A 576,716-nucleotide genomic window follows, 5' to 3' on the forward strand; every position below is an offset into this window, starting at 1 on the left:
AGAATGAACTTTTCCTGGCCGGGTCCTCTCAGGAGTTGTGGTAAGGAATGGCCCATCTGACCTAAGTTCAGATCTCAAGTGAAAGCAGCGGTGCAGAGAGACCACATTTATTTTCTTAATCTTAGTTCTAAACAATTTTCACACTCCTCCCAGTCTTCCTGGAAAAGGCTCAGATTCAGTTTGGTTTAAGCACTGGGCAGAGGTTCAGTAAAACTGCATCTGAAACAGCAGTCTTTCTGAGAAGAGAGAATCATGTTCAGAAGAAAAATAAAGTAGAATAAACAGTTGAAGAAATCTAAAGCCTCTTCCTACTCCCATCTCTATGAAATATTAGCAAGTGATTAGATTATATTCCTCCTACTCATATTCTTTAATATAAGAAAGGGACACACATAGTTTAACTCCCAGCGGAAGTTCAGATTAGTCTGGAAAATACTGTTTTCTACTGGACTGTATTTACATTTAACCTGTTAGATAAATGCTCAGCTAAAGCCTCCTCTCACTTACACAAAGAATCTTACCAGTTATAGCACAGTTTGGTTGTTACATGAGGGCAGAATTTGTCCCAGTCTCTTCTATATGACCTGTGTTTTTGGTATGCTCCTCACAAAGATTTATCTTACCACCTTTGTGCCAAAATATTCTCAGGCTTAAGTAATTTTCACCCCCTCCTTCTCCAACCTTGAGACTTTAATCATGGCAGTTTGGCTTTAGTACAGGTGCTGAAAACTAGATTAGATGAGGGAGGGAAAAAGAACTTGATAGCGTGGTGTGGATTGGCATGAAGGCTGCATTGGCACTCGCGTGAGATAGTCAGGTTACTCGAGAGTAGTAAAGACTCAAGAAAATTATTCAGGTCATCCCAATACCTCCTCACTTTAGCAGTTCTTGTAACAGGTCCAAAATATACTGTAAATGCTCATTTAGAACAATGAAACTGTTTTTGCTCAATATGATAAATCAATACCAAACATATGGCAATATTATTTAAGGAGATAATAATGCTTTTTCTAGAGTTGTTTGTTTCTTGATTGTTTTAGTTTTAAATCAATGTCATGCAACAATAGTTCACTAAATTTCTTTTGCTGAAGAACAAAAAAAAAAATAGTTTAGATACCTGTGTAGGGTCTCTGCCTCTCTCTCTCTCCCCCTCTCCCTGTATATATGTTTATTAAAAATATATCTTTTCAAATGGCCTTCCAAGGTATTCCCTAAAGAAAACAGTAATTCAGTAAGTGGAAGATATTCTGAAAACAAGTTAAATCAAAGTCTTGCTTTAAACACAAACATTAAACCAGCAAGACAACCCTCTGCAGGGATGAACTGCAAATTTGAGGGGCACAGCACTGAAGGCAGACTCACCAAAGGAATTCCTTCTGAAACCTGGTGTTTCAGAATAACAGCAGTGCTGGTTCTTACAAGAGCAAGCCAGCAATATGCAAGCTCACTCAATATGTAAGCTGTGACATCATACATTAGCTAAAATTAAAGAAAACTTTAGTCAAAGCAAGGTGATGGATTCTCAGTTGACAACAGGATCAGCAGTAAGAATGTAAATTCAAATGTGAGATCACATCTCCCATCAATGAGATCAGTCATGATGTGTCTTCTGCTATTACATTTAGTGACCAACACCAGTACAATTTGCACCAAAGATATACGTGACTGCATATCCACGTGTGGGGATCTCTTCCATACTAACATTTCTTTATAGATGATCCCCAGAATCAAGAAGCTCAGTGCAGTTTTATATGTCCTGTACATTTTAACATGGCCTAAAAAACGGGAAGAAGGGAATAAGGCACAGTCATGCGTAGCTCTAACAGGAGCTTTTCAACAACTGTTCAAAATAATTTATAGTATTCAAATTTCACCTTCTTTTCTGGAAGGCTCTGCCTTATTAAAGTTATAACATAGGTAAAGAAATAACTTGCATATGGCACATGCTTTGCAGCTGTCCAAAATCATTGATCAGAGATAATGAAAAGGTCAGGCAGACATAGCACTTGTCTGGATCTGAACAGCATGATGTGAGAGGGGCCTGCAATGAGGCGCACCTCAAGCTGATGTAGAAACCTCTTCTTAACTAGAAGTGGTAAGACTGGCACTTCAAACAGCAATTCTGTCTTCCCATGAGCTTTAGCTTTTTTGAAATGCGACTGTGGGCCCATCACATTTCCCAGGCAGTCTGAAAGTGGATGCTTCTTTGTACTTGCCATCTTTTCTGATACCGCTTTCATTAGAATCCTCTTTTACACAAAAATCAGTGTAGAATTTAAGACTGACAAAGATATGCTTATTAGAACTCCTCACAATTATTTTTAAATGAGTTGAAAATAGAGAGATATACTGATGGATTTTTGGAGAGGAGAGGAGAGGAGAGGAGAGGAGAGGAGAGGAGAGGAGAGGAGAGGAGAGGAGAGGAGAGGAGAGGAGAGGAGAGGAGAGGAGAGGAGAGGAGAGGAGAGGAGAGGAGAGGAGAGGAGAGGAGAGGAGAGGAGAGGAGAGGAGAGGAGAGGAGAGGAGAGGAGAGGAGAGGAGAGGAGAGGAGAGGAGAGGAGAGGAGAGGAGAGGAGAGGAGAGGAGAGGAGAGGAGAGGAGAGAGGCCCAGTCTTGCAAGTTAAAGAAGATTCAGTAAATCTTTCAGTTTGAACTAAAAATTCTCCAGTTTCATCAAAAGACAAACATATCTTCAAAATTTTTTTCTATTCTAAGCATAAATCTATCATCTCCTTTTAGAAGGTATTTGGCTTGCTCTGTGCTTTCGATATGCTGGTATGAACTAACAGTTTTATTTTTGTTATCTGCTAAATCTATTAACTTAAAATATCCTTCTGTAACACTCTTCTAATGCATCTAAAATGAATATATTGTAAGGGAACTGTAGCCAAAAACTATATAACCTCTCTTATACATTAAATTTTAATGTGGCTATGGAAACAAGCCCTCAAAATATGAAAATCCATTCTGACCTTTTGTATATAAAATATGCATATGATTCACACTTGATAAATGAGTTTTTAAACTGGATGGGGTTTTTAGGAGGAAATGACTAATTATACTGCAGGCCCCACTCTTTTCATCTTTCCATCTGGCACAATTTTTTTAAAAACTATACTTTTCTTATGAATTAACAGTTTGTAACAGTTTTATAAACTTAAGTGAGTCTTTCACAATGATTCTTACAGGTATTGATTTCTCAGTCTAATTATTAGATAAATTGGATCGGTGGGCCAACGTTAACGGGGTGAGCTTCAACAAGGCCAAGTGCCAGGTCCTGCCCTTGGGCCACAACAACCCCATGCATCGCTACAGGCTTGGGGAGGTGTGGCTGGAGAGCTGTCTGGAAGAGAAGGATCTGGAGGTTCTAATTGACAAGCAGCTGAACATGAGCCAGCAGTGTGCCCAGGTGGCCAAGAAAGCCAACGACATCCTGGCTTGTATTAGAAATAGTGTGACCAGCAGAAGTAGGGAGATGATCGTCCCCCTGTACTCTGCACTGGTGAGGCCACACCTTGAGTACTGTGTCCAGTTTTGGGCACCTCAATACAAGAGAGATATCGAGGTGCTGGAGCGAGTGCAGAGGAGGGCAACGAATATGGTGAAGGGCCTGGAGAACAGATCCTATGAAGAGTGATTGAAGGAGCTGGGACTGTTCAGTTCGAGGAAGAGAAGGCAAAGGGGAGACCTCATCACTCTCTACAGCTACCTGAAAGGACATTGTAGAGAGGTTAGTGCTGGTCTCTTCTCACAGATAATTAGTGACAGAACAAGAGGGAATGGCTTTAAACTGCAACAAGGGAGGTTTAGACTGGACATTAGGAAAAAGTTTTTCACAGAAAGAGTGGTCAGACAGTGGAATAGGCTGCCCAGGGAGGTGGTGGATTCACCATCCCTGGATGTGTTTAAGGGTCGTTTGGATGAGATGTTGGGGGATATGGTGTAGGGGAGAACTTTGTAGAGTAGGGCTGATGGTTGGACTTGATGATCCCAAGGGTCTTTTCCAACCTGAATGATTCTGTGATTCTGTGATTATCTTGTCAAATTGTTTTTTAGGAAAGGAAGCATACTATTGTTAATCTTTCATTCACATCAAAAAGCTTTTAAATTTACACCAAACAAGGTTGTGATTTGAAAATATTTTATTTTTAAATATGGCTAATAACCACTTTTCCTGTTTCTACTATTAAAATAAAAAACAGAAACTGAGATATATATCAAGCTCTGTAATGTAATGTAATGAACAGGGGCATCGTGCAACATTTATATCCACAATAGGTATTCTTAATTCAAAATTTAATGTGAAAGATTTTTCTTATGCAACTCCAACCACAGATGATCTCAGCTGAATTTTAACAAGTTGTAATGGTGAGAATTCTCCAGTATCACCAAAGGGAGCTGCAGCCACAGCTGAGGCTGGCGGGCACCTCTGGAGTTCATCCAGACCAGCCCTGCTCAGAGGAGAGTCAGCCAGAGCCAGTTGCTCAGGACTGTGGCCAGTCAGGTTTTGGATATCTTCAAGGACGGAGATTCCACAACCTGTCTCAGCAACCTGCTTGTGTTTGACCACACTCACAGCACAAAAGCTTTTTCTAATGTTTAAATGGAATTTTCTATATTTCAGTTTTTGCCCATTGCCTCTTGTCCTATCTCTGGGCACTGAGAATAGTCTGATCTCTCTTCTTTACTCCCCCCATCAGTTATTTATGCACACAGATAAGGTTTCCCTGAGCCTTCTCGTGTTTGGGCTAAACACCCCTGCTTTCTCAGTCTCTCCTGGTACAGCAGATACTTCAATGACTGAAGCCATTAGCATCCTTTACAGAAGGTAGTGTGGGTATAATGTGTCCTTGTTGTACAGGTATCAGAATTGGATTTCAATATACAAAAACTCTATGTGTCTTCTGTGTATTGTTGTTTACTTCATTAATAACCTTAATCAAGTAGTGCAGTGCGAGAACCACATTTCACCTTTCCCTGTTTGACATGCTAACCTATTTCTCTAGCCTGCATATAAAATGGTGCAGAAATTCTTTTGAATTTTGAATCATCTACTGTGTATACCAAGATATTATCCTGTACAGAAATATCAATTTTTTTTTCCCCAAAATTTGTCGTGATTACCACAAATGACAGTTCATAATTCTGTTGGAACTGCCAGACAGAAAAGAGTGAACATTTTTGTCTTTCATGTTTCCTTTTGAACTTGATTCCCAGAACTACTGTGTTCCAGTCCATTGTAATAGTAATATAAAGGCTAATGAGTTTATTTTTATAGATAGTTTTCATTTAATAGGAAAGTAAAATTCTTAGAAACAAATTACAGCTAAGATCTTCAGTCACCAGTGAGCACAAGTCTTAATTAGACAGTAACAAGTACCTCCAACAGAAGAATATTCAGAAACTGGCTCCAGAAGTGTTGTCTGCTCGTATCAGATCTCATTCCAACTGGAGATGAATAAACACTTCCACTGTAGGAAAAATGTGAAAAGCTAAAACGAATAAAAAGCTCTGAGCAAGAATGAGAAGGCACTGAAAAGTAAAGCAGCATAAAACCCAGTATCAGTGCACATCGACCCTTTATGTCATCGAGTTAAGAAGTGATAAGCATCTTCTCAAAGGAGCTGGCACATTCACTTAAAATATAACAGCCATTTCCAGAAAATGGTTAGAAATGTGGAGTTAAGAACAGAGGTAAATCAAAGTCACAGAACACGTATATATACTTAGTGTGCATACATACATGTCTGAAATGGGGAGGACAATATCATTTTCAGGTCCATCAACTGCGATCAAATTACCTAATTTTGCATTTCTAGCTCACCATTTTGTTAATTATCAGGATGTTACAGCTGGTTAATTTGAAGATGTTGAAAAAAAAAGGAATATGTACCATAAATTACATTTTCTTTCCATATTTTCTCTTTGTCTTTTTTGCTAAGGTTTGATATAGAAAACCTGATAAAATAAGGGCAATGGATTTTAGCAAAATAGTGAGGAGGATTTTAAGTCAACAAGAAGAGCAAAATTATTTAGTATAAAATTATGTTTACTTAAAATATATTATTACCTCCCCACTCTCAACCTTCAAAATTCTTTCTATAAAAATAGATGTACCATTTAAATAAGTTCAGTGTACAGCACTAGAGAGATATCATTACAGTTGTTCCTGCTGAGTTATTTTTGATCTTCAGTATTATACTGTTTGAATTTAAGACTATTTTACATCTATTCTCCAAGATTTGTCCTGAAAAAGAGTACTTTCCTCTCTACTTTTTAATTATTGAAGGTCTATTTTTCCAAACTTATTGTAAAATCTTGATTTCTGTTCATAAGAATAACAGTAATACTGCTATTTTCAGTATTTTAAATACACCTCCATATTAGAGATATGACCAAAATATAATGAAATACCTTAGTATGCATCATAAACCTATCTCTAATAACAGCCATAGTTGGAAAATTTGGTATTGAAAAATAAATTATTTTTTTCTATATTTAATCAACATATATAATTATGCCTTTACTGCCTCAATAATAGACATACTATATCACCCATTCTTAAAAAGAAGTGGACATAATTCAGTAGACAGATTACTGCTAAAAATATTTCTCTTTTCTTTCAATTTTCTTTTTGTTTCAGAAAAGACTAAATAAAGACAAGTACAATAACTTTTGCACTTTCAAAATGTCTGGATTGTTTTTCTCACACATCAACAGATCTACCTGAAGATTAAAATACTGAATTAACTCATTTTCTCTGTAGTTATTTACACATCCATCTGCACATATGCAGTCATATGCCATAAATATATCAGCCAATACTAAAGAAATCTGAGAAAAAGAAGAAAATATGGTACATGATCTTTTTGTTCTTTTGCCATAAACAGGATTTCAGAGAGAAAGAAGTTGTGCCAAATGCTAAAGCTTCTCAGCGTCAATGGTTTATGGAAGTTTATGATATAAAACACATTCTTCAGGATTTCAGCTCAATTTTTTTTTCCCTGATGTAATATTAATACTTTCATAAATATGTCTGATAAGATGCTGAACAACATTATTTCCAACTTAAACCTACTTCTTTCTCCCACAGTATAATAATGATGTCATTTAGCCCACTTGAGTCAAAGTAAACCATGCTATTAATATAGCAGACTGCTAAATGTAAATCTAAAGAATCCTTTGAATTATTTCTTTAAAGGTTTTCTATCCTGTAGTGGTTCCATGACAGTACATTTTAAGGGCAATACAGAGGAAGGTCATCAGTCTGAAAAAAATGAACACTTAATTCAGATCCCAAATATGCCTTCCTCTCTAGATCCCAGGTATATTCTCCTTTCTGTTGTATGCAATTGTTATAACTGTTCAACAGACTTCCACTTACCAAGGAACAATTGCCATTCCTAGGGAGCAATTTATTGAACAAAATCTTCTGTCCTCCTAGTCCACTTGGAAAAGCATGTAGTGGAAAGCAAAATGAAGGGTCACCTCCAGCATCAGAGGTGTGTGTCATTTGTGGGGGACAGGTTGGGAGCAACTTATATGAAGGATACAACATTGTAATGATGTTTATTTTTGCACAGCTATTTTAACAGGAGTCTTCAAGTTTGTTCTTTAAACATTGTGTAATCAAATAAATTGTGGATTAGTAAACTGACTGTAATGATTTAGCCCCTGCCGGGGTCTGAGACCACACGGCCGCTGCCCCTCTCCCACAAAGGGAGTGAAATACAAAGCCCCAGTCTGAGATAAGGACAGGTTTAATACAGCAGTGCAATAGCAACACAACAAACAACAACAATAACAATAAGAATAACAGTAATAACAATGAACAGAGCAAAATATCTACCAATACAGCAGTGAGAGAAAAACCCAGCTGCGCCAACCCCACGCGATCACTGATTCTTCCCGCGCTCTGGCGCCTGGACATGACATCAGCATGGCATATGAATAACCCGGCTAGAGCTTCCTACCACTGCTGGGGAAACTTAACCCTATCCTGGTTAAACCAGGACACTGACGAAGAAGAATAAATATTTAACTGTTTGAAAATTGGGGCTGGTTGTGGGGTTTCTGTAGTAAGAAAAGAAGACAAATAATCAAAATGCTATGTTTTGCTAATATGTGCTAATATATGTTGCCCTAAGGAAGTTAATATAATTAGAGACTATTTTGCAGAATAAGAGCCAGCAAGAATAAGAGCATCATTGTGTTGGATGCAAGATGTTGCATATCTCTAGCACTTTAGAAAACAAATATAAATTCTGTACTTAATGTAATTTGCAAGTGAAGTCTTCTCAGTGTCAATATTGCTAGAGTAAAAGAAATATAAATTCAAAATTTTTTCCATAACTTTGGGTGAGTTCATTTTTATAGTGCTTAATCTGGAAATATAGAAAGTCTCAACAAAGTTCACTTCTCCAACTGTTCATAGATTGCCTGATCAGCTGACCAGAAATAGGAGTATTATCCAGACTACCTGAGACTTAAGGTGAAAATGTACATAAATTTAAAGTTTTAGCAAGACTGTGAAAATCTGTTATGGTACAAAGTTTCCCTACTGACATAGTGTCAAGTAAACACTTCTTATTTATAAGGAAGACATGGCAGGAATACTTTCTCATTTTTATTTTCAAGGTATATTTAATTAAAATAAATAATAAGAGAAATCAGACTTAAATAGAAAACCTTCTTCCAGTGAGTGAAAGATAATTCCTAAGGGATAAGGTTACAGATTCAAGGAACACGTTGATGAAACCTTCACATTTTAAGGCCATGACAGTATTGGCAGCCCTTCACTGTGTAAAACATTCACATGGCACCGCCAGTATAGGTTTGCTTGTAATAGCAGTGCTATCACATTAGCACCACACTGTTCTGATTTTGTGTGTAGATTTACACAGAAACCTTGACACTGGACTACTCTGATTAATGTACTGTGCTTTCTAGCGGTTTGGCTTTATTTTGACAGGATCTAGTGCTAATAGTGCAAGTTTCCTTGCATCTGTGCATATTTTTTTCATTGCAAAACCTATGTGATTCTAAGAACCTACTCTAAGCATAACATTATACTGAAATTGTTTATGAACTGAACAAATACAAATGTGAGGTTTGGAAGAATTTTTAAGAATGTGACCCTGCAAAGACTGGCATGCCTTATTTTAATCCCTGCTCACATTTGAATCCCAGTCATATAGATTAAGAATACCAAGTCAAGGGAGGTGACGACACTGATGAAACTGAGTGTTTAGGTTTATGTTTATATGGGTATGTGCTTGTGTTGTGTACTATATACACACATATATAAGCATATTTTATAAATATAAAAACATATATATAAAAATATCTGTAACTAGAATAAATGTAAATGTTGGAGCATTTACATGTCAAGCGGGAGAGTTGAATTCACTCAGACTGGCTAGGATGAAGATAAGGTAGTCTTTGAATCTCACATCCCTTATGAGTCCTACCTTTCAATTCCTGGTGTAAGGAATATTTCACATTTGACAATAAATAGCAAATGTAGCGCATGTAGAGATAAGCCCTGTAGCCTGGCTATTAGGGTACTTTTCTGCTGTTTGAATCCAATTTCCTGAGGCTAAGGAAAACTACAACTCTTTTGTCCCATTTGCTAGGGAAGTATTGAAACAATAATTAAGAAGGAAGACATCTGAATCCCTCCTGGGTGCAGAAATATTTTCTTCAGCACAGGCCTCTTCCTGCCATACAGGCTGGCTTTAAGGAGCTTAGACTCTGTGCAAAATGCACCATGAGGTGAGCGCAGTCCCTATGGAGAGGGGTGATCTCCCAGTTTAGACTTCCTTGGAGACCTTCAGATGTAGGTACTTCTCCCAGATGGACTACCTAAATAGCATTTGTGGGAAGAGATGTTTAGTCTTAAAACTAGACCAAAGGCAGTTTGAGTGTCTGACAAAAATACCCTTATGAGGGTCCCAACTTCACAGAACCACATGATCATGTGAGCTGTTTTTGACGTCTTTTTACTATTCCTGTTTATCCCCAGTTATTATATGGCAAGATTTCATACTTAAATACAAGATTGCAATTTTCACACTGGAGAACAGGGATCTAGAAAATAAATGCTTTGAGTTTAGTATTTCTATCTCTATCAGATTCAACTCAATGTTTGTAGGGACCCTTGGCACAGCCCTGCTATTGTGCTCTCCTGGGAAAAGCCTCTGCTTCATGCTCCATATCTACATGTTAGGATCCACATTAGCCCATGACACTTGAATGTCTGTTTCTGCATAAATCTACTTGAATACATTCCTGCTTCTGATTTTATCATGCCGAAACCTGGTGTTCTAACTTGAAGACAAAATGACTTAATATTTTTTTTAAATTAATGACAATATATTTTCCCTATTACTTTAACTCCTCACTCCCAAAAATTTCACTTGCTTTTGCATTTTTGTCACTCTTTTATAAATGATGACAGATCTCACATCTCCTTCATCCTAATTATTTCAATATATTCCATCCATGTGGCTCTCATTCAATTGTGTCATTTATTTCACAAATGAATAGTGCATATGGTACCATTTTGCTGCATCTAAAGTGCAGTCATTCTGTTCAGTATGCAACTGAATACTGCATACACAGCTATTTCCATTTAGATCATTTACTCCAGAATTATGTAGTTGTCCAGGTATTACAACAGACTGTGTTTAGTGGCCAATGATAAACTCTTGGGTTTTTTGCAACATCAAGTTTTCATCAGCGCTACTGATTTTTGCACTAGACTTCAGATTTTATTCCCCGATGTCACAAAAACCAAGTGGTTAATTGCCTTTCTCTTCTGGAGATAGTATATGCTGCTATTACTAGCAGAAGATAATTTTTATTCATACTGTGCCACATAAAAATTGGAATTCTAACCCTTCAGATTCAAACTGATTATAAGATTTGTCACAAATATTTAAATTTACTGGGGAAATATTTAAGTCATCTAACTCTAGTTACTCATCCTAGTATCTAAGCTACCTTGACAGTAAATGGAACTCATTCCTGTGCTCTAACTCGCCTGCCTAAGAGGCCTATGGTTTTCTGTCAACCATATATAAAACCTAGAGTTTTATCTGAGGTGGTTCAAAGAAAATATAATGAGGACTTTCTGCTGAAACAGCCCATGTTGTTGCTGTTGACATATTACACTTGTGTTTGTACCTCAGCTTCTTGGCGCTTCTTAAATGTGCTAGATTTGCAACAGTCTGGTAAAACAGACATCTCTTCTAATATCTGACCTAGCAGAGAATATTGGAATACTAAAAGTTCATGGCCAGCAGAACACTTCATTATCACATTATAATAGCTACATAAACAGAAAAAGTAAAAGCTGGCTAGATTTGTAACTGCTGTATATCAAAACTGCTCCGCTGATTTCAATAAAGTGACACCCAGTTATCTGAGTCAGCAAACTTAAGAACAGTCATTCTCTAAAGAATATTTACATCTCAAGTGCACTTTCTTTGGGGACTGTTCTCATCTAATCAGAACAGACTCACTACTCAATAAAATGAAAGTCCTTTTTTTCCATGAACAAGGTGCAACACGATGAAGAATCACATGCCCAAAATAACATTTACCTCAAAATAACAAATATTACAGTGCTTTCATTCCTGAATATCAAAGAAAAGACAGTTCTTGTGTCCTGTTCACTATACTACAACTTCATCAGGAGCTGTGGAAATACAACAGATGATCTTTCTGTACAGTTTGAAACATAGATTTTAAGACCTGGCTTGATCTCATCTGACTTTAATCATTGTATGGACGTTCTGGCCTGGTACACCAGTGGACACCATCAACTAGTACACTATAGAAGATGAAATGCCTCTACAGGCTTTTGGAGAAACATGCTTGGAAACAACCCTTTCACCCTTTTTACAGATGTAGTACTGGTTCCTAAAGTATTTCTTGGAAAGACATTGGTGGAAACATTTCTAAGTAAGGTAGACGGCTTTCTGCTGTGTCAGTATCATCCCTGGTTCTAGCTAGATGTGGAGGGTCACTGGATACTGCTGACTCTGCGGGAATGTGTCAGCCTTGTCATCCAAGCCAAGATGCCCTCAGCTCTTGTTTTCCCAGGGAAGTAGCTTCTTAGGCCACTTGTCTATGTCATCTTCCCAGAAGGTATGCAGCCTAGGACTGGAGGTGTCATGACACTGAAGAGGCACAATTCCAGAGGGCAGCAGCCTGTTCACTTGTAGGAGGGGAAAAAAGACTAAACACCTAGAAAGTAAAAGTAATAAAAGAAAAATTAATTTTATGTCCCCCAGAAGGTATTATATCAGAATTCTCTTTTCCTTCCAGTTTCCTCTTTCCATAGTTTGAATAAAAGCAAACATGCAAGCAAGCAAGAAAAAACCCTGGCAAAACTCTATTATACAGCCAGCTTCACTTATGCCTCCACTTGCTCCCAATGACTGTATACGCATGAGTTACGTTAGTGTATGGCACACTACTTTTACAGGATTTCTCCTTGAATGTGACTGTATTCTGAGGGGGATTTTTCTGAAGGGTGTGGATGCTTTATAAGGGTTGGAAATCTCCCTTGGGGAAGTTTTCATGTCAGCTAAACAGTCTGTAGAACTGTACAAGTGTTCTGCATTAGAGTTTTTACATAGTCTTATGCATACACAACCATAATTACTACATTTACTTCTTGCTCTTTTTTTTTGTTTGTTTTCAGGCTCTAAAATATTTTTGCTAGCAGAATTTTGCAAATACTTCCAAGTTTGAATCTGAGATTATTGCTCTTCCCAAAAGAGACACTGCCAGTGCCAACACAGTTCACGGCTGACTGGATGTTATTAAAATTGAAATTTATCTTTTTTTTATGATGGTACTGACAGCTCAATATTAAGAAATGAAAAATAATCTTTTAACTTCGTTATTTTTTATCTACCTGTTTGAACTTTGACAAGTTCAGTTGGTTTGATTGCTGCTGGATGTATCTTTTTCTACTTAAATCTTTGTTGAAAAGAAAGGAGAATTTATTTCATGTTCTGTGTAAAGTACTGCCTGGTTATTATCCCGGCAATTGTGATTGCAAGTTTACAGTATTCTCTGAATTCTGAAAAGTGATTACATGAAGAGAGTATTTGCATGTCACATTATGCATTAGACCAATTCTCAATTCTTGCTTCTCTCATTTCCATCTTCCAGTACATCAGGTCTTTGATTTGAACCTGCATGCTACAATTGCTCTTTTAACTTTCCGTAACAGAGATCTCCACATTGCAACAGGCTTCATTTAAACCAGGATACTAACATGACTTCTGTTAACTAACTACAAACACCTCTGACAGTTTCTTGGTTCATTGCCAGTCATATTGCTGCAGGAGATTCCTTCTCGCTGGTGTTCTGCACTCTACCACCTGTTAGTGACAGCTCCTCGCACGCCTGGGTCCATTGTCCCTTATGCCATGCTCTGGAGGTGACAGGGCTGAGCATGATGATGTAGTGCCAACTGTACAGTGTTTTGTTTGCTGTGATAATACCGTTCCATAAAACAGTGTCTTTTGGTATTAAGACTCCTCAATTTAACATCTGCAAAGAAACAAGGCAGCTCCCTCACTAGAAACAAAATGGAGCTGAGAAAAGCATATTTGGCTAAGTTACAGTGCTGCTACTAACCTTAGCACTGAATATATTGCTTCAGACCTCCTGTCTTCAGTTCATTAGTCAAAACTCTTCTGACACAAGCATGGTTTTGGTATGTTTCTATCTCACAGCCCTTGTTTCTGTCAGTTTTGATGTTGTTGCTATGTATAAAATCAAACTGAGTCTTGTTTTACAACCCCAGTGTTGTCCGTGGAATCTGAGCAGTGCAAGAGCTCCATTAGCAATGTTATTCTTCTCTATGGTCACTGTCACACTTAATTTAGCTCCAGTTTTATTTTTTGCCATAAAACAGCATTCATGGCTACAGTAATTCTGTTACCACAATAATCTGAGCGCCAGTAAAGGACATTAATGATTTAATAAAGAAGTACGTGGCTTAGTTTACAGTCCCCAGAGGACGCTTTGCCTGAGGTGGGACAACTGCAAGCTGTATTGATAAGTGTCCAGCCCTAGGGCTAACCACAAGTCAGTGCGCTGTCTGAGAGTGGTCTGCTTCGGTTGGGCATCAACTCACAGACTGTCAGGGGCTGGGAGTCCTGAAGCAAATTCAGGACAGAAAAGACTGTTTGTTCAGAGGGCTCTGGAAAGGAATTGAAGACTTGACTTTGCTGGTAAGGAGAGCTCTGTCAAGAAGAGGTGCTTTAGGGTAAAGTAGTTCCCCAGTCCCCAGTAAAGTACACTTTCCAAATGCCATAAAACACATGGATTGAAAACACATGCTTGTGGACATCTGTCTGTCCCTCTAGCGATAAATGAAAGTCCAGCATTTTGTTATGCCTCTATGAGAAGATTACCAACTTACTGGCAACCAAAGGGTATGCATCTTGTCCCCTTAGCTGTCTGTGGTTGCCTTCTAGCTCTTGGATGCTCTGTCACTTTTAATGCCCTGTTGCTTGCTGTAGAAGGGGAAGAGTGAAAATGGCTTGGCAATTGATCAAGGCTCTGGCTGAAATTAATGATGGCTCAGAGACTGATATGGTAGAAAAATCCTTTTTATAGCTTGTCTTCACCAAGGAGAATAAAGAGAACTTAGTACAATGATATGACAGAAAGGCATTGTTAAAACTGTCAGGTTATGAATGACTTCTACGAACTGTTACTATATTTCTGGACCTAGGAATAAGACCCACATTAGTATATGGTCAGCTGGGCTTCCTATGGGATCATTAATGACTCAGGCATAGATAAAAGACAAATGAAAACTGAAGCTCCTACTTTCCTATTTTCATATATATCTAAAATGCGTGTAATCTAAAACCAACTTTAAAATAATGCATTAGAGGATACAGTATCAATGAAGAAAACTCATAGTCATGACCTTATTGTGCTGTTCACTGTACAAGCAGAGGACAAGAAATCAATTCCTGCTTCAAAAGTGCAAGGCAGGCAGGCATTACAGCGTGCCTCAAGCCTACTTGTTCTTACAGCTTCCATAAGAGGGAATTTTGGGAGAAGGGGTGAAAATACTACATATGTCTAGTAAGTTAAAAAGTAACATTTTACATGTTCTTCCTGATCCTTTCCATGTTAGGCCTATGAGCTTTATAAGCTGAGCAATAAAATTTAGAACTCCTCTACTTCACTCTACCACAATCTCTTGGCTTTCATTCCAACATTTTACCCTCCCTCTGAAATATTGTAAACGTGATCATTTAGCAGTCACTTTCTCCAAGAATCCAACCTTCTAGTCTCCTCCACAGATTTTGGACTGGACTGGGAGAACTGCAAATAAACCACATGTTAAGAGCCTGACACGTGGGACATAATGGCAGAGTGCTGGCCTCTCCAGATGTGAGGACATATTGTTGTCAGCTGTGTGTTGAACTGACAAAAAGAAACCCTGCAGAAAAGCTGAAGAGGTTGCAGTGATGAATGCAAAAACCTGAATTTGCAAATTGAGAGTTGACTCCAACCCCTGCTCTAGATATCCTTTGAAGCTTTGGCTAACTCACTGCTCAGTCCCTCTCTGTTCCTCAATTTTCCACCTGTAAAGTCATCCACTCACATTGTTCTTTTGGTCTTTAGGGTCTTCAAGGGAAAAAGTTAACTTATGTTGTTGTCATTTAAGACAGGAGATGTTTTAGGCAACAGATTGATACTATGTCCTCCCTTCCATTCCTTAAGCACCATTAAAAAAAGCAACAACAACATCAAAAGCCAAAACATATATTTTTCAGAATCTAGAAATCATAGAATTAATGTTTCTGTATGTATATACATCATAATATTGGGTTTAAGCATGTAATTTTCCTTCATAGGTCTTCACCATTATTAAATACAATGGAAGTCAGTGTCTGAAAATGAAGTTCTATTAAGGAGATGTATGTGGCCTCATCAGTTGTAAATAGTGGGAAAATACATAAAGAGTTGGAGAAAAGAAGCATTTCCTTTTATGGCCAGAGATCTGAAGCACAAAGAAAGGGTCCAAAGGCCATCAAAGTTGGATTTCTGCAGCATATAGATGAATAGACAGAGACATACTTCCACAAGATGATTCACCTCTTCCAGCTTAAACATGAAGATTAATTGTTTGGCAGATGTGTTTGTGCCTTAGTAGTGGCTACAGAAGAAACCTAGAGGACTAGGTTTTGATTAGACACCTAACTTTGAGATGGCACAAGTTGTTTAAGTTAAACCTTATTCTAAATGACAAAGTGACCTTAGATAGCAGAATGTGAACATCCATTTTACAGAAACTTTTGTAGAGAAGACCATTCTTCAAATCCTGTGCTCCCTATACAAGGAATTCTCTTTAATTTAATCTGTGGAGCTCTCAGCACCTTGTAGATATTATGCTGATGAATGAGTAATAACAAAACAATGCTTCTTTTACCTGTGAGTTATTATTAGCATAAAATAGTAATATTTCATGGTAAGCAAATTATTATTTCTGCTGTACAATCAACCAGTGAAGAAACTTGACAATAACTGCTGAGAGATGCATGTTTCAGAACTTCATTCAAAAACAAGCTATAACTGGGAAGGTTTTTGGTTTGTAAAGATTTTTTTCCTGTAGTTGTTCTGTGAATATGAATAAAGTTACTCAGTGGAGGAATTCTTAACAGATGGTTACCATTTCAGCCTCAAATAGCAGAAAGCCCTAGAACCAAGCAATTACAGAGTTCTTTGATGCAGAACCAGCTGAACAGATTTTAATAATTTCTTCCAAATTGGAGACACCTGGCCACCCAGAAAGTGCTGCAAGCTGGGTGATGGAGGTGTGCAATAGAAATATATTCCTGATGTCACCAACAAATTTTTGGTGACAAAATAATGAAGACCAATAGGAAATATTTTTTAAATTACCTTTTTTTTTCTAGTATTAGTGCAATGAAACATTACAAATGGACTAGTAAAATAATTTTTAAAATACTCTGAGGTTAGATTGTATTATTTTGATTTTCCATTACTGCAAATCTTTTACCTCCCTTCAAAGAATGCTGTACAGGATATGGATACTCAACAAGACCAACTTTTATTGCTCACCTTTATAAAGCTCATGGGCCTAACCCAGAAAGGATCAGGAAGCACATGTAAAATGTTACTTTGTCTTGCTTACTCCGATTTTATTTTCTTGATGTAACTCCTGCCTTTGGAAGATTTAAAAATATTCCCCTAGATGCAATATGTGCTTAAGAGAAACCATTAGGCCAAACCCACTAGTATGACACTTCTGTGGCAGCTCTCCTGCGTGGAGAGGAAGGAGAAGGGGCAGCCTAAGTTATTGCTAAGATTTAGCTTCATCTGAGTCACTGCCAAATTATTCCATTCTTTTCTCATTCATTCAACTCTGTCTCTGCTACCATAAGGTCATGTCTACCTCATGCTCAGCAAAGCCCTGTTACAATTCAGTCTGTGTCTCTAGTACAAGTGAGCTGAAGCAAGCTAATTGCATGGCTCTGGCATGTGATATTAGTACTACGTGTAGTACAAGTACTCTGCAGGGCATCTGGTAAATCAGTCTGCTCTGCTGGCCAAAAACTCTGGTCTAATGACTCAATAGTGCTTGATAAAGTTGAGAAATTATAAAGGAATTTTATAATGTGGTTGCTGGACTTCATAATCCAGAAGTCCCCCTCCAACCCTGTGGTCCAGTTTTCCTTCAAACTTCTCTGTTTCTTGGTATAATACATTATGAGATAATTATGCCTGTGCTTGTAGAATATCAGGAGTTTGAAGTGTGAGTGTAGGAGCACAGGAGTGTACAAAATGCTAAACATTCTAAGTGAATCTGGTGAATTAATTTGTCTGAGCTCATAAATTTAAATGTGACCACTAAATTTATCTTTGGTAAATTTACCAATTCTCTATGTGCTAAAGAAACCACTGTTTTACAAATAATGTAGCCTCATCCACCCACATACCACAATATCATTGCTGAAGACTTCATGTTTTCCAAAAAGGAACAAGATACACAAACAAAATAACCTTGATTCTTTCAGGTGACAGTATTTTGAACTGTACTGAAATTGAGAGAGTAAAAGTGAGGAGGAAGAAATGTCATAATTTTCTTTATGAAGGGACATCTCTTAATCCAAACTGGACATTTAAATGGCTAAAGCTTACATCCTAAGGCTTTCTCTGTATAGAGACTATGGTCACGAAAATGTATATTTTTAGCTTGGCTACTTTTATGTGCTTAGAATCAGATTTCAGTTGCGTGAAAATCAAGATCAGAAAATCTCCCTGTGCACGAGATACATAAACTCAGTACAGACATCACACATCCTTCTGGTTTTCCTTGTCCAAATTGTATTTGACTGATTTATGTTATTTTATCATATACAATAGTTTTTTACAATATATATCTGGCAAAGTTATCCATAAAATTGAATACAATAAACATTATAATGCAATAATTCAGTTTTGGTTTGGGATTTGGGAATTAGTTCCATTTAAGTGGACTGCTTTTCACAATACAAACCATTCAATTGCATGCTTTTCCTATTCATTGGAACAACCTCAGTAACGCAGTAGATTTGTGCTCAGTGCATTGTAACTTAATTTGATCTTTTTGTTTCCTACAAAAAGAAATCAGTAGAATCAAATGGATTTGTGACCATTTGGACTGTCAGAACAAAACGAAGCTGGAGGACAAGCAATCACCTCATTTCATTCCAATGCCTTTAGGATACTGTCGCATAACAAGCAAAATGTATGAAAGCATTTAAGCACAGTTACACTGCAATCTATTTTCAGACCATTTTTCACCTTCACTGTAAACAGACAAACGAAACATCAGGAAAACTGACTGGAGAAGCAGTTTGTAGTCCTATTAAATCCTTAAAACTCTTCCTCAGTCTTTGCTACTTTATTGCTTAATGCTTTTCTTTCACCTCTGCAATTTCTGTAAAGTGTTAGAGTGTTTGGTTTTTGTTCCCAGGGTTGGACATTTTAAGATTTCAGGATGGCAAGACCCAGATGATGTCAGCAATTTTGGGATGTGATTAAGTGCCATGATGCTGCAAAAGCAGGGAGTTAGAGGTGAACGTCTGCACTTCCTGATGCAGAAGATAGTGCTGTTGAAAGAAAAGCATTTGGAAAAGCCCATTAAGAGGGAAGGGATTATGAAGTAATTGGTGATTTGTTCTGTGAATGTGCTGTGGTTAATGGTGCATATAAGTGGAAAGAATGTACAGCCTTTAGCTTTCTGGTTGGAGCACAGCTTCACTCAAAAAAGGGGTGAAGGAGGGAAGGGTTGGAAAAGAAGATTCTTTGTGCCTTTGCAGCACCTCAGATTGGTAAAGATAATTGGGAAATCATTGTCCTAGACAGGTGTCAGTCATGGAGGGGGTGGAGGAAGACTTATGCCTTAATTAGGAAATACAGTTGCAGTTGCCATTGTGCAGTTGCTATGAAAATAAGAGCAACTACTGCTTGTGGAATCTGATGATGTTCTGACTTTAAACTAGAGCAAAGACATAAGTAAAAAACATGTAAGGTTAAAGATACTTGCATTTTTTTGTTATGCTACTTTGTAAGAGACGCTGTGACTGGCAAATATAATGAATTCTGATTTAATTTGAAAGAACTAAACTAATTACTAGTGAACCTCTGTTAGATCACATTATAATATTGACAAATCAATGGTATGTTTAATTCTAGGACAGCATTTATATAAGATCAGAGTATGAGCTATTAGACTGCACAATTATTGGCTTGTTTAATTTCACGCATCTGTTATACTGATTCTTATGATTGCCATCTCTACACTTTGCAAAATTACTCAAAATAATTTGATATGGATTCATGCCTTGTAGTTGTTGAAATTTGACTGAAGTGACTCAGTTAGTAGATAATTACCTAGGACTCTCTTGAAGACAGGGAGTATACCCTCCACCTTTTCACATTTTGAGGTTTGCATTTTCAAGGTGGCCGTAGCCATGCTCTGTTTCCCAATTCTGCACAGCGGTGCTGTGATCGATGTGTGGTTGTTATGGAAAAATTGTGGTACGACTCCAGGATTTCTCCACATTACACAACTCTCTAGACTGGAACCTTAGTAATGATCATTAGTACCAATATAGTGGGATATAATCTTTGACTGTGCTTGATACAAGTGAAATTAAAACTATGGTAACTGGTGTCCTCTAGGAACTTACTAGTGCATATTCATCCATACAGCAGGCATAAAATGAAACACCACTGGACAAGAAATGTGTTTTGTTTTTTTACTGTGGTGTTTTTGTCATTATAGCTGTGGTAGTTCACAAATTATTTTCTCAGTCTCTATTTATCTTCTGCTTCTCACATAAAACCATCCTGAAATGGCTGGTTTAGTCTTTCGCTTTCCTAGTCAGCTTTTCTGAGTCACACTACTGTTTCCATTGTTGCCATTATTTATCAGAAAGGAAGTGAATCTTCAAAGTCTCTTCAAAGATCATACAGATGTCATCCTGACTACAAGAATGACTGATTATAGACTGAGGTGAAAGTCAAGTCCCGTCTTACTTTTAGGGGCTCTTCATTCTTACACTTATATGTGTAGGTCTCCTGCCTTCTGTGTGGCTATGATACATGACTGAGAAATATTTTCCTACCATGTGGTTTTGGTTCAAAGGACATCTTTGTTTTCTATGTCCTTTGTTGGAACTGGTCCTCTTTTTAAATTATTTTTCATGATTCCTAGTTGCCAAGCACTGCTTGATCTCTCTTCTGTCACCATGTCTTTGCTCAGAGTCAAAGAAAGGAGAGCTTTATGTGCGAAGACCAGACAGCCTATTAACTCCACCTCCACCAATTCTGCCTCCTTTGCTAGAGCTAAAACCAGATGTCTCAGAAGGAATTTCAGAACGGAGAAAATGTATAGTGATGTACTCAGTCAGTGATTTAGTCAACCCAAAATGCTCTTCAAGCTTCCAATATTTTGTGGCTCAAGAACTTCCTGAGCCTGCAGCTGTATGTCTCAGTACAATGATCATCAAAAGAAGAGGGGAAAATACAATACTATTTATTTAGCCTAGTAACATTGCAATAAAACTGCACTAGCAAAGTGAAATGTATGCATTTCACGCATGCTTTTAACAAGGGCTTAAGTAGATGAATCTAGTCATGACAGTAAAGGTGGTGGCAGGCTACTTGCTATGTGCCCTGATCTTCTGCTGTAAATTATTGACACCATAGCATGGGCAGCAGAACAGAAGATATTCAACACAACTCTGGTACTCTAATAGCACCTTTTCTGAAGCTTTTTGTAGTTTGATGTAACTGTGAGCTGTGATGGCTGAGGACAGGGCAGACTGAGTTTTCAGTCATACCGACTATCTCCATGAAGATTTTCAACACAGGATGAGTTAGGACAGCTGAGGGTGATGATTTCTTAACAGTGCTGCCTAATCTAAGGAAGCCCTACCTTCCAAACTAGGAGACTCAGATTCAAAGATACTTTTGATGTAAGTTCCTGTGTCCAACTCAAGCTAAGCTCGATGAAAAAACATCTGGATTCTTGCTCCTATGAGCTGAGTCCTCCTGGAGACCTCTAGTCACCTTATGAAATTTTCAGCAGCACAAACAGTGGTGATAAACTTCAGTAAAATCATATCTGTTACTTATTGGCATTTAAAACAGCTAGGAAGCATTATTTGGCAGTAAATCTACCGTGTTTCAACAGTAAACATGCTTTAGTAAATAACACATGCTTGTAAAACGTCTGTGTATTACACAAATTTAAAGGCTAAAGGAGTAGTTAAAAATAAGCATGGACTTAATAAAAACCATTTTATGTCCAAATTCCTAATTAAACCGCTGTCGCCAATTTAACATAACTTCAAACTCTTCCTGCCATGCCTTCTTTTACAACTGTATCACATTCCACCATAAAAGGAAAATCTCTGTTGATAGTGTTTGATATTCTTTAGCCTACTGGAGCCAAGCATAACTAAATCATATTTTCATTATATTTCACATTCTGCTTACTAATATTTGTACTATGTGACTAAGTTTCACTAGAAAAACAGTCAGTTTACCCAGCAACAGAAGGAGAATGGAAAGGAGAGTAAATTAAAAAGCTTGTTTCAATAATGTAATTTATATAGACTAAAACAATGTAAATCTTAGACTGCCATGCTCTTCCTGGTTTCTCAGAAGAGCACCTACGGGTGTCCACTGCTGCACAAAATGATAATATTTATATAGGTTTCTTCAACTTTGGCCTTAGTTATAAATTTTTCAATAGATTTTCATTTAAAATAGATTTATAGCTTCCATGTCTTGTTTCCATGACCTTCCCGATTCGGTCACACTTTTGTCTCCTCTTTGTATAAATGCCTTGGGTCATTTGCTTATTTTAATGTGCACAGAATAATTCTATTGCAGCCTATTCAGATAGAGCTGAACATTTTAAGAAAAGTGATCTATAAATCCTGTGTGGAACCAACAGGGAGGTACCAGTTGTACAAAAAAGTTCTGCCTACTTCTGTTACCAGGTGGTACTTTGAAACCCCAATATTGTTTAGGCATTTATTCCTTGGAGTTTTTAAAGAGAGGTGAGAATATTTAGGATTCTAATGGGTGTTTAAGAGTCGGGTTGACATAGAGCTTAGGGATATGGTATAGTTGGGAACTGTCAATGTTAGGCTAATGGTTGGACTGGATGATCTTCAAGGTCTTTTCCAACCTAGACGATTCTGTGATTCTGTGATTTCAGTTAGACAGGCTAAATATAAGACATGCTTGGCAGTTATTCAGTTGGATTATAACCTGGACAAGCATCTGTTGGGACAGGCAAAAGATATTATGGTTCTTGTTCTGATACTGTCACTGATTTGCTATCTTGCTCTGAAAAGCTCATGTCATCTCTTTATTGGTTTCTATTTTTTCTGCCATGGCTTTTTTTTTTTTTATTTTTGGCTTTTTTTTTTTTAACCTCATCAGGGTTGGGACTGTCACATTCTAGCAGATTATAAAGTACCTAGCATAACCCTTTCCCAGTCCTCATAAAGTATCAGCACTGCTCCTGTAGTACCATATGTAAACATCTGGGAATTCTCAAAATTAAACTTCAGGGATCCAAAAGTATTTAAAATTGTTTTTCAAGTCAGTCACTCTGAACTAATTTTTTCCTGGAAATTTTCAAAAGATATTTGCTATATTAGAGCACAGTATCCAGTTATCATGACATCCACAAACTGTCAATCATTAAAAAAAAAAAGTCCCTTCTTCATGATAGAATCCTCAACAGAAGGGTCTCCGAGGTTTCGGCTGGGTAAGGGAAAGAGTCAACAAAGAACACACATATACACAGTGCTAAATTCTAGACCTGGGATAATTCATCATACTAAGCAGGTTATGCTTGCTTACAGAATTGCCTAGGTCAACATTTTAGGAAAAGACAGTACCTCAGATGCAAAACAACCATGGCATTCTGATATCTAAACAGATGATTCAATTGTTAATTGAAGTAAAAAACATATCCCAAATCCTTTGTCAAGAAGATCATGCTGTTCCAAACATTATACTGAATGGGCGACAGATCTACAGAAGACAGGAAAGATTCTGAGATTTTCCTGGATTTAATGGCACTTTCAGAGAACTTCAAAAAAAACCCCCTTTTTCTGGTGTAAAACTTAGTTTACCAGCTGAGGACAACTTTAAAGCCAGGTAGTAAGAGAGTGTGTGTGCCAGCACATTTAAGGACATCTACCACATGTGACACTTGGACTGAAAAAATCACCTAGTTTTATAAATAATTTGTGCCCCTCAGCAATAATGATTAGACTGAATTCAGATTTATTTTGCCCCCTGAGCTGCCCTGAAAAACTCCCTTAAATTTTCCAGAAGACAAGTGAGGTGGCTCTGACACCAAAGCTGTCACTTTCATCAAAATGAGTCATTATAAATGGAGCAAGCAACAAAGACTTTACTGATCCTACCAGTAATTTCATTAACCAATCAGTCCCCTGGAAGCAAGATGCTCAGCTAAATTCAGTGGAACAGAATGGCTTATGCCCAAGAGAATGCAATAACCTATAGAGCCATTTTCATGTTCTTACCTAACTTAATGTCATTGTTTTATGCTAAAAGAGCAATTTCAGATAGATTCATGAGACATGATGGACAGTGTAGCCTCCCATTTTACAAGATGGTTTCAAAAACCTACAAGGCACCACATTCAAACCTGGGTATCCTGCCTGTCAGTACAAAGTCTCAGCTCATTGGGACTCCTGGGCACCAGGGCCCTTGGTAGATATTTGGATGTTTGGTTAGCTATGTTGGAAGTAACTTTGGCACATGAGAAATGCAAGTGCTTCCCAGCACATCAGCAGCAGAGGCACATGGTTTTGCATGATTTAAACCTTGGGTATAAATGCCTCACCTTAGTGCCAGCCCTCATGTGCTCTTCTACAGGAAACACTTTAGCAACAGAGGCTGGGACCAGTGTGACATCTGTCCAGAATTCCCTGTGCTAATAGTATTTTGTTACATTTTAGAGAACTCACAGCAAGGTTCCTTCTACATAACTGCTCAGGATGGGTGGACACCAGACTGCAATAATCACTACTATAAATTCTTTAGTAAATTAGATCCTATATGAGGGCTATTACATTTTAATTATTATGATTATTTTACAGGTATTTCAAACATAAATTGTGTCATTGCAATTGTGTTACTTATTGTTTAATTGAAATAAAAATACCTTACATATATTTCTATCTTGGAAGAAAATCCTCTGCCATGTCCCCCTAAAATTTGCACATTTATATAGAATTTACTACTCACAGTAGAACTGGAGCTTAAAGGATTGGCCAGCTGGCTATGACTGAATTCTTGACTCTGTAAGAGTAAAAACTGTCAGTGACTCAAAGCAAGCACACTGATATTATAGACTAGATTAAAAACTTTTCTTTTACCTTTCATTTACCACTGTACAAGAAAAAAAATACATATTATAAAGCATTATGACATTTAGATAATAAGAAAATTTATTTTCTCAAGCACACACTCTCCTTATTCATGGTAAAATACAATTATTTGTTTACCAATAGGCCATATTTAGTATTAACACAATTCATTATCTATTGCAGGGAAGAATAATATGTAAAAAAACCTGTACTAGCTAACATAGCTCTGATTAGATGCCTACATGGTCTACTGTCCAAACTGGTGATACTATTCTTTTAATATATACTTATTTCAAGTTCTAAAATTACAAGAGTCACAACCTGTTTTGGTGACCACAGTTCACTAGATGAGAACAAGAAAAGTTAGGTACAACAGATTCAGTAACTTAAGGGTCTGTAAGCAAAAATTATTTTATGGCATTTCATACTGAAACATACCGTGTGAGTGGTTTTTATGCACGCTTGGAAGAGATCATGGTCTGGGTTAGTAAGTATCACAGCAAGTCTGACTGATACGGTTGTTCATGTGTGCATGGCATTTGAGGAAGAGGGTTTACATTGTAAATAAATGTTTGAGTTTGAATACTGTTTCTTAGTATTTATTTATTAGTATTACAAATCCGAATCGACCCCTAATTTATGGGTTTTCTTTGTAGTGCTTAGTGGCAGAACTCTGTTCTTACAGGATAGAATGGAAAACATAAAAATGTTAAACCAAAAGGGTTAAAGCATTTATGCAGTGCTCTACTGACAGCTATGACTCTAAACATTTACCTCCAGTTACACTGTTTATTAAATTAAGCATTGTTCTTACATCCTTGAGGTTTTGAAGTTATTGTCATATACTACTGCAAAGCTGTAAAAATAAACCCTTTCCCAGCTTTTTCCCTTCAAAATGAATTTGAGAAACTCAGATGTGTTATTAAACATTCATTCTTCTCATGTTGTTTTTTATTACTTTTTTTATTTCCATGTTCTTGAATTAAATTTTTTTAATTGTATAAATAGATAGACATATAGGTAAGTTTAGACTTTGAGTGCTTGTAGCTACAGTAGAAACATTCTATTATATTGGTTTTGGTTTTGGGCATGTGTTGTTTCTGAGTCACTGCTGTACATATGTGAAGATTTAGACAGATAACCTTAGTTGTAAGGTACCAACCACCAACAACATTTTTCAGTGTGTGTTCAGAATTCACATGCGCAGCAACAAAGACTAAAGTTTTTTCATGTATTTAAATAAACATGATTATAAAAGAAAGGTTTGTTGCATCAGGGAACTAATGTTACCACCAATCATATTTCAAAAAATAGTGCTGAACTTTTACAGTCCTTATCTTTTATTAGAGGAACCTAATTCTTAGAAAGACTTCCTAAATGGAGATCTGGCTAGTGTTTTGGGCTGTTACATACAAAAGTTAACTGTTGAGTGACCTTGTCTAGTGATCAAGCCTGAGATTTGGCTCCCTGTTAATCTAAATAAGTTAATGCAGTTTCATATACATAGATCACAAGGGTGTTTTTCCCATGTTGGGTATCTTACAAGAAAAAAGGACTGGCAAGACTTACAGTGCTGATTAAGTGTTCTCTATGTTAAATATAGTAAAGCAAATTTATGTTCATGGGTATGTGCTTTTATGATTTAAAAGCAGGTGAATTTTCAACCCTAAAGAGAAAGAAAAATACCTTTTGCACTAGTTATAACATAACAATAGTTCTGGAAATTTGTGAAGTACTGGACCAGCTACGCTTTATTCCTCTGTAAGAGATACCACCTCAAAAACAAAGAAACAATCATAATTCTGTGTACACTACCCTTTCTCCCCATTTGCAATGTTTACACCAATCTGGACTTAAATGACAGATTTTGTTTTGAGCTGCAATCTCTCTGGGTTTCCTCCAAAAGACCAGAATACCACAAGCAGCTGCTGACAGAACTTCACCGTATCTTCTCACTGTCAGTGCTGCACAGCCCCACCTCCACCCTGAAATATGATCTGGAACTTGTCAGAATTTAATTGATCATATTTACATTTACATGTATTTGCTAACATAAACAGAATATTGCTGCCTATGTGAACAAATAGCTGTTCATTGGTCTCCCAAGTATATCTGTCCTTAAGAAAAGTGGTTTAAATTTTTTTTTCATGTAAAGGATTTTTTGCTCTCATATCCAGATGAGTATAATTGAAAAATAAAATGAAACAATGACGATGTAACTTATAATGAGCTTACAAGGAGAGAAAACAGATAAATGAAAGCTAATAATATGTTGTTTGAAAAATTACACGCATACGTGTCAGGAGGTTCTAAAAGTTGAATTATCAAATCTTGTTTTTACAATTGATGCATTTTAATTAACAGATAGATTTGATTGTGTTTTAAGTTATCTCAACATGGTTTTGGTTTTCTTAGTTGTGTTATTACTGCTACTAATTTGGGCAGAGGCTGAACCTGTGATGCACTATACAGGAATGAAGGCATAGTACTCTGCCAAGAAGAGCCTTTCTTAATTAAAAAATGTCTACATCAGTTTTCTGAAACTGTGACAAAACAATGAAACTGCTAGACAAAAAAATGGCACTTTTAAAGAAAACTAGGAGTAGAAAAAGATGGAAATAATGTGGAAACATCTCTTCAAGGCAAATACTGTAAATACCAAATTGTTGACCCTTGACCTAAGGTTCAACAACATGTAGAATGATTTAATGTATTAAGGGCCTGACCCTATTGGAATCAATAGAAAGAATTTCAAAGAATTTCAAAGAATTTTGAGAGCTTTGGATATGATCCAAAAAGTAAATTGATGCTCCTGGGGGACAATTTTTGCATACCTCTTTTGGATTGTCATTTACACTGCTATTGAAAATGTCATTTACCTTAGTACTAATGTAAAGAACTAGAAACCAGCAATTATATTTCATTCTAACAATTATTAAAGAAATACTGTGCTTTTCATAAGTCTCTAGATGTTTCTTCCCTGTAAATATTTAATAACATCCAATCTTGCAACACTTATCAGATTAAATGGCTTTTGTCAAATACATCTAGGAAGTAACTATAACTTTTTCTGTAGAGGTATTTGCCTTTAAAATTACTTTTAAATTGTTTGTTAGTTTAGGCTTAAAGTCTATGAATAGAATAGAATAGAATCTGAGCTTCTGGTCTTTCATCTGTACTGATGGGGATCATACTGAAGACTTTTATTACAGAACTTGTAGTCTTGTTTGGTAAAGATTGTTATCAATTGTAAAGTTTCACTTGGGTCAGTAAGGGAAGATCTTTGCTGACTGAAGGTTTCAGATTTGTTTTATTCAAAGGAAGAACGTCCTTGAAAACATTTTTATGTTATTATTATGCTCACTGTAAATCACCAGCCTGCAGTCTTAAAGTTTAAAAGCTGACAAGTTGGGACTTTGAAGCTGTCACCAAACTGTTTCCCCACTGGCCTCTTACTCATAATGTTCAGAGTGCTAGTTTCTGTACAAGAGTGTTCAAGCTTTCCGTACTGATGAAAATAACATTACTCCATGAAAACTGAGGTACTGCCCGGCTCTGCTTCCCTAGCATTAAGCCCATGGACTCATCAGACTTGGTGCTTTCCAGCAGATATAAACTTCTAGTAGACCATAGGAAGGTGATGCAAATCAGAACAGGCATCTTTCTGCTCTCTACTCAACCAAGTCAGTAATCAGAGGAACTAATATTTACTGTTGGGTCCTGATTTCTCTGTTCCCTCTCTGCTGGGTTTCCAGCTGTGGGGGAGAAGGGAATCACACTACTTTAACCCTGTGGAATGTACTTGGGTGACCTAGTGGGAAGGATTTAAGGCATGTCTCCAGAAGCTCTGGGTCCCAATCAGTATGTGAAATTTTTCTGGACTTCCAGAAAAATCGGGTAATTGTGGTGATGGTGTCCCTATTTCTTCCTTCTCATACCAGAACATATTCAATAACTTTTGTTTCACAGCTGCACTATAAAGTATGAGAGATTTATAGTCATAGCCATAACCAAGTGCATGTTTTCTTCCTGAAACATGCCCCTTCATGGACAGCAAAGTTGGGAATCTTGCCTTGTGACTGACACCATGACAATTGTTTCATTATTAAGCTAGACAGAAAACCTAGCTATCAAACCCAGCTCTTTAACATCAGCATTGTTTTTAGGTTTTGTGAAGATTTGAAGACAGATATTATGTAAAGAAATCCTTTATTTTCTGAACAACTAGGAGAGATCAAAATCACTGATTAGTATTCAAAGAAGTCATTTGGAATAGAAATGCATAAATAAGTAATTATTGTTTCCTTGGAAAACAACAAATTAGAGTTGCATTTTCAGTTCACTTACAATCAAGTCAAGCAACTAATATTTATATATAGCTTTAATTTGTGTGCTGTATTTAACGAGGCTTTTTCACGCATTACAAAACCAAAATAGTTGCAGAATCTTAAATCTTTAACTTTCTTGTTTTCTTTTCTAGTTCAGTTTTTCTAATGATAAGAGATGGCTTTTTATGCTAAATGAAACGTTTGCATATAGACCTTATGTTTTGTATGTTTTGGAACAGAGCTGAATATTAAAGTGGTTACTGAAATATCTTGAAAACGCGATTTATTTTTTAAAAAATATATTTTAGTGCACAAAGACTAAAATGCCAGATATATTCAGATTTTTTTATAAAATATTAATTAATTAAATAAATAAATTAATTAAATAATAAGAAGAATTTTAATTATAAAAGGAAAAATTTTTTTAAAGTCAAGAGTCTAAATCAGTTTAAAGCATTATTGACATATTTGCATAGCTCTACAAATATCTGCATACTCAAGAGCCTATCTTCTTGACAGTTAATAGTTAAAACTTATCAGCAGGAACACTAAAAATGTCACTGGTGGCTTATCCAAATTATCCTGAATTTTGTCCTCCCTGCTATCTGTATATTTATCAATATACCTGAGCACGTGTGTCACACAGTGTGGATGGCTAAATAAGATTGATATTCAGATGTGGTATTACCTGAATTTATGTTCTGATGTCTGTTTTGTTGTTCAAATATATTAAATATCAGAAGAAACGTTACAGACAAATGGGTGAGAGATTTGAAAACAGATGTTCCTATGCAACTCTTTAATCAATAGACATTAGCATAACCTTGAAAGAAAAACTTGACTGAAATCAGTCTCAGCTGGTGGGTAAAAAATGAGGATTTCAGGAAGCCATGGAAATATTTAACATGGAGGACAGTCCCACAAATTATTTTAAAATGAAGTGCATGAAGTGCTGTGAACAGAGAAAGATTTTTTCCTGGCTGGTTCAGCACTGATGTCAGTCATGAGACTGATGTGCAACTGCTCTCCCTATGATTAACCAGCCCTGAACATACACTTGACACATCTGAGATTTGTATCTGCTCAGGGGGGATGGGGGTAATGTGAGCCTTATGTTCTCACTCTGACTGTGGCTGGTTATTGGCAAGCAACGATCCTTACACGATCTCAAGCTGACAAGCTCCAATACTATTAATCTGATTCATCTGTGTTTGCCTTTCATATACACTCAAATGCATCCTGAGGAAGAAGGACATGTTTTTTTACAAAGCAGAATATACTAGCCTGAGGGATGATCTATTTTGATAGTGGTCCCTCTATTTGCCATACCAAAGAGGAAAATGATTTACTGTATCAGGCCAAAAATATTTTGCATTTCCAGCCTTTCCCAGTAAAATATTATGTTTAATGCTCTCACTACTTTTGAAGGCATGGTCAATAAAGCTGCTGCTTGACAGGTTCTTGACTCTTAAAACTGTTTTTCTTTGGCCAGGATCCGTAAAATAAGATAATAAATGTGTTAACAATAAAGTCTTGATGTATAATTCTTGAAATAAATATAAATATTTCAAAGGGGTTTAAGTGAATCAATTAACACTAATTTTTAATAGTGATTTAGGCCCTTAGACATCAAATTCCATTGGTTTCTCATAGAAATTTAGGTACAGGAACCAATTTCTTCTGGTTCATAAATCACTCAATTCCTGCTAGGCATAGAGCAGCATAGAATCTGAGGTACCTGAAGGAGATGATCCCAAAAGATGAGAGAGATGAAAAGGTCCCTAAGGAAATAATCTTCAAAAACAGTTTGGTAGAAAATTGTTGGAGTAATCAGGAGGACAGATACTGCCTTGTGCTGTGACCATGAAAAATCATGGGCGTATCCAGTTTTCCAGTTGTGTGGTTTAATCATCAGATTACAGGCTGTTCTGGATTAGGATGCTGTCAGTCTTTCCTCACAGAGTTGTTCTTAGTGTAATTAACTAAATGTTTACCGGGCCAGAGATACTGTGATTGACTTGTGACTCTTGTCTTGTCATGCAGTGTTCCTGAATGAATTTGGAATTCACTGTCGCAGGGCCTGATCCTTTACAGATATTTTTAATTGTGGTGTATTATTATTAGTTGAACAGTCCTGTTTAACTCAATAACTAAATTTAAACAAATGTGTCAACTTCTGCAAGGCTGGGAGCTGAAAGAATGAGAACAATGTTCGTTGAAATAGATACTTCTCCTCTGTTACAAACCTCAGAGTTCATAATCTAGCCAGAGGTAGTTAATTATGTTTTTCTCGGGCTTCCTTGGAAAAGTTACTTAGAGTTCTGCTTAGCAAAATTCAGTGTAATACAATAAGATGTTTCTACTCTAGATTCAAGTTCTCGGTGTCTAAGCAAGCTTGACCATGTGCCTGACCATCTCCTTATGTAATAACAAAATCTACATCCAGAAAGTCCTGTATCTCCTTCTTCACCTTCAGGCTTTGTGGAGATCAGAGACAAATTTTGCTCATAAGCAGGATCCTGATTTGGCAGTATGGTCTCTTGGTCCTAATGGCAGCACAGCCTGTCCCTAGCAGTGCCACCCAGCTCCCAGACAGTGGATGGACTGTGACTATGCAGCTGCTGGACCATCTTTCACAACACTGTTTTCTTTCTTTTAAACTGAGATCAGTGAGACATAGCAAACAGGCAGACACCGTATCATATATGGGAGATATTCTTGGATTATTTTTTTCTTTTTAAAAAAATAATTCAAAAAATCATAAAAAACCCCACTCTAGTTACTTTGCTTATTGCTTCACTCAGACATACTGAATATAATTGAGTTGCCTTACCTTTTCTAAATGTGATGATTGTATTCAGCTCAGCTTTAAAACCTACTTCTTTCCAGAAAAAAAAGTTCCAGGCTTATGATTTGGGGCTGCTTAGCTTTCCCCATCTTTGTCAGCTCCTCCTGATCTGCCAGAGGTGGAGCTGATCCCACAGGAGATGCCCTTTGCTCTTTCACAGATGTGCCTTTTGTCCACCCAGATCCTGTCCCTTAGACTACAGGCCATCTAACAGGAGGAAGTTATAGAAAACATTATTTTACTGGATAAATTATGCTAAAATGGATTTTAACACTGAATTCATAGAGATAAAATTCATTAGAATGTTGGATTTAGTCCTTAATTTCATGCAGAATATAAAAAAAGACAATGTAAAAGGATGCAATCTAACAGTCAAACCAAGATCCTGTATCAGACAGCACAAGAATATCATCCGCTTTGAAAAAAAATATTGAAGATGATTCTTTTTTTTCTACCTGAATTCCACATCATCAATACTACTGATTAATTATTTTACATTTCTCTCACTGCAGGAATAACATTCTGTAGTACATGACAGATGTGTAGATGTGAAGGAGAAGTGTAATGTCCAGTGTTAGCAGTGAGAATATACAGTGTCACCATGAAAGTACCCCCAAAGTGTCATAGAAGTTGTGACCATATCAAAAACCACTCATCAGTAAGTACACTGAGTTCTCTAGATTATTTGGCAACAGTGCCACAAAAATAAGTTTCCCATTACCAAAGGTGGTGGATTTTGATTCATTTTGAGGAATGAGTACTCACTGCGGTGGCAAATTGAATGAGTCTGTGTCTTAACAAAGTTAAATATACGACATATTTTCTGCTCCCTGACTTCTCATAGAGCAGCTGAAGTTGACTTTCAGCTAGTTGGCACCTTTTTTTCTCATTATTTACTCCTATTGGCAGAATAACAACAAAACCAAAATCATTGCTGAAGCAGTCCAAGAGCTAAAGCCATGTGATCTCAGCTCAACCTAGAACATGGGAAATCAAGCATTGCTCAAAGCCAATGTCCTGGAGAGTGACAGGATATGGCTGTGGCATGAAAAACAGATAATTAATTCATTGAACTGCATCATAATTTACTTTTACTTTCCTTTCACTAGGAACACTGCCAGTCACCTCAGAGCACAGTGTATGTTGCACGCATCGAAAGGAGACTTGTTCATCCTCCCTTTCCAGAAATCATCGCCCACATAATTTATTTGTCTCCCCAACCCCTTCTACTGACTTAGCTTCAGTAGGAGGTTCAGAAGCCTGGTTCTGTTTTACTGCCTCGGTCTGATGCAGTTTCAGATAACCCTGATGACCATACTGCAGCTCCTGTTAAGTTAAAGTTTCACCCTTTCTATTTGAAGAGCTGTTGCCAGGCTGCCTGCACCTAGACCAGAGTCAAGGAGCCCCTCACTGCAGTATCCACAGATAGCTGGTTGCCATTTCATGCCTCAGGTATTCCATCCCTTTCATTCTTGTAGAAGATTTCCAAGCTGCATGAAGCAACTTCAGCAGATGTTAGAATTATAGACAGAAGAAAACGCAGTTGTCCCCATCTTCAACACAGACTGAGTCAGAAGAGACCCATGCAGTTCACCAGTCATGTAAAGAGAAAGACAGCAAAACAATCAGCATGTTATTCCTGTGAAAAGTGGAAAGGCTGTGGTAGAAAATATTAAGCAATCGATTTTGTTTCCTTAGTAATTTGTTAGTCTTCAGGACATTAACAGAGATAAACCCATATCTCTGTATGAAGCTATTAACCCTGATCTCAGTCCCTTGATTGAATGATCTCAATCATTTAGTGAAACACTAAATATGTAAGAATGTATTCATAGAAGACTAAAGAAAAGTAAAACATAGAGATAATAGTTATATGGTAAAAATGAGGTGTAATTGTCTCAACTATGATAATCTCATATTTGAAAATAAAGGTCACTTCTGAAATTATGTATTACTGTAGATTTTAGAAAGAAATTAAATAGAAAAATCAACTTAGTTTTTGTTTTGAGACAGTAGTTCCATGTAATCAAGGGAATTATAAACTTCACCCACTATACTGTAAAAACTTTTAGCATATTTTTTAAACTGAAATTTTGAAATTCAAAAAATTACTGTTTTCTCAGGATGACTGCAATATCGTGTTTTTTTACACACAGATTATTAATCTTTCAGTGTTCACAGGCCGTTTCTAAGGGACTCACTAAAGATAGTGAAAACATGCATAAGTCTTTTAGACTTAAATAAGGATGTACTGGAATCTAGTTTTTTTAAGTGTCTGCACATTGGTATACCTGTTGTAACATATGTACCCCTGCTGTAAGTATAAGCAAAGTCAGGCGTGGGATGTAAGATGCCAGAATTCAAATGGTATGATTGAACTGCAAATTTGAGAGAATAATTCCAGTTTGATCTGCAGCAACTGTGGTGATGATGGGTTTGTGATCTTACAAGTATGTCCATTTCCTTGTGTTCAAATACAGCTCCCTTTTCCCAAACTCATCCCAGCTGGTTTTAGACATTTAACTAAGGCAGCTAAAAGAAGAAATAGTCACCAGTGCCTAAGCTATCTATCTAGAGATATCAGTTTTCTCCACTGATTGGGTAAAAAGTCCCTATCCTATCACTCTGTGACTGGGCATGAGTCTTCTAGATAGCCAAAAGTAGTATGACATCAATCCTACTGCTTGCTTATTAATTGCAGACAGTTGAAGGAAGAGGAAATATGTTTCTCTTTTCTATGTTAGTCACCGTAACTCACAAGAGATGGGGTCTGTTTCCTGATTGTTCCTGAAGTTATTGCGTTGCATCATGCTATCATTCTGACTTTTCAAGCTTTACAAGATTAATTTATTTTATGAGTACTACTTAATGCAGCAAACATGGTGAGTATTGATCAGTGAACTGTTTTCTCAGAAGTCCTGTGTGCATGTTTCCAGGTATATTTTATCATGATCCTTCCACTTGAGATCAATGACAATTAAGGTCTTTCTTGATTGATCCTTTTTCCTTTGCAGAAGAAAAGACTTTTACATTTTGCAAAGAGAAAGCAATATCCGTTGTTTACAGTAAAATGTTTTCATGTGAAGTGAAAGTATATGAATTTAGATGCAATTTTTTACATTTCTTTGAAATTTTTGTCTTTTTATTGACATATGTTCCTTGGGTTTATTCCCATGTGTTTCAGCTTTGTTTTAATTTTTTTTTTTTTTTACTAGCATGCAGAGATCTGGTGATCATATAGACTCAGCTATCTTTGATATGTTTCACTGGTAGCTTCAATAAAAAATTTATGACAGTAATGTTTCTATTACTGTTGAAATTAATTTCACAGAGATATGTTGTGTTTATATGGAAAACTGCAATTATAGTCTAGTCCTGTAATCTTCATGATTTGTAAACCTGACAGTGATATTGTAGAAGCATAGAATGACTCAAATGAGAGGAATCCTCTGGAAGACATCTCAGCCAACCTGCTGCTCCAAATAAGGCTCACAGTGAGCTCAGATCCAACTTCAAAGTCAGATCAGTTGTGGCTCATGTTGAAAGACATTGCTCTTCTCATTCGTCCATTTTCCCCCACTTTTCTGCATCCTGCAGTGACATGGTTTTAACTGTTGAGATTGCAAACCTTGCTAAATGTTTGATTTGTGACTCTTCCATCTTAGGTATCTTCAGAGGTTGATTCCTTCCATCTGAAAAAGTGAGTCTAAACTATGTGGTATTACTTTTCTCCACATTCTAGAAGATTATATTGGCAAACTAACTTCAAGCAAATTTTAGCTCAGAGACAATCCAAAGTTAGGTAAAATGTCTGTTGCCTTCGGGTTTTATGCTCACAGGTAGATGAGAAGAACAAGCAACCCTGGGAACTGGGTTAGTAGTGGGAAGGAGATGCAGTTCCTTCTGACTGTGTATGGCTGTGCTTAGATTAAAAAGAGCTCACTGAGATAAAGCATGAATTCTCACCAGTGCAAATGGAAGCAAAATCATCCTCTTGGTAATTGTTTTTCATGCTGGAATGTGTTATTTATTTTATATCCATCCACTCTTCTGTGAAAAAGTGGCTTGGTGACAGCCAAAAAGGCGTGGGACAGATTAGATCCAGACTTGTGACACAAAACATTTATTTTCAACTGGAGATTCAAAATGTTTTATTCAGCAGACATTAAAATAACTCAAAATGTTGTTCTGTGTCTTTGATGTATGAAGCCTGAAGAAATGTGGCTGCCAACTTTATCTTATTACTGAATCTTTATGGTCTGATACATTCTCAGATGCAGAGTTCAAAAGATGTTTGCAGTAGAATATATAGGTAACCTAGGAATTGTCAACTTTAAGCAGATCAGTAACCCATTATCCTCTCTCTAAGTAAGTAAAGTATTAGTTGCTTAAGAGAAAGGTTCCAGAGGTCATCAGTAAGGAAGGAGTTGCATACTGTATGTAACTCATCCTGCAGCCTTGTTGCATATAATTCTCTATGTCAGTTAGCTACTGAAGAGTTATATGGTATATGAAAAAGTTATTTTTAAATTTTGCTAAGTTCTTACCTTGCACAAATCTCTATGATAAAGATTTTTATATTTAAGTGACTCATTACAGAGAAAAAAGTTTCATTTTCTCAATGTAGAAGACTTTGCCTAGTAGTTTTATCATATGTTCTATTTTTAACCTTCTTAAATTAACAAGGAGCAGCTGCAGCTTAGGGATACTGAGCCTAATAGAGCACTTCGATGACATAGAAGCAAGTCTTCATGAATTAAATAGGTTACTTGGTTACTTCTTTACTTTCCTATTGAAGTCCATTTAATCCCTGTGATCAGACTAAAAGGAGAGAAGTCTGGACTTGGAGACTCAAAACAATCTATTTCTTCTTTCTTTCTACTATATTCCCTCTGTTCCTCTTCTATACATTTTATACAGGTTTTCTCAGGATTCAAATGGTAAGATTTGATGTGGTAAAATGTGCTGTAAAGATGCCCATATTCAAAGTTAATTTGCTATGTTTTTTCATTCATTCTTTTTTCCTCACTCATTTTTTTCAAAACCTTAACATAATCTGAAACATTTTAAAAGTGTTTGACATGCTCAGAGGGTCAAACCAATGTCATTGAAGTTTTTCATTACTTTAGGCATTTTTCTCCCTTACCATGCTTTTTATTACCTGTGTGTTTCCCCATCCCCAACCCCTTTGCTATCAATCTTTAATATTTCTCTTTTTTCATCATTTCCATGTCCTGTTCTCCCCTTTCACCTGAGATCACTTGTCCTTGGTTTTCAATGTTGTAATAAGCAACAAAGTCCATGTATTTTATATTAAGAAAAAAAAAATAATTGATTCTGGAATTAATAAATAACAAATTGGCCTTTGTGTTTCTGGTTGACCAGAAAATCTCTTGTTTTTTATTAAAACATACTGTCATGTAGAACTCTGCCTTGTCTGAACTCAGTAACCTATTTTCCCATACCTTCCATGCTCAGTTTTAGGAGTGAAAGCCTTGAAAAAAGTTTTATAGCTCTCCTGCACAAGAAGTATTTTTAGGCTTCTTGGCTACACAGGGAATCTGAAAGTCTGAGAAAAGAGTCCATCTTTTCCTATCATAGAAACATTCTCTGCCCCGAAAATGTTAGTTCTCAATGTGGATAACATATTCTATTTTGATCCAGTGCTAGACAGCTGAGGTCAGGCAGAGCCATCTCTAAAGAGAAGGTAAGACATAATTGCATTACAAGCTGGTAGAAGTCAGACTTGTTTAACGGCAAATATATTGTTTTTGTTCTCCCCCCCAAATCATTAGAGGAATAGCTTTGTATAATTATAGAGAATAAGCTCGCAAACATTGTAGACTTTGATTTTCTTAGAACTTTTAAATAAGACACTTCTTATTTTATAATACAGTTTACTTCCTTGGTCTCCTCCAGAGATCTTCAGAGGAAGTGACATTACATGCTTTGTAAAAGATTAGAAATGGGGTTTCTGTTGAATGATCAAGCTCCTAGACAATATTATAGCATAAATAAACAATGCCACACAATTTGTTTATGACATGCTTTGCCATAATATAAGACTTTTTAAAGAGAAGGCAATTTTTTTCTTTTGTTATCCAAAGCTATTTCAAGCATGGTAGGCCAATTGTGAGATTTTTCTGAGTTTTTTTTAAATTAATTGCTTTCCATCCTTTTGACTGCTGTTAAAAAAAAAAAAAAAAAAAAAAAAAAAAAGACACATATGTATTTAATTAAAAGAACTTGTTAATATAAATTTGGACTAACAATCCCATGCATCTGTTTTCCGCCCTATTAAAAAAAAAAAAAAAAAACAAACCAAAAAACCACCAAACCCTCAGAATGACTTTCACATAGAAGAGAGACACATGGTTAATAAGGGTACATCTAGATCATTCAAAATGACTTGAAGAATGTCTTCTCATCATCTCTCCAAGACTAGATGTGTTGTCCATCCTGCATAATTTGATGATCTCCAAAAACCATTCAGTATACTCAGATAGTGGCAAAAAAAGCAGGGATCGGGTCCTATGACACTCCACAAGCAGATTTGGCTGGAAATTATGGTGCCAGAAGAGGTAATTGATAAGCGTAGCCATTAGTTTACATCTTGCAGTCATCAACTATATAAATTAGTTAGTTTGAGAAACAACACTATGCAGAGCTGGTGGTGGTGATAAACTCTGCTTATCAGACACCTTTGTTCACATAGCTCATATTCTTCCTTTTACTCTGTCTTAATTGGGACTGTCACTGACATTTCAAACATTCAAGGAGGCAGTAGAGCTGTAACCAAAAAAACAAAACAAAACAAAATATTCACCTGAGGTCCCATAGAAAGCATCCCTTTTTTCTCCTGAATGTCAATGCTTTTTCCCAATCATGAAGATTATGATATAGGCTGTTGAATCAGTGACAGGTTTAGCAGAACTAGAAATGAGACACTGATATTAGAAAATGAGAATTACCTTTGGATTAAGGGAATAATTTTGTTTAATTCTGACCTTGGAAATTCACTAGATAATAGCTTTTGAAACTGTTGCATTTGTGAAGAAAGGAAACTTACTTTGAATAAGTTAACTAATTATTTTTTTTCTTTTGGTGTTTTTTCAGCTCAGAATTTCTTTAACAAACATGCTCTGTTTTTAGAGCAGAGAAGTAGAAACTACACCAGTTACGCATTATGTGACTCTGTGCCTATAAATATATGGCAGTCTCAGATTTGATGCCAAAGCTCTATGGATTCCAATCAACAACTGTTATTTAATTCAATTGCCTAATCTAAATTATTGCTACTAAACCATCTGAAGGTTCATGTAACCATCCTACATTTATGCAAATAGTAGCTTTATTCCAGGAATAAATGAAAATCAGTCAAATGTCTACTAAAATCCCTGGAAATCAAAACATTCCCACTACAGTTCTCTCTTCATCAGCATCAGTGGAAATGCTGCACTGACATCACTTGGGTGGTGCCAAGCATGCATACAACAAGGAGGAGTTTAGAAATTCTCCCCAAGCAACAGTAACTGAGTATCTTCAAGTCAGGCTAAAACTTCACAGCAATGGCAAAAGGCCCTTCTCTGACTTCAAGGTCCCTTGTATTTCCTCTCTTTTCCACATAGCCTCAAGATGCTATTTCATTACATTTGGTTTGAGAGACTTTCTAACAACTGTCCTCTAGAATATTTTTCTCATGGGCAAGCTAATATCTCCTTCCTCCCCAAATTCTCAGGAAAAGCTGAACTGCATTGGCCCAAATCTCCTTTAAAGATTTCAGTTTGAGTCAGCTACCCTGGCGGCTCAAAATGTTAGTGACTTAAAGAAGGAGATTATGATAAGAAGTCTTGGGCAAATTTAATGACTGATAACATTGAAAATTCAGCCTAAAATTGCATATAATCTAACTTGTCTCACTCAATTGTACTTTGAATAAGATGGGGATTGTTTCCAATTTTTTCCTTTCTTTCTTTCTTTTTGGTTTTGGTTTGGTTTTGTTTTTAATAAATTACTTATATCTAACTCTTATCTATTTAAAGAACTTCCGCTTTTAAAGTATGGGAAGCTGAATCTGATTTTGGCCAAAACCTATGAACATTTTATATGTAACTTTAGTTGTTGAGCATCTGGGATTGATCACACTGAACCTGTGTTAAAAAGAACACATTCGATGAATCCCAGATGTTTTAATATGGCACTGCCTCCCAAACTAACTGGATCAGGATGGGAAACAAATGAAAGGTAAATGCTTTAAAATTAAAGACCTAAGTAGGGTTAAATGTAGGCAACTTGAAGGTGATGAAGATGGTGGTATTGCGTCCGAGAAGGTGTGGGGTCTCTACATTTTCTCCAGTTGTTTTCTTTCGAGGGCTGAAATTTCACATGCACGTTGACCTAGAGAAAAATGCTTAACCTTGCCAGTAAACATGGTGTATGGATCCAGTCCCTCTTACTGGTACCTACACTTCATCCCTGTTTCACTCTACAGATGGGCATGTTACAGTTTTCTAGCAACCTTTAACAGAAAACTAATACACATTGTTACTCCAAGGATAAGAAAAGCATAGCCGAAGTGGTACTCAGATAATGGGTTGGTAAATTTTTACCAATCCCTATGTAGCATAATAAGAGATAGAAAAGCTAATTGATAAAAAGGCACATGGTAAATTTGTTAACTTTTTCCTACAGCTGACACATGCAAGCATAGACACATCTTTGACTGTATCACTTTTCTCTTTTGGGCTATTTTCTCATCCATGATTTTGGCTAAGGCAGGCGTTTCAGTGCTTCATAAAATAATCTGGCATTTAATCTTCCCTAGTCTCCTACTTCCAACCCATTTAAAGTGTGAGAGAAATGTTTAGAAAATGAGAAGTTTGGTGTTACTGTAGCTTAGAGAGTTGTCCATAATTTTGGCTAGTACAATGAACATGATGAGAGGGAGTGTCTTTTGTGTTACTGTAGTGGCAGATCAGCAAAAGTATAATTGTTTCCTTTCCCAAATTGCTTTGTAGGCATAAATAACCAGTAGTCATGCTTTGAGGCCTGTGATTAGGATAAGAAGAATTAAAAAAAAAAAAAAAAAAAGAAGAAGAAGAAAAGGTAATAGTATTGACTAAATGTTGCAATTTAGGCCAAACGGGAAAGGAGTTTGAGATCTATTGAAATAAAAAAAAAAAAAATCCCATTCCTTGTGCTTAAAAAGTAACAATTTTAACTGGAATAGGAAGTAGAATTTATGCTCGTGTGTGGGTTGCTAAGTAGAGGTAAAACAGTTTTTCTGTTCCCTTTCACTAGGGGTACCATTAGTTAAGATGCAGCGTGGAAATTTGTTAAATTCAGTGATGTATCTTTTCTCAAAGTAACCTATAGCTAATTTTGTTAGTTCCATTCTTACAGGGGAATTGCCGTCTATTTTTCCAGGGGATCCTTGGCATTAACATCTTGATTGTCCATATCACTTTTATTTTCTTTATTTTCTGTTACACTTGGTTGAACTTTTTTGTTAGTTTTATTTATAGCCAGAAATAATGTGTATACAGTCCTCTAAGTGTGTACATGTGTGCACACATTTGCTACCCTGCAGAGCAGTACTGAAGAGAGATTTTTAACATCATGAGTCAGTTTCACTGGAAAAGTATGTGCTGCATTATGGAGAAATAAAGTGTTTCATTTTCTTCGATTTGGAATATACTGAAAGCCAGTACCTACAGAAATAAAAGCAAGTGCATTTTCAGAGCACAGCGTTTTATTCCGAGACAAAGTAATTAATTTTGGAATTTGTGATTTAAAAAAAAAAAAAAACCAAACACCTTTAAGATGGCTAAAGTATTGAGTTGTATTTTTTCCACCTAAAATAGAGTATATATAGTCAAGACAACTCCTAAGGTGAATATTATGACTTGATGATAGATAAAATGATTAAATGATTTAAATTGGATTAAAAAGCACTAAAAGGACACATTTCAAACTACATTAAAGTCTTGCTCAACATTCCAAGAAATGTAAAACTAATATATTAAAACCATATAAATCAATAGTGACAACACAAATACAACATGAAAACAGACTTTATGTAATATAATATTACAAATACCTCTACTTTAGAAGAAACATTAATGATTTAACCAGAACTGATAAAAGGGAAATAAGTCATAGATAAGACTCTTACTCTGAACTACTCTTGCCCTTTTTTTTAAGGTGTCTTGCAATAGTGAATGATGTTTTACCATTTAGCCTGGGATGTCATGAGTGCAATAAAGTACAGTCTGGGACCTTCTTTCTTAGAAAAAGTCCCATTTCTTAGAAAAAGCCCTGTTCAATCTCTTACAAACCTGGCTGAGGTGGATCAGACTAAAGGTTCTTCTAGCCCAAGATCCTGTCTCTGACACTGCCAGTAGCAGTTGTTTCAGGAAAAGGAATAAAAATTGAGTGAATATAAAGTGATAGTCCCCATGGTATAGCCTCCCAGCTGCTGGCAATCTGTGATTTAGGGAAATCCAGAGACAAAGGTTACAACCTTTCATCCACATTTAAAAACACTTGATGAATTTCCTCATGATTCTGCCTAATAGCTTTTTGAACCATTTATACTTCTGGCATCCTGTACACCTCATGGCAATGAGCTCCATAGATGAAGTAGATAGATGTGAACAATCGTGTCTTCCATTTGTTCTTAAATCTGACTCCCGATTACACTTCTTCTTTATTCTCCTAATATGATGGCTAGTAAGTATTCATCCCCTTCTCATTATTTGTGCTTTTATATTATCTCTAGTCATAGATCTCAGTCATCTTTTTTGCTGAGTTTTTGAGGTTTTGACTAAACTTCCTTCCAAAAATGCTATTCTAGATCCCTGTCTCTTAAAATTGGGTTAATCCCACTTACCTTTCAGAACTGACATGAATTGTCTAAGTTAGGATCTTGATCACTCATCATTCCTGAAGTGACTGGTGCACACGTGTAATAGGCAGAGCATACAACGTTATCTGCCAAAATTAAAAGACAGCTCCAAATACAGGCATAACATTTATCTTTGAAAGAGTCTGCTAGTGTTAGAAGCTAATTGCAGGCTCAAAACCACTGGACAAGTTCATCTAAGGGCAAATTTTGGGCCTAAACTTGCATTACATGAAGGAGGTGCTATTGGGAGCAATTAAAAAATCAGCATCTGCCAACAAATACACAGTCATTTTCTGTTGGAAGTATAGGGAGTGATATATTAGGTACCATTTTGTAATGACAACCACTGTACCAATGTGAAAGTTTTAAAACACTCAAGAGGTCTTTCACAAACTAAATCCAATGCCCTTTGTGTCATCAGAACAAATATATGGCACACAGAGGAAAAATCAGGACACATCATAAACTGTGTGATTAGAGTAATTAGACTACAATCACTGGGCAAGGTTGCATAAACATGAAGAAAACAAGATTGAATAATATACAATATCAGTTTTAAGGAATTATACTTACAGAGTGTTTATAATTAAAATTATAATGCAGTTAAAAATTGCAAGTTTTCACCTTAGAGAAGTTGCAGTTGAAGTTCAGATCATATAAAGAATTATAATGTGTTTTAAAAGGAACCTTAGCAGGCATTTTAGAGCTGTGTGCTACCACTGAAGAGACCCATAGCTTTATTACTGAGTATTAGTAACATTCAATCAGAAAGTCCAGTTATGTCATGAAAAGAACTGCTTTTCTGATTTGGTTAGCTTGACCAAGGCCTTACTTTTATCAAGTCATAGATGCAAACGTAGACTACTGTGATTGTGAAGAATGGCCTACTACACAGTCTTGGCCATATGACTTCATGAAGGTGTATTGCAGCTGAAACTTGCTGATAAACAAGTATGATTTTAAAACATCCAGAGACAGCAATTTTTTGAATGTTTTGAGAATTTCCCATTATTGCTTAACATTTCTTTTATCGTATTACATTCATATTACTATCATATTACTTCTATATATCACATTACCTTATCATATTGCTCTTACACATAAATATTCAAATTTTCATATTACTCATTCATAACTATTGACATTTTATTTAAAGTGAATGTGTCTACTATTGACTTCTATTCATTTGATTTTTTAATACCTTTTTCTGTTACACTACAGCCATCTGTGAAACAGAGCTCTTCTTACAAAATACTTTAAAAGAGTGTTCAATCACCCCGTAATTTTCTCCTTGATAAACAGTCTATTTTTCAATCTCTCCCTATAAAGTATAATTTTTCAAACACTTAATTACTCTCTGAATTGTTTTTGGAACCTCATGCAATATTTCAATATCTTTCTTAAATTATGCATACGAAATCTGAATATCTATGAGGAGTGCAGAAGCATGAAATAATAAGCTGTACATCACGTACCTACCCCTTCTTAATATTTAGCTTTGTATATAAAAGATAAAGATTGCATTAACAGCTTCAGTCAGAGAAAAACATCAAGACTACAATGAACTGACTGTACTTATCCACCACGATCAATTCAGCCTTTGCTCCTCCAAAAAATCATCAATATTGTAATCATGACTTACTTCTTTGGTTCCTGTGACTGTGCATTTCTCCTTTAGCCATGAAATAGAGTGGCATACTACAGGTTGCAATCGCAAGATCATCTACAAGGCAATCACATCACTCCAGTCAGTTACTTTGTCTCTCACCTAAGCCTGAAATCGTATATAACTAAAATCAGTGATGACATTGTTTCTTGCAATCAATTATGATAATTTCTAAAAGCCTAGGACCAAGAAACATTCCAACAAAATTCATTTTATGCATTTCTATGCCAGAAATAAATAGCAATTTATGTTCACATTTAGTCAGGGTTTAATCCATTTAAAGTATATAATTTGTAACACTAGTTTCCTAAATGAAACCACAATGGTGTAATAATTCAAGTATTTAATAGAACATTCAATGTACTACGTCATTAATATTCTGTCTATTGACCACAGTGATTATACAATGTCAGTATGACTAGATCTACAAGCCCATGCTGACTATTGTTAATTTTACCAACCCCCCTTAATTATTTATTAATTGGTTACCATACCAATTTATATACATCATTTATCAAAGTTATGATGACAGGTCTATGAATTATTCAGATTTTTTCATATCCTAATTTTGGCTTGACATTAGCTTAGTTTGGATTTTTCTCAGTGTTCCCTGGTTTACTGAAAATAAATAAGAAGAAATGAGATAGCTCCCAAGCTATAACTTTTCAATCTCTTGGACACAGTTTATTTGGACCAGTAATTTAAAAATACCTAAAATTTAGTAATTACCTTATGATATCCTGCTAAGATTCTAGCGGAAAATAAAGCCCATGTCTACCATTATATAACACAATCCCATTCTTTTATCCTGAAGATAAATAATAATTGAATGAACACTTTCAATTTTTCTGCATTATTATTCAATCCAATATTAGTATTTTAAATTTCCATGTTTCTAACAGACTCTATGAAAATTCCTTTGAGTCCTATTTTACTTTGCTGGGATAATACTTTTTTCTTTCATTTTTCCATTTCAATAGTATCCTTTATGTTTCAATCCAGGTATATGTTTCACAAAAGAACATTGTCTCCAGTTCCTGATTCTTCATTTATAACCATCACTATAAAATTCAACTTAGATAATTCAATTTCCTCTTACACCAGGTTGTTACGCATATGAGTTGAATTTTTTGATCAGCCTAGATATTTTTTTCCACATTGTGGTTTCTGAGCAATTCAGTAAAGTTTTCTTCTGCATTTTCAGATATGAACCATATTTTTCTCTTTAAATTTTCTTGTGGATGATTTGACTCATAATCAGCTTCAGCTCTGAGAAATTAAAGTCCCTTATGGCATTACATATTTATTTATATGAGGTCATTTGCCTTAATTCATTCACAATCTTTATAGTCTAATTATCCAACAAATTTTCACTTTGTGATTAATTCTTTCCTATTTGACAATATGGGAAGTAATAGAATTTCCCATATTTACTGTAAGTCATTAATTTAATAAAAGTCATCTGTCATTTCCAAAAATTGTGAAGTTTAAATATAGTCAACAAGACAATACAAGCAGCTGTTCAGATTTAATTCCACCATGAAAATGGACATTTTACCTTCAGTCTGCAGTTCTGTCTTCAGGTGTAATTTGCTGATTAACACTAGCTGCCACCTAAGTGACTATATTCTGTGGTATCTATTGAAACACTCATCCTGAGCAGAAATGAAAGTAGACAATGTATCTTTCCTTTTCCCCTAACAGATTAGAGCTCATGATTTTTAATATTTTAGTCATGCAAAGCTTCTGAAGAGATCTGATTAACACTATAAGACCAATTTCACCCTTCCCTTTTGCTCTTAAGTGTAACACTTTTTCACCTTATGCATCAATTTGTTCCCTCTGGAAAGGGCAATGCTGTTTCTGCTGAGCTGTGAATGGATTCAGACCACGTAATTTCCATTGAAGCTCAAAGCAAGAGCGACTTCAGGCATACAAGTCTCAGGATTCGGGTCATCCATTCTCATGCACCTAGAATTATTCAGTAACAGCTTTTGGAGCCATAACATGGAGTTTCTTACACAGGATTATGAAGTGCTTTGCACTGGGGAGCATGTCTAAGCCCTGGTGAAAGATACCTGATTTAAATCTAAATTCCTGCAGTAAAACAGTCTAATAGGTATGCTTAAACTCCTAGCTCGCTTGGACAGAATTGAGTCCAATGCAAAGGAGCACAAAGAGAGGTGTTTACCTAGGAGCAATGACATACTCATGCGAGCACATGCTCAGGAGATTGGAAAACAGGATTTTAGGTTCACCTCAGATGTAGATAGTTTGAATTCACTTTGTCAAATATCAAGGTGACAACTGCCAGGTTAGAAATTTTCCAACTTCAATTTTAAGGCTGGCACGGTGCCACTTAACACCAGAAATACAATAATTGAGAAGCCAAAGAAAGACTTAAACAAGAGGATCTTGACTCTGTGTTGATCAAGGATCAATGCTAATTTTGTTCCCTTGAACAGTGGAGTAAGATCAGCACAAGAGAGCATGTGGGATCGTCCCTGGTGCTTCAGCTTACCCAAGAAGGAGCAGGGAAAAATGTGACAAATGTGGGGTTATGCTGTTACAGATGATGAACATCACATCTCTCTATGGTTGGTTGCTAATTCCACAGATGCACAACGAATTATGCCATTTCTGTGTTATCCAGTGTTTTATTTTGAAGCCTTTTTCCGATCACTTATCCCAAAGGGAAATTGTGAAGAAGCCACATGAACATGGGCCTGCTGAGTGGCACAGATGCTGTATCATGCTGTTGTCCACTCGGCTGCAACTTACAGCGCTGGGCTAGAGAGGATTTAGACAGTGGAGTCTGAGACAAAGAGGCCAAATTGTTGTCCCTTGAACAAGTTCATGTAAAGATACCAGAAGCGGGCAAAGGTACATGGGTGGGGCTGAACAGCAACACCCCAAACTTCCCACCATGTAAGGCAATGTGACTCTGCTAAAGCGTGACCCCACACAGAAACATGACACTGTAAGACAAGCCTAAACCTCAGAGGCATTCCTCCAGCCAGGGACTCCCACCAAGTCTCCCTATCTGTATTTGTCACAAACATGCTCTATGACCACAAACAGGACAACAATACACATCTCACCCCGCTCCCTGCTCCCTGTAAGACATGGAGGAATGACATAACGGGGTGTTAAAACCCCCAACGCAGCTGGGAAAGCATTCTTTCAGAGCAGGGGAGACAACATTACATGTACTCCAAGGATTTAGTCCAAAGCCTTGGAATAATTCAAGCACGTATTATATTTTTCTGGACCCTGAGTGACTCCTAAACACAAGCACTTTAAGAGATGACAGCACAAACACCTCTGGGGCAAACAAACACTCATGTAAAGGCATACTTACAGTTTCCCTTTCCCCACATATATTTTTGGATGAAATCTGAGATAAGAATTTCTAAAGCAGAACAATGTCAAAGAAAATCTCTGTTCAAATGAGCATTGAAAGATTTTTTCTTTGGTATTCAAAAGTGGAGTTTGTGACACTTAAAATAAGACTGCAGCTGACCTTGGAAATTAAACCATTGGTGAAAACCTCTGCTTCTAAAGGAATGGACTACATGCAATGATAGAAGAAAGAAACTTAAATAAATAAGATGAATACTGAAAATGTTAGCTTGACCATGGTATAGTGGGTCTATGTAGGTATTAACAAAGAGAGAAGACTATTTGTTAATAAAACAATAAGACTAAAATTCATCTGATAAAAAGGCTTCGAGAATGAGAAACCCACATCACAGAGGCTATGTAAGATTCATTGCTGTGTTTCATAAACAGTGCAAATGAAAGATAAGGAGTGAGACTGATTAGGGCTATATGGCACTTTTATTTATAACATTTAAAACAATGTATACTGTGTTAAATTTTTTGTGCCCATTAAAATGTGGGCTCACAATTTACCATGTAAAGCTATTCTCACTGAATTCAGCCTACTGAGAAATGCAAACACTGGCACACACATGGTAATTAAGTACAGATGTGATTATTTGACAAATAATCATAACAAATAATTGTCACTTCCTTGTTTAGAAACCACTAATTTAAAACATGTGTGTGCTGACCTAACCTCACTAGTGCACCCTTTTTGAATGTGGGGAGAGAGGTTCAAGCTGTTATCTTTTCTACAAGAAAACTAACCTTTTGTTCTCTGGTTCTAACTTTCTGCTTCAGATTTACTTTGCTCAGAAGCATGGTTCACACTGGCTTCTGTTTTGCAACACTTGTCATAAAAAGCCACTTTAGGAGAGTGGAGTGGGAGGACAGAAGCACAAGACGCAACGTGTTGTGATACCATTTCTTCCAGATATACCAGTGACAGTCATTTACATTATTAGAGTGCTACACTCTTCCAGACATGAAGAATACACAGATATCTTTTCAGTCAGAAGAACCTTAGCTTAGATTAATGCAACTAAACTGATAAATATTTCATGAGTGAGAACATGCGTGCCTCAGCTCAGGCTTTGCACTAAATACCAGCAACAAACTGAACTGGGCATACAAGAAGATTGCCTATAGGACAGACTGTCCGTGTTGTTGAAGAATGATTGCCTTGAGATTATAATATAGTTGTAGAAAGCAAGCAACCATTAGAAACTTGTAGGTACACGGGACTTCATGCAATACACACAAGAAGAAATGAAACATTTCAGAGAGAGAGAGTGAGCCCCCAAATGACTTTCTCGCTTTGCACATAAAACACCCACAAGTTTTCAGTTTGTTCATAAACAAGACATGAAGTCAGTATTGGCATTTAATAACAACTCCTACGGTTGTAAGACACACATGAAACTTAGTTGTTTACAGATTAGAAATAAAGAATTTTATTTACCCATTTACATCTGTAAAATCAAAGGCGATTTCGCCTCAATTAATGATGTTATATCAAAGATAAACAAGCAATGGCAGCAGTAATGATTAAAATGGTATATTCCTAAGGTTGCACATGTCATGCAGCAGTGTTTACTTTGAAGTATGTTGTTTATCTGTACTGAAAAATGTTAAACCCAGTCTTCAAACAATTTAATTTAGGTTCTCAATCAAGTGCTGGTGTGGAGTCTTTAGGAAAAAGAGCAAGACTCTTAGTGAGTGTTTATGTAAAAAAACCACTGTTTACATTTCAGCTTCCCCTCAGAATCTGTAGTGTAATGTTTATAGAAAGCAGCCAGCAAAGTTGTATAATTTGATTATAATGAACAATACCATTTTAATTAATTACTAAAACTTTCCCTCATATCACCATTGTGAAAAATGGAGATAAAGGAGTTCTTGTATAATCACAGGTTGTGGACTTCTTTCTTTTTTTGTAGATACTTCCTATAACACAATAGAAATCCCAGTTTTGATAAGTCATTAAGTTTGGAATCAACATATATTGCATTTATATTAGCTAAGATCATGTTTAACCATTCAGTTGAAGCAAGGCTAATTTCCAGGCCTTCTCAGCCTTATGCTTGCTAAAAAGGATGCCATGAGGACATAATATAGTGCCTTAGAAGAATTCTGCTTTCTGGGCAAAAGAAAGGTATCCAGGAAGGGCACAGCATTCACTGTGGTTGCAGTAATGAGAGAGGCGTACTTCAAGGTCACACAGCGTTCCTCTCCTGCAATAAGGAAATGTGATGTTTTTCTCTGCCACTTCTTGCCCTCCACAGGCAGCTGATATACCTGAGGACACTGGCAAGGTCTACTCTTCCCGGTGATATCAGTGCTGTTCTCCATGCAGAACCCCTGTCTATGGCAGTGATGCAGGATGGGTGCACCCCACATCCCTGGTCCCCTGAATACTCTGGTTAGGAACATATCAGAGTACACCACAGATTCCTCCCTGTCCACATCCCCAGGTTGTCTTTGAAAGGAAACTGATGTACATAGGAAGATGATAATCACACAGATCTCATCTTGGAGCTGAGTGAGAAAGAAAGGGATCCTGATAACAAGACAATCAGAACTGGGGAGTGAGATGTGAACCACATTCTTCTGCTCTGCAAGGACATGACATGTTCTCCGGGTGCAGTCGAGTTTCTTCATGCCCCTGATTCTGCCTAGAGCAATGGAGCGTGCAAATAACATGAATTAATACCTCAGAATACTATTCTCAACTATGATTCAGAAAAATATATATTCAACTGGTCTCTCAAGGCAGCTTTGAAGTGCAAAACCCACCCAAGATGAGGGAAATATACTCTTGTAAGGAAAGGTCTCGGTCCTACTTCTGAATATATGTGATGATCAGAATCTTCCATGGCTACACTCTCAGTGTCATAGTTGAGTACTCCAGACAGTGTTCACAGCTAATCTCCCATCCCTGGAAATAGTAGACAGCAATCCGAGACACATGACCATGTGTGGGACCACAGCACCACAGAAACATTCACCTTGAGAGGGACTGGGGATCATACTCCAGTTTCTTCTTCTCTCCTAAAACATGTTACTGCATTGGCACTATCTTCCTCCCACCCCCCTTCACACCACTTCTCACCCTGCCCCCAGAATTTTTTTCTCCCTCGTTCTGTCTTTTTCTCCCATGACTTTGTACTCACTTCGTGGAGCAGCCCCAGCAGCCACTGCAGGAGAAGCAGTGGGAACCTAGCTGGACATGCCAGGTTGCAACCTCAGCTGTGGAACTGAGCCAGACCTGCAAAGCCAGCAGCTGCGGTTGTTCCAGCAGCTCTGACCATCCACCATGAATAAACAGCTGCTTTGCCTCCCAAAATGAGGCCCGATTACCTCACCTGTTACTGCCTAACCTCTCTTCCCTTCTCTCCTTTATTCTTTTTATCAGAGGAGACTAAAAACAACCCTCTGCTTCAGAGAGATTAATACAAACCACCAGGAGAAACAGCTTATTCTTCTCTACTAATAAGGATGCTTTCCAGACCAAGAGCCCCCACCAACATCTCTGACAAAAAAGACTCAGGAGACTGCCAAATAGATTTGCTTTGCACAATTGGGCTGCTTCCTAACCTTTCAGCTTCAAAACCCCATATGTTTTGTACTTTGTTTGGGTTTGATTTGTTGGATTTTTTTCCTCCTGTACAGTCTAATCAACTGGTTTTTAGTGTTTGGGATGAATATTCCAGTCTATTTACCATGGGAATTAGCAATCCAAGGTCTCTGTACTCAAATATCTGAGCTACTTGTGACAGTTTTACAATGACATGATCAGGTTAACACCTTTGTGACCCTGGGTCCATCTACCCTATCAAAATTAATACCACAGAGTTTGTTTCCATAACAATTTTACATGTTTTTAAATATGCCGTTTATATGCATCCATCTAAAGGAGATATCTTGACCCCACTTTATCCTACAGAGAGAGTTTCATTTTCTGAATAAAGTAGATGATGTTTCCTCACAGAAATTTCCTATGGAAAATTATGTATACATTTAAAGCTGAACCTGTGATTTTCTGGATTAGTCCCTATATAACCACAAAGAATTAGGCTTGATATCAGGATAACCAGTTCAATATAATTTGATTAAATTAGGAAGAAAAAAGACAGAAAACAATCCCATACTGAAATTAAGTCAGGAGAAGGAAAGCACTGTTGATATGACATGTGTGTCTTCTCCAGCTCCCCTTAGTGTCTGATCTCAGCATACTGAGACATCTGTTATTTCTGTGTATAGATGGGGGTCACAGAAAGAAATTATCTTCTTCTGTGTCCTGACACAACCAGAGAGAAGATTTCCAGTACTGAGGTCAACTTCTCTTCCGGTGAAACACAAGTACCAGTGGAAGCAGGGAGTAGCTGACTGATATATTGAGAAATAAAAAAATTAAAAAAAAAATTAAAAGGAAGGATAAATTTACTTTTTTTGGTCCACCTTCTTGGGAGAAAGAAATGAGAAACAAGAGAATTGGATTCGTTTTATTTATGGATGTATCCTTGACTATGCCACTGGGAAGAGCTATTCTATGGGTGAGTGGTAAAAGGGCACCAGGAAATCACACCAGATTCAGTGAAAAGCAGAAATTCAGGAAATTTTCATAGCTTTTCTGACTACATTGCAGCCAAGTAAGCTGACTTGCTAAGGTACCTTAACCTATGTGAAACTTCTCTCAGTGTCCTTGATTAAGTGTAGAATCAATCTTTATCAAAAGCAACTCTCACACACCTGCTCTGGCTTTGAGAGAATGGTTTCATGGGTTAGCTATTCAGAAAAAATATTGGTTAGTACTTGACTCATAATTTTCACTGACTAATGGTACTGCTCACCCAGACATGATTCTCACTTGCTCTCCTCAATCTCTCTAGTTGATCTTTGGAGGGAAGATGAAATATGAGATGTTCCTTGCACCCTCAGTCTCACTTAAACAGTCAGCAGTTCAAGTTGTCTCTTTCCTGCCTCCTACAACCCAGCTGCAGGTTTGTCTCAGAAAACAAAGCAAAATACAATACATCACCACTGCAAAGAAAAAAAAAAAAAAGTAAAGCCACAAAAAACCTACCAAAACATGATCAATCATACTGAAGGCTCAATGTATGTGGTTACCTTGTTATAAAAGTCTTAGCACCTTACATTTCAACAGCTCCTTCACAACAAGTCCCCTGTGTGCAACTTGTGTCTTGAAAGCTCAGATGCAATTTTTTACATTCCTTTAGACTGGGGCTCACTCTACAAGTGAAAGAGCTCATTTACACGTTCTCTTACAGGTCAGAAGCAATAGGCCTGCAGAAATTTATTCACTTTAGCTCAACCATGGAATGAGAAGTTTACTGCAGAACTGTATAACAAAACACTGGCATACAGGTCAGCTATATTGTCTAATATACACTTTCTTCAGTGAAATTTTTTGAAAATTCCTTTAGAAACTACTAGAAATAATTTTTGTAAACATGTCTGTTATACATTAAGAAGTTATAGTGGTGCCTTTCACACACAAAAAAAAAAACATTGTAGTTTTTCCATGAAAAATTGATTTATAGAAATATTTCAGTATATCACATTTAAAATAGTTCTTGAGTGAGTATTTTAGTTATTCCAGGATTTAATTATTTTTCTCTGTTGGTTATAAATTGGTCAGAATGTAATCTCCGTTTCTGTACTTCATTAGTTGCATCAAAATACTTGCTGTGTGACTTTGGGAACGTCATTCTGATTAGCAACAGATGAGTAACAATTGAGTAATGGTCAACTAAGATTCCTCACTAACAGTGTCCAAAATCCTACTGAAATAAAGATATCTTCATGTTTATTTATTTTCTTTATCTCTAAGGATATTTTCCACCACTATAGAGAGAAATTACATTGTTTCAACATTCTCAAAGGTTGAGTAAGAGATATTTGCAGGAAACTGCTGAAAGATGGGTGCAAAGAAATTGAAAATTGTATTTAGCGTATAGGTAATTATGATTTATCATCAAATCATTTCATTTTAGGCAGAAATAAAGAGCAAAACAAACCAAAAGATTATCTAACAGTTCTGCAGAAACAATTATCTATGTTATGGTGAACAACAAGCTGAACATCACAAGATAATATCACATTGTCCCTTCTAGAAAATTGTATAACAGCTAGAAAGACTTCAGAGGAAAGTGACAAAGAAGATCAGAATCTTGAAAAAGCCTTCACTAAGGAAGGGCTGAAAGAAATAGAATTACACACCTTAAGGAAGAGAAGGATGGAGGAAAGAGTGAAACATAGTAGTCTTCCAGTATACAGAACATTGTTACAAGAGAAAAAATTATTTCAGTGAAGGTTCTATTATTAGCTATGTCCATAACAGACAGGAGAAGAAGATGAAGCAAAGATGATCAAGAAAGTTATTCAAAAGATTTTCTAATGTTTATGATAATGAAATATCAGACTAGCTTGCCTGGAGGGAGACTTGGGAGAGTCCATTAGTGGAGACTTTAAGAGCTAGTTATAGAAGTATCTCAGCAGAGCCACAGGTAGAGCTGAAGGCTCCACAGAGGGATCTGGACAGGCTGGATTGATGGGCCAGTTGTATGAGGCTCAACAAGACTAAGTGCCAGCTCCTGCAGTTGGATCACAACAACCCCATGCAACACTACAGGCTTGAGGAGGAGTGGCTGAAAAGATGCCCGATGTTAAAGGACCTGGGGATGTTGGTCAACAGCCAGCTGCATATGAGCCTACAATGTGCCCAGGTGACCAAAAAGCCCAATAGCATCCTGGCTTGTGTCAGAAATAGCATGGCCAGCAGGACTAGGGAAGTGATGGTCACCCTGTACTCGTCACTGGTGAGGCCGCACCTCAATTACTGTGTTCAGTTTTGGGCCTCTCGCCACAAGAAAGACATTATGGTGCTGGAGTGTGTCCAAAGAAGGGCAACAAGGCTGGTGAAGGGTCTCCTTAGGAGGAGTGGCTGGGGGGACTGGTATTATTTAGCCTGGAGAAAAAGAGAGACCTTATCGCTCTCTACAATTACCTGAAAGGAGGCTGTAGCGAGGTGGGGGTCGGTCTCTTCTTCCAAGTAACAAGGGATAGGATAAGAGGAACTGACCTCAAGTTGTGCAGGGGCGATTTAAATTGGATATTAGGAAAAATTTCTTCACCAAAAGGGTTGTCAAGCATTGGAATGGGCTGCCCATGGAAGTGGTTGAGTCACCATCCCTGGAAGTATTTAAAGGACATGTAGATGTGGTGCTTAGGGACATGGTTTTATGGTGGACTTGGTAGTGTTAGGTTAATGGTTGGACTTGATGATCTTAAAGGTCTTTTCCATCTTAAATGATTTTATGATTCTATGAATCTACCATGGTGGAATAAATGTGGTCCAAATTCTATGGTCCTATATTCCTCACCTGCAAGATGAATGTTGCTGAATTTCCCTTATTTACTGTGCTGTGATCTATGATAGAAAAGCAGTAGGGTAGAATACAAGTGTTATGAAATGTATATGGAATTACAATTTCCCAGCTCAAGGTCACTCATTACTGTTTGCTTCAACTCTTCATTACCTGTGTTGAGGGAAAGGTTACTCTTTAATATTTCAGGTCTTCCATGAATAGTTTTAAAAACAGAAGAATAATGATAAAAATGACAAATAACAGAGCAAATAATACATCGTGAACAGTGAATATTCTTTCTCTTTGACAAATGTGCTTGTTTGGATGTGAATATGGATACTGATACAAGTAGAAACCATTTATCAGTCTTGTGTGAATGGGTGAAACAAACAACTGTTTAGGATTCCACCCATTATTACAAACCATAATCAGGGTTCAGCCAGCTTCTCCGAAGGATATTCAGGCAAGACCAAGCCCACCACTGATGCAGCAGTTAATCACATTAGCTAAGCACAGGTAAAGGTCACTAAAATTTATCATCTCATTAGGATGATTACAAGCTGAGCTATATTTTCTCCCACGAACCTGCTGGTTTTGTCAAAGATGTTGTGCACTCGTAAACCTGTCAATTCATGGAAGTGCAGCATTCTTTTCATCATATATTACAGCGCTAAGGTCAGTTCTGGTTCATTAAGCCAGGGAAAAAATCTATCATTTCCATGTCTAAGAGTCACAGTGAAGTGTGTCATTTTTGGATTCCCTTTTCTGATGTCTTCAGCCTTCTGTAAGACTCTTATTCCCATTTCTCTTATCAGCTCATGTTTCTCTTGGTCTGAGATGCTCTTCACTCTGTCATTACCTCTACTGTCCTCCCACAGAATAGTAATTCCTGAGCAGCTTTTCTTCTCTGTCTCTCTTTAACTTGAGCTTTTAGTAATTTATAAATGTGATAGCTGCTTTCAACAGAACTGAACTACTGGACATAGCACAACATGTGTTGGGGGACATCTACAGGCCGATTCCTGCCACAGAAAGTTAATGGAGATGTACTACTAGACAAATCAAGGACATATCTTCCTTTTTCTTTTAATCAGTCAATCTTGAAAAAACATATCCTCACTCCAAAAATAAAAACAATAAATCCTCAATTCCTCATGACATATATGCAATTACCAGAAACTGCTTATTACCATCAAAATAGCTGGAAGGCAATTATTTGATCTCAGAGCACTAAACATTTTTCTAAATAATGATATGATGTGACAGTATAGCTCTTATATCTGAAGATTTTTGACCATTTGGATGTCATTTAGTGAAGAAAAAAAAAAAAACCTCTAAAGCAATATGTTTTATATGCAGTGTTCTGATATCATAGCTGTGAAGTAAACAAAATGTAAGTTTTTTACAGGGTAGTTGTTATAGCTTCTTTTTTTTTCCCTTTTACTGGCTTCAAAAGCCAAATTAATGGAAGAAAGGAAGGTCTGCTTAAAAGAGCAAGAATATAGGTAAATCTAGCTGAAAACTCAATTTCCTATACATAAATTGAATATATTTCTTCTTAGCCTACAAGGATGTCATTAAGAGAGTGGGAATCAGATCTTCAAAGAAATGCAGGCATTCAGCTCCTAGTGAACCCAAAGATGCTGATAAAGAGTAGGCATAATTAGCCTATAAGAAGATGCGTATTGAAATGTATACAATGTATCATATTTAATGTTTGCATGAAAAGATTTCATGAGCTGCAGAGTTCTAGACAAGCTTGGAAGATTTCCAACTGGAAAAGTCCTGTGGCTTCCATATATCCGCAATGGCAGTAATCGCATATCCCCCAGTATAGTCTAGCTCATCTATAGCATAACTTTGCTGGAAGGAGTGTACAGCTGTCATTACGGTGTTTAGCTTAAATATTCTCCAGTTCCCAAAGTGTTTGGTCACATTTCACTTCAGCCATCACTGCTGAGAGCTCCCTCAGTTGGGAGAGTGGACAAGACAGTTCCCTAATTCAAGATTCTCAGCCCTACCTTCCTAGTAGTTGAGAATCTAATGAGCCTCAGTCTTAAATAGAACAGGAGAAAATGAAGCAACATCCAGTTCCACAGAAACTATATTTGATCTGTGGCTCCTGGTATAGTCTGCTTAACTCTGTGCTTAACAGCCAAGAATATTTTTATAGAGGTAAAGGTTGTCCATAATTAAATTTTCATTAAAAGCCTAACTTGTTGGGTTTTCTGACAGCTCGTACCCAGATTTCAGCAGCAGCTCAGCTGCATGAGTGCCAAACAACTAGCACAGACAAGGTTTGTGTGCTTTCAACAGATGTTCATGACTGCTCCTAGTGCTTATGCAGCTGAACTATTGGGAGAATCTCATTACACATTTTCCAGCATAGATAATATTTTCTAGACCATTGATTTTTTTTTTTTTTTCCACACGTCCCAATGCATTCAAGTGGCTCCATGCTGGTGAAACAGTTTTCCCCCATGAGGCTGAAGGATGTGGGTTTTAGGCTGGGAGCCCTTTGTGGGATACAGACATCTCCTTCCTGTGACATATTTGTTTAAATCACTGATTAATGTCAAGGTCATTTCCCTTTATCCTACCTCTACAAAGACTGAACTCTGCTGAAAGGTGACCAAAGGGACACAGAGTTGATAACTAGTGGAGGGAGGGAGAAGCTCTTAATAGACTCTGATAGTCTATGTTAAGATTTGTGCAACAAAAAGTTTGTGAAACACATAACAGTTTCTCTGGACTCTGTTAAAATATAACACAGTATTCCCATTTGAATCTATCCTAGATGTGAAAGAACAATACAAAGAAGTACAAATTAATTTTCAGTTTGTACTTAAAGACTCTAGTCAACAAGGTTAAGGTGCTGTATTTTGCAATTTTGCCAGAAACATTACAGAACACTTTTTTAAAAAGATGAAGTGTTACTATTAGTTGATGTGAAGCTCATCATAGAGGTTTCCAACCATAACTTCGTTGTTTATTCACTTTCTTCTTGTAATTATTCACTTTCCTCTCTGGAATACTTAAGAGTTTCAATTTGTTTTCCTAACTGTTCTTGTTGAACTACAATGAATGTATGTGAAAGACAAAAAGATCAAAAGCATTTTCCTTGTGTCTGGAATGAAAGGTGAGTTCAGTGGTGCATTGGTGATAGTTACTACAAAAGTATAATTCACAGTCTTGGACCAAACTTCAGAAAGTTCTTTTGAAATTTAACTCATACATGTAGATGTATTCTTCCCTAACAGCAACCTGTGCTAGACAGATTATAATATCATCATTAAAGTGTAGATCCGTTTTTAATATAGCAGGACGTTCTATGTTAAAAATATTTAGCTGTTCTATATGCTCACATTACAACCACATATATAATAAAGTTATTCCTCACTCTCAAGGTTTCCAGTCAGCACACAATTCTTTTGAAGTTACTGAAAAATAGCTAACTTACAGATGTAAAGATCTCAGTTGCTAAATGAGGGCATATTCATTATTTATTTGGCTCAGAATCTAGAAAGTAACAGCTCTCTGCAAGTCATATAAAAATGTAAGAGGAGCAAAACAGGAAGAGTGCCAATATGAGAACTGTGATGCCATTTCTGAGCAGCTGGATTCCCTGGCAATTGGTGACAGTGTCAGAAGGACCAGTCACAAGCTGGGAGATGCTCTACCTTTACATTCAAAAATCTTAATAATTTTAAAGGCAGATTTCTTTCTCCAAATCTTCTGATAGGAGATTTAGGAAAGAATTTCTCTTTTATATGCCTGTAAATACTTTACTACCTCGAGGACATCATAAAACATGATGCAATCTGCTGTGGTTCAGAAATTCAGAACAGGGAAACATTGTATGTTATATTTCAATGTTAGCATTTCAGCTGCCATTAATTACAGTGTTTCCTAATAGCACACACACTGCAGTTCTCAGAGGATCACTTGTCTTCTGAACATCACGATGTTAAACTAGATGGGAGAACAGGTTGCCAAAATGCTCTGTCAAATGACAATATGCAACTATGGAAAGGACAAGTGAAAAAAAGTCCTCATCAGGCAGAAGGACACCACTGTAGGGTCAGTCAAGTGCTAGCCAAAGTCAGCTCTGCTTCTGTTAGTTTTGCACCTCACAGGAAAAGTATCTAACAGGCCATTGAGCAACATCATCTCTTGGCAAATCTCTTTCCCCTCCTGCAATGGAGATGGAAGCCCAGCACTGCACTATGGAAGTAAAGACATGACAATAGTCATGGGCTTGGTTACCTTGTATTTCTTCACAAAATACCCACTAAAATAGTCACTATCAAAAGCTAAGATTATAAATCTACATCTTCAGTCTTAAAGTCATACTATGGTACCAGCATGGTATAGTATGCCTTTCTAAATTGACTCCCTGAGGATCTCTTTACAGGGGTGAAAGCTACTGGCTTTCAGTTCTTTTCCAAGAGAAACATTTCCATCTGTCAGTCCAAGACATGGTCTTAGGAGTGCCTCTGTCCCTCATCTGCCTCCTTCAGCAGATACAGAAGAGGTTGAACCTCTATTAGATACTTACCTTTCTGAGAAGAGGTAAGGTTTTCGGGCACAGCAGACCTCCTTTTCAAACGGTCTTTTTTGGTCAGCTCCTTTATTTCAGTATGGGATATGTGGCTAAAATGGTACAGAATCTGTTGTAGTTCCATCCCGTGCAGTCTGATAATACAGTCTGCCTCCTCTACCCAAAAGCCCAGGTTACACTCCCACATCAACACTGGCCACCAGCACTCTGATGATCTAGCAGCTCTATACATTATCTCAAACACTGCACAGACTGCTTTCTTGACCATCCTTGTCAGTGGGTGGTATGAATGGGTGTCTAGCCACTAGACTTTCTATTATCCTATCACCTCCTACATCCTTACATCAGATGGAAACCTCACTCCACATACCCCTCCCACAAAAGGTCTTTCTCAACCTCCTACTGTGTCCTCTTCTCAGGACTAGCAAAGGCAACCCCTGTGTCCGAAAAACTGTGCTCTTTTACTTCACCTGTATTGTCCCTGTTCCAGCATCCCTGAGGGAAATGTTGATCATAGGACTAGGGGAGTACCCATAGCAGGCACTATGAGCAGAATAGGTTAAAGATCACAGCAGCGAGTTATAAGCATTCAAGTGACCAGCACTCAGTAACACCATCTGCACTAACTTCCTGTATGCATCTCTTTGTAGCACAGGTCATCTGAGCCTTGCGGTAAACTGAACACATGAAGAAGCCACAGCCCACAATATGTACAAAACTTCTGGAGAAAAGTCTACTCCTAAAGTAAAACACCTCAAGCAGATAGGGATGTTGCTTTGTCAGGATGACAAGATGACTTCATACAGAGAGATCATGCATAAAGGAAGTTTGCAAGGAGGTACAGACAGGGGCTGCACCTACAGGGTGGGGGCTACATCTATTGGAGTAAGTTCAGCTGCAACACGGAGTGTACCCAGGCACAGGGACTCAGTTACTTTTCCATTAAATTATTAAAATGGTCCCTGGACGTGTTTTGGCCTCCCAAACAATCTGCTTTTCTCTCTACTGTGCAGGCTTTTGGATTTTAAATGGGCCACATCACTCCCAACAGGCAGTTGTCCTGCAAGTGGCCACCTTGTTTTGAGGGGTGGCAGAGTATAATAATGAGAACAAGGGCTGCTCCACACCAGGCAGTTTCAGTGCCAGAGAATGGACATGGACACATTTAGCGGAGTGGCTGAGAAACCCATGGACTAAAGCTACAGAGCTAGCTGAGAGAAGCAAGCCAGGAAAGCTGCCCCAGGCAGAAAGCCCAGCTGAACACCAGGAGACAGGGATGCATCCTGCTGCATCCGGTACTCTCAGCTGCTCTTGCTGTCTGTCCTCTAAGGCTGAACAGATTCAATCAATTACAGGCCTCCCTCCTTTTGCTGCAGGCTCAGCAAGACTATACCAAATGATCTCCTGAAAATAGTATTTCCTGTGCACTGAAGATTTGCCCCAGAACACTATAACTCTATGCAGCGCTGCTACATTCACTTTTAAGGGGTTCATGCATCACCAGTGCACCACAGCGTGGGAACTCTACTTCATATATCATTAATCCTGCCTTGGGATAGGAAAATGGACGAGGTGACCTTTTGAGATTTTTCCTAGCCATTTCTTCTATGATAAATATGGATTAAGGATACAAACTTTCCATTTTCTTTTTTTCTTTTTTTTAAGTCATTCCCAATTTCTATACTTCACCAAAAAGAAAGAAAACACTTAATAAGATAATCCAAGCCATGCTCATTTAATGCCTGAGAAAATATATGGGTCTGCCAAGCTCTGTCGGACTCTGAGACCAATCAAGGAAGCCAATTTTAAATTCTATGGACCTCCCATGAGAATGCTCTGTTAATATTTATATCTCTGCTCTGATTTGGGCGATTGCCCAACCTCCTCAGCTGAACTCATCCACTAACCCAGTGTCAGAAGAAAAGAGACAGTTGTTTCTCCCTTGTGAAAGCTGCAGCACAGGGCATCCAGTCCACTTCCAAGTCTCAAGCAGTAGCCACCAAGTCTAAAAGATGCATATGTCTAACTGCTCTTTTGGGTCAGGAGACTTGGGGTTTTGTTGTGCTGATGTTTGTTAAGTGAGACTTCTAGTGATGCTCAGAGTAGCATAACAATTTAATTATGCTTTCATATCTACATTCTGAGAGATACTCACTGAATGTAAAACATGGATAATTTCCCCTGAGGATTCAGGGATTCCTCCTGGATAGCACGATCAAGGTGCACTTTCTCAGCCAGGATATGGAATATCCCTGACAGTTGCTTCTAATACTACTTTTCCAGCTGTCCATTAAGACATTGTTATTACCACCGTATGGGAGACAAATCACAATAAAAGAATATGTTGGTAGAAGACTTCTTTCTAGGTTCTTCATTAAGTTTCAACCATATTCTATAAATATACTGTGGATCAAAAAAATTATAAAAACTTTTGAACCTGCAGAAAAAAACAAACTAAACTCAAATTATTTACAACTATCAGTGACACAAAAGAGCTTATCAACATGGCTTTTATCAACAGTTATATGTAAAATCAAAGCATCATCATGATTAGGGTCAGTGAGCAACATTTCCAGACACCTGAAAGTCAAAAAACTACAATTCTTTTACATGGATATCGATCACAGCCAACTCAAAGAAGAGAAGGAACATGTTCTTTATTTTAGAGTATTATTTTAGGCCTTCTATATCTATCTTTTTAAGAAAACCCTTTTGGAAAGCAGAACTGAGTAAGTTTGCTCTCACTCAGCTTTAAGCAATAGACTCCTGATATTCTCAATTCCCTCAGTTTTTCCTGACAACTTCATTTTTAACGTAGCAAGTTGCTTAAAAGCAAGTACTTTTTTTTTTTTTTCTTCCCACTCTAGTGAGACCTAAGGACTACTACCCTCTCTTGGTTTTTCAGGTGGGTAGCGATGATAGTGTTAATGGCTCAGGAGCAGGTGGTCCCCAGGTGCTGTAAGAGAAGCCAGCAGCACAGAAGACCACCCTGGCTGAACAGGGAGCTTTGGCTGGAACTCAGGGAGAAAAGGAAAGTTTACAGCCTTTGGAAGAAGGGGCTAGCCACTCAGTGATTACAAAAAGGCTGTGAGGCTATGCAGGGCGGAAATCAGGAGGTCTAAAGCCCAGCTGGAAATTAATCTGGCTTCAACAATCAAGGATAACAAGAAATGTTTCTATAAGTATGTGAGCACCAAAAGAAAGACCAGAGAGAGCCTCCATCCCCTGCTAGATGCAGGAGGAAACATGGTAACAAGTGATGAGGAGAAGGCTGAGGTGCTTAATGCCTTCTTTGCCTCAGTCTTTAATAACAAGACTAGTTGTATTGAGGGAATCCAGCCTCCTCAGCCAGAGGACAGAGACTGGGAGAATGACCCCCCCACAATCCAGGAGACAGTCAGTGACCTACTGCATCACATAGACACACACAAGTCTATGGGACCAGACGGGATACACCCGAGGGTGCTGAAGGAGCTGGCTGGGGTGCTCGCCAAGATGCTTTCCATCATTTACCAGCAGTCCTGGCTGACCAAGGAGGTCTCGACAGATTGGAAACTGGCCAATGTGACACCCATCTATAAGAAGGGTCGGAAGGATGATCCGGGAAATTACAGGCCTGTCAGCTTGACCTCGGTGCCCAGGAAGCTGATGGAGCAGCTCATCCTGAGTACCATCACACAACACATGCTGGACAACCAGATGATCAGGCCCAGTCAACATGGGTTTATGAAAGGCAGGTCCTGCTTGACAAACCTGATCTCCTTCTACAACAGGGCAACCTACTCATTGGATGAGGGAAAGGCTGTGGATGTTGTCTATTTAGACTTTAATAAAGCCTTTGACACTGTTTCCCACAGCATTCTTCTGGCAAAACTGGCTGCTCGTGGCTTGGATGGGCGCACGCTTTGGTGAGTAAAAAACTGGCTGGATGGCCGGGCCCAAAGAGTTGTGGTGAATGGAGTCAAATCTGGTTGATGGCTGGTCACGAGTGGTGTCCCCCAGGACACAAAACCCCCAGGGCTCAGTTTTGGGGCCACTCCTGTTTAATATCTTTATTGATCTAGATGAGAGGATCGAGTGCACCCTCAGTAAGTTTGCAGATGACACCAAGTTGGGTGGGAGTGTTGATCTGCTCGAGGGTAGGGAGGTTCTGCAGAGAGACCTGGACAGGCTGGAGCCATGGGCTAAGGCCAGCTGGAGGAGTTTCAATAAGGCCAAATGCCAGGTTCTGCACTTTGGCCACAACAACCCCCAGCAGCGCTACAGGCTTGGGGAGGAGTGGCTGGAGAGCTGCCAGTCAGAGAGGGACCTGGGGGTGTTGATTGACAGCCGGCTGAACATGAGCCAGCAGTGTGCCCAGGTGGCCAAGAAGGCCAATGGCATCCTGGCTTGTATCAGAAATAATGTGGCCAGCAGGGACAGGGAAGTGATCTTACCCCTGTACTCGGCACTGGTGAGGCCGCACCTCGGTTCCTGTGTTCAGTTTTGGGCCCCTCACTACAAAAAGGACATTGAATTACTCGAGCGTGTCCAAAGAAGGGTAACAAAGCTGGTGAAGGGTCTGGAGCACATGTCGTACGAGGAGCGGCTGAGGGAACTGGGGTTGTTTAGTCTGGAGAAGAGGAGGCTGAGGGGAGACCTCATCACCCTCTACAACTACCTGAAAGGGGGTTGCAGAGAGCTGGGGATGAGTCTCTTTAATGAAGTAATAAGCGATAGGAGAAGAGGGAATGGCCTCAAGGTTTGCCAGGGAAGGTTTAGACTGGCTATTAGGAAGTATTTCTTCACAGAATGGGTTGTTAGGTGTTGGAATGGGCTGCCCAGGGAGGTGGTGAAGTCCCCATCCCTGGAGGAGTTTGAGTCACATTGACATAGTGCTTAGGGATATGGTGTAGTTGGGAACTGTCAATGTTAGGTTAATGGTTGGACTGGATGATCTTCAAGGTCTTTTCCAACCTAGATGATTCTGTTTTTTAAGTCATATTGTAACACAAGCAAAAGAACAGTCAGAAATCCACCATGAAAAATGAAAGAATAAATCAAAGACTCTGCAGCAAATGAAAGGAAGTCACATCTCTTTGTTCACCTACCAAAAAACCTATAATTGCAGGAAAATGGTTTTCACATCCTAACTACAGATTTTTTTAAATATAAGAAACTTTCCTGCTCTAAAATATTTATAGAACGAATGCAGTAAATTCCAGGATAGAGTTCTTAGACATCCAACTTAGTAAATAACTTCTGTACAAGTTGACTGAGTTTTTCCCAGCATGAACACCGCAATCTTAAACCACCGTATAACTAAAACTATAGATATGCATTGCAAACACTGTCCGAACCTAGCATTGATTTCTAGTCAAAAAATACAATATTTCATAATTCACTAATAAATGATTGATAGACTTCTCATCTTTACTTAAGAGGGAAGTCCACTTGTTTCTGGTAATTTGTTCTTCTTCAGCCCTAGGTCACAAGAATTTCATCCACATCTACAGCCATTCTTGACAGCCTCGCTCTGTTAAGATTTATAGAATTTTGTTAAAAAACTCACAACAAAAACTTTTTCACAAATTTGAAGTGGAACAGGGAAAAATAAATGTGTTTTTCTCCTTACATCTAAGAACAACAAACCCTATTGCTCTGAAAACCATTCTGCAGTTGCAAATTTTTTTAATAGAAGAGTGGAAACATTATTTTCATTTAAAAGGCTAGTCTGGACTTCAGTTGTACAGAATATGATCCCACAGGTACTGCACTTAACCCTTGGATTGTTTCCCCTCAAGGAATAAGTTGTTCCTAGAAAAGAGGTCTTGCTCATTTATGGCCACATAGACATTACACAGGACATCCTTAAGTAGCTCAACTTAAGTCAAAAGGCCGATTCATTCATGCCAAAGCTGTATGGAGGCAATGGCAGGGAAGCATTGTCTCTAAGCACAGAATGTTTTCTAGTGTGTCAGGTCAGAAGTCCTAAAGAAAGCTTCATAATTTGTATCAGATTTCCTCAAGTCTATTTCTGAGATAGATATCTCAGTGTTTTAAGAGACTTCAGGAAAATAATATTTCCGAATCTTTTGTGAAAGAACAAAATTTAGTTCAAAAATTGCCTAAAGGGAAGAGTAACAGAAGCTTCTCAAGAGTCACCTTCAGAAAAGATTAAATTAAGTTTTATATTTCTAACATTAATTGTTGTTATATTGTAGCTTAATATTGCACTGGATAATCCTGTTCTACTGCAAATTGATCTGACAAGTGGACCAGCTCACTGGTTTTATTTACTTCTAATAGAAAAGAAGATTGGCGAGTGTCTGTCACTATTTCATTATATGGCCCATTCCTCTAGGCACAGCTCTTTAAGAAAGAAGTGACCACTTTCCCATATGTCATATTCTTTGAACCCAAGCCAACTGCTTTTAAACTTTCCCAGACATGCACCCAACCTAGGAAACATCACTTTAGGAAGATAGCATAACAGGGAAGAGATGAGTTCTTTATTTCTTAACAGGATTTTCATAGCCACAGTGACTTTACTTTCAAAGCACATGAAAGCTATTGTTATCTGAAAGCAATAGTCCCAAGATGCAAGCTGCCTTGGGTCTGATGTCACCCTTTCATGCCAGATCTGGAAAATTGCCTTGTCTGAGCCATTTGTGTAATTATGCTTTTACACAAACCTCTCTTTCTTTCTGCTTCCTACCATACTGGGGAGGCCTAGCTCTCCCTAGCCATACCTGCCTGTGTGAGTCTGTCCAAAAATGAGTGGTATTTTCTATTGGGATGAAGCACAAAGTCCAGGGTCCACCTAATGTCTCAGTATCAAACAGTAGAAGAAAGGTCTGCATCAGTCACCATCCAGCTCAGAAAATCTTATACTATGAAACTACACAGAAAAGCTCACACCATAAAGCTGATGGCACTAAAACCAATTTATCCATCCATTTCTGGGTACTGCTGTTTTATCATCCCGACATAGACAGAACTAGTGAGCAACTAACTTGTGAAGAAAAGCATGTGGGTTTGACGTTTTCATGCATGGATATTTGCCAGAAGATGAGTCTGGCAGGAGGTCTGGGAGTCAGATATCCCCTTCTGCTGGTTCCTGCTGCTCACAGAGTGAAGAGCTGTCTCTGCTAGACCACCTGATTTCCTTCTGCATCATATTCTGTTACACACTCTTACCAAAAAAATTTTTGCATTTCTGGAGAGTTTCAGGTGGGACTACCTTACTTCTCAGACTGTGGCCACACGAGACATTGCATTGGGTACAGATTTAATCATTCCAGTCCCTTAACGCTCATTCCTGCTACTCCACTTTCATGATGTCAGCACGGTATACCATTTGTTTGACCATTTTATGATCCAGATCGATAATGAAATGGTTTTATAGCAGGCATAACTGGAGCAGCAGGAATTTCATGCAGGTGCAGAACTAACAGCTGGGGGTGAATTGAGGATGAAAATAGCATAAATCAGGTCTTTTCTTTAATGAGTTAGCTTGTGCAAATAGCTTGTGAGTGCATTTGGCAAGACAGAGGAAAAACTGACCAGAAAACTTCAAAAAGGAGACATCCTGGTATAGAAGTTAGGCTTGCAGTTTGTCCAACAGCAATTTTAGCAGCACGGATGAGGGGAGAGGGAGCTGTGGCATGGAATGCTGCTCGTCACTTAGAATGGGAACAAGGAGGCAGGAGGAAACAGTTTCTTAAACCAGTGTCTCTGTCAGGGCCACCACAGGACCTCATTCTTTGCAGTGTTTCTTTGCTTTATCCCCACTCCAGCATCAGGTGTTCAGGAGTGATGCAGGGCCTGAGTTCACAGCACCAGGTAGCACAAACCTCAGCACCACGAAGCCTATTTGCAGCTGCCCCTGGGGAGCAAAGCCCCACCAGCACACTGTCCACAGAGCACCCACTGCCTTCCCCACAACAGCCCTTCGAGGAGATGGCAGGCTGCTTTCCCACTCAGGGCTGCCCCCTGCCAAACATCCCTGCAGGCCCTTCAGTGACTGACAATTCAGAACTCAATCCCCAACAGAGTTTATAATTTCATACAGACATATCACCTTCTGTTGCAGATTAGCTATCTTCTCACTTTACAGATGTCTGTCTCGCCCCTGTCAGATCAGTTCCTGTGTCTATACAGCTCTCCTACACATGGTGAGAAGTACTTTGTTGTGACAGAGCTTTCTGTCCATGCAAAGCTGGGGGCTGACTATGCTCCCACCAGTGTTTGCACAGGCAGCCTGCTAGGAGGGAAGACAGCCTGGCTGACACTGCAAGTACACCAAAATTGCCAGAATAGCTTGATCCCAAGAAAAGGTGTAATTCCTGTGTAATAGCAGTATTCAAAAACTGTTGAAAGATATTTGAAAAATCACAGAAGGCAGGGGCATCTCATAGCATAGAAAAGAGTGTGTTGAAGGTTGGAGGAAAGGAGCAGAGAGGGTGATTTTGTTCATATCTATGTTCCTCTGCATTACCAAGACCTCTAGACTAACCTTGATTTGTATTGCCACTACTCCCTGTTTCTGTTACAATCCACATTACTTCATACAGTATATGATATGAGTAGATAACAGCCCAAGAAAAGCAATGTTTCTAGCTGCAAGTGCTGGATCTGGATTACCAGCAGAAAGATGAGCTTCCTTTCCCTCACAGGTGGTCAGAGTGTTCACTGGGAGAGCCGTAAGTGACACTGGTGGTCATAGACTTGTTAGGAAATGTAAGCCTACTGAAATCCATCTTAATCCCCAAAACTGAGATAGCACTACAAAGTACTCTGCCTAAGAGGGAGCTGGCCTCTCTACTTCTTTAATCCACATAAGGCAGTGGTTTATAAGCTTTTTGGCATTAGTGCCAATGTTCATTATTTCAAAATGTCAAGAATACTATTTAAAGTCTTTCTTCCCTTACCACCCCATGTCTTCTGGCTTTTCTTTTTCTTGCATTCTCGAGAAATTAAATGGGAACCTAAAACCACTTCCAGTTCACCTCCCCCTGTGATAGATTTCAGCTTCCCCATAACAATGCATCAGAGTGCCATGATCTGTTTGTTAGGCTCTTTATTATAGGACTAGGCTACATTAATTCAATAGTGGTACTGGGAGGAGATGCAAGCAGGAGCAGGGAAAAAGATGACAACCAGGTAGCAGGTTCTTAGCAAAAAAATCAAAGTAATACTTTTAATGTCACTACTTTAGTATGTTTTCTGAGTATTATTAAACTAGTTCAAATGCTTCAGCTAAGAGATGAAAATAAAAGTATTTATTTAGCTATAAAGATGCGGAGTAAACAACAGAAATGACTGTGATAAACTGGCAGCCAGCCCACAGAAGTGAAAAGCTCCAGTCAGATAGGTACTCATGTACTCATTTATAATTCTAGTATTAAAAAAACCCACTTTGTCATTTTCTACGGTGGTAAGAGTAAACTGCACTTTATTTAAAGTGAGTCCTCATTCTCCCAAATCAATAAAAGCTCCTACAGGAAAACATTAACAAGAGTAATCTGGTTGATCTTCTGGATGAACAGAGTTCAAAGACAAAAATACCATAGCCTCAACCCTAGTGTAAGAGAAGGAAAACCATGGGCTTACAACCTGAAAGGCAAAGGCACAAGGCCTATCCTGAGGGATGCATTCCCTCTGAGAAGCCAGATAGACGTGCATATGGCACCAAATCCTAGCTTCAAAGCTCTTCACTTCCTTTCTCATATGGTTTTGAAGAAAGAAGTAAGGAAGAATTCCTTTTCAAATCCTGCTTTTAGTATATCTTTCCTTCAAAATAAACTTATCAATCTATGTAAAGAATCTCCATGGTCTCAGGCCCTAAGAAACATGTTTCCTTTTCCAGAAGCTCCCACATCTGTCATCCTCCAAGCAGCCCAGAGAAATGTGGTCAACTCCAGCCCTCTGGCAATCCCCGAAAAGTCTACTGATGAGCCAAAACTCCTGCCCTGTTTCTTTTTCTTACTTTTAATAACCCATATGTCTTAAATGGTGTCCCTCTTGAAAGATCAGCATCTTCTGTCCCAAACTGTTTCCTTATGCAACTCATATTTATGTTTATTATTTTTCAGCAAGGAGCAGGACTGAGCTCCTTGTATTATCCTACTCTTTCTTGTCATGGGGAAAAAATTAAAAACACCCGCATAAATAAAAATTACCATCTCATCTCAATTTTCTGCCAGCAATCAAAACTTCTGGAGTGCCCATGTGGACTATACCTTCAAAACACCTTTCATTGTTTTGTAGTCCTTATGTAGACCTTATAATTAAGAATGATTTTTAACATTTCCATACTCTCACTGAAGAGATTAATTATCCTAGAGTTGCCTTTTTACCAAACAGGGTGCAACCAGAAATGGAGATAAGGAGTAAAGATGAAGATCATAAATAAGTAAGATTATAGGAAAACCTGGACAAAATGCACCACATTGTAAAGGTTTCTAAACAGTCAAGTCTACTGACAGTATCAGTACACACTGAGCTCTAAACTTAAAGCAGGATTAAATTTTGTTCTCCTTATTCTGGGTACATCCCACTCTACTGTAGGTTCAACTGATTTCTGAAATAAAACAGTAGATGTTACCCAACCTGCAGCAACATACCTGTACAGCCCAACCAGTGAAAAAAGGCAGTGTCAAAGTGTAATGAAACAGTCTGTAACTCAGAAGAATAACACAGCAACTCATAACAGTAGTGAAATATAATGTTGCTTTGCACTGAGCATTTTGCAAGCATTTCATAATGAATTAGAAGAACAAAAAATATTCCCATTTCAGCTATGTCAAATTGAAGTTAGATCAGTTAAACAAATGGTTCAAAATTTCTGCATATCAAATGCAAGAATTTGGATGTCTGGGAAAATGACAGGAGCTGTCCAGAGCAGGGCAGATACATTCATTACCAGCAAACTGTAAAAACTTTAAAGTAAACAAAAATGATGAAGGTTACCAAAACAAAGAATTTAAAATCAGGTTTTTTACGATCAAGGCAGTTAATGTCTGCAGGCAGGAAAGATGTTTGTTGTAAACACCTAGCTGGGGCCACAGTTTACAATACAGTTAACAGAGTTGTAAGAAATGGATAACTCTCCACTGCATCTGTGGTAGTGGATTTAATCACATTGATACAGTACAGGGAGGGATGTCATCCAGAGCGACCCTGACAGGCTTGAGGAGTAGGCCCATGCAAACCTCATGAAGTTTAACAAAGCTAAGTCCCAGGTCCTGCACCTGACTTGGGGCAATCCTCAGTATTAATACAGACTGAAGGATGAATAGATTGAGAGCAGCCCTGTGGAAAGGAGCTTTGGGATACTGGCAGATGAAAAATTTGATATGAGCTAGTAATGTGCACTGGCAGCCCAGAAAGCCAATCATATCCTGGGCTGCATCAAAAGGAGTGTGGCCAGGAGGTCAAAGGAGGTGATTCTCCCTCTCTTCTCTGCTTTTGTGAGAATCCACCTGGAGTACTGTGTTCAGCTGTGGGGTCTCCAGTACAGGAAAGACATGGACCTGTTGGAGCAGGTCCAGAGGAGGGCCACAAAAATGATCGGAGGGCTGAAACACCTCTCCTGTGAAGAAAGGCTGAGAGAGTTGGGGTTGTTCAGCCCGGAGAAGAGAAGGTTCCAGAGACACCTTTAATACTTAAAGGGGGCTTGTAAGAAAGATGGAGAAAGACTTTTTACAAGGGCCTGTAGTGACAGAACAAGGAGCAATGGTTTTAAACTGAAAAAATGTAGGTTTTGATTGAATATAAAGAAGAAATTCTTTATGATGAGGGTGGTGAGACACTGGAACAGGTTGCCCAGAGAAGCTGTGGATGCCCCATCACTGGAAGTGTTAAACATCAGGTTGGATGGGACTTTGAGCAACCTAATCTAGTGAAAGACGTCCCTGCCCATGGCAGGGGCATTGGACTAGATGATCTTTAAAGGTTCCTTCCAACACATTCTGTGATTCTATGGTTCTCTGACCTGCGTCCTCTAGCACCCCAGAGCAGTTTGCACAGCAGCCTCAAGTTTGTGAGGAAATATTCCTTAACTTTACCTGCCAAGTATGACCTCTACTCCTCTCACTAAATGAGATAAATGCTCCACTCCAAGGTTGCTATCTTCACCATACAGATTTGAGTTGTGTACAGAGGTCTGTACATGGTGGCAGTGCTGTTAGGCTCATGAGCCTCGAGTGAGTACATTTGCTGCCAAGATAGAAACAGTAAGTTACAACAAAAAAACACAAAGAATTATTTTTGCGGCCAGCAATGTACAGGCAGTAATAACACTGTGTGTGATAATTAATGAAAGACCTCTCTCCAGCTATCTAGAGGGGTACTATAGATTCAGTCTTGAAAGAGCTGATGGATGGCAATTTGAATACGTAAGGAAGAATGTATTTGTTTAATCACTGAATGCAATAAATTAGGATTGCACGTTATTTTAATTCCATGGGAAACATGGTCCATTGCATTTACATTTTCAAAACTATGCTTACAAAGAGCCAGCTCTGTAGCCTAAGAACAGAACTTTTTGCTGCCAAACAAGGACACGCATCCAAATTCCGGGCTTATTAGGAGTTAGATAATACGATCCAGGGTAGGAATGAATAATCTTGATTTACCCACAGAAATGTTATGAGCTCACAAAGGTAGCATTAATTGTTTTGAAGAAAGTGTGGTAAGCCTTTCCAGAGATCCCCATGCAACATCAGTCTAAACTGTATGTATAAAACTAGAATTAAAACAAATAGAAGCACAAAGAGGTTTCATCTTTCCATTTTATTTCACCATCAACTTAGTGATTTGACATCACTGCCTCTACCCAAAATGCTCAGTACATGCTTATGCTTCCCTGGTGTAAAGAATCACACAGCAATTTGATCCACTGTAATAGAGTGTATAAGGGAGTAAATGGAGAGAGTACTTGGAAGTACTGAGTATCTACCAACTGAGCTGGTCAAGCATATCTTATATGCTTGGGTCCTTTGAAAATAAAGCCAGCATGATTTAGTGGCCTTAATACATGCTGAAAAGCCCATACATCTCATCTTGAAAGCAGAATTCTAAACTCACTACAAGAAAACTTTCTCTTTTGATTGTTAATATAAGGCTTAATCTTAAGAAACTTCTTGCCAAATTGCCTGAGGAATATCTTGATATACTGCAAGATACAGCATAGTTTCACTGTATTTAATTACTTGTGCAAAACACAGAATCCCGAGGAGACAATTAAACTGCGTAAAGTATGAAGGATTCATCTTCCCAACAGGTAGATACAAGGTAACTCCTAAGTCACTGTTTGGTATGGATACACAGATTTATCTCAGGGAAGTGAATTCCATAAACTGTCATTCCTCTATGGTCAGGAACATGAGTGATTTTTAATAGTGATAAAACTGTCCTGCTGAGCTACCTGTTCCCTTTCCCAACTACCATTTTTTTAAAAAAAAAAAAAAAAAAAAAAAAGGTGTTTTTTAATGCACATTCATGGCTTAGTTTGGGGCGGCGGGGGGGGGGGGGATGGAAATTACAAGGGAAGATTGGAAATTACAAGGTTATCATCACTTTGAAAGATTTGGCCAAAAAAATTACAACCTCAGATATTGTCACTGTACTAGCAATCTGACAGACACTACTACATCCTTCTACTTTCATTCATTATTTTATTTGCTACCTTAACTATTATATAGTAACTTTTATTCAGTCGTGTTTTGATAAGATTTCCTGTTTATATGTATTTCTCTTTATAGTGGTTTCTGCAGTACAGCAAACTTTTTTTTATCCTATATTCTTTTCTCCAAATAGCACATAATATGAAAACAAAGCAGTTGAAAACTTGTCACAGGTTAAGCAACCTGAAGTTCAGGATAATTTATAACCACAGGTTGCTCCTGCTGTCTGAGCTTCTCTGATCCCAAAAGAAGACACTAATATTTAGGTGAGTTGAAGTAAATTTCCTTTATTCTGTTCGAGACATGCAAGTGAAGTTATGTTGACTGGTTAATAGCCTTCCATAAACTAAAATAGACTGACTACATCTGTTTCTAGAACTGAATTTAAATAGCTGAAACTTGATTACACATACTTTGCATTTAAAAGCGTGGATGTTTCTGGTATGTGGTTAGGATTGCAATTAGAGTGTTCCTTGATTCATGCGTATAAGCATTAGCATACTAGCAAATGGTGTAATGCGCAGATGTCATTCAGATTTGTGTTTGCCTGTGTGCTGAGAACTTCTCTATGGTTTTAAGAACAGGTCAGACTGAGCACAAATTTCCTAATGATACACTAGATACTACTTTTAGTTCTAGCCTGAAATATTTCTTTCACACCCACACTCAGGGTAATACAGTCTTTATGTTCAAATTAAGAAACTGAGACATGAGCTTCAGCCATATAACACTGAAGGAATGGGGACATGGAATCACAGTCTAGCATGGATTTTTAATATATTTATCAAATGATGGTAAAGAAGAGCAAGTCTATTATGTATCTGGACTTCAGTGAATGTGATAGACTATTTCATGAGAAGTTAATAGATAAACAATAAAATACAGAAACAATGAAAGAGTTATGAAAAGCTGAAAACATTTGTGGGTAGTGTTAAAAGATGAAGTATCAGGCTGGGAGAAGAAAAGGAGCTACAGTGCAGCCCTGCAAGGCTTAGTTTGGGGAGGAGCTTCATTAAAGATTTTGTCATAAAAAGTAGCATGCTTGTAAGACTTGTCGATGACACATAGTTGGAAAGCAACACCAGAAGGGGAACAAAATAGCATAGAAGAAGAACTGGTAATCACTGGCATTAGATGGACATAAGGAACAGTGCTGGGAACAGGATGAAATTCCAGGTGCATGCCCATGTACAAAAAGACTAGTAATTGGAACTAGTAATTGGAACAGACTCACAATGTGAAATGAGAGGCGGTTAGGCAATCACAAAATGGCTAAGTGTTTGAAATATTATAATCTAAATGTGAAGCTACAATGTAGATAGGCAATTGTCTCCAACAGAGGGTGTGTCAATACCATTTCATAAGGTACTGATGAGATGTGAAGGGAGATCTTGGGGCAGCTGTGTCTGACAGGAAGTTTCAATGCCTGCAAGCCCTGAATAGAAAGAATTAATAGATTTTAGCTAAGCTTGTGTAGAGCCTTTGTAAGGAACAGAGTCTGAGTCCTTTCTCCAGTGAACTGTTGTCTATCCAGAAAAAACAGTTTCCTTGTAACAAGTAATTGTAGTAGATCATGTTTTACAGGGGAGAGGTAGATGATGTCCACTGTTCTCATCAATACATGTAGGGCTTACTGAAGATAGTTATCTGTTTGTAGTGAAACAGTGCTGGGTCTCAAGAGGATTACAAGAAAAGGCAGAAGTAAGAAGTTAGAGTCTCTCTTCCACTTATCAGTTACTAGAAAGGAAGGGCAGAAAAGCCAAACTGTCACTGATGGTATTAAGATCAGAACTGTGTCAGTGGCTCCTCTCTGGTCTTTCTCAGTGGTCTTTGAAGAAACACTCAAATGGCTCATTGTGAGGTGAGATGACTCAGTAAGTTCTATTGTGTCCCTAATTATCCAGGGTAAGGCCTCCAGAAAAATCAACTTTAACAAGAAATAAGCAAGTTTGGTGTTGAGAAACCTTAAGTTCCTAACTCAGCTGGATTTCCTTCCCAGTACCATTTCAACAGCAGACAGTTTGAATTGTTTCCACAAACCCAAGAATAAGGGACTATACTGTTTATTTATTTGCATTAACATAAAGTGTTGACTTGACACAGCCAGTTGGATGAGGACTAAGACCACCATAAGTATTGCGCTTAAACTCCAAATTAAAAAAACATGATGAGATTTTACAAGAGGTAGCTGATTTAGAAGCCCACATTTTCAGGTTTGGATTTAACCAGTGAATGAAGAAGGCTTCTCTCTCAATCTCTTTAGCAGTAAGACCACAGAGATAACACTTGTCAACACAGTTTTTCAAAATTCAGCGTCCACCAGCTCATGAACTAACATCTGCTGTTCAATAATTGCTAAAGCTCTGTAGACTTTCCATACAGGTGTCACCATGAAGAACTGACCTGCTGTCTCAGGATTTCCCTATGTATCTCACCTACAGGAATAAAGTTTTCATGGTTTATCTGTCACTTTTTTGATGCTCACAGACCTCAAGTATACCCTTTCTCTGCTAATTCTACTGCTAATAGGATGTAGCAGCAATCAGATAAATTCTTCTCCAGGAGGCCTGCACCGTCTGGTTCTCAATTGGAACATTATAGCAGGGAACAGAACTAACACTGACAAAGACATTTGGAGAAAAGTAAGCTTGACAGAATAAACTAAAGCTTCTAGTAACCTTTGGGTGCTTGACAAGCAGAAGTAGGTGAGGACCTGTGCTGTCTGACAGTCTCCTGGCTAGCAACTGCAGGGTTGTCACCTCAGGATTCTGGGCTTCCTTGATGTCATAATAAAATCAATGGGCTTACTCCCAAATACCAAAAGGGGTTTTCTCACAGATACAAAGTCCACTTTTCCAGCATGAAGACATGCTTTGTGCACTGGCTAAGGTGTTATTTTGCTTTGCAAGGAAATGCCTTCCATCTGGGAAAAAATACAGATGTTGACATACACTCTCCCCTATTTTTATCTAGATTTGTGGGTTAAGAATCCAGCTTCTTTGGTAGTCTTACTGTCCTCTGTCTCTCCACTTACCAAGATCAGAGACTCCATTACCATACCCGCATACTCTCATGGGGAACTGTTTTCTTCTGCCTGGGTGTTATATGCACTCAGTTTTATTACTATACTTCCTGTTGCTGCCTCAGTGGCTGGAGAAGACTCCAGCTTCATTCCTGTGTAATGTAGTAGGGGAAGATCCTTGACTAAACAAAAGGGCAATACTTCCTCTTGCTCATCAGTGGTAATGCTGATGATCATCTCTTATCTGAGATCTGTATGGATGTAATAAATTCTCAACAGCACATCTGGGATAGCCTCTTTAGGTGTTACTGTACACCTCACTCTACATTTGTTCACGGACGGAGGCAGGAAATGCAGCCACTGCTGGTGCACAGAGGATCAATTACTTTGTGAATGACACAGTGATGAACAGTGCCAGGCTGCCTGTAGCAGGACTCCAGAAACAGATCATTCCACTTTCCTGGTCCAGGGCAACCAGAGGGAGAGCAGGTGAATATTTTGCATATAGCATTCTCGATCTGGGTCTACTCATAATCTGCTACTATAGCTCCCATATTCAGTCTTGCTTTTAGGAATTAGGAGGGAATGGGAAAACAGAAACTGGAAAAGCATCTCTGTGCTTCCAGTATTGGCAAGGACACTTCTTTGTCTGGTTGTGCTGAGCATCCATATCCAGCAAGAAAAACAAAGCAATGGATCCAGATCCTACAAAGAACCTACTACCATCTGATTCATCAGCACCATGTAACACACCTTGGACTTGTTTGTGGTTACCGTATTTTTTATATGAAACTACACAAAGATATTTTCAGTGTATAGGGCTTGAGTTCCTGGCTGTAAGTTATTTGCATTTCACATTTGGTTTAGTACACTAAATAAGTGAGTGTATTTCAGGCAGGGCAACGGAAAATTAGGTCTTTACATAACTCCTGCTAAGTGGCCAGTTAGCTCTGCTAGCTGGTGCAGACAAGGTATGGGTCACGGCTCCCACTGCCTCAAAGAGTTTGCAGTACTGCCGAAGCGAGAAAAATCTATGGACAAAGTGATTCATTTGTATTAGTTAAAAAAAAAAGAAAAAAGAAAAGTATGGAACTAGTCACTACAAAAGAAATTATATTTACTTAAGAAGTTTCCAAAGGTATAATAATTTTTTAATGTCTTCTAATTTTAGCCTTCTTTAGTGCAGTCTCAATTCCCCACACAAGATGGCAGCTCTTCTTTCCTTCTGCTCAGCTATTCCTCAGCACAACTGAAAGCATTTTGCTTTCACCCTGACACTGCAGGTGCTACCGCAACAGAAGAATAACCAAACGAGGGACTAACCCTGTGACTGTAGTCATTATTCACTCCCAAAACAGGATCTCACACAGTACAGCATGGCTTGTGAGGAGCAGCACTGGTTCCCTGAATATTCCATTTGTCTAACTCCAGCAAGTAACGGTAACTGGTTTGTACTGCATGTCACAGTTTTTGAGGTTTGAAACTGCCACGTAAAAGGAAAAAAGAAACATTCTAGTTTCAATTCAGGTTACAGGATACTCACATGCGAATAAGGACATGTAATCCTATGCTCAAACTTTTGGACGATGTCTCCTACTGCCCTGGCTCTACTGTCGTTTAGAGAATTGTAAAGTTATTTGCATTTCACATCTGGTTTAGCACACTAAATAAGTGAGTGTATTTCAGGCAGGGTAACGGAGAATTAGGTCTTTGCATATCTCAGGCTTGCTAGAAAACAAATAATGAATTTTATCAAGCTTAATGTCTGTTGGACCCCAGTATTGTCTGAGTGCCTCTGTAAAGGCAGAAACTCTGAAGTGGGTCTAACAATTAATGGTTTGTAATTACATACCATAAATGATGACAAACTGTCAGCACTACTAACTGTTTTATTTTGAAACACATAATGAACCAATTTAGGTTGTACAGCTCCTGCCTTGTTGATGCTCTTGCCTCCTTGGGTAGGTTGTGGGATGCCTCACCCTGTGCTGAGCCCAGCCTCCCGGCTGGTGCCAAGGGTGTGGATCTCTGCTCCATTGTCACCAGCATGGCCAGTCCCTCTTTAAGAAGAGCATAGAAAAATTGCTGAAGCACCTAAGACTCATATTTACAGTCCTCCCAGGTGCTGAGGAGAGGTACCCTGTACGCTTATGCCATACGCATGAAGTAGGTAGGCTTAACCCAACAAATACTTCTTCCAAAGATACTAATCTCCTCCAAAGGTTCAACAACCAATAACGCAGAGACCAAAAGGCCGCAGCAAGAGGAAGACAAGCAGGCTAGGCCGCTCTCCGCACCCAGACTCCCCGGCCCCCCGAGGCTCGTGCCAGCAGGTGTCAGCAAGGGCTTGGGAATGGGGTGGACACTCGGCCCCGGGACTCCAGGAGAGGCAGAACCTGCTCACAAATGGAAAAAACGACTTTTTGAGTGGGCAGTTAGCTTAAATGAAGTAATGAGCCCTTGCCTCTGCCTGACTTCAGAAAGCAGTGGAGCAAAGGCGGCCGGAGCTGAAGGCAGGCACTGCCACGCTGCAGGGCCTCTCTCACCCACCCTGGCACGCAAGCTTGTCCAGGCCACCCTGGCTTTACGCTGGGGAACTTACTGGGAAGCTGTAGGGTTGTGACAGACCAGCTGAGTGGTGTGGGTCTGGGATGGCCTGTGAGCATGCAGTCAGGTCCAGTCACACTGGAAGTGATGAGGGTGCTGGCGGGGGACATGCAGCGGCTGCTGTGGCGAGGGGAGAGGGGTGCACGTCCTGCTCTGCTGAACAAGGAAACTGCTGTAACTCTCCTCTTTACCTCCCCAGTCAATTCATGCCTGTGTACCCCATGGCAAATATGAGCCAATTAATTGAAAGTGACTTCTCAATTAAGGGGAAAATTAATTTATTTTTCATCTCTTAAAGGGTGCCTGATAGCTGAAAAGCACACAAAGATAGTTACCATAGAGAAGCTAACATGTGGTATCTTGTCCTTTGATAGCTTGTTTGTTTATCAAAGTCTTTATTTAAATCTCTGTCTTCCAAAAGAAAACCCTGACAAGTCTAGCTAGAAAGACTTAACAGTTATTGCCCTTCTAGATTAACTGTCAATCATCAGCCCTCTGCATGGGTCCTGCGCCGCAGCTCTCACTTCTGTAAACACCAAAAGTAAAGAACACTTCAGAACAAAATCAACACTGAGACTACTTCAAAATTAATTCTCACAACAGGAGCAGAAAGAGCCTTTTATAACAAACAAATTTCTCATTTGGAGTATTTGACTACCGATTACTAGAAATGGCCAAATAGATATTGTCTGTAAGAGAAGAAACAGAAAGGACACTGTTTCAGCCATTTTCAAGAAAAGACATAGAGTCCAGCCATCCTAAACATGATGGTTTACATAGGCAAACTTTCAAGGGTAGAAACAACTAACAACAAGTAACAAAAGGGATCCCTTTTGTTCCAAACTAGACAAAAATCCCATGGGGGCCCATGAAGCAGTGATGCTACCCACCTGCAACTACAGTGTATTAGCAGGGCATCAGAAAGGTAAAAATCCATCTCATTATTTCCCAAAATGTTTATTCCAGATTAAATGAGTCAGGCCTTTTAATCCTTAATGAGTTAATGCTTTCCCTTTGTTTTTTCTTTCTTCTATACTGAAGGCAGCAGTATAACGGCTTTAAACAAAAACAAAACTATATACATGTATATTTTTTACTCTGATTCTCAGTTTTCAGAAACATTTTTCATTACCAAACAGTAAAAATCCAATACCTATACAATTTAGTAACTCCACTAGTAAGATGAAGTTCTGAGTGCATAATGATTTTCATTGACAGTTTCCTGATGAAAAAAAAAAAAAAAAGCTTCATGAAGTTAACATAAATGCCATAAAGTACAAGAAGGCTCTTGGAGAAAGCAGTGCCTACTGTTTTCATTTAAAGGTCTGTCTCAGGGTGTGTTAGGATCCTTTCCCTGAGATAGCTATATGAAGTGCAAGGTAATATTGGTTTGTTTGGGGTTTTTTTAGTGCTAGATTTGAAGGCTCTACAGATAGCAACATTACAAACTGGAAACAACCTGCTACTTCTGGACAAGGTTGTGCAGTCAGTATGACAAAGTGCAGGCGCTCAGCCACAAACTGAAAATACCCACTGACCTCACGGGGAGTTGCACATTTCAGAAGAGAGTCTTGGGAACAACCCTGAGACATCACATGGGCTGCAGCTGACCTCAGTGGCAGCTTAACATGCCCACCCCTCCATTTCCCTCCTGCATCTACAGCATCTGAGTCTTCCTGATCTCTAAGATGATGTGGCCTGACACCACACTAAGCATAGAGAAGCTGTGTGCTCACATGGGCATCAGAGGATGGAGGAGAGGACTCAGGGCTGTCCACACAACACATCTCCCAGTGCACACCTGTAGTTCAGCACCAGTGGAGCCCAATGCCTGCCCACACTTCCACACTCCCTTCCAATGAGCAGCAGAAGGGAAGAAAACACCTAAAAGGATAGCTGCAGCTCCACCTCACAAAGGTGCTAGCACAAATATGGGCCCAAACTCCAGGATAAAAAATTGTTCCTCCCCTCCCTCCAAGCCTCTACTGTCAGAGTGTTTCTTCCCTAGAAAATTTCACCTTGCTGCAACAGAGTGGCAGCTCTACGCACAGAGGAGACATATGTAAGAATTAGTTTAACTCATCTAAAACATTTTGTGCGCTCTCAGCTTAGAAACAGCTGGGTCAGGCTGGCTGGGACTTTCCAAATAAGGCACCCAAAGGAAACGTCATCCTGAACAGCAGGAGTTACAATACAGGGAGTTGCCACTGGAAGTGTTGATTAATCTTAGAAAAAAGTGCTACCAACACTACCTTAAAAAAATATGTGATCATCTTTGATCCAAGTTTATAGAAATACTTCAGAAATAATTGCTCCTTCATTTGCTTGACAAGCTAGGTTCAAAATTCTGTTTCCCTGGCAACAGCTGAGGACATTAAACTGTGCAATGTGTCTAGGAAAGAAAATAAACGGGAATGGAAAATTACTCCTGAAAGTTAGTTAAAGGGATTTGCAGAGAGAAGGAAAAACAAGAATTGGCAAGCAGTCACACATCAATAACCTCAGAGATCAAATATTTCATCCTTCTAAGTTATGAGGAAATAAAAAGCTAGAGCTGGTAGTTGCTGTTGTTGCTTTTATCATCCAGGTGATTTGTTTGCTGCAGTTAGTGATAAGTGCCAAAACCCATTTTGGCTGCTTCTAAGAGACAAAAGAGGCTGAACGCTGCATGTTTTCCTCCTTAAACACTGCTGAGCGAAGCAACATGGCACAAGCTAGGTTAGGTAGCCATTTTCAGAAGTGCCCACTGGTGCCTTTTGTTAAAAGAAGTCACCTACATCTATGTGCAGGGATGAAATAGCCTGGGCAGCTATTCATTGGACATGGAAGCTAATGATCAGAGAATACCGTGAGGGTCTTCAGTGTGCCGCACCCTGTGCCTCAGCGTGGCCTCCTGCACACCCACCTTGCACTGCACAGAGACCCATGTGCAATGGAGGGAGCCTTGCTGCTCTGTCCAGCCAGCACAAGCTCCAGTGTCCGACCAACAGCTCTCTTTGTGATTGCAGAGCACCTCACTGGCAATATCCCAACAGAGCTACTGCCAAGCACCCCACAGCCAAATGAAAAGCTTGGCAGCACAATTTGCACAGAGTGGCACTGTTTGCAGTGCGGCATTTTTCAGCTTTTCATTCCTATTAAATATAGCCCCAAATTTATTAATCTTAGCCTTTACCTGAGTTCTCATCAGATGACTGACATAGTTTGCTAGCTGAAATATTTCTGGGAAGTCACAGAACACTTAACTGGTTAAGAGCTTTCAGAAATTATTCTGTACTTTCCAAAAGTGAAAAAGTCTCAGAATAAAATGAACAGAACCCTGTTCTACCTCCTGTTCAAATGATAGGAGCAAGTTCTTTCTCCACAGAATCACATTTTTTATCTTGAATAAACCACTAGACCTTCCCGTCCCATCTGAACCATACCAAGAGGAGAATATTACTGCAGAGCAGTGGTACAACACCTACATGTCCTCCATATACCACTAATAATTACCTGTAAAGACAACACTGGGAGAATGTGACTTGTTTAAGAATCAGACACCAGCTGTGACATCAGAGATGATTCATGTCCATCCACGTCAGTGCTCAGCTCCGTTAGCTGAATAAAAGAAAAAAACAAAAACTGAAATTGCAATGAAGTACCAGGTATTTATTGAGATATTGTGTTTCCAGTCTGTTTGTCTCTAGACTGATTTAGGACCTCCCCTCCATCTTTTGTAAATTAAACTTCTTTTCTAACCTCATTTCACATTAAGAGTGATCTTAGAGTGATCTGGCATATTTACTGCCCCTTTCCTCAAGGAATGCAAAAGTAATGCAAACTAGATTATGCCATCCCCCTCAGCCATGGGAATCTCTCCCTGTCCGTACTCAACCAGTAGCCTGGTTGAGGGCTGACAACATCAGTTGTCAGATTTCTGGTGAAATATCTCCTCTGCAACTGCTAGCCACTGCTACTTGATAAAATGCAGGAAAAACAGAATGAAAACTGCCACAGCAAGGAACAAGTGGTTCTATGTATTTTCACGTTAATAGTCCAGTGTTATTGATGATGTTAGAGGGGGGGCAGCTAAATACCTCCTATGCAATAGTCTACAGCTGTGACACTTTATTGTCAAGCTCTTTTTGATTATGTTTGGCAGGAGCCAGTAGGAAGAAATGAGTGCTGCACAAGGTGCAAGATCCTCATTGATCATAGCTTGAAGCTTCTTTCAAGAAAAGTTCCTGTTTCTGCACATGCTGTCCCTCCATGAAAATTAGAGGAAGGAGATGAAATCTGATCCCTAAAAAGAAAGATCAGAGCCCTAGTTGGGGGGGGGGGGAAATGAAGCTAATAGAAAAAAGTCTTTAAAAGAAATAAAAAGAACAGTTCTAAGGATCAGTCTGTGGCTGAGAAGCCATTCAGGTGATACCAGCTAGGATCTGACCTTGCTGCTGATGTGAAACTCCCCCGGTCTTCAGTTCTGTAGCCTTAATATGATTTCAGGATGTTAGGACTAGAAAGGCTGCAGCTGGCGCTCTCAATGCTGAGTTATGTGCCACTGACAGAGAAGAAACAGCAGCTTGTTCCAGACACCAGCTTTGGTTGCTGATAATGGGAAAGCAGCAAGAACTACAATTAAGGTAACACAGCTGTGTCCACCTCTGCCCAGGGTCCAATTTCACAATCACTACGTGGTCTGAAGTTTTCCTCTGCCTCCAGCAAAACAACCATTGATGTCTTTTATAGGAAGGAGATGGAGCAGCTTTTTGTTTTTAACAGCTCTGTGTGATTGCTTGTTGGCCAAGTTCTGCCCTTAGTTGCAAATCAATATTGACTGAGACTGTTCCCCCAAACTGGTCATGGTTCCTTGACCTGTGCCTTTTAAACCTTAAAGACTGCTCTGAGTTGCCTAGAGAAGCAGTTTAGGTAAGCAGACACTGTACATGGAACAACAATACATGAACAGTCATTTGCAGAGGAAGGTGACAAGGCCTATCCTTTGCTTTTGTGGAAATTTATTTCACAGACAGGAAGCCCTCTGCCTCCCACATATTATTATTGCAATAGAAAGTTTCCTTGTATCAGGGAAATTATTTTTTTCAGTTATTATCTTCATCCTAGAGCTTTATGCAATCATTTAAAACAACATTTTACTCTTTCCAAGAACAAGGTCTCCAATCCAACATCTTTTCTACGGAAAGCCACTGTGGAGTAACAGGAAAGGTCTGAGGTGCTTGTAAAAACATTTGGCATTGGTAAGCTGTGCAGCAGTGCTTTCTGCTGGTTAAGGCTTCCTAAATATGCTTTGCTGTATGTCCATTAATGTCATCTGGCTCCTAAGGAAGAATATAAGCCTAACTGAGGACAATTTTGTATCCATCAAGTTGGAACACAAGAAGTAAAAAACTTGTTTTATTAAGGCTGAGAAAGGAGACTCACATTTTTTAAGGAGTCTTCATGTGTTGCTTTGCCCAGTAAATGGTGATAAACAGCTATGGGAGCAGAGAGGGAATGATAACATGACAGCTGATATCAGTCATGGCTTTCACAGACTTCAGCAGCTGACATCCAGCATAGCCTACATCTATTCCCCTCACAGCTTCGTACAAATTTTGATAGACTTGTGGAGAAAAAAAGAGATTTACAGAATATGGCAGTAGGAAAAAGACAAGGTCTAGTGGCAGACATTCCTTTCTTAACCTTTTGGGGACCCCCAAGAAGAATCTATCAGATTTTAGTACACTTCTCAAGGCCTTACTGTTTTTCTGTGGTCTGCAGAGAGGTCTAAGAACAGAGGATCAGTTCCTGCCCAGCATCTATTACCAACAGGGGACCATCCATCACTGACTCTAAAATTATTTCCATTCCTTGTCATGACCTGAATCCATGTTGTGGCTGATCTAAAGTGTTACCTTCAATTAGAGAAACTTGTAACGATCTTAGCATTTACTTTGTGATTGCTGGGGAATGGGAGGTTTGATACCCCATAGAAGTGCTAGGTGGCATTTCTTCAGTGCTGGCCCCACTATATGATCTGTTAGCAATAGGAATAGGAAAGTTCTCTCTGAATGATGTGGTGCTTATTTTAATCAAATGTGGCAGCAGTTCTCCATGATTCTCATATTAGTTGAAAGATCATGGAAGTCACAAGGTTTGGGTCAAGATGCCATTAAGATAGTCTTTCATCACATCCCATCACACACAAGCTGATTCTGCTTACAAACGTTATATCAAATGAAAATGCCAATGAACAACAAAGAAGGAGCCAGTCAGGTACAATAAGACAGTTTAACATAAAGTATGACCATAACACTTTGTAAAATCTAAATTAACTATTACAGCACTAATACACACTGCATTATTAAGTTTAAATCACCCTAAGGCTTATTCAGGTCTGGTGAAAAACCACCCTGTGCAGCCAATGACACAGGAAACAGATCAAAGAAATCTTAGTCAACAGAATTACTGAGCAGCCTAGTTTCAGTGTAACAGATATTTTTGTTCACAGAGCTCCATTACCCCAAGTCAAGATGAAAAAGGCCAGAGATGTGTGTGGAAATGAAGTTCCACTAGATGTCATTATAGAAATGTATTAATAGGTTATTTCCAGAATTTCTGGGAGACTACAGAGCTGCTGAGGTCTCAGAGGGCCTGACAACTGCTTACTGAAGGTACTGCAATTCTCATCAGTTTTATCTTGGAAAGACAAAGTCTGGTCAGTGTGGCACTGACAGTTGAGAGGAGGGCAATGAGTCTGACAAGGACTGCAGTAACTTAGTTCAGCAGCTGGCAGTGCTCACAAAGTACACATGTGCAAGACATTGGAAGATAGAGGGAGAAAATAAATTATTTCCCTTTTTAGGATGTAGCAAAAAATAAAGTCTTCTGCTTTCCTTCCAAAATGAAAAATCAATGAAGGAAGCAGAACTATTTAAATAATTTTTTTTTTTTTTAAAAAGGGGTGGGTTTTTTGTTACACTGCAGAAGTAAGGTTTACAATGTGAAGTTACATTTAATATTACATACAGTAAATTCTGAAATAAAGCACTGAAAAATGAAATGCAATATTTTTAATTTGCAGGCTCTGAAAGGGAAATGTTTTGAATCTTTACCAACTGTTTTCAGTTTTTCCTTACAAAATCTTTGGGCTTCAAGGGGGCAGGTAAAGGATAGGGTCTTTCTAACATGGAGCAAAAGATGCAGTTTTGAAAATTCCTGATGTTCTGTCAGAATTTTGTTGAAACTGAACTATTTTCAATAAACATTTGATTTTTACATAACTTTATATTCCAATAGAGAAAGTGCTCCACAGAAAATTTCCTAGTAAACTTCAATAAATGTCTTGTAGCATGCAAAAAGCTGCTTTTGTTGAAGCACAGTATTAGGAGTACTACTTTACAAAAGTAAAAAAGCATATGCTTCTGCAGTTCTGATACTCCCCTGCCCCAGGCATCTGTCTCAACCCAAGAATTTTGTCCTCATTCCACAGAAACCTCTCCTCATACAGTGCACAGGGCAGAAAGTGTTTTGTAACAAACCACTCTATTTTTGTTATCTGGGGTTTGTTATCACACACCATCCTCATCATCAATGAAAAAATATTCAAGACAGCTATCTATGCTGGCACTAGTCAGCTCTTACAAAACATTCAGCGGCAGGAGGCACATCATTCCTGTTGTTCAGATAAGAGCTACTGTTTGTAAGAGCTTTTTCTAATGTGCAATATAAAATATGGTGGTTTACATAGTTCATATAGAGCTCATTGACAGCTAGGTGAAAAGTTAGTAAGAGTTATCAAACACTGTTTGCTACTATTTTAATAATCCTTTTGGATGAACTTTACAGTCCATCCACATTTAAAAAGAAGAAGGGCCATTTGTCACTCTTTCTCCTTAACAAACACATTTACAAAAAACACAAAGTAAGATGGTCTAAGTGGTTTCATGTGCAGAGGAACATATGTCTTCTGATGGTGTCATGCAGCAAGATAACAGCTCACTGAAGATGGTTTCAGGTTTCTGAACAGATTGGTGCCAGGATGGTGTTGCTGCTGTCATGGTTTAACCCCAGCCAGTAGCTAAGCACCCCCTCTGTCCCAGGCGTCTGTCTCAACCCAAGAACTTTGTGAACGTGCCAGTTAGGATCAGAGCTGAGTCTTTCATGTTATAGTAAACCCAGACCAGACCCTGGCAATATGACCTCATTAACCTCATGACTCTTGATCTCTCAATTATGTCCAATTCTCCACTCACAGAAGAATTTGGGACGTCTGACTCCAACAGTAATTTATTTATTTCCATAAATGATCTATTTACATTGGCTTGGAGGTCAGCATCTTTTTTTAAAGACAGTCACACTGAATAGGGATTATCTATTCTTTTGAGATGCTGTAATGGTCTAATAATACAAATATAGGACAGATAGTGTTGCACAAAGAAATTTAACCTGCGAATTCATTTGGCATCTGGAATTTCAGCAAGAAAACTGAAAATTATGAGAAGTGTTGAAAGTGACACTTGAGACTTACTGCAGTTGTGTAATTATATGAACTAGTCCTAACTAGACTATGGAAATTCCCTTGTTCAGAAGGCAGGTGAAATTCAGAGAAGAGCTAAGAAGAGCTAAGCTGTAATGGGAACATATCAAGCAGGAGAATGAATAGGCAGTACCAGTGTGGAAAAAGTGGGAGGTCGTAGCTCCATGCTTGCTTACACAGAAGTTACCCACACCACCCATTAATGGGAGAACATTTTTGACTGGTTTTGTCCAGTGAACGGGCTCTGGATCAATGTAGATATAATTCTGTCATTATTTCTTCTACAACCCCTGGTCATGGTTAAAGTAAAAACAGGTGCAAGGGCCCTTGCTTCTTGTTCTGTCCTAGAGTCACAGATGATGCAAACCTTCCAAAGCAAAATCAGAGGTGAATTTGGCAGAGAAGTGTGCTGGCTATTGCTACAAAGCTTCATATGCTGCTTACAAATTCTGTTCAAATTAAGCCACTGCATTTTCATTACAGAAGTACCTGAGCAACCTTGGATCAACAGCTTCATTTTGACGAAAGATTAAAGTTTTCCCAGAGTCGTGTATTTAAATGTACTATGGCAAATGCTGAGGATTGCTCATGACAGTAAAGACAGACAAATTAAATTTTAATTAGAATGGAGTGGACAGGAGCTAACTTTTGTAACCTCCAAAGATATCTCCAAATGTAACTCATGATACATTGATGCCCCTCTGATTTTCAGTGTCACTAAGGTAGTTTTAAAACTGTTGCCCTTGTTATTCTCAAACATGTTAAAATTAGCAGTTTCCAAATGAACTGGAAGAACACTTCCCTAAAATTGATATAGTAAGGTGTACCATGTCCTCCACAGGGAAAATCTGTCCAGTACTCAAGAAAACTTTGATCATATATTCAAATTTATTTGAATGATTATGTAATGTTTATTTACCCTTCTGCTAGCACGTGATATGTGCATTTATCACTGTCATAATTTAGCTCTGTACCTCTAGCCTGGGCTGCCACAAACGTTTTAGGGTAGTGAATTCCATTCTGTGCCCTTCATCCTGTGGTTTGTCCATGCTTGTCCATATCCTCTGGTCCTAATAACATGGACATGTCTGTAGTTCTATTAAAATACAAGTTTTTTCATCTTCTGATGGGCCACCACACTTGATTATATCAGATAATGATCACTCACCTTGCCAGTATGCTCACTGGTGTTGTTGGGACTCCCCGAATAACAAGCCTTAATCAATAGCAATAGACATCAGAATCTGACCCGTCCAGATTTCCACTGCTGTCTGTACTAAAACATTATATATGCATAAAGTAAGAAATCCAGTGTTGTTTGTATGTAGAAGAAATATAATATTTTTTAAATAAGAGAGATACAGCACTTTGATCTGTGTCTAATACTGAGATTTCCTGAAAGTACTGTTTCACAGCTGGACTTTAGTCTCTGGTCTATTTTTAATAAATGTCAAGGAACCATCGCAAACTAGAGGCAGTAGCACAAACGTGGAAGGTGCAATCGCTCAGTACAATTATTTGCTGAAAATTAGATAAAATTAGATAAAATTATGCTCAGTCATAGAAATCAAATCTTCCTTTAGAAGTTCTTCTGTATTGCTAACCTACTTTATTTACTATTAAATATTATTCCTAGTAACCAGCTCAGAATCTAAAATTCTCACTAATAATCAACAGAAGAAGGTCTTCCTCCCTTTTACTTCCTCAGCTGGCCGTTTGTGGTGGACTCCTGCTCTGGGAACTCTTCCCATGACGCTCTTGAAAGATTTTCAGTGCTCAGCACCGTGACCTCTGCTCCCGGTGCAGAGCACAGGCACTCGCCAGCAGCAGCGCTCAGCCTTGGCCTCTGCGTGGGTCTGGTCCCACCTGCACAACAGCAGCAGCAGGACTCATGGGCAGCACCAGCAGGGAGGAGCTGCACGAGGAGTCAAAAGACTGTACACTTCTTCAGAGTGCAACATGGTGGGGAACTGATAACAGAGGTGGAGGGGTAGGAGCTGCACTAAGCGTTCATCACAGCACAAGGCCTCCCTCATGTATCTCCGTGGTGAATCTCATGAGACAGTGCCTTTGAAGGCTCATAACCAGCACCTCCCAAACAATGACAATGAGAAATGTTCTTCCTACATCCAACTATTTTTATTGTACTTTTAATGTACACACAGCAGATATATTGCCTGCCAAGGATTTTTCCTAAACTGTTTGCCAAATGTGTGGAATATTGTAGCCCTGGGGCTCAGCTAAACCTTGCTCTTTTTATTATTCAACTTGCAAAACAGGAGAGCCCTTAAAAGAGAGCTTGAGAGTAGGTATCCAGGCTCAGTACATTGCCTGGTGCCAGCCTTTGCTTGTGGATTCAACTCAATTAAAAGCTTCTCATGTGATTCCCAATGGGTTTCAAAGTGTATGACGAGAAGTCTTTTATCTTTATTACCTTTCTTCTACCATTCAAAATCTCCCAATCACTTTCTCTTTCTTTCCTGAGTAAATCTGTAACTTTATAAATCACTATGTGAAGAGAAATACCAAGAGAGAAATAAAGACCAGTATTGATATAGTGCAGCAATCCCAGAAAAAAAAAAAAAAACAAAAACAAAAACACCATTGGCAATCATCTGGCTAAGAAAACAGCAAAAATAGATTATTTAGGTCTGACTTGAGTTTCTGATATTGCTATTATATTGGAAAACATGTTAAGTCCTCAGGGACAGATCCATTGGCCTCTGCCACAGAACCTTAACAGGCTCCACAGAATAAAAGAGGCAAATGCAGTAGCCCCGAAATTACTGTACCGAGTCAAGTGATGTGAGCACAATAGCACACTTCAAACATAAACATGTGCTTCTCCTTTCTGTTTAAGAAAAGAGCTAGAAAAGCTGAGGGACCATTATATGGCTGTTAAATAATGCTGATTTTGTTACTGTTCAGTCAAATCCCACTCTTAACCATCTCCTGAGATACACAATACTGGATTAAGTCAGCATTGACTAGGGATGTAGGAAATGAGCTAGAAAGGTCCAGTCCAGTGACAGCTAGAAACAGTTTACCTGCCTCAGAAGCAAAACATCTTAAACCAACCAGTTATGCATTTTCAAAAATCAAAAGCCGCTCTTGAAAATTCACCACCTCCTCAAATTTTCTGTCTTAAAATGGCTGATGCCACTTGTGAGGGAAGTTGAGCTGGTTCAGTCAAGAAAAGGGAGTGGGGAGTTGATTTTTCTCTCCAAACCTCTGTTAATATACTGAACTATATTTTAAATCACTAAATCATTCACATAAGCATACCTGTCCATGTGCTAGAGCAGAGCATTAGGAAGCCACACGATTAGCACACCAAGCTGATGTGAAAATTGAGTTGATATACCTGTAACCCCCTTCCAGAACAGTTCATTCAAGTTTGAGTGCTGCTATCAGCAATTAAGTATTCTTGTATCCAAAAGGAAAGCATAGCTTACTCCCATACTGAAAGTCAGATGATGTGTGGTTTTAAATAATGCCTGTGGGGTATAACCTCAAGATCCCACTCCTCTGCTCACATCTTCTCGCAAAGAATTTTACATCTTAATCTTGGCCCATTACTGACTTCTACATAATGTAAGAAATAAGACAGATGTCTGAAGAGTAGTTTAAAAATGAGGTAGCTGTGTAACTTAATCTAACAAGTTTTTGAAGTTTTTGATCAAAAGTAACCCCAAAAGAGCCTAGGGAATATCAGCTCTAACTTCACTGGCCCAGCCATGAGCCATAGAAATACCCATGCAACAGTGTAAATACTGCCTAGTCTCCTGGCAATTCCCATCGCTCACTTCTTGACACCTAATGTCAACCAGGCTCATGCAAGTAACTTCACAGAGCAGCACTCCTCTCGTAGACTGGCCACGGGACTTTCACTCAGTTAAAGACAAGCAAAGTTAGGGGTCTACCTCTACTAACAATAACACAGCTGCATGCTGTTAAAGCAGTTGGTGGTTAAGTGAGAACTAATAAATAACAGTATGTCCTGCCTGTTGCAGTGGAATGCGATAGCAGGGGGAGCGGGCAGAGCCAACAGCACTCGGGAGACTTCGTTTGCATTACCCAAAGGTCAAGAATCACAGCCACAGTTCACAGCTTCAGTATACCGGTATCACTTTTAAACTGAGATCCCCTGTCCTATGAGAAACAACGTGATGAACTAGTCAAGAGCATTTCTGCTCTCTACCATGCATACCTCCAAATCTGGGCTATAACGTCACTTGTTTCAAACAATCCTTTGTGTCAAGACTTTTTAAGATATGGAATAACAATAGAGCTGAGTATGATTTTGAGTGAGGTATGTCAATATACCATATTATACCAAGCAATATGCCAATTGCTTTAGCTAATTGATAGATTTAAAAAAAAAAAATGCAGTATTTGCCTAATTCAAGGTATTTCCCTCAGTGATTATTAAAAAAACTTCACAATTAAATACTGAAAATATACTGAGATAAGCCTGTTTTCTCAGTTCTGAGCCTGATCCTGAATTACATTTTAGAGCAAATCATGAAACATTGGATTTATTTTATATACAGACTCTCTTTTTCTGTATTTTTCTCTATGTGTAGGTTTTTCTGTGTTCAAATATGTTTCTAAAACTTCCAGCCTGTTTTTTGCTTCCTCCTCAGATTATGATTTCAGAAACTAAGATTATTTTTTTTAAATTGCAAGATTTACAATATAATGACAATAATTAGCAACTCTGTTTCAAGTTAATTGTAAATTTTCAACAATCCTTCAAAAACTTGTGGTAGGTTGACTATATGCATCAAAGACACAATTGTGTATGTTTTATACTCTGTATTGTCAGATTTTAAACAAAACTGGTAGACTGTAAAGAGAACACAGGAGAACAAAGTGATACACACCCTGTAATACCTGGAAGTAAATGCACTTTAAACAGATTGATGGTAAACCGAACTTATGGGGTTATTCATCCAGTTCTGCTCTGTACTTCTCTAACCAGAAGACACCATCTCTGAAACGAAAAATTTTTTGAAAATTGTGAAAATTCTTTTTTCCTCTCACATTTGCCACCGTGAAATTTGCAAAACACCAATAGACAGAAACATGCAGTTAATTTTAACAGAAAAATATGAAAACCATAATGTGTGGGAACACTGCCTTATTAATACCTGGAAAATGGTGATTTGATTATACCTCTTATCTCTGATTTTGTAACATCTTTTGTCTATATAGAACTGTGCTGATTTTTTTTTCACTTGTTATTTCTTTCTTGTAGATGTTTAAAATACATTTATCATGTATCACTTTACATATAGGTGTCTGATTTCTGGTTCTCCTATTCTGGTATGGCTCCCATCCATCTCGTATTGCAAAGTTATGTGAAGACTTTAAATTCCTTGTATCCAGTGCTCTGCTCAGGGATAGGTTTCAATAGCAGCCAATAATGTCATATTCTTAAAGCCTTAAAACTATTTCTTGGTAAACTGTAAACTAAGATATGTCAGCAAGTTGGAACTGAAAAATTTCATTGCTCATAATATTAAATAATTTTCTTATCAGAAAAAGATAACCATTTACTGACAAAGAGATATGATCAATATAAACTTGAATAACAACATATTTGTAGGTATCTTTTAAAGACTATGTTGTTTTTGCAATCTTCAGAAATTCCCTCATAATGCAAATAAAACTGAATGCCTAATACAAATGATCTCCTGCAAATATTTACTTACACTTTTAAATGAAATTGCTTCATTACTGCTTGTTACTTGTTTCTGTTCACTCCCTACAGATATTCAGATAAAAAATGTATTTATGCTTGGAGGTACAAATGGGACTAAGCATCTGATCTTACCTCTGCTTTCTTTTCCTGTATAAATTTGATTAAATTGCACGGATTCCTTGCAGGCATCCAACTCCTAAGAAAAGCAGTGCGCACTATATGCAAAAGTAGGAAGGGAGTGACAAAGTGCTTTGAGGATCTACATACTAATCCTAGTTTTCTTCTTCTGTAAAGTGAAGACAACTTTAGAGGAAGACGATGTTCAAGACAGCAAAGGGTTTTGTCACTTCAGTAGCAGGGCTTGTATAGAAGTTTGAAGATATATAGATGCTTCTCTACATCCGAGTTGGGTTTCTCTCAGATCTAAAAGCCAGGTCTACCAGACTGTAGTGAAAAATCATGCTGAATTCTCATCTTCAGCCAGTTCAGATTCTACAGGGCTGTTTTCTATTATTTGGCTGACTTGCATTCAAGTCCATCTCACCTAAAGTGAGAGGAGCTCTGGGGCTATGCTCTACAATTCATTAGCTATAGCTGCTGCTACTGGATAGCGGGTCTTCCCTCTCCCCCCACTACCCCTCTACAACTAAGAGTCTTTCAACCCTGGTTCTGACCAGGGTTTTCTTGGCAGTTTGTTGAGTCTATTTTCTTCACAAAGCAGATCTGTCATGATAGCTCATGGATAAACCCCAATCTCTCATGTAGATGAATCCTGAAATGACACATAATGAAATGCAGATTCAAGATTCCCTGTTAATTACACAGGATAGTTTTCTCAGTACAACAGAATTTCAGCAAAAAATGACTATAGCTTTATATAGGATGCAAGCACAAGAAACTGAACTAATGAATGTGTAGACTGCTTTCTGTTAATGGCTAGAAAGGACCCAGTCCAAAGGCTCAGGAGAGGTCCATTTCTCAGAACTCAGACACCTGGACTGTACATGAAACTGCACGCTGAATAAGACACAGGTGGTCATTACTGTTGTTAAAAGTGATACGTTTGACATGAACTCTAAAAATAAGGAAATCCAGAACACTAACACTTTGCCCAGTTTTTCTGTGATCCCTGGCAACGTATGATGGTCTGACATAATGTACTTTAACAGTGTCATGATGAAAAGAAAATTCAGTCTTGAGGTTCCTGTTGATAATGGCAACTGGTTATACTTTACCATGAAACACAGCTTGTTCTCATTATTCACCACTAACTCTGAGGAGGAAGACAGCATCTTTCATACACTTACAATTGGTTGAAAATTAAATTTCTTGTTTTAAGGCATCAGAAACATTGAATAACTTATATCAGTGTCTGAAAAGGTAAAGTAATGGATGAAGGATACAGTCCTATCTTTAAAATTAAGCATCCTTAAAAAAAAAAGGTTTTTAAAAAATTAATGACAAACTGGTCTTCCAGAGACAGCTAATATTCCACAGCATGAGAGAGAAAATAAAAGGATTTTTCAATAGTATATAACTATACAGAGAATAGTCTATCCAGGAAAAAAAAAAAAAACCAAACAAACAACCACACAACAAAAATATCCCAACTTCTAACATTAACATTTGCTACCTCTCAGCTGGTCCTTCATAACTTTGGATTCAGGAAATCAGAGGTATTAAGTGAAATGCAGCAATCCAAAAGCAGCAACAAGGTCCTAGGAACATGTGCGGACTTGTGTCAAGGTGTCAGAGATTAAAACCCAGAACTGTAGGCAGCCAGGTGCAAGAAAGAGGAAGTTTACAACTTTCAACGTAAGTGTCAAGCCTGCTCATCTATTTACTTCCTCCAATTGCTATTCCTCCTATACACTCTCTGCAAAAAATGGTCCCTCAACTCTGCCTTTGAGCATAGTTTTTGAACTTCTGAAAGCCCATGACACAGTCACCTTCACCGAGCCTGGCTGTACACTGAAGTATACCTTGTGAGGTATAGAAGACACATAGAAAACGTGGTCCAGGCTCAGCCATCCTAAAACATACCTGTGCCCTAAGGGCTAGGTATTGGCTTTTAGAAGTGTCAGTAGGGAGTTTAGGCATGGAAAGTTAGGTGTAGCCTTGGCCTGTTATTGCACTAAGAATAAAAATTAAAAGCCATGAAGTAATAAATTTTACTTTTACTGCAGTAAAACATTTGTGAAGTAAACAACCCTCAAAGTATGAATCTGACTGGATGACTTGGACATTATACTTTTCATATGATTAACTTCTTGCTGGCAACATCACCATATAAAATAAGGCACCATTCAACACTTTCAAGGCAACATCATTGTATGCCCTAAAATTAAGCATCATAAATTTAGTTATCCTCAGAATAATTACACTTTGGGCAAGTCTGTGATGTTATAACTTCAGCTTAAAATAGTGACCAATTTAAAGTAAACATTTGCTTAACATATTGTTGTGCAACATGGATTTAATAGCAGTTTAGATATGTAATCTTGGTGTTTTTCATTAGTCTGTAACTTTTCATTGTCATTTATCTAAACTATGTAAGCATTAAGGCTGTGGGACTATGACCAGTACACCAAGGTCAAGTTCATTAGAAAAAAAAAGTTTCTTCATTAACAAGTTCTTTGAAATGTGCTGTAATTTCCAAACATTCCTCAGGAATGTAATCCTTTTTTAGTGCCATGAATTTCAATACTGTATGAGAGTAAAATTGTCCAGGAACCTCAACAATAATTACAGTAATAAACCTAGCAGAGGCCTTTGTAACAAGGACAGCTACAACCAATTTTGGTTTGACAAATTACATTAAACCAATCTTAATTATTTTTTACAGCAAAGTAGCAGGCTTTGGAAGAACACAGAATCACAAAATGGTTGAGCTTGGAAGGGACCTCTGGAGGTTGTCTGGTCCAACCCCCAAAGATGGGCAAGAGCAGCAGATGCTACACATCTTGATATTGGTCAGGTTTTTTATTTTTATCTCATATGCAAAATTCATTGGAATAGTACAAAATTAACTGGAAAACCGCATGAAAAAAATAGCAGTATCTATCAAACTGAATGTACTTATTAACTGTGTCTATTTTATACTTGCCTACTATTTTCATTTGTGATTCCAAAAGTGGAACAGACAGAACATTTAGGAAATATGAATCGAACTGCAAGAACACTGGAATGGGGATTAAAAATCAAATTGGTCATGATAAATTGAAAAAGTTATCTGAACAAATTAGAACACAATTTAATAACAACAAAGATGGTCACATACGAAGGAACAGTCAGCTCTATGAATACAGATATCCATTTAGCAGGAAAGTCTTTGGAACTTTTGTGGATTACAAGCCGAATATGAATCAGGAGCACAACATAAAAAACACCTGTTCCTTTCCCGCACTATGGGCAATCTTAAACCCGAATACCATCTCCATTTTGGGTATCACACTTGAAGAAAGATGTGGACCTAGTGTAGGAAATCCAGAAGCTGGCAAAAGCATGATCAAGGATCAAGAAAAGTTGGGAAGAAGTGGGGTCTTTAGCAGATTGAGGAGGAATACAGCAGTCTTCACAAAGAAAGGCTGCTTCAGAAAGGGTGGGATTTGTCTGTTCTTGACAGTGATGGAGGCTTAAAGTGCTGTGACAGAAGGGGATGTTAGACCTCAGAAAAGGTTTCATTTAAGCCAGTTAACCACTGGAATAGATTGCCTAGGCAGAGTGGGGAGTATCTACTGCTGGTAGTCTTTAAGAACAGGTAAAGCAGGAACCTGAATGCTTGCAGGTGGAGATGATCCTACCTTACAACAGGGGTCCCTATTGGCCTTACACTCCATAATTGTCCTTCCACAGGCACTTAAGTTTCACTGCACTCCTTCCCTGGCCTCACCCCTTACCTCTGTATTTAGCTTTCAGCTCATTCCTAAAGCCTTGGCCACACTTATACTCAAGAAATCACATGGAATGTTATAATGAGCTGGTGTCACACTCCTATTCTGCATGTTCATTACTCATCTTTCACTTGCATCTTCTTTGTATAAACCACCGTGGGTGCATGCATACCTGTGCATGTGTACTTTTTAAACACAAGAAGCTCCCATTCTTGATTAGCCTTAAAATGCCACCAAAAGAAATGTCTGGTAACACATGCTTCTTAATCAAGTTGCATCAGTACACCTCACAATGCCATTTCACACTTATGATGCAGTTGGTAATAGCTGATACTGTACAGCATACAGAGGTGACACATTCCTTTCTAAAATAATAGCAACACTAACTTACATGATGTCATCAGTTTTGAAGAGGAAATGACCCCACAGATTAATGAGGAATTGTGCCTAGGAGTCAAAGGTATGATATAGTCTTATATTATTAAACAAGAGCTAGATATGATCTAACCTACTTCAAACAGTCCAGCCATTAATAGAGAGAAGAGGAAAAGGCAGAGTACCAAGAGTCCATATTTATCTCTGGTGTAACACCAACAAAGCCAGCAGAATTCCTTGAAGTTCAGTGTGCTTCAGAGTGCCATATGGCAAGTGCCACAGGTCATCCTGTAAACTGCAATGTATGATGGATGGAAAAAGCAATGCCATTTTCCGTTCCTATTTAGGAAACATTATACCAAGAAATAAGATACCACAGGACCGTGTTCAGAAAATCTGTTTATTATTATGTAATGATGTATCAATTCACTAAAAAATTTTACAAATTCAAACATGAACATAGTCCAGGAAGTCCTCTGGAATGAAGGAATCATGAAGTTTCATAGGAAATTTGATTTTTTCTATACTGTACATAGTAAATATTATACAAGTAAATAGTAAACAAGTAAACATTAAGTTTTATATACAACTTGCTTGAAAAGCAGTTAGGAATTAAATAGGCTGTATTTTATTTTTTCAAAATCCTAAACTAGGAGATGATTCATCCATCTGATAAAGTCAGACTTACTATATTAATCACCAGACTAGGGGTAGTGATTCCCTCATCCTTAGCTCTGACACCAAACACGATAGTGTTCCCAGACCCCCCTGAAGGTACATTCTAAATAGACAGACATTAATAGATAATGACTGGGAACAGAACACATAAATACCTTTTAAAAAATTAACAAACCTGGATTTCCTTGGACATATGAGCAATAAGAAGAAATTACCTAGCATCTTTTTAGAAAATGTATCTTAAAATTTCTCATTTATAGCCTGCTTCTGGCTTTACACTCCATAACAAGAGCCATTATTTACTTGTGATGACAAGGGGTCTCTACTCTGGCCAAAGTTGTCAGCATCTGACAGCACTTCACATTTAGCAGTTTCAGACTGTTCAATATCTCTAACCCAAGTTTTGTACTTCCAGAAGAACAAGACCCTTGCCAACAAATTAAGAATTGAGCAGTCCCAGGGAAGGGGAACTAAAGTAGCTGTTAATTTCCTACTATTTCCAGCTCTGTGTCACCCTGTTTACATCATGCATCATTCATCTGCTGTGATGAAACGCAACCCCGTGTTTTAAAAAAAGACCTCCGTAACAGTGAGGATACTATATCTTTGTGAGAAGTGTTTCACATATTTTCCATGGGCACAAACTGCTCCTGCTTCTATTTAAATCTATGTAGCTCTCTTTGGGGGACATTCACTTCGGTAGGTTCATTCAGAAGGTGCTTAGCGTAAGAAGAGGAAAAGCCAGCATGGCAGCAGACAGCAACATGGGTCCTGAAGAAAAGCCGAGCACTACTCCTGTGAAAAGGGCTGTCCACAAGATCCGAATGGCCAGCCTAGTCTTCAGCTTGGCACGAGGCTGGCAGCAGTGGGTATCTGATCATCACGTAAAGCAAGCCCAAGAGCCCTCTGGATGGATGCCCTCTGCAGAAGACTCATCAACTCAGCCTGTACAAGAAAGACCCTTTGAAAAATGGCCAATTCCATTTGCCAAGAGGGACCAAGGAAAAGACAATGAAGAATCCTCAGCAAAGGAATCAGTGACAATAGGAGATGCTGAAAAAAATGCAAGGGAATCAGATGAAGCCCTCAAAAAGTTCAGCATTAAAAGCAAAGAGGTGACCAAAACAGTTGTAAGCAAAGCCTACGAACGAGGAAGTGATGTTAGCCTCCTCAGTGGAAGATATGAGAATAACAATAGTAGCTCAGAGATGACCGAGCTCAAAGAAGAATCAAGTGCTATTGACAAAATTCTTAGTGGCAAATTATCTCCAACCATAACGAGAAAGTGTTCAAATGTGGTATCAGAGCTGACCAAGGGATGGAAACAGATGGAACAAGAGAACAAATTGGGCGCTAAGGAAGAACTGCTGCTTAAGTGTCATGATGACAGCCTGGATGCAGAGGACAGTGGCTATGGGGAAGCAGAGGACAAACTTGAGCAAGAATACAGTGACCGAGAGGTGACGGCTGTGAGGATTAAACGACCTGTGCCATCTTTGTAAGTAAAACACCTTTATTACAGTATCACAAATGGTCAGCAGACCTGGAGACAGGTACAGGTTTCCATGAGGAAGAAGGGGGAAGGAAAATTGGTAGGAAATGGTTAAAGAGAAGCTATTACTCTTGAAGAAAGAAAAAAAAAAATCCAGAAAACCTTACACATATCTCTGTGCTTAAGTAGTTAGTCAACAATATGTGTCTATAGCCTTAGGTTTTATGTGCTATATACATAATAGACACGGGAAGTTATATTTGGGAAATGTTAATTATATTTAATTTTCTGGATTTACTGGTTCATTGAAATCACTACTTACTTCTTAATACTTTAGTCTGCATTTCAGATTAAAATCACCTCATCAAGAGGCCACATCTATTCATTTATTTCATCAAATGTTAAGTCTAAAGCAATGTACCTGACAAATATTTCCAAATACTTATTCATTATTTTGCTCAGTATAAATTGTACATATTCTTGGGAGTAATTTGCAGACAATGTCCAAACCAGACATTGCAGGAATTACCTTTAAGTGCATATTAACAAAAGATGAGTTCCCCGCTTCTCTTTAGAAGCTTTGCATGGATTTGGAATTCATCAAGTCAAAGAATGGAAACTTTCACAGGAGCTTGGACCCTAAATATACATTAGAAAGCATCCAGCCTGTGTCAACATCTGCAGGATAGATTTGAATCATGTTGTATGCTATAAATTATTTGACAAAAAAGAGCATTTGAATCATCAATAGATTCCTCAAATTCAAGATCTCTTTACAGGTACACTATCATAAGGGGCAGGGTGTGGGGGGAAGTACATTCATTGAATATGTTGTGGAAGTAGAAGTTTCTGACATACAAACTTCCTTATGCCTGTAAATGGTGTCACAAAAAAGGAAGCAGAATCTGTTAACTTACCTGAGTAATTATTACAGGTTCTACTTAAAATTTTAATTAAGTAGCAATCAAATTCACAGCATCAGACAGTTCTGAGTAATACTTCTTTCAGTAAGAGGTTCATGCTTGAAGATTATTGTACAACAGGCACATATTAAATTTGAAGCCCAGGTAGTAAACAAGTTCAGCCATAGCCATGCAGTCCTTACAAAGTCTCCCAGAAGAGGAGAGAAACAGCAAAGGCTGGTAGAAATTCTCTAGCTTCCTTTCCCAGAGATCTCCAGCAGAACCATCTTTCCAGATGATGGCTACAAACAGTTGTGCTGTGGTCAGACTTGCCAAACTAATTCATCACTCTTTTGTCGGTAAAAGATTAAAAGATCCCTATGTCCAATGCTGCAAGATGGGAAACGGCAGGCAGCTGTTACAGATACAACATGCTGTTTGCTCCAGTCCTCTCTTCTATAAACTTTGTAATGTCCCAGAACAGCAACAGCAGAAAGGAACGTGTGGTTGAGCCTGAACTGTTTCAGTGTACAACCCCACATCTAAGTGTAAAATTGTGATGAAGGAGAGCGCAGCCTCTGAGGCCAGGGTGCACTGAACCATGGCCAAGGCACAGCAGACACACTGCCTGCTGGCTTTGCTGGGCAGGGAGGACAGCTGGAGGTGAAATTTATACCGAGGCAGGGTTTGGCAGAGCTTGTCTGCCTGAGCCTGCAGGGAGGGAAGAGGCTGGCACTGGGACACGGGCTTCTACCAGGAACCATCACGTAGTGGGGCTACAGTGGGTCTCCACTGCTTCTACTCCGCATACATCACCCACATGCATACAACGTGAGCACAAGCTGAGCAGAAGGCAATTTGAGATGAGAAGGCACCTGATTAGCCTGTGTATAAAGGATGAGCAAGGTAGCAGGAATTGGGGGATCAGAACCAGTATGTTCATACTGTATCCTAATCACAATTTCAGAAATGAAAAACTGGGACCAGCATTGATGAAAATGCCAAAACAACCTTTGTGATCCCTCTGCAGACAGTCATGCAGGCTGTACCATTCCCACTGATCAGGTTTTACACCTCACTGCTAATGAGTGTTTACCATGACCAGCATTAAGCTATGACTAACATAGTCATGGATTTCAGCTGTACGGTACTTTTTAGTACAACTATCTGAACACATATAGATTTTGACTATTCAAGCTGGGGATTAGAATGACGATTTGCAGTACAACTAACCAGTCATCTCCCACAAGGAGCAAATGGTTACTAGCCAAAGTGAAAAAAGGCTCTCCAGCAACCTAGAGCTTGAGAGTTTGTGGTCCCTGCTTTTGGGAGAGACCGTGCACACCATACTTTGCCAGACGTTAGGACCTCAAAACAAAGATTTCACACATACAGTGGGAAAAGAGGATACATTTGCAGCAGATGTCATCTGTAAATAACCTCAGTTAAACAAACTGCTCACTTTAAAAATGCTATAGTAGAAACGAAGTAGATATCTTTCTGTTAAACTTTACATATATTTTCTCCATGTGTCTAATTTTAGTGCTTCTACCTAGGGAAAAAATGATTAGCCATATTTACTGAGGTGCCAAAGATTGAAATAACATACTCTATGTGACTTACAGCTCTCTCTTCCACTGAAATCTGACACAAAAGTAATCTTGGGCACTTACAGTGCTGTTATCAGGACTGGATTTTTTAACCACTCTTTTTTTAAAATTTATTTTATAGCCTCAGAATACATTATTTCAGCCTGTTACTTTTATGAACCTTTCAATATGGCTTAATCTTCTTCAAAAAGGCCATAAGTACATGGTTGTTAAAGCAAATCTCCCATTTTCCTCTCTATATTCCTGGAAGAAAGCATCGGCACCAGTATTTTTTTTCCCTTGCATCAGCACCTTCATCATTTCCAGCTCCAATATTTAATGGAATAAGGTTGCTTCCTTAGCAGAAAGCACATTAACTCCTACAGGCATAGGAAACACTATTTTGTTCCCACTGAGACGTCAAAGGGATAAAACAGTGATTATGAAACTCAAAACATTAAAAAGGGATCCATACCTTTCCCCTACAGAAAGAATCAGAGAGAATGTGGAATATGGACATTATCCTCCTAGAAGTTCAGAATGCATTTAGGGTGATCATTTTGGTCAACAGGTTAACTTAGTTGATTGTTACAGGTAAAGCATTTCTTACAGTGGATTAATGTTCACAACCTTCATTTTGGATCCACAATCCATCATCTAGGTGTGGTACAAACGTGAAAAAAAATCCTTCTATGTGTATACAGTTTATTGTGTTAACTTTTCATTAAGCTAAACAATGAGGAAAATTGCACTTCAGCCACCAGAAATGGTTAAATTAGAAGATGCATTAAAAAATGAGATAGTAAAGTTTTTCCAAACCCACATGGGGCATGCTAAAAGCAAAAGGATAGATAAGATGGTGTTTTTCTCAACCATTGAGAATACAATTAGGATAAGGAAGGTTATAATAGTATTCCACTAGAAAAGATAATTAAAGGTTTCAGTAGGAAAAGGAGAGAGTACTTACTAGACTGTTAAATAAAAAGAGGTAAGAAAGCCTTTACAGGGTTATGCCATCTCACTCACTGTCTTCTTTCCCCTCAACCCGGGGAACTGAAGCTCCAGGACTTTCTCAGGGGTCATGTCCCTCAGAGAAAAGAGGGAGAAGCTGGCTGTGGCTGAGGGATAAGCACTCTGTGATGGTATCTGCTCATTAGCTCTACTGAGACTGTTGGTATCACTTCTTCTAGGCAATTTTGATTCACTTGGGTGTTTCCCCCCCATTCAATGATACCTTCCCATGTGAAGAGCTGGCAAAGCAATCAATCTGAGCTTCAGCTGGAGTTAGGACTGCTCTGGCACAGGGTTTCTATAGCATTGGAAAGATCCATTGGTTTCAGGAGGCAAATTGCTATGCGTAACCAAACCCTGTGCCTACAATTCCACTGGACAATGAAGCCACAATTCAGGTCAAGGGGCAAAGGATCACAGCTTTCCCTTTATCTGTACGACAACAAATCATATACAGGAGGATTTGGTTTACTGTTGGGAAACAAAATGGTCTAGCTTTACCCCACTGACATATTTTAATGCTTTCCTGCCGACACCTGTTAATCACTTACATGCACAAAACCACAGGTACATATACACTGCCTACTCTCAGGATGCTCTGCAGGCACACCACAGAAGAACATGCTCAATTCTTCTATTGCTTTTCACGTATTGATGAGGAAGAGTATTTTGGAGCTTTTTAAATACAGTTTCTCAATACAGCTAAGCCAAGCTAATGGCAACTCCACAGCTAAAAGACTGGTCCCGTGCTCCTACTCCTTCTTCTATCCCTGGCACTAAGCGTCTGCACTTCTTGCTCTAGCACTAGAGTGCTGCCCAGGACTGCCATCCTTCTGGTGCACAGACCTGAACTGGTGACATCTCTGTCACTCCTATTCTCTCTTTCAACAGGCTTAGGAGAAAACAAGGGAACCCCCAAACAGCAGTGAAACAAATTTTTCTGCAGTTTTGCAGTCCTCTGTACTGTTTTACTAACTGCATTTTGGTTCTCTGGTGTTACTGTTAATATTCAGCTGACTGGGGAGGTTTCAGAGCAGCCTTCTGGGGAGTAAAAATATTAGAAGACAAATTACTTTGGCACAGCCACAGCACAACATACTCCCTAGCTGAGCTCTGTATAGACACAATGACAGGATGTGGACAGCACAAAGACTAGCTCAGACTATCTATAGCTCCTCCACAACACGTGAGATTGGCCACTAGAGGAAAGAGCATGAACAATTTGTCTGCCTGGAGTCATCCAGCAATATGATGTTGCTATGCACACACACACGCACACACAATAAAAATCAGTAAGACCTCTGAAGGTCTTTCATCATCTTTTGACCTTGACACAAATCTCAGCAGCCCTAAGTTTCTTTCAGGCTTGTAACCTCCCAGTGGGAATATGAATTTTGGACTTCAATACCTGTTCAGAACCATGCTTAAAATATGTAAGCATAGGCAGAGCTGCTGCACTCTATTAGCTTTTTGTTGTTGTTTTAAACATCAACATCCACTACATGGGACAGATTTTTCTAGACACTACCCTCTGTTTTTCACTCAAGAATAGCTGAGGACCCAGACCATACACTTGCAGTTATCGTCACCTATAACAGGGCAGACAGATTTCAGGCTCTGCTGGGCAGGCAGAAATGTGGAGCTGCATGACTGACCAAAGGTATAGAAAGCGCAGGTAATCAGCAACATACTGTTTCACTCCCATGCGGAATTAAGTAATTTTGGGCAAAAGTTTGTCAAAATGGGCTCACATCTAGGCTGGAGGGTGGTAGCATTTATGAGATCAAGCTGTGACCAGCAAATTTGCTTTTGAGTGCAGACTGGAACACGGACAAAAAGCCCCCAAAGCACTAATTTAGAAGTAGTGAACTCATGCCACCTGGTGGTTAGCATCTCGTCTGGAAAAACACAGTAACCATGTTAATAGAAGAGATTAGTAGCAGAACCATGCAATTAAATGATGAAATGCAAAGCTCAAACACCCTTTTTCTTTCTTTCAGTGCAAACAGGTTTAGCGAAGAAGCACGCATCAAAGCCCACAGGAAATACAGCCCTGTTAACAGCCTGAAGGACAGATGGCAAGAATGGGCCGACCAGCACATCATCACGCAGAAGTTGAATCCCTTCAGTGAGGAATTTGACCATGAGCTGGCCATGTCCACGCGCCTGCACAAAGGAGATGAAGGCTATGGCCATCCAAAGGAAGGAACCAAAACTGCTGAAAGGGCCAAGAGAGCTGAGGCCCATATCCACCGGGAGATTAGGGACATGTGCTTCATCATTGAATCAATGGCTAAGCCACGGCCCGATGGCAAGATCCAAGTCACTTTTGGGGAACTCTTTGAGAGATATGTTCGTATTTCAGATAAGGTTGTTGGGATTCTCATGAGAGCCAGGAAACACGGGCTGGTGGACTTTGAGGGAGAAATGTTATGGCAAGGAAGGGATGATAATGTCGTAATTACTTTATTAAAATAAGCATGCCACAACCAGAACAACCTGTTTTGGAAAACCTTTCTCCACTTCTTCCTTGCTATTAGCATTTGCACATTTTGAAAATAAGATTCCACCCGTTCACCCACACAGAAAAAACACTGAGCATTTTTCTAAATATATATTTTATAACTGCTGCATGATAATACAAGCATCTTAATGGATTTTCCTCTGTACAAGGAGAGCTTGCAAGACATTTCAATTACTACATGAAAAATAAAGAGAAAAATCTATATTGAATATAAGCAGCTGATTATAAAAACCCATAGCAATATAAATAGCTACAAATGAACTCCAATTTTTACTTGTTCTTACATTCAAGATCTTCCCAACTAAACTGGAATATAAACCATGACAGATCAGAAGTTGATTGACAATATAAACTCAGACCAAATTTTTGATCTGTGAAAGTGATCTTGTGCACATATTTCCTAATTAATTTATTTAAATGCATGTAAAAATAACTTTATTTGGACACAGAATCAAGGATACCACATTTGTTTCCTTTACAAGCAGGATATGCAACTACTACTGCAGTATTATCTTGTGGCAACTATTGACACAGCCTTCTCTTACATACCACATACAAAGGCAAAATCTTTCTTTTTATAAATGAGGTTTTATATTTATTGTATTTATATAACTAAGTTATTAGATAGTTTCATATTTAGGGCTATGGATGTTGGGAGTGAAAACACCCGAAACAGTGTAACGCACAAAAGAGTTCTGAATAGATAGCCACATCAAAAATATCTCCTATGCAAATTTTTGCAATGTATCATCTGATTATCTATGTAAATACGGTTCTCACAAATACAGGAAAAATAACATATAAAAACCAGTCAGATACTTGTACTGTTGTATATAGCAAAAAAGTGACTACAATCAGCATCTTCCATTGAAACGTACCTCTGTGAGAAAAAATACAGAAACAGCGTTTATAACTAAAATCAACTAACTTTAAGGAAAATGGTGTTTCATATTACACAGAAACACCGTCCTAATTTTACCGCATTTGCTATTTGAACCATTCTGATGTCACTGAAATAATGTGTTTCAGTCCAGGTGATGCTGAAGAGGATTAAATAGTAATGAACTAATACTTCTAGGTCTTAAAACTGTTTGTATTATGCACAAATCTGAGACATCTGTAAGGTCTATAATGCTTAGTAGATTATATAGATCACTTTCTCTAAACTACTACTGTAAAAATAGCTATTCTGGTAAAAATGTGCTTCATGTGAAAAGCATTTGTTTCAGAGAAAGATACCTGGGCAAGTAATTTGCATAATGAGAAATAAGTAGTGTTTTTTTCCTGTAAGGTTCTTTCAAACTGAAAAGCAACTATCTTCTTACAGAAGAAAAGGTGTATAAACGTCTTGTTTCTGTGATAAAACAAGTATTGCTATCTTCTTATGAGAGTACAGGTACTCCAGTTTGAAGCTCCAGTGAACAACTAAATATTTTATAAGTTAGTGATATAAGAACTGATTACTATTGTCTATTGTAAATCTATGTAAATCATTCATATTTTAAGCACAGTTATATTTTGTTAATTTAAATTATAAGATGGATTCAGTGGAACGTATTTAGCAATGTTTTCTTGAGATGTCTCAGACTACTCATGCTGACCTGCAAAACTGACCTCTAAGTGTAATACTTACATATCGTAATATTTAACTGATGTTCTTATCTTATTATGTTTTTATATAATGACCTTTACAGATGTCTATAATGTTTGAAGAAATTTAGTTGTCAAAGGAATACATGAAATATAAGTAAAACCCTTAATTAATTATTTCTTGAGTTATTCTTCCCACAGGCTAAAGAAGAAATACGTGTGCATATTCTGTGAAGTAAAACATCAGTAAGCTGTTTTAAAATATAAGTACACTATCCTTTTTCCAGGCAGTTAAAATACTTCCCTGTGCAGGCTTCTCTGTCCAAAGCACCAGAACAAGATTTGAGAGTACATGGAAATGAAACGGTCCTTACACAAAATACCTGTACAAAGAACACACACTAAAGGTACATAAGTGTTAAGTAAATTACATACTCCTGCTCATGAGAACTCTCATCCTACCACAGTACAACACAGCAGACACGCAGTTCACCACAGATGTTTTTTTTCAGCGTTATGCTTATGTGTGTCTTAAAGGCCAAGAGCACCTCACCATTGTGTGAGGAATCATATACATCTACTTTCATTCACTGACCCAAGACAGTAGGAGTGATATATTTTTGTACTGAAACACTCAAACTGTAGTATACCAATAAGGGCTGCATTTCAATACTATGCATGTTTATAGCATGTAATAAGAGCTTGTGCTTTCATATGAAGTCTATGACATCTACTACTTCACCTTCAGGGAAACATCTGGAATACAACCAGGCATGCACTGCTGAAGTATGAATCAAAAAAACCTTCCTGACTTAAGTCTTGAGCCAACAAAGTAGCCTGTAGAAACTTTAAGAGTAAATTAAGTTTTTCCACTTCTTCCTACCTGTTTGATAGGAACATGGAAGTGTGAAGTGCCTCTTCTACTCTATCTTCTACTTCTAATGAAGAAATTGTTACACAAAAGGAAGGCAGCAATTGTTGCCAACAATTTTGATTCACACGACAGCCATCTCTGCCCTGTTGCACGCCTACTGAACAAAAAAGGCTGGGCTGACTGGATCACAAACAGATTTAACTCTAGCATTTATTGCTCTTGCCCCATATGATGCAGGGAGGCAGACACATGACTTGCACTGAATAAACTGTTGGTATTCTCAGAGGCACTCATCTTCTTCCAGGTTCATTAGGGCAAGTTAAGCATTTACTTTGGAGGCAACAATTGATCCTGACCCAGTCTTAACATCTGAAATTTAGGCATATCTACACATAAGTAAATGCTGAGATTCATAAAAGTTTCATCTGCTTAGACATTTATGAGCAACAGATTACTGACATTTGACTTTTCTGAAGGCTCCTGCATGCCCACCAGAAGTCATTGTGGACAAGACTATGCTTTAACTGTTTCATATAATGCATATACTAATATGAGGGGCAAGAGAGACAAGGACAAACTAAGCTGCAGGGCAAACTTCTCAGCTGAACTGTAATTCAGTGACAGAGGAGATGGGGAACTCACTCATTTTATCCTTTATGGAATGTAGCAAATAGAACTGAACTTCTGTAACTTTTATTCAAACACATTCAGCAACAGAACAGACCAATGGCACTCTGCTTCTTGAACCTCAGTGTTTCATTTAGCTGATAGAACACAGAAAAGAATCATTTAGGTTGGAAAAGACTAAGAGCATTGAGTCCAACTGTTAACCTAACACTGCCGAGTCCACCACTACACCATGTCCCTAGGTACCACATCTACATACCTTTCAAATACCTCCAGGGATGATGACTCAACCACTTCTCTAGGCAGCCCCTTCCAATGCTTGACAACCCTTTCAGTGAAGAAATTTTTCCTAATATCTAATTTAAGCCTCCCCTGGTGCAACTTGAGGCTATTTTCTCTTGTCCTATCACTTAGCGTTACTTGGGAGAAGAGACCCACACCCACCTTACTACAACCTTCCTTTCAGGTAGTTGTAGAGGGCGATGAGGTCTCCCCTCAGCCTCCTCTTCTCCAGACTAAACAACCCCAGTTCCCTCAGCCGCTCCTCATACGACATGTGCTCCAGACCCTTCACCAGCTTCGTTGCCCTTCTCTGGACACGCTCGAGTAATTCAATGTCCTTTTTGTAGTGAGGGGCCCAAAACTGAACACAGGAATCGAGGTGCGGCCTCACCGGTGCCAAGTACAGGGGCAAGATCACTTCCCTGTCCCTGCTGGCCACACTATTTCTGATACAAGCCAGGATGCCATTGGCCTTCTTGGCCACCTGGGCACACTGCTGGCTCATGTTCAGCCGGCTGTCAATCAACACCCCCAGGTCCCTCTCTGACTGGCAGCTCTCCAGCCACTCCTCCCCAAGCCTGTAGCGCTGCTGGGGGTTGTTGTGGCCAAAGGGCAGCACCCGGCATTTGGCTTATTGAAGCTCACACAGTTGGCCTTAGCCCATCGCTCCAGCCTGTCCAGATCTCTCTGTAGAGCCTTCCTACACTCAAGCAGATCAACACTCCTGCAACTTGTTGGTGTCTGCAAACTTACTGAGGGTACATTTCATCCCCTTGTCTAGATCATTGATAAAAATAAACAGAACTGGCCCCAATACTGGGCCCTGGGGAACACCACTTGTGACCATCTGCCAACTGGATTTAACTCCATTCATCACCACTATTTGGGCTTGGCCATCCAGCCCATTTTTTACCCAGCACAGTGCATCCATTCAAGCCCTAAACAGCCCGTTGCTCCAGGAGAAGGTTACAGGAAACAGTGTCAAAGGCTTTATTAAAGTCTAGATAGACAACATCCACAGCCTTTCCCTCATCCATTAAGAGGGTCACCTTGTCACAGAAGAAAAACAAGATAGTCAAGCAGGACCTGCTTTCCATAAACCAACGCTGACTGGGCCTGACCACCATGTTGTCCTGCATATGCTGCATGATGGCACTCAAGATGATCTGTTCCATAACCTTACCCAGCACCAAGGTCTGACTGACAGGCTTGTAGTTCCCCGGATCCTCCTTCTGGCCCTTCTTGTAGGTGGGCATCACATTTGCTAACCTCCAGTCAACTGGGACCTCCCCAGTTAGCCGGCACTGCTGAAAAGTGATGGAAAGCAGCTTGGTGAGCACTTCCGCCAGCTCCCTCAGTACCCTTGGGTGGATCCCATCCAACCCCATAGACTTGTGTGTGTCTCAGCAGTGTAGCAGGTCTCTAACCATTTCCCCTTGGGTTATGGGGGTTTCATCCTGTTCCCCATCTCCGTCTTGCAGTCCAGGGTCTAAGTACCCAGAGAACAACTGGTCTCACCCTTGAAGACTGAAGCAAAGACGGCACTAAGTACCTCAGCCTTTTCCTCACCCTTTGTCACCATTTTCCACTGCAACCAAGAAAGGATGGAGATTCTCCTTAGTCCTCCTTTTGTTGCTAATGTATTTATAGAAACAATGATGTCTCCTTGGATATTGGAACACTTAAATATACGTGCATTTATACTTACCATATAGGAGAAAAACAAGATTATAGGTTTAGCAAAAGATAACATTAGATCAATTGACATTTGAGGGTGAAAAAAAAAAAAAAAAGACTACAGCCTTCAAGCTCACAAGCCCTCTTCAAATCTCCCCTTGCCTTTAATTCCTTAGATCAGCTGTGTAACAATGCAATCACTATTATACATCAGAAATCTATAGCTCATTGCAGATTTAAGCCTCCTGTTCATAATCATCCCAATGCAATGTTAAAAAATTTATGCAACAAAAAAGCACCTTTTTCAATTTTTCCAAAGTGTTTTATTTCTAATTGGATAAGAAAACCACATATGTGATAAGACTAATGATTTGTCTCAAACTGTTCTTCATCATTTCACTTGGAGTACCATGAAAAGCCTTCTAAACTGGGAAAAATATTTAGTTTTTATGTAAGAGAAATATTAAATATTGATGTAATTTATGATATATGGAAGTATTTCATGTAGGTTTATAACTTTTTTTACATAAAGATGTGTGACAAGTTTATCCATGCAAAATAGATGGAGAAAATAAATCTGAATTCATTAAAAAACAACTGAAGTACACCATAAATTATCCAGTCTAACTCTCCTACTATACTGTAACTGTTACAGTCCTGTGAAACTACTGTGACCTCTGCCAAATTTAGATATTCTACTTAATTTCTAAGTAGTAAGATGATAAAGGTCAAAACCTGCTTGATTGAAGCAGTCTTCATAGACTTTAAGACCTTTTTTCCTATTTCTGACTTGCTTCAAAAATAAACCCCTTTTGAGATTGAGTGAGCAACACTTAGTTATTCTCATGTTAGCTTACAGTTGCATATTATTTTCTTAAATACTGTATTCACCCTCCAAATGTTTTATTTGCAAGAGCTTTTCTTCTGATAAGTAACATATCTCCCTCATTTTCCTGTCTGAGGCTTGTGTTGCTCTTGCAAGGGTTGTGTAGTTTGCTTGCCTTCATTGGTATTGAAACACTTATCTCTTCTGTAGGAAGAGTGAGGTGCATTTTCCATATTCTGAACGTAGCTTTATTGCTTAAGTGACAGCATGGAATTTGTATCAGAAGAAATAAATTTGACTTTCACACTTTTGTAATTTTTTAAGTCTTACTACAGTTGCTTCAGTGGCTGAAGTGAGTGGATGGTTCACTGGACATATTATCCCACCCACTAGAAATCAGGTCCCTCCTCCATGGCAGTACTTCCTTCTTTAAAATGTTTCTGTACAGCCAGGATTCAGCATTACAGCTCATTTTTAAAACAAGGGAAGGCTACTAAAATAAAACTAGCTGTAGCGGAAAGTGTAGTATTTGTGGCGAGTTGTTCAGTTGTTACTGAACACAGAACAAATACTGGCAAGCCCTGTTGCCACAGCTCCTTCAGCTGCTATGTACACGCTGCACTACACCAACATCTCAAGTAAAGTCACTCCTGTCACCACAGGGCACACTGAAAGTAGTTTAGTGTTCAATAGCATGTGTACTGCTAGCAGCATAACTACTACAACAGAAACTCAACAAGGATTACAAAGTTCATGAGGTAAGCAGAACAGCAGAAAGCAGAGCTTAAACCGACCTGACATTGGCGATCCTGCAGTGGGACAGCCAGCAGGACCATTTTGGGTTGCACATACCACACTAAGAATAAGCATACACCATTCACTCACCTGGACTCTCTCCCTCTGCTCCAGTACCACAGTGTAGCTCTATTTCATACTGCAGTAGCATGTACTCATAAGGGGAGAAAGAGTAAAGGTTGAGCTCCTTATTGCTCCCTTGAGCTCCCTATTGCTGCGACAATAGTAAAACACCCCGATGATGTGTTCATTTACAGAGGAAGAACATGAAAGTGAGATTTAAGATTCAAGTCCTGAGTGAGGAATACTGGGGAGTATTCAAATCACTTTTTTTTTTTTTAATTTGAAATTGAGTGAGTAGTATTTTTACTCCTCTTCAAAGACTGGATTTTATGCAGACATGCTAACTCCCATACAAAAAAAAATCTAATGTAGTATAGGTAGGTAAGCAGGAGGATGCAAGCACAAGCCATACGTGAGAAATCATGTCCTTTTGCAGATTATACAAAAGCCATAATTAACAGAAGACAGGATTTAGAGCTGAAAGATGATGTGGTAAGAATCCCAGGTATCTGAGCAAAACATGGAGTTAGTCAATGAATACATCCAAGTACTGTATGATGAGACAGTTTTCTGGCACCAAACTCTTTCAAAGTGTAGCTCATAAAGCCTCCAGCATATGCCAAACCTCAACTCTACAATCACAGAAGCAAATCTTGCCAGAAAAGATGGAAAGAAATCATACTGCAGGAAACTTGTATTGAATTGAAGGCAGGAGGTACATCAAGACAGTGCCTTTGATCTCACCTATACAGCCTTTTATGTGTCATACAGAAGTTAACTACACCTTTAGTTAACAAAATTCATGGTCTTTCATTGATAAACATACACTAGTGGATCCTTTACACTGTCAGTCACATCAGCTAGTGCTACCACCATCATTTATACTTTGTCTTTCTGTTCCTTAACTAATTTAGTATTTATACACGATTGCTACCGTATTGCTTACTATACTGTTCTTGATTTCCACTTTCTGCCCCGCCCCCCCCCCCCCCCCCCTCCTTGCCTTTCCAAGACTGGTCCAATACTCAGAGACATTCAGCTACTGAGTATTTTCTGTGCTTTTATGCAATTCTTCAAAGTATAATTCTTTATAAATTTCTTCACAGTAGCATTTAAAATTTAATATAGGCTTTATTTGCAATATGATCTTAGGATAGAGACTAAACATTGGAATTAATGGGTTTTGTCAGCAAGGATAATCTGAGACACCTTCCCCCCCCCGCCCCGGCCTTGAAAATGGCTGAAGACAGCTTATTTCACTCTCACCGCTTCCCATTGGGCTTTCAGAAAACCAAAAATCCCCAAAAGGATGAGCAAATGCATCCTATATATACACAGTAAAGTTATTAAATGAACAGTAATAACCTGCATTTGTGCTTCTAAGTAAACTCCAACTTCTAAATAAACTCCAACTCAAGTTTATTTTTACATATATTTAGATTTATTTGCTATACATCACTGTGACCTTATAGTACTTAAAATCCATTACAGGATTTTGTTGTTGTAATAATCAGTCTTAACTCCACAAAGACAATAATACTGCTGTGGAAGACCAAAGGGGAGAAAAGCCATTTCAATTTATTTACAGTTCCTTATCTTGTAAACATTTAGTCTACACATTGTACTAAGTTCTAATAAGGATAAAGAGCTATACACAGAGACAGGAAACAAAGCCCTGTATTTCTATTCACATTGAGCATTAGCATATTATAGATGAAACATCTGCCCTTTCTCATTACCATAGCAGTAAGCTGTCTTCAAATAAGTTTTTAGAACTTTCCAAAGATGTAAATGTTTTGAAATAATATACAACTACATCTACTTAAGCCAACCCATTTGGCTTTTATTCCATTTCTAGAATAATTTAAAGTGCTATAAGCAACCCGTCAATCAACACTTTTCTATAATAACAAAACTACTTTAAACATTAATTTACAAGATAATATACAATGTTCATCTGAAATAGCTGAAATTTCAGCACAAAGTCAGTCACTGTCACACTTAACAGCAATTTTTTTGTTTTTGGTTTTTTTTTGTTTTGTTTTTGCAGAACATAGAATAAAAGCTTTGAAACAAACGGTTTTGTTGAGCTGTTATTGCCACAATGGCTTATCAATTTTCCTACAAAAGTGGACAAGAGCTACTGGAACTGTATTCTAGCCTGTCATTTTTTTTTGAGGTCACATGACAGTAAGTTTGCATATTCCACGAGTCTACTGAATTACAATATTGTCTACCTATAGTACATTATCTCATTTTAATCAGAGCTGGTGCTAACTGTAAATTTACAACATAGACCCACTCAAAAACATCAATAACTATTTTTTTCTTTGGACAGGAATAAGCTATATTCTTGGAGTTGATGTGCTACACGGCTACAACAGTATAACAGTATATATCTGACACTTTATGTTGAAGAAAGATGCATCTGTTTCTGTACTTTTAATGCCCTACTATAGCTACAAATTGTTCACCAAGTTTTGCTTGCTTTAGCCTCTTGATTTTGTGGAACTATCACATTCTTACATTCCCCTGCTATTTTGTAAGTCCTTGCCACATAGCTCAATATAGTCAGTATTTGTCCCAAACCTGCAGATCATTAACAGCATGTGCAAAACACTCTTTAATACAATCAGCATGCAGCTAGAACACATATTAACTGACTTTTTTCTAAGCATGAACAATAAACAAGACAAGTGGCACTGTTTACTTTGAGTATCTTCTAACTTCACCATATGTGTACTGGTATGTGTTAAGAAGGAATGCTAGGCTTCTCATCTCTTTGTGGCACCATATGAATTAATCCATCATTGGTCCAGACCAATCTCTGCAGTACAGCTGCCAAATACCCACACGCAGCTTTCTTCTTGTATAGGTTCAGAGAGGGCAACTTCATTCATAGACATAATTTGAATACAAAAATAATAACCTATATTCAATGAAGCAGCCCCCTAGCAGGATTGCAGAAAGGTGTGTGTGGGAAACCTGGGAGGCAACTGTAATAAGAAAATTTTGTAGGCTGCAAGGCTCAAAGTAACTAATGATAGTTTTTAGTCCACATGGTCTATATTTTGTAAAAGTGTCTACAGCTTACAAAAAGTAGGACAGTATATTACAGATGTGAGAGCATGAAAAAAAAAAAAAGGTCTGCTATTTAAAAATAACTAGATGGCCATGCCAAAAACTTACAAAAAATCAGAAAGGTAAAACAGTGTATTATATTGCTCCTCAGGATTTTTGAGCTGCACTGATTCATGTCAGGTTTGGGACAATACCCTGTAGAAATAGTTAAATACTCATTCAAAAGCCCATATTTCTATGTCTTGAATAATGAAGTCTTCTCGCTTAGAAAGTGTATGATTCCCAAATGTTTTACATGAATGACTTCTTCCATGGTAGAGATCACCATCGAGCCAAAGAGCAAACTCCCCTCTGTAAGACAGACAATGTATTAAAGCAAAAGACGGAGGGAGTAAGCATTAAACTTATGAATGTATTTTTCATTCAGAATGCAGGAACAAGGAGGAATTATAGAATTCTTTTGCAACAGAAGTACCTCATAGCTGTTGATAAACTTGAAGCTGCAAAGATTTTTTTTTTATTATTTATTATTAATTTGGGAATATCCCTCTTTCAGGTATTCTGAAATAAAAAGCTAACTAGAATTCGTCAGTTTTCAGCCCCTTCCATTTGTGTCAAGAAAAAGGCAAAACAGTGCTCTTATACGTGAGGAGAATGCTGATAATGAATAAGTGAAACATCCCAGAAGCTTATGCACTTCCATGAGGGAAAAAAAGGGGGGAGACAAAGTATAATTTCCAAAGACACTAGCATGTCTGGGGAGTACAGTTTCAATTCAAGCCTTGTCTAGTTACATATAGTTTTCACATTTACATACCTTCAGAATCATAGTATCTTGTGTCCATTCTGAGTATACCAAGACACACATGCAAATAGAGCATGCAAGGCATCATAAACTTGCAGGGCTGAAACTTGATACCATGCTATGCTAAAGACAAACCTGCTGTTTAAGTTTCCTCAACATACGACCCTAAACATCTGACATACTAAATCTTTCTTGGCTGGTAACTGTTGAATCCTGAGCTATCAAACTGAGGTCAATTTCAAGTTTTCTTTTCAAAGGAGTGCAGACATACATATTTTTAAAAGACTCTAAAGACAGAAAGAAACAATAACTTACCCTCCTCCACCAAAAGCAAGGGAGTCCATGTCCCCTTTAATGAAGAACATGTTGTCTCCTGTCCATTTGAAAACCTAATTAAAAAAAACCAACAGACTAGCAAGTTAAAATATCTGAACTTCTCATTTGGGCAGAAGGGAAACCAAACATCAATAAAGACAGACTATGGGTGGTTAGAGGCCAATTTATGAAGTTACCAAGTTTACACAGAAAATTCAGGGAATAGATACATGCAGACAAAAATTCTCTTACGTTTTATGCTATTTAAAATAAAACAGTTCCAAAAGAGGTGGTCTTTGAGCACTAGAAGTTCTACACAATGAAAAATATCAAGAAAATATGCTTAGGTTAGATGTTATGCCCTTTAAAAGGATCTAGTTTTTGTATTTTCAGACAGACACCTGGTAGAATTTAAAGTAGTAGAAAAATCTTCAGTACAATGAAAGAGTCAGGTTGAATATGTTTTTCACTATGCAAACTCTACCATTTTACTGTGTGCTTATGGATTCTGTAGAAAAACTAGTACAGTGACATTTTCTGGGCCAACTCCTAGAATTTTTCAGATTATTTACTGTTAGATTTATTCAATAAGTATTTCAATATAATGCATGGGGGAAGGGGGGGCAGCAAAAGCATACAAAGTTGTTATTACTTACCTCAAAATCTGGAGAAAAAGTGAACATAAACGTCTCCCCAGTGCCATAAAAGCCATCACTCACTTTAAATGGTTCAGATGCTAGTGCACCAAAAACCTATAAGCAAAAATATGCAGGAGAAAATACTTGAGAAAAACTACACAGCATCTGAGAATCTCTAATGATAATAATTGATACACAAAAAAAGGTTGTAAATGTTACCAGATTGGGAATTCTTTACAGGATAAGCCTTACAAGGTATCACATTTCCAAGTGCATTGATTGAGATATGGTATGGTGCTTTGTGGTACAATTTAGAAAAAAAAAGTTAAGAGGACTCTTTCTCAATAAAAAGTGAACCCAGGGTAAAAAAAAATAAAAATCAAAGGGATAAAAACTAAACTCGGGAAATTCTCAGAAACAATGTACATATATTTAAAATTTCAGATCAAAAGGTTCTGCTCCTTCATATGTAATACCTCTTCCATTTCAACTAGGCTATTTTCAGTAAGTTCCTAGCTGCAACTGAGTTATTTTTCATGTAATTTATTCATTCCAATCCAAGTAACAGGTAAGCACTGGTTATCCTGTCTTACATCTGAGAGATTTTAACTAAGCTTTTGCTGGGTAATAAGAGTATTTATAATACCCAAGAGTAAGAACATTACAACAGCTGTTAAGAAGGTCTAAGGACTGATTAATGGATTTTCTCAGGAACTAGAAAAACCAGAAAAAAAGCCCTGCATAATTATGCAAAATTAACTATACCCCATGAAGTACAACCCTCCCAAAAATCAGTATTTCTGTTGCTAGTAGGAAGCTGGCTTCAACATCTGCAAGAGCAGAGTAGATGTAAGTACCAAAGTATTCCACTAGCACTCTCTCATTTGTCTGTATGAGAAAGAAAAAAACAACCAACAAACAAAATGAAGTTTCTGTGGTTTTGTTCACATTAAACAGTGAGTTTGAGAAGCATGAGACTGATGAGCATGAGACATTAAAGCTAGTGTCCTGACTTGGATTATGTTCAGAATATAAAGTTGAAACTATTTTCTTCAGCCCATTGTTAAGAAACTCCTTGGCCATAGGTAGGTTTTCCAAGCGTTCCTTTCCATGTTTAGCTCTATAGTAGCTGTTAACATACATAAAACTAGGTAAACGTGACCTTCAGATCAGGAACTCAGAGATTATATACAGCTAAGGACTGCCCCAGCTCAATTATGAGTTCCAGTTCAGAACCACTGATAGAAAATTCCTAATTTCTCAGCAATGTTATAAGGTCCAAGAAGTGTCTTGTTCAGAAACTTCTAATTGAAATAGAAGATAGCAAGACTGCATGAAGAGTCATGGAAAGAAATGATGTGCTTATTATGAAACAAAACATCCTTCTGCCTTCAACCTTCCCCTACCTGGTTATGAGAAAAAAAATTGCTAGTCTTCTAAAGAGTATCAGGGATAATTTTCTTCAAACATCCTGACAATGCACAGACTGTCTTTTAAAACATAAACAGATAAATCATGCCAATAGCAGATGTTTTGAAATATTTTTGCCAAATACAAGCACTAATCTCTTGCAATAAACTTTTAATAATTTTGAAAAAAGTATGCACAATAGCAAATAAATTAAATTGATACAGGTAGTACTGCACATTTTAGAAGTCACTGTGGAGACCCCACTGTTACAGAGCAGAAGAGAGGTAGGACTTACAGAAGCTTCTTTATATTATTATTATCTATATTATGTATTTTTTAAGAACAAAATATCACTACACTGACAAGATACTTTACTCATGTATAAAACTGTTCCTTTACTTAAGTGAAGAGAATTACCTTTGAGCATACCCGTGACCAACATTTACACTCTAAAATCTGATTCTCTGGAGGAATTTTTAAACTTACCTGACAAAGCGAAGAAATAAAGTATCAGAGTCAGCTAAAGATGTTCACTTTCAAAGACCTGTATCAGTTTCAGATGCATTATTAAATAGCAAATTCAGTCTAAAAGCTTGAAGTTCCATGAACTGAGGTGCAAGTTTCTGTACCTCTGTTTTAGTGCAAGCTCACAGGAAAACTAGCCCAAGCCTTTTTTTGCACAGACATTTATTTCATTGAACATACAGGATCAAACACTTGCAAGACATTTCTGTTATCCCACAGTCTAAACAGCAATAACTGGCTTAAGAGAGAAAGAAACTACCATTTATGTCTTGCTTTCTGGGGAAATCAGACCAAAAATCAAGGAATTCTTTAAAGAAGAAATGTTTGTTTTCCTGTTACAGTCCAGAAGGCTTTTTTGGTTTGCCTTTTTTCCCCTCAGCGTTTGTTTTTTTTTAAAGTAGGCTTGAAATGAGTCCCCAATGTTAAGACCTACAGCTTTTTATACTTTTCTTTTTTTTAGGCCATTCCTAGTTAGATGGCCTTATAGGTCAGAGAAAGTTCAAGTGAGAGTTGACCAAATATAACATCCAGTGCAGGATTTGTAGTAAATCATGCACAGAACATTAAATGATCAAATAATCAAATAGCAGCAACAGTAGTCTTAAAAAAAAAAAAAAAGATCAGATAAGTCCATCTCAACTCTGGCATGATAGGTGAGGAATGCTCATATATATATACGGTGGAGGGGAAAGAGGAAAATGAAATTAGGAACTAAGTAGATCTGAACATTGTTATTCAACATTTGTGGAAAATCAGCTGGCTTAAACATAATCACACTCATTTACTCCAGTCCTACTAAGACTTGCAGTGTTCTCTTCCCCCATAATTTGTGAAGAACTCAAAATTTACATTACAGACAAGGCAGTTAGAACTGCTGTTTCATTTCAGGTTTAAATTAAGAGAAACAGTAGTTGTACTATTAGAAAGAATACTACTGCTAAAGTCCTTCTTCTAAAAATAGGCTTGGCTCAGTTGAAATATGTTTCAAGTGAGAGGACTTCATAGAGTGATTCAGACTAGACAATGACATTTTAGATTGATAGTAGTCAGTCATTCTAAGCTGGTACTTTGAGTATTGCTGTAAAGTCTCAGTGTGGAAAGGCTAGGAGAGGGATTCTTCTATGCATGCTCTACTTAAGTTTTGGCTAAAGGCTTTTAATATTCTTTGTAAAATCAAGTCTTCCATAAGAACTTTAAGAATTATTGGTTCATTATCCTGCAAAGACAACTGACCAAATACCAAAGCCTTAGATACTAGGTATTTGATTACCCTAACCTTCAAGTTTCTATCGAGTTGTTTAGCATATAACATTCTTTTAGGGTTTTATTTGGTAATTTCAGTGTCACAAAACCAATCATCTCCAACCCTGACTTCATACATATTTTCTGCAACAATAGAATTTGAACTTCAAAACAGTATTTCATTTTTACCTGATCTTTACTACTGGTTACACTAGCTTTAACTGTTAAGGTTAAAAATTAAAAAGATGAAAGAGTCACAAAGAACATATAATTGCTGCAGTCTACTGCCAGAGTTTGCAGAAATCAGTACTCTTTTTTTTGTTTGTTTTGTTTTCTTCCTTTTTTTGTTACTTTTGCACATGTATTCTCTAAAAAGCAGAATACGCGAGATTTTTTCCTTTTTATGATTTCAAGTGTTTGGGGCAGTAGGCTAGACTTCAGAAACTTGGGTGTTAACTTTTCTCTGTCAAACATTTTGCAAACTTCAACTGCTTAATGTATGCAGGTAATTGAACTCAGAGCATCTTTCAGGGTAAAAATCCATACTGAATTCAAATTAAGAAAGTTTGATTCATGAACAGAACAAAATAGGCTGCTGAAATACAGAAAATTCTGTGTTTAAATAACTGCATGAATATTTTCCATAGAATAGTTTGGGTTGCAATGGACCTTCAAAGGTCATCTGGTCCAAGCCCCTGCAATGAGCAGGGACACTTTCCACCAGATCAGGTTGCTCAGAGCCCCATTCAATCTGGCCTTGAATGTTTCCAAGGATGGGGCATCTACCACTTCTCTGGGCAACCTGTTCCGCTGTTTCACCACTCTCACTGTAAAACCTAGCCTAAATCTACCCTCTTTTAGTTTAAAACCATTACCCCTTGTCCTATCACAACAGGCTCTACACTAAAAAGTTTGTCCCACAGGCGTGTCAACCAGTCTCCATCTGAATATTGAGCCATTGACCACTACCCTCTGGATGCAACCATCCAACCAATTCCTCATCCTCATGACTCAGTCTTAAGTAGCTCCAGGAACTGGGATTCCACAACCTCTGTATGTACATATTCTACACTTCCATCAATAAAGCTGGGTCTTGAAAGATCAAGTTGTTGCTATAAGCAGCATTAAAAGAATCAGGCTTTACAGCAAAAGAGCTGTTATTTTAGTCCTTTGAGGTTGATGATTATAGGGTTTCTGCAGGAGATGAGATTGCTGCAGCTAGTTGTTAGGGTTAGTACCTAAAATGCCCAATTCTAGCCTCCATGTTTCATACTTTTGCAGTGTACATAATACAAACTGAAGAATGACTCATAAAACTAGATAGTCCTTGGGGTGGTTAACTGTATGAATTCCACTTCTAGACCACCACTTGTTTAGTGACTCATGTTCAGAAATTAGGTGCAAATTTTTTTAAATGGCTGTCAGAGTAGACACCTGATCTTGGTGTCTTCACTAAGAGGACCACATACCAGTAGATAGACAGACAGTCTGTAACAATTGTAACGTAGATATCTATAGATTTCTTAGGCACTTTTATTAGCGGATCTCCTAGAACTGACACCAGCAGGCAATTTAGATAGCTTCAGATTCAACTTTCAACGTTCAGCTTTTACACAAATAAAGCCTTACTTTGTGAAAGCTGGGTGTTCTGGTTGGTGGTGGTTTTAAGTAAACCTTTAAGTAAAATTGTTAATTGATTTTAAAAAGAAATCAAGATTGGAGAAGATTTTGGAAAGAAAAAGTAGGGTGAGGCTTAGCAGCCTTTAAAGAACCATATTATGAAAAGTTACAAGGTATGCTTGCTTCTTACTCAACTTATTGTCAACATCAGATAAAGGCTGTCTTCATAAACATGGAGAACAAAGAACAGGGTCTCAGAGGAAATAGCCCAGGAAATTAATTCTGGTTTGAAGGGAACATACCTCACCTGAGTATAAGACAAACCCAGTATCTTTCATAAACATAGAAGTTATAAAGTGGGCAGAACAAGGAATGCCAAAAAGGACTGAGGAGGTATGCTCAGCAAATGGCAAGAAACTATCTGGTCATAATTCTGTCATTCTTCAAAAAGACTGAATCTCATCTGGGATCTTCTCCAAACTAGATAGCTCAGAAAACAGGCAGTGATCTTGGAGCATAAAATATGAAAACACCTGGTCTCTCTTAAAACACATTCTGGAAGGGCATAAATAGTATTTATCTTAGCATATTGCTAGTAAACTATTTCTGGATATACTCTCCTATAAAAAAAATACTCAGGTTCTTTTTCAGTCATGGAAAGCAGGTTTATACGACTATCTGCCAGGAAGCTACAAGGTATTAAAGATAAATTAACCTCTTTAAAAAAATCAATAGCTTCTTTTAAAAATAGATGATCCTGATTAATTACCACCAAAGGTCACAGTAGGCTATCACTGTCTTTATTTTTCATGATGTAGATCCCTGCATCAAGAGGAGAAAGTCTCTACACTGAATTTCCATAGATTTTGAAAGCAAAGATAGTGTAAAATTAATTTTCTGCTGTCAAATGCAAAAAAATTTCTCATTAATAGCTTGAGAGACAGAACTACTGAAAACACCACTCACTACACTGGTGAAGGATTGAGCATGTAAAACTTGTCTGAACCTTTCCTTCTACAGCATATGTTGCTTGCTGAATACACATGGATTTCACTTACTCTTGTGTGGAACCTAGGTAAGACATGGCATACACTGTGAAAGATAAGTTCAGTGGCTACTTGACTCAAAAGTCCAAGGAACACTTTCACATGTTCCTGGGCATCAGCCTGTAAGTCGAGATTTGTCATTGTTTGTTTCACCAAAAAAAAAAAAATTATGACATGTCTATGAACTCCTTGTTTTGGCTGGGCAACCATGACACTTTTTGAACATGCAAGTTGAGATAGTCATATATGGAAGGTCACCTGAGTACTTTCAGCAACAGAACATTACTACATGCTGGTGGCAAGACAGCGCTACCAGAAAAGCGATGTTTTCTTTCTGGGCCAGATAATAGGTATTAGGTACTAGGAAGGTACTATTCAGGTACTAGGAAATAGGTATCTTACAAATTAATCTCGAGAAGCTAGTAAGGGAATCAGAGAAGGGAAGTTACTTAAGTACATCTGAAGAGACTGACAGGTCTGTTGAGACATCTCAAGTCTACTGAATAGTTTTAGTCTTCAAGATTAGAAAGTAAATGAAGGAAAGTTCCCTTTTAAAGAACTTCTGGGGAAAAGTGCTCTACTAGCAGAGATTTAGAAGGGATTTTACTTTTTAAGGGATCCCTAAGGCAGGAAACAGAAGGAAAAAGTTGTGACTTGAATTAGAAAACATACCCTTCATATACAATTTTCAGACCCCCTGAATGATATGAGGAGATATGAGCCCATGCTTCCTGAAAATAAAAACAGTGGTTACCAAAGTGAGACAGATAAGTGAAGTAAATGCTACAGATTTTGCAGTGGCTCTCAATTCTTCATGACTGCAGTAACTTGCTTTCATGAGTTTCAGAAAGAATCAAAAGTCTCGTGCTGCCTGTAATGTTCACCTGTTATTAGGATACTCAAGAGATGATGTTTGCTATTCAAATGGTGAGATGTGATCCACTTCCTGGAATTCATACCCCAGTCAAAGGAGAATAGAGCACAACTACAGAGACTCAAAGAACAAAAATTTACTATGCAGCAAAGATCCCGCAGCCCTCGAATGAGAGATGTTGGGCTTCAGGCACAGAATGTACTAAGACGCATTAGCCACAGCTGGCAATGACATTCCAACTCAACGAGATCTTCCAGAATCAGAAGGTTTTGGAGACCATATTTCTCATGCTTTAAGTGCATTTAAAAAAAAGAATATTAAAAGTAAATTCAGTAACTGGGTATTATGAAACTCATGCACTGTGACAGTGAACTTGCATCATTAAGGTATTTCCTAGAAATGTAGTATGTCAAAGGACTGCTTGACAGCGAAACACGTTTTTAAAAGCCTCTATGTAACTACCAAGGGGAAAACCACCTTGATACACATAATTTTCTCTCCCATGATGGACTGAAGTTTCAGCTATTCTTTTATACTCCTCAAACATTTTTGTTGATGGGTCCCCTACCTCCATGCAAACGTTTTCCTACCTGTCCATCACTGTCCTTGATAACCAACAGCACAGGTGTGTCTAATCCCAGCATAGTTCGATACAAAGTCTTCAAGCTCATGCCATGCTTTGCAGTACTGTAGACAAGAGTCCATGGATATCCAATGGTTCGTGGTGGAAGAGACTTTGTGAGCTGTTAACAAGGTAACAATAACCCTCTTTATTAAATAGCTTTGAAAATGTAAATGAAAGCTGATTATGTTCTTCTGAACTACAAGTGGCCTTAAAAGCTAGTTTAAAACTTCAGACCAACCCTAAAGTTTCACCTGCATGTTTTCTATCCCTGGTCTCTCAAGCAGGTTTATTTTCCTAGCTCTACCAGTGACCTGAAGAATAATGATTTACCAACTGAAGAACATGTGTTTGGTAAGGTCTCCAAAAGGTTTATCTGAAGACAGTAAAACCACATAGTTGTTTGTGCATAACAACACTGTCTCAGAACTGGGGAACTACATCACTTAGGTCAACAGGGGTAAAGGATGCTTGCTCTCCTGTTCCTGTGCCTTTGAATGTAATCAGCCTTGATCTAAACCTTCAATAAACACATTTAATGAAACAACTTTGGACTGAACAGCAAGAATTGCAGTGAAAGCAGTGAAAGCCAAGCTATTTTCAAGGAAAAATGAAATAAGCACGAATACAGACTAGTGTTGTCATGGTGTATTGAAAGTTATGACAAGAAAAAAGCAACAGTTTATCTACGAATAGTGTTGTGCTTATGCATTTAATATCATACAACGTCTTCCTACCGATATGTTTTACACTATGGTCATAGCGTTTGTGATACATTAATATACAATACTAAAAAGTGACATACCTTTTCAATTTGTTCTGGCTGTAGTAATTCACTGGGATCGCTAAGATTTGGCCGGAATGCTTCAGGCTCCAGGTCTGTTTTGATATTTGTTGCCTGTTTTGAATTGATATCTTCTCTTGTTGTTATCTACAAAAAGAACAACAAGAAAATAAGTATTTGCAATTCTATTAGCAAGGAAGATAAACTTTGCAGGTTTAAAATCATGCAGTTACTGATTTAGTTACGAAACTCTTTCAGAAGTTAAGAAATCCATTAGATTTGATCTGACCAAGATTTCACTGCTTCCAGTAGCAAGCCAGTATTTAAACTAACAATAAATTACAGATACCTAATCAGAAGAAAGCTATGGTTTTATGCTAAAAAAAAAAAAAGAAAAAGTCCTCATACACAGCTGAAGGACTTCAAATGCTTTTCAGAGGTCAGCTTACACAGTGCTTGCATTTTAATATTAACATAGCATTTATATTAAATGTGATTAAAAAACCCAGACAGAAAAGAAATTGAAACTTCAACGTGGACATTTCTGAGCAGTTTCTGAATCAATACTCTTTTAGAGTACTTGTGACAGTTTTCAGATATGCAGTAGACATGTGGAAAGACTGCTGTCAAGTATTTTGAGTAAAGCATCTGAACGGAGCCCTAAGAATATTGCTGCTCCATAAGCTGATCTGCTGCAGTACTTACGGGAACCACAAAAGAAAGAACTGAGAGGGTGGGGAGGGAAAAGCTGCTGCGTAGTGAGCTTTGTCGTCTGGCAAAGATGCACTATGCATGAAGATCCTGTAAAATAACTGCCCCATACATCTACCCTATTGAGTTGTAAATCACCATTCAGTGGAGGTGGCAGAAGGCCACAAAACTCCTCATCAAATATTACACTTCACAACAGCTGCTCACCCCAGTCCACATTCATTGGCACTTTAGCTTGAAAGTGACACTGCTGAGAACTAGACTAGCTGAGACACAAACAGGTTTCCTTCTATAAATCTTGCTGCAGGGATAGTTAAAACTTGCTGTGGGGATAGTGAAATCTGACAAGAAGAGCAGGAAAAAGTGAAGGAAGTTTGTAACTTAAGCCACTGCAGCAAGACTAAAGATGTTGAGAGATTTGCTAAAAAAAAAAAAATCTTAACAAGTATGAGTGCATCTGAATAATTTAACAGCCTGAATCAAGTTTGAGTGAAAGTCAGATTGTCCAAATTATTTAAAGCCTGAATCCTTAGAATTTCAAGAAAATACCTGACAACTCCAGAATAACAAGTGTTTGCTACATACCTTATACTATAAACATACAGGACAACTCTGGTACTTCACATACCACCATGATAAACATTGCCAAGCTTTTGCAGAGAGAGCTTTCTTAGTTAATGAAAGAAAAGCTAAATCAAAGAAAACTCTGAAATACAGATAAAACTATTTAAACAGATACAGCCATCTGAGCCAAAAAAAAAAAGATAACCCTTTCCTCTCCCTTAAGAACTATGAAAAAAGGTACTATCACAAACACCTGCTACTTAAAAATAGGTTTATAAAGTCAAAGTTATCAAAGTACAATATTAATTCATAACTCAAGAAAAGGTGTGCTTAAAGAAAGTATCAAACAAGCAAAAAGCTCAAAGCTTCCATTTTTCGATGGAAGGTAACAATTTCCAATGCAAACTATGCACTAATTGCCATATCACAACAAAAAAAAAGCATTTATCCACACAGTTTCATGTACAAAAAGATGACCTACAGCCTGCATTACAGAGTGTTATTTATGAAACATATTATTTGGTAATCCAACTCTTTTCCACCTTAAATGCCTTTCATCCATCATATACTACTGCTTCAACTCCATAGAAGTTCAGCATTCTACAAGTGTACAGCAGAAAGCTTATTCCCTTTGCTGTTCTTTAATTCTGATTAAAGTGCACCATGCAAAACATGGATTGAAGCAGTGGGAGGGGGTTGTGGACTGCTTTTTTTTTTTGTTGGCTGGATTTTTTGCCTTTTTAAATTTATTGTTGTTACAGGAAAGCAACTTTCTTCTAGGAAAAACACTGCTTTGTAGAAGTGGACAGAGGCATGTGTCTGGTCAAAGCTATCTGTTTGACAGAACGCAGTGTAGTTTTGAAACTTGCAAATTTATTTCCCGCTAAACTCTGACAGAGCAGACTGACCTGTAGTCAGATTCCAGGAGCCTGCATGGCAGTTACTAACCTCAGAGTCTACACCACACACACTTAAATCATCTCAGAGCAGAGAGTATATAGGTTCCAGCCCATCACATCAGATTTTTCAAGTCAGCCTAAACATTGAGTTTGGGCATTCCAGTCGAAAGGTATTTCAAAAAAGCTCTTCCACTTCTAGGATATTAGTGCAAGGATTCTCCACCACCACCTGCCTAAACCAGAATTGTTTTGTTCTTAAGTGGGAATGAAATATTTTTTTGGCAAAACTTCTGATTTTGCCATAGAAGTAGAACTGCAACTTTTGGGTTCATCCTCATTATTAATTTATATAACTGTACTACTTACAAAACATTTCAAAAGCAATTAATTACTGATTATTAAATAAACAGAAATGAAAGAGTTAAGAAAATATTTTCTTATGTGCAATTACATAATAAGTGAAAAAACGCAAGATCAAAGTAAAAAAAAAAACAGAACTGAAACTTCTTACAGTTTCAGCAGCCAATTACTACAGGAAAACAAAATACTCAATGCTTCTAAGGAGATCTGAGCTATGCTTTCCATCAGTAAGTTATGTATGATGTACACAGCAGCTTACAATTTAATAAGTGTCAAGGAACTAAGAAACACCTAAAGAGAATGCAAATATCAGTTTAAGTCCCTATCAGTAAACCTTCAAAAATCTGAAGTACTGTTTTCAAGACAGACAGTTCCATTACCATCTCCATGTGATGACCTTTGCTGTGTCAAACTGCCTCAGTTACCTGCTTGCATAACAGGAAAAATACTTACCTATTCCACAGAAGGTGTGAAGCTTCATACTTGCCAAGTACTGTGAGATTCTTGATGAAAGATTCCTATATAAAATTAAACACCCATGCAACAAGGTTTTGTATTCTTCACCTGGTTTGCATTCTTTTTAGGAAAGCTTCTATCTAACACAACACACCAGTCTAAAGTGGAAGTTAAAACACATCACTCCAAGTCAAGCAGTACTGAGAACAAGTTTTCAAATTTTGACAGAAAATTCCTGTTTGAAAAAGTTGGAAGTAATAATTCCATCATAAAATCACCGATTCCATCATAGCATTGCATAGTTAAATACATCCAAAACAAAGGAATTTTCTGCTGGCTCCTTGTAGTGCTGTAGACATGACAAACCCACTGAGTGTGGGACTTGCCCTGATCAAAAGACACTACAAAGAAAGATGTTTTAGTATCTGGAGACGGGGTTTAAACTACTGAAGAGGGCACCTGGAGACGTCTGCAGAGTGTGCGCAGTTCTTCGCTATTTAGAGCATCGATCCTGCGGTGATACTCAGCCACTGACACTACCTGAATATGGAGACAGGAAGACAATAATTCCACTGACAGTTGAAGAAAGTAAAAAGGCACAAAAGAAAAAAGTGGAGGAGAGTAATGAAGGGAAAATGTGCAATGATAACAAACAAGAAGTGCTAAAAGATGTTTGTTTCTGCAAGGACAGTGCGTATGTTGGTGATTTTAGACATATGAGTAGACACAGCAGAATTACAAATTAAACACTAATGGCGCTAGCAGTCAGATACATCTCACTGCTCTAGGATGAATATAGAACTGATATAGGAGTGCATAAAGTTACCAGCATCAGGATGCTAAATTAGAAGTCAATCTGAGTTGCATGCTTTAAATCCAAACTCTTCAGCCCAAAGTCCTCAAACACTTTTTACACCCAGATTAGTGAATCCTGTGAACCTGGTTTGCTTTCCTGGATAAAGACTAGATGCAAACCTCAGGCTTCTCAGTAGGTTCTGACTTTATCTGGCAGCAAAGATACAGTTAAAGACGAGGTAGCAGGACTAAAGTTTAGTAACTCCCCAATACCATCTCACAATATCTTTATCCTGGACTTTCTATTCACCTCCAAAGCTTCAGGAGCTGCTCATCTGTCAACACATTCACTCCAAATGGCACCTCCATTTTAGCAGGTGTACAGCCAGAAAGCCTTTATTGAGAAAGCTCTAGAACATGCTGCCCTGGTGCAACAAGCTGGCTAAAGGACTACAACAGTCATTTTGATGTAACTACAGCAAATAATGTGATTTTGAGAATGACTCAAAATCATCATTTGTATGAAAGCATCTTAAAACAGCTGGTGGAGAGATTAAATGGATGTCCCATGTAATAAGAGTGTATTAAAAACTTCCAGAGCCTACCACAGTGCAAAGGAAGATAACCACAAGTCCAGCAGCTCCCCATCTACCTGTCCCTACTACAAGGAGTTTGGCCAGATACTCGCCACTGTCCTGAGTACAGAGCCCACAGTCATGCATGACTGGCTCTTGAGCAGCGATGGTTCACTCTACCCCATGCAACTGCAAGGCAAGGAAAAAGGAATACTTGTGACATCCAGTTTTATTACTGAATAATCAGTAATTACTAGCACTCAATTTATTTTTCACGATTTTCTACCGTTCTCTTAAATATCAAGAAAATTGTTGTAAATTGTATTGGTTTGTATATTCTCAGAGTCAAGCAGGTATAGGCAAAGCTTTAACAGTATTCCACTCAAGTATGTAAGTGACACTGTAGTTTTATTTTTATTTGTTATGGTAGTTCATTGCAAATGACATTGTTTACACCAGCACCTTATGAATGTAATCCTGAAAAGCAATAATGTGAGGACCCTTTAGCCTTGCACTCCTGTAAGCTCAGCTCCTATAAGATGAGAGGCAGTAGTTAACTTACAATAGGCCATAAATGTGTGGTTACTTTATCATCCTCGACACCATTATATAGTTGCTGTTTCACATACTGGAATGTAGACAATGTTATAGGCAACGCCATCTTGCCTTCGACCTCTCAAACGCATACCCTATCACCATCCTGCACCTAGGAACTGCTGATCAACCCTTCTGCTCAGTGATCAAGATCTGACACACCTTTTCACATACCATTGGGGGTGACTGCATCCTCAGAACAGCATGCACAAGGTACTTTGATAAATTTCTTACCTGAGAGAAACATGAATACTTATCCAGGTATGTACACAATAATAGCGCCTTGGCATCCTGAATCTGTTGCACACCGTCACAGTACACCTTTACATCTGTTTTGTGAACAAAAGCCTGCATAGTGGCAGACCATTGGTATGCAATGACAAACAGCATAAATAGCACGTCACAGAATGTCAAACTATCAACAGGAAAACTAAGGGCAAGGAATCCACCCTCTCAAACCCAGTGTTTATTTTATGTATATAGTCCATACTAAATTCCGTGAGTAAACCACAAGACAAACTGTCTCAAGGTTATTCACTGCCCTGGTTTTGGCCAGGATGGAGTTAACTTTCCTCGGGCTGAGAGGGAGCACAGCTAGAGGGCTGGTCCCGATCGATCACTGGAGTGTTCCATACCATGTGACTCCACGCTCAGTGTATACAGGCAGACACGGGCTCTCTGGCTCGCGCTCTTTTCGGCGTGGCGGGACCTTCCTAGTGCGGTGGGATCGCTGCTGGGGGGGGCGGGCTGCGTACCTGCCGCCGCACTCAGTAAGCCACTGCTGCATTTTACCCATTTTGGGTTCACATTTGTCAGTTGTTCCTTGTTACTACTAGTAAATTCTTTTTCTTATATTCAACCTATGAATTTTCTTCTTTTTGTCCCTCCCCTATTTCGCCGGGGAGGGGGGAGATGAACAGCTGGCCACGTCGTGATTGGCTGCCAGCTGGGTTCAAACCGCAACATTCACTCATCACAAGTAGGCTTTTAAATGAGTACATTAAGATACCTCAACAGTTCAGCTACTGTACCTGACCTTCTAGAAAATGCTTACAGTTTAGGTCAATATGATTTTTGCTCTGCAGTGGACAAGGTTATGTACTTCAGGATTCTGTAGCTCAGTTAATCATGAAGTCATGTATGTCTAAGCCTACTAGCAACTACCTAACTACCTTCTACAACTTCATTCAGGAATTGATCAAGATGTATCTTGAAAACAGCTAGCATTTTGTCCCTGCAAGGCTTGAGAGGGCTGTTTTGAAAGATTAGTACTATCATTAGTTAGAAGGTTATTCAGTTTTATAACCTGGTTTAAATACATAGTCTGCTTATGCTGTTTCCTCTTCCATCAAGAGTTCTTTATTTTCCTTCCTTGTAGTGACATTCATTCTCTATTCTATTTCACCAAGCTAAATAAACCAGAGATTTTCTTCCCTTCACCCCCCTGCCCCTACATCAGCTGTCTTCTGATCATTCCAGGAGCTACTTGCTAACTCATTCCACTTTGAACTTTCATTCTTAAACATAGAACTTCATTAGTTTTTCCCACAGTATTAAAATTCCTTCAAAGCAAGGTCTTTCATTCATGAAAGACAAATGCAGATTTGTATGCATCATACTGGACTGTGGTTTTCAGTACTGAATGTTTCTTTGTAATAAAATTCTTTCATTTTTGAGCAGGTAACGGTGGATGCCATTTATCTGTATTTCACCAAAGCTTTTGATTCCATCTTATGCCTTGCAATCAAATCACTTATGTGTCAAACGAGTGAAGAACAAGCCTGAAAAACTGGCTGGATCATGGGGCTCAAAGAGTTGATATTATTTATAGTTAAGGACTGGAACAGGTTTCCCTGGGAGGCTGCAGAATCTCCATCCTTAGAGGCTTTTAAAGTTTCACTGAACAAGGTCCTGAGCCAACCTGGACAAGTTCTCACATTAAGTCCTTAAGGTATAGGACAAGGCTTTCCAAATTCCAATACAGTCCATGTCCTTACACAGAAACTGCCAAAATTGTAGCGACTCAAGTATTCTGCCCAGAATAAAAGTGCAGGAGTTTGCTATGTGCTTTATTTACTGTGCTATCTTCACTATGCCATAGCACATCCAGCTTACTTGATACCCAAAGCTACTTTTTGAGAATCACGAAGTGTTCCTGAAGGACCCCTCTGTTCTCTCTCTAGTTATTTTCTGCTTCAAAAAGAATGCAGGAGGAAAGAAGAACATCTAAACCTCTTATGGTTAATCTGGGCAATGGTTGGAATAAATCAGGACATGTATAGCCAGGAGATTAGTGTGCTTCAGGGCAAAAGTTATTCTGGTTAAGGACTTGGAACAGTCTCCCACAGGACAATTCCAAGGGCTAATCAAGTTTGAAATAGTGTGGGATATACCCTTAGAGATCTAATACTACCTGCTGTATTCATAATGAGAAAACATGGGATAAGTCACATGACTCTTGTAGTGTGAATGCCTTTCAGCTTGACTCTCCACACCATGTATATGTGAGTTAACCACTTAGAACACACAACAGTTTTAATATTTAATGCAGTAAGTCAAACTGAGAGTTTGCATGATTCAACCAATCAAGAGGCTTAGGATTTTCCTTTTGGAGAAACTCATCCTTCTAAACCTTGTTTTTCTGAAAGTATGTCAGAGTACCTAACTCTTGCAAGCTATGCTGGTATACACAGGGAGCAAAACAGAAATCAAAACTCCTAACACGGAACATGAAAACGCAGTTACAATTGTTTGAATATCCACAAAGGACAGTTTGCCACACAGACGGTGACACATCAGCCCTTTCAGCTACTGGTCATATCAATCTGCTATACCCAGCTGTAAACATGAAAACTGTTTACACCAGAGGCATTTCTCTGTCAGTTTAACAAAGCCAAAGACACTCACCTAATGCATGTTTGCTAACAGGGTGGTGTAACTGCTGCCCTCAAACCAAGTACAGCTAAACTTTCAGTGTTAACAAGTAGCTGAAACTGTCTCCCTGGAGAAAGGGAGGGTCTTAGAGCTTAGTCCTTAGAACACTGTTCACTTAGAACAGTGCTTTTAAAGACAAGAATGGAGAAAGCATAATAGTATCAATGGTTCTCTTCAACATAGGTTATCTATACTCTCATGATTAACTGAATAGGAAATAAATATTAAAGAGAATGAAAGCTGAACAACTTTACTTTGAATCTTAATACATCTGTGTAAGATCAGGTGAACTGCAAGCTTCATGAACATAACTTATTGAGTCAAAAAAGAGATTCACCTTTAAAGTTCCAGAATATTTAATGGAAAAAATAAATGCCAATGTAATTTTATCAGGCCATTTACAAAGTTACTCCAAAATATCAGTCCATCTCCAATTTATCAGTAAATGGGGAGGGGGAAGAAAGGATCAAACCTTTTCTAAAGGCTATAAGTATCTTCTAATGAAAATAAGAGGTGCATTTGTGAACTGAATGCCATTATGAATATTTTAAAAGAAAACATTAACTTTGTTTTTCAGACAAATTTAGTTTCCTCCCAAAATGTTAGACACTGCTTGAGAGAAAGCAATATTGAAGCAGTCTTCTCCATCACAAATACAATTATTTGGAACACACTGATTACATTACAACAATGCATTAATACATGAGGTTTAGCACATCAGAAAAGCAGTTATAGAGGTATCATTCTGAAAAAAAGTCAGACTAATTTGATTTGATTAATTTTTAATGAGTGTGGCTGCAAAGCTAACCATTTTCTGCCTGGTGTGGTTTTCAGCCAGTTCAGCTCCCTGTTACTCTACTGGTGACAATGAAGGGATGTTACAAGAGCTAGACATTTTAAGCATAGGAGAGGGAGCAGAGAATCACAGCAGTCTCCTGAATTTGCTGGCACCATGGTACTTTCTCTATTTCAATACCTTTAAAACTGGCCATCTCAGAACTGTTCTGCACACCAAAGTGTTTTCCTGAGCAGGGACAGAAGAGCCTAGTGCTTACATGACAGCAACATTCTCCCTGTGACCAGTATTGTCTCCATAGCTTTGCAGAATGGACTGTTAAGTATCTGTCTCAAAGTGCTCTCAATCCACAGCAACTCTACCAAGCTGTAATTAAGATATACTGAAGATAAATTAAAATATCTGCAATAATCAGAATTAATAAATGAACTCGAGAAGGCAATCAAAGCCTGCAGCACATGGAAAGTGTTACACCAAGTCTGGAAGCCTTTATAATAAGCAATTTTTTCAAGATATGAGAAATCACTAATTTGAGAGATATGATAACAGCAAGAGAACTAAATTTAACATGGCAACCATTAAACAAAGTTTAGGGTGTTTGTGCAAAGAACTAAGAATTAGATTTATGCAAATTACTTTCTTAAAGAAGCAGGTCAGGGAACTTGACTCATTTTGTCCAAAGAAAAGAAAGATCTGTAGCGGCATTACAAATAAAACCCAGTTCTCTTGCAAAACAATTTAAGGAAGTTTTAGCACTAACAAGCAGAGAAACCAGAGGTTCAGCGGCTGAAACCACAGCACCTGGTGCCTGATCTCAAGCTGCCACTCCAGCAGAAGGCAGGCTGAGTAAGGTTACATCTCAGTTCTGACAGTGCCATGCAGAGATGCTCTCAGGTACGTCAAGAAGGTGCTGTATATGCATAGAAGTAAGCAACTGAATCACAGCCCAGTATGGAAATGTTTATCTCTTATTTTAATAAGAAAAAGGATCAACTAAGGATCAACTTCAGATTGCACAGAGCATTAAAAACATACAGAGAAAATATAAGCCTCTACTGTACTTTAATTGTATTTGTAGTGAGGCTTAATATTTCACAATCATTAAAAAATGTAAACAACGTAAGACCTAATAATTAAATGAAAGATCTAGTCAAGGTATGATGCATAAACCCCTTAATTATTTAGGGGAGTTGGTACGGCAAGTATCTGTCATCAAGGAAAGGTTCTAGGCTTAGTGATCAGTGTAAGAAAGTACTGGACTGCACTCTGCTTTTTTAATTTTAAAGAGACTCAGATCATCAGCTCACTCTATCACTCTAAAACAAAACTTAGTATGGAAAGCTGACTTTAAAAAGATCTTTGTAGCAGTATTATTGGATTGATGCAACCTTGCAGTTCTGACATCCACAGGGATGAAGTACTGAATTCTCATCTTTCACATGAAAGCCTCTATTATTGTATCTCCATAATAACCAAAAAACTACAACCATTAGCTTACCAACCACAGTTAACCAATAAATCAAGAACCTCAGAAGTTGTGCAAGTCTCAAATCATTCAAGCTATTAAAATCAACACTACTTTAATCCCCTTTGCATAATATCTTAAGAACATAAAAGCCAAAGAGAAGTTTTCACTGGTTTTGTCCCCTTTGGCTACACTGCCTAGGGAAGCTCTGCAAAGCATTCGGCAAGCATTCCCAAAGAAGGCAATCCACCTTTTGTTCTCCTGCATTGTCTGATGTCTTTTGTCTAGAGTGCTTTGACAGAAAGAATGGTTGCCTGCATTTTTGACATTCTCAAAACTTACTGGCATCTCTTGTGTTGCAGCACAATAAAGAGACACAGCAAATATCAAACAGATTTACTAAACAAAGTGGGAAGCCAACATTACTGGCTTTTTGAAGGGAGAGCATAATGTACTGGTTAGTCACCAAAATTTTGATCTCTTATCCTGGGTACTGAACCCCAATAATGCTCAGCCCAAATTTACTTTATCACCATGAAAATAACAAAGGCCTTTCAGGTAAATAATCCAGGGCAATTTAGTTGCTTCAAGCAAGCATTCTTGTTTTAAAGCACTCCACTTGGTCCAGCAATTATGTTATTTCATGTCAGATGGGTTTTCATCCAGATTTCAGAACCACTAACAAAACATTTAGTTAAAAACCTGTACTTTGTATGTGCTGCCAGTCTCTTTAATATGCTTCCCGCTTTTGTCTTGCATAACACAGAAGTAATGGTACCAATACTGCTTCCCTCTTTTCTGTAAGGAGGCTACAATTGGACATTAGCTTTATAATCATTCATTGAAGGGAAAAAACCAACTTCAAGAATAGAGCATGCCTTGTCGACATAGCAACATTTTAAAAATACTCCCATCTGTAGATATTTCTATGCTCTTTTTTCTGATTTGACTTGTTTTACACATTAAAATAACCCGTTCTCTACCTCTCTCACAGCAGAATCCCATGCAGTCTTTTTCAGTTCAACCTCCCCTTAAGAGCTGATAACTACTGCTTTTATTAGCATAGCTGGACTCTGGCTAAAATGAAGTGTTGGTCCCAAGGGAAACAATTGTAACAAGGGATACTACTACTTTTTTAATTAGCTGGGCAAGATATATAGGTATATCCACATATATAGATATATATTAAAGAACACATTCTTGGTAAACTTCAGATACCTTTTACACTGCTAGTGTATGCTCAAATAACATTTGAGTTAATTTAGGAATTACATCTCCATTCTACAATCCACTGCCACAGAGGAAAATTAAGAGTCTATTATTTAAAATAATATTCGGTTAGTTAGGAACCCACATTTGTTGCCATGTGACAATTTCATATTCTGCAAGTAACCTGGCTACAAATAAAGATGAAAATAAAAACCAACTAAACAGCACCTCTGAAAGAAGTATGCACCAAAACCCAGAGATCTGTAGCTCTTAAAAAGACAGTAAAAAGCCTGTTGCAGGCAGAGTCTGCATGAAAAATATCTTCCAGAGCTACCAGCTGGTAAAAGCACAAGTATATTGTCAAGACCACTTCCTCCCTATCCCCAAGATGTTACCGGTTTGCAAGTCTCACCGAGAACCATTTCCCTTTACATACTACTACAAATTTAAGTCTTTTTGGGGAAAACAACCACAGCTATTTTCATGAATCTAATAAACTGTAGAAACAGTGGTATTTGTTCTCCCCTTCATTATAAATGTGAGAGTGGGACTACAGCATACTCATTTCTATCAGTTCAGAAGTATTATCACACCTTCAAATGGTTGAATGACTTCTGAGAAGGTATAATCAAATGGTAACTCAAGAGATTTACACTTTTCTAATTAAATGCCAGTGCAAACTACTGTTCATGGTATTTAGCTATAAATCACATTTTTATTGAAAAAAATGCGTTACTCCAAAGGAAAAAAGAAAACAGAAACACCACCCTAAAACTGCTGAGCCCCTTAATACTCAAAGTAGTTTCTCTTATCTAATTCCAATGGAATACCAGCAATTAGGTTATGCACCTAAAAGTAATGAAAATTTGAGACTTAGTATTCTGTTTACACATTCAAAATTTAAACTTCCAGAAACTGTCTCTGCACCACAAATTTACAAGAATGCAATAACAGAAATTAACATACTACACTGAAAATTACCAGAGCATATTTATGATTAATTGGCTGGTGCTTTCTTCCCTTCTTCCCATACCAGAGACGAGACATTTCCCTTCTAAAAATAAAATGAAACTAACAAAGAAATTTAAAAAGAAAAAATCATTCAAGGCTGTTTGAAAGCATTCTCTGTACCTGCTGTCAGTTCCAGGCACAGGCAGAGCCCCACGACGGTGACAGGATAGTTTGCTAGATGCACACATTTGACTGACATGGCAGGGAACAAATGAACGAGTGTACAGTGGGGGGATGTATCGCAAATGATGACGGTACAGAAGAAGGAAGGTTTCCTGTATTCAAGTGTGGTTGCAGAACACTAGTTTGTTAAAAAGGCTAAAATATTTAAAGATACAGAACGACTTCATTTTTCTTACACAATACTGAAGAACATGAAAAAAATCCCCAAGAACGCTTGCAATATTCTGTTACACTATAACTGTTCATAAACAAATTCTAATGGTAACAAATTTGCACTCAGTATTAAAACAATAGTTTGTCTTATTGTTAAGAACTGCATATAAACCCTGTCAGTTATTTATTTGTTAGAGTCCAGAACCAGTTAAAGCGGTCAGTGAAGTTTTTTAGGAAATAATCTTTTGAAAAAAGGTTTTAAAGCATTCAGGAACTGTTAGCCTCGCAGCATTTCCAGTTTTGCAAGCTACAAGAAGAAAATGACTCCTTCTGTCTGTAAGCTAAACTTGCTGTATAGGTTAAATGCTAGTCCCAGCAATAAAGTATTTTTGGAAACATGACTTAATTTTTTTTCTTAAGGAAGGATGTTTATTTAAACAGGCATGTGCAACAGTAACACACACAGCAACCCTTTGAGAATTTCCTTGTAGTAGCACTTGAAGGCTTCCTCCCGCCTCCTCCAAATACACTCACTGCTCTGAGTTCTGGGTGAAAGTATTACATAGTCCAGGGCACAGCAGGCAGCATCACAACAACGTTAAAATATTGCTCACTCGTGCTGTTGCACCATGACCTAAAAGCCAAGATGCCCAAGCAGAGAAAACCAGTACCAGAACTTGTACTTAACTATACTGCAGACTGCACTGGAACGTTTCACACTGGATTAGTATTTAACTCAACGTAATTCAGATGGATTAAATGTGGTTTGGTTTTTTTTTTTTTCAGTAACGCCTTTCTCAGGAGCTAGTAGCTCTAAAAATCAATTTGTTCCAATTTATGAGAATTAAGGTGGTGAGTGAGAACATTTTTATCACTGGGACATTGAAAGCTTGGATTTAGAAAACTCAAATATACAATAATACACCATTTGACTGTGCATCTAGTGTAAGATTCAAACAATAAACCATATGCCCATTTATTATTTTTTTAATATAAGAAGCAAGCTAATACTGAGGTAAAACAAGAACAAAAAAGTTAGCCACCCTAAAATGCTTTCAAATGAGACAATCACAATCAGTATTAAAATTAAAATACAAGCTACAGCCTCCTCAACTACTGCTCTTAAGTCTGCTAAATCTTAAAGGCATGGAGAGTATGCAGAAAAACTATTTCAAACTATCTCTGGACATGCGACTTCTAAGCCAAAAAGCAAAAGCGCGACTAGTTCCCCCACAGCCTATTTTAGCAGTCTTCCCCTCCCGCCCCTGAAAAAACATTTCTCCCTAACACTAGCCAACACACTGTTTCTCCAAAACTAGGGGAGGAAGAAAAGAATCTGAGCCATCACACAATTTCTTATTCTAGAACATTTGATCTTAAACAATTCAATCAGCTCACTTGGAAGTTTTAGCTTCTCTCTAAGTAAAACTCGCTCCTTCCAGAGCTTCTCAAAAGGATTTTAAAAAACTTGCTCAAAAGAAGTGATAGCAATAAACTACTTTTCACTTAATTACAGTTGCAAAGTTTAATAGGAACAAAAGCACTAGTAACTCTCTTTAACAGACCTCCTACCAGTCTGTTTTGATGTTCAGTCTTCCAGCAGCAGCAACTCCCACCAGCTGGTAACTGCCCTGCAGCTGGGAGCATCTGCTGGAGGGAGAGGGCGGGTTGAAAGCAGGTCAGGAGAGCCTGAGCATCATCATGAAGCAGTGCAGTCATAAACGAACTTTCTCTTGTGACCTCCACTCCAGCCCTTTAACAGTCTTTTTTCCAAATTGGTAGAAGATAAATTTCTATTAGCCAGAAAAAGAAGCCCCCACAAGAAGCTTGACCCCAGGAGCATCTCTTAATAAACTGCCCTTTTATCATTTTGTGCATTTATGGGTTATACTAGTGATCTGTTAATTTGAATCAGAACCTCGTATCTTACTGCTAATTAATATATGCCTTGCCATAAAAGTTCTTAATTAGAAAGGTTCTAGAAAGGAGTACCAGATCAAACCTGACATACATGCAGAACAGCAGCAAACACTTTAGAGCATCCACCTATTTGCTACCCAGCCAGAGCAAAACAAAATTTATCTAATTACACTGAATGATAATCTTGTTATTGTCATTGTTAGTTTGCAACCAAGCTAAATATCTCTACACAATCGATGTTCAAGGCAGAAGCACGCAGTCCTTTCAGTAACTGTTATTCATTATATTTTTTCTAATAATCTGTCTTAAAAAATATTAAAGTAGCAATAGAGTACCCACAAATAAACGTACAGTGTATGAAATGTCTTATTTCCACTCCAATTATCTAGTTTACACCTTTTGCCATACCAGCTTTAAAGTTATCAGCTGACAAGATCTCATAACCTATAAACAGGATAGTAAGTATGATAACACTCTAAACTTGAGTATGAAGACTGGATGATGAGTGTGAAAGAACATCTTTACAGTTTGATTAGATGGCATTATTCTGTTTCACCTAGTAGGTAACACAATGTTCTGATACAGCAACAGAAAAGTTGCAATGTTGAATTTTACAACCCCTATATTTAACTTGTGTGCTTTTTGAGCAATATTAGATTAGTAAAAAGTAATTTAATTTGCCTGCTCCTTCCCTCTTAAGGGAGGGAGGTTAGCCCAGAGAGATGCCAAAGGAGCATAAGTACTCAGTTTATTTGGAACTTGCTGTTGATTCCACACGAAGCAGCCATGCAGGTAACCAGGTTTCATGATGAAGTCACAAATGTGGTGCACTGAAGATAAGCATCCGCAAGCATCTCCTGACAAGACTATATATGAGGCATATGTATAAAGTAAGATTATTCTCAGAATTTAATACTCCAATTTCAGAAGCAGCCCCAAAAATTCAGAGAAACATAAATCACAGGAAGAAGACTGTGTAACCCAAATGCCTCAGTGCAATCCATAAGCCATTTACATTTTTGACTGACAAGAAGAAAGCTTGTTTTTATGCTGTTGTATTGGTTTGCCTGGGAACAAACAAATCAATAAGCAATGACATTAGTTTCACTTGCAGTAGCCTATCTACTTGTTAGAATGTGCTTTTAAAGAGATGAGATTGCTATATGATTTCATCTAACATGCATGGTTCAGAGATTATAATAAAAACTCCCATCACTAAAGAGCCCCAAAAGAAAAAAAATGAAAGCTGTGTTGAGTAGTGTTTAAAATAGTGTAGTTTCAATACACATTAGAATAATATGACAGAAAACAACTCTAGAATTATAAACTGTTATAGTCTTATAATATTTTTTAATTTAGAATAGCATTTTACAGCTCTGATAAGAGATGTACATACTGCATGTTTACTCCTTGTATTATAGTTTTAGGATATAAGTTGCCAAAAACTTCAAAATTAGGAAGACACGTAATTTAGATGCTCAGGCCACCTAAATTGTCATCTTTGGAATGAATCCCGCTATTTGAAAGAAAGGCAGTTTCATGTTTTGATAATATAAGGCATAAAAAAGTCACCTGAATTAAGGTCTCGTTTATCTTTAGTAAGAGGCAGACAAGTTCTATTTGGTACAAAAAACCTTTCAGATGACTGAGAAGAGTGCCAAGTTCAGGAGTAATGAAGTTAGAATGCAGTTAAAAATAAAAGAATAAAAATCAGGTACTGGCTCCTATGCAAAACTACCACTTTGTCTTTTAGAACAACTGTATCTTTGTAAAAGTTGTTGCAGGTGAAGCTAACATGGGATTATAGCTGAGGTCTGATCCCTTCCCCTTTCACTGCTACAAGAAACACACTAAGCAGTACAAAAGCCACTTCCCGTGGTATCTAGTAGGACTGGCACAGCTTTTTACTTGGCTGAGAATGTTTCCATAAGAAAGAAAGTATAATTTGAGAAGTCATCCTTTGTTTCCTTTCAACAGCTTAGGGGAAGGGGGAAAAAAAAAGCAGCATTTTTCCATCCACAGAATTTTCCTCAGGATTTTTAAAGGTACACTGAAAGCCATTAAGACTCTCAAAAGCACAAGGTTTTTAGTGGAATGATTCTGCTTCAACGTGAAGCAGTGGGTCAGCCCCAGTTCTCTCTATTAGACACATGAAATAACTATCAATTACAATTCCACACTCGTGATTTCAACTATAGGGCAGCTCCAAGTAACAAGAACATCTGCACCTTCACTTAGAAGTTATAAACAAGTTCCACACAGATCAAGTAAAGAACATAGAGCAAAGCAAGAAATATCCCATGCATTAAGAAGAGAATGTACAATATTTGCTCCAGTTAATTGCAAAAGCAAGAATGGAAGTTACAAAGGGCACTGCATTATAGTAATGGGCACCAGACTCTCCCTCTTCAATCACAAAAATTTATTTAATAGAAACATTTCTACGTATTGCACATGACTGCTGAAATTCAAGACACACTCATCCATCAGTACAAAAGTAAAGTCTACTAAACGTGCTTGTTAATGCACAGCAACACATGCATAGTGACACATCCAATTTCTTAACAGACAACGCATGAGGTAAAAAACAAATCTCTAGGCTGTATATCCAACATACTATCATAAAGAGACCACATTTCCAGATACATATTGGAAAAATATCCTTATTTTGAGAGCTGTTAACATGATGCATCTTTACACATTGCATGCAGTGTTTCATTCAAGAAGCCTACAACTTCCAGACTTCTCTCTGCTGATCCAGTACTATCCAGCTTGTCATACAGCATTACAGTCACACCACATTTTAAAATGTAAGACACAACGAGCAGCTCTTTCACTAGCATCCAAGCACTGAAGCGCAGAGTAGGGAATGGAAGAAAGTTTATAGAAAAAAAAGATTAAGAATACAAAAACTTAAGACAGCAGTACATGCTGAAACAGAAATGCCCATTTTAATAGAGAAATGTCGTAGGTTACAGTCCAGATCCAATACAGAACTCTAGCACCCACATCCAATACTCCAATCTTGAAAAACCTTCTTCAGAAGTTACCTGACCAGGAGACATAATCACTGTTTACGACCTTCATGTTTCTACAAATGCACAGAAATAGAATTTCTAGACACTCCAGTTGTCTAACTCAAATACCATCTCGGGAAGGCAGAACTTAATTTGCAACTAATGGCTTGATCTAGTAAACGTTTTGAATCCATGTCTAAAGGTCCTACTGAAATTCAGTTTGACAAGCAAGTTACTACAGAGTACTGCTTTCCAGAAGTATTATATCTGTATTTTCTATAGAAATTTAATATTGAAAAACAGAGGTAATGATTATGAAATGCAACTCCGGAACACGACTCAGTAAATCTGGGAAAAATCAATTGTAAATATCTATCAACTCGTGCTTCTAAGACAGCTTTAAATAAAACTGATTTTCTGTATTTTGCAAACAATTGACAAGCTAATGGAAACAATAAAACAGATGAGCTTCCAACTACTTTAAGACCAGCTTGCGGCTCTTAAGACAAGAAATTTCCTGTTTTCAAATATCTTGTGGAGGAGTATTTAGATGTATGTGGACCTGAAGTATGACTCATTCCTGGATAACAGCAATAAGATCAAATGACAGGGGGAAGTGGGGGGGGGGGGGGGGGGGAAGGAAGAATCAACACTTTAAATAATTAAGAATTATTCTAGTACAGAGCACTTCTTTTCTTTCCTTAACAGATTTCAGGATTAAACAGGAATTGATTTCCTTAACCGATTTCTTCACAAGTGCCCAAGATGAAATTTCTTTAATGCTTCTGAAACATTTAGCTGTGGCTACACTCAGTAGTATTTTTTTTTTTAATGAATACTCTGTCTGATGATCAGAGATCTGATCCATCAGCATAGATCTTGTATTTCCAATATTGCATGATGATAAAGACGCTTAACAGCTGTAGTACCTTACATAGATATTGTTTTGATTGTTCTAGATTCAAACCCAGAATCTAAAGCTAGATTAGCAGTCTATGTCAGTAAGGCATTATCACATTCAGAAATAAAAAGTGCATTTATACACATAAAGACAATATAATGGTGCACCCCAGTTTTCCAGCTCCATATCAAAAAAGTTAACTGCTTAAAGAATATAACAGACCACGTCCCTTTACTGTTCAAGGAACGTCATTAACTTTGAGAACTAGCTTCACAGACCAACAGATAAAGCCTTGAATACGCAAATTAAGGTATTCTGATCTCTGTAATTTCTTTTCCTTCACCCCTGCTCCAAGAGAACAACTAGTCCTTTAGTTAGATACAAGTAGAAGGTGCAAAAATTTTATGCTAAAAACTCACATTGGAAACACAAACTGTGATTTTTCTTCTTTAGGTACTAATGTTTCTTACGCAAGTAGTCATTTCCATTGTTTCCCCTATAATGCCCTCCTCCCTGTGCTGAATTCTTAGAGCACAGCAATTTCCTTTGTATGTAGCATTACTAAAACTGTGAAAACCTTGCTTGGAAAATCAGTTTCAGTTGTCCTTCCTCCTCAAATATGATAAACTGATTCTCTAAAGATTTTAATGGATTATTTACATGTGCATGCCAACTTCTGTAGAAAAATATTTGATCTTATCAGCACACTTTATGTGCACACAAGTTCAGTGGAAAGTTACTTCATTTAACTCTATACTAGATTCCTGAAACAGTTAATGACATTTTACATGAGTACTTGTTTTCCATGTCTTTTTCCTCCTATGGTCAACTTCAAAATGCTACCTGCCACTTCCATACAGCAATAGCACTGAAAACAAGCCCATCAAAGTTTACAATCCATTTTAGGAAAACAATAGTAGAATAACTGGATAATGGGAATTTCTGGGATTGATGAATCACAGAGATATCACTTCCCACCCCCACCTTTTTTTTTTTTTTCTTCAAAAAGTATAGATTTTTTCCTGAATTAAAAAAAGTTAGAGTCTGCAAGTAAGGTTATAGAAAATAATGCATACTGGGCAGCACTTCTTATAATCCTCCTTCAAGTTGTTCTATGATCACCTGTGGCTAATAATTTGTGCTCCGATCTGTTGGGGTTTTTTTTGTTTGGTTTTGTGGTTTTAAAATATACAATGTATATGCAATGAAATAACATTTATCCTTTACAGGGAATGTCAACAACATTTTATTTTTTTTTTTTTTTACAAAAGCAAGCTTTTATGCAGCTAGAAGTAACTATTCGCAGTTATTTTATAGAAATAGGAAATAGTTGTGTTACTTGAAAACTTGTTTCTCAAAAAGGATTGGGAGACTGTAGGACAATTCAAGAATTTTTTTCCTTTTCACTCATCTTAAAACTTCAAGCATAAGACTGATCCTGTTAGCAATGCTTGAGGACCCATCCCTGCTTTCAAATACTGCGGCACCATGTCTTTACTAACACCAGCTGACAACTCCTTAATGCTTTCAAATCTGTGGTATTAATTGGCACCAAAATGATGCTAATGCATCAGCAGCTATCTAACAGCAAGCTCCTTAACACTACGTCATTAATTTCTATACATATTACTATACACTCAACTTGAAACAAAATTAGACCATAAAGTACCATTGGAAGTTGTTTCCAAGGCACTGCACAACCGAAACAGTCAGCTTGCTGTCAAATCTTGCCAAGTTTAGATGCAAGTACAGAATATGCTTTGAAGAAAGCATTTGTTTATCAATACATAGGTTTCTAAACAGTATTTGTGCTAACCAATAAAGTCATTTACTCACACACTGAGTGAAAAAAAATAATACCATGACAAATATACCTCTATATCGCCAAGACTCAGTACAGATTGTAAAAAAAGATCAAAAAACCCCACACATAACCTAACACACCCTCTTCATTGGTATATGCCCACTCACTTAAGTACAAGAAGGTAGAAGAGATATTGGAGGAAAATGGATGGGGCTAACACCATGAAGAACCTAGCAGCATAGTTTCATTTCTTACACAATATATAAAATAGTTTTCTATTAATTTCTATTGGACACCAGAGACAAGTGTTTAGCATGGAATGATCTTAAGTGAAAAAGTATCCTTTTTAGAGAACTCTGACAATGGGACCGGCAGAGGCCTCTCAGGAAGGCAGAGACTGAGGAACAACATCAGCAACAGGAGCTACAAGGTACCTCACATAGAGTTTACTTTAAACTCTAAGTAACTGACAACTGAATTAGTCATCTTTACTGACGGTAATGTTAGATGATTATTTCTAGTCAGTTATCAATTAAGTGTAGCATATAATACAAAAAAAAAGTCAGCTAAAGGATTCCCTGGGTATTTTTTTTTGTGGACACATCATACAGCGCAGTATTTGATCAAACTAGTGTTTAGTATGTCAGCAGGAGCCTTTATCTCTTTACCACTAGATCAGTTGAGGTTACATCTGCTGGATTACTTCAGGGAAAAGGCTGATAGGAAATAGACTACTCTGTATACAGATAGAAGAAGAAAGTATTAAGCAGATGAAAACATTGGTGTAAGTTCAGAGTAAGAGTTCAGTCCTATTCACTGATCCTTCCTTTTCCACTAAAAAACGCACAGTACTTCCTTACAGTCTCTTGATAAAAAGCTGCAGCTGAATGTGTTACTATCAGGACTATCAAAGCAGCAAAGGCTGTCTCATAGCACCACACCTGGTTTAGCATTAATCCTCTTCCCCGTTTCTCCAGTTTTAAGATATTGTACAATGATAGCAGAGAGAACACTTTTTGGAAAAGAAAGCTACTCCATAGCTGCTTCTTCCGCTAGATCAACAGTACTTTGGGATGCATTTTTACATCACGATTTTGCCTTCCAATTCCTTTCCACCCTGAGTTTTCCCATCACTGTGTTCTGAAGAAGGCAGCCTATTTTTCATCCCAATACCCACAAAAAAGTTTCAATGATACTCTTCACCTGCTATTTTAGATTACACCTGGATCATGAGCTGACAGAAAAAGCTTGTTGGTTAAAGGAAGGAAGTATATTGATTGAAAATAATGACTGAAATTCAGTATGAATAATGGGTATGACAACAGTTACAATTTCCTGTATGCACTGATACTTTCTAGCACATATGTTAAAAGCCACTAAAATGCAGTTGTATGTAATGACAGGTTGAACCATCTGGTACTGTCAAACATTTCTGATTAAAAAGTTAGTTTTTAACAGCTTTCAGATTTGTGCTGGAAGTCAGTCATAAGAAGTCACATTACTCAAGTGAAAATGCACAGAAGACCATATTAGCATATTTCTTGTAGTTGCATAACCATCTTTTTAAAAAAGTTATCTGTCTCACTAATCACACTAACACATACATTCAGAAAATTACTATTTGATAATCTTAAAAGAACCAAACTTGACTTGTCACACAACACATACGGAAATTAACAGTATCTTTGAAATATGTGTCTTCTACAATTGTTTCCAGAGGAGACCAAACCAAAGGCTTAAGACATGACCTCATTCTGTAGTAAATAACTTAAGATTTTAATACATGTAGGAAAAGGACTGCCTCTATCATCTTCAGGAATAACTTTTTAAAAGTTGCAACTTTTAATATCGAAACACTTGCACTGTTTTCTGTGGAAATTATTCTGTAACTGTATTAAGGTGCAAAGTTACTGAAGAGCTCATTAGAAGAGATATACTGTGCCTTAAACCATAATACTGATCATTTGCCACTGATCCTAGTGTTCCCAAAGGCCAAGTTTTAAAACATCAAATACCTATAAGGCTTTGAGCAAGAGTCAACACCAAAATACACTGCTGGTAAAAATGCCTGAGCAGTATATATGCTGAAAATACGAAGATTCAAGACACATGCTTTTATGATACCCATTTCAATGTCTTAAAGCAAAAATGCTCCATGCAAAATCATTGAGCTGCAGAGAGAGTGTTCTGTAACCACCACCTAATACTTCAGCTGAGAAGTCTGAAGTCAAGAGTTCTACTAGGACTGTAAATTTTGGAGCTAAGAAGAAAAGATCCATAGTCAGACTATTACAGATTTTAAAATTTCTTTTACACTCTACAGAAAACACAAGTATAAGCTTCCTTAATTTCAACATGCTCCACTGCAGGGCAGTACGGGGGTAGGGGGAAGGAAAAAATCAGTCTTACAGTCAGAGATTGCAGTTGCTGTCCTGAGACTCAAATTAAACAGTGCTGATGGGATACTTCTACAATATATATGACAAGAATCATCAAACTTTTGACTGACACTTGAATGCACAAGACAAGTGCTTTAACTGTATGTACACTACAAAACAAAGCCATGTAGACATGTAAAGATGTGTCCATAGAAACACAGTGGACACAGATTCACATGGGAGAAATGTATTTTTTATAAAAAAAGATAGGTCCAGTTACAGTATATTACTAAAATCAATGCAACAGCATCTTAATGTATGAAGACATTATAACTGAGAAGTTAATTACTGAATTACTGGAAAAACATGGCAGTAATAGATTGATTTCCCTTTTTTGTTGTCTCATCCCTGTTTTGAGACTTACCTATAAGTATTCAACATTCAGGAATAATAAATATCAGAAAACTGTCAGTTTACTTGACTGAAAACTAAGTCTGCTTCATCAAAGTTGCGACTTCTTTGCTGTACTCACATTTCTTTCAAGTCTTAAGTTACAATTTGTTCCATACAAAAATGACTTGTAATTGTGAAATGCTGCCCTAAACTGATGTTAGAGCAAAGCATTAGGATGGCACAAATTGAACAGCCATGAACACAGTAAGCAGACTAAAGCACACTGTTTCATTTTTCACTATTGTATTTAACACTATTTTAACTACATTCCTATGGAAGTACTAAAAAAAAAAATAAGTCTTTGACACTGTTCTTCCTTACCTCCCACTCTTTAGCAGCATCTTCAGTAGTAGATTCTTCACTAGTTTCAGGCTCCTCCTTCCTTTTTACCACTATAAATCCAGGTTCCCGAACAGATTCCCCAGTATCTTCTGCATATATCTCTGGACTCCACTGGATAAAGAAGACATACAAGTGATCTGTCCTAGAGAAGTCAAGTAATGATACAGAAAAGGAAAATAAGTTAAGTTTGTGATCTTTTGGGACATGTCTAATAATTATTAAGTATTTAAGGTTAAATTGAAAATACTTACTACTTCATGTTTTACTAAATATTAAGAGACACATTTGAAAAAAGCTATTTAGGTTTTTTTTTTTCTTCTTAATTATATGAAGGAGACACTGCAGGAAAAAGAGGAAACAAGTTGGCAACTGACTAGCTGTGTTTTCATATAAAAGTAAGGCCCTTCAACCACTTTTGTCCCACTGGAAACCTCTGTTTATAATTGAAATAACTTCCAAAATAAAACGCAAAGATAAATTTTATTTTATTTACAAAAAGTTACATAAAAACATAAACAAAATTGCAATTTAAAAATGTCTGCACATCTGTTTTCCTCATCCATGAAGAAGAGCTGAACACTCCAAAGGCATGTAACCAAAATTACACAGACTTTGAGAATTACTACAGGTATGAGGAAATAAGTGGAGACCAGTGACGAGTGGTGTTCCTTAGGGGTCAGTATTGGGACCAGCACTGTTCAACATATTTGTTGGTGACATGGACAGTGGGATTGAGTGCACCCTCAGCAAGTTTGCCAATGACACCAAGCTGTGTGGTGCAGTTGACCAGTTGCAGATACTGGAGGGAAGGGATGTGCCATCCAGAGGGACCTGGACAGGCTTGAGAGGTGGGCCTGTGCAAACCTCATGAAGTTCAGCAAGGCCAAGTGCAAGGTCCTGCACATGGGTCGAAGCAATCCCAAGCTCAAATACAGGCTGTGCAGAGAATGGATTGAAAGCAGCCCTGAGGAGGAGGACTTGGAGGTGTTGGTTGACAAGAAGCTCAACAGAATCCAGCTATGTGCATTTGCAACCCAGAAAGCCAACTGTATCCTGGGCTTCATCAACAGAAGTGTGGTCAACAGGTTGGGTGAGGTCATTCTACTCCTCTATGACACTCTCATGAGACCCCACCTGGAGTACTGCAATCAGCTCTGGGACCCCAGCATAGGAAGGACATGGACCTGTTGGAGCAAGTCCAGAGGAGGCCACAAAGATGATCAGAGGGCTGGAGCACCTCCCCTATGAGGACAGGCTGAGAGAGTTGGGGTTGTTCAGCCTAGAGAAGAGAAGGCTCTGGGGAGACCTTACAGCAGCCTTCCAGTACCTAAAGGGGGCTTACAAGCAAGCTGGAGAGGGACTTTTTAGACGTGCGTGTAGCGATAGGACAAAGGGTAATGGTTTTAAACCGAAAGAGAGTAGATTTAGATGAGATATAAGGAAGAAATTCTTTCCTGTGATGGTGGTGAGACACTGGCACAGGCTGCTGAGAGAAGCTGTAGCTGCTCCCTCCCTGGAAGTGTTCAAGGTCAGGTTGGACGGGCCTTTGAGCAACCTGATCTAGTGGAAGATGTCCCTGCCCATGGCAGGAGGAGTGGAACTAGATGATCTTTAAGATCCCTTCCAACCCAAAACACTCTGATTCTATGAAATAAGGCTGAAAGTGTGCATATATATATATATATATATATATAAACTAGATAAACTACAGACTATTCTAACTGCAGTAAGTACCAAGATTCGAAGTTACCTCCTCTGTTAAGGTATCTGCCACAAATGGCATGGTGCTCCAGTTTGGAAGAACAAAATGCCCAAATTCCCAGAAAAAAAGTTATTTAGAATCTTAATAGATGTCAGTCTATACGGTTTTAGAATTTCCTGTAGGTCCACAGATGAAGCATTTAGAAAAAGGACACGCAATTAATCCACTAGTATCGCTTCATCATGGAAAAGACAGCTTTATGGCTCTGGTTACCAAGAGTGTGAATATTCCTTATGTCTCTTCAGAGATACTACAGTGAATCTGCATGCTGGATTAGCATGAAGAACAATATTTGGATTCCACCCCCCCTTACTAAATCCTTGCAAAACTGAGTACTGGAAGAACAGCAAGAGATACAGAGCAAAGTCTCTCAAAACTGCAGATATAATTTTCATGTGCTTCTGCGTCTACAATGATACAGCACACAGGTATGTAATAATAGTCTCTGAACAGGGTCAGTTATTCAAATTCACCCTTGTTAAAATTAAGGTTCCTGGGTAAGGAATGAAAGGAAAAAAAAAAGACAAATCTTGCTCTGACAGTAAGAGAGAAGAAAACATTTCAGATGCATAAGGCTAGATAAGTTCTATGACAAAGAATAAGAAGCTGCAGGCTCCTCATGCACTGAACAAGGTATCAATTTTGAAGCATTACACATAGAAAAATGAAAAAAGATAATCCTGATTTTAACTTAAAACTTGAAATTGTGTATAATTATAGCAGTTAAAGTAAATAAAACAATGTTTAAGGAACTCCAAGACACTCCCTAGACTGGCTCATTTGAGATTAAGAACACTGAAATAATGCAGGTTTGTCAGATACCTGCTTTTTTCTTTCTTACCATTAGGTGACAAAGATAACTGGGTTAACATTAAATATTTTGACCTATGCAGAGTACCACTCAGCAAGGTTAACACTGAATTAAGAAAACAAAAACTCCACTACCACATGTGGTATTTTGTGCACAAAAACACAGGACACACATTGGATAGATAAAGAACAGATTACTAATTTCCCATGCAGTTAGAGAGAGAAACCCTTCACAGGCAGACTAATTTCCAAGATCAGATACAGACTGTAAATTAAGAACTATTTCTTCTGAAATAGGTAGTAATCTCTGCTTTATGCTGAAGATAAATACTTGCTCTACTACATTAGAAAGTGAGCCAAAGAGACAGTAATCATTTTAATCAGCTGACCTAGACATCATTGCCATATGTGAAACATTTATGTTTTCAAATGAAATATGGTATGAATAGAACAAGAAAATTTGAGTTGAATGTAACCACAAGAGATCGCCTGGCCCAGACAGGATTAGCTATACCGGAATGACAGGCATTTGTCTCAAGAAATTGCATAATCTCCACCACCTAGGGGTCACAGGGATTACGTTTAAAAGCAGGTTAGTGATTGCTAGCACAGACTCCATCCTCCTGGTTGAAAGACTCAAATATTTTGATGTAGTTTCAGCCCATTACACATCTCCATTCACAGTGGACACAAAAAAAGAGACTACTGCCTTTCTTGTGGTAGCCAGCATTTAAGTATGAAATGATTTTATGTTTGTAATCCACCTTTTCTCCTTTAGATTAAAGAACCCCACTTACTTCTAATTTTCTTTATATGTTACACTTTCTAGGCATTAATTAGTCTTGCTGTTTTCCTCTGGACTCTCTCCAATTGATCCATATCTGTCCTCAACTGCAGTAACCCAGCTGGACATTCTATGCCATTCAGCTCAAAAGAAAAGATGGAAAAGTGACTTGATCATTGTGTGTAGGTATTTATACAAGATGATAGCTGGCAGGTTTTTTGTTGTTGTTTCTTTCTTTTTACCCCCCCCTCTTCTGACAAGGATATAATAATCACCAATACCCCCCAAAATCACATTCAACTTGAAAATAAGTCACAGTTTCCTAGCAGTAAAGATTATTTAAGAATTCAAGACCATACCAGTGAGTGAGCATGGACATCTCATGTCTTTGAATCCCTGAAACAAATTTATATATTTTTCCATTAGATACATTTTCCACAAAAGTTGGAAAAAGTTTTGTGTTCCATATATAAAGATAAAAGAACCCCAGCTAGCTCTTCTGAACTTAGAGCTTCAAGAAGTAGAGAGAATTTTTAGAAAGTTTCCAAATAATGGGAAGCACAGATAATGACAATAAAAACTTTGTTGCAGAACTCACTTCCTTCACCAGACACCACTTACTTGAATCCTTCTTTCATTATTCACTTGCTACAAACACAACCCAAAATAATACCATGAGAAACTACTGGCTGAACCTGCAAGTAACTCAACTAATTCAGTAAAACTTCAGTATGGTAATGAGGTATTCCAGTTACCTCAGTTGTTGACTCTTTTTTGTGTTGCTTTGCAGACACTGTCACTGAAAAGTTTTGCATGGTGTAGAAAAAAAATAAAAGGTCAAAGACCTATTAGGGTTTGATTTTTATAGTCTACCTCCTTCTTACCTTTCTTGGGGAACAGCAAACCAGTACTCATGTTTTTTATCCCTCTGTGCATACTGTTGCATTGATGCACTTGCTTGCGAAACAAATGTTTTTCTCATGGGTTTTCCAACCCTGAGACGCAGAAACTTGTGAGATCGATGTCGTCTTTTCTCTTTTGTAAAAGAAAAACCTATTAGTAAAGAAAAAGTAAGCTATCCACAATGTACAAAAGAGCTTAACAAAATTGTTAGCCAATACAGGTATACAGGATGTGTATATATACATACATAATAGGAGATGAGCTAACACAGGTAGTAATAATTACCTGTCCTTTTTGTTACATAAATTGCATCAGAAGAATTAACTTCAGAGTAGAACACATTTGATTAATTCTAACATTCATTTCTGCTTCCAACCTCAGATCACATGACAGTCTTTCATCCATGCTTGAAAGTATTTCAGAAGGTATTCTCAATGCATATCCCTCAACACTGCATCAGGCATCCCTCCCACTGTTAAAAAGATACTCCATATACATGCAAAAGATACAGTGTTAAATAAGTACTTAGGCCTTACTCACATATGTCAAAGCTGTTCATTAGTTACTTTTAATTTAAAAATGAAGAGTTCTGGCATTACTAATAGAGGATTAAGATGAATTTTAATTTGTTAACTATATCAAACACTTCAAAGGTATGAACACCACTTCAGGATGAAGTATACTGGATGCTGTTGGTATGGAATTTTTCCCTCCAGCAGTATATTTAATTGAACTAATAGAATTATATGATTACCCTCAAGGTCTGGATTGTCAAATCAGCACAAGGTAAAGGAAGAAACCTTTCAAAAATTATTTATTTGCTAGATTAATTGCTCAAATCCTAGAAAGTCACAACAGGCTCTTTAAAGCAAGGAAGGATAATACAAATTTAAGAGCTCTTATGATCAGCTATGACAACAAAAAATTTAGCCTACCTCTGGTGTTACATGTACATACAGAGTTCCAATTTTCTAGGATACTCATCTTTTCTTTACAGCTGAAGTTCTCCTTCAGTCTCTACGCAGACTACAGATACACTAAGCACAGAAAACATCACCTTCTTGATCTATAAACATCTCTACTGTATTTTTTTCTCAATCAGATTTTCACCATAAAGTCTGGATAGCATTGTTCCACAAAATGTTTTTTTCAGTAAACATTTAAATGTGTGCCTCCTAATTTTCAGTTACAATATTTTAGAATTATACCTGCAGTATACAGTATAGTACAAATAGTCATAATATGCATGATTTAGACATAGTTTATAAGTCTGTAAACTCAAATGTAAATTGTCAGATTAAAAACCCAAAACAAACAAAAAACCCTCTTTGATAGGACTGGCACACAAAATTTGTTGCAGTATTAAACAAGTATTCTTAAAATGATCTGATATTTGGAATTTCGGTCCTTCAGATACAGCAGTCTAGAACTTCTGACAGACAGAAAAGTGGGATTTGTACCATACCTTAAAAAAGAAAATGAGTGAGATTTAGTTCTGGCTAGCAGAGAGAATGAAAACAAACAACTTAGCCCTGCCCTCAGATCTTTTTGAGATGCTCTTTTTCTTGGTGTGTTCTCCAATATATTTTGGTATATTTGATACAGAATTAATCAGAAAAAATATTTTAACAACGGCTACTGTATGTCATGCCTTTTCTTCCTTTCAATCTTCCTTTCAATATCCAGCTAACAAGCAGCAAACAGACAAGTTATCTTTAATGGTATTTCAGCTTGTTTATACATACACAAAACTATAGGCCAGTGTAACTTCTCCAAAGTATCAACAACATTTAGCTTTTATTTCAGTCCAGTGGTTAAATGTGAGTGTCTGTAAAAATAGAAGAGAATATAAGAGTCTCCTGGATAAAAAAAAAAATCCAAGGGAGGCCTTTTTAACTATTCTAGACTACTCACAGTTATCAACTTACATTGCATCACCTGTTCAACATTCAAGACAAAATGATCATTAATCCAAACTTGGAAACATTTGACCTCTGAAGATCAACAAAAGGTAGTTCCCAAAACCTAGATACTACAAACTCCCACAACAGAGAAGATAAAGACCTATCTACGTAACTTAATGATATAAAACTCATAGTATGACTGCTTCAGAGTTTTTGTCCAATAGACAGGATAAGTATTTACAGTGCCTCAATTTAATGACCTAGTGTTTTTTAGTGATCTACTGTTAATAGACCTGTCATATTTAGTCTTTGGTGACCTTCAAGAGTTAAGCAATAGATCTATGCTTTTACCTTGGCTCTATTTAAACTTGCCTGTAGACAAAGCCAGTAGAAGCTTCACCACATCTATTTAGATTGAGAAATATTAATTCATAATTTAGATTTGCATTCTGCTAATATAACATGCAAAAATAAGAAACATACAATAATTCCAACTGAAGTTGGACTGAAGTCATTGGCACAGTTCTCAAAAAAATTATTATTTTAAGATGATTTTTCTTTCTAATTTAACTCCACAACATTCAGTGAGGCTGTAGGACCATGTGCAGAAGGTTTCTAGCTAGCACCCCTCTGTCTGACCGTATGCAGACACTTATTTTGAATATGTAAGTACATATTGTGTGACTGTACAGATCATTCTGCATGAAAAACATGCAGTGTTACTCAATGATACAATCTTTTAGGAAACGAAAAATAAAGCAGCTAATACAACTGACTTACAAATAATATTTAATTGTAAAAAAAACCAGAAAGCAGCAACTGTGGCAAAGAACAGTTCTGCTTACATTTTTGAAGTCACAACCAACAACTACTGCTAGCTGACATTTTTGCCAGAGGATTTCCTCTAAGATTTTGGCATAAAAGCCAAACTTATCACAGAACAATGCAACTATTAATCTGCTTCGAATTTCAAAATTCAGTTACTTTCTCAACAGAAGGAGAAAAAACCAACCCCAAACTATATCAGATTCTGAAGTATAAGATGAATTTCTGTCAACTGAATAATATACCTCTATTCAACACAGCCTCAACTTTTCAGTTATTAACATAAACAATCACCTTCAAATGCACTTCACATATAATCTATTAGTTTGTGACAGACATTATAGATGTTTTCTTTCTAGCCCCCAAAATATCGTACAATTAAAACAATTAGTTTATCTCCATTATTAATATGGCAAGGTATCAGAAAGTGACCTATGAATTTTTTAGAAAGCAAAATCAAACACATGCAGAAACATCTTTAAGTAAAGATACGATTTTTTATGAATTGAGTAACGTCAATAGACTTTCAAGATAACTTCCAACTAACAATCCTACAGCCTGATCTTTGCAGAGGAGTAAAGGTACTCAAGAAATAAGCCTAGCTGTTCCCCATATTCATAGCAGTAGTTTCTTACCACCTAGCTACTATTTATCCTGAGATATGTTTTTTTGTGTGCTCAACCTTGTTCTAGACAGCACAAAAGTATGACAAGATGCCAGTGAAACAAAGTTCTGAAACTATCAGTGTTAAGCCTCCAGTGTTTATTGTTCACATCATAAACCTTAACCACAAGGTAGACATGCTTTATAAGTAAGATAAAATTAATTCCCTGAAATTCATCCATACACACATACACTGGGACCAAAATTTAAGTGACAGCTGACTGCTAAGGCAAATTTTTAATTTTGAGCTCTACAGTGACTGTCATGGATCTAATTTTACAGGCTCATTTAAATCTCCCATACAAAGATACTGTGTTTTAATACAATCACAGATATAATTTCAGTGAAGAAAAATTACAGTAACAAAAGCATCCATGTTTTCAGTTTCCTGAGAGTATTTTATATAAAATATAACTCAAGTATATCTTCAAGCCAATGAGAAGTATAAGCAACATATAGGGACATGTGTTCTACAGAATGAAAAACCACGAAAATTCTGATGAGTTGAGGGAGATACATTGTAAGTCTCAAGGCTAACACACAAATACTGACTTACCTTCTAATTGCCCATCTCCTGAAGTTACAGTTTTCTGACTAATTTCTTTTTGTGAATCCTGTTGCATGTTTTCTCTTTGTTGTTTGGTTTGTTGCATAGTGTGGGTCTTCCAGAGTTTGCGGAGCTCCTCAACTTCTGTCTCTGAGTCTTGCGTTCGCTCTCTCACTATTTTTCCTTTGCTAGTTGTCTCCTTTTCAGATTCAGTGGTATCTTCACAACATGGACATTCCTCTCCTGCCTTACTCTCTCCTGGTTCTTTTCCTAGTGAGGAATCTTGACCGTCACCCACTTCTTTCTCTTTAACATGCTCTTCACTACCATGTGATCCTTGCAAAGACTGCTGGAGGCCATATGCAACATTTTCAGTAGGTTCTTGTCCCTTCTTTAGAGACATCTCAGCACTTTCTGAACCTAAGCTGTGGGTACCAAACTGTTTAACATTTACAACCATTTCGGCACTGGGTTTTAAGTCACTGGCAGCTTCATTTGAGTCTGAAATGATTGTTAAACATTCAGCACTAGTCTGGTTTATCGTTTGGACAGATTCTGATGATGCTCCAGAAGATTTGTCTTGTCGAAGCTCATCTGAAGAAACAAGTTCCTCACGTATTGGAGAGAGTTCTGATTCTGTGAAGACATCTTCTGAAAGAGACTCCTCTGTGCTCCTAGGGGCAGTACTAGCACTGTCGTTGCCTGTATCCCGAGTCCTGGAATCCATTTCATCTGTATTGCTCTTTGCTACTTTCTTGGAATGGCAAAGTTCCCTTACAGACAGCTGTTCTACATCTCTGTTGAACAAATAAGAATGTTATAGCAGGTGACTTTTCCATCAAGCTCTTTTCTTTACTAAGTTTTGTTTAATGTTGAAAAAAATTTAAGGGTGCTATTAAAAAAAACCCCAAAACCAAACCCCAAAAACTAAAGCCAACTTAATCCAGAGCATCAGCTATAAGAAACAAGCATAAAATATGTTCTTGTAACAGTAAGCTTATGGTGGACCTTTTGCCAGTACGACATAGATAGGATTTCCCAACTTCAGGACATTACTTTTGCAAGTAGAAGCTCTCCTATAAAACCAACAGGATCGTTTGAGATGCTTATAGCGTAAAAATAAAATAAAAAACGGGGGAAAACCAACAAAAAGCTATTCACAACCATAATATCTAAAGATGGAAACCCTCCAAAATCCTTTAAGATTTGTCTACCAAAGACACCAGTACAATTGTATAGTCTTATCCCATCCTATTATGAAGCTGACACCTAGCTCAGTGGTAAGAAATGAATGGCAGAAATCATTTGGTCTAACATTAACTATCTAAGCTCATCAGTGCAGAACAGCAGGAACTATCAAGGTAGATCTTAGCATTCTGCCCATAGGAAATACCTAACAGCGATTAGTGTCTTCACCTGTCAGGTACTTTACTTTGAGGATACCACCATTAGGCAAAATGAATCCTAAACTACTTCGTACAACTGAACAAATTTAAGAGCAGACATCAGATGTTCATAACTAATGTAAGAAAAAAGAAATCATAAAAGAACTTACTTTCCCCAAAGGAAATAATCTTATTCAAACCTGCTTTTCGAAATAAGCTAACCAGAATTTCTACGAGTTTCAGAAGAGGAGGACTACAAGGGAACTGTAAACATGTTATAACTATAAAGTAACTTAATGATGCAAAACTCATACTATGACTGAACTGTAGCTACATGACAAGCTTTTCAAGTGTTGTCAAAAAAACTGAGCAGTACAGTCTTCATAACAAATTTCTCATGTTTAAATATACTTTTGACTAGAGTTCTCAATGCCAACTCCCTTGCTACCACAAGCACGTTATATCTTCCATTACCTATATTAAATGCTTTTAAGAAGCTCATACCTTAATTCTCCCATCTTGAAGGAGGATAAATCCAGTGCACATTTCTACAAAACTTTTTATTCAGTTAGGTCATATTACTGACATTACTGAGACATTGCAAAAATTCAGGATCTGCACCCTCTTATCCAAGTGTTAACATGAAGCTGATACTAAGCTTGTGTTGATGTCTAATTCTGCTTACAAAGCATGTGGAATAGAGTTCAGGATTTATCACCTACTAGCCTGGGATATTACCTTAATTTTTCAGGATTATGCTATTAATAGGTGTTTTTTGAGAAGTACAACCTAAGATTCATGAAATCCATAAAAAATCTGTATATTTTCAGATATAATTTTTTCCTGTTTCAGCATAGATTGTGGATTATATATAGAAACCATACAACATGAAACTGCAGTTTTAAGCAGGAAAGAATCCATCAGTTTTGTTCAGTTTCCAATATATCAATAATCTTCAGTATTCAGATTGTTTTTCCAAGTTTAAACAGGTTTGACAGTTGGCAAAATTGGGACAGGAAAAGGGTTTGTTATAACAGTGGAACCATTTAGAAAAAAACAGTGGGAAAACGTGATTTAAGTCTCAAATACCTTGAGACACACAGGTCTTGTCAGATCTAGCTGTAGCTGTTGGAATTCTGGTTACCAACTTAAGAAATTCAAATTTTATTTTCCCCAAAATTTACAAACATTCCTCAAATTTTGGTAAGATTAAGGCACAAAAGTGCTGGGACTGAAGAAAACGCTAGAAGTTAGTATGCCATGTAATAGTTTATAAAGTTGACAAGAAAGATGAATCAAATTGGACATACAGAGCTCTGAACACACAGTGTGACCTTTTATTATTAGACATGTTTTCATTCAATATGAATTTATATTATAAACAAAACAAACCAGAAAATGCTACAAGAGCACAAAAGTCAACAGGGCATGGAAGGTAAATTTGTAAGTCATTAAGAAACTAAACATGCTAGGAAAAAGACTTGTTTTGCAACTGCAGTGTTATGATTCAAACAGGTAGATTAAAAAGGATTATCTAATTTTCATGATCGCATTACTTGCAGTATACATCAATTGAACTAGGAACTACAAGCAACTTTTTAAAACTCAATCTGGAAAATAAACTTCCAGAAAGCAATCACGCTGAAGGCATCATCATTCTACATCAAAAGCCCTAGAAGTACTACTATAGTAATACAAACATTAGTTGCTCTTTCAAGAAACACATGACTTCATGCAGCAAACAAAACCATGACAAGATACCAGTTTACTACTAGGTCTCTGCTGTATCTGAGCTTAAAAACGGTACAAGCCAAGTTACTTCTTCTGAGCATCCAGATATTTAAGATTATCAAGAAAGATGTGCTTAGCATATTACCTGCAAGAACTGTAAAAGGGCATTTTTTGGAGTTACTGAGTATCTTTACACCTTGCTTAAAATGGTTGCATTTTTTAAGAGTTGCACATTAGGCAAACAGCTTTATTCTCTCATACATACAGACAACTCTACCTTGGTTAAAGGAATCCACTTCCTTGCAGTTAGATAGTCAAGGTAGCCTGCAAATGTTTGTGCTTTATGGGCTGTGATAGGTAAAGGTGACATGATTCTTTTAAATTTTTTTTAAATCCCTTTTGGGTTTAATGTTAGAATTTATCCTATTTCTGAGGACAGTATAAAAATTAGGCAACAGAATGAAACAAAGATCTTTCATAATGCTGTTTAAAGTCACCTTTAAATGACCATCATGCCAAACAGCAGTGATTAAAGCTCACTGACCAAAATTCACTCTGTTCACCCAAACAAGGCAAATAGCAGTTCCGCCCCTAGCCAAGGGGGGAACAAAATATACTCTTAATTCCATAAAAATACACATGAATCTCAAAAAATTAGTCTTATGACAGTTTATCACAGCAACAAGAGTTTGAGAAGCAAGTGGAAGATAGCAAACAATAAAGATTGTTTAAAGCTGTTTAAGTTGGAATTCTCTATTCTGTACAACAGTTTTTAGATTACTGAAGAATCAAACACATCTGTTACTGTTTTCACAGTGGGGAAGTGGCAAAGGAAGTGGTGTGGTACCCCCTGCTATACACTGATTTTTAAAAGAGGCTATTGGAGAAAATTAGAATCCATATATATAGAAGAGGATCTATTCTATGTAGTATGTGAGAACTTCAGGTAAAGCAAGTTCTCAAGGGTCTTTTCCAAGTCAATCTTTGATGTTCTTAAAAAGGAAAACAGAAAAAAATGGATTTGATAGTTTTGTATGGTCAGCAATATGGCTACAGTTCATATTTACTCAATGCTTTATAAATACTATTCTATCTTACATGGTTAATGAATCCTTAATTTTGCTGTCCACAATTTCCTTATACAGAGCAGCTGACATCACTTCTTCCATTGGACACATGATGCCATACTCTTCACAGCCGTTCTCTTGGACCAGAGGATCCATTTTATGAGGATCAAACATTATATTATTTGGCGTCACTAGCAGCACACCATTGACGGTACCCTAAAATGAGAGGGAAAAGAAGTGGTAAATTTTCTCCTTCGTATTTAAGCTTACTCTCCATTTTTTGTAAGAAAAAGTGTTTTCTAATTTGTTTTTAAAAGATCTTTATATTTAAGCAACTTTATACAGTTTCTTGTGTTTTGCAGTCATCTAGAAACAACCATTTTTCTGGGGAAGCAAATTAATGCCACCTACTTCGAGAAGAAAACAGTTTTGTTCCTCACAACTACTTAAGAGTTAAAAAAAAAAAAAAAAAGAGAAACCCTTGCACCCTAAAGGATATGCTAGGCAGCTTCTCTGAGGTAAAGATACATCCTTCCCAGATAACCACAGGGCTTATTGCTAGCTTTGCAAGAAGTTTCAAGCGTTGTCTAAAACCTGACTTGATGCTTCTCATTTTCTACTTTTTAATTGGAGAACAAAAAAAAGAAAGGTCTTCAAAAAACTGTCATTTATCTTCATTTTCTTTACACAAAACCAGCAGTATCCATTACAAGTTATTCTAATTTATGGACCTGTTGACTGATTGGACAAATACATTTAAAGAATGAAACTGGATGAAAAATATTAACAATTTTTAAAGATGCTGCTGCATCAAGATGCAGCTTTGGATGGATTTAATCACACTAATACTGCTGCAGTACATGAATACAATTAGATTTTAAACTCCTAGTATGAAAAAGTTTAAAGAACGATGATATACTATGAGCTGTAGGGTTCTTACACAATACAGGTACCAATTCACAATATGTTGAAATTTTTTTTTTTAAGCATTAGAAACACATGCAAATACCACCAGTTGCCTGCTAAAGAAATTCATTAAACTGTTAGAATGGTAGAGTTTGAGCTAAAACTATGAACTGGAGGAAATCTAGCTTTAAGCTGTATAATAGTGATTCTTCACAGTTACAGATCTTGAATCCTAAGGACTTTACAAATTTAGAAAGACATTTAGACATTTTGTGCAAGTTTCACAGAAGAGTTGCTTCATGTGCTGCTGAAGCTTATCAGGAATTGAATAAATATCCAGTTCACTGATAAAATGTTCACAGTAATTACAAACATTGTGTACTGGGGGAGATTGACTGTTTTCAGTTTTGTTTTAAGACATACCAGCACAGCATGAAATATAACTACAGTCCTTCCCAACTCCATTAATTTGTTCCCAGAACTGTGATGGTTGATGACCTTCACAGTAGAAAAACAAAGATGCCATACAGTGAGCAGAAAATTACAAGTCACAAAAAACAAACCAAAAATAGTATTAAAGTCTACAGCAATGACCAATGGTATCACTATTACGGAAAAAGGAAAACCGTCTCAAAAGCAGCTCAAACATCCATACTTAAGTCCTTTTAATTGTTCAGTGCCTAGTCAGGTTTTATACATGCCTTTTAGCGTACAAAGGCTTTTAAGTCAGCAGAACGTATTTATGTAATTCCAAGGTGGTTAAGACACTGAAACAAAATTGTCACTAGCATTTCCTTCCCAGCACTGTATTTTGGAAACAGACTTTAAAGGTGCAAAAAGGAGAACTCCAAGAGGATGACTGTCAACAGAAATCTACATTTGGACTGCAAAAGTCAACAAGTCTACTCAGAACAATTGCCTCTCTTTAAACCAACATGACACCAGTAAATTCAGTACTGTGGTGGTTTAGCCCCTGCTGGGGTCTGAGACCACGCGGCCGCTGCCCCTCCTCCACAAAGGGAATGAAATACAAAGCCCCAAGACTGAAATAAGGAAAGGTTTAATACAACAGTGCAATAGCAACACAACAAAGAACAACAATAACAATAACAGTAATAGTGATAGCAATGAACAGAGCAAAATAGCTACCAAATACAGCAGTGACAAGCACGATGTACAAAACCACGAGTGCACCACACTCCCGCGCCAGGAAAATGTGACCTGCCAGGATGTGATGTCCGCATGGTATCTGAATAACCCGGCTAGAGCTCCCCCCCACTGCTGGGGAAACTTAACCCTATCCTGGTTAAACCAGGACAAGTACATAATGCAAAAAAGAAGCATCATTTCTAAATCTGAGCTTTTTCGTTAATGACCACACATGAAAGTGGAATTCTATTAACGTTCTCCAGATCTGACCCAGAGAAGTCAAGGCCATAGACTTGACGGTAGTTGGACTAGATGATCATTGTAGGTCCCTTCCAACTGAAATATTCTATACTATTCTTTCACTGCCCACATGTTGCATGTGGATCTTCAGAACAGTCAAGGCCAGAGAGACATAAAAAACCCCAAAAACCCACAACAGTAAGGCTGTATCACTGCTCTAGCTGAAGGATTTAAATGTTCAACACCAACCTCTAAAATTATGAGTTACTCAGTAGAAGCAATCAGTAATCAAGTTTATTGGAGAATTCTTTTCCAGGCTAAGATTTTGTCTTCTTTTGCTCACTATTTCATGAACCTTCCTTGATAAATTAAGTACACAGGAAATGCTGAAGTTTTTGAGGCAATAAAAGGAGATGACATTTTTCTGTCAAGGGGTGAACTGTCACAACTGACATATCACCTATGTCAAGAAGGTCCCTGGTTTTATTTAACAAACAAAACCCAATGCTTAACTGTCTCTCAAAAGCAAGTTAAAAGACTGCTTCTGCTGGCAGTCCAAGTCAAAAATTGATTAAAGAGTATTTTATCTCAAAATAAGTTAAAAGTTTCATAAGTCAATTTTACATCATTTATCTGAACCCTAGAGAGTCACAACGTTAGAATAACATGCATGAAGAACCAGTTACACATTTCAGTTATCTTGTTTCAGCCTCATTTTTAGCAGTTCAGTAAATACCAACTTACTCCTCCCAAGCCCCACAGGCCAGGCTTGTCAATATCGTAAAGAAATGTCATAATATACAGGACAAAAGTCTGTTTCCAGGGCAAACTTGAAGGTGTTAAAGAAACTGTATAGTACCTTGTGGTGTTTAGACTCAGACACAGAGGAACAGTAGATATAATCTTTCTGCAGGCAAGCATTCAGCCAAGTGTGCAAGACCACTGACTACATAAGGAAGACTAGTTTAAGAGACCTTCTATTGTAAATGGAAGCTTCCTAGAACAATCTGATGGCAGAAAAATCCTAAACCTGTAGATCAGGCAATTGTCCTTGACACGTATGGAAGATTCTAAAGCCTATGCTGCAGCCCCAACTTAAGACAGAGCTAGAAACCTAAAAGCTGCTTATCTTTGTCTTAGAAGAAACCCTCAACATGAAGAGGTAAATACTCAGTATAAAAATTAATCTGAAAGTGTAATTCTATTTAAAATTTATTACACTGATAAACTTTTGGAACTATCAGGCTTCTACGTGTACTTGACTAAGCTGATTAAACACTTAACTTGCAATAATTATAAGCAATTGAAGGATTATACAGGTATCTCAAAAACACTGGATTTATAGCACCTCAACAAAAGATGACCTATTTTATTGTTATCTGTTTGAAAGATAGGAGGCAGACCAGTGCAATATTTCTGGATCGTGAGTTATTTGATACACAGTACTAAATGAACAGTTCTGCATAAGCAGAGATATTCTTTAGAGGAGAGTACCTGAAACTTCATTTCCTTGTTGGTTTGCCATTATGGATCAGACTTCTGTGTTAGCATTCCTACAATACATATACTTCAGGACTATTGTCTCAGAGTAAGCTGGTGATGAGCTTTTGAGCATTTTAGGACCACACACTTATTCAAGGTTCTGAACCGACTTTTCTGATTACTCATACACATTTATGCACTATGGCAGCAGATGTCACAGTTGTTCTACAAAACAGGGTAACAACACTGATGCCAGAAGAAAAAAAACTAGGGATAACCTGACCTCCCCCGCTATCTTACAAGCACTGAATATGATTGATAGCCTTAAGTCTGCTCACCATATAATTTTCTTGGTTCCTTGCTTTTGGAGCATGGAGAAAGTTCCAAAGCTCCTCTTTGGCCTGCCTGAACTGCTGAAAATATTTTCAGTGTGAATATGTTCTTCAGAGTAAAGAACAGCATGGGAGCTTACTTACAAAGTAAAGCCCTTCTTATGCCCTCACCTACCCATTTCAAAACAAGATGAGCCCAGCTTCTCCTTTGAGGTCATACTCTGTTATCCTGTGTCCTCAGCACAGATGCCTTTGATGGTAATCAAATATTTGTTGAACATTTTAGAAACAGGTATTTGACTTTATATAAATTCAATTTTCAAAATATTTTCAAAAAATTATTTGACCAATGATGTAGCTAGAGGGAGACAGATCAGCAAATCCGAGTACGAGCATAAGCAAAAAGATGGGGCAATAGCATGCACACTACAAACTCCTACATGACTCCAGTATACCTGCCAGCATTTGCTCTAATCTCCAATTTTCTAGTCTTGGGGGAAAACAAATTTAAAAAAAGTCTATAAGCAGCTCAATTGTTGATAGAAGACTGTGAGAAACAGTTTTTTAGGACATCTTCCACCAAATAATCAGTGACTAGTTTCTCTTAGACCATCTTTCTAACTCTTGGACCATCCCTCTAACTAGCTGTTGAGGAAAAAAAGCATCAAAAACACTGTCAATGAAACTGAAGTAAAAATTAGACTCTGCATATAGCTACTAAGTAGTTCAGAATTATACTGTTACAGGAAGTTCTGGTTCTTAACCAAAATGCCCCAAAATTTCACTTACAGAAGAACATACAGTTCCCTGTATGTAAAACAGATTCTAAAGACATGAAGTAAATTTCTATGTAGGTGAAGTTCAGATTTAACAGCCTCAAGGAGAAATGCTGAGCCACTTTATATCTGAAAACCATGTGGACATATTAGGTTATTAAAAAGAGATCCCTTTTGTCTTAAGGCTGGTCCAGAAAATATTAATCCAAATAAGCAAAAACACACATACTGAAAGTAGATTAAACTGCATGTGCATGCAGATTACTCAATTGTGAATCAGTATTAGCTACTTTCCATTGAAGTTCCTTAAGCCTCAGGAAGTGGGAGCTCTAAATCCTATACAATATCTGAGATAGAAATTCAAACAATCATTATAAAGGGAAGATTAGAGCCAAACTTTATGACACTGGTAAGCCCAAACATTAAGATTAGGCAGTTCAGTAAAACACACTTTTAAGGTTTGAAAGGACATCTGACAACCAGTTTTCAAACAGAAGTTACCTCTAAATAATTCCATTACATTCTTGAATACACAAGGTAGAACAAAAAACACCAACCTGTGATTCCTGATTTATGAAGCTTTTATCATACAGATAACAGTTTAATTTTATTCTTTGTTTCTTGTAGAATTTTTGAACCTTGCCAGTGTCCTCCTTTTCACTTCATGAACGATGTGTTTTGTGCCTTTATTTCCAGGTTGGTGGCTTTGGTTTTTTTAAGCCTCCGTAATTTTCCTTTACCTACTACTTTTCAAAACAAGGCAAGTAAGCTAGCAAGCATAAAAACAAAGAATTTCAAAGCTCCTCTATCAGTTTGTTTCAATCAAGCAGACTGTTTTAAGATACCTTTTTCTGCCTCCAATGAACAGTGCAAAGAATGAAAAACCAGAGCAGCACACTTTTCTGCAAAAGCAGCAAATGGTGTGGCTGCAAGAAAGAGCATGCCTACATATGCAACAACAGTGAGTTAAGGTGTGACTCTGCAGTACATTGATTTATTGTCTGACCAGGATGTGGCATATTCACACCACCCTGTTTCTAACTGTGCCAAACACTGTCTCTAAGAGTAGCAATAACCAGGTAACAGAGAGCAAATATTACAACAGAGCAATGCTTCCAGGTTCCAGCCACTGCATCTCAGAATTCCTGTGTGCTTGTCCAGGAAGTCACACATGTGACTAAAACCAACTCCAAACACATACAGAATAAGCAGTCTTGAAAACTGAGAAATTAGGCAGTCTTATCTTAACACAAACCCTCTTGTGTATGTGAAACTAAGCACATTGAAAAAAAGAGGTTTTCACTAGATTTTAGTCTGTGAGCATCACAGTGATGACTGAGACTTCACACCTGAAGCCCTATAAAATAGCTAGCAATGAGCTTCAAAATCACTTCCAGAGTGGGGAACAGAAGATGAATCTTTTAAGCTTTCTCCAGAAAACATCTGAAAATTTATCAAGATTCATCAAGAAATGTATCAAGGACACGATAAAACATGCCAGAGGACATCCCTACCACATGTGACACAAAAGCTAAATCACATGCCAAACTTATGAAATCTGGCACTCAAATCTGAGCAAGTTAACATTCATCTCTCTCCCCACCCACCTCTCCAACTATGGGCTGATACTGCAGTGGATTATACAACTCTTTAGAAATAGAATTCTCCTTAAAGCTCTTAGAAAATGGGATGTAAAGCAATAAGTCAAAGGCAGATGCTGTAAACACTCCCTATAACATTCTGATGAGGAAATATGGCACATAAATAATATGCTGTAAATTTTAACCCTAGAATATGTTTTTCCAGTACAGCCAATTTCTAACAAAGGCTCACAGTTCTCAATTCCTCCACATCAGAGGACTTAAAACCGAGAAGTAATGATTTGTCTAGGATCATCCTAAAAAGGTCAGCTAGGGACAGAATTCAAGGTGTGAAACAAATTAAGTAGAACAAAGTAACAAACAAAGCTTTTCCAGTACTTGTCTTAACCAACTTCTAAGACATCACTTTTGCCAATATACACATACTGTCAAAAAGCTTCGAGACATACACAGACCTGCAATCCTTTCCACCAGCAAAAAAATTAAAAAAAAAAATTTAAAATGCAGTTTTAGGAGATTCTCATTAATCTGTTTATCATTAGTGTAATTTATCTGCAAACCTATTGCTGAGCAACATGGAATCATCAGTATATACATACCCAAACTTCAGGTGAAGGAGGAAGTACAGTTTCTTTGCATTCATTCAGCTTGAGTGAAGGCATGATTTTTCATGACTAAATTATCTAATAGTCATTTTTCTGTGGGATGGGAGAGCAATACATTTTGTTTTTTTCCTAAAGTGTTCTGAGGTAAAGTCTTCTGACATGGTCTCAGTCCCTAAAAATTTGCACAAGATTTGTGCACTTAAGAGCTAAATGGGAGGTAATGAAGTGCCACTAAGTTGGAGGTGTTTGTGTTAATGACAGAGAATTGTAACTACTGCTTCAAAGAAAAAAAAAAGGTTTCTACCACACTATACCCAATACAAAAGTGTCTGTTTACAGAATCAGAGGTTAATTCTGCTCACACTGTTCTGCATTAGGGAAATGGAAGTGAAGCTACCCAACTACATACCTCCTTATAGTTAACAGGCCTGTTCTTCCCCACTGTAAGTAAAGAGAACCACTTATGAGAGATACTGACACAAGGAACAGACAGACCTCATGCCCTCAACACAAGAGAAACACTTAACAGTATGGGGAAAGTCTGTCACAGGTTAAATGAATATTAACTGAATTAACATGACATCTAAGAAACAAGTGGTCTGGGAATCCAAAGGAAACTGAATTAAAAAAACAAATATACCTGCACACATACATAGGCATGTAAGTTGATCCATCTACCTACCAGTAACTAAATTTTATTGTATGTTAATGGTTTAAATGTACTTCATTTCTACATCCCATACAGTAAAACCTGAATGTTTGAGTACCTTGCCATTAGTGATGTACTTGCAATTAATTTTTAGAAATTTCTCTGTAAATGCTTCCTCCTCTTCAGAGGTGGATGATACCACTCTTGTAGGACGAACACATGCATGTGCTGGTGAAGCAGCCGACTCTTTCCGTTGGACTCCATCTGGATCCTAAAAGGGAATATAAAAAAAGAACTTAGCAACCTGTCTTTTTCAATACCAACTTTAAGAGATCTTCTGTTGTGTAATTTTTGTTCTTTTTCTTTAACATAAAAGCAAATGTAAAAATAGGGTTCCAAACCCACTGCAGTTTAAAGGACTGCTTTGATCTGACAGTCTATATAACTAGTCAACCACAGCTTAACCAGCCCACAATACGAAATGCTAGTGGGCAAAGATATTCAGAATCAACCTGGAAATAAACAAAAAAATGATGATCAGAACTCACAGAAGGAAACCATCTAATATACTGTCACATGCAAAATTTGAGCAGAAAAGATTATTTTCCAACCTTCAACAGACAAAGGTCCTATTAAATGTCTTCTGTTAGCCTTCCATTATATTATACACTAACTGTGTGTTGGAAGGACCCTCTGAAGGTCAGCTAGTTCAACCCTGTGTTCAAAGCAGGCCTAAGCCTACATTAGATCAGGTTGCTCATGGCCTTTTCAGTTGAGTTTAAGTCTTCAAGGCTGGAGATGCCACAGCCTCTCCAAGAAACCTGCTCCAGTGTTAAACCACCCTCATCATGAAAAACATTTTCCTGTTGTTTAACCAGAACCTCTTGTACAGCAACCTGCAGCTGTTGCTGCCCACCTATGAACCTCTGAAGACCCTGACTACTCTTCTCCCTCTAACCTGTTTATTTAGGTAGTACAACACAGAAGTCATGTTGTTCATTAGTATTTTCTTCTCCAGCCTAAACAAACCCAGGTCCCCCAGCCAATCCTTCCACATCTCTCATGTTTTCATCCCCTGAACAACTCAATGGTCCTCCACAGGGCTCTCTCCAGCATGTCAATCCTTGTCTCTTACTGGAGGTGCCAGAAGTGGACACAACACTGCAAATGGAGGTTCATGAGCCTCCCAGACAGCAGAATAATCACTTTCCTTAACCTGTTGGTACTCTTCTTTTAACTGCCACCTGGCAGGTGATAAGCCTTCACCATCACAAGTGGATGTTGTTCAACATGTCCACCAGGACACTAGCTTCAACCTCTCCTTGGCCCTTAGTATTTTTCTGCAAAACTGCTACGTAGCTAGCCAACCCTCACACAGTACTGCCCCACACATGGGGCTCTTTCTGCCCCAGCAGGTCTTATCTGCTGTTGAACTTCATGAGGTTTCTGCTACTTTGTCTCTCCAAACTCTCGATGTCCCTCTGATGAGCAGCCTTTGTCTTTCCCTCCAATGTACTGCCCACTTTCCCTAATTTTTGCTGCCCCCCCCCCCCCCAGCTTGATGACAGTGCATTCTGGTCTCTGTCCCACCATTCACATCACTGATGGGCAGACTCTAAACAATATTAGCCCCAGTAGGGACCCTCAAGGATGACTAACTGTCCACCACCACAAACAAACAAACGACCACACACAAATGCTGAATTGCTTTGAGCCCAAAGATCCTGACAATTTTTCCAGCCTATCTTGTAGTCCACCCATTCAATTCACATTTCCCCAGTATTGTAACAAGGCTGCTTTGGGACAACATCAAGGCCCTGGATCTAGTGAAGGTAAGTAATATGCACTACTCTTCCCTCCTCTGCTGAGCCAGGCATTCATCACTCTGGCCAGGTATAATACGCCTTTGGTAAATACGCTCTGGCTGTTCCCAACCAGCTTTTTCTTTCACATACCTGGATATAACTTCCAGATTTCTTTCATGATCCTCCTGGGCAGATAACAGGAAGAGTTATCTATCTTGTCTAACACTACATCCAACAAACTACTGAACATGGAACCCTACCAGGGACAGGACAGATAGTGAAAATTTTTTTTTTCAAATAAAAGCCACAGCTATAGTAGACAAGACTGCGTGAAAGCCTACTTATAGTCACAGCAACCCTGTTTTGGAGCTTAACCAACATTTAAAGACTTCCATTTCGAACAGAATTGCTATTTTTAGTTACTACTAAAAAAGTTAACTTCTACGTTCCCTTTGTTTTTCTGCTTTTCTGTTCAGTTCTGTTCACTAGTACAGATTGCAGCTAAATGCCTTTAATCATATCCAGGAACATTATGCACAATTGTTTTCAGCTCATCATCTCTCTGGCCTTCAGCCTTTGCCTTCATCTTTCAATTTTACTTACAAAGCAAACAAAACTTCTAGAACACTTAACTGAATTTTGCTTAATAAGCTAATGAAGATATAATTAAAAAGTTAACTTCCTGGAGATGAGTTCTCCTTCTATATATGCTTTTCTCCTAAAACATATGTGGTCAACCTTTGTGACGCATGTAACTTAGCAAATGGCTACAAGAGTTCCATAAGCCAGCTGTTTCTCATTCATATTGCCATGTGACATGGAAGCAGGACTAATAATGGTGGCAGACTTTCAAATTTAATAACAACACCCTTGTCACTACATATTATTTTGAAGTGGATTTTAAGTTTTATAGGTAGTAAAGCTTATTGGATCTTCTCAAATATGTGCATCACTGCTGAATAAAGAAACCCTTCACAAAACCCAGCAGCATAAGAAAGGCTTAAAAAAACTAAACTGAGTTCTTACATATACACTGACACTAGCAAACTTACTGAAATACACACTGAAGTCTTAGCTTAAGTGTAGCAACTTAAACTTAACAGGGTTATGTGGGTCTTACATTAGCCACGTGCTGGTTTGTATTTAGCCACATGGTTGTGTGAAGCTACTCCAATGTTTGATAAAACAGAAACAAAAGAACACAGCATATCATAGTTTATATTTTGCCTTAACAGAGGTTCAGATGTTGCTTAGTCATCTTATTCAATTTCTAGCAAGAACTCATTGATTTCAGTGACCACAGCACAGAGAGCAGACCCCTTTACATTATACGTGCAGAGTAACATATCCTCTTTATCTTGAAATGTGCTTAAATTTAAACTGCAAATCTGGAGTCAAAAAATCAAGGAAGAGTCAAAGACAACAGACATACATCAATACAGAGCATTAGAGAACGTATGCTAGTATTTCTCTCATTCATAAGAATAGCAATCAGCAAAGAGAGAAAAGAGTAACATGGAAAAGAGGTGCTATGATGAAGAACAAAACCCTCCAGCCTTAACTGCTCAAATAGAAGTTGAGTGCTTTTTGTGTTGCTGGAGAGACTGTTTGCAAACAAAACCAAACACACACACACAGTACTGTACTGACAAGTACAAATGATTTCTGTTCTTTGCTTTCTTTTGACAAACTATCTAGGAACATCCCTTCCTTCCTTACATGTACTTCAAATGTACCTCAGAAATTGAAACTTTCATAAAGTACTCTATGTTGTCACATTGCTCATTTGTTTGACGTTCCCCGAAGCATTTAAGAACTGCTTGTAGCAATCCAAGACATATAATGAGATGCGCAAAATAGTTCTGCAACAATAAAGTGTCGGTTAAATGAAGTTTAACAAATTGTTGCTAACATTGAACTGCACTCACTAAACAAAACGTTTTGCATAAGAGGATTTTAACTGTTTTTTAAACTACTGAAGTATTTTAATCTACTTTCTTCTACACTTTCAAGATTTTCTCTCTGCTATGTGTATACAGTCAATAAAAGTGTTTCCAATAAATTACAGGTTTGGTTACACTAGTCAGCTTCCTTATCTACTATATGCAACCAAACATACACAAAATAATCCACAAAAGCAAGAATAAGGTGGTTTTCTGATATGGGATCTAGTGCATTGTAGGAAGAGCTCTGATTATCCCTTGAGTAACTTCTTACAACATATATGGGTAGGCCTATTCTAGCATTTACAGTCATTCTGAGACCAATACAAAACAACATTTTCTTGCAGACTAGTCTATTACTGCGCTACACCATCTTCAGTTTGCCATAAAACAAAGGATATTATTTAGCACAGATGACAGCAGACATCTCACAAGAACAGGCATGCTAGGTCAGAATAAAAGTATAGCAGCAAAACCAAATAGTAATTTTCAGAAGAAGGGCATAACAGTCTTTGTAATGGAGCTTGGGAACCTATTCAGCAACAAAGCAATACCTTTACATTTAAACTTCTCTGGACCAAGTCATGCAAGCAAATAAATAAATGCATGCCTAAAGTCTCAAACCTTCCTAAACTTTGAGCACACAGAATCCCAGAGTAGACATTTGACAGCTTGACAGAGCACTATTAAGAAGCACTATCAAGGAAAGTTGTTGTCCGAGAGAAAAGACAACAATAACTGGGAAAAGAATAGTAGTGACATATTAAGAAACATCTGAATAAGGTCATAATTGCGTAAATTGCAGAGAAGCTCAGGTTCCAATACTGCATCTTGCTGGTTGGAGCTCTCTGCATGGAATTCTGTTCACAGCAAACCAGTGCTCCTGGGAAGACATGCTTTTACAAAGCCAGCTCCTAGCCAAAAACTGACATTTGAGCTGATTACACAGCAGCTTTGATGGTCAATTTCAGTATTTGAAAGTCTACAAAGGTAGAACTATGAGCAGAAGTCAGCTATAATCAACTCTGTATTAACCCTTCACTGAAACAGACTTTATTTCTTTGTTTGCTAAATAAAAACTAGAGAACCTCCTCCCCACACCTCTACAGAGAGCAGGGGGAGCCCCTAGCTTTTAGATACTTGAGTATTCTTGCCAATGTATTATTGCTACAAAAGCTATCAATAAGATTAGAGACAAATGTTTAACTAGTTCTGAAAGGTAACAAATACAGAAATACAACAGGAACTAGTAATTAAGATTTCAGTGTGCCAGGATAGTATTTTGCTATAAATAACTTGCCTTCAAATCACTTTTCACACAGAAACCTGTCATTTACAAAGACTAAAAGCTTGTATTTACTTTTAAAAAGGTACTGTTTTACTTTTCAAGTCCAAGAGTTGTAAAGTACTTTCTTGCCAAAAGGACAGGATTGTTTAAGAAGAGAGCATAGCATCTGTAACATCTTGCAAGGGAAAATGAATTTCAAGGACAACAGGTATACCTACATTTACTGTAGCCTTGTCAAGCTCTGCTTCGGAAGATGTAGGTGATAAGGGACTTATAGGACTTAGAGAGGGGGAGCTCTCCACACTAGAAATGTAGTCTGGGTCAGGAACATACAAAATCTATAAAGAAGATATAATGTAGTTAGAAGTTATGCTTTCAGGTTTACTTTGATTTCCCATGACTTCAGGTATATTTGCTATGCTTTCTCAAAGTAAGCTATACAAAATCACTCCTGCTCCCCCTAATTTTAACAGAAATGGGGAGTTGGAATAAATAACACCACACAAGGTACTTCTTCACTTTAGCTTTTAAAGTTTTTACATGCTATCTTGAGGTAAGATTGATTTTTAGTCATAGTAATTGAGGAAAAAGTTCAGATGAAAAGCATTAGAAGTATTCAGCATGCCAGGAACACCCAATACAGTGTCCAAGGAAGACCTGCCCAATTATTTATCTTGCTATTACTCTACTATTTGAGCAACCAAGAAACAGGCAGGGGAACAAGTTCCTAGACATAGCTCTTGGCACAAAAATTGAGGGTAGGGAAGGGAAGAAAAGGTCTTGGGGCATACATGTTTAAGTGTAAAAAAAAAAACCCACCCAAAAATCAACTGAAGTTACTCAGTCCTTAAATACATTATTTTGGCCATGGTAGGTATTCAAGCTACCTAGCCACAATCAAATAAACACAGGATTTTTTCAAACAGAGGGCTAATACCAAATGGCCAATGGTTAATACCATAGCTGACCTATCACTTGTTTCCAGGCCTAACTGTCAAAGAGAAGTGAAAAGTGAAGGCAAAAAAAACCCAGAAACAAAAAGATGTAAGCAATAGTGACCTATAAGAAGTGAATGGTAGTTCATATACTGCTGCTAAAGCCAGCGAGTTTTCACAGTGGAATAGAAACATTATTCAATTTATTAAAATAGAATTGCAGGCAGTAATATAGTCAGGAATGTTGTTTGTAAGCTGCACCCTGAACTTGTGTTCCGAGCTAGAGTTGGTAAACAGCCTGCTATATTTGCAAAGTAACAATTTATCTTATACCCAAGTGTTATTATACCATTAAGTATATTTAGTTTTAGAAGTCCTCTGATCTTATTTAAGAGAGACAGGTAGCTTCATTACATGTTCCCTTTTCAGGCAGTTAAATTAACAGGCACAAGGAATTAACAAACTAGAGAAAAATGAAACACTCTTTTACAAAGCCTATAGGAAAACCAGTAAGAGAAGTACTTTAACACTTTCTCTGGTAGAGAAGAGAAACATGGGGAAAAAGGTCTTTGCTGGATTAGTAATATATATAGTGCAATAGTACCTGTCCAGGAACGACTGCTCTGGAGAAAAGCTTATTTAATTGAACCAGTTCATTGGGTGTTGTATCAAATTTCAAGGCAATACTGTTTAAAGTATCTCTTGATTCCACCTGTATCAATTGGGAAAAAAAGAAAAACAAACCTGTAAGCAGTTAGTTCAAATAGTGGCTTACAAATTTTATCACTTGTAGATTTACTGAGATTTTGATGAACTTTTAAGTCTTCATATCTTATGATTGCCCACGCCACCCCCACCCCCCAACAGAAAAAACATACCTACCCCCTAAATATTACTCTACTGCAACCCCATACAAGGACATGTGCCTCCCCCCAGTTTTCAGGTGGCCAGAAGCGTCAGTCACACACTCTCGAGCTGTAGGCTCAGCTATTGCACCAGAACTTCCGATTCACTGCCAGGTACCACTGGACCAATACACAATTGACTGGTTTCATAGAACCCTTCAATCTCCCTTTTCATCACCTCTTCTCTGTTCTTCATTTATGGAAAAGCTGAAGCAATCTCTACAAACACAAACACACTCTCTTCCCATTGAAATAAACTTCTGTTAACCTGACTTTCAAGTAAAATCCATCACCAAGATAAAAAGCAAACTCAGAATCACAGAAAAACTGCTGAAACAAAACAGGTCAACCAATATGACAGCAGATGGAGCATAAGCATTTTGAGTAGGTGATTCCTGAGTAAGGAAAGGATTTTTTTCATCTCTTTTCACCCCCATCTCCCAAAATGTATTCAATATGAACCAGCAGAAGAAAGCAAAAGAAAAAAGTTTTATTCAGAGAGTATTTCAGAATAAAGAATTGACAGCAAGCATTTAAGAATGGTGCAGACGATATGACAAAGGAGCATACAACCAAAACAAGTTTATTACATAATGGCACAGGGTTTCATAAACCCTGAACCAGGAAAAATAAATCTCAGCAGTTAAGAGAAGATGTAGCTTTGTGTATATTGCTTGTGTTGCTAAACATGGAGCACAGCTAGAAAAAAAAATCCACTGACTCCTGTTTTAAGTATCTTCTCATTTGTCCCTCAATACATCTGCAGAAGTTATATACCTTCTGCTCTATAGAAATAGTAAGTATTACACTAATTATTCACAGGTTTCATTTTTCTTCTATTTTTAGGCTTTTCACTTAACTAACTTTTTTGACAATTACAGAAAAGAATGCTTTCTCTTTTAAATTCCCTTCTCTTTACTTAATTTTCAAGGGAAAAGTAGGGAATGCAGGAAAAAGTGAAAGACAAAACCACATTTTTCTTCATAGTGTATGTTCCTCATGCAACTGTTTTGAGAAAGCCAGTGGTTATCATTAGCTGACTTTGCATACCCACTAGGTATCTTCTGGTCTTCACTCACCTCCTTAACAAAAATGTGGAAGCACAATGTCTTGCATGCCTTGTCAACTGTTGCTAGACTTAAACATAGATACCCTTTACTTCTGCTTGAACAATTGAACTGGGGCAGAAAAAAAAAAATGAGTGTAGGGAAGGGAAGGAAAGGCCTCAGACCATACATGTTTGAATAGCTTTTGGTACTGCTTGCTTTGAGAGCAAACCTTGATCTTACACAGTTGGAAAGAAAAAAAGCAGTGTTCGGAACCAAAAGACTAAAACACTATTTCCATAACTGCACCGCAGTGTAGTTAAGTAAAAAAACATATATTGGGCTAGCCTGCTTCCAGCCATACTATATTGTGGACTGTCCCAGTTGAATTAGTATATTCTATACAACTAATAAAGACTATGTTTTGCTGTCAGTATAATGTAACAAGGCACATTCATCATTCACAGAAGCAGCAAACATTTTGCTAGAGTAGAAGAAAATATATCTATAGGTTATAGTGATAGTTAATACTGGGTGATTAAGTAGTATTTTAATATATTTTGTTTGCATGACAAAAATAGCTGGCAAGCAGAGTTTCTATTGGCTGCAAAGCAGAAGTAGTATATAAAAAGTTAAACAATTGCTCCTCAAAATGCATTCCCACTTAAACATTCCAGAACTTAATGAACAGAACATTAATCCCAAAAGAATTTAGGAAAATATATGCTTTCTCTTTATTAACTTTTTTTAAAGCTATGTCATGTTAGGGAACACATGTTCACAGTACAGGAATAACAAAGTATAACTGACAGATATAAAGCAGCAAACTATATCCTTTAAATAGAGAAGTGGGTTGTCCTGCAAGAAAAAATGCTACAAATATAAATGTAATTTGAAGGCTGTTATAGTTCAACAGATAAAAACAGAGGGCAGTTTGGGATATTAACATAATTAACGTTCACAAGTAAGAGCTAAAGAATTTCCTTTCATACAGAAGTAACATTATGTAAAGGTGCATTTATCAGTCTAGATTCACTAAAGAAAAAAAAAAGATAGGTATTGCCAAAGAAATGGCAATTAGCTTTTTTAGATAAATTTTAATTCTATTACGACAATTCCTTATACAGGAAGCCATTAAGCTAAACAAAGCAGCAAACATCTCTATTAGTATCTCAGGTATGAAAGACTGTATTGTAGTACCTCTTAGCAATTCAGTACTGTACGATCACATAGAAATGCAAGAAATATGAATATTCTCATACACCACTTTTAATTGGTACTAAAGCAGAAATCAAAACAGGACCCTAACCTGACCAGAAACGTACTACTTGTTCCACAAATGGTAACAAAACTGACAACCAAATCAAGGAACAGTAGTGTTTCTATCAGAAGCCCTACGTAATACAGAAGGTTTGCTGAAACAAACTCTAAAGTGAGATTCAAAAGTTTGCTCTCACATAAGTGTTGGAGGACAACAGTTAGCTGCTCGGTAGATATTCCTTAGGTGTCACTTAATGACTGAAATATTTGAGATTTTAGACTAAGTTATGATAGGAGATAAAATTAACTAACTAAGAGTATTCAATTAAAACCCACAAAACTTAAGCCCTTTAAGAGTGCATTTACTCTTTCCAGCTTTCAGAAATAAAAACATCTGGTAAGATTTCTCGGCAACTAAAGGGTTTATCTCACAAACCATGAACACATGAATGGCAAATGTAAGCTTCCTTTTCTTATTTGGCTGTAAAGTTTGCACAGGTGAATCCCTACATGGGATTTCAGAGACCAGTACTAATACCTTCTTAAAACAAAGAAACTCTTCCTGTAATAAAGACTGTGTGAAGTATCTCCCTATATTCAAAGGCCTATTCTCCAATTCTCAGGCTTTCCACTACTTAAAAAAATGGAATCTAAACAGCCAAAAGATGAAAGAATAAACTATGCTTTTCCACAAAGTTAAGAAATAAAAAATTCAAAATGCACCACCACATACCACAGCTGCCGCCAAGTTTTTCCAATCATTTTTTTCCCCAATCAATTCAATACTGGAAGAGAGAGCAAAAAGTAACTCCTCCTCTCCCAGAAAACAAACTTTCTATGTATTATGCATGTAGCTATTTAAATGCTATTCTGAATTTTAAGAATTTTATATAAATGTTTGGATATTAAAGTAATATGCTGAATTTTCATGGGAAAATTTCCCCTCTTGAGAAGACAGTGGGATGATGAACAGTGATTGCATTGTTTCGTGATTTTAACAGAATGGCAAGATTTGTTCCAATACAAGCAAGCCTCTGAAAAACAATCACCAGAGATGAAAACACTATGTTATTCCCTGAAACAATACAAAATGGACTTGAGCAAGCCAGCTGGTGCCTTGAAGTGGTTCAATACATATCATGCATTGCCTTTGCTTCCTTCAGGATACTGTCTTGAGTCTAAAGATTGAAAGAAACTGATTAATGAAAATGTAAAAAGAAAACAAGAATTACTTACTCAGGACCATGTTAAACTTAACACACACAAACTCGGCTTTGTACAATAACTTCTGTTGAAAGAAAGCTTCCAAAATATAAGTTTTCCTATACCCATTACCAAGAGCTTCTAGTCATCAACTCTATTATGCAAAGACACAGAAGACCTTATTATGTAGCTACTTCTACCTTATATAGTCACTTACATATGTATACAACTAAGTCTAAAGTTGTTAATTAAAAATCATTTTACAGATATGACCAGATACAGAAAGAGCCACTTAAGAGCCACACCTTCCATCTTCTTTTTCCAATAAAATCCCAAATCAAACACTCTCTTCAAATCATTGTGTCCCCATTTGAGCAGAGGTACATCCCATTACCCCTTTTCCATTTACTACAGAGCACTACTTATATACCCATGGTTGCCAGGTGTGCTTGTGCGCACTAGTAGGCAGATAGCTTCAGAGTCACTGACTACAGTTCAAATTGCCTTCACTTCTGTCAGATTAGCAGGTGGCAAAGTTATTGAAAAACCTTATCTAAAACCAAATTATCTACTGATATTTTAATGAACTTCACTGTCATTGCATCTCAACAACTGGAGTTCACTCATTCTTCCATTAAAAATTACACATTGAATACATATGAATCAGAGTGCACAAAGAATTATTTAATTATTTTTGAAATTATTTCAAGACTAAAGCCAGAAAACAACAATAATTTAAAAGGAACTAACAAAATTAAAGAGATGGGAAGACTAGAAGGAGGGGTGAGGACAAGGGGGAGAAGAGGACACAACAACTTTGGCATTGTACCCAAGCCTTTAGAAATATCAGATTATGACTACATTAACTAATTCTTAATAGGCCTAAATTCTGTAATATGTGATATCAGGAAAATGGAACTTATAAATAACACCAAAGCAACTTCAAAAATAAATTTTAAAATTAGGTAAAAGATACAACAGATAAAGTAATATGTCATCATTGTGATCCATATTTTCTAGATTCCCCAAAACTGCAAGAAAGGCTATGACAGTGGAAAAGTGACAGTCAGACAAGAACACAATCCTTGGCTTTGAAATGGCAGCACCAAGAAAAAAAGTAAAAACTCCTAAGCGTGTAGTAGTCTAAACAGCATGTAAAGGCTTACAATGACAATAAAACTAGCTGCACCAGAAGAACAAACCTTTAGCGCTCTCTATCCAAGTTACCCTAGGATTGAAAGCAAAATCCACCATTACTCTAGAGCGATATTAGCAGATACTCACCATTTATCTACTCTCAAAAGAAACATGTTCAGGAAGTCATTACAACAAGAAATTCCAAGTATTTATGTGGGTTCAAAGTCTAGCAAACTTTCACCTGTTTGATGGTCACCACAAATACACCTGCCACCCACACCCCTTGAGCTAAGAAAGAATAAAAACTCCTTGTTTTACCTTAAATAGCTGACTTCAGAAGCCCCTATAGTTTTGTTCTAAGTATATACATCTAACTAGTTTCTAACTAAAACAAAAGATGACTCCAGACCCAGTTTCTGGATGTTGGACTTACCACTAAATAACCAGGAAAAAAAAAAAAAAAATCATCACATGCAGGAAGACTGGTAGTTCAACACTACCAGTCTTAAGACTCTGGTCTACTATAGGCTTCTGTGACCTTCATTAATTGATATCAGGCTCTTTTCATGATCTGGACAACATACTCTGTGTATTAGGTGCTTATCTGCTATTTCAGTAGAAGAGCATTGTCTTCCATCCCCAGAAAGTTAAAGGGGATGGAATGGGGCAGGGGAAGGAAAGTCTCACATAGAGGCCTCCAACACTGGTAAGCCACATCACTGTTCTCCAGTGCTCACTTGTAATTTAACAAAAAGTGCTTTTCTTGTGTAGTCTATTGCACTTGAGAAAAGACTATCTGTAAATAGCCACAATTATTTCCTGTTTCTCCTCAAAAGGAAGAGGGGTTAGAAGGCTTTTGCTGAAGTCATGCCACTGCTAGCATGTTATTATCATTGGCAATCAGTGGCCAGCACTGTCTGCTTATGCTCCTTTGTTTATCTGTAGCTGGTTCTTCTAACACTGTAGGCAGACACTGGTTGTGTTTGTACAACATGTAACACAGAAGACTTCTAACGCAATGTTAATATAATGAAGTCAAACTAGCAACGTAAAAATGCCATTTTCACAACACAAAAAGGATTAAAAAAATGTTCTAGCTAGTGATAATAATTCACCTAAACTATTTGCTCTGTTGGTCCTTAGAGCTTGTTCAACATGCATCAGCTGTGGGCAGAAGGAGAAAACAGTTGGCTCGGAGCACCAGCTGCAAATTCTGAAATAATAGATAATATCAACTTGCATCAAATCTATTGACTGACATTCAGAAAAGGAGAAACTATATTAACTTTAAAATATCTGTTCACTCCCTAAGTAATAACAGCAAAAATAAACCAGAGTTTTCTGTATCCTTTAGAGGCAGCTTAGGACTTGCTTCCTTCCCTTCATACCGCATCTGTTGACATCTTTCGCTGGTGCTACATACAGAACAGCAGTTCCAAGTTTTTATGCTTTGGGGATTTTACATTAAAATCTTTAACATTAACTGCTTTTTGGCTTTAGTTTTCAAGAAAAATATATTTTATTGTTTATTTGTCTTCAAAGTAATGACCTTTTTTAAAAAAATTCTGGTGGGAAGTGTATTTCACCTTAAAAACCTATAGTTTGCATCAGTGAGATTCCAAACTTCTGTACTACAAATAAGCCCTTCCCTCCTAAAATCATGTAGCCACTGGAAAAACACATTAAGTTATTATTTAAAAAAAAAAAACAAACCACAAAGAAAAAACCCACTAACTTTACTACAAGACTCAGTGGGGCAGGAAGGCTGGTTTCTGCCTTAGTCATTCTACTACTTCTCAAAGCAGCAACACATGCAGACATATAAACGTGTGTGCTGTTGCTTTGAGAGGTAATAGAATGAAAGCAGAAATGAGATATAATTTCATCTCTCCACATGAAATAAAGTCATAAATAACACAGTAGCAAATTATCACAATAGTTACCAGACCTCTCTTATACATATAGTGAACCTTGGTTCCTAAAGGTTAGATCTGTGCATTTTATTAAAACATATACACATGACACAGAACCAAAAGCTCTGAAAACTTGATGTTACTCAAGCACTTCACAAGTGAAATGTACAGCAAGACCAGACAGAATATAGCATTTGTGAAGCATTTGTGAAGCTGTTCCGTACATGCAACAGGCTCCTTTAGAGACTGGACTAAGTTTAAAGACAAAAAGTCTTTGATTCTTGTGAATCGTCTTTTGACTCACAAGGAAGTGACGCATACTTCAGTATGTATTAAGAAAGTTATTTTTGCAAATAAAGCTCCACCTACTGGAACACAAAAACCTGCAGAAGTACATGACAACTTGACACATACTAATTTTAAAAAGGAAAGCTTGGTGCTTTAGCTTTGCCTGAAATCTTATATACCAAGGTAAATGCATGCACATGGTGCCAAGAGACAAGGGATTTACTGACTGCAGAGGAACCCCAGTTTTACAGATTTACACCTGAGCATTTTTTCCAATTGTTTCAGACAAAGTAGAGGTAATGTAATAGAAATAACAGACATATTTACTTTATCATTCTTCAGCTGATAGAACTTAAGCAGCAGAAATTTCTTTTTCGATTTTCAACTTCAAGGAAGTCTTTAGTATAGGCTACAATTATATTCAAATTCCCAATATAAGCCACACTAATGAAGTGCTTCTCACTCCAATCCACACATCCTCTGTCTCTCTCCAGATGACTACCACAGCCTTCTCAGTAGTTAAGCCATATCACAGCTTGACTTAATGTAACATTAAGAGTTAAGTCTCCCCCATATCTCTTATTCTTGGAATAAGAGAACACCAAGAGGTCAAGTAAAGACTTTTTATAAAGAAGTTCTCATCTTTAATCATGTCTACCTTCAAAAGCACTCGAAGATAACTGTGACAGACTTCCCCTATTTTAATGTTAACCCTATAAACATTATTTATAGGCTTAATTATATTTCCAGTATGTAACACAAGACAGATACTTCTCACTTCAGTTTCCCTTAGTAACCACAAATGTGAAAAGCTGACTGCAGCACAGTTTGAGGGTCATTTCAAGAACAGAACAGGCAGAGAAAGGCTCCATTTTCAGACAGTGCTGCGGAAACAGATCCATACAGTAAAAGGTATAGAGATCTATGAAAATTATTAGGAGAATGCCAGAAGGTCAGTATCAAGATATAGCTTCCTCCCCCCCACCTCCACTTCATTCTGACAGTTCTCCTGATTTCAACAGTTTATTAATAATGCTGAAAGCAGGGAACTTGCACAGGATTTTATAATTAATCCTATTTACCATTTCTTAGTTACCTGAAAGTGAACCAGTCAGATTGATTAGTTTGGGGATTTTTTAAGGAAAAAAAAGTAAACAAAAAAAAATCATTAAAAAAGCAAGTACTACTAGCTAATTCCTGATTTAATTCCTGTCAAAATAAGCTATCAGATACACAGAATTCTTAGATTAAAGGTAATGCACATTATTGTTTTGCTTATATTTTATGAAACTTTAAGTCTGCACTTGCTATGCAATGACATTCTAACAATAAAACAGTAACTTACAGAATATTCAATAGTCCCTTTAGGCTTTTGAAAAGACATTCGTCGCCCATCTTTCTTGTCTGGGGTCTTCTTCTGGCCAGTGTCTGAAAAAAATTGAGGCAACGTGCGTGTTAAATTCATTTTCCTCTCTCAGTACTGTCACAGGCTGCTGACTACAGCCCTGTGGGCAGACATCTAATTCACCAGTTACAGCTTGCTCCCGGTGACTCTAACAAACAACCGGCTGCTAGAACAGGGACTTCATTCCTCTGCAATGCTTTAAGAATTTGACCAATATAAACCACTGATAACTGGGAATCAGCTAACTGCATAAGTAATTGCTGCTATCCAGGAAGCTATTAATGAAGGGAGACTAAGGAGGAGATGGACCCCATCGGGCAAGCAACATTTCTGGTACTACTGTATTTAATTGGTTTTATATTGTACCCAGTCTGCTTTCATCTAGAGGGGAGATGATCTAGAGCTCCTGTGTGTTCAGTTTAATCAGTTGGGGGTTTTTGTCACTGTTTGATAAGTATGTAGTATTTAAAGCTTTTTTATAAAACAAAGAGCATTAGTGTTTAACTGCACAATTACCCTGTCTGTAGCAAACACACACAACCTGTACATAAATAATAAAGATTCTAAATAACACAAGAACTGTTCTTTTTATTGGGGCATTTTATTTTGAAGACCTCCATCTCATAGACCAAATTGACAACAATTTGTACCTGAAATATATTTTATTTTTATACTAACTGGCTCGACAGTTATGATAAGCACAATGAAACAGTGTACTTACACAATTCAACAGAAAGCATTTAATTCTACATCTCTAGAGAAGTGGTTTAACATATCCATTTATACACACACATACACTTTGAGATTAATTTCTTAAGAAGTTAGGTCTCTGTCACAAGTCCTCCACCTTCAACAGTTAAATATCTGCTATTAAGGAACCCAAAATACTTACATGAACGAGATATGTTAAGTTTCCATGCTACAATGGGATTAGTTATACCTCCATTTTGATACATTCAAATTTCTGTTACCATAACTGAATATATTTAGTCAAATATTTCAAACCAAACTGAATAGAAGATACAAATGTTACAAAATACATTCTTTTAAAATATTTCAGCATGGCTAGATTGAGAATAGAAAACATACTGTATGTCTATTTAAGCCTCACCTGAGGTACTAAGGAAACTTGCTATAAATTGACAGCAACTTCTGTGCATTTTTTTTAAGTTATCCTGACTGCAACACTGGAAGAGAGACTAGACAAATACTTGCATGAAATTCATATACCCCCTCCCAAACTTTTACAAGGACAGTAGAAACTATCAAGATATGAGAAGGAAAAAAAAACCCCAACACTGCAATGCAAATTTCACAGGAAGTTCTGCAGTGCCAAAAAAACCCCAAAAGAAACAAAATACAAAAAAACAAAACCAAAAACCTCAGCAAATATCTTACATTTGCTATATAAGGCAAGCTGCAGAAGACAATAAAAATGATTTCTAGCAGATTCAACATGAGTACTCTCCTGGGGTATTCTTTACATAATAAGGAAATAAACACTGGACTAATTCTACTTCTTTTACATATTGAAAAAAATCTGAGGGAGAATGTTCCCACACCTACAAGATAAAAATTGATCTGTAGATGGTATTAATTATGTAAGTTTTTACAGCTATGAATGACAGTCAAGACTTTAAACCTACTTTTAAAAACTGTACATAAATCTGAAAATCTAGACACTGTAATTCTGCATCCTGCTATCTTCCCTTATTTACTAATTGCAGCTTTTTAAAAGAAACCTTTATTTCTGATTATAGTAATAATTGTTAAAGTCACTACACAAGTGTCTCTAGGGGAAATTAAGCCAACTCAGTAATGAATAAAATACACTTGAAGTTTGTGTGCAGACTTAACAGTCAGCAACATTCCCTCTTCCAGGTCAAATATTTTGTCACCAAAGTTCCTACCTGACCTTGCAACACAACAGGTACCTCCTCAGCAAGCTACTGAAAAACTGAAACAGCTGCTTGCCTGTAGCTGTTCCAAATTTTTCAGCCCATATCAAAGCTTTGCCAGTAGCCTAATCATTTTCCTTTCAACAGCAGTCTGGTTCAAATAAGCCTAAGCAAAAGTCAAAGGATGCAGCTGAAGACAGACTGATCCCATCCAGGATCCCATACATGCCTTAATCTATACATGAAGCATCCCTACTGTACAACAAGCATCTTCTTCCCCTGCTCCCCTCCCCATTAGATAGACAGAAAGAAGCTCCATACTACAAAGGTATATACACACTTCATTTGTATATAGCCCAGTGTTGTTTGGTTTTTTTCATAACCCAAAGTTTCCTTTTTATTTTTACTGGTTCACGTGTGTCTAAAGGTTTGCAATTAAGAGGTCAAGGTAACTTGTTATCTTCTCCCTCTCCAGTAACTGAACAGTAGAATAAAGTCTTGCACAAATAACCACTTCTGTTCCTTATGCCAGAAATAAACAAAGAAAGTTATTTGTTCTTCAGGACAGAAGGGGCTGCTGCTTTACTCTTCAGAGCACTCTGATAACTTCAGGAAAGTAAGAGCAACCAGGAGAAAGGGGTGAGGAAGGAAGGTCCCTGTTGAAGGCACCTTGGAGAGAAGCAGATGCCAGCAGAAGGCCTATCACAAATTCCCCAGGAGCTTATACTCTGCAGTTTTTCACTTTTTTTTTTTAATGTCATCCCCTCCCATACCTAAGACAGTAATTCCTACCCTTCCCATCAGTGCCCACTTTCATTCCTTCCCTCTGTGATAGCACTATATGGATACAGGATTCAAGTGCTTCATAACCTGCTGTGACCTAAGTCTCCCAAGGCAAGAAGAGATGGAGGCAGGCAGCGCTGAGCCACGCATGCGCTGACCACCCAGCTGGCCAAGCACTGGGCACAGCTGTCACACACCACACCTCCGCCCACAGCCCCAGTGCTTGAGTTCTCTCTTCACACAGAACCCGGCCATTTCACCCAATGTCTCAGAAACAAAACTAGGAGGTATTTCAATTGTGAAAATACGTCAGAGTAGCAGAGACATGAATTCAACCTCCCTGATGGCATACTACAAAGCCTCCAACTATCTCTCGCTGAATGAGCAAGGTATTTATTTTTGAGAGGAAAGTTAAGTGCATCTTTTAGCCATCCTTGTGCCTCTGGTATTCTAGGCAGCATGCGAAGTGGAAACAACTGTCAGAATAGGATGCAGTAGTCTGAGAAGACCTCAGCACCAATGAGCACTGGTCTTGCCCTTTCATTTTACTTATTTCCCCGGTAACTGCTGCACATGAGCTCATCTTGTTAGGTTACACACAATCATTACCTCATCTGCCAGCAGTAAACCAGTGAGACTACAGAAGGCTGATGTTCACAGACCACAGGTGTAAGAAAAGCCTGACACCACTGACTACGCTGTACACAACCTCAACAGTCAACATGAACTTGTTTAACAAGGGGATCTGTGGTGCTAGGTTATCAGATCTCTAGCCATGCTGTTTTAGACAGAAACAAGACCAGACCTATTGTAACATCAGGAGTTGATGTTTTAATTCTGAACTACCATTTCACAGGAGTGGGCCTCCACAACAGCTTGAAACACTGAAGTGAAAAAAGTACACGTCAGATCCACAAGTGACAAGAAAATATTTCAACTGTCTAGTATTTAAGACTAGAACTAGAAAGATGCAGAAGGCAGTGTTCAACATTACACCAGACCAATATTCAGTCTGAATGCAGGCATACAGAAATTTAAGATTAAATGACTGAAGCATAAGAATGGTTACATATGATCATCAACATAACCAGAAAGAAGGAATTACCGTTCCAACATATTTATACAAGATAAGAAAAGGGTTTTTAGGAACATTATGTTTTCAATGTTTTAGGAACATACAGTTTTCAATGAGGCAGCTTTGACCTTAAAATATGTAATAGGCAGTGGCATTATTCAACTGAAATTTGAAGACAACTGAAGTTAAATTCCAACACTTACGGGGGATTCTACTAACTGCCTCTGTGCCACTGAATTTTGGTTGACTGAAAAATATTCCTGTGGCACTGCTAGTTCCAACTGACATGACAAGAGTGACATTTCCTATTTCTTAGTATGCCACCTGAGCTGAATTGTAGACCTTTAATCTTCTGCTTGTTGATGCTTCTAGCATATCCTTTGGACTTCTAGCCATAGGAGCTGGTAAAGAGAATGCAAGATTTGTACTGTGAAGTAACAATGCAAAGAACTGTTCAGGAGTATCTTCAAGCTCTGCAGAGAGTAAAATGCATTAAATTTTCCTTTACCCTACTATTTTTCTGCATGATAAGCTTAAATTTCAAATAACTTGCAATCTTTCTCAGCTGCTGATCTTCCATTCATTTCAATGTTAACAGAAATTACAAAAATAACTTTTTCCAGAGGAATAGATTGATAAACAAAAAAGTATCCTCTGAGATAAAGCGAGTAAACTGGACAAGTCCACAATTAATGCAAATTGTTTACAGTTAAGCTTATTATGGTGAAGATGATGAGAAAAAGGTGATTTATCTCCCCTCCTCCCCCAAACGAGAACTGCAAGTTATGCATTAGATTTACATGTGTTTAAGAAAAAGGCAGAGGCGGCAACCTTGTTAAATGCTTGTCTAGGACACAATTTTTCACAAGATCTTAAAAAAGTCATGCAGCACATATGGAGTAAAAACTGAATCACAAGAAAGTAGGAAAGAAAAGTAGTCTTTGAAATATTCTTAAATACATTGTTATTTAGCAGCACAGGAAACAACTTTCTAATTGATAAAACAGAGGAAGCATAGATATTGCATCTTTATTAGATTAGTTCTGCTCCATAACAATTAGATCTTTATAATCTATTCATAAAGAAACAAAAAAGATTAAAGCAGGAAATCTTTTACATTCCATAAGGCTTGGTGACTTGGGGTCCCTAACCGCAGGGGCTACATGTCAGTAGAACAACTGCCTCATTCCCCCTTCCCCCCCTCCTGCAGTTAGACATGCTTATGCTAATTATTGCAGTATTATTTTCAGTTATCTTCCAATGTCTTGGGAACCAGAAGCAAAGAGGCCCTAATAGTAGCCTACAAGATGCTAGTAGCCCTCAGTTTTCTAGTCAAAATGGTAGGTTTTCAGACCAAGGCAGAGTCATAAATGCCCCCTCTAGTCTCCTCTTATTAAGAAACTGCTACTTACTCTGTGATTCAGTCTTTTTAAGTCATGCTCTCAAAACTCTTGATCCTTATCACTGCTTTCCACATCATTCTTTTGTCCATTTTTCTCAAGCAAAACCCCAAACTAAATGCATCCAAGACCTTGTTAAGGCTGCATCAGCACTTCAAACACATCAAAATAGCTTTTTCCTGCAACATAGATTCAGCACTGACTCAAGTTCATTTTGTGATCCCCCTAACATATGACCCTCTTTTCTGCAATCCAGTCAGCTGCATAGCACATAGGCAGAAATAATTAAATACATGATTTCATGATGAAAAACAATTCAATAGAAACAAATTTAAGGCAGGCTACTTCTCCAAATTGCTAGGAGACATAAAGCCAGCTCCATGCATGACATCCCTGGCATGTGCATCACATGGTCTTCTTCTAAAATAAGATTTCGCATTCAGGGTAAACAGAAATGCTTCACCAAATTTTTAGATTATGCCACAGTATGTGTTAACAACAGTAAGCTTCCTTCCCTGTTCCGTCTGTAATATGTATGTATATAGTTTAATACATTAGAGACTACCTAACTGCAATCTCCACCTACTGTACAACCTCTCTGCAGACCAAACATGCAAAAATCACGGCTGCTCTACTGAAACAGCAAAGGAAGTCAGCTTTTCCGATTAATAATGACTATCTAATTCTTTCAGATACTTAAGCCCATTTAGTTGTACATCTTCAAGCCTACACAATACCACATAAGCAGTTTGACCATCAAGCAGCAATATCGAGTTATCCTTAGACATCTTTAAGAATTTACACTTTGCCTTATCACACTTAAGCCAATGGTACCTAGTTTTTCTAAGAGCTCAAAGTCAGTCAGCTTGTCCTAATGATGAAGCATGCTTGTGCACTACAACTGCTCTGCTAACATGCAACAGATCTACTGTGTATGTGAAGGTATACCCAATGCTTCAGTAAACACCTTTCTGTAAAAGTTTATTGCATTAGGTTTGCAGATTACACCAACCTGGGGGAACCAGTCAACATACTTGAGGACAGGGTTGCCATTCAGAGGGACCTGGAGAAGCTTGAGGAACAAGCTGACAGGAACTTTATGAAATTCAACAGGACAACAGTTCTGTACATGGGAAGGAAGAGCCCCTTGTGTTGCACAGGCTGGCACTGGCCATGGAGCGGCTCTGCTGAAAAAAACCCTGGGGGGTCTTGGTAGGCAGCAAGCTGAACACGTGCCCTGGCAACAAGAAGGGCCAACAGCATCCTCAGCTGTATTAATAGGAGCACAGCCAGCAGACAGAGCACCAGAGAGAGGCAACTATTCTTAACTTGGCACTCAGATCGCTTTCGAAACACTGGCTCTAGTGTCCCTGTCCTGCTTCCCCCAGTCCTTTTCAATGCAAGAAAGACATGGATAAACAAAAACTATTTCAGCGAAGGGCCACCAAGGTAGTCAGGGGCTGTAAGAAGAGGCTAACAACAGTCTCCAGCCTGAGAAGAGATGGTTTTGAAGGACTGTAACAGCAGCCTTCTTGTACCTTCTAGATAACTTCTCCACAGGTGTCAAGATGACAGAGCCAGGCTCTTCCATGATGTACAGTGAGTGGGAGAGCAAAAGACAACAGACATAAAGGACAAACAGGAGAGCTTCTGACTGGATAAAAGGTAAAAATCTAACTATCCAGAGCAGTTGTGCAGTTTCCATCCTTGGACATTTTCAATGCCCAGCTGGATAAAGCACTGTGAAACTTATCTTGAAGTCAGTCTTCCCTGCTTCAAGCAGGACTAAACAGTCTTGCTTGCAATTCGAGTTATCTGTAACTATGATTCCTCCCACATTTTTTCTCTCAGGCAATGCAGATGCATGAGGCCACCACCAAACCAAGCTAGAAGGAAATCCACACATAGCATAGCAAGGTGTGTTGCTTACCGAGGAACAGAAAGGTATTATTCACACACGTAGTAAGTCAAAAGGCAGCCATGAGCATGCAGGTTCTCCATAAAACATCAGCTTCAAAGCTGTTTTAATGTTAGGAAATAACCAGAAAAATTAAGATAAAAATGCAACATTACACATTAAAACAAAAATGCAATACAGTCAAAGGATACTAGATTACTAGAATAAACTGTACTTAAGATTATAAAACCAATCTAGCAGATGACTGAAATGGACAAACTGAACTTTGGTAAAATATCCGATACATCAGAATCCTACTGAACAGTAAAAAACAGACTAAGAATTGTAAACTATGTCAAAAATTCACTAAACATGAGAGTGAAACAGAAAGTATCAGAATGGAAGGGTATATTAATGAATTCCCAATGGACCAGTTTTAAAAAACAGTTCAATCGCCTATCAGCAAACAAAATCACAAGCACAATCAACTGCAAAGGCTGGGCAAAAGAACACACAATGAATTCTGTAGCCCCAAAGCTTGAAGAAAAAAAAAGCAGGGCAAGATGCAGTAGTACAAAGCATAACATGAAGTGAAAGACCATTTAACATCGCATACACTAAGGGAATAGTCAAGAATTTCTATATACTAGTAGCTCATAAGTCGGAAGAAGAGATTGTGCATACATTAACGTATCACAAGATGACTGAGTCACCAGCCTGATACATTCCAAGATCACATTTGCTTCTTATGCCTGTACCAACTGAAGTATTTTCAGACATGAAAGCGAAGCATTAGCGTCTCTGTAAAGGGTGCTGGTACATTTCACATGTGCTTCATCCGGAACAGTGTGTACGACAGAACTTGCAGAATTGTGTCTCCCCAGTTTGAAGCCTCTCTCATACTTTATCATACACCGGTTCAAGATAATTTCTTAGAAGTGAAGTACTGAATAAGGATGAAGTGAGGAAATAGTCTACCTTACTCTTACGTCTACTTTATTCTGAGACAGATTTTTAGAAAGGAAGATACTCACTTTTACACAGGATTTGACAAATGTACTATAACTTGGTCCTGCACATTTATCTTTCTAACGCACTGACACTACCTTCACTGTAGTACAGAGGGCTGTACATGGCTTACTGGATATACTGTGTATGGTTATCTTACCAATCAAGACTTTTAAAACTGATGAGAAAAAAAAAATGTAAATAAACCCGCAGGCCACATGAAACAATCAAGTTGAGCCTGAGAGAGAAAAACAACAAAAAAATCTTTTAATAGAAGGCAGCTAGAACAATTTGCTTGACAGACTAGTTAAGAGAATTCTCTGAACAAGGAGTTCTGAATGACTGCTTTTCTTTTCTTTAACTTCTGTACTTTATGAGACATACTGCAGGAAGTCAAGACTGCTTGTGCAGGGTATGTTCTCCCCTCCATGAAGTGACCACAGACAGAAGTGAGGTGAAAATGTCTATGAGGAGAGAAAGCATGAGACTCCAGGTATGCAAGCATATCCTCACAGAATCAAAGTGCTACCTGGAAGAAACCTCTCGAGTACATCTACTCCAGCCTCCAGTTTGAAGCAGGAATACTGTCAACATCAAATCAGGTCAGCTTAAAACTGTAACCTGTCCCTGTTTCTTGTGAAGTTTCTGTTGTTCAATTTGAACCTCTCAGGCTAAAACTTGTGGCTGCTGCCCCTTCTTTTACCATCTCTTACTACCAAGAAGAGTGTCCCCCTTTAGGTAGATGTAGGTCACAATTAGATTGCCTCTAAGCCACCTTGGTCTCCTCTTTGCAAGACTAAAGCCCAGCTCCCTCAATCCCTCCTCATAGGTCATATGTCCTATGCCCCTAAACATACTGGCTGGACCCTCCACAGTTTCTCAGCAACCTTCTTCAACAACGGTGCACCAAACCAAAGAGCACATTCAAAGTATGGCCTTACCAGTGCCACAGAAAAAAAGCCAAACCATGTCCCTCACTGCCAGCTGTGCTCCCCTTTACACAGCAAAGCAAACAGCATACTAAACTATGAGACATGCTGTTGGCTCATTTAAGTAAGAGGTTTGTATAGACGAGACTCAAATTAAACTGAACATTCAAGTCAATTCTGCAGTAGAGATAATCCTTAATCACACATTCCCTAAAGCCTTGAGTTGCATCTCAAAGCAAATAACAATGCATGCAACTTCAACAAGATAACACCTACAATATATTCCAATAAACAAGAAAGCTACATTCTGTTCTAGCTAATGTTTCTAGGTAAATCCAGGTCTTGAATATATACATACTAGCTCTTTCTAGAAATTATCGATAGATTATCTTTAGAAGTTACATTTCAAAGCCCACAAGGCCTTTTTTTTAAAAAAAAGGAATTTTACACTCTGAAATTATTGGTAGCGCCTTCACAAAAGCCAGATGCTTTCTCTAGAATTTCTGGTTCTCCTTGCGTTTTTATCCACCACCACAACCATTAAAAGACAAAATACCTTTCTGAAGTTATTTCACTGACTTGGCTGCAGATACAAACAATGTGAACTGGTTAAACAGGTTTACAGCCTCCTATGGCACTACTCATTCTCCCAGTGTCTCCTGTCTCTCTACTAAGAAATACTATGAACTGTTCTGCATTACCTAAAGAAGTACAGGCCCAGAACAGTGATTTAAGGTAGAGCATTTGAACAGACTTGCCTCCCTGAACTTGGAAACCTTACAGAGCAGCTGTTCAAGTGTTTAGAAAGACAAGCAAGAAAACAGTAAATGTAAACTTACTAATATTTCATGAATAAAATTGAGACACTTTACTGTAGAAGTAAAATTTAAAATAATTATGAATAAAAAAGGTTGAGTTTCTGTTTCAGAAATGTGGAAACAGGGTTTTAGGTATTTATGAAGAACTATTCTTTTAAGAAGTAATGCATAGTCATAACTTGAACCATGCAAAGGAAATGAACACTGAAAAGATCCTTCTGAAAGTACTAAGTGGGAAAAAAAAAAGCTAGAGTAATAGGTAGGCCTGGCTCCACAACACTGCATACAGAGACTGAACACTTGGAGTAGTTAGAATTTGCCATTAAGGTTTAAGTTAATGTCAGGGGACCCATCTCTAAGTAAAAGAGGTTGGATTTCAACTGAAGTATTGTTACAGCTTCCACAGCACACATTACCAGGCCACAAGTAGTTTGTGAAAGCCAGCAAAATGCTTGCCAGAAGAATTCTATGGTCACAAGAATTTGTTCCTGCCTGTAACTGACAGAAACCCCATAAAGGAGAAGACAGCATGGGAGGACCAAGATCTAATTGCCTCGCACAGCACGATTTGCCTAGGTGAGGAAAGAACTAAAGTATGGCTCTGTCAAAAACGCACATCAAATTCTATACATTCAGAAACCCACCCTGCTTTCCAGAACTGCAGTCACTTTTCATTAACACAAATTTTAAGTATTACTTTATGAAATTATCTGAGCACATACATTTCCTGCTCAAAGCTAGGGAAAAACCAAAACATTATAACGCCGTCTAAATCAATTCTTTGTCCCAGAGCAAGAGGGGGAAAATAGTCAGAGAGCTTTTCACTCCAAGAAATCACATGTATCACAGGAGATGCTTTAGACTAACAGCTGAACGTATGGCCTTGCTGATTAAAAGACCAGAAGATGCTGAAGAGTTTTACTGCCGTTTTGCTTCAGCAAAAGAGCGTAAATAATCTTTGTCACCAAGCCTTTAACTGTGTGTAGAGGCATTATTCAAGGTACTTAATTTCACTGCTTAAAACCAAGTTACTGTCTCTCTCTCCCTGTACGTCTTGGGGGGGGGGGGGGGGGGGGACGGGACACACGACACAACAGACACAGAATAAAGAAAGAGTGGCACTGTAAATATAGCTGCTTACCTAGTATCCTTCCTGTGTAAGAAGTGTGATGATCCAAGGCACACAAGGAGCCATCTTCTGCATGACAGACCACAGGGGCATTCCTATTGCTTTGCCTACTATAGTAAGTAACAGATCTTGTTTCTCTTGATAAAAAACAACTATTTAACTCTTCTAAAATAACTTAAAGTAACAAAGAAACTTAATGGTCTTTAGTATTAACTTTCAGTAGACACCTGACTTCAATCTTACCTACAGACTATGACAAGCACTCAATCATCCACTTAGCACAGAGCTTCTTGAAACAGGAAGAAAAAAAAGTTTACTATTCATTGTATACTGCTCTTCAGATTTTTATAAAGCATTTTCACAAACTTAACTTCATATGTATTTTTCCTTCCAAGCAGTACTTAGACGATGCTACTTTTACTACTTATGTCATAGTTTGTTTTTAATCTCCAATCAATAGCACTACCTCCTTGGAATCCTTACTGCCCAGTCCTCTTCTGCATGCACAGTCCACGTACACTGTCCACCCCTCCAGTTCTCATGGTACTTCTTGACAATTTGAGTGCTCACTTCAGATGAGTAAGTTACGATATCCATACTTACAGCCCAAAAACACTATCGAGAAAGGGGGTGACAAAAGCAGCACTCTTACTCCCAGGCCCAGGACAAAGAGTCACTTACTGTCTCCTGACTGACCTGTCTGACCACAGAAGGCAGACATACTCCTTCTGCCCTTACTACCACCAAAACTACTTCCTAAGTACTGCTGTCTGCATTTCAGGAGCACATGAAAGGCAGAAACCACCTTGTACACAAAGGAGATCTCAAACCAAGGAGCTTCTGCTCCAGTCGCTTTCCCTCACCCTCGTCAATAGAAGTACTGCGAAAGCCTGTGTGAGTGTGTATGTGTGTAATAAAAATAACTGTAGTAGTACTGCCACTGAAATCAGGAAGACGTGCAGCAGGAGCAAAGTTGGGTTTGTTGTTACCAGACCCGTCCCCTGGTGCAACCCCTTCGGGGCGCAGCCTCCGCTGAGGGCCGGCGCCCCGGCTGGGCGGCGGGCCAGGCCGTGCCCCTGTGCCGGCGCTCCCATGCCCCCCCTCCGCCGTCCCCACTGTCGCCTCCTCCCTCAGCTAACGCTCAGAGCCGCCCCGGCACGACCCCAGGAGCAGGGCAGAGCAGCCCTGCAAGTCTCCCTGCCACGGCTCGGCAAGGCTGCGAGCCAGGGGCACGGCGGGGCCGGCGGGCCGCTCCCCGCTGGGCCAGGGACCCTCTCCCGTCCTGCTCCCGCACGCCCTCGCTTCCCCCGGAGCTCGCTCCCCTCCGGGAGGCTCCGAGGAGGCGAGAAACTCACCCCGGCGCCCAGAGAGGCCCCTGACCGGGCGCTGCCCCGCCGCCCCCCGCACCCCCCGGCCCCTTGCCCGCTGGTACCTGGCGCCGGCTCGGCGGGGCCCGGCGCCCCGCGGCTCCGGCCGTCCTGGAAGCGGACCTGGCGGAGGCCGCCGGGCACGGCCCCCCAGAGGCGGCTGGCGGTGCCGCGCAGGAGGCGGCCGCCCTTGCCGGTGAAGGCGGTGAGGTAGTCCATGGCGACGGGACGGAGCGGGGGGCTCCTAGGCGCCGGGGGGGCCCATGGCCGGGCCGGACACGCAGCTCGGCGCGGCCGCCGGCCCCGCTCCACAACTTGTGCAAACTTTGGGGCTCGGCCCCGCCTCCATTTAAAGGGGCCGCGGCGCCGCCGCCGGCGCTGGGCGCGGAGGGGCGCGACCCGGGGCCCGCGCGGGTAGTGAGCCGTGAGCGCCGCAGCCGCGGCGCCGTGGGGGTCTGCAGCCGCCGTGCCCCCGCCACGGCGTGCCCGGGGCCGGAGCAGGACCCCGGGGCCGCAGCAGGACCCCGGGGCCGCGGCCGCCCTCCGGCGGAGGGGCAGCGTCCCCTCGGCGGGTCGCTCCGCCGCCGCTGCCTCGCCGCCCAGCATCCTTGAGAGGCGCCTTGGTTGTCTACAGGAGCGCGGAGAGGGGAGGCGGGCCTCCCAAACGACCCTCTCTTTGCTGCATGGAGATGGCCCCTCTGCTGCCGGAGGAGGCTTGGAGGAGTGTAGGTCCGAGGGCGGCTTCATGACGGCCATGACGAGGAACGGTGGGCACCTGGGTCTCCTTACTGCCTGCCTGGCCCGGACACTTGGGACGTGGCTTCCTCGTAGTCTCAGGCAAGCTCACGGCCACCTGTACATCTTTATGAACTTACCCGCAGTCTGCGGCTTTAGTTATGTTTTGCAAAAGCTCACTGCTTTACCATGATGTGCTGTGAAGCTATTAACTTTTAGCTTTCATGTCTCACCTTCCCTTTACTAAGAAGCATGAAAATCAAGAATCAAGGCAATCTCTTACTTTTAAATCTTCTCACAGCCGTGGATATTATGATGTTTTACCACTGTAACTGCAAAACAAGACCAGCTGTGACACCATGTGGTTTTGCTGTTCTGCTTTCGCTCCCTCACGCTCTCAGACTTTGCTGCCATCTGGGACACCACCGTCCTTGCTGGGCTAGCCAGCCATGTCCCACTGTCCTCCTTTGAGTGTCTGCCAAAGTTGATACCTGACTCAGCCTTTGAACTCGCCACGTCACTTCAGTCTTCCAGCAGAACTTACTAGGTATACAGATCTTTGATTTGTGGTGTTCATTTGTACCTTCGCATTCTTTGTCCTCACAATTGCTGGAACGTTCAAGGTTTGAAGAAATAAAACCAGTTAGAACATGATCCAACATTTTAACAGAGAAAGAAATATCTAAGGCATTGAATCTCACAATTAAGATCTAACTTACAATGTGCATTCTGCACATATTGAGGCTGGAAGAACAGCCATATCATTATATTACTACCTGTGCCATAGGCCTTAAGAACGCAGAACTGTAAGATAATGTGCTTATATTCTAATCAGAATGTGATACAATTATATGCTGCATCTAGCTGCAAATGAAAGCATTGTTTGACAAAAAATGCCCTTGTTGCGCCAAATCTATTGTGTACATGCAGAACAGAGGAACAAAGTGCTGAGCTATCTCAACTCCTATTCACTTGTAGCAGCTGCTCAATTAAATCAGAGTTTAACGTCAGCATTTTGGAGTGCTGATTTCTGAGGGTTACTTGATGTAAACAGTACACTCAAATCAACCTTTCTACTACTTAAATCAGTTCCTTCTCAGGAGATAATGATCTTCAAGACTTCTTTCAAATAAAACCTTTTCACTGAAACAGAACAAGAAATTTCCAGCAGAATTAGCTTTCCCTCCCTTCCCCCAAAACCTGCCAGTTGAAATGGATGTGTAATCTGTCTGTTCCAGGACTAATGAATAAATCAGGAACTGCAGAGTCACTGCATGGTCTAAGTACCACTTAGTATATAAACTATTCTGCCTACTAGATCTGTCTTGCCCTAAACACTGTAAGTAGTTTTCATTTCATTACAGTGTTTCTGCTGTGAAGAAGCTATGGTTGGTCTTTTGCCCTGTTGATTCTATTTTAGGCAAAATTTACCTACGTCTTTGCATCAGGCATGAGCTTACAACTGTGGTGCTCAGCACTTCTGAAACTTGAGCTGGCTTGTCCACCAGTATTCTAGCCACATACACACCTGTTATTGTAATGATTGCATGTATTTCCTCTGTGGTTTGAAATATTCTTTTTTTTTTTAATCTTACAAGGCCATATTATGCAGAGTTTATCATCATATTGCAGTGATAGAGGCTACAGATTTAGATTCACCAAACATTTTGATAAAGTATTCAAGGTAAATGTTTTGATAACTATGAATCTGTTACATTTTAGTTGCTTTCATCTGCTTTGTTCACAGTCTAACTGAAGTATAAAATGACCACCTATTACTGCAATGCAATTTTCATAGTATTGAAAATCGTTGCCCATACTCAGAAGCATCCATTTAGCAATGTTTTTACTTAGGAAGAACAAATTCTTCAATTGAACTGTCTTAACTATAAAAACAAGATTTAGATATCTGTGCTCATAAAAGTTAACAGTACTCTTTAAGACGTGACACTCATTGACTACTGATAAAATTTCAAGGCATAAAGGTAATACGATTATTATTATTACATTATTATTACATTGTGAAGAATATAGTGAGCTCTACTGCTTCAGTAGGCATCTTCAACACAAACATCCAGTAGTACTATTATGAGCTCTAAGATGCTGTTTCTACTTAGTTGTGCCACAGCTATGACAGCAAGATTTTTGACAAAGATCTCTGGTCTGAAAACTGACCAGTTTATAAAGTCTAATATGCTGGGATTTAAGATTATAGCCCACATTTCCATCTGAAAAGCTTTGCAGCATTCTGCAACTTTTTAGTTGGTAGAAGCAACGTAAACACTACATATATAAGCAATCTGTGTCCCTTTTGCCATAAAACTAAACCAAATATTTATAATAATTTTTTACACTTATATTGATCTTGAACACCTTTACAGAAACTTGATCGTACTGCCTTTAGGTCCTCAATTTCTAGAAACAACCAGGATTTTGTTGAGGGGGGCTAATAGGTTTGTATTTGATCTCTGAATGTGCAACGCAACAAGGATCTCTCCTGGGTTTATTTTCTGGCCTGTGGTATCAGTGCAGAAAGCGTATCTTTGTAACTCAGTCACTTAAAACTAGCCCTCCAAAAGAAGGAGCTGGTCCTACCTGCTCTTAATTGCTTGTGCCTGTTCCTGTTACCAGTGGGAGCACGCACAAGCATTCATCTGGCAGGTGAATGAACTGTGCAGTAAAGTTTATCCATTTAAAAGTATCTTTTAGTGTAGTCAAAACTAACTAAACATATTTATTTTTTTGTGGGGTTAATATTATCCCCAGTTAGATCTCCAGATCTGGTTGAGTCATGTGTAAACACCTGTGGAAGCACAAATTGCAAAGCAACAGAAGAGTAGAAGTGTCTGGAAAAGAGGAAAGGGAGGGAGGAAGTTGCAGGCCAGCCTCTTTGTCTTCAGTGCCTGTATGTTAGCTCAAAGGGATGGTGAAACTGTGGCACAAGTGGAGATGCCTTCATATCGGTGTTACACACAAAAACACCTTCAGTAGCTACAGAAATGTCTGACAGAGTACGTCTGCATTTATGATGCAACACTTAATAACACATTATGCTAATCTGTTGCTGTAAATAAAGGCACAACCTGGTCTTGTAGCTAGATCCCAAAGTCACAAACCAGAGCAGGCAGAACTGCTTGACTGCATCCTAAAAGAACTGGTGGTGTAGGGAAGAGAGAACAGGGATCAGTTTTGGTCAAATAGAAAAGAACACTGTGAGGAAAGAATATTTCCAAGGTCTGAACATGGAATTATATATAAAAGTATCACAAAGGAGAAAAAAAGATAAAAATACAGCAAGTGTTAGTGACCTGTCATTTCTTTGGGGACAGATTTGTCACTTGTGAAAATAAGTGCAAATTGCAGCAGCTAATTCAGGCAAAACACCAGCAGATGCTATGCAAGCTTCCTTAGGTCTTGGCCAGTTCACATGTCTGGTGTACAGGATATGGGCCTCTTGCAATTCATCTTGCCAAATTTCCAGTGCTACCAAGCTGCAGGCAAAAGTACACTAGGCACTAACACAAAATCCCTATTTTATTTTGTGAGAAATGAGGTTTCCACATGATTTCCGCAGTGAACATCTTGATATCAGTCAGTCAGTATTTATTTGTATATAAGCAACCTATATGCAAGTATGTCATTTTGACAGTTTGAACTAAATGCCTCATTTAAGCTTCCTTACTCACTCTGGAGGCACTGACTCTCATGTGATGCTATGAGGATGCTGTATGCCTTTGTGAAGGCATCTAAATCGCCCTGTCTGGTCAAGACCCTACCATTTACGTGGTTGCAAAACATACAATGAGGGGCTAAAATAGGGATTTGAATTAGAACATGCATAAAAGCCTAACTTCTCTGTTAATTGTAATGTAAAATAATTCAGGAATTGTTTTTTTTTCCTAGTGAAAAAGCTAAACTCTTAAGGCACAGAAAAACAGACTGCAGTCTGTTTCCAATGCTGTTTTGGTAAAAATTAAATACAATGCAGAATGCACATACAGTCCCTGAAGCGGGTACTAGAACTGAGGCATGAAGAACTCCCACATTCTCATTCACATTTCCCTATGAACCCACTAATTTGAATGATGAAGTATGGAAGTACATAGTTCTAGAAGTAAAAACGGTTACAAAAATCTATTTTTGTGATTAAGAAGGTCCAAGTAGTTCCAAAGGGCAATTCAATGTCACTATAAATTTGGGAGAAGTTAAAAAGTGATAACCAGTAAGTGACACTAAGTAAATGGGTATGTTTAAAACAGATTCTTTACAGAGAACTGTGGGTTAGGTGTGTCTGTCCATACAGGTTTCACAATACCACATCCTCTTTTCAGATTAGACACTTGGCAAGAAAGAAGCTGTCATCTGCATGCTAGCCTCAGAAATGGTAAACTGGAATTTCAGACTTCGGCAGGTAGGGATATAATTCTGTTTTTACTAACCAGCTCCCTAGAATGAAATGGGGACCAGCCTGCACCTTGAACATTGATGCTGTTCACTGTTCAGCAGAAAATGTCACATTGAAGGAGCAAGACAGAATAAACATGGGCAACAAGGGAATGTGGAAAGGGTTCTGGACTGTATCTGATTATTCCTGAGATAATTCTGTTTGTATCTGATTATTCTTGAGATAACACTGAAAAAGACAGGAGGCCATTACAGCATCTCTTTTAGGGGAGTTGCTTTCTCGGTAGAAAACTGAAACAAATTCCTACTTTATTAGTATTTCAAATCTGGCTCAATAAATCTTTCATCTCCTTTTGCAGAAGCTGTATAAAATGAAGGTACCACAACTAGACATTAGGCTTCTCCACGCTGAGAACATTTGGACCTTGGGCACCTCAGCCTCCCCCTATAATGCATTTGAACATCAAAACATGCAGTCCTAAGCACTGCTCATTAGGTTTAATTTAAGTACCATAACATCCACTGTGTTTAGTTTTTGTCTTACCAAATCTGAAAAGTTTCAAGAGGACAAGTCATTCCTGTCAGATGCCGCTGCAACATCTGATCTGTTTGTGCTTTGTCTGTTCTGATATAGGTTGTAGTTACATAAATGTTACATTTCTGTTTGTTAGGTTGGTATCTAACCTAATCCAAGTCAGACTATTTATATTTAGGACAGCCCAATAAGTCCTTTTCACCTTTGAGGAGAAAGCAATTTTTGCTTTTCTAGCCAGATTTCAAAAATCTTCATACTGTAATTTAAATTAGATAGTAAAGATAGAAACACCATACAAATAAAAAGTACAATAAAATCTAGGACGTTACTGAAACAGAAGAGAAATGTTAATTGATTCACAAATGTCCTGTACTGGCATACATAGCATAGTTTTACAAAAATGCATACTAAGCATATGAAACTCAACAGTAGTGAATGTAAAGTGAGTGTATTTTACTCCATAAAGTACACTTAACCTCATCCTGCAAAATAATTTGACCAGATTGCAAAAGCATGCCACAGTTTTTTGACACTTTTGGAAGGACCAAATTTCAGCTGCATACAGTCTGAATTTTCAGAGATGCAGGTAAAAACAATCTTTGTTGCCTGTAGTTACCCATCTTCTCTGAAAAATTCTATCACATAGTCACTGTCCAACTCCCATTTATGCTAGAAGTTTGTTTCAAAAAGGAGTGACAGAATTAGCATTACAAAAATGTATATTCTAAAACTAAATCTGTATTTTTCTTATTTTCCCAAAATACAATATTTATGCTTAGATGTCAGAATGATCCATTCTACAATAGCGTATCCTGTCAACATTTGTTAGAATATCCAAGATATCAACACGGAAGTTTTCAAATATGGCCTTGAGAACAAATGCATATCATACCAGGACTTCTCCATGTTTACAGCAGAACTTTAGTTCAGCTGCAACTACACAGCTCTATATATAGGCAACCTTATCAAATAAACATGAAATGACCTCCAGGTCTTCAGTTCATACTTATTTGGTCAATAGTGGCTTATTATAAACAGAACATTCTGTTCTGTTCAGGGAATTTTATGAAAATTAATTTGGACCCTGAGGGGTATGTATGCATGTGCATGCATATACAGACACCCGTGCAGTTTCAGGATGCTCACTAGGTATAACACTAGCTGAACAAAGTTAATTTTCAGTAGACACAGATGTCCCTGTGTCTTCATGTCATCATCTCATTGACATTTTGTTCTTTCATCATGTGTTTTGAAACTGAATGTGGAAAACAGTATAATTGATGACTGTAGTATTTACTAGCTAATCCCATCCTCCACAGAGCCATAAATTATGCAAATAATAAATAATTGCTTACAAAAGGTGATCAGAAAATTGATTATTCATCAGGTATTTGAATCTTAGGCAAACAATCTTGACTTAATATTTTATTTTTCCTTTTTGCAGTATAACTGTAACTGTTCCTTCCCTAACACTCATTAATGCTTATCATGTTGTTAATGTCCTGAATCCTTACGGAAGTAAGGAGGTTGCTGATACTTGCTTAGAAACAACAGAACCAGATTCCAATACACAACAGACCTTTTCACATTGCCAGATTGGTTCATAATAGAATAGAATGTCCCTCTGGTAGCATAGAGTTGTTAAAGTTCAGTTCTGTTGTACACCATTTCTGAAGACTACGCAGTCATAACACAACTGAGATTTCAAATCAAAGCATTGATTCAGATCATTAACACAAAAATGTCTGCTTTGTGATCAGTATCTTGCCACCTCATGACCAGCTGTATTCCTCATATTTATAGCAAGATCCACATTCTTTAGAAAGCCATAGTCCTGTCCTGGGGGGAAAAGCTCACATTAATAATCACTGAAGTGACTCTATGTAATGAACAGGTTCCATCTGTTTGAAGACATAATCGACTGCTTGTCACATGCTCCCATTATATTCAGTTGGCACCAGATCAGTTTCCAACTCAGAAAACATCATGGCTTTTAGTTATAGGTTATGAGTTTTAGTTGCAACCTTTAGACATTTAGATATCTAAGATACAGGGATCCTTTTCATGGATCTGAACAAAATGATTCTTCTCAGACACCCGGAAAAAGCAGACTTAAGGACAGCTGATGAGCAGCCACATAATGCCAGTTCTAAGTAAGAATGCAATCTGAAGTAGTTATATTTTTTAGATAAATGGGTCAAAAATATAATGAGAATTTATCAGGAGCCAGAATAAGGCTAATGGTGACAGTTGATCCTTCTGGTTGCAATTTTATTCTTGTAATAAGAATTACTGATTTTCTATTTCATTTGGTCCTGCTTAGGCAGTACGTTACAGGATTAACGATTAGTAAAAAAAGAGTGAATTCTGTTCTGTTCTTTGCTACCTGTTTTTATGGTTATTTTCCTTAAGTAAAGTAAGTGTATGAAAGCCTTTTGTACATACCTTTTCCCAAGACATCTAAATCTGTGCAGGACATTCCTGAAATTTTCTTTTGAATGAAAACCAGGAAGGAGTATGTTGATCTTATTAAGAGGAAGTTCTGCTTTTCCTTTCTTGTTAAATCTTGCTTCTTAAGGAACATCTGGTCTCTCTCTCCTTCCCTCCCCCACTGGCACCACATCACAAGCATATGCCTGATTCATTTGCTCCCATAATATCATGTAGAAAACCTGTGGATGGTTACTCACTCTGTCCTTTTGGGGATAATTACTACAATTTATCCTCAAAAATCAAATACATTGCTTCTAGCTAGCTAAATCACTTGAAGGCTGTCCATTATTGTATTATCTCTGAATTAAGAAACTGTATCATATACACATTAGTTTTCTCCCTAAGATTTATTGGCTTAACTCTCGCCTCTCTCTCTCATTTTAGTATCTTGTCTTTGATTACTGTCACAGTTTTTCTCAGAAATGATTTGCAGTATGTTGTCTCTCTTGCATTCAGCTGTGTTTAGCTGCAGTGCTGTATGCACCATTGAGAACCTATCCACATACACAGCTTTACAGATCTTATTTGCCTCTGATTAATTTCTTTCTATTTGTTTAGATGGGCTCTTCTGTAGGCTTCATTTAGAATGCCTAATGGCATATCTCACTGTCTTCCTGGATTTCATCTGAGGATGAAATATTGTATACATAATCCCAAAGAAACGCAACTGTTTTGATAGGTAATTAATGGTTATCTGTCAAGGTTTTTAGCTCCAGTGCCTCCAGATCAAGACTCGAAATTGGTGATTTGGCTGACAGTGGTCAAGTGTGAAGCACTAGTGACATGCTTCTCATCAAGGAAACAGGTTACTGTGTTTTGCAGAAGTCAAAACCTCATTTCTCCCAACTATAGGTCCTAATGTTAATGAATTATACTAGCTTCAGGTTGGAAATATATAGAATGTACTGGTTTAGCCATAGACCTTAGTAAGGTCAACAAACCTCAGTGAATGGAAAGTGACGCTGAGAATAGAAGGGATAAAAAACTATTGTCTGGCCTTGATCTGTTTTCTAATTAAATGTGAAAGGAAAAATTCAGATACTTGAATAATGATAGAACTTGCCTCTCAGGTTCCTGCTAATCTGATGTTGGGTGTCTGCTGGATATGGCTCATAGCTCAAGGTTACTGAAGAAAGGTGTGCTTTATGTAGCACAGTACCCTCACTGTAGTGGAGTGCAACTGTCATATTTTTGTGCCGGAAGTCTGAATGATTAGTCCAGCCAATCAGCTGGGCTGGGTGCATGATGCCCTGCAGAAATAAGGTAGTGGTGTTGAGTGCCAAGATGTTGATGCTGTTTGAGGAAACCAGGACCATATAAGTAAGTGTCACTCTGCATAAAATGCAAGTGTTTAATTTTTATTAGTAACCCACCATAATACTGGTTGATTATAAAGACTCAGTTCCTCTTAAATATAGAGTATTAAATATGCTGTTGTGGTGTTTCTCATCTGTCTCTTCAAGCACCAAAATTGCAGCTGTTAATTTTGAAGTTCAGTAGTGCTGACAGATTCTTAATTGCTGTAATTAAATATCATCTTTATTAGGAGCCTGAAAGCAATTCTGAAAAAAAAACCTTTAATATTATAGACTTCTTTTAGGTCCCTGTAAGTTTCCCTTTTTTGCACAGAAAGCTTTGACGGACACTGTGGTAGTGAAGAACCTCTAGTGTTGCTCAAGACTTCATGAAGAAATGAAATTGTAATAATAGAATTAGAAGATAACTGGATAAGTAAAATAGCAAAGTATCAACAAAATTTTTAAGTCTTGGCTTGTAAATCTATAGGTTTTCTTTGAAGGAGTCAATAAGCATGTGGATAAGAAAAATCAGTTGATATCAGTGTACTTGTATTTTCAGAAAGCCTTTTACAAAGTCCCTCACCAAGGAAATTAAGCTATTGTAGGATGAAAGGGCTCATCATTTAGATCCTTTAAAGTACAGTAAGCAAGAGGTCAGATTTCACAACAGAAGAAGAACAATTATCAGTGCATCCCAACAGAGATCCATGGTTTTCAACTTACTGGATTATTAGGCTAAGAGGAGAGAACAAGGTGATGGAGTTTGCTGATGATACAAAATTATGTTGGAATGTCAAATCTACTGAAAAAGGTTAAAAAAAAAATTCATAATATAGATCATTAACAAAGTGGTTGGTGAAACTCACTGTCGATAAATGCAGAGTAAAGACAAGTTTTCCTCCAAGTGCATAACTATGTTTATACATACACATAATGATGAGTTTTAAATGAGCTATTATCATCCAGTAAAGAGATACATGAAAATGTCAGTCAACAGACATCTGAAAGGCAAAATAAATATGAGTTATTAGAAAAATATAGTTACACTGCTCTTTAAATTCTTCTCATGAATATAGATTACACTGCTGGTCACCCTGTCTCAAAAAAAGATGCAATGTACCCAGAAAATGTACTGAGAAGAGCAACAGACGTGTCAAGCTGCTTCTCTCTAGGAAAGCAGAGAAAAAAATACGATGTACGTAAGTAGAAAATAAATCAGAGAAAAACTATTCACTGTTTTTCATGATAAGAGAACTAGGGGCACCTAATGAAATTACTAAGATTTAAAGAAAAGGAAACATTTTGTTACACAACATAACTGAACCACAGAAGTCATTACCACAGGATGTTGCATATGCCAAAACTATTAATGGTTCAGAAAGTAATTAGAAAAATTCATAGAAAGTCCATCAAGAGCCATTAAGCACAAGAATGCAGCTACAAATTCTGGTTTCTGGAAGTCCCTGTGCCACAGACTGCCTAAAGCTCAGAGGAAATACCAGCAAGGCGTCTTTCCATACTTGTCCTCTTCTGTATTCTTTCCCTAATTACCACCTGCTGCTGGCCACTGTGGGAAACAGGACACTTAAGCTGGACGTGAGCAAAATATTACCTTTACCTTGTCCTGCCCAGCCATTCTGATGTTAGGACTTGCCATGACACTGCCCCAGCTCCTTGCTCGGGAACCAGAAGTCCTCCACAAGTTCTTTCCTTGGGTTATTTGTAGTGTGAAGGGGGTGATGTCTACAGACTGAGGAAGCTCAGAACAGGTCTGGGGGCTCAGAGAGATACAAGACACCTCAGTTGCTACGGATCTTGAAGCACAAAGGAAGAAAAGCTATTACTTTGCCTTCATTTTTCTCCCTGTTTTAATCTCCTGAAGTGAACAGAAGTTGGTATGGCTTCTCCATCTCAGTTGCCTTATCCAGAAAATTGGAAATCTCACCAACTGCCAGCATTGATAACTTCATTTAAAGAGGAGTCATAAACATGAAGTGTATGGAGTAGCAAAGTCAGGAACCTGTATGGAAAAGAGTCCGAATGGACTGTCAGGAACTTTTCAAATGTCTAAGCATTAAGGACACTGAAGATGTGCTCTACAAAGAAAAACAAATGTAGAAAAAAGAAAGAACTGAAGGACAACCACTGGATTTTGCCAAACATTCTGGGTATATTATAGTGGCTGTAGACTGGCCTGAGAAGCAAACTGTGACTCTGAAAGGGCAGAGAATGTATCCTACAGCAGCTTTAGACTTAGCACAACAAATATCTCTCCGTGCTGGCACAGCTGCACCGCCAGGCTTGCTGGCAGGCAGGGAGAGGAGCCTGCCCACATCCTGACTCTGCAGATGCTGCTTCACACTCTGTAATACAAATAGTTGGCACAGGAGTTTCACAGCACTGTTCTTCCACGTGCAGACATAAGATAAGTGATTCTTTGGTTTTCAAAACTTAAAGTGAATCTTCAGAATTCAGGGCTTTTAGGAAGAGAGATCGTATTTTACATTTTTTGTAATACAAACTAATATTTTACTGTCATGCAACATTATTGTCAGGGATGAAGAACTGTTACAATTGAGAGATTAAGTGGCCTACAGAAGAGAGCGTTACTGAGAAAAAGCCTGTAACGCAGTATAAATATTTCATCTTTTAAAAAAATGAACCTGGAAACAGTCTATCATCAAGTATAATGGTCTACTTCTGTATGATTTACCAAACAGATTATGATATTTCACCAAAAGACAGCAGCAGCAATACCCAGGATTTACTTGCCAAAGTCTTAGAACTGTGTCAGTCAGCCCTCTAATAAGCTACAAAATTTCTACTTGTAAAATGTACAAGATTGAGCTAAAATAATTTTAGAACATAGTCAGAGGGAAGATACTCTTACTGTTGGTGCACAGCACAAAGGACTAGGAGCTGTTACTTAGCTTTCTTTGGCCAAGAACAGAGACATGACCACAATTTTTTCCCAAAAGTTTGTGTTCCATTCCCAAATGGAGAGAAATCTGATGAGTGTGCCAAACAGCTATGATCGCTTGTGACTTAAGCTTCCAACACTCAGTTGTTTTGATTGCTCAGCACTTCAAGAAATTGCCTAGGAACTATGGTTTACTTTCTATTGGTTTGGTTCAACAAGCAGCTGTATCAACGGGTAGAATGCTACATTTTACCTTACCTCCCTTACTGCTACTACATTTTCTCTCGACACACTTGTTGCTGATGGGACAGTATGGGGTAACATGGAGAGTGCTGGTTTTTTTAGAGCATCCTTCTGATAGCTCAGCAGTGTAGTCCAACTGGAGTGACAGCACAGAACTAGCCCTTGCTCTAAGAGACCACAGGAATCAGATGGTGAATTATCAGAATAATAATGATAAAGTATTTTAATAAGTACCATCATTATTTTCAATATTTCTAGAAAAAGTGAAAGGAGGCAGAGAATTTGGATTTGTTTGGCATTAAGATTGTGCTCAGCTGTTTAAAATACACAGATATAAAACAAACCAGTGGCCCAAACAATTCATAATCTAAACAGGTTCCTGCAAACTGAAGTCATCCTGTCTTCCTGATAACGAAATCCTTTCTGATGAAATAATTTTGCTTCAAAGGTGAATACAGACATCACAGGTGCTATTTAATAGATGCGTAACATCCACTCACCTACAGATATTTTAAATTCTTAGTATCCTCCATGCTTCCCATGTTCTCTGGATTAAGAGACCCAAAAGTATATACAAGAGATTGTATATACTTTGTATATACTTTGTATATAGTTCCTTATTTGACTGTTTATCTTTGTATTTTTTAAGAGAATTTTATTTTCTGTTTTTATGAAATCCAACTGTCAGAAGCCTTAATAAATATATCTATAATTTTATTTAAAGTAAGTGCACCACTTGTTTTCATATAATGCACATTTTCAATTTATATGTAATAAGCCGTTCTTAGATTAAGGTATGGTCCTCTGAAAAATTCTTTTAGCCTCAGTATCATAAAGTTTCCAGACTTTTTAATATGTAATTCATATTCAGCATTCTCTACATAAGGACATCAAACTAACACCACTTCTGGCATTAAATATTTTCTTTCAAGCTATTATTCTTTTAGTATCAGATATATTTTGTTTTATAAGTCACAGAAAAACAGTATTCTTTCAAATGAGATGCATAGTAAGTTTTACACTGAATACTATTGGCCTTTCCTTAATTTCTGTGAAGACTAGTGTTTTGCCTTTACATTTTTAAGCCAGCAGTTAGAAAACAAGATAGCAAAAAGTCTCATTTTATAAAGTGTGCTTTGTATGCTTTTAATGCATGCAGTGTTTACCTATGTGATCAAAAATGTTGAGGTCAATTAGAACTTGTAGACAGCACATTAAAATTCACTATTTCTCAACAGACTTAACATTTGATATTACTCTTAATAGGCGTGATGACATCAGGGAGTACAAGCTATAGCATTCACTTTCCAAGGTTATTCAGACTGGATGACAGAAGGACTTGCTGGTACCATAAACATTCCCCACCCATCCTACATGGACTGCACGTAAGCCTGCAAAACAAGCTTGCAAGTGCTGCAGGGCCCTGGATGAGTGGTTTGGCAGATGCATAGAAAAAATTTTTACTGAATGAAATAGCAGAGGGGAGTAGGCCTCTAGCGGTGATATAAATAGGGATTTCAGGAGCAATGTAATGATCTGCATTCACCATAACTAAGTGCTTCCATGACACACTATGACAAAAATGATCTGGATGTGGAAGCTGTCTTTCCATTTTGCAAACTCGTCTGACTCAGGACAATTCTCAGTCAACAAACCAGCATCACTGGGTGGTTAGCCTAGATGATATTCTGTGCTGGGAGACACAATTTATTACATGTTTGATATCCACAGCAGTTTTTGGACTGTTTACATGCTTTTCCATTTCTTCGTATAGCAAGATATTTCTTCAAGTATCAGCATTATTAACCTAAAGAAAAAGAATTAGGAACAGAAATTGTGTGCAGCTTGCACAATAACACAAGTCTTTTGAAAGAGGTAATTAGACCTTAGAGGGCAGATTGCCATGGCATATTGCAAATAGGAAAATCTTTCTCAATTTTGTGGTCTGCCATGACTCTTGCATTTTACAAAGGCATTTTGCATCATTTGAGGGTAAAAATTCTTATAAATATTAAAAAGCAGAGCAGCTATGGTTTGTTTTATTGCAAAGCAATATTGTCCCCTCCTCCCCCAAAATTCATTTTTCCCTTAAAGAAAACGTTCATATAAGCAGATGTTATTTTCACTAATACATTATTTGTCACTCCCCTTTAAATGAACTGCTCTTCTAACATTTTTTTAGGACTAGTGTCTTGCAAAAGTTCTGAGGCAATGAACGTGTAACTATGCTGGCCAGTCAGCCCTGCTGTGAGTCAAAAGGCACTCCATAAAAAAATATTTTATTGACATCTACATATATAATGCAGAGAATTGGATTTCTCTAATATCAGGATCTTCAGACTGATCTCCAGTGTTTGAAAGTGCTTTGTTTGTAAGGTTTTGGCCTTTTGTTTTCCAGAACTCATGCTTCAAGAGGAAAATCCCTATATTAGTCTATGATTAAGTGCAAATAGATCCATAGAGATGATCTCAAAATCATTTTCAGATGATGCTCTTCCTCCTTTCTTTCATACTGATAGACAGCCACACCCAAACTTACCTGAGATACTGCACTTCACAATTACTCTGTTACAAGTAGTAATAATGTTTTTAGGAGGAAAAAAGAAGAAGTGGATTTCAGTGAACGGTTATCAGTAAATGCAATACATTCTCCTTCCATTAGTTAGCAGTTGAATGATCCTGTGAGCCACTTCATTATTTACAGCAAAGTAGGATGCACTGATTCTGTTTTACTTTAGTAATTTATATTCCTCAGAAGTTTTTTATTTTCCTCTTTCATGGTTTCACTTATATAAAACATATGAAATATTTTAACTAATGCCATTGTACTTCTCTAAATTAAGTTTCCAGCTGTTCAGTGGGCTGGTTCTGTAATGAAAATATGGTGCACTCAGTGAAAAGAGGGCATTACACAAGTTGAGACTGAGCTCTTGCAGTACTGGGAAGCGAACATTTAATTTCTCTAATAACTGATCAAACTATTATAAGCAAGGAGTCAGCAGAAAACTGTAAGTTGCAAAGTTTTTTCACGTATGACAATAAACAAATTGCAGACTGCCTACTTGGAAATCTTATTCTTTACATAACCAGTGAACAAAATATTGAAGTGTACAAACAATCCCAAAATAACACATTTTCCCTTTTAAAATACGCTGTCAATTAAAACAGCTTTACTAGAAAACAGTAATAAACTCCCTGACTCACTCAGTCTTCTCAAGGAGACATTATGTTACCTGCCATGAACACAGTACAGCAGTTTTTCAGAGTTACAATGCTAAATGCTTCATTTTTTTCCCTCCCTTATCTTTGGTATCTGTGATGAGAACATAACCAGTGTCTGAGCTAATAGTTTTATACAGCTGATGATACAGATACACGTACAGTGCCTGAAGCTGCAAAAAAGCTGAAGCTACCGAAGTGTCTATTAGCTTAGTATCAAATAGCATCTTTAAAGGCTGCTTTTCTTAAGCACTTTGCCTCACTTGATCCCTTTTAATATGAAGGACTGTGTACTTGGTTGTTCAGTGGGGATACTGAGGGGGAAGCTAAGAACCATTTCGCCCACAAGAAATGGAGTTCTGTGACCTTATTTTTTTTACTGTTAAAAAGGTTTCACAAAGAGCAATCTTCCATTACAACCTGTGGCTGTTGTTCTGCAGGACAAAATTTACAAGTGAATGAAGCAGTTATTTACCACATCTGATAGGATTTTCCAAAGAAAGGACACAGTATCATGATTCACATACTCTGAATGAATTCCTTATATGTATAGGAACAAATCTTGCATTGCTGACCTCTAAGAAGGTACAATCTCTGGTGTTAACTTTACAAATCATATTCTTGAAACTTCTCCAAAGGGCAGTCTCGTTCTGGTACATTCCTCCAGTGCAGAAGTACTTGTTCAGAAATGGCACTGGTGTAATGGCTGAACTCCAAGGCACATGAATCTAGTGAATGGGCATGGTCAAAAATGAAGAAGATGCTCTGGGCCAATTTATTCTGGCTTCTCGGGTCACGCTCTTAACTCAACTTTGGTTTTGGGTCAAGAGTGGAGAGCACAGAGTAAGATGTTTGGAAAGCACTGAGTGGGGATCCGTGAGATTTTACAGCAGAACGCCTGTGGTGCTGCTGCAAGTCCTGCACTTTGCTTCTCTTATTCCACTACAAAATTTTACTTCCAAACCTTTATAAACTGGCTAGTACCCTGGGTAGAAGAGGGTTAATCAAGAGAAAAGTGAAACGGGAACATTCTCTTCTTGTTAATTGTTTTCAGAGCAAACCCAGCATGCAGTAGAAGAATTAAAGTAAAGCATTTGACCAAGATTTGTTCATGCCAGACACACCTTTTCTTGCCTCCTTACTGAATACAGAGATGTCTGTCTCCCTGAGGGCAGTCTGCAGTTTTGAGATGTAACGTTTTGACAGTGGAAAAGTACAAGTCTAAATACAGTACATTTTGTCTAACTTTGTTTAAAAGAATGTTCCAATATATATCTGTTTAAAACTGTACCTCGCTATTGGTTTCTATGCAAACCCCTCAAATAGGGATTTTGAAAGCCAATAATACCAGTATGCGGCCATAGAAAGGACTGATTGTTTTGGCAAGTGTTCAGGCCACATGATGGACCTTAGGTTCACATCTATCTTTATCATAGTCTGGAGTGCAGGAGGTCTTACTTCTTTGTTTTTTCCTTTTTGATTATTCACTGGTTCCTCTTCTCTGGCACATAAGAAATTATGTCCTTGAAAGGCACAAAAAGTACAGTTAGCTACTTTATTTCCAGAGCATTTCTTTCCGTGATGGATTCTAACCCACAGCTCACAAATTTCTATTTATATGGAAGGAGGAAAACCTAGCAGTGAGCTGGCAAAAAGAAGGAGACTATAACAAGTCTTTCAGGCATGGAAATTCAGTATCTGAAAATCCATACAGCATTGAAATCACAATTATCAGAGATGGAGAGTTTTAAAGAAAAAGAGTAGGACTAGTAAAAAGACCACTTTATCTAGCAATCTATGCTTCCAGCATTGGAGTTCCCTTATTGTACAGGAAATTTCACAGTACCACACATTTCATACATAATCCTGTGAGGGTGCAGTGGAGCCATGGACACAGTTACTGAAAGAGGAGAGAGGAAGCATGTTCGTTCAGTTTTTATTGCTCTCTTGAAAGGTTTTTCTTAGTGCAAATGAAAGATTCGCAGACGGCATTTCACTCTCTCCCCCACTTCTATTTTTGATGGAATCCCCTAAGCAGGAGAAGGTAACCTCTGGGAAACAGTATGCAGGGAGTAATAAGCATGTCAGGATCTCCTCACAAATAACATCAGCTACTGTGGGAAGCCTAAGAAGTGTGATTCTTCATACTTTACTGAAGCTCTAAGTGCAACCTTTGACTCCTGCTCTGTGACCACAGACATGTAATCTGCCTCATCTGAGTACCTAGAAAATATTTTTCCCCTCTCTGTTTTCTGATTTACTTTTAAAGCTACATATTCCTTGCAGTAGGTTTTTGCTCACATTGTATAAACAGCTCTTCAGGCACTGCTGTGATACAGTACGTGCCTACTGGAATGAGAATGAGAGAATGGTAAGAAAACAAAAATGATAAAGAGACAAGGAAAAACAGAGAAGAAAAAATCTCACCAGTGATGAAACATAATATGGTGCAACTTTGCAGCATCTTAAGTTAGGAGATGAGATTTTAGATTTTAAAAATACTTTGGAGCAGAAATTATGTCTTCTGCACACTCTCTGAGGACAGCGATTCTTTCTACTACCTTTCTTTGCAGCAGCCAAACTGTGCTGGAGACACAACTCCAACCTCAATGCAGGAAACATAATGTGGTGGTGGAGACACCCTCCTCCCACCTTCCACCAGCACTTGTTAATAGCAGGTGAAGACCCAGCAGGACACAGAAACTGAGCTGGTTTTTGCAGCTCTTCTTCCCCCCGCCTCTTCCAACCCAAAAAATGCTTAGAAAGCCCCCTGATCTGGCCCTTGGCACCAGACTATCATTTTCCTGCAGAGGAAGCATGAGCATTTCAGTGTTCCCCATTCCTCTTTGGGAAATCCTGAGCTGGCACTGTGACAAGATGACCTCTGTGGAGGGGCTCCCAGCCTCCATCCACGTGGCTTATGAGAAACTGGTGCTACACATGGCAACAACAGTGGCACAATCTGAAAAGAAATACCCAAATGCTCATACATAACTTAGTAGAGAAACATAACTTAGCAAAGCTGCAAGTCACCCCATGGCTCAGGCTCTTCCTGGTGTCAGCTGTGAAGAATCAGTTATATTTAGCCAAGGATCATCCTCAATTTTTTATACTATCTTTTGTCATCAAACTTAAACTGACTGCAGTGTCTTCTCCCAGGCAACTCTTCAACCTACAGGCAGTACAGCTCTCCCCTCCTGGCCCCTTAGAGGGCTGGATGGGATTGGAAAAGATTGCCTAGATAAAAAAACACTTAGAGAAATTTCTCCAGTAACCATAAACATGTATGATCATTTCTGGTAAAGAACAACTGGACATTCTAGATATTTTTCCTCTGAGTCATTTCCACATCTGGGAATCTTTCCTTGCAGCCACCTTGAAGACAGACCAGATCTTGCTCTGAACTCGAAATGAGGAACCCCTCAGGAAGAATTGTCCAGAATTTTGTATTTCCAAGCAGCTCACACATGCAGCTCTCCCTTTCTAACTGACCTTCCAGAGGATTTTTTTTTTTTTTTAATAAACAAAATGTTTATTTCTTTACTGGATGGAAAGTTGTTCTCTTTAAAAATACTGAACACATATTATAGCCTTCAGAAGATATGTTCTTTTATCCCTTCAGAAATGGATTGGCAAAGAGAAGATCCCCCAGTACACAAGCCCTAAGGAAAACAGCGGCCAGTAGCCATGCTGAGATGTGTTTTCAGAAGACTTCTGTCACATCAAGTCCCAGCCGGTGCACAGCTGATGTCCCCATCCAGCTGTGAAGGGTGGGGGTCGCAGAAGCTAGAAGCTTCTTTTAGTTAGTGGCATGAAATCTGAAGTAATTTCTAAGAAATCCCAGGGACCCTAAGGCACCGCATGGAGACTGCCAGTCCATGGCTTTTAGAAAAAAATAAAAATAAAAATCTCTGAAACCTCCTGAATTTCAGTGGGAAGGAAAAGTCCTCTGACCCTTCCAACTGCAATAAAGGAAGTTCCAGCCTTATTATAGGGGAATGTCTGTGCTTACATGCTTGAGAAAAATCACACAGCCCCCCTAACTTCCACATGATTCCTTTTTTTTTTTTGTCAAACTCTCCTAAAAGGTACCAACTAATGAAGCTATGCTGATAAAGTGAATGATTTACAGTCCCTCATAATATTCCTGCTGCTAAATTGGAGAGATATGGGTTTGGTAGATGGACTGTTAGATGGATAATGAATTAGCTGGATGCCTGTGTCCAAAGATTCAATGGCTCAATGTCCAAGTGGAAACCAGTAACAAGTAGTGTTTCTCAAGAGTCCGTACTGGCACCAACACTATTTGATATCTTCATTAACAGCATAGACAATGGGAACAAGTGGAATGAGCCTCAGAAGATGTTACTTCCCTTAAATGTCTGCACTGCACCTTTATGCCTACAGAGGAGGCATATTTGCCAGTAGTTGAAGAATGACATTCAGGAGTCCGTGGAAACTGTCCACAGCTTCTCTTCATTTGGAGCTTTTCAAATCTTGGCTAAATTGCTTTACCAGGATAAAAAGCAGATCATAAATTGAGTTCACAGGAAGGATATTAAAAAAATGCAGTTGCTTTCTCTATGACAAAATTATTTTTTCCTTAAAATAGTAATTAATTAACCAAATATTTCATAGCAATAGAGGATAAAGGATATGCAGTACTACATAAGGAAAGCACATTTAAAAATAGGAGCTGTGGTTCCTCTCTATCAACTAGGAACTTAAATAAAAGCAACAAACTACCTTTTTGATAACTTTCCAACCCCTGAATTTAAGTTAGCACTGAAGGAAAAGACTGCATTCATTTTAATTGACTTCTCATTTTTATTAGAGATGATTTAAAAGTAATTGAATCCTTCTCCTATAATGCATGAAACAGTGCAACAGAACTTACACTCAAGCAGTATGAGCAGCCTGACTGTGATGCTGGTGTAACTCTGGTTCCAACGGTGACTTCCGAGTACTCTTGGATGAAAGCTGTAAGTTTTGACTACAGACTGTGGGCACAATATTGATGCTAGAAGGGATGCCCATCAGGACAAAGTCAGTTGAAGCAAAGCACATTTTAATCTCACAAGGTGGCCAGACCTTGGAGCCATATTGAAAATACAAACCAAAAGCTGCAAGCAATGGAGGAACTGCATGAGAATCCCTCATCACTAAGGTGAGCGCCATAATCCTCAGCCCCAGATTCCCCCCATCAGACTTTTGCCAATATGCAGATTTTTCACATGACCTTGGTCTGTTTATTGCAAATCGCAGCAAAACTACATTTCAGCTTCACAGATGGTAGGTTTGATCTTCTGGCTGAAAGTATTAAAAGTTGTCTTGGAAATTTTAGATCTGGGCTCGCTTTCAAGGGAATCTCAAGTGTATGTTCCAGCAAACACATCAATTTCATTAACTAGCCAAGCCTCTAATATTAAAACTCAACCCCAGTCTCCTTTCTGTAGCAGAATGTGGCACTGTTGACATTCTGATTAAATCCAAACATCCTAGGGATCTAAAATGCAAACCACAAGAATAGAGACTTGTAGGAATAAATCTATGTAGAGGTGAGGAATTCAAAACCACAATACAGCTTTTCTAATTACACATTGCAATAAAACTACATTTTCTGGAAAGATTATCTGCTTGCAGCTATTTGTGATATTACCAATAGCAATGTAATCCTTAATTCTTATTTATATACCTGACATCCTCATTGTTGGTGATTCAGTAGATTGCAGAAGTGTTTTGGTTTTTTTTTATAAAGCTATCTCAATAAACCCTACAATATATTTTAATCCTTTGAAGGTAAATTGAATAATTCTCCTGGGAAAATTTACTATCTTGATGTGGAGAGGAATGAGAAACAGAAAATTCTAGTTGAAACTTTATGTTAGAATGCTGGACCTGCCTGAACTTTTATAATTGGGTTATTTTTCTTGCTCTTGCTGTCTTACTAAGGAAAAGAGTTTCAAGTTAATACTTCCATACAATTAGATTTCACATTTGAAAATGCTGGTGTTGTGAAGAGTTCTTTCTAATAGAGAGAGAGAGTACCAAGCTCACACTTAGACCTGCTGCCAGAGGCCAAAGAGATCAAAAATGCCCCCAGGTGAAGAGGGTGGGACTAGATAACCTTTAAAGGTCCCTTCCAACCCAAACTGTTCTATGGTTCTATGATTCTAAAATCCTCTGTCACAGACTATCCTAGATTGGAAATGTCCAATAAATATAATGTGTACAGATACGATAATCAATTTTGAAGGGAACTTGCACATACTGGAATTGAACAAAATAATGAAACGTATATGGTACATCAAAAGTTGTTTAGGGAACAAAATAAAAAATTTCTCCTGGGAAAGGAGGAAAATGATTTAGAAGAGAAATGTTCCCTACATTGCTTCTTGTAATTAAAAAACTTAATCATTCAGTAAAGCCTCCCTTTGCCCCAAGATCTTTGCCATTTCAGGTATCATTTATAAGTGAATATAATAATTTATGGTGATGTTATATCCTCATGCAGATTCATATTTTAATCTTTTTTTTCCTATAGCAGATTGTTTCTAATTATACTAATAAAATATTTTGAGCACTAAACTCTTTTGCTAATCTTTTGTAATACCTAGTACTCTGGAAATAATTATTTCCATTTTTTCTTTCCTTTTTTTTGCATTCAAAACTACGGATAGAGATAAAATCTCCATATAAAACTCTGAAATGACAGAGATATTCCTGAAACACTTGAGTGCAGTCCCAAAGCAAACTATGGTTATCATAATTACTTTTATAGAAATTAAGTGTGTATTAGGCACTTTACAAAAATAGGGTTAAATTCTAAACCACATCTACAGTCTGCTGAATCACTACTATTCTAAGGATAGTTCATCAAGAGCCCCAGTCTACAGTAATCAAACAGCTATTCTGAAGTATGCCTGCTGGGAATGCCCCTAAAATGCCAGCAACCAGCTGGGAACAGCTAAAGCACAGCAGCTACTGCTCTGATCCTTTCTGTTCCTCCAGTCTTCTTCAGGGAAAAAAAAAAAACAAAAACAACAAAACCAAACAACAAACCACCACCACCAAACCTACCTCAATAACATTAATTTATAAATATCTGCTCCTAGCATTTTGTCTAGCTTTGTAAACTGTCTCTTGTTATTTTGATTGGCTCTCCCAGCTTTCCCATTCTGACCTCTTTTATGTCTACATCTTCACCCACATCAGCTCAGTGAGAGTGAGCCAAAGGCACTTCCAGGGCCACATTCCCTGGGCATCCACATAATGGGGTGGGGCTTGGGGTGCTCTCAACAGAGCTCGAAGAAAGTCCTAACAGGCCTAAAGGACAAACTAAGACCTCAGGATTGCTGAGCCTTTGCAGCACTCTCCATTGGGGATACTCACTGGCAACTTGGTATAAAAATTTGCATCTGAGAGTCCCTTGGGTCACTCCCATGTAGTGACCCACAAAGTACCATCACCTACCCTGTGCTCCCTCAGGGCTCACAAACTTTCATGCGTAGGAGGGTTCTTGGAAAAAAAAAAAAAGAAATGGCCCAAACAAATAAAAGAGTTACTTCAGCTTGCGTTATATTGTCTCGAAAGCCAGCCCTAGCAGAGCCTGGTTTTTAGCTGGGACAGATGTTCTGCGCTGGCCACACATGCTTGGCAAGTCTGGGACTGGGAGCCCTCAGGCAGGCCAGCCAGAGGACTCCTCTTATTGCTCCTCTGCCCCTCCCTTCAATCTTCATTTGGAGACTGATGGAAAAATACAGAGTATGGTTTTCTTTGGATGGCTCCTGTGCTGCTCACAGCCAAATGTTGCTGCCAGAAACACATAGTTTCTTTGGGGGAAAGGTGGGACTTCTGTAGAGGACAAGAGGCTGATCTTGATATCGGTGATGAATCACATACAAAACAGAAAATCATATATAAAGTGGGCTTGAAAACAAGAAAATGTTTTCTTTACTGCCAGACTTGCTAGGCGGGCTCAAGGCACGAACAAGACGTCTCAAACATGGTCTTGAGAATACATGACCTGAACAAGAGACTGGTCGGTAAAATGTTAGATTTATAGGAACTTTTGTTTTTTGACATATGTGCTTCCAAAGTTCATACTAAATTATGGCACATTAACATATAGATGTGGTTCATCTCAGACAAAGCATTATCTAAAAAGGCAGGGTGTATACAGCAAAATCAATAAAAAGAACCAAAAAAGAGGGAACACTCTTGCTTTGTAACTGCTCTGTGTTCCAGCAAGCATTGCATGCTTTGGGGTTTGAAAGTATTAATTTAGAATGATATCAGAACTAATAAATTTAGCACATTTAAATGAAGTTCTTTTGTAGGTATATACTCTTTGATAGTCTGAACTTAATTCCTGTTATCTGGTTTTCATGTCTGGTCCAGATTGGAAATAAGAGCAACAAATTTAACAAGAAACTAGTCTATTGCAAACATTTATTTCCTGGTTGCACGTGCAAAGGAGCCTGTTATCCCTAAATATACATGCCTATGGAACTGAAACCACAAAAGTCAACCTTTGCTTTATGTAAGGAAAATAATTTTGCAGAGGACTCAATATCCTCCAGCGGAGTTCACATTGAAGAAAATCTTCTACAGTCAGTGGAGTTTTAATATCCCAGCACATCAGTCTGCAGTGAACTGCAAGCACATGGGCCATGGGGCTGTAGCAAGCTAAAGCTAATGCAGTATCATGATCTGCACTGTTGCAACACCATGAATGAGGAAAGATGGTAAATTATACGCACAAAAAGAATGCAACCCAATGTAACATTCATTCCCTCTCCTCACAGCTGAGTAATTTCCACAAGCATCATGCAGTAACTGTGGCTGCTGTAGCCAAAAGGCAAGTATGCATCCTGCCCACACCTTCCTGCACTAGATATGTCAGTGAATCAACTGCAATTGCATTAATCAGCAGCAATTCCCTCTCCACAGTTTTAACAAACTTCTGGGAATTACTAATCAGAAAATAGATTTTCATTTTCATAGCAAGGTAAAAATTCCATCTTTTATTTAAGCATACAACTTAAATAAATTCACCAGAACGTTTTTTACATAAGGATATGAACATACATACGCAGATCTGCAACCAGAATAACTGACTTGACTTTGCATTATCCCTGTTGAAGTTAGACATTTAACTGACTGTACATTTCGAAGAAAAATAAAAAAGCATTTTTCTGAGATAGGGAATTTAAATTACTAAATTCTTGTCTTTTTAAGGATTAGAACTTTCATACCAATTTTTAAATCAGATGAAGGAATATATGTTCTGGAATTCATAAGCGAGTTCACTTAACAGCAAAAGTAATGTTCCTTCCTTTAAGAACTAAGGCAAAAATATATTTTCTTGTATATATGCAGGGAGTTATTTATAAAGAATTTATTCTGTATCTTGGAAATGCAACAAATGCTGAGCCAGATGAAAAATAAAAAGAAAACAGAGAATGGAGTTAGCAGTATTGACCTGACGTTGTCTTGTTTTCTCTACCAATCAAAAACCCTGCAATAATAAATCAATCACAATGTTACTTCATCTTTATCAACAGACCATTAAAATTGTTGTCAGTGGACGTGCTGACTCTTTGGCAGGGCACACTGCAAACTGCTTTTGTGGGCACACATTGAATGATTTCCCATTTTTTTAAGGATAAAGTATGTTCAGGAACATTTTGTAAAATACCAAAATTGACTGTAATACATAAAAATAGCCATAATGGGTAGTTCAACTTTTTAATGAAAGATGCATAATAACACGATCTTCCTTCAGCCAAAAAGGTCCTTGATTTTAAAGACAGACACTTCCTTGCAATTTTACTGAAGAGAAATGTGCAGCTCTCCTGCCCACTTACGACTGAGTGATAAATTACATTCAGATCTCTGAAGTTTTCCACACAGTTTTTTTTTAAGCTAAAATAAATCAAATTCTGCTTCTTTTTTTTTTAAAAAAATCTTTCCATCCTGCAGTATAATACTACCACAAAAAATTGTGTTGTCCTGCTTCTTTCTTCCTTTGAAGAGGAATAAAAAGATTATTCCTCTGAGTCCAGCATAACGTAGTCAACCTCTTACCTACGGTAGGTGTAGTTTCAGTGTGGCAGTTTTCTTGTAATCATGGGTGGGGTGCCAGCGGCAGTACGGCAGGCGGCAGGCAGAGTGTGAACAGCTAAAGCTGAAGCACCAAGTGCCTCCTGCCAAGTGACTCTCTAGCTGGCCCATCCTTCCCCAGACACCGGGTAGGGACCAGCCACCAGCTTGGGGCATCCGGATGCACACTGGAAGGGATGGGTACAAGGCGGTAGAGATGAAGCAGCCCAGAGGAGCATGACACCCTGGGAGAGGAGAAGGCTCTGAGGGGAGGAACAAGGCACAACATGGGTGCTCTAGTCCTGACCTGTGCCTTGCTCGCTAAAAAACAGATGTGTGAATACTACTTACAGAGTCACCCACTTGTTGTACATTGACCCAAATTGTACTAAATTATGCTCAGATTCTTACAGAGTTGATCTGAACTAATTTTTGCTGTAAGGATGTCTTTGGCTTGATTTTGCACTGACTTCATTTCTGGAGGGAAGCAGACAACACCAGAACACACCCATTCCTAACTAGGATTTACCAACTCACACAGGACCAGAAGGAATGGGTAGAGTTTGGAAAGATGTAGTCATACAGAAATTTGGAAGAATGATATATGATAATGAAACCCTATTGACTCCTTAAATGCTCAGCAGTTTTTTGATCAGAACCACCCTCACCTGAAGTCATCACAACCGCATATAATGACCCATATCCTTTTTCTGGTAAGTTATCTTGCCTTCATCTTCATCAAGTTATCTTGTCTGTTTATTTCCCAGAGTGAAAAAGGTGGTAACTTCTTCCAATGATTCATTCTTTGTGCATTTTACAAATTACTATTTTTCAGGGGTTTTTGCATGGCTTTTTGAAGATAGAGTTAAAAATATAAATACCAGTATATATATATACACACACACATATAAACATATGTCTCTCCAGTACATTCTAAATGACTAATCTGAAGGGACATGATTCCCCTAAAATAACAATGTCTCCAATGAAGTACAGTGAAGCAGTACACTAAGGATCACCATACAACTCAGGAAGTAGCATCAGAAATAATTTGGCAGGACGTAGGAGAAACAAGCATGCTATGAGGGGGCAGATACTTCAAACCCTGGAATTGTGAAGGGCAAGTCCTATTCTTACTCAACATTCATGTTCCTTCGGGGTTTGAACCATAGCACATGTCAATACTACTGTTGTTGCTACAACAATTTAGGATAAGTGAGAAATCGAAACAGTCTAATCTAAATTAGCCAAACTTCAATTATTAACAAATACAAACGAATAAAAAAAAAACCCTAATTGTAAAAAGAGCTGGTATCATCTACACAGGCAGAAATCTGCCCCCATTGGTGTCTCATAACAGGGAACAGCTTCAGCGGGTGGCAACCAGCACCCCATAAACAGAACCCCTGATGGTGTCACCTTGCTCTGAGTGCCTTCTTATGCCCTGGGAGAGCCACAATACTGACACCTGTCAGCTTGTACTTCAGGTTGTACATAAGAGGAAGCAAAAGTCTCAAAGGGGGAATGCTTACAGAAGGAAACAGATGTTGAGCAGTGTCGTGGTTTGAGCCCAGAGGGCAACTGAGCACCATGCAGCCTTTACTCACTCCTTTCCTCCACGGTGCTGGGAAGGAGAAAAAATAATCAAAAGGCTCAGGAATGGAGATAAGGACAGAGGAGTCTCTTGCCCATTTAAACGTTCACAAGCAAAAGACAGACTTGTTAGGGGAAGAAAAAACCCAAGAACATTAATTCAAACACTAAAAAAACCAACACTTGACAGGCAGAATGGGACAGTGAGAAGCATTACCGTATCTTAAAACACCTCCTCCCATTCCTCCCTTCTTCCTGGGCCCAGCTTATTGTTCATGGTATTTCCACCTCCTCTCCCCAGCAGCACAGGGGCAGGGGATGGGGTGCAGTCAGTTCGCCACTCCTTCCTCCAAGGTGGGGGGGATGGACTCTTCTACTTTCTTCCCCCCTGCTCCACATGGCATCCCTCTCACGGGAGACAGTTCTCCACAAACTCTCTTCACCGTGAGTTGTCCCCACAGGATGCATTCTTCTCGAGATGCTCTGGTGTGGGTCATCCCCGTGTGTTGCAGTCCTCCCAGTGCTGAACTACAACAGGGAGGTTGCTTCTTCCCTCAGGGTCCCGGGGGTTCTCCACAGGCCGCAGGCAAATCTCTGCTCCTCCGGTGACCTCCAGGGGTGGCCTGCCCTCTCACCATGGGATACAGGGAGGGTCCCTGCTCCAGCACACCTTCCTCCCCCTCCTTCCTCCTCCTTCCTTCCACTGACCTCAGTGTTTGCAGAGGTGTCCTTCTCGTAACTCCTCCTCAAAGTCTCCAACCCCTCTCAGGTTTCCCTTCTTAAATACATTATTGCAGAGGCGCAGCCACCACTGCTAATTGGCTCAGCCTTGGTCAGAGGCGGGTACAACTTGGAGCTGGGGCACCTTTGCGAAGCTTCTCACAGGGGGCCACTGCTGTAGCCCCCTCCCCACTACCAAAAACCCCACCACACACAAACCCAGCACAAGCAGGGAAGTTGCCTGCATGCAGAGCCACAGCAAGGCTGTGAGGATCCACACTGATGCCTCCTGGGTCATGCAGTGAGGAAGGAGCTGCCCCACCATCATGTCCCCAAAGGCAGACAGCAGTGATTGAGGCGATGGGCACTTCAATACGCATGTGAGGTCAGAAATGGGTCATGAGCTGTATGGCTGGAGCTGCTGAAGAAATGGGATCTACCCAGCAAAGAGCAGCAGTGACACAGAGAAGGTTTTGAAGAGATATTGAGGTAGTATTTTACAATATGTCTACATTATTTGAGAAACTGAGAAGCTACATATGCTGCCTGCTAGGACTCTGCCTGATTGCCAACTATATCTACAGATGATTTGCTGTGAAAGTATCTACCATCTGTAGTCTGAGGAGGTAGACAAGATCAGCACTACACACTAACTTGGACTTGCCCAATTTTCCTTTAATTCAACTCCACTGAAATTTTACAAAATATCACTAATGCATCCACCTATGGCACTGAAGGCAAATCCCAAACTCATTCACCCATGTTTTTTAGAAACAGTAACCGAAATCAGTATACCATGAAAGCAGTGGGTTTTACAGTTGAGAGGCCCAGGATATTCTTTCCTATTTTCCTAAGGACTTCTTTGCAGAAGGAAGTTTCCCTGTAAAATGTATTCTGTCTGCACTCAGCTGATGGACACCTAACTTCTTCCTACAACTCATGCTTCACTTCCCTAAAGTTAAATCTGTGATAAAGACAATCCTTATGACACTCTTACTCTGAGTAATATTTTATAAGCAGTGATCAACTTAAGCCACATTCAAGAACCACGTATAATCCTCCAGGATACCTCCCACAGAGAAAGCTGCCTGGCAGACAGACCCAGGTAGAGAGGAAAGCTGTAGCAGACTGACTCGCTTGTTTGTCCGGAGAAGGGACAAGAACAAGACATGAGACTGCTACAAGTAGAGGGTAGGCACAAAGGAAGATTTAGGGGGGGATCTCCTCTCCCACCTTTGGGTTGGCAGCCACAGCATATTCAAGATCAAGCCCATCTGGGGGTACAGGCAAAGAAAGGCCAAAGGGCAATGGTGAGAAGAGGCAAGGACAGGACCTTGCTTAGGGGAGATGCTCCAGGGACCACCTCAAAAAAAAAAAAAGACAGTGGTATGGGAGCATGAAGAAAGGTAAAAAGTCGAAGAGGGTCTCTTTTGAGGAAGATCCTGGTTTACATGTGTATTTGGTGTCCATACTTTAAAAAAACATGTATTACAAAAACATTTTACTCATTTCACTGAACTTGGACTAGAAATTCTGAGAATTTATCAGGCAGGCTTGCAGTCAGAATCCCAGAATTTCTTGTATCAATCTTAAATTATAAAGTTTGTACAGTTGGAGCCACCACATTTTTTCTTTGTGACTATTTTGTGAAGGTTGTCTAGCTTTGTAACTTGATTGTTTGTATTAGGATTGTTGCATTTTGCAATATAAAGCAGACACTCTGTCCACCTCCTGCCTCTAAACCAGAAATACAAGCAGAGGAGCAAGGCAGAAATGGCTTTTGTAGCCTCCCTCAGTGCACCAGTACATTGCAGAGTTATCTAATTCACTCTCTGTTTTGTAAAATGTTGAAATTATTTGTGTTAATTTGCTGAGTTAAAGACAAGTTGAGCAGGAAAAGGGAAGATTGAGTTTGCACAGTGAGGAATTATGCAGTATTAATAAAAACTCCAATTTAGCATAAACCGATTTTATCTACCCTGGAAATCAATGTCTAAACCCGTCTTGCATTATGCAGGAAGTAGAGTTTTATTTTGTTGCTGCAGCCAATGAAAATACTGAAAGCTTCATTAAATCAGCTCTCTAATAGTACTAACCCATCAGGAAAACATAGTTTCATAATTAAAAACAAATAATAATTTCCCCTGTTTTCTACCTTTTTATATGAATGGCATGATTGATGGAAAATAATCCACAGCAATGTTTTTTAGCTGAGGAGCCGCTCCCAGGGAGCCACTGGCAGGGGCCACTCCCAGAGAGCCACTGGGAGACAGCAGGGGCAGCCTGACACCAGTGGTTCGTCTCCCCTCGCCGCTGGCCTCCACGCATTTCAGTTGCCTGCCAGGTGTTGGCCGTGTAATGGGGGCACAGGGTTGGCTCTTTCCAAGTACAAAGTGAAAGGCACGCTCCTTTCATCCAAACAGCGACTGCAGGGGGGAAATCCCTGAGTTCTTCCTGCCCTGACAGTGCATCAGGCCTTCCAGCACAAAATATGGAGGAAAACTTGATGTGCATTCATGTAAATGGGTTGTCACGGGTACACTCTTTCTACCTGTTGTATTAAAATTTCAGGGTGATCAGCATCTGAGTATAATGAACATCTTGAAAGCTCAGTTGCTTAATTGAACTAAATCTCTCCAACACAACTGGACTTATTCCTGGATGCAAGTCAAGAATAATCAAAAAATAAGATCTTCAACAAGTAAACACTCCAAACCCAAATAATGGTTCAGCTCATGAAATTGAGGCTAGAGACCTTTTTTCCATATTAAATGTGTTACTTGTCTCTGAACACCTAAGCGTAAGTCACACCAGCTGTAAGCAAACCCAGCCACACTAATTGGACTCCCAAACAAGACCCAGTCTGGCTCCCTTTTTTCTGGAAATTGTATGTTTGTTTCTCCTTGCAGAAATACTTATTCCAGCATTAGTGCAAATACAATGAGATCTCTAAGCACTGATATGACCACATAAATAGCTTTCTGCACCTTAGCAAAAAGTTTCAGGCCATCAGAGTCTCAGTTATTGGAGCAGGGACATTCAGACATCCAAAGACCACAGCAGCGTGGGGAACTGCCTGAGGCTGCAGGCACCCAGGACTCAGCATCGGGAGCCTCCTGGATGTCTGACACTGACCCTTCATCCTAGTCTGATATGGCACACTCATGCGCATAGATGTCTAAAGAAACACTTTGAATCCAAACACACCCTTTTGGCCAATCTGTTTGCCAGATGGACTCATGACAGAAACAGATTCAGTAAGAAGGGCTCTCTGTCCCAAATTAACTGTCATCAAATATGGGTGCGGAAGATTTTAATTAGTAGTTTAATAAGAAATACTTCATTAAAGAGAGAGAGGAAAAGACAAAGAACAAAGCAGGCTTATCTCCTGAATCATGAAGGGAACAAATCCACAAATTCTGAGAAATTTATTCTAATTAGTCTTTAGTAAACAGCTGATGCCTCATTAAAAAAGAAAAAAAAAGAAAACAAAACCCAACTAACAGCCCCCCAAAATATACATTCTGCTTAGTAATAAATCTGTTGTATCTGCCATAGAGTTTCCTGAAGGCAGAAAACTGTTCTCTTCTGATGTTACCAAGGTTATTTATATAGACCTTTATCATCATTTCTTTGAAGTTCATGTGAAAAAGATGCTAAAAGGTCCTAAAAGGATATAATCTATATTTTACCATTAGTGACTACAGAGGGTTACTGACTCATTCTTGATCTCACCCTAATCAATGGCATTACTCATGCACTTTGATAGGTACAAGATGAAACTCTAAAGTTGAAATCCTAATTTCCTGAAATTAACAGAATTTTTCTATCCATTTTACTGGGTTCAGGATTTCAATCTGAAGCTTTGAAGAGAACCGAAGTTATTCACTCCTTTGCAGAGGTCTAACACACTGTATGTGTGCCTTAAACCCTTCTTACATCTGGTCTGAGGGCTTTGCATCTCTCACCTGAATAATGGCAAACTTGTCCCCAGAAAGTAATAAAGCCACATATATTTCTGGCACATTATAAAATGCAAAAATCTACACAGAGAGATGCAAGTCTGCCTTTTTTTTCAAACAAAACTACATACCCTGTATGTGAACCTAGATAGTAGCCTACACTCATATTTAGCCCTGTGTTGAATGCCAAAATCTGTTTCCTACTTACATTCCAGTATCATTTACTGACATTGCTGTATCAGCTTCATGTATTACACATGTGCTACCCTGGTTCTCTTGTTTAACAACTAGCCCTGGGAGCAAACTTTTTCTTCTGTTCAGAAAAAAAAAAAAAAAAAAAAAAACAAACAGGAAATTCCTTTTATAAACCTAGCTGTCTAGACAGAATGCATTATAAATAGACCAAAACATTCTCTGCCATATATATTTCTGACTCTCATTTGGTTGAGTAAGTAAGAGAGAAACCCAAAGACTTAGTGTTTTTATATTATATATTCAAATTATATCTCGTACACTTTAGAGTCAGTCTAAATCAACATACAAGAAACGTCAATGAATTCACTGTCCAACAGTTAAAGGCTGCATGTATCTCATTTGCACAACTTCAACCTCCTGGAATGAGCGGGCCCATCCCCCTTTCGGAAGTTTTTCCTGTTTGCTAGGTTAGCATTTTCCCCCAAAACAAAAGGCACCGAAGTGCCACATATGTCTAGAGAGTCTTCGCGGCTGGGGGGAGGTGTGGAGGGAAGAAGGGAAGTATTTGATTTTCAAATGGACTTATTTAGCATTGGGCATGCGTATTTTCCTGGTTTTTTTTTTCTTCTAATAAATTTCAGGTGGTTTTGGATTTGAGTACAACTGTTAGACAAAATGACAAAAGACAGTGTTCAAGTAAAAATCCAACTTAAAAATCCAGGTTATTAATTTACCGAAGGAAGAGTCAGTAGCATTTTTGCTATAGAAAAAAACCCAGAACTTCAGGATACGGTACTATGGCTTTGTACTATTCTGTTTCATATATTAATTTTTATTTATTCACATTATATAGTTTAAGCTTCTCTATGTTGTGTCATTTTCCAGCTGCAATCATCACCTAAAATCACAAGATGAATTACCAGATTCAGAAACATAAAGAGAAACCCAAAATAACAGTCTGTCGTTGCTGGATAGCTGCTTTGTGTGATAGTGCTCTCCCCCAAGCTCTGCCTGCTCCCAGCCTCAGCGGTAGGTCTCTTTTCATTACTAGCACTCAAAAACTCTTCTGTTTCGCCCCTTCACCAATGGCAGTAGCGCTGACACTCAAGTCACTGATGCACCTAAGTGCTGAGAGTACTTTAGTCAGAGCAGCACGGACGAAGTACCTATAGCCTCTTGGCCATGCTCTTCTGCAGGCACCAGATTTCACGTTGTCCCAGCTGCATGGCCAGCAGGACTTCAAGCTACTCTGGATATGTCTCCCATGAGCAGTTACCATTAAAGACAGGAGGTGTCAGGATCTTCAGTCCACAGGGTGTAGCATCCTGTATCCCTACTGTGATTATTCAGCAGACTCAAGAGTATATTAACTCTTCACCAGTGATATGCAGGGTGACCCAAACAGCTTTTTCGCAACAAAGTTTTCTCTAACCACAGCAGTAGGATGGGAACATAACAAAACAGTGAGGCGTTAAAAATAGCCAGTTCACAGCGAAATTTCTTTTTAATTCAAGACAAAATAAAACAGTAGTTTTTTTTCCAGTGGTGGACCAGGGCCAGTATCTTTGTGAACAAGTCTCAGGTATACAGTTTAAGAGCTAAGCCTTCACTGATGTGTGAATATCTTAGGAGCATTGCATGGATCCACGAAAGTCCATGGGCTATAAACTGAAAGCCACAAAATAATTTAAGTGAAAACCACAGAATAATTAAGGTCAGGAGTAGTCTCTGGAGGTCACCCCAAAATAACCACTGCTCTCCCTTCATCCAGTGAGCCAGTCATCTTGTCAGAGGATGCACTGTTTGCTCAGACACTCTTTGCCCTTGGTAAATCCATGCTGGGTTGCTCCATCCCAGCGACTGAGGTGAGTCTGTCCAGCCTATATCCTCCTTCCTGAAGACGGCTGTGACATTTCTTTATTTCCAGTCCTCAGGAACCTTCTCGATCTGCATGACCTTTCAAAGACAACAGAGAGAGGCCTTACAATTGGCCAACTCCCTCAGCACCTTCAGATGCATCCTATCTGGTCCCACTGATTCATGTAAATGCTGGTACAATCTGCGTATTTAGTAAAGGAACTGTCTTTAAGACGTTGACATTACAGATTGGACATTTAAGACATGACCTTGTGTATTTACAAAAACCCACTTCTGTTCTTATTTGGTTAAGCACACCCAAAAATGTAAGGAATATATAGAAACCTGCTTTAACAGTAGGTTATATAGATTCAGTTTATCCTAGGCATCCTAGTCCCTGGAGTATGAGGTGTACTCAGTTTCCTATTCATCTCTTCCAACATTTTTCTTTGCTCCTCTGGTCTTTACTTCTGTTTTTATCTATCCCAAAGCTTGCGTATTTTTTTTTCCATATCCCTTACCACACCCCAACCACTCCTGCTAATGTTACAAGCCATACCCTTAAGCTCAGGGAGGCTAACGTGAGCTTTCACTACACTGCAGAAATGAAGGTATCTTTGTAATTAACCTTTTGTAATCATATAGAAAACAAGCTAAGAACAGAAAACATACATAACTCCTCCATCCTTCAAAAAAGTAATAAGCAACTTTCCTTATTAAGGAATGTAAACAAACTTTTTGTGGTAATAGATGTCACAATACTAGTGTTGCATTCACCTAGTCCTGGCAAAAGGGACATCCAGACGATGATATAATAATTCTTAATCCATGCACTTTAACTATATAAATGGGAAGTCCTTTTCTGCAAAGAAGCAATTGTGAAGAAGCAATGCAGAATCTCTCAATTAGTTCCATGCCCATAGACACCTGTTCCTCCACAGTGTGGCACCATGGCCTGACTTCAAAGCTGGTACCAAGAAAGGACAGAGCCTGAATGAGTGACACCTGCATTGTTGGGGAAGCCCCAGATGACAGTCCTGATGTAAGCCAGCACAAATGCTAATGAAAGAGTTCAGCTGTCTCCCCAGTCCAGGGGTGAATACAGATGCAGGTTCACACAGCTGAAAAGATACTGAACCTGTTGGTCTGGATAGACTATGTGGACATGAAGATATCTTACCGTGAGATGGTGTTAATGGCTGCCATCAATCAAGGCTTTGATCTCTAGACAATATTAGATCTTGTCTCTAAGCAATGACAGTTCTTAAACTTAATGGGTATGCTAACAGCCTTCATTCAGGATACATGAAAGCAGCAGCTGAATACTTCAATGGACTGAGATAACGAGACAATAGAAGCTACTGCCCAAGGCAATTGTGCACATAGTAAAACCTAAGTAAGGCGATACTTTTAATATCCCCAACTATCTTATTTGAAAAAAAATGTTTAATTCGTTCTCCATTTATGCAGGGAGAATAGAAATCAGCATATCCATTAGCTTCCACTGTATCTGAAATTGCCTAAAAAAAATTCACAGAAGAGTCAGCACAGCTTATTAACTCAAGGGCAATGCTACTTCTGTTGCTTCCAGGATCTGTGGACAACCTGACCACTCCGTGTTACCCAGGGCAAGCATTCTGCAAAACCAAGGCAGCTCACAGTCACACTAGACAACTGACTAACGTGGACATACAAATGGCTCTGTATAGTCAGCTAAATCCAGTGGGATTTTCTTAGCTCTGCTAGGCCTAGCAGAATCACTATTTTGCACCAATTTTCTCAGCATGCGTGGCTTCGTCAGCCTTCTCTCAGATGGGTCTGAGCCAGTTGAGAGCATCTCTGTTCAAGGTAATGAAGTCTTCCAGGAACGGGAGCACTCAAGAGTAAAGTGAAGAGATGCCTAACGGCTCTGTGAGAGCCAGACTGTCCTTGGAATGGATAGCAGTCAGATCCTGCTGCATCCTAAGCAGCTGCATTCAGTGCTACTCTCATGCCTTTGCTCCATTCTTCCCATGCAGGCCTTACCTTATCCACACGCCACAGGTCCCTCTCTTCCCCCTCCCATTAGCCTGTGAGATAAAAACAGGCTGCTGGAGGCAAGCTCTCAAGAGAGACAGAACAGGCTGCTTGGTTTCTTTGTGGGGTCAAGTTAGTTTTTTTCTCCTCGTTCTTTCAGGGCCTGCTGGTTTTGACAATATTATTTCATAAAGAAAATCTTAGACTTACTCAAGTGTGGAGTAGTAAAATACTACTCACCAGTCCTCTGAAAGCTCAAAATCATCCCAGTCTATGAGTGCAAGAGAAGATATATCAATAAACAACAACAAAACCCCCACACAACAACCCAACAAAAAAACCCTGTTGAGAGAAATCAAATTAACTCGTATTTCTTCCTGATTTTCTCTCTTTTCCTTTATCAAAAATTAAAAAAAAATACTTCTAGTTCTACATAGTGAAACTGAGATTCTCAAGCCATATAAATATCACCAGTAATCAATGTTACATTATAAAATACTGCTATTGTATACAGATTTTAAAAGAAAAAAGGCAATGACAAGTAACTTACTATGTTTCTAGAAGCCTAAACCATAGATTTATTTAAAATACACTGTAACATGATTGTTTCCTCAGAATTATTATACAGCTAACATCTCATATAAAATTGAATGATGAACATGGTAAACCAGACTTACTTGGCAAAAGAAAAGCTCTGTCACAACACTGTATTTTAGGCACAACACTGTATTTATAAACTCTCCCCAAAACATACTGGAAGTGCCAAATCTATGCTTGACACACAATTCATACAGCCCTGCTAAGAAATGAGTGAAGCCAAGGACTGCTAGGGATGTAGGCGTGCAAATACCATCTGAAGACATCTTTGTGGGAAAGTGCCATTTTGATTGTGTAACTGGAGGCCCAGAATTCACATCAAGGAACAATTATATTCTCTAGTACAGTGGCAATGATCTGTTTAATTCAATCTAGTTGACAGATGTCGCTAGCAATTTTTATTAGCAAACTGGCCCCACTGTATTTGCAGACATGACATTAATACTATTGGGGGGCTGTGCAGGATTTCTGCCTGACCTACATCTGAGAAAGTCATCCACATAATATGTCAAGAAGGAAGCTTGTCACCATACAAGTTGTTTCCACAGTTCACTACTGCAGTTGCCTGTCCTACATGAACTCCATAGGCTAATAGGAATAATTTCATTTGGAGCACAAAACTAAAAGAAAGTAGAACTAAAGTATCCAGCAAGGAATCGCTCGCAAACAAACCCTGGGATGTTTGTGTGTTAGTTTTAAAGGTTAAAAGTCTTTAAACAGGCTGAGTGACAGGGTTCTGCACACTTTTGCAGCCTGTCAGACTCTTTGTGGTTGCTGCAAAGACATATATAACAAACATGACACAGACTTCTTTTTGTTTTAAATCATCTTTCCATTATTCAGCACTTTTTGCGTGTTTAGAGATCACAGATCCCTCATCACCTCACTTCTGCTCATTTTGTATCATCACATAAATTTCCAGTGTGTGTCTGCAGACCTTGTAGCCATTTAAATATATAACTGAACCCTGAAGGCCCAACTGTGCGTGCCAAGGGCAGAATAAAGCTACATCAAAATATTGTGGGTGCTGAGAAGATACTTTATCTAAGGAACACTCAAATGCCTCAGTCTTTGGGAGTGACTGCTGCAGGGGTTATGAGGCACAGGACACAGCTGGCTCCCTCTGCTCCCCAAGCACCAAGAGCATGCTCTGTATGAGCCTGAACGGGTCTTGCGCCACATTTGGATGAATGGGACAAAAAAGAAAGGAAGGTCCTCATCAACCTTCTCCCTCATAGAAACAGTCTGAGGCTGGAAACAGCTTGTCCCTGAATCCCTGCTCACATTCATAAACGATGCCTCACTTCTGAATTAATGTACCATATAGTCATAAGTTCATAGATGCTTTCTCTTTAACCATACAGTAACTGAATATTTAGGAAAAAAAACCCAAAAAGGCATATTGTGTTGATTTTTTTGCCTGTTTTCAAGGTGCTTATATGCTCAAACTTTGGGCCAGCATCAGTTATGCCTGATAGCGCTCCAAGGTATAAGCACAGGTTAGGCAATCTTCAAATTGAGCTGTAGGTTTTGTTTCCATAAGTAAATAAAATCCTTCCCTGTGCCACACACAGCTGGGCTTGCAGTTGTTCTCTATGACTTGCAACTGAATGTAATGGCAGTGATGGGTACATTAGACTGGAGCACTGAAGGCTGGAGACCCTGCTTTATTAGCAGGACAGATGGACTGCACTGCCACAACCTGAGTATATTCTCAGTACCTTCTTACCAATTAGGTTAAACACAGCTCTGGAGAGATCACTTCATGGGTGAGAGCCTAATGGTTACTTTATGATTCTCTACCTTTCAGTCTCTGTGCCATGGCTGCTACAACAGCTCATTAGTATTAATTGGTATAGTCTTTTATGACACTTGACCAGCAGAAACCATTCCCATATCACCAGTTCATTCCAGAGGCACAGATCCCAACCAGAGCCACCAGCCTGAATTAGTTCTGGGCTAGTGACCAGCATGGAAAAGCTTGATATCCTCATGTTGATTCAATGAACTCTTACTAGCATAATTGCAGCATATTAGCTCAAATAAGTGTAATATTACTTTCCTAGCAGTTTAAGTACCTTTTTTTTTTTTTAGTAACATTCAGTGTTCAGTTGGAAAGCTACTTATATTCTCTAAAGAATCACAGAAAAATATTTGACCTCTCAAGAATAAATAAGTACTTACGTAAACTCAAAATACCATAACACTGAGTTATCAGTACACCAAAAAAATGATGTAGGTCCTGCAGTTATATATTTCAGAAGAAAAAAGTTTCGCTAGAAGACATGCATGGTTATAATATACGAGATTGAAGGTGAGTTGCTGTTTGTCTTTTCACAATGGAGAACAGATGTGGAACATTTTCCTTATATAGTACCTTGGCTGCACCAATAAGATCATCTCATGTAAAACATAACACTGTTGTATAAAACAGAAAACACTAACAACAGTTTTTTAAAATACCATTCTGAGAAGTATAAAAACATTAGATAAATAATAAACAAACTCTAAGAAGTCATGAACATCTACAACTTAAAGACATCAAAAATGTCAGTTCAAGCTCTTGCCTCACGGCTCATGGGCCATCTAAAGATCTCAGCTCGCTACAAACAAAAAGGAGAAAAAAGGAAAATGAGGTTCAGAGACTCCTGATATATCCACAAGCAACTCCCTCCACACCTCATAAGTCCATATTTTAAGCAGGTAGACTGGCAAAATCTGTTCTGTTTATGTAATTGACATTTTAAAATATCAATAAATCAAAATGAGCAAAATTATATCCTAAAAATTTGCAACCATCTGTTACAAGCCATTCCTCTTAGTTCTGAATACTGTATAATACCTTAAAGTTATTGCCTCCTGACTCTCATATGCCCATAATAGAAGAAATTGGCTTTTGACAATTGGATATGCCAATTAGGCCAGCTTCAATTAACTACTTTTAATTCTCCAGTACTTTTGTTCTTCTAGCACTGCTCCCTGGAGCACGCTTCCAAATCTCCACTAAACTGCTGCTTAAGTCTCTTACTGTACTGTCTACAACAATATTGAGAGCGGTAAGAGAAGCTGTGATTGTTGCCTGACTATCATGTAACACAGCACTGTGCCCAGATCTCCCAGCTCGTGGTAATCTGATTTGGTAAATGCATATGCAATGGCAGAGCTTTGTGCAGAGAAGCAAATGGTGATGTGGAAGCAGAAGAGACATAGTACTGTGCAGGTGCAATCTGCACCTTAACAGGGATCTCCTTGGCTCAGTTTATCACCTTATATGCAAACCTAGATATGTACAGGCAAGGCAGGTGTCTTCAGACCAGCCTCCTGGGCTGGTTCTTGCTCCCACAGGGCCTGGTTCAAAACAGCATGGACACGCTCACCCTTTCCTCTGCGCTGCTTATCCCTGTGCCTTCCTCAGCAGCCTCTCAGACTGGAAATCCTCTGAAGCAGGGACTACGTCTCTTGTCCTGTTTGTAATGCACCAAGCACCAGAGGTTCACTAATGGGGCTCCCAGATGTCACAGTAATTAAGAGTTTGATCATTTAGTATTACTCATAGACTACTAAGTGATATAACTACTGGGAAGACACTCTGTTTATTCAAGATACTGTCACTGCTTAATAAAGCAATCTTATAATTAGTTCGAATCAGTGAAAATTTTTAACTCAAGGAAATGCGCTTTAAAAAAGTCAGGGTGTCCTCACTATCAAATTTCACTAAGTGTCCAACATTTGAGAAACTGCATCATGAGGGAAGTAGTTAATTCATTATGTGCTCATCAGTAAAATATTTAGAGATAACGATGTTCTTAATCAAAATCTTTTAAGGTTTGAGACAGAACATACAGAAGTATTTTTAACTTTTGGAATGAGCCACTCTTCCACATTTGCATCCCTTTTCTAGGTAACAGGAATAGTTTATGTTCGTATTTATCACTGCTATGAAAATCACAGCATTTATTTAGCTGATAGACACAGAGCTCATGTCTCACAAGTTGTACTTTCATACTGGCAATCTAGAGCAGGAGCCGTAACAGAAGACCTACACTTACATCTTGAAAAAGTATTTTTGCTGCCTCATTAATGTTACAGCAGAAGTTAAAAACTTTTTGATCTGATTACACATAGGCACAGGACAGATGTCTACAGATGGTTTTGGGTGGATGACTGTGAAACCGCAACAACTGTGCAGCCACGTGCAAAAAAGACCTGGAGCAAAGAGGTTTATTTCCTTTGCTGCCACTGATTACTTTGCGCAGCAACCAGAACCTAATTTCCACTCCAGTTTGTGCCTTGAAAAGTTTTACTTCAGTGATCAGACCCTGATTCACAAAGGTATTAGAAATTCACACATGGTGCTCCCACTGCACATTTTTATTTGAAAAGAGGTAAGTGGTCTCCAAGAGGGCCACATTTTAGCTCTGCAAACTGCTCCTTCCTAGGCTAGCTTCAATATTGCAAAGTAGTTTAGCTGAAATCTTTCCTGAGTGTTGTTCATGGTTGGGGTTTTTTAAAGGAAAAATTAAACACAACACACAAAGTAAATAATTATTAAAAAGCACCTGTTTATTAAAAATCATCATCATTTGGAGGGTCCAAAAGCAGATGTGGACACCATTTGAGCACCACAGTGGTAAACAGCTAGAGAAAGCAGAATTAAACATTTCTGATTAAATTAGTGAATTATTCAAGTTGTAAGAGGAATTCTAGTTCTTGGATTGAAGCTGTGAACTCAGTGGGGCTAATTTACTATTCCACTGTCAGTGCAAATCTGTTGGGGCAAGAAGTGGGGGAAGAAACAAGCAGGTTGCATCCCCTTCTCTCTCGCACACCTCTCTGCTCTAGCAGTGCACTATGCACACACACGTCCTGCCTGGAAGGTCAGAGCTGTCAGGCAGTTCCTGATACCAACATAATTCCATACTCCTATTTGAATCACAGTAGTCCCTAACACAAGCAGCCTCCTGAACAGCACTGTGCAGAAACAATGGGCCAGATTCTGCTTAACGTTCTGATGAAGCAAACCCAGAGTAAACTTTATGAACACTGACAGCTTGTGCAGATTTGAACCTTTACCTAGGGATCATGACTGAACGTAGTAGCATAGATTATATTTGCATTGTACATAAAAAATTATACCTTTTTGTATCTGCCCCCGAGTTTTGTGAAGCTTACTTGTTTTAAAATTATCTGTGTTCAGAAATTCTACATGGAAGGCATTTAACCTAATTTGATGATCAGATTTGTAGGCATTGATATTTTGAAGTGGTTAACTGGGTAACAGCTAATTTCCCTGTGGGATGTGCAATGCACTAACTACCCTCTCCTCCTCTCCAATGCTGGCAGCATATAAGTATCTGCTGCATTCAAAAAACTCTTAAATCACTAGCCATTAAGAAACACTAATAACTTGATTGGTGTCATACATAATTTATTATGATGAGACTACCGTAGCCTGTATCAGAGCATGTCTGCAACCTCTGAAACTGTTGGGGTTTCTTCTCAACTTCAGTGACTTCTGCTAGTATTTCAAGCTGGTACAAACTACCAGGCTGCCAGTACTGCCATTTACCAGGAAATTTTACTTCTCTGATTAGGACAGCCTGCCCTTACATATCTGTACAGTTGTTCACAGACGGTAATCAGAAATAGGAGCTGGAATCAGGAACAAGTAATGTTATAAAAGAGCAGAGAAGATAATCTGCCTTGCAAAGAAACTAATTTACCTGCTGGTACTATCAGTATTATGAAAATTAAGGGGATCGGCATTCATACAACAGAGGAAAGCTACCCATTCATTTTAGCTCATGGTCACAGTGATTGAATTTGCATTTCATAGAAGTAGTTCAGTTCACTTGAACAGGAATGTGTGTATATTTCAAGACAAAATTTACAAGTACTGTGGAGCTGGAAGACAGACACCTGGTTTCTAAAGAAATGAAATCTTATTGATTTCAACAGCCTTTTTGGTAGGGTTCTGCTAAGAAAGTTGGTGACAAATTACTTGATCCTGCTTGCATCAATGAAACAAAATCTCCTGAAACAAAATTTTAAGCCATACCGAGATGAACAGAAGTGATCTGTATTCAATAGTTTGAGCTGAACCTGTTCGTGCAGTGTTGATGGCAATGGAATTAAAACTGTTTGTTGGATTACAGCCAAAACAGACCAAAACCATTCTCATGAAGATGGATTTGAGTAAGTCACTTAAATACAACAAGATAAAAGTACATTTAAACCCTCTACCCACCAAGAAATATTACAGCAGTTTACAAAGTATGCTTCTACGAAGTTGTGTTTACTAAGAGAAGGAAGAAGTTTTAGAATGTCCTTCTTTTGCATAAAATCCCACTTTTTCAAGTGAAGAAGGTTCTACTCCAAAATCACAGAGAATTACAAAATGGCAGGTAAGGACTCTCACAAACTTTAAGACATGTAGCACAAATTATAGAGTTTATAGAAGCTTACGGAAGGAAAGCGTAATTCTCCATCAGTTGTTTGCTGTGAACTTAAAGCTGATGAAAAAAAAAAGAAAGAGGGCAAACTTCTTCTTCCCTCCCTGAACAAGAAATGTAACTTCCAAGAGTGGGAAGACTTGTTCTCTGTTTCTTTACATCCTTACACCCTAGGAAACAACAAGCTCTGGCAGAGGAAATACAAGTATTAAACTGAAAACACATTGGTTCCCCCACCATCCATTAATTCAGCCACTTGTAGCATTTCCCTGAGTGTAATATGCATTGGGGGCAGGTTGCTTCAAGCAATGAAATCTAATTACACTTTAACTGAAGACCCTGGTTTTATTAACAAACATGAATATAGCTAAAGAGGAAATTATGTAAAAACTTTAATCTTTCTGTATTACCTTTATCAGTGCTTCCTGAATATACTGTGTTGTAAGGGATTCTTGTCTATTTAATTTTCTTTTGCTATGATTGTAGACTGCATGACAACAGTTTTCCCATTATGCTAATACGTCTAGAGAGTTAGCAAACAACTTACATCAGTTGGCTAAGAAACTCCTCAGAGTTGCAAGTATCTTCTTTGATTAATATGAATTTCCCCACTAGGATGGGATCACATTCCTAGCAACTTTTCTACATAAATCAATCCAGCAGGATCATCACAGATGTCGCATATAAATTAAATTTGCTTTCAAATAACATTACTTGATGCTAAATAACCTAGATTCAAACTGCAATCAATAACAATTTATACATTTATCCCATATGCCTTGGGGTTTCACATAAATAACATTAGACTGATATTTGTTAGAATATTGTCCTGATTCTTCTCTCATCTGTGTTATATCAGAAGTAAACAAGCTCAGAGAGACGGATCCTTCTGCCATAACCTGAACATGCCTACCTGAAACCCACAAAAATTGCAAAGAATCCCAAAAGCAACCCACTATTCCCCACCAAAAAACCCACCAATAAAACCCCCATACATAGACACTGCCTTTATGATGGATCTTACAGCAAACACAGGTTAGTTATGTCTGAAGATCTACATACACTAGCCTAGGGAGGAAAATTATGCTTTACAACAGAGTCAATCTGCAAATAATTGTTGACCCGAATTACCCTAGCAGCAAACCCTACATTTCATGCTATCACCTGGTGGCACTGTTATACAGCCTTCTAAACCTCTGTTTCCAGGGCCTGGCTCCTGGGAAGGCACATTGTGCTGTTGTTACCCTGGGGTTTCACAGGGCCTCCCCAGGAAGGTGTGGGATGGAAGAAGCCAACTGACCTGGACACTGGTTTTTGCTTTGGAGTTAAAAACACAGCTGCCCTCCCCAAACAGGCATGTTGCTAGCTTGACGTTTGGGAAGAACACATATCTAAATTGCATCTCAAGGCTGGTGTTGGTATAAATAATAGCAATTTGCACATACATTTCATATTTCTGAAACTTCTGCCTTAAGCAACAAAGTAGCAAGCTAACAAGACATGGGAGGTTTCAATGGGATAAATACCAGAAGAAAGTTGTAGTATTACTGCAGATGGTTTTTAAAGGAACTCGTTTCATTGAGCAGATGAACATGAAGATCATGGAATATAACTCCCCAGCAAATAAGAATCATTGTAAATATTAATAATCTGTTCTGTTTGTAGAAATACTTTTTCACTGTTTCCTTTAGCAAAGATAAACAACCTAGACAATGTGTTAAAAAAACCAAAACAAAACTCAAAAACCACCATAATGTGCATCTCCTGTCTTCCAGAGCACACATATAGTATACTAATTTACAGGTAGTTTATGAACATTCAAAACTTACCAGTTGTGCTGTTAAGCAACAGATACCTCTTCAGTGTATGAGGTTAGATACCAATATACATAGTTTTGCATTCATACATATTATGTGCATTGGTTAGAAAACCATGATCTCTAGCAACTAAAAATCAAATTATATTTAGGTTTTTTTCTCTCTGTTTTTACATCCTATTCACACATAAGTCATCCTGACAGTAGAAAAGGGGCAAGTATCACAAGTGTGTGGGTACCTAAAAAATGCTAAATGTTTCTGCCTTTTCCTCCTCACAAGAATATAACTGAAGGAAAGCACTTCTTACCAGTATATTTGAAATGAGATTTCTGTATTTTTACTAATAAAGTAAATTAGCTAGAAAGTCTCTCTCTGTTCTTTAAAATTAAAAATGTCTTATTATCAAATGTGATTGACAGGAATGTCATCAGCAGAACAAGTATCAGAAGTACAATGGCCGATATTATTAACAGAACACTGGATTATAGCATGAGACAGGGCTTTTCTGCTACACTGCATTATTATTCAACCTCTTCTCAAGTGAACTTTTTGATAGCTTCTCTCCTCACTCCCTGAGCTCCTTTCTCATTTGCCTGCACTCCTACCCTTTTGCTGCTTTCTTCCTGTATTGGTGCTTCACTGACCCTGCATTCCTCATACCTGCAGTGCTGCCCATTCCTTGTCTCCAACACCTTTACCTCTGCAACTGGATATCTCTTCCTGTACCCAAGCAGAGCTTATTAACTCGTGGTTTATTCAGATGAATTATAGATCCCTCAGACATGATTTAACCATGTGAAATCATCTCTCAGCTTTTCTTTGCTAAGTAATATAGATACAAGTTATAATAAAGAACTTTTGTTCTCTCCCAATGTAAGACAACTTCACTATAAAAATAAAATTAAACATCCTTTTTTCAAGTTGTCCCTACCTGTCATTTAGCACACACACCCCGCCCCCAGAAAAGTATAAAAATTAAAGCATTACAAAAGAACTTTCTCACAGCATGTTGTTCTTGCCAGTGCAGAGAAAAATGTTTATTGCCCTGAAGAAGAAATTGGCAAACTATCGAAAAGAAAATGAAGTTATTCTTTTTCTGTCTCTGGTAAACAAAATAAGAAAATCAATGTGATGGTATTTATGGCAGTAAAATAGTGAAGGGGATGGGGCTTCTAAAAGACCACCAAATGCAGGAACGCTGTTTAATGAATACTGAGACACTGAGCCGAACCCAATCCACTTTTATTAATGGAGCTTATTGGAAAAAGTGTTTTCTGGAAGGTTAGTTACAATCAAGTGTAATAAGGACATGTATTCCTAAGAATATGCTATTCCACCGGATGTACTGTCATTTAAAAAGCCAGTCCTTCAGACAACCTTGTCATAGAAAAACATGTTCTTCCTCTCTTGCAAGAGACTGCTGTAGGGTTTGAGGTGAGCCCTTTACTTCTCGAATTACCTATCTTAACTCTCACACTTTTTACTTGCGATGAGTTACAATCCCATCTGTAACCCTTAAAGAGAAATGTTGTATGCAAAAAAGGCCAAACTACTTGGCTTACTTGGCTTGGTTTGTTTTCCAGCAGACAATGAAACCTTTGCTAATAAGAAATAAGGTTTATCTTTTACAACTGTTATATTATTCTCCTCTGTCTGACAGGTTTGGAATGTATATATTTAATATTGATTAAAAAAAAAACATGACAAATCAGTACAGGTTTAGGTCAGCATCAGATAATGCGAGAAAGTTGTTCTACCTTAACTAAAAACTATCAAATCCAACTCAGTTGTGGATTATGTAATTGCAACCCCACAGGGATCTTTTTCTACCAGAGCTGAGTTTGGACTACATCACTAGATGCCTTCTTGTTAGCTCAGAGTCGGCAGTAGTGTCATTCAGTATTTTCTCAGGGTTCACACTGGTGATGGTTTCTCTTTGAGATGCCAGCAGTTTTCAATACCCAGATGATCTTAACGTTAGCAGCTACGTTGGGAAGTCTTGACTTGTGAACAGTGTCTCATGTTTTATTAAAACAAGAGTTTCTTGTTGTTAGAACATTTGTCATTTAATTTGTAGAATGAATTTAAGCCAATTTCTCAAAACACTGCTCAATTTTCTTAGTACATTTAAGTTGTATGTTTTCAAAAATGACTATACGGAGGACCTATTTTCTCTCAGACTTATTCAGAGCAAGAATATAAAAAATTTAGCAAACTACCAAAAAATGAATCTCGGCACTTTACATATATTTACATACAAATGAAAAGGGACAACATAATTTAAACCATAGATGGATCACAAAAGCACCTAATTACATAGCCAAGTGGTCACACATGTTCTTAAACAAATGTATGGCTAAAGTACCCAAGAAACTCCAAGTCAACAACTCTTACAACAAATCATGCTTGCCACATTTCCTTGGAAGAGTAAAGAGACTGTCATTCCTTCTTCTGCAAATCAAAAGAATAAAATAATCTCTCAAGAATATTAATTAACAAGATTCATTGGAAACAGTGGGCTGCTGCCACTATTTAGTTTTCATGAACGTATCTGGCCAATTAGTATCTGAATTTATAAGAAGGCTTCTTTCATAAATGTTGAATATTTTATGCTTCTAAAGTCTCTGCATACTCCTGTGTGCATATTAATGCTTTCTAATTGTGGAACACTCAATAGTACAATAAGTCCATGATAAAATCTAACTGTTCTTCCTGCCCCAAGAAAAAAATCAGGGTTTAGCAACAACACTCAGTTCCCATAGGTTTTTTCAGAGGAGAGCATAATAACAAGCCAGTTTGTTAAAATCCAGAAGAACTTAATAGCAAGCTGTCCTGGAGCTGAACCTAACCCAGCAGCTCTGTCTCCTGAAAATTACATCCCATTCTTATTTATCTAGCAATATAAAGACAAAGCTAGAATACAGGAGAGAGTAAAAATTAACTGAAAATTTTTTTTAAAATTGGCAGCAGAAGAGGAAGCTTTTCAAACAGCTTGTTTGGAGCCCAGTATTTGCTAGCAGATATTTGGTAGCTACTCATGTTCAGGACCCAGAAATATTAAATGGTAGGTAGGGTCTGTCCCAGTACAGTAAGAATGGCTTGAATTTGATCACTGCCAGACTTACATTGAAGCAATCTGCTTGTAGGGGAGGAGACAGTCCCACTGCATCAGCACAGGCCACCATGCCTCGACACAACCACAGTATTTGAAACACTGATCATAGCAACAGGTACTGGTGGTGTCTCTCTCACCAAGGACTGGGGAGGGTTGGAGGTTGTCAGGTGTTACCCATTCACAGCATTAGCTGGATTTGGCGACTCTGTTGCTATATTCCAAACCAACCTCTGCTTTAGTGTAGTTATTCTAAAATAAGTAACATCAGACTTTGATCTTAGATTTCGTGCTCACATATACATTGCGCGGAAGGAAACTTGCTGGCTTCACCATCTCAATGTTAGCTCCAGAGGGAAGGGAAGTCACTGAGATTACCTGCAGTATCTGTGCTTTGGTCCTTTCCAAAACGTCTTTTTCCACCTCTGTCCCCCATCTCTACAGGCTTTTTTATGGATTTAAAGAAAGCTTAAGGGAACAAATAAAAAATATACCAAGACGTTTGACACTATCAATAAACTTGGGTCTCTGATTAAAATCATAGCTTTCATACTTCCATGGAGAAATGATCCCTAAACCAAAAATATCAGACTCCCCTTGCAATAACATGTCTTCCATGATATTTTAAGAACTTTTACACGGGGTTGTTTTGGGTTTTTTTTTTTGGTAAGAGTGGGGAATCAGAAGAACAGGTAATGAATTCAACTACTTTCAACTTTTGTTTTAATTTAAAAAAAATCACAATTTTTTATAATCAGTTTTAGAGAGGGTTTTTAGCTGTACAGAATTATCAAGCTGTCTGGAAACCCCACATTTGATTTAAGAATTCATAAAATCTGAATAATCACAACAGGTGCTTTGGTGTGATAATATTCCCTCTTCTCATAGAGAAGTTTACCAGATAAAATAATTGGAAATCAATGTAGCTTAGCAGTCCGTGATGAAGACTGAAAAATTTGGGCTCTTATCAGTGGCTGAGAAGAGTGTTCTCTGCCGATACAAGTAGTAAGCTAGGAAGAGCCCTCTGCCTGTGCAGGAAAACTCACTTCCTCAGTTTTCACACTTGAATCAGGCTGGGAAGGACCTCAGGAGGTCTGAAGTCTAAACACATGCTCAAAGCAGGGTCACCTATGAAATCAGTCCAGGTTGTTCAGCGCTTTACCTTGTTGGGTCTTGAAAACCTCTCAAGATAGAGACCGCACAACCTCTCTGTACATCCTGATGCACTGCTTGACTCTCCCCATGGGAGAAAGTTTTTCCTCATATCAAGTCTAAATCTCTTATGTATCAGTTTAGGCCAGTTAGGACAATCGGCTCGCCATCATCCTGCCATGCACCACTGCAATGATCAGACTACTAGATATCTTCTTCGTAGCCTCCTTTCAGATAGTGACAGGCTGCTGTAAGGTCCCCCTGAATCTGTCCCTTCTCCAGCTCCCTCAGGCTTTCCTCATAGGGCCCCTGATCATCTTGGTGACTATTGCCTTCTGAGTTCTTCCAGCCATCAAGTAGTCCAACCACTTAGGCCATAATGCCTCAACATGGACACAGGGATGCTCTGGAAGATGATGACCATGACAAAACACAGTATTTGCTAAAGTAATAGTTGATGGTATCTACCAGTCTCCCATCATTCACAGATCTCTTCATTTCATCTCAGAGGGCAATAAAGTTTGAAAAGCATGACTTACCCATGGTAAAGCCATACTGGTTATCTATTCCAAATCACCTTCTCCTTCACTTGTCCAGAAATAGCTTTAAAGAGGATCTGCCCCATGATTTTCCTAGAGACTAAAAGTGAGGCTGAACAGCCTATAGTTCCCTGGATAATCCTTCTTGCCCTTTTTGAAAAGGGGTGCAGCATTTGCCTTTCTTCAGGCACCAGGGACTTCCCATGATCTCTGTGACCTTTCAAAGATGCTAGAGAGCAGCCTCTCAATGACCTCAGCCAGCTCCTTCAGCATGCTTCGTATGTATGCCATTGGGTCCCATGGACTTCTATGGATCGAGACTTTTCTCAGGAGATCCCTGACTTAGCCCTTTCCCACTACCAGTAATTATTGTCCTCCCTGAACCCTGCCTCCAGGCTCAAAAGCGTCAGCCTTATCTGCATCTGCTGTCACTAAATCACCTCTCTATATCAGCACTGAATCCACATTTTCCTTGTTTGTTCTTTTACTGTTAGAAGGAAGACTCTGCTATTTCACAATACTCAAAAGACTAGTGCTCAAGGCACATTTGAGGTTAGAAATCATATCCTTTTTCCAGTCATTTTTCCCTTATACAGAAGACCTCCAATGAGAGAGAGACTGAAGGTGATGCACCCTCTATCAGCCTAGAGTTTACAGGTCAAATCAGTTTCTCTTTTTTTCTCCCTTAGAGATTAAAATTTTAGTATCCCAAGGGTACACACTATTAGCTGATCTTGCAAGTTGAGTAGCTTGCCTATAGAACTATAAAAGATTTCAGCTTTGTCCTGATGTAAAAGCAAGGAAATTATAAAATCCTGAAATACTTTTTGCCCAAAATGACTCAGCAGATGATACGATAGCAATCTATACGATTAAAAACAAAACCAGATGCTAAGAAAAGGGACATGCTGAGATGAAAGGACATTAATGAGCATCACTCTTCTGGTGGATGCTGTCTCTATAGCTCAGAACTCATTTGTATTCAAAGGATACACAGAGTATTTGTAAAGGACAAAAGAAGGATACAACATTAAAAACTGGCTTTTAATGGCTCCAAGTTTTAAATTCTAAAAAAAGAGAAAAACAAAGACAGGAACAAATGCTTGCTTGCTCATCCAGAGTAGCTATGTGATCTGAATCACTAATAAAAATCTTCAGGAAAGGTGAATGAGTAAGAGTTTTGCATAGTTACTGTTGCTATGAAAGCCACTTTCCTTATTATCCACACGTTCCTCAAATTATTTCCCTTTCCTTATCACTCACAAACAGGTAATGAGGTGCTAAGAAAATGGCTGCCTCCTCTAAAAGTTTCTGAGATTGTATTTGAAAAGAAGCAGTCAGAATGATATTCCTCAAAAAGAGTGAGTGTTCAATAAGGAAATTTTAAGTGCATTGAATGGGATAGAGTCAGACTCTGCAAATGTGTGTGAACAGCATCTGGATCCTCTGAGAGTTGGCAGCTTCACCTCCCATCTGTCCTTCTCTAAAAGGGAGAGGACACAGCCCAGATTTACAGCATCTACTGCACCAAACTCCACCTCTTATCTAACAACTTCTAATATACCTACCTATGTTTTGTGCTTTGCTAGTATTAGCAACAAACAAGAAAGGTTATTGTGCAAACAGGAGAAAAAGTGGGTATTCAGGAGCTACTACAGAAAGGAACCACATTCAATTCTGTGGAAGAGTAGAAGCAAATGTATTCAACTGCCAGACAAGAACCATTCAAAGACGTGTTTGGAAAGAAGGTGGAGTGTTTTTTGCAGGAAAACCTCTCTACAGTAAATATGCCAAGTATTACCAGATCATGTCCCCTAAAAAGAGTAAGATATTTATAGAGCACCCCAAATAAAACCTGTCAGAGCAGGAAGGGATTTGAGCGCTAAAAAAGAAATAGCCACAATGTCTGCCCTTCACATAAGTTTTATGCTTATTTTGGAGAAGGCAAGAGGCAATTTCCTAACTTTGTTTTTAATCAGTGACTACAATAGCAAGTAGTCCCATGAGACAAACCCCATGAGATTCTTAGCTTGATTCTAAATAAGCATATATTTTTAGGTGCAATGATGTTCTCCTTTTCCAGTTTTGCGTCCAATAGAAGATTCACTGTGATGTCTGACCAATGGTCTATGGCTCTCTCACACTGGCTCTCAAAAATGGCTGAGCTGGTCCATGACTGACAAAGCTCCATCAGAATAAGAGATCTCTGACACATGAAATCACTCCTTGAACTGACGTTAGTCCTGCACAACAATTTTATATCAGCAGATAGTGTGACACCATATAAATTTAGTAATAAATGTGGATTAATCCACACTTAATCTGATAGCTCTGACATACTTTAAAGCAAGTAATAATTTTATGGAAGCAGCCTGGAATGTAGGTAAACAGAAAGAAAGTGAATCTATTGCACATGTAAACAATATGATATTTATTTATGCTTCCAAATCATTGTAAAAGTCATGAATTAACTGGACTCACTCAAAAGCATATAGCATAAGGGTTAGGTACAGTTACATCCACTAAATAGTAGCTGATCAGTTTTCATTTAGTTCTCCCTTTCATAACAGGAGGAACAGACTATGACTTATTAATCACATGACAAAAAGATTTTGTTTTAGGTTTCCCCATAAAATCTTCTCTATGATACTCTCTATCACTCTATGAACACTCTATTATACTGTTTTGTGCATTAATAATAATTCTTGTGCCCAGTCATTACTTACATTTATATACCATTAAATTCTTTGGAAGATCCATCTTCTTTTCACACTAATATATTTGGAAGTACTAAATTAGTAGTAGTGACTAAACTAATCCCAACTAAATTTAAAGTGACTATGCACTGAAACTTTCTCTCTTACAAACAGGATTAGGAGTCCATAAGAAAAGTCTGTCTTTTCCTATTTATCACTTTGGCATTAGCTACTAGACTCTTGTTTTGGAAAAGTAGTCAATTACTATGTATTTATTCAGAGTTGCTTATCCCAAAAGCTTCATTTCTCTTCGGTGCTGATTTTATATCAGTTAATTCCACTACTCTGAATAGGTAACATATCGATATTCAAGGAATACACAAATGTAGAGTACTAATATGGCCAGGTCAAGCTAGCAGAAAATATTTTCTGTATTAAGATTTCTGCTGACCTCATTTGCAAGAGAGAGAGCAGAAGAAAAGGGTTAGGTTTTTTTTTACAAGTGAAATATGAAATAAATTTTTTAAAAATGAACCACTGGAGCAAAGGCAACTTTGGCGATTAGTATTTCCCAAGTGTCCTCCTGCTGTATGTTATGTACACATATACATACTCATGCATTCTGCCTAAACTACTAAGTGTGTGTAGCTGTGGCAGCAATACCTTCCACTGAGGATAGAGACTATACCAACAAAAGATGCCTCCTGAGACAGTTGATAGTTGTCTTCTAAATTAAATAAGCTCTGCTAGCAGAAGCCTGTACACCAATGTTTGTATTAAGGCTTCTACTGGAAGATACTATAAAAATTGCTGCATTTCTCCTTTTCCCACCAACACTGTACTCTAACAACATTTTCCAGTATGAACTACTATCCTGCTTCATGATTTCTAGAACAAGGAAAATATTTTTATGCAACCATCTTATTTTTAAATAATATATTTACTCTATACCAGTGCTGCAGTTTTATTTTAATGGCAAACAGAACGAAAGAAGGCCTTTTACATCTACAAAACCAGGGTTACTACGTGGACAGGTACCTCTAAGAGGATATACTCAGTAAACACTATACACTAGGCTTTCATGGCTTAATGAGAACCAGAGTATACACCTCAAGTGCATGTCTTTACAGGGTAACAACATTAGCTACTTCAGCCACCTTAATAAATTGCTAAACATATATCCTGAGGCATCATACCATTAACTGTGGTCCTACAACCCTTCAGTTGGGTCTTACAAGCAACACAGCTGTGATGCGGCACCTCGGCTAACTGCAAGCCCAGTTGTAGGCTGGATGTGGCATTACGCTGATACAGCCTTACTGCTTTGAATTCAGGTTATGCATACAATTCTCCATTGTATAATATTCCAGCCCACTTTTTAGAGTGCTGAAGACCCAGATACCTTCTTTTTCTCTTTCGAGGGAGTTGCTCAACAATAAGCTCCTCAGAAATAAGTGGCCTGAATTTTTAAGTGCCTGAAGCATCTAAAAAGTCTAATTTTAGGTTTTTATTTTTAAGTGTCTTGGGTGCTGTTTCTAGAGTTCTCCAAAAAACTTCATCCAGCCCACCATGCAGACTGTTTTTCCTACACTCGCCTTATTAATCTAGGAGCTCCCACTCAATTTCTTCACACCAGTTCAGCACTGGAGGTGCAGGAGCCTTCCTGCCTGCTGAGCCTGCCATATGGAAGATTTATTTCTCCCCCTCACTGACTCTCCATTTTCTGTTTCACTTCATCCGAGCACACAACTTGTTCCCCATTGCCTATTCCTCTCAGTTCTTGTCTCTCTTACCTACTTTTTCCCAATTTTTTAGAAGTGCAAGTAAATTCGTTAAGTTTGGGAAGCATCTGAGATGCAGTCTGTGGGGAAAACGAAATGTAAAAGAAGTATCTTGTGGATAGCTCTCTAAAGTATGAGCGATGCTGATGAAATTTTAAAATCTCTTGGAATTACCAGGATATTCCTTCCTCATTACACATTCAACTTCGAAAGGTCCAAGGTAAATCTGTGTACACGTAAGGTGGCACAAAAAATTAAATAATATTCTGATGCTACAGACTATTTAGGAACACAGTCTGTTACACAATTGCCTGTATCTGCTCACAGTAGCTGCAAGCATACACAAGCTGCTAGAATTTCTTCTGCAAAGCAAGTGTGTGCAAGGTTAATACTCACGTGTCTTTGAGTCTGCAAAGCAGAGTTAGATTTATATAAAGATCTCTGAAGTGCTTTCTGCATAGCCAAATAAAAAAAACCCTGTATTTTTAAAATAATTTTGATTTTACTCTTTCCATGACTTGATAAAGTAAAGCTGGTTACACATTTCTTTATACATAATTTCAAGCTGCATGGCTATTCAATAAAATGGGCAGACATTAACAAAACTGCTAGGCCTTAAAGTTAAGTTTTACTAGGCAATGTGATGCTGACATTTACATTTTAAAATATATAAACTGTTTATATGCACATATCTAAATATAGGTGCCATACTTCTTTTATATATCCACATTTGAACCAGTTCTTGTATCTATAAAATACTTTGAAGATCATAATCACTGAATATAAGTTGTTAAGGAAAATGAGAGTAGCAGAAAACACAACTGGCATTTGCTCAAGCTCCATTAGTCACTACTATAAACACTGTCTTTTGCCAATTTGGTCTGAGGTTAATGTAACAGAACACTAATTTTAAGACAAAAGCAGCAAAGCCATCTGAAAGCATTAGTTTTTTAACACATTATCTTAATCTATTTATCACAGTAATGATTAGTTCATGTTGCTCAATCCTGGACACAGATTGCTTTTAGTAGAGAACAACAGGCAAACAAGGGCAAAACAAGATAAAAGCCTGTGTAATTGTATTAGGTCAGCAACAGGTCTAACGTGCTTTTTTAAGCTATTAACAGCCAACTGTACACCAAAGATCACTAGAATCTGATATTTTTCTGTTTTAGAGTTCCAGCCCATTGCAGGTGTGTCAGTACATTCATTCTCAGAAAGTAACAAACTATTTGATTAATCTTTGACTATTAGAAATAATTTTTGAGACAAGTCATAGAAAATAACTTTTAAATCAAGGGGTTGATATAGGCCATAACTTACAAGTATGATGAAGTTGATGGGAGCTCTAAAAAAGATAACTACTATGTCTCTCACGTTATCAAAGCCATAGACTCAACATCAGAACAACTCAGCCAGCACACTAAACATGTTCATCTGGTATCAGTACTGTGCTGTCCAAGATTAAACCTTTCATTTTCACAATATTCAGAAATGTGTGCCATTAAACATTTGTGAAGATACAGAGAAACTCTTGTTTCTTCAATCTGCCTGTCAGTAAAATTCAAACATTATGTAGTATGCAGTAATACTGTCTCTAGCAACTTATTCCTTGTGGTTTAGGCAAGTCACATAGACAAAGCTGTATGTATAAGAACATAAAGCCAATACATTTCCCACAGTGGGTCAGTCCAGCCAGGTCACCTTGCTCCATACTCTGTACAAGGATAACAGAAGATTATATTTAAGAAAAACATGTAAGCTTGGCCCCTTTCGGTGGTCTGTTCCCCTCATACTTCCCCAGGGTCTACAACTGTTGTTCACAAATGTTAGCATCTGTTTATGGGCAAGTTGCCCACGAATGCTGTTGTCTATGGACATGCTGTCCATGTTCCAGCATGATATGAAGAAAGGCTTTGGAGCATTCACCCCTGGAGACTGTCAAGACTCGGCAAGACAAAGCTTCGGCTGTTCAGATCTAGTGTTGGCTGAAGTCCCACTTCACATAAGACACCAGACTATATAACCTTCAGAGATCTTTTCCAGTCTATAAGTCTGTCAGATCAAGTGCTGCACAATATTAAAACAAATTAATCAAATGTATGAACAACGTTCTGTTACTCCAGCACTGAGGTTAGATCCTAAGCAGCTAATGCTCAGACCTTGTGATCACTAGAAGCCCTCTACATTACTAACATTGATAGAGTTCACATTACAAGGATTTTGTAACGGTTCCCAAAAGAAAATGCAGGTGAGTCAAATTTAACAAGTAGATAAATGCAAACTTGAGTCTGTGCTTCCATACACAGACTGTATTTTGGGTGATCACAGAAGAACATTCAACTGTGGTCAATTTACCAATAATATTTTTTAATCCTGAATTAGATTAAGAATGCATTTTGATGATGTGGTAGATTTCTCCTTTCATTATTACTCATGCAAAACTCCCCCATTCCATCCCGTGCTTTAGGTATGTAGCAATCTTGGCATATCTTTGATATTCCTTTAAGATTATTTGAAGGAAGGAGCAGAAAAGAAGCCACAGGGCAATATTTCTTAGAGAATACATTTTAGAGTAAAAAAGCCACTCAAGTGCACTGATTTAACTATGCTTTGTCAGAAAACATGTTCTATACTTAAGTATAAAGTATTTATTTTAGGGTGCTATTCTCACAGAGGATATGATAGAAACTTCGTTAAAGGATTATGAAATTTGAGATTTTTAAACTAAAATTTTAGACCTATTGTCCAAGATGCTAATGAACCCATCAATGCCTTCACTTTGCCTCATTTTTATTTATTTTGAGGTAGACAGGATTGAATAATAATTGAAACTTCTATGAGTTTTCAGAAGACAGTTGTGCAACCCAATTTGAATGCAAGGCACCAAAAAATGCAAACACATACAAACATTCATCACTTAAAATACAGTCTTCATTATTAAAATGTGTAGATTGTTAATGCAGTTTCCTTGTTTAAAAACAACATAACTTACGATGACAGTCAACTTCAAGGGTTCAGACGTAATACAATGAAAGATGTTTAAGGCAACACATTTACCTTCTAGACAAGTTAAAGGCACAAATAGTTACCTCGGAACAGAAGAAATTATCACATTATACTGTAATAATTCAACAGAGAACAAACCCACAATTAAAATATATAACTTCTTTTTCTTAAATCTACTGACATTTTGTCTCTTCATAGCACAGCATTAGCATCCATCCCTCTTGTTTGTACCACTCCCATTAGCACATATGCCTCTCACAAGCACTAATGAACCTGACACAAACACTGCAAGGCCACTCTCCACTCAGTTTTTATCAGGTGAGAAGCAAAATGTTGCCGAAGGAACCAGTCAGGCCCAGTCCCAAAATGATTTATAGGGAAGAAAGTTATGAAGCATCTTCTAGGGTGCCTAAGATGGTTTTACAAGAAACATGTAGATGCTTAAATCCCAGAATATTCAGAAAACCAAAATATTCAGAGAAGGGTACACAGAAACCCCCATAATTAATCCTTCACACTCAGCAGGCCTCCTCTCTCTCCAAAATGGAAATCCTTTCTAACCAGGACTCTAATGCAATCCATTGTCAAAGGCAGTTATGTTCTTCCTACATCCCTCCTCCCAAAACTGCTTCTATGATTTCTTCAAAACTTGTTCTTGAGAAAAAAAACAGGCAGAAGAAAGAATTCTTGTAAACGGTGCAAGATAAATAAGGCAGGTTAATTCTTCACGCTAGTTTGACATCAGCATTAAGATATGAGATCTTAATACTTGTTGTGGGCATTTGTAATCTTAGTAGCCAACTGCAATTGACCAAAAGAAATAAACCACAAATAAACAGGAAGACCTTGCCTTTTTAACAAGTATATCTGATTTTTTCTGTGAAAGAAAACTCACCAATGGTGTAATATCTCTTCAGCTCACTCCTCCGTGGATTGCGCCTTTGGGTGTTTGCGGTGTTGTTCTGTTCCTCCTCAGAAGTAGCTGTCTTAGTGGCAAGCAAAGATTTACTGGGCTGAGGTGTCTGAGCTTCAGCTGCCACTGGGTTGCATCCTGGTGCACCAATATCCACCGACTGGGACTTTTTCTTTAATCTAAAGGCAATTTAAGGCAGTAAGGTATTACTAATCATCATTCTATACCCCATTATGTATAGAATAAGAGCACTATATTCATTGTACAACAATTCGTGCGTGTCGCAGCAGAACACAGAACAGCAGTGATTAGGCCTTGTATTAATTTCCCCTTTCAGCTCCTGCTAAATCAGTTACAGCACTTTCATCTTACATGTAGCTACAAATGTTAAACTCCTCTCAGATCAGCCTGCTGAGCTGCTTGAAGGATCAGTCCCTAATCTATTTCAGAGAAGATGAGCTGCCAATAATTAACCTATCATTAAGTTGCCTGTCTTAAGTTTCCACAGACAAGGAGAGTACAAAGAAATTAAATCATTTGCACAAAATTGCTGAAAGCCCCAAGAGAAAAGAACTGAGTTACTATCTTCTGAATTCAGACGTTGCTCTACAACTGCATTTCTCATTCTGCAATTGTTTCAACGTGTTGTTTCTCATGGAAACTCAAGAATCCCACTAACCCCAGGTACCATTTTGTGCACAGCAACAGCAGAGGAACAGAGGAAAATAAATTCTCTGTCCTGCAGCAGAAATCAGTGTTACTCAACTCGTTACTGGCATCCAGGTAGAGTACAACTTATTAACCACTATCTTCTGAGCCCGACCATCTAACCAGGATTTTACCCATGTAGTTGTCCACACATCCAGACATCATAATTTGGGTACAAGTATATTGTGAGAGACAGTGTCAAAAGCTTTGCTAAAATCAAGGCAAATGATATTATCGCTCTCCATTCCTCTCCAAATCTAGTAATTTTATCAGAGCTCTGCGGGAGACTTAGAAAAACTCTCAAATCCTACTTCAGAGTGGTGGTGAGTACACTCCCATCACTGAATCACGTAGTTCTGGCATCTCCTCTATTTCTAGCAACATAAAATAGAGGCTATTATGCTACTAGAGTTACTGAATAGAGACAAATGCTCTGTTATGATAAAGCTCACTACATACGCACTGGATTTTGTCAACACTTCTTAAATAAAGTCTCTATAAATGTATATAGTTGACTACATGATTTGATCCTGAAAATAATGAGGTTTATGACAATGCAGTGAGATATTGATTTGAGATGAATGGTTCATAATCATTCTGAAATTTTGAAGCAAGTGAAGTAAAATGATAAAGTTCTGTAATCAAAGGATATTTTTATCAGGGTAACAATTAAATGCTAAGCAGCCTCCCTCTTAACTCTGTGCTTCCTTATTTTTAAAACATTTTCTCCATTAAAAGAAATTAAGCAGCATATGTGCCTGCACTGAGAATGGAATCTATTAAGAGATTAACTGGTTAAATATTGTAATAATAATTACTGCTATTAGTAGACTAGAAAATCTTCAGGTCATGATCAAGCTCTAGAAGATATATTAAAGTACAAAAGTGTATGTAGAATTTTATGAAAGACACTATGAAGGCAAAATTACTATATTCATATGAAGTATTGCTATTCCAGGGAAAGGACTAGCAATTAAAAAGTTAACAGTTAGAAATTAACTTCTCTATGTGTTTCAATGAGAAAGACTACTTCCACTATAACCTCTTCCCTAGGCTGGCCCAGGATGTCTTGTATTTGAAGCAATGCTCCTCAGCTCCAGTGCCTCTGCACAAACAGTTCAGGGACCTGTATCCCTCCTACATATTAAGAAAGGCTGTACTGGGTCAAAGCAGATGTTCATCTAGACAAATGCTTTGTCTCAAAGAACTCCATCAATGGAAAGAATACCTCCCCCAGGATATCCTTCCAGCCTCCAGCAAACTCTGACTTACAGGTTTTCTGAGTCAGATGATGCACCTTTTTTTAGCTCTTTTTCTTGGTTTGTCCTTAATTACTCCTGAACTCATCTAAACTTCTGACATAGGCAACATCCTGTCTTGACAGGTTGTGGTTTAACTATGCACTGTGTTCATTTTAGCATTCAGTAGCCACAGTAGCTTATTTTAATGACTTGTAAGAATGGCATTATGAGAAACAGTGAACAACTACTACTCCATATATACCAGCTGCTTACATCAGCTCCTGCTGTTCAAAGAGCCCTACAGATATGGGAAGAACAACTAGTCTCTGTCATAAAACTATCTTTACTTTGAAGATCTTGGTTGATGGACCCATATATGGCATCAGTGGGGACACCACCCTGAACAGCTTGGGATGAACTAACTGACTGCTTCTATGAGCACCGATGCATATAAAAATCAAGATAAGACTGGGCAGGGCATCCTCTCTAAGTAAACATTGTATGAGAAGAAAAGAAAGCTGTTGTATGAAATGCTGCTTCAAAAAGCGAGACCTTGTTTTGAGCAGTTCTAGCTTTAAGCCTACACTGGTCAAATGTGTTTACCTAAAATGAAGGCTGGAATATTTCACTGACTCATTAACAGTGAAATGGTGTTCTATTACAATGCTAAATTCTGCTATGTTGTTGAATATGCCATATTTCAGGTGACATAAAAAGTCTCTATAATTCCTTACCACTTGAAATCTTTGAAGATTTAAAGGATTACCTTTGGGAAGAAAATCACTAGTTTTCTACCTCAGAGCAAAGCTTCCACTGTGATTACAGTATGTTGCTTCTGTGTTGTGCAGAATAGTTGTGGGCAAAGAATCTACAAAGTGGTTAGTACCTCCATAATATCAAACCAAGGCAAGTGAGGCCTAAAGATCGGTAAGTGTACATATTAGGCATTTCTATGCTCTGCCCCAGAGGAAGACAGACAGCAGATGAGTTGAAACAAATTATACAAGCTGAAAAATACCATTATGATTTATATTCTCAACTATGTTATGAACACATTCTTCACTACCAAGGCTGTCCAGTTAATAAAGCTGTGAATTACGGTGTGGAGGTAGCTAATAAAATACCTTGCTGCACTGTGGGGAATTCCAGATTGTTGTTACAAATATACCATGTCTATTCTTCTAGAATCACATAGCAATAAGGGGATAATAGCTGTCATCTGAGCAGTATTGTATGGCCTTTTTCAGGTGACTTATGATTAATAAAAGACTCAGTTGAAATGCCTATAGCAAATGAATGTCCAAAAAGTTATCTACTCTTGCAATCCAGAATAATTTAAATGTCAGACTTCCAGAGTCATAGCTACTCGAGTACTGAAATGAAAGAACAGGAGCATGAAAGACCAGCAAGTGCACATAAAATTGTAGAATTGTTCCTGAGAGACCATGGTGACAGTGCTTTTGCTGCCATGAAAGACAGAAAGATACAGGGTTTGAATTAATCCAGACTCTGAGATAACAGGGTCAGCTGAGTAGAACACAGGTTCAAGTCAGGACACAACTTTAGAGGAATGACTTGACAAAAACATGCAACTTGCTCAAATGCATCTTCCTTCAGCCTACCTGAACTGTATATTGATGCAGTCATGGCTGGCAAGTAGTTTGAAAAAACACTGCAGCCTTTGAACTGCATCTTCACTACACCATCATGCCTTGCAAAGAAAGCCTGAGTTCTGTGTACGTTTTGAAGCCAAGGGAATTAATTCATTGTAAGCCTGACCCTTTTCCAACACCCTGCTTTATTATTAGCTTTGCGTTGCATTTGTTTTTGTTTTTTTATATTAAAGCTGCACAGTTGGGCTGAAACAAGATTTATTCTTTGACAGAAAGGAATGTGAATGTGAAATGCCTCAGGACCTGATTCCTCATTCTTGCTTTTTTTCAGGCTATCTGCTTGTAGAAAAACAAATAAAAGATATAAGAAATACCATGGCAAATCATTTTTATCTTTTACTCTATGTATTCTGTAGCAGCCTTCAACTAACTTTTCAGCAGTGGGCAACACAGGTCTTTCAATATTGCCTGGCGTGACCCAAACTGACACTGCTGCAGACAGCCAGCAGACAGCATGCCAGCGAGGATTTCAAAGTCAGCACTGCACTAGTCAGGCTTGGAAATGCATATCTAATAGCAAGGACGAAGTCCTAACTTGACTGAGATCTGAAGTAGAAAGGGAAAAAATTTCTTTTTCTGCAGCTATCCTTAAATTATAGAAGTTCCACGGGAGGTAAAACTATGTAACAAAAAAAAGGAAAATCTGCAGCCTTTCAGAGGTGTGAAACCCCGAGTTGGTCGCTACTGTTGTCTTCTGGCCACTAGCAGCTTCTGTGAAGTATGCTTGTGCTCTTACTTGGGTACAGACAGGCACCTTCACAGCAAAAGCAGTAATTTCAGGGGAGAGGCTAACATGGAATGACTATGAAGGCTCAATTGTTGACAATTAATTGAGACAACCCATCCCGGGTCAAAGTTCAAGTAGGGCCAGAGGAGGTGTTACTCAGCTGCTGCTGACTGGATCTGAAAATGCTGTGTTTGCTTGGAATATGGCTGAGCAGCACCTTGGTTTTAGATAACCCTGTTCAAACACACATTTCACACCTATTTGTGTAATCCAATTGCACTATTGCTAATAACCCATTAAAACCCCATTTGCTCCATTTATATCTCGCTGTATTTTCCTAGAACAGATGTCGCTTACCCTGGCAACTCCAGCCATATCTATGCAGTCTAACCTACCAGAAAGAGGCACAAAGCCCAAATCTGCCTCTCAGCATCCTGCCAGTTACCAATTGCAGTGGATTTGCTCGTTTAACTAATCCAGGAGGAACGTGCATCTCCAAGCTGTGTCATATGACATACCTGTAGGAAGATACGCTGACTAGCTTTTGAACTTGCGCTTTATTTCTCTTTCCATCCTCTGCATATAACTGCAAAGTTTTCTACTTCATCTTAGAAACAGCCTAACAGATGGCTCCAGTTTTTACCTCCTCCTGACTAGCTAGTGTCCTGCACTCCCCAGCAGTACCTCCCGGGTCACTTTGAAGAGATTCTTACCATTTCCCTCAAAAAGAAAATGTGGTCAGGTGGTTGGGTGTTTGTGCATTGACTACCAAGTGCTCTGGGCAGTCCATACATATGGGAAGTCCTGAAATCCTGGGGCTAGTGAATTCCCTGGCAAGTCTATAGATTTTAAAAGCATTAGGATTTTGTGCCTGGCATTCACTATCACAAACCTATTCTGTTCCTAATACAATTCATGAACTTTTTCATGTTATAATTGCAAACTGAATTTTTGAAAAGCAGCATGGAAAAAACCAGCATTATTCTCTAAACAGATCTTGACAGCACCAAAACCAAGCATGGCTAGCAGTCCAGTCTGAAAGAAAAGGGAAAAAAAAGTATTTAAACCATTTATGGTGAAAACAAACAAGCATACAAAGCATCCCAGGGTCTGGGAATCTGTACAATTCAGTCTTCGTGAATTTCTAAGTAAAAAGCCCTTACTGCAACAAAGATTTGGAGGAAAGCCTAGCTCATTCTTATCTACTGAATACAAAAAATCTCCCTGCATCCCTTGTGACTATTGCAGAGATTTTACTACACAGTTAATAGGAAGCAAAATCATTAATTTGAAGAGTGATGCCTATTCTTCAGAGATGCATTTAGTATTTTTGAATGCCCAGAAGAGCAGGTTATGAATTTGATTTCTTTGTAGCAAGAAATCTTATTTGAACTGATGTCGACAGCCAGGATTTATCTGATTCTGGAAAAAAGTAAACTGCTTTCAACACAGCACTGCAAAGGTCTGACAAACACAGAATGTCTATCCCCCCGGCATCTACACAGACTAGCCCCAAAACCAGTTACTTTATTCCCCTGTGGACAGACACTGGTGTGTCTGTCCCCCGTGTCCCATTCCCATCCCCCCCCCCCCCCCCCCCCAGCCTCCACACAAATCTGCATGTGACCAGCCCTTTTTGGATGCTGTGGCAATTCAGAGGAATCAGGTAAAAGGCTTGTGGTCTGTAACCAGGCTCCATTTACTGCCTGAGGCTCCTCCTGCATGCGCAATGCCCTGCCGTGGAGGACTGCTGGAAAACCTTTGGTTTAATGCTCTTGAATACCACATGCTGCTCTGGCCATCCCTTCCCAAAAAGAATATAGCAGGATTAGACCGATAAAGAAAAAAAAAACCACTCATGATGACAATGAGTCGGTTCTTCATGGGGCAAAATGAAACAGACTGCAGGAAGGAGCCATCGGTGGGGGACCAGCACAAGGACCTCTACAGCCACCAGGCATGGGAAGGGGAGCAGCAAATGAGTTTACACTGTGGGAGATTTAAGAAACACCAAATGAAGGCAAGCAGCAAATTTGAAATAAACACAAAGAAGTACTTCTTTGAATGGTATATAATTGCATGATGGAAATAATTGGGCAGGCTAGGGGTATCTCTCATTACAAAAAAGAATGACATGAGTAACGCTGTGAAGCATGCAGGTATTTCAATAAACAAACTGAGTCAAGGATTGCTGGAAGGTGGAGGAGTTTCACATGGAAAGAGCCACTCAATGCATGCTTCGTCTCATATTATCCAGTATCCACTACTATGTAAGTATTACACAAAACCAAATGCAACATACTTGCAATTCAAATCTGAATTGGTCATTAAGAACTGCAGAGGGAAACAAAACTAACCACCACAAAGCAGCCAGAAAATAGAACACCATTAAAATCGATGTCTATCAGTAAACAAACAAAAAAACCCCACAGAAAAGCCCTTCAGACTGCTACTTTACGTGTTGATCATGCAACAGATTTTTCTGATAATGCAGGATGCTTATGAGATCATCTGATGGCAGAAAACAAGAACAAGACAACCTTCACACTTTATGAAAGCATTAGGAATGAATTCACACCTACACAACCCAAAAAGAAATTCAAAGCGGCAGGTATGTATCAGCAACGCAACATTCAGCCCAGCTTCAGGAAAGAAAACAGCGTAGGCGCAAGAGCTATGTGCAAAAAAGCCAGTTTCTTCTTTACCCCCAGCGTATGTATTTGACCATGTAGAGCAAGCATACAAAACACTCTTGTTCCTTTACACACACTACCAAAAATTACCATGAAATTAAGGACACAACAGTTGTTAATCATCAGAGTACCAGAAAGCAAACCAAAACCACCCTCTCTCCACTTCCCAGTCATCCTTACAGAGGTGGTCCCAGCACACACAGGAAAACTGACACTATCCCTCATTCTGTAAGAAAAGACAATGCCAAACCAGAAGTTTCCACCAGGCTTCAGGCAGAGAGATGAAGAGAATCTAAATGATTGAAAAATTGGTTTTGTGATGTATGGAACAGGTCACCCACACCCTTTTAACAAGATTTATAGACAACGCTGGCACCTCGTGTTTCAAGGGCACATCACAGAATAAAGACTTACAAAAATGAACACAAACCTTGTGATTATTCCTGGGAGCATGACAGCACTGCTACAGGTAAACCCTTGGAGGACCATTTACAGAAGACATATAGATTGATTGCTGCCAGGTGACATCCATGAACTGCAAGCGGGAGAATCCAGAATCCACTTGTGGTTCAAGTGTGACAAGGCATTCTCACTGCCTGGGAGAGAAGCGTCAGTGAGTCCGCGAGCAGAGGAGTCAAAGCACTCTACACACCACAGATGGGCCTGGAGATGTACATTCGCAGGAAGATGAGGCATGGTGGAAGTGGGGAGGGAGGTGATGATGATGATGGAGAGGAAGATGGCATTGGTCACGTTAAACACATAATGTAACTCAGATAGTCACAGCATATACAATTCATTTTTTTTTTCCTGCCTAAGCTTTTGTTAAGGATTAAGAGCTCAAGATCATATGGCTTCGCCATGGCTGTGTAATATTTTACAGCTGCTTTACATGGTGGAAGTAATACGCTCTGCAGCTAGGGTGTGTGTTTTGTCAGGGATGAGAATTTCTTCATCTTCTCTTTCAGGATTTTGAGAGGGTGGGTTGCAATGCTGTACTATTTGCTGACAGTTATCTTGATTCTGGACATGTTTTAGAAAAGATGTGTAAAGCAAATTACTATTTTGAATCTTGCTATTTTGTTAATAGCTGCTATACTGTTATTTAAATAACTCCCACTAGTTCCATTTTCACAAAAGCTCTTCCAATGCTTTATGCAAATATACTTTAGTACAATTTGCATGGGTCTTGAAATTTCAGCTCTGTCATATTCAGCACAGAAAAATTTTGCATAATGGTTTTAAAGTGACAATAATTTCTATTTCATTCTTATTTGTCTCATTAATGCTGTAGCATTATATCTAATGCAACTTTATTTGTAAGGATCGTTTCAAACTGTCTAAACTATTCTAAGGTTGTATCATTAAGGAAAGCCTTTACTTCACCTGATTAGAAGCAGCTATGTCCGAAATCTCTTTATTATAGGCTATGCAACCAGCACCCAGATCCTATTCCCCTGAAAATTACTGTCAGATTTTCACACATCCTGTATTATGCAGGACCACATCCTATGTTACCATATTCTCTCTCCCAAACTAAATTCAGAGTTTTCAAAGGCAGCTGTAGCCAGTGGTCTGGGAGCTGTGTGGCATACCCTGAGACAGACGGAATACCTCACCTACAGTGAAGCCATATAAGCTCATAGCATTTTTCCATATAATTAACTTTGTCATCATATCAATTATTTTCTGTGCTAGCTGCAAGTAATTTATACATCAACAAAGCTGTTTTATCCATAGCTTTTAATTTAGGCAATTGCATTTACATTTCTGATTCCAACCCTAGGCTTGACTGTTTTCTGAGTTGTTTACAAGTCAGCTGCAATATCCCTGGGCACTTAATGTTCCTGAGATTGCTACAGTATATGCAGTCATAACACGCATACATTTATGCAGTCAAATTTGGAAGCAAAAGGGCCTTTTAACTTCTCAAAGAGACGGCAGAGGATGTTGGAAGTTACAACGCTCTTACAGGACCACAGATTTGTGTGTTTTAATTGTACCATCTCAACAAATAAACATCAGCACAGCAAGCAACTGCAGCTCAGGTTGGAAGAACACGGTGTCCTAATATGCGTGTCCTAAGGTATGAAAGTGCGAATCTGAACATTCTTCTGCCTTGCCCAGTAGCTCATGCAACTTGAAATGTACACAGTGAAACAATTTAAAGACTTCTTTCAAAATATAAAACCAATTTATACATTATTATTATCTTCATTCCAGAAGACATACATGGGATAAGACATTCTGATCTCATCACTGAAAATTCAGTGAGTTGTAAAGGTATTTTGTGACAGGGGAAAGGATAATAAACAAACAGTGAGTGCGATCCAGCCAGGAGCATCTCAGCCCAGGCAGATACAATGGCTGCAGTGCCTCCAGGCAAGTGGGGACCTTCCGGTCTGGCCTTCCTCCTGAAGCTGGGCAGCCTGCCAGTCACACCATGACATGCCACTGCCATGTTACACAGCGCTGCTTGGCAGTTGCAAATGTCAGTCCTGGTACCAGAGGTGCAGCAACCAAGAGAGCCTCCATCTTTAGTCTGAGCATTAGGACATGCTGCAGAGAGTGCAAAGACCACGCTCTGTGACCTGCCACCAGACCATGGGGCTGAGGAGGGGGGTCAGTCCAAGGCAGTAGAAGACATAAATCCCATAGACAATCATCCAAACTCTCCTCGTGCTCCTTCCCAAATGGAGTTTCCCCACCTCTTCCTAGAGACACAAGACTCATCCTCACATTGAGGTTCAAAGTGCCCTTTGAGCAAAGCTATGCACTTCCCACTAGGCGTGGGGACTATGGCGCTGCACTGTGAAAGCCATTTATTGCTGTTTCACTTTTCTAAGAAGCGGGCACAGCACATTACACACATGTTAGAACTGAAAAAATAACTAATACCTAGAAGTCTTTGAAAGTACCTACCTATCTTTATTGAATACAGGTCAATGACAAGCCTGGACAAAGGCTAGCAACTTAAACTTAAACTCAAACAGTAACTATCTTAGCCAACTAAGTTATCCGATTTGTACAAATACCGTGTCTTCATACTTTTGCAATATAGGTTAGTCTTGAAATAATGATTACATAGATTTGCAACGTGTGCATAATATATTCTGCTGTAAGTCCTCACAGGACAAAAAGCAACTGTTATAAAATGAAGCAATTAGCACCAACTCACAAAGGGCAGACTCTCGTTACAGTGAAGAGAGACAGAAGCTGTTCCTTAAGGAGACTAAAACGGCTAGCATTTCTCCTTGCTAGGAACATAAATTGGTTCTCAGAGTGCTCTGCAGGATATTACTACATCAGACAAATCTCTGTGGAAGCACCTAACTTAGAACCATAGAATTGTAGAATTGTTTAGGTTGGAAAAGACCTTTAAGATCATCAAACCAATTAAGAGTCGAACCATTAACCTAACGCTGCCAAGTCCACCACTAAACCATGTCCCCAGGTGCCACACATACACATCTTTTAAATACCTCCAGGGATGGTGACTCAACCACTTCCCTGAGCAGCCTGTCCCAATGCTTGACAACCCCTTCAGTGAAGAAATTTTTCCCAATATCCGGTCTAAACCTCCCCTGACGCAACTTGAGGCCATTTCCTCTTGTCCTATCACTTGTTACTTGGGAAAAGAGACCAACCCCCACCTCGCTACAGCCTCCTTTCAGGTAGTTGTAAAGAGTGATAAGGTCTCCCCTGAGACTACTTTCCTCCAGACTAAAGAACCTCAGTTCCCTTACCCGCTCCTCGTAAGACTTATTCTGTAGACCCTTCACCAGCTTAACTGCCCTTCCTTGGACACACTCCAGCACCTCGATGTCCTCCTTGTAGTGAGGGGCCCAAAACTGAACACAGTATTCGAGGTGCAGCCTCACCAGTGCCGAGTACAGGGACCAAGTCAAAGGAAAGTTAGAAACTACGCTGTCCTGGTTTAACCAGGATAGGGTTAAGTTTCCCCAGCAGTGGGGGGGAGCTCTAGCCGGGTTATTCAGATACCATGCAGACGTCACATCCTGGCAAGTCACATTTTTCCTGGCGCGGAGCGCGGTGCACTCGTGGTTTTGTACATTGTGCTTCAAACTGCTGTATTTGGTAGCTATTTTGCTCTGTTCATTGCTATCACTATTACTGTTATTGTTATTGTTGTTGTTTGTTGTGTTGCTATTGCACTGTTGTATTAAACCTTTCCTTATTTCAGTCTTGGGGCTTTGTATTTCACTCCCTTTGTGGGGGAGGGGCAGCGGCCGCGTGGTCTCAGACCCCGGCAGGGACTAAACCACCACAACTTTGGCGCTCCAACGTGAGGCTGGAGAAGACTGAAATAAGGACAAAAGGAGAAGTGTGTTAGAGCAATCTGTTAGGTGTAATTTTTCTGTTTTACTTGTATTGTTTGATAGGAAATGTTTGCAATGCTGGGCAATTTGCTTGCGTGGTGGGGCTGGATTAATCCTCATGTCCACTCTGTGCTCCTAGTACTGGTGTTTGTTCTCGGTGGAAAATGTATCAAGGGACTTGTTTTGCTCTACTGGTTACTGTCTGCTTATAATGGGCTCGTTTCGCTGCTTGTGGGGGTGCACCGCTACCTGTTTGCTGCCTGGTCTTTTGTTTGGGGTCTCACCTCCTCTATGGGTGAGCCAGGGGAAGAGATTCTCTCGGTTTTTGAGAGTTTCAGCTATCCCTGGAGCATCCAGGCCACTGTGTTCGCGGCACAATGCTTTCTAAATGTCTGCCAGATCTTGTTTTGGGCCATGCGGTACTTCTCCAACAATAGCACCACCCGGAAACCTGCCCCGGGGGCAGATAGTTATAAATGGCTAGGTATGTGGGAGAAGATGGGCAAGTACCTGAGTGAGTGGTCACCCCCAACGTTCTGGGATTTTACTCCCGAACAAGTGCAGAGTCCTGATAAACTGGTGGAGTGTTTGAAAAAGGTGTGCGGCCAATCTGACAAACCCCGGGAGATGCAGCTCGCTGCGATGTGCTGGGGGCTTGCCCATGCTTACCGTGTCATGTTTAACACTGTTCACTGCCCTCAAGGGGGCGAAAGAGCTGCAGGGTCTGAAAGTGAGCCTGCTGGTGCAGCAGCTGGGCCAGGGGGACAGGCAGTGCCAGTACCGGTCGCCTCCACCAGCACAGCAGCTGAGCCGGAGGGACAAGCAGTACCAGTATCAGTTGCCCCGATACGGAAAACCAAATATACCAAAAAATCCCCTCGCAGTGCACAGGGTGATAATGAACCAGGCCCATCACGAGAGCAGGAGGAAGAGCCGGAGGTAATCATCCGGTCTCTATCCCTCAGTGAGTTGCGAGATATGCGGAAGGATTACAGCCGCATTGCAGGCGAGCAAATTTGCACCTGGTTGCTCCGGTGCTGGGATACTGGAGCTGCTGGTTTGGAATTGGAGGGGAGAGAGGCCAAGCAGGTGGGACATTTGGCCAAGCAGGTTGGTATTGACAAGGCAATAGGGAAACAGGCTCAAACCCTCAGCCTTTGGAAGCGACTCCTGCTCGCTGTGAGGGAGAGGTACCCCTACAAGGATGATTCTCTATGTCGGTTAGGCAAGTGGACCGACATGGAGAAAGGCATCCAAAACCTCAGGGAAATGGCTGTGTTTGATATGATCTATGGTGATCTGAATGATGAGCAGTCACCATTGGATCCAGATCTGGTCCCTTGCACACAGCTGATGTGGCGGAAGTTCCTGCAAAGTGGACCAGAGGCACATTCCAAAGCATTAGCAGCAGCATCCTGGTGGCGAGACAATCAGACAGTGGATGAAGTGACTATGCATCTCCGGCACTATGAGGGAAGTCTCCCTTCCTCCCAACATGCCTGGGTTTCAGCCGTAGAGGAACTGTCTCAGAGGCTCCAAAAAATGGAACAGGACATGTCCTATGTTTCACCTGCACGGGCCGATGTCTCAGCCATTAGAAGCAGGCGTTTCCCCACCCAAGAGAAGGGCGGTAGAAGGTACACACCACGGGGCACCCTGTGGTTCTTCCTCCGCGACAATGGGGAGAACATGAGAAGGTGGCATGGGCAGCCCACTTCCGCCCTAGCTGCACGAGTACAGCAACTGAAAGGGAAGACCACCATGAAAGGGGAGTCTTCCAAGAGAGATGCAGCTCCAGTGTCTAGTCAGAAATCCCCCAAACAGAATAGAATGGCCAGCAGTATGCTTGACCCTCTTGAGGGGACCAGTAAGTCATTCCTGCAGGAGTCACTCTTAGATCAAGTGAGTGATGGTGAGCAGGATTAGAGGGGCCCTGCCTCCAGCCAGGTGGAGGAAAGGGATAATCGGATTTACTGGAAGGTGTGGATCCGATGGCCTGGCACATCAGAACCACAAGAATACAAGGCCTTGGTAGACACTGGCGCACAGTGCACTCTGATGCCATCAAGCCACAGTGGGGTTGAATCCATCTGCATCTCTGGAGTGACAGGGGGATCCCAACAGCTAACCCTATTAGAGGCTGAAGTGAGCTTAACTGGGAAGGACTGGCATAAGCACCCCATTGTGACTGGCCCAGATGCCCCGTGCATCCTAGGTATAGACTATCTCAGGAGAGGGTACTTTAAAGACCCAAAAGGGTACTGGTGGGCCTTTGGTATAGCTGCCCTGGAGGAGGTTGAGCAATTGTCCACTTTACCCGGCCTCTCAGAGGACCCCTCGGTGGTGGGGTCGCTTCAGGTCGAAGAGCAGCGAGTGCCAATTGCTACCAAGACGGTGCACCGGCGGCAGTACCGTACTAACCGAGATTCCCTGGTCCCCATCCATCAGCTGATCCGTCGACTAGAAAGCCAGGAGGTGATCAGCAAGACTCACTCACCTTTCAACAGCCCTATATGGCCAGTGAGAAAACCTAATGGCGAATGGAGACTGACTGTGGACTACCGTGGCCTGAATGAAGTTACGCCAGCGATGAGTGCTGCAGTGCCGGACATGCTAGAGCTCCAGTATGAGCTGGAGTCGAAGGCAGCCAAGTGGTACGCCACGATTGACATCGCTAACGCGTTTTTCTCCATTCCAATAGCACCAGAGTGCAGGCCACAGTTTGCGTTCACTTGGAGGGGTATCCAGTACACCCGGAATCGATTGCCCCAGGGGTGGAAACACAGCTCCACCATTTGCCATAGACTGGTCCATACTGCACTGGAGAAAGGTGGGGCTCCAGAACACCTGCAGTTCATTGATGATATCATTGTATGGGGGGACACAGCTGAGGAAGTCTTTGAGAAAGGAAAGAAGATAATTGAAATCCTTCTGAAGGCTGGTTTTGCCATCAAGCGACAGAAGGTTAAGGGGCCTGGAAGGGAGATTCAGTTCCTAGGAATAAAATGGCAAGATGGGCGTCGCCACATCCCAATGGAGGTGATAAACAAGATAACAGCCATGGCCCCACCAACCACCAAAAAAGAGACTCAGTCTTTCCTGGGCGCTGTGGGGTTCTGGAGGATGCACATCCCAAACTACAGCCTGATTGTGAGCCCTCTCTACCACGTAACCCGCAAGAAGAACGATTTTAAATAGGGCCCAGAGCAACAACAAGCCTTTGAACAAATTAAGCAGGAGATTACCCAGGCAGTGGCTCTCGGGCCAGTCCGGACAGGGCAGGAGATTAAGAACGTGCTCTACACCGCAGCCGGGGAGAATGGCCCTTCCTGGAGCCTTTGGCAGAGAGCAGATGGGGAATCCCGAGGCCGACCTCTAGGCTTTTGGAGCTGGGGATACAAAGGCTCTGAAGCTAACTATACCCTGACTGAGAAGGAGATACTGGCAGCGTATGAAGGAATTCGAGCTGCCTCAGAAGTGGTCGGCACTGAGACACAGCTCCTCCTGGCACCTCGACTGCCGGTGCTGGGATGGATGTTCAAAGGAAAGGCTCCCTCCACACATCATGCAACAGATGCCACGTGGAGTAAATGGGTTGCGTTGATAACACAACGGGCTCGAATAGGGAACCGCGACCCCCCAGGATTAGTGGAAATGATCATGAACTGGCCAGAGAGCAAAGATGCTGGGATGTCACCAGAACAAGAGGTGAAACGTGCTGAGGAGGCCCCACCATATAACGAGCTGCCAGAGGAAGAAAAACAATATGCCCTGTTCACTGATGGGTCTTGTCGCATTGTGGGAAAACATTGACGATGGAAGGCTGCAGTGTGGAATCCCACACGAGAAACCACTGAAGCTGTTGAGGGACAAGGTGAATCGAGCCAGTTTGCAGAGGTGAAAGCCATCCAATTGGCTTTGGAGATTGCTGAGCGAGAAAAGTGGCCGAGGCTCTATATCTACACTGACTCGTGGGTGATGGCAAGTGCCCTGTGGATGTGGTTGCAGCAATGGAAACAGAACAACTGGCAACGCAAGGGCAAACCCATCTGGGCCGCTGAAGTATGGCAGGACATTGCAGCCCGGGTGGAGAACCTTGTTGTGAAGGTGCGCCATGTGGACGCCCATATACCCAAGAGTCGAGCCACTGATGAACATCAGCATAACCAGCAGGCAGACCAAGCTGCTAAGATTGAGGTGGCTCAGGTGGACTTGGACTGGCAGCGTAAAGGTGAACTGTTCATAGCCCGGTGGGCCCATGAGACCTCGGGCCACCAAGGCAGAGATGCAACATATAGGTGGGCTCGAGATCGAGGGGTGGACCTCACCATTGACACCATCGCAGAGATCATCCACGGATGTGAAATATGTGCTGCAATCAAACAAGCCAAACGGGTGAAGCCCCAGCAGAATGAAGATCGATGGATGAAATATAAATATGGAGAGGCCTGGCAGATCGACTACATCACACTGCCACAGACCCGCCGAGGCAAGCGCCACGTGCTCACAATGGTGGAAGCAACCACTGGATGGCTCGAAACTTATCCAGTGTCCCACGCCACCGCCCGAAATACCATCCTGGGCCTTGAAGAGCGAGTCCTGTGGCGACACGGCACCCCAGAAAGGATTGAGTCGGACAACGGGACTCACTTCCGAAATAACCTCATAGATGCCTGGGCAGAAGAACACGGCATCGAGTGGGTCTACCACATCCCCTACCACGCACCAGCCTCCGGGAAGATCGAGCGCTACAATGGACTGTTAAAAACTACCTTGAGAGCAATGGGGGGTGGAACCTTCAAACACTGGGACACACATCTGACAAAGGCCACTTGGTTAGTGAACACAAGAGGATCTGCCAATCGAGCTGGCCCGGCTCAGTCAAAACTTCCACGTGTTGTGGACGGGGATAGAGTCCCTGTGGTGCGCATGAGGGACCTGCTGGGAAAAATGGTCTGGGTTAGTCCTGCGCTGGGCAAAGGCAAACCCATCCACGGGATTGTTTTTGCTCAAGGACCTGGGTGCACCTGGTGGGTGATGCAGAAGGACGGAGAGGTCCGATGCGTACCACAAGGGGACTTGATTGTGGGTGAAAACACACCGTGAGTTATACTGTGCTTTTGTTAATTTTTCTTTGTCAATGCTAATTGCTAAGTGGCAGCTGGATGTGACGCACATGGTATAGAATAAGGGGTGGATTATGTCCTGGTTTAACCAGGATAGGGTTAAGTTTCCCCAGCAGTGGGGGGGAGCTCTAGCCGGGTTATTCAGATACCATGCAGACGTCACATCCTGGCAAGTCACATTTTTCCTGGCGCGGAGCGCGGTGCACTCGTGGTTTTGTACATCGTGCTTCAAACTGCTGTATTTGGTAGCTATTTTGCTCTGTTCACTGCTATCACTATTATTGTTATTGTTATTGTTGTTGTTGGTTGTGTTGCTATTGCACTGTTGTATTAAACCTTTCCTTATTTCAGTCTTGGGGCTTTGTATTTCACTCCCTTTGTGGGGGAGGGGCAGCGGCTGCGTGGTCTCAGACCCCGGCAGGGGCTAAACCACCACATACGCAAAATGAGAAATCTTTCATCATTATAGCCAAAGGAGAATTGTGGTTTTGCCTTTCAACTCGTGCCTAACTCAAATATTTTGACTAGTAAGTATAATTCTAGCATTTTAACGAAATGTGCAGAAAATGTCTAGATTGTATAAAATGAGCTTTATATTGGTTAACTTTTTTGATTACTATTTGATATATAGACCACACCCTCCACTGAAAACATGTTCATCCAAGCTACTTTCTCCTGAGGGAGTTTCACTGCGCGCTAGCCATACAGGTTTGAAAAAGTGCTTGTCGTCTTCTTTTTCTATTTCTGATTCATAAATTCGGTTAACCAAGGTTATACCAGATGAGAAAGCAGCATCTTCAAAGATCCACAAATATTTTGTACTTAAACAAGACAAAATTATCCTCCTACCCTTCTGGCAGGAGACCCTCCTGCTCTAAGTATTCAGTTCTGACTAACCCAGAGCAGCTTTCTCTTTTCACCCGGAGTCGGTAACATGGCAAAGCAGTTACCAGCATTTCCTCCTGAGCTCCAAGAACAGCCCAGAGGGCTCACTGGGGATGCCAGCCCATACTCTATTCACTTGGACGCTGCAGCCACACAGCACATAGAGATCCAGAGCCTTGTTAAGGTCCCATCAGACGCAATTAGAAAATGGGAAGTCTGTTAATTGCACTTATTGAAAAAATGGTATCTCAGGCATATATGCTTTCATGTCTTGTCATCCCTAAAAGCAAAGCCACTTGATAAGCTGATTAATAACAGGTTGTACTAAGAGAATCTATATATAAAGAAGAAACATGCATCTGAACAGATAGGTTGTGAAATAGTGCCTACTTATTCAACAAATGGAAAACCCACACAACTATTTTGTTTCTCAGTTCTGTGGTAGTAGGAGGAACATTTTTAACAACTTTATACTTTGTGCCCACAAGAGTGTAAAGGTTGTAAAGACATTTCTTTACGTCTTCACTCTCCAAGCACAGCCCACAACTGCTGACGATACACTTGGTCGCAGAAGGGACCACGCACCAGGGGAAGCTCTTTTAGACAGAGCAGCAGGAGCCACAGGAGGTACAAGAGCTGCAGGAGCCACAGGAGTGAGAACCAGGGCATGAGCATCCCCAAGAGAGAATGAAGTGGTTCAGGCAAGCACAGAGATTATGTTCAACCTGAACCCAAGCAAACGTATTCTGGGAACAATGAACTGTAGTAAAAAAAAGGAAAAAGAAAACCCTTCAAGAACGTGAAAGATTTTTATATTATGAGAATGTTTGAGATTTCAACAGTAGTTTCAACATCCCCTAACTGTGGGGACAGAAAATAAATGTGACGTGATCACAGTGAAAATTCCCACTCTCAGTAAGTTCTAGGTCTGCAGAGCTGTAAGTAGGAGGCACCGCTGGTATCTATCCCACACTAAGCATGTATTTTTTATTTGGATATTGGCTTGCAATGGACAATGCCTACGAACTTCATCAGGGCTGTGAAAGCTCTCTTCATTCCCATCCATACAGTTTTCTCCTCGTCTTAACTTTTGTTTTAAACTAAGAATTACGATAGCCAATTTCTCTTTTCAAGTTTCCTTACAAATGAAATTCCCTCTTGCCTCTTAAGATGACTTAGTCCTGGGTCCTTTCAGGTCCTCCTCTGTAATCCTGTTTTCTGCTCCCATTATCAAGCCCTTTGTTTTGATGACCCAATGACCAAAGCATATCGCTGGCTGCTGGAAGCCACTGGAGATTTAGATAGCAGATTTCCACCATTTTAAAATACCTGTCTTTAATAAAAGTGTCACCATTCATTTTGATTTCTCCCATTTACGGAATGTAATGGCACTTCTAGACTACACAAAATATTGCCACCACCAGATCTCCTGCTGGACAAGGCAGCAAGTGCCTGAACACTGTATCTGTGCACAGTGCCAGGGCTGCGGGCTGCTGGGGGTGGCACAGGTGTCCCTGTGGCCTGAGCTTCAAGCAGATGGGGTGGGCATTCCACTTACAACTGTGACAGACAAAATAAATACAGAGTCCAGTACTTACATAGTTCGGATTTATATAAAGATGTAGTACTCTAAAAAAGTATATGCTTAAAAAGGTTCACACATTTTTTGATATTTGAATAACAAAAAATAGTTTTTGGTCTTTCTTAACATAAAAATATATATCCTGTTTCTACAGCACATAGCAAATGTTAACGTTAGGAAAGGAAATTGCGTAAAGAAGGAAGGGACTTTCTTATTTTATATCCATAGCAATGGTATCAATAAATATTGAAAAAAAATTTAAAGTACAGCAAAGTTCATTTTGTTAGGTACAGACTGAAGGCTTCATTTTTAATTTGTGTGTTTAATAAACCCACCTTGACATCAAGTACTGCAGTTATCAAGTTTGTCAGTATTTTCTCAGAAGCTGAACTTTCTTCTGACAAGTGTTGCCAGTCAATTAAATTAAAATAGAGCACAGCACGATGAAGTGTGTTACTGCTCAGTCTTTAATAAGCCAGCTGTGTATTTCTGAGTCTCTACCAGCTTCCCAACAGGGGCCCTGATTCAGCGGTGTCCTTAGGTCCCTGCTTGACGCTGAGACCACCAGCAAGGTAGCTCAACTGTCTCCATCCTGGGAAGGAGGTGAACATTAATGCACAGCATGGCTTATCAGCAGATATCATCCAACTTTTTTTTTTTACAATATGAATGTCAATAGCAAACAGAAAGATCAGATTTGCAGGAGTTGAGGTACCTGGACTCTTTTCAGCATCCTAGTATGACAGAACCATATTTCTTGAACCAGCCGTGGAGGCAGGTCACAGCTTGCTAAGGACCAGTTGTCTCAGTAGGCACATGTGCATGCTGAGATTCAAGAGGAGACAGCTAGCATCCTTCTGTAGAGTTATCTACCAAGCCACTACACCATAGAACCACTTAAATATCAAAACTCTTTATTTATGTTGAAGAGCGTCTAGAAGCCTTGTACAAAATTGCATTAATAAACATGAAGCAGTTGATGCCTGAGAGTGCCCAGGATGGTACAAGCCTGTTCAGATCCTTGCCTTAAGGCTTAGCTTCTGGTAAGCAAAACATTCCTGCACAACACCGAAGCAAAACGATGGCTGTCAGCTTTTTCCTCACTTCCTTTCAGGATGCATCTTGCATCTGTGTTCCTGTGCTTGAATGAACTCTTGGGTCAGTGGTGTTTGAGCTGTTGTGTCTTCAGTAAGGGCACTCTCTGTCATGGGCATGAGGAGGATTTTTGGTACCATGGCTCCTGGCTCTGCACACTGCAGTAAGCATAGGTGGTTTATTCCTTCCTTCTCAGAGGTTTACAGATGAGCTGCTTGACTCTTAGGAACAGTTACCACTACAACCTTGGTGAATCGAGCAGGGAGGAATGTGCTCCCAGCAAGACACTGAGAGAATATAGCAAGAAGGGCAGTCCTCACAAATGCTGCAGTGACACTGCAACAGTATGAAAGAGATAATATAAATTTAATCCACAGATAGGGTATCTTCTTAACCTTTCAGCTGCAGATGTGGGGAGAACTGAGGGAGAGAAGGGAAGAACAGGAAGGCAGGGGAAGACTAGCAGCACTCCTAGGCAGCCACCTACTCTTCTGCAGTGGCAGAAATGGTGGCAGTCCACTGCTTGGGCTGCACCTCCGGCTCAGACCACCGCTTATGTCTCTTCCCTTCTGCAGGTGGGACTTACAGGCAGCACGTACTGAGATTCAAGAAGACAACCTAAAACCATAATTCAATTTCATGTTGAAGTAAAGACATGTCCTCACCAGCAAAACAGGATTACCCTTCCTTTGAACCACTGTTAAGATTTATGCCTGTGACAAGCAATAATCTTGTAACTTTTTTTTTCACTCACAATGACATAAAATAGTTGGACAAACAGAAACAGGATTGTAGAACACAGCTGCCCTGCAGGGGTTTTTATTACTATTTTTAAATCAATAAGCCCAGAGAACAGATTTGGTGTAAGCACTGCAGCTATATCCACTTCCAGACACTAGCGATCTATAGGCATCATAGTAAATGACATTATTTAAAGAAGAATCCAATCAAAAAGCACTATACTGTGGCTTTCCAAAGCACAGTGAGTCTTTTTTCCCCTTTAGTCCAGAATAAAGAGCACCTCAAGGCTGGTCTGGCATTGCCAGGTTAAGATCCCCACGATCAGACATAAGCCTTGACAAGCAGCTAAACAGAGAAGGCACATGAGTCAAGGAGCTAGAGCCTGACAGTATGAAAAAGAGAAGCCAAGAAGAGATTTAAACACAGTTGGAAGTGATCAAAACCAGAGCCCAGAAGACAAATGAAGCCACAGCATGTTAAATGAGGCAAGTGAGTTTGGAAACATTTATGTATTTAGCTCAGCTCCAAGGCAGAACTGTTAAACAACCACCTGATCAGAATTTGTAAGAAAACGACATACAAGCTAAAACATGGAAGCTGCATTTAGATGCATGCAATAAAACTCTCAAGATTTTAGGAGTCCTACCATATAAATCAGAGGCATTTAGTCTAAATGAAAAATAAGAATCAGTAAATCGCATTTTCTTTTCAGGAAGTATTGGCAGGATTTCAAGATGTATTTATCTAATCTCACAGTATGTGTTTTTTTCCTTGGCTAATCTTCTTTGAAAAGTAACTATTAGGAAATCAAAATATTATGGCTAAGCCTTGCTAACTGTTCTTATGAACAGAAAGGTAAAACCTCTCACTCCCACATGAAAGACATAAGGAAGATGAAGAATTTTGGAACATAAATCAGCAGAAAAAAATTAAAAGACTGGATCCTATTCCCTCCATGCACTTCAGCAACCCTCTGCATTTATCTATACTTAGTTCAGACCCCAGTACATTTGGGGCTGCTTCTTACCATATTAGTTGCCTGCAAAAAACACTTATTAAAACCCATCTAAGTCTTTACAGCAAACTCAAAAGAACAGAAAAGGGAAAGAGCCATAAAATTCCTCACTCTCCTGCCCATCCACACTGGACACAGGCACTGCTTTGCACCTGCCTTCACCGGGCACAGACAGGAAAGGGCCAACAGGCACCCCATGCTCCTGCCTGTGCCAGAGGTGTACGAATGGCTCTGCTCCAGCGCCATGTGCCAGACAGAGTCCTCTCCTTGAAACCCTGGCAGCATAAATACCCGTGACTAGCTACTTTAGCAGAGTTTGAAAGCTCCAGTGTTTCATGCAGTCAGTATTTTCACTTTCAGAATAGTTTAGGCTCAAAACATACTTTCCACTGAAGTCTGTTGACTGGGACTGGGAAATTCTTATGCTTTTAAAATTTTGTCTGAAATATTATTTTCCTCTAGAAAAATCCATAGTTTTGGTAAATGAAATCCAGATTGAACTGACTTAGTTTGGCTGTAAGATTGATGTTGGGTATTTTTATAGAAATATTTTAGAACAACACAAAGATTCCTTTGCAGATACCTAAGATCAGACAGAAAGCTTGTTCCTATTCTGCAACAGGAGTATGAATTACATACACCAGCCCAGTGTCAGATCATCACAGTCACCTCCTGCAGATCCAGTCTCACAGCTTTTCCAAGATAATTGGGTGCCCAAATGACAAATATTTAGAACATTGTAGTACTCATAATTTATGTGAACAAAATACAGAGTTCCTTCACCTTCCATTCCATTTATTTTGCAGTATATACTGCAGGAAAAAAATGGTTTGGGATTCAGTAATTCATAAAAGTACACATATTCTGAGAATATAAAGCTTTTAATGTTAATATGGTGAAAATTAGTCATCGCTCCTGTAAAAAAAACCAGGTCATGTAACAAACAAGTGGAGAAAGGGTAGACACAGTATTTTATGTATGAGAACTGACCTCTTCATCTGTGCTGCAGCTACTGCATTTCATCTTTACAGAATGATGAGAAACCAAGAAGTTATATAACTTAATAAAAAGCTGGTAGGGCCAGTGACATCTTAAATCTCACTGTGTGAAAATCAATTACAAGATGTGAAAAGAAAAAAAAACTCTTCAGGAAACAAAATCTCCATCCCATAATATATCCCCATATATATGTATATTTTTCAGTAACAATGAGCAACCAAACTTTAAAGAGAGTGTGGGAGGTAAGTGAAAGGACAGGCAGAGCAGAGAAGGAACAGCATAATCACAGATCGTTTCAGGATGCTGTTATGATGAAGTAAAAAGACAAATGATTTTGATGACATAATTTTGATTCTGTTTATGATAAATAGCAAATAGGTAAAATAATAATGACTTGCAACATGGAGTTTACTTGGAATAAGAAATCCAAACAATTCTTGCATACCTTTGTAGGAAAGTATATGCTTTTTTAACCTGGAAACACAACACAGTCCTACTTGCATCAGTCTGCACTTTTCTAAGGGAGAACAGTCCCATCAAAAAAATTTAAAGCTATCTTTGATTGAAGGCAGGTTAGGCCAAGTCAAGAGATCTATTTTATTCTCCAATTGTCTCAGCAAGGAAAACCAAAAGAGACAATGATACTGGCTCAGAAGCCATACTACAATCCACAAAAATTGATCTTTTTTTAATCCCTCCATTGACCATTCTGACCTTTTGTCCACTCAAACATAGGCTAGCTGGAAAAAAAGATCTGGCAATTCTCATTTGATTAATTTACAAGTGGAGTGAACTTTTACAAAAGGAAAGCAAAAGACATTTTCTGTAAAATGGGTATAATGGAAGAAAAAGGAGAAAATGCAAAATATGGCCAAAACACATGAAAAGAGAATTCACTGAATCAAAGCCAAATTAAACTGACAGTGTTGCATAAACAGGAATTCAGAGTGGTTGACACATTCTACCTGAAGAAAGTAACAGAATAAAATCACAGAATCATAGAATGGTTTGGGTTAGAAGGGGCTTTTAAAGATCACCTAGTCCAACCCTCCTGCCACTGGCAGGGAAATCTCTAACTAGATCAGGTTGCTCAAAGCCCTGTCCAAACTGACCTTGAACACGTCCAGGGATGGGTCATCCACAACTTCTCTGGGCAACCTGTTCCAGTGTCTCACCACCCTCATCATAATATATTTCTTCCTTATGCCCAACCTAAACCCACCCTCTTCCACTTTAAAACCATTGCCCCTTGTCCTGTCACTACGGGCCTTTGTAAAAAGACTCCCCATCTTTCTTATAAGCCCCCTTTATATACAGAAAGGCTCCAATAAGGTCTCAGCAGAGCCTTCTCTTCTCCAGGCAGAACAAACCCAACTCTCTCAGACTTTCTTCATAGGAGAGCTGTTCCAGTCCTCTGTTTTCATGGCCCTCCTCTGGTTCTGCTCTAACAGGTACATGTCTTGAACTGGGGACCCAAGTCGCATCAGTTGCACTTCTTCTATGGTCTGTAAGCTTAAATTCCTCCCAGTACAAATACTTTCAACAGGGCAGGGAAGTACCAAACAGAGAAATACCTAAAATCGAGAGAGAGCTTGTGAAGCTGTAAGTTAGAGTTGAATCTGTTCAGATCAGCCACCTGTATTAAAAGGATTTCAAGGAGGCTCTTTGGGACTTGGGTATCAAAAATCTGTCTATGTGCCTTTTTTGGGGGGAGAAGAAGGGTATGCCTCTGTGTAACACGACCAAGGTTAAATGCACTGTTCACATCAAAAATTGATCTTTAGCTCCAGTGACAACAAACTGCTCTATAAATGGGGAAACTATATCTCTCCCAGCACCTTTTAAAAGAAAGTACCACTGTTTTTGTGAGGTGTTGCTGCCCATCCATTAAGCAGCTACTGAAGATGCCCACCAGAACAAGGTCTTCATATGCTTAAGCACAGAACTCCATGTGGATCTAGTCCTGTGCACAAAGGTCAAAGCTGCACAACCGCATGGAGACAAAAGGCACCACTGTCCACACCCAGAGAAGGAAAACTTGCCATTGAGGATAATGTCAAAAATTATAACTCTTGCTTGATAATCAGCATCAGTAAACTACAAGTATTTTGGTCAACTGGTCTGTTATAAAATCAAGCCTGAGGCTCCTGAGCACAACAAGATGGTGAAACATGTACTTGCCCTAACTGCACAACACTGTCCTACAGGAAATAAAGAGCAGTCTCATTTATCAACAATCTTTGTGTGATCAGGTCAGCTGCCAACTGAACCTGGAATCTGCTGAACTTACTTTCACAAGAGTATTTTTTACTCCTGCATTATATTTAATAGATTTTAGAAGCATAAAGAAATGTTTACTGCATTTTTTTCAGCCCTTTCAGGATTTCCCACCACTCAAACAGCAGCAGAATTTTAATGACTGGAAAACTGCAGCAGTGCCGTAAAATAAAACTGTAATGCAGCAAATCACTACTTCTGGGGGTTTCCTTCACTGTAACTCTAATCTTCTAAATCTGCTACAGTGTCAGTACAGATTTCTTTTGAAATACAGCTTCTAGCAGAGATTAATTAAAAAAAAAAAAAAAAAAAAAAAAGTCTTGAGAGCTTATTTAAGTTCTGTAGTTACAAAACCTGGGAAAGATGTAACCAAAAGCATAATTCCCAAATAGCTCCCACTGCCATCTGAAGGTATGATTTCTTTACTTCCTTTTTTTTAAACTAAAATGCCTTTGCATTTTAAAATAGCCACATGTTCACTGTACCCTCCTGACAAAGATACCTTCTGGGTAGCAATTAAATGTATAATTGAGATCTTCAAGACATTAGAAGGCAAATTCAGTGTCTTTTTGAATGGCTGGAGGAAATAAGATAAATCAACTTTATGCCAAGACACACTTTTGCACAAAAGCATTCAATATGCATCACACAACCCCTCGTAAGCCTGAGGGGCTGCTTCTTCCACAAATAATGCTTCCAAGGTTTTCAGAGAAGGGATTTTCAAAGCTGTAAGATGAAGTTTGCAGCTGTACTAGGTAAGATCATCAGCCAAACATTAAGATTTTAAACTTTTTACTGATGGTAGATATTTGAGGCTAGATTTGTAGACATCTGTGTTGGTCCAAAGAAGACTTGACTTTCTCCTCTCATTTTGTTCACTAGTCATTAGTGGAGCTGGATTGATCCTCCTTGGAGACTCATTCCCCCATTTACAACTTAAGGTTTCTTGCAGGTGACTGGCAGGAAGCACTTTATCGATATTGCTACCTTCTTACAGTTGATATTCTCATTTATTCATCAGCGCTTTAGTTCACCACTCACACAGAGGAACAGATTATTTAATCACTGTTATAAATGCAGAGGCAGAACCAGCATATAGTTTTATAAATTTATTGGAAAAAGAACAAGCAAAAAGAAGGCTTGGTACGCCGGGGAGGGCGGCGGGGGGCTTTCCGCTCCGCACCGACCCACACTAGGTGGAGCTGTGCCACACCCCTCCCCCCCTTATAGTCTACCCTCATGCATATTCACAAAATGGGCGTAATTCGCCCCCAAAAAGTTTCCACCTCCCGGCTGTGCAAGCAATAGTTTCTCGAACCTTCCCCAGTCCGCACATGCGCAGTAGAGCCTCTCGAACTTTCCCGGGCCTTTCTGGTGTTGCTGGGGGCTTCTGACAGGGGGCCCTCCAGTACTTTTCCACTTGCGCAACAACAGTCCATAGGAGTCTGTGTTTACAGAAGAAGAACTCCAAACCATTTTAACAACAAAACCATGGTATACATTGCAAAGTACCTGCAGCATACCCGCTCCTCACATTAAAGTCACTATATTTTATAACACGAATCACCACCATATTCTTCACACTCACCACTGCTCAGAGAACAGTCATTGATAAAACTGTGTCTCACTGGGGGTGACGAAGCTAAAACTTCAAGGTGCTGCTTCCAGCTTTTGTCAGAGCACTGCAGAATTGCAAAAACCAACAGTCCTTTCTTTTATCACTTCTTCCTATCACTAAGTGCCTGAAAAGTTTCCAAACAAAGACAATATTAACTCACTACAGCTCTTTTCATCTCCCTACCTTCACATTCATACAAATGACCCACGATTCAGGATTTAAAATTAAGCTCAGCAGACAGTAAGTGCTGTCTTTCATCTGGCTGACCCAGTAAAACCACAGCAAGTCTCCTGCTGCCCATACTTAGATGCTTTCTGATTCCTCCTCCTCCCATCAAGCAGACAGCACTACTCTGAAGATCCCCCCCATCTTAATCTCCTTGTTCCTCTCTAATACTTCTCCATTCATATTGCTCCGCTTCCTCCATGATTACAGGACTAAAGGAACACATAAGAAAAGCTCAGATAAGAAAATTCAGGAAACTGAGCTAAGCCACTTCAATACTATTATTACATGGACTCTTCTCTGTGGGAAGGATTTTTTTTTTTTTCAAAGAATAAAAGATGGATGGAGAAATAATAAAAGCAATTAGATTTTGGAAAGCTTCCAAGATCAGAAATGTCAGCAGAACTACTGCAGATGTAGTAGTCTGTGCATTTCAATCAGGAATACAAATAATGGCTACAAAATCTATTTAAATTGGCTGCACACAACACTCCAAAAAGAAATCACTTCTTTTTTGTTTCTTAGGCCTTTATCATGGCAACAGTTTGAAATTACCACCCTCCGACAGAGGCCTTCGTCCAGGAGGGCAGGCTGTATGACAAAAGATGTGCCCAATAGAGCTGAGATGTCCCTGCCTTGTCATTTCAACTTCTCTCCCTCTTGCTCTATCAAACTCCTTTCCCACCCCAAAGGTCCATTCTGGGAGTCCCATGACTTCTGCATCCTCAGTTCCTCCCCTCTCTTTCTTTCCCTCCTCCCTTTTTTATTCCTTCTCTTGGGAGGCAATGAACTGCAGGACGTGGATACCCATTTAGTCCCTCTTGAGATTTAGGGCTCCTTTTTCCTCTAGGAGTGTTTTTTCTGGTTGCACTCCTGATAGTCCATATTAAAGTACCCCCACTTGCATCTGCTCTGTTCTGCTGGAGCAAAGAAAGGAAAAGGGAGACAGGGTGCCATCAGCATGGAGGGCAAAGCAGGACCCAATGAACAGATTAAATATTCCTGGAGACTGAGGTGTTATACACACACACAAAAAAAAGTAAGAGATTATTGATGTCTGCACGCTTTAGTTTCTGATGTATGACCACCTTATTCAGGCTACCTGAAAAATTAGGACTGAGAAAAACAAGTCTATATGGGACAGACTTTCCATTGCCATTTTGAAAGATTTACAATTATACAGGGAAATCTCAAAAGTGAACCATCGTTGTACAGCAACAGAATACAAGAGGCACAATTAATAAGGCAATGCCCTCTCATTCCTCCCACTTCCCTCCCAAGATTTCCTAAGGGTGAAGCCAAATAAACATCTGTATGATTTCAGCCTGGAAGATGCTGTGCTTCATGCTGGACCAATGCCCACTGAAATATCTGTCCTGCAAGCCCCTCACTGCAGGCATACCCCTGGGCTCTCCAGAGCTCCAGAGGTCAACACAGACACCTGGCTGCATGCAGCATCTTACATGATCATTGTCCGTTTGGGTTTTTTTTTGCTGGTGATTTTTTCCCCACAAATGTATTTAAATCAAAAGGTATCCCCTCTGTAAGCCAACTGGAATTCTTTTACTAATTAGCCGCTTATGAGAAAAGTAGAGAGCTTTAATACAAAAGCATAAAGTTAGAAGCACCTTTATCAGTCAGCATGCTGTAACCAGTCTTAAAGCAAAAGGCCCACTCCATTCAGAAACTGTGAGTGCTTTCAGATGTCATGTACCAAAAGGAAAAGCTGTTTTTCACATATTCCTGTACTCAGCAAAACGGCCTGCATTAAGAAATGACAGCATCTTTCAAAAATCATTTTTTCATGGAGTCTACTCTAATACCAGGAACCCTCAGCAAAACAGTCTATTTTCTAAGTGACTTTCTCAGCAGCCACTTGCCAGGACAGTGATGTCAGCCATCTCTCAGGTCAGTTCCTGTCTCTCGTAATGAGAGATTATCTCTTATCACTCCAGAATTATTGGTGTCTTCACAACTGCCAAATCAAGAAAGTGTTTAATCGGTGCTATGATCTAAAATGCCTGCTTGCTATAGAACGGTATGTTTTAGGAATGGGTATCAATTCAGCTCTGAAATTAATAAAAGAGAAGTCTGAACATTTCATCCTCCAGGTGCAAATCTCTTGACCTTCCTCTACCCTGTGAACCAAGACTGTTGAAGAGGCCACGTTGCCACTGCCATAGCCCTTCATCAAAGCTGTTAAGCTCATCAAGGAACTACATCAAGGGTTTGGTTTTGTTTTCTTTTACCCCTAGATACTCTGTGGAGGAGGAACGCCTTAACTAATTGCTTTTCCCTACCTCTCATCCCATCTTCTGACCCTCCTACCAAATGGGCCACACGGGATAGGCTGGAATGACAACTCCTGGAGCCAGTTACCTTCACTCACCACAAGCCATCTCAGTTCTACTTCAGTGACTCCATCCAGGGCAATCACATAAATAGGAATTCTCCAGCTTTTCTGCAAGTCACATTTTATTTTTCATGCACTTCATTTTCACCATCAGTTGTTGAGCATGCTAGCTCTTAGAGCCAGCTTGACACATGAGATGTGAGAAGACAGCGAACCACAAAACTCATCAGGGATAACAGGCTTGCGAAACTGCAGTTTGAAAGAAACCTTGCAAAGGAATCACTGCCTTATAGACCCCATGAATCACAATTTGCAGTTCTAGAGAACAATAGGGGTTTAATCCTGTTGGAAATTGGGAAACTGCAATATGTCTCTTTTTCTGGTCAGAGGTAAGTTAGAAGCACTGAAGGTCAATTCTGAAAGAGGCAGACATCCCTAATTTCCCAGAAGAAAACCAGTTTGAGAAATAAACATTTCTTGCATTGACATTAACTATAAATAGCACAGGGAAGCCAAGCAATACCAGGGCTGTTAGTGAGCATCTCTGAAGTTCAGAAAGCAGGTGGCTAAAAGTGACATTTGGAAACAGAGAGGCAATTTATTCCCATTTAGCTGTCATTTACAGGAAGAGGGAATATAAACTAATTTGGTTATTTACCCCATAAAATGATGTATGATTGACAACACCTAAACTTGTTATGTTTAGTATCATGTAAGAGTGATCCATCCTTGTGACAACTGTCTTTTAAAAAAAGCTCTAAAAAAAAAAAAAAAAAAGGAGGGCATTTATGTTCCTATTTGATTCCCAGCTCCTGTAATAAAATTAATGTTCCAAAGGATGTAACAGTAAAATTCAGTGATTATTTTAATTGTTTTGGCCTCCTACCTGCATCTTGAAATAAAGGTTTCAGCTGGGAACAGGCTGACCCCTAGTCTAAATTTTTCTTCTAGAAATGGCATCTAAGGGACATATACTGTATTTCAACAGAGTTTTAAAAGGTGGAATGTAAATTTAGGAACTGATATCACCGATGACCTTAGGTTTCATCATTTTCTGTTACTAAAACAGCACTGATCGTTAAGTTCACCTTCAAAACAAACCAAAACACATTATGCAGCCCATGGTGTTAACATCTATGCTATTATAAAAGATTATTAATGCAGTTTCATTCTTCTCTAATGGTTTCTTTCTTCCTGTCCTTTCAAGGAGAATACATGGACAGTCTTATAACTAATACAGGCCTTGTCCATTGCTCTTCTTCACTTCCAGCTCAAAATCTGTCAGATCAAATTTCTCCATCTTGCAATTTATGAAACAGAAGGGCATCATTAGAAAGACTCATTTCCTAAAGTAAGTGGGTTACTAACATCCTTCTTTGTATTACACAAAGGACTTTACAAAAAAAAGTACCCAAATAAGAAATAGCTATCCAAAAAAAAAAAATTTAGGCCACTCATGCTATATTTTCACCTTGGTGTTTTCTAAGAAGACATATGTAGAGCACCACCTTCAAACCCAACACTAAATTGCTTGGTGTCGTCTCTAGAAAAAAGGTCTCATTGCAATTTCTCTCGTTCCCTCACAATGTAAAAGGTACAGGAGGGTATAGACATTAAAGAATATGATCATAACTGAAAGAATACACTCAGGCAGAATTTCATGTCTAGAAATACGGAGCAGAAGAATTCTCTGTAAAATTTACTGACAAATGCAGACACATCAGCAAACTGATATGGCAACCACTCCTCTCCAGTAATTTAGGCAGTGCTTAAACTCAGCTTCCTATTAGGGTACATTTTGCATCACTGGTCAGAATCTTCCCAGCTGAAAAGCTACAGGTTCACTTCCCCATGCTTGCCACTAATCCTTCCCATCTCCCTGCTCCCTTACACCCAGCAAGTGGGTGGAACACCTTTCTTTGAAACATGCAACGAGCTCACTGTGCTCAGCTCCAGATGTTCCAGCTGTAGGAACTTGTGTGCTAGGAAATTAAATAGCATTTTAAAAGTTAAGAAGCACAAATAAGCAAATAAGAGAAAAAGTGATGTGCTGTGATATTCACGGCATGGGCACTCCATTTTGTCTTAATTTTAGCATCAACCTGTCAGGAAAATGAGTGTACATACTGTATCCACACTGCTTTGGAAAGCAAAGCTTTATCAAGTATACCAGCTCGGTAGGTATTTTCCAACTTCAGTACATAAAAAGTGGTTACACAATGAAGTTCAATATTTCTCTCATTATTTACATCAAGTTTCCTGTGCATTCAGGAGGAACGTTTAGAATCAGACCACTGAAAAAGTACAAGTTGTCTCCCTTTTCTGTTCTCTGTAGCACAAATGTTTCTCTTCAGCAGATTTCTCTGATCTGAAAGGCAATGCAATCAAATGGAATTATTATTTCAGGCCATGAATTGCACTGTGATAGTGAAACAACCATATTCCTTTTTAGAGGAACATCCTGATGTTCAAAAGCACTGAACAGCCAGAAACATCTATTGAAATTGGAGCTAGTTAGTGCTCAGAACCAAAGCTAAGTAATATTTAATTTTAAATTTTTGCATTGAATTAAGAGTCTAATTTCAGCATCCAATATGTTTAATCCAGTGTTAACCTCCAAACTCTAGGATTTGAGTTTGGCTTGTTCATAAACAGAGTGAATGACTTCACCCCAATCTTTACCAGGCAGTTGCTCACACCTGACTCTGTGGCGCAGCATGCTGGGCAGGCTTCGGGGCTAATGTAGCAGGGTTCCAGAAAATCAGAAACAAACCAGGCAGAGCACAGGAGGGTTCCTGTGCAAAACCTCCCTGCACCGCACACCTATGGCATCTGCCAGGGCCACCCATCTTCCACAGGCATAATCACCATCAAATACAAAGGGAGAAAACTAAGGACAAACAGAAGCCACCAGCCATGCAAGGTGAAGGCAGCTAACCGGGACGCTGGGCAGTTCTGGACAGTGACGCCCACAGCAATTACAAAAACCACTGTCTCTCTCTGACTGAAGCCTAATGGCTGATACGACAAATTAATTTTCATTGCCGTAAATCTATGACATTAATTAAGGACCCCTAGCGATGGAATGTGTGGTCTATCTAATTAACACAAATTGAGCTGGGAGTCCACGACGCAGAGATGGAGGCTGCCAGGTGATACATGGGCATACAGTTCCTGAGCTTCCTTTGGAAGACCAGGTCCCTCCTCACTCCCCGTCAATCCACATTTGTAGCAAAGCTACTGTCAAGTCTATTTATTAGTAAATTGCTGCTACTGAGAAGCTGCCACCATCTCTGCACAGCTATTTTCACAAAGCTTGTATTTCCTGCCACTGTTCTTTAACTTTCTCTCTTCCTGCGTTCACAGACTCATACTTGATCCACAGCTTCCCAAAACCGCACCAGCTGAAAGATATCTTTGTATACCCAAGCCTCGAGCCTGGCCACTCCATGGATCCATAAAGAAGACCCTACAGTGTGACCCAAGCTGATCCCTTCTTCCTCAGGGCCGTATTTCATTCCCAGTGCTCATTAATTCACCTCAACTCACTTCTTTGTTAACTAGAAGTGGTATTTGCATATATCAGAGGAACTGTTACCTGTATCCCCACCTCCCCAGAACACCCACCTCAAAAAGGACAAGTAAGAATCAGCCAAAAGGGGAACATGCATGGCAGCATGGAGGAGGGTTCAGGTACTATGAAATCTCTGGAGCTTCCACCACTGCTCCTGAGGAAAGGCAGAAGTGATACCCTGCTAACACTGCATCCTCAAAAACAGCCATCTCCCATCTTAAATAAGCTGTTTAAGAAACCATGACTTGCAGCAATAAAGAAAGGTGCTAGGAAAATCCAGAAATTAAGGTCCTGATGGGGCAAAAAAAGCAGAAGTATGCTTGCAAACTCATTAGGGGTTCCTTTGGTGCAAGTAAGGGATGATGACATGAAGACCACTTTCACTCAGTTCAGGACACAATCTATTTTGACCCAACATATATTAAGGCCAAATTCTTGTACCAGTGTTAAAAAGAAGCAGAACCATTTACCTGATCCAGCACTATACTCATGAGGCTGGAACCAAGGCTTGCATTTCTGTAGGGACACGAAAAACCAGCAGGTGCTAGCAGAGATTGTGGCACACTTCCCCTGCCACCATGACCTGCTCTGACCAAGGCTGGACTCTACAGGCACACAGAAACATCCATTGCAACCTCACTACTCCACTCTGCCAGGAATACAAGACACACATAACTGGAGGCAAATTAATAGACTTCAAGATTTTAAGCCCTATCAGAGCCCTATCACAACTGATTTCACATCCCTTTATCTATTCACTGTATTGCCTACTGAGGAGAATGAGAATCAGGCCCGTTGCTTCCAGACAGTGGGTTCCTGGTACCTGTTAGAGGTATGCCACAGGTAGGAATGTTAATGTTTAACTTTGTAAAACTAAAATAAACATCTTTTCAGCTTCTTGCTGAATCTTGCTTAAAGAACCGTCTATAACTCCATATAAATACTGCTCATAAATCTTCCATAGTGGATAAGCAAAGTAGGGCAAGTAGTAAAATACCTGCCTTTGGAAACTAAAGGATAAATGAAATATTAGCTGAGGAAAGCTGTGAACAACTAGGGGTTATTTATTTATTCACCACTTTGTAATATGTGGAGGGTGATGTGGCCGTTCATTCTATAGCACCACCAGGTATATAGTGTCCCTCACTAGCTAGTCACACTGTTTGGAAGAACTCTAGAGATTTCACAATTCTAAATTTAAATCTAACATTTGCATAGTAAGGACACATCTGTCGGCAATGGGCAACTTTGGATTTCCTTTAGGCTAATTGGTCCACTCTGCCCTCCTGCATGCTCTCCCAGGTCAATCGGTTGACAGAAAATACACTTTTGGTGAAGAATATTATCTGACATGCACTGTAAATTCTCAAAACAGTTAATACTTGGAACATAAGACTTCCATAAAATTGGAACATAAGACCTCTGTACTCCACTGCAAGCATGAGCAGAAGCTATATACACTTGAATGTAAGGTTATGTGGAATTAATCCTTTAGATCTCATTTTCAAACCCATTTTCCATGGGTTTTTCCACTCAATTTTTTCCTTGCCTCTTTATTTTAAAGTTGCTCTTGAATTTTTGCACAAGTTTCAAGTGATCACAAGTATTGTACTGGTTCTCAATAGAATAATTTGGCTCCTGTGCATTATCACTTTCTTTAGTCTCTGTCCTTCTTCTTCCTACAAAACCTACATCTTACTTCTTCATAACTTTTGTTTTTGTTCTTCCAATTCTTGTGTCTCATTTATTTTCATAGAATCATAGAATACCAGGTTGGAAGGGGCCTCAAGGATCATGTGGTCCAACCTTTCTTGGCAAAAGCACTGTCTAGACAAGATGGCCCACCACCCTGTCCATCCAAATCTTAAAAGTGTCCGATGTTGGGGAATCCACCACTTCCATGGGGAGATTATTTCAATGGCTGATTGTTCTCATTGTGAAAAATTTTCCTCTTATGTCCAATCAGAATCTCCCAAGGAGTAACTTGTACCCATTACCCCTCATCTTTTCCATGTGATTCCTCGTAAAAAGATACTCTCCATCTTCCTTGTAGGCACCCTTTAAATACTGGAACATGGTGATAAGGTCTTCCCTAAGACTTCTCAAGGCTGAACAAACCCAATTCTCTCAGCCTTTCCTCATATGGCAGGCTCCCAGTCCCTTTTTCATCTTTGTGGCCCTCCTATGGACACTCTCTAGCCTGTCCACATCTTTTTTTGACTAGCAAGGACCAAAACTGAACACAGTATTCCAGGTGTGGCCTGACAAGCACTGAGTAGAGTGGGACAATGACTTCTTTATCTCTGCTGGTGTGGCCCGTGTTGATGCACCCCAGCATCCTCTTGGCTTTCTTTGACACAGCAGCACACTGTTCACTCATACTGAGCTTGTTGTCCACCAGGACCCCCAGGTCCCTTTCCACAGAGCTGCTCCCCAGTCAGGTAGATCCCAGCCTGTGCTGCACTCCTGTATTATGTTTTCCCAGGTGCAAGACCTTATACTTGGCCTTGTTGAACTTCAGAAGGTTCTTGTTAGCCCACTCTTCCAGCCTATCCAGGTCTTCCCACAGGGTGGATCTCCCTTCTGAAGTGTCCACTTCCTTACTCAGTTTGGTATCATCAACAAACTTCATCAGGGTACACTTGATCCCATCATCCAGATCACTTATGAAGATATTAAACAGCATTGGGCTCAGTATTGATCTCTGGGGGATCCCACTTGTGACAGGTTGCCAGTTTGAAAAACAGCTACTTCCCACCATCCTCTGGGTGTGGCCTGTCAGCAAGTTTGCCACTCACCACACAGACCACTTGTCTAGACCGTAACACATCAGTTTTTCTTGGAGGCAGCTGTGGGGAAACGTATCGAAAGCCTTGAAGAAATCCAGGTACACCATGTCCACAGCTTGCCCCACATCAACTGAGCAGGTTACTTTGTTGTAGAAGGTGATCAGGTTTGTCAAGCATGATTTGCCCTTGGTGAATCCGTGCTGGCTTTTCCCAACCACATGCTTCATTTGACTTGTGATAGCCCCCAGGAGGATTCGTTCCATAACTTTCCCAGGGATCAAAGACTGATGGGCTTACAAATTCCTGGATCCTCCTTTAAGCCCTTCTTGTAGATGGGGGTGACATTAGCCTTCTTCCAGTCTTCTGGGACATCCCCCAATCTACCCAACTTCTCAAAGATTATGGAGAGCGGCCTCACAATAACGCCAGCCAGCTCTCTTAACACCCTCAGGTGGATAATGTCAAGGCCCATTGATTTGTAGAGGTCAAGCTTCTGCAATAGTTCACATACCAACTCCTCCTTCACTGATGTTGGGTCTGCGTTTGCACCCAGCTGGATTTTTGTTCCCAAGGCCTGGGGCTCAACAGTGCTGGTAAAGACAGAGGTCAAGAAAGTGTTGTGAACCTCTGCCTTTTCAGCATTGTTGGTAACTAATTAACCTCTCCTGTTTAACAATAGGCCAGTATTTTCCTTCTGTTTCTGCTTGTTGTTTATGTACCTGAAGAACCCTTTCCTGTAGTTTTTGACATCTCTGGACAACTTCAATTCGAGTTAAGCTTTTGCTCTTCTAAGTGCATCTCTACACACTCTGGCAATGCCCTTGTAGTTCTCAACGGGTACTTGTCTGCTCTTCCATCTCTAGTATGCTCTTGTTTTGGTTTTGAGCAGACTCAGAAACTCCCAGTTAAGCCAAAGGGGTCTCTTGCTCCGCCTACTTCCCTTACCTTTAAGGGGGATGAACTGGTTTTGTGCTTCCAGGAGAGCATTCTTGAAAAACTCCCAGCACTCGCTAGCTCCTTTGTCCTCCACGAAAGCTTCCCATGGAATCCCTCCCAACTGAGCTCTGAGAGAGATGAAGTTTGCTCTTCAAAAATCTAAAACCCTTGTCTTAGTACTAACTTTCAGCATGCTCAGCAGGATCCCAGGCTCCACAATATTGTGATCACTGCAACAAGGCTATGACTAACCAAGATATTGCAAAGCAGATTTCCTTGGTTTGTGAGCAGCAAATGCAGCAGTGCCTTATTCCTGGTTGGCACATCTAACATTTGTATGAAGAAGCAGTCCTCTACGCATTCCAGGAACTTGATGGATGACGTGTGAGCTGCTGTATTGTTCTTCCAACAAATGTCTGGGTAGTTGAAGTCACTCATAAGACCAAGGTTCTGTTGACAAGAAGCTTGCTTAAGTGACCCAAATATTACTTCAATGGCCTTATCATCTTGGTTTGGAGGTGGGTAGCAGATGCCTACTCTAAGATCCCCCTTGGAGACAACCCCTCTGATATTGACCCAGAGGCATTCGATAGGGCTTCCACAATCACTGTAGTTGACTTCAATACATTCAAGGTTCTCCTTAACATAGAGCACAACTCCTCCACCTCTTCTTCCCTGCCTGTCTTTATAAAATAGCCTATAGCCATCCATCGTGAACCTCAGTCATGTGAGTTGCCCCACCATGTTTCAGTTATTCCTATGATATCACGAATTTCTGACCGGGCATGGAGCTCCAGTTCTTTCTGTTTGTTCCCTAGGCCACATGCATTGGTATGCATACACTTGAGGTGCTTGGTCTGATTCACATCTTGGGAGGCAGCTAGGAAACATCTGTTGATGCTCTGGTTGGCCTGGCTTATTCCCCAGTTGGTTGGAATGACATGAGCATCACCACTTTGGACCCTGCCCCCTGAGTCCCTCAGTTTAAAGCCTGTCTCACCAAGTTGGCCAGCCTGCTGCCAAAGACTCCCTTGCCTCTTGTAGACAGGTGGATCCCATCCCTCCCTAGAAGGTTATAGTCCTCAAAGAATGTCCCGTTGTCATAAAAGCCAAAGCCCTCATGATGGCACCAGTCACGAAGCCAGAAGTTGATTTGCATTATACAACTATTTCTGGCGGCACCCTTTCCTCTAACTGGCAAAATGGAACAAAAGACAACTTGGGCACCAATACTTTTCCCTTGCACCACCCAGGGCTTTGTAGTCTTCCTTGATTCTGCCCAGGTTCTGGCTTGCAGTGTCATTTGTGCCCACATGAAAGAGCAGCGATGGATAGCAGTCTGTGCTCTTGAGAAGTTCTGGCACCCTCTCAGCAACATCTTGGACTTTAGCTCCCAGAAGGCAGCACACCTGTCATGATTCCTTGTCAGGCTGGCAGATGGGCACCTCAGTGCCCCTCAACAGAGTCACCCACTACAAGCACTCGTCGCTTCCTTTTGAGGTATTCACTGTGTGCTGCTGGTACAGTTTCTCCTTGCAGACCTTGGCTCATGGGTATCTACAGCTGTTAAAGCTTCATGTCTGTTTTCAGTTGTAATGCTGGAAGGTGTGGACTGAAGCAGAGTCCTGCTTTTGTGGGTCACCAGGGTCCAAGGTGCCTCATTCTCTGTGGTGTCGACCATAGGAGCATGGTTCTGAAACGACTTATCTATCTCCCTCTCGGCCCCTCTAATGCACAGCCTTTTAACAGTTTCCTGTAACTCAGCCACCTGACACAACAGATCATCAACCTGTGCACATCTTTTGCAGGTACTTACCTTTTCTCCAGGAGAAGGGTCTGGGCACTCATTGCAACCTACTGTCTTTACTGAAGTCTCCTTTCCTTATCAGTTCTGTCTGGGTGGAAGTGTCAGACATCTCAGGGGCTTTCTCTGTAGAAACACTGGTTTTAACTCTGAGGTGAGTGCCCACCATTATGGCAGAGACCTCTTGAGCTGGTAGGGCAATTACGCCTCTTCCTGCGCAAACTGCTGCACCATGCCCTGGCTGCCTCACCACAGCTTGGTCGCAGGGCTCCTGGTCACTTGTGCTCCCTAGGCTGCTTTTTATAGGCGTGGGGGTGGCCACAGTTGCTCTGGCAATGCCCAGGCCTGGTCAGCATCTCCCACGAGAGCTGCCAGCTCCTGGCAGGTCCCTCTGTTGCCTGAGCATTCCCCTGCCTCAGGAAAACCCATTGAGCACCAAGATCTGCTGCTCCGCTGTGGGTCAGGCCAGCTCCAGAGCATTTTATCACAGTATTTCTATTTTCATTTTTTAGCAGACTGTGAAACAAAGTTTGCAATAACTTTAGTTTTACAACGTACTAATGCTATTTTAGGGATGCTTTAGAAAAAACTCTGAACTGATGAAATTTTTTGTGAACCTCTGTTCTCTCTGCGGGAACATTTTTATGTCCTGTCATCATAATGTTGCATAATCAGCAGTCAGAGAACATCACGTGGACATGGACGAATTCTGCCTGTAGCGGTGGGCTGCACAGAGGGCTCAGACTGGTGTTAAAGCACTCGTCACGTGTCTTTTCTATCTGACAATCTGGAAGAATCTTGCAGGAATTCACTTCCCACAGAAACAGGATATCGTTAATGTCAGAACAGGAACATTTCTTAAAGAAACATTTGGAAAAGGCTCAGAAAAAAGAAAAGGCAACAATTTATAATATATCCAAAGATGGTTTTCTTCTCATTCTGTTGCATTACTATGGCATAGCCTTCCTCTCCACTGCATGTATTGACAGCTTGCCTCCCAATTTACTCCATTCCAAACAAACCAGTAACACAAACCTGTACTGGACCTGGCAGCCTATTAGTACGGTGCCCAAGAAGAAGCTTAAAATGTCAACTATATTCAGCAGTGGAGGGAACAGTGGCTTTTCACAGAAACATCTCTGTTGGAAAAGATTAAAGGAAACCTAAGAGAAGAGCAAGGAAGATCTCTGGGACAGTCTGTTGGGCTTAATTACACTACTGTAGGGCTGCTTGATGCTGCTGACCTGCAGGTGATCAAACATAAGAATATGCTACTGCCCATCATGGTCTCCAATGCATCAGACCATAACATAGGTTGGGAAAGAGATGGTACAATACATGCTCATTTTCCTGCTGCTCAAACAGTAGCAGCCAGGGCTGTCTCCACTAACAGCGTGCACCCTCCATGAACTCACAAGAATTTCTTCTTAAACCCAAAAGAAATGTACCTTATAAGCTCAAATTACTTAAGAGAGAAATCTATTACACGAAAAGGTCAGGATTCATCCTGCCTAACTGAAACTGGAAATGTCATCCTACAGACCTCATATTTATGGAGAAAAGAGACATCACCAGACTGCAATTCAGGTCCTAGGAGAGCTGAATCACTCCTTGGAGATGATTCTATCTCTCTCTGGGGACTATAAAAGGAGCCTACGGCAACTTAACACAGGGTTACACAGATGAACTTCAGCGTGACTGTTTACAGCAATTATGAGTGACCATATTTAACTCTATCAAGTCTTATGAACTCCCTTCTTGAGAAATCCTTAATAATGAAAATAGAGCCAGGTAGTCTTAAATACAGTTTCTTCATTGCTAATGAATAAAAAGTAAAGTTTTAAAATAATTGCTTAATGTTTTTTCTCTTCCTTTTGTAGTTAAAACCATAGAGCAATATATTACTGTGACAAACACAGCAATACAGAACAAAACTCAGAAAATGTTTGAATGTAGGAAAAAGCAAAAGCCATTACAGAAAATAACCAAACATTTATAATGAATTCACACAACATGGCCTTAAAAATGGATACTGATTCAACTAATATATGATGTTCTTAGAAAAAATGCAAAGTGATAATTCCATCACATTGTCCAAGCTACAGCTGGTTGGAATATTTCTTAATAGAAGTGGAAGACCTCTGCTCATATTCTTCCTAAAGTCTCCATAATCCCTGGCAGACTCTCCAAAACCTACCCGTGGTCCAGTATTTAGAAGGTGCAATGTGAAATTCCCTCTCAGAAAAGGCTTGCCTCCTCTTCATAAACAACTGAGCTAAAAAGTGCATTTACAGGCATTTGAGAATAATCTCTTTACTAAATGTGTGACCTGATTCAAAGTCGGTCTATCTGTTTCTCTTCATTTCAGTGGATCAGGACTGTGTGGTATATCTTCCCTTCAGGATGTGGGAAAAGTATATAGGCATACCAATAAAATGACAATCCTAACGGCACTGAACACAACTTTTTCAGTTTTTCATTTTGTATAGCATGATTACACATGGTAGAGTAAAAGTTCAAGAAATTGTGTTCCTCCCTTTCTAACCACTACAGTATTTTCTTCTCTTTACCCATCCTCCCCTAAAGATGATTTCTCTGGATTTTGCCTTTTTAAAGTTAGGGAAGACAAATACATTATTTTCAAGCTTTCTTCCACAAGTCCAAAAGCTGGTGGTTCTCGCATATAACAGATGAGTCAATGAAAAAGATTGTATTCACCTGACAGTTTGTCACTGGAGTAGAAACTAGCAAGTATTACAGCTAACAGAAACTAGGCATCGAGAGTCCAGTGACAGAAATTATTGGAAAAGCCCGAATTTCTTATTTTTAGAAGTTAATAACAAATACTTCCTGTTTTCTTTAACAATTACCACAGTGTGAAATTTGCATTTGCTATATATTATACATATAGGGTACTTCTTTCAGACAGCTTATTTTACTGGCTTCTTGCGGAGTTCAAAGCCCATGAGCTACCACTGCACACAGCATTTGCACACACCGCTTGGTGGTGTTTTGGAGAAGATCAAAGGATAGCAAACTGCACTGATTTTGAAACTCTTCTTGATATTTATTGCAAGTAAAACAAAGAAAAATTGTGGGAAACTTTTCCCACAATGACCTCATCATCCAGTAAATCTGATACAGTCAAACTATGTTCCGTTTGACAGTATTTGACATGGGTTATCAAAGGCATGAAAGCAAATGTGAAAACACACCACAATATTGTTTGAAAATGGCAACAGGAGAGTTCAGGTATTGAACTCGAGCTACTTTATCTAGCAATAAAGCAAAATGCAGAGGAATTCAGTGGTCAGGTGATTTACAGTCCTATGAACTTGCAAATAGTTTCTTCCATAAAAACAAAGTCTTAATAACATATCTGCTGCTTATCTTTCCCACACATGCCTAAATCTCAATTCATCTCAATTCATCTAAATTCATCTCAAACCTCAATTAGATGCCAATAACACACTAATGCACAAATCTTTAACATGTTCTGGATATCAGTCAGCATGCTCTTAGACACAGTAAATACCTACACCCAAGCGTGCTTCAACAGCGCACAATATTCTACACAGTTTCCCAAAGGCCAGAGTGCCTCAGGGAAGCTGCAAGAGAGGAGACAGAGCTAGAGCCAGATCCACCATCACGTGGCATTGCATGTCCAACCAGATAACTCAGGCAAGGCCTTTCAAGGGCTTGCAAGCTAACAGGTTCAAGTTCTTAGCAGAGACATACTGGGGATATGGTGGAAGGCTAAAACATACGTTACAGCATGTTCTTAGTTCTTTGTTTCTCAGCATCAGTGGCTCATCCTCTGCCTGGCTTGACTAGTAACAAGGTACCAAACATACTTAAAAAACCTTGCAGCACAGCTGGACTGAGTAGTATGTTTAAGAACAATGATCTGATCCCAGTTTCTCACTGTGTTCAGTGGTAGGCTCTTAAGAGTTTGTTTCATCACCTATTGTCAGTGACTTCAAAACTGGAAAACAGCTGATATGAATATATGCCTTACATTCAGAGTTAGAACTTCAAGAACAGGTGGCATCAGTGCTTGTTCCAGATAGAAAAATGACACCATGAAAGTACCACAGTGCTGACCAACCTCAACCACAGCGATACATACAAGGCTATAGAACATGCGCAGTGACAAACACGTTTCCAGAGAGCTCAGTGATACGTTATGCAAGCCAAGACCACACAGATCTGCAAAATTCCAGCTTTTCACCAGTGACAGGAGGGCTTAGGGACTTATCTCCAAGACAAGATAACTGCTCCTCCTTATCTTTCCTCTGCCAGGAGGTCAGCTCTACCACAAGTCCCAGATGGGAGCACAGCAAAGTCATCAGCTCCTTCCTAACGGCAGCAACAAATAATGAGCTCAGCCCAGCCCTACTTATTCAAGGTATGCACATCTTTGACAACCAGTTCATACATACATGTACTTCAAACACCAGAGAATGTAAAATTCATCTAAAGCACACATATACGCAAGCTTGGCTTTGCTGAGGTAGAGGATGACAGCATACATCTAAAAACATTTTCAACTTCTCTTTGAAAACAAATTTCCTTTCTTGGCTAGCACTATTTATTCAGTGCAGAAGAGTCACTGAGTTTAAAAGCACGATGACTCATACTTGTTTAGAGGTTTATAAATTACCTGCAGTTAAGGAAGATGTTAGGAAAAAATGTCAGGAAGGTTTAAATACTGTTCTTTGAAGGTGTGGTGAAGTGATAGCTAATGTATTAATTTCTGAGAGCAGCTAGTTGAGCATTAAAATCAAAGTGACTTGGCTTTTTCCTTCATCATTTTATCTGTGTACACCACTTGCTAACAAAGACCTTTTAAATATAAAGGACAGTTTTATAAAGAAACTTGCACTCTTTAAACAAATAGAAAACCTGATATGGATTGTCTTAATACTACACCCTCACAAATGGCACCTCAGCACTGTCATTTTACAGCAAAGACACACAGCTATGGCTGACAGGACTAGGGGACTGAAGTAATTATGCTCAAATTACCCAGAGGAAGGTTGTTAGTGCTGTTAATCAGAGGAGCACAATTTATCTACCACATGCAGTGATACTTTATTAACATCTTTGGTTCCTCTACTTAACTTGCTTGGGTATCAAGGGCAGAAGAAGAAAGTTGTATCATACCATCCACTGTCAGCTACTCTTGGTCTCTGCTTGTCTGTCCTCAGCATGGTCCCAACAACTCGCAGAAGATAAAACAGACAGATAAATAATTTTTTATGCCATGTGGAAGAGGTCATTCTTTTTACTCACTGGATGGTCTTGCTGAGGCTTACTCCAAACCTTCTTTTCCTGTCCCCCAGAAAAGGAGGCAAAGCAAAGCAATTAAATCTTTTCTCCCCCACCCTTCATAAAAGCTGAGTAAAGAAAAACTAATCAGCGAGTAATTAGTTACAATTTGCACAATTTTGTCACTATAAATAAAAGAACTTTTCCTCAAGATTAAAGGGTCTGGAAAGCACTATGTAAAACCTTTCTTGACTTTTTCTTCTCAGGGGAATTTTTTGCAAAGCTTTCCTACAGTATTTCATGCAAGGATCTGATTATGTATTTTAATTTATTTTCTCTGTAATTAGTCTAAAAAGCTGGGTTATATGAATATTTAAGCTACTTAATTTGAGCAAATCTTCTACAGAGATACACAATATATGAGTTGGAATTTGGAGCACTGAACTCAGTATGCCCACTGCTTTAAACAGGATTAAACAACCTTGGAGGATGGACAACTGCAAGTCAGTTCTGTTCCTCTCCATCCTGAAGCAACCAAGAAGGCATGCATTTGCTTAAATTTATAAAAGGTGTAAAGAGCACGTTCTCAGCATTGCAATCTATGTCATGCATAAGGATATCTTCAAATGTTTACCTGTCAAGCAGCAGCAATGATTTAAAGGAGTTGCTCCTCTGGTGCTGAGATGTCATAATTCACCACAGAACACTCATAATATGTGTTAAACTCATTTGTCTTCCTTTCCACTGAAAGGACCACAAACACTCATACCTTTCAGTAGAGAGGACAGCAATAGCTTGAACTACTTTGTCTCATAAGGAAACAATTTTCTAAGGAGGAGACTTCCTGGCTGTATACCAACCTAGCTGGCAGTTGATACCTGGTCATTACATAGTGCCCACCATACAATGAGCTGGCCATCTCCCTTAGCTTCCACTTCAATTGTCTGCCCCATGACCAAAATAAAAATTTGCAAGACTGATTAGCCTTTCTAAACACCATGCCAGCAGCAGAGATGGCAGAGGCACACGCTCCCACAACACTGATTTTATTTAGGATCAAGAGACAGGGTTAAGAATTTTCTCTGATTCACCGTCATGGAGAATTACACACAGAAATCATTTTGCTTTGCTCTGAATTCCAGACAGGATGCTGAAAAGCTGCATAACTGATATACCTACCTCTTAAAATAGAAATGTCTGTGATAGGAGTGTTTGCTTGTTACACAACATACGCAGAAGTAGTCAGGATCGCCTCAGGGGTTTTAGATTTTCTTTTTTTTTCCTTCTCAACTTCAGAATATTTCATTACTACAGCAAGAGGAGTGGTGTTAATATCCTAGAAGTTTACAATATTCTCTTACTGTGTTTGGAGCAAAAGATGATTATATTACTGGCAAGTTCAATGAATCTTTTTCTTTAGGAAGATTGACCTGAAATATTGGCCATCTATTTTTCCTTGATCATCTTACCATGTCATCACTGTGGACTAGTATATTATGCTAACTGTTTTATTTTCCTACACTTCCTGTTCTGCTTTAATAGAATACACTAGTCTAACACTGTATTAATGTACTACTTGATTTGGTATTTTAAAATTTTAACCTTTAAAAGATTATCAAAACCACATATTCAAAAATGTTGTGAACCTAGAATCTGACAGCAAGTCTTACTACCCCAAAATTTCTCAACCTAACATCTTTTTAAATGGAACTGTTTATTCCACAAATCTACTGACATGTGAAACCAACGGATTTCAAATCAAGTGTCCATTTTAATAAATGGACACCAATTTCTCAGTACTATTGGCAACTGTCAAAAATAAAGGATTTGTATATGCTAAAATGAGCTTAAGTCAGGTGATGGCTGACTGAAAAAGCAATGCTAGAAAGATAAAAACAGAAGAAAATTGGAGAAAGCTTTTTGCACCTGTGACAAAAGAGGAACAAATAATTGCAACCTGTTACTACTAGCAGAAATGCAGATGAATCTGGAGAACTGACAAAATCTAATCCAAAATGAAATCTAATCTAAAAATGAAAATACAAACTAGGGCTAGCAATATTTTAAATTTAAATAATAACCCAGCCTTTGCATTTCTATTGATACCTACTCGTACCTTATCTGTAGCAGAAGCATGAACATAATACTGATACTGTTATTAAATTCTTTGCTTATATCTGAATTGCCAGAACTGTGCTTTAAGTAATATCGTAGGGAATTATTTCTCCTTAACACCCAGCCATAAACTGAGGCTCTTTTAGCTTGGACAGACTAGTTAATCTGCTGGAGCATGGCTCATTATAGTCAGCTCTTCTCTAATTAGGTCAACTGTCAGGTCCTCCATCCACGCTTACTTTAAGTTTCTTATAAATTATGACAGGTATTTTTCTTTCCACACAAGAAGTCCAGTGACAGGTCTTTTTTCCTCTGTTACACATGGAGGGGGTTCATGCCCTATCAGATGTGGTGCAACTAACACACATATCTGTTCCTTAATATATTTTTAATACAATATGCATCAGATTTTATAAAAATCACCTCTAGTCTGCCTTTTAGAGAGCCTTATCATGAGTAAAAGTTTTTATCATCTTTGCCGTAAGGCAAGGAAGAAATATTCCCACCTTAAACTTTAAAGATGATATCCAAGACAAATTTAGGCCTAAAATGCAATAAGGGCAAAGCCTTTGCTTGAGCCCATTCCTGTCTGACATCCGAACTACACAGATCCAACAAGCTTGTGCATGGCTGTGGGCTCTGTGCAAGTTTCAGAAGAGAAGCAGGAGCTCAGCAGGAGGCTCACACACAGTTGCAGTTCAGAGAATCACTGAATCATAGAACTGTTAGGTTAAGATCATGGAGTACAACCATTAACCTAGCACTGCCAAGTTCAGCACTACACCATGTCTCTAAGCACCACATCTACACGTCTTTTAAATATCTCCAGGGATGGTGACTCGACCACTTCCCTGGGCAGCCTGTTCCAGGGCTTGACAATCCTTTTGGTGAAGAAATTTTTCCTAATATTCAATCTAAACTTTCTCTGGCACAACATGAGGTCGTTTCTTCTCATCCTATCTCTTGTTACTTGGGAGAAGAGACCAACACCTTGCTACAGCCTCCTTTCAGGTAGCCGTAGAGAACGATAAGGTCTCCCTTTCTCCAGGCTAAACAACCCCAGCTCCCTCAGCCACTCCTCTTAAGACTTGTGAATAAGCAGAGCCTGGCCAGAACCACCTTTGCTCAGCCAGGTTTTTAACATATAGGCAATACTCTCCTCTGGTGGCATCATATGGGAGACACTATAAACAGGATGACAAGACTTTTTCCAACATCACAGGCATGAATGCTATGTGGGATATGCTCTTGAAGACTGCATTTACACAGAGTACAGGACAGGGAACTGATTTGCAGGCCATCTCCTGAGCTGTATCACTGCCGACGGCACAGATAAGTGGCACAGACAACCTAAATGAAGAGAGATCATGGAAAAAAATCTATGGGTAAGACAGGAGATGAAGGCAGGTCAAGCACTCCTCCCATTTTGCCTGAATTCAACCTTCATATCTGGCTGGATCACAAGATGTTTCCTTCCTCCCCCCTCCTTCTGGACATTCAGGCAACTCTTACTCACAGCTCCTGTAGAAAAGAAGTTTCCCACAGCCTTTCTTGCACAGAGCTGCGAGTTCGTACTTTGTTTTGTTTGCTGAGACACTTCTTCAGTCTATGCAAAGCACAGGCTTCTAGATCAGTTTGCATATTTCTCTGTCTAAAATCAGCACACTGTCTCACACCAACATGCTACTCACCATCACAAGTCTATGGCTGGCTATAAAAAGCTTTGCGAAGCACTGACGGCAGGCAGGCAGCAGTCCTGCAGCACATTCTGGCAACCATGAAGCAGATGTGGCTTCAGAAAAGGTGCTGCCTGCATTAGGTCCTGAGCTTTGGGGAGCGTCATATCTCAGGAAGCACACAGAATCAGAATGAATTACTTTCTCATTAGAAGTTTTAAATGATAAAACACATTGTGTTCACTCTCCTAATGCAGCTGGGAATTTATCCTCATCTCCAAGCTGTAGTTTTCCTTCTTGTTAGTCTTCTGTGCTAATTTCACAGCCATGTATTTGGTAAAGTCAGCTTTGTTTAGAAGGATGAATCCAGATCAATAAAATAGGTGTCCAGTTCCTAAATGCTATTTAACCTGCTCTGTTTCACCTTCTGCTCAGCTACCAGTTGAGTTCACATACCCCATTTCTCAATTATTAAGTGGGGCTTGGGCTTTCTAATGTTTTCCAAGAATTGTAATGTATTGTTTAAGCACTTTATAACAATGGTGGAAAGAAAACACAGAAGTAACTGGACATAGAGTGAGAAACTATGTCCTTCATGTGTGACACTGATATTGGAAGACAGAGTCAGGCCAGGAGGATGGAGGACACAGGAATAGGAACCATTATATACGATTTGGGTGTCCACATTTGGCACAATGCTCACTCTACCTCACAGCTCAGAGTCTTCAAGTTCACTGATTTTCTGTGCTACTTCTGCTCAGACTTTCTACAAAGAATACACCCCGATCAAAACCTCAGTGATCATTCCATGTCTAAACCCCACTGTGACCCCTTTGAAACAAATGACTGAATGCACTTATATTTCTTCATGTTGGATGCAAGTTTGGGATTAGTATAAAAACCTGCCTCAGTTATTACAAAGGCACTTGAAATTGTCTTTATATACAAACAAGGCATGCAGACTAAATACAGCAGAATTTTCCAATATCTTCTTTGGGCACTAATATATGGACTCACACTTGCAATAATCAGTCTCTTACTATAAATTAGTCAGAGTAAGGAAAAACTACACTACTTAGTATCTGATTCTAGCCTCCCTTATTTCCTTCTTGTAGTTAAATTCACTAATTAAAATAAAGAAAAGCATGGAAGATAGTCATGGAAATTTTCATAGCCCGACTTTGCAAAACAGCTACAAATGTCAAGGATCACAGCACTAGTAAGAACTGAAAATTAAAGGAAAAAATTGTGCTGAAACCTCATTTTACTCTAGTAATCTGAATGTGTATGAACAAAAGTAATACAAAAGTTATTCGGATACTGAACTAAGTGAAATTTTACAAAAACATCATTATATAAATTGTAATTCATGTACCATCTTTAAAGCAGTAGAGAAAAAAAAAAAACCCTTAACAACTAAGTATTTCTGAGCTTTTATCTCCCCCAGGGGTCTGATCCAAAACCTGCTGACGTTCAGCTCTCTTGACCACAACTGACTTAAATGGTCTGACCAAGAGAGCTGCCTGGGTTAGATCCTCTCTAACATACCAAGGAAAACATCCACTGGAAATCAAAAAGGTAAGAGTAATCTCACTTTTCTTGTGGCCCTCTTCTGCAGTTGTGCAAACAAAATCTTGGGCAGTTCTGTTTTAGAAATAATGCTATTTTTAAAGTATTTCTTCAGCCCTAGTGTTTTCTGTAATTTTGAAAAAGCTTTAGTTAAAAAACAAACCCAAAAACATCTTAAAGCAGAGGAGATACCAGTTTAGAATACCAGTATTTTCAGTGCCTCAACAGAAGAGCAAAAATATGGTATAGAAACAATCCTTCAGAAGCATAAGATGCTTTTTACATCTTAATACACTTTTCAGTACGAGCAATTTTCCTTCTCTCCACATGAAATCAGAGGCTGACTGGCATTAGTAAGTTTAGAAACAGCAATTCCTTCAACTCTCACAATACTTGGCACACAGTGAACACTAGTAATTTCAAACATTTCCAAGAGCACATTACACCTGTTTTACTGCTTGCTACTCTCTCTTCAGGATATAATTTTTGAAGAAAACACACTAACATGTTTAGGAAACAAGATGCAGAACAAAAGTAACTTCTAGCATTATGAAACCACATGAATAGATACCAATACTGACGTAAAAGATATTACAGACAGCTACTATAAATCTCCTTAAAATGATCTCAAATCATTCTAGAAGATCTATGCCTTACTTGATTGCAATCTAAACACAAAACAACTACACATAAAAACTCTTGGATATTCTACACATGCCCACAGTTTCCTGAATACCAAAAATCCTGATTTTCATGCAAGTTTCATAACAGCAGTTATATACCTTGCTGCCATGAATTATGCACACAAATTGCTGTGAGAGAAGAGCACGTGCAATTTAGACTGTCCACTTGCAAAATGTTTAAATAAGTTGACATCTTTAACAGAATTGGTATTTCCGAACATTAATATTGAATAGCACTGTAGTTGGCAGTTTGTTATTCTACACATCCAACAGCATGCAAATAGGTATTTATTACTACATTTATATTTTTGATCAAGCGTATGCAGCTGAGCAGTCAAAACTCCAACAGCATTTATAATGGCTACAAAAATGCCAGTCTTATCCTCCAGGAAGTCACTGTAAATCATGGTGTCAAAGAGAGCCAGCAGCAATCCTGTGCTCCTCATCATAATCAATGCACAGGCTCATCTGTATTACATGGACCTTTCTGATTTCATGCAGAGCCTTAGAAAGAGGCAGGCAGGCACAGCCTGGCTAAGCAGATATGCCTGTAATAGCAGAACAGTGGGCTTTTCTTTCCTTTTTCTTTCCTTTTTTTTTTTTTTAATTAAATATTGTTTCACCTGCAGTTGTACCCAGTGTAACTGTGACAGTATGGGAACTGCCACATCGGCCAGAAGAACTCTTTTTCTTCCTCAATCCTATTCCCCAGAGTAGCCAAAAACTGGAACTTACAGAGAAGGCATAAGAAAAACGGCAAACATATTATCCCTCTGTATTTATCCTTCTGAAAATTTGTAGCTTAGGAATTTGCTGAATAGATCAAAGAGAGTCTATCTGGACCACTGTGTTTGATCCCTTTTTCAACTTGTTACGCTTTTGGCCTTCATGGGAACCTGTGGCAATTTACTTTGGTTTGGGTGAAAAATAACTTCCCCTGTTCCTGACCCCGGCAATACGGTTAGTATAAGCAACACCATTTTCTAAGACAAACAGCTGTAATATGTCAGCATGGTGATCATGCATCGCCCCCTTCTCTCTTCCCTTTGTCAGCACTGTGGTTGTCACCAGGATGTGATGACCCCTGTCACAGAACAGACAGCCCCCCTGTCAGCATTGCGACAAGACCATTTGCCCACCAAGCACTGTCACCAGGATGTAGTGACACCTGTTAGGGACCAGGGAAGTGTACCAGCACAAGAGATATTGCCTTTAAAATCAAGCAGCTGCAAGTCCCAAGTAGGACACAGACCGGAAGTGCTGCTGGATGGCAAAACCCGTGATCCCCTGGGGGTCTGGGATGCCCCCACCGTTGCCTGCTGCCTCCGAGACTGAGCGACTCATGTTGTTTTAGCTGAAGTCTGAGTGTCTGAGTCTAGATTACGGTTATTGTATCGCATGCTGATTAATTAGAATCTGACCCAATCTGCAGAGGGTCCAGGTAACTAAAAACTCTAGATAGTACAAGAAAGCTACACTAATTACTAGAAATTCTGTTTAACTGAAAGTTATGATAATTGCTAAGAATACTCTGCAACACTAAGCATACTTTAATTGCTAGAAATTTTAGATAGCAATAACCTATGCTGTTTACTAAATTTTTATGTAATAATAAAGCTCTAATTATAACTACAGCCCTGTGGTTAGTCCTCATTCTGCCAAGGATCCCTAAAAGAACCTGCATGTTCCTGTACTGTCAGGTGATAATTTCAAATCTACTGACAGATAAATTTAATGGATGCTCTACAGACATCATGTATGTGTGTGTATATATATATATATATGTATTCTCAAACCGAAGAGTCCTTGCTTACTCTCTCTTTGTATGGAGACCACACCATACCTCTGAGCAGCTTTCCCTCTCTTCTCTGCCTGTTTCTGGTAAACACTGATTAAACAAACAAAACTCTACTAATGCCAAAATTTTGCTGCGTACAGCAACCATCCATTCCCATTGGTAACCACTTGCCGAACCAAACATGAAAACAGTACAGGCAGATGAAGCTGGCAGTGCACCAACTTCTCAGGTTTGTATCTTTGCTGAATCATTGACGTAGTTGAAATAGCTAAGAAAACATGTCAAAGTAATTTCACTTTACCTGTTATAATACTTCCATACGTGGGGAAACACAGCTTTAGAATACTGCTTATTCAAAGTAAGCATGCTGAATTACAGAAATTTAAATGAATTAAGTACTTTGAACATAAATCTGCCTTTGGAAAGCATCATTTGAAATAAAAATGTTGAGTTACACAGTAAAAATCTATTAAGACTTTGAGTTCCAATATTGGTAACAATTATGCATTCTTCAAAGTCTTCTGCAGTGATCAAGCAGAAACCTAGGGTGGATCTGTCTGCTGGTTAACAAACTACTACAGCTGAACTTACACAGTGTAAGAGTGCCCAAAGGCTTGTATTTTCTGCTTGAAAGAGCCATTTCTGTCACTATGGAACTTATGATTTGCCCTTTCCAGGATACAGTATAGTGCTTTCCCTTCAGCTGCTAAATAGTTGTCCAAATTGTTCATTTTCCAAGTATAGATAGATTGACAGACAACCACCTTATTTATTGTTACTTTTTCCCAGCATTTCTGGGCATAACAGAGGGAAATAACAACCCCCAGAAAGATATCATAACAAGCCATCAACACACTACAAACTAGAGAAAATCTACCTTTTCCTTCTGTGACCACTAACAAACATGCATCAGTCTTGTTTTGAAGTCTAACTTAACACACAGCCTGTCACTACATCTAGGCAGGTGGGCCAAGGAGAACTTTGAAGCTCCATGGTGCTCTCTAGTTGGAAACTGAGTCATAGAGCAATGATCTCACCCAGACCTTGGTTATTTGAGAAGACAAAACCATGTGGGTGAGAATGAGTAGTCGTATATCTTGGGACCTCATTTGGGACAATGAGGAGCTCAGAAAGGGAACACGGGCACCATTCAATCTAGAAGCAGCTGTCATGGTGTCAGGTTTGACAATAAAGGCTAAAATCTGTAATGCGGGGCTCAGAGAACTCTGTAGGTTCACTCCCAGACTTTCCCACTACTCTACCCAAAAGGAATACATGACCCAGACATGAGTTTAAAAAATTACTTTTCAAAGTGAGCACTTCTGGACAAGAGTCAGTTAAATAGCTTCATACACATGTAGGAAGAACATGCTACCCCGTATTTCAACACAACATGAAACAGGAGCTTGAACCCTAGGACAGGCTTCATTTTGCTGCATGGACAGTGCTCCCATCCAGGCATCTCTGGGGTCAGCCTATGCTCTTGGCCATTTGAGAAGTGCCAGTTCCTCAAATCTTGAAAAGAGATGCAACATGATATGAATTAACAGAATCAGCCTTTAAAAGATCATCCACAGGTTTCAGAGAAAAGCAAGATACACGGAACATGTCTTGCATGCAAAGAAGGTCCTCTCTTCCTTCAAAATTATCTGTCTTCATGGAAAGGAACCTCAGACTTTGGCCACTAGACAAAAGTATATTAGACCATTTAGACCAAGTTCCTGTTTCTTTCATCAAAATTTTCCACTTTCAGGCTTTATATTACTTAATTGGAATATTCATGTTCAAGACTCTAAAAGGAAAAGTGAAAAGGTAAATAGATGACAGGGATGAGCAAGACACTACCAGTGCCTGAGGCACCTCTGCTATCAGCGAACTAATTAGGTTAAAAATGCCCAGATGAACCCAGCAAGGGAACCACTATGTCCCCAGGTAAAAGATCTGAAAGACATAAGATATTAAGAGGTCAGAACTGTCATTTTAACAGCACAAATGCAAATAAATAAAACTTGAATCAACACCTCAGTCACAGAAAATCTTTCTGCAAATACTCCTCTGAAAATTTAGTCTCAGCCTAAAATTGCAGTCACACTGTGAATTTAATTCTGTTAATATTAAGGGACTTAGGAACTTCATATTCATTCCCCTTTTGATGGCGGGGGGGGGGGGGGGGCAGGAGGGAACATGAAATACAGAGCTACATTGTGGTTCCATCCTCATCCTTTTAAAACAAGTATGCAAAATGTACAACCAAAGAAACCCAGAATAAAAGAGGAATAACTGAGAAATATACTGAGACCACTGTAAATTGAAATAACAACCCATTCATTTCTAAAGGGCAGGAGTCCTGAGGAGTGCACAGGATCTATCAGGGACTTGTTGGAGATGAGTTTTGATGAATCACATTTAGTTGCTAAGGAAACTACAACAGTACAAAGCTCCAACATATGTCAGGAAGACCTTGGAAGCAGAGAGCCCATCAGTTTCGCATCACTGTCAACCTGTTGCTGTGTCTCCCCAAGTATCACTGAGACCTAATTTTTTCATCATCCAATGTCTAATTTTTGTAGTGGTCTCCGGGGCCTGATCAGAACAGCCCGCGGAAAATGAATAAAGGGCGTTTCAGGCTGCTGCCACCAAGAAGCTGCACGAACCATAGGATCTCTGTATAATTCACTTCGAGTCTGTCAAAGCGTATCCAGTTTAGCTTTCATGATCACACTGTGCTCCCTGGTGCTCTGACACTGCATACCATAACAGAAGTCATTGACACTAGCAGGACACACTGCTCTTTCTTACATACATAACACAGTATCATGCCAGACCTGTGCTCTTCTGCCTATTGATAGCATCCCTAAGAGAAGAGGGTATCACCAGCAGTCCTTGGCAGAGATCTGCAGGGATAACACCAGCACCAGCCACTTCTGACCAAGTGGGATCCCTCTGACCAAAGCAGCCACCAAGGATGGTGTGACCACGAAGGGGTTCAAGAGAAACAACTTCACACTCCCTGAAGAAGGGTGAGGATGGCAAGCCCTGTTAGACAGCGGCTCACCTCTGCGGGGGTCAGGGTTGCCTAGTGCTGCTGACAGTATGAGGGCATGCCTTCCCCCGCTGCTGCTAACACTGCCTCTCACCGTTCCCAACCCAGAGCACAAGTTACAGATTGCCAGGGGCAATCACAGGAGAGTGGCTGCAGAAAGGCATGAATGCTCAGAGGCTCCTGCACAGCTCCTCAAAATCTGGGTCAGGGCATACAGAAGGGCCCCAGTGGGCACCTTCTAGGCTGGGTATCCTTTCAAGGATGCTGCTGCAGCACGGATTCTTCTGATTAATTTCAAGGTAGCATTAAAGGGCCTGCTGTAAAAAAACACAATACCGTATAACACACAACAGATACATATTCCCTGCCTCACATTTTCGTATCATTTGCATGCTCTTATGTGATGATATGTGAACAAAGTTATTTTGCACTGATCTCACTAAGAATTGTGCCACTGGATCAGTGGCAATAAGATCAAAGTAATGAGCCTTAAATAGAATTTTAGCAACATTTTAAACTTGTTGACTAAGGTTGTTAGGGGATTAGAAACGAGTTTAAGTCACTTAGGCAAAATGATCTTAACTTCTGTTTAGAAATAGGTTCAGATAAATAACTTCTTTTGCTTCAGGAATCTCGGAAAAATTTGGGTCAGGCTGTTATTAATCTTCTTTTCTTCTTCACCTCAACATCTTAAAAGGGTACAAGTTAATGTATTTCTGCAACAAACATATGTTGGAGAGCCTCTCCTTCCATGTAGACAGCATATTGTTTTCCACTGTGCAAGCACCAAGTCTCTACTTTAGGAATTCACATCTTTGTTGAGATAACTAGTTTTAATTATCAAGGCACATATGTATATTTTTATATCCTAAAGAGCACATCAGTATACAGCTCAGCCTCTGTGAATTTGTTCAAATGTTGGGAAATGGAATCATAGAATCATTTAGGTTGGAAAAGACCTTTAAGATCATCTAGTCCAACTGTAAACCTAGCACTGACAAGTCCACCACTACACCATGTCCCTAAGTGCCACATGTACACATGAAGAGATAGTCACAGCACCTGCCTACTGATTGATTTGACTTTACCTGCTTGAGGGTGATTTAATCTCCCTACTGATGAGGGAGGAGTCAAGGGAAATTTAACAGCAGAGCGAGGTCCCAAAAATGTGTGGTGTGAATGAATACAACTCTGTGTGCCAAACAGTGTGCAATTCTCTGGATTCAGACACAGAGCTCATATGAGCAGACGCTGTGCATTGGGGATTAGGTTGGTTTTGTTAGAAATGTTCATAAAGCAGAACTTTTCTCAAATGGCAACAAAATTAAAATTAGGAGCTCTGAGATGATCAAACATCTGTATCTGAACAAATATCTTATGATACTGTTTGCATTCTTCATGATTTTCAGTGTAATATATTCCATGGATTTTCTTTATCCAGAATGAAACACTGAATCAAAACTTAGCTTTCTGGGCGAGGGAAGGAGAGTAGAGGAAGGCAGATAGGAAAACAGCCATAATGAAAGAAAGCAAGAACTCCTTTAATAAAATTAACAGTATAGAGCTAATGTGCATATATATGCCCTGTGCATCTATATGCAGATGTGCATATATACCTGTTTTCCTAATGTCTCCACTGATTGTATATAGATCACATGCAGAAAAAAAAAAACACCTCAAAAAATACCACGTGGAGGAAAACAGATGCTCTTTTTTTTCAGTTTGATGCCTGGAATGTAATAGGATTTTGCGGAAATAAATCCTGACTTTGATGTTACATGCAATTTTCTAAACAGTCTATTTTCTTCTAAGTGTTCAGTTAAGTAAACAGAGCAGATACTTATTTTACTCATTCCAGCCACTAAACCATTATTTAGGTTCCTGCAACGGGTGTATGGGAAACTATTTCTGAACACTAAAGCCAGAGAAAACAAAGCAACAACACAATATTAGTAACTGAGAAATTTTTCACAGTTTTTCTTCATATAAAGCTGAAGGTATAAGATACATTAGAGTTTCTGTCTCATTAAAGCAAATATTTTACATCAAGTCAAACCAACTGCAAGGGAATTTTGTTTGTCCAAAGTGACTGTGTGTTCTCATTGCTTGATATGAAGATCAGCTCTGATGCACTGGCCTGACAAGTTGTATTTTCATTGGCCATGGTGCCAGGTTTTAGTGGTGTATTTATCAGTTCCTGAGGCAAGTTAAGCAATGGACCATGAAACACAGCAGCCACAAAAAAGTTTCTAAAGCTGGCCCTAAATGGACTATCAAAATAAACAGAACAAGCACCATGAAGAACACAGTGGTTTTGTTTCTTTTTTTTCTTCATTCTGAAAATTAAACTTGCTTAATGTTTTCTATAGAAACAAGGGTTAGAGTCTTAGTGTTGAGTCTAGATCCAAAAAGTGATGCTAGGCATGGGGTTTTGTTTTATTTTTTAAATCTCAGAAATCCCTTCTGAAAACTTTGTTTTAAAATCTGGTCTTCTTAATGGCACATGCAGTAAAGCAATGTTTGTGTGTGGTGGGTTGACCTTGGCTGGCTGCAAGGTGCCCACCCAGACGCTCTCACTCTCCCTCCTCAGCAGGATCGGGGGAGAAAATAAGGTGGAAAAGCTCATGAGTCAAGATAAGGACAGGACCAATTACCGTCATGGGTAAAACAGACTCGACTTGGGGAAATTAATTTAATTTTATTGCCAATTAATAACAAAGTAGGATAGTGAGAAATAAAACGAAAAACACCTTCCCCAACTCCCCCTCCTTCCCCGGCTCAACTTCACTCCCGACTCTTCCGCCTCCTCCAGCATTTTTTGCCCTTTCTTGAATATGTTTATCACAGAGGCACCACCACCTCAGCTGACAGGCTCAGCTGTGTCCTGCGGTGGATCTGCTGGAGCTGGCTGGAAGGGGCCGTGTCTGGCACGGGGCAGCCCTGGCCTCTCCTCACAGAGGCCCCCCCTGCAGCCCCCACTGCCAGCACCCGGGCACCCACACCCCATACACAGTGGTTGGTTTAAGACACATGAAAACCTATTTTTTTGAATCTTATTTACAACTTTAAGACAGAATTGCAAAATCATGTTAATTTACATCTCCTCTAAGTTACTTGAAGACATTAGATGTGTCCAAAGACCTTCAGAGAAGCCTGTAAAACAGAAGACTGTCGGGAGTTAAAAACACAGGCCTGGCACACTCAAAGCACCTAGATTGTATAGACATTTTACTGAAAAGAGGCCCTTATAGCTTCTCTCAGTGCAAAAACCTCCATTTTTCAGAGAAGAGAAAAGCCCTCCACGATGTCTCTGACACAAAGTGGGCATCTGGATGGAGGAATGGGAAAAACACCAGGAGAAGGGGAAACATTTTTGCATTACTAACGTTCTACTTTCTGTCCAGGCTAGGAGGAACAAACACATCTTGGATAGTTGTTATTAAAACCAGGAGCTCTTCAGAGAGCACAGCTTTGCAGGGCTATAACATTTCACAGTGTGGGTTTGGATGGTTGAAATACAAGTCCTGTCACTTTGTGAGGTTCTTTAAAAATACTGCGGTTTCACAGAAGGAGTTGCCCTCTGCAAGTCACTCCCAAGTCAAAGCATCTGATGATCATTCCAGGATATTAATCTTTCATTAAGCTCTCAAAGTCTACTGCAGGTACGGATACTTTTCCACATGCATACAAGCTAGGAGTATGGTAATAGAATCACAGAATCATAGGACAGTTTGGGTTGGAAGGGACCTTTAAAGGTCATCGAGTCCAACCTCCTGCAATGAGCAGAGACAGCTTCAACTGGATCAGGTTGCTCAGCGCCCCGTTCAACCTGGGTTTGAAAGTTTCCTGCGTTGGGGCACCTACCACCTCTTTGGGCGTACATAAGTCTGCTTCAACTTTCACAGTTTCAATAAATGAATATATGTGCACTTGATTGAAAGGAAAATATGCAAAGTTCTCACACAATTACAAATACGCTCAATTAATTGCAACCTACGGAAATATCATTTCTTATCTAGAGGCCTATGATAATTAAGCATTCCTTTGTGATATCCATGCTACATATCCAAAATACAGACATTTTTTCCCAATTCCAAGGCAAACTTTTTTGCCCCATGTCTTCCTAGCATTTATGCAAAACCGTAGACAGTCCAGCCACCTCCAAGGAGGTAAAAAGACAAGAAGCAGAACAAGCCCAGGCCAGCCTCGTGTCTGTGCTATCGTTACGCCCTCCGTGGCACAACAGGAGCCGCTCGGAGCAGTGTGGAGTCTGTTACTCGCCAAAGCCCGGAATGTGGTAGCCGGGGACAGCAGCGAGCGCTGGGCTTGGCTCAGCCTGTAGTGCAGGGCAGCATCCAGGGAGTGAATCACTGCTCCTACCCAGAAGAACTATTTATTTTACGTGCTGCTTCGCTGCCAACGGTCCCACAATCCTGTGAAGTGGTTCTGTCTCTGCCTGCACACGGGCGCCCTTCTCTCGCTGTTAGCCGGGAGAGGCGAGGTGCACGCCTGCCCGCGCTCCCACCACCCCGGCCTGCGGCCCGGCACCGTCAGCCGCGGCCCCGCGCCGCCCAGGGCACGGCCCTGCTGGTTTCTACTGCTGGTGGGGGGGGGGGGGTTAAGCACAGCTACGTGCAGCTTTTAAAGCATTTTGTACAGCCGGAAGAAAAGGGAAGGGGGACGCAAAGCCAGTCGGTAACTGCGGCGGGGGCACAACCATCCTCCCAGCTTGCCGCGCCCTTGGGGCGCGAGGCCGAGGCGCGGCTGGGCCGGGGGCGGGCGGCCCGCCGGGAGGCGCCGCGCAGCGCAGCGGGGCTGCCCCCTGCCGGCCGGCCCCGGCCCCGCCGCCACCGCTCCCCCGGCTCCCCCGGCCCCGCCGCCACCGGCCGCCCGGCCCCGGCCCCGCCGCCCCCCCCGCGGCGCCGCCACCGGCCGCCCGGCCCCGTTTCACCGGGCACGGCCGGGCCCCGCTGCCGGCGGTCACGGAGGCGTTCGACAACCGGTCACGCAACACTGACCCTGCGCGCAGGACCAGCCGAAGGGAACTGGAGACCCCGCGTGCGGGTTCCTCTGTGCCACCCCGCCTGGGTCAGATTTTCTTTTACAGTAAACTGAACTTCACTCTGAGTTGGGTTTGTTCATGAAAGCCAAAATACATTTTAGTTTCGCACATAGGGCTTCCAGGTTTTGTTAACACTAAGTCACTCTGCAGGAGTTTGCCCGTAACTTGTAATGACTTCTTTGTTTAAGATAAGGTGATCAGTGCTGAAAATAGTATTTTTAATGCATTTATCACCTGGTACTTACAAACCAGCAGTGTGAAATAATGCACTACAACATGTAAGTAAGGCAAGATCATGGAGCAGATCCTCCTGGAAACTATGCTAGGGCACGTGGCAAATAAGGAGGTGACTGGTGACAGCCAACACAGCTTCACTCAGGGCAAATCATGCCTGACGAATTTAGCAGCCTTCTGCGATGGGGTTACAGCATTGGTGGATAAAGGTAGAGCACCTGATGTCATCTACCTGGACTTGGGCAAAACATTTGACACTGTCCCACACAACATCCTTGTCTCTAAATTGGAGAGACATGGATTTGATGGATGGACCACTCGGTGGGTAAGGAATTGGCTGGATGGTCACACTCTTGTTGTGGTCAACAAGTCGATGTCCAAGTGGAGATCAGTGACAAGTGGCGTTCCTCAGGGGTTGGTATAGGGACTGGCACTGTTTAACATCTTTGCTGGCGACATGGACACCCTCAGCAAGTTTGCCAACAACACCAAGATGTGTGGTGTGGTCAACACGCTAGAGGGAAGGGATGTGCCATCCAGAGTGACCTGGACAGGCTTGAGAGGTGGGTCCCTGTGAACATCAGGAAGTTCAACAAGGCCAAGTGCGAGGTCCTACACATGGGTCAGGACAATCCCAAGCACAAATACAGGCTGGGCAATGAGTGGATTGAGAGCAGCCCTATGGAGAAGGACTTGGGGGTATTGGTGGATGAAAAACTGAACATGAGCAGGCAATGTGCACTTGCAGCCCAGAAAGCCAACCGTATCCTGGGCTGCATCAAGAGAAATGTGGCCAGCAGATTGAGGGAGGCAATTCTGCCCCTCTACTCTGCCCTGATGAGACCCCACCTGGAGTACTGTGTCCAGCTCTCGGGTCCTCAGCACAGGAAAGACATGGACGTGTTGGAGTGGGTCCAGAGGAGGGCCACAAAAATGATGAGAGGTCCTGAGAGCGTTGGGGTTGTTCAGCCTGGAGAAGAGAAGGCTCTGGGGAGACCTTATAGAGGCCTTTCAGTACTTAAAGAGGGCCTACAGGAAAGATGGGGAGGGACTCTTTATCAGGCAGTGTAATGATAGGACAAGGGGAAACAGTTTTAAACTGGAAGAGGGTAGATTTAGATAGATATTAGGAAGAAATTCTTTACTATGAGGGTGGGGAGACATTGAAACAGGTTGCCCAGGGAAGCTGTGGCTGCTCCCTCCCTGGCAGTGTTCAAGGCCAGGTTGGATGGGGCTTTGAGCAACCTGGTCTAGTGGAAGGTGTCCCTGCCCATGGCAGGGGGGGTGGAACTAGATGATCTTTAAGGTCTATGATTCTATGACTGTATGATTCTATTAAAGCAGCAGTTCATTTTTTAGCTGACAAGCCCTAACCAGTTGGACCCATGTGCACCACTCAGTGCTCCTCTGAGTATGCAAGGAAAGTCTGCAGTGACAGAATTTTGACTGTAACATGTACAACAGACTGCACATGCCAATGCATCTGATTCCTAATACCATCACCAAGCACTCGGTGTCTCCTCGTGTGCACATTCCTGAAAGGAAGTCAAATCCCCAAGAGGGATCAAGAAACATCCACTCACATGTATTTCTTGTAGGAGAAAGACTAACAGAAAAATCTGTAAGTGAATAAAGAAAATACAATTACATCTACATGCTAACACAGGCTTCAGTTTATGTGTCCTATGTCTGCTTCTTCAGACTACGTTAAGACCTATGGCTAGAAACTAAGAGTAGCTCTGTTCAAGCAGATCTAAAGAGAAGGGCTGTGCAGATGCTTCAGTCACTTCAGACTGTCACAAATTTCTCTACCTGCAGGTGGAGGGCTAATAACATTTCACATGGCAGGGGTTTGGAACTAGATGATCTTTAAGGTCCCTTCCAACCCAAACCATTCTATGATTCATTCTACGATTATTTGCATCTATCCCTCAGAATCCACCTCTGCTAGCAAGGTCTCTCCTCCAGCATCACACTTGATACTGCTTCCGTCCCAGTGAAGGTCTTACGCAGTTTTAGGAGGGTCCCATGAAGTGAGAAACCTTAACAGCATATAGTGAAGACACAGTCTGTTGCTGTAATTTCCAAAGATGACTCTCACTTGATGATAATTATTTTTCAAAAGCTAAAATCTTTCCATCATAAATAAACGGTGGCATTTTAAAATGGAAACAGGCCAGATTTCCCAGGTACCTGCAAATTAATGTTCCCAGGCATCCCCTCAAGCCCTCACGCTAATCGCAGTAGATTTTAGTCAGCAGGGATGAGAAAAGTAATTGGCCTATGGGACCCGCTGGTATGAGTGGGGAAGAGCTTGGATGTAACAGCCTAACAGCTGTGAGGGAAAGAACAATGTGCCTTCACCCCCAAGCCATCCTCACTTCATGCACAGGTAGTGCCCAGGGGTAGGACGGGGACATGCTTCCTTCTTCAGTAATTGTAATTCTCAAGTGATGTTTCTCAGTCTCAAGGACTATTTCACCTAATTGTTGCTGCTGCCCACACTTGCTGAAGAGTTAAATGCAAGAGTTAAATGCTCAGGAACAAAGGCAGAGGACAGCTGTCATCCCAGGAATCTCACAGGCATGTGTGATAGGAGTAGGCTCTTTGGCCTTTCATTAAATCAAGTACCTGAAATCTTATGTCAGGTAACATTATTCCTATTGATTTTTAAAGTCCTAAAAACATCTTCCACTTGGTCAATACTAAATACAGGCTTTATTTACTGCAGATCACAACGACAGATTACGATGACATTCAAAACTTGATGCAAATCTCATAAGCATATAAGAGAAAAATCCTCTGCAGCGGGAGGGACTAGCAGCATCTCAGGTGATTACTTTTCCAGTGTGTTCTTGGCTTTGAAAGTGAGCCTGCTTGCAACTCTTCCTGTGCCAAACAGCTGGGCTGGAGGCTGATCAGCACTAGCACCTGTACCTAAGAGTTACGTTTCTCGCATGCATTCGAACTAAAGCACAGTTTTGTCAATTTGTTGTTTCATATATAGGTCTGTAGTCTGAGGAACATGAGGAAACAGACTTTGCTAGCATCCACTGCCAAATTAGAGAAAGACAAATGATAAGGGCACCTAGGGAGACCTTTAGCTTTTCTAGCTATCACTTGTAAGTCTGACTGACATTTTTGTTCGTGTTAGTTTTCAGTGAGACATTTGGTTCCAGGCCTGTCATTTTTTGTATCACCTAGCAGGCAGTACTAGATGCATGCTTGTGTCAGAAGGCTGGAAGCCGTGGTATATTTCTTAAAATATATCTTTACAGCAAAATAGTCCTATTAAGAAAAAAAAAAAAAAGAGAAGCAAACAGCTTGAATTAATCCATTTACTCTGAGACTTCTCTGAGAAGAGACTAGATCTTGTCAAAACTTGACAAAATGTTTTGGGTGTTGTTTTTTTTTTTTTTTTTCCACAGAATTATACTGTTTCATCAAGGCTGAAATGTTTCACAGAGATGTATCGATTTCAATGGAAAGGTTTCTGTAGTTCATGGTATATTTTTGTCACTTCCAAAGGGAGATGCCAAATAAAAAAATTAATCTTTCCAATTTGAAAACGGATACTTTCACACAATTTCATTTTGTGATGCTGCTTTGAAGGTTTTGGATCTATTCCAGCACAGAGCAGAAACACATTGCAAAATGAAATTGTCATTGTTCAGAAAGCTCAACTTGGAAATCAAGATCTGTGTCGGCATGGCATTTGCGTGGCTAGAAGCATACAGACATTGACATAAGCACCTCTTTATTTGCATGCACCATAGCAGATTCTTGGTCTTCTTTTAAACCACATTAATTTAGAAACAAACATATGTAGACCTTCCTTCAGAGGCGGTTAGTTAAAAGGCTGTAGCTGTTCTGACAATTTCCATGTGGCCCAGGCAACAGTTAGGAATGATACTCTAGAAATGCAGGCTGGATTTTCACATTGCACCATCGAGAAGTGGATGTGGACTCTCTTCCATCTTGGGATCTATATCGGACTCTTTTCCATCTTGGGATCTATATCCCAACCATATGTCTGTGCTACATAAATCTGTCAGATTTGAGGTATATGAAACTAACCTCTGTTGCTGCTCTCCCCTCTCATTTCTCTGGCACTGGTGATTCGTGCATTTTATTGCACTAATGCAACAAGCATCTCTCCTCCTACAAAACCACATTTCAGATGCAAATCACTGGCCTGTCCAACCATCATGTCCCTAGAGAACAGAGGAGGCTGTGATGCTGTGCAGGGCTGGTTAGCATGTGTCTCCTACAAGCATTTCGTGTTCGAAGGGTCTCCCCAAGGGAAAAAACCACCACATTCTTTCTGGTTACAGCCTTCTGTCACAGACTACAACGTGACTCAGTGCATAAAAAGTTTAATTACAAAGGGATAAAAAGCTGTTAGACTTAACCCAAATCTGAGAATTCATGTATAAAAGCTGACAAAGTGTCCTGGGCCAATATAAAGAACCAGTGACAAGAAGGGGAAAAAAAAAAGAAACCCAAGCCCAGCAGCGGAGGTTCAGCAGGTGGCTTCTAGAGCAAAGTATTGCTCAAGCACCCTGCTTTGCATGTCACAGAAATCTGGCTAGTACAAAGAAGTAGGAGATCTAGTTGCAAACGTCCTTTGAATAGATTTTCATCACACTGCTCATTTCAAGTTTGCATATATTCTTTTCTTGTATTGGACTCTTGAGAAAAAGGAAGCGTCTTCTGATGAGAAATAGCCACAGCAGTAGCAGTTTCAGAAATATCTAGCCTCAGTGCAGCAATATTTTGGTAATAGTTTTGCCAGGAATCATAGGAGCTATAATTTGAGCTTTCCACATTCCTCCCATCTAGTTGCAGGTTTGAGAAGCACAACAGACAGAAGGAACATGAAATAACTGTTTCTTAGTGAATTTCCAGTGCACCTGAGATGTATAAGAAGGTTTATTTCTCAGCACAACAGAGAATTGCTCACAGCAGCAATGTAAATTGGAAGGATTTACTAAGGTGATAACTGTTGTCATCCCAAACAGGCATGACCCTATTAGGGCTAATAACTAAAAGATCCAAACAAATACAGAATCAGTGCATGGAAGTTAAGTTTCTCTAGGTTAGCTCATTCTTACTAAAACCCTCTCCAGCTCTGCTCCTAATGGACATTTTCTTTCTACCCGCATTCCTACTGCCCATGCAGATACAAGAAGCCTGCAGCTAGAAAGCTTACAATCAGAATAATGAACAAATGGGAAACTGCTGTAACATAGCTAAAAATAAACAAATTTCCCATTCATGCAATTGTTGCTGCAGTGTCACACTATTCACATGTAGAATGGATTGGGAACCAGTTTGTCTCTAACTCCCTTCCTCGCCAAACAGGCCTTCCTTTGTTTTCCCTGGCAACCATTTAAACACCACAAAGACAGAAGATATGTGAGGCTCCTGAATACAAGGGTTTCACACTCATGCTGTTGTTGCTAGACCCCAGCCATCATGGACAGAAGAAACCATGACAGCTGGACCAACATTTTGCGTGTGAAAGACAGGATCACCCAGTCTGACATCACCCATTACCAGAGTAATGGCTGCTTCTGTTTAAAAGCATATCCTGCTAGTTTGTGAACTGTCAAGTGGCATTTATTTTTTTGCTCAGAAATTAGTGCCTTAGTAATAACAGTTCAGAGGTTTTTAGTACACCACAGGAAAAAAAAACCCACACCAAAATAAACTCAAAACTCAGAAACACAGCTAATGTAATCTGCAACATATTTTACCCCTAAGTGTACTGTGAAAACAAAAGAAAATATAAATATTCAGTTTGATTACTGTTTAATCTCTTCTAGGGATCATACACTATTTTAGGCAAAAGTAGACATCTGCCTATTGGAGAAGCAGACCTCTGAGATTCCTTGGTATGAATTATGGCAGTGCTGCATCTGCTCCAAATTATAAGTATCTTAACAAGGATGCAAGAGTTATTCTTACATCATCCACCTCCAGACAGCTCAGAAAGACAGAAATAAGATAAATAAATACTAAAACATCAGTAGATTTTGTACACGCAGCCTGAAAGTTATGCAACCTTAAGAGCTGACGAGGAGGAGGAGAAAGAAGAGAGGAAGAGCAGCTGGGAAAAGGACCTCTGCTTTGCTCGTGGCAGTGTCCAGCAGGGAAAGAAGACACTAAATGCTTAAAACAAAGCTTGGGTGCTGCTGCCACTGGAGTACTGGACTTCTCAGTGCACCAAAGGGAGATTTGTGGGGTGGGAATCTTTTGCCTGCAGTGAGAGAAAAAAGGAGAGAAGTGATGATCCCCAACTCTCTGAAAGTGTTCTTTAGGAGGGTATCACAATAGTGGAAGTTTCCAGATATTTTCCAGGTTCTTTTGCACTTGCAAGATGATCTTGCCCAAAATAATCACTTTTGTTGCTTTTGAATCACCAATGAAGTGACACTGGCCTGAGTACCCAGTCTATCAGATTGCATCGGGAGCCGCCCTCACAGGAGGAACAAATATTTGTCTGAACAGACAGAAATTGCTGTCTGAATTCTAAATAAGTTTGAATATTTTAATAAAGAACCATTTCTCGCCTTCCTTAGTATTCACTGCCAAGGAAGAGAAAGCATTTTGGTTTATATGCCCAAAATGAGTTTACAGCTTTTAAGCAAATCTTTCCGAAATAGGTAATAGCATAAATAATTACAGAAAATTAGTCTGAAGGGGAAAAAAAAAAAATCAGTCTTAAAATTCAAACAAGACAACACATTAATATTTACAGAAGGAATATGGAAAGATGGGAAGGGACAAGGATTACACAAGGGAGAGACTGAATCCCAATATAATGATTAGCTCTGTCCTTCTGCAGAGCAGCAGCAGATGTCCCAGCCCCTGCAGGTCTGCCTCTGGGAGAAGGCAGGAGAATCAGAAACTAGTAAGATGTTGCAATAATTTTCTTTGCACACATTCATACCCCTCTGAGGATGAAAGTGCTCAAAGAAGACTTAAAGAGAATTCCTTTTCTTAGTATTTTCACATCAGACTTGTAAATGTATGATACGCAGAACGCTTTTTCTTCCAGAACAAACTAGTTAAAAGACTAATGCAGCAAGCAACTTCTTTGCTATTCGTTACACTTCTCACAAAAGACCAAAGGAAAATCCCACGCTAAACTACTGTTTCACACAGAGACATGTACTCTAAGGCTAATAACTCACTGTGCCGCTACTTCTCTTCCGTAATATTGTTGTACAGCAAATACTGAACTCTTTCCAATGCATAATTTAATGGAAGACTCTAGCAGAAATAATGCATTTTAGTAAAAATATGTTTAGTTCTGAAAGTTTTATGGTGGGATGATCATTGTATATGGATGCTGAACATCACCTGACATAATAAAAATCTGGCTTAAGAAAAGAAATATATAAAGTTATAAATCATTCAGGAAGGTGTTTGGCTTTAACATTTGCCACTACTTGCTTGGGTCTTATTTAGCTATCAGTGCTAACAAAATAGCTTCACAGAACAGTTCCCTAAACCATCAACAGCAAATTTACATTACCTAAGAATGAAAAAAATGTTTTTAAAAAAAAAAATTTCACAGATTTAAATATTTTTTTAGAATGTCCCTAAAAACTCACCAATTTTTTTTTTCCATGAAAAACCTAAATATTTTTCTTTAGGAGTTTCTAAACTTTTCATCAAAATTTACTTTAACTACAGACAGATTTTTCTTTTCTTCTGCTTTTCAAGTGGAAATGCTACCAAACTAATATTCAAACATGACTGCTACTTGCTTAATCTCTCATTTAAAAGAAGAAAACAATTAAAAAGTTCATAAAATATTCTTTATGCTATCTCTATGAAAAACTATTTTACTATTCAAATTGACTACAGACAATTCAAGGCAAGGCTTCTCTTGTTTTCAAAATATGCAAAGGTTTCAGATGTCCATTGGCCATTAATTTTTATGTGGCTTTATTAGACTAAAACCACTCTTAACATTTTTGCCAATTTTTTTAGCACAATATGACATCTGCAATATTTGCTGAATGAGGCTTTTAGTCTCTACTTCGTACCTGCAAATGCAGTGAGTATTCTTCCTCCATTTCAAGGATTAATTTTGCAAATGACACTTCAAGCACTCCAAGCACAATGGAAGCATTCAAAAAATAAATCCTACAAGTGCAAGAGGCCAGTGGAGATGTGCATGAGTCTCAAATGCATTTCATTCCCCATGCTGACAGTCTTAGGTGTCCAATAAAAAAAGGCCATTGAGACCACCACAAAGATAGTATTAAGCTTCATCCTCTTCTCCAGCTGGAAGGGCATTCAGGTTTACGTAATGCAGCTATTCTATTTTCATTACAATTCACTTGCATGGCCGGGAGATCTGGGCAGAAGGCAGAAATGGTTGGTCACTCACACGCTGAAGCAGATCAGCCCTTCAGCAAGGATATTGAGGGTTTCAAAAAAACTCTCAAGAAACTGCAAACCTGTGAGTTGCAAATTCTCTCAATTTCCAGCTTAAAAGTTTATCCCACATTGTTTCTTTTGCCAGTGCTTTAGCTATTCCCCCCAGCCTTCAACCTCTCAGACTACAGAAACTAGGCTCTGATATAAAAATATCAGATGCCTGAGCTAGCAGAGTCTCTCACCGCTCCTTGGGACACAAAGTAAGCAGGACGACTGCTCCAGCTCAGTGCCACACACAGAGTAAGAGTGTGTAGGGAGTAAGTGCTGCTGAGACAAAGGAGTTTGTGCATGTGCATGAGCATGAGCAGGCAGGGTTCCCCATGATCTAATAGCTCCATAGGATTTCATAGCTAGTGCAGACCTACGCCACACAACAAGGAGCAAGACATGCCACCACAGCAAAGGAAGCAACACCACCCGAGTCTGAAGGAGTCGCTGGGACATGTGCTCACGCTTTTTAAGAAATGTCTGGTTCAATTCTTTGATTTGTTTTCGAATCCTTACTCACTGGGTAAAAAAGGTTGATTCACCATTTCTATAATTTTCTAACTAGTTTTATAATACTCAGAAGAAATGTGTTACAAAGTTTCTAATGGGTAGGGCTCTTTTGGGCTCAGTGCAGGAGCTGGAGTGAGGAAAAGGGGCTGAAGACAGGACTCAGTACTATCGAAGATTGTCTAATAGCCACAGGCAAAAACACCCCGAAGGTCAGTGACTTCCCCTCTCTATTTCCTGAAAGCAGATGGTGGAAGAGTTTGGAATTAATGGCCCTGCGGTGCCCAGCTTGGCACCAGCTCCCTGAAGAGACAATCAGCCTTTTCTGTTGACAGCCCGCAAGACAGCTCTCAATCCACGTGGCAGTACGTGTGCCCAAGAACCACCCTGAAAATAAAATTTGGAAAGATATATCATTGAATGGCATCCAGTGCATTAAGAAAACCTGATTCCTTGGTTATAGCAGATTCTATTGTGTAATTCTGTTAAAGTCACCAATTCATCTTTTTTTGTACGGTAATTCTAATAAAGGAATGAGCATATTGAATCAGGCCCAATCCAGTATTTTTCTCCAACGATCAATGTAGCAACACAGAACATTTCTTTAGAGAGACACAGGGTAAAAGGCCTCCCTCTCCTCTCCCATACACACTTTAAAACTAACTGTAAATCTTTATATTTAGATTCAATAGCTAGTTCAATATCTTTTCTCCTCATTAAAATGTGATAGTATTTACTGTTACCTAAAAACATCCTTACCACCCACAGGAAAATTAAAGGCCTATAAGGTTTTTCCTCACTGTTGTCATCATAGTGACTTACCAATAATTAGATGTAAGAAAACTAATTCATGCCAGTCAACAAGTTTTTTTAAAAAAAAAGATTTTGTCACTTCAAGGTTCTTTTTTTGTTCTCCAAGATAACATGTTTCCAAGTAAGGATGAAAGATCTTGACTTGGAAAGAAGCAGCTCAGACAGACTTGGTTATCTAAAGCCATGCCTGCCTTCTCATAAAGGTCTGGGTCCAACGCTGTGGTATAAAAAGCTAAATCTTTCTCTTTTCATATATGATTAAATTAAAACACTACCAGATTACAATGACACTTCTGATTGTAAAGTTTATTATTTCCACTTACTTCCTGAAAACTTTGAAGGAGAACAAAAGTAACCCTGCAGCTGAAAAATAAGCCTTGCAATGCTAAATTAAAGTTCAATCTACTCAGCTCGTAAGGGAAGGATGAAAGGTGAATTGCACTGAATTTATGTGATTATATATGGAAAACGCTTAGAGGAAAATTACTTCCCAGTGTTGCAAACAAAGGCATAAGATTCAATAGCTGTAAACAGAGCTTAGATGAACAAAAACTTAAAAGGATGAAATTTCCTGACAGTAAGAGAAATTAAACTTTGGAATAATTTATCATAGACAAATCCAGTATGGGTGAGCAATGTTGCAATGACACTGCTACCACGCCTGTGCCTGCCTTTGCACCCACTGATCCGGACTCCAACCCGCGACCCAGCCTCTCAGCCTGCCCTCAGACCTGCCCCAGCGCCATCAGCTTGTGGGGTGACCGCTGGACTCCCAGCTGATGTTGGCTACCATCCCCAGCCCTGCCCACCCCGCTCACATGGCGATGGCTGCCATGCTGGCCTCCTCATGAACAGCCCATCCTTTCTCCCCTCCAACAAAGTGCCTCCCTGGTGCTGCTGGATTTGTGCTCAACTGTTGCCACCGGATCACAAGCACCATCATTTTGCAAGATCAAGTGTTGCCATGCGTTATTGCTGTACTAGAGACAGGGAAAAGAAATTAGAAAGGTGTCACCGAGCCTGGTGACTCTCGTTATCCACAGCGTCGATACAAACTGCCCTTTATGTAAAATGATGGCAAAAGAGCATCTGAATAAAGGGCACTTATACTGAGGAAACTCTTTGCTTCATAGACAATGTATGCATGTTGCTGTCACACTGCCCCCAGGAGAGTCCCCCTCTATGCTGCCCTCCTCTTACCTCCCATGTTCTTTGAGAGCAACCAATCTCTGGTAACAGTCTGCATGTGTTATCTGAGTAGCTTCCCATATTTTGCCCAGCACATTCACCTGACACTTAATTCTGCCACACAGAAGAGCCTGGTTTGTTCACCAAGTGGTACCTGCTCTGCTTTCATCAACAGAAAAAGGCACTGAACACAGCAGGAGTTAGGAAAGTCCAAAATAAGGTGCCTGCACTCTCTGTTGCAGAAAATATTTTTAGTTAGAGGACAGCAAAGAGCAATGTGCAGAAATTCAGGACCTACCTGTGATCTAGCTCAAAGCCTCCCAGGTCTTCTGTACACAAACAGAGTTCAACATTCTTGGATTTATCACCATCCAGCCACTGCTGCTTCTGCACTCTGCCTCTCTGCAGCCCACAGAACACCTTATTTCACATTGCTAGGGGTACTTTGTACCCCACACCTGCCTTCCAATGCTGGCACTTCTTGGAAATAAAAGCCATGAGATGCAGCAGACACTGAAAACAGGATAATATGCGAACTGCAGTGTCCAGCAGAGATGTAGTATAAGAATTTCTTATGACAAAGACTACTGGAGAAAAATCAATATCGTGCTCAATTTCAGGATATTTTAGTTCTCTAAACACTCCCACCCAAAAAAATGCACTTACAAAGCCCCAGTAATAGCAAAAACTACTCCTGAAATCATCGTTAAAAATTGAGTATCCTCAGGGATACCAATACAAATTGGTTGCTTGAAAAACAAAACCACTGTAAAAAAAACCAAAACATGTACTTTTCAAAACAGTCCAGGCATCTACTCTGCATGTCACTTGCAATCCACTACCAATACATCACAGCAGTCCTTCTGTCTCCAGCATACCCAGTAGACACTCTGCAGGCCTCCCTGCAGCACTAATCACAAGGGCTCTGGCCCTCTAAAACTCCAATACTAGAAAAAGAGCAAAGTCAGTCCTTAGAAACTCTGAGAATTGCTCATGAGGAATCCTTGCATGCCCAACAGAACTATTTCACAACACTTCATAGAACAGTAGTTCTGATTATGAATATTAGAGAAACCAAAAATAGCTTTTAGTCCTACAGACATAATGTTTCACAAAGTTATGATTTCTGCTGTCACAAATTATTTTTTTATCCCAGATTATTTGTATCATTATTAGTCTGCAGAAATACTCCATATGTGACATTTAAATATGCAAACAGTTTATCACAGTGCAGTCTTAGTAAGTAAAATAAACTAGAAAAATAAAAAAAACCTATCCCTTTAAGTCCACTTCGTGTAAGTTATCTGAAGAACTCTTGAGCATCTCTGCAGATTTTCACAAAGTCTATTACATAGTCTATTACAAACTCCGTAAAGTACTTCTCTCTCATTTCCCAACCTGCTGTTATAAAAACAGAAGAGATGGAGAGAAACACCACAATCTTCAAACACAACAAGATAACACCAACTGAGAATTTGCAGGTTAAGGTTGGTAAGTCATATGGAAAGTTGTATAAATACAGCTCCAACATATGTCCAGAACCCCTTCCCCTAAACTTCCAGGAAAAAATCAAATGTCTCACTGGACAGAACAGCAGGTGGTTTTGTTTCTGGAAATTTTATTTAATTGAAAACTGGGTTTATCAGAATAAAGCAGGCATCAGCCTTAACAGTGGGATGGCTACTGCAGCTCCGTCGTACTCCCTTTCCCTGGGAGTCAGCTATCAAAGCTATCTGTGAGATGCTGTCAAAAACTCAGTGCCAATCCTACTGGGAGTACAACTAAAAATACCAGTCCAAATTAGCAATGTGCAAAGGCAGTCATTAAATACTTTAACACATTCTTGCCAGAACACATGCAGAGCTTCTACTCAAATTATATTACCATGTATCTTTATGAAGCCCCCCACAACAGTTCAAACTATTTTTAGGTTACTGCTGGGAAAAAAAACAACAAAAAAAAACCCCACAAAAAAAACCCCCAACCTGACAGCAAAAATGTTGAAAAGAGCCCATTCCAAGGAAAGATCCTCTGTCCTTCCATATATCCACGGAATAGCTACAAGTAACATATTTAAGTGTATCCACTTTAACAGAATGTCCAATATCCTTTACAAAAGGTGAGGTCTGGAGACACTAAGTTCTGCTGCACTGTCTTCAACTCCACAAACTCTTTTTTCCTTCCTATTACAAAGAGACAGTATTAAAAACAAAAACCACATATTGTATTCATGAAATTACTTGTATTTCCTGCCACAGTACAGCTGCTCCTGTATCACTGCTTGTTTTTATCTTCCGAAATCCAAATCTGCATATATGACAGTAACAACATTTTCAATAACAGGAGCTGGTGCAGGTATCTCACTCACAATTGCTGAGGACAGCTGATGTCCTACAATTTCTGTTATTAGTGACACTGTTTCACCTTACTAGGTAGTTGGTTTTGGTTTTTTCCCCCAAGCCCATTTCTGGCAAAGCGATGCTCAGACAGTAATGAAGCAGCTCAGGCTTTTGCTAATTTGGAGAAAGCTGGTGTTTGGCCAGGGGAGAAGGGAACAGCTATCCACTGTGCCTTGAACTATTGGGAAACAGCAGCAACAAAGCCAGCACTGTAATTGCAAACCTGCCACACAGTTTATATCACTTCGGTTGCTTGTACTGCTCATTACCTGACTGCTGTAACTGCCCTTGTTTCTGAGTTTATCAGGGTCAGCTCTGCCTCCACCCTTACCTCTTCCCCTTCCATCAAATGGACACGCAACTCAAGAGCTCTAACAGTGATCACTAGTAATATTAGTAATACTACCCTCACCCATAAATATTCCTTTACTTCCTTTCATTGTTTTAATGTCATTGTACATCTCCTTGTCTTCAGGTAATGCCAATGTCATTTTGATGCCATTTTCAGCACCACTCTTAATGTCAGAGCTGAGCTATGCAGGCGGCAGAGCATTCCCACCCTCCCTTTTGCATTACAAACAGTAGCTTCATGGATTCGCAGCAGAGAAGCAAGCAGCAGCAAATGCACTGTATGCTAAACTGCCCTCTCCTCTAGCCATGTGCTGCTGCTCCTCTGCTGCTTGTCAGTGGCAAGTACTCACATAAAGACCACTGATTAATTTTAAAAACTCAAATAGTATCAAAACCTTCAGTTCCCCTTCAAAAATAAATGAATTCAACTCTTCATTGAATCATCTCAGAGGATTGTCTGGTTCTACATATTTTAGGATAGAAGATGGCAACTGCTGTGCTATTTTGTGACGTTTTCTCCTTTCCTTTTTTTTTTCAGATCATCTAGCTGGCAGCTACCTCACATGCATGAGAGACGGAAAGAGGAAGGGAGGAACCATCATACTTGTTCCCTGCTCTTTATTCCTGAGTTTTGTGGAACACCATGTCTTACAACATTCCTCAGGTGAAGCTCTGCAAGGCTCTGACAAACTGTTTTGCTGGCAGAGCCACAGACTGGTGGTGCTAGTGATGCCTCCAACCCCCAGCAGCAGCTCTTCTCCTCTCCTTGCAGCGGCTACCTCACCAAGGCAGGGTAAAAAGACCTTTTTCTTCCTGCAGAGACCGGAGCTGCAACTGCCTCAGCTGCCGCCGAGCCCCCACAGTGGGGGACGCGTGCCCCATTTGACATGATGCTCCCAGCCCTCTCCCACCCCAGCTCCTGGACAAAGCAAGCAAGCGTGGCACTAAAGCTGCATGACAGAAATTTCCATGTGTGAAACATCATACGTAAACATTTGGGCTATCAATCTTGTCCTGATTTAGTTATGAATTTTCATGTGTAAGTGATTCTAAATCCAGGCGCTCTCAGTGCAGAAACCAGTGCTAAAGGCTTTGCTTTAACTGCGGTTGAAATGCTCATCAAGATGTTCCGATATAGCTTGAGACTGTGGCATTAAAACAAAAAAGATGGAATGGTTACTTTCCTTAGCACTCATCAATAAGCTGCAATCTAATTTAAAGAGACATTTTTACAGTTCTTGCAGAAACAGGAAAATTAGAGGGTCAACTTGCTTAATAAAATATGACAGGGGTTTTCACTATTACATTTTTCTTTTTTATATTATTATTAGAAATAATTAGAAATTTAATTAACAACTGACGATCAGACTCAATGTCTCTGATGAAGCCATTACTATCCATGAATAAAACAGGCTTTCCCATCAGTGCTCTAAAAGTAAACTTAAATTAAGGCAAAAAACGTATAGACAAGATTCTCAGTGAGCTTAAATTGTGCGCTTGTTTGTAACACGGGGGTATTGACTTACATGAGCACTTCTGACCTTATAACTCCTGGGTACAATGTTCTGAGTTTAGGTCTCTTGCAGTCTAACCTTCCTTGTGAGCATCTTCTACTTTCTGGTTAAAAAGGGACCTCTAATGTTAAAAATACTTCAAAGGATCTGACTTCATTCTGAAGTTCTGTCTTTACCTAGGAGTGAAAGCTGACTGTCATTTACTGCATGTAAATCAAGATCTAGCTAAATAAACCTTCTTATTTTAGAAAATCAGCATGACAGCAGCAGAACAATAGTTGTACTATATAACAGTATGTCATGAAAATAATTACAATGACAACAATGACTCAAGCGACAATTTAACAAAATACTATTCATTTTCGACCCAGTTACCAGTTTGCAGTAGTCCAGGATGGCTGCTCAGGCCAAATGAAGTCTTCCTAGCCAGAACAATAAAGTCAACACAAACTGATAGCAAATATCTTTTTCCAGATTATCACTGCCCCCAGGCTTTCATATCTGTATTTCCTTCTAAAAGGAATATCAATCAAACAGCAAATCTAATTTGAGAAGAAAAAAGAAAGGGGACTATTTCTCTGATACTCGGAATGAGAGAGAAGCTTTAACAGACAGAGGAACAATTCATTGATGCTTGTTATTTTGTGCTTATTTTGAAAAAACAAAGCTCATGCTTTGATCACAAGAATTACACCACTCATAAAAACTGGCCTGCAGTTAGGAACTTGAATGTAATTTTTAATAACTGAAGTTCACAGAAGTGAGCTTGAGACTCTCAAGGCAAAGGGAGAATGAATCAGTAAGGATATCAGAGTCACCACTCCTGGCCCTTCATTCCTGGTACTGCCGATCCGCCCAAGCTGGATTACTGAGATGTTTTCTCCTGCACTGCCTTGTTTGCACAAGGAAGAGTGCAGCAAGGTTGGCTCAGCCCCGGTTTGGCTGAGGGTAGGGGGTTTCACATGGATGGCCACAATCACATGTGCAATGTGATGAGGCCCCAGCCAGTTCAATTTCCTCACCCACCCAAAATCTGTCCCAGGCACCACAAACAGGTGATGCTAATGGAGAGGAGAGAGAGCTCTCCTTCCACTACAGGAGTATGTCTGATGCCTGCCTGGCATGGACCATTTTAGCTTTCCGTCCTTTTAAACTTCTACAGAGATGGGGAAAAGCAATAGTTTCTCATTCAGTAAATAAGCCAGCAACTTGTAATGTGGAACAACTGAAGTTCTGGAGTTCTGCACAGCTGCCCTGTTCATTTCCCCAAGTCAGTGATCCCACCCTCCTGAGTGCAGAAACAGCAACACTGGAAAAGGCATCAGGTTCCAATTTCATCAGAAAACAAGAACATTTAAAGTTCAGGCCTAGCATTAGTCCAGATGCTACATTGCAACAAGCTGCACAAAGCCATGGCATCACATTTGTGTGACAGAGATGTCTACAGACATTTCAGAAGTCACGGCACTACTGATAAACGTTATTACTAAGTTATTCATAGTTTAGCAACTAGAGATCTCAAACACGCAGCCTTACTCCAAGGAAAAATTTTCCTGAATAATATATTAGGATCAGTTACCTACTTTTTTTTTTAAATAGCTTTAGGACTGTAAAACCTCTGGCTTACCACAGGCAAGGTAGATGACCATGACCATCTTCTTTCCATGTGTATTTTAACCTAGCAGGGACACTCAACAGGCAACGACACTATAAAACTACTTCTGCGTAACACAACTGTTTTCATGCTAATCTCCTTTGGAAAGAAACATGTACTATGTTCCTATGAAGATAACCATGAATGATAGCCGCTTATAGAGCAATTTCAAATATCAACTATCAATCTGGCTACAAAACCAAACTAGCAACACTTGTTTCATTTCAGACTATGGACACTGCTGCCTGGAACTTTGAATGTTTGATCTACCCAGTACAAGTTCACTCTGCATTTTGTGACTTGGCTCAGACATCTCAGTCTGCACTGTACCATGCCTGACACCTTCTAAGGAAAAATAGTGTACTAGTATCATTCATCTCCCCTTCTCCAGTGATTAAAAAAACTGGTTTGTCCCTTCACAGTCTGAATGATGATGGTAGGTCATCACCAGACCATTTCTTGCAATGCCACCACATCATTCCCAACTGTAAATACAAACTGTATCATTTTGTGAAGTGGTGACAGAGCCCAGAACACTAACCATATTGATTTTTGTTGTGTTTATCTATCTCTTCATATCTCTGCAAATCCCTAGTGATTCTGATATCACTTTCTAACAGAGCATTTTTCCTGTTTTCCACTGAATTAAATGTCAGCAGATGACAACTTACGCGTTGTTGTTGCCATTCAGTAATTTAACTGCACTAAATGGGGAACAGCATCTGATTGCATAATCTTTTTGCACTAGCTCCATGTTATTTTAACATCTTTTTCTGCCATCTTATTAGGTTGAAGATCAAAAGCGTAAATGGTAAGTCTGTTATCAGCCTGTATTTCAGTGTTAACCACTTAATCTGTGATTCTGCAACTTTGCAAAGCTGACAGGTAAAACTTACTTAAGAAATCACAAATTTGGCACACATGGTTAACTGCTCAGATTTAAGGTTTTTTGATAATCTTATCTTGGAAAATATAAATAAACAGTCCAGCACATTATATACTATTCCCACCAATATAAACAAATCTCTGCCCAATTTCTTGTACAATACCAAATTTCTTATCCTATGTCACCACTTCTCCTGCTTTATTTGGTCCATACATTTGATGCATAGAAACAGCCATACAGTTGGTTCAGCATCCCTGTTCACTTCAAGCTTAAATAACACAGCTTTGCTCTTTCCTATTCTTTTCAGTCCCTAAATCCATTTATATTATATTTCCAGAGACTCTTTAGGAGTATTTTCATAAAGAGTAGGAGAGACATTGCATCTTAAAAGAGGAGTTACATTGCCTCAAGTGTTCTTTTAACCATTTCTTCACGTTGTTCATGGGGGATGCAGACTGTTTCTGGAGGACCCTCATGGGGCCCCAGGCCAGTGGATGTGCTGGTGGCTGAGATTAGCCCTAAGGGTAGGAAACAGACCACAGCTGTGGGAAGTCTGTGACTCAGGAGGTGACTGTGTGATTTAAACTGGCCTTGAGTTGTGCTGGACTCAAAATCCCAGAATACTTTCTCCCACACTGGAAAACACAAAGTATTTTAAGGCTGGGAGTTTCAATGTACTCAAATTTTAATCTGGGCAAAACAAGAAATGGAAGGATTTGATAATCCTATCTCATACCTCAGTAGAGAGTTGCATGGTAAGTTTATGATAATTCAGTATCACTACCAATTTCTATCCACAATTTTAAACAGATTATATTACATTAATGCTAGAGGAGAGCTTGTTTTAACGTGTGCTAATACTGTATCTGACTCCAGCAACTGATTATAATGTTTCCTTGCAGAGGCACCAAAGTCTCCAAATGAAAGAACAAATTGAGGGTTATTTATTAAAAATAACTGGTTTTAAAAAGTAGATAGGAAAAATTAAAGGACTAGCAAAATAAAAAATCAAGACAGAGTAATTTGCTCTTTGTTTTCAATGTAAGGGAATGAATGGGCCTGCAACAGGGTTTGCCATGAGCAGTTCAAGACTACTTTCTTGTCATCAAGTGACTGAAGACATTCCACACCCATGCAAGCTCCTATATCAATTCACCTTTGGAAGAATTCAATAAAAATAAGCATAACTTAGCAGAAAAAAACATATGTATTTCAGCATTGTTGACTATCCTAACAGTTTATAGGGGTTGTTCTAGACCTTGAATAGCTCTGAGAAATTAGACCCAAAAAGTAAGCAAAGGAAATTTTTAATACTTATATGAACCACAAGCCCCAAATGTTAATGTCTGCAAGTAAACCAGAAGTTTCAATGGCTAAAAATGTAAATGGCTGCTACTAAGCCACATGCCTTAAGACCATATCAAGGCACTGTCAAATCAGAGAAAATCACATATGCACAAAGTTGTCACCCGTCACCTTGGATATTCATTTGTATTTATTGGAGCTTGTGCAGTGAGTGACTCAGGCTGCTCTAGGATCTAGCATCTTTCACAGTAATGGGTTCACTAAAGCTGTAGCACTGCTCTCGGCTTCTGCTCAGCAGTCGGCCTGAGGTTACAAACTGTACTGTTTATTGAGCCTCATTAAGACTGTTGTCATGTGGAATCAGCTTAGCTTGGCTTTAAGAAAATATTACAGAATTGTCTAAATGTGCAATTCTTTTTGAAGTCAGAATGCTTAGTTTGTAACATATTCCAGTGATTCTAATAATGATTCTAATTGTATTCTATGAGTAATAAATGGTCAATGTGTTTGTTGGTTTAAAACCTGCCTCCAACAAAGGTAGTAATTATACCAAAATAATTTGAAATCAACTTGCAATTAATGTAGCAAGACGATTATTTGTCTAAGGAACAAAACCCAAATTCTGATCATGCAGGAGTTGCAAATGCACAGTATGTGTCCAATACCTTTGGCAAGAAACCAAAGAAGTATTTTTAATTTCATATTCAACGTTCAATTCATCTAGGCTGGCCTAGAATATTTATTGAACTGTTATCTTACATACTATAAAGCAGTGACAAAGTGGGTTCTGCATGAATGCCATTAAATCTCCTCATGGTGCCGTTACAACTGGTAGCCTTATTGCAGAACAAGACCTTAGCAGCTTGTGATATATTGTACAGTAATTAATATAACAAGTCTGTGATATATTATCACAGTGTCCCTGCTCCAGAAGTGGGGCTGGCTTCTGGGAGATATGGAGGAGAAAAAAGCTTCCCTTAATATATTTGTACATTCCCTTACAACTATTTTATATGTCCATACAGAAAGAAAGTCTTAGAAAATAAGGATGACAGAAAGGGGTATTAAAGCAATCATTATAAAGATGGAATATGGGTAACAGTTTTAAGTGACAGAGGGACAGATTTAATAATCCATCCCAAGACTTTTTGTTATCATAAATTGTGATAAAGAACACAAGAGAAAGAATGAAGTCAAGCTAAAATAAGGAGATAATTCTTAACACTAACATCAATTAATAAAGAAATCATCCAGGCATTGAACCTGCTTCTGCTAACATCAGCAGCAAAATTCTCCGCAATTCTGTAAGATGACACCCAATGCAGAAAAATTAAAAGCTCCTTTATCAAACTAGATGCCCCAGTAATTTCCTCTGGGAATTAGGCTTTTTCTTCTCAAGTCATTCCTATTTTAAACAATATTCAAATGAACATTCACCTACAAAGAGAATGGAGTTCCCTCTCCTGTATTACATAAAAACGTTCAGAGCTGGGATTTAGCATTAAGCTCATGTAACTTAAAAATGAGAGTCTAATCTTAGGAACAGAAAACCCACTGTTAACTCACTGGGTAAGGCCTGTGAAGGGAGGGTGGGGATGAGAAACAGGAATAAAGTTATATTCGGTATCCTCAGATTACAACCACTGAGAAGCATTACTATATTCTCATGGACCAAAATCACCTCCATAACTTGTCAATCCACCTTGTTCACATTCCTTTTCTGAATTCTCTTCAGTTTACCAGTTTTCACATTCTTTCCTGTACCTTCCAGGGAATTACTCTGCACTCTAGACTACTGTAGTATAGGTCTATAGAAATAGGAATGTCCCTCAGAAAAAATCAAACATATGAATTCCATCTTGTATACGGAATATTTAATGACTGCTACATTTTGTATGTGAATATTTTAAGTCCAGGTATAAAATGTGAGGAAGGCTGTAGAACTTCCCTGCTAGCTGCCTCACAGGAGAAAATGTAGTGGTTTCTTTCTCCTTTTATTCTCAGTTACATTCTTTCTGCTACACAGTGAATTTAAGTCTCAATAATACATCAGGAATTAAACTCTTCCGATGTGACATTATCTTTAAATTTAACCCAGGAATTTTCTGGCTGCTTAAATTTAGTGCCATTATGATTCTCAGCTCTAAATCATACCCTCAAGTAATCATTGTTTGAAACCATCAAATAATCAGATCAATTCAAGCATCCTTTCTCCAGATGAAGATTTTTATGCTTAAAAATTCAATATGAGAAAAGAAAACTGGAACTTAGAGGAAGAAGTGAGTCCAGCATGACTTATCATCCTACGCTAACCCAGCAGGCCAAAGAGAACTGTAAGAAAATAAACGCAAGACCCTTCAGCATTTGATATAATGATATCAATCTTGTTTTTCTTCTTTTCCTGTTTGAAAAGTTACGCAAATTTTCTTTTCAACTCTGTCACTATGATCATTGCAAGTGAACAGTAATCTGATTGTTTTATAGTCTCTTTGGAATATTCCTAAAAGTCTAGGCTCTCTTTGTTACATCAAAAGCGGCTACTTTTGATATAACAAAAGAGAATAAAAGAGAGTTTAAAAGTCAGTAATTTTTATGAAAGAAATAGAAAAGACTCAGACAATCCCACTCAGCCTCATGGTATCACTGATCCATTTAGACATATAAAATCAACACATTAAAAAGAATTGGCAAGTTTAAGAACAAACAGATGATGGAGATGGCTATGCAGTAGGCAGTAATAAAGCAGCCCTTCAGCACTGAAAACCTGAACTCATGCCTTTCATTAGCACAACAGAGCAAACATTTAACTATTGTATAAAGGCAAAACAAAATAATCAGGGAAAAAAACCAAAAACCATTCTATTAGATGAAGTAGTTCTATGCTGAAATAAAAAGGCACACCCTCTTTATGATCCAAGGAAAACTGGAACAAAACCAAAGAGTCAATAATAGCAATACATGTCTCAATTTTGTGAGATTTTTGTTCACTTGTACATAAACACCACACACTAAAATATGAATTATTATGTTTTGATTATGGTCCCTTATTATGGCAGATGAAATGCCAGCTGATGTGACTCATTAGACCTTCATCTAATAAGCTTTTCCTTCACTGCAGAAATGGAAAGTGGATGGCGTAGTGGGCTCTAACTGTGGTGACTGCACTCTCCTCTTCACTTGGCCATGACTTAGAAGTAAACTTGGCAGAAGACAATGCTTTTAAAATGGCATTTCACTTTATGCCTACTTTTTTCTAGCATGAGTTGTGTGTCCAGATTTAGCTTCATCACATAAAGGGAATTAAAACACACAAAAACCAGTGTAGAAATCCAGGGTGAGAACAGGGGTCCTAGTATTGACAAACAGCCAGCACCAATGAGGAGAACCCAAGGAAAGCTTCCTCCAGACTGCCAGTTTTGCCTTACAATACAAAAAGCAGTATGAGCATTAAATTATCTTTTCCAATGCCATCCATTGTTTTGTGTACCTTATTCTTTTGCTGCTCTTCCACTTACTAGTGTTTCAAACAAACATTGTCTATATTTCCCACTGACCTCTTCTACACTGTGAACATCAAGAACCAGCACAACTTTACCCCCCTGAACAGACACAGGTCAGCTATTTCAAACTGGCATTGAAAATCAGGCCCTGGCAACAAAATACTCATTAACCAGGTGCACATTGTTATATACTCACATAGCTGATAGCTCACATAGGTCTGATCAGGAAGATTAGACAAATAGGCTGTTTTGAAAGCCCAAACACTATGTAAGGAACTTCCAAATTAAAGAATTATTGTGAAGGTAATACTACGCACAGAGACAGCATATATGCAAATAGGCACATGTTCCCATATCACATGACAGACAATATCACTGATATTACACTACCTAATTACATTTCAGTATAGGAAATTAAATCTTCACTAGTAACTGACCTACATTATAATTTTATCTTCTGTTCTTAACACTACTGACTGAAATTATACAACCTGTAGGAACAGGGAAAACATACTTCTAATGAAATAACTGGGGTTTTTTTTGGCATATTATCAACTCAGCATATTCACAATAGATTTTTGTTCCATTCCACCCAAAATACCACTTACTTTGAACCATAAACCAGTATAAAGTTGACATTAATGCAAAGATGGCTACAGATAGGAGACAAACGTAAGAACAGGAGAAACCTAACAGGAAGGTTAATCTCATGCTCATAGAAAAAAACAGATAGAGTTTTGAGAATACACATACAAAGCTTCACTTTAGGAAAGAACATTCTCACTGAATCAAGGACAAGTATTATCTAGCTACCATGTTAGAAGATTATTCAAAATGTCAGTGGAAATGGATTCGGAAGCTGGGGACGGGAAGAGACAATTTTAGAGAGTCTTATCCTGTCAGATGCTAAACACCTTTGGATGCTACTTAACTCCTGCTTTTACCAGATAATACTATACAAAGAAACATCTAGCAGGATGATTTCTTAAGCATCATCCCAGATATGGGCTTTACAGTTCTAACCCTTGGAGCCACTGCATCCACTTATTATTGCCTATAACATAAGAGAGTACAAAAGTCAATTAAGAAACTGCCTTGTAAGGATAATTACAAAAACATTTTCTTCACAGTCAGCAGTATTGCCCTGAGCTGGGCTACCTTCATACTCAAAAAAGTCAATGCTCAGGTGCATTTATTGGCAGAAAACAACAAACATGATACACAAAGAAACGGAAAGATGTTTTCTTTCAATTATGCTATCATCAGAATCACAGTGTTATAAATTGTGCTGGTTTTGTCTGGGATAGAGTTAATTTCCTTCACAGTAGCTAGTATGGGGCTATGTTTTGGATCTGTGCTGACAACAGTGTTGATAACACAGGGATGTTTTAGTTACTGCTGAGCAGTGCTTACACAGTGTCAAGGCCTTTTCTGCTTCTCACCCCACCCCACCAGCGAGTAGGCTGGGGGTGCACAAGAAGTTGGGAGGGGACACAGCCGGGACAGCTGACCCCAACTGACCAAAGGGATATCCCAGACCATATGACATCATGATCAGCATATAAAGCTGGGGGAAGAAGAAGGAAGGGGGGAACATTCAGAGTGATGGCTTTGTCTTCCCAAGTAACCATTACGCGTGATAGAGCCCTGCTTTCCTGGAGATGGCTGAGCACCTGCCTGCTGATGGGAAGTGGTGAATGAATTCCTCGTTCTGCTTTGCTTTGCATGTGCGGCTTTTGCTTTACCTATTAAACTGTCTTTATCTCACCCACGTGTTTTCTCACTTTTACTCTTTCGATTCAATCCCCCATCCCACCAGGGAGGAGTAAGCAAATAGCTGTGCAGTGCTTAGTTGCCATCTGTGGTTAAATAACATAAATGTAGCAATGTTAGATGTAAAATTGAAAAATAGAAAATGTATTAGAAAAAATAAAGCACAAGAGAATCACAGACAAGGAGTGTTATTCTGGCTCCACAACAACAGTCATGCTATGCTGCAGGAGCTCTGTTACAGATTTTGTGTTCCTCTATCAATGGCTTTTGTATTGCAGTGATATCATGTGACACCAAGTTAACGATGATATTTCTAGTACAACCTTTACTGAAGAGATACTAAGGGTGGGTTTAGAATTGTCTAAATGGAGAAGTTCCTTTCAAGTAAGTGATCAATCAAATATCAATAGAACTTGTAAAGCTTTATAAATTAATGAGCTAATCAACAGAGAAGACCTTTTGATGCTCAACAGGTCAGAGCCCCTGCGCTACAAGGAATATAGACTCATAGAATCATAGAAGGTTTGGGTTGGAAGGGACCTTTAAAGATCATCTAGTTCCAACCCCCTGCCATGGGCAGGGACACCTTCCACTAGACCAGGTTGCTCAAAGCCCCGTCCAACCTGGCCTTGAACACTTCCAGGGAGGGGGCAGCCACAGCTTCTCTGGGCAACCTCTTCCAGTGTCTCACCACCCTCACTGTCAAAAACTTCCTCCTTATATCCTGTCTAAACTCTTTCAGTTTAAAACTGTTGTTCCTTGTTCTGTCACTACAGTCCCTGTTAAAAAACATCTCTCCATCTCTCTTATAAGCCCCCTTTATATATTGAAAGGCCTCAGTAAGGTCTCCCCAGACCCTTCTCCTCTCCAGGCTGAAGAACCCCAATTCTCTCAGCGTGTCCTCACAGGAGAGGTGTTCCAGCCTTATGACCATTTTTGTGGCCTCCTCTGGACGTGCTCCAACAGGTCCATGTCTTGTACTGGGGACCCCAGAGCTGAATATGGTACCTTGTGCCTGAAAAAAATGGAGAACTAGCTACTGAAACTTTCAAGGTCCAGCTAGTCCATACTTCCCTATGGTATGTTACCTGCTGCCTCCTTTCCTAAAGACTTTTTTTAATCTTCCTTGTCCCTCTTTGGAAAAAAAAAAAAAGCATAGTTTCTGTGAAGGGAAAGAGGAATGAGGACAGAAAGCTGCAATGCATACAAAATAAATTTTTTAACTGCCATATTTTGAATCATACCTCAAAAAGATTGAAAAACACAAAATTATTTAAGAAAGCATTTGTGTTCTTAAAAACAAAAGCAAAAACAGTATTAGGAGGGGCAGTCTGAAAATGTATTGACCTGGAGCATAAAATGCACTAGAGCAAAATGAAGTTAGGCAGTCTTTCCCCTCTGCTCTTCTTCCTTCTCTGATCATCTTCTCCCTCATTCTGAATCCACTATTCAGTTTTCCTTTTTCTATTTTTGCTTCAATTTGATTTTCTACACTTAAATACTTCTTAATAAACTAAAACTTATTACTATGATGTAAGACACCTGGAATATTTTCCCCATATTCAAAACATTTTAATTTCTGTTGTACTACCTCTTTCCTTAATTTATAATCCTGAATCTGTTCATTTTCCTAGGCCCACCAAAATGTTTATACATATATAACTTCATTTTTTCTCAGCTCTGTCCCTTGTTTTCATTCACACACTGATACTCCCTCCACTCCTTTCACCTCTCTTTTGTTTGTCTCCTTTATTCATTCAGTCTTTTTCTTGGCTCTCATTTATTTGCCATAATTTGCACAGAGAGGAAAAAAAAAGAAAGAGTATTTATAACCAACTAGATGTTTCCAAAAAGGAGTTATAATAGAAAATTTTATGGACATTTCATGAAACAGGTTGGAAAGTAATCAGCATCTGCAGGCCTGTGTAATGCTGATGTGTAAGATGCAGCTCTGGCTGAACGATGCCCTGTCTTTCCAAAGAACCCCTGGGACTGACTGGCTAACAGCAGTCGCATTTTAAGTCCAGGAGCCCCATGCCAGCAAGCCATGCCATCTACGTTACAGAGAACAACTGTCATTATTTTCTTCTCATAGATCATGGTCTCTAGAAGCAACAGACTCTGCACAAGAACAGTGAGAGACAGAAATCTAAGCCAGAGTGCTAGACTGTAGTGCATTTACCAAATACGAGATTTAAAGCTGGCTATTAAATGGTTCTTTTTCCTCTATCTGCCAAACATTTAAAAAATTTTATTGGGTAAAACTATCTGGCCTGAAGAGCACTTTAGCTGCCAACATGTCATAAATCCAGATTTTTAGCACCGCAGAATGCAGCCCTACCTACATTTAATGAAAAAATAGAAGGACATTATTTTACTCTTGAATGCACCAACGCAGTTTCTGTTGAAGCTAATGGACTACTCACAGTGGTAACTGCTGCTCTTCATAATTACTAGCTGTGGTCAATAGGGACTTTAGACAAGACTATACATTTGTACAACACCCCATATATCTCATAGTAAGTGCCATACTTAGGGGCACTTTCAGGGATTGTACATGGCCTGGACAGGACTACAGGGCTTTTGGCAGATCATTTACCTCCCCTGTACTTTGACACCTAACTGCTAAACAGAGCACGTTACTCTGGGGGAAGCTGAGAATAAAGTGCATTAAAAGCTTTGAGAAATTACTATTCAGTGGTAACTGAACCTGTACGTATACCTATTGTACCTATGATTCTCAATTCCTGAATCCTACAGCTCATCTTTCTGAAGCTGAATGTCATCTTTACTTCTTTACATCTCAAACGTATTCACAGCGGGCACCTCCCACTTCTTTGCTTTCCTATTTACTGAAGCAACTATTTCACAACCAGTATGTGTCGAATGAAGGGGCAGGGTATTGCCTTTTTTTAAATGTCATACAAATACAACTCTACATTTCAGCAGGAAAAAAAACCCACAAACACCGCACTGCACAAATATTAGAATACACATTATTTGACAGAGAAGATCCCAAATATCTGACAGTAAGAATAAGACTTTCGTTAAGGAAACATCTAGGCAATGCAACTTTTTATTTTTCATATATCCTCATATCACTGCTTTCACTCACATGCAATGTTTTAAAACTAAAAAGGGCTAAGCTCCTCCTCTCCTTTAGAAGCATATGCAGAGATCCCACTGGGGAGGGAACAGCAGTGCCTGAAACCAAGTGATAGCAGACGTGGTTCTGATCTTGCTTCTGCTGATGTGAACCACCAGTTTCAATGGGTTACACCTCACGTTTAATGACGTGACGCTACAGATACACACCTGAAATTGCTGGAGATACATGAGGTTGTAATCTTGCTGTAAGTCAAGGGCCATCTGCCTTTACATACATAAAGCTGACAGATTTTCCTGAAGAAGGTATAGGACATAATTTAACTCTTTTGCAGACATTACAAGGAAAGCCAGCTGATCTCGTCACTACACTGATGCCTCAAAACATGGCTTCACTTGGCGATTCCAGGCTGACCACCTCCAGCTAATGTCACAAGCAGCAACGACCATCTGAGAAATCCTTAATCAAAACACCCATTGAAATTATGTTACATCCACTGGTCAAGGCCAAATTTTTTCCTTATAAAACACACACAAGACAGTCAAAAGGACAATTTACTTAAACCAGTAAGTAGTAGTATCTGCAATGATTTACTGCAATAGTAGAACAACACACAACACATTTGAGAGAAGAGTATCTTCTCATCTAGGTTACAATGCTCTTTAAAATAGAGCCGGAACAGCATTCAGTTACCTTTGGTTGCAGTGAATAGTTTGAAGGTTGAAATTACATTCTCTGTCGATCACTTGAAGACAGGCATAGGGACAGACTATTGAAAAATTTCACAGTGTCCTTTTGGCTGCCTTCCAGTCCCATCTCCAAGTAGCTGCTATTCTATTTAATGTAACTGGAGTCTACCCTTAGGATGAATATCTTTCTTCCTGACAGTTTTTGTTCTTTTTCAAGGCAGGGAAACAGCCGCAGACCAACAAAGACTGCTTTTCCCCAAGCCTCTGTCAAAGAGCTCGGAAATGGAACAAACAACATGGCCAAAATGCTGCTGCACGACCATCTTGCAAATGAGTTTACAATTTCACTGAAAACACAGAGGATGTAACAGCTGAGATTAGGATAATCCCAGAAACAGAATCTCTTTCAACTGAAAAGATTTTAAACCAGCAATGTGTTTTGAGGAAAATTTGTTCCATAGCTGCAATACATGGTAACCAGTCAGAAAAAGATACTGTATTGCTAAAAGATTGTAAGCTATAGCTGATTCTTCTAGATAATAATGTGGGTATTTTATATACAGACCACAGGCTAAACTGGCTGTCTGGTTGCATGTAAGAGCTTCATACATTTAATTAGGGATTCCAGAACAAAGCCCAACCTGCTTAAAGAGTCTTCAAAACCTTCACACAAGTGGATAGTCCTGGTAATTACTAACATAATTATGCACTATTTGTACTGACCAGATATTAAAGATATGGCAGTGCATAGGTTCAAAAGCATGTCTTAAAAAAGCAAACTCACAAGAACATCAATCTGTGTCTAACCTACAGTGCCCTTGGGGCACACACTATACATATAAGGGCAAGTTCTGTTATGTGATTGTTTTTCATGGCTACTGGCTTCAAAATTAGCCAAGCCTCTCTCTAAGTGACAGATTTCTGTTGGTTGAGTTACAAGCTCTCCTGGCCATCAGGCTTAGCCAATTACCAATGCTCCTCATGGACTTGCTTCCCGCTCTGCACTGCAGATGTTTGTGCAGCACAGAGGCTCCAATGCACACAATAAATTGGCACTTTATGCCTGTTAGATCTGCAAGAAGCAAAACACTAAGGAGTTCAGCAGACATTTATGCTCCCCAAAATAGCCAGGACTGATTCACATTTACGCCAACTCACATAAGTTATTACAATCACATTACTTTCAGCAAAAACATCAGTTAAGAGGAATTTGTGTCAGGGCCACAAGCAAAGAACTATTCCGTTACAGCATGCCTGTGCTGGGAAGTTGTTAACATCTTCAGCAATTCCCTTAGGAAATGTCAACAGCAACACCACAAAAAGCAAACATATTAGTTTGTCTAAATATTAAGAGGAGTCTGAAACAGTTTCTAAAATGACAACAAGAAAACCACACTCAAAACCAGCATGATTTCTTTTTGTTGCAAACATAAATAGTCCTTATATTAGTTTAGAGAGCAAACAATGGGGAATCAGCATGGATATCAGTGAAGCAGAGATTCCCTCTTCACACTATGCAAGGAACATATTAATCATGCAGACAGAAAGTCTTGAGGGAAAGAAGAGAAGATACTATCTCTCTTCGGGATAAGTAAATGTATAAAGATCTTGCTTTTAGAAAAAGAAGGAAGTCTAAGGGGATAGCTAATATTTGCCAGTTACTGGGTTACTGTTTTCTGTTTATGGTGAAGGACTAAGTATCTTGCACTTAACATGTTGCTTATTTATTTTACATACTGCATAATACAGTCACAAGACTCTAGTACTGACAACTGCACTAACAAACCCCGCTTTCCAAACATACAACACTCTTCAGAAACCATCCACAATTTATAACATGCTAATAATTATTAGATATTTTAGTATTTTTATTAATATATCGTATCATTATTATTAATCGTTATCACCATTGTGTGATAATTAGCAGTGCTGCACTTGTTGCACTCTTTTTTATTGCAAATAAGTCCATATAAAATCAGCTAGAAACTCATTACCTCTGTCCTCTGCACCTAAGAAGTAACATTCATCTCTGTATCAGAGAGCAAATGGCTGGAGACAGCATCCTTTCCAAGTGGAGAGGAGAGAAAGGCTGGAACGTGCAAAAGGAGCTACCAAGTACAGCTAACATCCAGTACCAACAGGCCTCGGGTTTACGCTTTTCATAGAATTTTACTAAGTAGGAAGTGGCCTTACTGTATGGAAATAGAAACCAAGCCCCAGTCAGCTTACAGTTCTTTCTCCGAAGCTTGTTTATTACCCTGCAAAAATCTGGAAGAGCCAACCACCTGCAATACTCTAGATAATCCCATATACAGTTCTCCCTCCTTCAGCTACCAGGAGGCAAACCCTTCTTGAGCTCCCCCTTCACCAAGTCTCTTTCTGTTACACCCAGCTCTCCACAGCTAGGTCTAACAGCCAAACCCTGTTTAGCCCTGTTTAAGCAGGTTAGGCGATAAACTGCTTTTATCCCTGGTTCTTCCACTTGAGAGTCTGGGAAACAGAACATCATCTGATTCTTTTAACATCAATTAATTACCACAAGGCTGCAACACTTAGCTCCTTCACGTTCAATAGTTTGCTATTGCCTTTATAAATAAGGGCAGAACATAATAAAGTATAAATGTGCAATTGTGCATGAAATATTTTAAGAATTTTTCATCTAAAAATTAAAACAAATTCAGTTAACAATATAGTTATTCTGTCATTACAAGTTTCCATGCTTACCATATCTCCAATGATTTACAGATTCTTTTTGTTTGTTTGTTTTCCAAACAAGCACAAGGATATTTTTCATTGCTAGAACACTTGAGCTGGAAGCTGAAGGTCAGGTTAGATACTTACTCATCAATTAGTAACTAGGATTTTGCAGGTCAGGTTCTGCCCCAGTGTCAGCTGTCAAGTTACCTTTTGCTGCAACCATGTTAACCCACATCCACACCCTGTATTTATAGTCATAAATGTAACTACTTTCATCCATGGGAGTTGAAAGGTTACTGGACAGGAAGAGGACAGGTTGGGAATAGGACTAAGCTCAGCTCATCATCTGAATTTGTTCTAATGAAAGTGTATAAGCAATTCACTCACTATCCTCACAGCTGTTAACACCTTACCCTCAACAAGAATAAAAGCCCATACTCGTGACTCCTGTGACAGCAGACATGATCATTAAAATGAAGGCAGTTCTATCTTGTTGTTTTGAAGAACTCCCCAATTTACACTTTGGAAGTAAAAGTATTAAGAAAAAAAAAGTTATCCCAGCTCAACAGGTGGCAATCACAGAGCAAAGAGCTCTCCAGTTGCTGCTCAAGTTCATGATGAAATAGTGATTTGGGAGGAATAAAAAGCTGATACTCGGCATCATTTTCAGGAGACAGAAGGAACTCTCCCTCCCCTGCCACACCCATGGATGCTGTACCTCTTCTGGATCCTGCTGACAACGTATGCTCCCAAGGCACCTTCTGTTATCATCACAGACAGTGTGGACAAGCTATGCCAGCCTTCTCTAGTATTCCTCATTTCCTATAAACACCACAGGGTTCCACATGTTTAATCTGCTTTGTATCTTCAAATGTAGTTTACTAATTCTGGGAATTTAAGGGAATGTACTTAATTCAAAGGAGGTTTATAAGCATTCTTACTTATAAGGTGTTTTGGGGATGAGTTATTTCATAGAGAAGACACATGTGAATAGAGTAAGACAGAGACTTTTTTTTTCTCAGTTGCCACCCTCAAATCTCTAATTCCCACTAGAATTGATGGAATACACCCAGGACAAAGTCTTTATTGCTATTCAAACCCATTCCTACCTTTGACCATGACAAGACTTGAAGTTCTGCTGCAAAGACAGCTGGCAGCTGAGACAACACGGTCTCAACACACAGCAGTCTTGTTTCTCGCTCACAATCTGTTTCTGCTACTGATGTAAATATATTTTTAATATAAAGGAGCGAGTCTGGTCCCTAAAGATTACAGGGGGGAGGAAGAGAGCTCCTCAGGTTCCTGACAATATTTTGAGTCTATGTATCGCTTTATATTACTATTTGTGCAACAAAAAAGGTCTGATGACAGAATTAGTGATACCTGTAAAGTTAAGCACATTTGCATTTGCAGAACTAGGGGCAAATTATGAAGTTATAAAGATACTGAAGACGCATCATATTTTTAAAGCAAGTTTCCATTTAACCACGTTTAACCTCATTATCATCCATATAACATACTCTGCTTTCTCTTTGGAAGGAGATGCATTGGTCCCACAGGATTCAGCCATTCTTTTTCACAGAATCACAGAATCATCTAGGTTGGAAAGGACCTTGAAGATCATCTGGTCCAACCATTAACCTAACACTGACCGTTCCCAACTACACCATATCCCTAAGCGCTATGTCAACCCGACTCTTAAACACCTCCAGGGATGGGGACTCCACCACCTCCCTGGGCAGTCCATTCCAACGCCTAACAACCTGTTCTGTAAAGAAATGCTTCCTAATATCCAGTCTAAACCTTCCCTGGCTCAACTTGAGGCCATTACCTCTTGTCCTATTACTTATTACTTGGTTAAAGAGACTCATCCCCAGCTCTCTGCAACCTCCTTTCAGGTAGTTGTAGAGGGTGATGAGGTCTCCCCTCAGCCTCCTCTTCTCCACACTAAACAACCCCAGTTCCCTCAGCCGCTCCTCGTACGACATGTGCTCCAGACCCTTCACCAGCTTCGTTGCCCTTCTCTGGACACGCTTGAGTAATTCAATGTCCTTTTTGTAGTGAGGGGCCCAAAACTGAAACACAGTAACCGAGTACTTTTGAATTAGTATTTCTTTCAGGGCCCATTCAGAGAAAGAACAGCACAAAAGCACAAAAGATACTCTCACTTTGTGAGTGGCTTTGCTTAAAGCAGGACAGAAACCCAGAATGGCCAAGGAATGGCTATCGAGTGACAGAGGAGGGATAGAAAAGGTGGTAAAGAGGCCTTTGATACCAAGGCATGTTGTGATACCTTTTATCTCCAGTGCTGGAGATGCTGGACTCAGCATTAAATAGATTGACTGCTACTGATGTCAGTGTAAATCACTACAGCACAGTAAGCTTTACCGTGACATCTACGAGAACAATTTCAACTTCAGTATTAAAACTGCATAGCACCACTAACCTCAGACCCCTGCAGCTTCACTGGTTTTTGACAGGGTTGTACAGATATAAGCTTAGGTGAAGACTATCTATTACTTTCTCATCCCAGCTGGGCTGGGTGAGAAGGTTACAGCCCCAAGACCTGCCAGCTTAGCTGACCATTCTGCACATCATTTCAGCTGTAAATGGTCTTGGGTTAAATCTCGTTTCCCATAAAGTGTTCAGGGAGTGACACCCAGAAGCTGGAAAACAATCAGGAAAAATTGTGTACCCACATCCATGTGTGGAGTCTGGCCACCCTTCTGAATTTGGAAACCCTCTTGTTGCTAGCTGTTATTTCTGAATTTTCCCCAAAAGGAAACTAGAATTTACAAACATTGTTCCCCTTTTTAATTGTAAAGAGTTTTATGAAGCATCATGTAACATCCACAAAATCATGAACTTCATCAACTGACATTATAAGCACGTACAATAGCTGTAAACTCACAAGGGAAAAAATACAAATAAAAGAAAAATCTTAGTATCTTGAGTTCTTTTTGAGGAAAGAAGTTTTTGCTCCCAGATGTTTCCTGTTACTTTGATTAAATCCATTAATTCACTGTAATATGAACAGCACTTGAAGCTCCATTGATCAGAGTGATAATTGCCGATATTTTCACATTAGCTTAAATGGGTTTAGCATTATTCTTAACTTGATTCTTCAAATATGCTTTCAGAGGACAAGTCATTACTAAGGATTTTATTATGCACAGCCACATTAAAATTATTTTTCAGTATTTTCCATTATCTCATTGAACCTTCTAGAACAATGTCAGCTGTCATCAGGTATTCTGAAAACTAAACTCAGACTTTGCACTGCTTTTTGTTACATGCACAAATACTGAAAATGAAATCAGGTTTTCTCCAATTTGCTATGAATAGGAGTCTAATATCGAAGTTTTAGGTTGGGTACCAGCATAAAGACATATGAGGGAATATCGGCAAGGATACCCAACAGGACTGAGTTTCCTGTTCTTCATCTGCTATCATCAGAACATGTACTCAGGAACCAGTAGAACTAACCCTTCTGATGGATAATACCAACACACTCAGGTTTCTCACTCTCTTTTCAGTGGCTGAGGAACATTTACTGGAGTCCATCAACATCCTGCAACAAAACAACCTCCAGCCTCATGTCCAATGAGTCTGGCTGTGCAATGGACAGGCAGTTAGTTAAGTCTGTGTCAGAGCAGTTGAGGAATACCTACATCTTTATAAATATGTAATATTTATTGAGGTTTCCAGTTTGCTTACTAGAGTTCAATTCAGTCAGTATGGCAACTGCTATATGAAATCGAGTCATGGGTCAGCAATCGGGGCTGAATCCACCCTTTGCATACTAAGTACCACTACGTTTTGACCAAAATGTTAGCCAGATCAGCAGATTTTTGGGCAACAGCCTGAGAGCTAACTACTGAAGTTCTGGGCCAAAAAACTCCCACTGGTAAAGGAGACACTAGTGCTGTCCTGGAGTAGGTTTGGGCTGATTCTTCACTGAGGTCACTGTATGTTTGGTACGCACTTAGTTCTGCAAGAAGAGCCTTCCTTGTGTGATCCACAAGTCTTGAAGCTAATAGGTAATATTATCTTTATTACTTAGATTTTATTTAAATTAAGACCTATTTAGTTAATTTTCCCAGCTCTTCAAGATATATTTAATCAGCTTTACATCATTACTGTGTTCTGAAGTAGTGAACATAAGGTTTTGGACCTGTTGGCTGAAGACCCAAAGTGCTATGTGCTGATAGGACAAAGAGTGTAGGTTGCAATCCCAGCTCATTCTGGAGTTGCTACTCTATGAGTAGCCTTTGATGGTCATACCTCTGCCATCAACTGAGTGTTGTTACCTAAAATTGTTCAAAAAAATTGTATATCAACTGAGTGTTGTTACATAAAATTGTTCAAAATTATGGAACATAACTGTACAATCACAGAACAATTTAGGTTTGAGGGGACCTTTGGCACTTACCTGCTCTAACACCTTGCTCAAAAGAGGACCAACTTTGAAGACAGATCTAATTCTGAAATCAGGACAAGACAGGGCCTTGTCCAGTCAACTCTTGTGTATCTCCAAGGAAGGACATGGACAGCGGGTCAAGACAAGTCACTATTTCCCCCTACTCAGCACCAGTGAGACTGCATCAGAGTACTGGGTCTAGCACTTTGGGGTCCCGAGTGAAAGAAAGACATTAAGAAACTGAAGCCTGAAGAACGGGTTTCTTCAAACAGTAGCAACTGTTTTCCTTCAAAAACACAACCAAATAAAATCAGTATCAAACTCTGACCAATCTACTAGAGTCTGTAGCCTTTTTTGCCATTGGAAAATCTTGTTCCTTAAGGTTCTGGGGAATAATCACTTTTTGGGGCCAGAGGTATAGTTGTCATTTCTGATAGTCAGTTTCTGGCTGTCCCATTCTAAAGTTTGATTTTTCTATTAAATTTACATTCCAAACAGAGCCACTGGATTTTAAAGCTGATGCTCCCAAACAAGTATACCTCTTGCCTTCCATATTGACTTTTACTCCCAAATCCCAACCAAATTGGTATGTTTAGAGCTTCCTGGATGCAGCTTTCAAGTACATGAATTCCTTTTATAAAGATGCAGCACGGGGACATACAATTTGTTTAAGTGTCACAGTCCCCTTTCAAATGTCACAGAGAACTCTCACCATGAATAACCTGTACCTGTCTCAAGGGGATTTTCATAGACATTACAGGAAACAAATCAGCCTTAAGTAATGCCCTTGTGCAACATACTGTATTTTTATTAATTTCTGTAGATCTTCAGACTTCTGCTACAGGGCATACGTAATTTATGTGCAACACTCCCTGCTTCTTTCTCAATGTACTAACACTCAGGTACTCACAGAATGAAACAGCTGCATGTACCAAATTAACATCAGTTATTATAGTTACATTAGATTCAACACAATATACATTTTGTTTGGAATATTTTTAAACATTCTCTGTATGAGAAAAATAGTACAACATAGCATCACTAAAAATATCTGCAAATATCCCAATTATACAGCAGCAGGTGCAGCACCCTGTGGGTCAGGATGGCCGAGCGGTCTAAGGCGCTGCGTTCAGGTCGCAGTCTCCTCTGGAGGCGTGGGTTCGAATCCCACTTCTGACAGTTCCCTTTTGGGGCTACATCCTGCTGGCGACTGGCCACCTGTGCTGTCCCTCAGGGTTCAATTCTAGGGCCAGTTCTGTTCAATATATTTATCAACGACCGACAGACAGCAGCTCAATACAAGTCAGCAGCCGTGCCCTGGCAGCCAAGAGAGGGCAAACTGCATCCTGAGGTGCATCAAATACAGCATAACCAGCAGTCAAAAGAGGTGATTATCCCACTGTATTCAGCGTTGTGTGGCCTCACCTTGAGTATATTGTGTAGTTGTGGGCCCCACAGTTTAAGAAGGATGTGAAGGTATTTGAAGGCCTCCAGAAGAGAGCAACACAGCTGGTGACAGGGCTGGAAGGAATGTCCTATGAAAAGCAGCTGAGGAATTTGGGTTTGTCTCCTTTGGAGAAAAGGAGGCTGAGGGGTGACCTCATTGCTCTCTACAGTTTCCTGAGGAGGGGAAATGGAGAGGGAGGTGCCGAGCTCTTCTCCCTGGTATCCAGTGACAGGATGTATTGGAATGGCTCAAAGCTGCGCCAGGGGAAGTTCAGACTGGACATTAGGAAGCATTTCTTTACCAAGAGGGTGGTCAAAGACTGGAACAGGCTTCCTAGAGAGGTGATCGATGCCCCAAGCCTGTCAGTGTTTAAGAGACATTTGGTCAATGCCCTTAACAACATGCTTTAACTTTTGGCCAGCCCTGAGTTGGTCAGGCAGTTGGACTAGATGATCACTCTACGTCCCTTCCAACTAAAATTATTCTATTCTATTCTATTCTATTCTATTCTATTCTATTCTATTCTATTCTATTCTATTCTATTCTATTCTATTCTATTCTATTCTATTCCATTCCATTCCATTCCATTCCATTCCATTCCATTCTTAAAAAAAATGGGGTCTTAAATTAAAATGGGAGATCTAATTGTCTCAGCCTAAAGAAAGGAGCAGTTCAGAATCCAACCCCCAGAATCTGGTGGGGTTTCTTCTTCCTCCCCGCCACCATGCCTGCAGTAGCCTTGCATCTTCCCTGCACTAGCTCTGATGTTGGATGTCAGGCTATATGCCCCACTGATGTAGCAAGAAACACTACTCCCCTGATCTGGTCTTCTGCTGCTTTAGGGAGTGAGACCCACCTGCCAGGCAATCACCTGGAAAGCTCTGTCACTTGCCGAAGTGGCAAGAGCAGGGGAATTAGTGGAGCAGAGCATGAGAGGGAGAACCCAGAACCTCCCTCTCTCCCCCTTTTGCCAGAGGTGAGCTATTTTGGCTCCAGATTTTTCCTAAAACTACAGCTTACATCTCAAAACTAGCTTTTTTTCTTTTTTTCCTTTTACCTTGCTCTCCCAAATACTTTGGATATTGTATTATGATCTTGTTTTGTTAAAACTTAAAAACCTCTCAAAAGCACATATGAATCAGTAAATGAATTAGATTTTCATGTAACATACTTAGAGTTAAGTACACATTAAGTGACAGTCTGGAATACAAATATTTTTGAAAAACAGGGTCACAAACATCAGTCACAAAAACACTCTTCCCATGAATGAAGTGAGAAACTACGATTTTTAGTGCCATAAGCTGTAAATGTTAAATATCCAGTACTGCAAATGCTCAGCAGGCATGCAATAACGACCTCTGAACACACATTGCATAGATCATTATAAATTTGTAGCTAAAAAAGATGAAGTAATGAATTATTCCAGAGGAAGAAACAGGCTGAGGGAGTGTTTTAATTATGGGATATTAACACACACTCCAACAAAGGTAACTAATGCTTTCCATCTGCAAATGCTACCAAACATTCCTTGAGTAGAGTTGTATACCTACCCAAAATACTTATCTACCAAACCTTGTGTACAGAAGATATATATCTGTTTTTCTCCAGAACCTTAACCCATGGGGTGGTTGGTGTTAACCCATCCATTCTTGGTAGGCAAGCAGCACTACAGTCTGTCAACATATACAGGGATGTTTTGCAGAACACCCTTGCAGAAAGCAATGTTAATATCACCATCACTGTTAATATCATTGTTAATGCTAACTCAGTATCTAATTCCATGTTCCAGACAGCAATTCTACCAATATTGGAATTCTGAAAGCAGCACATTTGACTGCTATGAATGCACAGCAAGTCCAGCATGTTTAGGTCTGCCAGACATAAAACAAAATCAGTGGGTAGCTGCCTAAAGCAGTAATCCACAACTTAAGTTGCAGAGTGCAGGGCTGGCTGGTCTTCCTGTGGGACCCATTTTGGATGCAACCTAAAACCAGCATCCTGGTTGTTTATAGTCTTTCAAGTCCCACCAATACAATTTACAATAGTGGCATATTGTCTACCTTATGCAGGCATCAATCCAAGTATTATTAGATGTTATTTGATCTAAACTAATAGTTTAGACTCTTCCTAATGTTTGAGGAAAAAATATAACTGTGTGAGAGAGAAACCCCATGAAATAATTGTATGTCACAAGCAAAACAGCAACTCTGAAGTCTAGAACCTCCTTAGCTTCATTTCAATTATAATGTGAATATTGAGATCCTATAAATCAGAACAGATGTACCTCAGTATTTAAGATGGTTTAAGCATCCTAGAAAACTACAAGTGAGAAGGCATTCACTAAATAGATTATGCATTCAAACACCTATTCAGAACTGTAGCTTTTTTCTACAGTCCCTTCCTGACCCTACTTAATCCCTGCTGAGAGGCCTGCATGGGGGAGAGAGAGAGAACTGCATGGGGCACCGGCCACCATTCAGGACAAGAAGAACCCTAACTCCAGTGGGAGTTCACGAGTTACATTGGTCCTAGGATCTCATCCCCTGATTCAAATCTCCATTTTGGACAAGGCTGCACAGGAGTTGCTGTACCTATGAAACAGCAGCAAGGTAATAGAATGCAGAGCCACTGGTTAAACAGTCTGCAGTCATGACCTCTGCAGAGCATTTTCCTTCTAGTAACACATTGTAATGGGGGAATTAGGTATGCAGATGAGATTTCATTTGGATTTTCAATATAATTACACAATAAATGACAATATTCTGCCAAGTCAACTCTTCCATATTCACAGACTATAGTAATGGGCAAAGTACAAGGGGGAGAGGGAGACTTAAAACCAAGGCCATCATAAACAACAAAGACCACAGGATTTCATCAAGAAATCCCTGTAGAAAGTTCAATTCCTTGTTCTCTAGCAGATCATTTATCCTGAATTAAAAGCCTGCACAGAACAAAAAATCTGCCAAATCCTTTGTTAATGTTACGTAGGTTAGTCACTATTAAAAATACGCACCAAATTGTGCCAAAGCACACGTTAACTGATGGTAGGTAATGATTTCTGTGAAGACAGCCTCTTCCTATAAATTACCTTTTGGAAACTTTCACAAGATGAACTGGACAGAATCTAGAGAGGCATTTGAGGGAAAGAGGAACAACTATTTTCAAAAAAATCCGATTATCAGTATGTACGGTAGCTATTCCATAATCACATGCCAATATCTGCAGTCTTTTATAACATTGTTTAGTGAGGCTAAATTCAAACTGTTCACATGAATATGTTCAGCTCTCCAGTCAATTTAAAACCAAAATAATCGTATGAGCTAGACAAGATGTCCAGATTTAAATAACTTCCACTATTAAAGGAAGCAGGTGATTGACTTTTTCTGAGACTAAAATTTCATACATCTTAGCCATTGCTAGTCACAAGGACTGAGATCAAACTCTCAACATTCACATGTGCTGCAAATATTTCCTGTGGGTGAGAAGTATATAACCACAAGCAACTCAGAAATCTTTTATCTCTTTAAAGCTGAACAGAAGAGAGTGCTTCTGGTAAATAAGATCCAGAGAATGACAAATCTCTTTTTTTTTAAAGAAAGGGACTACACACTTTTTCAAACAAACATATTTCAGAATGCCATTGAAAACAGGAGGTAAAAGCCACAGAACAATATTGTGCTTTACCAAAGGAGCAGTTTTCTTTCAGCAAGCCTCTATCAAATACAACCTCTCAGTTAATAAGGAATAAGGATTCCCTTATTTCTCTGCGGCAGCTGCAGCCAGAGCTGTACCTGTAAGCAGAGCCCTTACTGACCAAAAGGGGAAAGAAAAGAGGCAGACCTCACACCCTGTGTGAAATCCCCCTGAAGGGGTTTCAGGGAAATAGATAATTTTATGGGCAAACCAGGCTTCTACCATTACCACCACTGCACAGTCATAAATGAGATGATATTGCCACAGAGTATTTTTTCCTTCATATGAATTTTTCTCCAGCAAACGAATGGCTGTCACCAAACTCTTCTCATCCTGGTTTTATGAATGTTGCCCGTGGACTAGAGGAGAATACAGCAGACAGAGACTATCTCATTATATGCTCATCACAAAGCATAATAGATACCCATATCTGATCAGTGCTTATCACTCAGCATGAGTGACTGAACGACTGAAATGGATGGAAACTGCTTCCAGTATTTCTCTCCTGATACGAAATCCACATGTCACTTTGAAAAGAATTAGATGAAGTTCAGCCAAGTATACGCTAAGTAGGTGGACACTGAGGGAATTTTGAGATATTTCATTTACTTCTACTGCTCATTAGTGGATAGGACAGTATATTTCCAACACTTTGTGATCTTCAAAGATTTTTTTTTTTAAACAAGTAAAAGGAATAATCAGGATACCATGGCTCACCTGCTCCCTCTGCCACTGAAACAAGCCTACACTGGCAGTTCAAAGCATGTCTGAATTTGCGTTTATCTTACTGAGAAACAATCCATCACCAGGAGTTAATGATCTTTTTTGCCCTAATGAATCTACACTGAAACGGATCTACCTGGGTCTCCATGCTGTTCACAATTATTAAAACATGAAAGCTGGTGAGGAAATTGATGATTAACTCTGATGCCAATTAAATGTCAGCTTTCTGAACTGGAATCAATTCAGACAATGCAAGTCTATCTTTGTATTAAAGATGATGCACACAGAAGCTTTTCTCTCAGTGCAGGGGTCCTGGATCTGTACTGGCATAAGCCACACTGCAGAGGGGCAGGCCCAAAGGGCAGCTTTGCCATGAGGAAACAGGGGTGCCCGGAAAGTGAAAATAACACATAGCTGTATCTGATAACATAGAGACACTTGCGATAGCACAGATAGAAAGCTACCTGCTGTGAGCCAAGCTCGCATGTGGATCTCCTATGGACAGACATAATCACAATATGGGGCAGCTTGTTATTCTTTCTGCTGCTAGTGCTTTTCATAACACATAAATGGATGAAAAAAACAGTATTTATTTGTAGGTATGCCTGTCCTGAAGCCAAAGTCTTGCTCCACTTGCAAAAGTCACATTCCCCTTTGAAAGTTAATGCTGCCTTTTTACTGTGAGCCAATCCACTGGCTGTTTCCTGTTAGAAATATTCACCCTTACCTCAGAGTGGTAATTTCACATCCATTTTTAAATGGAATGAATTTATTTTCCTGTTCCTTCAGTGCTAGTCCTAGGTTCTGATAGCTCCCACTCTCCCCAACACAGCACAGCATTAGTGGATGGTCTCCAGCGCTGCTTCGTGGCTACAGAGACTCCCCACCAAAGCACCTAGGTACTTTAATGCCTCCTCAAAGAAGAGGGCCCGCAAGCCTTACATCATACAACCTCTAAGAAAACAGAACTACATGCTTTCCCACCCTTCTTCCTCACTAACTAAAATGAGGAGCAGAGGTATATTGCAGCCTTGTGGCAATCAGCACTGGGCAAAGCAAAAGATACCCAAGCAACAGCAGTGTCGAGATCCATTGCTCAGTACCTGGGGTGGTGTTTACTGAATAACAATAATAAAATACACCTCTGTGTTGCCATGTAAAATTTTACTTACCTCCATTTTTATTTGAAAAACAATTTTCAGGAGAGAATATTATAAACACCAACTGGAATATAATAAATAAACTACAAATGTCTATAAACCTGCCTCTTTATCTGACTGGTGTCAGTTAAGGTAAAATAAAAATTACAATCTCTACATAAAGAAAGTTATATAAGTAGGTGAGTGGGTTTAAAAACAAAGTAGAAATCTCAGAAAGTTATATTCACCTGTCAAAGCAAGTAAACTACCAGATGAAAAGGAGGCTAGGTCTGAATATGATTAAAGCCTTATTTTTTTCCCCAAAGAGCACAGATTTAGACTTGCTGAAGTCTGCATATTTAAAATACACGATAATAAAGATGAGCTATTGAGTCATCACCAATTATTTTAAAAGAGAAAATTGTTTATTTATAAAGAAACTGATGTTTATAAAGAAGGACTTGCAGTTGAAGAAGCAGTCTTTGGGGTTTGGAGGTTTTGTTTTGTTTTTCTAACTTAATTTACTTGCTTCATCTCCATTTCTAACTTCAGAAGTATCACATTTCAAATCTTTCCTTTTTAGCTTCTCCTATCGTGGCCTTTAGAGTTTGTGGCAAACCTTTCACACACCTTAACAAGATGTCAATCGTTAACGTGATAGTCCTATCTATTAAACAGGTGAAACTAAGTAAGTGTTATAACACAAAATGTTATAACACTAAATAAGTGTTATAACACAAATCGAAGCCTCCCAGCAGCTCAACGGTCAAATGTCACAAACATCAATTTGTTTAGCTTTTTGGATAATGTCAGGTCCCAACAACTGGACTAAACACAGTTAAGAGGAAGCTGTATTGAGTTTTCACAGAGAAGAGGTGAGCACAGGGTACTAGTCTGCCTCGTGCTTCAGCTGCTGAGCCCCACCAGCAGCCCAGGTGGATCAGGCTGGGGACACTGGTGTTGGCCATTTTTCCAGCATCTCCACCCTGAGTTACGATGTCCATAGGAAAAACACAGCTCAATCTCAGGACTCTCCCTGGACTGCCCTGCATGGATCGCAGGCATAGCTGCATTGCTTTGCTCTCTTCCCCTAAATAACCTCTCTTCCATCATTAGAGTTACTCCTTATCTGCAGTCTAGCCCAGTATCCTCTTAACACACACAAGAACATCCATGCTGGATCAGACCTAGTCAGCCTAGATCAGCATCCTCTGGGACCGTGGCCAAGACCAGTCCTAAGGGCAAAATCAATACAGGCAGTGCGAAACAGTAGGACAAACAGTAGGACAAAGCTTCCCTGCTCCCGGGAATTTGGGATTCAGAGGCTTCATAATGTAGAGGTATTCCTTGGTGTTTCATAGCCTGCAACAGACTACAGAGTCACTGAGGCTGGTGGGGACCTCTGGGGATCCTCCAGTCCATCCTCCTGCTCAGAGCCGGCACAGTTGCAGCACATTGCTCAAGGCCATAACCAGCCAGGTTTTTATTATCTCCCAAGACAGAGACCATACAGCCTCATGGCAACCCGCTCCAGTGTTTGGCCACCTACACATTAAAGGAAGTTTTTTGTTACATTTCCTGAACTTTTTAACATTCATATGCTGCTGCAACAAATTCCAGAGCCTGCCTATGCACTGCCTGAGGAGCTGTGCGCAAGCCTGGTGTATGGGGTGGGGATTATAATAAGGGTAGCATTTCTCATGTCTCCCCACACTCTGCATGGGACCACTGCTCTAAGATAATCTAAAGTGGCGATCTTACGAAGGTTTCAAGACCACAGCAGGGGTCTTCAGACCACAGCATTCATTACTTTTACTGGAATACTCTGAGATGCTTCATTTTTCTGGGTTCTGGACTTGCTCCATGTTGTCCATAAGGATTCCTTTCTTTGTCTGTCTTTGACGTGAGCAGTGGAGGCATCTAGCATTGCTCCATAATATCCAGAGAAACAAGATACTTCTGTTTACAACAGGTTTCTGATAATAAATGTCAAACTATTTCTCATCTCTCAAATTAGAAAAAGTCAAGCAAAACACAATGATTTGCCAAAAGGTAAATAACCTTTAGATGGCATCTTCCCTTCTTGGAATTATTCTCACAAATAGCTTTTTTGTTCTTATGATGCATCTGTTGCATTTATTTCTCCCCTTCCAGTAAGAGTCCCCATCTGCTTTATACATCTGAAATGGCATCTGAGAATTCATGCTAAGAAAGCAGCCTTATCTATTCCAGCCTTCAGATTCACTTTTTCATAAACATCTTCAGGAATACAGAAAGATATTAGGAGATCAGACCTAGAATTCTGTGTTCAGAAAATAACCTTGTCCATGTTAAGAAACAAACAAAAAAAATGGGGCTTTGGGGATGAGGGACGGTTTCATCTGACAGTACAGTTCACAGGACAATATGCATTTAAAATAAGATGAATAGAAGGAGCTAACCAATCACTTGTCATACAGAGGAACAAAAGAGTTCACCATGCTAAGGCTTAAGCCACTGGTGTTGTTTCTTCACTGTGGTTATTTAATGCAAAGAGTATCTTAGCATTATAGTAAAGATGGAAGATTAAATAGGGACAAAAGCCAAGACTTCATGGTCATCCTCAGCTCCTCATGGAGTTTGTTGCACAGTTTTGGACTGGCTGTTGAGAAAGCTCCATTTCTTCTGGAAGAAAAGTTCAGTGAATAATAAAGCAAGTGTTCTACCTTAGTTGAAAGGCGGATAAAAGGGTAGAAGTCACACTGTATTGAGCACATAAAAAGATTACAGGGATTAAGAATACAGTACGACACAACAAGCCCTGTACAAACCTGGGTTGGCCCTTTTGGCTTTGCTATAATGCAGATAGAACAATGAATCATACACCAAACATTATCCAAAATAAATCATGCAGCATATCTACTGGTAAACAAATCATCCCTGCTCCTCAGAACTGCTCTTTTCATGAAAAGCCATCCCTCTAGTCTGAAGAGAACCGAGTGAATTTTTTCCTGTAACTATGAGAAACAGGAAACAGGGCTAAAATTCCCATGTAATAAGTTCAATTTCAACAGACAGAATTTTAATATGGCTACCTAGTTATAAAAGATTTGCTATAAAACTTGCATTAACAATTAATTTTTGGATGTTTGTAAGTTTAGAAACTGTTACAGAAATGACAAATCAAAAATACTCGCTGTAGGCAAACCAGCTTCCAGTGTTCTGATAATTACAATTAGGGAGCTTAATGAAATCCAGCGTATCAGATTAGTTTCACAATCCCTACACCTCTGATTTGTACTACCACGACATCTTCTAACAAGTATGGAGCAAATGGATTAGATCTACAGACTAATTTTATAGCCTTCCCTTCCAACTGATTTTCTTGTACTTCCCAGCAATATTTAAGAAAATATTTTCCAATTAATTGAAAGTCATTTAGTGCTCTCACCAAATTACTCCTCAGCGAGTCTGGAGCAGATACACTTTCATTTTCCCAAGTGCCTTTGATTTCTTCTCTGCATGTACAGACATGCACTTAATTAAAACTTTCCATCGAAGTGGCATTAGCTAGACACACAAGGCATACCAAGCTGCTCTTAGGCTTCCTGCCAGAAAGCCAGCAGTGCTGATGCTTTCCTTCATTTACTTTAAAGTGTCAGCAAAACAGGCAATTTATGACCACATAAATATGGAGCCAACAACCTATGACCACTATCTGCGGCAATACAGCACAAATGCACCTGCTTAGTTGTTCCCATTCCCTCGGACTGGTTCATGTTGCCAAACGAGGAATCAGAACACACTTTACTGAGTGCCTTCTGTTAACACCGTAATAAAATAAATCACCAGTATGAGTGTTTAAAAAGGTGTCAGGGAGCAGCATGAACAAATCCCACTAGCAGACAATGGGATTTGTGCAGATATCTACTGTTCACCATGTTGAAAATTTAACCCCAGGACTTTATACATACAAGCAGGATGCAGACATATCACATTATGAAATGAGGTTTGGTTTTTATCAGGATATTGGGACTTTTGTTAGGAAATAAAGATACAGGGAGAAAAGCCTTTTGCTCTGATACAGTGTTATGATTGTGGGCAGGGATTTAAAAAAGCATTTGAAGAAATGGAGACATCTGAGAAATCATGTAATTGCCAGAAGCATTTGAAAAAGTCTGTAGGACACGACAACAGCTCTCATTATGTGGTACCAGTTCTGCTTCAGAAGGTTTCAGAGATGTATTTGGCAAGCAACCCCCAAGAGAAAATGTATTTCTGACCACCAATGTAGCTATTCTTACATATGAAAGATGCAGTAGAGTCTAGGTGATGCCACTTAGCTCTGTTAGGTGCTGATTGTCATACGTGTGCCTCTGACATTTAAGTTGGAATTAAACTAGAGTGGTTTTAAATTGAGACTAGGTTTCATGTGTGCCAGCACCGATAATTCTCTGATCTATAGACTTCATTTCCTAAAAATGAGAGAGATCTTACAGTTATTTTTACAGTCAGAATCTAACAGGAGCAGTTCTGCTAAGAGTAGAAACATACCAACAACTGGAGATATCTGCAGGGCACCGAGGCTCAAGCTCAGCACGAAATCTGAGCATGAGGAAAAGTTCATCCTTGCCTGGGAAATATGTTCATGCTTTCCTGTGCAAGAAGAAATGACTGAACTGGGGCGTAAGGACCCTCAACTGACTTCATCATACAGTAAGATTGTCCTTCAGTTTATAGCTTCGCATATTTATCTTCCAAATGCATTTCTTGAAAGGCAAAACCAAAAAATATTTTCCTCATCCTGCAAACGCTTGTTAAAGAGTATTGTTAGAAAATTCAGGTGAAATCCTGACTTCTAGAATAAGAGAAAAAGAATTTCACTGACTTCAGAAATGCCAGGGTATTGCCCTTCAGCAGGAGCTTGAACAGGGTGTAACTGGGAACACATCCCTGTATACTGAAGAGCCCAGCCACATACATAACATATCTTAAGGGTCTTGCTCAGACACTCTGTGCCTCCTGAATCTTCTAAAGCATAAGGGAACTGGAAACATGAAAAGACAGGCATCTGCAGTTTTGCTCACACTTTAATCGCTTGAGATCAACTAGAGAAGTAAACAAACATGCTAGTATTACAATGCAAACAAAAAAAAAATCCAGTCATTGAGATGTTAGATCCTCTTTATAATTTCAAGTGCCAGCCACTTTTGAAGAAGGAACTTACGGTAACTTATGGACTTATGGTTATAACTGAAGTGCAAGTGTAATCCTACCTGCAGGCACTAATCAGACACTCTTACAAAACCTCCAAGATATAGCAAAGAAACACAACAGGAGAATTAAATGATTCTAAGTATTAGAGCTACAGCATGAAGTTGGGTGTAGAAATGGAGATGACTTTCTCTAACAAAAAGATACATGCCAAGTTGGCTTGTTAGCTCATGCAATCCCTGTGAAATGCTTTACACAAGGTGGAGTAGATCCTAATTGTAAAACAGACTTCTGTAAAAATATAATTGAGAAAACATTAATCACTTAAGATACATTTAAATAGACTTAAACTTCTTTTATATTTTTGTTTGTAAAAACATAGATTATATCCAAATATTAATTAATATTTTATAATTAAGGATGCAGTTGCTTGAAGCAAATTTCTTAAAGCTGTTCACTACAGCTTAAATTTTTTGTTATTTTATGTGTATGTATAGGATGCCAAATTTTCATTAGATGAACTGGTAAGCTAAAAATATGTGTTTTCTATATTTTGTTACATATGCAATCATTTTATTGGAGCTTAAGCTCCAGTATATGATTGGGCTTTTTACATTGTACTGGGTCTGGCTAGGATGGAGTTAATTTTATTCATAACAGCCCGTATGTTGCTGTATTTTGGATCTGTGATTAAAACAGTGTTGATAACACATCAGTGTTTTGGCTATTGTTTACACAGTGTCAAGTCCTTCTTGATTTCTCACTCTGTCCCCCTGTCCTGTTCCCCCCCACGTAGGCTGTGGGGGTGGGTAAGAAGCTGGGACACACACAGCCAGGACAGCTGACCAGAAGTGACTAAAGGAATATTCTACACCCATACGATGTTGCGCTCAGCAATAAAAGCTGAAGGAGGAGGAAGGGAGGACATTCTGGTTATGGCATTTGCCTTCTAAAGTAACCATTACCTGTGTTGAGGCCCTGCTTTCCAGAAAGTGGTTAAACATGTGCCTGCCAATGGGAAGCATAAATGAATTCCTTATTTTCCTTTGTTTGTGCACTTTTGCTTTAGCTATTACTGACTTTATCTTGATCCACAAATCTTCTTACCATCCTTCTCTTTTCTCCCCATCCCATGGGACAGTAGAGTGAGTGGCTGTGCAGATGTTCGGTTGTTGGCTGAGGTGAATCCACCATGTAATCTCTAAATTCTTCAGGACTTTTTTTGCAGATCCATGGCAAATCAATTTTTTGTTATCTTACTACTTCATTAGTTAAACATTGCTACTTTGGGGTTTAGTTTCATTATTACCAGAGGAAGTAAAAAAGATCAAAACCCTCTCCCCTCCAGTAGAAGGAGTATTATTCAGAGAAGTGACTCTCAAGGAAACTAACAGAGGATAAGGTTTCAAGAAGTGTATGTTTAAGGCAGCTACCACATTGCAGAGGCCTAAGTGCAGAGTCCTTGATGGATCTGGTCACAAGGTGATCATTAAGAATTTTGGTGAATTGAATCCAGGTGGGTGAACTGAGTGCAACAGGCAGAAGATGCACAGCAGATATTCAGACAAGATAGAGACAGAAAACAGGAAACTGGGGGCAAAGGGATCAGAGAAGGTAATGTGTGGCAAATACCAAATCCCATGAAAAGAGGAAAACTAAGCAGATGGAAGACTTGACAGAGGAAGCACCTGACAAAGATAAATTGCCAATCTACAGGGAAGCTCGAGTTCTGCTGTACAGTTAAGTTCTGGAGCTACAAACACTTAAAGCTGTCAAGAAATACAGAGAACTTGGCCCCTTACATCCTGGATCAATTGGCACTGGAGTAGTGTGAACATTAAGGTGAAGAAGAAAAATCTTCCCTGCTGCTATCTGGTGTGAGTAAGCAATCATAACTGGATCAACATGCTCAGGTTCACTTCCTCTCCTTGCCTACCCACACCTAGAACAAATGCTGCTGAGAGAAGCTGTAGGTTATCAGAAGAGAGCCACACTCTCTGTTGGAAGGATGAATTCTGCAACAGAGACCATGTATTCACTGAAGGCTTGAGTTACCCCACCTGAAGAGTTACGTGATCTGTTATTAAATCTGAGCTCTCATTAAGCATAGCACAAGCTGGAAAAAATGGCCAGGTGTGTAAAGGGGAAAAAAACCTTGAAAACCCAGAAACAGTCAGTATAGGATGTTACACATTCTATACTGACAAATACTAGATTGTGTCTGTTCTGGTTGAATTAGAAACCAAGCCCCACAGCTACCTTATAATTTTGCACTATTCAGCCTCCAGGCCCCAAAGCAATAAAACAGTGCGAGACATTGGAAGTTCATATTTAGGAAACAGTAGTAAACTTTAAAAAAAGTCCATGTCAATAGATATTATTTTGCAGTTCACTACCATAACAAAGTTCAACATAAGAAAGTTAATTCCACAACAGAGCAGAAGAGACAAAGCATGTTACAGCTTCATTCAAGTAGTGTCACTTCCAATTAAAAAGCAGAAGAAAGGGAATAGTGAACACCATATGAATTTAGGTCAAAGCAGATAATTATTTTTGTTCACTTACAAATCCCAAAGAAAAGAACTTTGACACACGCTCTTAGTGTTCAGTAATGGACAGAGTTTCCTAGCCATTCACTGGCCACCCTTTAGAACCTGGCAGAGGTGTCAGAACAAACAGTGGAATAGTACAGGATTAATGCCAATAAAAACCAGGAAATTTGGAAACAATGTGTAAACATAGCCTTTCTGCAGCTAAGAGGAAAGAAGAAACTAGGCTTCTATTATCTTGGAAACCCTACAGTTTGTTCATATCAGGAGCCTATAAATGAACACTATTTTCTTAACTTTCTAATCAAAACCAGATACAAGAATAGGAAGTCAGTAACTGTCAGTAACTAAAAAAGCTGATGTGTCTTTTCAAATCTCTTCATCCTCCTTATATACCAGTCACATTACTTGCCCAGCTCAGCTATCACCTAAGATTATAAACATGCCAACATAAGTAGATGCTGGAAGAAAGGTTTCATTTTTCTACTTATCACAGGCCTCAAATTGCTGCTGACAGACCTGGACTAAGAAAATTTACTACAACTTTCCAGGATGGCTGTCTGGAATATGATTTGGAAAGAAAACTATTTGCCTCCAGAAACAACTGCTTTGTTGTGAAACTCTTGGACCACTGGCCAAGGCTGTCAGTACTGCCATTCATGCAATCTGGCCATCCATCACGAAGCACCAAACCAGCCATTAGCACATAACATAAGCTACCACAAGCTCTTCACAAAGACAACCACAATAAAAATAAACCCTGAGTTCACATCAGGGTGATCAGGGTGCCTGGAGATCAGAGTCCTTTCTCTTTTTGTTCACCTTTTCTTTCTTTTCTCCAAAATAGTTGTAATTAAAAAATATTACCAGAGGTAATAGTGGTAGTCTGTGCACTTCACAGGATCAAGGTGGTATCCTCCACAAGGCCAATTCAAACATATGCCACATGCAAGGCTCTTCAAAAAAGGGACAAATGGATACAGCTCCAGAAATGGAGCCGTATTGCATATACGATTAAGCAAATGTCCTCATATTTCTCACCTCCTGCTTCTCACAGTTGCTTCCTTCAGTCTGCTAAACTCATTTAGGGACCTGGGATCCAAATGGCTGGGCACTGGGGCCTAGAGTTGTCACTTAGGACATCTTTTGAAGCACTTCAATCTAGGCTACAGAAGGGAAAGAGAACTGAGCATGCCATCCAGGAGAAATACTCTCCAGCTGTGTGGATGCAGTTTAAATGAGTTATACAACATAGGGTTTCCACAGGTTAGAGTACCCCTGAACATCATGATGCCAGTGGCAGGTAGACAGTCAGACAGAGTTTACCGCACATCCTGAGGATGAGCTATTTTGGGGCCTATCTGCGGAGCAACTTCCACGCGTAAAGTTTGTTCCCACAAAATAAAAATCCCTTCTCTAAAGCCATTTACATACTTTTCCCTTCCACGGGAGGACAATGGTATCAGCAATTGCTCTTGCAAGACTGATGTAAGTATACAACATGAATAATACAACGCATCAGAAACTCATTGGTATACATACTGACCTCTGCTATTTCAATGTTGCTGTCTATTGTAGATTTAATTAATTGTAGAAAAAGTAACACAATAGAGAAGAAGATGAGAGCATCATAGAAGACAACACAGAGGAAACCACGATAGTTCTGTATTTAAAAGCATGGGATCAGCTCTCAAATTAAATTGAAATCAAGAGAAATTCACCTTTGTTAGCGATGTCAGTTCACATTAACAACACAGCTTCTTATAAAGCAGCTGAGAAGTATCTTCCACACATACAAATTTTGTCAAAGCTGTTCTGATAGGACAGTCACTTTTATTGACTTCATTATTCAGTCCATTCAACAGGGATTATCCACTAAAAATAAACTTTGTATGCAAAATTAAGAGAAAGTTATAAATAAAAAAGGAGCTGAGATACTATATACCTGATAACTTCCAAAGATCTGGTGACAGGAGATAATTCATAATTCAGTTTTTGAGTCAGAGTTTTGTAATTTTGTTAAATGTTTTGTGGAGATTATAATTAGCATTGTATTATTAGAACTAATTTAAAACTAATTTTACAGGAAAATCAACCTTAAAGCATAGAAAAATAGCTTTGTTCTTCATGATATTTCCAAGTAAATACAGTATTTCTTTTTAGGTAAAGAATTAACCTATCAACCCAAGATTTTCAAAAACTCTCAATAGTTTTAGGCAGTCTATTTGTAGGAGCTTATAACCTTTAAAAAAGATCAGTAAAAATCAAGATTTTCTTGTTCACAATTAAGAGTCCTCTATGAAAATTAAATTCAAAATGCACTGCAGTTGGGAGAACAAAATACCTGACAAGTACTCAGTCACTGCCTAACTGAAATATGGTACCAATCCCAAGAATACTTGATGTAATTTCCCAGTTTACACATAGGAATTATGGAAGTCCACCCTGTCTCTTTCCCTCTGGAAGCAGGAAATCCTTTATCTATTTTAAGAGTTTCAAAACAGTCTGCATAAAGGGAGAAATAGCAGAACACAGGACAGTGGAGAGGCAAAGAACTTCTGTTCCACACATGTGTCTTTTTTCATAAAATCTCTTGTTTGCAGGCATGAAAGAGAATTTCATATTGTCTGTAATATTCCTTATGAGGAATTTTCATTTGCATAGTAATCAAGATTCAATCTGGGAAAAAAAAAAAGATAAAGAATGAAATTTAAAGGCTACCAATCAACCATAATTCTCTATTTTGCCATTGCTTTATAATTCTAAGAAAAGATAAAGAGAATATCCTGAGAGTAAAAAAATGTTTAGATCAGCCCAGAAGGAGATCATATGGACTAATATTAAACAGTGGCAAAAATAACTAACCCACCTGAATATAATGTAATGTAATAATTTATTTCACTTATCAGAATGTCTTTGGTTAACTTGAGTCTTAATATTCTGCCATCAATTAAAAGCAGAAATCCTCAAATGTTTGGAAGTTTGCAATTCCATTACTGTACCCTCAGCAACAGTTATCTTAAACTCATCATACTGACAAAACAATGGATTCTGTACTTACCTAAAAGAAAGACCAAAGTTTCCTTTTCCTGAAAAGTTACCCTAAAAATGTACTGCATTTACATCTCGAATACAAGGTAACACAGTCTGGAGTTACATGTCAAGACCACTTCAGACAGGCATAAAACATCCCGTTGAATTTGTTGCTGTGTGAGGCAGCAGGGCCCAGGCTTGCAGGTGCACAAGGGACCGGGGAGCCCCTGGTAGCGCCCTGACTCGGACGAGGCTGGAGCTCATACTGAAGCCTTGTGAAACTGCTGAGGGAGCTGATGCCTCAGAAAACCAATCTGCTTTTTCTTATTATTTGCCACCCCTGCTTCCTGCAGCTATGCAAGATGCTGCTTCATATGTGCTGCTTCTTAAGGGCAAGCTAGCCTCCCCTCTTCCCAACAGTTCAGAAGAGGTGAGCTACTTCTCCAGGTACCAGATTAAAGGTGCTCTGACACTGCACAGGGCAAACATTTCACTAGGCTGCCATGCAACTGGGGCACAAGTGTTAAGTCCTTGACTAGTCTGTACTAAAAACCTAAAACCCTACCAACAAGCAAAAAAACCCAGGGAGTTCACACACGGGAGGAATGGTCTGTAGTATCTTTGTTCCACAGAGGAATCACACTCTCCTGCAGAAGACCCAGAGGTGCAGAAGCTGGTACCTGGCAAGGTGCCTCAGGTGCTGCAATGGCTTGTGTGGCTCCAGGAACTGTGGGGAAAGCAAGGCCATGATGTCTGCTGATGGATACAGGTGCAGAATGCCACCACCTGATACTTAAGAGCAGAGGCACTTAAAGAGTGCAGGAAGTAGAGAGCATCGATTCAAAAATGTTGATTTTTGAGACATTTGGGGTATGACATTGAATCATGCAGAAAAAGAGTTGGAGGTTACCTTACACTCAGTAGGGACTCCCTAAAATCGCAGAAAAGAACCTATCTTACACTGATGCTTTGTCATCCTGGTGGTTTTTTCTGTAACCAGAAAGCAGGAGGGATGCCCTGCAGCACTAGTACAGTGTCTTCCTTGGCAGTCTTGCTGTGACCCATAATGCCTTGGGGATACTATTTGCCTTTGTGCTACAAGGCCTGTATGCCACATACCTGTCAATTACAATAGACCAGAGCTGTACAGCAAAGGAAAAACAATTTATATAATAGAACAATATATCTAGCTGATGTATAACAATACATTTTAAAATGTAAAATTTTCAGATTAGAGTCACAACAGCCATACTATTTTTTGGAGATGAAAAGCATAACAATAAAGGTGAAAACTAACCTCTTAGTGCCGAACATGATGGTGCGAACTTGTTCCACATTTATGAATGCACTGCTCTGCACAGGCTGTTTCTGTTGACCTGGATAAGAAGAAAGAAAGATTTTAGACCAAGCAACTCAGGACCTTGGTTTTAATATCCTGAACAATAAATACATCTTCCAGTGCAACTTCAGAGAATACCTGGCAATTTTATAGAAATACAAAGGTTAGCAAAACAATACAAAGGTTAACAAACAACAGATAAAAGTTTAAAAACCTAAGACCAAATCCTACTCATAGGGCTTAAACTTGAGGTTGTTAGAGCAGTCACTCAACAAAAGAGTTAGATATAATGCTATGTGGTAGTGCAACACCTAAAAGCCCTTGCCTCTGAAAGTGGAGTTCACGTGCCTCAAAGCAACTAACCAAGATCTTTCTGAATTGACAGTCTGAACACAGCTATATAAATTTACATCTTAATTGCATTTTGGTGCTCCATTTGTTGAATGACTACCTTACTAAATTAGTCATTTTTTCCAGAAAGAAACCATTAATACAAATAAGAAGTTTCCTGGAGTAGGCCTACTAAGTATGGACTCAGGGTATGTTATTATTTGAACAAAAATAAATCCCAACCTTTATATAAAAAAATAAAAATATGAAAATATTATAGAATAATAGAATAATTAGGTCAGGAGGAACTGCCTAGTCCAACCCTCAGCTCAAAGCAGGTGTAATCAGGTCAGGTTGCTCAGGGATATGTCCAGTTGAGTCTTTAACACCTCCACAACCTCTCTGGGGAACCAGTTCCAGTACTTCACCACCATCACGGTAAAAACATTTTTCCTAATACCTAACCAGAATTTTCCATGTTACAAGTTGTGTTCACTGCCTCTTGTCATATCACTATATACCTTTAAGAAAAGTCTAGCTCCATGTCCTCTATATCCTCCACCACTGACAGCACTAAGGTCTTCCTCTTGGCCAGCTCTTCTTATGGCTGAGCTGATCCAGCTCTCTCGGTCTCACGTCATAGGCCATTTGCTACAGCCCACTCACCACCTCATTTTGTCTCCATAAGTCAACATCCCTCTTGTTCTGGGCAGCCCAAAACTGGACATGGTACTCCACAGTCAGTCTCACAAATGCCAAATAGAGGGGAAGGATCTTTCCCTACCTGCCAGCTACACTCTTGCCCATGCAGCTGAGGGAAGATGGTGACTTTCTTTGCAGCAAGAGTGCACTGCTGGCTCACACTCAAAACTGCTGTTCACTAGGCCTCTTGGATCCCTTTCTGCACTGCTTCCCAGACAGCTGGTCCCCAGCCCATCCCTTTACACAGAGGTTTTCTATCCCATGGGCAAGACCTTGCATTTGCTTTTGCTGAACTTCGTGAGGTTCCTGTCAGCTCATTTCTTCAGCCTGCCCAGGTTCCCCTGAATAGCAGGGGAACGATGTCATCCACAAATTTGATGAGATTACACTCTATCCCATCACTGATGTCATTAATGAAGATACTAAACACTGTTGCTCCCAGTATGGAACCCAGAAGGATCTCACTAGTTACTAGCTGGGTGTGACATCTGCTGTTTTCCAGTCATCAAGAACCTCTCCCAGTTGCTATGACTTTTCAAAGATGAGAGAGAAGCCTTGCAATGACATCAGCCATCTCCTTCAACACCCTTGAGCACATCCCATCTGGTCCCGTGGATTTGTGTATATCCAAAGTGGGCTAAGTGATCCCTAATGCTGTCTTCCTCTACTGCAGGTACTGTTTAGCTCTGCTAGGAAGCTCAGACACCTGGGAAGCCTGAGGACAAGTCTCTCCAGCAAATCCAAGTCATGGATTTTGCCAAAAAAGGCATTGAGGACATCAGCCTTTTTTCCACATGGCCACACTGAGCAATGGGCCCATGCTACCTATGCCTTGCCTTTTGCTGTCAATGTACTTACAGAAACCTTTTTTGTTGCCCTTCACCTTCTTGGCTAGTTTTGATTCCAGCTGGGCTTTGGGTTTCCTGACTGTATTCCTACATGTTCCTACATGTGCCACATTCACCTCCAAGTAGCCTGTCCCCACTTCCACTGTCTGTGTCCTTCCTTTCTTTGAGCCCAGTCAGCATTCAGGCCACTCTTTTACACAGAACCTCTCGCCCTGGCTTGCCCACCTGATCTTATCACTAGTCTCTGAAAAGCCTGTATCCATCCACTACAGCACTGCAGTCAGGAGGGCCATCCCACCATTTAACTGTAATTCCAATATGGTCACAGTGCTGCAACCGTGTGTGAACTCCTAATTCATCCCACTTGTTGCCATGCTATGTGCATTTGGTAAGGTTGAGCAGGAACTTTCTTCTCTTGCCCAAAGTCATTAGCTTTCCCTCTCCTCCGTCTTGAGAGCCACCCTCCACTACTTGTTTGCCCATGGTCTGCATTTGTCCCTCCTTCCTCATTTTGTGTGGCTCAGGCTCTTATCTTACCAGAGTTTCTGCGAAGACCCCAGGTATCTCCTCCTCCCTTCTCTGATGGTGTATGGTCTGTTCATCTCTTCTGCAGCTCCTTCCCCATGTAAGCACCTTGCTCAGTGTGCCTGTCCCGAGGAGAGGCCCCCATCACCCCAACCCCAAGAGAGGCTTCAGGTACCCTGCAGCCCCACACCACACCAGCAGCAGCCTCCCTCAGTGTGACATCTGGATTGAGGCCTCCAATGTGCCAATGACAAGTCAGTGCCAGGAAACATCCCTGTGGGGTGCTTAGACCATCACTGTACACCCTCCAAGCCACCCGAGGCAAGTTTAAGCAGACATGCTCTGTGTCCCTGATGTGCTAATGGCTACAAGGGTGTTGCTGCTGCTCCCCATGAGCTTAGCCCTCCCAAAGCAGGAGTCAGCCATTCCCAGCCACAGCCTGGATGCGAAGGTGCCAGAAGCAGCTCCCAGCAGAACTGGAAGCAGAGGCTCAAACTGCTGCACAAACTGGGAAGAGTAAGCACGAAGAGCAGCGTAGGCTGTGCTCTGGGTGCCCTGCATGCTCCCAGCCCTACAAACCGAGTCCCTTTTGCAGCCCCTGTTCACAGTGTCCTGGTCCCTCACTGCCTAAGGAGCAGCTAAACAGCAACCAGAAAGCAGAGGCAGGCACCAGCCCCGCCAGCTTGAGACTTGCTCCACCAAGTCCCTTCCCATGAGACTGCAACAGCTCGCAACCTTGGTTCACTTCCCTTGTGAATGCCATCACACGCACCCACTGCCCTCACAACACGTGATTTTGATGCTAATGAAACCTTTCTGCCCTACTCCCAAATGTTCGATTTAAAACAGAAAGACAGAGATTACAAAATAAAAAATTCTATCCTAGTTTAGTTGATTTTTTACATGTAAATGGGGAATCTAAATACAAATGTTTTGTTCATCAGGAAGAAGCTGTGATTACATGATCTCGACTGACAGGAGGATTTTTGTCTCCAAACTCCCTCCTAAATTCATAAGATGCTCAAGGGGACTTCACATCTCCATGTAACACCAGATAAAATGACACCAGGTAAAATGTCTTGTTACCTCCAGGCAAGGAAGTGCTATTTTCACAGCACCATATTTCATTATGGGGCTGGGCAGTGACATTTTTGTCTCAATTTACCAGTTGCTCTTAAAGCATTTCTTTTTCAGTTTTGTGTGTAGTTTTTTTGACTTGGTGCGGCTCTTTCACTTGTACAGCTGCAAAGAGTCGAAGGGAACCTCCCTCTTCCTTTCCATGCCCTCTTGTTCCAGAATCACAGCCTTGCAGCTGGGCAAGCAGCACAAATATCATCAGCCTGAAGTACATTTTCCTTCCCATGCAATTATTCTCCCTGCCTCTCACTAACATCAGTTGCTCTACACTGAGAGCATAATAAATGCATGCTTCAAGTCAGCTGTCTTGATTGGGAATTTCTAAAGCCTCCAAGTAAGCCAAGTGTCCATCCAATTGAAAATCCATGGATTTGGGGCATGCACATGCCCTGCATGTCTTGGGAAGTAACACTCCAGTTCCCTATTTATGATTGTCATGCTAACTGGGAGCCTAAAATATGCCTACACTGTCAGAGAAAGAATGTGCATGAGATTAAAAACTGCAACTCAGCCTCTGGCCCAGTGTACACATTAAGAATTTCAAGCCATTTAGACAGGTGATTATACAATGTGGACCCTGTATATGCACTGTAAATGCACTACAAAGATCTGAGTGAGGCATTCCTTTTCTCTTAGTAGCAAGGTTGAAGCTCATTAATTCAATTTTCAGAAGTATTTAGGTTGTGACCTGGAAGTCCAGGTCCCATATTTGAAAATGACACAGTCATTTATGATCCCAGGAGCATCAGTGGAACTTTGACACTGAAAATTTTAACCCCAGTTTATTCAATCATTTGATACTCGTCTTTGTTTCCACTAAAGAGCACCATTCACAAGCATTTATTGTATTTTAAGCATCTTACATTACTAGGCAAGACTGCCTTTATGTTCATAAGAACTTTAACGGAGGGCTCAGATGTGTTCTGTCTCTTCTTGGATATAAATAGTAACATTAGTGATGACATAAGGTACTGCAGTTTCTCAGAAAGCAGGACAAGCTATTTGAGGAAAACCAACAGGTATATAAAATTGCTGAGTAGTTGAAGCATCCTCCCTTGAAGGTGACTGGTGCAAAAGTCAGAAAAAGAAGGTGTTGGATATGTTGCCACCTATCTCAGCAGAAACTTTGCTGGCAGCATCACTTTCCTTTTCCTTGAGGCACAAGTATATCCTTTTTGGAAAAAAATACTGATACAGTCACCAAATTAAATCCCTCTCTAGTGGAAGGTACCATCCTCAGAGCAAAGTGGCAGAACAGCCCAGGACAACCATCCTCGCTCTCTTCTAGACACCCACATTAAGCTGCTAAGGAAGGCTTTTAAACAGACTCACTTTGCATGGGAGCAGATGAGAAATACCATTTATCTGCTTGGAGACAAATTCTGAAGGCTACGACTTCCAAAATGAGAAACTTCTTAGTAGCAATAGTGATTTCTAAAATGATGTCTTAAAGATGACATTTTATACAGTAAAACTGGCACAAAAACTAGTAAACCTTTACATTTACACCATATATGTTTAAGCATAATTTACTGAGATTTACACTGACTGCTCAAACCCATGCAAATCTGAGCACAAGTATTAAGAACAAAAATATTTTCTGTTAAGATAGAATTTATTATAGTGATAAATATGGCATAAAATGTTCACAGAGTATAACAAAAGAAAATCTTTTCTCAATGATCTGGAGGAGGCAACGGACTGCCCTGTCATCAAGTTCGCAGATGGGACCAAATTAGGGGACACCAGTTGATATGCTTGAGGGCAGGGCTGTCATCCAGGGAGGCTTGGACAGGCTGGAGGGATGAGCTGACAGGGACCTTATGAAATTCAGCAAGGACAAATACGAAGTCCTCTACTTGGGAAGGAAGAAACCCTTGCAATGGCATAGGCTGGGCACTGCCTGGCTGGAGGGGCTCTGGGGCAGCAAGCGGAGTGCGAGCCAGCAGCGCGCTCTGGCACAGAGATGGCGAACAGCATCCCGGGCTTTATTAGCAGGAGCATGGCCAGCAGATAGAGGGAAGGAATCGCCCTCCTTTATTCAAAAATCATCAGACCACTCCTGAAATACTGCATCCAGTTCTGCAACCTGCCCTCAACGCAAGAATAACACTGATAAACTGGAGCAAGTTCAGCACAGGGCCCCCAGGCTGGTCAGGCTGGAGCACTTGCTGTGTAAGGAGAGACTGGGGGAGCTGGGCTGCTCCAGCCTGGAGAAGGGGCGGTTTCAAGGGACCTAATGGCTCCTTCCAGTACCAACAGGGAGGTTATCGAGAAGATGGAGCCAGCCTCTTCACTGTGATGCATGGTAGGAGGATGAGAGACAGTAGGCGTGAACTGAAACAAGAGGCTCTGACTGGGTATAAAAGAGGTGCTTTTTACCATGATCACAGTCGAGCAGTGGACCGTATTGCACAGAGAGGTTGTACAGCCTCCCTCCTTCGAGTTTCTCAGAACCTGGCTGAATAAAGTTCAGAGCAATCTGGACTGATCTAACAGGTGACCATGCTTTGAGCAGGAGGATGGACTACAGCCCTTCTGAGGTCCCCTGTGACTTGAGTTATCCTGTGATCCTACGAGTCTATGTATAAAGAAGGAAAAACATGGCAGGGGATGTGAAATGATGGTTGAAGCTGGGATAATTAAAACATAATGCTGGTAAAAGTATGATGACAGGATGACTACAGTTCATTTTTTGTTTTAAGGAAATAGCAACAAGAGAACGCTTTAAAATTTCTGTTCTGAAAGGTTAGAAAAACAATTAAATTCCTCTCAGAAGAGGTAGATTCAGTATATTTATATAGAGGACTAAAAGCAGCAAACAAGAACAAAATGTACCAAAATATAAACCTGACTTAGTTGAGTTGAAAGATATTGAAAGCTAGGAGGGAGCAATAAGCAGATGAGGCAAGACCTGAGAAATTAAACACTACTTACTATGCACAGTAAGCCTTGAAAAGTAAGAGCATAACAAAATATCTTCCATAGGCAATGGGAAATACTGAGTCACAAAACAGCAACCAAATCCAAAGATTTTGAGAATTGTTACCTTTGAAATAAAAAGAACTATACAAAGAATTTTACTGGTTCAAAAGAAATAATGTGAAGAATGGAAAGGGAATGATGCCAGTACCCATAACATTGGGGACACCTGGAATATATAAGTTTATTACTATTCTGCAGCATCACTATTCTACAGTTTTTTGCAGAAGCAAACAAGTGAAGAAGAAAAGGATAAGATTGCCTACAGATGCTCAGCAAAACATTTTTGGTAGGTCGGTGCTTTTCTCCTGCCTTGAAAACTTTGGCTTTCTCCTGTAGATGTCTGCCCTCTTCCATACTTGAGGAACTGTATAGACTATTTTAATCTAACAGTCTGAACTGCTCAGAGTTAAAGGAGATGAATGATACACAGATACATCCAAAACATATAAGCAAGAAAATGCCACCTGAATTTTCAAGTACTTAAGGCACAAAGATATGTGAGAAACAGTTTCACAGCAAGTAAGTCTTTTGCAGTATAATAGGATACTTAGGCAGGACCACAACATCTTCCCAAAAGCTATACTTCAAAAAACACAAGCTATGTCTAGTCAAAGACACTAGAATCATACTGGGTTAACCAGAAGAAATGTAACGGCCTGTGGATACAAACAGAGCGATTGATTACTTCTGGCCTTAAGCTATGTGAACTCTGCCTCAGATCACTTATTTCAGCCTTTTTAGTATATTGCTCAACCATTTCAAAATGAAAAGAAATAATTTCTTCAAACCTTTACGAAGCATGCAACACATTTATTCTCTATATAGTCTAGGTTGATTTTTTCCTGTTTTGTTTAATTACCTTAACACTTGAAGGAAGTGCACCTTAAAATTCAAATAAACAATTAAAGCTTTAGTTTGGCAGCTCTTGGAGCTAACTCATTAGTGGCTTCTTAAGCAACTAAATGATAAATAAAAATAAATGAACCAATGAATGAGTCCTATTCAAATAGAGAAAAACGAAATGTAGTTACTAATGAAGAGACTGATTTATCTGTAATGTAAATGAAATCTTTAACAGCAATTCTTATGCAGTGAAATAAACCCGACTGCCATCTGTTGTTGATCAAAGGTCAGTTCAGTATCAAGAGTTTAATAAATAAATCATTTTGCCTACTGTAAATCATGAGGGCAGCCAACATTATCACCATGTTCCAGTATTTAAAGGGTGGCTACAAAGAAGACGGAGAGTCCCCTTTCACAAGGAGTCACGTGGAAAAGACAAGGGGTAATTGGTACCAGTTACTCCCGGAGAGACTCCGACTGGACACAAGAGTAAAATGAGAACAATCAGGAATAATCTCCTCAGGGAAGCGGTGCATTCCCCAACACTGGACACTTTTAAGATTCAGATGGACAGAGTGCTGGACCATCTTGTCTAGATCATGCTTTTGGCAAGAGAGGTTGGACCAAATGATCCTTGAGGTCCCTTCCAACCTGGTATTCTATGAGTATGGCCATTCAGAAGTATTAATTTCATTACTATATTTTTTCTCATATCTGAAGGAAAAGTATTTTAGAAATACAGAAATTAACTTCATATATTTGACTATGTGGTTATTTCATGTGTCAGCAGCCCTTTGCACCAACCACATAGTTACCAAAGATCTAATACTATTATCTGTTATGATTACATTTGTAATCCTGTTAATTTAATCTTCTTACACTTCCATTTTTTTCTTTACAAATTAATTACATTATGACTGCTGTATGCTTTTCATACAGTTTCCATGACAGATGTTTTCTTCTTCCAAAATGAAGTTAAATATTTCTGGTTTTAAGACAACAACAACAATAAAAAAGAATTACCAGTTTGCTGCCTCATCCCAATGACAGTTCGAGTGACCCCACCTGCTAATTCTTCTTTCATCCTTTGTCTTTAAGCCCTCATCTTTCATTCTTTAAGATAATACAATCACCAAAGCCTCACGTTATCCTTCATTTCCATTTGCTTTCATTTCTCTTCCTTTCCTACATTGTACAATACCATATATATATCTTTCTCATGTCATAGCTAAGTGTAGCTTCTGCCACAAAATCCGCACAGTATATACAATGCAGAGATGGAACTGTGCTCTATCACTCATCCCCTGTTAGATCATCCACCTCTGCCTGTAGTAGGATTCAGATTTGCTTCAAGGCAAATCCTAACTACTGTAGTAGGAGAGAAAAAAATTTCTTATCATGCACTCTGTGAGCAGGCTAAAGAAATGTACTGATTTTTAAATAAGACAGATAAAAACAACCATTTGTCCTGAGTATTTTGCCCTCCTTCACCTTCATGGCAGCACACATGGCTTCCGTTCCTAGGATTTCAGCAGAAAGGGACATTCCTCTACACCCTTTGTATCATCTTAAAATCCTCAGAAATCTAAGGCAGGAAAAAAAAAAAAAAAAAAAAAAAAAAAAGACTGCTTCTCCTCTCTAGACAAAATTGCTACAGTATCAATTATTTATTATTAATTAAGTAGTGGATGTGTCTATGAACAGAAAACAGCACGCATACAGAGAAGACTCACAGGGAATAACCAGGACTGATCAGGATTTCATTATTTTTCTTTATTTACAAAGAGTTATAAAGCCTGCTGAAGTTGGGGGGGGAGCTGATAATAATAGTAGGCTAAAAGGCCCTTTTCCAAAAGGTCACCTGAAGTCAGTGAACATTAATAATACAACTAAATCTGCTGAAACATAAATGGTAGATGCAATGGTTCATTTATGGCTGCTATGAGATGTGAAGTTGGTGCTATTTATCCACACATCTCCTTTCCAGGAAAATCAAGAATATCCCAAGTAGACACAAAAGGATCATGAATTTAATGCTCCTCAAAGCTGAAGAAACCAACATCACTTACAGCAGGAGGGCTGCTGCTTTCAGACATAGCTCAATGACAAATTTCCTCCAGTAGCAAGTGAGGTCTTATTGTCTTCAGGCTCATCCTGTTTTTTAACTCCTATTCCTCAGTTTGCCATCCCTTTAGCTGTACAAATATAATGTCATACAGGACTACACCAAAACCAGGTAGATTAAATGATTAATATCCTCCTCAAAAAAGAAAGTATCTTTAAAAATCAGTCTTCACATCAGTAAAAAATTTAATAAATCATTTAAATGATGTAGTTTACAGCACAGGTTGCACTGGCACAAGGAGAGCATCTGTGAACTCTGGAATAGTGGTTTCATAAGCAGACTTTAAAGTCAAAGACAACATCCAGGTCATAACTTCTCAAATGATCATTAAAGTTTAAAATCTTTAAGAAATGTCTGTACCCTCTGGAAAATTACTTCCAAAGTGCATTCTAAAGATAGGTCTTAATCTCCACCAAAAAGCTGTAAACTCTCAGACTGTGTATCTCACATATATAGTAAACATAAAATCAAAACTGTGTTGACCTTGGCTAGCTGCCACGTGCCCACCAGTTGCTCTCTTACTCCTCCTCCTCAACAGGATAAGGGGAGCAAATAAGATGGAAAAGCTCATGGATCAAGACAAGCACAGGGAGATCACTCACCAACTACCAGCACAGGCAAAACAGACTCACAGAATCATAGAATGGTTTTGGTTGGAAGGGACCTTAAGGATCATCTAGTTCCATCCCTGCTGCCACGGGCAGGGACATCTTCCACTAGACCAGGTTGCTCAAAGCCCCGTCCAACCCGGCCTTGAACACTGCCAGGGAGGGGGCAGCCATAGCTTGTCTGGGCAACCTGTTCCAGTGCCTTACCCCCTCACAGGAAAGAATTTCTTCCTAATATTTAATCTACCCTCTTTCAGTTTAAAACCATTACCCCTCATCCTATCACTACACTCCCTGATAAAGAGTCCCTCCCCATCTTTCCTGGAGGCCCCCTTTAAGTACTGGAAGGCTGCTATAAGGTCTCCCCGGAGCCTTCTCTTCTCCAGGCTGAACAACCCCAACTCTCTCAGCCTGTCCTCACAGAAGAGGTACTCCAGCCCCTGATCACCTTTGTGGCCCTCCTCTGGACTCACTCCAACAGATCCACGTCCTTCTTATGTTGAGGGCCGCAGATCTGGACACAGTACTCCAGGTGGGGTGTCACAAGAGCAGAGTAGAGGGGCACAATCACCTCCCTCGACCTGATGGCCTCACTTCTTTTGATGCAGCCCAGGATACAGCCGGCACACGTCGTGGGCTCATACCCCCAAGTCCTTCTCCACAGAGCTGCTCACAATCCACTCATTGTCCAGCCTGTATTTGTGCTTGGGATTGCCTCGATCCATGTGCAGGACCTTCCACTTGGCCTTGTTGAACTTCCTGATGTTCACACGGACCCACCTCTCAAGCCTGTCAAGGTCCCTCTGGATGGCACATCCCTTCCCTCCAGCGTGTCGACCGCACCACACACCTTGGTGTCGTTGGCAAACTTGCTGAGGGTGCACTCGATCCCACTGTCCATGTCGCCAACAAAGATATTAAACAGTGCTGGTCCCAACACCAACCCCTGAGGAACGCCATTCATCACTGCTCTCCACTTGGACATCGAGCCATTGACCGCAACTCTTTGAATGTGACCATTGAACCAATTCCTTATCAACCAAGTGGTCCATCCGTCAAATTCATTTCTCTCAATTAAGAGACAAGGATGTCATGCAGGACAGTGTCAAGGTAGACAGTGTAAGTAGTACAAGTCCAGGTAGGTGATGTCAGTTGCTCTTCCCTTATCCACCGGTGCTGTAACCCCATCATAGAATGCTACCAAATCTGTGAGGTACAATTTGCCCTTAGTGAAAACATGTTGGCTGTCACCAATCACCTCCTTATTTTCCATGTGCCTTAGCAACTCAACTTGGGAAATTAATTTAATTTTATTGCCAATTAATTGTAACAGAGTAGGATAGTGAAAAATAAAAGCACATCTAAAACTACTTTCTCCCACCCCTCCCTTCTTCCCAGGCTCAATTTCACTCCTGACTTCTACCTCCCCTCTCAGGCAGCACAGGGGATGGGGAATGGGGGTTGCGGTCAGCCCATAATGCTTTGTCTCCTCTGTTCCTTCCTACTCATGCTGTTCCCTTGCTGCAGCATGGGGTCCCTCCCACGGAAACAGTCCTTCACGAATTGCTCCAGCATGGGTCCTTTCCACAAGGTATAGTCCTTCAGGAATGGGCTGCTGCAGCGTGGATCCTCCGCAGGGTCACAGGTCCTGCCAGAAGACCTGCTCCAGTGTGGGCTCCTCACCATGGGCCACAGCAATTGTCGGGAGCCTTATCCTGCATGGGCTCTCTATGGGCTGCAGATTCCTTCAGAGCACTTGTGGCATATTGAAAGACGGCGTATTGCTTCTTTCCCACAAGCACATCCACCTGCTGTGGCATGGGGTCCTCCACAGGCTGCGGGGCAGATATCTGCTCCACTGGGGCCTCCGTGGGCTGCAGGGAAATAACTTGATACCCTATGGTCTTCTGCACAGACTACAAGGAATCTCTGCTCCAGCACCTGGAGCACCGCCTCCCCCTCCTTCTTCACTGATCTTGGTGTCTGCAAAGTTGTACTTCTCTTTTTGTTCCCTCACTCCTCTCTCACAGTTGTCACACAGCTTTTTTTACCCTTTCTTAAATATGTTATCACAGAGGCGCCACCGGCATCACTGGTGGGCTCAGCTTTGGCCAGCAATGGGTGCAACTTGGAATGTCTGGAACTAGCTCTGTCAGACACGGGGGTGGGGGGGAACAACTCCTGATGTCTTCTCAGAGAAGCCACACTTGCAGCGCCCCCTGCTATCAAAACCTTGCCACACGAACCCAATACAGCAGTCTTACTTCTGTCTGATTACCAGCCATTTGAGAAACTGCGTATCAGATTTCTATATATCATTTGTTAGTGCTGCAGACAAAATATAACACAGTTATATAATTTACAGCAGCAGAGGGAGGACTGCAGGAATCATAAGTAATTCCACAGAAATAGAGACGAGATAAAACAATTCCTGGGACCAAAGCAGTTGAACTGCTATCTTTCCTGTACTCTTTTGCACTATTATGAAATGTAGTGGTACTGTAAGCTCAATTCAGTATTTCCCAAGCATTGTATTTTTTAACAGATAAAATCCCTCTCTCCTCAGAATAAAATAATGTCAGCTAAATGTGATCAATGGCAGGGAACAGAATTATACAGACCTGAGTCTCTAGTCAGCCAAAACAAGGACAGACACCTTTGGAGAAAGAAGAAATGGAGATCAGCTTTGGCTGCAGTTATCTGGACTAATTCAAAAGGGAGTAGAATGAGTATGACTCGGATAGACAAAACAGAATATGTCAAGCACACGAGTTTATTAGCTATCATCATAAAAAGAGGCATTACAATATTTTTTTTACCTGATTGCAGATGCTAGAGACAAGAACAGTAGCAGATTAATCTTTAAAGTATATGGATTCTGTTTTTTCACATTTCAACTTTTAAACTAATGCTACAATACTGATTTTCATCTACACTACAGTTCCAGTGATAATTACTTATATCTAAAATTAAAGAAAAGATGTCACTTAACTGCACAGGATATAAAATAGTAATTTCAATATATCAATTTCTTATTAAATTGGCACTCAAGCACTTTCACTCAATCTAGTCTGTGATATTCAAAAGGAGGAAAATAAAAACAGAATGACATTTACTCGATACAATGTGAAAGGTATTTATGCTTAGTCATTAGCTGGTTGAAGAATATATCCCAAGATATGATAATGCAGACTTACCTGACTGTATTACAAATGCTCCTTCTCAGACAGTTCACTTACTAAGTCTCCCCTAATCATCTGGCATGTCTACCTGTTTATTCCTATATTATCAACACCAAAAAAATCCCTTTCATTCATAATCACTGTGGTTGTTCCACTGCCATTCATTTAATGGGTTTTATCCTATGTTTTGAAAGCCATAAATACAGAAATGACAATATAAAATATTTACAATACCTTATTTTCCTTTCACAATTTATATATATCCAGTTTTGCTGTTTTCCACTTCTGCTCCTTTTCAAGAAGAAAGGTGACTATACAGTGAAGTTCACAGCTGGAATCAGATCTAAGAGTGCTGCAGACTATAGACCGTGCAACTCTCAAACCTTTTGGGCCAGATCAGTAAGAACTGCTGAACAGATTTTTTAGATCAAAGGTTACACTTCCAGTTTTGTAAATAACTAAAATATTCCACTTTGTGGCACTACGTAGCTTTCATCCCACCAAGCACAGCTGAAGCTAAGGTGGATTTATCATAACAGAAAAGGCTCATACATGAGTGTGGCCTCTAGAGGTGATTCTTCATTAATTTCTCTCCCTTGGTCTTATTCTGAAGAACACTGGCTGCAGTCACATTGTGACTTTCCACTTCTAAAGACCAACAGACCAAGTCCTACTGTTTTCCTTTCCAAGCAGACTGAATTCATGGTAAATTGGGAAGTTACAAAGTTAACTCTCACAAAAGAAACAATTCTTAGAAGACACGTTAAATTATTTTACCAAGTCAGCAAAAACTAAAGAGAAAAAGAGAGGATTACCTCAAAACTAAAAATACACAGAGATGTGCTCAACTATACTAAGGCTGTGTTTGGCAGACAGGTGGAACAAACAATCAGTGGATCACAGGGGTGTCAGAAATTTAGTGAACACAGAAGACGGTTAAAAGGATCAGATTACTTAATTTATACACTTTGTCCAAAGCAAAACAAGATGTATTTAAGAATTTCTAATATATATTGGATAACTATAATCTGTTCTTAAAAACCTCAGAGGATGGAGGTTGTACAATCTAAAACATGGCTTTGCTATTCTAACATCAGAAATTTGTTCCTGAAAATAATATTCTTTGCCACAATTCAAGCTCATTATTCATTACTTTCCCAGCAGACACAGAGAACAATTCTTCATCCTCTTTCTCACAAAAAGCATTTCACATATTTGAGCACTGTTCTCATGTCTCCCCAGTGTGTCTCTTTTTTAGGTCAAACATCCCCTTAGAATGCAATTTTTCTTAAAGGTCATGTTTTCTAGACTTCTGATCGTCTTTCTTCATGTTTTAAAACGTGGATGTCCAAAACTGGAGGCAGTATTCCATGCAGAACTGAGTAAACTAGGAATTATTTATTATCTTACATATGGGAACCCTGGTTCTATATTCCAGTTTGATACTTCATTTTTTCTTCCTCAGCAGTCTACATCAGTAGCTAACATTCAGTTTGCTCTTCTTCTCTCAGGTTTTTTCCCTAGCATTCCTACACAGCTAATTATTCCCTGCCTTGTGTTTTGTAAATTCCGGAAACTCAACAATGTACATCACACTTCTCAAAAAGAATTTATTAATGTGTTCTGTGATTGCTTCAGCCAGCTTCCTATACATTTTAGTGTGAAAATCAGTAGGTTCATATCATTTAAGGTTTGACTAATAAATAAAAATAATAAAATACCTAGTCCATCAATCATCTGTGGGGTCAACGGGTCTCTGACATTAAAGCTAGAACAGGTAGTCTGAATGCAGCATGTTTTACCATCATCGCCATGCTCACTGTCATGTAGAAGTACAGGAAATACTGCAATGCCGTTATATCTTTGCTTACCTCAGCTGGTAAGAATAAACCAAGTTAGAGAATAAGAAATTGAGATGATTTTCCCATCTCTTAACCTTTAGGTAAACTCTGAAAATCACCTAGAATGCAAGATGTTCCTGCTCATTTTCTTGACGTGTCTCCTTTGCTTTTGTCTCTTAATTCTACTAGCCTTCACTTTACTTCCTCCACCCCCCCCCCCCCAAAAAAAAAAAGAAAGTCAGACCTAGACTGCCAGAACCTCATACTCTGCAACAGCAATGTAGCTTTTGACCAGAAAGGCAGCTAAAAGCAGGGTCTTACACAGTCCTGAGCTGATAAAGGTTTGCCAAGTCTCTCAACAAGTACCCATGTCATACTTATCTTTCTCTAGCAGCTTTATAAGCGACAGTACAAGGAACAGATGATGCATTTCATTTCTCACGGTTTTCTTCCTTCCCTATTTTTGTGCATTCATCTTATATTTTTCCTTCACAGACAGGATCTGACTCACACAGTAGCAAGAACAGTAACCACTTCAGCCTGCCCCAATGAACTTTCTCTCATTTCCCTGAAAGGACAATTAACAAAGAAGGTTACAAAAAAACCTGTCTGTAGCTTAAAAAGGTGGGAGAACAGAACTGCTAATGTGAAAGTTTGTGTTAATAACAAGTTAGAACAAATTTTAGTAGAACAGAATAGTTCAGTTGGAAGGGATGTACAGTGATCATCTAGTCCAACTGCCTGACCAATTCAGGGTTGGCCAAAAGTTAAAGCATGTATTAAGGGCATTGACCAAATGTCTCTTAAACACTGACAGGCTTGGGGCATCGACCATCTCTCTAGGAAGTCTGTTCCAGTGTTTGACCACCCTCTTGGTAAAGAAATCCTTCCTAATGTCCAGTCTGAACTTCACCTGGCACAGCTTTGACCCATTCCAACGCATCCTGTCACTGGATACCATGGAGAAGAGCTCGGCACCTCTCTACTTCCCCTCCTCATGAAGCTGTAGAGAGCAATGAAGTCACCCCTCAGCCTCCTTTTCTCTAAACAAGACAAGCCCAAATTCCTCAGCTGCTCCTCACAGGACATGCCTTCCAGCCCTGTCACCAGCTGTGCTGCCCCCAGGATACAGTCTGCCCTCTTGGCTGTCAGGGCACACTGCTGACTAGTATTGAGCTGCTCTTGGCCAGCAACCCCAGATCCCTTTCTGCAGGGCTGCTCGCCAGCCACTCCTCTCCCCTCCCAGTTTATACTTGTGTCCAGCATTACTCTGTCCCAGGTGCAGAATCCAGCACATTCTTGTTAGGTTTGTGATTAGTGAGATAGAAGATTAGACACCATGAGTTAAATCTGAGTATTAATATGATGCCCTTAAGTATATAAAAACACCTCTCCAACCATATACGCTCTTGGAATGAACAGCCCATAAGGCTACTCGTATCAAATAGTTTATTAATAAAAAATAAGAAAATTATTTTGGTATTTGAAACTATATTCCAAGAAAATTATGCATGGTATCTAACTCCTCCCAGCAGAAAGCTAAACATGGGAATTACAGATCTTAATATAAACACTTGAGCCTGTCTACTGCTTAAATGATGGTTCTTTGACGCACCAAAGATGCTATACCTATTGGTGGAAGAGGTTTATAGCACCACAGCAAAGAGATTACAAAAGGTCTAATCAATGCAAAGATGTTGAAGGAAGTTTTAGTTTAAGACATAATTTGTTGAAATCACTTCAGAAATGTCACGTTTCTTTTCAGAATTTTTCACATCAAAAAAGAGCAGGGAAGGAGTTTTGCATGTGGTTACTTTACTATCCAAAATCTGTCCAGAAAACTGATCCTCTTCTGAGGCACAATACAAGAGTTGGAGAGATATCTTTTGGCAGCTCTTGCTATGATGCCTCACCAAATCTCTGCAGGAAAAAAATCTTTTTGCCAAAGGTACAAGATTTATGGTCTGAATGAAAGGGGAAAGAAACCCAACCAACCAAACAAAAAACTCACCAAAAAAACCACACCTCATTTTATCTGCTTGGAAGGTTTTGGTATTATCTCTTGGGGGGGGGAATGAAGGGTCAATCATGGGATCCATAGGTTACTACTACAAACATGCACAGTACTATCTGCAGTACATGCTGTTATTTGGATGTCCAGTAGAAATAACCAAGGGATATCCAGAATCAAAGATTTTCCTCTGAGATGCAAATGACCATATCTAAAATTCATACCAACATGTTGCCTGTAGGTACAGAGAAATATAACATGCATTGGTACTGCATTGTGTAAAATGTCAGAGTGCAGTGATCTGCTGGAGACTCAGAAACTTTATTTTGTAAAGGAATAATAAAATCTCCAAGAAAGTACTAGGCAAATCAGGCTTACTGAGATGCCTTATTACTTGTTAAATCAAACACATGGGTAAGCAGAACACTCATAGTCCTGGGTTATAATAATATCTGTGAGTACTGCCTTTGCCCTGTGTCATAAGAATGAACAACTGTTGCCCGCCCCCCCTTTTTCCTTTTTTTTTTTCCTTTTTCCCTATTGTCATTCTATTGGAGTTTGGGTTTTTGGAGCTCACTAGTGTGCTTCTGTGTAAGAGGAAACAAAATAGCAAAACTAGATTACTATGTGCTTATCTTCAGTTTAGCTCTCAAAATCTTAACTGTGACAGAAGGGTACATTATCAACAATGAAATACAAATTTTCAGGAGAAGAAATCATAAGCTTTAAACTTCATATTATTTATTTAATGTTTCTCTTTGGTAAGCTCTTCCTTGCCTCAAATCCATGTAAAAAATCATTCCTCTCAAAATATTTTAGAATGGATACACTGAGAGGCACCTATTTAAATCTCTCAAGTTACACCTTCTTTGCATGAGTCATTAGTCATAGGCTTGCATTTTCTCAAGTACTGGTAACCATGAATCCCAATCACAGCACACCAGCTTGGAAGACATTCCTCTGGCTTCCAGGTATGCCAAATACAGATTATTATTCTGCAGGATTTTGGAAAGGGCTGCCCAGATGCTAGCTAGCCCTACTGAAGACCAGGTCACTGGCTGCCAAACTAGCTTCAAATATATGATCTGCAACTTCGTTTTTCTAGGATGTTTTTCAGGGGGAGGGTATCACAAGAGGTCAGACTCTCATATCTATTGGCTCTGGCACATCCTTGGGACTCATTATGACAGCTACCAGAACCACTGAAAAATAATTCTTGTCAAGGATAATGCAGGTATTTCAGGTTTTGCAACCAAAATAAGCCTTTATTTTGGGTAATATGGGAAACTGACAAGAGATGGTTATGAATATAGATAAAGCTAGTGAATTTGGGGTACAATCTCCTGGAGTGGGTCACATGCATCTGGGGAGACAGCTTCAAAGGACTCAGTTGAGAGTATCTCTTAAAAAAGTGAAAAAAAAAACAGACTGGGAGCTAGGCCCAGTAAATTCCATTTGTAGAGATTCAGTAGTCTTCAGCAAGCAAGAATACCTGGCAACAATGCAGGCAACCTGCAAATCCTGGCAAATCTAATTAGAAAGTTTAGACAATTACTCAGTGTGCACAGGTGAAACTGTTCATGAATCTCTTTCTTGACCTTACCACACACTATTCTAAATCAAAGTTTATTACAACTATTTAAGAATCTTTGGAAGACATCACTTTTTCCAGGTTCTAGATACAGGAATGTTCTCTTTTGACAACGGCATGCAGCCACTATCCTGTAAGAGCCTGCAACTTCAATAAAGTTAGTCTTAACTATGTGTTTTGTGAGAAGGACACAAGCCATCAACACGCCATCCTGCTTGCTTTAAACACCCTCAGGAATTAAGTATGTCTGTTGCACAGTAGAATCTGAAAGATTCAGAAACAACACAGAAGATGGGAGCAGGCAAAACTGTAGCGTAGCTTTGTTGTAACAAAAACCTAGCACATCAGTGCCAAAGATCAGGAAAATATTGCTGTAGGATAATTAAATTGACCCTAGGATTTCTCCACCCTCGATTTCTATTCTGATGAGAGAGACAATGTTGCAGCAGTATTCTTCTTGTAAGAAAAAAAAAATTAAAAAACCAGCATTTGAATACTAGAGAAAGCAACAACAGCAAAAGAACTTTGCAAAATCTTTATAATCAGAATGCTACAGTTTGTGTCACAGTTTTCAAGGCACCAGGAAAAACAGCAAACCAAAAACTAAATGTAAAATAAATAAAAATCAAGCATCAGACAACTAAAATAGAAACAAATTTACTTTTAGATATACTTTGAAATTCCAAATTCATCAAGAACTGATAAAACTACTACTGCAATTACCTAAATACATGAAAAGAACATTCCTACAAGAAGCTAAATACAGCATTCTTGGGTTTATTTTGCCTGACAGAAGAAATCAAAGTCTGATCAATAAGAAGTCTAGATCAGCTTCAATCTATGAGCAGCTTGGAGCAACCATACACAAGTCAGATGCTAAAATACATTTTTTGAAGCCATGGGAAATAAAAAAATAAATCACCAAGTTGTGTACAGAAGAATAAATAAACATTTTTCCTCTACTCATCCTAACTCGCAGTTTCTTCTTCCCTGTTAGCAAAATGAATTGTGTTAGTTGGTTACTTTGTACAGAACAGTAAAGTGTAACACTTATAATTTTTTAAATATTTTTTTACTTATTTCACCAGCTAAGAATAAGTAACAAAACTGAAGATCAATTTATTATTAAGATCTTTTATGTAGGTCTCCTGGGAGGCACAGTCAGCAGCTAAGAAGTGAAGTCAGGAAGGATGTCATTACCCTTGGGTAGCCAACGTTCATCACAGTGTGCAGCCTTTATTGTCCACCATGCTATAATAGTTTCTCAGTAGGGAAGGCAGCATGTAGTTTCGGTGGTGCAATTCTTACCCTTCCCCGCCCCTCCTTGTTGGGCTGCTTGTTGCTAGGTGTGATTCCACCCACATCCCCCCGAGCTATACACCAATCTGTGGAGATAAGGACTGATAATGTTAACGAGCCTGGCTCCTGCCCCTCCCGATTGCTCCGAAACAGTTAAAACGCCCCATCATCTCCTAATGGCCTGGCACACCTGTGCCTGGGATGTGGTCAAATGGGAACAATAACAGAGTTGCACATTCATGAAGTTCTTGTGCAACTGCTGGAAGGCACCAGATGGTATCTGACAAAAGTCAATTATCTTGGACCCTATAAACTGCGACCACCAGGGACACCCTTTGAGCTCTCCTGGATCGCAGCGGGGCTGTGACCAGCACCTCTCCTGAGCTGGGACGCCTCTCAGGTACCAAACCCTTAAGGTGTCATCTGCTGCCAGAGCTGACGGAAGGCCAGGGCCAAGTCCACCCGCTCGAGTCTCAATTATCGCCCATTGAGGAATGCCAAGGCATTGGGAGTATTTGCTCTAAACTTGAGAGGGAAATTTTCCTTTGAGCTAGCTTCTCTTTCACCTGTTCTTTCTCAGTTTATTGGTGTGTGGGTACGTACTTATTCTACTGGATCCAAATCCTTTTGTTTCTGTGTGTGTGTTTGTACATTTTGTGTATGTGCACGTTATATATGTATAAATTAAGGTACCATTAAGTAAGTTAGTGTGAATCTTGTCATTTTAGAATCTGTAAATAAGTCGCTTTTCTTTCTTTCAACATTTCTGAATTATTTTGTAATGATAAATAGCTGTTAGTTATTAACAAATCTAGACTTCCTGCTAAATCATTACCATGTCAATACTTTCATCTGTGACAGTAGTACCATGATGATGTGCAAGATAATGCCTAAAACCACAAAACCCTGTTTTAGAGAGAGCTCGTTAGAAGCGTTTACCGTGGCAGCAAAAGGAAAGAAAGGTAGAATGACTTAGTTCTCCTTTTAGTCCTGAACACTGGTAAACATTTTTCATTCTGTATCATGTTCAGGGAACCAAAAGAAGTTTCTTTCCATTATGTGTTTTTTATTTGGTCATTACTTGCTTACTGCTCTTCTACAGTTCTCTCCTGAACTCTGCCATTTATGACATCTTATTTCCCCAAAACAGAAACTGGATATACCCAGGAAACACCTACATCTTCAACATATTGCAAACTGCTTCCCAGTTCCTTATATGATAGGCAGATCAATCATCACTGTCACTGAATTTCTATTTTAAATAAGTAAAACGGCTGGATAATCTGAACTAGAGTCAAGCATAGTCATTAGCGTTAATTGAGAAAAAAAGACAAGGAAAAGGTTTACAGCCAACAATTGCATACAGAAAAATGGGTCATTCAGATCCAAAGCTTTTCTATGAATAGTGGGCAGCAGTAGAGTATGTTAAGTCAAATTGGAACTGACTGCAATTTTCCATCAGAGACACTAAGGTACTCTGTGTGTGTGTATGTGTGCACACACATGTGTGCGCAACAAAGGTAGCGGTTTGCAAGATGGTTGTTTTCCTACTTCTCATTAAATCTCTTTCGCAATACCTTAAATCAGATTTTGAAACTCAAGTTTACAGATTTGCTCCTGATTTTTTAAGTAGTTCCACTCACTTCAATGGACTCAGTTGTTATTCAGCATGAATTAAAATATCAGCAGTTGGCATTCTACCACACTGAGTAAGGACAGATTCAGTGAAGGACTATAACACCTGAAGGCAAGATCCAAAATACTTCTTCGATGGTTTCACGTCTAGAAGTCCCAGTCAGCTCTTCTAGTGAAGCAAGGCTACACTGCTGTCAGGAATGCGAGAGGCATGAAGCCAAGACAGCAAGTAGGTGGGAGACAGATGCTTCAGTTTCCTATAGAGCTACTCAATTATGCTTTATAGAGCATCTGTCCACTAATTGCAAGAAGCAATATGCCAGGACATGATGTGCTGCATGCCACCTCTGCAGTCAGGAAATGCTCCCCAACATCAGGGCCTAGTCTTTTTTCTTTAACAAGACACAGGAGTCTATAAAGTGTAAAGAAATACAGCAGCTCCTGAAAGACTTTGGGAGATGCCACAAATCAATGAATATAAAATCAATTAAAATCTGTTCAGATAAAGAGGTTACCTAGTCATCTGCCATTTGTTCAGCTTCAGGTATACTTTTGGTTTAAAAAAAGCAAGTGTAAATGGATTACTCCTTTATTAGTGGTGCGAATTGACTGCAGCCAGTGCTTCTGAATAATGCACACTGACTACCTACTTGTTTCTGGATTTGACATTTTCAAATCATGAGGTGAAAAGGTCCTGTAAAAGGAAAATGAGTTGCTACAGAGCAGTAGTTACATCCATGGTCACCATTACACTCTCGCTCTGCAGCTACCATACACAGATCAAGTGCCAATACCCTGAATGGGCATGAAATATGAAAAGCCCTCCAGGCACCCAACTTCCTGCGCAAAATGCAACAGGAATACCATCACTGCACTGACAGACTGAAGCACTGCTGACGCAAGTACAGACAGGATTGACAGGGCATAAAATTAGGTCCAGGAAAATGCAAAAAGATGTAGTCTGTGAAATCTGGCCCTATTTTATTGAAAAAATGGGAACTCTATTATACCAAACCTGTCACTTTTTTGGTCGGCTTAATCTCAGAAAAATGCCTGTAAGCAAACTTCTGAGGATGAGAAGTCTCAGATATTCCCACTAAGCAACTTCTGTTTAGTGCTTTCTGTGTGAGAAATGGAAGATGCAAGCCATCAGACTGAAAAAATATTCCTGTGGCATGTAAAATATTAATAATTTTAATTCTTTTCAAGTACTTTATTAGACAACAAACCTACCTGATGTTGCTTCAGTCTTGCAGATGTTTTGCTTTAAAGCAATTATACTGTAGTCATATTGCCTCACAAGACAGTTTCTAATGAGAAACCCAATTAACATTCAGCACTTTAAAGAGGTAGAATCTAAGAGTTTGGTGTTCATATTTTCTTAGCCGGCTAAATGATGCACACAAATTGTTTTGCATGATATAAACAAAAATAGAAATTAATAGAAAGAGACAACAGGTCCAGCAGGGGAACCTTTAAATACAGCTTGTTAATAATCAATTTATTTCACACAGTGATTTCTAAGCAGCACAAGTGCATGTGTACTGTTTACCCCTAAAAATAATAGGAGTGAAAAACTGGATGCTCCAATTCTTAAAGGATGTTGATCACCGAGGATTAAAAGCATTGCATAAGAACAAAAAAACAGCACTAGGTCTTCAGCTATGAGATAATGCAGTTATTTGAGAAATATATGACAGAAAGATCTGGCTAACATTTTTATTTGTGCAATTTAGGTAATGGAGAAAATGTACTATGCTCTTCTAAAGCTATACTGATGAAGCACATCCACAATGAACAACGTCAACAGCTGTATCTGTTTACAAACAGTCAGATTATGAATCTGCTAACTTGCGATCCTGAAAGCTCCTTACTAAATCAGATTAACATGGAGTTTCTGTTTGTCATCCTGACACAGCTAAAGAACGTCATGTCCAAAGAATACAAACAGCTCCCTGTTTTCAACACTGTAAATTTCAGTAAGAGCTCTCTATTTCCTGAATTTACAGTAAAATGTGTACAATATTGTCAAACAAACTATATAGAAATCACAACTCATCTAACCACGTATATGAACTGCAATCTCATGTGTTGGCAAAATCGATTTCAAAAGGTTGAAAAGACAGTTAATGTATTTTATCAATAACCTGCAGCACATGTATGTATGCAAACCAGAATTAAAACCCCTTCGTCCAGCAATGAATGAACTGAACTGAACTCCCATGTTTAAATGCTTAAATTTAGTGGGGCACATACCCCACTTAAGGGGTTTTACGGTGATTTTCATTTTAAGTGCCTCAGAACTAAATATATGTAGCAAATTGTAGTGGGACAAGCAGATTGCCTGGATTGTCCTGTCTGTCACCCTACCGTACGGTATTGCAGTGGGCTTGCCCTTTTGGGAAGCAGTAATTACTATTTAGAAGCATATCTGCTTCCATCAAGAACCCTGTTTTGCAGTTAATGCTGTCTTTCACAGCTCTGAATATGGTTTATAGAACTGACATCCTTCCTCTCACTAAGATTAAAATTAAGGGGGATGATGATGATAGAAATGGAACACAATATCTATACATAAACTGAACTTGAGAAAAAAGTTAGTTTACATATTTTGCATTTTAATAAAATAAATATTAATTACTGATTTCTAAGCCCTTAGTCTACCCCTGGGTTACAGAATGCAAACCAGCATTGTTCAAGTCATGCTGGTTTATGAACACACACATTCCCTACCTTGTCCCAAAGGGGCAAGGGGGAAAAAAAAAAAATATATATATATATAGAAAAAAAACCCACATATGGTCCTTGGCTTTGGATACATTTAGAAATATGAGCTACAGGAGAGCAAAATGGCCCAGATGGCAAGCAACGGTACCTGCATGCAATCTGCAGCCATGGTGGCAGAAGCATGCTCTGGGTCCACATCTTCTCCCCAAGGCCCCTGCTAGCAGGCATCCCTGCCAGAAATTACAATCTCCCAAAGGCAGGGTGGACAAACTCCAGAAAACAGAAAAAATGCACAGCAGGAGCACACTGGATCATCCCCCGTAAGACTGGGAGGAAAGAGGACAAGTCAGTCAACTGAGTATCAGATTTTGTCTCTCATTAGGTTTATCTTTATAACTACTATATTTTTACGCACTTCTATATGCCTATGACCTCACTATTGTATTTTGCAGCAGCCAAATGCAGAGAAAGGCTAGAGATAAGAGGTCATTCTTTCTGCAAAAATAATCTTACCCTATCTTTTCTTTTTTCTAAACAGTTTACAACAAAAATAAGATCTAAAATGAAAAACTGCAAATTATGAAACTGTCCCTAAGATGCTGCTGAGGAGCTTCTCTTTTTGCCTTATCTCAGCCACGCATTTTTCCCTAGTTTTGTCCCCCACATGAAATTACACTGTTGGGCTTTTTTTGTTAATTAGAGACAAGGTCTCAAGACTAATCTAGCAATAGCAGAAGAAACTATTCCCTCCAAGAATACTTCACACTGATCCTCCGCTATATGACAGGATTTTAAATATTGGAAAAAATTGCTCACAGAAGGCTGACTCTAACTTACCTACTTTCAAACTCTGCATATGGAAGTATGACAATACTTCACCTGACAGTTAAACTGCAATTTAAAAAAATAAAACTGATTCTTTCCCATTCATATTAAACTATAATTTGCAAATAGTATGTGCAATAGCATCTGAAGAATTTGCAAGAAATCTAGGTCAAAGCAATTTTTTTATTAGACCTTATGAAAGAAAAAAATGTTAAGAAAACAGATGAATCCACTGAAGATAAACATGTTTGAGAAAGTACCAAAGTCACAGACATTCTCAAGACACAGCATATATCAAATAGCACATGAAACACTCTGAAAGTATATGGTCATATCTAAATATACTAAAAAAGATTTCCAAAGTCACTCTTTATTTAACACACCATTGGTCAAATCAGTCCCACTTCAAAACAAGTAACTTCAAAACAAGCTGCACCAGAATAACATTTTGGATTAATACCTTCTCCAGATGGAGTTTTCAACTTAATGAATAACAAGTAGCACAAAATCTTGCAGCCAAAATTATACCCACTCAAATCTGAACAGAGGAAGAAGCAGAGATGAACAGAACACTTAAGGCTGCACTAACCACCTTAAATACTTGCTCCTCCTAAAACATTCTTCATCCTGAGCACTTGGAAGGCGGTGGTATGGCAAATGACTCAAGATAGTAACATCAGCCCATTCACTGAAAAACAGACTACAGAACTCCTAAGAAAATGTGGTATCACAAGGCCATAGCTGGATCAAAACAACACCTACCAAACTTCCTAACAAAAGGCTATAAAATCAGTTCAGCACTTATCCTGTAGAAATTTGTTTCACTCAAAGAGAAAAAGCAGACCGATTTCACAGAAGGTAACCTCTTGACTCATAAAACTGATGTCATAAAGTCCCTCTCAAGAAGAAATTAAACTGTAAAGCCAATTAAAATTCACCAGTTCAGTAATGAAACAGCATGCAGGTTTACTTTGTCAAATGAGAGATATTGTAGAGAAAATATGAACCACACTGACAAGGAAGCAATTGAGTAAGAACTACAGCACTTTCAAAAGGGAGGCATGAGATACACATTATGGAACTCAGGAAATTTACAAACACAACTGGAAAAATTCAAAAGCAGGCCCCATCGATTCAAAAAGGATCAATATAAAATGCCTCATTGGAGAAATGCTCAGCTTGTTAGCATACTTTTATCATCTACCAATTTTGTAGCCAAACCCCTAAGAATGATTCCTTGCTTTTCATTTTCCTCTAACATGTACATAAGCAAAAAATAAGTTACAGTGATAGAACTGAGTTACCTGTACTGCCACTTACAAAACATGTAAACAGAAGTTGCCATTTTCAAACTTAGACTGAAAAATTAAGACACTGAAAGTATTTGCAAAGGCTGATTTTAAGAAAATAAGGTAGTATGTCAAGTAGCTACTTCTTATCCATGGATAGAAAGACAACTAGACAGGAACCTTCATAAGGCAATTCAAGACCAGAGGTTTAATTTAGTTACTAGGTAGCTAATACAGCAATCAAATGATGGAGCCTTGAGGGATTAGGCCTTGTGTATATTGTGCAACTTTCTGTCTGATTTGCACAGTCCTAAACACAACACAGCTCTTACTGGCTTCAGTAAAGGTCAAAGTATTTTTGAACTTCCAAAAATCAGTAGGAATTTAGCACTGTAGAAAACCAAGCATAACAATGACTGAATTCAATTCCACTTAGGAATAGCTTCATCCCCAAGATCTGTAACTGCAAAAAAGTATCAGCACACTCTATACTGCTTTGGCCTTAGCAATTGGCTACAAAAAATATGAATCTTCTATTGTGATATTTCTTTTGTTTTCTTTGTTTTCTGGCCAATTATATATTTAGGCACAAGACAGGAGCTAGAAGCACCACACACACCCTTAAGCCATTACGCTTTGCTTTTATCACTATGGATGCTACCAATACTAGAGTTTTCTTATTTTGAAGATAATTTGTCATGATACTTAAATTTTCTTAAAGCCCTAGTTTCTATCCAGTGAAGCTTTAATTCCGCTAAAAATTCAAAAGAAAAATGGTCTATTCTTTTGATATTTCAGAAAAATTTGAAATTATGGACTCTTGCTATTGCTTTCTGAACCTCACTATACCGATCATGTTTTTTGAGAAATCCTTAAAAACTACTGGGGACTAAAACCAGCATGGAAACAAAGAAGGGACTGAAATAAACTCTGATGGATTTGGAGGCATTTGCATTATAAAATTAAAGTGCAAGAAGTGCTGAATGACAGCAAATGGTAATTGAAAAGACATATCTCAGAGAGAGAAACCTCATGGGAAAACATCATGAAAATGGCAAATACTTCAATTTTAAGATGGATCTGGGATTGTCTATTTGTGAGTGTTGATAATACCCTAAAATCAACAAGACAGAAGTGAAACATATGGTGCCTGTAGTCAAGTCTCCATTTGCAGACTTTTAAGGTTTATAAATCCTCACATGGGACGTTTCAACTACAATACAGAACAAAATTGGACCTAATTATGCCTTGGATAATAAAGTCAATTATACAGTTAATCTTTTTCTAATTAAAGCTTAGAATTGGTTTAACATTTTTCCTAACTTTTTTCCTTAGAAACATGTATTTAGTTGCTTCTTAATTTTCTAACTATTTTTTCTGCAAGTCAGTATTAGTATAGAAATTAAAATAACTGTACTTCTATATGAAAAACATCAAAAAGATTAAGTAATTCCTTATTTTTTCTTATTAAAGTCTATATATAATGATATCAATAATAACAGTGCTGCTTGCTCAAGTGCTACTAAAATAACACTGGACGTTCAGTCCACTGTTTAGAAGTCTGATTTTTAGAATTACAAGAGTAGAATTAAAATCAGGATTGAACGAAGACATCACTTATTTCCTACTTGTCCATTTCCACTTAAATAGCAGCTTAAAAATCCTTAATTATTCATTCCAAACTAGAAGAGATCATCTCTTTCTTTCACTTTGGTAAAAAACTTTTTGACAGATCACTGAATGAATGTCAGAAACCTGCCTCCTTTATGGGTCTATTCTCAGCAGGTTAAAATAGGAGGTGACCAGTATGGGAACCCCTTAGATAGCTCTCATTAGCCGAGGAGGAAAGGAGTTTTTATGTACTCTTGCAGTTCCAGGTGGAAGTCCAAAGGAGAACCTACACATGCTTCGTCCTCAAGCTGTTCTTTTTTTAGCCAGAAGGGGCTTATCTTATTACCCTTCTTAGCTGTGATCTCCACACAGAACCGGAGAACATCATCATCCCAAAAGGTAGAGGCAGCACACAAGAAACAGGCAATTCTGACACACTTGTGTTTCTCAAATACTCAGAGTCTGGCTTTGTGCATCCCGTTCATGTAAAATCATACCGCTTGCTTTCTCTTAATTCAGGTAAAATTGACGCAGTGTAATAATTAACCCCACGCCTATGTTTTTTAAAAACCTATACTGCCTTGTTGAACTACAGCTACAGTCACTTGGTTTGCTGCCTGGCAGGATGCACACACTATTTTTTCACCATCATCTGATGAACAATTCAGGCTTCCTATATTTGTGCATAAACAGTTCCCTCTATTCTGTTTCAGGTGTTACACCATGACCTTTACAAGCAGTTTCCACATAATCTCAGACTGTCTGCATTAGGCATCTTTTCCAGCAATATTCAACTGTGGCACCTGCAATGCAATTCAGGGCATAAGAGGAGTGACAGAGTATGTTCTTACCAAAATGACAACTTCACCACTATCCAAATAGAATATATGAGGGCACAAATTACCTTTAGCACACTGTGAATGCAGGCACGTTTGGGGACGCTTGAGAACAACAGAGGCCTCTGACAGAAACAGAACACTATCACATAATTGAAATAAAATTTCAACACTTGTCAGAGGTTATTTATATAATGTTGGTGCAGGCTTACAAATTCTCCATTCATATAGAAAACTCACTACCACTAGCACAGCCTCATAAGTAAGAGACGCAGTTGCTTGCACCAGTATAATTACAACAGCTTCTGAGTCACAGAGGAAAATCTGGCCCATGCTGATACATTATGCAGAGCATCTATAAAAATTACTGTGCTGACAGCATTAAGAACTATGACCATGGAATGGGAAATGTTATTGTCTCCACAATACTGAATTTATCCTTCATATAACAAATATAGGGAAGTGAAAAAATGAATACCTTAGAAAGATAATGAACAATTCAACAACTAAAGATTCTACTGTCTACTCATTATTTTTATTTGGATCACTCAGTACATGAGTCAATATCAACCAAAAGATTTGAACTGTGAACTGCAATGTTTCAAGGTTATTCCTTTCCAAACATAAACAGGATTTTAGCAGGAATTAAATTAATTGGAAGAGAATGAAGGGCTTTTTTGCTCTGTTCCTGTAATCTGTTTATCTTCCCGGCAAGCACAGGAGAGCTACTTGAAATTTGCAAAACAAAGTAGCAACACAAAAATACTACTGTATAAAAACTTAATTTATGCAAGTTATTTTTCTCCCCACATCTGGCTTGACACCCTGCAAAGAACAATCACAAGGCATTTGTTCCTATCTATCCTGCAATTAAAGTACTCAAGGATTTGAATCAGAAAGCCAGTTCTCTCTTACAGTGTCCTCTGACTGCTCCACCCACAGCAATACCTTTGCACTTACTCCCTCCATTGCGGTGAACAGCGTTTAGGTACCAGGCACATGTAAAAAATATGACAAAAATCAGTGGTGCTGCACCAGAAAAAGTCTTATGTGCTTTTAAAACCGATTAAGAAAAAAATACAAATTCATACTCTCAGTAGCATGCATGTCCAGTCTGTGGCAGCTTAGCTTCACATTACCAATTAGCCAGAAGGTAGAGGACAAAAAACACATATGGACTTAATTTTATTAAATATAAACATGTAATGTTTGCTTCCCTATTGATGAACAGAAGGTAGGAATATTTTCCACACATGGCTCAAAGCTGTTAGCAATACACTATCTGACCCTTCACTAACACATGGGAAGAACCTATCTTTCACCACCTGTTGATTTGTAGAGCTGATTAAGGGAAAATTATCCAGCATCTTCCATATGCAAAAATAAAATCAGTCAGTCAAAGTCTGTCTCACACAGCTCTGTTGTAGACTCTAGACCTTGCTGTAGTAGCTCTTTACGGGAAGGATTAAATTTCTTTGGTTCAACAAGGAAGTACTGTTCTGTGCAGTTTTATCGGGTTTAGGTCATAAATTCATAGTAAAGACTTCCAACGTTAGCATCTGTTAGTAGGAAAGGATTAGAACTAGAACTTTCAAATACAGGTAACTTGTGCAAGGAGGAAAAAACCACAAGCTTAGGCATGGATTTCAAGGTAGTAGTACTCTAACAGACTAAGGCACAGTCTCTGTAATCTCCTGTCCCAAGCCCTATTAGTTAATAGCTTAATTTAAGCTTGAAATTAAATGTTGTTCTTGTAGCTCACCTTTAACCAACCGTGTCATGCTTTATGTGACTGGGCTCACAGATTACTACAATTTTTAAAGCATTCTCCTAGTGGTCTCACATACATTTTTGCGCCACTTATTTTTTACAAAAAAAGTGTAAGAATTAGCGTGACCTATTAGCAATGTTAAAACTACCCATAATGACTAAATATTCAAGAAAAGCAAAGTATGTAGAGGCAGGCTAGGTGATTTAGTTGGGGCTGGCGGGAGAAATTGAGCCAAATGATCACCTCAGATCCTTTGTTGTGATTCATAATTAGGAGCCATGCCCTCTTACAATTAAACGAACTCATTATTGTATTGTATAAATTCAAATGCTCATTTGCACAGAGTCAAACTTTTTGTCCATGCAAAGTAATGTATATATCTTATGGCTCTATAAGAGTATCTTCTCTTCCAACATCAGGAGCCTAGTTAAGACAGTATCAAAACACAGTAACACAAAAGATTACAGTTAAAAAAAAAAAGAACAGGAACTTTATCTAAATGTCACATGCTAAGGAATTATAATACAATAGTAGTCTATGATGAACTACCAGCCAAATGAAGACTTTCTTGTGTTCCTCCTAAGTGCTCTTGCACAGCTCAATAGCTGTGTGTTTGGAGAAAGCATCTTAGAGGGCTACAGTTTGAAGTCCTTCAGGAATAATGTTTCATTTCTCACCCAAGATTGAGAAGTGGATGATTAGTTTGGTTTCTCTGGAAAAAATACTATCATTTTATCTTTCTTTACCAGCTAGAAAGGTATGGTTAACAATGCACCAAGAAGAGACTGGACAATGTAATAAGACTGTCCTTCAAGTTAATTGGTCACATGTATCTTAAGCATAAACAAATTTGCAGACTTCAGATGTGCTGCAGTTCAGAGATGGTCATAATCATTAATTTATCACAATTCAATTTTTATTAAATGGAATAGGAATGTTTCTAAACAAGGACACATGACAAAACACTAGTGGTTTAAATTGCAACTGTCCAGAACTCCAAACAAACAAACTTGAGTAATTTAATCCTAGCATGGAAACTGAATGCTTGATGCACTGAAATTTGCGTGGTGCCACTGTGTAAGCACTGTGGTATAAAATGTCAGGTACAAGCATCTGGAAAACTACAAGCTGCTTATACCAGCTTCACACCATCTCAGTCTGTATTTTTGTAGATTGGCACAATTTATAGTAATTTACCCATCAAAAAGCCACTATCTTTACTTTTTTTCCAGACTATTCTTTAAAATTCTTCTAATAATCATGCACTTACATGAAGTGACTTAACTCATATGCATTAAAGCACATTGGTGATTGCTTTTGCCCTCACACAGATATAAATCTGGCTCATTTTGGCAAACATGAATTAATTCACCTTGAAAATATTTACAGACCTTTGTAGAAAAGAGCTAGTGTGCTTGTCATAGGAAGTTATTTAAAGCCAATTCCTCCTATTATCTAAAGATCTACTGGTTTACATAAAAGCATGCACTTGGAAAACTAAAAACAGAAAACTGGCCTACAACATGATTGGGTATTACAATGAAGTGGAATAAATAAATGAATTGTTTTTAAAAAAATCTTTTTTTAAATTATAATTCTTCTTGAATTCACTCAGACAGCAAGAGACAGGTATTTTTGCCATAGTGAGTTGTAATTAAAATAACTGGGAAGGAGAATTAGAAAGAAAAAAGCAATTAGCAGTTATTATAAGAAGAGAAGACAGAGATCCTTTGCATGTTTCATGGAGATGGAACAATTTCTTCCCTGTCAATGCCAACTTTCAGATTTCCTCAAGATTTCATTTATTTCAGCTGAAGAAAGCCCCGTGGGTTCCAACGCATGGTCTCTTATGTTCCCCAAAGGAGGTCACACGGGATGACATGCGGTTCTTCCTTTGGGGAATTCATTTCTACTGCCCATTGTCACATCATCTTACAAAATCTCTGCCTTTGGGTACACCTGAAAAACAAAAGTGTTTAGAAGTGACTGAGGGCATAAAAAGGCATTGGAAAGAGCAGTAATAAGTTTGCATTCTGCCTGTGCTACAGTTTTAGGACATGTCTCTTACATAGGATCCTGAAAACTGGGGAAAACAGAAGGTAGAGGAATTTGGGGAAAATACATATGGGGAAGTAAGAGTATCTTTTCTCGGTATTTCTCAACACGACTGTGTATTTGCAGTATCTCCCCTTCACAGCTTCAGTGAGGTCAAGCCTTATCTCTAGGTATGACCTAAGCCTCGCTCAAAACTTACTGCAACACTGGCTAAGAGCAACATTAGGAGATGGTGGCAGAACTGCAGTAAGACAGTTTGGTGTTCACTGTGCCAAACTAGATATGCAGATAGTCTCTGATTGCATTTCATCACCACATCACTCTCCTTCCAAACACTGCAAGCTCCATCCAGCCATGCAGCTACTCCACCTGAGTAACTCTATCTGCTGCCACCATCACTAGGTTCACCCATTTTGCAGACCATTGCTAATGCTGTTAGATACAATCTACATATGTATTAGTCTTCCAGTAAACAAGTAACATAATTTTGATGCATAAAGTCACTTTTCCTTACACTCCCTAAAGGAAATATATCACATTCACCAAAATCAAGACCACTTGCACCTTAATTCTGTGTCACTTGCTCCTGTCTGTATTTACCTACTCTCCACTATTTATATGTAGCCATGATTATGAGGACTGTTACACAGATCTCTTCTGCCATGGTCACATTACCACTACAAGGAGCTTTTCTCCCCTTCAAAGACATCCTAATTTAGAAGGCTGGTTGCAGTTTGATGAGGACTTCAGTAGGTACCAACCCCTCATATACTGTGGCTGCTACTTTCACAAAGTTAAGAACCACAAGTCACCAACTGTCTGAACAATATTCTCAAAGAAGATGCGTAAACAGCTTTGTACAGTTTTCAGCTATGTATTCACATAGTGTTTCTTTCCACCAAGATTGCTTCAACACTTGGAGAAAAGGAAGGACACCTTTTACTGAGTAAGCAGTTAAGGTATCCAGCATCTAGTCTGACCAGACTTCTTCAGTCCATAGCCTTATGGTACTCTACTTAGCTCTGCTAGGATGCCAGAAGTATTAATTTCCTCATGAGCCTCTCCAAGGTGATCATCACTACAGTATTAGAGTATTTCACCAACATGAACAAACTTATCTTCTCATATCACACTATGTTTAACGGTTGGACTAGATGATCTTCAAGGTCCTTTCCAACCTAGATGATTCTGTGATTCTATGTTGTGCAGCTAGTATTATCTTCATTTTACAGATACAGACTTGAAGTATAGAGACTGAAGTTAAACAGAAAAGTCTTCATTTACTTTTGATATCCAGGCAGCTTCAGCTCTAATATTTTAAGTTCCACAAGGGTCAGAAATACAAGTTTACAATAATAAATAAAAGGAAGATCTAAGGGGTTGTGAGGAAGTAGAATAATGAGGTGAAATACCCTTAACAATGGGCTTGCCTGAATTACAACAGGACAGAAAGAACTGGAAACTCTGGATTCCTTTGGAGTCTGTAAAGCCGTCACAAGACAAGGACTCCACTACTTGCATGTCTTCCCAGCTGTCCAGTGCCATTCTCATCTTCCCTCAGCCCCATCACACCACCACCACCACCCTCTGACAACCTCATCCAACCAACACTAAGATTTCATCCAGGCAGCTCATCCAAGTCCTAATCTGATCCAAAGCCAAGACCTTCTCTCTCATGGTACACAGCTCCAAGGACAGCTCTTTTTGCTTTAGCATTTTAGTCAGGATGCTTGCTCATAAGGTTACCTGAACTCCAGGCACATCCCAGTGCCTCAAAGCTTTAATGACATTAAGAACACAAACAACATATCCAAAATATCACTTTTTTCAATCACCACTGCCATAGACAAGAACTGCAGAAAAGAGCAAATGCTGGGTAACTCCTGCTTGAAACTGTCATCTTAGATGTGAGTACACACACCCAGCTGAAAGCAAGTTGTGCCCTCTGGGACTCCTGAACACAGGGATGCTTTGAATGAAAAGCCATGCCTGGAGGTACATTCTCAGATGCAATGCAGGGAAGAAACACTGCTACTGCTTTAGACCCAAAACTTCAGGTACAGTCTGAGGATAAAGTTAAGTGTAAGGTTACAGTGGGAAGTACATAAAGCAGCTATTATGGCAGGGACACCCAAGAAAAATCTTATATTCAGAGCCTCAAATTTGATTATCTGTATTAACAGTTTAATCTGAGGATAAACATAAAACACACACTTTAATTCTGTAAAAACAGTTGATTGTGTGTAGGCCTCTAAAACAAGTGAATACACACATGCTCCATTGTGGGGATACACAACATACCAGACACTGGGAAATAGCCAACAGAAAAATCGAGCAAGAGAGGCTTTAAGAAATGTTAGTTCCACTTCAAAACTTGCCTTATAATTTCTTACACATAGCTATTCCACTGTTTCCATTCTAGAGGTGTCTAAGTCATTCACTGCTTCAGGTAAAACTACTCAGTGGAGCACAAACTCAGGTTATAAGCTTTCAGGTGAGGTAGACCTTAGTGAAATTTGTTTTTTGACAGTTTGCATATGAAAAGGAGTTTATTTATTTTTGCCACAGCGATATCCTAATGGCAACGGAAGGTATGACTGGGACTTCTATGAGTGGTTTAAGTCCACACTTAAAATTAGTGTAATTCTTTGAAAAATACTCAAGTAGAAAGTACAAGGGGCTTGAGGTTTCATCCAGAAGTGAGACTGACTACTAATGAATTATCATTAGTCCTGTGGCCATAACATTTCACTGCAGTTAGTGTTGATACTGACTCTAAGAAAAAAGAAAAGAAAGAAAGATGTAGTCACAATCCCAGAGAAAATTACTGAAAACCCACAGAGACTAACAATAAGATTCCAAAAGAGAATTAAAGCCAGAAGAAATACATGTATTTTGTTTCCCATTGCATCCATTTTCCTTGCTATTGCTGTTTGTAGTGCTGGATAAGAGCTGTTTCCTTCTCTAAAGGGGATTTAAAAGCTGTTACAGCTTCTTTTCAGAAGCTACAGAAGCTGTGATAATCATTGATTAATCATCTTGGAATGTGCTTGTATCAACAACATGGATGTCCTGGCCTTTCAGTGCAACAAAATGCACAAGACAACTTGGAATTCAACTGCCAGAGATTCAGATGACTGGATAGATTAGGTTTACATCAACAGTATATAAATATCAATTTCTGAAATATAACATATTAATAATTTAAAATCACAAAGGAATTATAAAGGAGACTCACAAGTGAATCCAATTTCACTGCAGTGACTATAAATACTAACATTTTAGTATGTTCTATTATTTATGAAATATGAAGATGATTTATTACTAAGCTTTTGTACAGCTATGGTTAGATTAAGGAATAACTAATAATGTGTTTGCTGTTATTTTAGAAGGTATCTCCATGGAATCTGGTTGTGTTATGCCTTAGGGAAAAAAGTTCTGACTATAGTATCAAAGTCTTATCTTTATGTGCATGTCATATTATATAAAGGTTTCCAGATACTTATTACCTATAGGAGTACTTACATGAACTATGTTTTACCTTTGAATTTGTTTCACATCTACGCATCCCAAAAGAGTTTTATACAAAGGAGCACAGGAGACAGATGACTTCTCCTCTGTTGCCACAACTCAAGTTCATAGTGAAATGAATGGGCATTGTATACATAAAGTGTCTAAAAAGAAAAACTATATCAATCAAGCAGCCATGCCATGTGTTCACATAGCATTTTTTTTTCCCCTCCAAATTTGGTGTTTTAATGGGTGAGATCACCCACTGAAGACAGACAAGATGGCTTCTAGTAATCTGTCCCAGTGGCTGAGGACACCTTCCAAAAAAGTGTGTACAAATAGTATCATTGAACAACCAAGGTACCTACACTACCAAGAGGCAATACTTTGTCTTCCAGAGGTATCCAGAGTTTGAAACAAAACTGCTACAGCTTTGCTTTATGTGCTCAGTAAGAAATACTGTATGTCCGTGATTGCACAGATGTCTACTGTACCTTCACAGGGATACAAGAGGAATGTCCCAGGCTGACTCAAAAGTGTTACTTTTTGGTTATTGATTACTGAAGAATGTGTAAACTATAACAGTGGATCTTAGATGACTACAGCTCTTATTCACTGACCAACGAAGTTCCCATCTTCCACAGAAAATGGTCTAGCTTTTGCTAACATCAGCATAAGCTCTGCTTAAGAGTGTTCAAAATCTCCTCTTTCATTTGTCTTTCACTGTTGATCACTGACAGGTTTCCTAGCAAAGTATTAAACAACTTGTACCTACTTCACCCTTAAAGAAATGTTTATGTTCTCTCCCTCCTACTAGGGCACTGACTTTTTTTTGCCCTAATAATTTTATTTGCGTGTGAAGTTAATGCACATTCAGGAAAAGCATTTGCTTTTCACAGTAGGTATAACTTCCAAGAGACAGAAAACAGAGTAACCAACTAGTCTCAAAAATTAAACAGGACTGAAAATACATAAACAGCAAAAGATTTGATGAGCTCAGTCTTATCAAGACGTCTTCATCGATCTATATGTACTTTCATAGAAAAAAAATGTCGGACAATATGTAGCTCTTTGAATAGGCAGAGAGTCAGATTTGATAGCTGGAAGTTGAATAAGAACAACAGCGAGCTAAAAATAAGTTATTAATAGCAAACAGACTAATTAATAACTGCAAAGATCGCAATGGATTTGGATGCATTCACAAGTGTTAAGAGGGGGTTACTCTTCATTTACATTGGAGTAACTTTTTTTCTAAGTGGTAAGTCTCATTCAGCCAAGAATTTAATCAACAGAGTCCGACGGTTTCTATTATATGGGAAGTCACTGCACACGACCCTTTGGTTTTATAATGTCCATGGCTGTGCTGGGGGAATCTCCTTGCTCCTTCACAAGTTTTAAGTTTAAACTCTCCTTTCCAAATCAGTTGGTCAGGCTTCCAGTATTGATTAACTATTACTCAGTAAGTACTTTGTTACGCCACCCCTAATCTTGGGGGGGTAGGGGGTGAGGACAGGACCTCCATCATACAGAACAAAAGGGTCATAAAAGCTTACCAGAAATATATAAATGGGCTTAGACTTGTCAGTCCAAGCCCGAAGAGAACTGGGTCCATCAAAAGGAAAATAAAGACGAGACTGGCCTCAAGCTATTGAAGGAGGGACTCACACAAATACACTTGTCATATTACACCACAGCACACTTTATCCTGCTGCTCAGAATCCCATCTTTTCCCCCCATGGGCTATGTGGACAACACGTTACATTGGCCCCAGAGAAGGTACAATCCTTTGGTTTGTGACAAACGACATGTTTGTAAACTGTGTTCAGGACTCTGCTGGGAACCGCATTATGACACACAAACAGCTTGTGGGTAGCTGTCCTCTCCTCCTTTCCTCCCATGTCTAACCCCCCTCCGTCTGTATGATTTCTCAGTAATCGAATGATAAAGCTACCTGAGTGTATTCCTGAGGAGTAACACCAAGTGAAGCCAAATGGTCTTTTCCCCTTGTGTCATTTAAAAGTTAAGGAGTCAAAACTCCAATTAGTTCTCAGTACGATAGCTGTGGAAGATTAACACAGGTTTATGTATTTTCCTCCCTACTTATCTCTTCTCTCCGATTTTTCCTTCCTCCCCAAACCCTATTACAGGCAGTAGAATAACAAAAAATAGCAAATACTCCTAGCTCTGTTTTGCTAGAGCAATATAAGAAAGCAGGAGGTCATCACTTGCTTCAGTGTGTAATCAAGGGATATAGGCGGTAACCTTAAGTACAGGAGAAACTTGCTAATTGTACTGCTGCAGCCACAGATAAGCTCTCTCTGTGACAGAGGCCTCTGCACAACCTGAAAGATTTTTCCAGCAGCTTTCTGTCTTAGAAACTGTACGACACATCCATAACATATCATGAGATATTCAGGAGATACCTTCTCCATATCTATGTCTAATCTTCAGCAAAACTGGTAGGAGCAGAAGCTAGAATAAAAAGGGTAATTTACAGCTCACTGCTGCAGTACACCACGTGAGCATCTGCTCCTGGCACAAAACACCACCGATGAAATGAAGACAGCAGTGTCTTTTTCGAACACTCGAAGGTCTTCCCCAAGATCTTCAGAACACATGCAATTCTTTGCCTACCCCAAACTGCTCCTGCAACATTCACACACCAAAGAAAGACACCCTACCTTAACGGGTATCTGCTGCAGTAGACAAGGAAGCCATCCTAAATTTAAGTAAATGGCTCTATTAAACAAAAGTATCAATATCTCCCAAGTGAACCTATTCATGAGCATGTAGCAATGTTGTGCTAACCTGACACCCAACCATGTTTGTCAGCAGCAACTGCTTCTGTAAGGTTGTCACCTCCCATATGTTTCAATAATATGCTTACTTTAATGTTTTTGCTATACTAACTTAAGAAACAATAGCAGCTCTCTAAGGGGTGAAAGAGAAATAAGTTACAGTAGCTCATCAACAAAAACAAATGCTAAGAGACCTTCTTGCAAATTAACAGCTGATAAGTAATGCTGACAGTCCTAGTCTACTGTCTTCAACTATCAGCCTTAGAGAATAATCACTTCCCTATGAAAATTTCCTAGGGCATTATTAATACGCTTTTGGTTTTGGTTGTTTGTTTTTTTTTTTAAATTAAATTCAGCTTAAAAAAAAAAAGTATTTTTATATCTCTTTCCACAGTTCTGTTACTTTCTGAAGTCCTGGAGGATTGAATATATATGATTTCCTATAATGCAAGACAACACTCTTTATTAAAAAGAAAAAACATGGAAGATATTCCCTTAGATTAAGAAAATAATGGGAGAAATAAGTCTTCAAGGGAAGACGTGCATGGAGAAAGATTAGAGTTACTTTTTTCTGCCTGAAGGGAAAAATAACCGTGTGCAAATGCTGCAGCTGCTAACCAGATATTCCCAAGCAATTAATACGTAACTCATTGCCACTCAAATAATTTCCTCATTTCCAGAAGTCGAGCTCAAACCTGGACAAGAAATGAAGAATCAACTGAGACTCTACAGGAATTATATCACAGCGTATATTCTAAGGATATGCTTATATGCTCTATCAGCATATGCTTTGACTATCAAAGAATGCTTATCTGGTTAGGATGCTGAAGTAATTCTATTAAATCTGTATGAGCTCTGGAACTATAATAAGTATTAAAATGTCATAACAGTAAAACACAACACAAATAATTAAACAAACTATTACTCCAAGAGGATAAGGAAAGGCATTTTTTACACTAATGACTTTGAATGCTTCTGATATTTTGAACAATTCTGTTTTTTAAATACCTGGTATTATTTCAGCTCAAATCTAATTACAGGAGAAAAATGGCAAGTTGCCACACACAAAAACTTCCCTCCTTATTTTTCACTACGCTGTCAACACAGGTAACACAAGCCGTTCTTTCCTGCTGCCTTCTCTTACGGTCTTGTGCAGCAGGCAAAAGGCATCTACTTAAGAATTCATTTTTTTTCCCCCATTATTGCATACTCATAAAAATGGAACTGACAGGACAGCAGTTTATTCGTGCACAAGTCAGATCCCAATCGCACACACTGACTGGCTTTCAGAAACCCACAAGTCAATTGTTATTTTTTGGGGGGGTGTTTTATTTGGGAGAGGGGAATAGTTGCAGAGATACAGAAACAATCACAAAGCAGTCTTCCTGTCTCCACTGCAATAACACTAATGAACGGAATCAAGAATACACATAGTAGGGATGGCAAGTTCTGGATCTTTAACTACTTTAAAATACATCTAAATTCTGAAGAGGCTTAACGTGTAGACAATTAAGCTTGTATGAATATTCATCTCTGAGTACACCCCCAAATCTAAGTCAATGTGCAAAGATAATCATGCCTGCAAGAGTGTCAAAAGTCAGGTCATTAAACTAGGAATTCCTACTGGAATGGTCTAATGAAAATTAAGACAGACTGTCCACCAAAAGCACCTTTCCAGCCCTCACCCAGTCCAGTTATTTCACCAGTGACATGCTAAGCAGCAGAATTTTTGTAAGTGACCTTCAGTTTCACAGAAAGCTCCTCGAATTCCCCTTCTCCTATTAATTTATCATTTTAATTAGATGGCTGCCTTAATGCTACTTCGCAAACAGCAATGAGCCTCCTCTGAACAGGGAAGCAGTTTCCAAAATCTTTCCTCATTTCAGAGCACAGGAAAAGAAATTAACGAAATCACGCTTCTTTCAACATTAAGTGAAGAACTTTACATTCCCTAATATCCGTAACACATAGTGTTCAAATCGACTTTACGTGTGAAAGGAACAACAGCAGAATAAGCATGTTTTGAATGAATAACGAAATCCCATTTCCAGAGGAAAAAACCCCGGGGCATAGTTTGGTATTTGTTCGCTACCGACAGGTAAGTTAAAATACTGCACCCCTACTAAACTAAAAATGGTCACACGAGGGAGCAAAACCGTGCGGCATTACAGTTTCTCGCAGCAAACACTTTCTTTCCTACGGTACCATCTGTTAAATCAGAAACTCCCTTAGACACCGCAGCCTTGCTAATTCTGACGATGCACGGGCTGCGCGGCTACTCGCCCGGTATTTTCGTACCGCGCCCTCTTCGCAGGCTGCGCGCAGCCTCCCGCTTCTCCCTGCGCCGCTCGCAGCCGCGGACCGCGCTCGGGCCGGGCCGGACCGGGCCGCCCCTCCCGCTGGCGGCAGCCGCAGGGCCGCCACACGCACCTGAGAAGACGCGCGCACCGGCCGCCGACCGCGCAGCGCCGACCCGCCGTGGCCCAGCCGAGCCGGCAGGCCGCGGCCCGCGCCCGAGCCGGCAGGACCCCGGGGCGGCGGGAGCCGCTACCCCCCTCCCCCCGGGCGGCGGGGCCGGGTCGCGGGCAGCCGAGAAGTTGCGGCGGCCGCGGGGCGCGCAGCGAGGCGGCCGGGCGCGCAGGGGCCAGCCGGCGGCGCCGCGCGTCCCGCCCGACGCCAGCCCCCGGGGGCAGGGGGTGGCCGAACTCGCGAGCCCCTGCCTCGGGCCGCCGCCGCCGCAGGGAGGCGGCAGCAAGGCACCCCCTGCCCGCCCTCCGCCCGCCCGGCCCCGCGGCCGGCGGCTCCGCGCCCGCGGAGAAACTTACTTGCGGGCGGCGGCGGCGGGCGCCGCGGAGCAGCGGCGGCACGCGCCTCCCTCACGCGGCCCCCGGCCGCGCGCCCTCCTTCCCGCCCTGCGAGCGCGGCGCGCGAGCGCAGCCCCGGCGCGGCGGCCGCTGCCGAGCGGGTCCGGACATGCTCAGTCCCCCCGCCGCCGCCGCCGCCGCGCGGAACCTACCACCGGGGGGGAAGGGGGGGAGCACGGAGGAATAGGGGGCAGAGCCGGATGCTACCAAGAGGATGAGCTAAAAATAGGCGCCGCAGGAAAGAACAGCTGGAGCTTAAAGGGGCAGAGGCGGCCTCGCTCCCCGCGGCCCCGGGCGGGGGGAGACCTCCCGCCGCGCCGGCCCTCCCCGCCCTGTCAGAGGAGAGGCACCGAAACCGCGGCGATGCCCGCGCCGCCCGCGCCCGGGTCCTGCCCGCGCCTTTGCAGTGGGAGCCCTGCGGTACGCGCCTCTGCGGCGACTCCCGCCAAGGCGAGCAGGGGCGCACCGGGCGCGGCGCGGCTCCGGCACGGCTCGCGGGAGCGTCTGGTGGGGCGGCGGGCGGGCTCTGCCCGCCCCTCACCCCAGCGCCGGGCCGGGCAGGGGACCTCAGGGCCGGGCCATTTACCTCAGGGCCGGGCCTTTTACCTCAGGGCCGGACCATTTACCTCAGGGCCGGACCACCCCGGGAAGAGACAGCTTCAGTCATCAGGTCTAGAAAGTGTGGGAGAGGATGCCAAGCGGTGTTTTCATGCAGTATTTCTCAGGAGACATCTCCGTCCTGCTCTGAGGCGTTAGGTTTTGTGGATGAGGCTTCGGGAGAGACACACACTAGCTCTCCAGTGAAGCCCAGAGCAGAGAATGTGACAGGTCCAAGGCAAAGGGCTTGCAGAACAGCCCCCTAAATATGATTTTCTAGGCTGGAAGATCTGCATGGCAAAAGAAATCACACGATCACACTCTCCTTTCACAGAGATTACTGTGTTTCAAACCTAAGAGCTGTAGATAATTGTTAGAAATAAAAAGCTCTCCAAGTATTTGTGAATGGGAGTTTCTAATGTGGATTTTAAGCCATGGCTTATCATTCCCCGCCTTCCTAAAAGACCAGTAAGAATAAACATGACAACATCACGTTGTTTTAGATTTATAAACATACTACAAAGCCTAAAATTATATTACCCTAGCAAGACTTCGTAGTTTGCTAATTCTGCTTTTACAGATATAGAAAACTGCTGCTGCACAAAAAACATTTTTATAGTATGAACACTAAATAAGTTCTCACTCATAAAAGAATATCAGGCAACACCTGCATAATGATAACTTGTTACTCTGATGACATCACATACAATACTATGTATAGTCAGGACTACCATGTTACAAAAGTAATTTATTTCACCAGACAGGAGAGCACTGCAAGTTTATCTTAATCTGAACTGTAACACATCCTTCAGCAAAAGCCACTGCAGAAAAAAAGCTCAGTAGCTCATGTAGATGAGTATAATCAGGAAAGGAAACATTACTTGTCAGTGATGTCAAATAAAGTGAGAGCAAGGAAGCAATTTCCCTCGCAAACTGACATACAATGGTATAGATTATTAGACAAGATTGTGTAGGTAACTCTTCTGCAGTACTTTAAGAAACAAAAGATGATGTCACAAAGGTATTAAAAAGGGAATGAATCGTGTTCACTAATTGTCTCCTCATTCTGTGTTCTCTGTGAACTATAAGATGTGCTATATTCTGTAATCCGTGTCTAACAGCAGTCTTCACACTATATATTATAAAAAGTTGTAAGCTATGCGGCATGCATAACTGTACAAAGTGATGGGGAAAAAAAATAATTATGTAATTCTTTCACCTGGAGCTATTGATCTTGAGATAGACATCAGGGGAAATAGAAAAGGCAGTTTTCTGAGTGCAGCCTCAGATCTGGGATAACGGAGGGCTAACGTATTTCTGGCTGCAGCTGGAACTCTGCGGGAGCAGTAGGCAGCCTCTGGAGAATTTCCTAGAACAGTTTGCACCTTCCCTACCATACAGCTCTAGATAAATCAGGAGACCAAGAGATGTCCTGAGTCTCAGGAGAGTAGCTTCCAGCTGGGGACTCTTACTGTCTAGGGAGTGCAGAAGATAGTCCATCACGGGAATAAATGTCTCTTAAAATAATGATGAAGAAAACATGTATTTTTTTAAAGTCTGCATTATCATTCTTTTCAGGGGTAGCTATATTATCATTCTCACATCTTTCTTTGTCTATGAGGAATCTCTTCAGAACTTGTCAAATATAGCTGCTTTTACAAGGAGGGATAAACATATATGGATCTTTCTTACCCAAACCATGCTGTTGTAAATTGCATGAAATTATGGAAATTTTTGCCTAAGATAACTAGTTCTTATAATTCCAGCATTCAAAAAACACCATCATCTCCCAGATGCAAATTACCAAATTGGACATTAGCAAGTAAGTGGTGGCAGCATCTGCCGTGCCACCCAGTGAACTAAAAATTATATAGAGGCAGACACCCATCTGAAGCTGGGTGCTGTTCATTTCTCCTTCCAATTTTGCTCAGCAGAAATGTCCATAGAGTTGCATTTTGTTCCTACACAGCAACAAAGATTCAAATATCTGCTATGCTGCTGTGCCCCTATCAGACGAGAGAAGAGGAACAATTCCTCAGCATGCAGAAGAAGTGTAGCTTTGGTCTCCATGAATAGCACAGCATTTTACCAATCTCTTTTCATATTATGTGGGAAGGCTTTAGTAAAATCTTTATTTTTCAAATGTATCTCCTGTAATTCCACATTGCTGGTGATCTGAGGCTGTGACATGCCAGTGACCGGCTCTGGCTCTCAGGCTTTCACCTCAGTCCTCTCAGTTTTCTCCTCTCATTGTTATTTTCACCCTTCTCCCTGATAGTAGTGTTCAGATTCTCTCTTCTTTACTCTCTTCTTGTGTAACTCAAAGCTGCATTCCAGAGAGCACCCTTACCTTTCAAGTTCACTGCCCTAGGTAACTTCGCAGTATAGTCAAGTACATAATCTTCCTGTGTGGCCAGTACAATATGCATTGATTTTTTTTTTTTTTTTTTTTTTGATTGCTTACAGGATTTTCAAGGGATTACAGGATTGCTTACTCATTTTCAAGGGATATAACTTGGAAGTTTTAGTAAAGACATAAATAAAAGGTAAAGGTTATTTCCTCATGCTTTATGTGACCATTTCTTGTACATCCTTTTAAACTAAACACTACACAGAGAGTAGTGTTTGAACCAAACCAAAGTTCATATTATTAAGTACAGGAGGATGGAGAGACTTGCACAGAGAGAATCCAGCTGTCGGGCTGGGTCCCAAACGGGAAGTGTTCTTCAGAGTAGCAGAAAAGCTGGCATGATCAGTGTGTGTCCAGCTGTGCTCAAGGGAAGAGGAACAATTTTACTACAAGGTACTATCCAACTCACACCTTTTGGGTTACAGTTAAGAAGCACAAACTAAAACTGGATGACTGGTGCTTCACAATGCATGAAGAGGCATCCTGATTTTTAATCAATACTGTCTCAGGCCTTTTTTACTCAATACTATCTAAGGCCTCTAAGCAAAAATAACTTTAATTTTTCCTTCTCCTCTGCCATTGATTTACATTGCCTCTGAAATCAAACTCCTTCAGAAACAATTGTGAGAGAAAGATGAGGAAAATAAGCCCAACCTGAAAGGTTAGGACAAAAATACTTAGTGTCTGAAATACTAATTAAAACTGTTTATCAGATTCTTATGATGTATCTGTATCATAATTTTCAAAACCCACATCCGATTAGCTCCAAAGTTTACGAAAATGCCTGAGACATTGTGGGGGGCAGGGGACATAAGTCCACAGAATTTTAGGAAAAATCAGGGAACTAAACCAGAAAAAAAAGTACAAGGAGGGTGGTTGGAGTGCAAGAAAAGGAGCATGTAAGGGCCTCCTGCTGTGGAGGTAGGTGTGGAGTAGGGTTTGGAAGGGGACCAGCTCTCACAGAACCCAAACAGGCTGGAAGTAGGGAAGCCTTAGGATGGGGATCGCAAGGGGATGGTGGTCTGGGAGGTAAAGCAGGGAACTCTGACACATGAGAGCAGGAATGCGGGGCACATAAATCTCCCTGATGTGGAGACTACCTTTGTAGGGAATGGGAACAGATAGCAAAGGAAATTTTTGTTAGAACAGGAAAATAAGACATAGGGGATTGAGAAATGTGGGATTCCCATAAGGAATAACTGAGACTATTACAGAGTCCCTGAAGTGAAGGGGAAAGAGAAGGAGGCACAAGACATATAATACATAATACATTTAGAGAAAATAACCTAAATTGTGCTTCCATGAAACTGAGATCATAGTTGGCAGCTACAACTCAGTAACGAGCTCTTAGAGTCATTGTTGACCATTCTCTGAAGTTCTCAGAGCAACGTGCAGCAGTAGCCAAAAAAGCCAATGAAACATTAGGCTTCATCAGGGATGGAGGCTAGGCTTCATCTGCAGCCCTGAAGGACAGAGCTAGAAAAGGTACAGAGAAAGACAACCGTCATGAGCAAACAACTGCCTTGTGAGGGGAGAATGCAAAGGTTGGGGCTTTTCAACATGGAGAAGAGAAGCATGAGGGGGCACATGGCTGTAGTTTACAAAATTGTGAAAGCAATAGGTAAGACAAAAAGTGGATGAGAATGATTGTTCACCAAATTTTACAGTACTGGGTAAACTCAGTTAAACTAATACAAGTATAAAAAAGATGAAAGAAAGTACTTTCCACCACCCTCCCCTAGACACAGTGGGTAGTAGTCTTCTGGAAAGTAATAGCCCAAGAGATTCTGGAGGCAGACCTCATCAGCAGGTTCAAAAAAGAATCGGCAAAACCTGCAGGCAACAGATGTATAAACAGTAAAAGGAAAGGTTGGGGAGAGCCTTCAGTACCTGGAATCCAAGAGCTGTGGATTATAGGACAGTACTAGGTGAAGAGACTACAAAAAATTTAGGCTTATATACTGTCTCCAAACATCTCCTTCTGTCACTGCTAGAGACAGTATCTGGGCTAGATAATACCTGTGATAAATTCAGCTGATGCAATTACACTATGTGTGATTCCCAGGATGGATCATAGATGTGCTTTCAACCACAAGTGTGATCTCTGCTAACTCCAGATGTAGCTAATGGCATGCTGCTGTGTTATTTAGAATTTAAGAATAATGCAGCAAAAAGCCTCTTTACATTTGATAAACCAATATGTTATATTAAAAATCCTACTTTCACTATTAATATTCATTAAGCATGACTGGCAAAGGCCTTTGGAGGTTTGGTATAAATATATTTCTCCGCACTGGTATTCACAATGGCCAAAGTCCTATCTCCCATGTAAGTCCTGAATACATAGATATCTTGGTAGGGACATTTAGGTGGTTTCTGAAGAAGAGTCTAACCATATCCCACAATCCTTCATAACTGATGATTGTTACCATTGAGTATCCATTCCATCTACCACCCGAGGGGCTCTGCCACCATACACTCCAGAAGAAATGGCCAGTGGTTTGAAACCCTTGGATATCCATCCTTCTGTAATCCATTCTCTTTCTGGTATCCTTTGTTCTTCCCCAGCCATGTCAAACAGCCATATCTGCTGCTAACAGGTCAGTCTGTGTCAGTGGCAGCCTGAGCAGCAAGTTTTGGTCCATGAGAGGAAACAAATGACAAACCACATATTTTCTACAACCTCCTGCTAGAGGAGTTTAATCAGAGCAAAGCAGAGGGGGGTTCATGCTGCCATTGCTACACAGAAAAGGCACTGACAGCAGTGCAAGTGCTGCCCAGTGCATGAGTCTACATTCTTTCTTTAAAAAAGGTTTTGTACGTAAGAAATAGAATTGTTGGGAGAAATAACTCAAAATATAGCTGAATTTCAAATGAGTTTCATATTAATCCCTTCTTAATGTAAAAGGAAAATAACCTTATATACTAACCTAGGAAGAATACAGAATGTGTTTTTACTCAGAGGAAGTTCAGCATTTCCAGCATTTCAAATTTGTTGGCCATATTCCCCTCAGACATTTTCTTCACTGTAATCAATGCTTTTTTCACAGTCAGTCTGCAGTAATCTACTTTTTACAGCCCTCTGTGGGCTTTGAAGTTTTTTTTCCTTAGACATTGGAATTTAAATATCCATCCCTGACTTCTTTAACTGAGAGTTCTGCCAGGCATTTTGGGGCTTGGAAGTGAACATTTTACTTTAAGGTTGTGCGTGTGCTGTTCTCACTAGTGTATAGGAAATCTAGCTCATGCATTACTTTCATACATTATGCAGATTTGTATACCTGAGATTAATTTGCTGTGTTTTCAGACACTAATAATTGAGCAAGGTGTTATGAACAGTCACAGGCTTGTATTACTATGTAAATTTATTAAATGCTTCAGAAATATTTTCTTAGTACTCGTCAATAATAAAATAAATCATAGATCAGTTCCAGCCTTCTTTCAACATTACTGAAGTTGTGCCCCTATGAAATAGAAAATCATAACTTTTCTATTATTTAACTATTGCAGGGCAAACAAGTTGCAGTAGACATTATAAAACCCAAAATAAAGAATATGAGATCTTTAATGTGAGAAGAACTGAGTGTATGGAGCTGCTGGATGCATCTGTCTCTTGGAGAGCAGCCGTAAGAGCAGAGTGCTATTAGTGCTGCTATTAAAAACAAAAGAGAGAAGTGCAGCATACTACTTTGGGATCAATATTTAATCTAATATGGTTCCCTGATTTCCCTCAGTAATCTCAAATAAGTCATATGTTTTTATACAAAGGAAGATTAAGTGATGTCTCTGGTAATCAGCAGAGCCAGGCCAGAGGCATGCACTGATGTGATGGTTGTCTTATGTAAAACAGTATGAAGACTAGAAATATGCTGAGATCATCTATGATTTCACAGAAATCATATATCCTACTGTTGTAAAAACTAACAGCAGTCAAGGTATTCAAGGTATGATCATCTTAAAAGGTGGGCAGGCCTCCAATAACCAACAGGCAATATACCATGGGGAAAATGATGTGGCTGCAGGTTTTCTTTGAAACTAATTAAAAACTTTCCTCCATGCAATTTCCATGTGGATTTATAAAGCAAAACCCATTAGTAAAAAAAAAATAAATAATTCAATTAAGTTCTTCAGTAGCCTTTATTAAAAAACCTTGCTTAAAGTAAGAATATCTTGCAGATGCTGTTCTAAGGAGAACAGGTTAAATGCTCTTAAAGAAAGACATGCCAGTGTTTGATAGAGCCTTATGAATTTTCAATCAGCTCTGAGAAGTGTTATTTTTAACCCCCTAGAAAACTGGTTCCACCATTTAAAAAAAAACCCAAAAAAACACAAGACAATACAAACTAAAACCATTTGAAAAATAAAATGGGAACGTCGCTTCTTAAATATTACATTCAATCTCTGCTGTCCTGACTCTGACAGAAAAATACGAAGATGCAGTAAGCCAAAAGGTAAACTACTTCCAAGATGGTTTAAGAATAAGTGTAAAATTTAAATTAAAGCCACTGGAGAAAATTATTTTAGCTAAGCCAAGATTTATATCTATAGTGTATGTGCTGTTATATAATGACCTATAGGCTGCTCGAAAATAGCTGGTCAAGGTATGTACTTGAAGTTACATTTCAGTATTTGTATTCAGGCATCACATGGGGTTAGCACCCAGCAAAAGCAATGTTAAGGAGCATGGAGGATGGAGGATTGGTAAAAGGCAAGGAAGGCACTAGAAAGAACCATGAAACATTCAAGCATTGCAGTTTCTGATATATTAATGAAAACGAAGGAACCTGGCTACCTGATCAGATGTTCCCCTTAAGTACTTCCCTCCTGGAATCACTGTGATGAAATTGCCTTGAGATTTGGTAATTTCACCTTGGGCATAATGGGCAGAATTCCCGTTATCACAAACAGGCATGTTTTGTGTAAACTTTAATAAAAACAACTGAGAATGAAGAGTTACCTACAACTGATAGTTGTCATAGGTGTCCTTGGGAGCCTACGGACAAAGCACCAAGGTGATGGAAGTTTTACTGTTGATGCTACAGACAACCACACGGGTGTTTTAGGACCAGGAAGATCATAGCTCTGCTTAGCTGGTGTAGGCAGCATAACAATACCAGTGCACTTCTCCCTTGTGGTAAAAAAAAAGAAAGACTGGATTACACAACTGACATAGCTACTATCAAACAATGTAAATATGTCTCAGTTGCTGAAAATTTCTTGTTCAACTCAAGCTTTTTTTGAAGCCAGACTAAAAAAAAACTTAGACAGGCAAATTCTCCAACCACCAAAAAATGCTGAACTAGCTTAAATAAAAATTAAAATCTTCTATCTTTTGATAGAAATTATGTAGGAAAACCCCAAATCAAATAAACAAAAAAACAGAAAAAAATGGGGAATTTTTTAGAAAAAAAATCCTAATGTTTCCTTTTATCTGAAAAAAAAAGAAAAATCCCTCCTCCATATTTTGATCTTGAAATTTCAGAACATGTTTACATTTTGTTTGAAATATGCATAGGTCATTTTTTAAACATTTCATTTCAAAACAGATAAAATAGATTCCAAATGACAAAAGTTAAATATTTCAGAATTTTTCAATTCCATGTTAGAAAGAAAGGTGGAAAAATACAGAACTATTTCCTTTATTCAACTGAATTTTTTTAAAGCTTTTAATCCTGTACCTGTGTTTTTGATACAATCCTCAGAATAAATTTTCCCACTCTATACTTAACACCTGAATGTCCATACCACTTTTTGCTGTTACTGTGAATTCTTGGTTCCCATCATATTTTTGCTGAATGATGCAAAGATAAACGACTGCTACTAGTAATGCAGCAGACAGCCAATATCATATTTTTAAGTATTATTTAAGCCAATCCAAACAGGATATATGATTGGTTTTCTCTTTGCTTCTTTGTTTGTTGCAGCAGAAGCCTGCTGTTTCTCAGCAGGCTAGAAACTTCTGGCATCTTCTGCTTTCAGGTCCTGCATTACAAATAGTTTCTCTTAAAAATTAACACAAAGAATTTACAAAAACAAGTAAAAGGGTCACAGATGTACATTACGGGCTGTTTTTATTGTGGATTTTCAAAGATTCTGAGTCACAGTAGATATTTTTAGCTGTGCTTTTAACCACTCTTTCTGCTACATTACCTAGATGGAAATTATTTTTATAGTGGTTTGATCTTGATGCTCATTTGAATTTAGATCCTTTGTCAAATAAGTTAATCTCAAAAATTTCTTTCAATACACAGCTCTCCAGCTATCTGATTCTTGTACCATTAAACTTGCATTTTAAAAGGTATAATGTTTACAGGTCTTAGGATAGAAAGCTCTTTAATTATGTTTTTGGATGTATACTATACAAGTACTAATTGCATTGCTGTAAATTCCAAAAAGGGGGCTGACAGGGCTGATGATAGAAAATTCATGAGGTTTCATAAATAATATCCTGTATTATTATTGGGCTTGTATATCCTAAAACATCATATGCTATTTATTGTTGACTCAAATAAGGTTTTTGTATAAGAGGTTAAAGTATAATTTCTGCTATTATGGGCAAAGTGAAGTCTAAATTCTATAAGATTTTTTAAATTTGTAGAAAAATATCAGTTCATTTAGGATTTGTGTTCAGTCCTTGCTCATTTATGAGTTCCAAAGCAGATTGTTATTTTTATCTGTAAATTGATTACCATGGGGGATTACCTCCTGATTATGTGTTTGTTTCTGATTTATTTCTTCAGATTAAAGTTTTATTTTAAGAATTATCATGTTTGCAGATATTTTGGAACAAACATATTTGTAGAAAACATCAGGGAGCAAAAGTCTGAAATGAAATGATGGAAATAATGACCTAACAGATGAGCTCTATTTCTAATTTGTGTATGTTCTCACCTGAATTTGTAAATATAACCAACTCACCCCCTGATAATAATGAGTAATGTAAAGTGGAACAAGTATTGCAGTTTTACCAGGGACATGGAAAGCTCACTGTGTGAGAAGAGAAAGAACAGTTCGGGTTGTTTAGCTTTGTAAAACAGAGGCTGAGAGCAGGGATTATTACTTTCCCTAAATATGTAAAAGGAATGGTTATTGAAGGGAAAGAACAACCTCTTTCTCTAAAGGCAAATTCTAGTAGAGGAGCAAATTACTATAAATTAGATATTACTACACATACAATAAGAATGAGAAGAGGATCCCTGTATGACAAAACAATAAAATGCAGGAAATTTCAAGGAAGGGATTATGTGACCTGTCTGCTTATAAGGTCAGAATCCACTGAATCAAGAGGTCTTTCCTGTCCTATGTTTCTGACCTCTTAGGCAGCCCTGGTCAAAAATTGCATTATTGAAGTTCCTGAGAGATTTATCAACACTGGGAAGGGATTGGGAACCAAACATGTTTGTGATTAAATTTTACATCCAATACCAACATTGTAAATCAGGAATTTCATTATTATAAAGCACACTGGAATCTCTGCACATTTTTGTCTTAAAGTTCTAGCTCTCAATAGAGTTATATTTTGCTGCCTCCAGGTATAATTTATTAGTTTGCTTTTTTGCTTCTTTGTTAGAAAGATGCAGGGATATATACCCTCAAAAGAACCTGTAAGCTTTGCAAAGGGGCCAAAAAGAACGTGTACATAGAAACTGGTGATTTTTCTTCCTTTTTTTGCAAGTAGTTTATTTACCATCCTAAGACTATTCACAAATTTAACCTTAAATTCTTTTATAAATTCTGCTGAAAATAATGTTTCCTGTGTTATCTATTGTTAGAGCATGGGAAAACTGTGTTCAGTTCTCTTTTCTGAAGCGAATCCTCATCAGCCTACATCAGAAAGTACCTGAACTGTATACTCTGTCACAGGATATTCCTATTTGCTATTTTTTGTTCAGTTAATGCATATGACAGCTGGACCCTGATTATCCCACTGGGTGGTCAAATATAGTGGAAGGATTTTTAACCTCACTAAAACAAGAAAGAATGAGGGACATGAGTCATCAAAGATATAATTCCTATCTAAAGGCAATGTTTCAGCCAAAAGTTTTATTACTTGACGGATCGGCAATTCTGAAAGCTGAAGAGGGAGAAGAGAAACAAGATAGAAGTTCTTTTCTATCTTGAAAGCTGAGGGTCTGTCTTGCAAGGGTATGAATGTCATTAAGGACATTCAAATTTGAACGTAAGCATTGTCAGGTAAGAGCCTCCTGACCTAGTGAGGTAGGAGCTCTGTTGCAGCTCCCACCATGCATATGGGCACCCAGATATTGTGAATGATGCTCTTTCTTCTTTGAAAAGAAGATGCCAGTTTCCTTACCAGGTCCAGAGCCAGAACTGCGGAAGGCAGAGGTATCATGGATCCTTCAGGCAAAGCCTGACACAGTGTCCATAAGTCTGCCACACTGATCCACTAAGATTTACATGGTAAGTCTTGCTGTCCGTGCAATTTATGTAGTTGTAACTGCTGACTGTATGTGGATCTCACCAACAGCATCTTCATAGTTTGAGAACCCAGAGTGACCAAAGGTCTGGATGATTTGACTGTTGTAACACATGCACAAAAAATAAGAGTTTTGGATGGTCTTGGAGAATTTGATCACCACTTTGACACTTTTTCTACCTCTTTTTTTTTTTTTTTTTTTTTTTTTTTTTTCCCTCAGGGAAAAAGAGGTCCAGGAGGACAAGTGCCAGTTCATGCACATTAACTCCCCCATATAGCTATTGCATTATTAGGTCTAGAATTCCTCTCCTAAAGTGCACTGCAAACTCAGAAGGGAAGAAGGACTGGGCATCGAGCATCACAGAATTGCTCAGAAATAGCATGATGAGAAACAGGCAGGTGATGACATCAGCCTTGATGTAGACACAGATGTGTTACTATCATATGCATGATGGACAAAAGGGGCAGAGGGAATTTCCTAGAGGGATCCCAGTTGAAAAAACAAAAGTTTGCTGCCTCTCCAAAAGCTCTGAGTACAATGTATATATCCCAGCTACCCAATATGAAGTAAACCCCAAATCATACATAATGAAGCAGCAAGAAACCACACCACCAGTCATTCTGATCTACTCTTATTGTGCAAAGTTACTTGTTAATGTAGCATAGCCAAACTTAAGTAAGGATTTAAATGATTTGTCGTATAAGGATAAATCGAAGATCTAGCTATCAGTGGGTTTGCAGAATGGTAAATGCCTTTGAAAAGTAAAAAAATGTCAACTGTCTTCTTCCAAATAGCACACCTGGAACATTCTGGAACTTCAAACCAAGAAAATGGTGAGGGAACTGTGTTTATGACAAGAAATTTTTCCAGAGTTGCATTTCTAACAATTCAGTCACTGTTTGCCTTAGGAATTCACTGTCAAGGAATAGATTAAAGCAATTAACTTTTTAGAAACAGTAATGGTATTTTACAGTAAAAGTTGATAAAAATAAAACATGAATCTTTTTACAAAACTTCCAGGTGCTCCCATGTTATTTTTGAGATAATTATCAAATTAGTTTCATTTTTAAAGATTTCAACATTTAGATGCATTTAGAAGCTTTATTCCGGTGCTTTTCTTTGTTTTTCCAATATACACAATCGTAGTACAATGATATGTTTCTTTCTCAAAAAAGACCTGGGCAAGAGGAAGAGAGGAAAGGATGGATAGGTAGAATTCAAATATTCATTGTTGGATCTTGATGCTACATGGGGCAGCTCTTATGCATTCCTGTGTATTTCTTTTGTCTTCTCAAATTACAATTTTACAGCAAGCTAAAACTGTTCTTTAACTGTAAGATCACATGTGAATAGAAAAAAGCATAACACAGCTGTACAGACCCTAATAAATAGCACCAGCCATAATTGTAATTGAGAATGCTCATTTCAGGTCTTCCTAGGGAAGCATGTAGAAAGGCAAATGCAATAAGCATTTTTCATTTGGGCACAGGATGACACAGTGTATTCCTAACTGAGTTTGTGATCATCAGTAATGACATTTTCTAGCAGAAGAAAATTCGTGGAAGACAAGTGAATAACAAAACCTAGCAATTTTTAATATAAATCCAGTTGTTGTTGTTGTTTTGGTTTGGTTTGTTTTCTTTTTTGTTATGTATACATTTTCAACATGAGTTTATGCCTCATGTGATCACGTCCTGAATTTTGTTAAACTTGATTTCTCTGTCTCTCTTTTCTGATTTTGAGTATTCTTAGCTACCTATGGCAACCTGCATAGATAAATATGTGAAAAGCATGGGACTAAATAATAGATCACCATTATTTTAGGAGTATTTAAGATGAAACCACTTTTGAAGAGGTTGAAACTGCTTTTTTTTTTTTTTTTCCCCCAGCTAAACAATTTAAAGAGAAAGGCTCACAAACCTGTGCTACATAGTTAACAAAGTTTGCACGTTCTCTGTCCCACTAAGCCAGCCCTTAATACTTTATTGATACAATGAATGTATCTACAACTACTGTTTCTGTCTTCATCTTCAAATGCAAATACCAGTTGCTTAAAGGTTTTAGGTCATCTTAACATCAAAATTTGAAAGCCTGCAATTAGAGGAAAAATGTCAAACTTTTGAAAACTTTTCAAGGCAGAAAGGTAATATTTGGACCTTCTGAAGGATGAAAATGGCATACAAAAATGACGAGGAAAAAGAAATTTACTTTTTTTTACAAGAGAGAACAAGATACTTTATGACAAATGTTTCCTTCACCATTTAAAGCCATGTAACCAGAGAGGTGATTTGCAAGCCTTGTCATAACAGTGTTGGGAGACTGTAGGGCTTCTTGCAGACCTCTAGGCTGTGGCAGGTGCATCCGCCCAGTGAAAACAGAGCTTCCTGGCTGTTGAAACGTGGCAGCTTTTGGCTGTCTTTGTTTTCAGGGTCTCGCGGTAGCTGAGACCTTTGACCAATGGGAGCCGCTATTGACTACAGGTCAGATTCGGCCTGGGTATAAATGGAGTCCCCTGGGGGAGCCATTTTGAGCTCGTCCCCTGGAGCTGCACGCTGCGGTTAGAGGACTCTCCCCTTGGGTCAGGACGCTGCCCAAGGAAACTCCTCGAGGTACTTTGGGTCGGGACGCTGCCCTGAGCAGGTCCTCGAGGTTGAGAGCCCTCACTTTCTAGGTGAGTGATAGAGCGTTTTGGGTTGTCGTTAAACCCTAGGCTGTGAAGCTTTGTTTTTCGTTTTGGGTTCTCGTTAAACCCACGAAGTGAAGTTTACGTTTGGGGTTCCCGTTAAACCCCTAGGCTGTGAAGCTTTGTTTTTCGTTTTGGGTTCTCGTTAAACCCACGAAGTGAAGTTTTCGTTTGGGGTTGTCGTTAAACCCCTGGGGTGTGAGGCTTTGTTTTACGTTTCGGGTTCCCGTTAAACCCTAGGAAGTGAAGTTTTCGTTTTGGGGTTGTCGTTAAACCCCCGGGGAGTGGGGCTTTGTAAAGTATTTCGGGTTACTGTCAAACCCCAGAAAGTTATTCTGTTCTCCTCTTGTGGACATCCGGATCTGTAATCTACGGAGAGCTGACTGGTGGTTTTATGGAAAAAATAAATCTATTTATTTTTTTAAATTGGTGGTGGGTTGCTTATTTGGAAGCCTCCGTAACAATTGGCGTAGTCGGCAGGATGTCAATAGAGGAGTTGTTACAGAAATATAGCTGTGCCCCTTCCCCTTTAGAGATACAGTGGGCAAAAGAGAGGCGGCTTGACCCGGTAGAAGTTGTGAGAAAGTTGAAACAGAGCCGGGGAAGTTGGTGGATAAGCAGAAATGAAGGAAAAATGTGCGCCATATTAGGTGCTTGCTTGACTCAGGCGCAGGACTACTTTGCAGCAGTGGAGCTGGCAGAAGGAGTACAAAAGGCGGCTGGCATTCAGGCGATGAATAAGAGGGGGCGGTGTGGAATTCCGCTTGCGGCGCCGGTGGATCCCAGCCACCTTAAACCTCTCATCAGAGGGCTCCCGGATGCCTTAAAGACACATATCCAGTCCCTTAGAGAGATGGGCTGGATTGATTTGAGTGGGGGTGGGGGTGAAAATCTGAGGGTTCGACAAGTTAGTCGAACAGCTTCCCCCGCTGAACAGCCTGCTCGTAGAGAGTTTGAATTGCCCCGAGATAAGTTAGGCCGATTTTATGAGTCAGGAAGGAATGATCTTTGGCAGAAGGCACTGGCACTGGGGGTGCCCCGGGCCGGGTTGCATGGGCGGTCTACTGATAATATCTTAAAGTTGGTGGAATTGCTGGAGGGGAAAACTCGAAAACAAAGGGAAACACAGGTAACTCTACTCCCTCAGGAAGGGAAAATTAACCCTTTTGTGGCATCGAGGGGGGAGTTGAGAGAGTTAAAAAAACTAGTAGCTGCGGTTTGGGGATCGGGCCGCCCACTCCGCACGGTGAATTCCTGCCAATGGTCCGCTGATAAGGAACCTTATATATATATTCCTGTGGGTCCTAAACGGATAAGTTTGGAGTTTTCAATTGACATAGGGGCTCGAGTTAGTGTTTTAAATAGACAAGTCACTGAGTTAGGATTTAAACCATCAAGGAAATTTACAAATATAGTAGGTGTGATGGGGGCAATAGAAAAATGTCCCCTAGTGAGAACACATTTCTCTTGTAATTCTCTAGTTTGGCCAGTCTGTAAGTTAGATGAGCATTGGTGGTTAACAATTGATTATTGGAGATTGAATAGCAATATTCTACCTTTAACAGCTGCTGTCCCAAATATATCACCAGTAGTAGCAGCAATACAGGTAGCTGCTTATTTATGGATGGCTGCTTTAGATGTTAAAGATATGTTTCCTATGATTCCTCTGAGGGATGAAGATAAGCCTCAGTTTGCTTTTACCTGGGAGGGGATTCAATATGCTTTCAATCGACTCCCACAAGGGTATAAACATTTTCCCACTATTGCTCATAATACTTTGGCCAAGCTTCTTGATATGGTGGAGATGCTGTTGGGTGTTCATATATATCAGTATATAGGAAATATTAAAGAACAGGTAGGACAAGAAATTAAATTTTTAGGAGCTTGGTGGGTGGCTGGAGCAATTGTAGTATCTGATGATATTTTATCAGTTATTGAGAAGGGACAGATACCAGGTAATAAGGTAGAACTGCAGCAACTGTTGGGTTATTGGAGGAAGCATATACCAGGGTCTTCAGTAATTGCCTGCCCTTTATATGGTTTGCTGCGGAAAGATAGAGCATGGGACTGGACGTTACAGCATACAGAGGCCCTGAATGTTTTAAAGGATGAACTTAAAACTTATCAGAAGTTGGGGCCCTTACATCCACAGGACCCGTTGAGAGTGAAGTGGGGATTTGCAGAACATGCCTCTTATTGTGGCGTGTTTCAGAAGAGACCACAAGGACCAGTTAGACCTTTGTTATTTTCTTTCACTTCATTTAAGGAGGCTGAACGGCGGTATATAGAGTGGGTAAGGGGCCATGTAAGAGATGGAACCCCTGCTGCAAAATGGAATCAACAAGTAGATCATTTGGCCCAAATCAGGGTAGTTAATAGTGACAAAGGAGATTGGGATCGGCTGGTTGAGTGGCTACATATTAAGCGAGGTCACTCAGGGAAAATAGATCTCTGTTGTGGGTGTTGGTCCTGGGGATGGCCTGTGCCAATGAAGATGTGTGAAGCAATTCTTATGGCTTGTCCACAATGTCAAGTGAGGCTTAAGATTAACCATCCAAATCAAGCACCAGCCCAACATATTAAAGAAGGTAAGGGACTTTGGAGCACCTGGCAAGTTGATTATGTTGGTCCTTTAAAACCATCTCATGGAAGAAGGTACATCTTGGTGGGAGTAGGGGTGGTATCGGGACTAACTATGGCCACAACTGTTAATGTAGCTACTGGAGGCCAAACAGTCCAAGTTTTAAAAGGATGGTTTTCAATTTTGCCCATTTCTGAATGTATTCAGAGTGATAATGGGTCACATTTTACAGCTGCAGTGGTGCAAGACTGGGCACGAGGGGAAGGTATTGAGTGGGTGTTTTATACACCATATTACCCTCAAGCCAATGGCATGGTGGAGCGATATGTATGCCAGCCTGTCATGGTGAAGTTGCTCCTAGTTGGCATTGTGTCTATGGTCCTGGTAAAATCTAGGGGTTTATATGCCTGGGAGGCTTTAGATAAAGGTGAGGAAACCCACCGAATTAGTGTCCAATGGATAATCTCTGATTTTTAACTTGATGCCCGGGTTTTGATCCGAGGCCTAGTTTTGTTTTTATTAGGACCTCGGAGGAATGGATGATGTCGACATCTTGCCTGGCTGTGGGGATCCATATGGACAATCAAGATCCTGATGACAACGGGGTGGTGAAGGAGTCTTGTGAAATTGACAGCCCTCAGAAGAATATGATTGGACTTGGTGTTGTTATATTGGGCATTGATTGTTTGTTTTGTTAGAATGGTTAATCAGCCTTTTCAATTTTGACTGTATAATTACCTAGGGATGACAATCCACAATGAGCATGGAGACTCACCGGACCGCGCTCCCTTTTAACCTTGGAGGCAAGAGGTGACTGCGCCACCACTCCAAGGAAACCAGCCGAATCATGACTGTAGTCACGGGGTGGATTGTGGCAGGTGCATCCGCCCAGTGAAAACAGAGCTTCCTGGCTGTTGAAACGTGGCAGCTTTTGGCTGTCTTTGTTTTCAGGGTCTCGCGGTAGCTGAGACCTTTGACCAATGGGAGCCGCTATTGACTACAGGTCAGATTCGGCCTGGGTATAAATGGAGTCCCCTGGGGGAGCCATTTTGAGCTCGTCCCCTGGAGCTGCACGCTGCGGTTAGAGGACTCTCCCCTTGGGTCAGGACGCTGCCCAAGGAAACTCCTCGAGGTACTTTGGGTCGGGACGCTGCCCTGAGCAGGTCCTCGAGGTTGAGAGCCCTCACTTTCTAGGTGAGTGATAGAGCGTTTTGGGTTGTCGTTAAACCCTAGGCTGTGAAGCTTTGTTTTTCGTTTTGGGTTCTCGTTAAACCCACGAAGTGAAGTTTACGTTTGGGGTTCCCGTTAAACCCCTAGGCTGTGAAGCTTTGTTTTTCGTTTTGGGTTCTCGTTAAACCCACGAAGTGAAGTTTTCGTTTGGGGTTGTCGTTAAACCCCTGGGGTGTGAGGCTTTGTTTTACGTTTCGGGTTCCCGTTAAACCCTAGGAAGTGAAGTTTTCGTTTTGGGGTTGTCGTTAAACCCCCGGGGAGTGGGGCTTTGTAAAGTATTTCGGGTTACTGTCAAACCCCAGAAAGTTATTCTGTTCTCCTCTTGTGGACATCCGGATCTGTAATCTACGGAGAGCTGACTGGTGGTTTTATGGAAAAAATAAATCTATTTATTTTTTTAAATTGGTGGTGGGTTGCTTATTTGGAAGCCTCCGTAACATAGGCATGCAACAGAAAGATGAGTATCACTATCTTTTATTAGCACCTAGGGACCTCCCCAGGAGTTGACCAGCTGTACACAGCTGCTGTGATAAGACAGACACACCATCATCTCACACACTCTGGAGCAAACTGTTTTGGCAGCCCTCATCTAGGAATGCTGAAAGGCTTTAAATATCCTGTGATATTTATATACATAATTCCTTGATCAGATGAATCAGAATATGCTAGCTGACAGTCAAAAACCATCAAAAAAAGGAGTTCAGGGCATAAGCTAGGATGCAGGGTGATCTGAATCCAAATTTCTTTTCCAACATGGGCTTCCTCTATGTTTTCAGCCAAGCTGCTGAGGCCTGTTTCAATGTGTGTATGTGGGGCATTCATATTATAGACTGTCAGTTTTAAGCTCTCCACCAGAATCCATAGCCCTGTGTTAGGTGCTCATGATTCCCATACAAAGTTCTCCACCAGAAGTGTTTGCAACCGGAGGATGACATTTGCAAATGCAGGAACCACTTAAACAAACCAGTAAGGAATGCCAGGGAGAGGGTTCGGGAAGGAGCTGTGTTCCCGAAGGTAAATTAAAATTTCATTCTGTGCAGAATGGTGAACCCTCTTCTAGAATAAGCTATTTAAGACAGGGGCTAAGCTCAGTCCTCTCTCACCAAAGGGAAAATACCCTATGCTAACCCAATATTTAAATGATTTTTTTTTCCTTTACAGCTTTTATTCAAGAGTATGTTTATTCAAGTGTCTGTTTATTCAAGGAATAATTCTCTGCACAGTACTTGTACAGATCTGACCTTTACCCACCTATGTCCCAAGCCATCTGGATGCAAGCATGCTGCAGTCAAAAGGTGCTATGTTTGAGCTAAAAATCCCACAGAAACAAAAGTGTTTTGGGACAGTGCTGGCTTGCATCCCCTGGTTTAAGAATAATGAATCAAGTACAAATGAAGCAAAAGGCTGTAAGCCTAGGATAGTTTTTAATGTTAGATAATGGAAAGACTCCACGTTAGATCTTTCCCACTTTTTTCCTTTAAATGAAAATTTGAAGGTTGGAATTTGGTTGTGGCAGTTACTATGTCTTTTGTTCACACAAGCCAAAGAGGCAGAGGTTACAGCATTTGGCCAGTGCTGGGGAGCAGGGACCCATGTCTCTGTGGCAACTGAAGCATGGACTCTCCATGAAGTCCAGAAGCAAAAAGAGATTTTATTGTTACAATGGTACATACTTATGCTGTCAGTAAAGCTCTTACTTCATAGTCAACAAATCAGCAATTAGACAGCTATCAACCTTTTCTCCTATCAGCATAAGACCACTCTAACACGCGCTGTGCAGACCAATCACCTTCTTATTCACGTGCTGTTCACGCGGCAGTGAACACTTTTCCACAGTTTAATGTTGCAGCTGTCCGTTGTTTTTCCCTGCCACCTTGGCACAACTCAGCAGTTTCTTATCTTTTTTTCAAGGCCTGTTTTTCATCAAAGCCTAACTATTTCTCAAGAGGCTGTGCAAGGCTGACAGGCCAATGTCTCCCACATCAGTTCCCTTTGCAACAGATAACCTGACATTCCCATGGGAATCCCCTCTAATGCAATTCTCACCAGAGTTGTGTTCTAGCTCCTTCTCTAATACTTCATTATCCACAGAAAGGAAATAGGAGGGAACTTCACAGGGAGCTTAAGTGTGACAGATTGAAAGCATCTTCCTCACAGTATTTAAAATTGTGTTGAGAAGGAATAGGGAAGTCTGAAGAACAAATTGGGCAGGATGAAGATTTAGGAACAGGCTTTTCTATTCACATGAACAATGGGGAATAATGGGGATTCAGAGCAGCACTGATGTCAGTTGTACAACACCCAGTCTGACTCTCTGGAAGCTCCTACTGGACCAGGCTGCATTGATGAGTGGCAGCTTTCAGAGTCCCACTGAAGAGGAGGCCTGAACCAAGATTTCTATCACTTTGGATATGCCAAAATTTGAATGTCTAAAAGGTCAGATACCTACATCTTGCTGATACAGGTTTTAGATGGTGCTAATGAGGCCTCACTTCTTTTCCTTGAGTTGGGTGTCTGTGCCATTCTTGTGAAACATCACCACTTCCCAGCTGTATGGGCAAGATGGATGAATGTACTTAGCTACAAGGGACTCTCATACTATGTAGTGGGGTCCCTAAAGAACTACCAAGAGGTATATAGACTATGGCAACATAAGCATAGACATATAGCTGTATGAATACTTACTTGTCCAATTTACTCTTTTTTTGTGGTATATTAAATAATGGGGAAGCATTATCTCCTAAGAACATTTCTGCAAATTTTAATTATAGTCTATGGTTCTGTTAGATATGCTCTAGGGCTGAAAGTTAAGGATATTTCCTTTAACATTTGCTCTATTTAAACCAACAGATAAATGTTCTCCGGAATAGAACTTTTTCCCCTGATGGTAAAATACAGAATAAAAAAATCCTAAAATGCCCATCTCACTGAAGTAATACCATGAAAGGGCCAATTTTCAATAAGCCTCAGAGCAGCCTAGCGTTTTACATGCAGAAGTTTTGGGCACACAAACTGTGAAGGTATGAGAGCATTGGCAGCTCATTGACCCAAAAGCCTGAAGCTCTGAACTGGAGGCCTGCTACTGACTCAGGCACTGTCTAATGGGAAGTTGAGCAAACTATTTAGAGAGGAATTTTCATATTAACCTTTGTAAGGTCCCAGTTTAGCAGTGCTGTGCTTTCATATACTTTCAATAAGAGGACTGACTCCTTAGACAATAAGGTTTCACACCTGTAAAATGTAAACAAAAAAAACCCTGTCAAAAAAAGCCCAGTTTAGATGGAAAGGTGATGAGATTACCAAACATAAAAAAGAAATACCTTGATGTAGACTGTCATGAGTCACTGAATGTGTTTCTCCCCAAGAAAATTCTCTGTAAGAAAATCATTCTTTTCTCCTGTTTGTAGACACAGTATTGAATAATAGGCTTCCAATCAGTTGTTTTTCATTTCTCATGACAACAGGATACTTCATTGAAAACTAAGATGGTTCTCCCAAATAAAGGTCATCTGGTCATCTACCATAGGCTATACCAAAGATCGGACTGCAAGAAATGTCACTTGCCATTTAAGGTAGATATCCCAGGGGTATAAGCACATGATGTTGCTTTTACAAGTGTGATGTTGTCCTTTAAAAGAGATCATCTGTGCAGGAGCTTTGAATACTGGCATTAGGATCCCAGGGCAGATAGCTGCCAATACTGTCATGCTGTGAGGGCACCGTCACTCTGGTGTAGTGCCTGTGGTTGAGTGCTTATGTTATCTGGGGAGATGGTTGTGTTCTGACATCAGAACCTAGATCTATATTACAGTTTTAAAAAACAGTTGTATTAGAAATTTGTAGAGGAAAAAACAATCATGCTGTACATGAACATAGTTATGCAGACACTGTGTAGTTTCAGCCATGTCAAATTAATGTGATGAACTCAGAGGGGGGCAGGAAATCCTTTGCTGGCACACGCTGTCTCCATTCAGTAGTGGCATCCTGTGGTCTTTTTTATTTTATTGTTGATATTCCTGGAGCACAGATTTAGTAGTCATCATATTCTTCTAACAAAGTTAATGTATTTTGGTGACTCCAGAGTTCTTTGCACCAGTGTTTTCTACAATACTGTTCAAATTCAGTTAATAAACACTACATAAATAGATGTCCAACTCCTGTAAAACAGCCCATTGTGAAAGAGATAATCTAACCCCACATCTCTACATCCAAGCAGGCCCTGGACACTGTGGATAACCGTGAAGACCACAATGAGTACAGATTTAATATTAACACTTCTTAATTATAACATGTAGACAAAACCAAAATGGAAATTATTGCTTTTCTTGTCATTTATTTTCCAACTTTCTCTAAGTACCTTAAGTTCTTGAGGTTTTTATTATATACTTCCTTAAAATTTCAAAGTAATTCAAGCAAATAGTCCAGAAGCAGAATCCAAAAATTCTTCTGAAGAATTAGATACCGAAAGAAACATCTACTTTCATCTGCAGAATTTATAACTATGCTCTCCTTTCTGGATTCTCTGACATTTGATAAATCACGAGGTGACAGTACAGCCATGTTTTTTTCTCCTTGGTCCTTCTTCTTTGTTATGTTATAAAACTCCCTTAAAGTAGTGCCATATTCCTGCCTTGGCAGTTATTGAAAAGCACAGACAGAGATGAATGGACAGAGCAAGGCTGCAATTGCATAAATTTAACTTACAGAATTAACTGGGAGGAAACACAAGGACACCTGAACATTTGCCCCTGCAGTTGAAATATAATTTTAAAACCTCTGTATGTAATATTGAATTGCTGTGACAATGTAGATATCTTGCCCAGAGAGAAATGATAAAATAGAAAATACATCTGAAGATAATCCACAACTCTATCACTCACCTGAAGATAAAAATCCTCACCGAAGTTTTTCAAGGAACCAGAGAATAAAACAGATAGTCCTTCCATTTCCACACTATACTCTTCACTGTTTCTGGAGAGAAAGATGATGTCTTTCAAAGCGACAAAGACATCACATTGCATATATAACATATTCCACATATGATCAATGACAGTTTATCAGATTACTGACAAAAGCCTGTTGTATTTTAAAGAAGTATATACTTCAAGACAACATTTTCCACTTACTGAGAATAGTGAATCTGTTCACTAAGCCAGTTTGAATACAGTTAGCAAATGCCATTCTGGTACAGGAATGTGAATCAGACAAACATTTGATGGAGTGAAGACAAATGCTATAGAAGAGGATATGTCACAGGAAGGATAAGGTCACCTTACTTTTACTTTACATTTATTTTGACAGCTACCTCTGACATACGTCAGCACTTACCTGGTTTGGAAGTTTTTTAAAAAGCTTCCTTTTAAAGATGCTTCATTGAAGCTAGGCAAGTCTGAGTTATTTTCTACAGTTAAGCTGACAAAACATTTTAGAACTGTGAGCTGCAGCATACTCTCAACCGTGGGAAGAAAGAATATGGCCATGTAAACTGGTTTCACCCTTCCTGTGCTACACTCAGGCCAGTAGCATCTTTGCAGCACAGAAGCAGAATGACTGGTGACTGGTGGCTGGTAAGTGGAGACTGGGGATGTGGACTAACAGCTGAAGCACAAAGCATTCATGGCCCATTCCATGGTTCCCTCACTCACCAACAGATTGTAAGAGGAAGATTTACCTGTCTTAAACTGTAGATAACATGCTAGCACAATATATGATTTTGTAAACCTCTGAAAATACTGTTCTGAATGTCATTCTCAACTGACTTTCATGCTGGACACTGGTTAATAGAGATTTTAATTGTTTATTACTATTCTTGATAGTAATAGTCACAAACCTAAGGAATTGTTTCAGATGTTTAGTAATACGTGTGGATGAACTTTATTTCCAATAGACTTATTTACACATATAATGCATTGTACAGTATTTGAAGCTATCTCAATAGAGAAAAATGTAGCCAAAGATTTAGAAGGTGTCAGTACAAATTTCTTGAGAAAACTTTTAAAATAAACTTAGGGTTCTCCATAAGGAGTGGTTCTGAACTATCATAAAAGAAGCAAACAACACAGCACTTACTACACTGAAAAGAACCTGCTATCTACAGGAAGTTACTTTAGAAATTTGTGTTTATGATATGCATTATGGAATTTCATTACTGTGAAGTATTTCAGCCTTTCACATTAACCTTGTAGGCATAAACAACATTTCTATACTTTATTTCTAAGTTTAGAGCTTGGAGTACAGCAAAATGAAGGAAGGCTTCTGATAAAAGCATTCACTAAGTAGAAAATCTGGTTCTTAATATTTTTCACTATGCTACTGCCACATCCTGGTAATGTCCAAACTCCCTATTTACCTAAGGTTTTGATAGTAGAGTTCCTTATACCTACAGATCTGTTATGGCAATAACTAGAAGTATTTTTTCAGCCACTGCAATGATGGGCTTATCTTGCACAAATCCTGCCAGGGTTCACAGACATGGCATGTTTCTTTTATTTGGGTGAAGGGACAATTTAAAACCTGAACAGATTGGGTTTACACAAGAATACAGCTAGAAGAGAATGAGATGTTGTCATCTCTCCTGTCTTCAAACAGCTTGAGCACTCACCCAAAAATCTATGTTCTAATTGCCTCCTCTGCCTGACAGCCCTTGAAACCCTGTCTCCCACTTCCCTGTAGAATACCCAGCAATCAGACTCCTCGGTAGTCTAAGGTGAAGTGCTGTGTTTGTGTATTTTGCAGAAGCTGTTTCATTTTGCATGAAATAATCAACAGCACAATGGACTATTCAGTGAAAACATGAACATCACTCAATGCTCTAATAATGGTATTCATCTGGGAAGGGGGATACTTGCAGCTAATGAATCCACAAGTATTTCAGATTGAATAAGCATTGGAGCAAAGTGCACAACACAAGTTTCTCCCATTTCTGCACAGATTTTCTTATCAACAGGCTGGGAAGCAAAGCTCACTTTTACTTGCTCTCTTCAACATATACCAGATGGGTATTTAATTATTGCTTGCAAGTGACATCACAGTCTTTCAGAGGAGTCCTACTACAGAACACCATGCTGCCTCTGCTGCTCAGGACACTCTTCCGAGAGGTGGGGAAGAGGCTCCCATCTACTCAGAAAGAGTTATGAGCATACAGAGGGGTATTCAGTTGAGACATTAGGGTATTTCTCATCTTGGGCTATTTTAAACAAATTACCTCTTAGCATTTTGGGCTCAATAGATTCTACTTAGCTCTGTCTTCTTCCCAGCTTAGGGCTTCAGATTTTATTAAATAGCCAGACAACTGAAAGTTTGCAATTTGAAGGATGTCTTATTATCAGCAAATACGTATAATGCAAAGGAACAGGTCTTCATGATGTCCAAGAAGTTACTGAAAGGACCAAACCACACAGAACGGGAGGAGCCTAAAGCATAGAAATTAAAACCTCAGAAAACATGATTGAGGATGTGTGAAAAACCCTTGAATTGTCTTTACTGCATTTTTATAAAGACTTACAAAAACACCTACAAAACCTGTTTTCCCTCAGCTTGTTTTTTGTTTATGTAACCAGAAGAAACATGGAAGAAAAAGTCTTTTGAAAAGAAAGATCTGAGGACTGAAGAGTCTGAAACAATTTGCCAGTGGCAGATGATATCCTTTCTTTATTGCAGAACAATCTTAAATAAGATTAATGAGAGAAACAAAACAAGTTTAATAGAGAAATCCTGTAGGGATCAAATGTTCATGCTATGCATCTACAGCTACCATATAATCTTGTTTTAGGTGATTAGATTGTTTTATCAGAAACCCAGGTAGAAATGTAGTGAAAGATGGAGCTCAGCACGATACTTCTAAATTAAAGCATATAATAGTAGACACAAGTCATGCTGATTCGTGTGACTGATGCACATGCAGGAAGAGTTAATGACACTGCATTTCAATAAGCTGTCACATTTCTGTGTTGTAATTTGGATGTACCATTTTAGTGGGAGGTTACTCAGATAACATAGAATGACACGGAAAAGTCTTAAGATTTGGTCTCACACTGTTTAATAAAGGAAATAAGATTTAGGTGTGAAACTTATCAGAGAAGGACCACCTGTGGCTTTTTCTAGCTAATATATAGAACATATCCCCTTTCATGCCTATGCTAAGAGTGCTGTTCTCTCCCTTAAAAATAATTTAAATATTCCCTCCTGTTTGAGCCTTATTCTTTTTCTGGAATACAGAAATATATTCTTTACTGATATTTTTGATGGTTCAAATACAGACATTGAGATCTCTGATATATGAAGTGATACAATGGTGGTGTAATTGATTTCTGGACAAATTACAGTTAGTTTTGATATGTTATTGACTATGTGTGTATTTGGCTGGAGTCAAATAATTTATTCTTTTATATAAAAAATATAGTTAGCCACAGTTAATCTCTTTCCTTTGGAAAAAAACCCCACCCTGATGTTAGATGAAGCAGTGGTCATTCATATTTACTAGCAGTGTAAGGGAGACAAGATTTTGGACGAGGGTGGGACAAAGACAGAATCTGTAACTATTACTCAGGTAAAGCCTTTTTTTATTGCATATATTTGTATTCTATAAAGGAGACTGTCAAATGCTTAAAGGAGAGTGAAGCATTCAACTCTGGTTGCCTGTAATTCTTCTAAACCCAGACATAAAAGGGAAACATTCCTCTATCCATTTGTAACTGCTTTTCAATTTGTAGTGTTACACCCTCCTCTTTTCTCTGCAGCCAACCATTTTCTATCCCTTTAAAAATGCCTAGATGCTTGAGGTAAAAGTCAGTCTCACTTTCTGTTAAGATAAGGAACTAGTGGCTTAAAAATATTGCCCCTCAGCCATCGTAACCTGAAGCTGCATATTTTTGCTTATAGAAAACAATAATAGCACAAAATAATCTATTTTTAGGAAGTAATGTTAATCTGGAATATTCTTGCAATGTAATATTAGGCCTATATTTTTGATATTACATCATCTAAGTCATATTCATATATATATATTTATAGCTCTGAAATGATCAAACCCCTGTCTATGATCTAGGAGCTGTAGAAGGTGGCTCAGCACAGCTGTTTGGTAAATCAGTCACAGTGGCTGCTTTCTCATCCTCTGTTGCTACTACCGAGGTTCTCAGCACATTGCCTGCAGCACCTGTGCTTCCTCCAGCCAATGGATTTTATTGGAGTACCACTTCAAAGCACCACGAGATGAAGAGAAATTGGTCATGGGACAAGATTTTAGCAGAGTGTATGGGCAAGCAATCATGCCTTCATTATGTCTGCTGTATGCAAACAGAACAGTGTCCAAATTAATAACATAATTAATATGTTACTACACATATATCCATACACAAAAGCACACACATTCATATCTGTACATGACGTTTTTGTTTCAGAAAGCTAAGAATAATTATGAACATATCTGGTAGAATGTCTGAATAGATGGTGGGGAAAGGGTTTGTAATAACAGAGAACTAGAGTTGATTTTAAGGAGCATACCCAAACATCACTCCACATGTGAGAGGGAAGACTGAGCTGATTAAAGAGTGGAAGTGAGAAGTTCCATTACAGCAGTCTCCTGAAAAATGTGAAAACAGCAGCTAGTAAATCTGGGTTTTTTTGTCTTTTTTTTCTTTTCTTTTTTTTTTTTTTTTTTTTTTTTTACCAAGAGGCCTAAAACACACACATTTAAAACCACAGTAAAGGAACCGTCTAATAAGCTTTCTCAGCTATGCATGTAGATTTTTAATAAAGTTTAAACCACAAGGGAAATTACAGAGAACTGGAAAAAAAGCTTATCTTAAGCCAATATTTTAAAAGGGCAAACTACCCATCAACTCTCAATCCTAGGCAAATAATACAATGTTTGACATCATCATTAATAAGTAATTTTATTATCCTCTTCTTAATATCAATTTTATTTTATGAAAAAGAAATATTTTCAAACTAACTTGATGTTTTTCTTAGATTATAGATCTAGTTGATATATATTATCAGTAATGTATTAATTTTTTAAAATTCTGTCAGGCATTTGCCCTAATAACATCTCACATTTTTATTAGGAAATTAGTATTACGATTATAAACTCAGCCTGAAAACATTAAATAGATTCAAAGAGAACATGCTTTTGTGGTAATGTGTCATAGAGGTTTCCTACAGGGGTTTGATTTGAAATGTATGATATTTAACACTTTGTCAGAGAAGAAACGAATAAAACCAAAATCACAAAAACAATTTACGAATGACACAAAAGTTTTTGTAATGGTAAGTAATGATATTGGGACTATCACCAGTGAAGAGTCACTTGGTTAGTTTACTAACTTCATGAAAGCAAGTAATTTGCATTTCACTATGACCAATTTGGATCACTGAATCGTATTGTGTCAAGCCATCACAGCTGAGGGATGAGACACTATCCTGGGAACCAGTGGGTTGGAGTCTATAAGGAACTGAAGGAATTGATGCCTCAAACATTCATCAACACAGAAAACCTCAAGGACAAGTTGTGGCCTTTGTGATTAGTCTAAAGAATTAATTATCTGCCTAGAGAAGCACAGAGTGTATCAAAGGGTGAATGGCTCTGCTCCCTCGCAGTTGTGTAGCCAAATTCCTTAGATAAGCCTTGAAGGGAGGGGACATAGACTGAGTAAAGCCATATGTTCAGGTTAATGTCTACACCTTAATGTACAACTATAGCCTCGAAAAAGAGCTAAAAGAGTAATAAAAGATAAACAACCAACACCAGATGGAGCTAATGACTGGATAATTGCCCAAGAAACAAAAACTGAAGGAAAGGTAAAGCTGGTAGGGGGACATCACAACCACTGACTCAATTGGGCAAAAAGGTTAATGCGCCCCATTCCCCCTCGACGCATGTACAGAACCCATGCTCCACCTTTTCCCCATCTCTCATGGAAATGAGTTCATGGAATACCTGCCTCTCTTTGTCTAGCATGCTAATCAGCTGATAAGATGAATGTAAAAGGCAACAGAAAACTTTGCATGTGTGTGTGTGCACCCACCACCCAAGATTACTGGATCTGAGACAACATTGGAACCTGGGGTGGTGATCTGGATTTCGTTGACACTCTCTCCTTTCTTTTTCTTTTCTTTCCTTTCTTTTCTTTCTTACAGATTTATAAGAGACCACATTGCTTACTATCCTTTTCCAAGTTTAAGCAGTTTCTACCGCAAGTGAAATACTTAACCAGTTGTTTAGTGTCGTTTCACCTTAATTTAACCCAAGGGTATCACAGAACCTTTACGACTCTCTGGGCTCCCAAAGAAGATCTGAAACAAAATTTAGGCATGTGTGTGCATAACTGTGATCTTGAAAAGTCCAAATAGTTCTTGTACAGTCCTGATGTACCTTATTAATATTTTACTTAAATTACCCAACATAAATGGAATTACTTCTTCACAAAAGGACCTGCTTACACCTTAGCCAGATCAGGTCCTGAAGTGTGGACAGAGGTCCTGGGCCCCACTAGTCTGCAAGTTCTCACCAGGCACTTGGTGTACCACAGAAGGACAGGGCAGCTCCCTGAATGCCTCTGCATCTGTCACATCATCATCTCACCACCCTTGCCACCGGGGTGACATTCTGCCTTCTTTCTTCAGTCCTGTCCCTAGTTTATATACCAGCTAAATGGCTAAAATGCTCAAAATGGGAAGCAGAAAGTTCAGTGACCTCTTCTCTCTGCAAGAATTAAAACCTGCATCTCCTACCTCCTAAGACACTCACCCAGCCAGGCTCATCAATATACAATTCAGAATAATATCTGTAGCAGGAAACTAAGTAGGGGCAGAGTCCACTCTGTGGCACAGCATGGCTCATGCCCCCATGATGGCCTTTTCCCCTGGACCAGGCACAATCATTGTCTGACGACTGCTAGTTGGCACAGACTGACAAGTAAACATTACAAATGATGGAAACAAATGCGTCCCAGCTTTGTTTTAGCCTAAAGGTGTAGGATGCCTTACAGAATACATGGTATTTAAATAAACCATTTTGTTTCTGAGATGTCTTTCAGTGCAGCTTGGAAGAAAGAAAAAACTTCCATTCATTTGTTATCTTACCAGTTCTTAATTTGGGGGAGGGAGTGGGGTGTAAAATCAAAGAATAAATAACATATATGTGAATGTTATTTAAGAATGCAAACTAGATTTAAAGAAAAACAATCTAAATAGTGGAACCTCAGTATAGGAAAACTCCTATTCACACTTTTTCTGCTGTAAGATGCCACTGACTTGTGCTCCAAGTTTGCGCTTTTAGCCTCAGGCACTTGTTGCACAAGAGCAAAGCTAAAAGACCAATGATACCTATGCTGCTGTATTTATGAAATTTAGAGAAGTGAGGGTCTGAAGAGCTTAATTCAGTAGAGGTAGTTTTTCTAAGTTTCTACTTTTCCTGAGCTATTGCTCCCAAGGGCTCACATGCAAGTACATCTGAGATGAAATGGGCAAATTTGCATGTTTCTCTCTCCCCTCTGCTTGATGTGTTCACACCTTGAACACAAAGCCTGCTTCTGAGAAGACCATGAGAAAAAGATGAGGGACAGCAGAAATAATAACATCCTGCCCTGCTCCCCACCCTGGGCTGTCTCAGGAGAGCATCGGCCCCCCGGGCTGGGTGAAAGCCAGCATCGTGAGTCTCTAGGGGCGGCTTTCCAGGGCACTGCACAGGGAAGGTCCATGCCCTGGGGGATGGCACTCATTATGGGATGGGGGGGAAAGCATTCTGGGATTGTGTGAGACTTATTTCGGGGAGGAAACAAAAATGGGGAGTGAACACGATGGTTTGAGGAGGAACAAGCAAGGGGAAAAAAGTAGATCAGAGCAGTCTGACTGTCTTCTTATTAAACTCCATTTCTAACTCTTTTCCTGGGTGAGGGGCTCTCTATTCTGTGTGCATGTGTATTTGCATGTGCAGGGTCTGCATGCAGTAACTGGAGTCAGACTTCAGGTCAGAGGCTCATGTGTCCGTGGTACCACTGATTGGAGTGAGTGGTCAGTGTGTGAGTCCGTGATCGCCAGCGAATATCATGCCAGACTAGCTGGTGAGTAGGGCACGTGGGCTGAGAGCCAGGGATGTGTGTGTGTCTGATACAGGGAAGGTCAGAGCTGTGGTGAGCACATGAATACAAGTGTGCTGCTAAGCTGTGCAAAGACAGATGCTGTCCCCTGGACACACTCTGGATATGGCAAGCCACAGGACAGATGTCCCCTTCCCTCCTTCCCGTCAGAGAGAAGACTGAGGACTCCAGGATATTCATGGGTCACTCACACCACTTGAACAGCATGGGTAGGTGTGAGCAAGTTTGGTGTTCTCACAAGCAACAAGATGCACCTCAAGTGGGGGAACACAGTGGAGTCTGTGCTTTCTCAGACATCCTACATGAGCAGTTTTCTTTCTTTCATCCATCCCAAACTGTTCAGAACAGCTTCTGTTGCAGAGTTGCTAAACAGTTGTGGGTACATTTGAATGCAAAACACATTGTGGGGTCTTTTAGTTTCAGCAGACCTGTTCCTTGATCTGTTCCCACAAGACTATAGAGAAATAGTAGTTGTCAAGACTTCCCTTGGGTGAAGTTTACTGTCCAGATGCTTCACTGCTACATATTTATTAACCCTTTACTAAAACTTCTGTATGGCCTGCGGTTATCTGTGTAGGGATGATAAAGTCCTACAGAGAACAAACACCAACAGTTCAGATATATGCTCTTTAATGCTACTAACTTTGTGTCTGTAAGGAGGCAGATAATGCAGGGCATACCACCTTCTGAGGTGGCAAACAGACAAACTCTGTATACCCATCCAGTGCCCACAAATCCACTGTGATCTAGGAGGACCCTCATTAGCAACACACCATAAAGTCACAGTGGAATGAGTTTCAGGAACGTAGACTTTGCTGATCAACTTGCCACCTCCATTGGCACAAGGAACATCAGCACTACTGACTGCCTTTGAAAGCCTAAGATATGGTAGATAACTAGAATAAAGGTGTGCAAGTCTGGTCTGAGGAGTGAATTTCCCTGTCTCAAGCCACTGTTCTGGTAAAGCTTTAGACAGCCAAAGTCCAACATGTGATGGCTGCACATCTGGGCATGAGGATGAGTACGCTGACATGGCAGGGCAAGGGCCTTGGAGGAAGACACTAAGCACGACCCTCCGCAGTCAAGATTTACTTTCACCCGTCGTCTGTAAGCTCTGTGTAGAGCATGCATCTTGCTTTGATCTCACATCTCCCTCCTTCAAAATATCTACTTTTTAACAAGTAGTCTGGCTCAGCCTGGCTCTAAACCAGTTCTTTGGCAACATTATTAATCTGTCCCAGAAGCCGTGTGGGAACTAAAGGCGCTGCCTCCTTGTTCATCTAGGCTTGCCTAACAGGATGGCAACAGTGTTGCTACAGGAGGAGGAACTGAGAACTGGCGCTGAAGAGCTGTGGAAGGCATCCTGAGAGTGGCCTGGGATGACTGCAGGTGCATTGTGAATGTGAGGCATTACACTGTTCAGTTGTAAATGCACATGGAGTAATTCCCATGTTTAATTTTGTCTTTACATTCGATTTCAGAAAAAGCTCATCTGATACGCTCTCAGGCTACCCCTAAGCCTTAACACTTTAGATAAAAAAAGAAGTCGCTTCTCTAAAAACTCAAACACTGCTACAAAGGAAAATATAGCTATAACTTGATGATAGCAAGATGAAAGTATGATTGTGGCAGAACCAACATAGCTGTGATAGCTGTATTACAGTTAGCACAGACAACAGCACTGAAAAAGCAGGAAGCACGGGCTTCAGTCCTGACTAGTAACAAGAAGTAAAAATGTGTAGGGACCCTCCGTATTCTCTCTGGCTAGACACAGTTTATATGCAAAGATTCTGGCATCAGCAACTTTTTGTTGTTATGCAACACGGCCTGACCTGAAAAACCTTTCACTTTACTCAGCAATTCATTGTGGGCTTGAATCAGTGAACCAAAGATAAAAGATCAGCAGTTTATTCAGTACCATTCAGCTCCATCAAGCACACCTAAAATATGAGAACGGACATTGCAAAACTAATATTTCAGAGTCAAACTTGGAAAAATCATATTTACATTGTTGGCAGGAAGATGTCTGCATTTTTAAAAGCCTGATATGTTATCTGAATTCAAAAAGAAAACAACCTCCCCCTAAATCTTAGTATATTGTGTCAGACCAAAGTTAAAGTTTGGCAAAAGGTACAGACTGAAAACAACTTGTTATACAATGCTGTAAAACCCAGGGTAGTAACATAACACGAACAGATAGTTCTACAGCATGACTTTTAATTATTGAAGGCACTACTTTAAAGAATCACAATCCCATACGTAATCATCTCTCATAGCTTTAGTGACCTATTTAATGAATAACACATTTTACTCTTGTAAGACTAACTTCAAACTATCTTGAACAGTGGAAGCAGTATGTGAAGTTACTTTACATAGGTATGATGTTAGTGAATAATTCACACTATTTGTTTTTCTACTAGACACTGATAATTTCCAATAACTGCCTGCTTTGAAGTCTGAATATAGCTTTATGTCTTTTCAGAAACAGGAATTACTTGACACATGCCAGGAAAAAAACCCTCAAATATACAAATTTCAAATAAGCATGATATTGTTGACATACTCTTAATAGAAATATATAGGGGAAAAGAAGGTTCTGATAATAATGAAGATTCCTTCCTTCTTTAATCTTGTCATAGGTAATCTCTTAGAAGGAAAGGAAAAGCATTTGCACTGCCCCTATACAGCACATGCCAGACCAGATCTCATTCATTCAGACTCTAGGCAACAAGATGTGTCTTTAAGGCACAAATATTACCCCCTGATGTAGAATAATCCCTGGCAGCTCTATGTAGCGTTCAAATACAGGAAGATATAGTCATAATGCTGAGCACCTCTATAACTTTTAAGTTATAGAAATGTTTTATGCAAGAATACTGCTCTTTCAGGTTTTGTTTCATCACTAACAATGACAAAGAACCAACCAACTCTTCCTTCTTCTCCCTCATCCTCAGTCCAGTGTATAGGAAGGTACTTTGGACAAAATTTCCCTTATTTAACCCTTCATCTTATGCCTTACTAAAAGGTTGTTCTACTGGGAGACTGTTTTTGAAGAGTCACAACTCACTGTAACTCTTAAAACACATTTGCAGAATGACACATGTAGCATTCAACTTTTACATGCCTTTCCATAGTTGATATATTTCATGTTGCATTTAAATAACTTTCAGAGGTATGTAACTTCCTGCCAGATTCACAGTTTACATGGGAAGAATACAATAATAAGTGATCCAGTACTATTTGTTTAGTGGTTCGATACAGGAAATAATGAGACAAGTCACTGCAAGTTACTGCTAAGCATCCTGTGACAGAAATGCCAAAAATTGCATAGAGGTTTTCCTGTTATACAACTTAACATTGTATAATTTACCATATACTATAATTTTCTGGTTGTTCTATAACTCAGAGACCAAAAAAGGTAAATGCATGTACTTTCTGTAGTCACAAACACCAACGTAGATAAAGTAATATCCTTCCTCTTCACTCTGGCAGTATTTTACATTCTCTATACAAGCATATAAATGACTACCCTCTTTTTCACCTTGTAAAAACTAGGCCCATAAGCAGTAATTGCTCTGCTCTGTATTCCTTGCATGAGCTGCTAAATATTATATTTCTAGTAAGATACACTTACATTCTAAATATAACTTAAATGCATCCTGCTTTCATAAATAATATATTGGTGACTCACTGATGTATCATAAGACACAGTTAAGCAAGAACCAGCTGGAAAACAAATCAATATTAGGTATAGGGCTGTTTTAACATCTGTTGGTTCCTCTAATAAGAGATCGTGAAGACCTGTGAAACAATTAGTTTCCAACTTCTGCTTACACTTACAATCCCATCTAACGCATATTCTTTGCTTCATGCAATTAACTTGGTTTGAATGTAAGCACAGTACTGTGGTTCTGAGAGCACTACAAATACCAGCCATATGACAGGGTTGTCATTAAGTGCATCTGAATGGAAATGTTTGTGTAACAAAGAGCCCTTAGTGTGAACGACTGGACTTTGAACAGACATTTTCTGCACTGGGCATGGCTAGAATAATGGATATAATAAACAGCAGATAGATGAAAACAATGTAAAAAATCACCCATAAATCAAAGTAGAATAAGCTACAGAAAGAACAAGAGAAGAAACTAACAGTGATTAGGTAAGTAATGCTTTAAAAAGCTTTTGAATAAGTTTTTCTCTGGCATGGATTTTTCATTTGATTATTGAACTCCATATGTGTGGTCATTACCAAGTGTGTAAAATGATGTAAAAACCAAAAGAGACTATGATTTCAAGGAGCAACATGAAAACAGAGGCTTGTAAAGTGACTTTACACTGCTTCCCCCATACTGCAGTTTCTCCACTCTTAGCACATACCCCATTGCCCTTTTTCAGCTTGACAGTGCAGCTGAAACACCATTGCAAGAGTGTGTGTTTCCCACCAAAAAGGCATAGCAATCTCCTTTCCTCTCAGTTCTTTATCCACTGAACATACTTGTGTTCTGGCACTACCCAAAGCAAGAAAGCAGGGGTCGGGCAGGCAAGCACAACCACTCCTTGTTGGTTCTCTGTGCTTCTGGAAGACAAAAGGGAGACATCACACAGCCTGGGCTTTTCTCAGGGACCAGCTGTTTCTGCCTGTGGACAGTCTTCCCTTTGATTACTCACATTAACCTACATCATATTGTAGCAGATAACTTATCTCACTATGAGGATCAGTTTACAAATAGCTTCAGGGCACACACATCTAATAGCTCACTTCACCACACATGCATGTGACATTTATGATGCCATTAAGCTCCCAATCTGAAAACTTGATTTTAGATCAGTCTAGCACAGGTGAACACATTTGATCATATGTGTTATCAGACACAAAGTTTTGTCCTAGTATATAATTTTCTAGTCATAAAAAAACTTAGTGATGCATACTGCCCATGTGTAAGGTTAAAAAACATTTAAAAAAAAAAAAAGCAGACACAGTCCACGAGTTCACACTTCAGAAATTCCCTCCAGCACCACTCTTCTTTCAACTATCATTAACCCTGTCATTAACACTGGCAACAATCCACAGTCACATCAGCAACATAATTATACAAGTTATTCCTTACTCTCTGTTGCTCAGGAGCACATAAGGACCTAAGGAACTTGGCTAACAAGTCAGTACTGCTTTAGCTAGTTCAAAAAGCATTCAGTATCCAAGTCTCAGAAAATATAGGTGCAACGTCCCTCCTGATGTTGCAGTTTTGTTGCTTTGATCCGTAATCTTCAGTTTCTCTTAAACTGTGACTTTCCTCACACTTTTAAAGATTACACAGTTATCTGCTTAAGGATCCTCTTTCCCCAGTTCTTCCTTCTTAGATCTATCCCAAGAAATTCTTCTTAAGTCCCCTCACTATTCAGCAGTGATCCCAAGTAATCCTCATTAAGCCCCAGCTGAGAGGACTCTAACCCTAACCTGAACTCTAACTCTAGCACTGTCCCTAATCTTAACTTTAACCTGAGCAGGGAAGGTCACGTCTGGTGCCCTGCCTTGGCTGCACTCCTAGGGCTACATCAGGAGGTCCCTTGGGGTGAGACAGAATGGGTTTCCATGGAGATCCCCATGCCATTGGGAAAGTTGCGTATGCAAGAGCAGGGCCAGAGCCTGCCCATGTTCGTCCCACAGAGGCTTCTGCCCTGGTCCCCTCCACATACCCTCCCAACACCAAAACTGCATCCACGTTGCAGGTCCTCCTCCTCTGCCTGCAGATCAGCTTTTGGCTGACCTAAATTTGACAAGCCCTTCCTGATGCTGACAGCATTTTCTCAGCTCTGCCAGGTGCTGTTGTCTCCCACAGCAGCTGCTGCCCATGACGGTGACTTCCCACACACCTCCTCACCTCCCCACCGGACAGGGTACATGGTCCAACCAGCCTTACAGCTTATTAAAGGGAATAACGTAGCCCACAGCCACTGGAAACATGCACAGTAGTGCATGGGTGGAAGAACAGGGATGGCTTTTTTCTGCATGCAAAACTGCTTGTGCTGCATGATGTGCGAAGAGCCTGAGACCTCAGCCCCACAGTCTCCTCGTGCTGCCCCTGCCCCACTGGCAGTGGTGGGAGGAGGGCTTGGTTGTGGGGCAGGACAGTGCAGCATCCATAAAATCACAAATGCATCCTGATTTTGAGGCAGATGTCAGCCTGATAGCAAGCTTGTTTCTGAAGTGCAGCTCAGTATGGGTTATGGCATGAAGTGTGGGCAGCATATGCTGTTCATGAGCTCTCCTCACCTTCAGCTCCTGGCATGCAGTGTCCTTGTCAGACCCTCCCACCCCCATGCCTTTGCAACAGACTAGTTTGTCTTCCACACAGTCTGGCTACCATATATGCAATGGCCATTGTTTTGGAAGGATTGGGAATTTTGTTTGGTGCTCATCCTCTGTGGGGAAAGCTTCTGTAGGGAAAGAGACATCTTCTGCACAGCTGGCCAGTACATGGAGACAGGCATAGTGCTTCTTCCACCCCCAGACACTGTATTTGTCACTGGTGATGAGAGAGGTCAGGCCAGCCAGGGTCATTCCAATGGCTTTGTCAGGAACAGTTGAGGATAAAGAGCACTTTTTAAAAAGTGCCTATTCTATGCTAGATGTTGTTCAACTTTTGCACATGAGTATCTAAAAAAACCTCCTAGAACCTGCTACTAGAGGTCTGCCTTCCTGAAAACCTGTGCAGGTATTGCTTTCGTGGGATCAGATGAGACTGCTCCAAAGTAACGCGCTCCATACCACCAAAACACAGGTAGATGGGTTGCTGGTTTCTCATAGCCCCCATCTCCTGGCCTTCCTGAGATGCTCTGAAACTAGACGGCTAACAGAGCCAACCTGGGGCTGCAAGATGCCTGAAATGAAGATTATGAAAGGCAGGAGATGCCATGAAAATCCTCTCTGCCTATGGTGTCAAAGAAAAGCCCTGTAGAATAATTCCACCTGGTATCAAGAACTGTTGTTTCTGAACAACACATAACATCACCAGAGAAGGATTCACTCCACCTCTGCAAATTCTCCCAGTCAGGAATAGGAGAAGATGTGAAAGGCTGTGGGCACTTGTTTGTGCAAGGCCATCGTGCCTCAGCAGCAGTTGTGAGAGAGGGAAGCAAGGGTCCTTGCCAGGTACTGATGATTAGGAAGGGGACAAAGCAGATGTCCTCAGTGTGAAGCCAGTGAGAAGCCTTCCTTGCTCTTCCCCCCTCCCCACATAGTCATCCCTCACAGCTGCCCAGCCTGCCAGCCTTGCCTGGAGGGCCAGCTTTGCACAGCCTGTGACACATGTAGAGAAAAATGAGTGCATCCTCAGAGCTGGTAGGGCTAAGAAGTGGGCAGACCACAGCTAGGGTTGGACCTGTAAATGCAGCTGTATCTGAGAGAAGGTACGGGAAGATGTATATACCTCTAAGAGTGCTTGGTATTCAAATAAGGATAATTTCCATAGTTTTTTCTCTATCTGTGCACTTGTGCATTTGTACAAATTGGCTGTGGAAAGCACAGTTACCTACTCCAAAAGGCCAGTGTGGGCTGACTGATGAAAGAGGCATTAAGGACATCTGAACAAGCTGCAGTACATGCATATGTACCATCAAAACACTCTGCAATTTTGTGTTGTTGACCAGGTTCATATGCAAAAATTTAGGAGGTAAACTTGGGCTGCTTAGCAATGATGTTTGCACGTCTCAGCTAGAAATGGGCCAGAACCCCGTGGTGTCCCTGAGGAAAACAACACATCTGAAAACCAAACACCTAGTGTGGATGCAAGAACTATTGCTCTATTGGTCCATCTGGACCGCTCTCATTTCACCTGCATGGGAAGAGGCAGCTCATTGTAAAATGAAAACAATATAAGTGGTCAGGGAATATAGTTGTCGGGGACAAAAAATATCCTTACTGAGAAAAAGATCATATTGCAGACCACACGTTTTCCTGTCTGACAGCCCAATTTTTGTAGAAGCAAAGACAGTTTTAAGAAATTACCTGTCACTGCCATAACACGTAACCAGTAATATCAGACTGACTCCATCAACTTTACATGCAAATCTGCTCAAGTACTGGAAGACTTTCTGCCAACTTAAGTCTCCATTTAAAGCAACTCCTGGAACAATATTGCTATAAAACTTTCAGCGTAGGAAATCAGTGTTCCTTTCCTATCTCAATTCCATAATTGACTGAACTGTTTTGAATGTAATGTTCCAAGAATGTCATCTTGAAGTAGCACCTGGCAGGCAACTGGTGAGAGTCTAACAAAGTTATAAGCAATTGGAAGCAGAATCTTTTAATGGAAAGTGTCAGGCAAGCTTAATAACAGGCTGTGTTACTAACCCTCTATGAGAAGATAGAATATTTTCGTTCACAATATTCATTTAGCTGAAGTTGTGTAGGTGGCAGCTTTTAGCAGGTGCAGAATAAATGTTTCCTGAGAAATATCACTGAAGAAGAAGAAATTAATTTAAATTATTAATTAAGGTATTAAGCTTGCCAAATTAAATACAGATAATTTTCATATCCATTATTCTGCCATTTCACTGATCCCTTTTACTCCTAGCTTTTTAGTAGCACTATAGACCTATGTAGTGCTTTTCCACATTCTAAAGTATTCTGGGCTGACAGGAGAAGTGACATGCAAAAGAGTACTTTTTTGAAAAAGAGACCTTTCTGCCCTTCAGTAAATGTCCAGCTTTTCCACGTAATGTATGAAATAGTTGTCATTCCAATTTGGTAGGGACTAAGGCAGGATTTTACTTCCTCTGAAGTGATTTATAAAAACAATAGCAATATGTAATTTGAAGTGGATCTTTCTATACTTATCCAGATCCTTTTGACATTAGTTGGAAGCTAGCCATTACTTTCAATAGGTTTGGAGTCAGGCCCTAAAATGTTCTTACAATTTATGAAGAAAGAAAGTCTGAACTCCAAAGGGGTGGAGATGGGTTGTTCTTCAGAAGTAATTGCAAATATTTTTGGACCAACTTCTGAGAAGAAACTACACACACACACACACAAAAAAGCAAACTAAAATTGTAACAATGGGAATGCTCTGCTTTAATTCAGACTCATGGCAAAATCCACAGAGAGGTCATGCTGCGAACCTGCACTCACTTCTGTACTTATCACTGACATAACCTCTCTAGCTCTTTTCTTTTTTCTATGTAAGAGGTGCAGGGGTGCAGTCTTACATATGTTGTGAGAATGGCTGTTTATCTGATAGCCCAGAATTCCTCCTTTTATACTTACACTATCTTTAAATGAAAATAAAAGCTAATAGATGAGCAAATTACCTTCACGGTGGACTATCTAATCCAGCACAGTCCAATACACCAAGTTACATGGAAAAGTTTTGTTGGCAATATATTTCTGTCATAATTTCATCATCCTTTTAAGCACCTTCCTATATTGACTTTTGTGTCACATCTCCAAATGTTTTGTCATTGTGTAGGCAGCAGACCTATATTTGGGAAAAAAGTGCTGTGAATCCCTGATCCAAAACAGAATACAGAAAGGTCCATAAAAATATAACTGTCAGCTCTGAAGCAAATCTGGGTTTTAGGGGAGAGGATGAAGGTGGAATTTTTGGCAGGAAGGCAAAGTTCTGAAATCAGATTGCAGTCCTAGTATCTTCAAAGCAAGCTGGCTATAAAACTGCAATATTAATGCTTTCTTAACCCCACAGATAGCCTTACAGATCAAGAACAATTTTGTGAATAAGTAGATTTTAGGAAGACTGAGAGAACAGAAAGCTCTGGGGTGGTTCCACAGAGAGGCAGTGTGCTCTTGCTGCTGCTGAGCACTCCCCACCTTGATGCTGCAGGTTGTTAACCAAGAGGTGAAGGCTTTCCAAAGGGAAGAGACAGAGAAGCAGTGCCAGGTTCAATGAGCAGTGGGCTAAGGAGCCACAAGGCCAGTTCCCTCTAATCAGTGGCATACTGGGGAAGGACACCATTGGCACTTGGGTAGGGTTTGTGGGAAGTAAGAAGGATCTCACTGCAGCTTTCTTCTGTGGAGCAGAGTTGAAGCTGTGGGAGATCCCATTCACAGCTGGGGGAAGAAACTGGGGAAATAGATGGGGCAGGAGGTGGGTGACAATTCTGGAGGAGGAAACCTTGATAGGACACAGACAGAGGGGCCTAGGGAAAGTAGGTATTGATGCTTGCTCATGATACAACACATTGGGAGCGGGAAGGACAGTTTGTTCCATGCTGTGGATATGTTTAAAAGAGTTAATTGAAGACTGGGAACTGCCACTCTGTGGCTTTTCATAGAAATATGCTCTTGAGCATACAGCTAGAGCTCTGAGAGGGAATATGTAGGTTTCAGAGCCTAAGTTCAGGTCATTTCAGGAATCATTTTTTGGGCTTCTGCTCCTTTGAGGTAATTTGTTCTAGACTGTTTTAAGGTATGCATTGAGGAATGCATTCAAGAGCTAAAATAACAGCAGAAACTGTCCATATATTTACATCCTGTGCTTGAACCCAACACAGAGCAGTGTTCTACCATTGCACTGTCCTCAGGGGAAGTGGCTCTTGTTCAGAAAGAATTTCCTGTTGACTCACCACATGGTGAGGAACTAATTAGTCTATGCACTGTTGATATGCTTCTTATTTTAACTACTATTTTTCATCTAATCATGGTATATGAATGGAAAGTTACATATATTTACATTTCTAATTCTTCTAAATGTGGTTGCTACACCAGTCACTCATGCTGAGGGATTGACAGCAACTACCCTGATGTGAAAACTGTTAGTGCAGTGAGTGTTCAGTCATCTCTGTTCTCTTTTTGAGCTCCTGTTTTGTGCTATTAGACATTATCCTGTGAATGTCTTCATTTCCACTATGGCCTATCCAGGGCTAACACCAACATGCCAGTTACCTGACAACAAAGAAAACTTCAATTCTTGCAAAGGCAGCGCTTTGGTGGCAGTGAAACAGTGTGTGGTGGGAGCTACAGAAACTCACTTGGACACAGTTGTTGAGGAAGAAGGGAAGAGACTGCCATGAAACAATGTCTCTCGTCTTCCAGCTTACAGATTTTATTGATATCATATCATATCATATCATATCATATCATATCATATCATTCATATAGCTTTGCATAACAAAAAATATCTTAAAAAGATATAGTATGTTTCCTCACTCCCCTCTATAGACTTGTTCAGATATGAGGGGAAAAGTAGCCAAGTATTGTTGTCCTCAGTCAGGAACTGAAGGAGCTGATGTACTCACCAAGGCTGGATTTTCCCCAGTGCTTCTTTGTTGTTCAGGCCAGGATTCTTTAGATCATTAGACAGGTGTTGAGTTTTCAGGTTGGCAGAACTCATATAGAGTACCCTCATATCATAACCTTAGGACAGCTTCATTCACACAGTTTGCTGGAGGCTGAAAAGGGAGAAGTATTTATGAAAAGATGGGAATGATGAGGCAGATGAGTCTTTATACACAGTAGTAAGATTTTATTTCAACACAGAACAGGGATCCAACACAGCAGTGCATAAGGAGGAGGCTGTCAGTCCTCCTCTTGGCACTGTCCTAATCCTTCACACAGCCTTTTTATGTAGCCTCTTCTGGTGCCCCTCATAATGCCAAAATTTGCTTATTACTGCACGACCTGCCAAAAATTTCCCCAATGGAAATTCCTTTTCCAAAATGAAAAATATTCTGAGCCTTCAGTAACTTAGTAAGATCTATTTAAAATGAGAATTAATACAAGTTTAAAGGAATGTACTTGAAAAAAAAAAAACCAAAACACCTTAAATTCCTTGTTTTCAAATTAAAATAAACAAAACCAAACCCAAAACAATCCAGCAACAAAATCCTCCTCTTTCTTGCCAAAGATTTTATTTAGCCTACTTTTCTAATATTTTTAGTAGTCTTGAACTATCCCATCATGGATTTAATTAGGATAACCTTTCATCTGTCTATGTTCTACCAGTGACATTTGAAGACTGGCCTTCAGTGAAAGCTCTGGGTGATGTGTACACTGAGGCTTCGTAAACTTCTTCTGGACAAGCTGCCAGCAAACTATTACCCTTCTAAATGTCAATAAGCTAGACATCAATTGTCAGCTTGCATCATTTTTAAAATCCTGGTCTCTCTGTAGATTAGATCAAAAGACAGATGCACACTAAAAAAAAATAGCCCTAGATTTTGATCATGTATTAAGCATTTTTATCCCTTGGGATCTGGGTGAAGAATGTTATACTTGAAAGACTCTAACTTACTCTTGCACAATTCTAAAAAACAGAATAAAGATTTATAGATCGATTTTTAGAATATTGAGCAGAGGGCCTAATGGAATTTTTTAGTATAAAGGTGCATTAAAAAGGGATGTTTACTGTGAGGAAAAATAGAAAGCAGGAATTTTAAAGAAGTATCAGTACTAACACTGGTTTGTGTTGGGGGGGCATGGAGTAGGCAGAAGTTGGGACTGAAGTTGAGTACTTCTAGTGGTGAGGCCATGTGTTTTACAGATTAAAAATACCTGTGTTGAAGGAAATACATTATTTTCTCTGCCATGTGGTCAGTTTCTTCCTGTCTCATGTTGATGGTTTACCTTTTGCATCAGACCCAGGATATCACTAATTATTACCAACAAGGTCTTGAACAATGACTGGGACGTTTGTCTAGAGTGGTAGGAGATGTATGTTCTTTCAGTATGTTCCATGGCTAAGGCAGCTTCTAACATGATGTCCTCCCTCTTCATTACAGTGATATACTTGAAGAAGTCACAAAATATTTATATTGATAAAAATACAAAAAAGAATACAGTACATGATATATATATGAATGAAAGACACCTTAGAACATGGAGGAAATAATCCACACAATGATTTTATCTTCTTTCATATCTTTCCTTGCTATGAGACCAATATTTTTCAATTACTGACCCTCCAAAATAATTGAGAACCTCCAAGATGGCCAGAATCATAGAACGATAGAATGGTTTGGGCTGGAAAGGACCTTAAAGATCATCTAGTTCCAACCTCCCTGCCTTGGGCAGGGACACCTTCCACTGAATCAGGTTGCTCAAAGCCTCATCCAACATGGTCTTGAACCCTTCCAGAGAGGGGGCATCCACAATGGAGATGATCTGGCCCAGTTCTCTGGATCCAGATTGTAAAATCATTGTTAGCTGCTAAACCAGTTACAATAAACATTTACAAAGAGTTCCATTTGTTCTTGATGCTGCTGCCCCTGCAGAAGCTCTATTGTCTATGCTTAGCTTAGTGCTTGGCTTTGCCGTCTTAGGGTCTGATGGAGAAAGCAAAGCAGACTGTGATAATCCTGGCACAGTCCCTACCATCTCACACCTTCATGATGAACCGCTCCCTTTCCAACTCACCCTTGATCTCCTCCATGTACTTTAATTGATGTTCATTTCAGAGCTAAGGAAAGATTTGCTCCAGGGACATATAAAGCATTAATAGTTGTATTTCACAGATTTATACTTGAATTTATACATCTGTGACAAAAGTCCCTCATACATCACCTCTTCATCACAGCACTTTACTTTCGCATATGTCTGGCAGACAAATTGATAAGCCTTTCTATTCCAAGCAAAACTCTGCTATCCCTTTTTAGGCTTTCCTTCTCTTTTACTTTGGCCTTTATCATGACAGTAGAGTTGCAGGGAAATGCATAATGCCAACTCTATCTGGTAATAAAATAAGTGGCAGGAGATGGAGAGATCCATTTGGTGTTGACTCCATTTGCAGAGCTTGGCAGTCATTCAGTTGTTAATTAGAGACATACTATTGATGTAACATTACTAACTTGACCTATTACCAACCTTGTCTTTGTATTATAGAAGCTTTACCAAGCGTAACGGATGTGAGATGTACTGATGTAACTCCCTACACTATATATGGTCACAAATGTTGTTAAGTAAGTGCTACCACTAGTAGCCAAGAAACAGATGAGCTGATGCTCTTCATCCCAGTAAGCAAAAAAAAAAAAAAAAATAATCCATAACATTAGTCTTACTATTGGTTGTTTTTCTAATACTGAGTTTTGATCTCTGCCACATCATATTGCTCCTGTTAATCTCTTGTAACTTGACAAAATCAAAGAGAATATGAAAATTGTCTACCTCTTCCGCTGTCTGAAGAAAAGTACTGTTAGAAGGACGTGTCTGTGATGCTGTTAGGATTGGATTTGTATTCCATAGAAATCATCCAGCTTTAGTCATCTAAATCTTAGGCAGCAAGTCAAGACAGTGATTAAGGCTTCACTATAGTCAAGGGAAGAAGAGTGGGTGATTCCTCCCACCTCTACTAGACACTAAGTTCAGAATGAAAAGAAGCACACTCTGGAGATGCATCCACCCATTCATTACACTGGAAACATAGATGTGTAGCTTAGATATGGTGCTTAACTTTTATATTTCTAAAGTTAGATGAGATGAATCCAATTCAAACAGCTTACTCATTCTTCTTTAACAACCTGAATCAGCTGATGTGAAAGTAAGTGAAAGCTTACTATTGACCTCCATGGGACTGAAACCATATTCAGATAGCAATGCAATTATAACATTGTGTTAATGTCTTGTACTAACAATTGTGCTAATGATAATATTGATATGTCATCACTGAAATTACTCAAGATGTAAAACTGGCTGACAGTTATTTCTGAGGATGGGTCTATTGCTGACCCATAAATCTCTATTTCTTTGGCCTTTTGTCGTTATCAGGCAGCTCACCGTTCAGAAGGAACTGTCTTTTACATTTTAGATTTAGGCTGGATCAGATCACCTCCATTGACAAGTATTACGACTGGCATAGTTACCTACTGAGCACTGAGTGAAAGTTTTTTTCTGTGACTGATTCATCTCTTCATGTGTTCTTAAGCACTTATAAGAAAAAAAAAATATAGGCTTGAGGCAGATCAAATAGAAAAAGATAAAAAGGATTCAGAAGGATCAAACTGAGAAAAGGTTATTCCCAAATGCTTTCTGAAATGGCAGTCTTCAGTGCTGAACTGAAAGTACTCTACAGTTGTCATTACCTATTTGCAATGAGAGCCTGGAGTATACCGACAGGGAAATGGTTTCCACTGCAGGAGTCATTCTACATCCCAGACAAAAACTTGTTTCTTAAATTACACTTATTTTACAAATTAGTAGTGCTCTCCTTCTGCATTGCTCTCGCATTTGTCTAACTTACCTTACATATTGCTATAGTATGCAATGGGCCAGCACAACATTGAATGGAGTTACATTGCAGTAGCAACTGAGTTCACTCAATAATATTCTAGCATAGCAAGGTGTTTCTGAGCATGCATAAAGCTCTATTTAGACTTGACTTATTGTTTATGATATCTCCTTCTAAGTGTTGTGCATTCACTGTCTATCATTATGAATTACAGATTCAGGATGACAAAATCTTTTGAAACAGCTTTCTTCAAAAGCAAAGAGTAACCTTTCATTGACCAAAACCCCCTAAAAATATATTTTTTTTCCTTAGTTTCTGGAGATTCTGACTAAAACGTTCTATATTCATTAGTGACTTTTGCAAGTCACTAATAATCTGTTCACTTTAGACATACATTTAATTATACAATTTATTCAGAACCATTCACATCTGTCCTTTTGGCTTGTTCTGAATCTTCTGCTGTTCTTACCCATTTCTTATGTAACTCATACCTTTTGTACTGGAACATTTGATTTATTTTATTTTCTTTGCTTTTTTGACTTAAGAAAAGAGAAAGAAAGGAGAAAGATTCATGGATTTTTTTTTTATTTTTTTATTTTTTAGCATTTGTGTGTTAGTTTAAGTTCAGGCTGTCAGAATGCTACTGCACTGCTACCTAACAAGAACCTTAGAGCCATGACTCAAACTGAAACTTCAGAAGTCCAAAAGAGTTTTCTCAAAATAGGCATTCTCTTAGTTACTTAACTGGTTTAAATTTAATTAACACCCAACCCCATATATTCTCCTAGTGATAAGTTTAGCTATAACTGTATCACCTTCAGAAACAGCATTTGACTCTCAGTCCCCCATATCCCAAGAGAACTGGCTGTGTTAGGGAGGACCATCTTCTCTTTTACCCATTCAACCTGTTCTACTCTGTATAGATAATTACTTACTACATGAGGGGCAGGGAAGGAGATACAGAGAAAGAGGAGAAAGGAAGAAGTTCTATCTTACTAGTTAAGACACCAGTTAGGGGTTGAAAAGATTGCAATAAATATACATAAGAGGAAAAAACTGCTTAGTTGAGACTGACAGTTCCTTGGTTTAGTATGTTAAATACTTTGTTTAGGAGACTGACCTAGGCTATGATTTCAGGTCCCTGATATGAATCATGCAGATTTGATCACACAGGTTTGCCTGACCTCCAAAAAAGTTTTCTCGGATGGGGCACTTCACTGAATTAAGTCTCAGCAGACATTTAGATGTAGAATCTTGTTACCTTGGTGGTATTACTGTTGCAGGTGATGACAGGTATGTTGGCCATTATCCTTAGGGAATTTCTATAGTAAGGACAGTTAGTAAATTATGAACTTGCACCCAATAACCATATCTGTCCTGGAGTGCATTTCTTTTTCTTTTTTTTTTTTTTTTTTTTTTTTTTCCACTGAATAAGGCATAGCACCTGGAAAGGGTACCTAATTTATGATATTTTAGGATTAAAGGCCTTTCTCAGCCACCTCCAGTGAAATAAAATATTGACTGAAGTCCTCTAGCTAAACAATAGAAATATAGCTTTCAAACCTGCAGAGGGGGTGGTTATCTTTATTCAGAGATTTCTTTGGAATGTTGACTTTCCCTTCTTTTCACATTCATGATCAAGGAGTCATAAAACTTCAGCTTTGATTAGCCTTTCTCTTTCTAGACAGCACAGTATGCACTGACAAACTCTAGACTGCATTTGTAATATTTTTGCGGCTGAACTGAGTTACTAATTTTAGGACTGCTCATCACACACTAATAAAAGATGTAAAAGACTAACAGAGTGCCTTGCTCAAACAGCCATGCCATACTTTCTGCTTGTTCTCGGTGGTGTCACATCAGAACATCCTTCTCTGGATATCACTCAGAGATAGTACAGGGAGCATCCAATACTATCTGATTTATGAAGACCCCTCCTTTAAAAGCTGTCTGTGTTTTGTGGGAAGCTTGGCACCTCGCTCTGGCTTAGAGTTTCACATAGATTGCAGTTAGGCCTAATTACCTCTGAGGATCTTAGCATAGATGCTTCATAGAGGTGTGCTGCAAATATTTGCATTCTCACAAATCTTATTTTAGTTCATATGAAAATTATAGCACTTTGGTTACAATACTGTAGGAATCCAAGAAACAATGTTGAGAGAAATGCTAGCAGCAGGTTACTAGCAACCCTGTTTCACCACAGGTTAGAACTAATTGGCTATGGACATAGGTATGGGAAACGGCTAACTGTGGAGATCCTGGTCTGCTTATTTGCTACTGGATTTATGAAAAGTTTGGAAGGAAATAATATGCTGCCATTCTTCTCAAATATCAGGGTAATATCTACGCTACATTAGGGTGACAATAACGCCAAGCTTTTCTCACAGTAAAATGAGAAAGGAATCATAGAAGGTTCATGGGAGTATGCCCAAGTGCAATCTCCATTTTGCATTTACATAATAATATTCACCAGTTATATAAAAGTGTAGAGGCGACAATTTGTTAAATGCTTACACTTGATAGATTACACCCCACAGAATCCTTGAGGTGTGTTGAGTGTGTTGATGATATGGTTCTGTGGTGGTTTGACCTTGGCTAAATGCCAGGTACCCACCAATTCGCTCTATTACCTCCCCCTCCTTCCCCTTTTTCTTCTCAACAGGGCAAAAAGGGGAAAGAAAATAAGATAGGAAAAAACCCAACCTGTGTGGGTAAAACAAAAGCAGTTTTAATGTAAGCAAAGCGAAGCAAAGGTCTGTGTGCGGAAGCAAAAAGAAAACAGATTTATTCTCTACTTCCCATGAACAGGCGATGTCGGGCCTTCTCAGGAAGCAGGGCTCCAATACGCGTAGTGGTTGCCTCGGAGGACCAAGGGTGACCCCACCCCCTTCCTCCTTTCTCCCAGCTTTATACTTGAGCAGACGTCATACGGTCTGGAATATCCCTTTGGTCAGTTCGGGTCAGCTGTCCTGGTTGTGTCCCCTCCCAAGATCTTGCCCACCCCGTCCCACTGTCGGGGGGAATGTCGGAAGGAGCCTTGGTGCTGTGTAAGCACTACTCAGCAGTAGCCACAACACCAGTGTGCTATCAACACCCTGCCAGCTCCCAACATAAAACGCAGCACCATGAGGGCTGCTATAGGGGAAAAACAATTCTGGCTCAACTAGACCCAGTACAGGTTCAGATGAGAGAAAACAGGGCTGCAGCAGACTTGAAGGCAATAAAAAATAGCATGACTAATTAGCACATGTGATTTTAAATCTACTAGCATTTTAACTCTTACATACTGAGAGTAATAATAAAAAGTCATTCTTCCATAACATTCACGTGCATCCAAACTGGTTTGAAAAGGTGTTCAGTACTGTTATTTCTATTTTACAGAAAAGGACATGATAAGATGATAAGACAATATCTCTTAGGGTCTCAAACCCAGGATTCCATCACAGATTTCCCATACCCCAGGCTGTGGCAATGAAGACAAGCTCAGTAGTGGAGGATCAGTTCAGGGAGCATTTAAACAAATTGATCATGCACAAGTCCACAGGACTGCATGCGATGCACTCACCAGTGCTGATGGAACTGGGTCCTCTGGATTCCATCAATTCCATTGACTGTGTCACATAATTTTTCCTTCTTTGGATGATATGGGTGTTACTTCAATAAAGCTTGTAAAACCTGTTACATTTCCACATGTCATATGTAGTTTTGAAAAGAAAAAAGCTAAAAAGCACAGATCTATTAGGCAGCTCACATGAAAAAAAAGGTGGAAGGTATCAAACTGTTAGTTGTATTTTCAGCTGGGGTTTTTTTGAGACAAAAGTCCTTGGGACTAAACCTATGCTTAACTATACCATCTGTGTCACTTCATGTGGTGAAGTAACTTTTAATTTACAGCAGAACGCAAAGAGAATTGGCCCCTTCAGACTTCCTTAGCAAATTTTTACAGAATGAAATTGGCATAGCTCTTTGTGAAAGATATCCTGTATGCTAATAAAGGCTTTTTTCAAAAGTTCCCAGTTGTTTGTCTCTCCCTCTTTTTCATTATTTTCTTTGTTTATCTAGGTACCTTAACAATGATCCTAAAACTAGAAATGACTAACAGAGGTGTGGCACCCTCCTAAAAGATAAAACCATAAGGAGAAAGAGAGGCCAGTGACCATCCTAAGGTAGTGATTCTGCCTCTTTCTTCCTTTACTTGAAGATTCACAAAAGAAGAGTCTGCTGAAACATATTAAATGGTGCACAAACTGCAGATGATATACTAAGCTATTTTTGAAAGCAAATCTTCATACTGGTGTTTCAAGCAGCAGAGTGTGCCTGTAGAGCATAGTGTTCAGTGAAGGCTGGAAACACCCACAGTTTTGTGCCATTCAACTCAAACTGAGCCTGACATACATTTCACCATGTTTTGAAAGAAAAAGTGTATGGAAATATATAGGTGTACAGAAGGAAAATATGACTCCTTTTCTCTCCTTTTCTCTCATATCTGGGACAAAACTGATATAAGCCCCAGGGAAGATTACCAGAGTTTGTGGGATGGTGTGCCAGACCCTCACCTTGCCATCTCAGTGGAGGCAAGAGATGGAGACATGCAGCACAACAAAGATGCAAGGGATATTGATGGATCCGTAACCATGGTAACACCTGTGAAAGGTCAGGCTGGACTTAGGACCTCTAAATGTGAAAAGGTGCTGGGGACATCAGCCCATTTGAAGTGCATCTATACCAATGCACACAGCATGGGTAACAAACAGGAGGAGCTTGAAGCCATGATGAAACAGGAAAATTATGATGCAGTGGCTATCACAGAAACATGGTGGGATGTCTCCCATGACTGGAGTGCGCCAATTGATGGCTACAAGCTCTTTAGAAGGGATAGACAAGGAAGGAGAGGTGGTGGGGTGGCGCTGAATGTTAGGGACTGTTATGATTGCTTTGAGCACAAGTGTAGTGAAGACAGGGTGGCGTGTCTTTGTGTTAGAATCAGGGGGAAGGCCAATAGGGCAGATGTTGTAGTAGGAGTCTACTATAGGCCACCCAACCAGGACAGAGAGGGGGATGAAATATTCCATAGGCACTTAGAAGAAAGCTCATGATTGCTTGCCCTTGTTCTTGTGGGAGACTTTAACTTCCTAGACATCAGCTGGAAATACAACACAGCAGAGTGGGACCAGTCCCAGAGATTCCTGAAATGTGTGGAAGATGACTTCCTGACACAGCTGGTGAGTGAACTGATGAGAGAAGGTGCCCTGCTGGATCTCTTCTTTGTGAACAGAGAAGGACTGGTGGATGATGTGGTGGTTGAAGGCTGACTAGAGCACAGCGATCACGAAATAATAGAGTTCTCTATTCTTAGAGAGGCCAGGAGAGGTGGCAACAAAACTGCCATTCTGGATTTCCAAAGGGCTGACTTTGACTTGTTTAGGCAGCTGCTTGACAGAATCCCTTGGGAGATGGTCCTGAAGGGTATAGGGGTCCAGGAAGGCTGGACAGTCTTTAAGAAGGAAGTCTTAATGGCTCAGGAGCAGGCGGTCCCCAGGTGCTGTAAGAGGGAGCTTTGGCTGCAACTCAGGGATAAAAGGAGAGTTTAAGGCCATTAGAGGAAGGGGCTAGTGACTCACAATGATTACAAAGATGCTGTGAAGTTATGCAAGGTGGAAATCAGGAGGTCTAAAGCCCAGCTAGAAATTAATCTGGCTTCAGCAGTCAAGGATAACAAGAAATGTTTCTCTAAGTAGTTCAACAGCAAAAGAAAGAGCAGGGAGAGCCTCCATCCCCTGCTAGATGCAGGAGGAAACATGGCAATGAGTGATGAGGAAAAGGCTGAGGTGTTTAATGCCTTCTTTCCCTCTGTCTCTAATAACCAGACAAGTATTACTGAGGGAATCCAGCCTCCTCAGCTAAAAGACAGAGACTGGGAGAACGACCCCCCCCCACAACCCAGGAGGAGATAGTCAGTGACCTACTGCATCACACAGACATACACAAGTCTATGGGAACTGGACAGGATACACCCGAGGGTGCTGAAGGAGCTGGCTGGGGTGCTGGCCAAGCCGCTTCCCATCATTTACCAGCAGTCCTGGCTGACTGGGGAAGTCCCGACAGATTGGAAATTGGCTGTCCTGGTTTAACCAGGATAGGGTTAAGTTTCCCCAGCAGTGGCGGGGGAGGGGAGCTCTAGCCGGGTTATTCAGATACCATGTGGAAGTCACATCCTGGCGCGGGAGCGCGGGGCGCATGGTTTTATACATCTGCTCCTCTCACTCCTGTATTGGTAGATATACTTTGCTCTGTTCATTGTTATCACTGTTATTCTTATTGTTGCTGTTTGCTGTGTTGCTGTTGCTCTGTTGTACTAAACCTCTCCTTATCTCAGTCTCTGGGCTTTGTATTTCACTCCCTTTGTGGGGGAGGGGCAGCGGCCGCGTGGTCTCAGACCCCGGCAGGGGCTAAACCACCACATTGGCCAACGTGACACCCATATATAAGAAGGGTCAGAAGGATGATCCGGGAAATTACAGGCCTGTCAGCTTGACTTCAGTGCCCAGGAAGCTGATGGAGCAGCTCATCCTGAGTACCATCACACAACACATGTGGGACAACCAGATGATCAGGCCCAGTCAGCATGGGTTTATGAAAGGCAGGTCCTGCTTGACAAACCTGATCTCCTTCTATGACAGGGTGACCTGCTTATTGGATGAGGGAAAGTCTGTGGATGTTGTTTACCTTGACTTTAGTAAGACCTTTGACACCATTTCCCACAGCATTCTCCTGGTGAAACTGGCTGCTTGCGGCTTGGATGGGCACACGCTTTGGGTAAAAAACTGGCTGGATGGCCGGGCCCAAAGAGTTGTGGTGAATGGAGTTAAATCCAGTTGGCGGCCGGTCATGAGTGGTGTCCCCCAGGGCTCGGTTTTGGGGCCACTCCTGTTTAACATCTTTATTGATGATCTAGACGAGGGGATCGAGTGCACCCTCAGTAAGTTTGCAGATGACACCAAGTTGGGTGGGAGTGTTGATCTGCTCGAGGGTAGGGAGGCTCTGCAGAGAGATCTGGACAGGCTGGAGCAATGGGCTAAGGCAACTGTAGGAGGTTCAATAAGGCCAAATGCCGGGTGCTGCACTTGGGCCACAACAACCCCCAGCAGCGCTACAGGCTTGGGGAGGAGTGGCTGGAGAGCTGCCAGTCAGAGAGGGACCTGGGGGTGTTGATTGACAGCCGGCTGAACATGAGCCAGCAGTGTGCCCAGGTGGCCAAGAAGCCAATGGCATCCTGGATTGTATCAGAAATAGCGCGGCCAGCAGGGACAGGGAAGTGATCTTACCCCTGTACTCAGCACTGGTGAGGCCGCACCTTGATTCCTGTGTTCAGTTTTGGGCCCCTCACTACAAAAAGGACATTGAATGACTCGAGCGTGTCCAGAGAAGGGCAACGAAGCTGGTGAAGGGTCTGGAGCACATGTCGTACGAGGAGCGGCTGAGGGAACTGGAGGTGTTTAGTCTGGAGAAGAGGAGTCTGAGGGGAGACCTCATCGCCCTCTACAACTACCTGAAAGGAGGTTGCAGAGAGCTGGGGATGAGTCTCTTTAACCAAGTAATAAGTGATAGGACAAGAGGGAATGGCCTCAAGTTGTGCCAGGGAAGGTTTAAACTAGATATTAGGAAGTATTTCTTTCCAGAAAGGGTTGTTAAGCGTTGGAATGGGCTGCCCAGGGAGGTGGTGGAGTCCCCATCCCTGGAGGTGTTTAAGAGTCGGGTTGACATAGCACTTAGGGATATGGTGTAGTTGGGAACTGTCAATGTTAGGTTAATGGTTGGACTGGATGATCTTCAAGGCCTTTTCCAACCTAGATGATTCTATGATTAATTTAATCATGTTCTCAGAAACTAACTTGTTTGTGTAAACCACATTTTTTTTCAGTGAAAATAATCCTTTTTATAAAAGAGAGAATTAATTAGACATTGCTCTTCTAAAAGCAGACCTCTCCAGTAGTGTGAACTTGTGAATCAACAGCTTATAGCCATTGTTTCTAAGTACACTCTGTTTACAGAGGAGCACTTACATGACATTGCAGAGGCAATAAACCAAAGAAAAAGGTAATTTATCAGAGCAGAAATCTGTACTCAAGATAAGATGACATTAAGCATCCCACATTTACATGGGTTTATTTAGTGTATTTGGACACAAGCATATCAATGTTGGTAAACTGTGTGAGACAATAATTTCAGTCAGAGGTTGCATAAATCTGAAGCATTATGGGAAGAAAGAGGGACTGAAAATAATGAGCAACAGAGGATCTACCAGGAACAGTTAGGGGGCTGTAGCCCCCTTCATTTCTGTCACCTGCAGTCAGCATGAATGACATGTCACATGGCTGGCAGCAGTCCAAACAACCTCACCTTATGACCATAACTGCATTTATACCCTAAGGTACCTAGGTAGCTGGCACAGTATTTTCAGAGTATTCACTTGGAGGATATATACATAGAGATTTAAGAGCAGGAACAAGCACAAGGAAAAGAGAATCTTGCCCTATGTGTGCAATTACACTGCAAATTCAACCTTTGCCTACTTACTGTCACTTTGATTTTATATGTTCTTCACCTCTCTTGTATGTCATCACCTCTTCACCTGCAGTGACCTCATCAGTCTACAACCTCCTGAAGGGGGGCAGCAGAGGTGGTGGTGCTGATCTCCTGTCTCTGGTGACCAGCAATAGGACACGGGGAAATGGAATGATGCTGCATCAAGAGAAGTTCAAATTGGACATTAGGAAAAGGTTCACTGAGAGGGGGTTGGTCACTGGAACAGGCTCCCCAGGGAAGTGGTCACAGCACCAACCCTGCTGGAGTGTATGGATGACATTCTTAGTCATATGGTTCAGTTTTAGGTAGTTCTGCCAGGATCAGGGTGTTGGACTCGATCCTTATGGGTCCCTTCCAACTCGAGATATTCTATGATTCTCATCTTTTAATTGTGTTTTAAACAGTAGCTCAATACTTCTGAGTTTATCAGCCAGACTGGTGAGCAAGGCAAACTGTAATCCAAATGAAAATAGGTTCAATAAAGGGTAGAGTTAACTATTATTTTCTTCAATCCATACCAGCCATAACTTGAGACCTAATATCTTTTCTTGCTCTCTCAATACATTTGAACACATAGAATTTTTCTCAAGATGCTGCAAGGACTTCTGAGCTTTAACCAGTCAAGTGGGATTCTAAAAGACTTTCCTAACTTTCTTATCACTGAGCTGATCGTATTATGGAAAAGATTTCAACAACCCCTATATTAAGAGTTTTGAATAGAATCTTCCTTTAGTGGGAAATGAAAGAGCATTTAAAGAAAGGTGAAAAGGCAGAAAAACAGCAGACAAAAACTTAAAAACACGCATACAGAAATAAAACTATATATTTTTACTCTTAAGATGAATAAAGGCAAGAAGGTAATTCCTACAATTGGAGAGAAACATTTTCCATGCAATAGTGGTCTGAACCGATGTATACTTCTCTACAGCTTAATTTAGAGTAGTCTGAAGATAATTCATGATTTAATGAGGAATACTTCTTTTCTTGATATACATGTATTGGTATGATCCTTAATCAGTTATTCACTGACAATTATGAAAAGATATATAGTTAAGTAAAAAAATTACAAGGATCATCTAAAGTGTATTTCTCTTCAAAGCCTCTCAGGGTACAGACAATATGTATTTTAAGAGCTGGAAAAAAGTTCCTAGAAAGCCATACTGTACAGGGAGGGTCAGATGCTGAAATCTGCTGTAATAAAGGGTGAAAATATCAGACGGTGCTGACAGCCTGTTGTGGAATCACAGTTACTTCACACACTGTAATGAAACAAAATTATCACACTACTGTTGGGAGTCCATCTAACTGAGCAACTATAAGTGGAAGAGAACATATGACAAGGGCACTGCCAAACTTAACTTCAGGGAAGTTTCCTGAACTACTGTACAGTATAGAAGAACACAGAGGTCAGATTCCCCCACTACTGAAAACATCATCAAATCTTGACAAGACGCAAAGCAAATGTGAGATGTCTCTCTGTCTCCTGCTGTGCAAAAGGGCTGAAGTAACGTGCTCTCTCAACACTCCTAATGGCACTCTCGAGCCACTTTTCACTGTTCTAGTGTGAGCTGTGGTTTATAGCTACAACTGAACACAGTAGGTGGGATTCAGTCTACAGTCATTTGGGATACTGTAGGCTTTTCAAGACATCTGCATGGGGCTGGCAGAAATGACACTGGACCTGGTACAGCAGACCACTGCCATTCAGAAGATGTAGATGGAAGACAGGTGAGATACCTAGGGCTTCTCAAATGGCAGTGCATGCTTATGCCTGGACAACTGAATCATGCTCAGTAAATCTAGGCAGGAACACTGTAGGAGTTCACAAATCCTCAAAGAGCACTCACTTCTTTTCAGTCCTTCCTTTCAGTGTTTTAATGGTATATTCTGATTTAATAGCCTCACTGCAGTATGTTTTAAATGATGCATGAAGTAAAAAATCCAAATCACTAGAGGCAGTTTTTTTTGCAATCATTATGTTGTTCTATGCAATTAGTTTCCCTACTTGGTACAACCAACCACCAGGCCCCACACCCTCCCCATAATGCCCAGACTAAAAAGCAGTATTTTAAAGCATTTATGAAATATTTATCTTTAATTTTGCCCCTCTTCATTCTCGCAGGGTCTTGACTGCCTTGATCTGGAAACCTTCTATTTTCTGTATCTGCAATAAAGCATATAAGCATATTTGCCCACACAATTTCCCTTACGACAGATTCTAGTTAAAGATACAGTTAAGTGCCACTTATCATGTAAAGAGATAGGAGTAGAAATAATCACAGTTCCGAAATGAAGAGACTAGCAGATTTTTTTTTTTCTTTCAGTTTTGTTAGTTCATGTAATCAGTATAAACTGGTAAAATCAGGACTTAGTCAGGTAGACTGGGCAACTACCACAGGCAAGATACTAGTATAAATGGACCAGTTGAGTACAAATATGTATTGGATGACCTTTCACAGTTCCTCCCAGCACTATTTTATTTAGTTGAAATAAAGTGGATAATCCAGTGTGGCAAGATTCACATTAGTCAAATAGTATCTTTGCTTTGCAGTGATTGCAAGTATTTGCAATTTTTAGAGGAAAGGTGAACGGTGCTGTAAATAACTACTGATCATTATTTAGAATCTGGAAACACATTTGGGTTAAAAAGCTGACTTAAAGAGATCAAGAGCTCACCTCCAGTTCTTTCATGCTCACTTGTCGTGCACTTAGACATTGGGAGGAGTCAAATAGTTGTTCAAAGTTACTTTAAAAATTCAGTCTGGTAGTATTTGAACATTTCTGGCCTGCTTCACATCCAAATATAATTTTGCTATTCTGTCTTTAGATAGTTATGGTGTCATCTTTCTTTGTCTCTTCTGGTTGGGAATGTGCATTAGTCATTTGTACCTCTTTAACAAGAACAGGTCATCTGCCTTGATGATTAATGCCTCTCATCTTCAATAACAGCACTAAGAATGCTAAAAGCCTCATCAAACTAATTAGTAAGAATGCCCTTGAGCCAGCTGCAAGGTCTCCGTACAGATATGTCATGAGTTCACAGAACTGCTATGTCTGATCTTTTTATTTATCTCTTGTAAGAAATATCTGGTCATTCAATGGAGAACACAGGCACAGCAATCAATGGCTTGAGACTATCAGTTTTGTCAGGATTTTTCCTCAGATAGCTAATTTCAATGCAGTGAGTTCATCACAATTTTCATTAATGAAAATTGCTCATCTACAGCTGATTATATGTCAATGTAGCAAATCTGACCAAAGAAGAAAATTAGATAATTCTGAGCCAAAATTAAATGGTTTACTTAACAAATTGAACAGGGAAAACAATGAAGATAATAATCTCCTGCCAAAGACCCTATAGGGGTTCTATAGGGAAAAATAGGTGAAGACAGTGGCTGATCTATTTCTCTTATTTGTTTAAGAAGGGCCTTAAAGTTCAGATGCCATTTTTAACGTTGTATTATGCTTTATTAACTTTTCTAAAGTTTCAGGCAAGATTTGCTTTTATTTACTTTAGTTCTGCTGTTTTTATTCCTGAAGTACTGCTATTTCTAATTTAGATTGGTACAATTTATTGATGAATCAGGGTCATAGATCCATACAGCCTTTCATTATGAACGTTCAATAAAAGCACTGAAAGGTTTGCTTGAAGACAGAACAAACAATCCATATTTATTAGTGTCAGCTTACTTCCCCAGGTCACTACAAGGCTTGGTTCACCACTACCTGTCAGTATAAAGGCTTCAGGGAATGTAAATGAGCAGAACTCTTTGCAATAAGGAGCTCTAGATTTTGCTATCATGAGCTGTGTGTGTGAAATAGAAGTTATTTCCCTAATTATAAAGTTTTGTCCAGAACTGAGATAGTGGTATTTCTGAGAAGTAGTGCAGGCTTTCTTCTTGAAAACTGCAATCTTATTCTATTGTTGATTAACAACATTCCACTAAGCAAAATTCTTTGAGATTCGTGTTACTCTTCAATATTTGATGGTGTTATACTAGTCTCAGGATCAGCACTGATGCATGTCTTCTATTCTGGAATCTGCATCCCTCAAGTCCCCAGATCCATATTTTTCACACATCACCTTTTTTGTATCTGTGGAAATTATCCTATGTGCCCAGATTGCTTTATGATTCCCCAGTTGCACACTGTGGGATAGGACAATCGTTTTACCTGTAAGTGAACCACTCAACTATTTTTGCCTGCCTAGACTCAGTAGGCTGAAACTTACTTTCCTCTTCTTCCCTTCCCTATTCCACAAACTTATCACACAATCCCTCTGTCAGGGCCCAGTCCAGCCCTTCCTGAAATCTACTGGTATATTTATAGTTTAGTAGGAGGTTTGCCCCCGAACAAAACACTGTATTCTCCCACATCAGGTACATAGTTTCCTCTTGCCACCTGGTTGTTTCTTGCATCAGCAGAAATTCTGACATTGACACATGAGCTCCAAGAAACATAAAACTCCCCTCAGAGGAGGGCTTCCCTGCACACCTCCTGGCCTCTCCCCTCATAAACAGAAGACTGAATTACACCTGTGAACAGTGTCAGGCATTCCTGACTCATTCATAAAAATGTCTTTCCTGGTTTTGCATTCAGTAGAGTTGCTGCAGGCAGACAAAATACTATGGAAAGTGATTTTTTCAGTCTCAACATCAAGAAGTTTTGGACACATCTGTGGAGACCTTTGTATAATGCATTAAGAAGAAATACTGCAATGGGGTGACTTCACGGTAAAATTATTTCATCATTAGTTGACAATTCCAAACACAGATGCATCTGAAAGGGAAAGCAAGAGTGACAGTTACAGGGCTGCTCCTTCCTTTGACTTGTTGGGAAGCAGATCCTTTAAGATGCTGCTCTACTCTGAAAAGTAGCACTACAAACAACAGCATTGTGGATTCTACTGTCTTGCTTCAGCCTCAATTCAGAAGTGAAAGTCAAATTGTACAGGACATACATACATCACTTACGAGTACTAATAAAACTCCTGTGTTTGTAATGGATAACCAATTATTTGGTGATTCACAAAAAACCAAAGATTCCGGTTCACTTTCTTAAGCAGCTGTCAACTCTGAAGCATTTTTAAGAGGCAGAATGTAATGTGGCCATTACTACAATCTGATAAGGTACAGAACACATAAAAACCATTAGTTTAATGGGCTGCATTTTAAGATAAAACGAAGTCTTCAAACAAAATATACTTGAACATACAATTTCTTTTAGAAACATGGTTTTAAAAGTCGAAAATAAGAGGTAATAGAGTTTCAGAACAGCTGCATTATTTTTTTTTTGTTTGTTTAACAATCTAAAACTCTGTGAGCAGCTCCCTACAGATGTATGTTTTGTGGCTGATTAAGTTTGGTTATACATCTGTGATTATATTTTGGGTGTACTGCAGAAAGGATCACAATCTCTTCTACCTGGTCAACTGGTTCAAAGAAAATATATGAAAAGAACATTTTAGGTCAGGACCTAAATTGTAGTCTTTCATTTCAGAATTGTTACCTCACATTTCCAGCATGTTACTCTGCCAGTAGTGTTTCAATACAATAAATATTGTGTCCAGTTATGTTAAAAGGATGATTGTTCTCCTTCCATCAAGCTTCTAAAATTGTTGCTTTGGTTTTTCATTTTTTGTCTCTAATCGCCAGGTCGTGATCCTCCATAGAGGATGAACATCTCAAATTGTTAACAGTTAGTTTGTCTCAGTGTTTTGGCTTTATTATTTGTCACGCCAGAAGTCTTGGTCTACCAGACAAGTCAGGCAAACCATCCTTTCTAATTAGTCATTTAATCCCAATCAGGAGCCCTAATTTGACATCATAATTACATGTTAGTGGCATGTATTTTTAAGTATTTATTTTCTTGGTTGATGTTAGTTTGCTAATCATAAATATTAGCAGAATATTAACAGATCATTAATTTCTTAAGAACAAATTACACAGACTCCTGGCAGGATGTTTTATCTATGTTTTCCAAATTTGTGTGTAGCTAAGTGCAGAATGAATATTCTCTTTTTCAATAAGTTTGGACTGCAGAAGTTACAACTTCATACATTTGCATTAGTTTTATATAACCTAAAGTATTTGTTATATTCCCACAATGCAGTGTAAATAAAATATTGTTCTTGGTAAAAAAAATAATTCTCCTCAAGCACAAAGACAAATCAATGAAAGAAAAATAATCTACAATCACTGCATTAGCTGAGAACATCAGAACTTGTTCCTTGAACAGAAGTGAAACCAGTGCTCAGGATACATTAAGGGGTTTGCTGAAAACATTCAGGAATTGTGCATAGGAAGTAATGAACCCAGTTCTCCCGTCCACTGTCTAATAGATCACTAATTCCAAATTAGTATTTAGGTCACTATTTAAATTGAGCAAACCCTATTGCAGCAATACACACCAGCTACTTTCTTCACTTTATGGAGAAGATACTGACATTCTGATTCTAATGCCAGTCACAACTTCATTCTCTCTACATACATAAATTGTACCTTCTGCATTTGAATTCTGAAGGTGTTTTGCTTTAGTCAGTATTTTAATACACTACCTTATTGCTCCAAGAGATATCAGAAAGTAGGATTTTACTTTAGACCTTTTGACCAGGTATTATTTTTTAATATTGTTTGGTTTTAGAGACCAGTATTTCAAAAATCAATATCCATTTTCTGGATATGTGGTTGAAAGAAGACAAATAGGAAAGCAGGAAAAGAAAACAAAAGGTAGTCATCAGAGTGGGTCCCACATAATTTGAGGTGATGTGTTAATGTCCTAAGGAACTAACGTGTTAATCACTGTTTTTCTTACTTCATACATGTTATTCCAGTCAATTTCAATTCCAGGCAAACATACACAGATCCATTAGAGTTACTGGGTTTCCCAAATAGAGCAGACCTTGATCTTATCAGACTTCCTGGTTGCAGACACTCTTCAGAGCAGTGCAATCTATCAGTATCACATGAGTTTAGTAGGACCTGGGAGCAACTAGTGCTTGATCTGATGATATGGCTTTTCAACCTCTTGCTTCCAACCCCATTTTTTTGGAAAGGGAAAAAAACAAAACAAAAAAACAAAACAAAAAAAAACAAAACAAAACAAAAAAAAAAAAAGAGAAGGTAAAGAATTAAAGTATGACTAATAAGTGTTGAGGTACATTTTCACAGGTACTCCATTCTTACAGAGCAGAAACTACATGTAAGAAAACTTTATCTTCTTCATTCTTGACAAGAAAGAAGAACTTTATTAGAGGATATGAACTGTTATTCCTCTCTTCACTAATTGAAGACACACAGTTTTCATTTGTTCTGTCCCTTTTATGGGATGGTTCTGTGTACTTTCACTCCTTTGGATGAAGGATCAGACATTTTTGTGCACAGTTTCTCTGATAAGGTGGTGTAAAACAAAGTTTTGTTTTCTGTTTCCTCCAGACCACTGTAGAGAAAGGAATGGTCAAAAAATGAATGAGTAGGTTTTTCTTTGGTCTTATATAGAAAATATTTGGCCTTAAGTTCTGTACATTTGTCTACTAAAATACCTAAACATATACTCATTAAAAGCTTTTCTGCATAAAACAATTATAAAACTCTGCATGGAAAAGAACTTTGTCCTTTTGTCCAGCTTGCTTCATTAGGGTATTAGTCCTTGGCACTAGCAGAATTTTTCAGTTACTTATGATACTGGCTTCCCCTGGTGGCTATTTGAAAATCCAGTCATATTACTTTTATTGGGAGCTATAATAATAATGATGCATACTTTAGGTTTTGGAACCATTACAGCCAAATCTTGATGAACATTTTCTGTCAACAAAAATTCAATTTTTTTAAAAAATCAGAAAAGTATATCTTCATTGTCTATATAAAATTACATAGACAAACAGTAACTTACGCCTACAAAGGAAATTAGTACTATTATTTGAAATTGCCAAAAAATTCTGATTGTCCATGTATTTATTTGCAAATAAATCACCACTAGTTCTACTACTGTCACCAAAATCATCTGACACGGTCAAGTTGCACTGGCATATAGGTAAAAAAGAAATTGGGACAGATTGGGCAGTCCATCATTCTCTGAATGCCAACTGTTCTGATACTTTCATCCAGTAGAGCAATGCACATTTCTGAATATATAGATCTACACCTTTGTCTGGTAATGCCACTCTTAGATTATTTTTATCTAATTTTTGCCAAATTATTTACACTTGACAAACTGTAATTACACATTTATACACAGTAAAAATAAACTACAACTGTTACTTGCACAATTAACATCTGTAATAATACATTATGTCATGATGTCTGTTGTATTCACCAAATACATATGAAATGTGTTTGTGACAGAATACTGTAGATGGGATTGATAAGGATTAGGGAAGGAAGTTGCCATTTTTGTCTGTTCCAGGCTTTGCGTACCCCTCCTATGTGTTTAATGTATTGATTAAAATATTCTGACATTTAACTTTGTACTATAGCATCTGTCTCCTGTTTCCCTAAATGACAGCAAATAAACGTGACCGGTGCTCTCCAGATATTTACAGGCTTCAGTTTTTCTAATGGCTCATTATGCATTCCCCATATACTGTGTCTACTATGGGATCTCTAAAAATTAAATATGGCATAATATCAGCCACTTAGAAAATCCTATTCTGACTCCATGAAGATCCACAGTAAGAATATTAGTATTTGCTCCCCATTGAAATGCACTCACCTCCCCACGTGCTGCAAGCCTTCATCCTACATGAGTAAGAGAAATGTAGCCCACTAGGTAAATCTGTCTACATCAATAGACTGCTGGGAGGCCCTATGAGTTTAAATCTGCACATTGTGTTGACATTATTCAATGTAAGGTGTTCTAAAACCACAAATGGTAATCCTATTATTTCACCATTATATAGAATCTCCTTAGCTGAACTCTAACAACCTTTAACCAAATAGGTTTCTGTATTCTTCACTGAAAAGTTCTATTTAGAAAGCTAGGAAATATTTTCCTTATTTACATAATGCAGATCTCCTTTTTTTTTTAACTTCTGCTGGCCACTTCTCACTTTAAAGTGGTAGAATCACAGAAGTAACATAAGAAATGGAGTTGCTGAATAATTCTGGATATTCAAAATGTAATTTACACACCCTTTTCTCCCACTGACTAAAAGAAGGTTTTCTAAAGGAATACATAAAGATATCTATCTCTGGCATTCAAAGCAACAAGTAGATGTGTGATGCATAGACCAATGGACACTGTACTTGGAGCTGAGAATGGCTTGCAGTACGATTGCCTCTTATCTTTAAACCATTTAGCACTTGCTCTCCTGGAGTGATTGCTGCAGAACTGAAGACAATTCAGTGTTCCTTTTGATAAATGGTTCTTGAAAGCCCTAGACATGCTCGGTCTGGAAGAATTCACAGCCATCTGCTGAGAAGCTAATGTATTCATCTCACACATACAAATGGGTTTGTGGATGATGTCTCACTGCTTTGCACTAATATGACTTTATTGGCATTGAAATCAGCTTGCACCAATGCAAAAAAAAAAGGAGTTGGAATTTAACCCACGGATTCCATTTAATAACACAAAAACCTCAATTACAGCAGTAGAAGAGCATGTGGGAGGAAGGGATTCCTGTAATCTCTCCTTTTCCTTCTAATTGTTCCTTTACTAAAATTTGCATTTGTCTCACATTGGATAAAAAACCTAGAAGAGTATGTTTCTTTTACCTCCTTTTTTTTGTCAGTATAACCCAAATCCCTTTGTTATTTCTAATTTCATAAATAATTTTTTAACTGAACTTGAGTAGTTTTTAAATAGTTTAGGTAATTCCTCATATATTTTCATCACTGGCATCAAGATAAATGTTGACTGAGGGCTATGCATTATTTTTTGTGTCATGTTCGTGATTAATATATTTTTCTTCAAGCTATAGAGATTGTACTATTTCACCAGGGTCATCTGCCTCCAAGTCTTGCTCTCTATGCTCAAGAAAATGTATGGAAAAAGCTGAGACTAACACCTATGGTGTGGCCCTGCAAGATATACTGCTGAATATCTTTTACCCCTGAGAAAAATCTCATGTGACACGTTTCTTCCCTTACATAAACCATCTTGAAGTCACCAAAAAGAGCTGATTGACCTCAAGGGAGCTACTTTGTATCTAAAACCAGTGCAGAATCCAAATTTGTTGTTTCCAGCCTTCTTGACTTAGAAATAGTCATATCAAGTATGAAGTCATCATTTTCAAACCCAGTAATGCAAAAGATCATGCACCCCTTTTCTGACCTCTTATCACATTAGATCCTTTGTTTACAGTCACAGAATTTCCACTTAAGTCAGTGAACCCACTTTGGCTGTGGATGACATGGGTGTAATCAGAAGTAACTCTATTAATTGAGTCAATGCATTTAACCACTGTAAAGCTATTAACTTATAACACAATAAGGGCCATATGTTTGGGCTTGTGAGTCTGTTACCATCGATGAGCATAACTTTTTTTTTGCTTCACTGAAATGAATTTATACTCAGAATCAATGTGGAATTTGTCCCCTCTTCTAAGCTCGCCACACTGGTGCTCTTTAGAAATCCAATAGTTAGTGAATAATCTTTTTTTCAGTTTAGGTAAATACAGTTTACTATCTAATTGTTGCTGTTCACACATCTTCTTGTGGTTCTCATTAATTATAGTACCGTTTTAATCTTCAGAACTTCTGGATAGTTTTCCAATTAATTCCCAGTAAATAGGACTGCAGAATGCACTAAATAACCTTTAAACACTGCCTAATTTCCTATTGTATTCAGGTGTTCCATCAAGAGCTAGGTCCTCTTTTCCATAGCTGTCGTTCTAACAGCTTTACTCATATATCAATAAAATGTGTTTCCAAGCATAATATTCTCTTGGCATAATCATCTGTTCATTCAGAAATACCATCTGTGCCTTGCCGGAGACTTCATTCTTTTATGAAACTGGCAGTGGTGACAAAGTTCATTTGAATTCCCAGGATATGCAATCATTAAACAGTTTGAAATTCTCTTTTCGGAGCCAGTTTTCCACACTGATAGAACATATAAGTACAGATAATTCTTGATTTCTTGTTTTTGCTATTGTTGTTCAATGTTTCATAGAACACTGTCCACCATCCTTCCCCTCCTCCCACCACCATTTTCTCTACCACCTTCTTAGCTAAGGCAAGATGGATGAGACTCCCTGTGAAGCCCATCAGGACTGGCTTTTTAATCAGCAGTACAGATTGCTGTTGACTTAAATGAAGCATATTTCTCACCCAGGGACTGAGAACATTGCCTTCAAGCAGATCATATTTAAAAATAAACCTAGGAAAATATATTATGTCATATAAGGCTTGAGAAAGAAAAAAAACCAAACCGGTATCTTTTGAATGTGAAGGTAAATTACTTTTCCTGTTCATATTTACGAGAGGGACAGATTCCCTTCTGCTTCCTTCTAATACTTTACAAGCACTGAATTTGCTGTTAGATTTCTGCAACTTTTGAACTTGGCAGCTAGAAGATCAAACAAACTCAGCTTTTCTTGCTGTTGATTCTTTCCACTAGACATTTTTAAAATTTCCAAGTTTCAGATACAAAATTCTGTAGCAGGTGACACAATGATTTACTTTTCTGTGCCTGTTTTAAAGGCATTTTACAAGGAACTGAAACCTCTGGGCTTGGTACTCCTCCATTAATAAACCCCTTTGCAGTACTTAAATGTCAACTTTCAATCAGAAATGAAAGAATTAAAATTCCTGGTTCCTCACTAGGAAATCCAATGGGTAGAAGATGCCTAGTTCCTTGGGATACATCTGAATCACACACCCTTTTTTAGGACTTGCTAATTTACAGAAGGTTATCATTTAGTGTTCCCCACATATTGTGTTGGCAACCTAGAAGTCTGACTTGGAATGTGAGTAGTTAGGCTTTGAAGTGCCCAAGTGGCTCTTCTTAATGTGAAGCTCTTTAGGCTGGAAGAAGTAGTTATACAGAAACCTAGCTTGGTCTATCTCAATCTCCCTCTGAAGTAGGAAGTCTCTCTACAGTGATTAACATTTCTCATGCTTTGCTCAGAAGGACCTGAATTCCAGGTCACCAAAATGAGGCAGTGTGCTGTCACTAATCAGGTAAGGCAATATGTGTAGGGTTCTCTGGCCTGAGAAAATATGCAAAAAGATGGGACAAGTTCATGCTGTGAAGCTGAACCAGAAGTCCAGTTTCATTTCCCTGCACTGGGGGCATGCCAGGTTGCTTCACTATTTTCATTCACTATGACTGTTTCCATTTGGTTGTGTGAGACATCCCTAGAAAGCTGTATTTCTTGGTGGTGTGGTTTGAATTCCAGAAAGCACCTGTATGAGCAAAGACACGATCTGGATATTTTGATTTACCTCATATATAAAACCGTTTTCTAGAAATACCTGGAAACTGAATTACAGTGTGTAATGTATAATGTCAGAATGAGATGAGCCATCCACTGCTTCCCTAGATCCACCAGTGCAGAGTCCTGTGCAGTGGGCTTGTGTGTGCTGAAAGGATTGTTAACCACTATCCTGTGGAATAGTCTTTTCATTACCTGAAGTTAAACAACATGTGTGAATTGTTCCAAAAACAAGTAAGACACTTTAAACTGTTAATATTTAAATTGTGGGCTTTTCAGAATGCCTTCCAGAAATGCAAGTTGAAATATTGCAAATAGGAAAAAAGGTCTGTGCTAAAAAAGACCTTCAAAATAATACCTACTGAAAATCTTTATTGTGCCAACATCTGATAGAAAAAGAATAATCAGTGGTTTCAGATAAAAAAAGATCTATTGCATTTCAATTTAAAACTGTTTAATTCCTTTAAGTCAATTCCATACAACTCAAGGGAAACTGAATCATCTTTAAAAGATTAACATATAGTAATTAATCATTGTGTCAGGGCCCTAAAGACATCAATGGGCCTTCTTGTCCCTGCCAAGCCTCCCTGGGTGTCTCCCACCCTGCCCAGGGCCCAGGACTCCATGTCAGGCCCTCCGAGATGTCAGCCTGTCTTGGTTTCGGCTGGAATGGAGCTAGTTTTTCTTCTTAGTAGCCAAAATAGTGCTGTGTTTTGGATTCAGTATGGGATTTGGTGTGAGAAGAATGTTGATAATACACTGCTGTTTTTAGTTTACAAAATCAAGGACTTTTCAATTTCCTGTTTTGTGCTAGTGTGCAGGTGCACAAAAAACTGGGAGGGAGCATAGCCAGAGCAACAGACCCAAACTGGCGAGGGAATATTCCATATCATACACCGTCATGCTCAATATATAGATGAGGGTTGGCCAGGAAGCTCTTTCTTGCTTCCAGGATTGCAGTTTTGGGATCTTCTCTGGGATTGTTAGTTGGGAATGGGTTGGGCATTGGTCAGTGGGTGGTGAGCAATCGCGTTGTCAATTAATCGTTTGTATATTCTATTATTATTAATTTTTATTATTATTAATTATTATTTGATTTTATTACAATAATTATTTTTTTTTATCTCAACCTACAAGTCTCCTTACCTTTACCCCTCCAATTCTTTTTCCCATCCCCAGGATGGGGGAGGGTGAGCAAGTGGCTGCCTGGTGTTTGGCTGCAACAAACCAAGACACAACCCCTGCCCCAGTGAACCCATATCAGGCCTGATCTCCAGCTCCCCACAGCCTGCCCTGCACAGCCATGGGCCCCACTGATCCAGGCCCACCCATGGGACCACATCCTAGCCTGTCCTCAGCCCACCCCAGTCCTCAGGAAGGTGCCCAGTGCCTGGAGCTGGGACTGCCCTGGTGACCCCAGCGGTCTGCTCCTGCCTGGGGTTGGGATGGGTCTTGTCAGCCAGGCTCTGTCACTGCTGCCCCCAGCCCCCAGGGAGCTGCTGGCCCATACAGCTCCCTGCCACATGCCGACTGTCCAGGGAAAAGTGGGATTTGCCCATTTCCTCAGGCCAGAGAACCCTACGCAAATCGTTTTACCTGACTACTTGACAGCGCACTGCTCCATTGTGGTGACCTGGAATTTGGGTCCTTCTAAGCAAAGCACCAGGAATGTTAATCACTGTAGAGAGATGGACTATTTCAGAGTGAGATTGCGACAGATTCCAAGACTAGGCTAAATTTTGTAACATCGCCAATAAACTCAAGGGTCTGTGGAGTCTTAGGTAGATTTTTGTGTTTCGCTGCTTCACCTGTATCACGGGAACTGTAATACTTCAACAGATCATCATAGAGGTATTGCAAGGTTTGTGCTTCTTATCCATTTGAATACTACCAACTGAAAGGAAGAAAGAAACAAAAACAAAAATAAAAAAGGCCCCATATTAATGATGACAGTTCACTGCCTTTTCTTGTAGCTTCCCAGGAAAAAGGAACAAAGCTGAGGTAGTTAGAGATACATCACTGGCTGAACTTGTCCTGACCTCAAGAATTGACACATGTGCATTAGTAATTAACCTTATAATTTCTATAACACTGGTACATGCTGTGTAATTGTTGCACTTCACAATGTTTTGTGAACCAAAAGTGTTTATTCAGATTAAACCCAAACTAGCCTGTTAGAAATTAATCCCCTATCCTTTACAGCTCTTTCAGACACTTCATTTGTTTAAGAAGTCTTGACATTTTTATAATGTACTTCCTGATTTCCATAAGCTTACACAGAGGTTTTCTATAGCACTTTCACCCTCTTAAGATCAGAGAAGGCCAGCATCATCAGGGGGCTGCAAGGGCTGGCTGCTCCTCCAGGTAAGCTGGGAGGGAGCCTGGGGAGGTACTATGGCTGCAGGAGCCCTGACCTCAGCAGGAAGGAGCTGCTGGGATGCTGAGCGACATGTCAGGGTCAGATCAAGCCTGGAGACAGTGATCAGGTTCAGGCACAGCCCAGTGATTGCCCAGCGAGTCTGCAGTGCTGGCACAGCTCCGAGGCTGAGCCAGAAAGCTCAGGCAGTGTGTCTGGATCAGAGTCAGCACCGAGGAGCTATGACAAGTTCCCCCACGGCCTTCGGCTCCTCCGGCCCTGTGCCTTTGCCCTCCAGATACACCCCTTGGAGGGGAATGCGCTCAGGTCCCTGGCAAAGTCTGGGGTAAAAAAAGCTGCAAGTTTTAAGTGTGACCTTTCATTATAACCAGCAAAAAGGAGCTGAAGTGCATTTAGAAAGAAATTTGTTAAAGTAGGCAGTACTACAGGTTTTTATTGATTCTCTCTCAGTCTCTAAATGCAGGTGATTAATTTATACCCTGAAACATGACTTTTTACCACAGTCATTACTGGGACCCTAGAAGGTGTTGAATGCTCAGTAAAGCTAGTGATATAATGTGTTAGTTGGTATGACTGTGAGGAAAAAAAGTACAAGTATTTGTAAAATGGCTAGGCTAATGGCTTCTGTGATAGTGGTAAAGGATCACAACAATTTTCTAGCACTAACAAGGAGCTTTTATTTTTTATCCCTAAAACCTTTTCACCCTGCTATACTGTACAACATCAGCTTAGTGATATCCTAGTTATTAATTATCTTCCAGCTATGAATTTAAGGAATAGTGAATATGCATTTTATGTTAATTTTCTTGAGTGTATGTTAATTTTCTTGAATCAACAAAAAGTAACACAAGATCTTCCAGGCTTGATTAGGCCACTAGTTTATTTAACGCAGTATCTTGTTCACAACCAGACAGAACTCAAACTACAGCATCTTTCTGAACTTTAAATTTATGTATCATAGTGCTCTGTAAATTTGCTTTATATGGCATAAATAGTCCAAAGTGATCTCAATGGCTTGGAAAATCTGGCCCATATGATGGTCTTGCTTAGCTTTGCCTATTTACTGGAGCAGTTGCTAATTGCAGCCATAACAGAAGGCTGAAAAACACTTCAGAGTTTTACTACACTTTTCACCCACAGCTTTGTGCTAAAGTCAGTAAAGTTTGGAACATGTCTGGATACAGGCCTAAGCCCACAGCTCACATTGGCTAGGTCAAAGATTTTACAAGGCCTTCTGACTTTACCTTACAAAACACTCTCCAGAAGCAGATCAAGACTTCTCAATAATGAAGGCAAAAATGAATTGTCATCCCAAGAAAACTGCCAGAGCCAGGCCCATAGTACTAGGAGAGGAAGGTGAGGAGATAGAGCCAGTGTTCCGCTGGGCTGAAGGGCCTGAACTCCACAGGTTTGTATTTCAGGTGAAGAACCTTGGTTCAGTGAATATCCTAAAGTTGGAAGTAAATATTTCATCATCTAGCCTGAATGGAGGTAGGAAATGGGAACAAAATCAAGCTATAAGCTCCAAAACTAGCAGAGAAATTTTAAAGATTAAGTTTAAAAAAGACTAAAAGTGGTTCTGGAAGAAAAGCCCCATGAGAAGCATTGGTTAAGACTTGTCAAAATAAGAGAAGTACTTGGAGCTGGCAGTCCAAAGACAGCTTCCCAAAAATATCTAAGGAAAGGATCAGGTAGTACAATTGATATATTTTCTTACAGCTTCCTTACAGATAGATCAAAGCTTTGAAGATTTAATGCATCCAGTATAATAGAATCTTCCTTGGTTCCTTGACTTTTGATCCCCTTTTTTTCTTTTGGTGAGGAAGCATTGTGGGTACTAAGCCCATGGTGCCTTGACTAGTATAATTGGTCTCTTCAGGCTCATACTCACTGCTGCTGTTACGTTTATCTCCAGATCTGTGGCAGTATGGAGACTGAGATGAATTAGATCTTCCATCATAGCCTGCTCCCCTTCAAAGTAAGTTGCATCAGCCTCTGCAAAAGCTAGGATTACTTGTTTTACTCAGGGAAATTTGTACAAAAATCTGTCAGCTAAATACACCTTACCACAATAAATTCACAGTATATGGAACTGGTAGTATAGCTATACCTTTTGTTAATGTAGGAATGATCTCAGACAAGACTGTTCCATAGAAGATACTCTTTTGATGCATAACCCTTGCTGATGTTCTAAAAAAAAAGCAGGAAGGAGAGAAAGAAGCAATAACATCAAGTCTTTCTAACAGATTTCTGTAGTAATACAAGAGCACACAGAGGTTACAAGATCTGCAGTCATGACAGTGACTGTTACCTTTCTCATTGCTGACAGTGGTTTGAATTCTAGGTTTATGGTTAATGATGACAGATCCAAGATACTAGCAACTTGATTGGTATTTTACACACATAATTATGGTGAGGGCAAAACCATCAATGTCCCCATCACCTTGGCATGTCACTTGTGTCAAGAAAACAGGAAAAATGCAGGCACTTGCTTTTCATGTAGTGAGCTAGTAGACTGCAGTTGTAGCTTTGGAGCCCTTTTTTAGAAATGTAGTGCAAACCAGTATGTTAAATACATGACTAAATTAACATTAAATGAAGACTTTTACTCATGCTTAGAGAGGACACATATTTCTGATCAGTCATTGCTGTGATCTGAGCATTACACAGCCAAATGTAAACAGGCAGACAAAACAGTCACATTAGAGAAAGAATGTCAGCATAACCAACTGTTTGTTTGTTTGTGTTTTCACCAATCTGCCAGCTACACTTGATCCAATGCATTGTACCGGACTCCCCATGCTTACTACAATTCCTTTATTCCACAGACCCTTGTTTCATAAAATGTTCTTTTAATTCGGAAAGGGAGGAATCCCTTGCACTTTCCTATCTATGCAGCAAGCTATATTTATATACATACTATATATACACACACACATATATATATAAACACAGAAACAAATGAAGAGCTTTGGTTTTTTCTTTCTTCCTCACTTTTAGCATCTGGGAATGTGATGTTGCCTAAATAGCCTTTTTTCACAGCAAGTGATACAATGATGTGATGCCACAGATGTCAGCTAACAGGTGGATTGTGTATTGTTGACACCTGTTTATTCTTATGCATATTATTTTGGACAGTTTGAAGGGAAAATGATATTTGAAATTTTGGAAGAAACATGATTCAGACAAAATCATGGCAAAGGGAAAATGTACTCAAAGAGAGTGGTTTTATTTCCTTGTAGAAATGGCTGTTTTCTTTTTCTTCTGCAGCAGGTGCAGTTGCCCACTGAATATAGGGCTTCCTGGCTGCTGAAGTGTAGCAGCTATTGATTGCCTCACAGCAGTTGGGGCCTTTGGCCAATGGGAGCCACTATTGACCACAGATCAGATTCAGCCTGGGTATAAATGGAGTTCCCTGGGGGAGCTATTTTGACCTTGTCTCTCCAGAAGCAGTATGTTGTGGTTGAAAGCTCTCCCCCTGGGTTGAGATACTGCCCAAGGAAACTCCTTGAGGTTACTTGGGTTGAGATGCTGCCCTGAGAAGTTCCTTGAGGTTGGGAGCCCCTGCTTATTAGGTGAGTGATAGAGCATTTTGACTTGTTGTTAAACCCTTGGGAGTGACAGGGTGTTTTGGGTTGTCAGTAAATCCTAGAAGTGCTAGAGCATTTTGGGTTGTCATTCATCCCTACAAAGTGGTGCTTTGTTATGTGTTTTGGGTTGGCCTTAAACCCTAGGAAGTGGTGTTTTGGTCTGCATTTTGGGTTGTCTTTAAACTGTAGGAAGCTGTTCTGTTCTTCTCTCATGGACATTTGAACCTATAATTGAATAGTTGCAGAGGGCTAGTTAATTGTGTTGATAATAAATTTTTAAATTTTGGTTGTTAGTTGTTTATTGAGAGCCTCTGTAACATCTCCATAAAAATATTCTATTATAACTATTATAAATAGAAAATAGATATAGTCTGACTTTTGAGTTTATTGTTCCAGGAGATAATATGCTTAAATAATTTGGAGGAGCAAATCATTATGAGTAGGCAGGCAAAGGCTGTGGCTTTGCTTTTCATATGTATTGTCAGTGGTATCATATCAAAGACATGGTAAACATGAGTAAACTAATGCTGCAGTTTACATAAAAGTCATTTATTTTGAGACATTTGCCATCCATCCTAACATTATCAGTCATCATCAGCAAGAATGATTAACTTATGAGTTTTAAAGTCAAAACCTAGTGATGTCAGGGAAGTTCTCCTTATAAGTTAGCAGCAGACTTTGAGTGCATATTGGGTGCACCATGTCTGATAATAACAGCTCATTTCCCTGTGTGAGGAGAGGGTAAGAAGTCTCAATATGTTGTTATACCTGAAGCATGAAACTACTTTTTTTCCAGCCCCAAATTATAAACTTCTAAAAAAAAAAGCCAAAGTTACCTGGAAGGTTAATTGTTATGACAGGAAATTTGTACCAGCAAACTGACATCCTACACTCAAACAATTAAACAAATATGAATGTTTATTTTTTTCTTTCTAACCTGTTGAACAAGATATTCTTTCAGCAAAGGCTCTTTAATTTACTGAAGTCTAGTGAGTACATCTGACTGGGAAGCACTCTGTGCACATGTTGATTAGTATGCTCATCTGTGTTGTCTGTATGGTTACATATATTACAAATCTGAATTCACATGTTCATGTGAATGCTACATAATCCACATGTATATGCTACAGCATGTTACAAAATAATGTCATGGTTTACAATGTGATTTTACTGTCTTGCTTATTATTTAATCATCTTTAAGATTATACCTACTTCAAATTATTTAACTGCAAGCACAAACTAACTGGAGCGTTTCTTTACCAGGCTGCTGAACATCACCTTGTATGGCCATTGTTTCTCATCCAGTCACATCGATACAATTTCTCTGTCCTTAGCTACCTGGAATTTTTCTTCTCAAAACAATTCTTCCATTATTGAGATAGGCAGAGTAATTTTTTAAGGTGGTGATGAATCCTTGTTCTTAGATACAAATAAAATCCCCCATGTTTCGTTTTGACCTGAATGTCTTTGCTTTACTCCCCAACTGCCTAGGGAAAGCAGACCAAGTTAATCACTGAAGATGAGTGACTGAGCTCAGGGAGGGCAGGGGCATGGACGTGCTCCCTCTCTCCTGCCAGTGCCAGCACAGCTTCTGCTCCTCACTCCTTTCACCACCTGGATTTCTGAACTGAGTCTCAAGGACACAGAATGCCCATTTTGACTACACGGAAATCAATACTGTACAAGATGGCCCTTGGTTAGTTTCTAAATTAAGATGAAGAGGGGTTTCTGACAGTTTTGAATGGACATCCCTGGCTGCCAAGGCATGGCCTGTGGTGAGTCTCACCAGAGGAGCCTGCAGGTAGCATGGGGAGAGCCTACAGCTCCCATGGATAAAAATTTAATTTTCCCCCTCCACCATTGTACCTCATGAACAGAAGATGAGCAAAAAAAAATAGCAAATTAACAGCTGATAACTAACATAGAGAATTCATAGGCTCAGTCACAGGCAGTTTAAGAGAATCACAGAATCATTCAGGTTGGAAAAGACCCTTGGGATCATGGAGTCCAACCATCAGCCCTACGCTACAAAGTTCTCCCCTACACCATATCCCCCAACATCTCATCTAAACAACCCTTAAAGACATCCAGGGATGGTGAATCCACCACCTCCCTGGGCAGCCTATTCCACTGTCTGACCACTCTTTCTGTGAAACACTTTTTCCTAATGTCCAGTCTGAACCTCCCTTGTTTTAGTTTAAAGCCATTCCCTCTTGTTCTGTCACTAATTATCTGTGTGAAGAGACCAGCACCAACCACTCGACAATGTCCTTTCAGGTAGGTGTAGAGAGTGATGAGGTCTCCCCTTCGCCTTCTCTTCCTCAAACTAAACAGTCCCAGCTCCTTCAATCGTTCCTCATAGAATCTGTTCTCCAGGCCCTTCACCAGCTTTGTTGCCCTCCTCTGCACTCGCTCCAGCACCTAGATAACCCTCTCGTATTGAGGTGCCCAAAACTGGACACAATACTCAAGGTGTGGCCTCACCAGTGCAGAGTACAGGGGGACAATCACCTCCTTACTTCTGGTGGTCACACTATTTCTAATACAGGCCAGGATGCCATTGGCTTTCTTGGCCACCTGGGCACACTGCTGGCTCATGTTCAGCTGCTTGTGAATTAGAACCCCCAGATACTTCTCTTCCAGACAGCTCTCCAGCCACACCTCCCCAAGCCTGTAGCGATGCAGGGGGTTGTTGTGGCCCAAGTGCAGGACCTGGCACTTGGCCTTGTTGAAGCTCATCCCATTAATGCTGGCCCACCGATCCAATCTATCCAAGACTCCCTGTAGTGCCTCCCTATCCTCATGCAGATCGACACTCCTGCTTAACTTGCTGTCATCTGCAAACTTACTGATGATACACTCTATGTCCTTATCAAGATCATCGATAAAGATGTTGAACAGAAATGGTCCCAACACCGAGCCCTGAGGAACACCACTTGTGACCGGCTGCCAGCTGGATTTAGCTCCATTGACCACCACTCTCTGGGAAAATCCATCCAGCCAGTGCTTGGTCCAGCAGACCGTTCGCTCTTCCAGGCCATGGGCAGCCAGTTTTTCTATGAGAATTCTATAGGGAACTGTGTCAAATGCTTTTTGAAAATCTGGGTAGACAATATCCACAGCCTTTCCCTTGTCCAATAGTCGGGTCATCCTGTCATAGAAGGAGATCAGATTTGTCAGGCAGGACCTGTCTTTCATAAACCCATGCTGACTAGGCCTGATCCCCTGGTTGTCCATTATATGACTTTTAATGGCACTCAAGATGATCTGCTCCATGACATTCCCTGGTACTGAGGTTAGACTGACAGGTCTATAGAAACTAACCCTTGATTCCTTGCAGGTGGGGATTTCTACCTCTGACTCCATGTGTGAGTTAAATCTCACCCAGCAGGGACTTCTTTGACTTTGAATCATTTGTAGGGTTTTAAGATTTAGAGACACTCTCTTCCAGGGTTGCAAGTGTACTTGTTTGGGAAGTTAATTCAGGACTGGGTCTGTGGAAACCTAGCATTTGTTGAACAAGCAATTAGCACTCTTCACACATGACACCTTGGTACTACTATTGCTTTAACTTTGTCAGAAGTAGTTAATATTTACTAAAATATTTATATTTATTATGTTTTTTCATGGACTAAGGAGAATGTGCCCAGACAGAATACACTTATTAACACTACAATATTTAGTTTAATTTTACTTTGCTGTTGTCCACAACTAAAACTTCATTCTTATGAATACAGTTTTCTAAGACTTCTGCATGATGCAGCATCTTTCTGAAACTGCAGTTGAGAAAAAAATCTTGTTTGAAATTTTGCTGGAGCATGAAAACATTCTATCTATGGAGAAATTTGAAATGTAAGAAGTGGCTGATACACAATAGCAGTGGCAGATTTGCAATGATCTGAACAAATAAATGTTAAGTACAAGTCAGGGAAAGGAGACATCAACTTTTTAGACAAACTGCACCAGGAAAAAGAAGAAAGAACAAGAAACTGTTTCTAGGAGTGAGAGTCTTATGTATGTTATCAGCTAATTCCTAAAACCAGGAGCACTTTTTAGAGTCGTTTTCAAAAATATCAATATTTTTGCATTTATGAGTCCTACAGTGTGTTAAGGAAGTGCATTGTATTTACTGGCACTCTGCAACAGATTGGCAGTGTAAGAAACCAAGACAAACACAGATTGAGAGTATGCAGATTTCCCCAAATTTGGGGTTGCGACCCAGCTGTTTGCAGGTCAGTATAGATAGCAGCAAGGGAGCTGCAGTGTATGATCAAACATTCTCCCATGACTGTAGAGACAGTTCACTGAATCTGCAGCTGTGCATCACAGGTGAACACATTGTAAGAACCATGCATGAGATTGTGTATGTTTGTGATGATATTTCAAAATTTGTCTTTATGGTTATGCCAGCCTAATTATTTCTTATTTGATATACGATGAAGAATCAGGTCCTGTAACAGCCCATAAAACTGCTGTGAGAACAAAAAGGGAGAAAAAATCAGTCACATAGGCAGTTCATGCTACCACTGAATATTTTGCAGTAGTGTACATGGATATAATACACTCTGAAGTATGGTATCAGCTAAATACGTAAAATGTCACTCAAGTGCAACTTTTTGGAGATGGTAGGTAGCATTTAGGCCTTACTCACTGTATTGGTTTGCGTGGACAGGTTTTGGTAGCGGTGGGGATACAGGGGTGCCTTCTGTGAGAAGCTGCCAGAAGCTTCCCCCATGTCTGACAGAGCCAATGCCAACCGGCTCTGAGACAGACCCACCACTGGCCAAGGCCGAGCCCATCAGTGACAGTGGTAGCATCTCTGGGATAGCATATTTAAGAAAGAGAAAAACAGTGCAACTGCAGCCAAGGAGTGAGAATATGTGAGAGAAACAACTCTGCAGACCCCAAGGTCAGTGAAGGAGGGGGAGGAGGTGCTCCAGGTGCTGGAGCAGAGATTCCCCTGCAGCCCGTGGTGCAGCCCATGGTGAGGCAGCTGTGTCCTGCAGCCCGTGGAGGTTGATGGTGAAGCAGATCTCCACCTGCAGAGGAGCCCATGCTAGAGCAGGTGGATGTGCCTGAACAAGGCTGTGGCCCTGTGGGAAGCCCACACTGGAGCAAGATCCTGGCAGGACCTGTGGATCCTGTGATCATGGAGATAGGAGCCAACGCTGGAGCAGATTTGCTGGCAGGACTTGTGACTCTGTGGGGTACCCACGCTGGAGCAGTCTGTTCCTGAAGGACTGCACCCCATGGAAGGGACCTATGCTGGAGCAGTTTGTGAAGAACTGCAACCCATGGGAAGAACTCACATTAGAGAAGGTCATGGAGGACTGTCTCCTGTGGGAGGGACCCCACGCTGGAGCAGGGAAGAGTGTGAGGAGTCCTCCCCCTGAGGAGGGGTAGGGGGAAAGTGTTTTTAAGACTTGATTTTATTTCTCATTATCCTACTCTGATCTGATTAATAACAAATTAAGCTAATTTCCCCAAGTTGAGTCTGTTTTGCCCATGACAGTAATTGCTGAATGATCTCTCCCTGTCCTTATCTTGACCCATGAGAGCTTTTCATTATATTTTCTTTCCCCTGTCTACCTGAGGAGGGGGGGTGATAGAGAGGCTTTGGTGGGCATCCAGCCAGGGTCAACTCACCACAATTAGCAAATTCTACTAAGGTAACTACACTGATAGAAATATTGCTTATATGCCAGCTGGTTTTATCAATTTTGTATTTGAATTTACATACATGGCATCCTCCTCACAGTCATGCAAATATGTATATGCTTAGTAGTGCAGAAACCCTTAATTACTTTTCAGGTCAGATGAACCTGTCTTTAAGACTGGAGATGAAATGTTGATGAAATACACAGTCTGTCACTCATCATTGCTATCCACCATTATCGTCACCTCCACAGATAGATAAACACCTTCTGAAAGCTGTTTATTTTCAAGGATTTACATAATTGAAATAGCCAGGGGTTTCCAACATGCTTTATCTCTCTTGAAAGTGTTTGTCGATCTTCTAGCACTGTAAGCATGTGATCTCCCTTCTGTTTATTTTTTTCTTCTGGCTATGTAGTGCAGTATGTGTGTTTCTTGATCTTCCTTTTAGATTTCTGATATCTTAATTTATTGTCATGTCCATTAGATTTGGTTCTCTACTTAAATCACTCTCCCTCCTGTAGTTGGTGAGAACTGAATGTTTCATTTTGCTTTTGACAGACCACCTCTCCAGTGACAGAATATCAATGCTGGAGGAATTGTTAGCTTTAGGCTTTCAAATTTGTGCTAAAGAGACTGATGTGCAGAACATCTGTGAATGAGCTCTAAATAGATCATCCTACTTCTGTTTTACTTCTACCTTTATGAGGTAAAAATAACATCAACTTTGTTATTGTGTCAAAGTTCAGTATCAGAGGCAGTTTTGCAAGACTACATTTTCTTTGTTTGTGTGTTAACACATCTTTTTTCTCCTTCAATTACCAGGCTGTATTTTCTGCCTCAGATCCTGGGTTCTATCATTTATATGATCTTTTAACTTGTTCAGGACCTTATTTTGACAGCCTTATTTAAAATGAGCAGTCATTTACTCCATTACTGCTCACTCCCATTGAGATCAGTTGGCATCTTAAAGGTTATCTTTAGCGCAAAGATAGTAAAAATCGGTTTTCACATATCTGCAGAACAGTAATAATCTCTACTGCTTTTTATGATATGATGCATTTTAGGTTACTTATCTACCTAAATATCCATTATCATATCCATTCAATAGCTTTCTATTCCTGGGTCCACTGACTCTCAAGACCAATCACCACTATCATTTTCCCTGAGACAAGTTTTTTGACGAGGTGGTACTGTTTGTTTTTTTTTTAAAAAGTTTTTCTTTCCCCTTTCTGTCTGATTTCCCTTCATACCCATTTGCTTCCTGATTTCCCCCTTGTTTTCATTTGATTTATTCTTTACTGTATTCAGTTAGTTCTGCAAGTTAACTTGGGAGAGTGAAACCCTGATTAATCTCACTGAATTTTAAGCATCTAAGGTTCCCAGATCAGGAATTTATGATAAATCAAGCCTTCAGTGATTCAAGCTTTCTAACATCCCTTGAAGATGATTATTCCTCTGTACTTACTATAAAATTCCTAAATTAGGTACTTCAGTTATTGAGGTAGTAGGTGGGGTGAATCTAAATGCTATTTCAAGATTTCATATGTCAGATGAATGATCATGTTGCTGGAGAAGTTATGCCAATTGATAATCACTTCTGTTTCTAAGCTAGATTTGCTTGACTTCAACTTCTAGCAACTGCATGTTGTTGCTCCTGTGCATATAGGTAAAAGGGAATGGAATTGTTAGGGAAATTATCCAGTCTTCAAAAAATCCTTGTATCTGTCTTGAAAACCTCTTTTATTTTTCTTATATCCTTTCTGCAGCACTGACAGCTTAACAGAAAACAGTCTTCCAGCAATGGCTTCAACAGTGCCATATGCTGCAGAAATGCAGTATAGGTACCCTTAGCTTCTTGGGTGTTTCGTCTTCATGTGTCCAACAGTTGCATTAGGTCTCTCAGGCACTGGGGAAATAGATCCTGCAGAACTCCTATATCTTTTTCTTTTTCTCTCAAATGCTGCATCTGCTCATGCAAGAGTATGTCCAGTCTTTGCTTGTGGATGTTTGATTTTATATTTGGCTTTCTAACATACATGCTGTTTGCACAGGTCCCCTTGTGCAATAGGGCCATAGAGCTCTGCGGAGCATCTCCCTCCTGTAGAAGTCTCTCATGTAATGATAGTTTACCATTTCTGTTGGTAGTGTATGTTCTTTTTAAGAAGATTAAATATTTGAATCCCAAACCATACCTTGATTCTGCTTGGGTATATTATGTCTGTAGAAGTGAGCCCTAAGAAACAAGCTCCTCAATGGCAGTCAGAGCCTCACCTTCAGAAAGCCATTCTCTAGTTGAGTTTAGTAGCAATGGAAAAACTGACACAAACTGCAGTGCACATCATGTCAAACAAATATCTGTAACTATAATAATCCTCATTTCAGAATCCCTTTCTACCCACAATATAATATTCCAGGACAAATTGATGCACATGTATTTCAGTATTGCTCTATATCCTTGTTTATATCACCAGAAAGTCCATCAAATGTTCATGCCATTTTTTCTTTATAAATTATGCCAATCCAAATGTTACTTTCTAGCTACAGGGCTCTGATGCAGCTGGTGCTGTCTCGCTTATACCATTAAGTCTTTTTCCTGGACATTTCTGTCATCTGAAAACCATATGTACTTTTCTAAGAATATATTTTTATCCCTGAAGTGATTCATTGAACCAGCATACTTTCCTTTCTGTCTTCCTGGTAACTACAAGTTAACCTTTTCTGCAGTGCAGGAATGAAAAACAAGTGCATCATGTAACCCATTGTTTATACATTAAATCAATACATCTAATACAGATGTAAACTTTGTACTACATGTTAACCTTCTGTCTAACTTGTTCACTATTACAGTAGATTAGATTTTTAGACACCTGTTTCTAACAGACTAACAGTTTTCACAGAAGTCATATCACATTTTCATTTCTGCAGATAGACATTGATCATATTATAGCTTATCACAGTTGGTAGTTTTCCAGTCTTCTCTAAAGCTGAAACATGGTAGATATACAAAAGTATCCACCCAGCATCCTCCAAAAATCTTCTCTCTATGACAGAAGTGTGTAGGTGAATATGCAGTATTTGTGGTAATAATTTTCAACTGTGTGAATTCCTTGAAGCTGTTATCTCATGTCAGCACCAGAACAAACATGGGTACTAACCAAAGCATAGCTGCTCCCTTTTGCAGCTACCAACCCAGGGTTTCAGCTGCCCATGAACAAGGCCCAGCTTGGTGAAGCCCAGCTAGGTGACTTTGACTCAGTGTTCCTGCAGAAGAAAATGCTGTTGAGCTGCAAGTGAATTCATAAGCTAAAGCCATGTGAGAGAAAGAAAAAAAAACAAAGACAGAAGTGATTATTGAGGTAGTATTAGTAAGCCAGAAATGCAGGAACAATCAGAGTGAGGAAAATGTATAAAATCATGAGTGAAAAAAAGCATAGTTGGAGGGTTAGCTCAGGTTTGGAGATCAGCCCATTCCAATGAGTTAGGGAAACTAACACTTCCCTGCTGACTTGTCAGCCATCATCCACCAGCAAGCCTTCCTCAAGTCCCTTTTCCAGGGTGTTGAAGAAATTGATGCTTAGCCTTATATCATTTTAGTCTTGCCTTTCTACTGTGTAAATAACTGCTATATACTCATAAATAGTGTATGAACTTGCTTTCAGAAACTCTGCATGTAGTAAAAGACACCCAAATCAAATTTGAGTATTATGCTTATGCTTTGGAGATAGGCAACAACATATGTTTTAGCCCTATCTGTATTGTGTTTCTTAGAGGTATATATAGACACTGGTCTTTACAGATTATTTTTCAGTAGTAATTCAGCTATGTGAATTTTTTCACAGTGGTAGAGATGAGGTGATGAAAAGCAGTCATCCAGATGTCATTTAGATGCATCTATTCCACCAAACTGATTTCCTACCTGTGTTCTCAAGTGCCCTTGAATGGGTTTCAATACTATCAGACCCTGGGAAAATTTGAAAAAAAAAAAAAAGCTCTTGTTAGAGAGGAAAGAATTCATTGAACATAGCCTGCCCAGTCACATCATAAGATACTTTGTTAGCTTTATTGATAAATTCAAAAGGATTGTTATTGTCATCTCTACTGCTAATAAATGTAGAACTTTCATGTGTGTATACCTGTGTTTGTATGTGTGTGTGCATGTGTAAATGTACAGGTAGCTGTGATAGAAATCCTTACACTGAGTCATTTGTCACCCACAGAATATGTTCCTACACACACTGAAGTGTTTTACAATTTCTAGTGGGAAAAGGGAATCTGTCAAACTAACACTAAAAGCCAAATGCTAGGATTATCACTTGTCCTCTTTTTGTAATTGTAATGTAATCAACATTCTACATTATATTTACATTTCCAAGAAACAAGGAGCCCAATTCAGCATCTGTGCAATCACTCTCCAATCACCACTCACATTTAGTTTCACATAGATACTTCTGGTGGCCCATGTTTTATATTTCACTTCTGTATTAGAATAAACCAGCTTCATTTAGAGGCCAGTAATTATGCAAGTGAATGGCATTTTTAGGGCCAGATTGGAGAAAAAGTGTTTACACTTGTTCCTGAAACTGTGATAGCCAGTTCAGTGCAGACTGTCCTATCAACAAAGGAATCTAACAATAGAGCTACTGTCATGATTGGTTTTGGCTTAGATTTAAGCCACTGCTAATAGCAGTTTAATATATGCAGTTTTCTTAATGTGGTTGTGGTCGTCATAGATGTCAAAATAAACTATTAAACAGTATTATCTTTTGATCTGAAGGAGTAGGCCAAACTCTTCCACTTCTATTGTGTCTACTTCCCCAAATAACAAGCAGCTTTGCCTCTGGTAATGAATAAATTGATTGTGCACTATCCAGGCAAGTTTCCTCCTAAAAAATGTGTGTTCTAGAGGGGAAGCAAATGGTATGATCATAGGAGTTGGAGATCAAGCTCTTGAGTAAGTTATGATTGTAAAAATGTTAGTTCTGTATTTAGAAAGAATACAATCTGAAGAGGGTGATTTTTCACTGCATACTGATTTGGAGGACAAATAATACAGTCTTGATGACTTACAGAATTTACAGAAATGATGAACCCTGCAGGCTGGGAGACTGTGAGAACACCCCACCCAATGCATGCAACCCAGCTCCCAAGCAATCATGTTTCCATTAATACTAGGGCAGAGACTTCGTGGTCTAGAAGAATAAAGACCAATGAAGAATACAAAATACAAAGTTATCGAGAGGCAGAAATTAAACTAAGTAGTTATGTTATACTTAATAAAGAGGTCTTTATTAAGTATATCATAACCTCTTAGTTTAATTTCTGCAGACCTGATTTTTTTCTGAAGCAATCCAAAGTATTTATTACTACCTCAGGGTTCAGACACTGAGGGACAAAAGCCATATCTTCTTTAACATTGTGATTGAAGAGAAAAAAAAGTGTTTCCATGGCCCACTCATGTTTCCATTCAAGAAGTATTGTAGAAACCTTCTAATAAAAAGCTCATTCTCTGTGCTTTATGTTGAACTCTTACAATGGAGTTTCTCTAGGCAATCTTCTATGTAATATAACAGTGAATTTATTAATTATTTTTTACAGGATGGGTTTCATATTTATTTATTTATCATGCAATAAGATTTATTTTGTCTCCTTCATTTGTGAAGATACTTTAAGAGACGTGCCACACTTTCATTTTTCCTGGGGTTCTGACAGAAAACCCTCTCTGGGAACTGCTAGTTAATCTAATGCAATTTCAAAACTTGACATAACTGAAGGTGAAAGTATGTGGATCAAAAAGACAAAGGAAATGCTGCTTGAAATTAAATATCTCAGTACCATAGAGGCAAGGTTTTAGATTTGTTGAGAAATATTAGCATTCCAAGTGGCATATAAACTGTATATTCCATATACAATTTAAGGAGTATAGAGATTTCTCAGAGAAATATCATGTCTGGGTATCATCATTTGTGCTGCTTTCAGATTTATTTTGCTTGGACAGTGAAGAAGTATCTATCCAGTTATTCTGAAGCTATTTTGAAGCTTAAATCTTAGTTTTTGAACCTCTGTATAAGTAGTCTGTGATTTAGACCTATTTTCTATCATGTTCACCAGTTGTACCCTCAACACTGCTGTCTTTCTGGAGGGTCACAGATTCCAATTCTAAAGTTTGCTGTCACAGGGACTGCACTGTGGAGTTCAGGAAAGGAGCTTTATGAGATGGGAAACTCACTTTAGGTTCTTATGTGTCTTAAACCTACTAATAAAATAATGTGGTTCTCTGTTCACCAGACCTTTTCCTCTATAGACCCAGGATTCTAAAATTTATGCAATTACAATTTTCTTATACTTCAAAGTGAAGAAATCTGATTAGTATAAACTCTGACCTATAAGATAGACATCTTTTAATATGTCAATTCCATGTTAGCTTTTTGTATTTGTTGATATGGAGCTTCCCAGATTCACTGTTTTTTCTTTTACTGTAGATAAAATAGTTTAAATCATGTAAATCATGTAAAAAAATTCATTTCCCATAGAATGTACTGGATATATGATGGGAATTAACTTATAAAACAACCTATATCTTGGTCTGTATAAAGTATTAAAAAATCTCTGCCCAGACTGTTTCATCTGTATTTATTCTGAGTATGTTTCTGGACAGACCTGTATGGCTGCAAAATTGTGATGGAAAGTCTGCTGTCAAATGCAGTGATGCCAAGGAAAACTGGAAAAACACTTACTTAATTGAATCCTGTAATGGACTTAATTTTATTAATATTAGGCTGGATATAATTGCTCCTGGAGAACCACAAAACTACTTCCTTGTACCAGAAAATCCTTTTCCTAGATAAGACAACTATGGGTTTGAAGCTTTGCAGAGGAGCATTTGCTGTAGAGTTAACTCAGATTATGCTTAATATTGTAGCTGAAATTTTTGGATTAAAATGTTTTTTTCACAGAAAAAAAAAGTGAAAAAGAAAAATGAAAGACAACCCGAGGCTAGCAGAAGGTTAGGGAATGTTGAAATGCATGTAAACTAGCCATTAGCACTGCTGAATTGAAATTAGTCATTGAATTTTTTTAGAAGGAAACATATTTATAACAATTTTTTGTATGTTTAATCTCCAAGTTTGGCTCCTGTCACTGACCAGGAGGAGGTGATCACTAAGATACTGCCATTCACAGTCAGAAACAGCAATTATTTCTTACTGTGATAAAATCCTCCTTGTAGCAAACAAGGAAGAGATTAGAGTAGCTAATCCACACACCTTGTTGGCAGGATTCTAGGAGGAATTGAATTAGCATCCCAATTTCCCAATCTCAGTACCAAGGTCACAAAACCAAATTGTCTGAATTACACAATGGTTCCTCATGTTCATGTTGTCATTATCTATTGATACCCTGCTCTTACAGATCAGGTCAAAACAAAGTAAGACTCTTTTTTAAACTGTGTTATTTATAGCAAGAAGCTAACTTAAAAGTAAGAACCAAGATGCAGGTTGATAAAGGGAATAAAAATATTCACCATTTTGTCTAAATTGTTTTGTCATAGTGAGTGATGTTCTTTGTCTTGTCTAACACCAGATAAATATTGATTAGTGGGTCATGTTTTAACTTAAGAGGAGTGAAGTATTTCCATTGATTAGTATTAAAAAATATATATATAAGGTATACAATGTTTTTTTGTCTTCTATGTAATTAGTTCCTTGCAATGTTTGTTCTCCCTTGTAAAAATAGGCTGTACGTATTACCACTTTCATGTAGAGAATTGCAGTTTAAGAGTCAAGAAATAATATTGTCCTCTGTATCATTCTTGTACCTGTTAATAGATTTTTCTTACAGCATCACTTTTTTTGGCTTGAAATATCTGATAAATTTTAATTAAAACTTTTATTTTGATCTCATTCAACTCTGAGTAACAAATTGTCTCAATGTTTAATTTAATTAACATGATCTTGGAAATTTGTCTGTGCAATATACTTTTCCTTCAGGCAATCAGTTTTGCATCCTCTACCTGAAAAGGATCTGCAATGACATGTGATCTGTAACTCTTTACCCCTGATGATGTCTAAAGCTAAGTTTGCAAAATAATCAGGGACATTTTAGGCTTTTTGGAAAATGTCTTCTAGAATCAAAAGAATTAATACTAAAATGTATCAAGTTAAAATATGATACATCTGAAATAATGAGTATTAAATGTTTAAGAGAATGGAGCCAACTGTTCATTTTAAAGTAATATTATTGTCACCATGTCATTTTTGTAGAGTGAATCATTCAACCTCTTGTGTCACACATACTTTGGCTGATAAAATAACATTTCATTCTCACAATGGTCTACATCTGTAGTTGTTTTACATGATGGTGTTTCTAAGAACAACAAACTGAGCATTGAGAAAAGATGTGACTCCTTTTAGCAGGTCATTAGGAATAAATTCTTGATCATCTGGATCCCACCTCTTGCTGCTTCAAAGAATATGTGAAGAAGTTATATTGTATAATTCAATGAAATGAAACAGGGACTTTTGTTAAGAAATCTAAGAGGTGGATTGAACTATATTTGGGGAAAAAAAAAAGATAATATTAGACACAAGAAAAATCTCTTTTCCTGCTGTGTTTTATCCATCTAAATTGTCAGCTGGTTGGGTTGATGGAAGCAACTCTGATATCAGGTTCAATGGGTGAGTGGGTGAGAAATTGTCTTATAATAAAGTTTGCTTTAGCTTAGATGCTCAGATGTGGCAGCAAAAATCTGATTTTACAGTAAGTTACTAGAAGACACTCACATTCCCATGAGTCATTGCAGGGGTGGATGACAAACCTTTAAAACTGGAAAGGAGGCACAACCAAAACTTTCAAAGAGCTGTGCTGGTTCCGTTGGAAAGCTCTGCCATCTTGTGTCCAGTTAGAAGATAAATCTGTCTTCCCCAGAGGATGGGAAGTGTAGGGCTTTGTGAGTTGTTCTTTATGAGCATTGGTAGTACATTTAATGTCACACATGAGTTTCTGAAAGTTTATCAAACTCCAGATTGCCTGAACTGGGCAAGATTTAATCTGTTTGTGACAGTTAATGTTGCTAGGCATTCGAGCTTGTCTTCAGATTTATGGGATTAGGGCACCATTTAAAGACTAGTTCTGTAGATTCCCTCTAACAAGTCAGGAGAAAAAGGGCTTCTTTACTTGGTAAAATGTTGGTCTGTGCTAAAAAAATTTAATCATGTCAGTCACTAGTGGATTAACTGAAAATGCTATTAAGGTACAGAAAGATATTGTGAATGACCTCTTTAGGAGTCTGCAGCAAGCAAACTTTAAAGTCCTGCTTCTGAAGCATCCCTCTAGAGAGGGAAATTATGCCAAAGCATAGGAGGTTATGTCGCAAAAAGAGCGAGACAATTATTACTTATTAGATATGTGAAGCTATTAGGGAGACAAGGTAAAGGTAATATATTTTAATGGAAAAAGAGCAAACAAAACTTTTCAGCCACACAAGCAGATCTGACATGGACAAAGCAAACATCAAGCTCATTAAAGTTTGAGAACTAGTTGCAAATACACTTTAAAATTAGAAAAAGGGGAGATGACAGGTTAAAAGAGCCTCTGGAGCAAAGATAGGAACAACATGTTTGGAACAGTACAAGATTAGTCATACAAAGGTTTGGGGAAAACTAATGGCGAAGAATGTTTTTTTCACAGTCTAATGAAATTCAGCTGGAAAGACTGTGTTTAGAAGACAGACTTCTGTATTCTCCGGGTTTCTGAGGATCAGCACCGAGAGACTGGAGGTGGCTTGGTTACTTTTTTGAGGGTGGGGGAGTTTGCTTGCTGTGACTGTGCTTGTGAGAGCTCATTTTGTTGTTTGAGGATTGTTTGATTTTATTTGGAGAGTTTCCATAAGGGTATTTGATACAAGAAGAAAAAAATCCAATTGTGGGATGCATGTGTAAGATCTATAATGTCAATGATTTTGTGTGGGTTGCTTTTACTGTGGTGTATGAGGAGATGTGTTTGCAAATCATGAGTTTGCTGCTTTGACAGTTTGCTTCCATTTAACTTATTGGTTTTAGGAAATCTTGCTTTGTATGAGAAGTTTGAGAGTATGGAAAGTTGTCTGAAGACTTGAAGAGGACACACTGGGACCATTTAGTTTAGGGGATGTTCATTTTGAGTATAAATTTTAATTTCTGGATCACTGTTTTATGTATCCCTGTGTTTATTGGTATGTCACAACTTGGGCTGACAAGGAAGACTTTTCTGCTTTTTGAGATTGTACATAAATTCTGTGTTGAAAGGTTTATCTGTTTCCCCGGGAGAATGTCATTGTTTGGAGAATACTCACAGCTTGTAAAACTAAGGAGTTTTGTCCTCAGAGCAGCCTCATATCTGAGCCAAAGGTCTAGCAAAACTAATCATGGCTAGATTAGGATTGGCTTTTTCGTGTGTTTGAGATAATTCTTGGTTTTGTGGCAGTACCTCAACGGTTTATACATTTCTAGGTTGCTGTTCCTTGTTGACTGTAGAGTCCAGGAACCAGATGTTGTGCAAGTAAGCACTAAAGATACAACTTGAAAACAGCTACTGATTTTTGTGGAGGGGATCAACCAAGTTTTCAGACCTTCATTATCCAGTCTATGTGCCTTAGCTGTACTCTTAGCCAGTCAAACTTACTAACTTGAAAATAATTGCCAGTCTGCAGTGAATACTGTATATAGGTGCAGATACTCATCAATTCCTCACAAGAGGAATTCTGGGCATTACACTTATGCAAATGAATGACCTTCTGTAGAAATCGGTGAACTACTTCTTGTGAAGAGACGATGCCCTTCTCCTCTGCTCATGTGGATGCTTCTGCTGGTGAGAATTTCCAGGAAGGATGGCCTTCACTATGCGCAGAATCCTGGGCATGGCACATGTGTGGGATGCTGCACCATGCGCCCAGGGAGTCCTGCCCTCTTTAAATTATAGTCCTGTAACTTGAAATAACAGTGGTTCTAGATTAATGCTGATCAATAAATAAGATAATTCCGGGGTTGTTTCTACTTTCAGAAGCACATGGTAGCAATGAGCACCTCCATCTTCTAAGGCTCTAGACGTAAACTACATGACAAAAGCAAGCTGGATAGTTATTCTCTGAGATTAAGCACATATTTATGTTGAATGGAAGCCTGAAACTCAGTCTGTTGTTTAGATTTATTAAATATGCAAACACTATTTTTTCTGCTGATGCAAACTAAAGCAAAAATGCTACAGGAAAACAATAATGCATGGAAAAAATTCAATGCATAAAAATTTAACTATAATGGAATTTAACTTTGGCAGCAAATGTAAAACATCAGTAAAATTACTTTTGATGCATGAACATCTGTCTATGTCTGCAAGCTCTTAATAGCAAACCAGCCTTTTGCATTTTTTTTACAAACTGGTACATTAATCGATACAACATAGCCTTCCAGGGTGTCAAGTCAGAGCCATGAAGGAGTTCATATGTGGATTGTTTTTTGTGCATTTTGATTTTATTCTGGGCTCATTTTGAAGCCTGAGTTGAAGAAGTGTGACTCATCAGTTTAATAAGCAAAAGATGACTAAATGTGATATTTGTCATATCACTCTCATGCATTTTTGCCTGTAGAAACTAGAGTGCTTTAACCTCTCTAGTCCTGTGAGCCATTTTGGCCTAAGATGTACATTAGATTGTTTGTAGTCTCAAGCATTTCTGCCCTGATTATCTGCTCACACTGATGCTCACTAACAGGTTTGCATACAAGTACGAGTTTACTTTTATATTTAAGTTTTCCTGGATATAGTGATTCTGTATCACCCCTGTCACTGTTCTGCTTGAGAGGCTGAGTCTGGATTCATTGGGAATTACTGGCATTTTGCAGTAGGATATGAGCCCCTTTTCTTGATAAATGGCATTCTGCTTTATGCTTTCAAAATGTTGACTGATGTTAAAATTAGTTAACATGTTTTCAGTGTTTAAATCCTATCTAACACCTTACACAAAAATCTTGTCTTCCAGCTCCAGTAGACTGTCAGTATGAAACCAAACTTTCCTTTCTTTTGAAAATGTTTTCTATCTGCATCACTATCCTACCTGAACTAAATGATTCAGCTTATTTCTGAAACTGTTTTGTGTTCTCATGCCAGAAAGTGAGGTCAAGTCATAATATCCAATTAAATACAAGTAATTCTCGTACTCATACACATTCTATACATACATGTAGGTTAGTACTTTGTACAAGTGAAACAACAAAATAAAATATATATAATGGTGTTATCTGCATAATGAATGGAAGAGTTTAAAGTGTCATTTGTAAATCAATGAAAAACTGTAAATGGAAATGTAAATGGAAATAAAGAATGGTCCAATACTGGACCACTGAAATTGGAAAAATGCTATTGTATTATGAATCAGATACTAAAATATTATACCAGAATACAAAGAACTCTCCTGTTGTCTTTACAATGACTGCAGGGAGCAGCAATATTTGCTGATTTTCAACAAGTATGAGAACAAATGTATTGCTTTGGAGAAGCACAGAGATGGTACAAGTTAGTCATTACAATAAATGGGCAGGGAAATATACAGACATATGATCAGAACTTAAAGACCAGTTTTCAAATCTGTTTTGTGCCCAGAAGCTCCCATTGTGACACTTCTGGTCAAGCTAATTAAACAGATCAGCAGATAAGGTGCTAAACTCTTTTGAAAGTGTGGTTACCATTTTAATTTTTAATGAGAGGTGAGCTTCTGAAAATCCGGACCACATAATGAGATTCTTCTGCTCCTTGAATATGGGTGTAATCCAAAACCAATAAAAGTCACTGAACTCAGTAATCTCTGGGTCAAGAACACTCTCTTTTAGTTTCCAGCTGGGTTGACATTATTCTGAAACATATGACTATGTGAACTTCTTAAAAAAAGAAATAAAGGTAGAAAAAAAGGTCAGTACCCTGTCTGTTGGAAAAGTTTGAGTGATATGGTTTCCAGAGAAGAACAGTATGGAAGACCAGCAGTGATTTTGGGGTTTTGTTATAAAGAAGCTGTTTTTGTTTTTACAACATGAATTCAGCACGACAACTGCATTTCATGGAAACACATAGGACAATAAATGTATGGAATTATGAGAAACATGCTCTACTCATGCCCTTGTGGTTATTTCTTCTATTGTGTTTCATTCATAATATACAGTTCTCATACAAAGCCAGTGACAAGCTGTCACTTGTTTTTCTTGACTAATATTAATTCCACAATGATGCAGAGAAGGAGTTACAGGTACTAAATACATTTTAATGACATCACAAGTTGAGTTGACCTGGTATAACCAAACATACAGTGTCATGCTCTAAAAAACAATGCAGAGTTATTTCAGCCACAGACATCTTCCTAAGCATCGGGTGCCTAGCACTTTGGGGTGTGTCATGGTATTTATAGATTTTTAAGGGTGGAAGAGAGGCTTTCAGTCTGACCCTGCACAGGCTCCGAAATTACTGTAGCAAAGGGAGTCACTTCTACAGAAGTTACCTTAAAGAAACGTGGTTGGAATGATTAAGTTTCTCAGACCTTTTATGAGGTCTTAGATTTGCTATTATAAGGCACTAGGAATTATAGGCTTGTCTACTAATTTATATATGCATTGTTACTATCATAACATGCAACTCATTAGGCTTTAAGGGAAATCTCTATGGCTCCTCTCAATTAAATTTATTCAGCTTAACAACATTCATTGGAAGGCTGTCTCTGTTGCTCCCTTTTGAAAGTTTACTATATGCAGTAATAGGACTGTAGCTTTAGTAACCAGGTTCTTAAAAGACTTAATACAATGTTTGGTGGTTATATGTTTGTCGGATTGTGGTGGGTCACTGTTATTTTTGGAAATGTTATCTGTGTGATTTAAAGGAAGGATAAAACAAGTAAATTTAATGTATATAAACCAAAGTTCTTATCACTGGAGAAAAGAAGAAAAGTTTCTTGGTAGCTTGCATGGCTGCATCATGTGAGAATCTATGTTTTGCAAATACTGTGTTTTGATAAGCCTGCTTTCCAAAGCTAAATAAAGTATTTATGCATGAGAAAAGTAAATTCTTGGCATTTCTCATCAATTACTAGCTGTTTTAAAATAATCATTTTTCAACTTCACTTATTTTTTTGCCTGACTAGTCTCCTTTGAGAAGTTAAAATTTAGACTCTTTGACTGAAATTCTTTTCCAGACCATGCCAAAATTCTACTGATATCACACAAATATCTGTTTAGATGACTTGCAAAATTGCCTGCAGTGCTCCGTAACTCTTCTATTATAGATAAATCCTCTCCATTTTAGAACAAGGTAAAACAGTTTCCAGAAAATTATTTTTTGGGACATGGACAATAAGAGCCTCCAAGATCAAAAGCCTTTCAGTCCCTGGGAATATTTACCATTACAGGGAACTTTGTTGGCAGAAATGGAGAAGACTCCTCTATAAAGCAAGGAGTCGTGGGCCAAGAAATACCACATTCTAGTGCCTGCTCTGAATCTACCAAAGAGGAATTTGAAACAGACTCTCTCATATCACAGGTGAAAGGGGTGACATAAAGGGGAACAGGTGGAAATGTAACTCTTGATTTATACCTTTCTTCTGCTTTTATTTAAACTTCCATGAGTAAATTATTTGAGTTTTGCCAGGAGAAAAATAAAGGTTCTCCTCTTGTCTATAAATTACACATGTAAACATTTCTTTATAACAAGTTTTTCAACTTGGCAGTCAAAGAAAAATCCTCAGCCTATTTATGTATCTCAACTAAACATACATTTCGGATTTAAATGATTATACTTTTGGCTACTTCCCATAGGAGTAACCAAATTTACCTAATTTTCAAATGTACATGTATTTTGGAGAACTTTTATTCTTATCATTTGTTAAAATTAAACTAAATTATATAAAATATGTAACTGACTTCAGTGTACTGTTGACTGTAATATACAGGATGTTCTACACAGACTAAATTTAATCAGAAGTGTGTTACCAATCTACTCCTGTATCTATTACTCCAAGTGTTTCTAGAGGAGGAAATGTGATTTCTCACAGACACTGGAGACTGCTGCTTAATTATTCATCCTGAAATTTAATTTCAAAGCTTGTAATCATTTAACTGTTTAAAATGGAATTTGTCACTGAAACAAGCCAAGAGGAACTAGAGCATTATTTAACACTCACTCACTTTCAGCATAGCTTGATAATAGGCTTATTTCATGTACAGTCCCAGCAGGCCTCTGGAACAAGGCACCTATGATATTGATTATTTTGGTTCATCTAGGGTAGGTAAATTTCCATTTATGAATGAAAATGTTTTTTCCTGAGATGTGCCATCTCTGGTTTGCCTGTTTTTATTTTTTATTTATCAAGGTGTCTCCTGTAAGTGAGAAGATACATCTTACTTCTCTGCCACTAGCTCCAGCCTACCAGGGTGGCTGAAATACATGCTTTTCAATACCCCTCGTTTTTATGGTCCTAACACAAAACAAAAGATCTGTGACTTGAAATACATGTGTGCACAGTAAATGAAGAAAACCCTTTTTTATGCTGTCAAATACACTTCAGAAATTAGTACTTAGTATGTTACAGCAAGTGGTGTCTGTATGCCTAACTTCTGCTTTAGCATAGTCAGAGAAGTAGGAGCTAAAGCAGTATGCATTGTCCTTGCACTTCAAATATGCCAGTACTTGGTGTCAGCATAAACTAGTGGCAAATAGTTGTCCTTTAAAGCATCTGTGTTGTCTCTTAAAATGGCGTACTGTAGGTACACCTCTTTGGTGTAATCTGGTTTCCTTTTTACAGATATCTGTTAGGAAGCATGAGAGGAGATGATCAGACAGGTATTGTGAAGCTGCTAGAGAAGTGCATCCAAACTCTGCTTGCCCTAGGACTTGCATTAGCAGATGTCTTCTCCCTCCTCCATCTGAGACTGACTGCAGCAAGTGAAGGCCTATATTACTACAGCTAGTCTTCTCATTACCATTACTGTTGTTGTTGGTTGGGTTGGTGCAGTGCATCCCATGGTAAGGGAGAGTGAGCCCAAAGCAGGCATTACTTTCTCCATGGCATGTGGAGCATTAGTCCTTCAGGGAGGATTGGCCCACTGGAGCACCCAGGATGGGACTTTCCACTCATGCTTAGCCTGTGAGCAACCGAGGAAGCTGAACTGCCTTGGTCCCATGTGCACTCTCAGGTATCCTACCCATCTTTCCAGCTCCCCAGCAAGTGATTGTAAGGCAGTCACTCCCCCACATGCCTGTCCTGTTCATATGCCTGCATGACCCTGCAAGCACCTCAAAGCTTTGACACTAGAGAGTCTTTCTTTCACAGGGGTTGTAAGAGGTAAATCTGGGAACCAGGGAGCTCCCCAAAAGCCATGAATCAAAGACGTGAGTTGGGTGTTCTTCCTCTGGCTTTGCTTCAGTGCCCTCTGTGAGCCTTTCTTAGACATACACCTGCAAGAATGCAATGAATAATCACCAGTTGTTTACAGACCCCTTCTCAGAGCATCTGAGAATTTCCCAGAATGCTGGAGCAGCACAACATGGGTGCAGCCTCTGTATCCACCCTAATTAAGCCATTTTTACAAATTAAAGCTAACCCAAACTTATCTGAAACTCTGTTCAAAATTATAGCTGTAGAAAGCAGGAAATACACCATAAACTAAAAAGTATCCTCATGAAAGAAGTCTATGTGAAGCCCTCCTCCAAAATTAAAATATCAAGAAGGTTAAGTATGCCTTGACTTTTGAATAATCACACTTCTTTTAAATCTAGGCTGATCTTAAACAAGAGGAAATTGATCAAAAAGTTAAGATTCAGATCTTTACATCTGCTTTTTTTCTAATTTCTGGCATGAATACAAAAGCAAGTCCTGCTGCTATGTTAAGATCCCTTTTGTGAACTCACCTGTGATATGTGAAAACATTCTATAATGAGTAAAACAGACCCTTCTGGTTTTTTTTCTCTCATGTCTAATTTCTTGATCTTCCTTTTCTAAATAAAAATTGCAACAACATCTTCAATTAAATGTTTAAAGAACATTCTCCAGATCTCTAAATCAGAGAGTTAAGTGTATTCTTTAATGTAGATACCCTAACAGAGGAACTGAATTCTTCAATGTTTTTGAGATAACTAGAAGGCCAGAGCTTGAATTAGTTATGTACAACTGTGCAGTATTTCCTACACTGAGTGTGGAAAGTAAAACAAAAAGATGAAAAGTAAAATATTAAGTATTTTTTAGGCCAATTGTTATGCATCTGTTTTCTGAAAGAAGGGATAAATCTGTCCACTTAGATAAAACAAATCTTTTGATAACAAATTAGTTGAAGTAATCATATCCTGTAACATAAATACTGCTTTCAGTTTTAGGAGAAATAAACAGGAATAATTATTTTCATACTATCTGCTGAAGCTAAATTTTGCATAGACATTAAGTCATTTTGCTTTAATACAACTATTTAAGAAAAAAATTAAATGTGACTTAAACTTCTAGCCATTTTTTGTTCACCTTATCCTTAACAAGCCATTAAAGTTTAACAGGAAAATCAGCAGCAATAAATGCCAAGAAAAGAAAACCAACACTACATTATTACTCATCCAATTTAGTTGTGAACAGAGTTCTGTATCCTTTCTTGCTATTCATATACACTGTCATGAATTTTCTGTATTTCCAATGTCGATGTAAAGTTCACTGACTCATAGCTCAATTATACCAAATGGATTCCTGCTAGGAGAAAACAGTGTATCCCAATTTAGAAGCTTATTTGAGAGAATTTTAGGATAACAACCTACCATCTTTTATTTTGAAATACATTAGTAGAGACAGCAAAACAAAGTGAAGATAGGCTACTAAATTCTGACTGCACTTTGGTTTAGGAGATTTGCCCAATTGCATTTGTGCAATTACTTCCCCCTGGACACACACACACACACACACACACATACTTCTTACGGAATTACTCTTTTTGATTCAGTCACATTTTATATTACACAGGTTGATCAATTATTTTCAGACTTATTTCATGCTAGAAACGGGCAGATAGTTTTTAATGGAGACATGGTTTTGCACTGTTTTGGAAACACTCTGCTTTTTGTATTTCTGGTAGTACCTATAATAGCTAAAAAAATATCAGAGATAGTTTAGTAACTAAAATAACATGCAAATCTATAGTTTTGTCAAATCTCTTGCTATGAGTAGTTAAGTAATATGGAATTCTTTTTAACTCTAACTTAAATGGACAGAAATAAGCATAAACATACTGTCTGCTTAAGTACAGTAGCATTCACACAAAATATTTTTATGGTATTTCATCACACATAGCTCATGATCTGTTGTTTTCCTGAAGCCCAGGTAATAGATTCTCATCTGTATATTCCAAACTGAAGTAGGAGGAGCACCCCTGAAATTAATACAGCATCACCTCTGCAAAACTATTAGCAAAAAATAGAATCTGACATATAAGTTTTAATTGTCACTTGGGGGGTTGATTTATTTTGTGTCTTTTGTAGCCATGATGTGAAGATGTATTGTTTCTGAAAAGGAAACAGATGTCAGTAGTATTTCCACTATGAAACTCCAAGACAGACATATAATGCAGGGCTATGTCACCACTGCTGATTTACTTTATAGAACACTTAAATCAGTGAACTATAGTCTCTCTGTTGTTACAGGTCTACTGAAAGAGCAGCACTATAATGGATGAGCCAGTTCTGCCAGTTCATGTTAACTGAGCAGGTTAGCTCTTCCACTGCTCTAAACCAACAGCAAAGTGGAGAAATAAAACTTTACACCGACCAACATTTCTTCTAGAAGCATTTTAGCTCCACATTGGCTCAGAAGCTGGGCAGAAGCTGACCGAATTCTTAGGTTTACACGTGGGATTAGCAAAATAACACCGCTTTCAGAAAAACCTCATCTCTCTAAGGCCATAAATGATTACACGTTTTTTCTACATCCATGTTTACATATAGAAGAACAACTAAGAACAGAGACTTAATGCTTGAAGAACAACTTCTGTTCTTTTGGTTCATCAAGTGAATGACTTGATTCTTTCTAATTTTTGCATGAAAACTCCGCTAAAATATTTGGGGTCCCATTTTTCAGTAAATTCTCTCCTTTTGATCAGTGTACAATGCAAACAATGCAAAAGGGATAATTTTGAAGTTGATCAGTAATATTCTGAAAAGTGGAAGTAAAAATAATTGGTGATTAAGATTTTACAAAATTTTCACCTAATGGATGGTAGTTAGGAACACTTCCCCAAGTGTGGACACTATGCTAGGAGTATGAAATTACATGAAAACAGTGTCATATCAACTTTTAAACAGCTCTGGTTTGAGCTTAATTGGTTCTTAGGATATTCTACACAGAATTAATATTTGCCATTAAATATTCTGTTAAATTCCCATTTTGGTAGTTGTTTGGATAACAAAAGGACCAATATTGAAGAGAAACTGGCATAAAGCAAAATACAGTGTGAAAAGACCACATTCACTTAATCCTACAAACAATGTTAATTCAACAGTGATATTTATCTTTTAGAATAAAGGAACAAAGGAATACAAAGGCAGCATTTTTATTAGAGTGTATATAAATACTGCACACATCCACATATTCATATGTACACAATTAGCCTGTGAAACTCACTGACACAAAACAAAGGGGAAAGACTTTGATAAACTTTTTAAAGGAAAAAAACAACATCTAAACTAAATAATTACATTAGTCCTTAATTACATTCAGACATCACAGTGACTGTAATGTTACATCCACTCCTCAAAGTCACCTATGCAGAGAGTATCATTAAGCCTCTGAAAAAATTACTTTTCTAGTACAAGAAGGTATTTCTCCCTGTGCACAACATTCTAGAGGTTTATCTCTGCAATAGCTGACAATGACTGCTGTCACTGAGACTGACAAATTAAATAAATGTTTAGATCACTTGATATGGCAAATTCTTCACTGCCAAAATAGTTATCTGTCAGAATAGTTACACTTCTTCATTTGATCCTTTATATTAAAAATGAGAGCAAATTACTGTGACAAATATAAACTTTTTAATTATGCAGCCTAGCATACAAGTCATATAGACTGCAGTACACTCAGCCATTTAAACAGATGTTGTCTACACAGTGCTTTAAGCACAGGTCCACAGTGGAACTTGAATTCCTGCTTGTTTAGTGTTGTACTGCCTTGGCACCAATCTGTGCTCAGGCTCAAGAGCCTGGAGGAACAGGAGCCCCCACCACTGCTCAGCCTGAGTCAAGCCTCAGATGCCCTTTATGCTGGGTGGTAATATCACACGACTAACCTCAGGGAAACAAGCAGGTCAGGAGCTTCTTCTCAGAAAACCTTGTACCTTCTACAAAAAGGAAAGGCTGCTGCCACAAAATGTAGCAAAGCAAATAGTACACAGGGGATGCACAGACCATACCTTCAATAAACAACTCTTGGGAATGCCCAAGAATACACAGAAATAAACAGAACCTATGCAACCTGTAAGTTGTTTTAGTAAAATTTTCATTACAGTAAATGGCAGTAGTAAAGAAATCCTAGAAAAATTATATAGAATGGATGGTCATAAGAGAATAACATAAGAAAAAAAACCTTTTTAATTTATGTTTGTTGCTTTTTCTCCCCAAATTCCACTGCAGAATATTTGCATACTGTATGTTATGTTTTCACTACATCCCTCACTAACTTTGAAGGACACCCCCAGAAAGTCAACATAGAATAAATTATCCTGTATCAAGCTCCAGTTCCAGCTATTGCTAGACATGTATGACACATTAGCACACCTTTACCACTTTCTTTTTACAGAATAAATTCTAAGAAAAGAGAATTGAAGAAAAAAAGATGAAGTTGGAGTTATGCTTCTCTTTGAATTAAGCTTCCTCTAAAAGTCTGTCAGATCCTGTAAACCTTCAGGCTTTCATTCTCTATAATACCTTGGGGTATTTCTGCCCATGTAACTACAGCTGCTGAATTGAAGATGGCTGCATCTCCCACCATGCAAGTGCAATGCTTAGACTGCTGAAAAATTCAGCCCACTTGATACTTTTGTTTAATCTTCAGATCTGAAGTGCTGAATCTTTAAGATTCAGATTTCATTTTGTAAAGACTAATTTTCTGATCTGTCTTGTGAAGAGCTGAACATTTCAAGCTGAATTGCAGGAAACTGAGGCAACGTTTCCTTCCTGAGCTTGGAAAGAAAGAAAATCAGACTGCACTTTTACTCTTTTTAAAAAATAGGCAGTACTGCTGCTAAAGGCAGTGACAATTGCTAGAGGCAATTCTGATAATTTCCTCCAGAGAGGTTTCTTCCAAGTACGGTTTCCAGTATGACCTATGAAATGTGGCTTGGTATTGGAAAGGATGCCAAGGACATAGATTTTTCAAGGGTACTTACAGCACAGTCTATGTTAAACTTGCTGCTTCTCATTTGCTTTCATGTTTATAATCAAATCTGAAGTGTTCTCATTGCTTCCAGTAGTTTAGTCTTTAATATAATTAGATGTAGTAGTTAAGCTCTTTGATATTATATAATGTAGCAGTTTTTCTTTAAGCTATATCTTTATGCAGGCAAAACAAATTCAGATTTTATCCAAACAAGCAGAATTCCCACAAGACAATTCAATTTATACTCAAATTGGAGATATGCTAGAGGCAAATTGATACTGTCCTTCATTAAAGTCTTTTTGTGGTTTTGGATGCTTGGCATAAACATTGCTTGTAATATAAAGCACATATCCTGAGGTCTTAGATGCAGGATTGTCTCCGTAGAAGGTGAATTAGAGCCCACACAGCTGAACAAAAATCCTCCTGATACATGTTTTCCTACCCAATGGTCTGAAGATTTCTACTTGCCATTTTGGATGGGCATTGCTATGATGGCAATATGAAGAAACTATGGCATGAAAACAGTACAATAGGAACATCATAATAAGAAGTAATATTACTGAAAACTAACCAGATAGCAAAATGCATTTATTAGTATGTTCTTAGCAACTGCTGACAATGTAGCTGAGTCAACATCAGCATTCCTTATTCTAAGAAAGTGTTCAATTTATGTAGGAATTACTCAGTGGATTCTGGATTAAACAATAGCTCTGGTTTTAAGCTTTGGTTCTGCTGGATGAGAACCTTTCCTTTAGATATCCTCTGTAGAAATATCCAAAGAAGAAAGTGGAAGGGACCCTCAGATTTCAGCTTACTGCTCCTGCATGTGGGGATAAGATATATCTCTTTTAAAATTCTTTTGCTGTTGGTATCACGCTCAGCTCTGCCTCTAACCTTTATGTGCAATGATTATACTGTTGTACTGCCAGTGGCCAGGTGCAGGCAGAGGTGTTAATGAGCATGGGTTTCCATCACTTGGAGATCATTGTGGATGCTATTGTTCTGATTGCTTTGATTAATACTCTCCTTCAAGTGTCCTTCAGAAGGCAAATTTCATAGGCTCTGACATAACTGTTTGAACCATCCATCTCAGCTTTTTCATGCCAAATTGCATGGTTGGTTTTGTGTTTTGTTAGATTGTTTTATTTTAAGATTATTTTAATTTCAAGGCAGCAATACTTGCAAATAGCTATTACAACACAGCGCTACTAAGTCTTCAAGTATAAGGTTAATTTGTCTAACTGGACATTGTCTATTGACTAGCACCCAATAGTGCATGTTTTTAAAATTTAGTAAATTAGGGCTTGTGAAGGTTAAATAGCTATTTCAGCTACAATCCTCCCTCAACAAGACAACAGGAGCAAAGGTTTTACTCTCACTGCTCTTTCAATAGGTTTCAAAACTGGGAGAAAGGATTATCATGGCTTCATCTGCATTTACTCCTCTGCTTTTCTGGATCTCTGCTCGTACTAAAACAGGAAGTGCGAAATAAAGACTACAGAAATTATCAAAGAGAATGAAACTTCTGCAACAAAATTTATGTCTGTTCTTTTAAGAGAGTCTCCATCCATTCTCCAATAGTTAGTAGTAAGATAGTATAGAAACAGAGCATGTATGCAAGTTCATTTACTGGAATTAATTACAAAACAAGTAAGTATTCAGGTCAGTGTAATGACAGCAAGAATTCACACTCTTCCTGCCATCACAGTGAAATGTCATAACGTAGTGATACATCGACAGGGTATGAAGTCTTGTTCATGTGTTCCTACCACATGGATTTTTTTGCTGCCACTTCCAAGAGTTTAAATATACTCCATAGGAAGTCTTTCATGTGATAATGAGGAACAAATAACATTTTTTTAGTTGCTAATACCTAGAGGTATACAAGATATGGAAGAGGATGGGCATGATTTGTTTTCCACAACATGAAGTCGTGATCCATGAAAGTCACAAAAATGCCTGTGGGCTTGCTTATGAAATGTGGAAGAAGATAAATTTAATTGTTAAAATAAAAACCTTCCCTCACTTTAAAATATCACTTACTTTCTTCATAAGCAGTCATTTTTTTGAGAGAAAACAATTTCTGAAAAACAGGTATTTTTACCAATAGCTTTAGTTAGGTTTTTACTAGTAGCTTTAGTCAGTTTTTTCCCCAGGCTCCTGCATGGAAAAGTTCTTGCTACTTAAATTGTGAATGCTGCAAAAGCAGAGTCCTTGTTAATGTGGTTTTCATATTTCCTTTGAATTTTTATTTTTTTACAAATATTGAATTTTTACTTTTCTTTCAGTCCAGTCTTGTGCAGCTACTATAAATAATTCCCTAAATACATTGTCTATGCTTTGAACCAAAGTTAGTGTTTTTCTCTTGTATTTTTTTTTCCTGTGAAAAAAACTTCTCAAATAACTTTAATGATTCCAATTGGTTGTTCCCCTCTGGACTTCTACTTCATACATACAGTTTAGCTAACTAGGGAATCAGGCATGGTTAGAGAAATAAAGGAAATAAATGTGCACTACTATCCTTAAGAAAAACTTCTTACTGAGGTAGAAAGAGAGACAGAAACTTCTTTTCTATTACCTGAAGATCCATTTGAATGCTCCTGCTTACAGGGTTCAACTTCAACCTTGGTCTATTGAGAAAGGAACCTGTTTTGATCACACTAGTGCTGCACCTGAGAGTGTACCTTGTGGTTCCTCAATGTAAAACAGATTTGTCCACCAAAGGAACCTCTGCAGTACACCAAACAAGTAATATAGACACACTATATGTGACCCACACCATACCAGGTGCAGCCACGATCTGGTTAGATGGGCAGAGAAGGGTTCCTTTGGGTAGATATAGACCTCTTTTTACCTGCTTTTCTCCTTGCAAACATGCTCTTAACCCACGTACAGCATGTGTCTCCCTCTAGTGACCTAGATAATTTAATAGATTGCATTTGCCTGTGGCAAAGATGCAGCAATTCTGCATTATCAGCTCATGTAATAGAAGCTTACATTTTAGATCAAGAGGTTCCAGTCTTAAACTCTGCAAATAAGGTGCTTGGAAGTGTTATTATTCTGGGTGGAGTAATATGAAGTTATAGAATAAAGGGCTTTGAGTTCTACGACAGGTAGGAACCATAGATTTAATGTCAATCTGCATCTACTATTTCACTTAGGTTTGCCTATGATTTCAGTTCTACTGATTTAATAATACATCCTTTTATAAAGGGAAAATGCCATTGACTTTAAAGGACCTTTGGCTCAGATCCTATGTGAGAAACATTCTGAAAATGTAAGTGCTATTATCTCAGCTGAAACATGCTGCATTCCACAGACTAATGTGGTATCAATACACGGGAGAGTATATGCCTTCAGTCAGACCACGTTTCTTGAAAAGTTCTTGTTCCTTAAAATTGCATATAAGACTTTCACTGCACAAAGGTCAAACCATCTTATTTCTAATATTTTAACATCCCTAGAGCTATTTTCAAATAATAAAAGTTTGCTTCGATTGTCCTTGTGGAATCACTTCTGAACCGTAAATCCTTATGAGTGTTCTCTGATTTCTATCCCCCATCTCAGCTCAGTACATCTTGCAATAACACCTCAATTTTCAGGGACTCAGTTCAGAAGAAAATCTGACTACTCAGGCTCTGCATCAAATACAGAGAAGCTACTTCAAGTAGCAGAAGCAAGACAGACACACAAAATAGTGAAAATTAACCTGAGCAAAATTGTTACATGGTCATACTGCTCTGGTACCCAAAGTAGTTTAGGCAATGCTGGCTCTATGTCCTCTCATTGTAGCCTAAATACCGGGTCATTAGTCTGTGAGACCTGGCAAATAGAGAAAGTTCCTGCCAAGACCTATAGAAAGACCTTCAAGAAAGCACCAGGGTGTTGCAGGTAATACTGCAGGAGACACAGTCACTGTTAACACTGTAAATACTAAACTCAAACAATAGCAAGACTATTATGTTTCTTGTGACATTTTAGCGTCAATGGTACCAGTCAAGATCAGAGCTTTATTACAAACCATATAATTTTCACACACACAGCAAGAAACTGCTTCCGTTCTTGAGATCTTACAGTTAAAATGGGTATAAGGAGGAAAGGGTTAGAGAAAAGCAGTAGTCAGCCATGCTATTTCAGGTGAAGAATCCAATACAGAGACAGTAAATAATATTAAAGTTCAGCTCCAGTCTCCCAAGTTGCAGTTTGATGGGTCAACCACAATACTGGCTTTCTGTGCTTTTAAAAACTAAGCAATAATATTTTATAATATTTTTTAGGAGTATTAAACTACAGTATCTTGAGCAAATCTCATCATAAATTATTACACTACTTCTAATGCAATGTCAGCTCACTGCAGAACATATTACAAAAAAATAGCTGTCTACGTGTCTCATTTAATGAAAACAGCAATATTCTCAACATGACTTGTATTTCCCAAGCTTGTGTAGTATTTAATATTACAGGTATTTCTTAGAATTTGATATTGCTTATCATAATATGTGGGAATAAGAGTAAGGTCTAGTAGTTACTGACCACTTCTATTTGAAAGGTTTCTGCTGTCTTCTTTCACGATTTTATCATGATCAGTTTATTGCAGTTAAGTAACAATCTTCCTTTTGCAAAGCTATAAGTGGTAAGATTAACCAACAACCTTTCCTTAAAACAGAGTACTTACTTAACCGATATGGTACTGTTCAGGTGAGAAGGATTTTAGAACAATGAATGGCTTGTTCACATAGGGCATAATCTAGCAGTTCATTGTGGTCCCAGGTAGTAGGACCACAAGAACAGTTTTTCTCTGTGGACTGTAGAAGAAAGCAGTTTACACTTTTTATTTTTGTGAGACCTTCATAGATGATATGGCAAAAAATGCTAGTCTGTAATAAATGTTCCATGGTTTCCTTGGCACAAACATCAAGTATGTTTGTGTAAATGCCCTTGTGTGTGTACTTATGCCGATTTAAAGGTAGTAGCAATTTACTGCAGCAATCCTTGAAATTAATACAATTTGTAAACTATATAATTTTACATGTTTCAAATAGATACATTTGGAGTAACCACAAGATTATTAAGCAATCTTTTACATTTACTCACTTGTCATTAGTTAGATGGAAAATTTAAATTTCATCAATTAGGGATAGAAAATTGGACACAAAAAATAAAGCCAAGAAAAAAACCCCAACAATGTATCTCCTTTAAACTATGGGCTGTATTATATACAAAGGAAGTGCAGAAATGTCAGAATTAACAGATAAAACTAGCTACAGCCCCTTCATTTGTGCATTGTGATATAGGCATGCCCATCTCCACAGAAAAGAACAAAGAGAATCCAGGTTTCCAGGGTCCTAATCCAAGGAGTTTTATCAAAACAAAATGCTTTTTAAGGCAGTACTAGCTGACAGCCTGCATTACTGCATTACTGTTTGCAACTGAGATAGTCTTAGTCCTGGATTTTAATATACAGTCTTAAAGATACTACAAAGAAATTAAATTAAAATCCTTCTTAATTTCTGTTCATATTCATGTATTTTAGTCTATTTTAACATTCTATCTTTTCTCATTACTATATATAACTTTCATATATACATAGTGTGGGAGGTGTAGGGAGTGGGGGAGTGTTGTTTGTGTACATAAAACATGAAAGAAAGTCAGAGATGCAAATTTACAAACACATGTAGCATATATAATGTTCACGTCACCTACACTTCTCTGAGTTTCATTAAAGTTTAGAAGTAACATCTCCTGAAGCACTCTTGAAGCATACTATTTCCATTTAAAGGCTATTACTGAAAGTCAAAATGTTACAGGCTAATGTCTGACTCAGTTGTCATGCTTCCAGTTACAGCAAGAGGAAGAGAATATTAATTTACTCTTGACAATGTATAAATTCTTGGGGATCTTTTTAATCTTGTACAAATATCCTGCAATCAAAAGTTCCTGCTAACTTTATTACCAAAGGACAAAGCAATTAAAGAGAAGGTCAGTGGAAAAGTTCTACAAATCTTTGATGTTAAAATACATATCACTATTCCTCTGGATTGTGTTTTGTGTAGTTTAATTATATAATTTTAAAACATTATTTCCCCCAAATTTAGACCTATTTCTCTAGAGTAAATAAACATCTTCAGAACATATGTTATTTAGATAAAAGAAGAGCAGTATATCCTAGGCTTTTAATTTAAGGAACACAGTTTAAGGAATTGTCTATAAAACAGTGCAAATTATATACTTTACCTTTGCCAAAAATAAAAAAAAAGTTCCTCTGAACTTCCAGAGCTTTCAGTTGTCACCTTCAGAACTACTGTAATTCCCTGTCAGAGACTAAGGATAGGAAGAGAACAAGTTGTTTTATACTTATGACTTCCCTTTGGTTAGCTACAAATCTCATCACTGCCCTGTGCCCCTGTCTCAGCTGTTTTTTTCATTAATTTAGGGCACCCAATGAGGCCCACATTTTTAATGTGAGTGAAGAGGAAAGTGGGAAGACAGTGATTTTTCCAAGCCCAAACTGCATTCATGGCAGCAGCTGGAACTAGAGCTCAAAAAAACCAACAGTGGACCAAACTGCATTGCCCTGTAGTAGTAGAAAAAACCAACAAAATATCTTTATCATTGAAAAAGGATTATTGTGCATATCAGTTTGTCTTTATCAGTTTAAACTTGCATTTTATTGCTAGACTTCCAGGCATCATGCCATGCAGGAAAATGACTGCAAATACCCCAGGCAAGTTTGTTGGTAAGCTGACTCTTGAAAAATTGTTCTTTCCTCCTGAAAAACAAAAAAGAGAATGACAAGATGAAATTGTGAATAGCATGGGATTGGCTGATATGAGGTGAAGGAATTGCATTTTTCTTTAGATGTGTCTACCTCAAATTGCATTTACTCTGGCTTTGACACTTTAGGAACAATCCTGAATTATGTTATACCTAAAGCTTGTGACTCTACATATGTTTTTGAGTTAACCATGAGGTAGGCTATTCTAATATCTTATTAATATAATTGCAGTTAAAATTAAGGAATAACCATAGAATCATAGATTCATAGAATGGTTTGCGTTGGAAGAGACTTTAAAGATCATCTAGTTCCACCCCCCCCGCCATGGGCAGGGACACCTTCCACTAGACCAGGTTGCTCAAAGGCCTGTCCAATCTGGCCTTGAACACTGCCAGGGAAGGGACATCCATGACTTCTCTGGGCAACCTGTTCCTGTGTCTTACCACCCTCACAGTAAAGAATTTCTTCCTTATATCTAATCTAAATCTACCATCTTTCAGTTTAAAACCATTACCCATCATCCTATCACTACACTCCCTGACAAAGTATCCCTCTCCATCTTTCCTGTAGGCCCTCTTTAAGTACTGAAAGGTCGCTATAAGGTCTCCTCAGAGCCTTCTCTTCTCCAGGCTGGACAAGCCCAACTTTCTCAGGGTGTTCTATCCCTCTGATCATTTTTGTAGCCCTCCTCTGGACTCGCTCCAACAGGTCCATGTTTTTCTTATGTTGGGGGCCCCAGAGCTGGACACAGCACTCCAGGTGGGGTCTCACAAGAGCAGAGTAGAGGGGGACAATCACCTCCCTTGACCTGCTGGTCACACTTCTCTTGATGTAGCCCAGGATACAGTTAGCTTTCTGGGTTGCAAGCACACATTGCTATCTCATGTCAAGTTTTCCATCCACTAATACACCCAAGTCCTTCTCCATAGGGCTGCTCTCAATCCACTCATTGTCCAGCCTCTATTTGTGCTTGGGATTGCCTTGACCCCTGTGCAGGACCTTGCACTTGGCCTTGTTGAACTTCCTGATGTTCACAGGGACCCACCTCTCAAGCCTGTTCAGGTCCCTCTGGATCGCACTGTTTCCCTCCAGCGTGTCAACCCCACCACACAGCTTGGTGTCACCTGCAAACTTGCTGAGGGTGCACTCAATCTCACTGTCCATGTCGCCAACAGAGATGTTAAACAGCACCGGTCCCAATACCAACCCCTGAGGAACGCCACTCATCACTGGTCTCCACTTGGACATCAAGCTGTTGACTGCAACTCTGAGTGCAAACATCCAGCCAATTCCTTATCCACCGAGTGGTCCATCTGTCAAACCCATGTCTCTCCAATTTAGAGACAAGAATGTTGTGCAGAACAGTGTCAAAAGCTTTGCCCAAGTCCAGGTAGATGACATCAGTTGCTCTTCCCTTATCCACCAGTGCTGTAACCCTGTTGCAGAAGGTCACCAAATTTGTGAGGCATGATTTGCCCTTAGTGAAGCCATGCTGGCTGTCACCAATGACATCTTTATTTTCCATGTGCTCTAGTGTAGTTTGCAGGACAATCTGCTCCATGATCTTGCCAGGCACAGAGGTGAGACTGACTGGCCTGTAGTTCCCTGGGTCTTCATTTTTCCACTTTTTAAAATGGGGGTTTGTGAGAGACGAGAAACCAGGCCTGTGAGAAACTAAGAAAAACAGCCTGAGAAAGTAAAAGTTGAGGCTGATCAAAGAAATGCCTCAAACACTCGCAAGACAAAACTATGAGTCACAGGGTCGATAGTTTGGAGGTCGAAGCTGATAAGGCTGCTCAAATAACACAAGATGCAGCTGGAGGAGGGAGCCCTGTGGAGACAGGACGGCTCTGCTCTGGTGCACCTGGCCAAATTTCACAGGCCATCTGTCCAGTGAATGACCTTTGCTTCATTATCCACAAAATGCATATTAAAGTTAACACCCCTCAATATGCTAACGAGGGCTAACATGATCATGCTAATTACATCATCCCATGAAACACCTTACCCCTCCCCATGCATGGGATATGTAAGTATGTGGTTCGACCTAGGGGACAGACCCAAGGAAAGTGTGTATAAATCAAGGGGGAGGAAGAAAGGGGGGGGGCCCTGGAGAGTGCCGTGAAGCGAAGAAGACGGATGTAAGCAAAAAAGACGGATGCCTCCTGTGCCTCCTGGAACCCTCACTGGCGGGATCAGCGCAGAAACCCAGACCAGTGATCTGTATTTCCCCATTCCCTCTATCTCCCTCTTTTCCCTTTTCCATTAAGAAATGCAAGGCATATTGTATTGCTTGCCACAACTTGCTATATACTTAGCCAATTATCATGTGTTCAATTAGTACATTGTGGGTAGTTAATAAATGTTTGGACTTGGAGACTTGTTGTCCGCTCCATTGGGGATTTGCAAATCTGAGTCACTTTTCTCCCTCATCTGAGCGGGATGTGACAGGGTTATGTTTCCCCTTTTTCAGTCAGTGGGAACTTCACTGGACTGTCACAACTTGTCAAATATGATGGATAGTGGCTTAACCACTTCCTCCACCAGTTCCCTCAGGACCCGCGGGTGCATCTCATCAAGTCTCATGGACCTGTGCACTTTCAGGTTTCTTAGATGGTCTCAAACCTGATCTTCTCTTACAATGGGTGGTTCTTCATTCTTCCAGTCCCTGCCTTTGCCTTCATATAAAACTAGTATCCCATTGAACAGAGGAAAACAAGACATAAGAACAAGAAATATGGTCATGCTGGGAAGTAGGGATGTGCTCATGTTCATGAAAGATAAGAGAATCCCTAAAGCTTCTGTTGGTTTTGTGTGAGAAAGGAGGAGAAAACATTGATAACTCTCAGAAATAAAAAATAAAAAAGTAAATTCTAGTTTTTGGATTAAAACACTTGGCAAAGATAAAAACAAAAAAATTAACAGATAAAAATAAGAGTGGTGAAAGCAGCCTGACTTCTAGATACAGTTATGGAAACAAAGTGTTAGAATGTAATATCTTTTTTTTTAACAGTGTGTTGTCTCAGTTTGGATCTCAAGACTGTGGAATTCTATGCCTCAAAATAAAAGACTTCATTGCATAGAACAAGGTAGTTGTTCTTTAATGATCTTTTTGAAACACAGAATACCTAATAATACACGGAAGTAAGGAAAAGCCTGATATTTTCAAAAGATAAGTAAGAGGAACATAGGTTAGCAGGGTCATCAGGTCAAGTCCCTTGCTACTTCAAACAGCTGCCTCATAGATTCCTTTCCATAAACTTATCTAGCTCCAATTTAAAATAGGTGACATTGCTACCTTCCAACAGCTAATTCTATGGAAAGTCTTGTTCAAAAATGTAGGTGGTTAATGAGCCTTCCTTAAATTTTCAGACTAAATGAATTTATTATTTTATGCCAACATTGCCTCTTAGTTAAGGTAGCCTAGGCAGCCTTGAACTTGTTAAACTAATCACGGTTCTTTAGCATACCATCCTCATACAGGTTCTTATCTTCCTCAGTCATAACAGTCCTCTGCTTCAGTGGGATTCGTCTTTCTGGACCAGAGCTCTATCGAGTATTTTATATGCACTGTACTCCTTAGCTTGTCTAATAGTACTGATACTTCTCTGTTTGTACTGAAAATGCATCCTGTGGTGCCCCTCTCCTTAGTTTGAATGCTGTGATCACACCTGTGTTTATGTCTCATTAGTGGTGATGTGATTAAAACCCTGAACTTTCTAGTTGATTCTAGTTGATAAAATCTTAGCGTATAGCATATATTCACTTTGTGTGGCTAAATTGTGTGGTAAAATTTCTTTACTCACATTCCCCAAATCAGCCGTATTTTCCTGTTTGATTTTCCTATCTGTATTGATTGACAGGTCTTTCAGCTTTGGATAATCTATGTTTGGGAATCAGCCATGTTTGAAATCAGATAGTTACTTAGAAGCTGAAAAACATAGGTGAGATAATTACCTTGGTTTGTGTGGTACCAACTTGTAATGATTATTGAAGTTTAAAAATGCTATAGTTGAGGTCACTGGTGTAGGTGCACCAAACTTGAAGGAACTTTCAATCATTGTGTCAACAGGGATAATCACAGCAGAAGTCCAAATCAACCATGCTGATAAATATGATTTATTTCTCTTAACCCAATAATTTTTGGATAGCATTCTCTAAAGTAAATGTAAAATGAATTCTTGATGAGACTGTCTAGAAATAATGCCAGCTGACTTTCCTTTTGGGGCTAAGACATGAACATTTTGGCCCTTTTTCTTGTGAAATACAGATATGTTTAAAGTAGATAATTTTCTATGAGCAGTTGCCATATGCTCTTTTTACAGCTGATGGAAAAAAATATATATGCTTATAGGATGCAATTGATCTTATCCTACGATATGTACATAAAGTTTGTAGATGTACCTAAAGTACCTAAAGGAACTGTTCTTTGTAGATTTCTATTTCTCATATAGGCTATAAAAACATTAAGTGACTAAGATGCGCATGTCTGAAATTACTTGAGGTAATGCCAGGCTATGTTTCATTTGGATCCATGGCATCACTTTACATGTACGGGGAATGGGCTTTATATCTCTATATTTTGGTCAAAATGGCAGTTTTCATTCTTTGAAAAATAGTCTGATTTTCCATTTTTTTGACTGAAATTATGACTGGGAAAATGATCAAAATATTGACTGCTGTGACAGAACTGAATCTGATGATGAAATAATAGTTTTTCAGAGCATGTCAGGATTCTTGGTATCCAAAATCTGTGGTAATTTCTCTGTTTACATCATGTAGAAGTTTTTTGTCCATGACTTGGGAAAACTACAGATTTGTTTATAGTCCTGGGAAAGGCTGTTTAAACAAACACCATCCCCCAGGTACAACAATCCTCTTATTTTTACATTCTATTTTATATCAGACATATATGTAATATAATTCTTATGGAACAGAATGGTCTTTATTTTTCTCCTGTAGAAAAGAAATGCATGGGAAGCCATTTTTCATTCTTAATATTAACATTTCTAAGGATTTGTGAGGGACAAACTTTCTCCTTCTTTAGAAGGTTTCATTCAGTGAGGTAAGATTTTTTTAGCTCTGACTTTTTTCTGTGCTTTAGATGACCTTTTAAATATCTTGAGCCTAGTCTTGATGCCTAGTCTTGACCTTTTGAATATCTTGGGCCTAGTTTTGATGCTAAAGACTTAGACTAAATGTGTATTTTGTTTAATATTTTATGTTAGCCATTGTAAAAACTTAAGGAAGATTTGGTATATTTGGAATAGTTGCAATATTCCATCTTAGCTGGCATTTCCTAAATTCTGAAAGTTTCATGCTCATCTCATTGCTGAGATTCTGCTGAGAAGTGACGAAGACCTCAGTAACTGATATCAACTCACTGTCAGACAAAATAAGACAGAACTTCACATCCAGAAATGGCAGAAGGTGATACATAGGAACTCTGCTTTATAAGAATTATTTTTTCAATGAGACATCTTGGAAGACACATAAATGCAGACTGGTTGTGCGTGGGTGGACACCTTTACTTATCAATGATTTCATCATGGTTAGGAAAACTGATTCATGATTTCCTCTGCTCACCCACAACACTTGAGTCATGCTTGGGTTCATCATCCTTTGCCAACTGTTCTTCAGCCAGAACCTGATCTGTTCTTTACTCCAAAGTAATTTTCACCATAATGAGATAACCACAGGTGTTGAGAGATTTTGGAAAGCCACCTGACACCTGTTGGTTTATGAGTCCTTTCCTTTACCTTATAGCTACATAGGAATGCTGAAGTGGACTTCATGGCACTCTGCAGGAACTAGAAGTTTGGGGACAATTATTCCATGGATGTGGATTAAAATCACAAACATACATTATACTTGGATGCACTCTTAGATAAAACAGCAATGTCTCATACTTACTAGCTGTTCAGTGAGATTCAGGAAAATAGTATTTTTTCCTCTCTGTCTGTTGATAGGAAATAGTCCATTGGTGAAAATAAGGTGGTTTCATAAAGGTGGTTTCATACCCAAAATTTGTCATACATCTAAAATGAAACAGATTCAGAATATTAGTTCAGTTAGATGCAGTTATAGTCGCTCATTGGTTAGTTTCTCTGTCAGCTTTTTCAGGACCAGGAACTCTGAAAAACTTTGTATTATGCATCTGTACCGCTTTTCTATTCACTTTGCCCTTACTTATAAAAAACCCAACATATTGTTGCATCGCTTTGGTCTGTGGATCGAACAGAATGGTTTCATTACTTCCTAGAGAATCAGATTTTACTAACTAGCTAGTTATTTTAAGGACACAGTTAAGTTTGTTAAAGCACAGTTTCAAAATAGAAAATGATTAGTTTTGCATTAATTCTAATAGTGATATTTGCTGCAGCATTGGCAAAACACTGAAACAAATACTATAGGTGACCAGGCTCATAGTTAACATGTTATTGTTATTGTCTTAACAATAGTTGAGCCAGCCACAAGCAGTCTTAACTATTGTTCTCCAGCTGATCATACACGCTTGGTTTCATTTTATATAAGCTCAGGAAGAAAATCAGAGAGAGATGACTAAAAGCACATACAGATTTGATCAACCTATCTGCAAAGAAATATATTGAGAAGAAAGGAGCAATATTTTCAGTCACTCCAGTGGTACTGGATATCATATATCCTGGTCATTGCATATCCTCAGAGCCCCAATGAGCCGTGCTTCCTGTCAGTCTAAAGTAATGATACATTAGACATTTACTATTTTTACCAACAGATATCTCATTGAAACATGTGAAGAGAATAATATTTCTTTTTTTTACAGAACAGAAATAAATATCTGATGTTTAATGCAGTGCTACTCTAAACTGGGCAATGTCTGTCCACTGAATGCGAAGAACAACTTTTTTTCCAGCACGCTTTTTAAGCCTATGGTTTTGCCATCTCTCTAAGGCTGTTTATATTAAAGCAATGAGACTAAATATCTAATGAGGAACATCTTGCGAAGTGTAACTGGACTGAGGCAAGCACCCTTTTTAAGTGTATCATTGACTGCATATTCCATAATTTCTAAGCTAGGATTCATAGCAACTAATTTTAGCTATCCAAAAATGAAGTTTCTAGTCTATATTAGATAATCAACAGAGAAAGACAAATCCAGGGGCATTTAATTTAATTTTAAAATAGGTGGAATGAGTTACTGGCTCATCAAAGAGTTTCTGTAGGACATCTTGCCTTTGATTATGGAGAGATCCTGAATGCCTAGCTTGGACTGGAAGCTTAACTGCTAGATGGTTAAAGTCAGCTGGCCAAGCATCACATTTTAGCCTTTAATAACCCCTTCTGCATTAACATTTCTGACTAGTGAGTGAAAGCCTTTATGTCCCATAACCATAATGTCCAGTTCTTCAACGCCTTTATTAACAACGTATCTGCTTTTATTGAATGTGTTGAAAGGTAAAAATGAAAACTTATCACGGTAAGAGTCAAGTTCTTTTTAACAAAAGCTTGAAATTGTCATGGCCAGAGACATCTAAAATTTACATATATGATTCTCTCAGCTTCAAACAGTAGGAGAAGGAAGAGAAAAATCACATATTCATATTTTCATGTTTGCAGTATCTATGTGCAGCAATATGTGGCACCCGACACATCTTGTTATGTAATAGAACTAAACTAGGAACAAGGTTCCTGCTGATTTTTTTTCTATGAAAGAATACTTCAAATAACATGCAGCTTTGAAGCAGTTGGTTGCTCAAGTCACGACTCAGTGGTGCCTGAGCATCTGCAAGGAGTCATATATATCTGTAGCGGCTGACTCATTTCCAGTTTTATACAGTGATACGTGCGTCACATCTTTGATTAATGGTACTGGTGGTGAGAAAGATAGTATCCAGGAGAGACTCTGAGGAGGTCACTGCAGACATACTCATTTGTCAGGCAGAGTCTGGTGACGTACATAATTGTTATAATTGCTTTAAATTTTCCTGACTTGAATTATCTTAGGAGGCAAATTGTACAGAGTTCTCAGATGCAAAGGGAAGAATCTGAGATTTCAGTCTAAGTTGAGGATTTTTCAGTATTTGATAAAATTTGTACTTTCCCAGTTCTGTAGAAGTGCCAAGCACAATATTTCCTAACTGAAGAGCATGGTGTCAAGGATCAGTTCAGCGAGTGAGCTGCTTCCTGTCCAAAGTAAGCTCCTTGTGGATGCTCTTATACAAGCAGCAAGACTGTGCTTAACAAAGAAGACATTCTGCATGGCATTTTCTGTTTTGGAAAAGTATCTGTATAACGTCAAGTAGATTTTCCAGTATTTTTCTCAGCTCAACTCAGTTTCCACTATCTAGCATCACCAGGGTTTTTCTTCTGGATATCTGTACAATACTGAATACCTGTTTGTTATTTTCCATTCATCAGCTGTTAGCTAGGAAATACAAAAAGGCTTCTCAATCTTCCCCTACAGTGGAGTGAGAGGGATGGGCAGAGGCACCTTGGCACTAGGACCGCATGTGGATTTTCAGTCATTACAAAGGTGAGTCCATGGCCAAATGCCAGAAGATTCCTGCTGTTTGAAATATGAGACCTCCTTCCAGGCAGCTGCCTGCATGCTCCTGTGCCTGCCGATGTCAGGTGCAAAGCAGTGATGGATGGAAGACATTGAATGGGCTCCTCTCTCTCTCCCTTAATCGAGTTTGGGGATCTACACACTGAACAACATTACTTAGAAAAGACTTCTTAATTCTGTTATTTAAAAATATATCCAATTATCTCATGGCAGGATATATTTCTCAAAACAAATATTAAAGCTGAAATTAAGGATAGCAGATTTTATTAGTCTCTTTTGCTCAGAAGTGTGGGCATGGAAATGAAGAAAAAATGTGTCAGAACATCTTATAGATTTTGATTGCTGTCATCTACTAGCTTATGAAGCAAAATTGTGTACAGTTAAAATCTAATGCCTGAATTCTCTTGTAATTGCACTAATTTTAATAGCAAATTATTGTTTCACATTAATGTCATCCAGATCCTACAATTTGAAACATTAGATGGGCAAATTGCATATTACCTCGAAAAACTTTGGTTTAAATATAGAGAAATTGATGTCTGTAAAATTTTGCATATTCAGCATCGGTCACGTAATTAGAGAGCAATCAAAGCACAAGAAAAAAAAAAACCCTTACTTGTGGTATTTTCTCTCGGATATATTTTAAACTACACTTTAATAACAAATAAACAACATCATCTGTCTTGGCTCAGTGACTTAAAAGTTACTGCTGCTTCTCATGTGCAATGGAGCAGGAAATCAAACAGTAAACACTGTAAGAATTATCAACAATCTTAGGCAACACCTAATGCTATCTGAATAAATAAAGATTTTGTAAATATAATATGCTCTTCAGAAATGTGCTCAGGGAAAATAAAGGGAGCATTCTGAAGGAGGAGAAACAGGATGACAACAGAATGGTACATGCTGTGTTTGCTGGGACAGTGTCATTCATTTGCAAATGAGGAATGAATGAAAGGAATTGTTTTTCAAGAAACATCATTGCAAGATTATGTGCAAAAAACAAGTTTTGGTAGTTTTTGATGAGAAGCTTTCAGATTAATTTTTCTGGCACACAAAAACCCCAAACTTTAAAAAAGTTTATATTCTTTTGCTTTCTGTTTTGATATAGAGTTTTAATGATAATTCTTCAGCAATTTGATCTATCACCTCTAAATGTTAGTGCTTTTTCTATCCTCCTGGTGTTTAGCACGACTGCATGAGGGAAATGGGAAGAATAACAACTGATTGATATTGCACGTATTTTTTTTTAATGACATTCAGAACAATAAATGATATTCATGCAAATAATTAAATGGAAAAAGTCCGCAATAGAGAGAAAACTATCCCCCTGCTATCCTCACCTCATCTATGCAGAGCCAAACCCTATTTTAAGTGCAGTCTGTTTCCCTACATTTTTAGAAGAAATATATTCGGTACTTAGGATGAAAGCGATCTCATCTACATTTATAAGAAAAAAATTTTTAATGTGTTAGTATCCTTAATGAATATATATTGAAAGATGCACCCTATTGAACATGCCAACATAAAATAAACTCGCCATAACCCACATTAGTTTGCAGAGTAAAAACTCAGAAAAATGACAGACTTTTTTAAAAAGCAAAACAATTCAACATTGATTCTTTGGAGGTGTGTGATTAAACTATTCCCTATATTCTTTCCATTCCCAAGATGAAGATCTTGTTCTCACAGACCTTATGACTTGAAAAATCGCATTCTTGAGTTAATGCCTGAGTCCACCAATGCTAAAATGTAATACAATAATGAGGTCCCTAGTGCAATTAAATTTTATGAAGCTCAGACATGGTCAGAGGGCTCATATATTAAGAGGGAAAGGTCAGTGACATTCTCTTTTTTAGAAAGTTAAGTAGCTACTAAATTGCCTTAAAATTGGAATACTATTTATTCAACATAATCCTCCAGTAATCCATAAGTATTTTTTCTTTTCCCTTCCAGTGGAGAGGCCGTTTTTGTGCATCCTCTATTGGACTATGCAGGTGAGCAGCGTAGGGTCACACTGACCAGACGGTCCAGTGTCCTGGCTGCAGTCCAGGCTAGCTATGGGGCCTGGCAGAGGGCATCCAAATGGTGAAACATGCAGTGCTTTTTCTGCACAATCTTCTTCTTATGCCCAATCATGTGCAGCTGAGGTACTGCCTAATCTAGAGGTGTTGTCTACACATCATTTTTTAGTATTAGCAATACCTCACAGCAGCAAACCATGTGCGAATACTGCAGGCTACTGCAAGGCAGGCTGCTTTCAGGGTTTATTTCTTTTCAGGCTCTTCAGCTGTAGCATGTGTGAGGTAGTTACCCTGTTACATGTGATATGAATACACACAGGAAAAACCCCTACAGAGTAGGCGGTATACCCTAAGTACATGGTCTAGTTAGACTCATTGTGCGTTGCCCATATGTATGGCCACACATGCCATGACTTTGCATGGTAACCAGTCAGTCTTCTGACTAGGATAAATCACTCTGAAGTTTACACATCAGACTTTGTCTTGTCAGAACAAACTTGGGCCCTTTTACTTTCAGTGCCCTTCATAATCTTATCTTATTTGTCTTTTTCTGTCTGTGGCCTTTCTGACCATATTTCTAAACACCATGCAAAGAAGAAGGAGGTACTAATTAGACCATCAGCTGTATTACTTTTACTCTCTATAATATAGTTCTTTCTTGAGATTATTAATTTTAAAGATTAGAATGTAAATATGCATTCTCAAGATTTCAGAAAAACAATCATTTGACTTAAAATCATTGTACAGACCATGCAATGAGTTTACAGTTTTTAAATTTGCTTAAGGAAATAAGTTGTTATGAACAGAAGAAATACTAAAAATGTGCTGTATGGAAGATGACAGAGACTCAGCTCTGCTATTATATACTTAAAACATCAAAAGAGTAGTGAGATGCACAAGCTGATCACATTAACAGGCAAATAATATTTATAAGCAAACAGAAAATTATCAAATGTGTTTGAACTAATAAATAACAGTTGTATTATCTGGAACAAAGACCAATCTGGAAGGAAGGCATTAAGAGAAAGACAGGATTTTTTCAATTACTATGACTAACTTAGACACCTAAATATCCCCTAAAATAGCAAACCTGAACCTAAAGGGGCTACTTCTATTGTCAGGGTTGAGAAAGAAGTTTGTTTAAAGGGCATTTCAAAGCCCAACTCCTTGTGCTTTGAATGTACCTCTGGTGAACAATTTTTCCTTTTTTTTTTTTTTTTTCCCCAGGTATTAAAAGAGGAGTCCTACTGTTGCTAATGCATGATACATTTTAAAGTGAAAATTCATTTCACTCAAATTTTTAAGAGTCTGTGATTAATCAGCTGAGTGGCTCTAAAATATTTTGCCTACTATTATGTAATGAGAGCACTCTCTGAAATAACTGGAAGCTACTACAGTAACTAAAATGCTGTCAGGATCACCTGTGTGAGTAAAGTAAAAGGTCATATTGTTCAAATGATCTAATTATACTTAAAAGTTATTGCAGTTAGAGTACTCAATACACAGAGTCCCTGGTTAGTGTTACTGCCTTTTCATGCAATGGTAGTAAACAGTCTGACTATTAAGCTGAAAGAAATTTGACATTTTTTTATTTACCTCTGATATTTAAAAATGGTGCCTTGTTCATTTGTTCATTAATGAAATATATAAGGAAGGGAATCTGGAAAGTTTAATTTATACTTTAAAATCAAATCAAAGAGAAAAATCTAAATATCCATTCTGAAGAACTTGGTTCCTACTAATTGGGTTGTCTGTAGGTATAGACAATACTAAACTGACTATTCTGATAGCTTATTTGGGCTACTGGTAGAACTCAAACTAAAAGTAACTTTTTTTTTTTTTTTAATGCATCATTTTAATGTATGAAGACCTTATAAGTGTGCCTTCAGTTTTCTTGATTTTCCCTTAAAATTACCAGGCTTTCAGATCTGGTAGACTCAGTGACAAAGATCTGAGTTCATAATGCAAAAAGCAAGCCCCAAAAGCCCTCAAAAGTGTTTCAGATTTTTCTGAAATCTGTGCATCATGAAAAAGAAGAAGCTGAATTTTTATTTTCCAAGCCAGGTTTAAAGAAGGCTTCTACCATTATTCTCAGTAGGAGTAAACTTTAACTGGCAGCTGTAAACTGGGGGTTCCTGGCTGAAGGCTGACAGAATAGTGAAGTAAACCTTTCTTTTACTAGTCTGTTAAATGTGAATTTTTCCCTATGTCTGAAACACAGGGCTGTATTTATGGTGGATATCAAAGGTGGTATTATTTAATAACAAATGTCAGCTTGTGAGAAGAAAATAGAAAGAACGGCTAATTCTGGTGGAGGTAACAGATACAAAAATGTAGGAGAGACTCACTGAGTACCGTAAGGAAGGCTGGAGTGGTTGTGAAATACGGTAAGGGAAGCGAGAGAAATGCAACTTCAAACATCAAAGATAAAATGACACTTCTTTCAATAGATAGCTCCATCTTCATGATGTTGAAGCCCAGACCACTAACTACTCCACTGATTCAAATCAACTGGCTAACTCAATTCAGTCAAAGTGATTTACTCAAGCTGAGGCACTATCCCAGAATTTCTTTCTGGAAGACAAAGATAAGCAGACATAATATTTAACATGATATCTAGTGCCGTGCTTCTCAGAATGATTAAGACCTTATTACAAAAGTTAGAAAGAAAACTGTATTGCTGAAACAAGAGATTTACCTTATTTACACTTATCTAAGTGTTTCAATCAGTCAGTCTTCTACAAAGATAAAACTACAAGACTTCAAGATAAACCTAGAATAAAACAGCCAGAAGAAGAGAACCTGTGATTACCATTGACACCAATATATAAAAATGTACTGGATGAGTCCTCAGTGAAAGGACAGACTTGGTACCAGGGTGCCAGTGCATGCAGTTAGTCATAAATACAATCTTGAGGATTAATTTAAGCACTCTCCACAAGCCTGTCAACATTCCTCTAAAAGCCACCTAAGATGATTGTCATATTTGGGTCAGTGTTAATTTTAAATGAGCAGTATCATGAAATTAGCTAAAATGTATTCTTGAACAAGTTTCAAAGGTTTAAAAAGAAAAGTAACATAAATAAAAAGCAATTAAAATACTACCAGTACCAGCAAGAAACAGAAGGGTTTTATCTTTATTAACTGAAACAAGGTCCTTTTCATCCAAAATAAAGTCCAGTATTCTCAACATTTCTTGAAGTAGAGTACACTCTGCTGACAGTAGAATGAAAGGATGATGAAACATAAGACTAAGCAATAGGCCATCAAAACCTTCTACATTATGTCCATGAATGCTACAAAATTGGTCTTGTTGAAAAAAAAGGGGGAATTTAAAGAATGCTAAGCTAGAAAAAATAAATAAAGATAAAATAGTAAAAAAAGCTAAATAACTGAATTGTAATATGGGAATGTGGTGTCAGAGGAGTTGAATCCTGTGGATTGTAGGATCCACAATGTGCCTCCATTCCTGAGCCCAGCCTTTCCAGAAGATGGCACTCAGAGCTCTTGTCCTATTTGTCCACTAACCCAGCTTGAAGTTGACTGGCAGTTCACACAGTCTCAGAATAAGCACAGACACAGAGAGGATAGTTAGAGCATTTAATAAGAATATAGGATCAACAGCAATGATCATGAACAAGGCTCAGCGAGAGAAGTATGCTGAGCAGTAGTGGTTTACAGGCCACTGGGCCCTTTTATACCCCTCCTCCATTTTCCCATGTCTGGTCCTCTCTGATCCACCTTGCTCTCTTCTTTTCCCTGACTTTGATCCATCCCTTAAACATCCCATAGTAAGTTTTGTACCTTCCCAAAATTGTCTCTGTTTCAACACAAAATTATCATTCCACTTATTATGGATCCCACAGTAAATCCTATACCTTTTTGCATAAAAATCCCCCTTAGTTTGCAGAGCATTCTGGAGAGAGGGTTTCTTTCTATGACCTAACTTTTTTTTTTTAATATAGATATTTTTAAAAACCAGGGACCATGGCCTGATTCTTCTCTTTTTGTGCTGATTCAGTGTGCTGCCTTCTCAGATTACTTGAGCTTCTTGGCCTGTCACTGTTCCCCTGGTCATCACCTAGTCTCTGTGGTTGATTAGATATTAGCTTTTAATAAGATAGCCTACTGCGTAGGACTAGGAAAACATCCCCAAGGTCACAAGTCTACTCTCCTTCTGTCACTAGCAACAGCATCAGAAAATTTTCTCCACAACCTCTTTAAGCTCCATCTTAAAAGTAAGGCTTTTTCAGTTATTGCAGTGACTGGAAAGTTATTTCAAACCCCTGATGCTTTGACTTTAGAAATTTTCTTCTGATTTCCATCTTAGCTGTAATAACAGCCTGTCTACACCCATTTGTTTTTCTGCCAACATTGTCCATTAGATTAAATTGTTTTCTTTCCCTGGTCTTCATTTCCCTCACAGAAACAGTGATGATATCCCATTGCAGCCTTCTGTTTACTGACCTAAATAATCCGAGTTCTATTAGTCTCTCCTCACACAAACACTTTCCATTCTCCTGATCAGATTTTAGGGCTTTATGTTTCAACAAAAGGAATAGAAATTACACTGATTCCCCCAAACACACAATTAGGCTGAAAGAGCCTAATGATAGTGTTGCCATCCTAATGAAATAATAACATTCTTCAGCATTTTGATTTTATAAGATACTTGGATTTATGATGTCTTAGCTATTTTGTAGAGAGTTATAAATAATAATGTTTCTGTGATATAATTTAACTTGACAACTTTAATAAAAAAGGAGATGATAATTTTAGAGTATTGCCTTATGGATCAGTTGCATCTTAATACAGTGATATAATTAATAGTAATGAAATAAATTTTGTAAGATACTTTATCTCTAATTAGCTAATCAAGACGGTGTTGGAACCCAACTTAAATGGACACTTCACAAATAAGTCTTGACCTATAAAAACATCTACTATGTTTTGATTGACATCTCAACATCAATTTGAAAAATTACAGTCAAAGGTAAGTCTTTAACAGAAATCTGAAATTAAAGAAACATGAATTAGTCTAGAAACTGAAGGAAACCATCTAGTTGACAGAATCAGGTGCAAGAATAACCTTTGAATAGGAGATATCAGGCAAAAGGCGAGCCAGTTTTAAGCTGGAGTTTGGCACCTTATTGCTAACAAGCCATGATATCTCTGTGCACAACACCAGAGGACTTGATGCTATCGTATCAGCTGGACTCCATGTCTCAAACTAAACAGTCAGCTTTCATCCATCTGGGTGAGAGACCAGCTGCTATCTGCTGTGGTGGGAGGGAGAGCATGCCAGAAACATATGTGGCAGCAAAGGCTGAGGGATGAGCGGTGTCTGTCTCCTCCAGGCTATCTCAGGGTATGATGCCTTCTCATTCAAATGCACGTGTTCTGGATTGGTGCAATCACAGTGCCAGCCTATAAAATACTGACACATTGGCCCTCTCCTGCTTCACTTCTGTGTGGGGTGAAGGTATCCAAGGGTATTCATTTCAGAAACTGAAATACCATATTTTATTAGATTGAGTAACAAATTATTACAATTCTGGTGACAATTTGCATGCTGTCCAGAGTGAAACCTATAGGATGAGACAGTGTGGACATAAATGCAGCGTATCCATACAATAGGAAAAGCTTCAGAGCATCACACTTCTACAGGCCCCCAGAAGAGAGGTGTGCCTCTGGCAGAGGAGCAGGAGAAATGCCAGTTGCAACCCAAGATTAAGGCTGGCCCAAAATTTATTCCTCCAATAGGTTCTACCATGAGGTCCATGAAGCAGAAATCTGGGCAGACAGTTATAGTTAGGTGACTGGTCCAGCATCAGCAACACAGCAGTGCAATGAATGAAAAGTCATTGAGTTTTGTGTTTGACATCTGTTGTGGTTTAACCCCAGCTGGCAACTAAGCACCACACAGCTGCTTGCTCACCCTGCCCCATGGAATGGGGGAGAGAATTGGAAGAGTAAAAATGAGAAAACTCATGGTTTGAGATAAAGACAGCTTAATAGGCAAAGCAAAAGCCTCAGACGCAAGCAAAACAAAACAAGGAATTCATTCACTATGTCCCATCGGCAGTCAGGTGCTCAGCCATCTCCAGGAAAGCAGGGCTCCATCTCGTGTAATGGTTACTTGGGAAGACAAACGACATCACTCCGAATGTCCCCCCTTTCCTTCTTCTTCCCCCAGCTTTGCTTTATATGCTTATCATGATGTCATATGGTATGGAATATTGTCGCAGATGAAAGTATTGACACGGTAATGATTTAGTAAGAAATCTATGTTTATTAATAACTAACAGCAATTTATTATTACAAAATAATTCAGAAATACTGAAAGAAAGAAAAGCGACTTATTCACAGATTCTAAAATGACAAGATTCACACTAACTTACTTAACGGCACCTTTATATATACATGCACATACACAAAACGGACAAACACACAGAAACAAAGGTGTTTGGATTCAGTAGAATGAACACAGAACAGACATACACACACACAAACAAGGGTATGTACTGACACCGCTCACCTCCCCCCCCCAATAAACAGAGAAAGGACAGGTGAAAGAGAAGCTCGCTCAAAGGAAAATTTCCCTCTTGAGTTTAGAGCAAATACTCACAGTGCCTTGGCATTCCTCAACGGGTGATAATTGAGACTCGAGCGGGTGGACTTCGCCCTGGCCTTCCATCTGGAGCAGACGACACCTTAAGGGTTTGGTACCTGAGAGGCGTCCCAGCTCAGGGGAGGTGCTGGTCACAGCCCCGCTGCGATCCAGGAGAGCTCAAAGGGTCTCCCTGGTGGTCGCAGTTTATAGGGTCCAAGATAATTGACTTTTGTCAGATACCATCTGGTGCCTTCCAGCAGTTGCACAAGAACTTTATGAATGTGCAACTCTGTTATTGTTCCCATTTGACCACATCCCAGGCACAGGTGTGCCAGGCCTTTAGATGATGGGGCGTTATAGCTGTTTCCGAGCAATCGGGAGGGGGCAGGAGCCAGGCTCGTCAACGTTATCAGTCCTTATCTCTACAGACTGGTGTACAGCTCGGGATGTGGGTGGAATCGCACATAGTACCAAGCAGCCCAACAAAGAGGGGCGGGGGGGTGGGGGGTGGGGTGGGGTGGTGTAAGAATTGCACCACCACAAATATCCCTTTGGTCAGTTGGGGTCAGCTGTCCCGGCTGTGTCCCCTCCCAGCTTCTTGTGCACCCCCAGCCTACTCGCTGGTGGGGTGGTGTGAGAAGCAGAAAAGGCCTTGACTTTGTGTGAGCACTGCTCAGCAGTAGCTAAAATATCCCTGTGTTATCAACACTGTTACCAGCACAAATCCAAAACATAGCCCCATACTAGCTACTGTGAAGAAAATTAACTCTATCCCAGCCAAAACCAGCACAACATCGTACATCAGCACAACATCGTACATTTCACAAATGCTGCTGGAGTCAAAAGTTACAGCTGATAAGCACACGATCTGTAGCACAAGGGAAAATTGCAGGCGTAGTATCCAAGTACCAGAGTGACTGAGATGTCAGTAAGAAAACTGGAGACCTTGATGTAGTAGTAGTATTGAGCTTACAAAACTGGTCTTGTACCTAACAGATGAACTGTAATATTTTCTCACAGGTATGCTACCTGGCAGGGTCTTCCTGTAAACATCCACATACTGCTCAGCTGAGGACACACAAAGGCAGGACAAAATCTCTGTTTATACATGGCTTAAATTAACACCCATGCACAAAGCGGCTTTAGCCACTCTCAGGTTCTCCAGTGCATTTTTCAGCATGATTCTGTGCACGGTGTAGACAGTGTAGGAAAAGTCTCTGCACTGTATGTCTGCCCCCTGCAGACATATGTATGCTGTCTGCTGAACTGGGTTTTACAAACTCACATATGAAGTGCTACATCCTGATTATCTGATTCTGCTGGAAGCCTTCTGGACTGCTTTCCTAATCCCTCTCGTAACATCGGTGTTATATCAGTTTTATCATCAGCATACTTCATTTGTTCGCAGAGCCAGGACTCCAGTATGTAAATAGGATAGAGGGGAAATACTGGAAAAGAGTACAATGCCCTTTTTCTTCTATCATCAATGCTATTTAAATACCTACCCCAGGCTCAAGTAGCAAAATTAATCCCAGTGTATATATTTTCCTCATATCCCTCTCCTTCAACAGTCCTATCAGAGAACAGATAAAAGGAACGTCCAAGCAAATGTGAAGTTGGATAGATTTCATGGGCTCTGTGTCTTGTTCACAGCTGGGAAACCTTTCTCTAGGCTTTCAAACTTATTCAAATATTACTATTTGCTACTTAGTATTTTGTGATGGAGAGAGTGATAAAGTTTAAAAAAGCATGCTAGCATGTTTCCATGTAAAATAGGTGATACATGTGCAAGAGACCTTTTATAAGATCAGTTGACACTTTTCAGGACTTACAAGTTGACTTTAGAAGATAAATGATCTTCAAATCTGATTTTATTCTAACTTTCAAACAACTCATTATATAGAAAGGCTCATTTGATCAGTAAGTTAAATATGCACAACTCCCACGTTCCCTCAGGGTATGGGATTTGATAGTCAGAAATAACCTCTCTTGGTGGAATAATTTCTCAAGTAACTGTTCCGTGAACACAATTCTGATTTGAGAGGTGATTATAAAGGTACAGTTCTATGCAGGTGGGGAGGTAAGAGATCATGAGAGCCAAAAATCAACATAGTCTGAATAAGTACTGTAGTTCTTAATAAATTGTAAGGTTGCTGAGATTTGGTAATTTAGAATTGAATTTGGCTTCTAACAGCTAGAGAATCCTAATGCTGTGACTGGATGAAACAGAGTCAACCCTCTGAAGAGCTTTCCAGCCTCATGCTTCCACCTGGGTTTCCCATGACCTTTTACCAAACTAGTCTACTGTTAGCTATGAATAAAACAGAGACACACAAACCTCACCTAGACACTCTAAGTGAATTAAATTCTAGTCATATTTAAGTAAAAGAGTTTTTTCCACTGTCCGTATTGCAATTTCATTATTTCTGTTTTCTAATACTCTATCTTCCAGGTCTTTTTCAGGTATGTTTGTCTAGGAGCATATCAGGCAAACCATTTCTCACCAAAAATGAATGTCAGCAAAGTCTCCAGCTAACACAATTCTTTTTTTTTATGGTGATTCTCAGTGAGAATTGGGATTTCTGCCACTTGGCTTACTCTTATCCTGCAGGTTCTAAGATGACAGCATGAGCAACTCTCGTTTTCTTCCCTGCTTCTATGTTTTTCAGGGCAACATAGAGTTACTACAATCAGATTTTTATTGTTGTAATGAGGCGTGGTGTTTGTCTCTTCTCCCAAGAAACAAGTGATAGAATGAGAGGGAACAGCCTCAAGTTGCTACAGGGAGGTTTAGATTAGATATTAGGAAAAATTTCTTCACCAAAAGGGTTGTCAAACATTGGAACAGGCTGCCCAGGGAAGTAATTGAGTCACCATTCCTGGAGGTATTTAAAAGACTTGTAGATGTGGCGCTTAGGGACTGGGATAGGAGTCCAAATTTTGGCATTCTGGATGGTTAGGTATGCATTTAGGTTCAGGGATGAGTCTGTAGATAACTTTTCTGAAATAGTTTTTCTATCGAGATGGTCTGTCCTGCCTACACAGAGAAGCTGAAAATGCTGCAGGCAGTCACTTCATTAGTTATTTTTGTATTTTCCTAGACAGTTGTAAACCAAAGCAGAAGTGATTCTGAAGAGTCATGTAATATTGTTGGAATTGTTTAGCTACCATTTCCCTAAAACATAATAAAAAACAAACTCAGTTGAGATAGACAAGGTTCTTAAATATTCTTGTTCATTGATTTTATTCTTTAGTTTTTAAAAGGCTGTTTTCCCAAATAGCATTTTTGATAGTTTATTTGTGCTTTTATCGGGCTGTGTTGGATAATGTGGAGAACATCTTGGATAAAGTATTTCCTAGCTTTAAAACTTTAAGATTTATTTTCTGTGGGTGTCTGAAATATACTGGTCTGTCAGCTACTAGCCATTGTTACTTAGCAAATAGCCCAGAAAGCAGTGGATGCTAGTTTGATAAAACAATCAATTCCCTGACTCCAAATATGACAACAAGTAATTCTGAGTAGTATCCTTTCAGTTGTATTGAGACCTCTTACTTTCACTGGAGAATAGCTTTGATTTATTTGTAATGGGGAGCCTTGATGAAACTCAGTCTGGCAGAGAGAAGTAGCAAAACTTCTACAGTACTATAACTCTTGTTCTGTAGACACTTAAAGAGAGATCAGTCAATTGATTATTTAAGACAGTAATCTTAACTCCTGAGTGCTGCATGAATTCCTGCTTAGGTTTTGGCAAGGTTGTAACATAGAATTTCCTACTGCTTGCCGTGAGTTTTTCTCTACTGTAATTTGTATGACATTTCAAGTAGTTATGATCAAATTTATCTGAGTGTAGTGCTAGTCTGGTACAGCTGTCAGTTCAAAGAATAAACCCTCTATGGAAAATGTGCAGTAATCAAGGCCAAAGACAAGGAGCTCTGCTATTGTCTGCAGTATACATAGAAGAAATGAATGAGGAACTAGGAAAGATAGTGAGGAACTAGGGAAGATAGTGAGTTTTAAACTGATTCATATAGGAAAAACAGCTCTGCACATCATATGCAGATTCACGGTTAATGTACAGGGATATAAATCCATTTAGATCAGTGGATTTACAGAAATTTTCATAATTGTATATTTTTTAGCCACCTTATCTAGGTCATCATAATCTTTATGTTCAGGATTGAGCAAATGGCTTCAGAAGAATTCATCTTAAGGTCAGTGCCTGCCTGGTCCCTCTAAGGAATACAGTGGAGCAAGGAAATAAGAACTTTCTTCATTCCCTGCAGTTACCACCTGATAGCAACCTAAAATGTGTGGACCAAATACCTTAACATACCTGCTTTTCATGGAGAGAAGTGTTTCCATTTAAGTGTGCACTGACAGGGAAAGTAAAAATGACAACAGGATGAAGGGGTAATTGTTGTTGGTGGACAACAAATAAAACACTTCAACTCAAGCAAGACCCATTGCTTACATGTGTAACACCAACTCACAGAGTATGGGCACTTTCTATAGCATGATCACAATTGTGATGGAAGGCCAGGTCTCATTTTTATCACCTACTAAATTTAGTGGAAAGTTAGTGCATTATCCTTCTCAAAACCTTCTGGAAAAGTCAGAACAAACGCTGTGCAGACATCCTTGTGGTGACATTGTAAATCCATCTACCACTTTTGAGCTTGAGGCAAATGTTCTGTCAGACAAAACACATACAACTGACAGATGAGGTCATTTCATTTCTTTTGAATGTGGGTTACCTAAAATTGAAGAGGTCTTTCACATAATGAGCATTAAAGAATGAGAAACATGTCTTAGCCATCTTTCCAGAATCATGATTCAAAGACACCAGCCAAACAAACACTCTCATAGATAATTCTGACAGCCACAAGTCAGGAATGATTAGTGAAAAACAGGGTAACTTTGGCTGCTGATATTAGGGGATAGGTAATGGAGAATGTAAGGAGAGTCAGGAGCTGCTGCTGCTCACCAGCAAAGTTATCATAATCACAGTTTCTTGTATTTTGCTCAGGAATATGATGGTGTCCCACAGAACTTGGACACATATTTATGTCTCTAAAAGAATGTCACTCAATCTGACAGGACAGGGTACTGACAGGGAAGTTAGGCATGTCTTCCCTTCAAAATGATGAACATATAGATGAAAACGCAAGGGTATTTAATAGAAAATGTATTGCTACAAATACAGGCAAAGAAGGAGCTGGACTGGAACATACTTCTTTCAGTCTCATCTATGTTTCATGCATTTCTTCTAAGAATCTTCAGTGCAAGAGGAGCCTTGCCACAATGAAAGCTTCACTTCGTACAAAGCCTGGCCAGTGTGTTTGCGAAGTGTGCAGTGAGCCCTCACTGTGCATGATTATGCCTTCATATAAATCAGAAAATGAAACTTTAAGAACAACTGATATGGAATGAAGTGAAAGATTTCCCACTGTATGATAATTCTGCTCAAGTACTATGAAGCCAGTACTTAGCTGTACTTATTTATAGATTACCAGAAGAGGACCTAATAGGTGAACTTCTCCAGATATTGCCTGGAGACAAACATCTGACCTAGAGGGTTAACACTCCTAGAGAGGTGCTTCCTTTCAGACTTCAGTTTATCAGCCTCCCTACCTTTTAGTAGGACAAGGGTCCTGACCTCCTAGATACCTTCTCTGTCTTCTATCCTTTTGAAAAGTAGGAAAGGGTAGGAAGGTACTTTGAACTTGGTGAAAAAGTTATTAAGGTTCAGACTGAATTATATAGGTATTTGTGTTCTGCTTTACCACAGATGTTGATTCTTCTCAGGTTATATTCTTCTCAGGTTATAGCATGATCAATAATATCTAATAATTCAAATTCTACCACTTCTGTATGTCAGTATTTAAGTCAGTAAATATTCAAGAACCAACAATACAGAACAAAACTGTGCATACTCTAAGCACAAGTGCCATGCTAAGAGCCTTTTAAGTGTAAGCTCTTTATATGTTAAATAAGTTTTTGCAGTTATGTACAAAAAGGATAATAATGTATGTGGCTTGTGATGAGTCAGGCATACTGACCTCTCAGCTTCTGCACATGGACACAGTGGATAATAGATGAAGTTACAATTTCTTCTGTATATAGAGTTAAAATGGAGGAAAGACAGATGCCTTACTTGCTGTGGATTAATAATTGTCTCCAGGGCTCATTTATATAGACAAGAGAAGGCAGGAAGGTTCTAAATGTTGCTTTGTACCTTTTTAAGGGTAGAGAGAATAAATTGACTTAGTTGTATAGTTTAGTGATGTGTTCTCCTCAACTGCCACAATGAATATGAATGTCACTATCAAGTATACATCAAATTACACTTTCTGAATGACAAAACCAAGATAAGTGGCACGCAGAGATTGATGGGAGACTGAGAAGGTTTGAAAATGTCTCATTCTGAGAAAAGAACACAATAACAAAGCAATCATTTTCATATGAAAAACAGAGCTACATTCTCCTTGATGCAAGTACTGAAGGGAATTAAGGAGTACTCCCCATGTTTAAGGTAGCTTTAAATATTTATCATATTATTTTAAAGTATGTTAAATCAGGATCTCTAGGGTTTGGATGGGGTTTTTTTGTTTTGGTTTTTTTTTTTTTTTATATAGAAAGTATAAGTGAAGAGATGATGCAGCTGCAAGAAAGCAGTTCTTTAAGTACTGACAGTGCCAGGTGTGGGGGCAGCTGGAGTGAAAGATTCAGAAATTAGAAGAGAAGTATGCCAGGAAACTAGCTCTTCTTTAACCTCAGTGCCACTTTCTCAGATCTTTTTCAGATTTAATGGTTGGACTGGATGATCTTCAAGGTCTTTTCCAACCTAGACAATTCTGTGATTCTCTTTATATTTCCAAGTTGCTTATACTCTTGAAAACCAGATTCTGAAATGGAAGCCATCTAATTCTTAACAACTAACAGCATCACTGCTACAGGACTGAGCATGAAAACAACCCTGTGTTTTATCCATGCTTTTCCATAGCGATGTTTCATGTATAAAAGATTTGCTGAGCTCCTGAAAGAAGTAACTGACTAATTTCAAATAACCTTCCACCTGTATTTGGAGAAATCTCCCTGAGATAAAAACATTTTATCACTAATGGATTTCCTTCAGGTTTATGTGGTCCCTCCCATTAATATCTCCCAGCATGTAGCTTGCCTCTTCTGTGACAGAATTTTAGTGCAGCCGGACCTGCAGCCAGTTTTTGATCCACTGTTAGCTCCACATCCTTTCCTGCTATGCTAATAGCTAGCCAGTTAGTCTCCATTTTGTATTTATTAATTTTCTTTCTCTTTGTTAAATGCAGAGCTTTTACCTTATCCCTCTCTCTCCTCCCTCTCCCTGCTCCAGTGCATCAAGATCATTTTGAATTCTGATCCTGTCCCACATACTGCTTGCCATCCATCCTGGCCTGGAGCTGTCAGCAAATTTCATAAGTGTACTTTCACTTCCATCATCCAGGTGGCTAATGGAAAAAGCAAATAGAACCAGCTCTGGACAAATTCCCCTGGGACTCCACTTGAGACACCTTTTTGACAGCAAAACTGAGAGCAACTTTCCAACTGACTGTGTGTCCCGCCTGGCTGTGCTTCCATCCAGACCACACTGGCTTCAGGCAGGATTGTCAAGTGGGACAGTGTTGGAAGTTTTTCTGAAGTCAAATTCCGCTCCCCCCTTATCCCTTAGAGCTGTCCTTGTCACATAAGGAAATATATCTGTTTTAACATTGCTTTTTCTTGATTGCTTTTTCCATTTTATCTTTTAAGAGCTTATAAATAGATTGTGTAATATTTTATTCTAGAACTAAAAGGTAGCTCTGCTGGCTAGTAGATAACCAGTTTGCATTGATTTTTATCATTTACCCATTTGTTCATTTATCATGGACAAAATCCAGCAGATTACATTAATGTTCTCCCCATGTTCTTCACCCTATAAGATCTGCTAAAGTCTAGTCACAGTATCTATCAGTTTTGCATGCCAGTAAAATCTGTTTCAACACAGTTGACCTTTACTGTGAATCAGTACTTTTCTTTTTTACATGTAAATCAATACGTGCTGACATGGCTCACCAATGGAATACAGAGGAAGCATATGATTAAAATCAAAATCGGAATCAAACACTGTCAATTTTTTTAGAGCTTAAATATGACTCACCTCATAAATTGGACTTTCTCTGAATTAATTTTTTTCAATTAAGCTTTCATGAAGAAAAAATCTCAGCTGTAGGATGAAATTTATACTCAGGACAAAAATGAGAATGAGGGAAATATCTATTTCAGCTCTGAGATTTTAAAAACAGTTTAATTTTCAGTAGAGGATATTGCTATAATTTTTTGCTCCATACAAAATTAATTTTTGGATTATTTTCCACTGAGTTTGAAATTAAGACTGCTGGGCCACAGGCACAATACAAGCCTGACCCTGACAAAGTATAAAAGCTATCATAAACTGAAAATAACGGAAGTTATGAGAATTAAGTACATTCAAGAATAACTGTACTTTTTTGTTCAGCTTGAGATGAAATCATATTGACCAGAAAAATTGCTATCAAAACCCATCTATCTGGTTCTGAACCAATGAGATCAGAAGAATCTGGTGCATTCCTTATGTGGAAAATTAATAAAACCCTGAGGTACCTGCTACTTTTGCAGCTGAACACTGACAGGGCACCTTAGACAAAGCACTGTCAAGCATGTCTCTTTCTTGTGGAAGAACTCACAAAGCTGTAATCACACCACCTCTGAACTTTGCATTTTGATTGAGTCTGTGCTTTAATTAGTACCATGATGGGGCATTCAGTGCAGATCTGACTGCAGGTGTTTACTGACTTTGTACTGCCCTGTGCCATCTCACTGTTCAGCTAGCAAAACACATGCAACATGCTCCACCTCCGTGTCAGTGCCAAGTTAGGTAGTGTCACATATCACTGATAAAGATACATTACAGGGGGCCTTCTGTGTTTGTGTTTGGATGTAATTAGGCTTCAAGAAAGTCAGTAAACTCTTTCTGTCTTTTAAAATGTAGATGCTCAAATGTTTACCTTGCTGCTTGATGGTGAGTCAGAAAGGGTTGAATCTCCTACAGTTCACCTGCTGATTACCATTTTGAGAGCTTTTCAAATGTTTCAGAAACAGACTACCTCTTCCAGGTGATGCATCAGCAGCACCATCTTCAAAACTGTATACCCTCTTCAGAGGCTTCATCTTGCTGAGGACAGAGAGGGGACAAACTATGTCATTCTTCCCTTAGCTTTCTCTCTGCAAGGGAGAACACTCAGAAAGGCACTGCTGTTCATTAGGCGAGCGCAGCCTTCTCGACGCCTGAGAACTGAATGTGAGCAAGAGCTCATTGCCTATCCTGTGCATCTCTGTCCCTTGGAGACACTCTTTCTTTATCTGGAGGTGAGCTGTGTTGAGAAAGAAAGAATCCAGAATTCGTTGTATGAATGGTTCCTTTGAAAAACTGGGAAAAATAGTATTCACAGAAGTAAGTCTCTTTTGTGATTTAGTGAGAAGGCCACAGGCTCTGTTTTAATCCATTTCCAACAGAGTAGAGCTTATATGACACTTCACTTTTTCATTCAAGTAATGCAGTTTGCTGTCTGCTTACTGCTGAGCTCTTATGAGAAGATGCTGCTTGCTGCAGACTGATAAATCTTCCTGTAGCTGGGGGTCTTAAATAAAGTAATAAAATTTTAGAATGTGTTTAAAGCTGCAGTCAAAATACCGGTTGCACCTATTTTTATCTGGCAGTCTCCTTGGGGAAGTTGTCCTTTAGGGCTTTAGGATATCCAGCAACTCTGTAATCAGAAAATGTTTTGCCAGCTAGCCTAAAATAGGAGCTCAACATTACAGATTTTGAGAACAGCCTCTGTGATTTTGTGGGGCACCATGTTGTTCTGGTTGAAGTCAGCAGCCAACACTAGGTCCCTGAAAAGAACAAAAGGCTCATCAATCAGATTATGCTCCACAATGACACTTGTTCAGTGTACATCCAGTTTGGAGGGTGAAACTTTAATTTACCCAGAACAAAGTAATCCCTAGTACCTTATACCTGGTCTCTGTCAAAGCACAGCTCCTGCCAAAGGAATATGCACCTATCTGCGGTAAAAGCACATTGCTGCAGCTGCTGGAACCTCATAATCACAAGAAGGTATTCACCTGTGAAGGAAGATAATGTGGCAATAGTGTGGCATCAGTGGAGAGAGACATCCAGACTTTATTACAGCTCTTCAGATGACTGGCTGTGAAGTAAAGAAACCCTTTTCCTCCCTTGCTGACATAGGCAGGCTTGAGGCTATTTAGTTTAACCTGTTACAAAGGAATAGAGATAATAGATCAGACCAGATCCAATTCTGGTCTGCAGAACTCTAGCAATAAGGAGATGTGAATAATCTGTATTAAGGCATGAGGAGTTCTTCTCAACCTCTATATTTACGGATGTCACCGTGATGCACAATAACTAGTATTTCTTTCATGTTTTATTAGCCTTTACTGCAGTCAGCACAGCATGATTAGCCAGGTCATAATCTAGCCCTTTTTGAACCTTTATGATCACCTTGTCATTTCACTGCCTGTCCCTATGATTAGCTGTGAAGAGGTGGGAACATTTGCACCATGTACATACAGGATGGCTGAGAAGAACGTGTTAGCAACAAGGTGGAAGTTGCCCTGTCCAATCCAGAAACAAGTGGGCATAAAGTGCATATCAGATATTTCCATCTCAGAACAGAGCACACAAGTATGCAGTACACCTGTTCCAGCTCATCTCCGTTGCTGGACTGACCCAGAGCTTTCCCACATAAAATGACTTCTTCACCGATGCAAGCTACAGGTCCAGGTTACAGCACAGACTGAATACTGGGTTTAACTGACCAGTTACCATAGCAGAAAACTGAAAATTTCATAGAACTGTTCTGTGTTGCGAATTTCCCCTGAGTTCATCACTGTGGTTCCTGTGGCCTTTGCACCTGGAAACATCACTTTTCTTAAAAGATGACCACAAGAAAACCTGGATCCCATTGACCCTTGAGAATACTTTAACTACAATTTACAGGCAAATGATGCTCTTATGTAGCAACATGGATCCAAAATCACAGAACAAAGTGAATATGCATGCGCATTATCACTTAAAACTAGAACAGTAGGTTCACAGAGAGAATGTAAAATGTAGCATTTCTCTCTATCAGAAAGATGCTAACGTTCCAAACTGCAACAGGAAAACGGAAAAGGCCATAAGGGCCACATGAACTGTCAAAAGGTGTGCATCAGGTTGTGAATAGAGGTTGTGAGTAAAGCTAACAAAGGCAATTATCAACAGACAGAGGAATCAAGAGATTCACCATTACCTCAGAGTCTCTCAGAGCAGTGCAGCTTTTCCTTTCCACTGAGTTAATCCTTTCCAGGCTATTTTTCTTTAGGTTGTATTAGTTTACATCCCCTCCTCCCAAAAAAGATTTCACGTTAGACACCTACTGGCATGAGCTTCAGTCACGTTCTTAAGAACTGTTATGGCCAGAGGCCAGTTCTCTTACAACTGTTTCACCTGATTGTCTCTTGTCAGCTTGCCTTCATGTTTCTGCCTTCAAAGGTAGCCAAATCAAGGACTACACACAGAGATAAACCTTTTTCTTCTGTTTTGAAGTTATGCCTCTTCAAAGACAATTCAAGATTACTTATTCATTTTTTGCAGCATATGATATTTACATTACTCCGTCCTGTCAGGGGTAGTTTTGAGGAGCTGCTTTCCAGGTTCCTCTCTTACAAAAAAGTGTGCATTTCTGCATGTTTTGCTATTCCTAGCCAGCTACATTCTTCCTAGATGAATACATTTTTCTGTAATTTATGATAAATCAGTCTAAGCTCCATAGATTTCCATACATACATTTGCTTTATAGCATTTCCCAGTTTATTCATCTCTGAACTTGATTAATACATAATCCTGCATTCCATGTATTCAGTTTGTTCACCTGTCAAGAAGAGAGGGAAATACGGGATTTGCACTGAAAGTTATAGTCTCACTGTATGCAGCAGCCCTGCCTTATAACTACAGTCCTTAATTTAAGTGTACCAGGGAGACAAAAACACCACTAACAACAAAACCACTCAACAACAAAACCTACTTAATGAGCATGTTGATAAACTTAACATGCAACATCACAGATCAACAGAAGAGCTTTTAAATAAAGCTAATTACATTTCAATTGCAGTCAGAGGTTATTTTAATGTTGTATTTTAAAAAGGTAGGGAACTGTTATCTAATTCAGTGAGCTGGATTTTACCTGTAGCCTCATGCATTAGAGAATTATAATTTTCTCTTCAAGCCTTTAATACTACATCACCTAACATATGACTAATAACGAATTTTTCATTTTTCCTTTTTTCATAATAATGAAAAAAGTATTGTGATTTTGCCAGTTGGGTATTACAAAATGCTGTCCAGCTACTAAATTTTAGGACACAATCCTTTCACTGTTTTACAACTGAAGTACTACATCTTTCCAGAAAGCCAAGACTATCACCAATTAATATCTCAGCTGTAAAAAGCTTGGCATTAGAAGCCAAAACCTATACATTTAGGGTGGGCTACTATGTACTACTATACATAGTAGGGTGGGCTAATGGCACATCTCACTGAAATTACCTGTTTTGCTACATTTATCAGAATATTCTCTTTAGCAGGAAGAGGCTCCTTGGGCCAGATCAAGTGGATGACAAAATGCTGCTCTCACTGTGATGACCCTTATTAATATGATTCTCTGTATTTTCTGTAGAGGTGGAATTAAATAAAAAAAGTTTTGGCCTAGTTTCAATTTGTAACAACTGTGTGAAACCAGGAACTTCAGAGGCATTTAAATACTTAAAGAAGAATTTAAGTGGACTTCAGGAGCCAAAAGCTAGAATGGCAACACAGCTACATCCCCGTTGTAACTCCCCAGAGTCACTTCTGCATACTTGCCTGTTTGCAGTGATCTCTGGCCATTTCTGCACACACCTGGGACTGCACACGTCATCTTCTCTAGCGTTGTTACGCACATCTGCATGAATGCAGCTTTCGGTTAACATAGATTTAGCTTAGTTCACTTCTTCTTAAAGTTTTTGTGCTTGAAATAATTTGTCGAGGTTATTTAAATTTTGTGCAATGATGAACATGGCATAAAGTTTACTAATAATCTCAGTTGCTTTAGAAATATGACTTCTAACATACAGCTTCTCAGCGTGATTATAGTCTTCACTGCATCTTACCTTCTTTTCAGATTTTCATCCATATTTCTAAAATATTGCTCATTTTGACAAATCTGACTGCATAGGGTCAAGAATTACATAGAAATGAAAAATGAAAGAGAAGCACTAAAATATTCTGGGGATATGCTATCATTTATCATTTTAGTCTAAAATTTTATTAATTCTGTTTAGGCCTATGGTACCTTAGGCACAAAATGTATTATCTCTTGGACCCAGCAACTTATCCAATTTCCTTGCCATCCTAAAGTATCACAGAATTTATAGTGGAAAACCATATTATATTATCAGGCCCCAGCTGGTTGAAGGTACATTCTGACAATACAGAAAACCTTAAATGTATACTGATACTTACTGGAGTTTAGCAAAAAAAAAATGCGTTTTATTTACGAGTGCAAGTAATACAAGATTGAAACAGTCAGCTGTCAAACTTACTAGAAAACTGCTACAGCGGGAACAGGTTTCATGTGTTTTAACTCTACTTCTTCCTTGCCTGTGATGAATTATATATAAAAAAAAGAATCACCAAATTCTGAACAATAATTAAATTATTAAGTACAAAAAATGGGATTATATTCTTTTTTCAGTACTTCGAGTTTTATTTGGCTTCTGTTTTGTCCTTTTCATCTATGTCTCTACTCAACATAGGAGGTGATTCAGAGAAGATAAATGATAATGAACTTAAGACTCTAATTAAAAAGTTATCATCTGGGTCTGTTTTGTCTCCCCAAAGATGTAGTGACCCAGCTATAGCTATAACTGCTGAGCTGCCCAGCACTTCCTATGTTTATTGAATGCAAGAGACTGTATGCAGGTTCTGCAAAGGACAGCTAACCCACCTGCTATGCCTTGTTACTTTGTTTGTTCCGTTCTTGCAGTGAAGTTAATATAGATGGAAAGGTGTCAGTCCTGGAAGGCAGCACTCCCTGGGAACATGCATAGCCTGGGGAGCTCCAGCCTGGGATCCTATACTCTAAACTTGACTGTAGGTTGTCTGTGGTCTGGGAGGAGTGCTCACAACAGCCAGTTTGAAACACAGTCTCTTAGTCCCCAAAATACAATTTATGAATTTGCAGCATAGCACAGAGCCGGTTTCACATGCTGGGATGCCATTTGTCTATGCATTTGGTTGGCAAATCTATGATGTCCCAGTCAGAAGAAAACCAGTGAGGCTGCATTTGCGGCTCAAGTGTTAAAGATAATCCTGTGCCATGGAAACACATGCCTTCCCTCACATCCCTCCCTGGCATGGCATGGGGATGTCTGACTCATTGTAGGTGGGTAGCCTTCATTTATAATCCATCCTGCTGCTAACAGTGGCCCAACAAACAAGCATTAGATATCCAGCAGTTCAAGAAGCTGTGGAAGGGTGAGACTGATTCAGATGTACCTGGTGGCCCCTAGCTTCAGAGGCTAAAACTCCTATCCACTTAAAAAGGGACTGAAATCTCAAATTCATTTCACACAGACTAATGAATACCAATTAGGTGCTAAGAGAAGATTTCATTTGTTCCTTACACAGTCTGGATTTGAACTATGGAGCTAAACACAACAAACTGAGGACCACAGCTTTCATTCAGTAATCCCTTTGCTTTTCTACAGACTTTGACATGCTATTTATTTCTCTCCCACCATTGTACCCTTTGGCTACCAAATATTTAACTGCTACCATATCTTACAACAGCGTACAAAAGTCCTGACTGACATCAGTTTTTTACACTGTCCAAAGAAACAGCTTATTCATGGCAAATATGACATGTAGATGTAGCACTTAGGAAGATGGCTTAGTGGTGGACTTGGCAGTGCTAGGTTAATGGTTGGACTCTATGACCTTTTAGGTCTTTTCCAACTTAAATGATTCTATGATTCTAAAAGTAAACACTTATCACAAAATTAGGTTTAAAAATTAATCTATCCTCAGACTGGACCTTCAAAAGCTGAAGGTACAGGCAGAAACCTCTGCCCACAACAGATCCTGAAGCTTGAAGCACTCATGCAGCAATAAAGTGACTATGCCTAGTTATTCAAAGAAGAGAGCAGACTTTGCTCTTCTGTTTCCAAACTTGCTGTTTAGGGAAGAGGACTGTTGTCCATGTAATATTATCATAGAATCATAGAATAGTTTGGATTGAAAGGGACCTTTATAGGTCATCTACTCCAACTCCCCTGCAATAAACAGGGACATCTTCAACTAGATCTGGTTGCTCAGAGCCCAGTACAACCTGACCTTGAATGTTTTCAGGGATGGGAAATCTACCACGTCTCTGGGCAACCTTTTCCATTGTTTCACTATGCATGCTGTAAAAAAATTATTACCTATATCTAATCTGAATCTACCCTCTTTTAGTTTAAAACCATTACCCCTTGTCCTATTGCAGAAGGCCCTACTAAAAAGTTTGTCCCATCTTTCCTATAAGCCCTCTTTAAATACTGAAAGGTTGCAACAGGGTGTCCCCAGAGGGGACCTATTACTAGGGTAGTGTTTACAGTACTTACCCAGTAAATTAGGAGACCCAAATTCTGTGGTTTCCATAAGAAGCATGCACCAACTCCTCAATTTTAGGTGGTTTTGGAGTGGGGAAAGTACTGCCCTTCTTTTATGACTCTGCCCCTGTGCGGAGGAAAGGTAAGAGTCAGGAGGAAGAAAAGAAAAAAAAGAAAAAAGAGAGGAATAGAAGGAGCTTTAGAAAATTTTTTACTGCCTGCACTTTTACTGAATAGTGACCACCAAGGCTCAGTTCTCAATGTGCCCTCAGTGGAGCACACCCCAGTGGGTGTGGAGCAGTGGGTGCGGCTGACTGCAGGGCACCCAGGCTGCTTTACATGGCAGGAGGCTCTGCTCCCACCTGCGACACTTACTGTGAAATGCCTTATCGAATAACTGGTCTTCATGGAGGGGTGTGTAAATTTTCACCTGTGTGATTGGTCTCAATGTCCTGCTGGAAACTGCAAAAGTTAAAAGACTTCATCAGCAGCTTAAAATCTTTCCTTTCTTGTGATTCAGACAGCCCCAGATGGGCTATCTGCAGGTGGGTTGATTGACTTCTTAGTGTGAAAGGCCTGACAGACATCCTAGTAGAAGTGTTTCAGGAGGGTGGGATGTGGCTACGCATATGCAAGTTCTGTACTGAAGCTGAGGATGACTTTCAGAAAAATAAGAAGTCAGCCTGATAAACAAATACAGTATCAAAAACCTGAGATTGCCCATTCTTGTTTAGAGACATGAGAGAAGTGTTGTAATTACTTCATGAGATATACCGGGAAAATATTAGCCTGAATTTATCCACCTCTTTTCCATTGCTGAGGAATATATTATAGAAATTCATACTCTGCACAGTACCACACAGGTAAATGGCTAGTTTACAGTGAAACAGATACACCTACAATGAAGAATTATTATTGAGAAAATAATCTTTAAAATGTCACAGTTAATAACCTAGGAAAGAATTTTAAAAAACACCAATATTAGGTCCTGCTATTATTGAAGTTATACAACTAGCACTGCAACAGAGTAAATAGCAGTGAAGATAGCACTACTGACTTTCCCCTGAACCGTGTCCTCAGGTTCTTGGAGCCCACAAGGTCCATCTTGGGAAACAGTGCTGGAGGGCAGAGCAGCTGCTCAGCTCAGCCTCTCCAGTTGGGGTTAGGACACAGCTACACTCCTCTGCAGAAGGCCCTGATGGTGCTGTACTTTCACTTGATAGCAGCTGTGTGCATAACAATTTCCACAGCTGTCATTGAATCTTGACCACTGTGATGGAAATGGCATACTAGGCCAGTTGTAGGTTAAGAGAAGTGGTCCAGGACCACAGTGAGCTCGCTGAGGATCCTCTAAGCATCACAGATGTACTGACAAAAGACCCTTACCTGAACTCATCTCAGCATCTGAATTTGTGGGATTTGTCCTGCCTTCAGAGAAATTGCTTCTTTGTAAATAAATCTTCACAGCAAAGTGATGAAGTTCACTAACTAGCACAGACTGGGAATGAGTTGGCAGCGTGCTATGGATACATCTCTTCCTTGGTCTCCTAAGAGATGAGATTTAAGAATAGGCTGGAAATTGTATCAGTTTTGAGGCCCTGGTGAATGAATTATGTACAGAATAAGTAAGACACCCTGTCCTCACAGACATATCCTTTACCAGCTTCAGGTCCAGCAGCATCAGACATGAGCGGTGTCTCTAGAGAGTGGTCTCCGGAATATTTCTACGTAAGTATATTTCATGTTGGTATGTATGTCATCAGCCTGCTATTAAGATCTTAGTTCTGACCAAAATAATCCATACAGGGAGGCACTGAGCTATGGTACAGCCTGATGAAGTGCATTTCATAAACCAGTGTTACTACAGACTCCCATAGCCATTAATCTCTTCCAGATGGGACTCAGTGTAGGCTGATATTTGCAGACAAATAAGATGTGTCAGAAACAGGGTTTGTGATCTCAGGTTTCTTTGCCAGCAATATATAACCTTAAAGTACACTGTGTTCTTTAATGGCTCTGCAGTGTCCTGGCAAGAAAATAATGGAATGCAGAAGGCGTCCATGTTATTGTCATTGGTACAGACTCTCATTTGGGTATAGCTACACAAAGCAACATAGTGCTATGCAAAGATATTCATGGTAGTCCTGAATGTGTTAGCACAAAGTAGTATAAAGTATCGCACTCAGACTTGGCTAATTAGTGTTACTTACAGAAAAGTTTCTTAACTTTGGTAATGTACTGTGACAGTAAGACCACTCCACCACAAGTGTCTGAGATGATAGCTAGGAAGGTTCTCCTGGTGCCACCTTTCCTTTTGCAGAGTATCCCAAAGGGTTATATCCTCTAGATGAGTGCAACTTTGTGGAGAAAGCAAAACAAAAAATAATGTTTACTTCAGTAATGACTACCTCAAATTCAAACTGCATCCTAAAACAAAGATAAATGTTCTGTAAGTTGTCTTTAAGTTCATCCAAGATACACAGAGATGATGTATTCTTTACAAAGTTTCCAAATGCCAAAACATATCTGAAACTCTGCAGACTATTGAAAACTGATGGCAAGAGCAGTTTTGTGTGACCTTTTACAGACTTGCTTTTTCTGAATGTGCAGTTTCAAAGTGTATACAGTTTAAAAGACTACTGCTTTCAGTAAAACAAAATTAGCACACTGAGCTGAACCCTATTTAAAATATATTCTCTTGCTAAATTCTGGAGTTTGGTACCCTAAGCTATTGATTGAAGATTTCCTAAGGGCAGTAGGCTGGGGATGGGCAAAAAGTTGGGAGGGGACATAGCCAAAACAGCTGACTCAAACTGACCAATGAGATATTCTCTGCCATATGTCATCATGCTCAGCAATAAAAGCTAAGAGAAAGGAGGAGAGGGAAGGGGGTCATCATCATTAAGATGTTTGTCTTCTGAAGCAACAGCTCGGCGCACTGATGCCCTACTGCCCAGGAAGTGGCTGGACATCGCCTGCTGATGGGAAGTAGAGAATAAATCTTTCTGTTTTCCTTTGCTTCCATGTGTGGCCTTTGCTTTTTCTCTATTAAACTGCCTTTATCTTCACCCATGAGTTCTTTTTCGTCTTATTTTCTTCCCCCCTGTCTTACTGAGGAGGGGGAGTGATAGAGTGGTTGGGTGGACAGCTGGCAGCCAGCCAAGGTCAACCTATCACAAAGGCCATACAGCCCCACCCCTCCATTGAGTGCAGGGGGGCCAGGACACACCATATAAAGCCATACTGCCCCACCCCTCCATTTTGTGCAGGGGCCCGGGGAACATGACCAATGGTGACTGATGGCAGCAGCGTTTGGTGGCTGATGAGCCGCTACCCATGTTCTCAGATATGACATCGGATGGTGCGTGCTGGGGGCCTGTGGCGCACAGCTGCCCCTCACCCCAGCAGGGTCTGGCACAGCCACCTGGCACCCCTGTGCAGAAGGAGGAGTGTCAGCAGGAGCTGGAGGTGCTGCAGGCTGAGTTGGAGGGCGAGCATCTCCACTCCCACTAGCTGCCTTGCCCAGCCTGGCCCAAAGGCCCCCTTGGGCATCAAGGCCACCAGGCAATGCAGAGCTTTCGCTCCCCTGATGGAAATGGGCCCTGGGCCCTGGCAGCAGACAGCTGCTAGACTGAGCCTTGGTCTTTCTGGTTGGTGCTACAGGAGAAACCCCATGAAAGCCCCAGCATGGGCAGCAGACCAACATGCCAGGCTGTGGTGGATGCTCTGCTCCAGGTGCCAGGGCCTGTGGTGGAAGACTTGATGCTTTCTGGGAGCATCTGCAGCCAGCTGCTGGAGCAGAATGCCCTCCTGCAGCATGCCCTGGAAGACGTGGAGAGGCAATGTGGTGCCCTTGAAATGGAGAACTCTCTCCTGAGAAAGAAAAGCTCTCCAGAAGCATGCAAGGAGGCAGAGAGGCTCCAGCAAAAAAATGCTAAGCTAGCTGCCCTCACCAAGCAGCTGAAAGATAGATGCAGGCATCTGCAGGAGACCATCAAGCACCTGATAAACACTCCAGTGCAACTGCCCAATCCAAAGCTCCACTGAGGAACTGCGCATGAAATCATTTCCTCAGCAGAGGGCTGCAGAAAGCAGCTTTGCTGGCACAGGACCAACAGAGTGAAGTTTCACAGAAGGCAGCTGAGAAGCTTCAGTCCCAATTGGCTTCAGACAAAGAGGGCTTAGATTGTGTGAGAACGCTCAGCCAAAGGTGTGAGGAGTTACAGGTGCAGCTTATGGAGATGACAGAAGAAAACACCAGACTGGCCAAAGAAAATTATTGCCTCTGGGGGCAGATGCGCTGGGCAGAAACGTTTCAAGCTGAAAATGCTGACTGAAGGGGCAGCTAATGCAAGTGGCAGAGTACTGAAATTCTGTCATCCAAGACATTGTCTATCTTCAAACCCAGCTGGAAGATGCAGAACACAAACTGAAAGTCATGAGAGGAATGGCAGAAAGTTCACCAACAACAGTAAAAAGGGACCACAGAGAAGCCATGCGACTGTTTCAAGCCCAGGGAGTGAACCGGAGAATCAGTTTCAGAGCCCCTCAGAGACAGCTTGGGCAGTCCTGGATCCTGCCTTCTTTCAGAGGAAGGTCCCTCAAGTGAGACAGAATAACCAGTAGCAGACAAAGAGGACAACCACCATCAAAGATTCAAACATTCATAGTTCAATACAGCTATGATTCTTTTGATGGTCCCAGTGAGCAACCTGAACTAGACCCTCCTCTAACTGCTGGACAATATGTTTCTGTCTTTGGACAGGTGAATGAAGATGGTTGGTATGTGGGAGAGCTGGTGGATGGCAGAAGAGGATTAATCTCCTTTAATTTTGCTGAAGAAGTTTCAGATGATGACCTGGAAAACAGGAACTGGAATGATCCTCATTACATTCTCGGTCTCTCACCCATTGTGGAGGAAGAAGAGGATCTAGATGTGGGTTCTGGGGGCTAAAAAGCACAAATAAATGCAGCCTATACAACCCTTCACAATATCTACAGAAGTGAATTTTTGCTTGAAAGTGATTTTTTTTAGACTTTTAAGATTTTTTAGAATGGGGGAAACTCTAGAGGGAAGCAGGAGCCTCCAACGGGCCCCCGCAAAGCCTGGATGAGGTCCATGGACACCCTGGATGGTAATTAGGGCCTCAGGACTTAAAAAAACAGAACATTGTATTTAAATAACAAAACTGGACTTCAGATGTTCCCACATGAACATTTGGACGCTACACTAAGTTTGCTCACCAAATAAGTGTACCAGGAACCCAAGCTGATCCTCAGCTCATGGCATCATAGCATGATGCCTCAGGCTCTGCATCCGTTTGATTCTTGGTGTCTCTATGAGGTATATTATACTTTACTTTTTATCAGATACCTTTCTACTTTTCTGGTTGCCTGTGGAAAATTTCTGTATGCATTAGATAATGAAGTAAAATTATCTTGATATTTGCAGCTCTCTAGATACTGCCCAAGCTGAGTAGGAAGGGAACACAGAACACTGCAGATACTGAGGTACCCTTATCCTATTTATCCATGACACACCGGGAAAGATTTTAGGGTTAATTTCTGTAGGTGAAAGCCAACAGATGTGAATAATTTTATAGCACTATGTGGTCCAAACAGCAATGGAGTCTAAAAACACATTATAAATCAAACTTTACTAAAGCAGTAAGAAATATGAGCAACATCACAATCACGTGGTAACACACCCTATCTCTGATAGGAAACGCAGGGTGGGAAAAGATGCTGTGGCTCTGTTGGACTGCCAGGGACACTAAATGTCTGGTCATCTGACAGCAATAGCCAATTACACAAATGCCTTTTGAACGCAGGTAAGAGTTGCCACCCTTTGGTTCCACCAATGGTAGGATCCGGGAGGATCATACCTTACATGGCAGTAGCGTGCTCTACACATCATCTGGGATGATGTGGGCAGCATCTTGCCTGTGCGCTGATGTTGGTCAAAGGGCAGGGTGTCAAGGGCATCACTTCCACCCCTTGATTCTCTCAAACCACCACTTGTGGAGTTTTAGGCTAGGGTATTATTTGGTGGTTCATTAGCTATATAATAAGCTAGGTAAGGTTGGTGTTCTTCTTATATCCAGTGGCCACCAACCCAGGTTGGGGAGTGGCTTGACCATGACTGAGAAAATGCTTTACAGTACAAACTACAACCCTATCCACTAATACAGGCAGCTACCCACTTCCAGGTGGAAGCTACATGGTGTGTGCTTCTGTCAATGAACTCTATGCCATGGGGTGGGGTTTAGGCCAAAGCCTGTGACAGAAGGGGCATCCATGGTAGGTGGAACTGGAACACTGGAGAGGCTGGGCTCACCCTCCTTCCAGAGAATGTGGACCTCCATGAGGTGGGTAGGTAAGAGGGCTTGCCCTCAGAGAAGCATGATGGGCAATATACATTATGAGCTTATACGTGCTGCTGGAGTTTGCTATGCCCCAAGGAATGGGGCTGGAGTCACTAATGCTTTGCAAAATTGGGATAGGGAGTCTTACGTTCCGGTGGGTCATCTTGGGTAATGTTGGCTGTGGCCAATAGGGCTGCATGGGTAGCAACAACCACTTTCTCCTATGCCATGTAACGCTCTTGTGCCCCTTGCCACTCTTTACTCCAAAGGTAATGGGTAGGACTATGGGGGCAATAAGTTGCCACTGTTACAGACAGAAGAAGAAATTGTGGTCATAAATGTCAACACAGAGACCAAAAGGGAGACCAGAGTGGTCAGGACCCAGGGCTTGAAATTGTTCCAATGAGTAAAGAAGTATACACAGGGCTTTCTCATGCACTTCATCCCAGTGTCAGACCAATGACTACTTTAGGAGATTGTACAAGGAACTGGCTACGAACACAAACACGGGGACTTGGAGATGCCAGAACCTGAGCATTCCTAACAGGGCCCTGAGATCCTTTACCCCCTTAGGGGAGGATAGAGCTTTGAGTTCAGATAATGTTTCAGAGGTACTGACTGCCTGCCACCAATCCAGCAGATTCCCATAAATGTAACTTCCTGAGCAGGCACTAGTCACTTAACCTCAGGAATGACAATACCAAGAGACTGCAAGCGCATGGTCATGGTGACCATGGTGATTTGCACACAATTGCAGTCTGGACCACTGATAAGGATGTTGTCAATATATCAATATGTACACACCCTTACCAGAAGGGTTACAGGAACTAGTTCCTTAGCCAACATGGCATGAGCAATTGTAGAGGAATCCCTGGGGAAAATGAGTAAATGTATACTGAATGCATTTCCAGGTGAATGCAAACTGCTCACAGTCCTTGGGCTGCAGGGGAATCATAGAATACCTTTAACATAAAGGGTCCCCAGTCAAGGATGGGCACCCACTCAATGGCAAAATTCAGGTTCAAGATAGATGGGACTACTGTATGAAGGGATGGTTGACACCTTGTTGACAGCACGGTAATCCACCATCAGCTGCCAGTCTCTGATTTCTGAATGGGCCAAAAGGGTGAGTTAAAAGAGGAGTTGGTGGTGACTATCCCTCTTGCCTGAAGGGCGTGGCGGAGGGTAGTTAGTATTTTGGTGGCCTTGGGATCTATGTGGTACTTTTTTGTATGCTCTAATGAAGTGGGTGGCAGAGGTGGTGCAGTCTAAAGTTGTGCCAAAGCATTTATAATGACTGGCCCCACTGGCCTCCTAGAGCATGAGTTTGAAGAAGGTCCATACCTAAAAAAATTGATAGGTCCAGTGCCATGGCTGCATAGACATTAAGGCCAGAGGGAAGAGAAAGTTTGACCTTAGTAATGGGGTATTGCATGGGAGCTTGAGAGACTTTCACCATGTTAACGTGGTGGCTGGCCTCAGGACAGACCAAAGGGGAAAGCCACAAATCCAACATCAACATTTGGCCCCCGGTGTCCACAACAATGATGACCAGTTACTGGTCATTCATGACAACCTATAATCAGGGCTGAGATATGGGGTAAGGAAAAGAGTCTGCTCGAAAAGAGAGCTAGGAGGCAGATCTCCATCCGGCAGTGGACTACCACCCACCAATTCTGCGGCAGCACTTTCAAGAGAGAAGAAGGATCTGCAGAAGGGGTTAACACCAGGGTGCAAGGAGGCACTACATGTCTCATGGAGGCCACCTGCCGATGGCCATTCAAAAACTGTAACAAAACATTGTTCTGCAATTTATAAGCTTGTTGAGAGGGGCTAAAGTCCTCTTCCAGCAGGAGCTCCCAGATGTGGCCTCTCTCCATTTTGCCACTAGAAGTGCCCTGTCCTCTGCCTGGGTGAGGTTTCCTCCATTTCTGACCTTTGGGTACAGGAGCCATTGTCATGGATGTACTTGGGAAGTGGGATGGTCTTGTCAAAAACTGACCAGCCATTCCCTCTCTGACGATTTCTGTCCATGTTGGCGATCTGCCATTAGTGGCCTCTAGCTGCCATAGTGCTACAGCCAAGGGTTTCCGCTGGGGGGCTTTCCCCCATCAGATGACCAGAGGGCCAGGGGATTCCCTCCAATGCCAGCTTGATCAAGTAAATCACAAATGGCCAAGTGCTCCACTGTAGCTTCATACTCCTTGACTGTGGCGCTGTGCTGGTTTTGTCTGTGATAGTTAACTGTCTTCACAGGAGCTAGTATGGGGCTATGTTTTGGATCTGTGCTGACAACAGTGTTGGTAACACAAAGATATTTTGGTTCCTGCTGAGCAGTGCTTACACAGCATCAAGGCCTTTTTTCAGCTTCTCACACCACCCTGCCAGCGAGTAGGCTGGGGGTGCACAAGATGTTGAGAGGGGACACAGCTGGGACAGCTGACCCTAACTGACCAAAGGGATATCCCAGACCATGTAATGTCATACTCAGCATATAAAGCTGGGGGAAAAGAAGGAAGGGGGGGATGTTTAGAGTGATGGCATTTGTCTTCCCAAGTAACTGTTACAAGTGATGGAGCCCTGCTTTCCTGGAGATGGCTGAGCACCTGACTGCCAATGGAAAGTAGTGAATGGACTCCTTGTTTTGCTTTGCTTGTGAGCATGGCTTTTGCTTTACTTATTAAACTGTTTTTATCTCAATCCACAAGTTTTCTCATTTTTACCCTTTTGAGTCTCTCCCTCATCCCACTGGAGGGGAGTGAGTGAGTGGCTGTGTGGTGCTTAGTTGATGGCTGGGGTTAAACCCTGACAGGCGCATAATGTGGGTTTGCCTTCTCATTCATCACGGGGCAGAGCCTGCACCATGGCCAGAGTATCATCCCACAGAGTAAAAACGTTACCTACCCCTGGGACCAGTTGCAACTGCACCCTGGGTCCAAGGGGCAGGCTGGCCACTTCTCCCTCATTGAGGTAAGTTAGAGCTGCCCCAGTGTGTCAGAGCCTCCTGAGCCACTCCACCAGCCTTCCCCCGGGTTTTAGGAACCTGGTAACCCAGGAAGCATAACTTGAGCAAATGCTCAAGGCAGGTAGGGGAGGGGGTCCTGCTCCTGGGATGTGACCATGCCAAGGCCAGGGAGTGTGGTCAGCAATTTTCTCTTTAATCATACGATATTAGAAGAGTGGAGGGCCATATGGAGGAGCAGGTGTGTCTTCCTCTGTAGGGTCAGGAGGAGTCAAGGTCTGGCTCAGGGCCAAAAATGTCCCCATCCCAATTATCATCTTTATTATCATCTTGGTAGATGGTGGCCCTAACATGAAGTGTTGCAGCAGGATGATAGTGCCATGCCTCGAGGATCTGTTGGACGAAGGGGGCTAGCTCATACTCTAACACTGATACCTGGGTTTAAGGGGCCAGGCAGTTGGATTGCCATGCTGCTCCATCCTTCTCAACCCCTAGCTTAGCTTCTCCTGTCTGTCTGAGGGCATCATGCTACCCTGTAATTTCAGCCCATGCTGTGTCTAGAGCACAAGTCAGGAGGCTGATCAAGGCACCTTTGCCCTTACCTTGTTTGAAATGGCTGGCCATATGCCATAGTTCAAATACATCTCTGATAGTTTGCAAGTTCGTCTAATTATCTCGGACCCAATCCACTGCCCATTGGGGTGAGCTTCTTTCCTAAAGCCTTCAGGAGGTGTTGGAAACACTCCATCCTGTCTATAACACCCATTAATGTGGTCCAAACAGTAATGGAGTCTGACAACACACTATAAATGAAACTTTACTAAGGCAGTAAGAAATATGAGCAACAACACACCCACATGGAGACTCATTGTATCACCAATAGTAAACATGGGATCATACGTGATGCCATGGGTCTCAGACTGCCAGGGACACCGAATGCCTGGGTCATCTGACAGCAACAGACAATTGCACAAATGTCTTTTGAAAGCAGGTAAGAGTCATGCTGCCTCTTGGCTCCTCCAACAGTAGTGTGATCTGGGAGAATCACACTTTACATGGCAGAAGCGTGCCATCTGGGATGATGTGGGCAGCATCCAGCCTATGCACCAATGTTGGTCAAGAGGCACTATTTACCTCATCTGAATTTTAACGAACAACCAGGCAGTGTATGGCTCATAGGCCACTGGCATGTCTAATACTTCCCTTTATCTGTATGTGATGAAAGAAGAAACAACTATTGTACATCTTATGTGAGTATTGCAGGAAAAATCATGAGGCAAATATGATAAGCAAGTGCTCCTGTCCATTTCTTTATTACAGACTGTCCTGTTCTGCTTTTTTACAGTGCTTGACATGGAATTTGTATACATTTCATAGCATGGTGGGCCCAGCACAGCAGTTATGAATTTGGTCCCCTCACTGAACAGAGAAAAGTGATGTGTTGTTTGGATTGTTGCAGTTTATGTCACTGTTGGGTTTTGGTTCCCTTATGCATTTAAATAGTAAAGACAATTTTCACCATAAGAATCAGAGAATCATCCCCATTCTGTTCTTTTTCTTCATAGCCTACCAAAACTCCTCTGCCTTGATGAGTCTGGGAAGGGCAGGATGGCAACTGTTCCTTGCTTAAGGCACAAGCTCATTTCTCCCACTTTTGAAAACTTCCACTTTGCAGTTAATGTGGAGTCACTAGCTGTGATGTCTCCTTAGGACAGAGGCACAACATGCTGACCTGTGCCTACTTCCAGCATGAAAGAGACTCTGGGCAAGAGATTGACACAGGAGTGCAGGAGTTGTCAGGCTTCAACATATCTCCTGGGTATTAGAGCACAACCATGGCATTTCCCACATATTGCTTGCCCAGATTACTCTCCTGTTTAACAAATGTTTTCTACTGGACTAAATTTGTACTTATGCTTTTTTTTTTTTCCTCCTGCATTACAAGAACAGTACAGTGAACTCAAAGCTGCATATATGGAAGACAAAAAGGGAGTGTTTTAATTATTTTATCTTCTTGAACACCAATGGGTCATTAGTTTTTATATAAATGACAGGAGCAAGTGACTCTGTCTTCCCTTCTGATCCTTAACAAACAAGCAACAAAAAAAGCTATATCCTCTCATCTTAACAGTAGTATTGCTTTATTATAAGGTTCACAATGGAGAGCTTTAATCTAGATGAGATTTGGTTGGAAAGGGATCTTTTGTTATAAATTGAAAGGTTGAATTTGATATTTAAAAATTGCCATTAGGCTTCCCTTTGTATATGGGTTAGATACTGATGGCCATCTATTGTACTCTACTGTCCTCCACTAAGATATTTTTATGAAGATTTTGTTCACTGCAATCAAGCTCCATCTATACTTGTCAAAAAAATACATCAACTGCTATTTTAATCTACACAACACCTCAACACCTCTGACATTCCCGGCTCAAGCCCTCTACTGCTTTTTCCTTGACATCTTTCCAGCCTTCCTGCAGGGTTCAACCAAAGCATAGCAGCACCATCTCGTGGGTCCCTGAAATAATTACAATAGCAAAATCATCAAAGTAAAAAGTCTAGCAGGTGGGTTTCTCATTTTGAGCACTGTCTGGCAGAGCTCAGCTGGGCAAAACTGCCTGCAGAAGTGAGGCTTTGTGAGATGGACTCCTTCAGAAAGTATCCAAAACCCAACCTAGCAATTCAAGAACCAGGAGACTAGAGTTGTCTTAACATTGACCATAGCAATATTATTCTGGGCTGGGGGGAACATCTGAATGCCACAGTCAGGAATGGAAAAAACTCTGTGGGATTAAAAATGTAAAGTAAGAATGACTGGTTTTACTGCAGGGCACATGCACACAAACTAGTATTTTTCTTGTGGTGTTGTTCATCAAGTGCTTTTTCTCTTTGCTATTGCCAGCTGACTATGTTTGTATACTTTAAGTGTAGCAGTCAAGCCAAGTGACTGATGGCAAGCCTGTGTTCAAGAGTGAACTTGGGGAAAAAAATGCCTGAATCCTTTCAATGTTTTAGCACAGGTTTAGTGCATACAGTCAGCACCATATGTGGCACTGATACAGCCATGCCCATGTGTGCTTGGTCTGTTAATCCATAGAGACCATGATCCATAGAGTCATAGATGGAAAAATACATCATGTGTGTGTGTCCCTTCTTAGACAACCTGACCTCATTTGAACAACGGCGGTAGGAGATAGGGAGGGTTTCTGTGCTGAAGGAGCAGCAAGAGCAGGATGAGGGCAGCTTGCCTCAGCTACAGGTGCGGAGGCCTGTCACGAGGGTCATGGAGCACATCATGCCCCAGCCCATGCCTTTGCAAGGGAAACTCAACCAGTGTTTCATCCCACTGAGCCAGTTTTCATCTTAGGCTTTGCAATGAGGCTGCATTTCAAACACGTACCTCTTGAAACCTTGTTTTCACCTCTAAATCCTTACTGAAAATGCTGCTTCTCACATAGTTTTCTTTTTAAATTTCATTAAAATTACATGAATTTAATTACAATTAACATGGTGACAGTCATGTATCTTTTAATTTTCATCATTTGTTGCTAAAGACTTTGTTTTAATCACTTTATTGTTTTAATAAATTCTGTTATTTATTTCAATAAGATTTATAATACAGTATAAAGTAAGAAAACAAATATTTAAACATAGATATAAATTAAGTCACATATCCTTCACAAAACACCACAGGAATCATTGAATTAAATTAATGGCAGTACTAGAAGCACCCTGACAAAGCACCTCCATGGTATTGTATGTGTGCCTGCTACATATGATTTGTACCAAGAAGGGAAGAAACAAATGTGAGGTTGCTATAAATCTATATATAACTTGAGAAATATATAAAAAAATAGTTCATTGCAACTTGCCTAAGAATGATGTTATGCCATACTTAGAGCACCCCATCACAGCAACTAACATTGTTGAAGAGGACAGAATAAGGTCAGTTGTTGTGGCTGGTATTTGTCGATATACCTCTTTTTTTTTTTTTTTTCCTGCTGTTTACATCGCATTTTGTATCATCAGAGGCTGAAGTTTCAGCGCGGTGCGTTGAACTGCTGCCCTCCTGTGGCTGAAGGTTCACTTTAGCTGAAGTCGAGACAGCAGGAGCATGTGGTACGTCACAGAAGCCGACAGGGAAGTCACCCATGTACAGGTATTTTATCACCTTAAAAAGAATGCATAAATTAAGCACGAAACAGCAAAACCAGCGTATCCACAGTCACTTCAGAGGATGTGCAGAAGATGCTATGTTCTTGCTTGACCAGGTGAGCTTTGGGCAGTAATTCTCGACGTGCTTCACTTGAGAGCAGGAGATAGTACTTATTTAGTGTTTGCTGTTCACAATGTAACACAGTCTTCACCAAGAAACTGTTTATTCAAAACCAAAAGGGATACCTCAGATTCAGTGAAGGAGATGCCCATCCAGGCAAGGGAGTGGAAATGGATGCTGCATGGTACAAGTTGTGCAGTGTTCAAAAATCTCCTACCAGCCAGCAGTAGGGTCTGGGGTCTTTAGACAATGAACGACAGTGGTGGGGACTTTGCTGTATAAATCATCCTTCCCAAAGGTGTGACAATATGGTTCATTTCAAACTGGAGCATGCACCAGAAATTCAAATATAATCAGCCCTACCTTTGCTTCTAGCCCCTTCGGGCAGATGTTTATTTTGTAATTCCTTCTTGCTTGGTATTTGGGTCTGAGCTTCCCCAGCTTTTAACAGCTGGAGTATTTAGCCCCTTTCCTCTATGAGCCAACTCTGTGCATAGCTTGGCTGACCTTCCTGAGCAATGTCCTGGCAGGATTTTGAACCTCTTGTCCCACTCCCAAAGCCATCTGTATTCAGAGCCATCCATATTCAGTGAAGGACACTCAACAAGATAGGTGTCAGCCTCTGCAAGCTGAGCCCCTGCCCAGCCTAGCAGGTGTCGGTGGCTCCTTCCAGTGGCAGGAACCCCACAGCTCTCCTTCTTTCCCCCACAAGCCAACCCATAAGCAATAGATTGCATTTCACTGAGATGTTACAAAATACCAGAATTTTTTAAAAAGTTACAAGATGGAAAAATATAAATAAAAATTTAAAATAGTCCACACATCTCATGAACACAATTTTATTATATTAAAATAAGTACAATGTCAAAAAAGGGACAGGAGGATAAAGAACATGCCCCTAATTTTTAAACATGAATTTTCATATTTTCATAATTATCATAAGTGCATCAGATTAGCAGATAAGATTTTTCCCACTAGAGGAATCTAAAAAAAGTATTCTAAAATGCTCATGGGCATATTCTAGCTTTAATTTTTGTAATTAAAAAAATCTGAAAAATCCTTACAGAAATTTTCATTTTTTTCATTAACATTTTTGTCTCAAAGAAAAATGTTATAACTGTTGAACAAAATTTAGACTGGTTCTTGTAACAGTAGTTTCATGAAAGACAAACTGAATATACCTATCAATGGTCCACTTTTCAAAGGCAAATAGAAGGACATGTTTTTTACTATAGTTTTCACCCAAAAAGCAGATAGCATCAGGTCTATCAAGAGCCTTGAGCTACAAACCTGGCTGAGAAGTAGTGGTTGTGCACAGTGCAAGGCACAGATTTCCTCGAGAATGGGATTGCCTACTCATTGTTAACTCTCACTGTGGCACTGGAGTTCTTTATCATGTAATCCTGGAGAAACAGCCTTGAGGAATTAGTAAATGGTACCACAGCTAGGCACAGATGTTCACCTACACAAACACAGGGCAGAAATAACTGGTTTAGTGGTAATTCATAAAAAGGTTTGGCTTACAATGGATCAAAATGTAGCTCAACTATGCCATGCTGTTGTAGAAAAGGCAATCTGCAAACCTTGCATGTAGAAATAACATGGACTACAAGGTGCACAGGGCCAATCTTTTTGATCTTCCCAACACTGGTATGACCTCAGATGGATTATTCTGCATAGTTTAATACAGGCCTTCAAAAAAGTTTAGAGAAAATGGGGAGAATCCAAAAGGAAGAAAAAGGAACAACAAGAAATCAGAAATTTAGAAAAGATGACTTAACCTCAAACATTGAATACACTGGGTTTACTTAGTCTGAAAAAAAGAAGACTGATGGGAACAGGTTAACAAGTACACAGAGGTTGCTTCAGTATGGAAGGGAATAAATCTGTCCTTCATGTCCATGGTGAATAGAAGGGAAAGAAACTGGCATGAATTGCAGCAAGAATTGCTAAATATCAAGAGAAACTTTCTAATGGTGAAAACACTGGAATAGATTGGCAAAAAAGGTCACAGTCTTTTTAGCACTGATATCCTAACAGATCTCTTAGATAAACTTCTCTTAGTGATAACATGGAAAGTGGATCTATTCTGGGACAGCAGGATGCTTGAGACAGTCTCTGGTGAGGCCAGCTAGCCCCATGATTCTGCACTTTGATGGCAAAGTTGCTACTGGGGCAGAAGCCTGCTCCCATTCAGTCTGGGGCTGCACCTTCTACATATGCTGCAAATCGTCCTTCCTCATGCAGCCCACCAGGAACCTCATAACATACTGAATCTGGATGCGAAAAAAAAAAAAAAAAAAAAAAAAAAAAGACCAGTTCTGCTTAAAATCAGTGCTTCAATTCAAAAATAACTTGTAGGAATTCTCTGTCAACTTTCTCCTGGAAAAGCCAAAGCCAAATGTATAAAGTCAGGCTGGAAAGCAACATCAAAGGCCATTGGTAACTGTGACAAAACCTGTCAAAGAACACACTTGTGCAATGTCCATACCACATCTATGCTACTGAAACTGGAAGGAAGAGAATCAGGAAATCCGTACTTCCAGACGATAAAAGACCTATATTGGCACATCCTCTTTTAACATGAAAGTGAGACTTGAAGCAGAGAACATAATCAGGCAATAGTTTTTTTTCGCTTCAGAAAGCTACTCACAATGTTTCACATAGAATTTATCTGCAAAACTCTAGTAAGAGGTATTAGTGCTATGATATAGTGTTTGGATTTTGGCAGGATTTGGCAGGCATGCAGTCAACCCATAAGTTCATACTGTGCTGGGAAAACAGCCCATGCAGGGTTCATGGTAGTGGTCATACAGCTCTTCTGGCTCCACCTCCACCATGTCCAGTTCCCAGCTCCAAAGGCATTTATAACATTTTCATCAGCAGAAAACATTCAAATGAAAGGTCTTTCTTTCTTCAATAATAAAAAACTCCAATATAATCCACTTCTCCCTAACACTTTTCCACTTACCAGACAAATACATCCTTCTTTGCTATACATAACTGGAAAAAACCCCAAGCCTCATTGTTGTAAGGATATGCTAATCCAGTCCTGGATTTGCTAATATCAAGATGATAACAAGAAAGAGAAGTAAGAATTGAAAGACAATGTGGTACTCACACAGATCATTCTGTAATCAATCTTCCATCAGGTCAGCATTTTTTTCTAGGAACAAGTACTGTCTTTCTTATTCTCTCATTTGCCAAATCACTTTGGCATGGTAAGTGATTGCAAAACAGATCTAATAAACTAATAGAAATACTATCCCCATGAAGACTCCTTTTTCTGCTCTGCATTTTCCACTTATCCTAGACCTCTTGAGTTTCCAAAAAAATATTCACAACTTTATTTCCTGGGTCTTCAACTGACACAAGTGTGAGAATGATTAACAATTTCTTTAATCTTTCTACGCATGCATGTGAAAAGTGATTAAAATGGTCCATATCATACCTGCATTTCTCAGAATGTCAAATATGCACCACCCTGTCTAGAAGGGCTTTACAAACTTAGCTTATTTTGAGTGAAATGGGTTAGGGAGCACTCACACAATCAGTTCCACTAGCAGGTCTGAAGAGATGATAACTTCAGTCCTATGGCTGATGGTGAACAACCAGGGAAGTTGGGCTGGTAACAAGTTCCGTCAGTTAAATCCAGGAGAAGATACCTTTTTACAGCCTGGAATATTAGATAAAGAAATAAAAAACTTTTTTAAGATTTATCTAGAATTAACACTGTTTAGAGAAAACATAAATGCTTATTAGAAAAAATGCTAGTCCAGGAAAACGTTAAATGACTTTGACAAGGGATCAACATTACTTCCTCCTTCATTATATCTCCTTCTCCATAACATGTAAATGGAGAGGAGGTATTAACATTAAGTTTCTTGATAGGCTTTTGTAGACTGAGAACTGAAGCTGCTTTTGTTTATTTCTTATGTACCTGCATTGAATTAAATAACTTTTCAAGCAGTCAGTAAACTGCCTGCTGATCACATTGCTGGCTTACTGAGCCTGTTTCTTAAACACACAAATGAAGTATTCCATGCAGTGTAGTAATAAATCACCATTATTATTCCCCTGAAAGGACAGGAAGAAACTTGGACAAAAAAAATTGTCATAGGATCCCTATAATAAAAGAGCTTGATATTCTTAAGCGTAATTAAGATGATAAGGTTGATTGTTGTCAAGCCATAGTGAACATGCTGCCCAAGAAACACCTAAATTGTCTTCATCCTAATGAAAATATTTGCAAAAGCTTTTGCTCATGAGTTGCCTACAGTAAATGAGCAACAAATGTATTTCTTGGATAGTAATAGCATTTTGTTATGCTATGGAATTTAACAATAGATCCTTCCCATTAAGTCTGATTATTCTTCATCTTATCTCCTGACTTAGGTCAAAAATATTTCTCAGTGATAGAGCCCTACTGGGAATTATTCTTTTAATTCCTCTCTCAGGCATTGTATTTCCTGAAATGTACATTGTACCAGCAAATGTCTATCGTGTGGATACATATCACATACACATACAGGAAAAATCTCAGTCATCTTCTTTGTTAATTTTCTGGTTTTTTAGCAATTAAATAAATTTACATTCAAATAATTTCAAAGCTTCAACAGTACATGCACAGGAGACAGAATAGGCAAAGTTAAGATCCTGAAGGGAGGGCTTACAAGAGCAGAAACTGTGCAGAGGTTTGTTTGTACACTCAAACATTTCTGTGTTTGAAATGGAGGGAAATGTATTCTGCATTAACTGTTTGACAATAATGGGGGTGAGAAATCAGAGGAAATATGCGCCTGTGAATGCCTGTAGTAAAAGTAAGGTCTGCTCAACCCAAATGTTTCAAAACCCACATAGCATTACAAACTTCTACCAGACTTTCCCTTGTCTGAGGACTAATTCGTGATTCCAAAGAACATTTTTTTTGTATTTTCTTACTTTGCTATCTGTATTAGCTCCATATTTTTGTTTCTGTGTTTATTAAAACAATGAAAATAAGTGATTCATTGAGGTTTATTAGGCATTTTTGCTGTTGTGTTTTTAATTTCCCAGGGTGTATTTCAAAACTTGCAATACCTCATATAGACACGAAGCAAGATGTCTAGCTAGGTGGCTGAGATATATTAAAAGAATAGCAATCACAGTGTGATTGAGAAGGAGAAAGCATTCTTTCTTATGAGGCAGCCATCCCAACATGAGCTTTTTCTGGTATGTTTTTATTTCAGTCACAGTGGGGGATCTGTTCAAAATCCCTTTCTCAAGGGTTTACAACTTGAATTGAAAACTGATTTTTTTTCCCAAAAGTAGGTAAAAAATTCCCAGCATCACAGCAAGTAAATTCAAAAGGAGTCTGTTGATAATATGCTCTCAATAGAAGCAAGCAGGTGAGTATAGTGCACTTTAATTCAAGCAGTTGTGTTAGTACAGCTTTTCCATGTCTTAGTCCTTTTGCTGAAGCCACATTACAGTAAAGCTCTGAGGCATGCGCTTAACTTAAGCATATGGGCAGTGATTATTTTCCTGGACTCACTTAAGTACTCTCCAACCTATATTTCATTTCTGAGTGGTGGACGATGCTTAAAATTTGTACTGATTAGACTGAACTGCTGTAAAAATGTGCATCTCCCACAGTGCTAGTCCTGGCAGGCCAAGAGAGACTGGGAATTATGTGCTGACCCTCAGTCTTTTCCACGCAGGGGAAAACACTGCTTTTACCTGGTCACACTGCTGGGGATTTCATTACAAGAAGAGCCTCTCAGGCTATGTGTGTATTAGCAAACCTGAGATAGCTCCCCAATTCCCAGGACTGTTCTCACAGCCTGCATACATATTGCTGGATGTATTCACATACCCACTGCATCTCCCAGGAGAGAGCTACGGCTTATCCCAAGCAGATATCAGTCTGGACTAGCCTGGTTAGAAGACATGGACCTTCCTAATGGGCACCTGAAAAGCAAGTTTACCTGCAACTATAAGGATTTCTTCTCTGTTGGCATTTTTCCATTACATTTTTCTCAGAAAGTGATGACTGTGTATACTTGTGCTGTAGAAACAGCAAACCTACATGAGTTGGATTTAAAAGAAATCTTACAAATCTTACAAACTATGTACCTAGTTTCTGTGGTTCCCAAAGGAAAAAGCTGTTCTTGAAGAGAGGTACTTTTGTCATCTTTACATCCCTTCTGTGTAAAGGAACAGTGTATTCATTACTGTGAAGGAATAAGAAACAAAAATTAATAAAAATGACAGCAGCAGACTAGAAAGCAGCCTAGACTGGATCTTCAGGCTTTTCTGAGTCCTCCTGTTGGACATACCCATACATGTATGTCCAATGAGATGCAGGTTTTGCTATACTCTGCCACTGATCTTTGCACCTCCCCGCGCTTTCAGGTGGCGTGTTGGGTCAGCACATCAACCCATGGCGGTGTGAGGGCCCATCACCTCGGCACTCCCAGGGGTGTTGGCAGCAGCCAGGCAGGACCCCTGAGCTCACTCCTGAACCCTGGTCTCCCACAGAAGCACAGGGTGTGCTGCCAGCAGGCTGCAAGACCAGCTATAGTCAGATTTTTCATTTAAATTTTGGCACCATCTGAAGTCATTCCCGTTACTTCCAAGGACTGTTGCCATTGTATTAAAAAGAGTAAATTTGCTGCTGAGTTACTTACTGCCCAGAAAATCCAGCTGAAACCTGCTACTGCCAAATCTGAGGATTCGATATTGGGCCAGGGACTTTAAATAGCTTCTGCTACTGAGGATTTTCTGCTGTCTATGCTGTCTAGAAAAAAAAAAAAAAAGGATTGATAAAGCCTCAGTTTGAGGGATTGGACATGGACTGTTAGAAACTGAAAACTGCCACTTCTGGTGTGGTTGCTACCTATCCATTTTTTTGATTGAATCATCTGGTTTTTTAAGCCTAGGTTTGGTTGCCCAGGGTCCAGGATAAAAAGCACAAAACCAAACAAAAACCCTAACGCTGATCTCTTAAATGAAGCAGAGGAAAGCCCTGTTTATATAGGTTGGCTGCCTTTCGTAGACACACCACCTTACTGAGGGTGTTCATCATCACTGTCAGCAGCCTTTCCGCAGTCCTACTCACCAATATCTCTTGCACTTTTACAGGGATGCAGTTACACTTATTACCCTCCTGCATCTAAGTATCACCTTTAATTGCAGTCTGAAATCTTTAAAACTAGGGGATCGAATTCTGGCATGCTACATTTACTACAGGAAAACTGACTACAAACCCACCTATCTAAAGGAAAACCTGTCACCATCCCTCTAATCGTATCTTTCTTCTGTGTCTGTCTCACACACCTATGTAAAGAGAGAGTGCAGGAGGTCCTCAAGGCAAAAGGTAGCCTTTTATTTTTCCACTGGTGGGCTTTTTTTTAATCTCATCCATTGTGTAGATAGGCACATCAACTGCAACAGTGCATTGGAATCTGTAAGGCAGCCAGGAAACTGCTTGCCACGATCAGGCTCAAACACTGCGGATGCACTGGCAGATACTCAACCTGAATACTCCTGCATGCTACAGTCTATGAATTTATTATGCACTCTGCTGTGTAGATATAACCTTAGCAACAGCAACCACTGTACAATGAGCATGAGTTGGATTGCTGCTGACTGTTCAAAGGAGCCCTCCCTTATGGGTAACTTGTGTAGAAAATGATGAGAATTGTAATGATTTTGCCTAAAACCATAGCAGAGGCTGCAATATTTTCTCATCAAACTTCGTGATCCTAGTGATGCAATGAACTGGCAACATAAGTGCTACCTAGCTTTATAATCAGATGCTGCTTTGACACTCTTTTCTCTTCTCTTGTTCCTTTTTTCTTTTTCTCCCAAGAGAACTTTCTTTTATTGGATCTTTCTGGATCTGTGTAATCTCTTTCACATGCCACTTTATTTCTTTAGGGATAAACCAAGGGTCTATTTCCAACCCATAGCACTGAGCATCTGGAAGTTGCGGTTTCCCAGGAATGCACCAGAGAAGGAACGGGAGCTGGAAACAATTGCTGCATCCCTTGGGTGCATTAGATCTCTTCCCCCTTGGTGCGGGGCCACAGGAGAAGACGTCATCTTGGGGCAGCACTTACGAACTTTCATATGTTGTAGGTTTTTTCTGGAAAGGAGTAAATTAATGAACAGATTGAAACAGGGTTTGTGAGCTGCTACCAGAATGAAAGTTCTCTTCCTTCATGATATTGAACACCTTTTTTATTAATTCAAGACTAACATCTGTGTTAGAAAACATTTGGTTTGCAAAGAGGCTCAAGGCAAGTGTTGTGCATATTCATGCAAATATCTAATTGCACAAGTAGTCATGCTGGGAATTTCCTTGAAGACACACTGAAAGCTGCTTCTTGCAGCAGTTCACCACTGCTGTTGTAGTATTTGGAGATCAGAAAATATTCAGTCTGGAAAGGGCTCAGCAGATATTTGCTTTAAATATTACATGTGCTGAAACAGTAAAATCTAAAACAGTAAAATCTAAAAGGAATGTTTATATATTCGATGGCGAGGCTAACAAATGATAAGTGATTGAAATAAGTAATGGAAGATAATTAGTCTTCATGATATGCTATGTTAGAAAGATATGGCTGTCAGTGTAGAAAGAAAGGAGGTTATCATGGCCCCACTGACTTTGACTAGAAGTTAAATTACATCATACAAATTACATTCACAGAAAAACACATGCACATATGCATACTGACAAAATCTGTAATCATTCTAGTTTTGATCAGCTACTGTCTGATCAATTTTATTTTAAGAAAAAACTGTCATAAAAAGAAATAACAATGTTAAATCCAAAAAATATTCATCTCTTTTTTTCCATAAGGTTTTTATCACTATCTGTAATGTCAAAAAAATCCTTTTATCTGCTGTTTATAGAAGTTATTGGGTTGTTTTTTAAACTGTATTCACCACCAGCATCCTGCATCCCAATGGCATTACTTAAAAACAATGCAAACTTTGCATTTTAATTACTATGTGTATCCTATTGACCTCCTATCTACTTTATGCCAGCTTCATTAATAACTCATGCCCAAGTTGCTCATCAAATTCAGCAATAAGCTGTTTTAGTTTCTGAAATTAAATTAGTTTTTTTTTTTTTCTATTTTTTGGTGCAAAAGATATGATGTCTTCCTAATTTCAAAGGCATAAGAGGAAGTACATATGGAAAAATGTACCTTCATGAAGGAGAAATCTATTTGTCAGGTGTGACTATGCATAAGTTGGGCCACTGTAGTCTACATTTGCCATATAAACTTTGACTGCTCTACCCACGTTGACTTTTACATTTTGTATGATGTGTCACTGGAGGTGAAACTTCATACCGGAGTCCAAGCCTTACAGTTGGCTAGTGCCAGAGCCCAAAATAATGAACTGCTTGTGTACCTGTCAGACTGATCTCTCTTTCTCCTATACAAAGCTGTCATTAATTTGAAGAAATCCTTTTGAGATCCCACGTGCTGGATTTCAGATGTGTATCTGACAGGTTGCTCCTGGAGTCAACTGAACCCAGGGTACCCCCTGGCACAAAATCCAAGTGCTTCATGGAGGCGACCTGGCTTTGCCTTATCTATCTGATGTTGCCTTTGACAGGAATCATGGGATACCCAAAGGCTCTGCAGACAGCCAAGATAATCCTGACACCAGAGGGAAAGTCTGGAGCAAAGCTTCACCTTTGGTGGACAAGGATCAGGTCAGGGAACACTGAAGCAAACTGGACATATGTAAGTCATGTTAGTGATTATCTGTGGAAGGTCACAGTGACTGGAGGAGGCTCCTGAGGACCAAGAGAAAGCAAATATCACTCCTATCTTAAGGAAGAGCAAGAGGGGATCCAGCAAACTATAGGCTGATCAGCTTCACCTAGATTCCTTGAAAGGTGATGCAGCAAACAATCCTGAGAACCATTTCTAAAGAAATAAAGGACAAGAAGTGGAATGTGAGTAGTCACCATGGATTTATGAAAGGGAAATCACACCTGAACAATATGAAAGTCTGTTACAATGAGGTGACTGCTTTGGTGGATAAGGGGAGAGGGGCAGATACTGTTTGTCTTGATGTTAGCAAGGCTTTCAACACTGTCTCCCTTAATATCCTCATAGATATACTGATGGAGTATGGGCTAGATAATTGAACAGGAAAGTGGATTGAAAACTGGCTGAACTGCTGGGCTGAAAAGGCTGTGATCAGCAGCATGAAGCCCAGCTGCAGGTCAGTCACTAGTGGTGTCCTCAGTACTGGAGCCAATACTGTTTACCATCTTCATTAATGATGGGACAGCATGGGACAGCATGCACCTTCAACAAGTTTGCAGATGATACAAAACTGAGAGGAGTGGTTGACAGACCAGATGGCTGTGCTACCTTTCAGAGTGACCTGGACAGGCTGGAGAAATGGACCAAGATGAACATCACGAAGTTCAATTAAGAGAAACAAAAAGCCCTTCCTCTGGGGAAAATTAATCAGTACATGCTGGAGGGTGACCAATTGGAAATCAGCTTGGCAGATAAGGACCTGGGGGTCCTGGTGGACAAGTTCCGAGCAGTAAGCCCTTGCAGCCAAGAAGACTGATCCTTCTGCTCTGTTCTGCCCTGATGAGACACATCTGGGTGCTGTGTCTAGTGTTGGGCTCCCCAGTAAAGAGACGCATGGACATACTGGAGTGACTTCAGCAAAGGGCCACAAAAATTATTAAGGGACTGGACCATTAGACACACAAAGAGAGACTGAGAGCTTGGGCTGTTCAAAGAAGGGTCAGATACATACACAGATATACAGATCTGTATAAACACCTGATGGGGGACAGTAAAGGAGACAGAGACACACTTTTCAGTGGTACCGAGTGACAGGACCAAAGGCAATGTGCACAAACTGAAACACAGGAAATTCCATCCAAACACACAAAACCACTTTTACTGTGAGGGTGATGGAGCACTGGAACAGTTTGCCCAGAGAGACTGTGGAGTCTCCATCCTTGGAGATATTAAAAACTCAACTGGACATGGCCCTGAGCAACCTGCTCTGGCTTACCCTGTTTGAGCAGGGGCTGGACTGGACAAGCCCCAGAGGTGCCCAGCCAGCCTCAGCCATGCTGGGACTCCATGAAGCTGCAAGGCAAGTACTGTCCTGCAGGGGCTCTGACATGGAGAGAGCATCTGAACCTCCCCCAAAATATTACAGGATCACTCCAAACCCAATGGGGTAAATGAAGCCTAGGGACTTTGGCAAATCAGCTTGCATGAGATGTTAATGTTTTAAGAAGAATGTGAAGAGAAGAGTAGAGACCCTCTACAAAGTAAATTTAGAATCTGACAACTTACAAAAGTTATTTACATATTTTATGAACTACTAAACCTTGAGTATATATGTCTGCTAGAGATTTAATTGTGTTAATTACTGCTTAATATTTTCTCTTTAATTTCTGGTTTCATGTAGATATATAATTCTTCATTAATCTATCCAGCTAGTGAAAAAAAATGCACTTTGTTTACATACCATTGAACTTCTGAGACAAGAGGTATTAATGTTATTAAGAAGGTAGAAAAATTTATGAGTTGATAGGTACTTGGAGTTAAGAAAATATCCCTGAGACAGGTAATCAGTTCACTTTTGGCAACAGGCTGGAAAGTTGTATCAAGTTGAGGACACAAAAGCATTTATTGCAACAGACTGGGGAGGTGTGTCATTACAGACCTAATTCATAAAGGACATCGTCGTTAAATATGCAACCACCTAGAAATGTCACCGTATGGGACCAGACAGAACTGAAGAAATAAAAATCTCCTTCTATCAAACCTATCAGTCTTATGTATCATGCTGTCACAATCAGGCA

At 39.4% G+C, this 576,716-nt stretch overlaps 2 protein-coding genes and 1 non-coding gene across 14 annotated transcripts; 2 read left to right on the forward strand and 1 right to left on the reverse strand.

The window, feature by feature from the left end:
• Positions 1–99,070: 99,070 nt before the first annotated feature.
• ABRA (actin binding Rho activating protein) lies at positions 99,071–106,862 on the forward strand. The gene is made up of 2 exons (XM_074810602.1): positions 99,071–100,041; positions 105,538–106,862. Exons 1-2 carry the CDS (start codon positions 99,290–99,292, stop codon positions 106,013–106,015), a joined length of 1,230 nt encoding a protein of 409 aa, XP_074666703.1. The 5' UTR covers positions 99,071–99,289; the 3' UTR covers positions 106,016–106,862.
• A 7,351-nt stretch (positions 106,863–114,213) lies between these two features.
• Positions 114,214–412,144, reverse strand: OXR1 (oxidation resistance 1). Of its 12 annotated transcripts, none has more exons than XM_074810861.1 (18): positions 411,982–412,144; positions 369,366–369,444; positions 262,665–262,830; positions 255,175–255,371; positions 184,467–184,549; positions 175,974–176,081; positions 174,653–174,772; positions 169,517–169,669; positions 161,690–161,874; positions 157,485–158,272; positions 153,518–153,686; positions 149,257–149,419; positions 129,207–129,287; positions 125,779–125,904; positions 124,942–125,094; positions 117,653–117,748; positions 116,997–117,070; positions 114,214–116,227 (listed from the first exon to the last, which is right to left on the reverse strand). In XM_074810861.1, the coding sequence occupies exons 3-18, from the start codon at positions 262,721–262,723 to the stop codon at positions 116,092–116,094; spliced, it is 2,691 nt and encodes an 896-aa protein (XP_074666962.1). In that variant the 5' UTR covers positions 262,724–262,830; positions 369,366–369,444; positions 411,982–412,144; the 3' UTR covers positions 114,214–116,091. The 12 variants fall into 12 exon arrangements, with proteins under 12 accessions (XP_074666962.1, XP_074666895.1, XP_074667065.1 ...); XM_074810794.1 differs by lacking the exon at positions 411,982–412,144 and adding an exon at positions 411,317–411,355; XM_074810964.1 differs by lacking the exon at positions 262,665–262,830 and having other exon boundaries at positions 411,982–412,143.
• Positions 351,388–351,470, forward strand: TRNAL-CAG (transfer RNA leucine (anticodon CAG)). Its single transcript has one exon. It is a non-coding gene; the product is annotated as a tRNA-Leu (tRNA).
• Positions 412,145–576,716: the final 164,572 nt, after the last annotated feature.

The sequence above is a fragment of the Strix aluco genome, chromosome 1 (genome assembly GCF_031877795.1).
Source record: "Strix aluco isolate bStrAlu1 chromosome 1, bStrAlu1.hap1, whole genome shotgun sequence".
Lineage (NCBI taxonomy): Eukaryota > Metazoa > Chordata > Aves > Strigiformes > Strigidae > Strix > Strix aluco.

What these genes read in the sequence shown, in the direction of transcription:
- ABRA (XM_074810602.1), top strand. Translation starts at nt 99,290, where the DNA reads ATGGCAGCAGACAGCAACATGGGTCCTGAAGAAAAGCCGAGCACTACT. An exon ending in AAACGACCTGTGCCATCTTT is followed by an intron (nt 100,042 to 105,537) that starts GTAAGTAAAACA and finishes TCTTTCTTTCAG; the next exon opens with TGCAAACAGGTTTAGCGAAG.
- OXR1 (XM_074810861.1), bottom strand. Translation starts at nt 262,723, where the DNA reads ATGGTCCTCCAAGGGTTTACCTGTAGCAGTGCTGTCATGCTCCCAGGA. An exon ending in AAGGGACTATTGAATATTCT is followed by an intron (nt 176,082 to 184,466) that starts GTAAGTTACTGT and finishes CAATTGATACAG; the next exon opens with GTGGAATCAAGAGATACTTT. An exon ending in GAGCAGTCGTTCCTGGACAG is followed by an intron (nt 174,773 to 175,973) that starts GTACTATTGCAC and finishes TCTTCTTTATAG; the next exon opens with ATTTTGTATGTTCCTGACCC.